Genomic DNA, 576,716 nt, shown 5'->3' with positions numbered 1-576,716 from the left:
GTCAGGTGTTACAGCCAGAACAGATGCTGCCCCTGATCAGGTAAGTAGCCACTGAATAATTAGGGAGCGAGAGGAGCCCTTGAGCTAGGGAAATAGTCATACACTAAGTAATTTGGCCATTCCATAATATTATTGTAGTAGTGAACCTTTAGTGAATAGTGAGAGAAACTTCCCAACATAGAGAGAGAGAGAGCTGAAGGTATTCATAGGAGAGTGATCGTTGTTGGTAAGCGGCGTTAATGAGAACACCAGGTGGGAGACTGGTACTTAGGTTCGCCGGATTGTGGACCGGGCTGTGAGTTAGAGAATACTGGGGGGGACACCAGTGCTTAGGTCCGCCGGATTGTGGACCGGGCTGTGAGGAAGAGAGCACTAGGGCTGCAGACCGGTGTGTAGGCACGCAGGATTGCGGAGGTGCAGAGCGAGCACTGACTGTGGTCAGTGTGTAATGGTAAATAATCAGAACTGCCCCAGGGTAGATTAGTCTGGACCCATGTGGTCGCGAGACTATGAGGTATGAGTGTGGTGTAGGGCATGAACGTCCTTAGTAATCAGTGAGTATTCCTAGTAATCCCTATAGATTTAGTGGTGTTTCTGATGATATGAGCTTGTATATTGCGAGTTCCCCATCCTCAGGTAGGTACCCAGGTGCCTGGATAGATGGGTCCTGAGGAGGGAGGTGGTTACGTTTTGGCCGGGTTGGTGGTGCTCTGATGAGCTGGTCCTATCTGGTCTGAGAATCCGGTCATAACAGTAACTTTATTAGTTCAGTCTACGGTGCCACTTCGCATCATACGTAGTGCATGGTCTTCTACTCTTATGAATCTATGAAAAGCGTTTTTTCAGGTATGTGTGCCAGATCTTTTGCTCTATCCTGCGAAGACAGACTATCTGATTTCGACTTGAAGAAACTTTAACCTATTCACCAGAGGCAGAGTCATGTCAAACCTCTTGTTAAATTTGTACTTAGGTATTTTATAGATCTGTTTTGCCTTTTAAACTGAGCAGTCTCTATGTCAGTTGCTCTTTCTTTCTGTATTTAGAATATTTCATTCTTGGCATTGACTTTATGGAACATCTCTTGCCAATTTTAAGCTATTTGGTACTAGTTAGCCAGCAACTTTTTTGCTTTCTGTACTGATTCCTACATTTTGAATAACCCCTCATGGCTTTGGATTTGCATATTGACCTGGATAGGATTTCTTTATGTGCCTTGGGCCTTTGTTCTTTGGGACTCACACGGCCCCAATCCTGCCTATCATCCTTTCCTAATTTTTTGGTGCAAAGTACCAATAGTTGTACGGTACGGTTGGGTGAGAGAGACTATGGGCTTGTACATGATGAAGCAGGTCTTCAACAAGAGGCATTAGGCGGATGAGCCACCAGAGTTGTGTGATGGTTGGTGTGATTCTTTTGTATTGTCAGTAAACGTTAGTGATGTTGATGTAGAACGCTCTTAACACCTTGGCTGCGCAGGATATTATTCTGCTGTGCTGGGCCATAATGATAATGGGTGTGGTCATGACGAGCTCAGCTCGCCATGAGCACACGAGCACTGTGCCTCATGACGAGCTCAGCTCATCATGAGCACCGAAGGGGTTAAGGAGAGCTAGTGGGATCACGCGGATGGTAGCTGGAAAAGTGTAGAGGTGAGTTAGGACTAGAGCAAATACTGCAGTTCCAAAGAATGGGCCTATAGAAAGGGCTTTGCACAGTAAGGTCAGATGGTGGCTACTAAAAATTTTGGGGAGGGAGGGGGATAATTCTTCCAGCAATAGGCTGAGTGGAGATGAAGGGGTGAGAAAATAACAAAGCCTCGTTAACACATAACTGGTATTTTAAGGACCTGTGAAGTACTCAGGTGCGGCTGCGATAAGCTCAAATACTGTCTGTGTGCAGGGCCGGACTGGGAACCAAAACCGGCCCTGACAAAGTGCTCGGCAGGCCCTCTGGGAGGAGTGGGGAGAGTGGGGTGCGGCTGAGCACGTTGCCAGGGCCGGGTTTCAGCCGATTTTGTTACAGGGCCGATTTTGCTGCAAAAACAGCCCTGTAACAAAAAGGCCCCCAGGGGACCCAAACTGGCCCCCCACCCATGCGGCGCACCAGGGGATTGCCCGTTGCCCGCAACAGTCAGTTCAGGCCTGTCTGTGTGTGTGCCCAGGAAGGTGTCTCAGCCCAGGCTGACACATACGACGTGGGGGCTGAAGCCCTTTAATCAAATGGGCATTGCGCACCTGTCTGATGCTGATGTGATACCAGTGTTCATATGTGCGCGTGCGCATGTGTGTTAAGAATCCATTTGCAATGCTGCCCATGCTCTACCTCTTTTGAGAACCAGTCAATTGCCCACATAGTACCTGCTCCTGTTGCTTTCCCACGTGCAGCTCTCATTGTCCCTATTTGCCCACTTATACACTGTAACATATGATTCTACAGTGAGCTACCCGGTGCACCATGTTCTCTCTAATGTGGACCCTATGCTGCTGTGCACCCAGAGCTTGCTACTGCCCTCCTAGACTACGCCTGTCACTTTCAGAGTGCAGTTCATTTTGTTTTTTGTACAGTGGAAGGGTTTCCACCAACCTTCAGACATATACAGCAAACATACAGCATGGGTAGCAGCAGTGCAAGTCGCACTCAAAGGTTATAATACTGGTCACCAACAAAGGTTTAATGATGGGTGGCAGCAGTGTAAGTCTTCTTATCCAAGTGCTTGATTTGAGCCAGTGGTTTCCGGTGCACGGCATCGGCACTTACTTGCCGGAACCTGCACTTCTACAAGCTGCAACATGGTCAAACTGCTTGTGTAATTTAAAGATGAGCAGAAAAACAGTTGTTTGTTAATTCAATATACATTAAAAGCAACTAATATCTGCCACCCAACCCATCCTTAAAGCTTTGGTGGCCTCGAACAGTCTGAATTGTCACACTGTAGCGGTGTGATGGTTGGTAGTGGTGTAAGTACAATGGCCATGTGCCGTGCAAACTGCGGTGGCCTCCTGACGAGGCCTCTGGCACTTTTTACATTTTTTTTTTTAATTAAGCATTGGAGAAAATGCAAGGCGTGCAGCAGCTATGCGTTGGGAAATAACCATCCTCTACTGCTACCCAGGTAGAGTACCACCTCTTTTCTGAAATACTCAAGCTGGGAACATCTTTTCAATATGCAAAAGTTAAAAAGATTGGCATTGCAATGCTATTATGAATTCACAGGTATACAATGTCTCAGTGGGCTGTCAAGTGATGGTAAGGCAGCATGATTGCCCTGCATAAAAACACCTACACAAGGGAAAAAAGTCAATGAGCCTTTTCAAGCTCAGTTTGTGGCCAATGTTCTCTACCAGAATTACACTTTCTTCAGTAAACAAAGAGGAAACTGTAGCCTTTTAATTCAAAGTAAAATTATGGGTTTGGGGTGGATTTGAACGTGTTGCTAAAAACCACCTTTACAATACCTCTGGAAAACAATCTGCAACTGAATAGTTATAAACCTGCCCAGGGAATCAAGTCCCCCTCTACACCGTGTATGCAAACTAAAAAGACTAGAGACCTTATTGTCCGTTACTGAAAGTGTGAAAGGTGTATAAAGTTTGTTTAGGCAGATAAGGGCTTCGGGCTTGATTGGGATCTACACTTCCAGCTAAAAAAACTTGAATTATTTTCTTTGCATTAAAAAATTGTAGACTGTAGTCTTTAGCTACTAGACTTCTTCCTATGTGGAAGAGAGCCATCTCAAGGCATGCTGGCCCTTGGAAAGACTGTGCTGGATGCTAAGAATCACACCACACACTGGTCATCCAGACACTTATTTCATTGTTGATATAGCCTGTCGGGGTACAACCGATGGATGGGGGGGATTCCTGCTGACGACCTACACACACGCTCAGACAGAAAACACACAATATGTTACTCATTTCAGCAACAACAACAAAAGACAGTACCCAAGACATGAGGTTGAGAGCCTGCCGCATTATGATGTTAAGGTGTGTACTGGAATTAGTCGCATATACGGTGTGGTAATAAACTGTGGTTTAACCAAGGGAATAGCCGGATCACTGGCCTGCGCTGTGGCTGTTATGGAAACATAGAAGACCTACTAGATGTCTATTGGGTCACTGCCCCATAAACTGTGTGCCACAGTGGCCGCCACAACACAACCTTAGGGAACCTTTTTCCCCAATAGAGGCCTACCAGATGCCACCAGGCCCAGTTCTTTGTTACTGGATTTGCTCCCTTCAGTTTCACTTCTAGATTTTTCATTTCCTATTGAATGATAAGGACTTCTCTCCTCTAGCAATGCACCTTGTATTCGTGGCTCCCCTTTCCATCTTCACAAATCAGATGTTTGGCGTGGCCATTAGCCATGATGGCATTCCATCTCAAGCAGACTCCCTACAGGTCACTTTGCTGGCTTGTTCTTATGGTTTCCATCAGGATCTAATGTATCACCCGTCCACAGACTTGGAGTCATCCTCTCCCAACACCTCTGAGTGTTGTGCCACTCTTTATAACCCGCAAAGCTGTATTACTGAGAAGTATAGTACTACGTGCATTCCACTGCTACTGGTACTGAAAGCCCTATTCTAATGACTCCTCTGGCTGTGTGCCATGCGAGGCCTTTAATCCTAACACATCAACCTTGAGGTAGGAATTCTGCTCCCATAGCTTGATGTGGTGGAAACATTAATCTCTGTTGCTTGACCGTACTGCTATTGCACTTTGTATCCTCACACAGTGCTTGTTTGCTGTGACATCTTTCAGGTAGGAGATGGAGCAGTCTGTACTTAGAGTTTTGAGTGCTTTTGAGGGTACCTGACAGGTAGATTTCCACATTCTGCTGAATAATGGGGACACTATGCCAGATGGTATTATGTCACACTGTAATGCATGTTTCTGCCATTAACCTTGTCTATGTGTACTACAACTCATTGCATTCAGCTATTCTATTTAACTTATCCGTGCAACATTTCTGTGTCTACTGTCATGAGCGCATGTGCAGTGGTATTTAAAATTTTCATTGGTCAGGCCAAGCTACACTCAAGGCTTTCCAACTACTGCGCAGAAAAGATGGAATATGTGACAACCACGTTGAATATTGCCCAGAAATTTCCCTTCCCAAGTTGGTATCTTGTCTGGGACCTTTCTTCTTTCACAGTCAACATGCAAAATCCGCCAGTCTCTGACTTGGCCTGGGATTTGGTCTGAGGTTGTGGCGACCTTGACCCCGAGCTGTCATGGGCTCCGGTTCTCTTCCGGCCGGAGATAGTGGGGTGATATCAGGCTCACCATCGGCGTCAGGGTCACCAGCGCATTCCGACGGGTTCACAACTTCGGGAGTTGACCTAACATTAGATCCCAGGGTGTCAGGCCCAGAAGGAATGCGTTTGAACCATGACACATTCCTAGTTACTTCTTCTCCATTTTTCTGGGCTGTCACGGCCGTGCCTTTCGTCGCTTTGATGGTCCACGGTTCTGATTCATATGGGGTCCGGAATTTTCCTCCCGGTCGGCGTGTGTGCATCAGCACAGTATCTCCAGGGCCCAGCTCTCTCTCTCTCTCTTGCTCGCCTCTTTCGGCTCGCCCGGTCGTTGCTCTTCTTCCTCCGCTCTTGAGTGGCTGCTGGCACATATGGTTCAGGCCCCAAACCTTCAGCCATCTGCAGCAGGTCTCGTCGTGGTCCCGCAAACATTAGCGACCATGGGGATCTTTGCGTGGTGCTATGTGGAGGGCTTCTGTACTCCCTCAGGAAATGCTGGAGTGCCTTTTACGGGTCTGTCCCTTCAGCCATGGCTATCCTTAGGGTCTTATTAACTGTCCTCATGAATCTTTCCGCCTCCCAGTTAGCCTGAGGCCACTGAGGCGTGACTCAATGGTGTTTGATCCCAAGGCTGTGCAGGAACTCCTTAAATTCACTACCTTGAAATGGTGGTCCATTGTCTGTTTTGATCAACTGGGGAATCCCGAACATCGCAAAGACTTTGCTGCGTATTGGCTGCACATTTGCAAAGCTGATGGAGGATGCCACTTCAACTACTGGGTATTTGGTATAACTGTCTATCAACACTATGGTCACCCTTCCATCCGGGAAACTGCCAAAGTCCAGGCTGAGCCAGGTCCAGGGTGATGGAGACGGGTCCTCTGAGATAACGGTTGCTGGAGTCTCCGGTAGACTAGTGAGCTGACATGCTCGCCAGTTTCGTACCACATTGTCAACTTTCTCATCCATGTTGGGAAACCACACTTTCTCCCTCATGCGGGCCTTCATCCTTCTCGTTTCCTGATGGCCTTGATGGGCCAGCAAGGTTGCCTGATCCTGTAGAGTGACGGGAATGACTACTCTGGATCCTCGCAGTATCAGTCCATTGCTGGCTCTGCTGAGCTCGTTGTGTACTTTCCAAAATTGTGACAGGCGCGTGCGGTCTGCCTCATTCCAGCCACTGGCATTGCGCAAAAAGTTCTCCCATGATCCGGCTTCTATCGCTCCTTTTACTCGTGTCGCTACTGCATCGTTGTCATGCTGAGCTACAATGACGATTCAAAAAAGGGGGTGGTGATGAACAGAGTGTCTGAATTAAGCAGGCCAATCTTACCCAGTCAAGAGATCAGGGCTTGATCCATCACCGTTTTTTAGCTCACTGCATCACCCCAGTTCAGAACCTGGCTATATGCAAATTAGTCTGACCCAGTGCCTTATGGGAACAGGGCAGACCAAACTACCAAGCCAATTCTTCACCGGAAAGGAGACAAGCTTCCGGGGACCGGTTTCTGGCATTTCAGCCGTCGTCGGCCCGGCTTGCTTGAATCCTGGTGGTGCAGTGAGCAAGGGACTCATGTCTGAGTATACCCTGCCACACTTGTGGTGGCCAAAAACGATTAAAAAAAGGGGGTGGTGATGAACAGGGTGTCTGAATTAGGCAGAGCACTCTTACCCAGTCAAGAGATCAGGGCTTGATCCATCACCGTTATTTAGCTCACTGCATCACCCCAGTTCAGAACCTGGCTATATGCAAATTAGTCTGACCCAGTGCCTCATGGGAACAGGGCAGCCCAAACTACCAAGCCAATTCTTCACCGGAAAGGAGACAAGCTTCCGGGGACCGGTTTCTGTCCATCACCACCCCCTTTTCTGAATCGTTTTGTCCACCATAAGCGTGGAAGGGTATACTCAGATGTGAGTCCCTTGCTCATTGCACCATCAGGATTCAAGCAAGCCGGGCCGAAGACGGCTGTAATGCCAGAAACCGGTCCCCGGAAGCTTGTTTCCTTCCCAGTATAAGAATTGACTTGGCAGTGTGGTTTGCCCTGTTCCAATGATGCACTGGGCCAGGGACAGACTAATTTGCATGTAGCCAGGTTCTGAGCTGGGATGGTGCAGTGAGCTGAAAAACGGTGATGGATCAAGCCCTGATTTGTTGACTGGGTATGAGTGTTCTGTTTAATTCAGATACTCTGTCCATCACCACCCCCTTTTCTGAATCAATTTGTCCACCATAAGCGTGGAAGGGTATACTCAGATGTGAGTCCCTTGCTCATTGCACCATCAGGATTCAAGCAAGCCGGGCCGAAGACGGCTGTAATGCCAGAAACCGGTCCCCGGAAGCTTGTTTCCTTCCCAGTATAAGAATTGGCTTGGTAGTTTGGTTTGCCCTGTTCCCATGATGCACTGGGCAAGGGACAGACTAATTTGCATGTAGCCAGGTTCTGAGCTGGGATGGTGCAGTGAGCTAAAAAAACGGTGATGGATCAAGCCCTGATCTGTTGACTGGGTATGAGTGTTCTGTTTAATTCAGATACTCTGTCCATCACCACCCCCTTTTCTGAATTGTTTTGTCCACCATAAGCGTGGAAGGGTATACTCAGATGTGAGTCCCTTGCTCATTGCACCATCAGGATTCAAGCAAGCCAGGCCGAAGACGGCTGTAATGCCAGAAACCGGTCCCGGAAGCTTGTTTCCTTCCCAGTATAAGAATTGGCCTGGTCGTTTGGTTTGCCCTGTTCCCATGATGCACTGGGCCAGGGACAGACTAATTCGCATGTAGCCAGGTTCTGAGCTGGGATGGTGCAGTGAGCTATAAAACGGTGATGGATCAAGCCCTGATCTCTTGACTGGGTATGAGTGTTCTGTTTAATTCAGATACTTTGTCCATCACCACCCCCTTTTCTGAATCGTTGAGCTACAATGACGTCTGCTGCTAGCGCTTGGGGGCATGACAGTTGAGAGATCATGTCCACAAATTCTTCGGTCCCTGTTTCCTGATCTATCGCCATACTGGCCTCACCCGGGGGATGTCTTGACAGGAAATCCGCCGGGTTTTTCGCCCCTGGTCTATAGACAAGGTCCATTTGATTGTGTTGGACCTGGATGGCCCATCTCTCAATCCGAGGCGGGTGGTGCGGAGCTGTTCCTCTAAATAACGGTATTAGTGGCTGATGATCTGTGACCATCCGGAAAGGATGACCCGTTATATATAGGTGGAAATGATTGCAGGCCCACTTCACCACTAATGCCTCCCTCTCAATTTGTGAATATCTGGCCTCCGTTGCTGTAAGAGTCTTGCTGGCAAACTCTAGAAGAACCCATACACCTGGTTCCGCTTCCTGCCTTAGGAGTGCTCCCAGCCCCACGGGGCTAGCGTCCACCAATATTTCTGTCTGTCTCGCTGTATCAAAATACGCCATCGTTGTACTATCCAGTAGCGCTTCGGCTTCCACCTTAGACCATTGCCATGGATTCTCCTTTTTCGTCAGATTCCTCAGTGGTTCCGCTATGGTGGCTAGCTGAGGGATGAAACGGGCACAGTATTGTGTCATGCCCATGAAACTTCGCACTTCCGACACTGTGGTTGGGGCTGGAGCACACTTTATGGCCGACGATTTTCGGGGGTCCAGCCTGACCCCTTCTGAGTCGAAGACGTACCCGAAGAATTCTATGGATTGCTTGAAGAATTGACATTTCTCTTTATTGAGTGTGACTCCAAACTCTGACAATCTCAGAAGCGTCGCTTTCAATCTTCTATGGTGTTCTTCACTTGACTTTGCGTGGATTAGTATGTCATCACTGACGTTTAGCACTCCCGGCAGTCCTGAAAAGATCTCCTTGATCGCGTTCCGAAAAATTTCCGCAGCTGAGTTTATCCCGAAATTGAGTCTCTCATATCTCCTTAGGCCTAAGTGCGTAGAGAATGTCGTGATGTAGCGACTCTCCTCGGCTCGTTTTAGCTGATGGTAGCCCACATTGAGATCTAGTTTGGAGAACCACTGGGCTCCGTTCAGGTCTGTTAATATATCATCCGCTGTGGGCGTGAGGTGCCTCTCCCGTTTGATCGCCTTGTTGGGCATCCGCATGTCAATGCATATGCGTATTTGACCTGGATTCCTTGCAATCACCATCGGTGAAACCCACGGCGTCGGCCCAGTGACCTTCTCTATTACACCTTGCTCTTCTAGCTTCCTCAGCTCCTGCTCCACTGCGGATCGAAGATGAAACAGGATCCTCCGATGTCTCTGTGCCACGGGCTGTATGGCCTTATCAATGTGCAGTTTGACTGGAGGTCTTTTGATGGTCCCCAACCTTGGAATAATGATGGAAACATTTGGAGTATTTCCTCTGTGTGTAGTGCCTTGACTGCGTTAGCAAAGAAATTTAACTTGAGGTCTTCTGCCATGTGGCTCCCTACCAGCAAATCTGCCTCTTTGTCGATTACATGAAAAGTGGTCGTTAGCTCCTGATCCTCTGCTCTTACTCGTACCATCATTTTCCCCCGCACTGGTAGCGGTGTCTTGCTGCCATATGTTAGGATCCGAGCTTTTGACTGCACCAGCTGTGGCCTTGGCTTCAACGCCTTGTAGTGCTGAATGCCCATCACGTTGATTGTGGCTCCTGTGTCTATGACTACAGTGACTGTCGATCCGTCGATTTGGATCTGACATTTCGGTTGCGGTCTCCGTCTTTTCTTAAGTTCGTTAATGAACGAGACATAGTAGCACTCTTCTTTATCCTCGGTTGATGAGTCATCCAACCGCTGTGGGTAGCGGGACTGGGATTTGGCTCCTTTCAAATGTTGGGCTTCCTCTAGGGCCAGCTGCCTGACTGCTTTTGACAGCGCTTTTCTGCCTGATGCTCCTTGTCCTCGAAAGTTTCCTCTCGCACCGCTCCTGCAGACACTGGCAAAATGGTTTAGTCCCCCGCATTTGGCACACGCTTTGCCACGTGCTGGGCAGCCATCTTGGTTGTGTTCTTCATACCCACAGGAACCGCATGGTGTGCGGCGCGGCGTTCTGGTCGGCCATCTTCCTCGTCCTCCTCGTCCACTGTTCCGCACCGCATCTACCCTTTCCGTTTTTATTGTGACCTCAGTATTCGCGGTTGGATTTATGGCAGCTTCCATCGCTGTGGCTCGTGCATCGGACAGCTCGTGTGACCTGGCTAACAACAATATTTCATCAAGTGTTATTCAAGGTTGTCTCAGTATTAGTGTCCTGAGATGTTTGTTCTTGCAGCCTTGAATCAACTGCGCCGTCACTTCTTTTGTTTGATCATCATCAGGACACGTACTTATCAGCTCCCTCAACCTAGCGTGGAACGCATCCATCGTTTCTCCTTCCCACTGCCTCGACTGCATGAACTTGAAGCGTTCATAATGGGGATTCAATTGAGGGTCAAAGTGTGCATTTAGTGCCTGTACTGCCGCATCATAGTCTGTTGCTACCCCAGTGTTCGTTAATGTGTGAACAATTTGTAGAGCTCATCTCCACCAAAATGCAAAAACAGGGACCTTTTTACTTCATTGTCTTTTTCCCTGGTAGCAGTGAATTAGTTGTTCAGTCGGCTTAACCACACCGTCCACCTTGGTGCCGCTGTCCCTGGGTCAATCAGTGCACTGAACGGTGGTATAGGGTTGATTTGCGAGTGTGGTGACTGCTGACCACTGGACCCACTGCCTGCTGTCCTGCCGGTCCTGCCACCTGTGCTGGGGCTGCTTGCTGCTGCGGTCCCGCTTGCGCTGCATTGTCTGGGGGAATAACCGACATTGTTCCTGTGGCTTGTTGGGATTTTCCTAAACACTTCGATTTTCACAATAACTGCCTGTTGTTTGCACCCTGTGCTCTGGCACACCTCTTCCTCACTGCTTTCACACTGTGGATGCACTGTAACCTCTGCTGTCTCATGTGCCAATGCGTAATCACTTCCGTTTTCTTTCGTTTCACATTTGCGCTTGCCAATGCTTGTTTCTCAGGCCTTCGGCCACCTCGTCTTCCTTTCCCCCGCTGCTCACTGGCTTCATCTGGCTTCGGGGCACCTTTCCCCTTCTTTCCCCCGAGTTACCGCCTCAGCGCCGTGTGGAAAGCGCGTCTCCCACGTCGGGGTCAGCTTCACGTACACTGCGCATGCGCACGCCTCGCGGCTGTTCCGCCGGGCCTTTGGTGCACTCGGTCTGCCGCCTGCCTCTGTCTTGGGGCCTCTTCCGCACACCGGTCCCTCACGCAGCTCTCCTCACGCTGCTTACCGGCATTCGCAGTCTCGGCGGCCTCCTCCGACTCAGGTAACACTTTCCTTCTCTCAGCCCACGTGGGTACCGGCGGCCACGCTGTAAAGCGGCGCCAGTAGAGACCCCTCACTCTTCCTTTCAGTTCTTGGGTTCCACAGAAAGACAATCCCACCCTCGTCGCCAGTGTAAGGGAGTGAGGGGCAAAACAACGAGGGGCCTATACAGAGCAACAAAGGAATGACACTACACACTGAGGATAGTCTGTTGAACCGGAAGCCTCGAGCGACCTCCGTCCCTTTATTTATATCCTTCTGGCCATGCCTGGCCAGAAGGTGCTACAAAGTGTGGGGGTGCTTCCAGGTCTCAGCCGAGACCCGCGAAACACTAGAATGTCACAGTGACAACTGCCCCAGTGTGATACTTGGGAATTCACGTTAATAACAATAAAATCATTTTCCTCGTTAAGCCTGTTCGAGGTTTCACAGGATTTCGGCTCAAATCCCTGTCTAAAATTCTTTGAAGAAAGGGGTTTGCAGCAAAACCAACGGAATGCACCCTTTACGCAAAGTAAGCCAGATAGCGTATTGCACAGCTTTATGTTACTTTGGGTTCGATCCAACGCAAACCATTGTATGAGTTGGATTGCAAATCCCACTGCAAAACTTTATGTTAGGTTTGCATTAAAAAAATGTAACACAGACCAGACACAAAGTATTTGTAAATCTGGTCCATGGATTCATATGATTTGAGAATGTCTAAAATTTTAAGAATTTAGGATGGAGGCTGTGATTTGGCTAGGGGAAGTAGTTAATAGAGATGTTGAAGCTGTTGCCATGATTGTGATATCACCCCTAGACATGCCAAATTGTCTTTTCAGATCCTTTTTGTAACAGGGCACAAGTCCTCAGAAGTTGGGGGACTGTCCAAGTTAGGTAGTGTCATAGGAAGTGAAATCACGGCGCATGGCATTGCAGGAAGTGACATCACAGGAAGTGACAAACAAAACAGGTGATGGACAGAATGTGGATCAATGTCACACATTCACCCCAGTCTACATTCTGTCCATCAAATTGTTTTTTGTAATTTTATCACAGGAAGTGACATCACAAGACGTGACAGGTTCCTTTACCCGAGGATTGACAAATTAATTCTGTTGTCTGCCTACCCCACCAGGAGTAATATTTCATGTGTAGCACATTTCCATGTAGATGTGATTGCTTTAGCTGCCTGGTTATTAACACATTTGATGAAAAGATCTGTTTTTGTCTAGTCCTAGTTTTGACTTAAAGTACATACAGGCTAAATGTGCCTTCTGCAAAGCCGATCATGTAACATGCAGATGGCAGATTTTATTTTATGTAGCTAGGTAAGTATGTTACTGCTTTGAACCCAGAGATCCTTCTGTTTCATGCAGTTGCATTTTAGTCCTTCTAGTATAGCAGGGAGCTATGAAGGATGATATGTGACTCCTACATCCAGTAACACTCACTGTCTTATGTAACACATCCTGTACAATGATTTCAAAACGTGTGATTTATTAACAATATAATATGTATGTTTGCTGTAAAGTGATCTGGCACCCTACATTTGGATGAATAGCGCTGTAAAACAAATAAAAAATACTGGTATTTAAATTGTTATTTTGCACTGGGACAGAGTAACGCATCAGACATTCTTACATTGCATGAATATCTATCATGTATGGGGCTCCGGACAAAGTCGAAATCGTGCCTCTCTTATGCACCTTTGAAGTGTTAACAAGCTGCTGCTTTTGCTTCCCTTCCTCTGCATTTACATCTAGGTGTGATGCTACAGGCAGCCCCCAGCCTGAATACTCGGACAAAGAAGGCCAAATGGGCACTTAAGTTCGGTCTTTGTTATGGCCCAGCTGAAGCCTCAAATAACAAAACCCCTCCCCGTCTGCATGTTGCTGTTTGGAAGGAAAGCAAATAATGAGCAGGCACTGCTGAATGAATCCCGGTGTCTCAAGCTTACACCGAGACGAGTTCAGCATATTTTAGAGTGGGGTTCAACTTCTTGGCAGGGTGGACAGAGTCCACCCTGTGAAAAGAGTGGACTCCGTCCACCCGCGTGTACACCCAACTTGAGCCCTGCTTTGTAACTTGTTCATTTATCGCACACATTGCCAGGAATGATACGTAAAATGAAACAAGCATTTGCAATGCAATAGGTCTCTCATTAGGAAAGTTTGAACTGTTGGTATTGTAAATGACATATATTTTATTTATTTGTTGGTTTTGAAAATGGTGAAATTAATAGCTTTGTCATTTACAATGCCAATAGTTATAACTTTTGCAAATGTGACACCTATAGCATTTGTAATGCAATATGTGTTGTATTTACGTGACTTAGATGTATTGATATTACAAATAACAATGGCTTTTAATTTTTTTTAATAATTAATACTTAAATAAAAGTTATTGTAATTTATAAAGGCAATAGCTTAAACTTTTGTAAATAACTTTTGTGAAGATTATGTTCAGTGTATTTTATTGTGACGAAAATCCAAGAAGAGAAGTGAAATATTAACATCTTTTTGTGACATTTGTTCTAAAGCTTGAAACATTGAGAGAACATATTTGAACCAGTTGTTGTTGAATGGTTGCACAGATTGATGCTGTGGGGCGCTGAGTGATGTTGTGGTGGAGACGAGTGATGCGGTGGAGTTCAGTGATGCTGTGGTAGCGCAGAGTGATGTAGTGCCCCTGAGTGATGCTGTGGTGCCCCTGAGTGATGCTCTGGTGGTGCTGAGTGATGCTGTGGTGATGCGATAGATAGAGTGAGTGCGAAAGATAGATAGAGTGAGGGTGATAGATAGATAGAGGGAGGGCGATAGATAGACAGAGGGAGGGCGATAGATAGATAGAGTGAGGGCGATAGATAGATAGATAGATAGATAGATAGATAGATAGATAGATAGATAGATAGATAGATAGATAGATAGATAGATAGATAGATAGATAGATAGATAGATAGATAGATAGATAGATAGATAGATAGATAGAGTGAGGGCGATAGATAGATAGAGTGAGGACAATAGAGTGAGGGCAATAGATAGCTAGAGTGAGGACGATAGATAGAGTGGGGGCGATAGATAGATAGATAGATAGATAGATAGATAGATAGATAGATAGATAGATAGATAGATAGATAGATAGATAGATAGATAGATAGATAGATAGATAGATAGATAGATAGAGTGAGGGCAATAGATGGATAGATCGATAGAGTGAGGGGTTATAGATAGATAGATAGATAGATAGATAGATAGATAGATAGATAGATAGATAGATAGATAGATAGATGGTTGTGTGTGGGGGGGTTGTGTGTGTGTGTGGGGTGTGTGTGGGTATGTGTGTGTGGGGTTGTGTGCATGGGGGGGTTGTGTGTGTGTGTGTGGGGTTGTATGTGTGGGGGGGTTGTTAGAGGTATGTGTGTGTGGGGGGAGTTGTATGTGTGGTGTGTGTGTGTGGGGTGTGTGTAGGGGTGTGTGTGTGGGTTTGTGTGTGTGGGTGGTTGTGTTTGTGTGGGGTTGTGTGTGTGTAGAGTTGTGTGTGTGGGGTTGTGTGTGTGGGGTTGTGTGTGTGGGGTTGTGTGTGTGGGGTGTGTGTGTGTGTGGGGGTTTGTGTGTGTGGTTGTGTTTGTGTGGGGTTGTGTGTGTGTGGAGTTGTGTGTATGGGGTTGTGTGTGTGGGGTTGTGTGTGGTGGGGTCTGTGTGTGTGGGGGGGTTGTGTATGTGTGGGGGTGTGTAGGGTTGTGTGTGGGGGGTCTGGGTGTGTGTGGGGGGGTTTGTGTGGGGTTGTGTGTGTGGTTGTGTGGGTTTTTTGCGTTGGGTTGTGTGTGTGGTTGTGTGTGAGGTTGTGTGTGTGGGGTGTGTGTGTGGGGGGTTGTGTGTGTGGGGGGTGGGGGTGTGTGGGGGTGTGGGGGTGTGTGGGGGTGGAGTTGTAGGGGTGGGGTTGTGTGTGTGTGGGGTTGTGTGGGGGGGATGTGTGTGTGGGGGTGTGGGGGTGTGGCGGTAGGGGTGTGTAGGGTTGTGTGTGGGGTGGTCTGGGTGTGTGTGGGGGGGTTGTGTTGGGTTGTGTGTGTGGTTGTGTGGGGTTGTGCATGGGGGTTGTGTGTGTGCCTGTGTGTGGTTGTGTGTGGGGTTGTGTGTGGGGGGTTGTGCGTGTGGGGGTGTGGGGGGTTGTGTGTGTGGGGGGTTGTGTGTGCATGTGGAGTTGTGTTTGTGGGGTTGTGTGTGGGGTTGTGTGTGGGCTTGTGTGTGTGGTGGTTGTGTGTGTAGGGGTTGTGTGTGTGTATGTGTGGGGTGTGTGGGTGTGTGTGTGGGGTTGTGTGTGTGGGGGTGTGTGTGTGGGGGGGGGTTGTATGTGTGGGGGGTTGTGTGAGGGTATGTGTGTGTGGGGGGTTGTGTGTGTGGGGTGTGTGTAGGTGTGTGTGTGTGTTTGTGTGTGTTGGTAGTTGAGTTTGTGTGGGGTTGTGTGTGTGTGGAGTTGTGTGTGTGGGGTTGTGTGTGTGGGGTTGTGTGTCTGGGGTTGTGTGTGTGAGGTGTGTGTGTGTGGGGGGGTTTGTGTGTGTGGGTGGTTGTTTTTGTGTGGGGTTGTGTGCGGAGTTGTGTGTGTGGGGTTGTGTGTGTGGGGTTGTGTGTGGTGGGGTCTGTGTGTGTGGGTGGGTTGTGTGTGTGGGGGGTGTAGGGTTGTGTGTGGGGGGTGTGGGTATGTGTGTGGGGGGTTTGTGTGGGGTTGTGTGTGTGGTTGTGTGGGTTTGTGGGTGGGGTTGTGTGGGGGTTGTGTGAGTGGGGTGTGTGTGGGGGGGTTGTGTGTGTGGGGTGTGGGGGGATTGTGTGTGTAGAGGTGTGTGTGTGTGTGGGGGTTTGTGTGTGTGGGTGGTTGTTTTTGTGTGGGGTTGTGTGTGTGGTTGTGTGGGTTTGTGGGTGGGGTTGTGTGGGGGTTGTGTGTGTGGGATGTGTGTGTGGGGTTGTGTGTGTGGGGTTGGGTGTGGGGGGTCTGTGTGTGGGGGGGTTGTGTGTGTGTGGGGGTAGGGGTGTGTAGGGTTGTGTGTGGTGTGGTCTGGGTGTGTGTGGGGGGGGTTGTGTTGGGTTGTGTGTGTGGTTGTGTGGGGTTGTGCGTGGGGGTTGTGTGTGTGGCTGTATGTGGGGGGTTGTACATGTGGGGGTGGTTGTGTGTGCATGTGGAGTTGTCTTTGTGGGGTTGTGTGTGGGGGGTTGTGCGTGAGGTTGTGTGTGGGGTTGTGTGTGTGTGTGGGTGTGTGTGTGTGGGGGGGTTATGTGTGGGAGGTTGTGTGTGGGGGGGTTGTGTGTATGGGGTTGTGTCTGTGGGTGGTTGTGTGTGTGGAGGGTTGTGTGTGGGGGTGGGGGGTGGCGGGGTTGTGTGTGGGGGGTTGTGTGTGGTGTGTGTGTGGGTGTGGGTGGGTGTGTGGGTGTGTTTGTGTGTGTGTGTTTGTGTGTGTGGGGGTTGTGTGTGTGGGGTTGTGTGTGTGTGAATTTGTGTGTGTGGGGTTGTGTATGTGTGGTTGTGTGTGGGGTTGTAGGGGGTGGGGTTGTGTGTGTGGGGAGTTGTGTGTGTGGAGTTGGGGGGTCTGGGTGTGTGTGTGGGCTTGGGCTGGTGGGGGGGTGTAGGGTTTTGTGTGGGGGGGTCTGTGTGTGTGTTGGGTTGTGTAGGGTTGTGCTTGTGGTTGTGTGGGGTTGTGTGTGGGGTTATGTGTGTGGTTGTGTGTGGGGTGTGTGTGTTTGTGTGGGGGTGTGTGGGGGTGTGGATGTGTGTGTGGGGTTGTGTGTGGGGGTTGTGTGGGGGGTTGTGTGTGTGGTTGTGTGTGGGGGTGGTGTGTGGGGGGTTGTGTGTGTGGGGGGTGGGGGTTGTGTGGGGGGGATTGCAAGTATATGGGGAGTGTGTGGGGAGATGTGTGTGTGGGGTTGTGTGTGGGGGGGTGTTCAGTGTGTGTGGGGGGATGGGGTGTGTGTGGGGGGTTGTGTTTGGTGGTGTGTGTGTGGGGTTATGTGTGTGTAGAGTTTTGTGTCTTGGGTTGTGTGTGGGGGGTTTTGTGTGTGGGGGTGTGGGGGTGTGTGGGGTTGTGAGTGTGTAGAGTTGTGTGTCTGGGGTTGTGTGTGGGGGGTTTTGTGTGTGGGGAGTTGTGTGTGGGGGATGTGTGAGTAGGGTTGTGTGTGTGTGTGTGTGGGGGGATGTATGTGTGGGGGGGTTGTGTGGGGGTATGTGTGTGGGGGGTTGTGTGTGTGGATTTTGTGTGGGGTGTCTGTGTGGGATGTGTATGGGTATGGGTGTGTGGGTTTGTGTGTGTGGGTGGTTGTGTGGGGTTGTGTGTGTGGAGTTGTGTGTATGGGGTTGTGTGTGTGGGGTTGTGTGTGTGGGGTGAGTGTGTGTGGGTTTGTGTGTGTGGGTGGTTGTGTTTGTGTGGGGTTGTGTGTGTGTGGAGTTGTATGTATGGGGTTGTGTGGGGGGGTTGTGTGTGGGGGGGTTGGGGGTGTGTAGGGTTGTGTGTGGTGGGGTATGTGTGTGGGGGTGGGGTTGTGTGTGTGGTTGTGTGGGGTTGTGTGTGGGGTTGTGTAATTGGGGTTGTGTGTGGGGGTTGTGTGTGTGGGGGTGTGAGGGGGTTGTGTGTGTGTGTGTGTGTGTGTGTGGAGTTGTGTGTGTGGGGTTGTGTGTGTGGGGTTGTGTGTGGGGCGTCTGTGTGCGTGGGGGGTCATGTGTGTGGGGGTGGTGGGTGTAAGATTGTGTGTGGGGGGTCTGGTTGTTTGTGGGGGGGTTTGTGCGGGGTTGTGTGTGTGGTTGTGTGGGGTTGTGCATGGGGTTGTGTGTGAGTCTGTGTGTGGTTGTGTGTGGGGGGTTGTGTGTGTGGGGGTGCGTGGGGGATTGTGTGTGTGGTTGTGTGTGCATGTGGAGTTGTGTGTGTGGGGAAGTGTGGGGGGTTGTGTTTATGGGGTTGTGTCTGTGGGGGGGGTTGTGTGTGTGGGGTTGTGTATATGGGGGGTTGTGTGTGGGGATGGGGTGTGTGTGGGTGTGTGTGTGGGGGGTTGTGTGTGTGGGGTGTGTGTGTGTGTGTGGGGTTGTGTGTGTGTGAAGTTGTGTGTGTGGGGTTGTGTATGTGGGGTTGTGTGTGGGGTTGTGTGGGGGTGAGGTTGTGTGTTTGGGGAGTTGTGTGTGTGGGGGTGGGAGTGAGGGGTCTGTGTGTGTGGGGGGGGGGCTAGGGGTGGGGGGGTGTAGGGTTGTGGGGATGGGGGTCTGGGTGTGTGTGGGGGGTTGTTTTTGTGGTTGTGTGGGGTTGAGTGTGGGGTTGTGTGTGTGGTTGTGTTGGAGTTGTGGGGGTGTGTGGGGTGTGTGTGTGTGGATGTGTGTGTGGGGGCTTGTGTGTGGGGGGTTGTGTGGGGGTTGTGTGTGTGGTTGTGTGTGGGGGGGTTGTGTGTGGGGGTGGTGTGTGGGGGGCTTGTGTGTGTGGGGGTTGTGTTTGGGGGGTTGCAAGTGTGTGGGGAGTGTGTGTGTGGGGTTGTAGGTGGGGAGTTGTGCGTGTGTGGTGTGTGTGTGTGTGGGGTTGTGTTTGTGTTCGGTGTATGTGTGTGGGTGGGGGGTGTGTGGATATGTGTGTGGGAGGTTGTATGTGGGGGGTTGTTTGTGTGGGGTTGTGTGTGTGTGGGGTTGTGGGGGGTTGTGTGGGGGGTTGTGTGTGTGGGGTTGTGTGTGGGGGTTGTGTGTGTGTGGAGTTGTGTGTGTGGGGTTGTGTGTGGGGTTGTGTGTGGGGGTGTGTGTGTAGGGTGCGTGGGGGATGGGGATGTGTATGTTTGTATGGGGGGGTTGTATGTGTGTGGGGTTGTGTGTGTGGGGTGTGTTTGTGTGGTTGTGTGCAGGGGGTGTGTGTGGGGGGGTGTGTGTGGGATTGTTGTGGGGTTGTGTGTGGGTGGGTGTGTCGGTGTGGAGGGTTGTGTGTATGGGGGTTGTGTGTGTGGGGTGTGTGTGTGTAGAGGGGTGTGTGGGGTTGTGTGTGTGTGGGGGGGTTGTGTGTGTGTGGGGTTGTGTGTGGGGATCAACAGAAGTGAGTGGAAGCAGTATGTTGAGAGGAGGAGAGAAAATAGAGAAATAGGAGGTGATAGTGGGAGAAGAAGGGAGGGGACAGCAAGGTAGAAAGAATGAAAGAGGAATGAAAATGGAGCACGAGAGGGCTGGAGAGAAATCATAAAAGGGAATGAAAAGAAATAAAAATAAAAATGGGGATAGAGCATGAAAGAGGAGAGAGATAGGAGGAGGGGAAGAAAGGAGAGGGAGAAGAAAGGCGGGAGGGAGATGGTGTAAAAGGGGAGAGAAGACAGAAAAAGAAGAGACAGAGGAATAAAGTGTGTGAGAGGGTAAGCCAGACATCAGTAGAAGATAACAAGCTCTCTGTATTGCGTGGCGGGGGGCGGGAAGCGGATTCCTTGTGGTTAAGGGCTTGCAGGTGGAGTGTCTCCTTTAACAAGCGCTCAGCATTTTTACATTTTGAAAACGTAAATGTGTGAACATTTTGGTAATTCAATTTACATAGTTATTAAGCCATGTTCACTCATTTTCAATTGAGCTCTGTGGTTATATTCTTATTGCCCTATTTTTGTATTGACCACTATTTGCCTCCAATAAAAAACACGCATTCGCAAAGCCAATAGGTCTCGACTATGAAACCTAGTGGTTTTGCCAATGCTTTTTTTTTCCTTAGGTGGCTATCTAGTCCCCTCACCTGAGCATCAGATGCAATTCATCCAGTCAAATCATGGTGTGACCAAAATGCTCTACAAGTGGGATAAACACAAGAACAGAGAGGATAGTCGTCAATCAGAAGCAATGAAAGACCAGAAAGGCATTGACTTATTAGCAAATGGCAGACACGAAGCTCACACTAAGGCCTAGATATATCTAGGGCTTGTGGTGCCCTTGCATCATGGAAAGTGATGCAATGCAAATCCTTAACTTTGATTTACTAATACACGCAAGGCCACCCTGCTTGGCACTGTGTCATTTAGTAAATGAAGAGTAACGCAAGGTAGCGCAAGTCACTCCTGTGTGCTAATCTGCATTGGGAAGGCACTCAATGAGTGGAGCTCATGGTTTTTGGCACATGCACTAAAATGCTATGCTTTCTGAAATGAGGTGTAACAAGGAGAAATATGTTTTTTGTTCCATGTTATTTCCTCTTTTTACCTGTGCTGCATTCTGACGCATGGGTGCCTGCATTGGTGTTGGCATCCACAAGTGCACCAGCGCAGAGGGAGAGTAGGAAAACGCTATCTTAGCAAATATGGTGCATTCCTGGGGCTAGAAGTAGGTAATTCACAAATACCGAATCGTTATTACTGATTTTTACAGAATCGGTAATAAGGAATCGGTATTTGCGATGTAGGTAATAATTCGGTAAAATGTATTGATTCGGTAAAATTTGGTAATAGTTACCGATTTTTTAGAAATCAGTAAAAATATTACCGAAAACCCATTACCGAGTCGGTAAAATACCGATTCTGTAATACCAATTCGGTAAATACCGAATCGGTAATTCTAAAAAACAGGAATTGTTGAATCAGCCAATCCACAACAAGCACATGACTCCCAACCAGGAAGTGGCCACACCCATGCAGGTGCACTGAATCAGTAGGTGTTGGAGAGACTGGGAGCAGCAGCAACAGCAAAGGAGCAGAACAGCCAACACCCAGTTCACAGAGACAAACTGCACCATGGCCACATCTGATAAAAGCAAGGATTCTGCAGCTGGGAGAAAAAGAAAACTCAAATTCAATGAGAGGGAGTTAGAGGTCCTCATTGAGGAAGTGGTAAAAGACCATGACCAATTCTTTGGTAAGAGGTCACTAAACGTGCTTGAGTCCCAGAAAAGGGGCATTTGGATGGCAATCCAAGAAAAAATAAATGCAATTGGGATCACACCACGGACAATTGAGGACTTGAAAAAGCGTTGGTAAGACCTGAGAGCACGTGCCAAGGAAAGGACAGCTGAGCGCCAGAAACAATCTGGAAAAAACTGGTGGTAGAAGCTCCACAGCGCCTGCTGCTACTGCCCTGGACCAACAGGTAGAATCCATCCTCCAGCCAGAGAGTGGCCGTGGAATTGAGGATATGGATAGCTCTGCTAGACCTTCCAACACACAAGGTAAGTTGCATAACATCATACTGTTTCCCCTCCTTAACCCCAACCCCCCCTGCAACAATCCCACTCCAGGCCGTGTTTTATGTCAGATGTGCAGTGCATCATGGGAAATGTAGTCCCTATCAATGGGTAGCAAAACAGCCACTCCCCAATAAGCATAGGCAATTATTACACATCTATAGATGAGATATCAGAGGTCAGACAGCTAGGATGTCAGTTGTGAACTTTATTAGCACACATTTGCTGCAAGAAAAGTGAGTAATGATACATTCTGTATCCACAGGCGGAACAGCGCCACAGGCTTCAGACGGGGAGACTGCTGATGCTCCCAGGGAGGATAACAGAAGTGATGAGGAGGTTCTGTCACCTCCACCCATTGCACCAACTACTCCACCACCACCACCTCCAAAATCAAAGTGCTACACAGTTGCTCCACTTCCTGAGATTGATGCCACAGAGGAGGACAGGCAGGAAGTCCAGCATACATCACCAATTGCAGACACGCAGCCATCTGGGGCGCAGTCCCCCATGCGGGAACGCAGCACAGGTGTCCGTTGATGTCGCCCAAGGTCACAAAGTCCAGGATTTCAAGGCTCAAACGTCTTTGCAGGCCTGGAGGGCCAAATGTTGATAGTGCAGCACCTGCAGGGGAAGACAATGTGGACCATTCAGAGTCAAATGGTGGCAAACAACAGGAAGGTGGATGAAATGAAGGAGGCCATATACTGCCTCAACAATACAATGGCAGAGGGACTGAAGGAGTTATCTGAGGCAGTGAACAAATTAAGTGACAGAATGGAGGGGGAGCGCGCTGTAAGGCGGAGAGACAGGCAGGTGATTGTAGGCTTCACGAAGTCTGTGAACAGACTGTGTAATGCGACCCACGTGCTGAGTAGAAGATCTGTGACCATGCAACTGGAGATGGCCAAGTGCAGCCGTGAGGTTACCCAGGGCCTGGTCACAGTCACCAGTGCCGTGGAAATCATGCAGACAAACCAGATTGCTGCCACTGGTTCCGGGGACGTTGAGGAAAGTGAGGAGGCAAGCAGTCTTAGCACTGAAACCCCCCCTTGCTATAGAGAAGAAGGAGCAGTGTGAGGCATGGCTCTGCTGCAGGACATAGTGCTGCTGAGGACAATGTGCAAGCAGGACGTGGCACTGGTGTGCGGGGGCACAGGAGATAGGCAAGGCCCTACAATTCAATTCTGTAGTGGGTGAAGTAACCCTTTTGAACACATAGCTGGTGTCATGGTGTGCTGGTCATTTGCCTGATGAAAGGCCTATTAAACACCCTGACATGAATGCATTACCTGGCTTTGTCTCATCACTTACTCAAAATAATTATTTGTGATCTCTGACCGTCTCTGTCTCCCATCTGCTGCAGCTGCGCTGCCTGCTGCGCTGTGCTGTGGCTACATACCTTCCTCATCCTCATCCTCCTCTTCAGAATCACACATTTCAACGGGTGTACCCTTCTTAGTGGCAAGGTTATGCAGCATGGCACATACAGCTATGATTTTGCAACACACCAGGGGCTGGTACTGCCGTGCACCTCCACTTTTGTGCAGGCAGCGGAACCAGCTTTTGAGGAGTCCAAATGTTCGCTCAACCACACTGCATGTTGATCTATGTGCAACATTGTATCTCCTTTCACTTGGGGGGATGGGTGCAGGTACGGAGTCAGGATGAAAGAGCGCACTGCATAGGCACTGTCACCTGTGTGTGAGATGTAAGTAAGTATTAACCAGCGTGCAATCTCAGCAACAGTTGTGCAATTCAGGGGGTGTCACATGTACTTACCTAGCAGGTAGCCTTCACCAAATTCTCCTGCAAGGAGACGGGTATATATCCCACTGTTCCTGAATATGTATGAATCATGGGTGCTCCCTGGAAACTTTGCTACTATGTCGGTGATTATGTTCTTCGCATCACATATAACCTGTACATTGATGGAATGTGTGGACTTGCGATTGCGGTAGATGTACTCAGTTGCAGGCAAGGGGCAAATTGGTATATGTGTCCCGTCAATGTAACCTATGACGTGTGGGAAGTGGGCCTTCTGATAAAAGTCCAACCTGGTCTTCTGCAGTTCTGCCTGCGTGCTGGGGAATTTGATGTAGTGTGCCATCCTTTGCAACATGGCATCCAGGAATTTGCGGAAAAAACGTGATAGGCAACTTTGTGATACTCCACCTGCCACAGCTATTACCCCTTGGTAACTGCCAGATGCCAGGAGGTGCAGGCAACAGAGTACCTGTACCTGAGTGGGTATGGCGTGCACCCTTGGTGTCTGGTGCTCCAGGAGTGAGTGCAGGTCCCGTATGAGGTCCAAAATAATGTTTGGGTGTAGCCTGTAGTGCTCATGGATTTCAGCCTCAGTCAGTTCGAACAGTGTTATTCGCACTCTGTACTCGCGCTCCTCCCTACTTCAGATCCTCAGTCCTGCTGCACGCAAACGTAGCCGCCTTGCTATCACGTACAGGGCCGCCATTGTGTTCACACTAAAGAATTTTGGGGCTGTTTATATGCGGTGCACCTGATTACCACCTGCATTCACTTAGTGTTAAATACCGATTCGTAATTACAGATTTTTGACAAATTCGGTATTACCGATTTTTGGTACATCGCATTACCGAATTTTTACCGATTCCTTATTTCCGAATCGGTATTTTTATTCTGATTCTGTATTTTCTTTTCAATTCGGAATTTCTTATTAGTGATGCCAATCGGTAATACATACATCGCACATGGCTAAATACTGGTCGGTAACGGTGAAATTTACCGAATTTCACCGTTACCGACCGGTATTTAGCCACCTACATCTAGCCCCTGGTCTCTTAATTTAATGCAGTGCAGCACAGCAAATTGTCTTGTTGAGTTGCGTTGTGTCAAATGTTGCTAAATCCGGCATACAGTCTGTTTCAGAAGCAAACTGCCTCTTTGCCAACAGATTACTACATTTAATTCTGTCCGTGGGTGAGACCTGAAAATGGCAAACTAGAGTGGCCTGGCTGCTCCTACAGAACGATACTAAATAGGATGATGGACGGAGCGTTTGAGCAAATCAAACACTCACCCCCAGTCAACTGATCTGGTTTTAATCCATCACCATTCTTTAGCTCACTCAGCCACCCCAGTTCAGACATGGCCATATGCAAATCAGTCTGACCCTGTGCCTCATGGGAACAGTCCAGCCCGAACTGCCAAGCCATGTCTTCCCTGGACAGGAAACAAGCATCCTGGGACCGGTTTCGGATTCATAATCCTCATCAGCCAGGCTATCTTGAATCCAGTGGCCAAGTGAGCAAGGGACTCACATCTGAGCATACCCTGCCAACTTAGGGCGAACAAAGCGATACTGAAGGGGATGATGGACGGAGCATTTTAGCAAATCACACACTCACCCCCAGTCAACTGATCTGGGTTTAATCTATCACCATTCTTTAGCTCACTCAGCCACCCAAGTTCAGACATGGCCATATGCAAATCAGTCTGACCCTGTGCCTCATGGGAACAGTCCAGCCCGAACTGCCAAGCCATGTCTTCCCTGGACCGGAAACAAGCATCCTGGGACCGGTTTCGGATTCATAATCCTCATCAGCCAGGCTATCTTGAATCCAGTGGCCAAGTGAGCAAGGGACTCACGTCTGAGCATACCCTGCCAACTTAGGGCGAACAAAGCGATACTGAAGGGGATGATGGACGGAGCGTTTGAGCAAATCAAACACTCACCCCCAGTCAACTGATCTGGGTTTAATCCATCACCATTCTTTAGCTTACTCAGCCACTCCAGTTCAGACATGGCCATATGCAAATCAGTCTGACCCAATGCCTCATGGGAACAGTCCAGCCCGAACTGCCAAGCCATGTCTTCCCTGGACGGGAAACAAGCATTCTGGGGCCGGTTGCGGATTCATAATCCTCATCAGCCAGGCTATCTTGAATCCAGTGGCCAAGTGAGCAAGGGACTCACATCTGAGCATACCATGCCAACTTAGGGCGAACAAAGCGATACTAAAGGGGATGATGGACGGAGCGTTTGAGCAAATCAAACACTCACCCCCAGTCAACTGATCTGGGTTTAATCCATCACCATTCTTTAGCTCACTCAGCCACCCCAGTTCAGACATGGCCATATATAAATCAGTCTGACCCTGTGATTCATGGGAACAGTCCAGCCCGAACTGCCGAGCCATGTCTTCCCTGGACCGGAAACAAGCATCCTGGGACCGGTTTCGGATTCATAATCCTCATCAGCCAGGCTATCTTGAATCCAGTGGCCAAGTGAGCAAGGGACTCACGTCTGAGCATACCCTGCCAATTTAGGGCGAACAAAGCGATACTAAAGGGGATGATGGACGAGGGTTTGAGGAAATCAAACACTCACCCCCAGTCAACTGATCTGGGTTTAATCCATCACCATTCTTTAGCTCACTCAGCCACCCCAGTTCAGACATGGCCATATGCAAATCAGTCTGACCCTGTGCCTCATGGGAACAGTCCAGCCCGAACTGCCAAGCCATGTCTTCACTGGACCGGAAACAAGCATCCTGGGACCGGTTTCGGAATCATAATCCTCATCAGCCAGGCTATCTTGAATCCAGTGGCCAAGTGAGCAAGGGACTCACGTCTGAGCATACCCTGCCAACTTAGGGCGAACAAAGCGATACTAAAGGGGATGATGGACGGAGCGTTTGAGCAAATCAAACACTCACGCCCAGTCAACAGATCTGGGTTTAATCCATCACCATTCTTTAGCTCACTCAGCCACCCCAGTTCAGACATGGCCATATGCAAATCAGTCTGACCCTGTGCCTCATGGGATCAGACCAGCCCGAACTGCCAAGCCATTTTTCCCTGGAAAGGAAACAAGCATCCTGGGACCGGTTTCGGATTCATAATCCTCATCAGCCAGGCTATCTTGAATCCAGTGGCCAAGTGAGCAAGGGACTCACGTCTGAGCATACCCTGCCAACTTAGGGCGAACAAAGCGATACTAAAGAGGATGATGGACGGAGCGTTTGAGCAGATCAAACACTCACCTCCTTTTGTTTTGCTTTGCTCCTACAGAAACCCTCATTTAAGAGTTGTGGCAATTTCGAAATTTGACATTGTCACAATAAGAAGGAAAAGCTGCTTATTTTTAACCACTCTTGTAGTTTTATCATATTCAGTTTTGAATAAATTGGGCTATTTACACTGTAAAATTACCACCAGCTAAATTCAGATACAAATCACCTACTTCCCTAAATTAAAGCAGCCACGCATACATAAAACTAACGTGCTATGGACAGCAATTTGCACTGCAACTGAGCCTAAGGTGGAATTTTTAATGTTGGCACACAATAGTGCACAGATTTAATTTCAGTCAGTACTGTGGCCCAACATCCCCTCCTGAAGCATTGACAATATTTCACTTGGTGCTGGTAGGTGATGTGGAGTGGCAATCTTGGCATCCCAAATGTTTTGTAATTTTTTTGTACAGATGATTCTGGCACTGCCGAAATATCTGGTATTACCACAGCAGAACCACTGATGTATTATGGCATATTTCAGTGTACGGATACTACCGTATATTGCGACTGTAGTAACAGCACTACCACATCGGCGCATAGGAATTAAACCTTGTTAAATGAGGGCTAAGGGGTACTCTTCTGTGTCATTGTCACCTTCAAGCTCAGACATGTAAATATGATTGGAGGCTGTTACCATAGCCTTATAGCCAGCGTAACTGCTATGCTGGTCATTAAAGGCCAACTCCAGTGTGGCCTTTAACAAGGAAGCAGGACTTTAATCGCCGGTATAGCCCACTTCAGAGGGCTATAAGGCTATTAGAACATTCTGCCCCTAGAGGGCAGAATGTTGGGCCCGATTCACAGAACTAATTTACGACAAAATCCTAAACTTACTACTTTTGGTATTCACAGAAGGCATTTAGTAGTCTAAAATTAGGATTTTGTCCTAAATTAGGATTTTGTCTTAAATTAGGATTTTGTTCTAAATTAGGAGTTTGTCCTAAATTAAGATTTTGTCTGAAATTAGGATTTTGTCCTAAATGAGTATTTTGTCTTAAATTAGGATTTTGTCCTAAATTAGGATTTTGTCTTAAATTAAATTTTGTCTTAAGTTAAACTTAAGTTTAACTTAAATTTGTCTTAAGTTTAACTTAAGACAAAATCCTAATTTATGACAAAATCCTAATTTATGACAAAATCCTAATTTAAGATGATATCCTATTTTAGGACAAAATCCGAATTTAAGACAAAATCCTAATTTAGGACAAAATCCTAATTTAAGACAAAATCCTAATTTAGGACAAAATCCTAATTTAGGACAAAATCCTAATTTAAGACAAAATCCTAATTTAAGACAAAATCTTAATTTAGGACAAAATCCTAATTTAAGACAAATTCCAATTTAGGACAAAATCAGAATTTAAGACACAATCCTAATTTAAGACAAAATCCTATTTTAAGACTACTAAATGTCTTCTGTGAATATCAAAAGGAGTAAGTTTAGGATTTAGTTGTAAGTTAGTTCTGTGAATCGGCTGCATTGTAATTAGGAAAACAAAGGCCTCATGGAGCCCGAGGGTGTTAAAATTCCCTCTGGTTCCGTGAGGCCTTTATTCACAGCAACAGCTGTGAAAGTCACAAAATGGCATTTGTTTATGTATTGAAAGGGGACCGTCCTGTACATAAAAAATTCATGGCAATTTTCTTTTTTACTGTGTGCTGCACAAGGCAGCACACATGGAAAAAGCAAAAACGAGGAGAAATAATGCATTTCTCCTCGTTTCGCCAAGTTAAGACCAGGTTTTCCCTGGTCTTAATTTTGGCGCTGCCTTCTATGTACGCTGCCCTTGTACATAGGAGGCAGTGTCAAAATCAATGGGTGTTGCCGTGGAACTCACACTGCAACACCTGCTGCCCACCCCTTTCACGCTAACCACAGCGTGAAAGGGGGATTATTTACAAGGCACCGTTAAGCCATGTTAAGTGGCTTAACGTTGCCTTGTAAATAAGGCGAGACCCCTATCGCCACCACAACATCACTGAAAGTGACGTTGTGATGACGAAAGGGACTGGTACATATGCCCCCTGGTCTCTAAATGTGGACTAAAGGGCACTTTTCTATACCATTGTCGCCTTCAAGCTCGGAAACATAAATATGATTGGGGGCTGTTACCATAGCCTTATAGCCAGCATAACTGCTATACTGGTCATTAAAGGCCAACTCCAGTGTGGCCTTTAACCAGGGAGCGGGCCTTTAAGCCCACTTCAGAGGGCTATAAGGCTATTAGAACATTCTGGCCCTAGAGGGCAGAATGTTCTATTTAGAAAAACAAAGGACTTACGAAGCCTGGGTGAGGGGAAGAAAGGGGGGACCGTTAAAATCCCCTCAGGTTCCGTGAGGCCTTTATTTAGAGCAACAGCTGTGAAAGGAAAACATTGGTATGTTGTTGCCCCGGGCTTGGGCCATTAGAAGCCCCGAGCACCCCATTGTTTTCAATGGAGAGCTCAACATTCCAATGTTCTAATAAGCAATGGAGCTCGCTCTTGAATGCGCCTTCTAGTAGAGAGACAAAATGCAGGTCTCCTCAATCAGTCTTGCATCCCTAACATTACCAACCATAGGTATTCCAGAATATTCTTTTGTATGATGATGTCAACTTGGTGTTTGAGGCCTATTGTGGCATCATTCACCAGAAGGCTCCTTTAAGAGCACTTAGTTACTTCACAAAACGTTCACTATTAAACTTTCCAGTAAAGAGACAACTTAATGAATAGCTTGGCAGGCAATAGTTTACAGCAAGCATTATTTAAGTGTATTGCATTTTCTTTTGAAAGAGAGAGATCTTTACCTTCAGCAAACGTTTCATGCTTGTCTTTTCTCTATAATGGAGAAAAAACTAAATCAGCTTAACGATTTAAGACATTATTCCAATTACAACTGAGGCGTACGACTGTAAATGGTGGTTCTTCAAAATAAGCTGGCTTTTTATTGTATTAAAGAGCATGCGCAGCGGAGCTTAGTGCAACAGATTCTATTTCTAGCAGTTTTCCTGAGCCGAGGATTTCCCAGCAGGGCCAAGTGTTTGCCAACCATACTTTATTATTACAGTTTCTCTAGGAACCTGCTATCAGAATCCTCAGATGGCTGCTTCCTTTATACATTTCGCGTTGATGGATTAAGGATTTAAACCAATTATAATCACTGGAAGAAAAAGCACTGCCTCTGAGCAATATCTTTTTTCATTGCTCACTTTTTCCTTCTTAAAAAGTGTTCTGGAACATCCAAGCTGAGCAACCAGGGAGCCAATTTGTACGCAAAAGATCAGAGTTCAGAATTCAATGAGTCAATCCAAACCTAAATGCCGGAGACAAGACAAAATGTGGATTATGGATACAAAAAAGTGGTTTACCACTGGTTTCCAAAATCCAAATTATTAAATCACCTGGACCATCACTACAGGCCTTATTTATGAAAACTGTTGCATCGCCTCGTGAAAACAGCGATGCAACAGTTGTCACCTCGCCCTCCTTGCGACATGATGAATGCTCATATTTACTGTATGACGCATCATGTCGCAAGGAAGGACAGATACATTAGTATTACTGATGTATCTGTTGGTGCAAAAGTGAATCATTGCTGGGGTGTGTCTGAAAACAGACGGCATTCCCGCAATGTGTTGTTTCACATTCGGCAAACCCCATGTGAAAGGACCTGCGTCAGTCTTACGCCTGCTGTGAGGCAGGCATAAGATATTGAAGCAATAGTGTGCTAGAAGTGGCGTAGTGAAATCTAATAGATTTCACTGCACCACTTCTAGGAGGATTTTTGAGGGGGAACGCCCACCCTACATACATTATAAATGACGCAGGTATGATATAGTGCAGGGCTTTACAAAGTGATGCATCTGCTTAGATCCATCCCTTTGTAAATAGGGCACAAAGTAGCACATTTTTTAATACCGCTGGTGCGTCAAAAAAAGTGACGCAAAGGCGACGGAAAAGTGGCGCAAGGCATCATAAATAAGAACAAACGAGGACAGCAGAGGTGTACAGAGAGTGTTCTACTGGACTCCATTTCTGGAAGCAGCAAAGCATGGTGGGCAGGACTCGGATGCACCCAGGGCAATAGCTATCATTAGTGCATCAGGTGCAGTAGCACCAGGACCCACTGAACCCAAATTGTGACTGTCTCCCATTATGCACTGTAGGTATTCATGAGGCCATTTTCCTTCTTCGCATTAGGCAAGTGCCCACTACACCTTTGCTATGCCAGTGGATGCACTGGCAGGGCTGAGACACCCAATACTGAAATATTGGTCAGAACCAAGGCATAGCTGTGTGTGGCTGCTGGTTCTAGGATAGCAGTGGGGAGGGTCAAGGCATAGCTGCGTGTGGCTGCGGGTTCAAGGATAACAGTTGTGAGAGTCAAGGCATAGCTGCGTGTGGCTGAGGGTTCAAGGATAGCATTTCTGAGGTTCAAGGCATAGCCATGTGTGGCTGTGGGTTCAAGGATAGCAGCTGTGAGAGTCAAGGCATAGCTGCGTGTGGCTCCGGGTTCAAGGATTCAAGGATAGCAGTGGTGAAAGTCAAGGCATTGCTGTGTGTGGCTGCGGGTTCAAGGATAGCAATGAGAGCTGTAGGTCAGGTTACAGGGCCACTGAGACAGCAGTTTGCAGACTGGCATGGGATGAGGAACACAGACGGATTTGTTTATGGACTGCGGTACTGGGATAGGTGGTGTTGAAGAACAGAAATAAACTGCATTGGCAGAGCCCATTGTATCAAAAAGAATTCCTTTCTGTGTTACTGACTTTCATATTGTGACCGACAGGCCTACACACTAATCTCACTTTACTAGTGTTCAATCGTGACACAGATAATTATTTCTGCAGAACACTGGAATTACTTATGTCTCTCAAAATGTTATTCTCATAAAGTTAAAATCATTGTATATCATTTATTACATAGCATTACTTGCATACATATGCTCAAAAACAAATCTACTCTAATACATATGATGATTCCTATTCTAATTTTTTACTCGGAATAAAAAATTTCATACAGTTTAAAAATAATACATTAAAATTATAACTTCACAACATCAATATACATTGATTGGAGAAAGTCCCTTGTCGACACGTTTCGGTGCTTTGTGTTGTTTTTACACCTTCTTCAGGACAGACTTATAAGTTAAAAACAAATGATCTTTGTTGGACCTAGGGTCTCCAAGTCACATAGGGTAGCTTGGCACTAAGCAGGAAGGCCTAACTCCAAAGTACATGTGTTAAGTTTGCGTCTCACCCACTCAGTAACTCAGTGCCCATCCATCCAAAAATGACACTACACCTTACTTTTTATAAAAGTAGAAAAGCTTTATAATCTCTCTTGTTGCTAGTTTCTTATTTTGTGCTCAGGTGCTAAATCAGTACCACAGTTACAGTGAATTCAGTGCATTTACGCTTCTTGTTTCTGTAAACTTTCTCACTCCTTCTGTTCAAAATTACTTCTGCATTTCTGGCTTTACAGTAATACAGGCTCTAACAATTAATTCACAATACACCATTACTTAACACCCTGGGAACATCCAGGCAATATAAATCTGGATTGGTACCTTGGTACCCAGAGAGTGACACTTTCCCTTCAATCAGGTGAGTAACCCCAGGGTTTCAGATGGCAGATTCAATGCTACAATCAGCTTATTTATAACTGACTCAGGTGTTTGAGTAAGGCAAGGCCAGAGTTTTCTTCCCCTTCCACCTCTGAAAGAAAATACAAGATTAAACCACAATCCCCATCTTTATCAGCCTCAGGTGGTTAAATTTTCTTCTTCAGCGCAGTTGCTCTCCTTTGTTTCACTTATTCTTCTTAATTCTGACGACTTCTAGTCTCAGTCTTCCCCAAACCTGCCGGAGCTGGCCTTTCAGTTATCAAAGAAAATTAGGGGGAAAGAAAGATCTCTCTTCCGGTATCACGATCTGTTGTTTCTCAGTGATACAACAGCCCCCCTTGTTTCCACCTTACTTGGGGGCCAGTCGAGTACTTTGCCATTGCAGCCAACCAGCCCTTTGACACCAGACCTCCTCTCCTAGCAGTGCCTCCCTCGTGGACCAGGTCAAGTGCTCATCAAACCGGCACCGAGGGGAGGCCTCCCTAAGCTAGAGGCGATGCGCCGCCTCTCGAGTCGTCTCCTCCGTTCTGTGAACGACCGCGTTGCTGGGCAAGTGCGAGGGAGCAGTGTCTCCGGTGGGCGCCACCTCTCGAGTCGTCTCCTCCGTTCTTTGGATGTCCGCGTTGCTGGGCAAGTGCGAGGGAGCAGTGTCTCCGCTGGGCGCCGCCTCTCGAGTCGTCTCCTCCGTCAGTCGGGCCCTTAGCTCCTGGGCCTGCGCACTGGTCAGCGCTTCTCTACCCTCTTCTCTGGAGGGTGGAACACCTCCACGGACCTGCGCAGAGCCGCGGAACCTCCGCAGACGCTACTCTCCTCACTGGAGTCTCACCGAGCTAAGCAGGGCACCTCGCTCACACTCAACCCGCTCTTCCAGAAGCCGGTAAGACGGTCTGGCGGTGTCCTCGGAAGCGGTGGGAAGAAAGGGTGACCAGAGGGGGGCCAGTAGGAAATTAAGGGCCGCTTCCCTCAGGGGTTATGAACCAACGTCAGGGCTCGGTCAGAGGCTAGGGGGGAACGTCCTCAGGAAGAGGCTGTCTACTTCACAGGTGAACTAACCACTGCTTGCGCGCCCACCTCCCCACGCCACTGCCTCACTCCTCAAGCTCTCAGGTCATCACAAAATGGCTACCCTGTCCCTGGCCTTATATAGGCTGACCACAAAGGGTCCAGCAGGGTCCAGAAGGTTCTGGAAGGTCCCTATTCTAACCTATGTGTCTTTCTCCTAAGGTGGCAGTTGTGGCAGTTAATAGCCACCATTTGGTGTATCTTGTAAATCTAGTCAGGAAGGCGCCAAGGCCTCAAGAAAAGACTATGAGGGCAGGAACACCTAACCCCTAGGCCAACACCTCAAAAATCTAGTGGACATAAAAAAAATGAAAGGTTATGAGGGGCAAAAAGGGGACAAAATAAATAATTAATTAAGAGGGACTACTCAAAGGGCAGACAGGTCTAACAATCTTCATTCTAGCAACAAATTCATACAATTAGTATCTTGTATTTAATTGAAAGCAAATTACATTCTATCTAGTGTAGTGCATGCTTTCTACCGTGTCACTGTGTTATGTTTAAAAGGCAATCTTACTTAGTTTACTTTGCCATGAATCTTCTCACTTTAAGATTCCACACTGGTGAGGATTTAGTAAATTCTTGTTCCTCGCCTTGGGTGAGATTGGTGTATGTCAACCTCTGTTACTCTAAATAAAGAGGATACACAAATTAGTGGTACCGTCTCATAATCTCCTTATCCCAAACCACTGGGGAGGCTGTCTTAGTTCACACTTACTTAAAAACAGGAGAATAACCTTTCTTGTGTCTAATGTGTATCTTGCGACTTTCAATCTGTGCCAGATCTCACGTGTTGACTTGGGTATGACCTGTGGGGGAACATTATATTCATTTGTCTCACTATCCTTTAATGTTAAAATCCGTATTTTCTGTGAACTAAAAACAGAAACCCAAACATATATGTAGTCACTATATGAGACTCAAGGACGGAATTTTTGTTCGTCCTGGGAATTTCTTCACTTTGTTCCCTCATATGATTGTCTGAAGAATGTCTTTCTCACAAGGTTACCTAGGCATAAGGAGAATGCTTAGTCTTAATTTTGGATTAGGGTACTCTGTTGTCAGTAGTATTTATTATTGTTTTTAATTCAAATAGGGAATTGATTTAGCCTTTGGTGCTCATCATTAAAAGGTATTCACATGTAGTATTCCTCTGATTAATTAGGTATACTACTGTTGCCCGTGTAATATTTAGGAATGGTGCAAATTAATATTAAACGACCCCCATATTTTTGAGCTGTCGTTATCATTAACGCTCATCATGAGAGGTATTCACCTATAGTATTCCTTTAATTAATCAGGTGTACTGCTATTGCCCATGTAATATTTACAAATGGTGCAAATTGGTGTTCAACGACCCCCGTATTTTTGAGCTGTCAATATACTGGAGGTCGTGTTGGATAAATCAAACCCGTTGTATATATGGGCTGGAGGTTTACCCCTCTAAGTATTGCAGGTCCCTTTCATTGCTTAGCGCTGGTAATAGTTACGGCCGCTCTCTTTTCTATTGCCGAGCCTTCGGGAGGCATTATAAGCTAGCAACGTTTCAGCGAAACAGCGCTCTATTTACGTGCGGCTCGAGTCAATCCGTGTCCCAGTAAATTAATCGTACCGCTTACCTCGTCTTGTTACACACGGAGCAGCCGACACGTCCTCTCTCCCGTGGGTGGAATGAGAGAGGACGGCCGCTCTAGATTTATATAGCTCTCTCCCTTGGCCTTAATAGGATAATTAACTGCAGATGTTCAGTCGCGTGCGTACAGTTCACCGAACTTTACATACATTTAAGTATTGCGGTGCGCAAAAAAACGCGATTGTATTCGTCTGATCTACTGTCTGGCTATTCTATGCCAATCACTATACTATTATGTGTAGTTCTACAAAATTACTAAAATAAGGGGAAAACTCACTGCTGGTTGTGGTTGTGCGTCTATTTAAACATTAAAAGTCCCGAGATTACCTCCATTTTGTTAGTTTATTTGCGTTTGGAGAACTACATCCCTCGTTTTAATGAACTACGTGACTCCATTTTAGTAGTTTATTTACTATGGGCGAACTCCCCCCCCCTCGATTTAGTGGGCTATGTACCTCAGTTCGTTCAAAGTTTTTATTTTTTATGCTCCAAATGGCTTTGGTTTTAGTCTATTGTGTTATTTTGTGCACCGTTATTGACTAATGAATGCATATAAAGGTGAGGGCAAAGTTGTTACACGCGATTGAGTTAATTATAAGATCTCCTGCATTCCTCCTATTCTATGTTTGGTACCACTTTGACAATTTGTGGATACTCAATAAACTCACAAACCAGATTTTTTTGTCTACCATTATTTTACAATCTGGTTATTTGTATAGTGTGCTCGTGAAAAGATCTGTGGAGTGTATGAGTTCACTAGATGTATGCCTAATTCACTCGTGTCGTAGCCAAACCCCGATTTGCAAAAGAGTGGTAAAATGTCTCCATAAATACATTCTTCCACTGGGAATTTTATCAATTATTCCATATAGGGTGGAAGTATGTAACAAATTACCACTAGTCATAGAAAAGCATTACAGCTTCATCAATATTTAGGTTCATAATATCACTTTATGTTTTCATATCCTGTGGATATTCGTTCAACTGTATATAAGGAGAATTACTCACTATTACTTTCATTGTAAATACAATAACAGTTTAATAAAGATTGTACACAGTTTTAGTCTCGATATTCGTAAATGACATACATCACTAAACATTTTCTTTATCCTCACACAATATATATGCTTTAGTTAGCGTTTCTATACCTATTTCTGGGATCCCCTATTATTGTTATCCTCGTTCCCTCTCGGTCATCATGAGCCCTATTTTGTCTAGAATAAATCAGGGTCGCTTATATTTTCATCTGCATATTCTATACATTTTTATAAGATTGTCTGACATTTTGGTCCAGTGCATACTAATTGCCAGCAGATTGTTATTTTGGTGCTTGTGGATTTATTCTCAAGGTGGCCTAACGTTTGTTTTACGTCCAGCATTGAGACTGTGTCTGCCATCAAATTTTTAGAATCCCTCATGGCCAAAGAGGCTTACCCTGAAGTTATTCTCGCTGACAATGGGGTGCAGTTGGTTTCGCGAGAAATAGAGGCTTTTCTTAACAATCATGGCATAAAACACAAGAGGTGTTCCCTTTACCACCCAGAAACCAATGGAATGGTAGAAAGGTTTAATAGGGTGTTGAAGGAGACCATCTTATGGGCAAAAAGCTCTGGTCTCAAATCGAAAGAGGAGGTTCTAAGAAAGGTTGAGAATTATAGGCTTACACCCCACAGCCCGACTGGGAAGTCACCTTTTGTCCTCTTTAGAGGTAGGCCTTCTTGTACTTTAATAGAGCCACCTCCCTCGGGTCAGACATCTAGAAGAGGCTGCTTCTAACTCTTTGTCTGAGAAGGTTTCTCCTGACTGGCGTAAGAGAGAGGAAGCCAAGTGCTTTTCAAGGAAAATACAATTTGACTCTAAGAAATCATCCAAAGACACTGTGGTCAAGCTAGGTGACTTGGTAGGCAGCATGGTACCAAGGTTCGATTTTCCAAACCCATATGGGTTATAAAGGTTTTAAAAAATGCTGTTAAAACTCAGGATCACAGAATTTGGAATGTAAATAGGGTCTCAGTTCGTAAAGGGGCTGAATGTGGTGAAGGTTCTGAGGTTAGTGAGAATGCTAATAATACTGTTGTTGCATCTTCACGCTTGTCCTCTAGGATTGTTAAGAGGCCAAGCTATCTTAAGGATTTTGTGTCTTGAAGGCTTTTTCTCATTTCTTTTTAGTACTAATTATTCTCTTGTGTCTTTCCTTTATCTTTCTTTCTTTCTCATTTCTTTTGTTTCTTTTCTTTTCTTTATTTTCTTTTTGTTAAAGGGGGAAGGTGTGTGGCATCTTAAGCTGCATCTGAAGCCTTTGTACTTCTGATGTCATGCTGCCTTGGTTACGAAAGGATCTAAGCTGAGTACTGGTCTCCCAGGTGATAGGATTGTGTTGGTTAAAAGGAGCTGGTGCTGTTAGATGAACTGGACGCTGGGCCTGGATGGGTTTTTCTACCTTAAAATAAACCTGAATTTATTTCACTGCCTCTACATGATCCTTTCAGCTGCAATTTGGGATATTACACATGGGCTCTTTTGATACATTATATACCTGTCCCATTGACGTTACGGGATCAGGTAATGAATTAGTATGAAATCATACGGTGACATTGATAATATCAAAGTGATACTTGGAGGACCTTCATAAACACTAGGGGAACTGTCATCCATATTGTCATTGGGGGTAGGAGGTAGTGTAGACATTGTTTACTATGTCGACCAAGTGTATGAGGCCTAAGGTTAGAATCCTATTGGCGATTAGGCAGGTTGCAGGTCTTAAGGTGCAGATTAGCAGTGGCTACATTTGATATTAATTGAAACGCTACATCTTATGTTTGAGAGGGCAGTCCTACTATATTCCAGTCATATGCCGAGGACACTGCAAGGTTATGTTGGGTGGAGAACCGTAGTTTTGCTCAGGTGCCTAGTGTGTGGTATGCTCTTTGGGACTCCTCCACAGATCTGGGCCATTTGGCCATGAGGTTCTTGTCTCATTAATCCAAGACAGTTCTCTCTGTAAGTATTAATTTCAGTAAAGCATGTCTGCTTTCCATAGAAGCCATAGTGAGAAAACAGGCTGCTGACCATTCCCATTAACCCAATAGCTATTTTCATTCTATTTTTTGCAAATTATTTCTGTCATATGCTCGACCTCAAACATTGTTGTATACAACAGTTAAGATGTTTTTAGCAGTTTTTCAGCTAATGATAAGAGAAAAGTTGTAGATAACGGACCATAATCCTAAATTCCACAGCCTAACTTCAATACAGACGCCGACATTCCACCTCTGCGTCAGCAGAAACCAGAGTATCACTGATAAACAAAGATATGTGGCAGCTTCTCCGAGCAAACTCTTTTGAACATGACTGAAAGTATTGGGATGCACAATTGCGTTTACTTTTAAGATCAAATGGGCCTTCTGACATATTTTTCAAGACACTGGCATATCCATGAGTTGGTTTGCATCACGTTTGCGCCACACAACATGATAAATGTGCAGCGCAAACGTTGGATACAATTTATGAAGGCACGCAAGGATACTTTGTGTGACCCTAAATGGCTCCATAAATCTTGAGTAAAGCAATGCAGCACAAATTGCTCCAGCTGCTTCACTTGAAAACGACACCAACAACATAATAATTGAAATTTCAACATGCAACAGATACCTTTTCTTGCTTTGGTTAAAACGTGTAAGTAAATTTGGAAACGTAATGCAGAATGTAAGATTCTAGTGTGCAAGGCATTGTATTTATATTTTTCAAAACGTTCGCAAATATCTGACTGCAATGTGCAAATGCTAACGCCGGAGCAGTATAACAGGTTGCAGTGAAAGTGTGTAAACCCTAAATTAATTACAACATTAAAAGAAAAACCCAGAAGAAACTAGTATGTTCTGAAGTCAGCAAAGATGAATATCACACGTTTTAGGACCATCATCCTACACAAAATACCTCACTGGGGCCTGGGGAATTTCAATTTGAACGAAACTACTAAGGACCAGATGGACGACGTAAAATTGCAGTTTTAGTCTGGGCCTTGTACTTACACTATTTTGCGGGTCGCAAATAATTTGTGACTCAGAAAATTGAGTATTGTGACTCGCTATTAGGAAGGGACGTTCCCTTCCTAATAGCAACCGTAGAGCCATGTGTAAATGTTTTGCGACCGCAATTGCAGTCGCAAAATACTTGCAAATGTATGCCGTCTTCAAGAGGGTGGTAATGTAGTTGCAAATGGTAAGGGGTCCCCAGGGGACCCCTTCCCCTTTGTGACTGGCTCCCAAAATATTTTTTATGGGCAGGCTGTGGTCCCAGGGACCACTGCCTGCCCTTAAAAAATGAAACAAAAGCGGGATGCATTTTAAAAAAAAATAGCTGCTTTATTTAAAAACAATCCCAGACATGGTGGTCTGGTGAGCCTAGCAAGCTACCATCCCTGGGAGGGCCTGTCATTCCCAATGGGCTCGCAAATTGCGAGAGACTCATTAAAGTTCATGAAAAAATTTGCGACCCCATTGGGAATCGTAAATAGTGTTAAACACACTGTTGTACAAGCAAAATAATACCTTGCAAATTGTGACTCGCCATTTGCGTGGTGCCATTTTGTGCGTCGTACATCTGACCCTTAGCACCGTTTTCATTCTTCGCAAATAATATACAAAAGGACACAGATAAACATTCCAGCGTCAGAAATGGCAAAGACCTGGTTGTGGCTGTTCATTGTCACATGTGTCCTGATAAACACAACACCTCACTGGGACATATTCACCTAGTACCAAAAACAAAGGGTTTGTTTCTAATGTTTCTGAATGGATGAACAACATATAATTAACACAGAATGCACACACAAGTTAATTTCAAACCAAAATAAAGGGCATAACACAAAAAAACTTAAAAAGAAACATGTTTTTATCTATTTTTCAGTCAAATTGATGGTCCAGAATTAAAAAAAAGTCACACCCATTAAAAAGGTAAAATACCCAGAAGCAGGTACACTCAGCCTGGATTAGTGAACTGCCTCAACTTATCTAATTACTATGCATGAGACTTATTGTTCAAGGAAACTTTTCTCTGTTGGTTATTATCAATCATATTTTGGGTATTCAAATACTAGTGAACAGTAACTGACTTACACCAATGATTATTTAAAAAATGGTTGTAATTTAATTGGCTTGGGTTTTTAACATAAAATAGAAAGGACATACACTTGTTTATGTGACAAATAAAAACAAAATTCACAGCAATAATAAGGTACTGTGTCATCTCCATTACATACTTACAAGAAAGAAACAAATCTCATCAAAAAAGTAAGTAATACCAAAACATGTCTTACGACTAAAATGTGTAAACTTTAGTCAAATCAAACATCAAAGAATAAATTTGAATCGGACATTGACAGGGTTATTGGCACCCATTGGTGGTCGGGTCGGGCCACAGTGGAGTGAAGCGGGCCCTCTGTGGTTGAGGCGAGGGCGAACTGGTGGTCTATTGTGAGCCCTCGTGGCAGCCGCAACCAGCTTGAGGGCCTTGAGGGAGAGACTCTTGACTTGGAGCTGGACATCGGGCTGTTTCCACGCTCGGTCCCCTGAGCGGTCGCCCCTAGGTGTCTGTGGCACCTACTGTACGACGATGACGCGTGACAAGCGTGGTGGAAGCAACACCAAGCAGGGCTCCATAGACAAGTTCACTGGAGCGGATGATGCAGCGGGGACAGCTGGGTCGCAAAGCCAGGTTCCTGACAACGCGGCGCTCATGGCGGCCATTACCCAGTCCAGGGACTTGCTGCACGCCAAGATCGGGCCGTGGGCTCCGATGTCATGCTATTAAGGCAGGACTTGTGTAATGCCGTTGAACGCATCACAGGGACCGAGACCCGCATATCGGAGGTGGAGGATGATGTCATGACCCCAAAGAAGAAAGTGTCAGCTATGAAGAAGATTCAGAAAGGTCTTGCATTGCGGGTTGAGGATGCCGAAGGGCGGGCACGGCGCAACAACCTATGCTTCGTGGGATTCCCAGAGGGATGCGAGGGAGATAGCGTGGAATGTTTCCTGACTGGATGGCAGGCTCCCCCTGGATGCTCCCTCTCGCTGCTTCGTGGTGGTGGACCCACAGGGCTCTCATGCAGAAGCCTCCCCAAGGGGCTCGCCCGAGGCCGATCATTGCCAAATTCTTGAATTGTATGGACTGCGAAAATATTCTGAAGCAGGTCAGAGCCAAGGCATCCCTCACCTGTGACAACGCAAATATCCTTATTTTCCCAGACTACACGCGCCTGGTGCAGCCTCAGCGAAAATCCTTCCTGGCGGCCAAAGCTCGCCTCCGGGACCTTAAGCTCCAGTATGCACGTTTTCTGGGCTGCGAACCTGGTCACGCAGTGGTGGGCGGGAAGGGGTAAGGCCCAAGGGTGTCCAGTTGGGGACCCATTGGAAGGTGTGGTTCCTGTCCCCCGGTTGGAGACTTGGCTCCTATCCGACCGCAACAGATACTTCCATGTTAGTGGGTGGGAGGGGGTTGTTTTGTTTGTTTGATTGCGCATTCATGCTGGTTGCTTGTCACGCTTTGTACACTCTGAGGAGAACATGCACAGGCCAGGAGGGCAAAGGTCTTTCGATATGTCTGGCATGGTGGTGGAAGGGCGGATAACCCCTGACCCCTGCACGTAGTCAGATGGAATGTTCGTGGGGCTTTGGATAAGCTAAAGCGAGAGGCCATTCTTCACTATGCGAAGAGAGCTGGGGCCGACGTGCTCCTGCTCCAGGAAACGCACTTGCTGGGCACTAAAGCTCTATGCCTACAGTGGTATGGGTATCATCATGTGTTGGCTCAGCAACAAAACACAGCAATAATGATGGATGAGGCTCGCCAGGCTTGGCTTGCAACGTGTAGTAGGGTCTATCAATGGGGGGATAACTCAAGCAAGATGCTCCACCGCCTGTGCCAGGGTACCCTGCATGGCCAGCCTTTGCCCCGGGTCCTGGACCCGGCGGGGGCGCCGATTCTTGAACCTCCAGCAATTGCAGAGAGCTTTGCTGCATATTATGAGGACCTGTATGCGCCAAAAGAATGTCTCGAGGCGGATCTTATTACGAAGTTCATTGATGACCTTCCTCCCAAGACCGTCTTGGATGATGTGCGGGAGCAATTGGATAGGCCCCTGTCAGACAATGAGTTGGGTACGGTCCTTGGGGAGTTGAATCCTGGGAGGGCTCCGGGTCCGAATGGCTTCCCCGGCGAGTTTTTGTAAAAGTTTTTCTGTGCCGCTGACCCCACACTTTCGGCCGGTGGTGAAGGGGGCATGGGAGCGCAGCTTGCTTCCCCTAGACTGGAGACACACGGTAGGAGACCTCCGGAGCAGCATACATCATACCGCCCCATTTCCCTTCTCAACGTGGAAGCAAAGGTTTTGGCCAAGGCGAACCTGTTTGCTCCGCTGCTGAAGCTTAATTTTGGCCTGAGCTTTCTGGCTTATCTGCAGCTGTTATATACTAACCTTACGGAGTCGTTGCGGGAAGGTGAGGCGATTTCTCGCTCCTTCTCGATCCAGCGGGGTACGCATCAGGGCTGCCCCCTTTCCCCCTACCTTTTTGCGCTCGCCATGGAGCCACTGGCGGCCTGGGTGCGTCTCGATACCTAACTTCGGGGATTTAGATGGGTGCCGGGTCTCACCGATAAGATAGCACTTTACGCGGACAATTTCCTGTTCTTTCTCACTGATTTGGATAGGTCGGGCCATGGTTGCTGCGTATCCTTCAGATTTTCAGTGAGACCTCTGGGTTTTACATGAATCTTAGCAAGTCTGCGTTGTAGGTTTTGGGGGAAGGACCGAGGGTGGGGGAATGGGCCTCAGCCCTTCCACTGGTGTTGGGAGGATGAAGTATTTTTTTTTTTCTGTCTGATACACCGACAGTATCCAGAGACCGTAATTTGGTCCCGGTGTGGGGTCGAACTCGGAAAGACCTCAAGGTGTGGTCCCGCATGCCCTTGACGATCTACGGTAGGTCGGCCATCTTCAAGATGATAGTGCTTCCCCGTCTCCTTTATCAATTGCAAAATGATCCCTACCAGATTTCACCCCGCTGGTTCCGGCAGGTGAACTCGGCTTTGGGAGGGTTCTTGTGGGAGGGGCGTGCGGTTAGGGTCGCCCTACACACTTGTTTTCTATCCACATACACCGGTGGGCTTGCTACTTCAGATATCCTCTCCTATTACCAGGCAGAATATTTGCTGGTCCTCAATGAGTGGTGGTACGGGGATAGGGGGGACCCGGCCTATGTGGTTGAGGGGTAGCTAATGGGTAACAAACCTCTACACACACTACTATATTCCGCACCGCTTTGGAAGCTTCTACCCTCGGTCACGCAGGTGGTGTTTCATGTCTGAAGGCGGGCCCAGAGCAGGATGGGGTGGTGGAATGTCCAGACCCGGGAGACTCCCCTCAACTGGCAGTTTTGCAGGGCTTTCAGGGTTGGGACTCTATAGGAATCTCGGCCCTAGGGGACGTGATGACAGACCTGACGCTTAAATCATTCCAAAATCTGCGGGACGAATATGGGGTGCCACGATCTCAGTTTTTCAGATACTTGCAGTTTCGACATGCGCTGGCACCTAGTCTGGAAGGCCTGGAGACTCTCCCCGACTTCAGCCCAATTGAAGCAAAGGTTTTTATGGGGGAACTTCCTGACAGTAAGATCTCTCCCATTTACCAAACGTTGGTCATTCATTGTTCCACGGATTTGCAGCGGCTTAAGACGACATGGGAAGGGGATGTGGGCGAACTGGAGGAAGACGACTGGGCGGGGGCACTGGCAAGCCCATGGGGGCAGCAATAGCCACGCACTTGCGACTGATACAATTCAAATACTTACATAGAGTGTATTTCACTAGAGTGCGCTTGTGGAGGGCAGAAATGATTGTCTCCCCTGAGTGTCTCAGCTGTAGGTCAGAGGAGGGCGCCTTTCTGCACACAGTCTGGAGTTGCCTTGCGTTACATCAATTTTGGAGGGGGGTTCTCCTGCCTCTCGGAGGTGTTGGGATGGGAGCTTCCATACACACCGCGCTTGGCCCTATTACATGTAATGGAGGGAGTTGGGGGCAATAGATACAAGCGGCACCTCTTGTCGTTAGGTCTCACGTTGGGGAAGAGGGACATTGCCAGGGCTTGGAAGGCGCCACGGGCTCCGTCACTGGCTGCATGGAGGAATGGGATGGATTTTTGTATCGGTCAACGTCATTTTTGTTGTATAATTGATGTGTGCAGTAGTCTCCGGGTTGTGGAGCTATGCAACATATGTGAACCATGACAAATAAAACTTGTTTAAAAAAATAATAATAATTTGAATAATATTTGTTTAACATGTATTAACAATTTTCAATAGGAGAAAATAATAAAATAATTTAAAACTACAACCAATAACAAGGCATGTTTATTTTTCAAAGAAACATATGCTATGCGCCCATTAAAAAACAGGAAATTTAAATGAAACCTACATCATGTCACTGTTTCAATTAGAGAATTTAAGTGACTGTTTAAAGTGCTTTGCACACCTTTTTAATCTGTGTTACAAACTATTTGGAAGAGACAAATCCAATCTTTTGCAGCATTTTCTTTTCAAAAGATGTAGCACTTACACTCAAAAAATAAGCTTATAGAAATGTTATTATGTAATTATTTAACTCAAGACATTACAGTTTACTCCTGTTGTATAATTGTTGTATCACCGCTGGGCCTCCGCTCCTCCTCACGGCAGCCGAAGGGCTTCCCACAGAGGTGACGATTTTGTTCAAAGAGAAGAACAATTTGTTATCTCCATTTCTCTTTCGACAGTTTAGCATCCGAAGTGTAATGTTATTTATGAACCTATTTTAAAGGTTCCTATTAAGTCCTTGGTAGAGAGTTGGTGTGTTGTCGATATTTTAGAAGGGCTTGCCTAGCAACTATTAGAAATTGTCGGAAATGTGTCGGAGTCAAATTTGTGGGGTCAAAGCAAAGCCTGTCAGGGGTGTTTACATTTTTGTAAGCTGACAAACTGGCCTGTGAAATTTGCTGCCAATAAATCATTATGGTTGGTTGGTTTGGTTGATAGCTTTATTTCGATATTTGTATATCATAAAAGCATTAACATGACAAAATTTAAAACAGCACATCGGTAAAAAAAGACTGGACATTAAAATCATCAAGTAAAAATGACAATTGATCATAATAAATTAGTTAAAAAGGGATTAAATTGAAATAGACAGTCTTTTTAGGCGAATCAACCAAGCCCATTTTAAAAATTTGGATACTGCACAAACAATAGGGGGGGCGGTGTCCAATTGTAAAATCCGTAGAGCCACCAAACACACTCGAATGCCCAATTCTCTACAAATTGGTTTGAGCCAATGAGATCTAGGTCGCACGTAGTCCGGGCATTCGAAAAGGAAATGTGCCACAGTTTCAGGTCTATCAATACATAAGGCGCAATGGCGTGAAGTCTGTTTAGGTGCGTTCCATCTAGAGAGGAGATCAGCAAGGGGTAGGGTCCCTAGTCTAAATTTAATGTAAAGGGCCCGATCCATGGGGATGGTAATTATGTCTAAGTATGGCTCAAAGGCAACAACGTCTTTGATTTCCAGAAAGGCTGCGGTGGAGTTGCAGTGTCACTGGTTGCTGATGAGCCTGGCTGAGACCCATTCCCAATAAAGTTTTTTCAAGGTCTCCTTTGGGGGTGATGAGTGTGTAGACCAACAGGAACCCAAGCCCAGGTCCCCAAGCAAATGTTTGATGTCCTTAAGCCATTTAATCTTTTGCCAACCATCAGAGTGCATCACCTCTGCCAATCCGTCTGCGTAAGATTTTAGTTCAGGGACCCTCCACAAGCGGGCCCAAAGCAGGAGTGGTCGGAGGCGGGCCTGATCCTTGATTGCTTACAACCTGCGTCCAGGAGCACCGGGACTGTCGGTGTGCTTATCGGGATAGCAAGCAAGTCCTTGATAAATTTATTTTCTGCCTTGGTCAGGGGCTCCATGTTGCCCAGGCCCCATAACTCTGCTCCATAGAGTGATGCAGATACTGCGCGGGCTTTGTAAATATCTATTAACGGAGCTACACAATGTTTCGATGAGTTGTTGTACTCCTTTAACAGTGCTCCGCCCACCCTTTTGAGGCCCACAGTCAATTTGTTGATGTGGGGGGTCCAGCTCAATGCATCGCTCAAACGGATTCCTAGATAGTCAAATTCTGACACTCTTTCAAGTGGGATTGAGTTCAGGATGGGCGGGCGACCAAGTTTACGTAGCGGGTGCATGATTAAATACTTCGTTTTGTCCACATTGATAACAAGTCCTCTGTTGACACAAAAATCCTGGAAGCGGTCTAAAAGCTTTTGTAGACCTTGAGGGGTTTTCGAAATGAGAAGGGTGTCGTCGGCAAACAACAGGGTTGGGATCTTTACGCCACCCAGTGTGGGGGCGTCTGCTGGTTCTTCAAGCAAGTGCTCAACCACCCCATTTACATAGAGAGAAAATAGGGTGGGGGCTAAAACGCAGCCCTGCCGAACACCCCTCTCAACAGTGATTTTGTCGGTCTTTTCCACGTTCAAACCCCACCTGACCTGGGCATAGTTGGCGTTGTGGAGTTTGATGAGGAGATTTAGGACGCATGGGGGCATTCCGAGACCATACAACACCCTCCAGAGTTCCTCCCTGGGAACCAGGTCAAAGGCGGTCTTTAAGTCTATAAAGGCCAGGTAGAGACTGCCCTTGCCCAGTTCCACCACCTTCCAGTATAGTAACAAAAGTCTAAAGACTTGTTCAATTGTACCTGTGCCTGAGCAGAATCCAGCTTGCATCTCAGACAGTATGTGGTTATCATCCACCCATTGGAGGATCCTTCCCAGAATAGCTTTCCCCGCCAGCTTCTGAGTGGAGTCTATGAGGCTTATTGGCCTGTAGTTCCCTGGTAGGTCCCGACTACCCTTTTTAAAAATCGGGACTACCTCTGCCCCTTTCCAGGACTCTGGCACTGGTCCTCCCTCGATGATAGCATTCAGAAGTGCAGAGATCAGCAGCCCCCATTCACCTGGATAGGCTCGAAGGAGGTCCCCTGGTAACCCATCCGGGCCAGCTGCTTTTAGTGGTGTGAGGGTTTTTATCAAGTGCGTAACCTCCCGTGCAGAGAAGAGGTCCAGGTCTCTGTCCAAGGGATAGGGGGGAAGAGTAAAGGGGTCATTTAGCGATCCTTCTACGGCAGAATAAAGAGCCATAAAGTGATTGAACCACGACTGGGCAGTAATTGTGCAAGTCCTCAAGGTGTCATCAGGACGATTCCTGCTGCCCACCAGGTCCCAAAACCCTTTCGCATCTCTCCCACGACTAGCAGCCAAGAGGTCCTTCCAAAAATTGTCCTCCCACTCCTTCTTGGCATTTTTTTGACAGTGGGAGTATAACCTTCTGGCTTCTCTGGTCCTGGTTGGGGATTTGGATTTGACAGCTTCAACAAGCAATTTCTTCACTTCCCTACACTTGGAATTAAACCACTCTTGTCTGGCCCGGGAGCAAGGTTTCTTTCTATTAGCGCTTCCTCGAACAATAAAAAGATCGCTAAGAGCCTGTGTCAGGTTGCAAAACCTGGCAGGCACATCTACCAACCCACCCTCAGAAGAGGCAAAGTTTTCCAGGGCTGTAGCTAATAGCTGTGTTATGGAAGATATCTTCTCCACTGAAAGTGATAGCTTAGACCACTTTAGCCGTCGACCACAGTTAGAGACCACTGACATATCCGGGGCGGGGGGACAAGCAGTTCTGCTCCCTAAGTCATCTAGCCATCTATGGGCCAGGGTGAGTGAGAGGAGATTGTGGTCACTCTCGACGGAGGGTATAATCGCCATATCCTTCACCAACCTCCATAGGTGGACGTCAAGGAGGAAATAGTCGATTCTTGACGTGTGCTCGGGCCTATTATAAGTATGGGCTCCCTCTTTATCGGAACTAGTCCTGCCATTAAGAGCCCTCAGATCAAATTCCATTGTTAGGGAATTGACCTGGAGCACCACTTCCGTCCATTTTTTGATTGGTCTGAGTTCTAGGGCTGGGATCCCCCATCTGTTGTCGTCTTCCTCTTGGTCCTGAGAAACTTCAGGGCCAAGAGGCTCGAAGGTGCAATTAAGGTCACCCGCAACCAGGGTACAGTTCTTGTATGGAGAGGATCGGAGCGAGGCCTCCAGACAAGCTATGGTGGGGAATTCTCTACCCCCTTTCATACCATGGGCGTATATGTTGAAGATGTTAACGACAACATGTCCCTTGGCATTTTTAAGTGTGATGTTAAGAAGGTCCTGACAATGAGTATCATGCTCTTCCACCCTGCAATTGAGTGCGGAGGCTACCCAGACAAGGAGGCCGCCCAATGGGCGACCCCTGCCTATCTCAGAATGGACAGCTGGTAGAAAATGGGTAGAGTATCCTGCCTTATGTAGGGGCTCTTTACTCCAGGTTTCCTGGAACAGACAGATGGAGTATTGCTCCACCAGCGCGTTCCAGTCAGGCAGGGCCAGCTTCCTGTCCAGACCGGCCACATTCCAGCTGAGAACCCTAATGAATGGGTCCGCCACAGCCGAAATGCGGCAGGGCTCGACGGGGCCCAATGAACCTGTCTCGCTCGCAATGGGGCAGACAGTGACAGGCTCCGGTGGAATCCTCCCCACCCTAGTTTCCCCTGCGTATGATGCTGCCACCTGGTCATCTAAGGGAGTCAGGGGTTCTTGGGGTTTGGCAGTTAACAAGGGGTGGGCGTCAGAGGGCCAAGTCGTCCCAGCTTCCTCTGGGGGGTCTAAAAGTCAGCAACCCATGGCGCCCCAGTTTGGCAGTGGCGGAGCTGCATGTGAGTGCACAACGTTTGTTGCTGGGTGCCAATGACCGTAAGCATAGTTTGGGGTTGGTATCACAGGGAAGCTGTTTATAGGGTTCAAGACCGGCCTCGGGTAGAAGAATGTTAAGTCTACTGCTTCAACCCCCGGACCGGTCATGGCCTGTCCTTGACTGAATATTGAGTGGGCAGCTCTTATATCTTGGAAGTTGACCACCACACAATCCCCCTCAAATAATTGCTTCCTCTGACCAATCCAACCCACCCTGCGCACACCAAGAATCAGGCCGTCCACACCCACAGGAAGGGGTCTGTTGGCTTGCAACCAGTGGATGACCTTATTCTTTAGGGCCTGATGGGTTTCCTGCTGGTTGTCCTTCAGGGCAGGGACCTTAATAAGAACAACTACATATGGGTGGCACTCGGGGGGGAGATTGACTGGGGGACACTTGCGTACCGCCTTTTGGGGTAAAGCCACTGGATTTAGGTTTATAGGTGGGTTTGTGATTATTTTTACCTTTGGAGCCTGGACTGCTCCTTTGGCAACAGTGGATGGAGCGGGAGGTGATTTAGAGATGGGACCTGCCCCTCTATCTTGCTGCTTCTTGGGAGCGGGGATAGGTTTAGCTGTTCTCGCTGCTGGGGGGTTACTAGCGTGGACCTGAACAACGTGGGTAGTAGTGGACTGTTTGGCCGGTTTTGCAGTTGCAAATCATTATAAATTCAGCTGTGTTGGAAGAGCCCCGTTCAGAAAAATAATAGAAACATTTTTCTGTTCAGAGGATTATACCTTTAATTCATAGAAGTTACATTGTAATTCTCTAATTTATAGGCCCACTGTGCATTTATGGACTCGCCACAATTAATACTTTTTAGAAAAATATGGCATTTGAAAGAAGTGGCCTTTTTCCAGTACACTTTTAAATGTTGTTTATTGTTATATAGCTTCAGAAATTAATTCTTCACATAGAACCTCGCTGTAGTAGTTGAGACTTTTACTACCAGCATGATCTGCACAAGATGGCAATGACGTTGATTTAAACAGTAATGCATGAGGGCTGAAAGCAAGTTCAGAGAAATCAAGCCTCTGTTGTTTCACATATGGAAGAACATGAATTTCTAGGGATATTTTATGGTCACATTGATATGTGAGCCAGTTTAAATTTGCACAAGCTTTACTTTTGATGCACATTTATTAAAAACACTCATTGTTAAATAATACCACTTTCAAATTGTATTTTTCTTGTTATTCATTTCACTGTTGTAAATAACGCCAATGAACTGAAGCAAACCTCTTATCTAGTAATGTCTGTGTTGTCAAACAACAAATGTCGTGTTCGAGCCTTTAAAACGACTGCACTCCTTTCTGGTCTGCAGTTTAAGTGGACGTGGTTAGTTGGAGCCTGGACATGTGGTTTTTATTAATGTATATATCGTGCATTTTGCTAAGTTGCTTTAAGGCATGTATTGCTGAGTCCAAGAACTTTGGGACTAATTAACGTGCTGTATGTAAATGACACTAATCATAGGATTTGTGCTGTTGCAGGGTTCAGTTACACGGTTTCAAAATATTCCGTATTTTTGTCCCTAGCTCTTACTCTGGTGTGATGCACTCTTTTGTCCGTGGCAAAAATCAGCATTTTCTGACCGAATGTGTTCTCCACTCATTCTTCACCCACATTATCTCAAACAGACCAAATTAACCTTATAATTCTTTCAAATCTGTTCATCTGACATTGCAAAAAGATCAACTCTACATTTGTAGATGCGCAGCTTGTACCTTCGTGTAGTTTGTAGTGCATCACGGTATGCTACATCGTGCTGAGGGCCAACAGCAGACTGAACAGGCACTTGTCTCTGCACAAGATATAAAACATTGTTCCACAAAGATGCTCCTATTGCTGCTATTTTGATAAACATGCACAATATGATAAATGCACAAATGACAAAGATATAAGAAGTTTGCTGAGATGAAATGACCCCAATCCTTGTCAGTGAAGTAAAGGGAAGTTGCTTACTCCAGCTTCTCCCTGGAGGAAAATACCTCAACAAATAACAGGTACGTGGGATCAAAATTAGCTGCATAACAACTCATTTGGGGTAAAAACCAACAACAGTGGTAACCAGGGAAGACTCTCCAAACATTTGCAGATTAACTGTTGGTGGAGGAGTAGACAGGAAGTAGGAATCCCCAGTGGTTCCCGTGGTACTACCAAAGAGAAGCAGCCTTCAGGAGTTGTGGTGCTGCTCTAAACGGTCAAGGAGACTGTGTAGTGGACTGCAGTGAAGGTACCATCCAACACCTACCATGGGCCATAACGGTCCCTCCGTCATGCGCGCTGGTCCCTCTATGAGTGCCCTCCTACCCCTCCCTTCATCTGAACAGGTCTCTATCATTTTATCAGGCCCTCTTTGGCAACTAATATATTTATCTTTTTTGGTCAGAGAGACTACACCCCCCAGCATTCTTTGAAAGGCCTAGAGGCCGCGATGCAAAGCGAGGGTGCCGGAGCACCATAAAATCTTGTGAGGACTCATGGTCACTGTTTGCTGCTGCTTCCTCTTAGCTCCACAGCAGTGAGCCCAGAGGCCGAGACGTACAACTAGGGTACCAGACCCACAAACTTCCGTGAGGCACCTTGCAGTGCCTGTCAGCAGCCGGAAGAGGTTTGGCTGGACCACCCTACTCTCTCTTTGAACTTGCTTACATTCTACAGTCTTCATCTAGCTTAAACATCAAAGGGTTAGTCCTGCTTTATTTTAATCCAGTTGACGCTTTGGTAATTGCTGCAATGGGAAAGAGTAAAGGTACAACCATGGCAGTGTCACTGCATAAACCCACCAGCATTTACACCATGCTGGAAAGTGCACAGAAATTACCCTCACCAGGCGCAGGAATTGGCACAATAGCACAACGCATAGTACACCAACCATTGAGATTGAACCTAGGCCCGATTCGGGGGGGGCAATAGAGAGTACCCTAACTGGGCCTCTAAAGACTCATACAATCTCAAATACTCCAAATGAAAACACCACTGATGAGATAGCTAGCCGCCCCGTCTTAGCACATGAGCCAGCAGTAAAGAGGATGAGAATGCCTAATAAAAGGACAGGCTCAAAACCAAATTCGACTGAGAGCACTCAAAGAAGGGGGTGGACCCTTTAACAATAGACTCAATGTTACACTCACTTACTGTATTTTTGGAAAAGCATTTGAATCCTCTAAAAGAGCACTTATTTAACATCGAAAAAAGCTTGCCGAGGCTAGTACAACCCCAAGCAATACCACCTCCATCAGGAGGCTCAGGGAGTCTTGCTCCAAATTATCTGCCTGCTGCCGTCACTAGTAGCATGCTGACTGGAAGAAAGGTCAATGATGAATCCACAGACCCTAGCGATGCATAAAAGCCTTCCCTTCAGGACTTAAATCAAAATACACAGCAGAAACACAATGGTTTAAGGGGAAACCAACATTGCCACATAGCCACCACAAGTATAGGGAGGGCAGACTACACAGGGAATAAAAGCATGATACGAATCTCCCAGCAAACCAGTGCATCTACAAAGAACTCTAAAGTACAAGAAGGAAACTCCTCTACCACTACCTAGCACCTTCTATCAGAGTGTTCGCCCTATGTTGTGGTTATGGCCGGGGTGCCCTTGCTGAAGGACGATCAAACAGAGATATGGGAGCAGACACGGAGCAAAGTGTTACATTGGCTTGGGGCTAACAGGAATTTTAAGCAGATGGATGAAAATACATTTTAATGGTCAGACGAATAAACTGACTTGGAACTTCCTCAAAAAATATCTCTGGCGACTGCATTGCAGTGAACGTTCGTTGACCAACAACAGTAAAACATGTAGAACAAGGCCTGCGGTTTCTTCTGAAATCAGCTATTGTTACACTCCCACTATGGTATTTCTGCAGAACATACAAATGTTATTTCCCATGCGTTTCTCATGAACAGTCATCTTGGAGCTTAGCAAGCAGTAACAGATAAGCACTCCTGGCTTACTCTAATGAGGTCGATTGACAGATCGTCCCAGTGGACATGGACCCACGAGTCCTGAATGCTACTTAAAGACTGCGAATTCAGAAACGCCCATTGCCTTGCCCATTGAGACAGAGCTGGCCCTAGACTTTTTAACATTGTTCTCAAACTCGCTGAGCCCTGAGGAGCCTGAAATCTCAACTGTTCTTAGCAATCCACTCCCATTGTCAATTTTAAGTTGGAATATTGCTGGTATTCTTTCAAAGACCTTACTCCCAGAGTGGCAGTCATTTATAAATACCTATGAAATCTTGTTATTTCAAGAAACATGGGAAACAACCCCTATTGTTTATGATGGTTGCGCTCACTTTTCTTCCCCAGCAGTATCATCTAACTCAGGGAGACCATCCGGGGGGGTAATCGATCTGGGTAAATCTATCACTTAAAGGTAGAACAGAAGCTCTCATGTTAAAGGAGGGATACTTTCAGCCAGTAGTACACAGGGGCTTGGATTTATGCATAGTGAACTTCTATAATAATGATTTTCATAGTATCTCTAATAAAATCTTCCAAGCTTTATTCGATCATATCTCCACTCTAGTAGAGAAAAAGGTAAATTCAGGATGCCAGTTATACATCTGTATGGCAGGGGACTTCAACGCAAATTGAAAGCCTTGGTTCCAACACATTGACTGATGTGGGAGGGGATACACAGGGTAAAGAGCTAGAGGCATCATTAGATCTTTCAAATATGCACAATAATTTAGAGATAGCCGGTAGGGATAGTATAAGGATCCCAGCGTTCAGAGGCAGAAATTGTGCAACGATCAAAGATTATATATTAATCTCCCGAAATCTGACTAATAGTTTAAATTACATCCTATCATATCGACCCAATTCGGCGATCCCAATCCTATTGTAGTAGAAATCGATATCCTTAATCAGAGAATGTACTGTATTTGCAACAGGCTATAGTCAATTATGCCCATCCTCCAATAATATGTCAGTATGCTGGAAATTGGCTGACCCTAAACAATTCCTGTTAAAGGTAATCGTAGAGAACACTGCCCTCGCAATGACCTGTTTAGAAGTGCACAAGGAACATGGCTAGGTAGTTGGTGTCTTCGTAGACCTGTGCAAGAAGTTTAAAACAACTCTGAGCAAGCCTCTTAGGCCAATGGACTAAAGTCCCCGGTGTTTCGATCATGCATGCTCACTTGCCAACCAATCACTATGCAGAGCCCTGTGTAGGAACCCTAGAGATCTGGAAGAGGTGACCTGCATGAGGATAATCTATAAAAACATGGTCTCTCATAGAAGAAACTAGGTGATCCACCAGCAGTGGAGGGTTCTATCTGACAAGGCCCACATTAATGACAGTAATTCATTTTGGAAAGTGTTGACAAGTATGCGCGCTTTTGATCAGGTGATGACCACCATCTGCTATCACAGAGAGAGTGACGTGTTGGTGGATCACTTTACGAAAATATATTCAGATAACCCTGTGAAATCCTTTTTTTTATCAGACCAACCCCCATTTCATTTAAAAATTGTAATTTTACTGTTGACGAAGTAACCACAGCAATCTCACAGAGCACCAGCGGCAAATCACTGGGGCCTGACGGAGTCCCCATTGATTTAATAAAATGTAACCCGTCAGTATGGTCTCCTCTGATGTCAAACGTTTTTAGTGACATAACATCCTTCACTATACGAAGCTCTTGGGTAGACTCCACTATAGTCCCTATTTTTAAAAAAGGCGACCAGGCTAAGCCTGATTACTGTCGCCCAATCTCTTTAATCGATATACTGGCCAAAATATTTGGCTGTGTTATATATAATAGGATTTCACATTGGGTATGTGAAAACAAAATTCTAGATGCATGACAATACGGCTTTTGGGCCGGTATTGGCACGGTGGAGCAATGCTTGAATCTAAATCAGATGATTGGCAAGTACATGGTGGCCAAACGATTCAACCTTTACCTGGGATTCATGGAGTTATCCATTGCTTTCAATTGTGTAAATAGAAACAAGCTTTGGCAGCATCTCCTTGGTATCGGAATGGAAGGGACTCTTGTCCACATATTTGCTGCGCTTCATGCTACTACCTCTGCCAGGTACGTTATGGACTAAAAGGTGAATTGCCAGACATCATCAAGACACATTGTGGAGTGTGGCAAGGCTGTTTGCTCGCACCAGTACTATTTATTCTTTATATAAACAATCTGAGCACTAAGTTGGTAGCTAGTACCGTAGACATTCCAAAGGTAAATGGTATACCACTCCCTGCTTTTCTGTATGCAGATGATGCGGTTTTAATGGCCCATGCCCCACTAGCACTAAGAACTCTAGTCAACACTTTTGTGGTGTTCATATCAAATTCAGACATCCTAACGAACTTTGGTAAATCTTACGTTATTGCTTGTATGACTAAAAGATGCACGGATTTTACAATAGCAGGCGGTCAAATCATTCTGTTGAGCACAAAAATGTTCTCGTACCTGGGGGCAACTTTTAGTAACACTGGATCCTGGGCAGCACACATTAAGCAAAGTAGGGCGAAATTAGCTAGATCTTCGAATTCACTCCTTAGCCTACCACGGCCACCCAGGGGTTGGCCTCTGGCCCAGGTACTACAAATTTACACTGCGCAATGCACTCCCACATCTTTTTATGGGGCTGGTGACTGGGGTTATGCAGATTGTTCACCAATACAGAGGGAGGAAAAAAAACCTTTTTGTAAGACACTGCTGGCCATACCAGAATCCTCTTCAAATCTCATCTGCTACAGTGAACCTGGGCTTTCCTACTTCAGCGACCTTATACGAACCAAAACCACCATTGTTGTGACTTTCTATCTGGTGGAATGAGGACGCTCCACTAACTAGGGCCATAATTAGCGATTGCCTGAAATGCAACAAAGGCAGGTCAATCCCATGGCTGGCTTATGTGAAAGGGACCCTTGATGAGATTGGTTTACCACACCATTTTTCGACCCCACTTCATGCACATCCATTACTAAAAAGAAAGTGTCAATAATGCTATTAGCACAATTACATAACAAGATGGTCGTGGAGTTGCGGAAAGTAATGAATGAGAAATATCTCTCCTGGAACTCAGAGGTTATACCAGTTAGTTACATACCGAAACCCAGGTGGCTCTGGGAGCGTTCCTTATAATTTAGGTTTAGGGTAGACACAGTAAAATACCTACTCTGTTTCCCAACAGGATATCAGTCCAATGTAGACGCAATAGCATGCCCGTGTAGCGACGGTGCCACCCAGTCAATGATGCACTTACTTTTCTTTACAAAATTGTACACGTCACAGGCAAAATGTTTTTGGGCCCCACTAATGAGAGCAGGAAATATAAGACGTAGTTCCCAAGCCATTCTTGTATTACAAGGTCTCTCAGATTATGAATTATGCGCTGCTTTAATTTGCTTTCTTTGTACTGCTGTCCCAACCCGCAGAACCATACATTTTATTTAAAAAATGTGAGATCGCGACTACTGGGGAGGGCATTGAGACACATGATTTTGTCTTTTAAACACCAAATTTTACTAATTTTTAATGCATGATAATAATTGTAAGTTTTAATGTATACTTTTATGGTTTCTATGTAAAACCGAATAAAGATATTTTGATTGATTTATTTAAATTATAAGGAAATTTTTGTATTCATATACTCACAAATGCACCCTTATTCATACAAGCATACTCTGAACCGTAAAATAAATGTGAAAACACTATTAAATGCAAAACTACACAATTTCACTCATACAAATTTACAAACAAAATTATGCATTTTAGAAAAAAATCACTTACAACTGCCCAGGTACAGGGAAACACATACAAGGGCTGCCGGGTTGCAGGTGCATAGAAAAATGCTTCAAGGCAGGTGGGATGATGGGAAGGTACAGAGAGAGACTGCAGGCGGTAAACACAAAGTTACAGCATGGGTGACCAGGTGGAACATAAGGACCTAAGGAGTATAGGAGGCTCACATAGGGGGTGCTGTGGGTTGTGGGCACAAATGGTATGCCAGGGAGAGAAAGGCAACACAAAGGGACAGCAAGGGAGCATGGATACATCCAACATCATTGGTCAACAGATACCTGCATGCATGTATTAACAATCATATTGTACAGTGGTGGCTCTTAATCCCCCACAAACCGCACTCTACAGCCTGAAGAACTGCCTGGAAGCAGTCACCGAATGGATGACATCTTCCTGCCTTAAATTAAATGGGGACAAAACAGAGCTCATGCTCCTTGGCAATTCCATCAACAACACCATTGGCCCACTCTGGCCCCTCTGCATGGGACCTGCCCCTGCGCCTAAAGACTCGATCAAAAGCCTGGGCATCTGGCTAGACAAGTCACTTGATTTCAACCATCAAGCGACCAAACGTTCAGTCACCTGTTTTGGCCTGCTAAGACTTCTGCATAAAATCCTTCCCCTGCTACCTTTCCACGCTAGTCAGATAATGGTCCAGGGTCTGATCTTGTCTAGGGGCACCCCAGACTACTATAAACAAGCTGCAGATTATTCAGAATTGTGCAGATAGAACCCTCCTCCAAATTCCCAGCCAAGTCCCAGTCAAACCCAGACTGGCTCCCAGTGAGGGCAAGGATCAAATTTAAGTTAATGCGCATTGCACATCAATCCTTCTGGAGAATAGGCGCTATCATCAACCAAACCCCTGATAACGGCCTACCATCCAACCAAACAGCTCAGATTTGGGAACTCCTTCTTGGCCGTAATACCCAGATTTAAGAGAGCCAGGTGTGGAGGCTGTTCATTCTCCCAAATCTCGCAAAGCTCTGGAACTCCCTCCGTCTTCAACTCAGATCGGAGCCCAAACTACTCACCTTTCGTAAACTCCTAAACACCCTGCTTTTTAATAAACCAGAATAGCTCTCAACTGTTTTGCAATAAGCGGGATTTCTGCAGCGCTAGGACGCCTAAGTGTAGCTATTGCGCTATATAAATGGTCTTTTCATTTCATTTCATACACTTATACACACCATCATACACCAACAAACTTATTATCAAGTTGATGGAACAAAAATCATACTACAATACAATCGACGTCAAATAGCCACACAAATAACATAATGTGCCCATACACCCAACATCATGTATCAACAGGAATAACATCATAAAACAACACTTGCACCTTCACACTTATATACAACTAAAATATAGAATCATAGTGTTACATTGTTGCCTACAAAGCAAGAAAGATGTACATACATTAATCCATATATGTGTAACTTCACAATAAATGTAAAAGACAATCACTGTTGTATAGTTAAAAATCTAACATTAAACAACTCACTAATAAATAAAACTACAGGCAGTATCATACACTAGCATACCTAAAACATAAACAAAAAATACCCTTGCTAATATTATTTTTATGGTTTTACCTACGATATTCATGTGAAACAGGTTTACTAATATTATGGATATGGTTTTACGATCTACTGCACATACCAGCATCACGAAAGAACAAGAAGCTATCTTGAACTTTGGTCTTCAAAACAACATAGAAATGTTGAAAAGAATAAACACAAAAAAGAAAGATTTGCAATTCAATTAATTCTAAGTAATGAGAAACATAACATACACAGTGGTCCAGCTAATTCTGAAAAACTCAGGAAAAAATATATTTCTAAATTGATTAAAAAACAAAAAATGATAAAGCACTGAATACAGGAAATGCATCACAGAAGAAAATTATAAAGTAAAATATTGAAAAAATCCTTGCAGGAAAAAATAACAAACCAGTTAAAAACAGGTTTCAATATAATAACCACAGTTCAACCCTCCCTGTAACTAACCCATATCGAAAGGGGAAAACAAAATAATAATTTAAGAACTTAGTGAGTGTTGGACCCAGCAGTTTCTGGCTGACTGGGACGCATTGCAGCCAGGCAGAATACACCGTCCTAGATAGCATGAGTATTATACACTTGTCCAATAACCTGTGTTCACCCTTGAGTAGCTTGGCACAGAGCAGTCAGCATTATTCTGAGGGTCGAAGTGTAAAGTACTGGCACCCGCCAACCCGTCAGGGAGGAGATAGGAAATGTAATCCACATATAGTAGCAGAGCCAGCCTCGGCTCTGCCGTTGGGTTTACAGTTACGCTTTTCGCCTACCCTTTAATGGCGGGCGGCCCCCATGTAAAGGCAGGCAAAAAGTGACTTTGGGGGCCCTTAGCAGGGCCCCTTTCCCCCCTGGCTCTCCACTTGGGGGGACCCCTAAACATCCCTGAACCATGTGGCAGGCACCGCAAGGTGCCTGCCACACGGTTCAGGGATCTGCACAGTGTGGCAGGCACCATAAGGTGTCTGCCACACAGTCTGGGGATGTTTAAACTCTGCATTTTTTCCATTGTGGTTTGTGCTGGGAGTGGCAGCATAAGCCGCAATTGAAAAACTACAGGATCTGATCACCAACACGGCAGTCTGATCCTAATCTGGGAAGAAGGACCTCCGACTCCTTGTCGGGAGGTCCAGCTTCAGCTACAAAGCCAGTTGGACGGCATCGTAATCGGACCCAAAATGTAAAAGGATCCAGAGATCCAGAGAATTATGAATTTGTGAATTCTTTCCAAGGAAGGATTCACAAATCTCACAAATCATTCATCACACTTATAAATCAATTCATTATGGTGGATTTCTACACCACATGTAGCAATTGCCATGCTATAGGCGGGATGTGGGCATAATAAGCCATGATTTTCCCTGCAGGTTTGTGAATGGCTACAAATGTGCATTTGTGGGCATTCCCAAATTGAAACTTTACCCTTTTCGACCAGGAAATGGTAATAGCTGAAGTAATTCCTGTGCCAAGATGGGAAGGGGACCGGATCATTCCATATGTGCCGAGGGTGTAGACAAAGGAATTTCTACATGGGGAAAATGTGTTCTTCTTGCAGTAAAATTTAAAAAGAATGAGTTTTTGCACATTGACTGTCTTTTGATTGTACAGAAATGTATGCTTTTTACAATTCTGCTCAGAGGTAATTAGAATACTTGAAAAATTCACGTGACAGGTGCAGTATTATGCCAGGTAACCTGTTCCTGTCGTAGCTTTTCCAGCATATTACCGTACTTGTACAGTGTTAACGTACTTTCAAACAGAGTCATAGGAGCCTGCCAATACTTTTTTTACTTTTCTATATGTATTGGGACTTTATGAACAAGCAGAGATAGAGGACTCATAGCAAAAACACTACCTGTCCAGATAATGTTATTGTTGTAATATCCTTCACATATGTCGTAATGCGAATATGGTATGTCCCACTCACCCCTTCCCGAGCGTGAAGTTAACTTAACCCATGGAATGTTGGTGGGGCGTTCATGGTAGAACGTTGTGTGAGGCTGGCAGCGCAGAGACCAGACGTGAAATAAAGCTGCTCTTCTTCAAGTTCCTGTGTGGCAGATTTATTCCAACAAATTGGCGACGGGGCTGCGCGGGGGGCAGGTCCTGGTCTTCCCCCGTTTCTTCAGCGCTGCCGACTAGCCGAGACACCTGATGACAAAAGCCGTGAGTGATTCTGAATTTGACAGCGTGTAACCTTAAACTCGCACCAGCGCATAAATAAATTGACGAGTTATGATGAACTTTAAAAATTTGAACTGCGCTCATTGAAACGTGACCGCGAAGTGGTTATACCCGTCTCGTTTTGTGCTGTGTATCAGCCTGAGAGGCGGAAAACGTAAGCGGTTTTGAAGGGCGAGGAACTCAGCTGGGGAAGCCGGCGTAAGTTGAGTCCGATGAACTGTTCGGCTTTTGGGTCCGATTGTGATTAGCGGCATCAGTGAATTGTGGAAGCTGTTTAGTCCTAAACTAATAAAGGAAGCTGAGAGAAAAGTCCTTACAAGCCGTGAGTGGCTAGAAGGCTTAACTTTGGAAATTGTTCGAGTAACAGTCCATGGAAAAGTCTGTCAATGTTTGACAGCCAAGCGAGGCTTTCCTTTCCTCGTTGTTTTTTTTTCTGTCAGCTGCTTAGACTGAGGCGCAGGATCGTGCGCCCGTGCATTTCGGTCACAAGAGGGCATAAACCCAGGAAAATCTCGGCGCAGAGATAAGAAATGCTTGTGTAACGGAGGAACGCATCCTGTTGATAAAAGGTCAAATGTCAGATACCGTGGAGGAAGCCTAGTGTGTCGTATATTCTTAGCATCACGCTGAAAGGCACAGCTGAGTGGAGCCGTAAAGCCTGTTGGTGTCAGAAATTATACAAGATCACGCTGACAGGCACAGCTATTAAGACTCAGAGAGCCTGTCGGGGTCTACATCTTTACATTACCACGCTGATAGGCACAGCTTGTTGAAGTCTATATAGGAAAAGGAGTATTGTGACAGTGACATTAGTGTACTGATTGCGCTGACAGGCTCAGCATTTAATTCAAAAGAAAAATATAAAGCCTGCGAAGCGAGTAACCTCTGGAAAGGATTGCGGGAATGTGTTAAAAGAGCAAGGCCGCGTTAGCTTATTTTACTGGTGCACCCATATTTATGCGAATTGAGAATAATAAGAACTTATGTGAAGGATAATATATGTATGTGTTGGATTTGGTTAAAGCTTAGATAAACCATACCTTTACCTGTACTTACCCTAATATATATCCATAGCGCGTACCACGAGCTTAGCTTAATTCATGGCAACTGCGATGTCAATGTCCCAACCACCTCCCTTTCTAAATGAGGATGGGGAACCCCTCCCTCCCTGGAAGAATTGGGTGAGGATATTTGAGTCCAATTTAATAGCTATTGGTGGTAATAGGTTCTCATCTGTGCGAAAGCTACACATTTTGCTACATAATTTAGGGAAGCATGCAAGAGAGATATATGACAATTTACCTGACATTGTGAGTGACAGCGGAAGTGGGTGTGTTGATGGTGATGTTCCACCTGATGTTTATCAAGTTGATTTGATAAAGTTGGATGCTCAGTTTGGTAAGAAAATCAACGTGGTTTTGGAACGACATAAATTCTTCTCTAGGTCTCAAGGGAAGTATGAGAGAGTGGTGAATTATATTGCAGTGCTTAGAGGCCTATCTTCCACTTGTGATTTTGGAACTCTTACTGACTATCTGATCAGAGACCAATTGGTTAGATGTACATCAGATAAGAAGATACAAGAAAAGTTGCTAGCAGATGCCCCAGATTTGAAACAGGCTGTGGATATAGCTAAGAGCATTGAGCACACAGCTTTCTGCATGAGTGAGATGAAGGACGCTGTTGAGGTAAAACAAGTGTGTGAGGAAGAAATACTAAAAGTATCAACAAAGAATGATAGAAGCAAAAGTGTACCAATGGGAAGTTCAGTTCAAAGGGCTGAAACTCAAAAGTTAAAGTGTTTCCGTTGTCGCAATCCTAACCACCTAGCAAATAATGTGAAATGTCCTGCAAGGAATGTTGTATGCAGGAAGTGTAACAAGCAGGGGCATTTTACCAAAGTGTGTCATGATATGAAGAAAGATGTAGCCCATGTTGTTCTTGATGAGGAGGTACCTAGAGGTGACATTGTATTCCAGGTGAATGAACTGCTTGGGAGCTCTGATTGTAGTTACCCGGAGTGCAAGATATGGCTTGACAATGTACCTTATGAAGTGTATGCTGATTCTTGTTCGCCATATACACTCATAAATGAAGCCACATTTAAGGCGAGATCTGTTAACAAAGAGTATGAGTTATTGCCTCCCGACATCAACCCGGGGGGATACAACCGTGACACCATACCCCTAGTAGGAATGGTCATTATGCAGATCAAATTCAAGGATAAAGTCACCGTGGGCAAGGTATGTTTAACCAAGAAGGGATCATGCTTATTGGGGTGGAAACACCAGAAAGACCTTGGCATTAAGTTAGATCCCAATGCTTCTGAGCCGGTGTACTTGGTGGAACAATCTAGCATAGGTACAGAAGTGTGTGAGGAGTTCCCCGGGGTATTTTCAAATGAGTTTGGACTGCTGAAGGGTTTCCTTCATAAGATAAAATTGAAGAAACATTGCAAACCCACAGTGCATAAAGCCAGATCGGTACAGTTAGTGGTGAGAGATTCTCTAAAAAGTGAACTGGAGTAGTTGGAATCCATTGGGGTAATTAAAAAAATCGAGAGCTCGGAGTGGCTCGCCCCCATTGTGGTAGCTTTAAAGAGAGGAGGCAAAGGGATTCGTTTGTGTGTGGATCTCAGGGACCTCAATGCTAACATCTGGGTGGAGAGGCATCCTCTCCCCAGAATAAATGAGATGCTCAGCGTAATAAAAGGAGCACAGTACTTCAGTGTTTTAGACCTCTCTGTAGCATATCACCAGGTTGCCCTTCATCCGGAGTCTAAAAGCCTGACTTCTTTTATAACACCCTTTGGAGCATACCAATATAACCGGATGCCATTCGGGTTGGCATCCGCGGCGGCTGTATTCCAACGTATTATGCAGCACATTTTAGAGGGTCTTGGAAAAGTCTTGTGCTTCCAGGACGATATTCTAATTTATGGAGATTCGGAAAGTGAGCATAACAAGAACCTGAGAGAGGTACTAAGCAAGTTAAGCAAGGCAGGCTTTACTACCCAAAAGGACAAGTGCGAAATCGGGGTCAGGTCTGTGACTTAATTAGGGCACACCATTTCAGGAGAGGGAATTATGCCTAAAACTATCCTGGTGGACGCAGTGATGTTAGCTCCAGCTCCCTCTAATAAAGATGAGCTCAGATCCTTTCTGGGTTTGGTGGACTACATGACCAAATTCGTAGAAATTTTTTCAAGTCACACATGCTCCATGAGAGAACTTTTAAAGAAGGGTAGCTCCTTTGTTTGGAGTTCTGAGTGCCAACAGGAGTTCCAATATGTCAAGTCAGCCATTGCCAAGGCACCCACTTTAGGCATGTTTGATCCTAACAAAAAAACCACTCTGACAACTGATGCAAGCATTAAAGGCCTGGGGGCATCCCTCACCCAAATGGTTGGAGGATGTGAGAGAATAATTGCTTTTTTGCTTCCAGGGCGCTGAAAGAACCTGAGTCAAATTACTCTACCATAGAGAGAGAAGCCTTGGCGTGCTATTGGGCAGTAAATCATTTAAAAAATGTTTTGTGGGGAATCCCCTTTACCATACGGACCGACCAAAAGCCCCTAATCCCATTGTTTTCTACAAAGAACATTGAGAGGGCCACTCCACGCATTTCTAAATGGGATTTGGCATTGCAAGGTTACAATTTCAACATGTGTTATGTGGCCGGTGTAAAAAACACCATAGCAGACTGCATGTCAAGGTTGCCCGTACATTGTGAGGACAACCTGTGCAGTCCACCAGAAGAGGTTATTCTCGCAGTTGAACACCCAGCCATCAATAAGGAGGAGTGGAAGAAAGAATCTCAAGAAGACCAAGTGTTAAGGGAGTTGAGGAGATTAATTGAGAAAGGGTGGCCTGAGAATAACAATGAGCTATCAGAAACTCTCAAACCATATTGGGTAGTAAGAAATGAGTTATCCAACATGAATGGTCAGGTGTGCAGAGGGAATAAGTTATTCCTCCTGGTAGCATGAAGGATCGTATTATTGCATTAGCACACGAAAGTCATCCAGGGAGAAGCATGACCAAGAGTAAGATCAGGCAGCACTATTGGTTCCCTAAGATGGATGGGTTGGTGGAGATCACTGTGAAGGACTGTGAAGCATGTGGAAGGTGTGACAAATCCAAGGTGATACATAAAGCACCACTCATTCCGGTGGGGGTACCGACTAAACCTGGGACAAGCTGGGACTTGATATTATAGGCCCCTTAAACCTACTTAACACCAACCAGAGGTTTATGTTCGTAATTATTGATTATCACTCTAATTGGATCAGTACCAAGTTTGTACCTTCAATAACTACACAGGTTTTAATTGAGTTTTTGCAGGAGGTGTTCGCAAGAGAGGGAATACCGAGCACCCTAGTGACAGATAACGGGGTCCAGTTTACGTCTGATGTAATGAAAGAATTTCTATCTGAGTCGGCCATTTCACATATAAGAACACCTTTTTACTGTCCCAAAGCTAATGGAATGGTAGAAAGAGCAAATAGAATGTTGAAGAACTCAATTCAAATGGCTGTTACCATGCATGAACCAGTAGAGGAAGCCATAAGGAAAACTCTATGGTCATATCATTCTTCCCCTAATGCTGTGACAGGAGTTTCTCCTTTTGTATCCCTTAAAGGGAGAAATCCGGGATCTAAACTCACCCCCAACTAGTTAAATGGAGGTATTCCGGTGTGGGTGGATAGAGATTCTGTGAGAGAAAAGGTGGACCGACATCAAGCTGATTACAAGACCAAATATGACCAGCACTTCCAATAGAAAGTTCCATGTTGGACAGTGGGTAGTAATCAAAAGACCTGTTATAGGACGTGCAAAAGTGTCCTCTTTCTCCAAACCAGCGAGAATACAGCGTGTGAACAATAGCTCTGTGGTTTTGGACGTTGGCAGCACGTGGAGTATAGACAATGTAAGTTGTTGCCCCAATGTATGTGTTCCATTGACTGGCTGTAGAGAGAACCAAGATGTTGTACTACCTGATGTTCAAGCAGCCAGAAAAACCAGAGTGCGTCAGCCGCCACGTTGGCAGGAGGACTACGTGAAATAGCTGTAATGTTAGTGTATTGTTGCCTTCCCGGGAGGATATGTTCTACATCCATTGTTGTTTTCTATACAGAGGGAGATGTGTTGTAATATCCTTCACATATGTCGTAATGCGAATATGGTATGTCCCACTCACCCCTTCCCCAGCGTGAAGTTAACTTAACCCATGGAATGTTGGTGGGGCGTTCATGTTACAACGTTGTGTGAGGCTGGCAGTGCAGAGACCAGACGTGAAATAAAGCTGCTCTTCTTCAAGTTCCTGTGTGGCAGATTTATTCCAACAGTTATATAGAGGAAATTTAGAAATAATAAAACACTCAAACTTCAGCACTACAGAATTAAATGACAAAATGAAAGAAAGAATTATAATTTTGCCAATATTTTGAAAGGCAATAGAAACTTATCAGTCACGTTTTTTGCAGATGAAACATTCAAGAAAAAGATTTTATTTATGTTTTCCATGTAACAGCAGGGCTTATGAAGCGAAACAACTCTAGGATATTGATCATTAAATACATCAATTTCTTCATTGTTTCAGCGTTAAGCCACACAATAACATTCAAATAATGTTTCAAATTGAATTAGGAACACCTATACGACAATTTCATGCAATTCCAATTAAACTCATTAAAAAATTGTGACAATCTACCTTTAGGTACATGGCATAGCATTTCCCAAATATAAGACTAACTGTTTCTAAAATGTCATCATTTTTTTACATATACATTCCCTCCACCAACATAAGCTCTTTTACAATGATTATTGTACATGTATACAATTAATAGAATGTTAAAATACCATAACTTGCAAGTGCAAATCATAGCACATATAAGAGCCTAATAATTATAATGAGAATCTAAAGATTTTGGCAGATTTACGCTCATTAATGACAGTACACAACCTGTTTGCATTAAAACTTTAAAATGCAAATATTGTAAGGTATAGATCACTACCTATCAGTCCTAAGTCCAAATTCTAGTAGCCAGCATCACAAATGAATCTCAAAACTTCAAAGGTTATTTTTGATTATTTTGATTCTGAAGCCTCTCTTACACATGGCCATGCTGCCCAAGGATATGAAATTACAGAATTAAAAATAGGTTCATCATCCATCCTAAAACAGAAGGGTAAGACAGTACTAATGGAGCTAACATCATAGTGCCGAATTAAGGGCAGCAACCATGTTTTGTGGAGTAGTAAGTTTTGTGTAAAAAGCAAAAGGTGCAAAATAATATCCTTTCCCCTATAGATACAATCACAATATTTGCTACCTCTCTAAAGTCTTGCACATTTAGCATTGATATAGAGCGTACATTTCAGGCCTGGATAAATCTGGTCCAAATAGGACTTCCAACCAGGGTTATATAATACTAGCAAAGTAATTGTTCAATATGCCGCCTGATTTTAACTCAGCTAACTTTGTTTCCCATCCAAGTTTGTAAATAACACTACAGTGTCGCACCCAACCTTATTTGGATCTGCCCATAAGTCCTCCACTTTCAGTTCTGTTAGCAAGTTCCGCACATACACCAACCAATTCCGTTCTCTTAGTCCACCACATCTATAGGCATGCTCCAAGGACTGCAGATATATGGTGACCTTATGATTCCTTAACAACTTGATCCCGTATGGCATCAGCTTTATTGCTGCCAGATTGCATATAGGAGTTATGCCTGATTCCAGGTCCCATCCTTAACATAGCCCTCAACAAGTAATTTTCCACCATTTGCAACAAATTGCAGTTGCCATAGCCCCAAAGCTAGGCCCCATAAATTGCAGCTGGTGCCACTTTGTGCTTATATATCTAGAGTATGGTACTGATGCTACGAGCACCTGCTTTTAGCCAAATTGTAATAACTCCCCAGCTGACTGTTACAGTGTTGCCCTGGCCCTCAATATTTGGGCTTTCCAGCTAAGTTTCTCTGCAAATAATATCCCGAGATAATCACAGAACTTTACATGCTCAATGCAAATGTTCTTAATTAATAACTTCCCCCTTAATCCCGAGGATTATCCTTGTACCAAAACTTTAGTCTTACTGCTATTGATGGTAAGGGCCTTCTTATTACAATATTCACTAAAGTTGTTTACCAGCCGGTGCAATTAATTCTCCATTTGGGCCAATAGAACCACATCATCTGCAAAAAGGAGAATCAGAAACTTCTGGCCAGCTATCATAGGAACATCAACAGGGTTTTCCAGTAAGTGGTCAGTGACATAATTTAGAAAAAGGTTCATTAGTAAAGGGGCTTGCACACATCCCTGTCAGGCACCTTTTTTACCAGGAATTCTTTGCTCCATTCGAGTGCTGGCCTATACCTAACTTTAGCCGTGTTACCTGTATGTAATGCCATTATTACTCGCAAAATGGAGCCCTCTACTTCCTGCTTAGCCAATGTTTCCCATAAGTTTGTTCGATTTATATCTACAACATCAAATGCTGACTTCAGATCCATAAATGTCATGTACAATTATGCTTTTTATTTAATTATAGCCTTATAGCCCGCCGCAACGGGCTGTACCGGCTATTAAAGGCCGCTGCAGCACTAAAGGCCCGAGCCGAAGGCGATGGACTTTAACAAAGCAGAGGGACTTTAAAAGCCAGTATAGCCCTGCTACGGAGGACTATAAGGCTATTAGAACATTCTGCCACTAAAGGGCAGAATGTTCTAACACATAAAACAAAGCCTTCAGGGAGCGCGAGGGGATTGAAATCCCTCAGGCTCCCTGAAGCCTTTGTTCACAGCCAGAGCTGTGAACAAAGAAACATTGGAATGTCGGAGCTCCGGGCTTATACCAGCCAATATAAGACCGGAGCGCTCCATTGTTTTCAATGGAGCTACCAACATTCCAATGTTCTAATACAGTATATTTATGGCATATCAAATATAGCCTTATAGCTTGATCAATTGTTCCCACCCTAGACCAGAAGCCAGCCTCCTTATCTACCTAACTTTGGAATTGGTTAAGTACAATTATTCCAAGGATTTTACCTGCACCATCTGAAAGAGAGATTAGGCGGTAGTTGGAAGGAGAACCACGGTCCCCTTTCTTGAAGATAGGTACATTGACTGCTGATCATCGGGATTGCGGAATATTATTGCTAGCTATGGAGGCAATAAATACCTTTGTAAGTACCCTAACCCATAGGTGCAGATATTCCTCAAAGAGATCCAAAGATACCAGATGCTGGCCAAGGGCTTTGCATTTTTTCATACTAGATAGTGCCATTTCCATTTCTGGTATTAAAATAATCATCAAGAGATATACTGCACTCTGTTCTTTACTCAGCTGAGGCCAGTCTTGCTTGATATGGACCTATCACACCTATAAAGCTTATTAAATGATACACCCACTTCCCAGGACCTATATGACACTCTAGCTTGTTTATCATTCGCCTCTCTACCCAAGTAACATCCTCCCAGAACCTTTTCGCTTTCGTTGAGTATGTTGCATCTTTCAGTTCTACCCAGAGAGCACTCTGTGCTATGTGTTTTTTTGTTTGTTCTCAGCAAATATTTGTACTCTCTCCTATGAGCTTCAAAAAGACCTTTTCGGGCTACATTAGGATGGTGACAAATGAGGGCCTGCGAGATCTTATGTTTCCTAATATAGCACTCACTGTTTTATCTGCTGGGGCTATTATTATTACTTGGGGTTACTTCAGCTACTAGTACAGTGTTCCAATACAATATTCTCTGCAGCAAAGACAAACAAGCATTGTCATAGCCAATAGGTCTCGCTTTTGGGACCTTATAAGTATTTAGTTATGCAGCACAATATCTTTGGTCCAATAACATCAACTGCTGCCTGGCTGAACACTTATAAGGTCCCAAAGGCAAGACCTATTGGCTATGCCAATGCTTGTTATATGTGATATGGATTTATAACAATATTAAAAAAAAAATTGGAACTATATCTAAATATGCTGTTTTACATAATTTGCAATGGCTTTAATTAGTTGAGTAAAATAAAATAAACTTGAAACATGAAACAATATCAGCTCATTTAACCCCTTGACTGCGGTCCGAATTCCGCTCCTGTGCGGCACATTCCGATCGTGGGCGTGGTCGTCAAGGCTCCCGGCCGTCATCAGCACACGAGCACTGTGTGCCATGACGGACGGGAGCCGTCACCAGCATGCAAGGGGTTAAAACACTGGCTCTACCCACCTCTCATTGTTCCTTCTCAATACATTCTTACCATCCACACTACTCCTATCACTTAATTGTATGTACATTTTTATCAATCATTTTAGTGAGTGCAATGTGGTGACAGGCTAAAGATAATGAAAAACACACCGAAAGAGACAAGGGACTAAGACTTCTCTGGCTCCCTGGCTCTCAATATAAACTCAGTCAACGGAGAAGTACTAGAAAATGTAGTCCGATCTGTATAATGTCAAAGACAGGCTAAAACTATAGATCATGTAGTTCTACATAGGAACAGTAAATAACATATCTACTTGAACCTAAGACAGAACAAGGGAAGACAACATATGTCTCCCTCACACACTTTGCAGTGTCATGCTTCATCATTGGGCCGCATCATACATCCAGGTGCAGACCAACACTCTGGATGGAGCACAATCTTTTTTTGACAAAGAACAGTGGTGAGTTAGAAAAAGAAAGAAAACGTGATAGTGCACATACAACACATAAAACAACGTGAAATAACAACACAAAAGGGAAGAAGGGAGGTCTAATCCCCTCTACGACCGGACCAAACTGTGCAGTACTTTGACTTAAAACAACCTAGGGGTCAACATGAATTCTTTTATTCTGTCTGTGGACCCCTGATAGGGTTAAAAATATATATATCGGGTTATGCAGGGAAAGTGACGATCCTTATAGCCCTACTGCAATTACCAACATGTTTCTGCCAATGTTATGCCCTCAGATGGGTAGCGCTGGCTTTCATCAGGGTGTTGGTCCCCACTTTCCGATCCTCACCCTAATTGGGTGTTTTTTACCTTTATTTATTTTGTCTGTAGGTAAAATCCCATTCTTTAGGTACTCTCCAGAATTTCTGAGAGGGAACCATTTCCTACAAGATGTAAAAAGAAAAGAAAAAAAGTAGAGACAAATGTTGTCAAATCTCATAGGGCCATTCTGATTCCAAACCCCCTCTCTCTATATATTCTCTTTTTCTAAAGTTTAAAATATACTTCTTCCATCCCTTATTTGACTCCAAACAGTGAGAACAGCCAAACTCTCAATTAAAAACTGCCCACTACGAACAGTGATGGGGCCTATTGTCCAGCATAATTCGGAACGCCACACTCTAACATCCAAGCCGAAATTTTTTTCATCATTATTTTGATTAAATATTGTTCTCTTATAGATATCAAAATTCTCACATCCTCATAATGTGTATAGTATATACTCACACGATTACATAACGTTTTTCTCTGAACCCGGGACTTAGTGGGACTGTGCTCTCGCCTTCACACTGCAGGGAAGAACATATTTACTCACTATGTGATGTTATTTGATTCCTTAGATCCTCCATAACATACTTCCTTACATATGCTTTCTAATGTAGGTGATTTTACTTTTCAAGTAACAGAAATCATATAGTGGTTAGATAATCTGTACAGTTATTTATCTAGATCTAAGGTATTTATGGACAAATGGTAAAAGGGGGCGGCGGTATTCACCGTCTTGACTCTCCACCCCAAGCGCTATAATCCAATTACCCTTTTTCAAGTCCCAAAACACGTATTTATATATGGGACCGAGAACCGCACACAGGGGCGAACATCCTACACTCGTATAGATCATTATCAAGCGGTCGCTAATGTATAGGGGAGAGGTGTGGCGCAGTGGCCAGGGCGACTGCTGCTGGAATCTGGGGATCACAGTTTGATCCCTGGTGCTGGCAGCAGATTAGCCCAGCACCACTCTGGGCAATAGCTTGCTTAAGCTTCCCGATGGCCCCCAGCGCCTGGAGACCCTTACGGGTGATTGTTCGCGCTTTACAAATGTGTTTTATTATTATATTATCGTACTCCCGCTGGTGATTCTGACTACACCATAGTAAAGGCTACACATTATTTCCTGGGGCCGGCACAGTGCATGGAAACAAAACTACCACACCCACCCAAGTCGGGCTCAAGCGTTTACTTGTGTAATATCTCGTGCCACCGCTGGCCCTATCTTTTTGTAAGAAGCCCTTCTAACTTACTGGAAACAAGAGTCATCAGGAATCCTGCCCTCACTTCAGTCGTCCGACGATGTTGATTGTATGTCGGGAACGCCATTATCTAGTTGTAATTCCGGTTACATGACCATCACCCTGGGCTCTCAATGGAAGTTCTAGACATAGTAGTAGGACTAGCAACATCCACTGTGTGTGTCCTCGCAATCCCCCGCCATATTGGAAGGCTCACATCATTCTTACGAGTCAATCGCCCTGGGTATAGAGACAGTATATATATTAACTTCCTACTGTACCAGAAATGTTCGATTTTGTTTTATAATATAAAAATTTAATATAACAGTCAAGAAGTTCAGAATTACAGTAATGTCAGAAGATCTGCCATAATATGGGTTTGTACTACTTTTGCCCCATAGATAAGCAATCTTTCATTTCAAACTCAACGCATTCTACAATTTCCCACACCGGGAGACAATCTTCATTGGTGTGAAATTTTTGAAGTAACAGTTACCGATGGGTGTATTTTAAAGGTGAGAGCGACATAATTCGAGTATGGAGCAATAGTGAAAATTCCAAAGTCAATCAGGAATATGTAACAGCCAGGTACTTTCTTTGTGTCGCAGGGGCTTCATATGGAGGCTCTGGGGGCATTTATTGGTATCAGACCAGACCGCGACCTGTCATTCAATTTTATATGCGTACAGGTTCAAATCAGATACATATATTATCCTGATCCGGATTCCTATACTGCATTATCTTCTTGTAATGCCATATAGTTGGAACCTGGGAATACAGTCATTTAAACCATATAGGCTACTCTTCAACCTCTCAACCCAATGCTGTTTCCTAATTAAAAGGAAGTCAGATACATTGTTAGTATTCAGTGGGATGAAGGGTTTGTCCAATACTGTCCACCTTAGGTCCAGTTCACTGTGCCTGCACTCTTGGGAATGTGTTGTCATCTTGGTATTTGTTTTCCTGCATCGTATTGTGCTCATGTGTTCAAGAATACGGGTCTTAACTTTGCGAGTTGTCATACCAACATATTGCATGTTGCACCGGCAATAATGTATTACATGTGGTATGTCTTCTCGATTCCCAAGGGGGACTTAAACCAATGTCTACATTTTTTGACATTGATGGAAAGGGGACACGCGCTACAGGAGCCACATGAATAGTGGCCCATGACTGGTAGTAAGGTCGAATTGCTGTCCAGAGATATCGGACCGTTACTCAGTGTCCTTGGGTGTGCATTGACAATCATGTCCTTGATGCTCGCACGTTTTTTGAAAGAAAAGAGTGGCATGGGTTGTTCTAGTCCATTGGCATTCAAGATCCTCCAGTTTTTCTGTATGATCTTTATAATCTGGTTCAAGGCTGTATTGAATGTTGTCACACAAATCCTACTGTCAACCAACTCTCTTTCATTGGTCTCCAATAGGGTCTCTCTGTCGCAATTTCTTGCTCTCTTACGAGCTCTGTTGATTACTCGATCAGGGTAGAGTCTCACTCAATTTTTGACTCAAATTGTCTGCTTCCTTTTTATAGTTAGAGACTAAAGAGCAGTTCATGTGCAATCACAGGATCTGCCCATAAGGCAGGTTCTCCCTAAGAGAACGTGGGTGGAAACTCTTGCATGATAGCAGATTATTCCTATCAGTAGGTTTGTGAAAAACATTACTTATCAGTGCTCCACCCTCTGCTTTTATGTTCAGATCCAAGAAAGGCAGTGAATCATTCATTACAGTGTCTGTGACGGATAGAAAAGGATTTCTCTCATTCAGCCAACTTAGAAATGCTTGAGCGGAATCCCTTGTTCTGTCTTAGGTTCAAGTAGATATGTTATTTACTTTTCCTATGTAGATCACTACATGATCTATAGTTTCAGCCTGTCTTTGACATTATACAGACAGACTAAAGATAATCGCTGCTTACCCCCTTGTTAGTTTTGGACGAGCAGTTATTCTCATCCCGGAGTAAATGTGTAAAGCGTTTGCGCAACATGTACATAGCAGCACCATACTAGGCACCCCACCAAAGGAACTTCATACAAGGTTTGATGAAGAATAGCCTTTTTATTATTTTTAAACCTATTAAAATAGTTATTATACAATATACACTGTGCCAAGTGGCACTGGGTAATATTTACAGGGTGCGAGAATTAGTTAATTATGTATTTTTAGAGTTTGTGTGAGTTATTGAAGTAGTAGGAGAGTGAGTGAGTGAGCAAAAGACACAAACTGTAAGTTATATGTTAGAACTACACAGCACTGTAATAAGACCGCTGTAGAGGCTCCTTGTCTGCTGTGTAGATGTTTACAACCTGCAGGCCAAAGATGAGGGAAGTGGAGGAGCCTAAATGAGAGAGAAAGAATGGAAGAAGGAATGGAGGATGGAGTTCAAGTGGGAGAGTGAGTAAGGGAGAAGAGAAAGCGAGAGGAGAGAGATTGAAGGGAAGAGAGAGAGAGAAAGAAGAGGAGAGAGAGTGGATGAAGGGGATAGAAATAGAAAGAGAGAAAAGGGTAAGAGAGAGAGAGGATGAAGGAAAAAAGAGAAAGAGGAGAGAGAATGAAGGAAAGAGAATTAGAGATTGGGGAGAGAGAGAGAAAGAGAGATAGAAAAAAAGAAGGAGCAAAGCTAAAACAATGGCAACATGTTTTTTTTCAGAGACACAAACGCACACATTTGGGAACCCTGAATATTCTTAAATACTGCCACTTAAAATGCAGCTCTGCGTGTCAACGCCTAGTGACAGATCACACGCCTGGAATAGCTCACAGAGGGGATAAATGGGCACAACAGAGAGAAATTAAATGAAAGGGCGTGAACAGATAGCCCAGGCTTTTGATAGAAGGGGAAAAGCGAACACAATGCGCCTATTGCCTGTCTGTGTGAGAAGCGCCCTCTGTTGTTACTGTCTGTGTGCGATGCACCCCCTGCTCCTTTCTGTGTTAGATGTGCCCCCTGTTCCTGTCTGTGTGAGATGTGCCCTCTGTTGTTCCCGTCTGTCTGTGTGAGAAGCGCCCTCTGTTGTACCTGGATGTGAGAAGTGCCCTCTGTTGTTCCTGTCTGTGTGAGAAAAACCCTCTGTTGGTCCTGTCTGTGTGAGAAGCACCCTCTGTTCTACCTGTCTGTGGGAGAAGAGCCCTCTGTTGCTCCTGTCTGCATGAGAAGCGCCCTCTGTTGTTCCTGTCTGTGAGATGCACCCCCTGTTGTTCCTGTCTCTGTGAGAAGCATCCTCTGTTCCTGTCTGTGTGAGATGTGGCCCCTGTTCCTGTCTGTGTGAGATGCGCCCTCTGTTGTTCCTGTCTGTCTGTGTGAGAAGCGCCCTCTGTTCTACCTGTCTGTGTGAGAAGCGCCCTCTGCTGTTCCTGTCTGTCTGTGTGAGAAGCGCCCACTGTTCTTCCTGTCTGCGTGAGAAGCGCACTCTGTTGATCCAGTCTGTGAGGTGCGCCCCCAGTTGTTCCTGTCTGTTTGAGAAGCGACCTCTGTTTCTCTCTGTGCGAGGAGCGCCCTCTGTTGGACCTGTATGTGATAAGTGCCCTTTGTTGTTCCTGTCTATGGGATGCGCCCCCTGTTGTTCCTGTCTGTGTGAGAAGTGTCCTCTGTTCCTTTCTGTGTGAGATGCGCCCCTGTTCCTGTCTGTGTTAGATCTGCCCTCTGTTGTTCCTGTCTGTCTGTGTGAGAAGCGCCCTCTGTTGTACCTATATGTGAGAAGCGCCCTCTGTTGTTCCTGTCTGTGTGAGAAGCGCCCTCTGTTGTTCTAGTCTATGCGAGAAGCGCCCTCTGTTCTATCTGTCTGTGTGAGAAGCACCCTATGTTGTTCCTGTCTGCGTGAGAAGCACCCTCTGTTGTTCCTGTCCGTGAGATGCGCCTGATGGAGCGGACTTTCAGAATAAATTCTGAATTAAAGCACGCAGTAATGAAACTCCCATAATTTTAATTTACTAATGAGTGTTGCATATTTTGCACGTTTTTGTACTGACACAACCTAGAATAATGTGCACCTACACGAACACGCGGGTTTAATCATTTGTGCTCTCGTCATGTTTGTCATTCTGCTTTAAATAATACATTTACTTTGTCTTTCGTTTTGTTGAACATTAACTGCGGCAGTTTCAAATAATAGCATGTGCATTCTTTTAAATGTGCTTTTGTTTATGTTGTGTCATCTCATGTGTTTGTGGTATGTTTATCTTTTGTATGCAAAGCTAGGTAACATAGACTAATGGGTTAATATTAGTAAAGGGGGTGGGTAACAGAATAATTATCATTTCTTGAATTAATTATTGTCTTGTGTTTCCTTGCATACTAGACTCATGCTAAAAGAGGCCTATGGCCTATTTCTAAAATGGATGCCCGAAGTCCTGTCAGAGTTGGGCCTTGTACAGCAGCGTATGAAAGTGGAAATATTTTCTACAATAATTTTTTGAAAGTGGCTCGTAAAACAAGACTGCGTGGAAGTTATGAAAGGACATTTTATTCAGCTTTCATGGTCAAGGACAGGATGTGCAGCGGCAGAAAAGCTTAGACGGAGGAAGCATTAGTTGATTTTGCCTAATGTTGCGATTCACGGAAAAGCCTGTGACACTCTTAGTCTATGAACAATGCCACTCTTGAAGAAACGTGACTTTTGCTATGCGAAAGACAAATGACTTCATCGGATGATGTCTCTAGTCCAATCGTGTTTCGTGTTTCTCGAATATTTGTATTCTTTTAGTTAGTTTTAGATAGGAAAAAGGTATAAAAATTGCCCCCTTGCTAAGAGCACGGCTGGTTCGTTCCTGTGCTCCAGACATGCTGTTGGACTTTCGTTTCACGTAAGATCGATTGAGACTTTTCTTTTTCCCTTTAGGTTTTTCTTTAGCTATATTAGGGAAATAGGGTTTAGGGAATTTTCTTAAATGCTTGAGCATTTTTCTTGCTGATTTGAATTCGAACTGCCAGTCAAATGTGCCTTTCTAATAAATAATTTTGCTTAATAAAAATTGCTAATAAAAAGAATTTACGCGTCAAAATGCATTTTGCTCTATAATAAAATTAATAAAAAGGTTTGAAATGACAAGCTGGTCTTGTTTGTTTCCTTGAGTTACCATTAGTTAATCCATTGCCTCTGATAGTGACTTAATTAAATGTATTATAAAGTGTTTCTGATTAATTAGGTCATAAGATTCAGTTGGTCAATTCATGTCTCTGTCATTTATGGGCCTAGTGATTGATTTATGAATTATGGTGAGTATCCTGGTGTAGAGATGTACATATGAGACTGAATTTCCTTTGGCCCACTGGATCAAATTCTTGGTAGCAGAGGATGGTTACTATGGTAACTGACATGTTACATGGTAATTACATAGGATACATATTTAACACGTGTTAAGTTTTGTCTAGTTGTTATTTGTTGTCAAAAGGTTTTTTCAGCAGTGTGAAAAGCCTATGTGCCAACAGAGTAGTGTGACAGGTGAAGTTACACAGTTCATTTGTTTCGTTTCAAATTAGTGGTACAGAAATATCACTAAGTGTTGTGGACGTACAACACAAGTTTAGGGATTTAGGTATGACAGATTGCATGAATTATGAGGTTTGCCTATGAAATCGTAGCTCTGAGTATAGGGACTAGGGGCCAGATGTAGGTGGCCGTTTCAGGCCATTGTGCCGACCGGTACTAGCCGATTTTGGCCGTTACCGATCGGTAAATGGGTGACAGGTATGTAGAGGGCATTTTTTTACCGAATCAGTAATTTCACCGATTCGGTAAAATAAAAATTCAGTAAATTTACTGAATCTGAGGCACCCAGATGTAGGTTGGACTCTTCTGAGTCCCAGAGGCCTTACCGAATCGGTATTTTACCATCAAATCCAATTTGATGGTAAAATATCGATTCCGGTGTGCATGCACATGTGTGCATGCACACCTATGCCATGTGACAGGCAGACCTGCCTTAGGGCATGTATGCCTGCCACATCGCACCCGAGCCTGTTTTGGGGGTGCCAGAGGGTGTCAAAGTGACACCCCCTGCACCCTTGTGAAGATCGGTATTTACCGATTCGGTAAATACCGAATCGGTAATGCCCATTCATTCCTATGGGCTTCAAAGCCCATAGAAATGAAAGGGCATTACCGACTCGGTATTTACCGAATCGGTAAATACCAATTTTTTCTGATTCGTTATTCCAGCACATCTGGAATACCTACATATCCACCCCTCAGATTTACCGATTATTAATTACCGAATTGGTAAAATTCGGTAATTTTTCGGTAATTAAGAATCGGTAAATCTATTTTACCTACATCTGGCCCTTGGAGCCCGTTTTAAAACTCGTTGTGAAAAGAGTAGTAGGATTTTTTTCCGAGCTTGTGTGAAGGGTGAGGTAACATTGTCTATTCTTACTGGCGTTTCTGGATTTCTATTGGTTGGTTAAAGTCCTGCCGAAGATTTCATGTTTGCATGTATAGGTTTCTCTTGTATGAAAGTTGTAAAATTGTTTTTGTGAAAATAGCGTCGTCTATTTCACGAGAGTGGATTCTTGAATGCTTGGTAAAACTATCACTTTGTTTAGCAAAACGGACAAATGGTTTGTTTTTCCGTAGTTATTAACTAAAATCCATTGAAAAGGATTGTTTTAAAAAGGCGCTGTGAAAATATTTTGTAAAGGAGGGGTGAGTTTACGGAGTGACACTGACACGCGCAGCTTTGCTGCAGCGGCAGTATACGTCACAGGGTTCGCGCTGCGATTGGTCGACATACGTCACAGCAAGCACGCTGATTGGTTCACGTGACCAAAACGAGCTGTTAGCTGATTGGTCATTTCTAAAAACTGGTTTCTCATTGGTTGAGCAAGGTGGTGACGTGGCTTAACCTGATTGGCTTGTTGGTGAGTTTCGCGCACGGATTGGTCAGAGTTGCGAAACAACAGAAAAATATTTACAATCTTTTCTAAATTGTACGGAATAGTTTAAAAACATGAGTTATTGGAATAAGGAAGAGAAAAAGCTTTCGTGGTTTCAGAAAATTAAAAATGTATTCAACCCTGACAAGAAAATTGAAGCGCGTGGTGGAAAATTACATCATTAAAACACCCACAGCATATATGGAAGGAGAATATGGTTATCATACCGTTCTCTGGTTTGAAAATTGGATGCAATATACTAAAAATGATGGTGTTTTAGCCTGGCCAGAAGATGGATCATTTAATGTTAAGGTTTTGAGAAACTTAAGAGATAAAATGATGGCTCTTTCACCAAGACCCAGACCCACTCAATTTGAAGCTTTAGTTGAATGGGAAGTTGAACTGATGGAACTTGAGCGAGAAAATTGGGGAAAACTAAGAGGCATAGATAGGGAAACCCACCACGATAAAGTGCGTCGCTGGAGGAAAGGAGACATGTATGAAGGATTATATCCAGTTTTAGAAATGGTTATAGAAAAAGGTCAAAAGAATTCTCAGAAAAAGGGTCATCTAGATCAAGAATTAGATGATGCAGTTTTAGAGGATATGTTAAATAGTCCTCCACCTTATCAGCCAGGTTGTTCACATTCTACTCCAAGGAGTCTTCCAGATATTTCTCCTAGTGCGCCTAGGGAAATTGAAGATTCACCCAGATTTATGAAATTACCTGATAGAGCGAGATCGAGAAGCAAAACAAATACCTCAAGAGAAAATTCTAACTCGAGAAATAATTTCCCGAGAAATGATAAGAGGACATTGCCTGAAGATATACCTCATATAACAGAATATTTTGAAGCATAGGGAGAATTAATTCAACAGTTAACAAAAGGCATGGAAGCAGTGACAGTCCTAGTTACAATTGGTCCTGTTGTACCAGTTTTTGATCGGAGTGAAAACAGGCATTCTGTTATAGCAAATCCTTTAAATGCAGAAATTCAAAGGGTGGCTGAAAATTTTTATTCAGAGTTAACAGAAATTCATAAAGATAAAACAATGCCAAATTTAACTTTAAATGAAGGTTTGTCAACTGTCACACCATCAGCTGCAGAATCAGATTCTGGTTCCATAAATAAAACAGATTTAACACAAGTTCCTGAGTCTAAACAACTTGATCTTGCAAAATTAAAAGCAGATTTAGAAGAATTAATTATTGGCACAATTGGTACTGACTGTTTGAAGCAATATTAGGATGATGAACTGCTATTCATTTGTAAAAGTATTCAGTGGAAAACTAAAAATAAATATGAACAGTTTGAAGAGGTGGCTGCTGAATTGGAAATAGATTTGACTTGCCAAAAACAATTACAAAAACATTACAGAGTGGATTTTTCTGAGAAAGATATAGAGAATCTAAATACTACAGGCAGAATAACCCATATAAAAGAATTGATTGTGTTTTTAAAAAGATTGGGTGATTTAAGTAAATGGAGAGTTAAATGGATAAAGAAAAGAGAAGAAGAAAAGAGAGACAGAGGGGAAGTTTTTGGTGAATTTCCGATGAGGGAAAAAGCTGGTGGGGGTTATGTTCATGTTCCGTGGACAGGACAGGATATACTACTTTTTACAAATGATTTTCCTCGGCTGAGAGAAAAGCCAGTGGAATGTTGTTGTCAAGTTGACAGATTCAATAAAGTCTCAAAAGTTCTGTGGATTGATCTTGATGGTTTCTTTGACATTGTTGTCCCGTCACATCTTTGGACAGAATGTAAAATTTCTATTAGTTGACCCAAAGAAGAACCGCCTCGACATAAAGTAACAGGCGCTCCTTCAGACATTGTCATGGATTTCTATGACAAAGTAATTGTTTGGCTGAAAGACAAGATTCCTGCAAAAGAAGTAGATTGGGTTAAAATTGACAGAACTAACCAGGAACCAAAAGAATCAGTTCATTCCTATTATGAAAGGTTACTCCTGGTATTTAAACAATACAGTGGCTATGAAAAAGTAAGTGAAAGTGACATGAGCCATTTCATTTACAGGTTTGTTTATGGCCTGAGACCTGAGATAGGGGATATGATTAGAACTGGAATTGTCGGTTGACAATCACTCTCAGTTGATGACATCCTGAGAAAGGCAAAATACTGCAGTGATGAGTTAGATGCAAAGCAGAAGAAACTCAAGGAAAAGGCAATGTGGGCACAAGTGAAGGTAGCTGAACAGCAGATAGCAACATTAGAAAATAAAAAATTTCAGCAGAATCCAGGGAAGTTCAAAGGGAACTTTTCAATTAAGCCTAAATTTAATATAAATATTGAAGAGCTAAAACAAAAGCTACCTTGTTTTAATTGTGGCGAAATTGGACACTGGAAGCGTGAGTGTAAAAATCCGCCCAGAAATTAAAAAAATTCATCATTGAATCCACAGATGCAGAGTGAGGTAAATCAGCAGCAACAGCTTCAGCGACAGTTAAATGAAATAAGTCAGCAGCAACGGCTACAGCGACAGTTAGCGAATCAGCAGAACCAATTGATTCAGCAGAGCCAAATTCCACAGCCACCCTTGCCAAATTGTATGAATTCACAGAGATACAGTCCAGAGACGAGTTTCTGCCGAACTGAACAGGCAAAAAGATCACAAAAAGGAAATGTGTCAAATGTCTCTCAACAATTTTGGCTAAAAGAAAACGAGAGCAGTGACTCAGAGGATTATTCATGACGGTGCCTGAGGGAGGAAGAAGAGTGTGTGCTTGGAGCCACTCTTGAGGTAGATCAGTCAGGTCCATTTGTAAATGGTAAAGTGAATGACAAAGATATCACTTTTCTTGTGGACACTGGTGCTACCCGTTCTACTGTTAGATCAGTGGAAATTGAAAATCTTCCTCTCTCGGGTGATTCTATCCAGGTAGTTGGTGTAGCTAATCAGCAGATTAAAATGAATCTAACAAAACCAGTGGATGTAGAAATTGGAAATTACAAAGACAAACACAGATTTGTTGTCTGTAACTGCAGTCCTGTTAATCTTTTAGGTCGGGATCTGCTATGCAAGATGAATTGTAAAATGTATTGTTCACCAGACGGTATTGAGCTTCAAACTCTAGAAGAAGATGGTTTATACAAATTGACACTATTAATGGTTGACGAAGAAAATAAAATGTTTCCTGCTTTTGATAAAAATAACTTACCTGAGAAACTGAAAGAGACAGTAAATCCAAAAATGTGGGATCTAACTGGTGATGAAATGGGTTTAATGAAACATGTGGACCCAGTAAAAATTACTGTGAGACATGGAATAGATTTTCCAAACATTCCCCAGTACAAAATGAAACCTGAAACAATTCAGGGTGTAATTCCTGTGATTGAAAAATTCATTAAGCAAGGTGTTTTGAGAGAAATTGAGAGCAGCCCATGTAATTCACCGATTATGGGTATTAAAAAGCCAAATGGAACGTACAGAATAGTTCAGGACCTGAGAAAGGTTAATAAGATAGTTGTTCCTTGCTGTCCAGTTATACCAAATCCAGCGGTAATTCTATATCAGATTCCGCATGATGCAGAATGGTACACGGTCATTGACCTGTGTAATGCCTTCTTTACGGTTCCACTTCATCCAGATAGCCAGCAAATTTTTGCGTTTCGGTTCCAGGATCGCATATTAGCATGGTGTCGTATCCCTCAAGGGTATACTGAGAGTCTGTCTATCTTTAATCAGTTATTAAAGAAATCCCTGGAAGATTTAAAATTACCTGGAGAGTCAACATTGGTCCATTATATAGATGACCTCCTGATTGCAGGAAAAACAAGAGAAAATTGTGTGACTGACACCATTACACTTTTGAATCGCTTAGCAGATGAAGGGCATAAAGTGTCACCTGCAAAACTACAGTTTTGCAAACAAGAGGTTAAATACCCTGGTCACAGAATTGCAAAGGGAATTAGACAAGTGACAATTGAGAGAATAAAAATGATTCGAGCAATACAACCACCAACAACTCAAAGACAGATCGGGATGTTTCTAGGAATGGTTGGTTATTGTCGCCAATGGATTTGTGGGTTTTCAGTAATTGCAAAACCTTTGCAAAGATTAACAAAGGCAGATAAAGGACCCGATTGTTTTGACAAAAAAAGAATTGGAGGCTTTTGAAAAGCTAAAGAAAAGTCTCTGTGAAGCACCAGCATTGGGTATGCCTGATTATGATAAGGAATTTGAACTGTACTGCAGTTGAAGGGAGGGTTGTGCATTGTCAGTTCTTATTCAAAAACATGGAAAAATGAGAAAACCTATAGCTTACTTTTAAGCTGTTCTCGATCCTGTTGCTAAAGTATTGCCAGGTTGCTTAAAAGCAGTGGCTGCAACAAGTGTAAGGCTTGAGCAAAGTGAAGGAATCATAATGGGGTTTCCTGTAAAAGTATATGTACCTCATTCAGTTGAAACACTTCTTACTAGAAGTAAAACACAACACCTGTCGAGCAACAGATTGACAAAATATGAAAAAGTTATTCTGGGATCAGATAATGTATCCATTGCGAGATGTCTTAATCTCAATCCAGCTACACTTTTACCAGATAATGTGGCTTCTGTAAATGACAATGAAACTGATGATGTTGATCATGAATGTTTGGATGTTTTGGAATACTGTACCAAACCCAGAAAAGACATTAAAGATGTACCTTTATCAGAGTCAGACATTGTTTACTTCGTTGATGGCTCTTGTTTAAGAACAGATGAAGGCATTCTGAGAGCAGCATATTCAGTCTGCACAGTTTCTGAGAAAGTTGAAGGTTCAACTCTTGAAGGAATTCGTTCAGCACAAGTAGCAGAATTAGTTTCTTTAATTCGTGCCTGTGAAAAAGCTGCAGGGAAAAAACTTACCATAGTGACTGATAGCCAGTATGGATATGGCGTAGTCCATGATTATGGTCAGCTCTGGTCTCAGAGAGGTTATTTAACTTCTGCAGGAACTCCAATCAGGAATGCAAAATTAATCAAAAGACTGATCGATGGCATTCAGTTACCAGAAAAAAATAGCTGTGGTTAAATGCGGAGCGCTCAAAAAGGGACAAGATTACATTACTAAAAGAAATGCCTTTGCAGATGAAACTGCAGGATATTGTGCGAAAAATAATCTTTCACTTAATCGGGAAAAGGATAATGACCATATAATGAACTCTCTCACGCTAATATCTGTGATAGAAACATGGCAGGGAGTAAAAGATTTACAAGATGAAGCAAATGATGAGGAGAAAAACACATGGCTCAAGGAAGGTTGTAGACAGCAAGAGAAAGATGGAATAGGGGTTTACAAAGATGGTAGACCTGGTATGCCCAATTGCATGATTGCTGACATGGCACGGATGTACCATGGACCAGGTCACTTAGGAAGAGACACAATGATGAGACAGTTTACGGAGACTTGGTATAATCCAAAATTTAGGGTTATTGCAGAGTCACTTTGCCAACGTTGTTTAATTTGCCAGCAAATCAATCCAAACAGAAAAACAGTTGTAAGCATGGGAACCATAGGACGGGAGGGTGGTCCTTTTACTAGACTGCAAATGGATTTCATTGACATGCCACCACATAACAAACTTAGGTACGTTCTAGTTATTGTCTGTTTGTTTTCAAGATGGTTGCAAACGTTCCCAACTCGTCACAATGACTCAATTATTGTGGCAAAATTGCTTTTAAGGGAGATCATACCTAGATATGGTTTTCCAGTAACTATTGAAAGTGACCGTGGCACACACTTTGAAAACAGACTGATTGAATTAATTTGTGAAGCATATGGAATTAAACAAAAGCTACACTGTGCTTATAGACCAGAAGCCTCAGGTGTCGTAGAGCAAATCAATGGCACAATCAAAAACAGAATTTCAAAAATGTGTTTAGCTACAGGAATAAAATGGACTGATGCACTTCCACTTGTTTTGATGTCTTTGAGAAGTACTCCAGATAAAAGAACAGGTCTAGCCCTCATGACATACTCATGGGAAGAGTAATGAGGCAGGCTTATGTTCCAGTTGGAAAGTTGTTAGCAATAAATGATAGTGCAATCTTAGACTATTGTAAGCAGCTCTCTGACGTCGTAACTTCTGTATTCCATCAGGTGGGAACAGATGTGATTTCAAAAGAAAAGGAGCAGGCTCATGATCTATTGCCAGGAGATTGGGTCAGAACAAAGGTTCATCGGAGGAGGAACTGTTTGGTACCCAGGTGGCAGAAAGCAAGGCAAGTGATTTTAGTTACAACAAATGCTGTGAAGCGCAGGTGTCTGAAAAGGTGGGTGCATGTAAGCCATACCCTTCGTGTACCTGCACCTGATAACCCAGACGAAGATAGTGACGAGACTACAGCAGATTCAGAAGAAGAAGAAGAAGAACCTGAAAATCCAGATTCTGAAGATTGACAAGGAAGTCGACAGCTGGAGAATTCAGAACTAAATCAAGCATCAAATGAGAAAGATCTAGACATCGTTGTTGTTGATTCAGAGAATGATGAAGATGGTCTAGAAAAGAGGACTGGAAAAGAAACTGTGTCAGAAGAGATTCAAGATCAGGAAAGTATTGAAAAGCAGATTGAAAGCTCTGAAAGCAGGAACGGAAATTTTGGAACTGGGAAGTTAAAAGTAATTCCGGAGGAAGAAGATGAATTGCCAAGTACCAGCTACAGAGATGCTGTTCCTAACGGAGTGAAGCTGCCGAGTAAAGAAGTTTCTAGATACAGTATTGAAATCTCTGAAACTGATTCGGATGACAGTCATGAAGAGTCTGAGATAAGAAGATTCAGAAAAAGAGCTTGGAAAGCTGAATGTAATGAAATTGAGCCTAAGAAAAAGCTTTTGAGAAAAGGTGATATCTGGCCAAAAGAAGACTTGAAATTCAAATTGGTTAATAGATCGAAAGAACAAGTCAACGAGATATCAAGTCAAAAGAGTGATTTGGACAAAAAAGAGCAAGCTGGAAAGAAAATTGAAGTAATTACTAGAAAGAGCAAGAGATCATTAAAGCCAAATCACAAGTATAAATCTCCAGAATGGGCCTATATCTTGATTCCACCAGTAGTTGAGGTTAGCAGTAGCAATCAGGAAGATTTGGAAAAAAATAGTGACAACGATTAGGGTTTAGTTTTCTTTGAGTGGAGGTTTGCTTTTGGCATAAGGCTGAAGAAATTGTGTTAGGTGACACAAGGTCGAAGAAATTGTGTTAGCTGGATACTTTTTATGGACGCAAGGTCGAAGAAAAGCTGTTACAGGGTTACTAAAAAAAAAGAAAATTTAAAAGGGGAGGGTGTGTTAGATACTAATTTTACGTTTTAAATCTTTGTTTTAGTTTGAGCTGAGTAAAAATGCCTAATACAGATCGAGGATGAGAAGCTTGATGGTGAAAATAGATATGCTGCTATTCACATAGATGATCCAGTTAGTGGAAAGCTATGCATTAGAAGAGATAACAAGCTTTATGACAATTATTTTGTTGGTGCTAGTCAATGTGAAGACACTTACCGAATTGTAGGGGGATGGGGATTTAAAGGTGGTAAAGACCAAATTTTCCCAGGAATTTACTTTGTTTGTGGAAACAAAGCATATTTCAGTCTTCCTGACCATTGGTATGGCACATGTTACCTTGGTCTTGTCTTTCCTAAGATTTTCCTTGTTGACAGAAATGGAGAAGGATCATTCGAAATTGCAAACACCTGAATAGATTTAAAAGAGAAAGCTTTTCTGAGATCATGGGAGATATATTTGGCGCAATAATTCCTTTGGTAGGAAATACCTTGAATGCAATTAAAATCAGAAAGGTTTCCCCAATTGTTGATAGGTTGTCCACTGATACTGCAGGTGGTTTCCAGTTGGTCAATACAGAGCTCATTGCTACCAGAAGCATGGTTATGCAAAACCGGCTTGCGTTAGATATCCTTTTAGCAAAAGAGGGAGGAGTCTGTGGGATTTTGCATGTTCAGCATTGCTGCACATATATCCCAGATAGAAGTCAGAACATAGAATTATTAATCAAGAATATTACAGAATTTCACTCAGAAATAGAACCCATGGAAAGTGACAGTTTTTCTGAACGTTTAGCAAAAAGATTTGGGGCAATAAAAGAATGGTTTAGAGATATTTGCAGTTCAATCATTGGCAAAGTGCTTTATCCTGTAATAATCATAGTTATAGTGACACTTTTGTTAAAAATCAGTTGCATGATTCACAAGAGAAAGAAACATGTGAGGGAAAAAAGAAGGATTTATAAACTCAGAAAAGCTCAGGAAAAGGAGATAGAAATGGATGAATTCCGTAGGGCTCAATATGAGAGTTCTAGACAGACTGATGAAACAGGAGTTTAGATTTACTAACACGGAGAGAGATCATTATATGACATTACTAAAAGTAAAATTTAGAATACATTTTTGGGTTTGTTTGGTGATTTTAAAATCACCAGATGAGGGAGTTGATGGAGCGGACTTTCAGAATAAATTCTGAATTAAAGCACGCAGTAATGAAACTCCCATAATTTTAATTTACTAATGAGTGTTGCATGTTTTGCACGTTTTTGTACTGACACAACCTAGAATAATGTGCACCTACACGAACACGCGGGTTTAATCATTTGTGCTCTTGTCATGTTTGTCATTCTGCTTTAAATAATACATTTACTTTGTCTTTCGTTTTGTTGAACATTAACTGCGGCTGTTTCAAATAATAGCATGTGCATTCTTTTAAATGTGCTTTTGTTTATGTTGTGTCATCTCATGTGTTTGTGTTATGTTTATCTTTTGTATGCAAAGCTAGGTAACATAGACTAATGGCTTAATATTAGTAAAGGGGGTGGGTAACAGATCATTTCTTGAATTAATTATTGTTTTGTGTTTCCTTGCATACTAGACTCATGCTAAAAGAGGCCTATGGCCTATTTCTAAAATGGATGCCCGAAGTCCTGTCAGAGTTGGGCCTTGTACAGCAGCGTATGAAAGTGGAAATATTTTCTACAATAATTCTTTGAAAGTGGCTCGTAAAACAAGGCTGCGTGGAAGTTATGAAAGGACATTTAATTCAGCTTTAATGGTCAAGGACAGGATGTGCAGCGGCGGAAAAGCTTGGATGGAGGAAGCATTAGTTGATTTTGCCTAATGTTGCGATTCACGGAAAAGCCTGTGACACTCTTAGTCTATGAACAATGCCGCTCTTGAAGAAACATGACTTTTGCTATGCGAAAGACAAATGACTTCATCAGATGATGTCTCTAGTCCAATCGTGTTTCGTGTTGCTCGAATATTTATATTCTTTTAGTTAGTTTTAGATAGGAAAAAGGTATAAAAATTGCCCCCTTGTTAAGAGCACGGCTGGTTCATTCCTGTGCTCCAGAGATGCTGTTGGACTTTCGTTTCACGTAAGATCCATTGAGTCTTTACTTTTTCCCTTTAGGTTTTTCTTTAGCTAAGTTAGGGAAATAGGGTTTAGGGAATTTTCTTAAATGTTTGAGCATTTTTCATGCTGATTTGAATTCGAACTGCCAGTCAAATGTGCCTTTCTAATAAATACTTTTGCTTAATAAAAATTTCTAATAAAAAGAATTTACGCTTCAAAATGCATTTTGCTTTATAATAAAGTTAATAAAAGTGTTTGAAATGACAAGCTGGTCTTGTTTGTTTCCTTGAGTTACCATTAGTTAATCCATTGCCTCTGATAGTGACTTAATTAAATGTATTATAAAGTGTTTCTGAATAATTAGGTCATAAGATTCAGTTGGTCAATTCATGTCTCTGTCATTTATGGGCCTAGTGATTGATTTATGAATTATGGTGAGTATCCTGGTGTAGAGATGTACATATGAGACTGAATTTCCTTTGGCCCGCTGGATCACGCCCCTTGTTGCTCCTGTCTGTTTGAGAAGCGTCCTCTGTCCCTCTTTGTGTGAGATGCACGCCCTGTTCCTGTCAGTGTGAGATTCACTCTCTGTTGTTCCTGTTTGTTTGTGTACGAAGCGCCCTCTGTTGTACCTGTATGTGAGAAGTGCCCTCTGTTATTTCTATCTGTGTGAGAAGCACCCACTGTTGGTCCTGTCAAGTGGGAGAATGAGTGAGAGAAAAGAGAGAGCAAGAGTAGAAAGAATAAAGGGGAGAGAGAGTGAATAAAGGGGAGTGAAAGAGAGAGAGAAATAAGAGGCGAGAGAGTAAATGAAGAGGAGAGAAAGGGGGAGAGAGAGAATGAAGGAGGGGAAGAGAGAGAGAGAGAGAGAGAGACGGAATTAAGGAGAGAGAGAATTAGAGAGGGGGAGAGAGAGAGAGAGAGAAAGAGAGAGAAAGAGAGTCGGGGAGAGAAAGAGGGAAGAAGTAATGCAGAAAAAACTAAGCCGTGCACGAGTGATTAACTGATGCTGATATTTTTAGGCACACAGCTAATGTTACTTTGCCCAGTGGGAGAATAAACACATTTAAAAAATTGTCAGAGTGCGCAAACCACAGAGTTAATGGCCAATAAAAAAATGCAAGAAAGAGCCGTGCACGAGTGAATAAGTAATGCTGATATTTTTAAGCACACAGCTAATGTTACTTTGCCCAGTGGGAGAATAAAAAATTTTTAAAAATTGACAGAGTGTGCAAAGCACAGTGTGAATGGCCAATAAAAAAAGAAAAATGCAAGAGAGAGCCGTGAACAAGTGAATAAGTAATGCTGATATTTTAAAGCACACAGCTAATGTTACTTTGCCCAGAGGGAGGTGATATTTTAAAGCACACGCAAACCACAGAGTGAATGGCCAATAAAAAGATATGCAAGAGAGAGCCGTGCACAAGTGAATAAGTAATGCTGATATTTGAAAGCACACAGCTCCAGTTACTTTGCCCAGAAGGAGGTGATATTTTAAAGCACATGCAAACCACAGAGTGAATGGCCAATAAAAAGAAATGCAAGAGAGCCATGCACGAGTGAATAAGTAATGCTGATATTTTAAAGCACACGCTTGTCACAGTAAAAGAAAAGAAAAACACATTGCTGGCACTGCAAACGTGTATTTGCTGTACCTGGAGTGGTGCATGTGTGTATGCATGCGCACGCAATCTGCTCTATTTCGAAGTACATACTCGTGCTTATTTCACGCCGCTGCGCACTCCCGCAAGGTGTATGCCGCCAAAAGCAAGAGTATGTGCTTCAAAAAACAGTTGAACGACGGCTAAAGGTCTCCTATGCAGCGAATGCGCGCTACATAGGCGAGACCTAAAAAGTCATGTCTGAGATAGAAACTGCAATGCTGTAATTAATTTCAGCTCAAGAAACCTTCAATACACTTTGACCTCAAATTGACCTCTGTCTACATACTTCTTTGAAGAAATACAAAATGTACTTTTTCATAAACTATACCACACTATGATGGAATACTACTATAACAGTAAACAGTATTACTTTATATTAGTGGCCAAGCAGGAGCTGAATGTTTCTCATTCAAGTCATCATAGCATTTATTCATCGATTTCTCAGCTATGCACTTTAATCTGCAGTAACTAATCCAATAGGATGTTCTGATATGACATTAAAAAAGAAACAATACATAACATGTTAATGCTAAAAAGGTAAGCTTCAAGTTAAAGTTTGCTACAATCCCGTGCAGTATTATATTTACATATTTCTACAAGTGAAAGCAATTGGGTAATCTTGATACCTATGTGCATTTTTGAGAGCACATATGCTTAATTTAAATATGTGCACTTTACTTTAAATGTTTTTCTTCCGAAATGGCAATGCCTTTTTTTGAAGCATTTCCTTGCTGTATTTATAAACATTTCTTTTGAATGTATTTCATTTATTTAAATCTTTGCATATGCAAATATGTACATATTTGCATTTGCAAATATGTACATATTTGCATATGCAAACTTGACTTATTTTTGGGTGTATTTTGCAGCTGTATTTATAAACATTTCTTTTTAATTTATTTACTTTATTTTAATTTGATTATTTGAACTTTTTACATATTCAAATACATATATATATGTATATATATATATATGCTTAGGTGGGGTATATAGATATAGGGCAAGATGTATTAAAGGGTTTTACCCATTCTGTGGGAAAATATGATCATACATATGGCCCCCTAGAGTGTGGCTGGTGTTGAGTCTGCTCTATACAGGAGCTGCTTTCCACCGCAACTTGAGAACTACCCAGAGTTCTCTGCTTCTTTTTGTGCATAATATTTGATTATGCAAAATTTGAAATAAATTAAATGAAGTAAAAAGAATTTTTTATAAATACAGCAGCAAATTACATCAAAAATAAGCTAACTAATCAAAAAATATAGCATTTTCTGAAAACAACAATTTCAAATAAAGTGCACATATTCAAATGAAGCATATGTTCTCTCAAATGTGCGCGTGGTTCCTTGAGTACCCAATTTCTTCCGCTTTGAGAAATGTGTGAACATAATACTGGACGGAATCGTAGCAAACTTTTTGAAGCTTATCTTTTTAGCAAATATGATGTTATAATTACTTTCATATGGAACATGTAACACTTAATTAATAAATACTCCTTAACAAAGATGTACATCTTAAGCATACAATGTTTATTTATAATAAAAGTTCTTTCAAAGGAAAAAAAAGAAAAAAATTCTCAACAGCACTAGAGTTGAGAGTTAAGTCTGACTAATATGTTGATAATTGTTTCTCCATAAAAAAAATACATTCCTATGCAAGGTTTTTTCATTTCTATATGGGACTTGTATTCATGTTTGCTTTAATTTCAATCTAGAACCACAAATATGGAAATGCACAAAAACAGCATTTCATTTTAGGAATTATGAAGCACAGATACCTGGTTCTCTAAAATTTGGAAAGCGCAGCACGAGGCCACTGTTGAGCATGAAAAACTGACTGGAAAGCTACGAGAATGCTCATTGTATATAGACAGCCTTAGGCACTAAGGTGGCTAAAAAATCACCTTAATGTACTTTGTGGTGCCCCAGAAAGGATAGGGGAACAGCCAATGTTTTTAGAGAGTGTTTGGGTAGCAGCCAAAGTTGCAACTGCGCCGTCAGAAATTGTGCCCAGAAAGGTTGCCCTAGTTCTCCCTGGAGTTTACATTGATTCCCTCAAGCTTCAGCTCAAACATTCCCATGCTCTCCTAGAGCTTGTGCATTTGCACATAAGTTCTGTAGTGTAGGAATTCCAGTTGGTTGGCCCTATAGCTGCAATGGTAGCATATTCATAGCAGAACAAGCAATGGGTAAAAACCAATAGGTTCCGCATATACAAGAGCTATTCGGCTGGCCAATGTGTTTTAGCCATGTTGCACACCAGTGTGGCTATTCTTCAGTATGGCTAAAAGTTAATGACGTAAAGGAGAGCGGTGTGGCATACAGTAGCATGGCGTACAGTGGCATGGTGTAGAGTATCGTAGAATGGCGTGGTGTGGCATGTCCTAGAGTGGCATGGCATGGAGTGGCATGGCGTAGAGTGTTATAAAGTGTTATAGATCTGCATGGCGTGGAGTGTCATGGAGGAAGCAGAGTATTGTAGAGTGGCAGGGTTTAGAGTGGAGTAGAGTGTTGCAGAGTGGAATGGCATAGAGTGTTTTAGAGTGGGGAGGAGTAAAGGAGAGTGGATTGGCATCGAGACAGTTGCATAGAGTGGAGTAGAGTGTCGTAGAATAGCATTGAGTGGACTAGATTGTTGTAGAGTTGGGTGGCATAGAGAGGAGAAGTATAGTAGTGTGGAATGGCATAGAATGAAGTAGAGTGAAGTGGAATAGATTGGAGTTGAGTATCATAAAGTGGAGTGGCATAGACTGTCATGGAGTGGCATAGAGTAGAGTGGCATGGAATCAAGTGGAGTAGTGTGTCATAGAATAGAGTGGGGTAAAGTGGCTTGGAGTGATATAGAGGGAGTTGCGTAGAGCGTTGCAGAGTGGAGTATAGTGTTGTAGAATGGCATAGGTTGGAGTAGTGTGCCATACAGTGGAGTAGAGTTCAATGGTGCAGAGTAGAGTGGCGAAGAGTGCAATGTTATCGAGTAGAGGGTCATAGATTGTAGTAGTGTACAGTGGCATAGCAAGCATTGATGCAGAGTAGAATAAAGTGGTGAAAAATGCAGTGGCATAGAGTAGAGTGTTCCAGAATAGAGTATAGTGGTGTAGAGTGTTATGGTGCAGAGGATTGGTGTGAAGAGCAGAAGCATAGAGTGTTGCAGACTAAAGTGCAGTTGTGTAGAGTAGAATAGTGCAGAGTACAGTAGAGTGATGTAGATTGTAGTGAGATAGGGTACATTGGAGTGGTGCAGGGTAGATTGGAGTGGCACAGGGTAGAGTAGAGTGGCAAAGAGTAGAGTGAATATGACTGCAGTGGCGTAGAGTATACTGCTTCAGAGTAGAGTGAAGTGGCTTAGAGTGGAGTGGTGCAGGGTAGAGTGCAGTGGCATGGAGTAGAGTGGTGCAGAGTGCAGTGTTTTAGTACATAATGGTGTAGAGTTTAGTGTCACAGAGTGCAGTGGTACAGAGTAATTTAGAGTGGCATAAAATGTAGTGCCATAGAGTGCAGTGGTGTGGAGCGGTGCAAAATAGAGTGCAGTGTCATAGAGTGCAGTGGTGTATAGTAGAGTGGCATTGATTGCATTGAATACAGTGCATTGGCATAGAGAACGTTGGCACAGAGTAGAGAGGTGTAGAGTAGAGTTGCTTAGAGAGCAGTGGCATAGAGTACAGTGGTGCAGAGTAAAATGGAGTTGTGTAGAGTGCAGTGGTGCAGAGTAGATTGGCATAGAGCGCAATGGCACAGACTGCATTGGTTTTTAGTGAAGTAGTGTAGAGTGCATTGGCATAGAGGGCAGGGGTGTAGAGTGCATTGATTAGAGTAGAGTGGAATAGAGTGCAGTTGTGTAGTGTAGAGTGGTGCAGAGCAGTAGAAAGTGGAGTTGTGCGGCATAGAGTGCAGTGGCATAGAGTAGAGTGACACAGAGGGGCGTAGAGTGAAGTTGCATAGAGTAGATTGTTTCAGAGTACAGTGAAGTGCAGAAGACAGGAATGGTGCAGGCTAGAATGCAGCAGCAAAGAGTGTAGTGTTGCAGAGTGGAGAGGCGTAGGGTAGAGCAGAGCGGTGCAGAGTAGAGTACAGTGGCTAGACTGGAGTGGTGTAGAGTTCAGGAGCGAAGAGTGCAGTGCTGCAGAGTAGAGTTGGGTGGTGTAGAGTGCATTGGCATAAAGTAAAGCAGTGCAAAGTAGAGTAGTGAGGCGTAGAGTAGAGATACCTGGAGTGGCGTAGGCGGAGTGGTGTCAAGTGGAATGATGTAGAGGAGAGTGTAGTGGCATTGAGTGGTACAGATTAAAGAGGAGTTGCGTAAAGTGGAGTATGCATGGTGTAGTAGCACATTGCCGTTCTTCAGTTGAAATGACCATTACATTTGCATAGACATACAACTTTACTCACAAAAGTATACACAAATGATAATGTGTGGAAATGTCATCACCTAGTGAATTGATTTGCTTTGATCGTATTAAAATATTTGTTTTCTCAACCTTCGGAATTACAAAAAATGTGCTTCATTTATACTTTCCTAATTCTGATATATTTTTTAATATCTTCACAGTTCCTTTACAGACATTTACATTTTGTTGTGTGCTAGAAAAAACATTCGACAGCCTTCCTCCAGCACACCCCCAGTAGTCAGCATGATTGTGACATAAATCCTCTCACTTTGAAGTCGGAGAAAGAAAGGTAAACACCACGCTCCCTCCGAAGACAGAGCCTGACATTTGTCCACTGTCTTTGAATGCACAGCAAATGTAACAAGATAAGAACAAGATTTAAAGTCCTTTTTAAAAACATCAAACTTGTGGAAGGATCTAATAAACAATGAAAACTTTACGGGGAGACAATCTCAATCTGGACAGCCTAAAACAAATAAATCAGAAAGTAGAAACCAAGCAAATGTGAGTTACAAAGCACAAAGCCAATGCTAAGCAATGGGTGGAATGCATTCCTAGAGAAGCTTTCCAAATGTCCCCAAGATGTCTTTAGCAAACCAGTCAGCTGCTCTGTCTGGTAGGTTTCAATCAAAAAAAATACTCTCACCAAAGCTACCGTATTATGCTTTATGGACAATGATAGTATTGACTGTGAGAAGTTAGCCTGGCATATGATGTCCACTAGTTCTAGTGGGCACCTTGCACCAGTCTAATCGACCCTTATTGATGGTGGATGTAAAGTCAACCTTATAGAAAGTTATCCTAGTGGTAGCATGAACCAGCAGTCATCAGCCTAAGACTTCAGTAGGCGAGTTAAGCAAAACTTATTGTATATTAACTGCGTGACTTGTATTGTATTTTTACCTCTGACCTCCTAAAGAGTGCAGAGGGGTTGTGTTTAGATTAAATACATATATATTTGATATATACCTTGTGTGGTGTCCTTTTCATTTGGTACTCAGGGGATTATAATTGGTCAAACAACTTGCTTAACTCGCCTACTGAAGTCTTAGCCTGATGACTGCTGGTTCATGCTACCACTAGGATAGCTTTCTATAAGGTTGACTTTACAACCACCATCAATAAGGGTTGATTCGACTGGAGCAAGGTGCCCACTAGAACTAGTGGACATCATATGCCAGGCTAACTTCTCACAGCATTGATGGCCATAATATCTATTCTGTTAATTCCTAAAAACAATGATTAGAATTGTGGTGGGCAGTCTTTTTCAGTCTGTGCAGCCACCCTTTGGACCCCCACCCAAAAAACATTAGGGAGATGTTTAACCGCTAGCTTAAAACATCCCTATTCCATAGATGAATCTTTAGGTCCAACCATCAAAATGCACTCCATGTCTTTGCTTTGCCAAAGATTTTGTGTCCTTGTTTCACTCTCACTCAGTGCCAAAATGTTGCCTCAGCATGTGTACATTACACTTTATAAACCTCCACTGTATACCAATGCATGACTACAGGTACCAGGATGAAAATGAAATACTTGGACTTGATAAACTGCTCAAACATAGAATCTGGAAACTTGACACTGTGGAAGCTAAAAATAGAGGGAATTTGAGCAACTACAAGGAGATGATGAACGGAGTGCTCACAATTTTCAGATACTCACCCCCAGTCACAGATCTGGGTTGAATTCATCAGCGTTCTTAAGCTCACTTTGCCACCCAGTTCAGACCCAGCCATACGCAAATCATTCTTGAACCTGTGCCTCATGGGAACAGTCCAACCCGAACTGCCAAGCCGCTGCTTCCCTGGACCGGAAACCCTAAGTTGGCAGGGTATAACCCAGACGTGGTTCAATTGCTCACTTTGCCACTGGATTCGAGCTAGCCTGGCTGATCAGGGATGTTATCCCAAAACCAGTCCCAGGATGCTTCTTTTCGGTCCAGGGAAGACCTTGCTTGGCAGTTCGGCTGGACTGTTCCCATGAGGCACAGGGTCAAGACTGGTTTGCATATAGCTGGGTCTGATCTGTGACGGGGTGAGTGACTGAAAGGTTTCAGCGCTTCGTCCATCATCTCCTTGTGTTTGCTTTGTTTGCCCTCAGTTGGCAGGGTATGCCCAGACCTGGGTCCCTTGCTCACTTTGCCACTGGATTCAACCTAGCCTGGCTGATGAGGGGTGTTGCCTTGAAACCGGTTCAAGGATGCTTGTTTCCGGTCCAGGGAAGACCTTGCTTGGCTTTTTAGGCTAGACCGCTCCCATGAGGCACAGGGTCAAGACTGATTTGCATATAGATGGCTCTGAACTGGGGTGGCGAAGTGAGCTAAAGAATGATTATGGATTCAACTTAGATCTGTGACTGGGGGAGAGTGACTTATTAGTTTCAGCACTCTGTCCATCATCTCCTTGTGTTTGCTTTGTTCTAATCTGTCCCATTCATGCAGCACATTGCCCCATCTTAACATATCTCCCTGCATTGAGTGACTTCTATATAAATATGGGCCCTGTTGTCCTGAAGACATGCAGCTAAGTGACAACCATGATAAACTGTGCAAAGGAGACAGCAAGAGATGTGTCCTACTAAAGAAGGAGGCGAAAACAAGGGAGGCTCAATGCAATCATGCCAACTCCTTAATCATCAATTTATTTGCCATATTAGCATTCTCTATTAGAATATTTTTTTAAGTCAGCCTGCTCAACAGTGCCACATATACCTGTGCAACCCCATAGACTGTGAAAGTTGTGGCAAAACTTGTGACGGCTTCAGAAATTCTGTTTCTGATAAGGACATTTGTAGACTGAAAGTGACCCTATTTCATGGGTTACACCTTTCACCAGTCCAAAACTCTTCAACCAATGGCACACTGCACACACTTTTTTTATAGTGTGCCATATCATGATGGGCACTGGTGCCTGATTGCCTGAAAGAAACATAAATGTGCCCAACTGGTCAATCTGAAAATGTAAAGGCTACTTAGGAGCCGGTATTGGCTTTAAGTGATGCTGGCACTTGAAACTTCCTGATGAAAGAGATTTATTCTTTTTGAGTGGTATTGCAAGAGAGTTACGAGCTGAGCTGTGAAGAGCGTGCTTTTAATGGATAGTTATAAAAAAACAAATGCACTACATACAATCTCTGTATTACTAAAACCTTGGAAGCACTTTTTTATCACATACCTTTTTGCACATTTTGTGGCAGCCTATCTTATACTGTATGTAATGCAAATTTAAAATAATTACTTATAGGTTCACAGTGCATTATGTAACAGATTTGGACTTCGTAGCACTAAACATACACAAAGCAGTATTCTACGTTCTTTAACCAGGATTCCTTTCTGTGGCTCTCTGGTTACATACACAGACCTCTGTAGTTCATTAACTAATAGAGGTTTCATAATGTACAATAGTGGATTTCCTACTGATTGACTTAACTTGCATCCTCTTGCGACATATTTTTTTGGTTGCAAATTATGCAACAGATGGTGGATTATCTGGAAAATGTACTGACATCGCAGCAGTCAGAGAATCACATAATTTCAGTGGCCCTGCTTATTATGGGAGTAAAAACAAGTGAATTCACTAAAAACACAGGTGTCACACAAGGGGCTGTTTGCCAACTATGTTCATTTAATAAATCACCGGTGTCGAATATGATCTCTTAGAAGCTATCTGAAGCGAAAATGTGCATACGACAAAATATAATGTGTCGATGTTTCATTGAAGGTAGAGATCTCCATTTGGACTTTGGTATGTGTTCAGCCCTGCGGGTTTTATCTGCGCGCTGGTGTCTCCCTTTTGCTTCTCTCTACACAAAGGCAGAACTGCAAGAGGACGTTTTCGTGTCTTGAACATCTTGGGGTATCTACTATGTAACTCTTTTGGACACGTGAAAATCACGTTTTTTTTCAATAGTCCCTTTTTTAATGGATACAATATTGATCGTCAACGAGAACTAGATCTCTAAAGCGGTAATTTAGAAAATGACATCAAGATCATTTCTTTGGGTGCCAGGGGCTCTTACTCGTCGTGCAGGGTTCCCCTTGCTCGGTGACGGGTGGTGCTGTCGGGGAGACACCCCTGCTCGGCTGCGTCTCCCATTCGCCTGTCTGCGCTGCTCTCTGGTTCGATGGAGGGGAGGGTGCGTCGGCAGCAGCAGCGGGAGGTGCCTGCTCCCCGCACGGCTCCACGGCAGAGCCCCTGATCCATCACACCGTTGACCACTTGAGCAGCATTTCCATAAAGACGATGGATGGCAGTCAGCACGCTCATCCGACACGGGCTCCCTTTCTCCCCGAAGCTTTGAAATGGAAATGCGGGACTCCCAGAGCCCTCGCCTGCCTGCATTTCAGGCGCCGAACGCCCACGGAACAGAGCACAGCGAGGAGCGGCGTCGGGGAGGACGGGAGCCGTAACTTGGAGATCCTGAGAGGACCCGCGCGCGCCTGAGGAGGGAACTAGGGGAACACGCTGAACAGCGAGGTTAAGTACGACACCTGAGGCAGAGGATAGCCGGAGCCTGCCTGCTCTGAATGGACCGGCGCGCGCCTGAAGAGGGAGCCGAGTGAACTGGCTGAGTAGCACGGTTAGGTGAGACACCTGAGGGAAGCGGAACCTGGCTGCTCTGAGAGGACCCTGCGCGCCCCTGACGCACTTGGATACCGAAGAACAGGTGCGTGCCGCCCCCGAGGAGGATGGCAGACTGAAGTTCGCTGCACTGCGAAGCACGGACCATGACGAGGAAGGATGAACTTCGCAGCTCGGCGAGGAAGTTTCAGCGCCAAGGGAAGTGAGAAAGCTGCATTCGGCTGCGCAGCGTTAAACAGCACTTGAGGAAAAGGCGAGCCTGCTTTTGGAAGGACTGGGTGGCGCAGCACCTGCGGCAGGGGCTGCCTGGACGTCCGCGCATCACGCAACACTGCCCTTAAAAGGCAACGCCTGAACTTTGCTGCACTGAGATGAAAAGTATCTGTTGAGGGCGGAGGCAGAACTACTCTGTGAAGGGAGGACCATTGCCTGCAGAAAAGAGAGAGCTGATACGGACTGCACAGCACCGAACAGCACTTCGGCTGAGAAGGAGCCAATCTTGAAGTTGGCTGCACTGCTGGGAACACCACCAGGCGCGCAACGCCCATTGCGGAGACCAGGATTTGTGGAAGAAATACACTTCATCTCAGCTTCATTGTGTGATCTTGGACCTAGAAAAGTTGGGAACTTTAATTTGAATGCCACTGAGGGACCAACATAATGCTAAGAAGGCAGTGTGAATCTGCCTTCAATAAAGACGCTCTTGCTTGGATGCGAAGGAACCTCCATCAGACTATGCTTTGGGATCCGACAGATTGGGGCGTGACCTCTGAGGTGTAGGAGTCACTCCAGTGGACGAGTAGAATGATGCATGATAATAACTACAGAGAAAGATCTAGAACATACGGCAAATGAACCTACAGTGCTACTGCCCTGCCACAACCAGGACTTGGTAAGACGATTTTAATGGGGAACAAGTTGAAAGGTGACCTCAGTTTATGTCAAGGTCTGGAGAAGAACAGAGTCTTGCACTGACCACAACATAGAATTGAGCAATGTCAGTAAAGTGTTACATTCACTCCATTGATGTGACAAGAAATAGTTGAAACTCGTAAGATTAATTTAATGCCAGACTTGGAAGGGCACGCGCAGAAGGAAGTGTAGCTTAGTTTGTACGTTGCACTAGTGCTTCTAGAAGAAGGAATCCTAAGCAGAGATCACAATTGAAGCTACCAGGCTAGAAAGAAGGGATCCTTAGCTTGGCTCCAATTTTGATGCCAGTGCCATGAACAACAGAATTTTTTTTTTCCTGTATTGAGGGAGCTGTCTTCAGGGAAGAAATCTGTAGCTTAACTGCAGCGTGAAATTAGCGCTAGAGCAAGGGTTCTCCGACCACCTTCTCAGCTGTCAAGTTGGACCCGCACCTACCGAAGAGACACTGAACATGCAAGAATGAAGCCCATTTGACCAGCCTTGGTGGGGACAGCATCTATTGATGACACTCTTGCTTGAACGGCATATGAGGACAAGCACATGCCAGGCCTTCCACTTGGTAAATTCTACTTTAGCCTAAATGACGTGATAGCAAAAGTCAGAGGCAGGACACTTGAGTTTTATAGAAGTCACTCGACCAAATCTCCAGTAAGGGCATTCAAGCTACTGGGCAAACAACTGAGGAATACACTCTAACTTGACTACTCTTTTGGGGTCACTTACCAGGGAGGATGGTCTAATTTATCTTCAAATGATGTTGGAAGGTTTAATATGCAGAGAGGCCTAAGGAGAAGTACACTCAAGACTGAAGTTTAACTGTCACTCCAGGGCCAGCTCTTAGGGAACAATATTCTAGTTTGTTTTCCGTTGTAAGTAATCCTAGTACTGTGGGTATGCGCACCTGCATGGAAGGACACTCTAATATGTGTGCCATAAATGTGGGGATATGCAAATATCAAAGAACTCTGTACCTCAGATGTTATTATCAGAACGTGTATCTGTGGAAAGACTGTCTTCAGAAGGACTCAAGTGCATGTTGAAATGATGAACACCAAAAACACAGACTGTTCCGATACTTTCGCCTTATGGTGTGTGCTTGTCCTGATTGTAAGGGGTGAATAAGCAATGCTACTGCACAGCTTTGTGTTGTCATGGGGAATAAAAGAAATGTAACCATGACAGCAACCGCCTGGGTGACATCCCCACCAATCAGCTGAACTGGAGAGGACGAATGTGTTCAAAGCTATGGCCACAGCTGTGGACAGTATCAATGTGTCCGTGGTCGGATTTAACCACAGCTCTGAGGGCAACGTCCTGAAGAGGGGCAACTTCTCTATCTTCAGTATTCTCATTCTCACCCTGCTAGTCATCCTCATCATCGCCACCTTCCTGTGGAACCTACTCATCTTGGTCACCATCCTGCGGGTGAAGACCTTCCACCGTGTGCCCCACAATCTGGTGGCATCTACGGCCGTGTCAGATGTGATGGTGGCGGCACTGGTCATGCCACTGAGCCTGGTGAACGAGCTCTCTGGCCGGCGGTGGCGACTCGGCCACCACCTGTGCCACATTTGGATCTCTTTTGACGTACTGTGTTGCACTGCCAGCATATGGAACGTAACAGCCATTGCCCTGGACCGCTATTGGTCCATCACAAGACACCTGGAGTACACCTTGAAAACCCGCAAGCGTATCTCCAACATCATGATTGCGCTCACCTGGGCGCTCTCTGGCATAATCTCTTTCTCACCACTCTTTGGCTGGGGGGAGGTTTACATCCCGGATCAGGAAAACTGCCACGTCAGCCAGGAGCCCTCCTACACAATCTTCTCCACCTTCGGGGCCTTTTACCTTCCGCTGTGTGTGGTGCTCTTTGTGTACTGGAAAATCTACAAGGCTGCCAAGTTCAGGATTGGGGGACGCAGGAGAAATGCAGTCATGCCTCTACCTGAAATAGTGCAGGTAAGGGGAAGTGGGATGTGGGCCCTTGGGCTGATGGATGCTATCCCCAGCACTTTAAATAAAATTGTTGACATCCACTTCCAATTCCACATAAATGCAAACTGCTATTTGTACCCTGATGTAGCAAGGTTGCCATGAGCTCTGATGCCAGGAAGTAAGCAAAAGAAGCCACGAGACAGCTATAAGTCCCGGTGCCACTACACCTGTTGCACCAATGATACCGACCCCTATATTTGTCTTGTTACTGTTGTGGTAGACAACAGCCGTTCTAATATTTGAGTTTTATGTGTTGCTACTGTATTACTCTGTTTGTACAACATTTTTAGCAATGAGGCTGGAATGCTTTACTGTAGCCAATTTGTACAGCGCCAGGTTTGCCCTTTGGCAGCCTAGCACTGCTCACTCTAAAACTCATATAATAATTTTTAATAAAGATACTCATGCAACCTATAAAAAATGCGTTGCAAGTGCAACACACATCACAGGTTGGTGCTCTTTCGGATTGCTATACCTAAGCTAAACATCTGTGTACACTGGGTAACCTTTCAGGTATAAGTGAGCAATTTCCTGATCCTGCCTGGTAGTAGATGCAAATCATAACGATGTATGCAAAGGCGGTGCGCCGTACTTGCGTATAGAAGCAGTACCTCGCAGATATGCGTAATAACAGAACCGACGTTGAATGTTAAGTTTTGAGAGAGCGTGCTCTTGTAACCGCTGTCCAGTGGCTGAACCCCGCTGCTTTCTTCTAAGGCAATTTTTACTGCAGCTTCGATGCACTTGCTTGATAATCCCCAGCGTTCAGCCCGAGGAGCAGCAGAAGTAACTAGGGTTTGTTTTCGCCTTCTCCAGTCGGCAGTCACTGGAACCCCCGAGCAGAACTCTGTTTCAATCCAGTTCTTTAGATCCGACAAAGAACTCTAGCTCCAATGGGAATGATAAAGTACAGAGTTCAGGGGCGTAGCAGAAGCCCCTCCTGCGCAGGGGCCCCTCGACCCTTCAGAGGGCTCTCAACGCTGGAGGGGGCTCGCCTACACTCAGCCCAATGCCAATGAATAGCTGTGCGATATGGGAGACTCGGGGCCCTTCTTCACATATGGAGGGGCCCAGGGGGCATTCTTTTTCATTAAGCCACTGACAAAGCTCTATTTTATTGTAATTGGATTTATATGATGGTCTGTTGAGAATTTGTGGAGTAGTGATCCAAAGAAAACTAAAACTGTGGCACATATTTATTATTATTTTTTTGTAGTTTTATATAGCACGAACTCGACCAGAAGCTATTGAAGTGCTTTGCATAAGCACCAGTTAGGTTACGTAAGGCCACATTCATTTTTGGTAGGCATGGGGAGATTAAGTGATTTACCCAGAATCGCAGGATGTTGACCTGACACCCAGACTCAATCTGGTTTCCCAGGTCCAATGTCACAGTTCAGACCGTTATGCCACATCCGCCCCCCCTTTCACACAGCCTTGCAACCAAATTCGCTGTGGGATGTCGAGCAAGGGGGAAACAGTTCATAGCCACCTTTATTAAGTTCGGACTGCCGCAGGTGTCATCCACGGGGGCTGGAGCGCTAATTAGGCTGTCTTGTGTGCACAGCCTCGTATCCTGTGACTGTCTAATTTAGGATTTTTCTGGAAATATACACTTCCAGTGAAAACTACAATGCCTACGCAATCATTGGATCCCATTCACTGATGTGTACTGTGCACTTCAGCAATACAGCAGTTTTTTGGAGAAATTAATAGATTTTTCTTTGTTAGTCCCTGCTTCAATGAGGTGTTATTTTTCGCTGCAAAACTTGGTCTGGCTGTGTCACATTAAAAAAAGGGAAACTTGCTAAGTTTTGTATCGCGCGAGCTTGACCCGTCGGTATCGGGTATCACAGCGCTTTACATGAGCACCACTTGCATTCCATGAGGACACATTCATTTTTTGTTAGGCACGGGGAGATTACGTGACTTGCCCAGAATGACAAAATGTTGCACATCCTTGCAAGACTGGAATACGGTTCATTAGAATTGACGTCGACCGCCCTAGCCGTCAGGCCAACTAGATTAGGATTTGTGTTAAAACATATAACTGCAGATCAGAAAATGTAACGCACCAGTACCTGCCCCTTGGCAAAAAGCAATCAAAAGCAGCATACATTGTATTTTGTGATGAGGAAAGGGCAACATTCGAGGAAAAAATAACTTTTGCACTGGGAATGAAATACCCTTGAGCGACAGCATGGCAAACCCTTAGTAAATATGGTAATTCATGTAGTATATGCCTAGGACAGTGCTGTGAACGTGTGCTATATCTGTAAACATACAGTGCAACTGGTAGTGTGTGCAGATCTCTGAGGTCAACGTGCACAGTACGTGGGCACATAATTCTGATTCGGACATGTGGATGAAATAGACACACTTCACTAAATGCATAAACTTGATGTGTAGAGAGCTCTGAAAGTGTCCACTTAATGTGTACGGAGCATTGATGAGATTGTGCATGGTCAAGTTCTAAAGGATCCAAAGATTGTATTCAGGAATTGCGCACAGAGATCAGGTTAGCATGTGTACTGTAATCCTATTCAGAGCTCGGATGGTATTTACAGTCAGTTTAGATAGAACCCTGGTGAGGATGTACACAATCCGCCCTAGAGAGCAGTGAGAATTTATGCTCTGATGAGAATGTGTGCAATAAACAATATTGGTCTCAGGATGATGTATACACCAGCTGTGTCTGGTGAATTAGTGAACTAATGCATCCACTGTAGGGTCCTGTATTGGACCTCATGGTCACAGGTTCAAATACCAGCGGGTCCACTCAACATTTGATCCATCTGAGGTCGATAATATACATCTTTTATTCAGCACCAAGATGCCCACGCTTTACAAATTCACATGTTAGAGTGGAGTAAACGTAAAAAGAGCTTTGATGGAATGGCGCACCTCACACGTATGCAGAGCTCTGATCAGAATGTGTGAGATAAATGCAGACAGGGCTCCAACGAGAGTGTACTTGTAAAAAAGCTTTGGAGAATACATGTACAGTAAAGGTTTACAGAGCTCCGATGCCAATGTGTACAGTCTATATTTAGGGAGCTCCGATAGATTTATGCCCAGCGGTATAGTTCGCTAGAACTGTGGCGGTCATGTATGTAGCACAGTTCTGAAGAATGTGGACAGAGATGTGTACACATAATGCTTATAGAATGCAGATGGGGGTGTGAATAATATAAGTTTCCACATCAGGTGACTGAATAGCTTATGCAAATGTGCATAGGACAGGCAGACCGAGAGCTCTGACAAGGCTGGATAAGTCAATATCTAATGAACACTGTTGGGAATGTCTACAATTTGTGTGTCAAGAACCCTGATGGGAATGTACACAGTATACACTGTTGTGAGGCTTGGTGAACAGAGCTGTATGTACCTTCCATTGGGAATGTGAAGTGAGAGTTTTCCATAGAGGTCTGATGAGTGCACTCAATAAGCATCAATGAAGCTCTTTCTCAGTGTGTGCACTATGTATGTACCGAGCTCAGTGAATTTGCACGACTGGTAAGGTCTTAAATTGTAAAATAACAAGTTGCAGCGTCCAAAGATATCCGGAAAACTACCATCTGGTGCTGATCAATGTCAGAGTTGCTGAATACTAAAGCTGCATGGTCTTGATTCAACCACATGCCTCTTTCATCCACCACCAGACACTCTCAGCCTCTTTTTCTTATTTTGCACGTTCTTTTTCATCCCAGCTTTATCCCTTTGTCGCTGTTTTTCTGTCTCTTTTCCTGCTTCGCCCCCCTTTCTGTGTTTTTCACTCTCTTGCTCTGAGTCAAAGTATTTCTAGGAAAAAATAAGTACTGGCCCCCCAAAAATGAGTGCTGATGGGGCCTACCTGCAACCACTGGCTCGAATTAAGCGCTGCAGTAGGTGCCAGTTGACACCCGTCTTGATTAGAAACCCTGATTTCCCACTACCCATGTGGTATTGGGTTCTCCAGGCCTACATACTCCGCAGAATACCCTCTACACCATAAGAACTGTTGGCACGGAAACTAGAAAATGCAAAAGACAAGTTTATTAAGACCCCATGGGGTGGTGGTACATTCCTACTAAGCATGAGCGGATTTTGCGGATTGGCAATCCGCGAATTTTGCGGATTTGCGGATTCGCAATCCGCAAAATCCGCGAATTCCCGCGAATTTGCGGATTTTTTTTTTTTTTGTGTTCGCCCGTGTTTCTGCCAGTTCGCGAGGGTTTTTACAATTTCGCAATTTGCGAACTTACCTGTCGGGTCGCAAGTTTTGCGAACTTGTTGTTTCTACGTGTCCAGCCTGTTTGGGACACTCTTCTTCATCACTGCCACTCTCTGTCACCACTGCCACTCTCTGACTACTCATGCCACCCTCTGGCCCACCCATGCCACCCTCTGTTTCATCACTACACCCTCTGGTTGTCCAGTGTACATTATTTTCGGCAAAGCAAAGCACACCTTCCCTGCCTCAAGTGACCTGAATTAATTTGGGGCTGATTAATGTGTCACAGAATATTTTTTTAGCTGGCACCTGCTTCCTTAGTGCGCCCTGATTAGTGATCTTTTGCACTTGCTAAGTGCTTTCATTGTTGCAAAATTAGTTACAACACCTGCCCTGCCCCAACTGACAATAATGAATTAGGGGCTGATTAATGGATTTTAACTTCCAGCCTGGCTCCTGCTTGTCTCCCTTAGCTGTAATTCAGGACCTTTGTGGCATATGTGTAACTATTCTGAGGTTCAGAGCAGGGTCACATAATAGTTTCAACTGGCAACTGAACTCTGGAGGGGCCCCTCAGGAAGCACTGCAGGAAATGGCTACTAATGATGTGCCTGAACTTTTGAACCTGGTAAGTAGTTACTTTCAGTTTTGCCAAGATCGTATTTCTGCAATTTCGCACTTATTCGCGGGGCGCGAACTCACGCTAACAGTGCGAGCAGTGCGAGCAAAATCCGCTGCTCGCGGATTTGCGGATTTTGCGGGAAATTCGCAAATCTCGCGGATTGCGGATTTCCCGAAAATCCGCAAAATCCGCGAGCGGAACGGATTTTCCGCCCACGCCTAATTCCTACAGCACCCTTCGGTAATGCAAGAAGTATCACACCGAACATCGGTGCAAGTCCTTCTTTTATACAGTTTTACAGTGATAAAAAGGTAGGCGGTACACGGTTACAGAGTTTTAGGTACATATATGGTCATTTTTGGAACACAGCCAACTCATGGGAGGAGCTATAACACCACTGGTCAGTTTGGCAGAACATTCCTAAGTGATGACTGGTCAATCTAAACTGTGCATGTGTGAGCTTGACCATTACTAAAAATAGCCTGTTGCTGGGCAAACTCGGGTGGCCAGTGGTACAGAGGAAGGACAAAGGGCATGCTGACCACGAGGCAACGCATTCAACTAAAATGTCCGCCGATACATACAAAATGGCGTCCGACAACTATAGTCAAGATAAAGGGAAAACACGTGTAACAAAGCTTAACGCTAACCCGATCACCGTCAAATTACGACAGACGACCCTTTTAGCGTTTAGCTGAAGCTACCTCATAGTGGACGTAATCAGGGTACTCATCTTCAATATCAATAGACATGATTTGTGCTACTTCTTTATGAATCATTTGTTCATGTTTAGCAAAGGCTCGTTTGGATGGAATACAAGCAGAAAGACACATGGAGCATAATACAGGGCCACACTGGATACAAAGGCATAAAAAGAATAATATCCCAATTATTACACATAGAATCGTCAGCAACTTCCAAACCCAGGTACTAAGTAGTGACCAAAACCACCCCGAAAATGTCCATGTACCATTATCAGGATGTATCTCAGCAGCAATTTTATGTAATTTAGATATGGCATCATATACAGAAGGTGAGTTATCTGGCACATATACACAACAACTACTTCCGATAATGCGGCATGCTCCTCCACGATCAGCTAATACTACATCTAATACCATCCTGTTCTGAAGCGTTACAATTCTGGTAATTTGAAGTTCCTCCGTTAAGTTTCCTAAGGCAAGAGCGGTGTCATTAGCAACAGCTTCTACAACACGAGTTAACCGTCTTATTTTTCGACTATTCAGAGCAGCCCCAACAAATGAAAAGAGACCCAAATTAAAATTAACATATTGTTGCAATTCAGTGTCAGTTTGGTCTGTGCCTTCAAGAACTAACGCCCTCTTTGCCCTATTCAATATAAAGTCATGATAAAGGATGTAATTGTTATGATACATAGGTGGGGCAATAAACACAGGGGGTAATACAAAAGATATATAACATGTTCCTAACCATCCTATAGGGAGCCGATGATAGCCTTTATTTCCACATATAAAGTACGTGTTTCGGGAGGCCACAAATGAAATGCCATTTGGAGCATCAAAGGTAAGAGTGGTGTTACATTCACTTCTGCCAACTGGGATTGTACCTTTATTACGAACCCAAAGATCAGCTTTGGTATCAATAACAGTAATTACATGTGAACTAGACATATTGACGCTCCGTTGGTTATTATAAACTCGTGGTGCTGACACGTTGTCGGGGCGGTACTCCTCCCATTCAAACTTAGTTCCTTCAGCTTGCGGATAACCATCCCGATCATTGTAACATATTTTGTTGAGTCAAACAAGCAGCTCCCCTTTCGTTGGCCATCGCAAAGTAAATAGGAGTGTGTACCAGGCATTACAAGAGCCATTATGGGAAAACGGGAGTGGGATAAGCGGTGTGCCTCCTTTCTTTTGATGTCCAGGCAACATCCCACATACCCAGCAGTTCGAAGTGTTAGTCATATTGTGGGTGTGATGCAGAATCTGAATAAAACTATTGTTCAAATAAGTTTGTCGGTGTCGCTCTTCATGATAAGGCAGAGTAAAATGGAAATGTTCAGATGGAATCGGGGTAGTTGGCAACAAATGTTCTCATACCGGTACCACAAGTTCTACTACCCAAGCTATCACAACAATTGTCAAAACAAATAGTACTGCACCAAGAATTCTCTTGTCTCGCACTGCAGAAGATGCCATAGTTCAAAGTTCGAAATGTCTCAAAAACACAACTAAAAAATAAAAATATGAGTGCTGAGCTCCAAGGTAGCCGTTGGTTTCTTCTCCGAGATTCAAGACGGGTGTCGCTACACTTGGCAGAACAGATCCCCCCCTTGATATTCCCGGCTTCCGTTTCACAAACCCCAGAGCGGTAACTCAACCAGTCTCGCACAAAAAAAACTGCTTATCGTGGTCGTAGGTTGCATTTCTTTTTCCCAGAAACAGTGTGGTCCGGGAAGGCTCCCTCCGATTCGGCCGACGTTACAGCTGGGCTCTTCTCCTTGTCCAAGACGTCTCGATAATCAGACAGCACAGTTGGACTCACCAGATCCAGAGAGACACGGTGACAGTGAGTAGAGTGCACCCACCGCTTCCTGTTGGTAACTCGCACGGCTGTACGAGTTGCAAGCAATACCTGCACGGGGCCACGCCACCTCGGTTCCAGGCTGCTTGTCCTCTCGAAGGAACGGATCATAACATGATCCCCAGGACGAAGATTATGAGCCTCTCCAATAGAATTGTCGGGGAGCGCTTCTCGAACCTGTTGATGAACAGAAAGTAAATCATTTGTTAATCGTGCCAAATAATCGTTCATCATTATACAAGGCACATCATGTAACCACCGAGGCTTAGGAACTCCCCATATATTCATAGGCCTTCCAAACACCACTTCATAAGGTGTGAGGCCAGTTCGGAAATGGGGCACTGATCTGATAGATAGCAACGCCAGAGGCAGAGCATCCGGCCATTTCAAAGACGTGGATGCCACGATCTTTGCTAGCTTCAATTTCAGAGTAGCATTATACCGTTCAACAAGACCTGCTGACTGAGGATGGAACACAGCATGAAATTTCTGCTGAATTCCCAATCCCTTCATCACATATTCCACAATTTTCCCAACAAAATGAGGACCATTGTTGCTCCACAAAAATGTACAAATGCCGTATCGAGGGAAGTCCTCTTTGAGCAAAACCTTAGCTGTTGTCAACGCTGTATTATCCTTCGTGGGGAAGGCCTCAATCCATTTACTGAAAGCACACACCACCACTAAGACATACTTAAGGTTATTACAACGCTCAAGCTGGATGTAATCCATTTGCAGTTCTTCAAACGGTGCAGTAGGTGGAACAAACCCTCCTTTCGGAGTATGCGTCCCTTTTGCAGGATTGTGCTGTAAACATATCAGACAGGTCTGCACTACTCTCTTGGCCGTATTGGCAATCTCAGGATGCTCCCAGACTCGTGTTAGCAATCGAGTAATTGCGAGAGCTCCAACATGTGCCAATCCATGTGTCATTTGGACCATCGCCTGCAAGTAAGCTGCAGGCAATTTCCATCTTTCCATATCTTTGCTTCGCCAACAACCCTCATCATCCAGCACTCCCTCAGCTGCCCAGTTTGCAAGTTCTGCTTCAGACGCTGATTTCTGAATGTCTAGTATCTCCTCTCTAGCATCATGCCATCGCTCAGCCTGTGATTTCACCACATACATTGGTGAGTCATTTCGTAACATAGCCGTTTGTCTTGCTATACTGTCTGCAAAAGCGTTACCTTGTCCCACTTTGTCAGTGACCTTTTTATGTGCACTGCATTTGATTATCGCCACTTTCTTTGGACAAAGTAACGCATTTAAAAGATCACGCACTAGTTCTCCGTGCATAATGTGTACTCCATGCGAAGTCAAAAATCCACGCTTTCTCCAGAGTAGGCCAAAATCATGCGCTACTCCGAAGGCGTACCGGCTGTCTGTGTAGATGTTCACACATAGGCCAGCACTCAATTCGCAGGCTCTTGTCAAAGCTATTAGCTCCGCTGCTTGGGCCGATTTCTGTGGTATTCCTGCTGTTCCTACCACTGTCTTAAGTGTCGTGATCGCATATGCTGCAGAAGTTGTGCCATCTGGCAGCCTTAAACACGATCCATCAACCCACAGTTCCCCATCCACATCTGGAAGTGGCGTATCCTGTAAGTCGACACGACCCTTTGTTTGTTCTTCAGTCAGGAAAACACAATCATGGTGTTCTTCCTCCTGGCCCTCAGCAACCGGATACGGCAATAAAGTGGCAGGGTTCAGGGTAGCACATCTCTTTAGTGTGATGTGTGGCGCCAAAAGTGTGAGCTCATATCCTGTTAAACGTGCACTCGTAAGATACTGGGGCTTCGTTTGATTTAACAAAGCATCTACCGCATGGGGAACTAACACCAACAATTTGTGTGACAAAACTATTCCCTCACTCTGCCGTATAGCCACTGCCGTTGCTGCAACTGCTCGGAAATACCCAAGTAATCCTCGTGCCACAGGATCAAGTATTGCCGAAAAGTATGCACAGGGCCTCTGCTTATCCCCGTGTGTCTGCACTAACACTGACAATGCACACCCATCTTTCTCGTGCACGTACAACGTGAAAATCTTTGTGTAATCTGGTGTACCTAACACTGGTGCAGAACAAAGGGCTTGTCTCAATTGTTCGAAAGCAGTCTGACATTCATCTGTCCATTCAAGAGGCATTGGTATAGTTTTGGACAATAATGCTAACAAAGGTTTTATGATATGTGAAAACCCCATTATCCACTGTCTACAAATGGACGTCAAACCTATAAAGGCACGCACATCTCTCTGAGTGCGGGGGACTGGTGTATCTAATATTGCTTGAATTCGATCAGATGTTAATGCACGTCCCTCCTTAGACAAAAGATGACCGAGGTAGGTCACCTTTGGTCTACAATATTGTAATTTTTTCCTAGAAACTTTGTGATTGTTCTGAGCAAGAAAGGAGAGCAAAGCAAGAGTACTCTCCTCACACTGCACATATGTGTCTGCAGCCAGTAAAAGATCATCAACGTACTGGATAAGAGCTACTCCAGACTGCAAATCAAAAGAATCAAGCTGCCTTTTTAAAGCCTGGCTATAAATGCTAGGACTTTCTGCATAGCCTTGAGGAACTCGACAAAATCTATACGATTTATTATTTAACGTGAAGCCAAATAAATATCTGCTATCGGGATGGATGGGAATGGAAAAGAAGGCATTTTTAAGATCAATTACAGAAAACGTGGTAGCAGTGGGGGGGACCAAAGTAAGTAAGGTGGTGATATCAGACACCACCGGGTACTGGGGCACTACAATTTTGTTTATTTCTCTCAAATCAATAATAAATCGATAGACTTTGTCATCAGTGTCTTTCTTTAGGATCAGAAGAATCGGGCTGTTACAAACATTGTAGGGAACTTCCTCCACTACTCCTGCAATAATCAAATCCTGAACAATGTTCGTCAGGGCAATTTCACCTTCCCTAGATATCTTATACTGGGGTACACGTGGCAAAGACACTCCCTCCTTAACAGTTATTCGAATAGGCGGAATGAGCAATTGTCCCACATCCGTGTCTGATGTAGCCCATAACGTGTGTGGGAGAGAGGCTAATGCTTCAATTTCTTGCATAGTACAGAGTCTTCCTACATCCGGATAATTGTCGTTCAAAATAACCCGCACTCCTTCAGGAGCGCAGCGTATTGTTGCTCGAAAATATTTAAGCAAATCTATGCCCATAATATTGTCTGGGGTATGTGGCGACAATAGGAATGGGCACAGGCCAAAGAATCTGTCAATGCAAAATGTAAGAGGTTGTGACAGTGGGCTTGGAGAGGGTGTGCCATCGAACCCTATGCATGTAATCGTTTCGCCAGACAGGGGAGCCCTTGGAACCAAGTTTTTAGACAGAGCACTGCGAGTAGCTCTTGTATCAACCAAAAACTGATCAATAGAACCCAAAACGCCTGCTGATACATATGGACCTCTTTGATCTACTGGCACTTCAACCGATTCCACACCCCATCCTACTCAATCCTATGCGTGCACATAATCCTGAGACTCCACATTCTCGCCCTCCGATATCTGGTGCTGATTACGTCGATCAAAAGTATTACGCTCATCCTGACCACGACCCCTCGCCTCAAACCTACCACGATCACTTGCTCCACCTCTCGCCCCCGAATAACTATTCCGTGTCCTTCCACCTCCTCGACCACGCTGACTACGTTGCTCACAAAGCACCGGACAATCTTCAGCCCAATGCCCAAACTCTTTACAGTATGCACATTGATCCTCAGCAATGTCGGTACGACCATAAGACGTACCATACCCTCCTCGCCTGCCTCTATCGTTCCCTCTTGGCTGCGTAGCACGAACCTGAGTCTTTAACTCCTTCGCCTTCTTATCGATACTTTCTTTAGCCTCTAACTCCTGCCGCTCATAATACTGAGCCATAGTTAACAAGGACGCAGGGGTCGCCGTGGTCCAGGAACTTTTACTAGTTTTCAATCGTTTTGCATTCTCCGGTAGGAGATTAGCCACATACTTATCAACGAACAAATGCCTACCCGTATCATCCGTTAATAATTGCCCACTGTAATCATGAAACGCTTCTTCGAAACGTGAAAAGAAGTCAGATACCAACTCATCCTATTTCTGTTTGCAAGAGGCTAACATAGTCAAATCAATCTTTTTAGGGGGAACAAGTGTTTTTAATTTATTCAAAATAGCTGTTGGGACATCTAGAATTAACTGGCAAGGCTTACATGCAGGCTCCCTGTCTAAATCAGCTTGAGCTATAGCTTTCCAATCCGCTCCTAAAATCGCTTGGTCATCAAACTTACGAATTGCTCTCCACATATCAGGGGGCAGTATTAACCCAAAGAAAAGATCGATATCAACTAGTGTCATAACACATGAAGAAATAGCCCCCTCCACTCCTTCATAAAAAGCTGCTGGATTTTTACGGGGATCGGGTAAAGCATTTTTCAATGCCATGACATCTGCCCTGTTCCAAGACGTATACACCCAATTATATATAAAATACCCTTTTGCATCCCCGGACGATTTATCATCACTGGTACCTTGCCCTTTGGGGGGGACATACAAAGGTGCGGCTTCACGCATAGGCATAACATGAACTTTAGAACTCTTATCTGCTCCAAAGATAGAACACTCTTTGGATTGCTCCGTCGACCCCGGCGCAGGCACATCTGATGCTTTTCGTGTTTACCGCAATCTGGACGCCTCATCCTGTAGCAGGACCAACCGCTGGAAAAACTCATCCGCATCTGTAATAACAAATAAACCTTTACGCATATTCTCACGATGAACTGATATATCCTTAGGCTCTAGATCAGTCGAATATTTCCTAAATCGTTCTACAACTTCATCTCCAAGAGCACTTAAAAAATACAACTGTTCTCGCTCTGACCACTTATTCCTTTCAGTTTTAATCTCTGACATAGTTATTTTATTCAAATTAAGTTTGCGAGCAAAACTGCGCAACTCCGCAGCTTCACCAGCAGTTAACCTCATACTCTTACTCCCGTACTCCTGATTGTCCGAGTCCTCATCCGGGGCCGTAGGTGAAACGTACGGAGGTGGGCACCGATCTAGTAATGAAAAGTCATCAACTTCATTAGTAAGGACAGGATAAAGCGGACGCCAAATAGGAAATTGACCACTCGTTTGCAAATTACGTTCCCGTGCCTCCCTTTCTTTCTTTTCCTGCAACTCCTTCTCCTCCAGCTGTAAAGCCTTATCTCGAGCAGCCTTACGCTGCTCTTTTTCCGCCAAGGCTATTTCACGCTTCATTCGTTCACGCACTGCTTTCTCCCACATTCGTACACAATCGAACATATCTTGTCTAGACCTGCGCCGAAACAAACATTGCTCCACAAACTGAACCTTTCGTAAATCAAACGACCCATGTAGTGGCCAATGCAACTCGGGATCAGATCTGGTGTACTTATTCCATAATTTACTGTATAATATAGGGGAAAGGCCGAATTTTATGTACATCTCTCGATTGGGAGTCCCCTCTGGGGGAGCCGGCTGGGATTCATTTAATCGATAAGTGGTACCATTTCCAAGACAGCACATTCCACGAAGTGTGCTTAAAACAGGCATGTTCAGAAAGTATCACGGAAACGTGATACCACAAAAAAAATGGCACTTACTATACTTCACACAAATGTGCCGCTCAAACACAAACAAAGTTAGAGAAATATCTCTACATGCCTGCCTATGTGAAGTGCGCTGCACACATAGTTCAAATCATAGGATCAAATGTTAGCTAACTCAAAACATAGTCATAGAACCACAGTAAGCGTCCGCAGACTACCTTACCAATCACAAGCTTACCAAAATCTCAGATATCCAGGTTCCAACTGCCAAGGTCTGTGATCAAATCAGCCAAATCGGCACTGTACGACAACTCGAACGAGCAGGATCTCAGTTGGAGACCGGCACCACCTGGAAGGTCAGATCAGAAGGAAAGGAAGAAAACACCGTGGGTGCCAAGACTCGGGTCACTCAGAGGCAGCGTACGCGTCCATGGCGAGTTTCCAATCCTTCGTCACGACCTCTCCTTCGGGCATCCGAGTTGCCGATGAGTCCCTTCGTGGTCGCCAATTTGTGGTATTGGGTTCTCCAGGCCTACATACTCCGCAGAATACCCTCTACACCATAAGAACTGTTGGCACGGAAACTAGAAAATGCAAAAGACAAGTTTATTAAGACCCCATGGGGTGGTGGTACATTCCTACAGCACCCTTCGATAATGCAAGAAGTATCACACCGAACATCGGTGCAAGTCCTTCTTTTATACAGTTTTACAGTAATAAAAAGGTAGGCGGTACACAGTTACAGAGTTTTAGGTACATATATGGTCATTTTTGGAACACAGCCAACTCATGGGAGGAGCTATAACACCACTGGTCAGTTTGGCGGAACATTCCTAAGTGATGACTGGTCAATCTAAACTGCGCATGTGTGAGCTTGACCATTACTAAAAATAGCCTGTTGCTGGGCAAACTCGGGTGGCCAGTGGTACAGAGGAAGGACAAAGGGCATGCTGACCACGAGGCAACGCATTCAACTAAAATGGCCGCCGATGCATACAAAATTGCGTCCGACAACTATAGTCAAGATAAAGGGAAAACACGTGTAGCAAAGCTTAACGCTAACCCGATCACCGTCAAATTATGACACCCAGGCGCTTCACCTATGATTTAAGACCCATGTAGTGCCTATCCATTCAGCACGAGTACTTCTGAACATTGTTTCACAGGCACAGGTTGTTTGCAAAATGTGAACATTCTTTCTTTAGTTAGGGCTTTCCCTTCAACGATACGAGAGCAACCGTACTACCTGTATCCCACTGAAGTAGGGTACTCGCCACCGTGTGCAACCCTCCGTTGTCCTACTCTTTACAAGTGAACTACAAAAAGACCTGCCAGGACAAACATACTAACATATGGAGGTATTTTTTTAGTGAACATCTAAATATTATCAGTTTGCACATATAGCAAAGCTTGCAATTTAAACGTATCTAGATTTTTATCGTAGACTATTGCAGACATAATGTCAATGACAGATTAAGCTCCGTACAAAATCAAAATAGCAATCATTTTGTATATAACTGGTGCGATATAAGCTAAATAGAACCAGAGCATTTGTTTCTGGATATTGTAAATATGATTACTGGAGGAATGTGTGTAAGTGCAGGCTAATTCGAGACAATGCTAAATGTGAGAAGAGAATATTCATCTTTATCTGTAAACTAGCAGCCCGCCCCAGCGTTGCCTGGGGCAGAAGGGGGCTGAGGGGCAGCATTTCAGGCTTGCGTTCACTCCCGCCCCGGCCCCCGCCCGCCACGACATTTACACTCCTCCCCGCGCTTCACTCAGCCGCACACGTTCTGCCTCCTCCCAGCACTTCACTGAGCCGCACACGTTCGCCTCCTCCCAGCGCTCCACCTACCACAGCCTGACTTTACCGGTCCTCGTTCCGCCTCCTCACATCAGCCCGACTTCACCGCTCCTCGTTCCGCCTCCCGCCCATCAGCCCGACTTCACCGCTCCTCGTTCTGCCTCCTCCCATCAGCCCGACTTCACCGCTCCTCGTTCCGCCTCCTCACATCGCTTCTCTGAGCCGCACATGTTCCGCTCCTCCCCGCGCTTCATGTATCTCAGCCCGACTTCACTGCTGCTGTCCGCCGCTCCTCCCCGCGCTAGATGATGTCAGCACGCACGTCCACATTGTTAGCGCACACGGCCGGCGCTACTTCTTAGGGACTCCTTTTTTTATTGTTTATTTTTTAAATAACGTTTTTTTTTATAGCCTATGTCCTTCTACAGGGCCCCCCCTTTCCAACGCTGTATTGGGTGTTGCAATTGGTGGTGTACTTTTCGAGTTTACCTGGCTCAAAGGACACAGTTCTCTCTTTATAATAGTAGTATAGACTATTTGTGAACAGTTGCAGAGGCCCAATGTGATGTCAAAAATATATTTTTCTGTCACTTGTTTTGAACTTTTTTAACGAGGGAGTACTTTTTGACTGTGCAGTATCCCCAAACCTGTCTTATTTCTAAGATTCTTCTGCACCCACACCTACACACTCCACCCTAACACACTGTATTCTCTCTGCTTAATTGGTGGGTGGCCACTATTGTGATGGGTATTAAGGTAAAACTCAATTTTGAAACATATTTCACTTGGAAATAATAAAAATGAAGAGAAACTTTAAATGTACTCAATGGAAAATTTCATCTGAACCTAATTTAATATTTTATTTATCTGCTAAGTATCAGAGACAGAAACTCTGAAGAGGTACCATTACATTATATGTGGTTAGGCATTACTTCTGTGAGGGAGAGAGGATTGTGGAGGGAAATATTGCAGACTGGAGTAGCCTCTAAGCAAATAGTTTGACAATGCCTCACAATAGGGGGGAGGCGTAATCTACTGACTAGTTGCTGCACACGGCCGGGCTCGGCTCCGCTGTGTGTTTCTCGGCCGGGCTTGGCTCCGCGGTGGTGTTCCTGGTCGGGCTTGGCTCCGCCATTCTTTGTCCCTCATTGTGGTGTTCCTGGCCGGGCTTGGCTCCGCCGGGGGACGCTTGAGACCACAACCCTCAGCAGCCTCATCGCGGCAAGGACGCCGCCCACGCAAGTAGGAAGCGCCGGGAGGCGCATAAAGGAGACCACGCCACAGAGTCCTGGGGGAGGCGTAATCTACTTACCAGTTGCTGCACACAGTTGGGCTCGGCTCCACTGTGTGTTTCTCGGCCGGGCTTGGCTCCGCTGTGGTGTTCCTGGCCGGGCTTGGCTCTGCCATTCTTTGTCCCTCATCGTGGTGTTCCTGGCCGGGCTTGGCTCCGCCGGGGGATGTTGAGACCACAACCCCCAGCAGCCTCATCGCAGGAAGGACGCCGCCCACGCAAGTAGGAAGCACCGGGAGGCGCATAAAGGAGACCACGCCACAGAGTCCTGGGGGAGGCGTAATCTACTCATCAGTTGCTGCACACGGCCGGGCTCGGCTCCGCTGTGTGTTTCTCGGCCGGGCTTGGCTCCGCTGTGGTGTTACTGGCTGGGCTTGGCTCCGCCATTCTTTGTCCATCATCGTGGTGTTCCTGGCCGGGCTTGGCTCCGCCGGGGGACCCTTGAGACCACAACCCCCAGCCGCCTCATCGCGGCAAGGACACCGCCCACACAAGTAGGAAGCGCCGGGAGGCACATAAAGGAGACCACGCCTCCTCGTCCCGCGGGACGCGCCCGGGAGAAGCCCTGGACAAAGGCGGGACAGTCTATGACAGTCATAGACAGGAAGAGTCAGGGCTGGGCCATACCCTTTGGACTAATCTGTACCGGATTATTAGGAGTTTGAAGACTTCTCCTTTGGTAAAGTGTTTCCCTTGGTATATTGTATACAGTCTAGTTAGTACTGCAACATATACTCCAGTTGCCTTACCTCCAATTTAGCATCGGAAAGTAGACATTTGGTTTAACCATGCCTAGTGGATCGAAGGAATCATTCACTTCAGGGTCAGGTCCTCTTGATAATTATCTGGTGAAGATGGTAAACAAAATAAACTGCGATAGAAGGGCTTCTTTGGGAAGGGATAGTCCCCCAAAAAACACCAAAGCACCCTTGATTCCTGTAGAGAGCCCCCTGGAACATGTTACCCTCGATACGAATTCCATAGCTGTCTCCACGGTCACAGCCCAGGTTCACACGGAACCCCCAGTATCAGATATACACATAGCGAGTGAAAGTAACGATGAAGCCCTCCCTGTTGCAAGACCAGTTAGAACCTGTAGGAAACAACAAAGTAAAAGGGGGGGGATGCATTCCAAAAAAAGGGCTGATATTCATGAACAAGTACAGATCAATTTAGACGAGCCCTCTAAGGTACGGGATGATAGTGATGCTGTCAACAACTTTTTAAGTCCTGACCAATTTTCCCAACTACTTTGCTCCTTGGAAGCCAAGTTTGAAGCCAAACTGGAACAGTTTGTACAACCCTTAGTTCGGAAACTTGACAGCGTGACCGCCGAGGTTAAGAGGTTGGGGGTTTTGCTAGCGAAACATTTACAATCGGCCGATAGTAACAAACAGGCGGAGATGGGCTTAGGTGGGCCAGCGCAGGTAGCCAGAGTAGAAATTCAACAACAAGCAACCCAGCACTTAAATAGTACTAATCCAGCTATAACAGCGCCCACCTCCGCATTAAGTGCAACTACTCAATTAACACCAGGGGTTGACCAATTATTTAACAATCCAGTGGAAAGGAGAAGCAGACCCACACATTTACCCTCAGCCTGTACCCCCTACATTGTGGTTCTAACAAATGTACCACCTCAGGATATTCAAACAGCCCAGACTCGTGAGGAATCGCACGACTCCCTGAAGTATATAACTGTGTCTTGGTTAAACAGGAACTGTGGATTCCTGACAAAATTTGCCCCTGATATTCTAAGCACGAGACGGGCAAATTGGATTGGGTCTTCTAAAAAATCCTGTAAAGGGGATTGTATAATAGTCAATTTTAGACACCCACAACATGTGGCTACAGTCTTGCTAAGGGCAGCCTCTTTGACGCACGATGAAAACAGCATTCAAGTGCGCCCTCTTGGTTTCTTCTATAACCATCCCCCAAGAGTGTCCCCACATAGCGTGAGATTGAGACCCTACACCCCCGCTACGGCGCAGACGCCGCTTTTACATCAGGGATCAGGACGAGAAAATTACTTTAATTTTGGGCCTAATATCCCCACACACAGCAGATTTGAGGTATTTTCTTATTTGGATATGTGTGATTGACGAGAGGCTGGTAAGGGAACTGGGGAAGAGTCTCACCTCTGTTTGGTACCCCAGGATTCAGATCAACCTCCTTTGAATCCTCTTGCTATCCACTGTATTCCTGTAACTCAGAGTAATCCCAAGGGGGCAATGATTAAAATGTTAACTTGGAACGTAGCTGGTCTACGTTCCAAGAGAGAAAACACCACTTGGCTAAGCTTTGTGAAACAATACGACATTGTGGCCTTCCAAGAGACTTGGGATATAGACTGTGACTTTTAGATGGATGGTTTCACTTCATATTTTGTCCCAGCCATAAAATCAGTGGCCGGGAGAGATATAGGGGGACCAGTGGTTTTGGTTTCTGTGAATTTAAGAGGGTCAGTTAGCAGGATAGATTGTGCATCTAGTAATTTTCTAATCCTGGAATTCAAACTTGCTAATAATACTAAACTAATTGTGGTGAACTGTTATAATTCCCAGCAAGGGGACCTCCCGAATGCAAACTTGTTATGGCTGTCGAATTTTTTAAACACATACTTTAAAGCAAACCACTTTCTGCCAATATGTTTTGTTGGGTGATTTTAATGTGCACTTATGTAGTCGTAATTGTTTGTTAACTGATATTGATGTGCCAGATCTTACATCCCCGCAACACTTTGAGCACTCAAGTAAGGGGGAAGCGCGGGAGAAACTCCTATCTAACAATGACTTGTACGAACCAGGGTTCTTTGAAAATAGCTCCTGTGTTCCCACATTCACAGGCAGGGATAATTGACTACATATTTCTCTCTTCTGGCCTTTTAAAATACTTAGTTTCATATAATGCTATCCCGTCAATTTTTAGTGACCACAACCCAGTGGCAATTGAACTGGTAGATGGTTTCTCTTTTTTAATCACATCCACCCCTCTCATGGCGGAGGTTGAAGTGAAAGCAAAAGATCAGGGGAGGAGGCTAAATTGGAGCAAGGTAATCCCAGACGAGTTTTTAATACTATTACTTCAAAGGCTGCTCTGGATCTAGATATCTGTGGAGACCCACTTTCTACGGGAGGGCAAGTAATATCCTCGTATGAAGCTATCTGCTCCCAAGTGGCAAAAGAACTTACCACCAAAAGCCGACCAGCCACTAATAGTTTAGTTATGGGTTGGTTTGATCATAAATGCACTAAATCCCATAATCTCCTCAAAAAAAGCTCTCCAGGAGCGACCAAGGAATAAAGTCCTGGTGGCACAGTTTAGACGAGAGTATAAAAAAATAGTTTTGGATAGGAAAAATGAAATTAAACATAATGCCTGGGTTTAGCTTATGGACAAAGCTACATTAAAGGATAGTGCAAAATTCTGGTCTATTATTAATACGCCCTTATTTTCTAACACCAAAAATAATGTGCTGGAAACTAATATTGCTGAGGAGGATTGGCTGAGCCATTTTGAAAATATATATGGTAGCCATCTTGAATTAGAAACTTTTGTGGCCCAAGCCTCAGAATCCTCCCCCATGCCAGTTAGGTTTCATATATGGGAGGTTGCTAAAGCAATTGATGATCCCTACGGATATGTATAAGGCCAACTCATTGTATTTGGCTAACATCCTGACCAATGTTTTTAACACCTCGGCTTGTGTAGGATTCCCTAAATCTTGGTCCCGGTCGACAATTATTCCGGTGTTTAAGAAAGGCCAAAGGGCAGACCCCAGATGCTATAGGCCCATATCCTTGCTGGATTCCTCTATAAAAATTCTGGGGAAGGTAATCCTAGCAAGGATAACAGGGTGGGCCTCCGACAATAACATACTGTCAGACGCCCAATATGGTTTTAGAGCGGGGAGGAGTACGGAGGACCAATGTTTGAACCTACACCTGATAATAGCTAAATACACCAAAGCGGCCAGGGGCTCTATTTATCTGGGTTTTATGGATCTGTCCACAGCTTTTGATCTAGTTAATAGGTCAAAGCTGTGGACAATGCTCCTGGAAATGGGTCTTGATCGGTCCCTTGTGTATTTTTGGGCCGAGCTTCATAAAGACCTGAACGCCTCCATTAGGATGACGAGCGAGGGAAAATGCACGTCCAGTTTTAAGTCCAGTAGAGGGGTACGACAAGGATGTATATTGGCCCCTATGCTGTTTATATTATACATAAATGCCCTGGAGTTAAATCTGCTGGCAGCGACGCTGGACATTCCGCGTATGGGAGGTACACCTGTCCCGGTGCTCCTATACGCGGATGACGCTGTCCTTTTGGCTAGGACCCCTCTGGGTCTGCAAAGATTGTTGGATTTGTTCGGGGATTTCATGAAAAGCCTGGACCTGGTAGTAAATAACAGCAAATCACATGTTATGTCATTGGGGCCTGCAAAAAATAAAGTTAAGACCTTCTTCTGTGGCGGTGAAGAAATTATTAGAGTGAAGGTATTTACATACCTGGGAGTAGTCTTCGACGACAAAAGTTCATGGACCCCTCAGCTTTCACTAAAGGCAAATTCCGCAAGAAACTCTTCAGCGGCAGTACCAGGCTTTGCCAAAAGGTTGGGGGGGAAGCCCGTCGAGGCAATTTTAACAATCTATAAAGCCAAGACTATTTCCATCGTAAAGTATGGGGCGGCAATATGGGGATACATTAAACCTGATGCGATCCAAGCGGAAGAAAATAAATTCCTACACTCCCTCCTTGGTCTTCCACAATCAAACGCTTCATACTCAGTCCATCTTGAACTCGGGATTGGTTACATAGCAGATATAATTAAATTAGCCCCAATACTGCTATGGATCAAAATCTGGTTAAATCCGAACCTCTCCCTAAATCACAAGATCTTAAAGGACTGTATCAGGTTAGACAAAAGGAACAACATTAAGTGCTTGTCTAACATAGAAATGCTAGCTACATATATGGGCAGACCAGAGATCTTTTCTAACCCAGAATCCCTATGTAAGGCTGACCTTGAGTGGGTAAAGATTAACTTCACCAAGTTAAGGGAGGCAGAGCGGGAAGGAGTAGAACTTTGTAAATCTTCTGTTAGGGGGCATGTTTTGGTAACCCTGTCTCCAGCAATGTCACTGTACTTGACTACAGTGACAAATCCTTTCCATAGATGGCTGTTGACCAAATTGCGGTTTAACCAAATACACATGGTCCTATGGGATGTGGAGGGTTGGAGTAGACTCAAAGATGTTGCCCCATGCAAGTGCGATGATTTTTCACCGCAAGACATTATGCACTTTATGTTTTTCTGCCCACTGTTTCAAGACGCTGGGAAAAGGTTTATCATTCCACTGTTAAAACGTATGAATTTTATTCAGTGCAAGTCAGCTTTAATGTTTTTACAATTGGTAGAATCTCCATTAACCATGTTCTGTGTTGCCAGCTTTCTTGCCACGTCTGTTAGAGAGAAGAAGGCCAGCCAAAATACTGTACAAGTTACTGAACCTCTTAAATAATAGACAATGTACCTGTATTAATTGCTTTAGGTGGTTATGATTGATTATGAATTTTTTTTACTGTTTATGACATGTTTTTATCTTGTATAATAGTTATTTATTAGATTTTTTATATTTCTGTATATGTATAGCATACTTTTATGATTTTAATTAATCGAATAAAGTGGTTTTGACTTGGCCTCACAATAGAGTCCTTATAGGGCTAGTTTATGTCTCCCTAGCTGAGAGTGGTATGCCCAGATATAGATTCTTGTTTAATGTTCTTTCAAATCGTGTATTCCATTTGTCCGAATCCCCCTCTCTTCCCTTCCCTTCCCTTCCCTTCCCTAGGTTTATTCCCTGGAATCTCCAGGTAGAGCTTATTTAAGAATGCTGAAGTCCTGTCAGAGAAGCTGGGAAAATACTGTTGACAAGCCTGGAGACATTTGAGTGATTACTCTGAGTAAAGACTTAAACTTCATCTTCACGTTAGAATCATCTTTTCATTTGGCGATGAGGATGGGATGCTGTGCACGGGGCAGCAAAACAGCTCCACACCTGTGAAATTCATCTTGCTGAATTTGAGGCACAGCCAGCTGTCATTGAGGCATTTCAGATGATCCCATATGTAGCAGGTGGCCCAGGATGATTGTGGTGCTTGTGAGACAATGAGGTTGGATGACCTCATGGGACACCTGCATCTGCTTAGGTTCTGACTTTCATGCTATTTAGGTGCATGTCATTGGAATGGCTTTGTATGCTGCTGCTCACTTTGGGAGCATATTTCAAACACATACAAGTTGGAAGTGTTGACTGCTGGCAAGTACTTCAGCAATGTGGTAAGGTGTAAAACTCAATGTTAGTGTTTCACTTATGCGTATGTTTCAAGCTACAGGATTTGGTGGCCAGCCAAAGGTGTATGATTCAGGAGCCAAGTGTGGACTGTTTCAGTGCAACTCATCTGTGAATGCAGTGGCGGCTGGTGCACTATGAGAGTTGTTGGGCGCAAGACCAACTAAATACCTTTGGCATGTGATTGAGCATAGTTGGTTGAAAGCTTTTATTCGATATGCAAGATATCTTGAAAGCAAACATACATATAAAAACAGCATTTCAAAACAGAAAATAGGCATGTCAACATTTAAATGCTAAGAGAATAAAAATAGGAGGTAACCCTACATAAATTAGCTAAAAAGTCTATTAAATTGAAATTGACAGTCTCTTGCAGCGAATCAACCAGGAGCGTTTTAAAAATGTGGAAACACCACACACAATTGTAGGGGAGGTATCAGTCAATAAAATACGTAGTGCAACTAAATGCCTACGTGTTCCCAGGCGTCTAAAAAGTGGTTTAAGCCAGTATCTCCTAGGATTGGTATAGTCCGGGCACTCAAAAAAGATGTGTGCTACCGTTTCAGGCCTAGATGGGCAAAGGGCACAGAAAGGCGATAGTTGAATGCCGGATTTCCATTTGGACACAAGGGCCCCGATCGGGAGGGTGACCACCCTGAGCTTAATGTATAGAGCCCTGTCGACTGGTAAGCTGATTAAGTCCAGGTAGGGTTCATAGACTGGCGCGTCCTTTATTTCCAGAAATGCTGCAGTCGAGTTACAATGGTTTGGGTTCCCAATAAGTTTGCCAGAGTCCCAGTCCCAATAAAGTTTTTTGAGGTCAGCCTTTGGTGAGCAGATTTTGTAGTCCAGCAGTCCCCCAAGCCCAACTCCCCCAGGAGATTTTTGGTATCCCTCAACCACTTAATCTTGGCCCAGCCTCCCATACTCATCACCTCTGCCAAATCGTCGGCGTAAGATTTTAACTCAGGGACCCTCCATATGCGGGACCAAAGGAGCAGTGGTCGAAGGCGAGCCTGGTCTTTAATGCTCTTGCAACCAATGTCCAGGAGCACCGGGACTGTCAGGGTACTCATGGGGAGGGCTAGGAGGTCCTTCAAAAACTTATTTTCAGCTTTGGATAGGGACTCTAGATTGCCATGTCCCCACAGCTCTGCCCCATACAGATTGAGCATAGTAAGCACGCCAAACATTTCTCAGGGGGATACAGGGAAATTCTCCCTCAATAATTTTTTTAAAAACTGGTGTAAAAGGATGTATTCTCTAGTGCAATTTCTGCACTACATTGACAAGTCACCCCACTCATCCAAGGCATTTGTTCTGTGGGGAATGGATTGAACCAGGCTTAGGCGCTTTAGCTGCTCCTGAAATGTTTGTCTGAAGACATGAGCTGGTGGTATTTGGCCTCTTTAGGGAGCAAATGGAGTGCAAGCGTAGCTGGTGAAATAAAAAACCAACAACACTTCTAAGTTTTGTTGCGGTGGTTCCATGAGGTGACAAACACATTGCGTGATGCGCCCATGTCCAGTGGATTCTCAGACGGCCTCTTGTAGCTCTCCTTCCACAGTATATTCTGCTTTTTGGTGCCTTGGTGAGCAGGAAGAGGGCCGGAAACCATGATGGCTTGACCAGCACTGCGTTTGCATACCAAGGAGCCCATTTACCATCAGCTGTTTAATCCCCCTTCAGACAAACATTTTAGGCTCAACTAAAAGGCCTAAGCCTGGTGCAATCAACTCACCCCAAATTAGAGTCTTCCATGAGAGGGGATGCGGCCAGAAAATGTGCACATGTAGTGTTTAATGAAAAACAAGTGCTTTCAAAATATATACTTTTGGTAAAGTCAATCAGATTGGCCCTGGTGCACACCTTTTATAGGACATATTCCCAAACTCAGCAGCTAGCATCCTTGCATTATCTCTACATCTTTGACTCCATCAAGTCCTAGATTACTTCATCAATTAAAGAAATACACATATTGATTCACAAGCAGCCTTTGGATTGCTAATTAGCCAACTGCACACATAGCTTGTTTCTGCTTTCACTTTTTGTGTTTCCTATGACTTGACATTTCCAAAAAACCCTGATCCCTTCCTTTTCAGCAAGAGGCACCTCAAGGTCATCATTAAATTATACATTGGGTAATACCATTTTAAAATAATGACTTGCGTATTCACAGCACTTTTAGTCACAGACTGGGACTTAAAAACACAAAAAATATGCATGTCACTATTTATTCCCTACGGGCAAAACAAGATTTAGTTCTGAGACTGACTGATTCCAGAGACTGACACATGCACTGATCACATTACCTGACTAAGCTGATATAAAGTAAGACTGCAATTATAGCCAGAAAAACAACCAGAATCGGCTCAATCAACGGCTGTCTTATGGCAAAACTCCAAGACGATTTAGAAAAAACGGAACTTACCTGGGCAGACAAACTCGCAAATCCTGATATTGATATCGATAGAACCCTAGAACTAACGGATTGTCTTCTCTTGTCATCTAGCCTTAAAGCTCAGATGTTTAAAACTATCTTCAATCTCTACTACACTCCGGCAAAGCTATTTGCCTGGGGTCAGAGAGAGAGCGATCATTGTGCTAGATCCCTACTCGGCCCAGCAACACTAATCCACATGTTTAGCGAATGTAGAGAATTAACTCTTGTTAAAAGAATGATGTCCGATTTCTGGGATGAGGTGTTTGGTTACAAAGTTCCCGTTTCTCCTACATTATATGTGCTCGGATATGATAATTCACTTAATTTAAAACCAAACGAGGAAGCACTCTTATTTATCAGTACCACGGGCTTTAGAATTATATTGTCCACAAGGTGGAAAGACAATGAGCCTCCAAGCTTTCAAATGTGGCTCGCACGTCTACTTGCGATCTTTAATCTCGAGAATGCTATTTATGCCACTAGAGGACCCAAAGCCGCTAAGCGTGGAGAGGCGATATGGCTGCCCCTAATAACGTGGAAGAATGGGGTTTAAGCATATATACATCCTAATTGCTTAATGTTATGGTGTTTCTTTCAATGTATACTTTGTGTTTTCTATTTTTTTATCATCTGATTATCTGACAATTTGAAGTTGCACTCTGTATTAAGACTGCTTTTATGTTCTTTTTTCTTTTTTTCTGGCTCTGAAAATAAAAATATATATAAAAAATAATAAAGTAAGACTGCAATTCCAAAAGATTTTTTAAGTTGCATGTATTTTTCATTTTAGATTTTTTTTATGTTGTTACCTAGAAGTGAAAGGCCAACAAAATAGCTGCAGAATATTGTGTCCTTTTTATTATATCTGAGGCCACATCACCATAGTCAAGCAGAGTCTGCACTCAAGCATCCCTTCCTTCCTAGTCCCCAGACTTATTTCAATGTACCTCAATGTGAGCCACTGGCAGAGCTTACCGCTCAATGCTTACCTGAGAAGACAAGAGTGAAGCTGACGCCAAGCAATGGCATTCTTCTGCTCCAAGTCCTGTGACGTCCCTTTCCCATGGCGAGGGGTTGATGGCTCGCTTATACAACCTGACAGGGTGACTCTGATGCTAGGGGTCAGACAGGCACCTCGATAAATTAGCTGCAGTCCAATCTGCTCAATTCGAACTTCTCTAAACAGATACATGTGTTTGCTCACACAAGCATTCACAGTGTATCTGACTGCAAGGTGATGTCATACGTGAGAATGAAGAAAAAAGAGGCGGAGGGAAATAAAGTATTCACTTAGGAACACACAGTTTGTTAAAGCAGCGAAGGTGGAATTGAGCACAGGCTTTCAGATTTCACCTTGTACAATACAGCCCACAGAAGTGTATGCCTTAATCAAAGGTTATTGCTTTATGTTTAATTCATGGTGTATGAGGTGACAGGCAGAATCCCCATTTTTGGCGGTTTTGCTTAGCAGAAACCTGGCAGGGGTGCTTCACAACAGACTACCTTACACTTTTTGTTGGCACATACATAAGGTAAGTACATGATGCAGATGTGAGGCTGAGATTCACTATTGCCACTGGGACTCGTGAACATTTCGATTGATTTGTGATGGTGTTTCTCAGAGGACCTTTAGTTGAGCTAGACATCTGGCTAGAGCTTTCAGTGGCTTGCCATCTTTATTTTTTGTGTATTGATCTGTTAGTATTTTTACTCTAATATTTGCTTTCATGTGAGCAACCACCTTGAAGAACGTTCTTGAAACCAAATAGAAGGAACTGCTGACTGAATTATTTTTCCCCGTGCCATTCATTGTGCGAAAGCAAAAATGTATTAGGTACAATCTATTGTGCTTGTGCACTATGTTTGCCCAAACATTTTTGCTTATTTTCTGAAATTTTGTTCATGTTTATATTTCTGTCAACAATCCAAAGACATCCTGCCTGGGTGCTGATGCTGACTTAGCATCTATTACGTGAACATGTTTTCAGTGAAGATATTTGAGTTAAAACATTTTTTAAAGCATCTATCTTTTTGTAGATTTATTTATTTATCTATTTTCAGAGTTTTATAGAGCGCGGACAAGACCCTTACGGGTATCAGAGCGCTTTACAGTACATGGGAATAGTGTTAACATGAGTCCAAAAGGAGTACATAATGCCAAAGGGCAATCATAGAGCAAGGCAGTAGGAAGAGACCTGAAAAGTGAAGGTAATACAGTCCATGTAAGTAAGTGAAAATAAGAATAACATCATTAAGAACGACAAAAAGGAGCAACAAGGAGATAATAATAACAAACTGAGGACAAATGGTAGCAGCAGCAAGGATACTTCGGAAGGCTAGTTTGATACCATGTACCCTATGTACATGGTATCAAATAGCCCACCTATCTTAGGAAGGTTAGTTTGATACCATGTACATACGTACTTGCGGAAAAACAAAGGTCTGTGTTTAAGAGAATTTTGCCATAATATAGCCCAAAGTCGACCAAAGGTATTGGAGAGCTTTACATGAGCACTAATTACATTACTTAAGGCCACATACATTTTTGTGTTTTAGGTAAGGAGAGATTAAGTGATTTGCCCGGAATCAGAGGATGTCGAGTCGGCACCGGGATTCAAACCTGATTGCCCAGCTCCAAAGTCTGCACCTCTGGCTGTTACACCACATTCTCATCTGCATTCTATCCAACTTGTCACAGGGTGGGGGTCAATGATGTTTGCTCATGAACACCCCATCCACCCTATGATGACTTAGGAAAGGGTGGGAGGCAGCATTGACTGACTAGCAGACAGAGGCATTCCCGAGCTGTTGCTGAAAATGCTCTAGACTGCCTAAGGTTTCGTATGTCTTGTGAGGATGTACTCCAACGACCCATGATCGTGGCAGGTGTGGGCTGGTGTGAGGTAAGCTCTTCGGCCTCTACAATGCTTGGCACATGCACACTAGTGCACATGTTTGATTACAGTGTCTGGTTACTACCTAACCCTCACATAAGCGAGTATCAGAGTGTGACAGCAAGGCACATGAAAGGCAATCGACTTTGCAATACAAAGTGAATTGCAATTATTTAATAATATCACAAATGTGGATCCAGATGGTACATAATTACATAAAGGCTTTACATGCCATCCGGATAGACATTAATTTGAAAGTACGTAATTCCCACGCTCAAAGTCCTCAGCCACCCCTGGGTAAGCACCTCCTATTGGTGGTATATAGTAATGGCCAAGTTCAGTAATCTGTCTGAACCGCCATGTCTGAATTGTTGATTTGGAGTCTGAAGGAACAAAGTGTGTGCAACCACATGAGCGCTGCTGATGGTGAGGGAATGTGATGTGCAAACCTTCGAGTCTTAACTGGCGATCTGGATCTCAGAATGCATCAAGTGAAACCACAGGATTGCTGCTAAAAGGAAATAAACTTGCAGCCTGCCCCATTGAGCACTGCATTGCCACCATGGAACCATTCTTCAGACAAGCCGGTGTCAGAAGATGTAGCTAGTGAATTCCACACCAGCAACGGTTTTTGGTTAGAGACTAGTGAAGTTTAGGAAGATACACAGAAGCCAGCCTGCTGCGTGTGTACCTTACCATTTGTCTCAATGATACCTTCGTTCTCGGAGTACCATTACAAGTAATAATGGAGTCCAACTCTCCTTTATGGTGCGGGAGCTTATAGTATTGATGACTATTGTGGTTGGCAGCTCTGGTTTCCACAGCAAGCACTACGCAGGAGCAGGCATCTTAGACATCAAAACAAGTAAGACTTACCTTGCTTTCTGACCACAGTGTGCAGGTTCTAGCAAGCATAATTTCCACCACACAGCTTAAAACAAATCACAAGTATCCAAGAGAGAAACTCCTCTCTCTCTATTTCATAGAGACATAGGGGCCGATTACGATGGTGGCCGCAAAAAGACAGGCGAAAAATGCCTTGGGGGGCACATTGCGTGCCCCCAGGGGGGTGGGGTGCTGCACCCCCCTACATTTGCATGTACAAGGTGGCAGGCACCGAACGGTGCGTGCCACGTTTTACATGCAATTGTAATACATGTATTTTTACATTGTGGCGGGTGCTACCACCCGCCACAATGTAAACATACAGGATGTGCCCGCTGTGAGAAGTTGGCCTGATATGTAGTGCTCACTATTCTAGTGATCACTGTGTATCATTCCAAACGACCCTCATTGATGATTGGTTGTAAGTCAACCTTATAGACCAGCTATCCTAGTAGCATGGACAAGAGCAGTCTTTAGGCTAAACTCTAGAGGGCGTGTTAAGCCAGCTGTTATACCATCACATATACCCCTTGAACACCAAGTGAAAGGACACCACACAAGTTGTAATGAAAATATAAGGATATTTATTTATAACACAACAGCCCTGGACTCTTTATGAGGACAGGGCGCTAAGCACAATACAAAGCTCTTAAAGAAATACTGAAAGTCACACAATTTACACAAATGCCCGAAGTGTGGTAAATAAAAGAATTACCCTGTCGGAATTTCTATACATTAACAAGGATCATGCATATAATGAGAGGCAGAGTCCGTGGTGTCCGATTCAAAAGGGCTTTATTCAGTAACTCGAGTTAAGGGAGAATCGGGTTCCATCACCACTAGGGATCAGGAAGGATCGTCATCTGAACTTTATTCACAGAGTTCATTATTTATAGTTAAAACATACATTAACTTGCATAGAGAAGGCGGAGCGCTCCAGGCGGAGCAAGTGAAAGAGAGAGATAAGAGCACATGGGCGTGAAAAGGGCATGTAAGAGGGCGTACACGTGGGTGTTCACTTGATGAGTCATAGGTGTGTCATGGATGGGTGGATACATGGAGGGGGTCTGCATGGTCAGCAGGAACCTTTACCCTACTTGTGTGCGCAAACTTGGTCATGACGTAGAATTGACGTGTAACTGGGGGAAGCTGGGGGGAGCTGACTTTCGTTCTAGTAGAGTCTTGAATATCAGGACGACCTGCACTTCTGGTATTATCTGATATCTTGAGTTTGGAGGATCTATTATCTGACTTAAAGGTCGCTCGAGCAAAGGCTGCTCATCACTAAATGCTAGTGTGTGCATATATTTCTTTGTGCATTGCGTGGGGCCATGGGCCTTCTATGGATGCGGGTTCTGTAAATCACTTGAATGGAGACAGAAAGGCTAGGCCCTATCTTCTGCAGGCGGAATATGTTTACCCTTTTCATTAAGCAGGAATGTGTTTCTGTAGAGCAGAGCAGATAACTGTAGGCAAAATACTGTCTTGGCAGGCCGAGCTGGGCACCTCTCGGCTGAGCACGAAGTATGTGAGAGGTCAGGGATACATAGCTGAACTGCAGCTTTCAGAGTTTCAGGAGGCATGGAGCCTGAATTCGGGTCCTGGATCGGCTGAGCCACAAAACGTGCTCATTTCGGCTTTTAAACATGCACCATGTAAATGCATTGGCAACATAGGCCTCAGTGCAGAATTAACGTTTCTTTCATGGAGGGCCTGGTAACTAACATGCTAACATTGAACGGAAATGCAGAGGCATTATTATTACAGGCATGAGAAGGGAATTGCATGGTGACAGGGACATACATGGGGTATATGTACATACATAGGGTGCATGTAGGGGACACCCTGGCCACGTAAAATTTCTATTTCCTCAGAAGGGCACGGAAAACCATATACTACAAAAGTGGAAATTACTAGCAGGTAAGTACTACTCTCAAAGACTTTAGAAACGCTAGGCCTACAATGCTGAACCCTTGGATTAGAAGCAGGAGGCCCAGGGACGTCGTGTGCAGAGTGAGAACTCTCACGCGTGATGCGGGACAAAGTCTATGGATACTAGTAAATGCAAAAGTTAGTGTTCTCGGGCGAACCCGACTAGGTAGGTCAAAAACGAAAGTGGATCTAGACACTTAGAGAGTTGGTCTACGCTGGAGCACCGTGGTACTCGGTTTACCTAGCCCAGGGGCTGCGGCTGCATAGGGTTCAAGTGTCGTCGGGTTTCTTCGTCGACGAACCAGGAGCCTGAAGTGGAAGTTGCTGGCAGGCGACCAGTGAAGATGTTCCGGGCCGATCCAAGGACTGGATTAGCTGAAGAGGGTACCTGTAAGCAGAGGGGACCAAGTTCTGAATCACTAGCCAGTGATTAGATGGTCACCAGGATGGCACCGGATGAAGTCACCTCGACCAGGTGAGTGGGTGGCGCTGGGCTGGGCTCTGCAGTCTCTCGGACCAGGAGGCGTTGTCGGAGACCAGGATGGAGGTGCGAGCTGTCCCACGAAGGTATCTGCTGTCGGCGATGCTGGACCCAGGATTGGGGCAACAACTCCTGGCAAATGCAAGCCCACGCGGTGGACTCAAAATGGCGTCTGGAGTGGACCAGGAGGGTCCGGGGTGCTCCTCTGTTGGAGGGGAGCAAGGGCCAGTTTGGAGCAACCAGACCAGCGATGGAAGTGTCGTAGTTCGTCGTCAAGAGGGCTACAAGCCAGCAGGCAAGTGGCCGGACAACGCGGTGAGCAGCAAAGAGCAGAAGGGCCCCACGCAGATCTCGTGGATGCTGGGGGGCTGCTTAGGGTTAGGGCTTCTCAAACCCCAAAGCACTCACTCGAGGATCCCTCGGCGGTTGTGCTGGATAAGCGTAGTGCAGTTCTGAAGATGGCCGGTCCCTCGAGGTCTCGTCACACCCACGAATCTCAGCTGGGCTGATGATGTAGGTAGAGGTCAGAGGTGCCAGGGAAGCCGGGTCTCGTTGTCGTAAATATTTAATTTACTATCTTAATTTCTATGCAGGTAAGTACTTAATCAATAATAACTCAATCGGAAAGAAAGAAAACAGAGTCCGTGGTGTTAGAGTTCTTAGGGGTTTTATTCCTTAAAAAGGAATTATTCCGGAATAGGATATCATGTTCCTGCAACCACACGGGGTTCAGGAAGGGATAGAGCAATGTTTTATTGACAATACATAGCTTATATACTTAATTTACATCATAGGAAGCAATATAGTAGGCGTAACAGCTGAGAGTAGACAAGATAACAGCATCCACGTGTTACTAGTACGTAATCAGAAGGCGTGGACTAGGCGTAACTGGAGGTGTGCTCTAGAAACGTCATAGGTAGGTGTCACATGTGGTTGGCACTAAAACAGAAATGTTGCAATGTCAGCAGAAATCAGAAGCTTGGATGCGCGCGCAGCTGCATGACGTGTGATTTGGCGTGAAACTGGAGGGTGCAGGGGGCTTGACATTTGCACTGACGGAAAAGAGACAGAAGTCTGGCATGTCAGATCAACTTGTGCTTCTATCGTATCTGATATCTGATGTTTAGGAACTGAGCTATCTGGGCGGAAAGGTCTCTGGGGCAGAAGCTATTCTATACTGACTGTGAGTGCGTGTATAAGCGCCTGAGTGTCTGCATGAGAAGCGTGGGGGCATGGGCCTTCCATGGGAGCATGGTAACAGAAGCTATGAATTACTTGCACGGAGACAGGCCGGCCCTTTGGCTCTGCAGCTGGGGAATGTTTACTGAAACTAGTAGGCAGGAATGTATCTTCGAGGAGCGGAACAGATAACTCGAAGGTTGTAGTCAGTCTTGGCAGGCAGCAGGCTGAGCTGAGCGTGGTGGGCCGCGCTGGAAGTAAGGCAGAGTTCACGGGTACGGGGGCAGCCTGGGCTGAGGCTTTCAGAGTCAGAAGGAAGGAAAAGGCTCGATGGCAGAAATTCTGGGCCTACTTTGCCAGAGCTGAAAAACATGTAGAGTACACTACAAAAAGACGTTGGCATAGCATACTTAGGAACGGACTATCCAACCCATTCGGGGTGGGTCTGAAAGAGGACATGTTAACGTTGGACGCAAATGTATTTGCGTCTTCATAGCTGACACAGGAGGGAAGTTACATGCACTTTAACTCGTACATGGAGACGGTGGGGTACACGATAGGGAACATAACTTGACCAAAAATTTATTTTTCCTCATTCCCTCCTTGTTCCCTACGGACCCTTCATGATATATCGATCATCATAAATTGATCAGTTTGTTCTTGTAACATAATTTGTTCGTCTCTCTTCCGTTGTCTGTTTGAGAGAAAACTGGAATGTTCAATGCACGATGTGGCACACAGTCCACATATCGCCGGCCCACACTGTAGGCACAGGCAGCAGCTGAATACTATGACAAGGCCAAAACCTAGGAAGGATAGGATCTTCCATCCCCAAGCGGACAACGTTGTCCAGAACCAACCGGACCAAGTCCAGGTGCCTGGATTCTGATGTATTAAACTTGCAATTTTGTGAAGACGTGTAATAGCTTTGTATACAGATGGCGCGTTTTCTGGAATGAAAACACAGCAACTTGACCCGATGACCTTACAGGCTCCACCTCTATCTGCCAAGATGACGTCAATAACAAGACGATTCTGAAGGACAACAACCCGCATGGCAGATTGCTCCTCTGTTAGGTTACCTAAGGCGGAGGCAGTTTCATGTACTACAGCTTCAAGGGTTCTAGTTAATCTACGTATTAATTTACTGTTTTGGACGGGGCCTAAAAAGAAAAAAAATCCTTTATTAAAATCGGTGTATTGTTCCCATGCCGTTTCTGTATAGTCGACAAGCGGGAGATCTCTTCGGAGTCTATTCTTTACTAGATTTGTGTTTCTGTGATAATCAGGAGGGGCTAGGAAAACAGGTGGCAGAAGGAATGCAATATAACAGGTACCATCCCAATCTGGAGGCAGACGTATGTATGCGGTATGACCACAAACAAAATAAGAATGACGGGTAGCTTTAAAGGATGATTTACCATGATCACTGAATTCGACCACAGTAGTACATTTACTATGACCTAAGTGTACTGAACCTTTCTTTTTGACACATAATTCACCAGTGACTGGTAATACTGACATAGCGGGCAGAGCTGGTGCAGCTTCGGATTCAACAGTAAGAATCATAAGGTTAATTGTGTAATTACTTAATCCATATACTTCATTTTCTAGATCAGTTCCTATTCTAATGGGGAGTCCCTCCTTATCAGGGTAACAGACGTTGAGCAGGACTAAGTTCAGGTTTCCCCAAACCCAGCTCCCGTCGAGAACAGCAATATCAGGGTCTAAGGAATTAATTATTTTGAACCATGCACCACAGGAGCCGTTATGAGTGAACGGGTACGGAAAAAGGGGCAGAGCTCCCTTGTAATTCTGGTAGGGAGGGAGTCGGCCACATATCCAGCAGTTTGTAGCGTTATTAGTCTGATGGGAGTGATGTAACATACTAATGAATGTGTTGTTGCGCAGCGCAAGTCTGTAAGAAAGTTCATGTGGAGGTAACTCGCTAAAAGAATGTTCAGCAGAAACATTGTAAGCAGATTGTTCACGCTTGAAAATAGGGCAATAGATTGGAAGAAGTACACTTGCAACAATTATCAGAATACTTAGAAAAAACATAATTAATAATGTCACTATACAGTGACTACGCAGTGATTTGCAGTATGTACGTTTCTTGAATTGTCTCTCTCTCTCTCTATCTCGATCTAGGGGATACATGTCAGAAACTATTTAACCGATTCACCTAGGGGAGGACTTAAACAATTAAACTGTCTGACTTGCTAGATCGAAGCTTGATTCGATACTCCTCTTGGGGAGTTTTCTCTCGTTCAGGTAATTTAAAGTCACTAGGTTTAATACAGTCTTTGGTGGGGGTGGGCGAGTCAAGGTCTTGTTTCAGTTCATTGCATAATTTAATATGACTCGTGTGGACCCACCCCTTTCTGCCCTCCAACTTCACTGCGGTCCTCGTAGTAAGAAGGACGGTCTTCGGTGCTTTCCAGCGGGGCTCCAGCGGGCTTTTCCTGTCAAAGTTCCTCACTAGGACTATGTCGCCAGGACGGACATCATGTGGCTTTACATCAGTGTTGTCAGGAAAAGCTGCGGCAACCTGTGAACGACATGATTGGAGTGCAGACATCAAGGAGGCAAGGTAATCTGTCAACATGTTACAATCAACATCGGTAATTTTCTTAGGAATGGGCGTCCCCCACATATTCGGTGGTCTGCCAAAGACCACTTCGTACGGGGATAGTCCTGATCTCGAATGTGCAACCATTCTCATATAGAACAGTGCAACTGGCAGGGCGACTATCCAGTCGACCCCTTTCTCCTGGCATATTTTGGCAAGGCGTATCTTGAGTGTCTGGTTATGCCTCTCTACAAGGCCTGCGGCTTCGGGATGTCGGACACAGTGGAATTTCCACTGATATCCTAGCAAAAGGGAGACATGCTTCATGAGTTCGGATGAGAACGGCTGTCCGTTATCTGAGTACACGACACGAGGCAGGCCGTATCGTGGGAAGAATTCTCGAACCAGCTGCTTGGCAGTGGTCGGGGCAGTGTAATCTGAGACTGGGTATGCTTCGGTCCAACGAGAAAGTGCACAAACAACTACGAGGACATATTTGAATCCTCGACAACGGTCCATCTGGATATAATCCATCTGGAGGACTTCAAAAGGGTGATCGGGAGGATGAAATCCACCTTGCTCTACAGGGACGCTTTTACCTGGATTGAACTGACAACAGATCATGCAAGTACGCACTTTCTGTTTTGCTGTCGCTCGTAAGTGTTTGTTGTACCAGAGATTCTGCAAACTGTCTAACATAGCTTTTTCTCCTAGATGTGCAGGACTATGTGCTGTATTTATCATGATTTGAACCATGGAGTCGGGGAGGAACCATGTAGGTTTTCCCTTTGTGACCCATCCTTGATCTGTCTGGATCCCTCCTAGTTCAGTCCATTTCTTTATTTCTTCTGAAGTGGCATGTGTCTGGATATCGATTAGGTCTAGGGTGGGATCCCTGACTGACATACACTGAGTTGGTACTATTGTCTTTGTCACATCAGTATTCTGGGTGTGAGTCAATGCTGTATGTTTCGCTGTCTGGTCTGCCAGGTCGTTACCCTGGGAAACAGAATCTGTAACCTTAGTATGTGCTTTACACTTCATGACTGATATGCCTGAGGGCAAATGTATTGCTTCTAATAGCGCTTGAATGAGGGGACCGTGTTGGATCTTGGCACCATGAGAGGTCAAAAAACCTCTTTCTTGCCATAACATGCCGAAGTCGTGTACGACTCCGAACGCATAGCGGGAATCAGTGTATATGTTAACATTTCTGTTCTTGGCTAGAATACAAGCTCGGGTCAGAGCGATGAGCTCCGCTGCTTGAGCAGACAATGTGTCAATACGGTGTGTTTCTTTAACTTCAGTTTCAGTGGTCACTGCATATGCGGCCACTAATTCTCCTGTACTTGTTCTCATACATGAACCGTCCACATAAAGTGTCAGGTCTGGATTTGTCAGTGGAACATCTGTTAGGTCTCGTCGAGGTTTTGTTACTGTATTAATGATCTCTATGCAATCATGCGGTGTTGGATCGGTCATATTTGCAGGCAACAATGTTGCGGGGTTCAAGATGCTACAGCGTCTGATTTCTATGTGTGGCTGGAATAGTGTCAATTCATAACCTGTCAATCGTGCTATGGTCAAGTGTTGAGTCTGGGTTCTGTTTAAAAGAACCTCTACAGAATGTGGAACTTGAACTGTTAATGGATGTCCTAAAACAATTGAATCGCTCTGTCTGATTGCTAATGCTGTTGCTGCTACTGACTTTAAGCACGCAGGGAGTGCCTGGGCTACTGAATCCAATGTACTTGAAAAATAAGCGCAAGGCTTATGTGAACCTGCTTGGTCTTGAGTGAGGACAGACAGTGCTGTACCCTCCCGTTCTGTAACAAAAAGTGTAAAAGGTTTGCTGTAACATGGTGTCGCTAGAACTGGTGCTTGGCATAACGCTTTCTTTAATTCCTCAAAGGCTTGTGTATGTTCCTGAGTCCAGGGAAGGACAGTCGAAGTCGCTGCCTCCTGTGTTGTTAACTGAATGAGTGGTTTGGCTAGAAATGCATACTGAGGAATCCATTGTCTACAGTACGAGGTGAGGCCTATGAAGGCCCGCACTTCCTTTTGTGTCTGGGGTTGTGGCATATTTGCAATTAACTGAATGCGATCGGGGGTGAGCTGTCTCCCCACTTTGGACAGCAAGTGACCCAAGTACACAACTTGCTGAACACAGAATTGTAGCTTCGAAGGAGACACCTTGTGCCCCTTGTCGGCCAGAAAATGTAAAACTGTCAGTGATGCTTGTTCACATTCGGGCTCACTTCGTGCGGTGATCAGCAGATCATCGACGTATTGCAGTAAAGCGGTGTTAACTGGCATTGTGATACAATCAAGTTGTCTTTTCAGTGCTTGGCTATAGATGCTGGGGCTTTCTGTGAATCCTTGAGGTGCACGTGAAAATTTGAAACTGCGTCCATTTAAACTGAATCCGAAGAGATATTGGCTCTCTGGATCAATAGGTACGCTGAAGAAGGCGTTCTTGAGGTCAATTACAGTAAAGAACGTCGCTTCTGAATCAATAGCAGTCAATAAGGATGAGATGTCGGGAACCACAGGGTACTGTGGAATAATGCATTTATTCAGTTCTCTTAGATCAATCACCAGCCGATATACTGGCGGTGCATTGGGATCAGTACGTTTAAGAATCGGAATGATGGGTGAATTACAGATATTGGAGTCGGTCTCTACGACCACTCCCTGGGTAATGAGCTCTTCAATGATTTCCAGTAAAGCCACTACAGCATCGGGTGGTAACTTGTATTGTCTGATTCTGGGTAAAACTACACCCTGTTTGAGTGTAACACGGTATGGGGTAATGTGCATACAACCTACATCAGTTGGGCCTTTTGCCCACAGGTGTTCTGGTACATTTTTCAATCTGACATCAAACTCACGTAACATATAATGACCCTTGAAATCCCGCAAAAAGAGTCTGACTCCCTCCGGGGAACAGCAGATCACGGCTCCTAGAGCCTTCAATGTTTTAATTCTAACAGATTTTCTGGACATGATTTTGTAAGTAACAAGTCTGTAACACGTGATAATGGACCCACAGCCAGGGGAACTGGTTCTGATACCTCATTTACAATGGGCTTTCCTGAAAAACCAAGGGAAACATTCTGTGAGCCTGAGAGGGGTGCCCCTGGAACTTCCTCATGACTGATTGTGGTGCGACTTGCCCCTGTATCAATTAAAAACTTTCTGTCTTTTCCCAATACTTGACTGTGTACATAAGGACCCTCTTGATCTACAGGAATCTCAATAAGAGGCAAGCCACCCTCCCTCTCTAGGCTGTTTCATGTATATCGTGGATAATCGGGGTAAGCGGACTGGGCATACTGGTACATCTGTTGTGAAACTTGCTGTGTTGCGGCAATGGGCTGTGGCTGTGATACCGCTACTGTCTGTGCTGTAGGTGATGAAGCATGCGTAGGCTGTGTATTCTGCATGGGCTGCATATTCTGTGAAGACTGATGCTGGTTATGGTCTTGTCTAGGCGGATGCGGTCTTTCTTTAGTTTTACCTGTCGCTATGTTATGTTTCAGAACTGGGCATTCATGTACGTAGTGACCTGGCTGCTTGCAATAGTTGCATGTCCCTTTAACGGGAGCTGCGGTGTGACCGGTCTGGGTCGTACCCTTTCTGTGGCCGTCGGTTGGGACCGACTGGGCTACTAGCATTTTCATTTTCGTGTCTTTCATACGTTTCTGCTCCTGATCCTGCTCTTCTCTAATTCTGTTCTGATGATATTGTAACATTTGTAACATCTGGGATGGCGTATTGGCTTGCCATGTACTCTCGACCTTGTATACACGGTTTTTAACTGCTAACAGGGAATTTTCGACTAGCTTTGATACAAAAAGATGCGGGTACGACTCGCTACTTGGTTTAAGACCACTATTAATAATGAAACATTTCTCGAATCTTGAATAGAAGTCACTAGTATCTTCGTCGGGTTTCTGTTTACAGGCTGATATTGCATCCCAGTCTTCCTTTCTAGTTGTCAATAATCTTGGCAGAACCTGTACTATCAGACCTGGTAATGCTTTAGTTTTCTCCCCCAGGCCTACCCCTGGGACCCGTTTGTTCTCTTCGTCTTCTATTTCTGTCCATACAATCTTTTTCTCTCCCACCTCCCATTCTTTTTCTTTTAGTTTCTCGTAGATGCCCGTGGGCAGCAATACTTTTAACATTTTCGTGATATCTTCGTACGTATAATCCCCCATCAGTAACATGTCTTTAAGCTCTCTATGAAAACCTGCAGGGTCTTTATCATGGCACGGGACTAGTTTCTTCATTTCTAACAGTTCTAACTTAGTCAGAGGCGTGTGTACATACACTCGTTTTAAGGTATGATCGTCACCCATAACTGGGTGCACTTCTCGTAAGGGGTTCTGACTTTCAATGCCATGCCGACGTTCCATATGATACATTTTTCTTTCTGGGGGCGGGGCGGGAACATATTCGGAGCTTATGAAAGTGTCATATCTATGGCGTTGTTCTAGAATTATTTGAATTAATTTGGTACTTAAACCTCTCCATCTGTCCATGAGTAGTTCTTCTAATGTTTCGTGTAAGGGACCTGGATCAGAATGTTGATTTCTGTATTTCGTGAGAAGGTGCTGAATCATGTATACACCTGCTAATTTCTGCTCGTCTGGGGAAAGGTTCAGGAATGTCTGTGCTACGGTGTCATCATTGTATATATCCGGATTGTCAGTCCATAATATGGCCGACCGGGCTAGTTCTTGTTCATCCATAGAATTGAGTACATGGTACCCTACTCGATCTCGAAGCCTTTTATCAGTTTCCTGGAACTGATGTTCAGCCGAATTTGGGTTTGTTAAGGCAGAGAAAAGTACTCTCTTGCTTTCTGGACGGATGCCTTTCCTAAGATAAGTTCCCTTACCTACATATGCTATAGTGTCTGTAGTCTTTTCTGGTTCTTCAGGTTCTTCTTCCCCCTCGGAGGAAGCCTTTTCTTTCTCTTCTTTGTGTACGTCTATCACTGCTTTTCTTATTTTCTTGTACATACTGGCTATGCAAGTCCCCTTGTCGTGTTTTCCTTCAGATATATTTTGACCCCACCTGTTGAGTGCATCTAATTCACCCTGATCTGTCTCAGGCCTGTCTCGCTCTCTTATTAGGCAATTTATGAAAAAACGTAATATCTGTCCTTGAACGTCAACTTTCTGATGCTCCATGGCATCCTTAATACTGTCGGGGTCTTTCCCAGTCTGAATAAACTGATATATTCTATCTAGGTGCTCTTTCATTCCTGGAAACATCAGCAGGATATCAGTAGCAGATCGTAACCGTAGTGATGCCATTATCATTCTATCGTCTTTGCCGGGTACTGGATCATATCTGCAAACTGTAAGTTGTCCCTTGAATATATCGAGACGGGGTGATTTGTACGTGTAGGGACTCTGCAAGTCCCCGAGCTGTAACCTGCGTGTTGATGGCGGGGTCTGGAGACCCCCCATCGCACCTCCTGAGGCGGAAGCTTGGACATTATCTCTCAGTGGAGTCTGTATCTGTACTTGAATTTGTCCTTTAGTAGGGTCAGGTAAACGTGGCTTTGGTAGATTAACTTTAGGTATGGGAAGCGGTGGAGGGGGTGGAACAGGCGGAATCTGATCTTGGGGCGGGTTACCACCCCCGTCCCTGTCGTTAGGCAGGGCGCGGACAGGCAGATTGGTGTAGGCGGGTGCTACATCCTCTAGATAGGAATTCAGGAATATGTCTTTAGTAGTCTTGTGAGTTACTTTAGTTGGAACCAATGGTGACGGTAGATTTTTCGGTATTTCTGAAATGGCCTCAGACAAACCCTCGGCCGCGAGATACATACCGTTTACGAGGTTATTTCGTGCACGGTCTGTCTGCTCTGATTTTACTCGGATCCCCTCAGTAATTAATTCGTTTTCTTGGGCTTTCTCTGATTCTTTAAGTCTGTCCTCTCTACGTAGTTCTTTTTCAGCACGCTTACGTGATTCCTTACGCCAAAACTCTATGGCGTCTTTCTGAGATTGTCTGGCTTTCTTCTTCCATAATGCTTCCTCTACCTTCATGATGCACTCGGCATCCCATGTTCCAGTAACTGGCCATCTGTATCTCTCGTCTAGATGTTTAGTATACTCGGCCCATAAATCTAGATACACTATGGCATCTATGCCATGCTTGTGATACATAAAGTTTCCAGGAGTATCCTTAGGGGGGATAGGAATCTCTTCCTCTAGTATCCCTTTCCTAGTTCCTATCTGCTTTAACTTGTTGAAAAACGGCATCTTGTTTACTCGGTACTGAACGCTCAATCCTTGCTACTTAATACTAGATACAGCTAGTTATACAAGAACACAATAATGCACATAAAAACAGTCACACTCATACCACGACATTAATCACATAAAAAGACATTTGCGACATATACGACTACCCCCTATATCAGATGTACTGCTAAACAGCACAGATACACTGCTGAAAACAGTGCAAGAACTTGAATCATCGGATGTACTGCTAAACAGTACAGATACACTGCCTAAAACAGTGCAGACCGGACTTGTGTACCCAAACCCGTCTAGATACGTCCCAGCAATGGTACTCACCGGGAAGCACGGAAAACAGAAGGCCTCGGAAAACTCGACTGGACTGGACTGGACCGGACTCGACTCGACTCGACACGTGGACACTTCGGAAAACTGGTGGGCCTCTTGACACCTCGGACCTTGCTTCTTTCGGCTAGGCTCTGGTCGGGATCCTCCGCACTCCTCACCGCCTCGTCTGGGTACTGATCGCAATCTTCGTCACCTCCGTGGGCCAGAGGGAGATACAGGAAATCCTGCCGGTACGCGTAGTTTCCTTCTAACTGATGGCAGGGGACAGAGCTTGCAACGCACCAACCGGTGCGTGAGGTGGGGGAGGGGTCCCTATTTGGGCGCCAAAATGTCGTAAATATTTAATTTACTATCTTAATTTCTATGCAGGTAAGTACTTAATCAATAATAACTCAATCGGAAAGAAAGAAAACAGATTCCGTGGTGTTAGAGTTCTTAGGGGTTTTATTCCTTAAAAAGGAATTATTCCGGAATAGGATATCATGTTCCTGCAACCACACGGGGTTCAGGAAGGGATAGAGCAATGTTTTATTGACAATACATAGCTTATATACTTAATTTACATCATAGGAAGCAATATAGTAGGCGTAACAGCTGAGAGTAGACAAGATAACAGCATCCACGTGTTACTAGTACGTAATCAGAAGGCGTGGACTAGGCGTAACTGGAGGTGTGCTCTAGAAACGTCATAGGTAGGTGTCACATGTGGGTGGCACTAAAACAGAAATGTTGCAATGTCAGCAGAAATCAGAAGCTTGGATGCGCGCGCAGCTGCATGACGTGTGATTTGGCGTGAAACTGGAGGGTGCAGGGGGCTTGACATTTGCACTGACGGAAAAGAGACAGAAGTCTGGCATGTCAGATCAACTTGTGCTTCTATCGTATCTGATATCTGATGTTTAGGAACTGAGCTATCTGGGCGGAAAGGTCTCTGGGGCAGAAGCTATTCTATACTGACTGTGAGTGCGTGTATAAGCGCCTGAGTGTCTGCATGAGAAGCGTGGGGGCATGGGCCTTCCATGGGAGCATGGTAACAGAAGCTATGAATTACTTGCACGGAGACAGGCCGGCCCTTTGGCTCTGCAGCTGGGGAATGTTTACTGAAACTAGTAGGCAGGAATGTATCTTCGAGGAGCGGAACAGATAACTCGAAGGTTGTAGTCAGTCTTGGCAGGCAGCAGGCTGAGCTGAGCGTGGTGGGCCGCGCTGGAAGTAAGGCAGAGTTCACGGGTACGGGGGCAGCCTGGGCTGAGGCTTTCAGAGTCAGAAGGAAGGAAAAGGCTCGATGGCAGAAATTCTGGGCCTACTTTGCCAGAGCTGAAAAACATGTAGAGTACACTACAAAAAGACGTTGGCATAGCATACTTAGGAACGGACTATCCAACCCATTCAGGGTGGGTCTGAAAGAGGACATGTTAACGTTGGACGCAAATGTATTTGCGTCTTCATAGCTGACACAGGAGGGAAGTTACATGCACTTTAACTCGTACATGGAGACGGTGGGGTACACGATAGGGAACATAACTTGACCAAAAATTTATTTTTCCTCGTGCTGGTTGGTCTGGTTCCGGAGGAAGGACGTGCAGCAAACCGCAGGTTACTTAGTTGCTGCCCGCAGATGCAGGGTGACTACTCCTTAGTCACAAGGAAGAAATCTTAGGAAGAAGTCTTGAGTTCCTTTCGTAGAAAGTAGTTTCAGGATTCAAAGATGATCTAATTTGGAAGGGTCCCCGCTCCCACCTTTATTCTAAAGAAAGGGGCTGGTACGGGACTAGGTCCTGCCCATGGGTGGGACCAGGAAGGGGGATGGTTAGACCCCTCTCCCATGCCGGACTTTCCCCAGCTCAGGGGATGGTGTGCCCCTGGAACTGGTTCAAACTGGCAGATGCACAGTGAGCACCGGGGTGCCACTTGTAGTCACCTTCCTATTCAGCCCTGCCTACCTAGGATGCACAAAACCCTGTCTGGGATGGTGCTAGCACCACCCCTGACAGGAAACCCTTTGTCCAAGCTCCCCTCGCTGGAAGGACTCCCAGCTGCAGGGGGTCAGACTTGTGTCTGTGGTGGCAGCATCCATTTTGTGATGCTGAGGCTCGAGTTAACTTTAACTGGGGTTCACAGTTACATTCATGTCGTGTCCCTCTAGAAGGGTGGAATGCTAACCCCGTCACCAGAATTGGCGAGGGGTTAGTATTCCAATTCGTATGACACCTTACTCGACATGTTTTGATAAAGCGATACCAAAGATAGCAAATAACCGCGAGGATTATAATGCACTTAAGAGTATATGGTACGCGTTATCATAGAACAGCCATTAGGACTTGGTTCCGCAAGCTGCAGACGGGCTCAGCTCATGCCAGAGCACCATCTCACATAATTCCAAGCACTCTGCCTTCAGGATTGTTAAGGCCTGCCATAGGAGGGACTGATAGGAATACATGTGTCCATTTTAGGGTTAGATATAGGTATACTATATCTACAGCAAAGGGTGATTACACCACTTTGCCCCAGCTGTCGTGCAGCCAGTTGTGTCAGATTTAGATGGCCAGCCAGGGGTGGCACAATACATGCTGCAGCCCCTGGTAGGCCCTGGGTACACCTATGCCCTGAGTTACAGGGTCTGATAAGGGGGCCCAGTACCAATTGGTAAATGCACCTAAGGTACACGTGTCAATTTAGTGAGAGAACAGCAAGGCTGTGGGTCTGATTAGCAGGCCCACAGCCAGAGAAGTCGTAAACCAGTGAAGCAAAAAGAATAAATCTGGGGTGATCATAGGATTGCAGACCCTACTCTCCTACACCCGTCAGTGTGGAGGGCGCATCCTAATTTGTTGTGCGGGACCGCGGCACAAAAGGCTGGCGGTCCTTTTTCCAGCAGCGATGGCGGGCAGACTTTGTCCGCCTGCCATCGTAATCAGCCCCTAAGAGAGGACTAAAACTTACTGCTCTCCGTTAACTTTCTGTTAAACAAAACATTATTGCAGCTTTTCTGAATTTGTGTTCCAATGTTTTCTGCTTGTATATGGCATAGTGGTAATTAAAATGTTTATCTCTGTCTTTCTAATCTCAAATATGGCAGCAGCTGGGGCGCTAGGTGGCGCACAATCAAAATGGCGGCACGCCTGTGAGGTTCCAGCCCTCCCGAACCAAACAACATTCTAAATACCCATCCTGCGTTAACATCCAGCGGTTTCACCAACACCGCATGATTCCTGATTATATGCTGCCTCCCAGGATACTGTTTTTGTAGTCCTAACCTGCAGGGCGGCGGAGCAAACATCCTATGTGGTAAGGAGCAGTGGGCACGGCGCCTATTGTTTACCGCAAGCTGCCTGTGCACTGTGGCGGCTTGCGGCTTGTGGCGGACTGCGTCGGCAGGAGGCGGGGAAGTGTCCCGGGCGCACGGAGGCGCTGGAGCATGTCTGCGGGGGCCGGTGCGGCCATCTAACACCTGAAAGGGCCTGAGGGTCCAGGCTCAACACTGCACTCTCATTTCTAGGACCCGCTGTGCTGCCGCTCCTTGAGTGCACTGTGGATTGCCCTGGGGACCCCTGAATGTCTGGTGCTATCTCTAGCCCCCGCCGGAACGGCCGCCATTTTGTGACTGTGGGTGCAGATCTACTGCGGTATCTGGTGCGGTGAGGCATATCGAACACTGCCTGGGTGAACTAGCGAATGTGTGTTGTGGCTACTGGTGATTCCTCGTGGAACCCTGCTGTCCAGAGCTCATCCCTAAAGTTGCTGGCACTACGTCGTCTTTTCTAGGTGACGCCATTTCAGCTGCACGTCACCTGCCTTTCTGAAGGTTAGCTGCAGCCTTTATTGTGTGTTGGCACAAGGTTGCTGGCAGGCTGCAGGGTGGAAGGTGCTCCCCTTGAGGATTTTACGGCGGTACTGCGCTGGTTACTGGGTCCACTAGCGCTGGAGTCACCAGGCTGAACTTTTTCATTTGTTAATGTGCACACTGGGTCGTGACAGTGTCCACTCCTACTGAACCTGGGCGGCTGGATCCTGCAGACTGTGCTCCTTGAAGGACATAGCTGATATTCGTGGCACTGCTGCTGTTGCACGCCTTGTCCAGGGTGCCAGCGCTGATTGTCCCACGTCCCCAACGACCTACAAGATAGTATTACCTGGTTACCTCCCTGGGGGACAGGTGCTGTGGCCCACTTCACTCCCCTATCCTGCCGACCACTAGGCACCATAGGACGTACTGACGCCAAGCAGGCCAAACTCCCATTAGAAGCGCAAAAAACTCCCAGGTTGTGCTCTGAAGAGCACGTGGAATCCGAAACTGCAGATGTGCCTGAGGAAGACTGGAAGACCATACTACTGGGCATGAAGCAGAGTCTCACCTCCATCGACGCTAAAATTGACACAATGAACATGCGTATGGACCAAACTCGGCCTGCATGAGCAGCGTCTGAAAGAAGTTGAGACTAGAGGGTCCGACCTGGAAGATGGTGCCACAACAAGTAAGAACAATAAAAAATGCCAGTACTGATCCATTAATTAATTAATTTGACAGTAGGTGCATAGATCACAATACAATACACCCAAAAGCTCATTAGTAGCTTTTATTTCAATAGCACAAATGTTTTTTAACAAGGAATACATAGCTACAAGTGATGCACAACCATTAGATATAAATACATTTACATATAAATAGAGTAAAATCTGTGCAGGTACCGACTCAATTTATAGTGGCTTTGGCTTCCTTTGTTCTTAAAAAGAAATATTTCACTTTCGGGAATGACTTTTTCTTCCAAATAAAGGGAGTGGCGATGGGGTGTCCCTTCGCCCCAGAACTAGCCGTGCTGTATATGTCAATGTATGAGAACACATTTGTCCATAATAGCAACCCTTTTTCACAATACATCACTACATGGCTACGTTTCATAGACAACATTTTTGTGGTCTGGACTGGAGGAGTGGATCAACTGTTGCTCTTTTTTGATTGCCTCAACCTAAGAACGGAGGATATAAAATTCAGCATCTCTCATTTAGCTAATTGGATACCATTTCTGGATGTAGAGGTTTATCCGGCGGCAGGGGGGTTGGTGATGGCCCTGTATACTAAAACCACAGACAGGAGCATGGCTCTCTTATTTTCTAGTAATCATCCAATGAGCCTGTGAGAAAATTTGCTGTATGGCCAATTTTTAAGAATCCGTAGAAATTGCTACTGTAAAGATGAATATAATCTGCACGCTAGTAATCTAGTAGATAAACTGCGGGACCGCGGATGGTTAACAGAGCCACGAAAAGTGCACGCTGGACTCCGAGAGAGTCACTCTTGGAAAAAAAGAATAAATCACCATCACAATGCCAAGTTTGCGTCACCACTTTCTGCCCCAATTTGAATAAACTTAAAAAGGTGATTAATCAAAATTGGCATCTAATTAAGAACTTGGATGATGACTTCTCAACTCCTCCTTTGTGCGCATTTAAGAAAGATAGCAGTATATCCAATCATATTGTGAGAGCCTCTTCTAAAAAATACCCTAAAACTTCTTTGAGGCAATTAACGGGCCTAAACCCAATAACTGGACATCATAAATGTGGGACGTGTGTATGCTGTCATTTAACAGTAGAAGGATCCCTTTTTGAACATCGTGGGATTTATTAGAAACACGAGGCCTTTAGTAACTACAAAACAAAAAATTTGGTATATGGAATTACATGCCCTTGCCGAATGCTATACATTGCAAAACAAATCAGGAGATACGGCAGAGAATCACCCAACATAAATCCAGGATTAAGATGAATGTGGAGGGAGACAGCTCCCCTTGTAAATCATTGGAAGAAAACATTTCATACTGAAAGAGATCTGAAATGGACAGTAATTTCCAAAGTGGAGCGGGATGCTCGAGGAGGTGATTTGGATTTAAAATTGTCTAAGAGAGAAGCCTTTCTCATCGTGAAATTTGATACGGCTGTGTCTGGTCTCAATGAGTTATCTGAAATATATAAATTATGATTTGGATCTCCTAGTGCAGTTCCGGAAAGATAACAATGATATTTCCAGTTGTCAGAATATATGTAGTGCACCATGGAGCTTTTTGGCGCGGACTTGTATATCGTGATGATTATGAGCCCCTTGATTTGGTCTCCCATGTTATGTAAGTTATACTACATTCTATGTTTGTTTCCCTGGGTTCATAGATTTGAAGTATTAATGGTTAAAATGTAGCTATGGGTCCATTTGATATATAGGGCCTTTCCAATTTAAGCTCGCTTGGCACTTCGGCAATTTTTATTCCTTTGTTCCACTATGAAGATTTTAGGAATGGAATCCTCTATCCACACCTAAATCATCACTCCCAGAATGTATAAGAATACATCACCATCAAATGCGTTATTGGGGAAAAGTGCTTACTATCCCTATACAAACGATTATTCCCAGAATGCCTTAGGATACATCATTAATAAAGGCGGTAATAAGAAAGAGCATTTCCCTTCTCTATATAAAACTATTATTCCCCGAAATGTCTTAGGATATACCATCATGGATTCTAGCAATAAGGATTTCTACAAAAAAATACGTAAATTATTTTGTGCAAAATATTTGGTGAAATTTTATACAGTTTAATTTAATTTGCTTTGGATTTGGGATAATGAGATATTTTTCATTAATATGGAAGTTTGGAAGCGTTTAGCTTCAATGCGCATGTGCATTAACATCAGAGGAACTACATTTCCCAGGTTTGGGAGACGCGAGCAAACGTAGTAACGCTTTTGACTAAGGCTCGCGTCTGAATTAGATCGAGTCTGTGAATCCGATTTGAAAAGGAATGTTGTAATGCTTTAGCGGGTAAGTTGAACGGAGAATTATAGCTAGCGGGTGGAGATACAGACATGGTTTTGGCTCGGCAACTGAAATCTACATTTTTATTTCAGTAACAGAACGGAACTGCTTTGGACTAGTACTTTCAACTTTGGCCATTGCGCCGTCTGGCGCATGGAGGTACGTGAATGTTTGTAGAGCGATTAGGGAGGTCAATAAGAGTAGAAGTTTCACATTTATTTGTATAAGCCTTAGAAGAGAGTCAAGTATATGGCTTTTTCTATTTTTGTGAACAGGATAACAACATCGCATCATACTAGACCATCAAGTAATAGAACTCTGCAAAGTGGCAACCATTAAGTAAGTGCCTCCAGAACTTGTAACTACCGGTTTTGGGATAGACGAATCGGCTTTATGACTGGTTAAACTCATGCTTTTTGTTATCCTTTTCTTTTCCTTTCCCTCCCCTTTTCTGCTCTCGGTTGTTTTACAGAGACTTCCAACTTCTTGATTCTTTTGAAAGTAGACCTTGTGGCTTCCTTGTAATTAGGTAAGCAGGGACTGAGGCTTCTGGTGGATTTTGAGCGCTCTTTTTGTCTGTAAACAGGCATTTGTAATACATTTCTCGTTTTATTTTACAGTTTTTGGGTCCTGAGGAGAATCCCAAGAATAAAGGGATTCGAAACGCGTAGACCACAGATTCTGCCAAACAGTGTTTTTTTGTAAATTAGATTTACATGTGTTATGCCCAATTTTTGTAAATATTTCATTGATTGTATAGTTGTGTAAATATTGTATAGGGTGTATAGATAAGAAAATCCTTTTTTGAAAAAGGTTAACCACAGTTTTGTTTGGCTTTCAAGGTGCTTTTTAGGTGATGTAATTTTTTCCCTTGTTGGTTTGCACCAAGCAGGATGAGTGTGTTTTTTGTATCTTTGAGAGAGTGGTTGTGGTAGATTGAATGGGCTTTGGAATGTATGTGAATTGTTTGTATTAGTAGTCTTTGTGTTTAAATGTCGCTGGGGGTCCCCGCCACAGCCTGTGATTGCACGCTTTTTAAATTACAGGGATAGGGACGCGGTCCTACACCTAGTTTGTGAAAAGAAGCAGGTTCATTATGAGAACACAACGCTGTCTTTCTTCCCGGATTTTACACAATCGGTGCAGGATGCTCAATGGAAATTCACCGCAGTTAAGAAGAAATTGCAGTTGCAGCAAATTCCCTACGCAATGATGTATCCGGCGAAGCTGAAAATAACTCATCATGGCTCGCAGCATTACTTTTTGAATCCGCAGCAGGCCGAAGACTACCTTCGACGCCACTAACGCTCAACCACCACAGAGTCAGAGATCCACGACCAGTCCAGATCCCCGTCGCCCAGATCGGGCCCCGCCTGAACTTCATGCCTGGATTTGGCATCAGATGGAACTTTCACTATTGAACTACTCCTGCTGAAAGGGAATACGTTGGTGATGTATATGTAGGCTGTGGGGTTTTAGGTTTAAACCTACAATAACTGATAAAACCCCACTGAAAGAGACTTAGCCCTCACCAGTGAAAACATATAAACACTGAAAAAACACTTAAACAACCACAAACTAAATGCCATTCAAAGGAAGGAAAAAGAGAGTGAAGGAGGCATTTTTTGTCTTTCTGACAGGCCCCATACAATGTAACTTTGTTATACAAGATAGCAGTAAGAAAGACTGAGCTAACATTATTCTGCTTGAGTTTTGTTGTTTAGGGATGCCACAAAAATATTGTTTCTTCTTCCTTTTGCTTTTTTCAGTTTTGTGGTCTTTGGACTAAAGACGCAGGGTTTAGAAGCATGTTTAGGTCTTGCCTAATTCTTTTATAAACTGTAGAGAATCAGGATATATCAAAATCATATTTGATATTTGGCTGCATTTGATTCTTTCACTGATAGGTAAAATGGCTGGTCTTTATAAGAATCTTTCCTAATATGGGTCATCACATTTACCCACATAGAATGGGTAAAAAACCCTGAATGCATCAGCCCACAGTTTCTAGTGGGTCAGTATTGATAGTAGGTGAATTGCCAACACCTCAGTCTTTAAACATTCAATGCAAGGTATAGTGACAAGTATATGTATTAACAGTGTTTTCACCAAGCATCTGGGATAGTGGTGAAAACATGACACCAGACTTTTGGAAAACATGGCATGCAGTATAACTTGAAATGCTCTGCAAAAAAGGGTATTTCCAAGTTCAACAGAGATTTGAGTGATATTGTTTGTATTTGCAGTGATTCAGCTACGTATATGAAAAAGTTGTGTGAAGACCTTTCAAAATTGATACCAGAGCTGAAGTGAATCCCTGTAGGAGATCCTTGCCACTTGTTAGATGGTATGCTGAAAGCATCTTTACAATCTTTGGAGTTAATGAGGAATGCTATTGACTTTTTAGTTCATTCTGGTGCACTGTTCTCTTATGCACAGGAACTAAAACGCAAACATTCATCATTTTCTGTTTTGTGTGTCATCAAAGAAAGTGTCATCCCAACTCTGTCCCTTAGCTGATGGTTCTCAGTCCAAGGGGGTATGAATGCTATATTATCCATGTGGCAATCGTTTACCGAATTTTTGCTGAGTGATGATGCCAAAGGCAAGAAATGTGAGGATCTTTGGTTGCATATTGATAGTGACACCTTTAGTGACTTTGGCACTGCAACATGTTCCATGTTAGAGTGCTTGCCACTTGGTAAGCAAAGCAATGTTGAAGAGCAATTCAGGAATGTTTATTTTACAATGTATGAGAAATGGTTTGCAATGATGCATAGAAATGTCCCTTCTCCCACAATGACATTTGAAGTAAATGAAACCTCACTGTGGTACTCTGTACAAGTTCTAGATCCCTTCAGTAAAGGGGAGTTTCCTCCGTAGTTTCAAAAGTGCTACTTCCTTTTTGACTGCTTCAATAACTCTGAGGGCATAACCGCCCAGCTCAATGAAAATGTTGCAGAACCTGCCCTGAGAATCGCAATCTTCAAATGCACCAGTATTGGCATGGAAAGCTATGTCAGTGGCCAGAGTTAACAAATTATGTACTGGCTGTTTTGGCATTGCCCGTCTCAAGTGCCAATGTTGAGAGTGCCTTTTCACAGAAGTTTGTATGGGAAGTAAAGAGCGAGTGCACATGACCAAAGACTCACTGAAGAAGTATTGTATGGTATACTACAATAAGTTTAATTTGCAAAAATCTATTTGGACCTCATATACACTATATGTACACTGTCTATATACCATATTCTATCAGTGCAGAAAGCAAGCAATAATAGGAGAAAATCATTCCATAAACCCGGAAAAACACTTTTTCTGTTGTTTTTAGAGGCGCGAAAATGTGTAACCACTGATAACAACTGTTTTTAAAGGTAGAGAAATCATTTGAAAACACTGAAAAAACCCCACCAGAATTTGCCAAAGATAGAAACTGAAAACAGGAAAGCCTATGTATATGTAAACTCATTATTTGGTACAATGTTTGGCTCGGCTACTTGCCTCCGTCCCACTGTAACTGCCCGCCGGCTGGCGGTGTGGTGGGTGGGTTAGAGTATGGAGGGAAGTGGGCAGTTGGTGAGCCCCTAGCGAATCCCCGAGAGGGCAAACCCCTAGAAGTTCTTTTGTTTTAAGGGGGGTATGGATTATTCTGTCATGTTGGTTCTTCGGGAGGGGGAGGTTTTGTACCCAGCAGGTTGGGGGAAGTCGGTGTGGGTGGTGGGTGGTTTACTATTTTTCATTGCACAGCGGACCGTCCTCTTATTTAAAGTTGTCACACTATAGATTCACGCTAAATGTTACACATGGCTAAATGGCTGATGACGCATGGGACATAAATAGCATTACTGTAGCTTCATGGAATATTCGAGGCCTCAACAACCCTAGGAAAAAACGGCAGATTTTGGGTTATCTTGACAGGCATCACATCACCGTAGCTATGTTACAGGAGACACACTTGGGTCCCGGCACCATCCCCCCAATTCGCATCAAGATGGGCCTTCACATCGCAGCTTTGCATCATACTCTACGTATTTTTGTGGAGTATCCATATTGGTGAAGAAAGGGGTTGCATTCGTACCAAGTGGATCAAAAACCGATGTGGAGGGTAGATATTGCTTGCTTTGGGGTAGATTTTACTCACATGATGTTACCTTTGCTAATTACTATGGGCCGAATACGGTCGATCCGCAGGCCCTCATTCACTTATGAGGCAGGATACAGGAAATAGGCACTACAAACATTATTTGGGGTGGGGATCGGTCCCGCGATTCTCCTGCCCACTGCACAACCACTCAGCGGACACTTCGGGACATCATTGACGTGAACTACTTGCTAGATTCCTGGAGACACATGCATCCCACGCAGCGGGAAGGCAAACACTTTTCAGCATTTCACTCATCTTGGGCCAGACTAGACTACTTGTTTATTTCCACTGGGATGGCTCACTGGCTGGGACGGGTGATCCATTTAGCTTGCACTCATTCAGATCACTTCCCGGTCGTCGTTGAGCTGCATACGCACCGCAATCACGCCCCATATAATATTTGGCGCCTTAATCCACTGCACCTACAGGATGCAGCATTCCGGACTGAGCTGGAACAAGACATAAGGGAATTTTTTGACCGTAACCTTGGCACTGTCCCCTGCATCACTACGGTTGGGAGGCGTTCAAGGTCACGATCCGAGGCTGGTGTATATCTAAGGGAGTAGGGATCCTTAAATTGCTGTGTGCTAGCCTGTCCACGCTGTAGAGGGAACTCAAACAACTGGAGAGTACACTGAGCTCTGACCCCGAGGAGACTGACACTAGAGCCACCATACGAAGTAAGCTTACCGAATATGAAGACCTAGCTAAAAGGGAGTGTAATTTCCGGGGGAAGTATCACGTAGTGAGAGTTTACGGTGAGGGAGACTGCCCTGGGAAGACCCTGGCAGCAGCGGTCCGGTCACCGAGGTTCTCCAACTATGTGACGGAGCTACAGGATGCGCAAGGTGTCATGCACAGAAACCTCCCTGACCAGCTGCGCATGCTTAGAGACTACTATAGCAATCTATACTCTTCCCATAGGGGTGCCTCTCTCGACTTGCCTGCCTATTTCGAGGACACGGCCCTTGCCTGGTTGGGAGACACTCAACGGAAGTTCCTCAATCTTGATCTGAAACTGGACGAGATCACTGAAGCTATTATGCAGATGAGGTCTGGGCGGGCTTCTGGGTCCGATGGGCTACCTATTGAATTTTGTAAAAAGTACGTTTCCGTTCTGGCCCGATCCTGAAGGAGGTATACTCTGCAGCACTGGAGGAGGGTGGTCTACCCCTGACTATGCGCGAGGCACTCATAACCTCCCTCTTAAAACAGGGTAAGCCTTTTCATAGTTGTGACTCATATCGCCCCCTTTCCCTTTTAAATTGTGACACTAAAATACTGGCTAAGGTCTTAGCGTCTTGCCTTATTCTATAAATGCAACACCTGGCGCTCCCTGATCAGGTGGGTTTTGTCCCTGGCAGAGCCATGTCGCATAATCAACGTACCTTGGGTGCGGTGTTACAAGATATTGATCCGAAATGTTCAGCAGTTGCAGTTTTTCTCGACGCTACCAAAGCGTTTGACTCCCTAGAGTGGGAATATCTGTTGGGCACATAGGAATATATGGGAATGCCAGTTACTTTCCTCCACTGGATTCGGTTATTGTACTCCCGCCCAGTGGCCTCGGTGCTCCTGAACGGGACCAAATCTTCTCCCTTCACCATATCCAGGGGCACTCGGCAGGGTTGTCCTCTGTCCCCATCCTATTTGCCCTGGCCATTGAACCCTTAGGTCCTAAACTACGTCAGCATCACAACAACAGAGCGTTAATCTACCTGACTAGACAACTACTCATCTCCTTATATGCAGATTATATGATGCTGTATAGTCATAAACCTCAGGATAACCTCAACCCTGTCCTTTGAGAAATAACTAAATTTGGAGTTATCTCTGGAGTGCAAATGAACTGGTCCAAATCAGCAGTTTTCCCCCTCACTGATAACAACTCACGGCACCAACTTGATTATCCCTTAGTTTGGGAGGAAGATGAGGTGAAATATTAAGGCCTTCACATTACAAGAGACCAAGATGCACTCATGGTGTTAAATTATGGCACAACTGTAGACAAAATCACAGACACCATCACTAAGTGGCTGCGCCTTCCACTCTCCATGGCGGGCAGGATCTCTTTAATTAAAATGGTCTTATTGCCCAAATTACTGTATCTTTTCATAAACATACCGTATCATCCGGGGCCCTTTTTCTTCAAAACGCTTAATTCACATCTTTCAAGACTCTTATGGGGTGCGAAGCAGGCGAGACTCACACTTACTACTTTGATGCTACCATGCCATCAAGGGGGATACGATGTACCTAATTTTGAGCTGTACTTCTACTGTGTGCAGGCGCACTTTGCTCTATATTGGTTTCACCCACCGCCTTTTATGCCTCACCTGGCGGTAGAAGATGGCTATATGGCCCCAATGCCCATAGCGGATTATCTTTTTACGGCGGTGAAAAAGCACGAACGGGACCCATCCACGGTAGATTGTACCATACTGGCATGGCAGCACATAGCCCAAAAACGCCCCTGTTGTACTCTCCTAAGGTGCCACTTTTGCGAAACCCACTACTGCAGGTCTCTTTTGAAGGGATTTGCCGTAGTATGCTAGAGAAGCTTTAATATAGCACTTGGGGAGATATTTATGATGAGGGAGAATTCCGATCCAGGGAACAATTTTTTGCAACTTATGAACCAACGACAATGGACTTGTTTATAGATGCCCGTCTTAGGCAGAGTGTGAAGGCCCTGACTCCTGAATTTCCATTGGAACCTGTTACATTAGCCCCTCTGCATGCATTGTTACGGGCAGATAATCCCCGGCACGTCATATCTCTCCTTTATCGGCATGCACGTGACTCGCCCTCCCCTGGCCCGCTGCGTGCAAGACGAGATTGGGACACGGACTTGAACATCACTTTGACGGATGACCAGTGGGAGACTAGCTGTGCACAAATAGATACAGTGACTGCAATAATAGGCTGTGCCTTATTCATTTTAAGTTTCTCCATCACTTTTAGCATACCCCGGCCAAACTCTATAGATTTCACCTTCGCGATAATTATACCCGTGCACGTTGTGGGCGGGAAGGTGCAGGGTTTTTTCACCTTGCGTGGGATTGCCAGATCATGTCACTTTTGAGGGATGATCTGGGAGCGGGTATTCAGTGGGTAGTTAATCTATCCTTAGGATCAGGAGAAGTCCCCCCTGATTGGAAGCGTGCTTTGGTGAGGCCTCTACGGAAGAACAACTCCATTCCATGGACTGACCTCACTAACCTGAGACCCATCTCTCTCCTCCCTTTTTTAGGGAAGCTTGCCGAGAAGTTTGTTAACCAGCACTTATACAATTACATCGAGAGTGCAGGGGGACTAGACCCCTCCCAATCGGGTTTTAGGCCCAGGCACAGCACTGAGACCGCCTTGCTGTCCGTCGCTGACAATCTTCATATGCTTCAGGATAAGGGGTACTCCGTTATCCTGGTGTTATTAGATTTGTCAGCGGCGTTTGACACTGTGTCACATGATATCATGACCACCAGACTAGTTGACATCGGTCTGGGATGCAAGGCGCTGGCCTGGTTAAGGAGCTTCTTCACCAACCGCACTCAGAGAGTCATACTTGGTTCCTACCAGTCAGAGGAGGTGGAGATCTCAAAGGGGGTGCCACTGGGCTCCTGCTTGAGCCCAACGTTATTTAACATCTATGTGGCACCCCTAGCTAACATCATGAGATCCCACAGGTTTATCCCCGTATCGTATGCAGACGATACACAACTCCTCTTTCCGTTTAAAATTATGACTCCTGAAGTGCGTCACTCCTTTGCCCAAGGGATGAAAGAAGTGGCACATTGGATGGCAGCAAACTTCCTTCAGTGTAACGTCTCCAAGACGGAGGTGATGCTCTTTGGGGAAGCCAAACGTCTGTGGACTCCTGACTGGTGGCCTCGTGATTAGGCCCAGTCCCTGAGCCAAAAATGGTAGTGAAAGATCTAGGAGTCAAACTGGATCAGGAGCTCACCCTAAAACATCACGCTACTCAAGTAGTAAGCTCCTGTTTTCATGTTATTGGGCTTCTCCGAAGGGTGTTCCCCCTGTTACCTGATACCACCAGGAAAACTTTAGTTCAGTCGCTCGTGCTGAGTAGACTGGACTACTGTAATGGTTTGCTGCTAGCCGCCAATGAGGGGGTCATCGCCAGACTTCAAGTTGTGCAGAACACGGCTGCACGCCTTGTTCTCAATGCCCCGGCCCGGACTCCTTCAAAACCCCTTCTCAAAAAACTCCACTGGCTCACGGTAAAACAAAGAGTGATGTTTAAAACTTGTTGCATCATCCACAAGTGCCTTTCCGGTAGAGGCCCGGATTATTTAACTAAGAAATTCATCCCATACATCCCGGCAAGAACCCTGAGATCTGGAGACCGTGAATTATTATGCGTCCCCAGATTCTGGAAGACACGACAAGGTGGAAGAGCTTTGTCAGTGGCGGGCCCGAAACTTTGGAATGAACTTCCATTCGAAATCAGAGCATGTAGGGAACACTTTCCCTTCAGGAAAAAACTAAAAACTTTCCTGTTTAACTATTGATTCTGGTTGAACATTTAATACCACATGACAGGGCTATTTGCTTTCTGATGACGCCAAAGGCGCGGAGATACTCCCCAGGGAGTCGATTCCCAGCGCGGTACAAGTGTGCAAATAAATAAATAAATTGCCCTTAGGTGATGGCATACTGTACACAGACATTTCAAGGTTTGTCAAATATGATAGGTGGGCAGATGGCTCCATATCCACTTGTGGTCCTCTTAGGCCTGATCCCGGAAAAGCAAACAAAATACACAAAATGTTTAGCAAAGGGAGTGTTGTTAGCAAAATGTCAGGTGGCGTGTGGATGGGGGAGAGGCCGTGCTCCCAAATTTAAAGAATGGATTCACGCCATGACCGCATGGCAAGACTACATGCATCATTATGCAGACATGCTTCCCATTAAATCACGACCCAAAGATATCTGTGGACCACTCACCTCATATCTTCTTGCACAGGAAGTGGCTCGTGAGGAGGAAGGAGATGCACCAGAGACTGGAGCACTAGAGTGTGCACAGGGAAGTGACTAGGTGTAACTGAGTGCTATGGCAGCTTGTTTAAACAATGGCCCTGATGATTGATTTTGGTCGGCTTTAGGGGTGGGATATTGTATGATCTCTATGTACGATGTCCTGTATCAAAGTGGGATGTGATTTCATGCAAGCTACAGTATATATATATATGCTTTCAATTATAATTACATGCAGCAATTCTGAGGACTGGTCAGTTCTGCTTTTCTCAGTTTGGACTGTGTCCGCTACAAGTTGGGGTAAAGACGAGTTTGTTTTGTAAATATAACTGTGAGAGATTTTATACTATGTACAGCAATAACATCTATATTTGAAATGTGCCTTATTCTCTCTCTACATTGTAATGCTGTGCAAAATGACAATAAAGGTTTTTGAAACTTAAAAAATATATATATATATATGGCAGCAGCTAATATGAACAAAACCACCTTATTTTCTTTAATTAAGCAAGAGAATCTAAAATACCATAGGATGGGTGGCTAAAAATATATTTTTTTTAATTAAATTTGTACTTTATTACACCCTCAATTTACATACACAGCCGACATCGCCTACAACCCGGAGGCCGGCGGCATCAAAAGGTCACTCTCCAATCCCTGGGTAAAGGTAAATTACACAGCCGTAAAGACCAACAGCCCAAGGGCCTGGCGGCGTAACTGCAGGTGTGGAAGAAGTGTGCAGTGGCTCCAGTTCATAGGAGCAGTCGATGAGTAATCACAACATATAAGAAAAAAGCACACCCCGCATTGCCACCAATATCAGTCCCAGGTGCAGTATGGCGTGCCAGGCTGGCAGGATCGGTGTAGCCACCCGGGAAGAACTGCGTATAAACCCAGAGTCGGAGTTTTCACCATCGGGGAACCAAGGAAAGGTGTAGAAAGGGAATCAAACCCCCCAGACAGAAACAAACCCACCCACCCCGAAAAAAGAACAAGCCTGACTACCTAAACCCGTGTCCACACTCCCGCTCCCACCCTGCACCACTACCACGAACCCCTCAACCGGGCTAAGGGTGACAAGCAAATGCCCACCAGGGCGAGTTAAAGCTCAGGAGAGGGGACCGCGGTTGCCAACAGCTAGGACAGCCGTCCCAAGCAACCCTCCAACACAACACACCTTGAAAATCAGGCACGATTCACCACTCTTTCACGACGCTAAGGTCCTCAACTGCCACACTCCTCATCCACAGCTGACGCAGCCCCTTCCTCCTGTAGTACAACCAGCTCCTCACCCTCCGGATCCGACTCACCATCCTCTTTCGCACTCTGAAATGCCCTAAACAACCCCCAGAAGTTTTTGGGCCGACTCTTCGGAGGCAGGAGTTCACTGTACACCTCCGATTGCGTGCAACAGTAAAGCAAGTCTGTTTCCCATCGTTTTTTAGTGGGAACTGGCCCCCGCATCCAGCACAGTGCTATCAGACGCTTTGCCGTCAATAATGCCATGTCCGCAAGCCGCCGCATTGCCACAGGAAGCGGTTTTGAAAAACCGAGTAAGGCGAGCGCCGGACTGGGCGAGATCACCTCTCCAAGGATAGCGCTGAGGTCCGCAAAGACCTCCACCCAGTACTTATGTATGGCAGGACAAGTCCAGGCCATGTGGAGAAAATCTGCCGTGTGAAAGTGGCAGCGCTCACACTCCGCCGAGTCCCTCAGCCCATACCTATGCAGCCTCTCGGGCGTGCAGTAGACACGCTGTCGAAATTTAAAATGCACCAGACGGTGCCGACCGTTGAGCGAGATTTTCCTAGTATTAGTAGCGCAATATCGGACATAGTAGGACATGTCGTCCGAGATGGGAGATTGGAGGTCAGCTTGCCAGGCCAACCGGGCCTTGGAGGGGGGATATTGCCGTTGTCTATCACCCAGTGTCCTAAGAGCTGTGACTAGTTTGCGAGATGAGGGGGTCTTGATTACATAGGTGAGCTCCGGAACTTCCGGCGGTTCAGCCAGTTCTGGGCCCAACGTGGCAAGGGCCGCTCTACGAACCCTGTGATATTGAAAACTTTGGAGCAGCGTTGCCCCGGTACAGGACTGGAGGACCTGCTGCAACGTCTTCAGGGTGCCCTTTGAGAAGAGATCTCCCATGGTAACGATACCTAGGTCACGTAGCGCCTTCAGGACGCCTTTCTCCGTCAGTGGAGCCAACCAGGCTGCCCATTCCACCCGGAGCAAAGGTGAATACAGCAGCGCGCACTCACGGGAGCCAACCAGTGCATGCCAAGCATGATTCGTGGCAGCAATAGAGTCCAGATTGCCGACCCTCCGATCAGGCGGATAGCACACTGTTGCCGGAAGCGGGATGGGGTCTGCAAAGAGCCGTTCCAGTTTCACATGAGGGATACCTGGATCCCCATGAATCCACGTATGAAGATGTGCACCCTGAGCGATCCTATAGTATCGCTCCAGGTCTGGAGCCCCAAGGCCTCCCTGTTCATACGGAAGGGTGAGCGTTTGCCACTGCACCCGCGGCTGCTTCCCCCCCCACCCCAGGCGGACAAGCGTCTGGGTAAGTTGCCGGAAAAAGGTTTTGGAAAGGACCACTGGTACATTCACAAATAGGAAAAGAAACCTGGGGAGCACTACCATCTTCATGAGTGCTATCCTGCCCATGAGAGAAAGCGGGAGCCTGGACCACACTTCGACATCATCCACCAGGTTGGAGTAGGCGACCCCATAATTCTCGCGTATCAGGACCTCCGGGTCCGTATGAATGCGTATCCCCAAGTAGCGGATAGAGTCCGTGGTCCAATGTAAGGGGTACTCCGAGTCGAAAGGGAGCGTCACCGGCGTCAGGGGCAACGCCACCGACTTATTCCAGTTGACGCGAAGGCCCGAGAGGGCCCCGAACCTCACCACTTCCCGCAGCACCGCAGAGAGGTTAGTCTCCGGGTCCCGGACAAATAGCAGAGTGTCATCCGCGTATGTTGAGATACCGATCTGGTACGTCGGAAAGTTTATCCCTTCAAACCGATGATACTCTCGTATAGCGCAGGCGAGGGGTTCCGCCACCATGGCGTACAGCAATGGAGAGAGGAGGCAACCCTGACGCATGCCCCTCCCAATCTCGATGGGAGCAGTGACTAGGTTACCTATCTTTAGCCTCGCGGTAGGTTTGTAATATAGGGCTCCCAACATTTGTAGGAACGGCTCACCGAGGCCAAACTTACGAAGGACCCTCAGCATGAACGACCACTCAACAGAATCAAAGGCCTTCTCCATGTCCAGGAAGATGGCCACAGCTTTGTTTTCGTGCTTGACATGTTGGATCGTGCCTAGTACCGTGCGGATGTTATAAGTGAGATTGCGCGAGGGAACAAACCCCGCCTGCTCCGGGGCAACAAGGTCCGGGACCAACAACGCCAAACGAGTCGCAAGCACCTTGGCATACAGTTTCGCGTCCACATTGATCAGCGACAGCGGTCGGTAGGAGCCACACTGATTAGGGGGTTTGCCAGGCTTCGGGATGGTAATAAGCAGCGCCTCTCTCATGGATTTCGACATGCTGCCCTGCTGGCAAATGTCATCGAACAAGAGCATCAAGTACGGGACAAGTTTGTCCTGAAAGGCCTTGTAGAAGGCCACCGTGAGACCATCCGCTCCAGGAGCGCTACCAGATTTCATGCCCTCCAGCGCTTCCGTTATCTCCTCCTTCTGGATGGGGGCCATAAGAAACTCCCTCTGCCAGTCGGCCAAGAAGGGCATTTGGATGTAGCTTAAATAGTCGTCAATTTCTTCCTCTAGGTGCGCATCCCTCGAGGAGTAGAGTGCCGTGTAGTAGGAGTGAAATTCCGCCAGGATATCATGCTCCTCCGTCACCACTTCCCCAGCAGCCGTCACTAACTCCTCGATAACCAATGGGGGCCTGCTGTTGCGCATAAGCTTAGCCAGGAGTGCACCAGGCCGCTCCCGTTCTCCATACACACGTGCCGTCGCATATTTGCCCATATGTTTAATTTCCCTATCCGCCTCCTCCTGAAATTCATCTAGCAAGGACTTAAGCGTGACTGCATCAGCGGTGTCCCCCGAGTCCACCGCCTGACGATCAATGTCAGCGAGCTGTGTTTCAAGCAGTTGCAGGCGGCGCCTGATAGCTTTGAGCACCCCAGAATGCTTTGCCATAGTCATCCCTCTGATGTAAACCTTAAATGCATCCCAAAGCACTTGAACGCTGTCCACTGAGCCCACATTGGTTGCGAAATAGGCCTCTATGTCTTCGGCCAATTCCCCTCTGAAAACCTCATCTAAGAGGGAATACGGGGGGAACCTCCACGTGAATGGGGGAATCCTCCTAGGAGGAGCCACCAGCAATAAGAGCAAGGGCGAGTGATCAGACAGCGTGCGCGGCAGGACCGTACAACCCTTAACCGTATCTAGCAAGGAGCGGGAAACAAACCAATAATCTATGCGTGTATGTATGTTATGGTAGGCCGAGTAGTGAGTGAACCCACCCCGCCCCGAGTGTCTATGTCGCCACACATCAAGCAAGTCAAGTTTCACACATTCCGACAACAGGAGCAACGCGGAAGCCGCAGGGGATCTAGGGGGGCCCGCAGATCTGTCAAGGTCCGGGTTCAGCACCAAGTTAAAGTCCCCCCCCCACAGCATTCTAGAGCCCACAAACTGCCTGCAGCTGTCAGCTAGCAATGAATAGAAATCCGGGGAATCGTAGTTGGGGCCATACACATTCACCAGCAAGAGATCATGATCCTTCCCAACACAACGTGCAACCACATATCTCCCCTCTGGGTCTACCGCCACCCGGGTCAGTGACAATTGGGATTTGGGATTAGCCCAGATGAGCACCCCCCTAGCATGCGTAGTAAACCCCGCAGCAACACAAGCGGGGCCAAGGCCCCTCATCTGCAACATAGGGCTGGAAAGCGGCAGGTGTGTTTCCTGCAGTAAAGCAAGGTCAATGCGATGTCGTTGCAAGTACGCTAAGACCTTCCTGAGTTTGCGGAAATCGTTAAGCCCTCTTACGTTCCAGGTTAGCAATCGCAGAGAGCCCAGGGCGCTCTCCGTACTCAGTGATTCAGTGGTCGACATGGCATATTAGAAAGAAAAATTTTGCAGAGCAGATAAAGTAGCAGACACAGTGCAGTAGTCGGCAATAACAAACCCCCCACCCAACAAACCCTGAACCCCAAACAGCGTGGCAGCAACAGCACAAGAACACAGCCAACAATCACCCACCCACAGCCGACCAACCCCAACCCGGTCAGACAGAGCATAGCACTACCCACCCTGGACCCACCCGAAACACCCCACTACAAACCCAAGACCCCCTAGAGGGTCAAGAAGCCGAAAGCGCAGGGGCAGAGGTTCCAGCTAGACTATAACACGCTCTAACAAGGACCAGACACAGTCGTCGCTCCCCGCCCCACCCCCATTGCGTTCGGCACCCCACCTAAGTCCCAGCAGAAGAACAAGCAGAGTGGTGAATAATCAGTCCCAACGTTCTACCGGGAGCACCCCCCCGAAAACAGAAGTACAGCAGTAAAAATTCGAACCCCACTCAGTGGCACCACACCAGGCCAGTCAATTAAGGGTCAAAAAATGGAGGCAAAGAAGAGTCACATCGAGTACTGCAATGCAATACCTACAGTCGCGATGAAGTAGCCAAGCCTGGCTCCATGGCGAGGGACAGATCAGCCCTGACCCTCCAAAGATACAGCCTCCTCCTCCTCCGTACGCTGACCCTTCGGGCTGTTGCGCTGTTCCTTGGCCCATTCCTTAAGCGATTTTTTCAGGTCCGCCGGGTCGGTGAAAAAATGCGAGTGACCTTGTTTATTGATCCGGAGTCTCGCCGGGTACAACATGGCATAGTCCAGCCCCATGTCTCTCATCTGTTTCTTATAGGGGGCGAAGCGTTTCCGTTCCTCTTGTACCCTCGCCGTGAAGTCAGGATAGAGGGAAATGTTCATGCCTTCAAATTGTAATTCCCCCTTCTCCCTCGCCAGCCGTAGAGCCAGGTCGCGGTCCCTGTAGTTCAAAAGTTTTGCAATGATTGGCCTCGGAGGGAGGCCGGGCTGCGGCTTGGGACCAAGAGTGCGATGGGCCCTCTCAACGATAAACATGGGGGAGAAGACATCCTCCCCCAGCAGCTTGTGAAGCAACTTCTCGACGAACAGTTCCATCTTTCCAGTGTTGGTGGATTCCGCAACCCCCGTGATGCGGACGTTGGAGCGCCGGGAACGCGCCTCCAGATCCTCCGTTTTGTCCTGTATGACCTGGAGTAGTCGGCCGAATTGCTTACGGTCCTTATCCCACTCCGTTTGGGCCTCCTCCGCCTCCGTCAGCCTCCGCTCCGCCATGTCCAACCGTTCCGCATGTTTGTCCACCCTCTCGGACATCCGGTCCATACGGAATGATAAGGCGTCGATTTTCGAGCCGATCGCTGACATACTTTCCTGCAGACCTTTCTCCATGGTACAGAGCATTTCGCGAATGTCCGCACAGAGCGAGCCTTCCGCCGTCTGCGACGAGGTTTCCGGAGGAGCACCCTCCGCGCCCCTTGGCCTCCGTTGTTCGAACGTGAGCTTCGGCTGATTTCTGTCGCCCTTACCCATGGCAGAGCTCACAGTATATGGGTTAAGCAAAGAGCAAGAGGCGGCTCGATGTAGGGGGGGTGCCGTGGGAGCGAACTCCGCGAAGCAGTCCGGTGCGCAGCAAAGAATGGAGGTCAAAGATGGCGGCCGCGGGCCGCGTGGCACAGACTAGTCCAGGGGGAGAATCCCAACCTCCAGACTCACGCCACGGTGCGGGTCACACTGCTGGGTGTCGAGAAGCGCCAGTACACTCCAAAGCACACGTCCCAATACCAGTGTCCTTCCAGTCCCCGGGCAGACCAGAGTAGCGGTGGCGCTCGCCAACCGGCAGCCGTAGGGTGCAGTTTCCCGCCGTCTGGTCTTCAGGCCACTCCGGAGTGCCCCAGGCCTCCGCCGAGGAGCAAAGAGCAAGAGGCGGCTCCATGTAGGGGGGTGCCGGGGGAGCGAACTCCGCGAAGCAGTCCGGTGCGCAGCAAAGAATGGAGGTCAAAGATGGCGGCCGCGGGCCGCGTGGCACAGACTAGTCCAGGAGGAGAATCCCAACCTCCAGACTCACGCCACGGTGCAGGTCACACTGCTGGGTGTCAAGAAGCGCCAGTACACTCCAAAGCACACGTCCCAATACCAGTGTCCTTCCAGTCCCCAGGCAGACCAGAGTAGCGGTGGCGCTCGCTAACCGGCAGACGTAGAGTGCAGTTTCCCGCCGTCTGGTCCTCAGGCCACTCCGGAGCGCCCCAGGCCCCCGCCGAGGAGTCGCAGCAGGCACACACGAGGGAGAAGGGCAACAGTGAGCCAGCACTGGTGCGGACCAGTCCAGAAATTAGCACAGGATAGAAAGCAGTCCGGCAGACCGGGGCCACGCAGCAACCTCACGCCGCACGTAGCGTTACGTAGGGCGGGCAGCTTCCAAGGATAGTCCGCGGATTGCGGCCCGGTCCACCACACCAAACTCCGCCGGCCTGTTGATCGATGCCACCACCGATTTCGATCGGGGAAGGTGCCCCCAGCAGCTCTAGAGATCGTAGAAGCAAAATCCGTCCCCGCTGGGGTCAGTGAGGCGCCAAAAAGGATCACTTTGACGAATATTAAAGGGGCTTAGGCGAGGAGCTCAGCTCTCACACGTCTTTCATGGACGCCAGCAAGCTCTGCCCCCCGGGTGGCTAAAAATATTTAACTCATATTTAATTGCAATAGATGGTGAGATATTTTCTTCTATACATTAACAGCATATTTTGCTTTCATAGTATTACAAGGAAGGAAAGTGTATGAGGATATAGCCGAACGTGATTCTAATGAAGCCAGTGGGGAGGAGAATATCGAGGAAGATGTTTTGGAGGCCACACAAAAGAAATTAGAAAATCACTTCAAAGATAGAATTAATGTAGTACTAGAAAGGCATAGGTTCTTTAATAGAGTAAAAACAAGCAAGGAAAAGGACTGCATATGTAGCTGTTTTAATAGGTTTATCTACTACTTGTGATTTTGGTCCTCTCAAAGAATACATAATCAGTGATACACTAAGTTGCTGCACTACTGACCATACGGTTCAGAAAAAAATATTAACTCAAAATCTTGATCTAATAGAGGCCATAAATATTGAAGGGAAATTTTACATACTGCTTTTTGTGTCAGAGAGATTAAATTATCTAATGAGACCCACAAGGACTATGAGGAGGTAAAGGCTTTCCCTAGTGGGGAAAATGTTGCAAAGTTAATGAAAGAACAGCAGTGAAACCTAAAACCAAAAAAGAAAATCTGAAAAGCTATATATTTGGGAACGACAATCATTAGCCAATATTCCTAAATGCCATGCACGTAGAGTTCTATGTAGGAAATGCAACAAAAGAGGTCACTTAACCAAAGTTTGAAAAGTTCCTGAGAAAAATGTACATGCAATAATCGGTGAACATTCTAAATATCGAATCCAAAATATAGACTGTGCAGAATATCGAATTAAAAATATAGACAGCCCAGAATATCGAGTTACCAAAATTTAGTTGGATAGAATATCGAAATTGAGGTAAGAAATATCGATTTCCATAATATCAAATTTAAAATATTGTTTTCCATAATATCGATTTAGTTTTTTTTACTGTTATGTATGCTAGTATATGTGTTAAAAATATATATTATTTTTGTAATTTATGTTTAATTTTTTTACAGTAATGGGGGGCTCTACCTTTTGTCTACTTTTTGTCTTGCTGCCGTTGCGGACCTCTACGTGTTGCTGAGGCGTATCCTTGAGCCTGCTTACTTCGCCCGCCAAGCCCGCACCACCGCATACGGTCTCCTCCTGCCGCCGCAGCTCTACACCATCAGAGCGCGGCTGCAGTGGGGGAGAGACCGAGGGGACCACAACGCCCAGAAGCCTCTGCGGCCGGAAGCCGCCAACACCCGCGCAAGGAGGCGCATAAATTAACTGTCATCCCCGGTGTAGCGGGGGCTCTACCTTTTGTCTACCGTTTGTCTTGCTGCTGTTGCGGACCTCTACGTGTTGCTGGGGCGTATCCTTGAGCCTGCTTACTTCGCCCGCCAAGCCCGCACCGCCGCATACGGTCTCCTTCTGCCGCCGCAGCTCTACACCATCAGAGCGCGGCTGCAGTGGGGGGAGACCGAGGGGACCACAATGCCCAGAAGCCTCTGAGGCCGGAAGCCGCCAACACCCACGCAAGGAGGCGCATAAATTAACTGTCATCCCCCGTGTCGAGGGAGCACGCGGGAGCGTCCCGGGAGAAGCCCGGGACAAGGGCGGGACCGTCTGTGGCCGCCCGGGGCCAGACGAGGCTGGGCTGGACCACCCCCCCACCGTGCAACCTTAAGCAAGGAGACTTCGGACGGTCATCATTGTGTCATATACCTTATTTGTATCTCCCAGGGTGCACCCTGACCTAGACGAGCCAGCCCCTTCCATTGACATCTTGACTGAAATGGCCCAACATCCAGGGAAGGGGAGAAAGATTGTAACTAGCATAACGAGGGGTAGTATCACAGGGACTCTAGATAATTTTATCACCAGAGCAGCTGTTGTGCTAGAGCGAGAAATAGCTCTCACAGAGAAGCGGCTATCTTTGGAACTTATGGGCTCTAAGCGATCCTCCTTGGGTGATATAAGGAATGCTGTTACAGCAGATCACTCCGACAGCCGAAGACTTAGTGCGATCAATTCAAGATCTTATCTTGTAGTAGCTTATCTTCCGAGGACTTCCACCCTATTGTTCTAACTACTAAGAATGTTCAGGCTGTTGATACACCAATAAATACAGCTACATACCCTAAACAAATGGGTAAAAGGGGGAGGGGGCAGACAATTAGGTAGAAAACCAAAAGTACCCAAAATAACAAATACATTGGTAAAGCCCAATTTCTCAAAAGTAATTGCAACATCTAATACACCCGCCACATGTTTGCCTGCACTACCAAAACCTACACCTAGTATTAGTCTTCAGCCTCTCAATCATGCTACAGCTGCACCTAGTGACGCTGTATGCACTATATCCCAAGTGGAACAGTTGCTTAAATCGTTCATGCTTCCACTCATTGAGAGACTAAAGGTAATTAACGAGAAAATGGAAAAACTTTATGAGGCAACTGCAGAGAATACTCACATGTTGGCGAATCTAGCACCCAGCTTGCAAACTGGGGGTACCTCTATAGACCCAAGTAAACAGGCCAAAATTCCCTCATCCACCTCTTGCTTGATTTCAACTAGTGTAGTTAACGAACTGAGGATCACAAAAAATAAGGAGGATGTGATGAAGGGAGGCATAGGCAAAAAAATCGTTGTAGATGAAAATAGCAAACATCGTAGACAGAATACCCCTTTCCCCACTCTTTCATCCGCACAGGCTGAGGGGGTAGGAAACCCGGTCGAAACTACCAATAACGTGACTATTCTTCCCATTATTGACCTACCCCCCCAATCTACCCCTTTGGTGTTAGTGTTAGGAAATGTACAACCCCTCATAGAGGGAGTTAAGGAGAATTATAGCCAGTTAAAAAACAAGGTTGTCCACTGGCTGTCCTGTAACACCTCAGAAGGTAACATGGCAGGGCATAACGTCATAATGGTTCGACGGGTGTCTTGGCTGGGTAGGTCGAGAAAATCTAAAAACTGAGATTGTATTGTGATCAACTTTAATAGCCCAGCCCCAGTAGATAGGATACTGAGGAAAGTAGCATACTGTGGGGGGTATAGGGGCTCGGGTATTGAGATTTTACCCCTAGCTTTCTTCTATGGGGCATCGAACCGAGCACCATTTGACATATGGAATGGGTGGCAACACGTCAGAACACCTTATCACAGAATACAACAGGAACCGGGTCAATCATGGGTGAGGCTACCAAGTCAACCCAATTGGGGTGGCCATGGGTTTCCCCCGTCTTTTGAGGGGCCAAATAGATTTGCAGCACTCTCTGGTCTTAATGACTGTGATTGACTGCGTGATAACAATGCAACCCCCATCCCCTACAATTGAAATATTCCTTCCAAAACTAGTTCTCCCCTGGCCAACAGTTCAGGGCCGGAGCCCGTACTAGTGGGAGACAAAATAGATTATCAAGTCTCCTTCATAGTTGATGAGCACCAAGAAATCAATCCCCCTGAAAAAACCAAGGTGACCACCCTCCACGGGTGGTCACCTTGGGCATTAAGGGGAACAACCAAGCTAATAATGTAATCTCATGGAACATTGCGGGGTTGGCAGGAAAGGATACTGACCCCTGTGGGTGAAGTTCATTAGTAACTTCTCGCTAATATGTCTTCAAGAGACTTGGCTCGTTAACATCAATTTTGCACTGGAGGGCTTTAAAGCTTTCTTTGTCCCAGAGATCAATGCTACCAGTGGTAGGGCCAGGGGTGGTCTGGTAATTTATGTATCGCTGGCACTTAGATGTAGTATTAGGGCTATCCCTTCTGACAACAGAAACATGCAGGTCATCTCTCTAGGCCAAAAAGGTAGTACCCTTCATGTGATACATTTTTATAATGCTATTCATAAAGATGAGAGCTGTGGGATTACTAAGTTGAACAATTTCATCAATCAGGGCTGTGGCCCCCAAATCAAGAACCTGTTTATTGTAGGTGATTTTAATGTTCACCCATGTGGTGACCCCAAGTTGAACACCATGGGGTCTATGGGTTGCCCAATGATAACTGGACTTCACTTCGAGCATACCAGACAAGGTAACGCCCTCAATGATATGCTTGATGAGCTGAATCTGTCCTCCGCGCTGAGTTTTGTTCCACTACTCAGCAAACAAAGGCACTCTACGTTCAAAGGTAGAGGCCGTGGTTCATTTATAGACCATATCCTCTTGTCTAGATCCATTGTACCTCTCCTCCAGGGTTTCTCTATAACCCCCACCACACAGAGCGATCACAATCCTGTCTGTGTAACATTAGGAGGGAGTATAATGAAAAAAAAGGGACAAGCATGAAGAGGTAGCACCTTAATACCAACTGATGGAGGGCGGCGGATTAAATGGACCCAAATAATCCCGTCCTTCTTTCATGACACACTAAAGGTTACCTGTGCGGCAGAATTCTCCTGCTGCCTCAATGTAGATTCCACGACTCCAGGAATATTAAAATCCTTTGAGGATATTGCTATCAAAGTAGGAGGCTTGCTATCAGCTCCAGGAAGATCTAGCCTATCTAAAGATCTGAGATGGTTTTGCCACTCATGCTCAAAAGCAGCAAGAGAATTAAAGGCAGGTTTAAAAACCATGCCTAGGGATAGCTCCCTGATTATAGCACTGCAAAAAAAATATAAAATTACACTGGCTAAACGCAAAATGGAAATAAAGGAAGCAATATGGAGGGAGCTGTTAGAACCCCTGACCCTATGTAGTAGTTGTAGATTTTGGAGTACCATCAATCGATCACCTTTTTATGCGGAAGGGGTTAAAGTGGTGGGCTCCAACATAACAGAGGAAGAATGGGTGTCCCATTTTGCCTCCATATTTAAGAACACGTCTACACTGCCAGTCATACCTGTTAAGAATTCAGGGAACGAAGTAGTGATGATTTCTTTGAACGAAATAGAGAAGGGCATTACCAAACTTTCAAATAAGAAGGCACCAGGCCCAGATGGTATTCCCCCGGACCTTTTTAAATCAAATCCCTCTTTTTGGGCCCTGATCTTGACCGCAGTGGGTAATACAGCGGCCAAGGAAGGATGCCCAACATCCTGGGAAGTCTCCATAATAGTACCAGTCTATAAGAAAGGGGACCGTAATTGTGTGATGAATTATAGGCCTATTTCCCTTATTGACTCAGTCGTAAAGGTTATAGGAGGAGCCATTTTAAAGAGATTGAGTACCCGGGCAGAGGAGAATAAGATCATCTTGGACATCCAGTATGGGTTCCGTCCAGGTCACTCTACAATGTCTCCGTGCCTTATTCTCTATCTGATCTTGGGTAAGTACACCATCGCTCGCCCTGGGACGATCTACATGGCCTTCATGGATCTTTCCTCGGCTGTTGACTGTGTCAACCGAGGAGGGTTGTGGCAGTCCATGGAGGCCATGGGGGTGGAGCAATCCCTGGTGGACTTCCTAAGGGATCTTCATAGAGATACTAAGGCCAACATCAGATACACAATAGACCTGAAGGTATCCAGGAATTTTAAAACTGAAAGGGGGGTATGACAAGGGTGCATCTTAGCACCCTTTCTTTTTAACTTATATATTAATAACCTAGAAGGAGTCTTGTTGGACACAGGGGCCGATTACCCTTATATGGGACGGCGAGGACAGCCTGTCCTGCTATATGCGGACGACGCAGCCCTCCTCGCCCGCACCCCCAAGGGTCTACAAACCCTACTTGACGCCTTTAATGGATTTATGACCAAGCGAGATCTGGCCATAAACAACACCAAATCCTTTGTGATGCAGGTGGGGCTTAGTTCTAAAAGAAAGCACACCTTTGTGGTGAACGAAATCAGAGTGCCCGACTGTTCAACTTTCTCCTATCTGGGTGTTCTTCTGGATTACCGGCTTAACTGGGTAGCACTTTAAAAAAAAAAAGGTGGCAAATTCACTAGGTCAAATGCCGCACTATTCGATTTGCCACTAAAATGGGCAACCGACCAGTGGCAGCTTTGTTAAAAATATAAAAATATACTGAGCCAAAAGCTTATCTATAACCAGTTACGGGAGTGACATTTGGGGATACACTGGCCTTGAAGGGCTCCAGGTGACCGAAAACAACTTTTTAAAACAACTACTGCGCGTCCCAAAGGGGACAGCGAACCTGTCAGTCCACGAAGAACCTGGTTTGCCTTATATAAGTGACACCTTGGCTCTACGCCCGTGGACTTTTTGGCTCCAATGTTGACTCAACTAGCACCTAGGCCTTACACACAACCTTATGAGGGATATTTTAAACCTAGATCACAAGACCAAAATCCCCTGGATAAACTACATAATAACTTCTTTTAGCAAACTGGGACGTCCAGATTTATTCACAAAACCTGAAGGTATAACTAACAAGCATTGGAAATGCAATAGGTCTTGCATTAGGAAAGTTTGAGCTATTGGTATTGTAAATGACACTTTTTTTATTTATGTGTTGGTTTTGAAAGTAGCAAAATTAATAGCTTTGTCAGTTACAATGTCAATAGTTGTAACTTTTGCAAATGTGACACCTATAGCATTTGTAATGCAATGTGTGTTGTATTTACGTAACTTTGACGTATTGATATTACAAATACCAATGGCTTTTAATTTTGTAAATAATTAATACTTAAATAAAAGTTATTGTAATATATAATGGCAATAGCTTACACGTTTGTACATAACTTTTGTGAAGATTATGTTCAGTGTATTTTATTGTGACAAAAATCCAAGAACATTGCATTTGCACCTACACACACACAGAGCCACACACATATAGATGTGGTGGTGGTGGATCTGGGGGATATGGTGGTGGTGGATATGGTGGTGGTGGTGATGGTGGATGTGGATGTGGGGGTGGATGTGGTGGTGGATGTGGTGGTGGATGTGGATGTGGTGGAGGTGGTGAATGTGGTGGTGATGTGGTGGATGTGGTGGTGGTGGATGTGGTGGTTGTGGATGCGGTGGTGGATGTGGTGGTGGAAGTGATGGTGGTGGGTGTGGTGGTGGATGTGGTGGTGGAAGTGATGGTGGTGGGTGTGGTGGATGTGGTGGTGGTGGATGCGGTGGTGGATGAGGTGGCGGATGAGGTGGTGGATGTGCTGGTGGATGTGGTGGTGGTGGATGCGGTGGTGGATGTGGTGATGGTGGTGGATGTGGTGGTGGATGTGGTGGTGGTGGTGGATGTGGTGGTGGTGGTGGATGTGGTGGATGCGGTGGTGGTGGATGTGGTGGTGGTGGTGGATGTGGCGCTGGTGGATGTGGTGGTGGATTTGGCGGTGGATTTCATGGTGGATGTGGAGGTGATGGTGGATGTGGTGGTGGATGTGGTGGTGGATGTGGTGGTGGATGTGGTGGTGGTGGATGTGATGATGGATGTGGTGGTGATGGTGGATGTGGTGGTGGATGTGGTGGTGGATGCGGTGGATGCTGTGGTGGTGGTGGATGCGGTGGTGGTGGTAGTGGTGGATGAGATGGTGGTTGTAGTGGATGTGGTGGTGGATGTAGTGGTGGTGGGTGTGGTGGTGGTGGTGCATGCAGTGGTGGTGGATACGGTGGTGGTGGATGTGGTGGATGTGGTGGTGGATGTGGTGGTGGTGGATGTGGTGGATGTGGTGGTGGATGTGTCGGTGGATGTCATGGTGGATGTGGAGGTGATGGTGGATGTGATGGTGGATGTGGTGGTGGTGGGGGTGGTGGATGTGATGGTGGATGTGGTGGTGATGGTGGATGTAGTGGTGATGTGGTGGATGTGGTGGTGGTGGTAGATGTGGTGGTTGTGGATGTGGTGAAAGTGGTGGTGGATGTGGTGGTGGATGTGGTGGTGGAAGTGATGGTGGTGGGTGTGGTGGATGTGGTGGTGGTGAATGCGGTGGTGGATGAGGTGGTGGATGAGGTGGTGGATGAGGTGGTGGATGTGGTGGTGGATGTGGTGGTGGTGGATGCGGTGGTGGATGTGGTGGTGGTGGTGGATGTGGTGGTGGTGGATGCGGTGGATGTGGTGGTGGGTGTGGTGGTGGATGTGGTGGTGGATGTGGTGGATGTGGTGGTGGTGGGTGCGGTGGAAGTGGTGGTGGATGTGGTGGTGGATGTGGTGGTGGATGTGGTGGTGGTGGTGGATGCGGTAAATGTGGGGGTGGTGGTGGATGTGATGGTGGATGTGATGGTGGATGTGGTGGTGATGGTGGATGTGGCGGTGGATGCGGTGGTGGTGGTGGAAGTGATGGTGGTGGGTGTGGTGGATGTGGTGGTGGTGGATGCGGTGGTGGATAAGGTGGTGGATGAGGTGGTGGTGAATGTGGTGGTGGATGTGGTGGTGGTTGTGGTGGTGGATGTGGTGGTGGTGGATGCGGTGGTGGATGTGGTGGTGGTGGTGGTTGTGGTGGTGGTGGATGCGGTGGAAGTGGTGGATGTGGTGGTGGATGTGATGGTGGATGTGATGGTAGATGTGGTGGTGATGGTGGATGTGGTGGTGGATGTGGTGGTGGATGTGGTGGTGGATGCAGTGGTGGTGGTGGATGCGGTGGTGGTGGTTGTAGTGGATGTGGTGGTGGATGTAGTGGTGGTGGGTGTGGTGGTGGTGGTGGATGCGGTGGTGGTGGATGTGGTGGATGTGGTGGTGCATTTGGTGGTGGTGGATGTGGTGGATGTGGTGGTGGATGTGGCGGTGGATGTCATGGTGGATGTGGAGGTGATGGTGAATGTGATGGTGGATGTGGTGGTGGTGGGGGTGGTGGATGTGATGGTGGATGTGGTGGTGATGGTGGATGTGGTGGTGATGTGGTGGATGTGGTGGTGGTGGATGTGGTGGTTGTGGATGTGGTGAAAGTGGTGGTGGATGTGGTAGTGAATGTGGAGGTGGAAGTGATGGTGGTGGGTGTGGTGGATGTGGTGGTGGTGGATGCGGTGGTGGATGAGGTGGTGGATGAGGTGGTGGATGCGGTGGTGGATGTGGTGGTGGATGTGGTGGTGGTGGATGCGGTGGTGGATGTGGTGGTGGTGGTGGTTGACGTGGTGGTGGTGGATGCGGTGGAAGTGGTGGATGTGGTGGTGGATGTGGTGGTGGATGTGGATGCGGTGGATGTGGTGGTGGATGTGGTGGTGGATGTGGCGGTGGTGGATGTGGTGGTGGTGGATGTGTTGGATGTGGCGGTGGTGGATGTGGTGGTGGTGGATGTGGTGGTGGATGTGGTGGTGGATGTGGCGGTGGATGTCATGGTGGATGTGATGGTGGATGTGGTGGTGGTGGATGCGGTGGTGAAGTCGTGGTGGATGCGGTGGTGGTGGATGTGATGGTGGATGTGATGGTGGATGTGGTGGTGATGGTGGATGTGGTGGTGGATGCGGTGGATGTGGTGGTGGTGGATGTGGTGGATGTGGTAGATGCGGTGGTGGTGGTGGTGGTGGATGCGGTGGTGGTGGATGGGGTAGTTGTTGTAGTGGATGTGGTGGTGGGTGTGGTGGTGGTGGTGGATGTGGTGGTGGTGGATGTGGTGGTGGTGGATGTGGTTGTGGATGTGGCGGTGGATGTCATGGTGGATGTCATGGTGGATGTGGAGGTGATGGTGGATGTGATAGTGGATGTGGTGGTGGATGTGATGGTGGATATGATGGTGGATGTGGTGTTGATATGTGGTGGTGGATGCGGTGGATGTGGTGATGGTGGATGCGGTGGTGGTGGTGGTGGTGGATGGGGTGGTAGTTGTGGTGGATGTGGTGGTGGATGTAGTGGTGGTGGGTGTGGTGGTGGTGGTGGATGCGGTGGTGCCGGATGTGGTGAATGTGGTGGTGGTGGATGTGGTGGTGGATTTCATGGTGGATGCGGAGGTGATGGTGGATGTGGTGGTGGTGGTGGTGGTGGATGTGATGGTGGATGTGTTGTTGATGGTGGATGTGGTGGTGGATGCGGTGGATGCGGTGGTGGTGGATGCGGTGGATGTGGTGATGGTGGATGCGGTGGTGGTGGATGGGGTGGTGGTTGTGGTGGATGTGGTGGTGGATGTAGTGGTGGTGGGTGTGCTGGTCCTGTGGGTTCCATAAGGGTTTGTGACAGAGAAAAGATGATCTTATTTCAATAACATTTAAATTTCTGTCTGTATTTGTGTCTAAGACAGATTCAATTCTTCCGGAATTTAGAACAAAGAGTACATTACACAACCAACGGTCGAAGCCATCCCGAAAAAAAACAAGCATGTGATGGTGGATGTGATGGTAGATGTGGTGGTGATGGTGGATGTGGTGGTGGATGTGGTGGTGGATGTGGTGGTGGATGCAGAGGTGGTAGTGGATGCGGTGGTGGTGGTTGTAGTGGATGTGGTGGTGGATGTAGTGGTGGTGGGTGTGGTGGTGGTGGTGGATACGGTGGTGGTGGATGTGGTGGATGTGGTGGTGGATTTGGTGGTGGTGGATGTGGTGGATGTGGTGGTGGATGTGGCGGTGGATGTCATGGTGGATGTGGAGGTGATGGTGGATGTGATGGTGGATGTGGTGGTGGTGGGGGTGGTGGATGTGATGGTGGATGTGGTGGTGATGGTGGATGTGGTGGTGATGTGGTGGATGTGGTGGTGGTGGATGTGGTGGTTGTGGATGTGGTGAAAGTGGTGGTGGATGTGGTAGTGAATGTGGTGGTGGAAGTGATGGTGGTGGGTGTGTTGGATGTGGTGGTGGTGGATGCGGTGGTGGATGCGGTGGTGGTGGATGGGGTGGTTGTTGTAGTGGATGTGGTGGTGGGTGTGGTGGTGGTGGGGGATGCTGTGGTGGTGGATGTGGTGGTGGTGGTTGTGGTTGTGGATGTGGCGGTGAATGTCATGGTGGATGTCATGGTGGATGTGGAGGTGATGGTGGATGTGATGGTGGATGTGGTGGTGGATGTGATGGTGGATATGATGGTGGATGTGGTGTTGATGGTGGATGTGGTGGTGGATGCGGTGGATGTGGTGATGGTGGATGCGGTGGTGGTGGTGGTGGTGGTGGATGGGGTGGTAGTTGTGATGGATGTGGTGGTGGATGTAGTGGTGGTGGGTGTGGTGGTGGTGGATGCGATGGTGGTGGATGTGGTGAATGTGGTGGTGGTGGATGTGGCGGTGGATGTCATGGTGGATGTGGAGGTGATGGTGGATGTGATGGTGGATGTGGTGGTGGTGGGGGTGGTGGATGTGATGGTGGATGTGGTGGTGATGGTGGATGTGGTGGTGATGTGGTGGATGTGGTGGTGGTGGATGTGGTGGTTGTGGATGTGGTGAAAGTGGTGGTGGATGTGGTAGTGAATGTGGTGGTGGAAGTGATGGTGGTGGGTGTGTTGGATGTGGTGGTGGTGGATGCGGTGGTGGATGCGGTGGTGGTGGATGGGGTGGTTGTTGTAGTGGATGTGGTGGTGGGTTTGGTGGTGGTGGGGGATGCTGTGGTGGTGGATGTGGTGGTGGTGGTTGTGGTTGTGGATGTGGCGGTGGATGTCATGGTGGATGTCATGGTGGATGTGGAGGTGATGGTGGATGTGATGGTGGATGTGGTGGTGGATATGATGGTGGATGTGGTGTTGATGGTGGATGTGGTGGTGGATGCGGTGGATGTGGTGATGGTGGATGCGGTGGTGGTGGTGGTGGTGGTGGATGGGGTTGTAGTTGTGATGGATGTGGTGGTGGATGTAGTGGTGGTGGGTGTGGTGGTGGTGGATGCGATGGTGGTGGATGTGGTGAATGTGGTGGTGGTGGATGTGGCGGTGGATGTCATGGTGGATGTCATGGTGGATGTGGAGGTGATGGTGGATGTGGTGGTGGTGGTGGATGTGATGGTGGATGTGTTGTTGATGGTGGATGTGGTGGTGGATGCGGTGGATGCGGTGGTGGTGGATGCGGTGGATGTGGTGATGGTGGATGCGGTGGTGGTGGATGGGGTGGTGGTTGTGGTGGATGTGGTGGTGGATGTAGTGGAGGTGGGTGTGGTGGTCCTGTGGGTTCCATAAGGGTTTGTGACAGAGAAAAGATGATCTTATTTCAATAACATTTAAATTTGTGTCTGTATTTGTGTCTAAGACAGATTCAATTCTTCCGGGATTTAGAACAAAGAGTACATTACACAACCAACGGTCGAAGCCATCCCGAAAAAAAACAAGCATCCTGCTGTGAGTTAGAGGCCATTGAGGACCTTGCTGCAGGGGTTGCCTGGACGTCGCGCTCCATGGAAGGCTGAGAAGGCAGGCCAAGCGCCCAACGGGGCATTGGTGCTGTAGCCTGCAGACGCCTAGGTTGGCAAACCCCAAGCAGGAACAGCGCAGGAGTAGGTGAGGCTCCTAGTGCTAGCCATTGGTGCAGACTTCACTACAGCAGAAGGGTAATCTCCCTGCACCGAGGGATGATAAGTAAAGCAGACTGGTAGGCCGCTTGTCGCGCCTCCGCCCTTCTCTCTCCTCGCCGCACCAAAGTAGAGATGTTAACAGAGTTGGTCGAGCCGAGTATGGACGCCATTGTTTGCTTAGTTTCCCGGTCAACCGGATTACATGAGGCATTGGTACTGTTAAAAAAATACACATATATATTATCAAATAACCCCCCCCAAAAAAAAAATATATATACAACCAGGCGCCTGCTAAAATATTAAGCGCGGCGCCCATGTAGTTAATACTTAAGGTTACAATGCAGGACAACGAGGAGCAAATAGTGGAAAAGCGAGCGCAGCGGTGCACCCTAAGTGCGGCGCCAGAGTTGCCAAAAATAAAAAGAGATGTTAACAGTGTTGGGCAAGCCGTGCGGAATTACAATGAGAAACAAGACGGAGGGAAGGCAGAGAAGGGGGTGGAGGAGAAATGCGGCACGGCGGGCAGGGGAGGGGGCGGAGCGGGGAGAGGGTGTTAAGCAGCAGGGGCCTTTGAAGTGAAGCTAAGCTTCACTTCAAAGGTGTGGGAGGAGTGCGGCTGAGGGAACAGACGGCGATTTGATGATGTGCACGCGCATTTTGGGTCAATGCGCTTGCGCATTGACCTAAAATTCACGGGCACAGCACCAAATCGCCAGTTAGGTAAAGTCTGTTTAAGATGCTATTGTCTCGCTCTGCTCAATGCGCTTGCGCATTGAGAGGCGAGACCTAAAAAGGATATAACGCTCGTAAAACATTCCTTCATACTTAATAAAACGATGGTAAGGGAGGAGAAAGAACTGCTGAAACCCAGTGTTCGGTTGCACCTGATGCTTAAAACCTCCCCAGATATGGAACCATACTTGTCTCTGCCAATATCTGTCTATGAGCGTTTTCTACTTATCAGGTTTAGACTGAATCTTTTTCATTATTTACTAGCAGTACTAAGGGGAAGTCACAAAGAGAAAGTGTTAGCATCCTGTGGCTGCGACAAAAAGTCTCCTCAGGATTTGCTCCACCTCAAGTTCCTGTGCAAATATTATGAAATGCCCAGAACCTTTTATTTAAAACTTATTTAAAAAAAGTTAAACTTTAGGCAAGTACGTCCAGTTTTTTTTTATTTGCAAAAGCTTAAACCCAATTGTATCCCCTTTGTGGCCGGTTTTCTAAAATGTGCAATGAAAGTGTAGAAAAAGTTTAGATTCTTAATTAGATATCGTGTTTTATGGCCTTTTTAATATCAAAATGTTTTTTAACTATGCCATTCACATCACTACATCGACGAAAGCAATTCCCTATTATTGTCTCGAGGTAGGGCAACGAATCATTCTGTGTTTTTATTATGTCATTGTACTGTATTTTGGATTATTTAACTTTTATGGTTTCTGAAAATGTAAACTGAATAAAGTACTTTTGAACTTTGAATGTTATGTTATTTAATTTTTGCATAATTTAATTCCGTAGTGGGTTGTGGGTTTATATGGGAATAGGGTGGGAAGTAATTTAATTATAGTAAATTAAATATTAGTTTTTATGAATTATTTATTTTTTTAAATTTAATTTTGTGTTTTAGTTCTGTAGCGGGTTGTGTGTTTATAGGGGAATAGGATGGGAAGTAATTTAATTGTAATTAAGTAAATATGTATTTTTATTTATATGTATTGATAATTAATTAATTGTTAATTAATCATTAATTGGTAATTAATTTGTATTAATTGGCAATTAATTTGTATTAATTGTTTAATTGATAATTATGTTAATTGTGTTAATTTATTATTTGGAGTGGGTTGTGGGTTATAGGGGAATAGGTTGGGAAGTAATGTAATTGTAATTCAATAATTATTTATATTATTTTTGTGTATTGATAAATAATTTATTGTTAATGAATTATTAATTGGTTTTTTTTATTACTTATTACATTTTTGGCATTGAAAATGAATTGGTTTTTAACTAATTATAAATAGGTAATTAATTTTTAATGAATAAGATTTATTGGTATTTATAAAACAAATATCAAATATTTTGTAATTGGTAATTAATTTTAATTATTTTAAATTGGAATTGAAAATTAATGTATACTTATTTAAATATTAAATCATTACTTTCCCTACTGTTGCACTCTCTGGAGTGGGAATAGTAATTTTTACCCCTATGCTATCCAACGCTTTCCCTACTGTTGCACTAACTGGATTGGGAATAGTAACTTTTACCCCTACGCTATCCAACGCTTTCCCTACTGTTGCACTCTCTGGAGTGGGAATAGAAATGTTTACCCTCCCGCTATCCAACACTTTCCCTACTGTTGCACTCTCTGGAGTGGGAATAGTAATTTGTACCCTCCTGCTATCCAATGCTTTCCCTACTGTTGCACTCTGTGGAGTGGGAATAGTAATTTGTACCCTCCTGCTATCCAATTCCTTCCCTACTGTTGCACTCTCTGGAGTGGGAATAGTATTTTTTACCCTCCCGCTATCCAACGCTTTCCCTACTGTTGCACTCTCTGGACTGGGAATAGTAATTTTTACCCCTACGAAATCCAACGCTTTCCCTACTGTTGCAATTCTGGAGTGGGAATAGTAAATTTTACCCTCCTGCTATTCAACACTTTCCCTACTGTTGCACTCTCTGGAGTGAGAATAGTCATTTTTACCCCTACGCTATCCAATGCTTTCCCTACTGTTGCACTTTCTGGAGTGGGAGTTGTAATTTTTACCCTCCCGCTATCTAACGCTTTCCCTACTGTTGCACTCACTGGAGTTGGAATAGTAATTTTTATCCACCCGCTAGCCACCAAATTCTCAAATGTTGTACTTGTTCGAGTGTGAATACTAATTTTATTCCCTTAGGTATGTAACAATTTTAGTTTTGTTATATTTAATGTAGTGTAAATTAATATAACAATTATTACTTCAATTAATTTAATTATTATATATTATTTATTTTTATATTTAGATATTATGTTTATTTATTTATGTAAATATATTTTTTAATAATGTTCTAAATATTTTATAATTAAGATTAATAATTATTTTATAATATTATTAATTAAATATGTATGTTAAAACATTTTTTACATTACATTTATTCTTTTTACATTTTAAGCTTTTTTACATGATTTTAATTATGTTTTAATTAATTTTGTTTATTATTTAATTACTTTTATATATTTTTTTATACATTTAAAAAAATCGATATTTTAGTTAACTATATTTTAACTTTCTATTTTTTGGACCTGATATTTTAGTACTTACCTGTTTGTAGATAGGCATTCTATATTCTGTCCCTCGATATTTTGGAGTCTATATATTGGGCATTCTATATTTGGTCCCTAGATATTTTTTCACTGAACTGTAATAATCAATGTAGAAGGAGTTCAGGGGAAAAAACAAACTTGATATTCCAAATTAACACTCCAGAAAAGAAAAACATTTTTACTATTCTACCTGTGACATACTATTAGATGGCATAAGCATTAAATCATATTCTGACTCGTGTACCCATACACTTTAATTGACAGTGAAATATTTCACAACAACATTCCAAAAGAGGAGTACCAATTAGAAGGTTGTGATATTCAATCAGGGGGGTATACGAGATAACCCATTTCCCTAGAGGGAATTGTACAAATACCTATTTCCTTCAAAGATAGATACACAGTAGGTAAGATATATGTTACCAAACAAGGGTCCAACTTGTTGAGATGCAAACACCAGAAAGGTTTAGGGATTACTATCGATCCCAACAATGAAGAACAAGTGATTTTAGTTAGCAGATCTTTAGTGTGTTTAAACATATTTGAAGAATGTCCTGATGTTTTTACAAAAAATCTGGGACTGCTAAACAACTACATACATAAAATAAACTTAAAAGCCAAGGCCATACCTGTGATTCACAAAATAGGGCCCATTTCTTTGCTGTTCAAGGAGCCTTTAAAAAGAAGAATTACAGCCATTTGTAATGCAATTTGTCGTTGAAGAGATAGATTGTTCTGAATGGTTGCCCCCATAGATATCACACCAAAAGATGAAGGAAAAAATATTAATCTTGTTGTGGACTTAATGGATTTGAACGCCAACAAATGGGTGGATTGTCAACCCCTCATACGATACATGAAATATTGAGCATCATAAATTAGGCTAAATATTACAATGTCCTGGACTTATTCTCAGCATACCATCAAGTAGCACTTCATCCTGAATCACAAATGCTAACAGCCTTTACCGCACTGTTTGGAACATATTAATTCCTCAGAATGCCATTTGGATTGGCCTCAGCAGTCTCAGCATTCCAGAGAATAATGCAACATATTTTGAAGTAGTCTAAGAAAGTAATATGCTTTCAAGATGGCATATTGGTTTACAGGTCAAATGAAGACGAACATAATTGCAATTTTAGATCTGTATTGGGCAAGTCAAGAGACAAAGGGCTCACTTTTCAGAAAAGTAAATGCAAAATAGGTGTCAATTCTGTGGAGTAGCTTGGACAAACAGGGCCTTATTTACAAAAAATGATGCAGCTCAGCGACTCAATCCATTTTGCTGCAGCGATCTGCATCATTTTCAAAGCACAGTGATGCATCATATTAATTACAATATGATGCATCCATGTGGTTTCCCCTGTGCTGGCACACAATTGCCTGCCATGTGCCAGCACAGGCACCCTTGCCATGTTGCAAGGATGCCTGCGTTGCGGGGATGATTGCTTTGTGCTTCCTGCACAAAAACAATAATTGATGGCATTTTCCTTTTTCTGCAGCATGCATAGAAAAAGGAAAGAAATAAGAAGAAATAAAAGTATTTTTGCTTGCTATGCCACTTCTATGCCTCCCCTGGGAGGCATACGATTCTGACGCATTCCCAGCTTTACAAAACTTTGTAAATCTGTGAAAGTGTTAGGTTCCATGGATGTTGTAAGGGAACACCCACAGCAACACCCATGGAACGCCCCTTTCACGCAGAGTAATGCGTGAATGGGACCTATATGTAAATGGCCACGAAAAGTCACGCACAGTGACCTTATGTGGCCTTGTAAATATGGGCAGGCACACTGCGCACCTGTGCGTCAAAACAGTGTCCCACTTGAGCCACAATGGCCTTTGTAAATGACGCCCACATTTTCTAATGAATGCATTGAACCCAAAAAAGTTTTTGTAGAATCAGTTTGCAAAGCTGCCACACAAACAAATAAAGATGAAATCAATTTTTGCTTTGGATTGACGGAATATTTGTCAAAATTCATGAAGAATGTTTCTGATTTGGTCCAACCCATTAAGGTCTTACCCAAAAACCATACACCATTTGGATAGAGTGATGAACACATTAATACATTCGTCAAAAAAATGAATGCCACTGCCAGTGCTCCAAATATTGACAGTTGCAATGTAAACCTGAAAGCCATCTTGACTACTGATGTGAGCAACTAAGTAATAGGTGCCACATTATCGCAACTTGTTGAAAGCAAGGAAGGAATAGCTGCACTCACATCAAGAACTCTTCGTGACTCAGAATTAAACAATTCTACTGTAGAGAAAGGAGCCCTAGCTTTTTTGGGGGCAATTAGCCATGTTATGTTTTACCACTAGGGTCTACCTTTTGTGTTGAGAACAGACCACAAACCGTTGCTATCTGTCCTGTGTAATAAGGTCACGCACAAAACCACACAAAGGATATCCAAATGGGTTTTGTGCATCCGTGTTTACAATTATAAGGTAGAATATGTCCTGGTAGAAAAAAAGCTTGCAGTACATTTTTTTGTCCAGATTACCTATTAAGAACAAATCCGACATCAGTGACCCAGAATTTCCCATCTTAGGTATATTTTTCAAAGCCATTTTAAAAGCAAATCCAACAGACTACATTAATAAAGATACAACTTTGAACTCAGTGCCCCTATGGCTTTAAGGGAACTCATCGCTAACATTGCCAATGAGAGCCACTTATAAAGAAACCTCACAAAAACTAAAGTAAGAGCAGAGTGCTGGTTTCCCTACATGAATTCTACCTAGAAGACATAATCAAGGACTGTCAGGCATGCAGCTTAAGTGACAAAACTAAGAATACCAGGAAAACTCCACTCATCCCATTAAGGTACCCTTTATTGCTTGGGACAAATTAGGACTCAACATTGTTGGCCTCATTCTTTCTCTGGGATTCCAAGCCAAGTACATAGTATTACTCAATGATTATTTCTCTCGTTGGATATCCATGAACTTTATAAACACAATCAAAACTATATCCCTCATCAACTTCTTATCCAACATGTTCTCCTCTGAAGGAATTCACAGGACCCTAATTACAGATAATGGTGTCTAATTTGTATCTGAGGAAATGAAAAAAATAATTTCTGATCATTCAATCAAACATTAAAAATAACCCTGTACTGTCCAAAAGCCAATGGAATGGTGGAAAGGGTTAATACAATGATTAAAGAGGTGGTACAGCTAGCTATTGCACCATCCAAGCCCATTATTCAATCAGTAAAGGAAATGCTTGGTCTTATCATACCAAACCCAATAGCGTCAAAGTTTTGTCACCATTTGTAATGCTCAAGACAGAAAACCTGATACTAAATTGACTGTTCGAAAACAAAAGTGTTACAATGAATAAAGACGAGTTGAGGGAAAAGTTCATAAAGCATAAAAACAAATGCAAAGAGTGTTATTATAAAAAATGGGGAGTGAGAAAACTAGAGTGGAACGATGGACAATAGGCTTTGGTTAAGAAACCTCTCCATAGCAATACAAATTTGATTAATATCACAAACCATAAAGAATCAAAGAAGTGAAAAACAATGGGTGGTTGAAGTGTGTTCATGGAAGATAGGATTGTACCATTGTGCAGTATGGTTAGATTGTAACAGTTGTTAAAGAGAATTATTGTTACAAGATGAAGATGTTGTTGATAAGAGGAGCAGGAAGCCATTGTGGCACATAGACTATCAAGTTAATTACCTTTAATCTTTAAGTGTTAAGGATAAAGCGTATTGATTAATTGTGCGAATGCAAAAACATGAATTTAGTCATATAAAAGCAATACATTGAATGGAATAACAAAAAGAAAAAAGAGAGAAAAAGAAAAAGACTCTCTATATCATATTCCCTTTTTCTCTCCATTATCTCTATGTTGTTCATCACATTATATTTTGTTGTAATGCTCTTTGTGAGGCAGTTTTGTTTCTCTATTATCAAAGGAAGATGTATTGTAATGTTCTTCCTAATAGTGTATCCCATTTGTCTAGGCACCCCTCCCACCCCTTCCTTTGATTTATTTCCTAGAATCTTCAGGTAGAGCATATTGAGAATGTTAAAATCCTTTCACAGAAGCTGAGAAAGTACTGTTGGCCAGACTGGGGACATTTGAGTGTTGACTCTGAAAAAATACAAACATTGTTTTCGCTTCAGAGTTATCTTTGTCTCTCTCACTGAGAGAGGTATGCCCAAATATAGATGTTCTTTGATGATGTCAAGTGTAAAAAACATGAAATTGTGATTTGAAATAAAAAGTGTTCAGATCCTTTCTGTTTCTCTGTTGTGTTTAATGTTTTGTTTGTTTATCCATTAGCTTACTTTCCAGGACAGAGAAGTTCACCCCTCGCAAAGACATGTTGCAGCAGCCACAAAAAACAAGTACTGGCAATACCAGTTGGGTTGCAAACACAGGCATGTGCTAATGTTACTTTTGCAAGCATTAGTGCAATAAAGCCAGACCTATAGTTTTTTCCAACACTTATAAAATGCACAGCAGAATCAAGCTGCAACAGTTCTTTAGATGTAGCATTTTGGTTTTTTTTAAATAGTTAAGAGATGTTCTAATTTTCAAAAAAGCCTCAAAGTCTTTTTGCAAGTTTTTTTTCAATGCTTTTATATTCTCCTTTGTTACTGTTTTAGCTGAAGGGTACTGTAAGCAAAATGAGAAACAAGCAGAGTTTCAAAAATGTTTTTTTAGCTGCTGAGTGTTTTAGTGGTGTATTGACTTGCGATCACTGACTGAGTGACAAATTTTCAGGCATTCATGGAATTAATTTTGGGTTGTATGTTAATCACTTTTTTCTACATATATTGTTCTCGTTGTGTTTGTGCATTTACAGCTGTTCTAGTTCTAGCGATAACAATTTTCCCACATGCTAATAAAGATTCAGGGCCTGATTTAGAGTTTGGTGGAGGTTTACTTCATCACAAAAGTGATGGATATCCTGTCTGCCAAAATTAAAAGTCTCATAGGATATAATGGACTTCTACTAGGCAAACAGGATATCTTCCATGCTTGCAATGGAGTAACTCAACCATCAAATCCTAAATCAGGCACTAAGATACTTTTTTTAAGTTGAAAAGAGAATGTATTAAATAAATTTCATCAATTAGTAGACAATCTTATAATGATAATAAAAAAGTCCATTTTAATTATTCTTGGCATAACAAACAATTGTAATATGATGCTAAATAGATAAATACCAGTTTGAGGATAGTCTTTATTGTTTTAAAGTGTACTAGGATTGATATGTACTCAATAGAGTCTATGGTTGTAATATACACCATACAACCAAGCTTGAAAGGTGAAGAGTTTTTCATATTTTTTGTTATCTGTTGAAAAGCAACAGCAATCAATAAATCAACTAAACTAATATTGAGTGGACAACAATTCCAAACATCTGAAAGACTACCTAAAAAATATTTGTCAAAGAAAAAGGTACATCAAGGTAAAAAATATAATCAATTTGATTTCAAACGTTCCACCAAAATGTTTATGTGTAGGGACAGGAAACTATAATATGGTAAAGTGGTGGAGATCATTTGTTTGTTAAAGGCAACTGGGGTAATCATAAACCTGTTATAAATGAAAATAGGCTACTAATACTTTTCTAACTAAAAATGTAACTCCTAATCTACAGTTGTTTACTACCAATTACACCATGTAGTAAGCAGCAAATGTACATCATAGTAATTCAAAGCAACTTCTCCCACACCTAGTGCAAATCAGACAAACTGACACATTCTCATTCACTCATAAAGCCTTTTGCTCACCTGTTAATAAACATAGAAAGCTACTCACAAACCACTTACACATTACCTCATTTAGTTTCAATATTTTCTCCAAAAATTTGATACTCTCTTAGAACATTCACATACATATGTACATTTTCAATAATTTTGTTCTCCAAATAAAATGTCATTCACATAACTGAAAATTAAATTTGTTGATCAAATAATATTTTTTGATCTCACCAGAAAACTACTGTCATGAAATGTAAAAACTAAGCATAAGAATGGCAAACCACTCTCACACAAGGGGGTCGATTCCGATTCGGGAAAAACCGCTCCGAATAGCCGTTCGGAGCATTTTTCCCGTACGATCGTACCCTGCAACGTCCCCCGTACGTACGACGAAGTACGATTCATACCAGGAGCCGTACTCCGTACGAGTCGTACAAGACACCGTACGACTCTAATCTCCGTACGATTCTCCCTCGGAACCTGCTGTACGCGACATCTGTACGGTTCGCGGCTGGTTTTTACGACCCAGCAAGTACGATACATGTTGGGTACGCACCGTTCGACCCTTTTTCTACGGGAGCTGAAAACAGCCGTAAAAGCAGAGTTTGTGCCGAAACAGGAACAGAACGGCCCCCCGGTACGGTGCGTATCCCCCATGATCGCAGGGGTACGCACCGTACCCCTGCGATCATGGGGTGTATGAGCCGTACCCCCATTGTACGATCGGTGTACGAGCCGTACCCCCATTGTACAATCGGTGTACGATCGGTGTACGAGCCGTACCCCATTGTACGATCGGTGTACGATCAGAGTACGAGCCGTACCCCCATTGTACGATCGGTGTATGAGCCATACCCCATGTACGATCGGTGTACGAGCCGTACCCCATGTACGATCGGTGTACGAGCCGTACCCCATGTACGATCGGTGTACGAGCCGGGGTACGGCTCATACACCCCATGATCGCAGGGGTACGGTGCGTACCCCACGCGCTGTACGGGGTGTATGTAATCATGCACTTTTCTGTACGAATCCCCCTTACCTGACGTGGACCGTACGAATCGCGTCCTGATTCCCCGGTCCGGATCGTACTCGTTGGGTCGTACGGCGTGTGTACGAGTCGTACGGTTCACAGTCTCAGCCTTGCAATACGTACGGATCGCGACGATTCGGACGGATTCACGGAATGCGGATCGTACTACGCGACTCGGACGGACGGGTATGATTCGTACGGAAAGGGCTACGAATACGAATCGTACGGTGGATTTTTTTACCGGATCGGAATCGAGCCCAAAGAAACCATAAAGCCCAAAGAAACCATAAAACGTAGGAGTTTCAAATTTGCAACTTCTGATAGTGTGGACGGCAGTAAATAAAAACATAACTTTCATTATGGTATTTTGTTACTCCATTCCTGAATGGTTAGTATGTGTTAACCCTTTCATGCACTCTTATAAAGTCGCCCAATATGTGTGGATGTTTTGCACACTTCTGACATTGGGCTACATGTGGGCGATATCTGTGCTACATTGGGCTCTTTTCTCTCTGGTGGGTATCTTGGGAGATTTACTTGTTATGATGCTCCCTAATCTCCTATTTACTGCAGTATCCTCAGTAGAAAATGCTTTCAGTTTTCTGCTTTGATTCCATCAAGATGGCGGTCAGATGTGCCACACTTTTGGTATAAATTCAGAATGTTAGCACTTGAGGTTCTCATCAGAACACTGTAGTAAACAGCAGATCATCAGGAAGTTAACTGGCAGTTTGCTGCTGGTGTTGAAAGTGCAGGCTTCAATCTACAAGTCAGAATGTTTTAATAAAATAGAAGAGGAATATATTTGAGAACTCACTTAAAACGTGTCCTAATTATAGTCTCTACAGCACTACCCGTAATTTATATGATGTATTGAAACCCCTAATTTTGTTCCTTTCTAAATTAAATGATTTAAGTTTTAGCAGTTTGATGCAATTAAGATGGGTTGAGGTGTGCAATACCTTTGTCATAAGTAATACTGTCACTGCTCTAGTTGCTGTTTAGAACACTCTGGAAGGCTGCAGTAGAACACAAGGGAATCGACTGACAGGTTGCTCCTGTTGGAACTACATGTTTTACTGAGAACGACAGACTTCATTCTCATATGGCTAAGACACATAGTGTAAATTTACAGAAAATATGCTCTTATTTTTGCTTCTGGAGCACCTTTTATAATCTTTATGGGAAAATCATGGGAAAGCAGTTTACTCTCCGCAGATGGCTCTTTCACAAGGTAAAATCACCTTAGAACACAAAACAATTGCTAAAATTAGTATGGTATCATCAACAAATGATTTCTCTTTTTGGTGACCCTCAAAAACTGCCATTCACTACAATTCATTTCAATAGTGTGCTATTATGTATATTGGTCGCAAGATGGCTGCAAGCACTTTCTGGTTGAAGTGCTGACAGCCAATCAGATGTCATCATACGATCCGTGCATAGGCTCTGCCCAGATATCCTATTTCTCAACAACGACTTAATAGATTTACACCAAATAACGGAAAGCGTAATATGCGAACCAAAATCTACCATTCCTGCAAATTCTACCATAATTACGTCCAGCAGTTTGTGCTATAATCATGTTCAAAGCTCCTATGAGAATTAACATGGGAAATCATATTTTTTTTACCCCCTCTTATTCTCAGCCACCGCTTGACCGATCACAGCAAAACTTTCCATGCACAACAAGACTTACTAAGTCACTATTTATGAAAACTTTAGTGAAGATTTGTCAAACGACCCCAAATATATAGGCAAGTAAAAAATGCAATATCTCTATATATGTGTGTGTATATATATATATATATATATATATATATATATATATATATAGCTAGCCGCTCGTTGTTCGAAAGAACACACCACACTCGCGGGGATAGCAGAACGTCAGCTTTATTCTGCAGCAGCACACTGATTCGCTCAGGATCAAGGAGGGAACCCCCGTTACAGAGGTCAGAAAGTTCAACTTGTATTGTCCGACGCGTTTCGAAGGGCTGGCCTTCTTCCTCAGGGAAAGGTGAACTCTGAATGGCTGATGCAAGTAACTTCTTTATGTAGTCTATGACACGCCCGGTATATATATATATATATATATATATATATATATATATATATATATATATATACACATACTTCTTAGCAAAAGGAATTTTCGGCACTCAATGTGGTCAAAGATGTTTATTCCTCAAACCGGGTAAAGGGTGTAGCAAAGGTCTATCTTGGACGCTTTTCGGCCTTTGCCTTTGTCAACATTCAATTGCCATTTTTTCACTATATTTTTAGTCACCTGCTAATGCAGGGCAATGTGCATAGAGAAAATACTCCAAATGTAACTAGGACAAGGTCTATGCCTCATTTCAAATTGTGTATCATTAGGAAAAAGTATTCATACAAATAAATAAATCCAAAAGCTTTCCAGTCACCAGTCCATTTACATTTTTCAATATTTTCAATTTTGAAAACCTTCTTTTCAATTCAGCGCTAGTGGGCTCTTTATTAGAGTTTCATAATCTTTGTTAATTTTTGACTGGAAGTAATGTAAAAATATAGCAATATATAGTTGAATAATTAAGATTAATAAATTGCAAATCCAAAACAAAGCTGCTAGCTGAACAATATAGCCTTAGTGGGCTTTGTTGTTCTTCTAGATCATCTTCTGGGTTTGTTTCCTATTCTCTACACTGCAATAAAGAACACAAAAATGTGATCAGAGAATTATATCTCTTGAGAATTGGGTTTTTCTGCTGCTTGCAGATTAATGTCAAATCACTTCAAAATTCCATAGCATGGTCCCATTCATCCAACCTCATGCAATCCAATTCTGCAAAGCCTGAATGGTTTAGAACATTGTATTATGCGTGGGCCGCCAGGCTGTCAGTCCAAAGTCAGCATTCCCACAGCGGCAGCTTGGCTTGGCCAATGAGAAGGGCTGTAGCAGATGCCAGCACCCTGCAGCGCCTTCTGCACGTCTGTGCACTGTGTGCGATGCACCATGTCATGCATGGCACACAGTGCACACACACCAGTGCATGGAAAGGCTACCCCTCCCTGAGAAACATCACCCATGGACCCTATGTAGGGTCCCTTCCTTCCCATTTCACCATCCTTTTGCGAGGTTCCTGCTATGAAAAGGCTGTGGAAAAGGGAACTCATAATGCCAGTGGTGGTACCTGCCTTGCGACTACCTCCATTCACAGCCACCTTTACAGCACCATCAGGATCATACAGCCTGATTCATGAAAACCGGATTCTGCGATTCTCAATTAGCGATTAACTGCGAATCGCAATTGAGAAATCGCAGAACGGAATTCATGATGTTTAGCGAGAAAAAAAAGCGAATCGCACGCGGCCGCAAAAACCGTTAGCGATTATCGAAAATCGCAGAAAAATCGCAATTTCCGGATACATCCGTGTCGGATTTGCGATATCGCAAATCGCGATATCGCTAATTGCGAGATCGCAAAAAGCGAGATCGCAAAATCGCTAGATCGGGAAAACGGGAAGTCGCATTTTGAGCACAGTAATGACATCACAACCAGGAAGCAGCCAGTTCCCACCCCCATTCACCACAGTGAGGCAGACCTCGAGGCAGCCACAGAGACAGCTCCTGCTGGACACCTTGGATTACCACTGCCAACTACACTGCAGCTATGGCTGAGGAGGCAGTACCTGGCCCCAGCAACACCACCGGGCGCAAGAGAAAACTAAAGTTCTCCGAGCAGGAGTTGGAGCACTTAATTGAAGGGGTGGTGGAGAACCACTCCAAACTGTTCGGGAAGGACTCAAGGAGGGTGCCCGAGCAGGAGAAGCGCAGGATCTGGGTGGGGATAGCGGCCGCTGTGAACTCTGTGGGTGTGGCCGACAGGTCACTCGATGAACTTAAGAAAGGTGGTACGACCTCCGAGGTCGTGCCAAAGAGAAGGTAGCCGAGAGGCTTGGAGAGTCCCTGGGCACTGGAGGGGGAGGACCTACAGTCCCTCCAAACACCCCCATGGAGGATCGAGTAGAAGACACGCTGGAGGCTGAGGCGTGCATCGGAGTCACCCGATTGGACTCATCCCGCCCCACCGAAGAGATTCAAGGTAAGTGGTAAGCGACTGCGACCCTGTCCCCTATGAATGGCCATGACCATATAGCCTCCCATAATGGATAATGGATACATGCAACTAATGAACGTCCATTTCCCTCACAGGTGGCGCAGACAGCAGCGACAGCGAGAGGCTGCACATAGATGAGGAAGCACAGGATGACGAGGAGGTGCCGTTACAAACCCAGCCTCCTGCGCCTGCCGCAGCAACAACCCCTGCAGCCCGGGCCACTACCAGTGTGCCTCCAGCCCCTGCCGCAGCAACAACCCCAGCAGCCCGGGCCACTACCAGTGTGCCTCCAGCCTCTGCCACAGCAACAACCCCTGCAGCCAGGCCCACTACCACTGTGCCTCCAGCCCCTGCCGCACCAGCAATGCCTAGCTTGACTCCACCAGCAGCTGGTGCATCAACATCAGGTCCCGCGACAGCAGCGACACAGCGGCCACCCACTGTGTCAGGCCAGCAGAGCAGGCGTGGCAGGGATCGCCTGCAGACCAATGCTCCCAGCACCAGGAGGGGGAATGGACAGCGGCTACCGAGCATGAGTGTTGAACAACGTATGCTCCGTATTCACCAGCTGCAGGCACGCCGGCAAGGGGCCATACAGCTGCAGCTTTATAACATTGGCCGCAATGTGGCAGGTGTGGGGGACCGGATAGACCGCATGACGGCAGCCATGGCAGGTGTGGGGGAGGGGATGGCCCGCATGACTGCAGCCATGGAGGCCAACACCGCTGCAATGATTTCGCAGCGCAACACAGCCTGCCGCCGCCACCGTCAGCTACTGACCCGGCTGACGGCTTACACCCGGTCAAACTATGTTATTGGCAATGCCACCTCGCAGCTATCGCGCCGGTCCCTGGCGCAGCAGCAGCAGCTCATTCAGTGCTGCGAGGATGTGGCCAGGGTACTTGAGCACCTGACCACTGCCGTGACGGCACTTCACCCTGCTCTACCTGCCACTGTTCGGGGTGATGATGCCAGTGAGGGGACATCAAGTGTGAGCAGCCACTCTGCCTCACACGTAGGGGCGCTGAGACGCAGCACCAGGCCCACTGCAGGGACACGTGCGTTGGCTGAGGAGGAGCCGGAGAGGCGCTTGGGTGCTTCGCGCCGGAGGCGCACCTGACTGAATAGTACTTGTTCAGGCACAAGCTGAACATAAGCCTGCCCTGTCTATTGCACGCAGCAGTATGCTGAAATACTGTTTGCAATTGAAGGATGAAAACTGCAACCATTATTGTGATTCAAACAATAATATTTAATTTAGCATCACACATTGGCATTGTGTCATTAATAAATGTTGCATGTAATTGTGATTTGTGGGGAGAGGGTGCACTAGAAACTGTTCATTGTGATGTGGTTGCGACGTCTGTGGCCTTCAGCTGGGTTCTCCCCGCGTGCATGGCGCGCATGTGCAGGTGGCCGGTCGTCCCCTTCCGATTCACTGCCAGAGATGTCGACAGGTATCCGGCACTTGGTAGCAATGTTGTGTAGTATAGCACACACAGCCACAATGCAGCAGCACACTTCAGGGCTGTAGTACATGGCCCCACCGGTCTTGTGAAGTATGCGGAATCTGCTCTTCAGTAGCCCAAAAGTTCTCTCAATGCAATTCCTTGTGAGTGTGTGTGCTACGTTGTAACGCCGTTGCTGTGGTGTAGCAGGGTTGAGGTATGGGGTGAGGAGGTATTCACGCAGGGCGTAGCCACTGTCACCTGAATGAGAGGAGCAGAGGGTGAGTGCCTGTGCAGCGCAGCTACTTCATCGCACTGTGACATTGTGGACAAAGTGTACTTACCAAGTAGGCGTCCTTCCCCAAAGTCTCCCCTGGCCAGTCGTGTGTGGAGGCCGCTGTGCCGGAATATGAATGAGTCATGTGTACTCCCCGGGTACTGTGCCACTATGTCCGTGATGTATGTCTTTGCATTGCAGACCATCTGGATGTTGAGGGAGTGGTAGGACTTGCGATTGCGGTACATGTACTCCGTTGCAGCTGGTGGGCAGATGTGGATGTGTGTACAGTCAATGCATCCTATCACGTGTGGGAAATGCGCAACATTGTAGAATTGAAGCTTGGTCTCATCCAATTCCTCTTGGCTTGTTGGAAATTTGATGTGGTGGTGTAGCTGGGTCAGCATTGCTTCAAGGAAACTCCCTAGGCAGCGGGACATGGTGGGCTGGGATATCCCCCCAGCAGCCGCAACTATCCCCTGGAAGTTCCCGGAGGCCAGGAGGTGCAGGCTACACAATACCTGGACATGTGTTGGCACGGCATTGGTCGCCTTGTTGGGTGCTGCATCAGGGGGTCAAGGTCCAGAACTAGCTTGATGATCATTGCCCCATTCAGGCGGTACTTTGCGTAAATTTGCTCTCTGGTTTGGCCCAGCAGGGTGACCCGCTGGCGGAAGATCCTGGCCTGGATTCTGCGTCTCCTCCATGCTGCTCGCTGTAGCCTTCGCCGCCTGACCACCATGTACATTCCTGGCATTGTGACGCTCCTTATGCTGATGCTGCTTCTCCTTAAGTGTGTTTGGGCAGGCCAGCACCAGTTGCTGATAGGCTAACGGTTTTTCAAAAAAATATTTCCTATGGGTTTGATGGTTACCACCTGCTTTGGGTTGTCCTGAAATTGCGCCTCGCAAAATGCGATTTTGGGTTTTTTCGCTAATTGCGATTTGTCATGAATCCCGATTGCGAGGAATTTGCGATTTCGCTATTATTTTTGCAGAATCCTGATTTCTCGCAATTTCCGATTCGCAAATGGTCTACTGCCGGGATTCTGCGAATCTTTTAGCGATTTCGCAATTCTGTGTTAGCGAATTCGCGTTTTTTATGGTGAATTCGATTATGGGAATTGCGCCCGCGATAGCATTTTCGCAGCTATTGCGAGCGCAATTTCGCTTCATGAATCAGGCTGTAAGATCCTGGCAGTGTTATGTCGGGCTGGTGGGGGTCTGACCATCAAGCTTGTAATCAGGTGGTCAGACCGCCTAGATTACGACGGTCCAGAGACCGCCATACTCATAATCAGTCCCTTAATATAAAAACTTAGTAATGACACATTAAACTTACAAATTATACTAAAAGTAATACAACAATTATCAGATTATTACTAATACCTAAAAATTATATAATAATTATTATATTACATTCATTAATTAATTATATTTAATAAAAGTATATTAAATTACACAATTTGTCATACAACAATATTTAACCAAAACAATTTTGTAAATATAAAAACAATATTCTTACCTTTTATTTTCTGCCCCTGGATATTTTTCACTTGATGATGTTTTTACCACACTATTGACACACCACAATGTTTTTGAGACAATTGCGGAAATCCTTTGTTCTGGAGAAAAAATACAGAAGCTCATAAACCATACTCCAAATGACAAGGGTAAGACAAAGTCAGGTGGAATGTGGAAAAAGGCAAGTCTTTAGCGCCTTTCTGAACTCCAACAGGTTAGACTCTTGACGTAAAGCAGGTGGCAGTAAGTTTTACTTCTTTATAGTCACCACAGAAATGGCTCAACTACCCAGGGATGACTGGTGAAATCTGGGTAACTCAATAAGAAATTAGCCCCCTGATTTGAATCAATGTCTGGGTTTGCACCACTTAAGATAGTGATAAGGGGAAAAAGGCCTTGTATGTAATACAGCTTTGTGCACAAGGCAAAGAGATTTAAACACAACATATGTCAGTGCCTGGATGCAGACGCAATTATCTTGGCTTGACCTGGTCTATCTGAGGTACGGACAACACACTCCAAAGCCCGCTTAGTGAACACTAAATTATTCATATGTAAGAGCTGGTGCCTGCAGAAAAGAATCTAAAAAATGAAGGAAAAAGTTGATGGGCCTCAAGGGCAAAGCAGGCCCCAATTTCATCCCTCTTGGCTTCATTGGAGAAGTCAGAGAAGACGGCTGTAGGTGAAAACCGTAAAAAAGCAACAATTGGCCTGAAGAAAAGAGGACAGAGAGTACCTCGAATTTAAAGCTTGAAAGGAGCAAAAAATAGCTACAAAATATAAGTGTGGAAGGAGTGGTGAACCCATTGAAAAATAACACTTCAACTGTGTTGCAGTGCAGAGAACTGATCTTCACCTCCTTATATACACTCCGAAACCAGAACAGGAAGCTGGGAACTAGAAATTAGGAGACATGTTGGATTGAGAAAATTAAATAGAACAAATGGAAAAATTGTTAATAAATATCATTTGGAATGTTCTGGAAGTCCCAGCAAATTCCATACTATCTATGAAAGAAAATTACTTGTTAAGGAAAGCTCATTGAGTTCTGTTGCGGAATTGTAGGTCTGGAGGTGGTTAGGGCGCAGAAGATCCATGTCAAGGATCAACTCTCCCAGAGGAGAAACATGACCCACCTGCCGCCTTGCTCTAGGAAGGCCTTCCTGCTCAAGCCATCCCTTGAAATTGCTGGGAAGGATGCAATCCTGTCACCGAACCAGCAACGCTCATCAACCCCACCCGGGTAAGGGTGATGAATTGCCAGTGGAGTGAGTATCAGTGCATCTGACAGTACGTTCCTCAACCAGTAACACTTGCGTAGTGGCCAGAGTAGGAGAAATAAAGGGCCCAATTATGAGATCAGCAGTCTGATCCCTGGACTGCCGGTGCAGTGGTCAAGAGAACGTGGCCAAGCCGGCGGCCTCCTGACCGCCGTATTACAATGTCACTGTCAGGCTGGCAAGTTTGTGTCAGCGGTGCCACAGCAGTGGCATGCTTCAGTTTATAGAGCCTGAAGCATATGCCGCTGCCTTGGCATCGCCACTTGCACATCGAGTGCACTGTGTACCAAGGGCCATGTTGTGCATGGTGCACAGTGTACTCACAACACTGCTATAAAAGGAGGCACAACATGTGGCCCCATGCACTTTACCCAATGGGGAATAATCACCCTGGGGTCCTGTTTGGGACCCTTCCCTGCCCTTCTGCCAACCTTTTTTCATGGCGGGGGTCCCCCCATGAAAAGGTTGGTGGAAAGGGAGGTTGTAATTGGGATGGTGGTGCCAGCATCGGCACCGCCTTCCAGCCTCATCACTTTCCCAACGACTGTGGGATCCAGGCTCTTGGCAGTGGTGGCAGTCTTGTGGTGGTCAGACCCCCATGGTCATAATAGGGCTGTTGGACCTCTGAGGAGGTGGCGGTTGAACCACCACTGTGAGTACATCGGTCTTCCTCCCAAATACTCATAATCAGACCCACAATATCTTACCTTCGAATCCAATGCTAACCTGACAGCATAATCTTGCATCAACTGTTGCTTGGGAACCGCATATTGAAATATATCCAAATACACCAAGTTGCAATATTCCAGATGCGCTGAAATAAAAGCATTCAGAATGTACACTTCATGAGAAAAGAAAAACATTATGGTACTATAGAAAGTGGACTTCTGCTAGCCCTATTATTTTCAATAAAGCCCCCTTTCCTACAGGTGTTCAAGGTGCTTTTCTGGAGTTTTGAAAATGTTAGTGGCTAATAATTATACACCTACACCTTTTAAAGTGGTCTTTTAAAAACATGCATCAAAGAAATGTATTTTATTTTTAATTAAATTTCAGTCATCTGAAGGTTGTCAAGCACGGACTACGTTTATGGTTGTTTGCTAGCAGAACACTACTGGCTTATTCTAATAGTTAAAAGCCACCATGATTATATTTCTTGAGAAATAATTATTTAAAAAAATGTAGAGGCTTAAAGGTGAGCACTATAATTTAAAAACTGACATTGAAAAATCGTGTGAAGGGAATAGGGCCACATGCATCAAACTTAGGCATTGCGATTCCTAAATTTCGATTTTTAAGAAATCGCAATTTAGGAATGACAATTCCTTATGCATGTAGGAATCACAAAAAAATGTGCGATTCCTAAACTTTCCTAATTTGAGACTCGCAAATTGCAAATCGCAAATAAAGAATGACTTCCCATTCATTCCTATGGGCCTAGAGGCCCATAGGAATCAATTGAAATTGCATGCGCAACTTGCGTGTACCAAATAGGTACTCGCAATTTGCGCATGCAATTTCAAGGGTGCAAGGGTGCCAAAAGGACACCCTGATGCACCCCTGAAAGTGCAATAAAAAAACATGTAGCACACACACATGCCCAAAGGGCATGTTTGTGTGCAACATAGAACTTTTAAAAATGCACTTTTGTACATTTTTCAAAGTTTTTGCAAATTACTATCAACTTTAAGTTGATGGTAATTTGCGATTCTTAATATCGAAATCGCAGATGTTCTTTATTTTTGTTGTATTGCATTTAGGGAATCGCAATTTGCGAATCCCTAAATGCAATCACAATTTAAGTAATCACAAATTTTGCAATTACCAAACCCCTTGCGTGCTCAGGACGGCCCCTGGCTGTCCTAAATCATGCTGGGCGTGTGCTCAGGTTGGCCGTGGGCTGTCCGAACGCTGCCGATTGCCCAGCACGGCGCGAATTCTGTGCCTGCGTTGGAGAATTAATTAGTGGGCGGAGTTCAGACGGCCCCCGGCCGTCCTGCGCACACACCCAGCAGAAGTAGCATGGCTAGGGGCCATCCTGAGCACGCAAGGGGTGACGCCCCCTAATTAAATCCCCGCACCGCAGCGCAATTATCGCCGCAGGGAAGGGGTTAAATAGTGATATTTACATTTGGGATGCTGTATCCCAAATGCAAAAACTGCGGTCACAAAAACAATGATGCATGTGCCCCTAAATGAAATAAAAAAGTGTGCAACAGTTTGTATTAGCAAAGAACTCAAATTCAAAAATTGCTTTATTCGATCATATAGCAAGACCATAAAAGCTCTTTACAATAAAACACCCTAGGATACAGAAAGAAGGGTAAAACTCTATTAAAAATACAAAAGTCAGATAGTCATCAGATAAAAAAATGGGTGTGTGCAAAATCACAAATAATTATAAGTTCTAACCTAAACAATTGGCTCGCTAAAATTTGATTATGCTATATCCAAATAGTGGCTATGGATCACCTTATGGGAGCTTCAACAGTGATTCAAGTTATTATATGGATAGGGAAAGAGGGGGGAAAATTGAGAGGGGAGAATGGTCGCCAAGGAAGTTCTAAAAACTAAGTGTTTCGCCATATATCCCCAAGCCATCCTCCCTCCTACTATCTAACTAATACTACCTCCTAGCTGATGTGTAACTTCAAATGCTTGCTTAACGGAACTGCTGTCAGTATTTAGCTCGTAATGCTATAGTACATCTTCTTAGTGGAAAGCATTTAGAGATACATAAGAGCTGGTTTAACCTGGAGGAAATTTTTCCGTCTCAAGAATGGAAGAATAAATTGTTTACGTAAATCAATAAAGTGCTCACAAAATAAAATAACGTAGGTTGTGTCTTTTGGCCAAAAGTTATCACAGGAGCACAGCCATAAAATATCCATTTTGCTCCATTTTTATTGTTGAACAATCACTATATGTAATAGATTAACTTAAAAATGGTTAGGACAAACTCATGTTTTATGTTTGTTATAAATGTCTGATAAGGTTCCATTAAATACTGTGGGGCATATTTATGAGTTCTGGCGCATCTCTGCAAATCAGCAGGGATGCGCCAGAACAAATGCATCACGCAAAAGTACCCTTGATTCACGGCGGATGCGCCGCATTTACAATGCGGCGCGTCGTGGCGCAAGGGTAGGCAGATGTGTGACGCATCTCATAATGTAAGGGCGGCGCATCGCTGGAGTCGCGTTGCAAGCGCGATACGACTCCAGCAATGCTCGATTGTGCCCTATACTTAACGTGCTGCGTCAGTCCTTACGCCTGCTTCAAAGAGGCGTAAGGAATTGACGTAGCAGCGGCGCACAAGTGCCTGCGTGAAATCTTGTAGATTTCACGCAGGCACTTTTGCGAGGCGCACCTGCCCCGGAACGCCCACCCTGCGCCGGAACGACTATATGTGGCGCAGGGCTTTACAACGTGACGCATCTGCCTAGATGTGCCACATTGTAAATGGGTCACTGGGATGCGCCATGTTTACGCCGCCGTTGCGTGATGCAACGGCGGGATAAACGTGGCGCAAGTGCCTTGTAAATCTGCCTCTGTGGTTCTTAGAATTATGTGTGCATGCATTGACTTTTTATGTAATTCATCTGCTTCCCTCCTTAGCACGCACTAAAGTAAAAAATATTTTTGATCCAAACTAGGTCTGCTTTAGGCATTTTGTCCTGTTCGAGGGATCAATCTGGGTGTCCCAATAGTGCAAAACTCCTATGCTTTTTACCATGGTACATCTATACCACCCTCCAATTCAAGGCAATCCCCTACTACTAAATGATTTAAATATGCCGCCATATTAGACAACATTGAAATCCATCTAAGTAAAGGACTCATTGATATTAAATCTGAGAGCTAAACTATCCCTAGTAAAGTATATATGGGGTGAACTGAGGTAAGGACATCAAACTTCTGACAAATGTGTTTTCCTCTACGTGTATGGCAGGCATCCTGGTATAACCCTAGATATTGGCACGGTATAAGACTGTGGATAAGCATTTGGATCGAAATAGTTTTAACAGTGTCGCCAGTGTTCTACTCCCCAGTCACTTAGAGAAATCAAAAGTTGCTGCCTCACATCTAGTCATAACGAGTTTCTTGGCTACCTGAGCAGGTGACTAAGTGTCTTTATTGTCAAAGATGATACACAGATTTCTTGTTTTTTATAACTTCTGATTGTTTCTTCATGTACTGTGTTTTCTTCTTTATGCCTTAATAAACTTCAAACTTAAAAAAAGATGATACACAGATTGGAAAATGCCTCTACTTTGGTTAATCCCACCCCTAATATACCTTCTTGATTTCACGTTCTTTGAGCCTATTACCATAATAATTGATTTTTTGTAATTAGTACTTAGGTCCAAAATATTCATGAATTGAACAAAGTTAGCTAATATGAGTTGAAAGTTCGGAGCGGTGCAGACAAACAAAACCGCGTCATCCGCTTCAAGAAGTGCTGAAATGTTCCACTTCCCACCCTTGTAATATTAGTGGCGGCCCAACGCAGAACCATGCCTAGTTTGTTAATGTACAAAAAGAAAAGAAATGGGGCCAAGATACCACCCAACCAGACTGCACAATGGACTTTAAAAGAGTCTGTGTAGGTACCCTTTGTGTCGTATCTCACTGCAACAGAGAGATCCTGGTGAGAATCTCTCAAGGAAGTAACAAATGGCCCATCGACTCCCATATAGGACAGTATATCTCATAATTTTCCCCTACTGACTCTGTTGAAGGCTGATGTTGAGTCCATGAATGCAAGGTGGAGAGGAACTCCCTTGACTTGAGGTTATTTCTCAACAAGAAGCTGTAAGTTCAGGTACTGATTAAGGTTGCACTAGGCCAGCCTAAACCTATACTACAAAACATAGAGGTTTTTGTTCTCCTTTGCCCACGTTGACAACCTAGAGAGTATCACCCTCCCCATCACAACAGAATCAATTAGGGAGATTTAGCGATAGCAAATGGGATCACTGCGGTCAACTGTATTGAAAACTGGAACGCTTATCAATTGCTTCCAGGACTTTGGAATAGTCCCTCTAGCAACTGCATTCATGATCTTAGTCAAGATTAATACCATCCGGAGAAACTGTGTCTGGCCTGGGGCTTAATTGATAGAAAGTAACTTAATGGCTTTGGATACCTCCTCAACCTCAAATGTAAAGCTCTTCTCAGCTGGGGTGGAGGGGTTATGGAGGTGGTGCAAGGCTGTTAGTATAGTCATTCTCTTATAGGTTTTAAAATGGGCTTGCCATATGGAAGGCATAATACGGCAATCAGCTCCCCCGTTTTCGTCAAGAGAGAAGATTGGCCGATTCACTATTACTCAAAACTGGTCACTATTTTTAAGGATACTAGTTTTAAAAAAGTCATCCCATGCATAATCATTTCCTTTTTTTTTTCAACACCATTTTCTATTCCACATGACAACAAATTACATATACCCTGTTGCATGGCGAAGTTTTCTGCTATAAGTCTACAAGGTGCTCTTAAGCGTTGGCCGTCAAACCAACGACAGACTACTTGTTTCATATATGATTTAGGTAATGACAAACCCCTTTTCATTCATATCACAATATTATCAAAAGACTGCAATATTATCTCTGGTGCTAAGGCTCCATCATACACCCTTTCAAAACTGCTGTACACATTATAAGTAATTGAAATGAATGTTTCTTGGAGGATTTGTTTCCAGTTTAATCACGTCAAGTCAAGAGGGCCTTTGGGCCGAGGGTGGCTTGGAGTCTAGTGACAGTTCTACCAAAGTCTAGTTCAGTTTCATTAGAATGCAACAACATATGATTGCTATAGGATCTCCAAAATGCTCCTGAGAATATCGTGTTTCCCTTTAAGGTAGCAAAGATTAAAAAGTCATCAATAATAGATCTCACTCCCCTTTCTATACATGTTGGAATAACTGGAGGTTTGGAGCCATACCCTGTCAGTAACTTTGGTTGGACAAGAGTTAAGTCCTCTAATAGAGAATTCAACATATCTCCTTTAGGTGTGTGTTCATAAGGAACAGGCCCATACCGCTTCTCTCTTCCCCATTCCTTGAAAGATAGCAACTCCCTGAACAGGGGTGAATGACAACAGGAATAAATGTGTGCGCATACCCATGACAATTGGCCAAGAAGGACCTTAAAAGCGTTAGTTGTACCATAGCTTTTTGAGAATTGACCAAGTTATGAAAATTTAGCATCCATTTGAGAGCTGAAATATGACCGCTAATAGGTGAGGAGAACCCAACTGTGTGTCGATTTACAGCTTAAAGAGAAAGATATTAATGGAATCAGGCCCCTTTTAGCTCTGACTGCAGCAGATGGCAGGGCCGGGGTAAAAAATGACGAAAACCCCTCTACATGAAAAGTGGCAGTTTTTTCTGATGTCTCTTAGAGGACTATTGTATTAAAGTGATTTAGAACACTTATCCACCCCTGATCCTCCCTTTTGTCAATTAAACCTGGGATGACCTAACAAAACATATCCACAGGTGTTGATGACTGGATACTGTTAGGGTTTGGTAGTCTCATACTTTCTGTGGTGACATTCTCTTGCTCCTCACTCTTTCCATATAGTCAGTCAATATTCTCTAAAGAGTTCTATACCTCAAAACTATTATGGGTTTCAACCACATAGTGGGGGGTTACCCTCTCCTCATTCACTCTGTTCCGGTCTTGGTCGAGGGTAACTATGGAAGGTGGGGGGATAACTGAAGCCCACAAGATATACCTTTATTGTGGTAGTGGCCTGGGTGCCCACAGCAGACACCCTCAAAAATTGACCTGGAACGTTCCACTAATTAAACTTTGCGATGATACAATCCTCTTCTCCAGATCTGTACCTACCAACTCTGTTATTTGGGCTATGATAATGTGATTCACAAAATTACCCTCTCCCCTGATGTGAGAGTAGCAACAATGATCCACTTTGTTTATCAGTTGGAGTGCTATTTCATTCGTATCCTGTGTAAGTGGAGGAACGTTACACAAAATCACCACTAATGGGGTAAGGGCTGAAAGGAGATACACCCTTTTAATTGAATGATCTGCTCTCTGAGGTTGCTTTCCACCCATCTGAACAGCAGCTTGTTTCTGGGAGTCAGACAGGCTAGGCTAGTAAGAGATGCTCCTATCCTGAAAGGGTCCATTTGTCAGTCTAATTTGCTGGTCACTTTAACCTTCCCTCTGTCCCTTTCCTATGTCATGCTGGGCCCTACCTGACACCAGTAGTTCACCACCAAGAAATCTCCTCTCCATGTCTATGTTACTTCTTCACATTGTACCATAGATTAGGGACTTGGAATAGTGAGCCTCCCCCAGTGTCTTATGGCCGTACGTTTTATCCTCGGCCCTCTGTGACGGTATACCCATCTTTTGTATTTAGGAGTGTTGATTCCATTGCTGTTAACCTTGATATAATGGGTGAAATAGACAAAGTTATTAGGTGTTCACTATTAGTTTCACAGGGTTCTAGCATGGAATGAATCATGGAGTCGGAGTTCTCATTTAAATTACCTTTTACCAGTGTCCCACTAGGTTTGAATTATGCATGTTATGTTGTGCTCAGACAGTTGCTTTCCAGAGCTCCCCTTGTTTCTTCTTCTTCTTCTTTCGTATCCTGTTGGGAGGAGGGGTATCAATAACATCGTGTTTAGCAACATTATGAATTAGTGTTATAGGGCCAGATGTAGGTAACCAAATACCGGTCAGTAACAGCCGAAAATACAGAATTTCGGCCGTTACCGACCGGTATTTGGATATTGAGATGTAGGGGTCAAAATAAATTCTGAATCGGTAAATTTACCGAATCTGAAAATTTGCTGAATCTAAAAATGTCCCGATTCGGTAAATTTACCGAATCGGTAAATAAAAAATGGAAAAAATTAGTTTTGAGATGTAGGTAACCTCTAAAATACCAAATTTGCATGAAATCGGTATTTAAGAGTCTGTATTTACCATGCCTTCAAAGCAGGTGGTAACCAGGTGCAGGCTATAAAAAAGGCCCCAAAATGCAACACTTTGACCAGAATGGCGGCATTCTACGTCGTAGCGAGGCGGCTACGGCTACAGGCAGAAGGAGAGAGGGTCTGGAGAAGGGAGGAGCAGGTCTACAGGCAGAGAATCACCCTATTCCAACTAACTGAGGCAGAGATCCTACAAAGGTACGGGCTATACCCCCAAACCATCCTGGACTTGATCAGGGACCTGCACCTACTTTTGGAGCACCCAACCTCCAAGGGCGCACGCCATCCCACCCCATGTGCAGGTGCTGTGTAGCATACACCTGCTTGCCTCTGGGAGTTACCAGAGTGTGATTGCAGTGGTAGGTGGGGTGTCCAAGAACTGCCTGTCCTGTTTCTTTATGAAGTTCCTAGAGGCCATGATGCATCATTACATCAGCTTCCCTGAAACGCACGCAGAATTACTCAGGACCAAGACAGACTTATATCAAATAGCACATTTCCCCAACATCATCAGCTGTATTGATGCCACTCATATCCCAATTTTCCCACCTGCTGCAACAGAGTACATTTACAGGAACAGGAAGTCCACCCACGCAATAAATGTACAGGTAATCTGTGATGCAAACTACTTTATCACGGACATAGTGGCACAGTTTCCAGCAAGTAACCACGAGTCCTACATCTTTCAGAACAGTGGGATCTACACACACCTGACAGCGGGGGAATTTGGCGAAGGATACCTGCTGGGTAAAACATTGTGACACACCCTGATAGATATTGCAAATGTATGTGTATGTGTGCATGTGAGTAATGTCTTTTCTATTTTCAAATAGGGGACAGTGCATATGCCTTCTGCTCCTTCATCCTGACACCCTACCTCAACCCTTCAACCCCCAGCCAGAGGCGATACAACAGGGCACACAAATCAACCAGGAACATTGTGGAGCGCACCTTTGGCCTCTTGAAAAGCAAGTTGCGCTGCCTCCATAAAAGTGGAGGGGCACGCCAGTATACACCTATAACCTGCTGTAAGATGATTGCCACTTGTGCAATGTTGCACAACCTTGTGACTAAGAAGGGCACAGAGGTGGAATTGAGCGACCATGAGGACCATGATGATGATCATGCACTGCCTGAACCCAACACAGCAGGAGTTGCTACACCAACAGATGGCAAACACAGACGTCAGAGATCACACGCAACTACTTTTAAGTAAGTAAAGAGACCCAGACAGGTGGAGTATGCACCAAACGTAGTTTAATATTTGGCACTACGCAGGTATTCAAAAGCACAAATGTGCAACACAAATGTCATCCATGTAATAATAGTAGTCCTGGGTCAATTCCCCATTAACTGAAAAAGTAATTTCCGCCCACGCCTACCAGTGCCAGATGTGAGTGGCTGGCTTTCTTCACTGTGCGTTTGTGCTGTTGGCTCACCATGGCGCCTGCTGCTCCTCCGTGTCTCCACAACAAGGGGGCTTGTCATGCTGCTCCTACTGGTGCTTTCCTCACTTTCTGGGACATCCAGGGCAGCAGTTTGTGCTGTCTGTGAATTCATCATCAGCTCTACAGCACCGGTCAAACTAGCAATTTGTATTTGTATTTCCGGTTTATATAGCGCCAACTCACCGGCAGGTCTCAAGGCGCTTTTGACCAAAAGGACACACCATCTTACTCAGCAGGATGATCAGAGGGGGAGCGTGCTTAGGCTAAACTCAAAGCCTCTCTGAACAGAATTGTTTTCAGAGACTTCCTGAAGCGAAGGAGGTTTCCTTCTTTTCGGAGGGACTCAGGTAGTTTGTTCCATATTTTAGAGGTCAAGACCGAAAAGGATCTTCCACCTTTTGTAGCAAGTCTATAACGGGGGCAGACAAGCAGTTGTGCATCGGAGGACCTAAGACACCGTTCTGGCTTATACAGCTCCAATGCCCCTAGAAACCTCATTGCTGTTGTGGGTGAGTCCCTCTTGCATGTTAATGCAACGTCTACATAGCAGGGAAGTGGCTGTGGCCAGGCCGTTTATGGCTTTACTTTGCTGCTGCGCACGCTGCCTCTCCTTGCGCCTTGCTAACATGTCCTGGTTCAGTTTGCTGCACAGGAGCTGCACTGATTGTGTCATGTCCCGCATCCCTGCTGCCATCTCCTTGTTCATATCGACCAGTTCTCTAATGCCCTTCCCTATATCTTTCACATTTGTGTTCAGGTTCCTCATCTGGCGTTGCACAGACTGAATGGCCTTCCCCTGCATCCTTTGGATTTTTACCATGCTACCCTCAAGCCCACGGAAGACACTGGGACCCTCCACATGAGCTGCTACAATGCTTTCTCTGTGCCTGCGGCGTCTGCTACCTGTACGGACAACCTCTGCACTGGACTGCTGTGTGGCAGGGCTACCTTCCCCAGGCAAGGTTGGTGTGGCCTCCCCCTCCATGTCACCCGCTGGTGACTCCATTGGGACAAGTGGGGCAACTACATGCCTCCTGCTCTTTTGTGATGCAGGAGTTGTCAGAGGCAGTGATGCAGGCAGTTCAGGTGAAAACAGTAGCAGAGGGGAACCTGAACATTCTGGGGACGCCTGCAGATGTGGAGACATTTCTGGGTCTTGGGATGGTGGCTGTGAAGTTGGTGCACCCGTGTCCTCTGTGACATTCTCTGCACTTGGCCCTGGCTCCTGGCAGTCATCCCTCTTTGGTGCCGTGCTTTCTGTCTCTCTGGTACACCTGCGTGATGTTTCGCCTGTGGACATATGAGCGTACATTAGCTTGGTGCAACTGCCTCACAGCACTACAATTATATTATTTTCACTTATACAATCTACATGTTGCCTGTGCTTCAATATATCTGAAATGATTAGCCTAACTTGTTGCTTGCTGTGCTGTATGACATGGTCCTTCATTTACTGACTACATGTCCCATAATGCATTGCTCCTGTATGGTGCTACCTCTACTGGACAGTGGTTGACTTTGCCACATAGGGTAAAGGGAAGGCTGATGGGGTGGGGGTGATTGCTGTGCATGCGTCTTACCTTTTCTGGTGGCAGCTCTGGCTGAGCTGTCTGCATCTCTCAGTCCACAGGCGCTCTCTGGTTCAATGGTGGACCCCACCAGCTCCTCCAGGTCAGTCAGCGGGGGTGCACAGTTCTTCCCTCCTCCAGTTTTGTTTGCCTGTTTGTGAAGCTCAGCAATTTTTTTCTTAGTCAGGCTCCTGAGGTCATACCACCTCTTTTTCATGTCGTCTATGTCCCTTGGAGTCACTCCTACAGCATTCACCTTTGCTTGAATGTCCAGCCAAATCTTCCTTTTGGCTGATTCAGCCACAGTCAGGGACAGGTTGCCAAACAATTTCTGGTGTTCCTTCGCCACCTCCTCCACAAGTACCTGCAGCTTCATGTTTCTAAATTTGATTTTCCTCTTCCTCTCTGGCTGTTCCTTTTCAATGCTGCTTGCTATTTTCACAGTTTAAAAGTGCAAAACTTTTTCTGTGGCACAGGGACTCAGCTCAGCTCCAACTGCCTCTCCAGAAGCTTCTAATTACTTGCAGCTGCCTGTGTAGCCACTTCCTGGTAGGGAGGGGGAGGGTGGTAGCACCTAATTCGCTGCCTGATTCAGTTTGACTTTTTTTTGTTTCCAGTTCGGTATTTACCGAATCTGTATTTACTGATTCGGTATTTCCCATTCATTCCTATGGGCCAAAAGGCCCATAGGAATGAATGGGAAATACCGATTCGGTAAACACCGATTTGGTAAATACCGAATGGCAGATTCCGAATTTTACCAAATCGGAAAAAAATCCAGAACTTTTATCTACATTGCATTTACCGATTCTAAAATACCGAATCTGTAAAATTTGGTATTTTAGAGTCACTAATTTAAATTTACCTACATCTAGCCCATAGTTACTAACTCTGAATTTTGGGGTCGCAAATTCCAACTTGAGACATTGCACGGTGTTGCTAATGGGGAGTGGGTGTGGGTTATCGAACACTCAAATGGCAAAATGATGGGAGGAATCTCTAAAACTGGGTCACCTGAACTTAATTCTTCCTCCACTGAACGTATCTCTTCTGTTAAAGCTCCCACAGCTGAGGTTAAATAAGTTAATACTGAATTTCCTTTAACAATTGGTTTCTGTATACTCGCGGTTGGGGGTGTTAGTTTACCTTTTACCATAATGGATGGCTACAATAGATTCCTTTAATTTAGACAATAGGTGTAACCAAAACAGTAACAAAAGAGAACAAACAGAAAGAATCCAACACTAAAACTGATTAAAGAATCAAAAATTCACTTCTCACTCTCACTGCAAAGTTCCTTATATACCCAGCAGTTTTCAGGCACCAATAAAACAGACCCCCCCCCAGGATATAGCGACATTGATTAGCAAATTTAGCGGCACAAAAATGGAAATTTAGCGGCACAAATATGGAAATTTAGCGGCAATTTAGCTGCATTTTGTTTAGCGGTTTTTCCTACAACAAACACAGATATCTTCGTTTTTTTATTTATTTAACAACATGAAACTACGTATATTTGGTTTATTTACAATGTAGACACTTTGTTTGGCTTCAAGGCTGCATATGGGACAAAAAAATGTTATTGAATAATAATGCACACGATTTCAGTTTTTTGTCTTCACTTGTGCCATTGTGGAGGCGCCTTCATTATTGGTTCACATACCGCAGGACACCACTTAATTTCCTCCCCCAAAAATGTAAAACTGTTTAATGTAGCATCATACTCATCTGTCTCCTCATCTCCATTATCATCATCCTCGTGAATGGGTGGAAGTTACTTCAGTGGAATTAACTGTCTAAACCCAAGCCACGGGAAAGCCGCTCTCCTTTAACTTTAGTAACCATTCTTTAGCCCTCCTGACAGGTTCCACACCCACCTGCGTTTTACAGCATATTTCAAACAAGCGTTACAAAACAGCTGAGCAAAACATCCTCACATGCACGCAATAAAAACACAGGCTGAAAAAAGTATTCTAGCGTTTGGGAAATATGTGTTAAAAATTTGTAGACAAAATATGAACAACGTTCCCCATATTGCAAAACAAAAAATCCGACAATTGCTCTTTAACTCGTCACTTTCTTAGTTTTCTCTAGATTTACACTCTTTTAAATTTCATGAACATATTTCATACTTAACACTGTATGCTTTCTTCACATTCCTTTTAGATGAAATAATTTTCTTATAATACCCTTAAAAGGTAACTGAAGGAGGGGGAGGGGCGAGAGACAGTATTGCGCGTTGAGTAAGTCTACTGTAGACTGGGTGGTAAAATCTAAGTGTTGTGTAGTTTTTTTATCAGAAATTAAATCATAATGTCACCTTTCGGATTGAGATTTTTTAGGCTGCAGATGTTCAAGCTGCACTTGTCCTTTCTTCTGAAGTCGCTTTCTTTTTTGAGCGTTTAAAGATAGTTCACAAAATAAAAGACGGGACGAGTGGAATATTTACTAAACAAAATACTTGAACAAATTATGATGAGAACATTTGAGAACCTTAATAACTATCTATTTCATATCTCAAACATGCCTCACCATTCTTTAAATTGTGAGTTATATTTCATTGTTTGTCTCCAGAAGAGCATTTATTTGAATAGCCCATCATGCCTCACAAGGGACTACTATGCAAGTCGTCAATGCAACTTTTTAAGTGCATTGTGTATAATTTATGAGCATAGAAACGGTTTTCAGTCACGAGCTAATGGTAAACATGTGCAAAGGATGGCTCTTCCAACCCCCCCCCACCCCTCCGCAGACCAGCCCCGCCCCCTTGAAAGGGGTCTGGATGTACAGATTTCGTGGGCACTTTTGTAAAAAACCCGCCATTTTTACAAAAGTGCCGATTTCGCGGGCACTTTTGTAAAAATCGCGGCATTTTTACAAAAGTGCCGATTTCGCTGCAAACCGTGAAATCGCGAAAACCTAGAGGGTCTGAATAAAAGCGTGACGATTGAGATCTTTGGTGATTTATCTTCCAGCTGCAGAGAGATAGGAGTTTTTTGTATTGATAGTTTTGACTCATCTAATGTAGTACAATAAAAGTTTAATATATCTGCTGCAAATACCATGTACCATACATACCACAGAATTGTATTTAATGTACCTAGCTCAGTGAGTTGTGGCTTTTGTCACAGAGATCCTTCAGTTACTTTCAATTCATAACTTACAATCGTAATACATCTAGCACAGTGAGCTATGACCTGCCATCAATGAGCTGCATGCAAACTGCATGGTACCAGTTCGAAAGTTATGTTTTTCCTCCAGTCTTTCATTATCCTAATGTTGCTAAAATGTGTTTGTTTGAGTAGAAATACATAATTATTAGTAAATCCAAAGATTGTGTTACATTTTAATTTCAAGTTCAGGGATTTATATAGCGCACTACTCACCCAGAGGGTCTCAAGGCGCTTGGGGAGGGCCTTCAATATTTGTCGAATAGCCAGGTTTTAAGTTTTTTTCTGAAGGAGATGTGGTTTTGAGTAAGGCGGAGGTGAGTGGGGAGTGAGTTCCAGGTTTTGGCCGCCAGGAAGGAGAAGGATCTGCCGCCCATGGTGGATTTTCGGATGCGCGGGCCTGCGGCGAGGGCTTGATTGGATGATCTAAGTTGGCGGGTGGGTGTGTAGAAGGACAGTCGAGTGTTGAGGCATTCGGGTCCTAGTTTGTAGAGGGCCTTGTGTGGGTGGGTGAGAAGACGGAATGTAATTCTCTTGTTGACGGGAAGCCAGTGGAGGTCTTTTAGGTGTCCGGTGATGTGATCTTGCCGAGGGATGTCCAATATGAGTCTTGCTGATGCGTTTTGGATGCGTTGGAGTTTTTTCTGTAATTTTGCTGTGATTCCGGCGTATAGTGTGTTACCATAATCCAGTCGACTCGTGACCAGTGCGTGGGTGACAGTCTTTCTTGTTTCGAGGGGGATCCAGCGGAAGATCTTTTTGAGAATACGAAGAACTTTGAAGCAGGAGGATGAGACTGCGTTGACTTGTCTGGACATCGAGAGAGAGGAGTCTAGGATGAAGCCCAGGTTGCGTGCGTGGTCTGTGGGTGAGGGTGCTGTGCCCAGAGCGGAGGGCCACCAAGAGTCGTCCCAGGCAGAGGGGGAGGATCCTAGGATGAGCACCTCCGTTTTGTCTGAGTTGAGTTTTAGGCGGCTATGTTTCATCCATTTGGCTACTTCTTTCATGCCTTCGTGAAGATTGGTTTTGGCGGTGTTAGGGTCTTTGGTGAGGGAGAGGATTGTTAAGGTTGTGTTGACGTGCGATGGAGGCGAGTGGACTCATGTAGACGTTGAAGAGGGTGGGACTGAGTGATGATCCTTGTGGTACACCACAGATTACTTCAGTGGCCTCTGAGTTGAATGGGGGAAGTCGGACTCTTTGAGTTCTTCCGGCGAGGAATGAGATGATCCAGTCCAAGGCTTTTCCTTGTATGCCGACGCTGCTGAGGCGTTGTATGAGGGTGCTGTGGCAGACTGTGTTGAAAGCGGCGGAGAGGTCGAGTAGAATGAGGGCCACTGTTTCTCTGTTGTCCAGTAGTGTTCGGATGTCATCTGTCGCTGCAATGAGGGCGGTTTCGGTGCTGTGTTTGGCTCGAAATCCGGACTGAGAGGGATCGAGGGAGTTGTTGGATTCCAGGAAGGCGGCGAGCTGGCTGTTGACGGCTTTCTCAATGACTTTGGCGGGGAAGGGGAGGAGGGATATGGGTCGGTAGTTTTTTAGTTCAGAGGGGTCTGCTGTGGGTTTCTTCAAGAGGGCGCTGAGTTCTGCGTGTTTCCAGCTTTCTGGGAAGGTGGGAGAGTTGAACGAGCAGTTGATGACATCACGGAGATGGGGTGCGATGATGGAGTCAGCTTTGTTGAAGATGTGGTGGGGCAGGGGTTGGTTGGCGAGCCAGAGTGGATTGAGTTTATTAGGTGGATGGTGTCTTCGGTGGTGATTGGGTTCCAGGCGCTAAGATTGTTAGTTGGTGGTGTGGGATCTGAGGGGGGTGGGGAGGGTTGTTCGCAGGGAGTGTTCTCGAAGCTGTTGTGAATGTCGGCGATTTTGTTGTAGAAGAAGGAGGATAACGCATCGCAGAGGTCTTGGGAGGGAGTGATGTCATTAGATGCTGCGGCGGGGTTGGTAAATTCCTTGACGATGTTGAAAAGTTCCTTGCTGTTGTGGGCGTTGTTGTCGAGACGATCCTTGAAAGCTGATTTCTTGGTGGATCGAATCAGTTGGTGGTGTTTGCGGGTGGCCTCCTTGAGGGTGGCCATGTTGTCGGTGGTTGGGTTTTTTCTCCATGTTTTCTCTAGGGTGCGGCATAACTTCTTGGATTTTTTAAGGTCATCATTGAACCAGGGAGCCTTGTTGCTGCCTGAATTGTTCTGTTGTTTTTTCAGTGGTGCTAATTCGTCAGCGCTGTGGGTGATCCATTGCTTGAGGTTGGTGGCCGCTTGGTTTGGGTCCAGTGAGAGGGTGGGAGGGTTTTGGTTGAGTGATGTGAGGAGTTGGTCGGAGGGGATTTTTTTCCAGTTTCTCAGAGAAATAGGTTGTGGGCGGTTGTGGGTCAAGGTGGTTTTGTAGCTGAAGTGGACACAGCTGTGGTACGTCCAATGGAGAGCTGTGGTGTGGTCGAAGGAAATGTGCTTGCTGGAGGTGAAGATAGGGTCGAGCGTGTGTCCGGCTGCATGGGTGGAGGTGTCCACAAGTTGTTTGAGTCCGAGATTGGCCAGGTTGTCCAGGAGAGAGTTGGTGTTGCTGTCGAGTTTGTTTTCAAGGAGGAAGTTGAGGTCTCCTAGTAGAATGTAGTTCTCGGAGGCGAGGGCATGTGGGCTGACGAAGTCAGTGATGTCATCGCGGAATTGAGTGCGAGTTCCTGGAGGCCTGTATATGAGGGTACCTATGAGTGTGGTCCTGGGGTCGGTGTGGATCTGGAAGTGGAGATGTTCGGCGGTTGCAAGGTTATCGTCAAAGCTGGTCGTGATTTTGATGGTGTTGCTGTGGACGATGGCGATGCCTCCTCCAGTTTGGTCGGTGCGGTCTTTGCGGATGATCTTGTAAGCGTCCGGTATGGCAATAGCGATGTCGGGTGCAGATGATGTGTTCAGTCATGTTTCTGTAAGGAAGGCGATGTCCGGTGACGTAGTGTCGAGTAGGTCCCAGAGTTCAGTGGCGTGTCTGTGGACCGAGCGGGTGTTCAGTAGGATGCATTTCAGGTGGTTAGAGTCGGAGCTTTGTGTGGAGGAAGTAGGTTTGGTGAGGGTCCTGAAGCAGGTGAACTCGCAGGTGTGACAGGCGAATGGGCTGTGGGTACGTCCTGGGGTGGCTTCGAAGCATTGTGGAGTGCGTCTGGGATTGAGGGCGAGGAGAGTTGCGGCGTCATATGTTAGTCTAGTGGGCTGGGTACGGCGGGGGCCAGGGGGACTGGCGCTGGGCGCGGTCCAGGCGCGGACGGGCGTAGACGGGCTTACCTTTGGCGCACCTTCGGCGCGCATGGGGCGCGACCGCTGCGCGTGAACGCTGCGCGCAAATGCATCTGTCATATGTGGATAGTGGAAGGGGAGGGGCGAGGGAGGGTCAGCAGGGAGGCGGGGTGGAGATCAGGGGAAGGAGGCAGGGCAACAACAAACAAAATGGCAGCAGCAAGCAGGCAATCTTAAAACAACACTGGGGCACAATGGAGGCGAGCGTGATGTCAAAGGCGGAGGCGCAAATTCAAAACACAATTGCAGGCACTAATGTTATTTCAGGCAGCACGGTGCAGGAGCTGCTGTCGCACAAACGCACTATAAAAGTTTGATGCTGTAAATGGTCTCGGCGGATTTCTACAATAATGCTCGGCGGTCGGGGGCGATCTAGCGCTACGCACTGACTAGGCGCTTCTTTTTAACTGTGCAGGCTCCAGCAGGGTGTGAGATCGGGTCTCAGCGTTAACAATACCAGATCCAGGAGGCTGGGAGCAGTGTGTGGAGCGGACGCTTCTGCTGAAAGCAGGACGGTCACAGCGCGATCGTGGTGGAGCAGCGAGGTCAGTATCAGTGGGAGGGAGGGTCAGCAGGGAGGCGGGGTGGAGATCAGGGGAAGGAGGCAGGGCAACAACAAACAAAATGGCAGCAGCAAGCAGGCAATCTTAAAACAACACTGGGGCACAATGGAGGCGAGCGAGATTTCAAAGGCGGAGGCGCAAATTCAAAACACAATTGCAGGCACTAATGTTATTTCAGGCAGCACGGTGCAGGAGCTGCTGTCGCACAAGCGCACTATGGAAGTTTGATGCTGTAAATGGTCTCGGCGGATTTCTACAATAATGCTCGGCGGTCGGGGCGATCTAGCGCTACGCACTGACTAGGCACTTCTTTTTAACTGTGCAGGCTCAAGCAGGGTGTGAGATCGGGTCTCAGCGTTAACGATACCAGATCCAGGAGGCTGGCAGCAGTGTGTGGAGCGGCCACTTCTGCTGAAAGCAGAAGAATCCTAAATTAATTTTTTCTCCAGACCAAGCACTCTTAAAAAATGCCTACCAGTATGAATGAACTGTAAATCCTACGGGGGACGGAGCTAGCCGGCAACCGAGATGGCTGCCTGAGTCCGGAGCTCCTCCGACGAGACCAACTATCCTGCATGAATCCTGTTTAGTTGCAGCTCTAAGGTGACAGATTGCAGCACCGGAGAGTGTACATTCACTGAGGACTAGCCTCCCGAAACTTCGCTCCAGTTTCTTGCCCGCAAAGCCAAGTTCCAGCGCTCCGGACTGAGACGTGCGGCGAGCCTGCTGAGCCGCGATTTCAAGTTTTGCGCTCCCCGCAGCGGAGATCAAGGCCTCTGACACTGAGACCCCGGGAGACACCGCGCTGCGGGTTGAGGCGACGGACTGCTGGCACAGCGGTGAGTGGGGGTGCGCAGACCAAAGGGGGGCATTATCGGACATTGTGAGGACCCAGGACACCGGGTCACTCCTTCCCCCCCCCTTACCCCCCCTCCGGCCCGGAAGCTTGGACCGTCGATGAGTGGCCTGTGGTGCACGTCTCTGAGAGGGGACCTACACGCCAGAGGACACGCTGCTTTAGCGGAGGGCCCTCGCGGACCCTCAATGGCCATCTAGAGAGTGCTACCGGCTGTAGTGCATGCCGGGGGAAGCACAAACCCGCCCGAGGCCGCTCTCACCCCTGCCCACCCAGGCTGCAAACTCCTACTATGCAGGGAACAGAGTAGGGCACTATTCCCCCCCTTATCCATGCAAATTGGGGTGATAGTGGAGCCTTGGCAGAGAGCGAGCGCTGAAAGGTCTGGCTGAGGGTCCCGGGCCATGCACATGCTGATTGCCTCTTGTCTTGCACATGGCCAGCTGGAAGCCTCTGCACTAGATATTGCCTATATTGCCTCAGCACGTGCCCGACCATACCCCCAGGCCCTCGACGGGTGCCTCACAGTAGTGACACCACCTGCTTCCCCTGGACACACCTGCCCTCCACACTGACGCTATCTCTCCTCTCGGACATAGACGACGAGAGTGAACTTGGTGTGGGACCCACATGACGCAATTGGATTTGGGTGATCTTCGATGGAGGTCTTGCTCCTGCAGAGAGGGGGTGCACTCCTGATTGTTATGGGATGCTCAGACAGGACGCAGTCCAAGCTTTCCTTCGGCCCCAAAGGTCCGAAAACAATGGAGGACGGGGGTGGGGGTGGTGCTGCGGACAGGTCCGCGATGGACGAGGTGCAGCGGCAGGATTTACGAGGGATTCTTCTTGCCATGGAAAAAAACCTGCAAGGGGGAATGGCTAACCTGGGCACAAAACAAGACACTCTTACATACCGTATGGATCGTATGGCTGAGCGGCTCGACAAACACGCGGAGCGGATCGACATGTCAGAACACCGGCTCACCGAGGTGGAGGAGGCCCAGACCACACTGTACTCTGATAACAAGCAAATCGGCAGAGCCATGCAATCCCTCCTGGACACAACTGAGGATTTGGAGGCCCGCTCACGTCGATGCAACCTGCGTATCACAGGCTTTCCAGAAAATACCTCGACAGGCAACACGGAGTTGTTCATTAAGGGCCTCCTAAAGAAACTGCTCGGGGACACAGCGTTTTCATCCATGTTCATAGTGGAAAGAGCGCACCGCTCATTGGGCCATCATTGCCAAACTGTTAAATTATTGGGACCGAGACGTGGCTCTGAAACTGGCCAGAGAAAAGCAGACATTGCAATACGAGGGCTCGGTTCTGTCCATATATCCTGATTTTATGGCCAGGGTACAGGAGGCCAGAAAACAGTTTGCTCCTATGAAGCGCCAGTTACGAGAACTTAGTGCTGATTATGCGATGTTATATCCAGCAAAACTACGCATCAACATAAAAGGGAGGTCCATGATCTTCATGGACCCCAAGGCGCTACAAAAAGCCCTGAAAGACTGGCAGAAGGAGAAGCGCTCGTCGAGGAAGGAAGACGACGCTCTGGAGGGGGGGTTCCATGGAGGAGCAGGACTGAGTGCTACCCGATGGGTCCTTCCTGTTGCCCTGACGTTACTCTACAGGTCGTGTTTGATGTACGGGGGAATCTGTGGTGCGTGGCACTTATCTTTCTTCATTGCAGGTATGTTTCTTATATGGGGGCCCTGCCTTTGACTCAGCATCCAATATTGGAGGGAACAACGCCTACTCTTCAGTATACTTTAGTACACCCGTATGGACTAATTTCCTTCTGCATTAAGACTATGTAAGATGGCATTATGTCCCTGTGCCTTATAAGGTTTGCTTCTTTCTTCCTTAGGTCCCAATTTGCTTGAAAGAACTCACTCGACCTTTGCAATCTTGCTTTTTGGCTTGGGAGCCCTCTGATTTTGTGTGCTTTTGCAGTTTATGATTTCTCCTTTGTGGATAGTTTCTTTTGGCAACTAAACACGGTGTGGTATTGACACCCCTCTATTTCCTTGGGTTCTGGGACGGAGGGGCAAAGGGGGGCATTGCACTTGGTACTGTTTTTGAGTGACATTTGCACTGTTATTGCCGACTACATCTGCCCCGTGTGATTACCACTGATTTCAATGTATATTCAGGGGGGAGGGGGGAGACTGAATGGGTTGGGATGTGTGTTAGTGAGTGTTTTGTTGTTGGGGTGTGAATGGGGGGTGGGAGAATGCTTGATGGGACGGAAGGATGAACGCGGCCTAGTTGGGGACAGGCAGGCGTGGGTGGGGGGCCAGGAAAGGAAATTTATGGGAATTGTTATGATGCAATGTTTTCAATTGGTTATTTAGTTGAAGGCAAACAAGTGAGATGTGCGAATAGGCAGAAATGTGCCCATAATACTTCTGCCACTTCCACTTACCATGGTAGGGATGACCCCTCCACGCTCACGATGGCAGGTGACATGATAGTGGGGGATGACTCTCCCGATACGTTACGATTCCTTAACTGGAACGTACGAGGATTGAACAACCATCGTAAGGTACGCAAGGTCCTACAATATTTAGTCAGACATAGAGTAGACATTGCTGTCTTGCAGGAAACACATCTCCCATTAGATAGTCCCATCCTCCGCTATAGAGGACCCAGGGGCAATTTCCACACGGCCGGCTTTACCACTCATGCCAGAGGGGTCCTCACTTGGTTTAACTCAAAGTCCTCCCTCACTTGGACGTCGTTAGAGACAGACAGTGACGCTCGCTTCGCGATCACAGGCTGCTATGGAAAAGGTGCGGACATGTGCATAGTGAACACTTATGGGCCCAACTTCGCCTTCCCTAGCTTTTATACGGATCTGGCGACAAAGATTCTTGCATATGCTGACAGGATTACTTTCTGGTGAGGGGATTTAAATTTGACCCAACACCCTGGGCTGGACAGATCAGATGGTCCAACGCAACCCCTTCAGCCTCTGCACGTACCCTGTCTTCACAACTTACCAATATGGACTTGGTAGATGTCTGGCGCCATAGACACCCGACGCAGGGCGGGTTTACGCACTACTCAGCCCCCCAAAATATATATACGAGAATAGACTACTGGTTTGTGTCCTCATGCTTTCTTCAGAGTGTGCAGGCATGCCAAGTCTTGCCGCGAACCTACTCGGATCATTCGCCAATCGCGATCTCTTGCTCCATGCCCGCCCGGCGGATCCCGCCTTTTGCCTGGCGCTTCCCTCCAGACTCCTTGCTGGATCCTCTCTTTAAAGAGGAACTTCTAACGGCACTGGAGACCTTCTTCGATACTAATGGTTCTGTAGACTCGTTCCAATCGGTATGGGAAGCGTTTAAGCTATACACTAGGGGAGTCACTATCTCCAAGCATGCAGGGGTGCTGAAGTCGATCAGGGACCGTCTCGAGTTACTGGAAAGTAAGCTTAAAGATCTGGAGGCTTTGAGGTCGCAGTCTGGTGACGATTCTGTTGATCAGGAGAAAGCAAGAGTCCTTCGGGAATATAATGACGAGGCGGATTAGGAAATGAAACACTTGGGGAAGTATGCCACTGCCCGGAACTATTGTGAAGGTGAATGCCCGGGCTCTGTTTTGGCCCGATTAGATAAACATGGTAGGGATAGCGCTTCTATACCTTTGCTGCGATCGGAGGATTCAGATGTTCTGCTTTCAAATTAATCAATTGCGGCACGATTCTGCGACTATTACGCGACCTTATACGTGTCGTGGATTACTTGTCACATATCGAGCTCCCGTGGCTCTCCGACCTGCACCGAGAATTCCTTGCTCGCCCATTTGGTAGGGACGAGGTGGTTCTGGCTTTATCGTCCATGAAAAGTGGGAGTGCACTGGGCAGCGATGGCCTTACAGTTGCCTTTTACAAGGCTTTTTCCGAACTCTTGATACCAAATCTACTTACCTTGTTTGATGACATGACCAATTTGGGTGCCATGCCTGCACGTGGAGAAGTGTGGCTCAGGGGTTAGAGTCGGCAGACCCGGAAGCTGAGATCGGTCCTGGACCAGGGTTCAATTCCCCGCCTCAGCGGGTCTTGGGCTCAAAAATTCCACGGACTCGATAATTCTCGCTCCGGTGCCTTCTCAACTCACGGGTTCACACTCTGCGACTCTGGGCAATAGCTTGCTTAATCTCCACAACGGCCCCTCGCGGCGGGATGCCTGGCTTTCACCTTGTGGATACCCTGCCGGGGTTATCTCACAGGGGAATACCAGGACGGGTTCCCTAAGCAAGCGCCGGGAAACCCTTTGTGGGTAGCTGTGCGCTATATAAGCTCAAATACATTTACATTTATGCCTCCCTCCATGAGAGAGGCTATCATTGTGGCAATTCTTAAACCAGACAAGAACCCGAGCGATTGTGCCTCATACCGCCCACTTTCTCTTATGAATGTTGACACAAACATTTTCGCTAAGTTCCACTCTAACCGTTTGCAACCTCTGGTCACGTCCTTGGTAGCCCCAGAGCAGTCTGGCTTCGTCCCAACGCGCAATCTTACATATAATATCAGAACTCTCTTCGCTGCGTTCCTGCACACGCGCCCGGAGGTGTCAGCTGTTGCAATCTTCTAGGACATAGAGAAGGCATTCGATTCGGTGGAGTGGGCGGTCCTGCATCAGGTCCTGAGCAGGATGGGAGTGGGTCTGCTGTTCTTACAACTTCTGTCGGTACTGTACTCTATGCCAATGACGCGCATACGCATAGGCCCGTTGGTCTCGGAACCCATCGCGATAAGTAGAGGGACAAGGCAGGGATGCCCCCTCTCCTCGATACTCTATGCTTTAGTAGCTAAGCCGCTTGCTTGTGCTCTACGGGTGTATCATAGCCACCGAGGTATCCGCTTCCCCACCTATAATCTCATTGTCTCTACCTATGCGGACAATACGTTACTCTATGTTAGGGATCCCACTACTCATCTTTCTCCGGTCTAGCGGGAGGTGGTTCTCTTCGGATCCCTCTCAGGCATACAGGTTAACTGGACTAAATCAATTATGTTTCCGTTGACGCCCTCCACGGAGGAGTTTGAGCCAGAGTATCCACTACAGTAGACTACTGAGGCGTTCAGATACCTTGGAATACGCCTCCATACAGACTCAGAGATCATTCTTAGGGAAAACTATGGTTGCGCTATATTTAAACTAGAAGACGACATAGAGAAATGGATTTCCCTTCCGCTGTCACTATTGGGTCGCATTTTATTAATGAAAATGGTGGTGCTCCCGCGATTCCTCAACTTATTTAGCAACATCCCTATGGTATTATCTTCCCACTTTTTTCGTAGGTTACAATCCTTATTGGTTCATCTTGCTTGGGCGGGAAAGCAGCCTAGGGTTGCTTGGAATATTTTAATACGACCATACCCTGCGGGAGGCCTGAACGCTTCAGAAATGGAACTCTATTATTGCGCGGCACAGAGTGCCCACGCTTATTCCTGGATACACGGAACGCAGGACGCTCCTCATGTCAGTATTGAAAGGATAGTTGTGGATCCGACTCCTTTGCCAGTCTTATTAACGCAGTTTTGAGACCGCCGTACGGGCTTACTAGACTCTTTGAATTCGGTTATTCATGTTTGGCATTACATGATGGAGATTCAGGGGTGTACATTACTGTACTCCCCGAGGGCGGAGATGGAATGGTGTCATTGGTTAGCTCCCTGCAGGGAAAAAGGAGTAATACTGTCTCTCCACCAACTTGGAATGCACACCATGGGCGACCTATTCGTGGGAGGCACAGCGCGAAAATGTAACGACATGTCACCGATGAGATGAACCCCCCCTTGATAGCGCATTTTCAGTTCCATAGGGTACGACACGCTCTATGGGAGCTCCTAGGTGCCGACATGGAGGAGCCTCATTTGACTATGTGGTTGCTGCCATATCCCCTTTGAAATTAATGACTAACCTCTATAGGATAGCCCAATCTGAAAAATACACTGAATACACAAAGCCGAGATTAGCCTGGCAACACGACTTGGGCACTGAAATGAGCGAGGAACTGTGGCAGTACGTCACAGACTCATACACTTTAAGTTCCTGAACAGGACTTACTATATGCCGGAGAGACTCCTTCGCGAATCATCCGAATGTGAGCGATGCAGGGCTCCTCTGGCGGATTTCCTGTATGTAGCTTGGTCATGTCCCGCAGTTTACCCCTTTTGGCCGCAATCTATGGTGAAATTAACAGAGTTATGCCTTTAACCCTAGTACCGGACCCGCTGTTGGCCCTTCTACGATATTCGAAACTCTTACGACCTCCCCAGCGTAGAATTGTTGACATGGCATTTCTAATTGCTAAGCAGTGTATTGCAAGAGCCTGGATGAGAGGCCCCCCCCCCCCACTCTTAACTCATGGAAGAGGGAAGTGATATACTGCTGCACACAAACTGAACTATACAGTGATCTGATGCCCCCGAAGAACAGGCCTAAGAATTTTTGCTCCATAATACTGGACGGTACGTTTAGGTCAGGAGCTCAGAACGGGGATGGTGAAGATGATAGAGACGCTCAGGAAAGGGTGGATGTGATAGCTGATGACGCTCACTGCGACGGCATTGTTACGACAGATATGACAGACCATGTAGGAAGCTAGATACAGCTTATGGCCTTGCGACCCGCTGTGAAGGGGGTATGGTAGGGGGAGGTGGGTTCGACAGATAGATTTATTATTTATTATTATTTAAAATATTTATAGAGCGCGGCTGTCACCTGGCAGGTATCCTGGCGCTGGTAGCTAACTCCTGGGTTTTTAGGCGGGGGGTTGAACTATGACTGGCGGGCTTAGAGGGGTGGAGGAAAGAGCCATGTTTTGATTCGTTTCCTGAAGGGTAGGAGATGAGGGATTCGGCAAATATCGGCAGGCAGACTGTTCCATAGCTTGGCTGCAGCTACTCTGAACGATCTTCCCCCAGTCCTGGCCTTCTTACATCTAGGTATTTTCACAAGGCAGGCGGTTGTGGACCTAAGAGTTCTGGTGGGGATGTACCACGAGAACAGACGTTGAAGAGGTCTGGGTCCTGCGCCGTGTAGTGCCTTAAATACCAAGCAAAGGGCTTTGAAGGCAATGCGTTGCTTCAAAGGCAGCCAGTGCAGCTCGGCCAAGGCAGCGGTGGCCGAGGATCTCCTGGTCCAACCAAGAGCCAGTTTGGCTGCTGCCGACTGAACTCATTGGAGTCTGTCCAGCAGTGTCGCAGGGGATTCAAACAGAAGGGCATTACAGTAGTCAAGGCGACTAAGAATAGTGCACCTGACTATCAATGCTCGGGCAGAAGGTGGTAGTAGAGGCAGGACTTTGCGCAGTGAGCGCATAAGGGCTGAGCAGGTGGCGACTGTTCTTGAGACCTGCGTTTCCATGCTCAGTTGGTGATTTAGCATGACGCCCAAGTTGCGAACACTGGTAACGGGTGGCGGGTTGTTAGAGTTTTCCGGAGGCCAGAACTCAGCCGGCAGAGGGCGGGGTATGCGGCTCGCGGGACAGAACAGAACCTCGGTTTTCGAGGAGTTGAACTGGAGGGAGTTCCGGTGCAGCCAGCCTGCAGTGTCTCTTAAACAGTTATGGAAGGCTTCTAAAGAGATGGAGTCTTCGCCCTCCCAAGAGAAAAGGAGCTGGGTGTCGTCCGCATAGTTTACTGTGGTCATATTGTGCAATTTGATTAAAGTGACCAGTGGTTTCAAGTAAACATTGAAAAGAATCGGGCTGATGGAGGAGCCCTGAGGGACACTGTGAGGGACAGGGGAGAAGACCGATTGGAAGGGGGGAAGGGATACAGCCTGTTTCCTGTCACTGAGATATGAATGAAACCAGAGCAGGGCCGTGCCGTCGATCCCTGCCTCTCTCAGCCTCTCAAGCAAGGTCCCATGATTGACAGTGTCGAATGCGGCAGACAGGTCTAATAAAATCAAGGCCACAGCTTGGCCCCTGTCTGCACGCATTCGAAGCTCCTCCATGGCCGTGAGCACAGCAGTTTCCGTGCCATGGGCTGGGCGAAAACCAAATTGGAATTCGTCCAACACGTGGTGCTGCTCGAGGTGGGCTGAGAGGCATTTGCTGACCCAACGTTCAAACACCTTCACCGGAAAAGGCAGAAGTGATATGGGGCGGAAGTTGGACAAGCATTCTGGATTTAGCGTAGGTTTCTTTAATAGCGGGGTGATGAGCGCCTGCTTCCAGGGGATGGGGACGAGACCACAGCTGAGAGATTGATTGCAAATCATCCGGAGAGTGTGGAATAATTCGTGCCCACATGCTTTCCAGATTTTCGGAGGCAGAGGGTCAAGGGGAGATCCCGAGGTAATGCCCAGTGCCACTTTCTCAAATTCTGCTTGAGAAATCAAGGGAAAAGCCAGGAGCATATTCATAGGAGGGCAGGCTGACCTCGGAGAGTCAAGATTGGTGGAGCCAGCTTCGGGAGGGGTGGGGTGGATATGTGACGGGGGCGTTGCCAGATTTTTGATGATAGTCTCAATTTTGTCGGTAAAGAACTGAGCAAGGTTATCACAAAGGGTCTGAGAAGGGGGAATGGAGTTTTTGACGCAGTCAGGATGTATAATATTATCCAGGATCTGAAATATACTTTTTGGACTGTTGGCCGCGTTGGCTATAGTGGAGCAGTAGTAATTCGATTTACTCTCTGTGATGGCAGATTTGTACTCACGGAGTGAATTTTTCCAGAGGGCTTTGTTGTTGTCGCAGTATCCGTGTCTCCACTTTCTCTCAGCCTGTTTACAGGCAGATTTGAGGGTTTTCAGGGAGTCATTGTACCAGGGAGCAGGTGCTCTACCTTTGGGTTTACAGTGTTTTAAAGGGGCAACTGAGTCCGCGATGGAGGTAATTCTCGAGCTGAGGGATCTGTAATTGTTTTCCACCGAGCTGGTAGGAGAGAAACTATCCTGCACCTCGAAAACTTTGGTGGAGGTGCTGAGTTTTTCTAGAGCTTTCCAGTTTCGATAAGAAAATTGTGGTGGAGAATGATTCTTGGGCTTTCTTATTGTGGCGTTGTTGATGTAAAGTTTAATGAGGGAGTGGTCTGTCCAGCTCATAGGCAGAATGTCGCCTACTTGAGATAGACCAGGACTCGAAAAGATAAGGTCGAGACGGTTGCCTGCGGAGTGAGTGGGGTCCTTTATCAGTTGGTGGAGCCCCACGCTGTCACAAGACAGCAGAAGGTTGTCTAAACCTATGTCTAGGCTGCCGTTTGGCCAGAGATTGAAATCTCCTAGAATAATAAGTTTGTTATGGGAGGTTGCCATGTTTGTGATGATCGTGAGGAGCGCTTGCTGTTGCGAAAGGGAAAACGCCCCAGGCGGTCGGTAGCAGATGATCACCGTAAAGGTGACTCCTGGGTGGCAGTTTATAGTCAGACCAAAGAGCTCGATTCCGGGTACAGGGTCTATGTCAATGGTGTTCAATTGCCACGAGGCTCGGAAGATGACGCCAACTCCGCCACCGCGGCCTTTGGGTCTGGGGAGATGTAGGATGTTAAAGTTTAAAGGGCAAGCGGATGCTAAATCGGTCTCACAGTTGGCATGTGCCAAGTCTCGGTTAGAAAAAGTACGTCGAGGTGGTGTGACTCTATAAGGAGATTGATTTCAGTGGCATGCTTCGGTAGAGATCTGACGTTCAGGAGGCCTCCTGCGATTAGGCCCTTGTGGGTGAAGTCAGTTAAGGGAGAAGCAGTCTCTTCAAAAGTGAGCCTACCTTCGTACGCGTACCCTCGTAGATTGAGCAGTGCGTCCCGGGTGTAGCAGGGGGATTGCGGGCTGAGTTGGGCAGGGTTTGTGGCGCTAGGCGCGGTCTCGTCGCGGACGAGCGCAGACGAGCTTGCCTTAAGCGCGCCTTCGGTGCGCAATCGGCGTGCCCGCTGCGCTCGTCCGCTGCGCTTCCGGTATTGACACATGAGTTATAGTGGTCGCCAGTGACGTAGGAGGGGTCGTGGCCAGCAAGAGATGGGCGTGGCTATCGTTCTCCCTCGGCGGTCAATGGCGCCAAGAAACAAGTGGATTTCGTTTCCCAACAGCTAATATTCAGCTGCTATGGGAATCAAGGAGAGTTTATAATGTATAATATATATTATAATGTCCGTCTTTACTGCAATGATTTATGCCTTACTACTGCCACTATTGTAACGCTGTCATTTTAACGCCCTGCCAAATATAATCACTCTCATGATTGTCCTATTAGTCGCTTGTGATTTGCCTTTATTTCTGTATTGTTTTTGGTTTTTCTTATCTTTGAAATTGCAATGAACAAATTATTTAAAAAAATCCTACACCTTGTAGTCCCCTTTTGCTTATGTAACATTTTCTAAACAATGATTTACACACATATGATTCATTGTCTCTATATGTGTGTGTGATGTAACGTGCTCTGACACCCTGCACTGGTATGAGAGGTGCTATAAAACAAATTAATTACATGTGAGAGGGGCTATGGAGAGATGAGGGGCACTGTTGGAGGGTGATAGTGAGGGATTCACTGAAATGCCACAACAACATTGTGGCATTAGGTTTTAGAGCACAGTAAATGATGACTTTACAGTGGTAAAGTCATCATTTACTGTGCTCTAACAGCTTATGCAATTGGATATATAATGAAAATGTAAAATTTTTGAAAACCACCCTCCCAGCACCCGTTTTAGTGGTCAGGCTTGCGACTGCCCTTGCTCTCTATGAACAGTATGGGGGCTGGTTGATAAAATTTGCCAAGGCTGCTTTATGTTCTCACTTCTCACAGGCAGCTGAACTTCACTTGAATGGAACAAGATGTTTCCTCTGAACTTTGGTACTGGTTTTTATGGGTACAATTTTGTATAAAGGCCCTTTGGATGGATGTGGAGATTTCTGTCAGTAGCTTTAGTATTCTTCGTTAAGGTGGTTGGTACAAGGTTAAGTTCTTCTCCGTTTGCTGATAGCAGCAGGCTGAAGTTGCTGCGCAGAAGCTGGAAAACAGATAAGTATAATTCAATGCACTTGTCTAACACAGGTTTGGGACCCTCTGGAGACAGGGGAGTTATGGACCATGCGGATGGGGAGGCTGCAAGGTGCTTTCCTCACTCTGCCTCCAGTGCTCAAATAAAATCACAAAAAGCTCCATCTGAGGACCAAGATCCAGTTCCTGCCATATTTGTTGTAATATAGTTCAGCTGTTGCAGTAGTGCTTCTTAAAGAAGTCTATGGAAAATGCATTGGGGATTTTGCATTTTGGAAACATCCTCTTTTCTCTGCCTCCAGGTTTTGGATCATCCCGAAACTTTCCATGAACAATCTGGCACAAAATAGCACTTTTTTCGGACAGTCATGGAGGTTCATCAAACGGTGTCAAAGTTATTAGCTACACAAAAAATACACTTCAATTGGAGACCCTGACCACCACTGGTTGGAGATATATACATATGTCATGTGATCAAGTCCGGGCTAACCGGACGAAACGCGTCATGTCTGTTTGGATGAGAGAATAAAGCACTTTTGAAATTTGGAAATCTTGTTGTGTGGTCCGTGTCCTGGTCGGAATCCATTTGGGCGGTGAATACTGGGAAGTGTTTTGCATATATTTATATATATATATCTGTTCCACACTCCTACTGATCGGCAATGGGCTCCGATCCCCAAACGTAGGTACAGACCACAAAAACAGCGCTTCATTCAAATCAAAGGTGGTTTATTGTTCTTCTGTCCCCAGCATGATGCGTTTCGGCTGCAACACGGCAGCCTTGATCACATGACCTTAAGAACCAATAGGTGCAATTTATATACTGTGTGTGTCCCCCTTGAAGAAACGTCAGCAATACATAGACATAAAGAAAATACTTTGTTATAGGAGATATTGTTTAAAACCATATATGCATTGGTCTATTTACAGAGGGAACAGGTAAATTAATATATTTACAAGATAACTAAAAAATATATCATACATTTCATTTACCAATTGATTATGGTGGTACTACCAATCAATCCTCCTATCTCCTGTTTTTTATAAACACTGAGCATGTTATCACTCTCCATATTATGATTGATATACAAGTCAAAATTGCTGCAAAAGTTTCACCTCTCTGGGAACGTGCAAATATTCTATTTGATAAAGTGCTTAATTGTGCAAATGTGCAAATTAGTGCATCTTAAAACCAAGAATTCAGTTCATATGTACAAGTGAGTGCATTGGTGATGGCACGTATAATACACCTCTATTTATGAAGAGTTACATGCCACCCACAAACAGAAGTTGTTGTACTGACAATTTCATCAATGCTGAAAACCAAATTAGACACAACTAATAATAAGACAAGAAATGAACATTCTGGCATAGTGCCCATATTATTACCAGCAAAAAACCTCACGGATAAAGGCATATTCAAAACCCTTACCCTACTGTGACCAATTGAAAGCCAGGAAAGGTACGGGGGAGATCCACTAAGAGCACCCTATATATTCAGAAAAGATACCCAATCAAATGATTTCTGGAATCCCTATGTGTATACCCCACAGAGACTAACCGGGCCCTCTGGATCATGAAATGATCTAATTAATCCTACCACTGCCCAATCAGGTCCCTGAAAGATGGTAACGTAGCAGGTAGGTGTCCAGTATTCCTGTTAATCCACCCGGTTATAGGAAGCAATGTAGGTCTTCCCCTGTGTTTAATCCATTAGGGATCCGTGTATCTAAAAGTAGGATGTATTTACTTTCAAGCTGTCTTAAGGCTTTCTCCCTATTTCCCCCTCTGATGTTTTTGGGCACCGCATCAATAATGAAGTACTTCAAGTCATTGAGATTTTTGTTGTGGATCAATTCAAAATGCCGAGCGACAGGGTAATTCGCATCAGAATTGACCACGGCTCGTAGGTGTTGCAGAATGCGGTTAAAAGCCTGTAATTTGGTGCTGCCAACGTACCTGAGCCTGCAGGTACACTGGAGCACATAAACCGCGAAATCAGTGCGGCAGGTGAAGTGCTCCTTGATTTTAATAGGATTAGGGTCAAATGCAGAGCAGTACTCGCTGGTATTTACGCCAAACTTGCACGCTCTGCAAGACTTGCATATATATATATATATATATTTATATATATATATACACATATGTATATATCCTACTAGCGGTTGCCAGTAGGTAGTTATGGTTAGGATCTTGTTGCTATTCAAATAGCGTTTTTTCTTTTCCCAATATTATATGTCATTTGACGAATCATCGCAAAAAATTGTAAACTTATGGCCTACTCTGGTCAGCTCCTATCTTGGAAGTTTTGGGGTAATTCATCAAGCGGGGGCCGAGAAAAAAGGGGGGTCCTAAAACGCGTTTTCCTCATGTTCATTTCCATAGGAAAATTTGGTACAGACTACAGCCCGAACTACTGAACAGAATTACATCAAATTTGGCAAAAAGTTAGCCCTTGCTTCAGAAGAGCCCTTTTTTTAAATGGTGTATATCCGTTCAGTAGTTCCTGAGGAATTTAAAAATGAAAAATATCGAGGAGAAGTTGTGACTCCTCCAGAGCACAAGATCACGTCTGATTGGCTGCCAACACTCCAAACTAGGAAGTGTTGCAGCCATCTTCTGACTCAGTAGAACTGAGTCACAAGATAACAGTGATAAAAGATGAAAAACAAGAAAGGGCCTAGGGGTTAGAAACACCCTGACCCCCTAGGCCTGCTCTAGGGGTCCCACAAGGACCCCAGGGCCCCCCCAAAAAATTTTTCCAATCATTTTGGCCAAATTCACACTGGGGTCACAAATCCTGCAGAAATTATTTAAAAAAGGAAGCACTTCATTTTAATAAGGCCCCCGGATTGGCCAGGTCCCGGGAGCCTTGTTAATAAATAATGTTGGGGGCCCATGGGCCCCCCCCCCAGCGCTGGGGACTGCCCCCTCCCCGGGGCTATGCTCATTATATGCGGGGGCACGTGGCCACCTCAAAAAAAGTCATGCATGGGGGTCCCCTCGCTGCCCCCCTATGCCCTGGGGACTGTCACCTCCCTGGGGCTGTGAAAATGAATTAGTGTGGAGGGCTCAAGCCCCCACACTGCCCTGCGGACAGCCACCTCCCCAGGGCACTTTGAATTTAAATATGAGGGTCCAGACCCCCTGTGCCCCGGGGACCACCACCCCCCTGGGGCTTTTGAAACATTGCGAGGGGGCCGCACAACCCCCATCCTGTAGCCCTCCATGGTCCTGGGGACAGCCACCCCCCAGGGCTGGTACCTGCAGTGCCCTGGGGTACCCACCCCTGGGACACTGCTGTGTACTATGGCAGGGCATAAAAATGGCTTTGGCAGTGCTCCAGAAGCTGCTTTTGCAGAGTGGTGTAAAAAGGGGAGTGGCCTCAGAACACCTCTCTGCAACGCAGCTTTTTGGCCCCCAGAGACCCTTCGGATTCAAGAGGACTTAATCCCCCAATTTACAATTTGCCAGGGGGCCATTTGAACAGTGGTGCAGGGAAGGGGCAGGGCCTGATATTACAAGTGTGCAAGCACACCCCCTGGTGTGTTGTAAATTGGGGGATTAGGTCCCATTTAATCCTGAGGGTCCCTGGGGGCCAACCAGGAACCTCCAGTAAGCGCCACAGAGCTGCATTGCAGAGAGGTGGCCGAAGGCCGTGCCCCTTTTTCACCACTCTGCAAACGCGGCTTCTGGTGCACTGCTGGTGGGGCAATGAGGACCTCTTGTGTCCTGAGGACCTCAGTACTCAAGTGGACTTCATCCTCTGAGCAGTAGTGCGCCAGAAGGCTCGTTTTGAGTGTGGTGTAAAAAGGGGAGTGGCCTCAGATCAGTGATGTCACAGACCATGTCATGAATGATGTAATATGTGACATCATCAGCAGTGGATTGCGGGCGCGCGAGTTATAGTGAGTCCAACTAACTATAAAGTGGGAATTTCAATGGTTTTGTATGAGTAAAATGTCCAGCTAACTATAACTGGTATTAAACCTGTGGTTTTTTCAGTGAATTTCAAAGGTTTTTTAAATGCTAATTCCTACTTATAACGATTGTGAAACCTCCGTTTTTTTCACAGAATTTCAAAGGTTTTTTAAAAGCAAATTCCTTTCTATATCGAGTTTGTAACCTACGTTTTTTTATTTGCTGTTTTGTGTAAGTATTAATTATTAATAAAAAAAATGTTATAATAATATTTTTTTACTGTTTTTTTTATTATCATATTTCCTGGGGCGCTCTGGGTGCGTGCACCGGTAAGCTCTCCGGAGGGCGCACCCAGAGCGCTATTTCTGCATTCGTGTAAAAAAATATGTATGAAAAGTAAATAATAACGCAAGACATTTAGTACCATACTTATAAAAGCAGTATTTTTGATTAACGAAATGAAAATGATTTTGCATTTCCGTGAAACTATCGAAACGTCACTTAGGCGCGCCGCGTAAGCGCCCCTGGAAGTGCCTACGTTCGCGCCGCGTATGCGCCCCAGGAAGCGCCTACGTTCGCGCCGCGTAAGCCCCCCAGGTAGCGCTCCCTTGCGCGCAGCGTAAGCGCGTCAAGTCATGTGACCTTAAAATAACTCTTTTCATTGGTTCTTTCACTTTTGTGACTGCAAGACCTGCCTTTTTGCTCTTGGTTCTTTGTTGGATATCTTGGAATATCATGGCTGCCAGACCATCCAGCAGTGAAGATGACTCCAATGAATTCCTTGATGAAGAGGTAAAAGTAAAAGAACACTCTATTTGGAAGTTTTTTTCAATTCTTGATGACCAGAAGAAGGTAAATGCTCCAAAAGTGGAGTGCAGGATCTGTCACACAGTCCTGTCACGGGGTGACCCCACTAAGAAATATTCTTTTGGGAACTCCACAATGATTCGCCATGTGGAGAGGAGGCACCCCCAGAATTTTGGCTGGGAAAGTGTCAGGGCTCTGGCACGAGAGGTTCCCAGTCATGGGGCCTCTGCATCAACCGGAGGACCAACAACATCGGTGAGGGGGCGATCGCAAGAGCTGGTTCCGAATATTCATCCTGCTTTTAACAAAGGCATCCTTAAATGCAGAGACTGTGATCAGCTACTTTGCTATGGGGAACAAAGTGTTCTGCTCATGGTTCGAGTATTGAAGAACCATCGCTGCCGTTCCCAGCCCTAAATATGTTTTTTTTATGCTCCTGTTGAGCAGTTTCCATTCCCTGTTTTTGTTTTTGTTCTAAGTTCTAAAAAAAGAAAAAAGAAGAAAAAAAAGTTCTTTTCAGAACTACCTCTAATTCTCATCAAAGAGCTATGTTCTTAAATAAATGAAAAAGAATAAGTGAAGTGGAGTGCATTGATAAAGGAGAGGAAAATGAGGAAGAAAGCACAGAAAGGTATGAGAGGAGAAAGGAAGTGAAGTAGGGGGACTGAAAGAAGGTGAGTGTGGGGAAGGAGAGTGAGGAGAAGGAGAGTGAACATGGGGAATGTGGATATTCAAAGAAAATGTAGAAAAGGAACGGGGGTGTGGAAGGGTAAGAAAAGATGCATTGATGGAGATGCATCACTTTGTGACACACTCCAGCAATGCATCACTTTTGCGCTTACAGATACGTCTGAAATACTGACGTATCTGTAAGTACTTGCGACATAATGCCTCATATATTTAATATGACGCATGAATAGAAGACTGAAGGCCTCATTTATGAGGCCATGCGTCACTTTTACGCCACCGGTACGTCACTTTTCGTGATGCACCAGTGCTGTAAAAAATGCACCTTCTTGAGTCATATTTACAAAGTGACGCATCTAGGTAGATGCGTCACTTTGTAAAGCCCTACGCCACATTATACCTACGTCAGGTGTAATGTATGCAAAAGGGGTGTATTGACGCAAGAAAGGGTCGTAGATGTGACGCAGTGAAATCTATGAGATTTCACTGAGTCACTTTTAGGACGCCGTTGTGTCAAAATCTTGCGCCTGTATCACAACAGGCATAAGACTGATGCAGGCCCTTTCACATGGGCCTGGCCCCATGTGAAAGGATGCATTGCTGGAGTTGTGTCACTTTTGTGACACACTCCAGCAATGCATCACTTTTGCACTTACAGATACGTCAGAAATACTGACGTATCTGTAAGTACTTGCGACATAATGCGTCATAAATTAAATACAATTCTGTTTGGCCCTAATGAGTTCTCCCAACGGTATACTACGTATAAGTGTGGCTGGATGGCAGCTATCAGCATTAAGGAGACTATTTCCCGCAGTTTTTTTGCGAAATAGTGAGCTAGTGAGAGCCCCATCCTTAACTACCAGACTCACATCTAAGAACTCAAGTTGCATTTGGTTCATTTGACTAGTCATTTTGAGATTGAGGCTATTTTTGTTAATAATTGTCTCAAACTCTTGTGCTTGATTGAGTGTGCCATCCAGCCACACTTATACGTAGTATACCGTTGGGAGAACTCATTAGGGCCAAACGGAATTGCAGCACAACTGACAGTTATGAGAAAGAGAAAGAACTAATGAGGAAGAGGTTCTCTGATAGGGGCTACTCTAAGAAAACCATCAAAGAGGCGGAAGTTAAGGTAGCCAAGATGGAAAGGGGGGATCTCCTGATACCTAAACAGCGTAAGAAAGATGAAACCATTCGTTTCATAACTACCTACAATTGTCAATCCTGGGAAGTAAGACGTGGTTTAAAAAAATTCTGGGATGTTCTCAGATTAGACAAAGATCTGCAGGAAATAACACAAAATTCCCCATCAGTTACATCTAAAAAAGCTAAATCACTGAAAGACATGTTAAGTACTACACTTATCAAAGATCGCCTGAAACATAATGCGATACAAGGATTTTTTCCTTGTAAAAGGTGTAAAGCATGTAGATTTAGCAAAAACTGCAAATCCATCAAACTTTCACTAGATCAGGAGGAACACAAAATCACCAAACATCTTAGCTGCTCTACCGAATATGCCATTTATGCACTACAATGTCCCTGTGACAAATTCTACATCGGGTGTACCACCAAACAAGCCAAACTCAGAGTCCTGGAACATCTCAGGGCTATAAAAAATCTTTACCAGCAGTACCCAGTGGCCAGGCATTTTGCCTTAGAACACAATCAAAATCCTAATCTGTTAAACTTTGTGGTACTGCACCGTGTGGAAAACAAGGAGAGAGGAGGCAACAGGTGGCTGGATTTAAGAAAGCTAGAGTCCAGATATATAATTAAATATAATACAATTCAACCTGTTGGTCATAACCTCGGGGAAGAATTGGCAATCCACCTTCGAGATTGAACTCTGTATTGATATGACTGTAACTGTGTATAGTGCCTTCATTGACTGAATAACTGTTTTTAATCTGACACCGCCTCCTTGGTGTTCACTGCTAACTTTTAACTGAGTCTAAATTATTTGCACATGCACATGCACAGTATAATAGATGTTGATGTTGGGGACATAAGTGCTGAAAAATATACTGTTGTCTCTTGTTACAGATGTTGGACTCCTGCCCACTTGGGCTGAATGGTGATACTGTCAAACACGTTTTCTACAGCACATCAGATGGTGTATGCCCACTTGGGCGTTATCTTCTATTAATTGAAACACGCGCAATATGGATCCAATATTGTGTGACTTTTTCTATGTTGTGTGCAATATTGATCATAACCATTTCCTCATAACATATGCAGGTTTAATGCATTTCACTTCTGTAACGTAATGTGATGCTTTTTATTTCTGACCTACAACTGACTGGTCTTAGATGAGTTACACTGCTTTTTCAAGAAATCCACTGTATATAATTTTGTTTATATAATTTCTTGTTACACAGTAATGTTTGATACGATATTTATCATTCATCATTATGTGTTTAATTTAAATGCGGTGCAGTTGTAACATTGTAGCACTACTAGTATGTCTTCATTGTCTATTATCACGTGGTTGGTGCAAACACTGTGTTTTTCCCTTTAAAAGTTTTGCGCATTTACCTGCACTCCACCCGTGAGCAAGAGGTAGGCTTACCTCGAAACGCGTAGGGGTTGTTTTTCCGCCAAATAAACCTAAACACTTATAACTGTATTTGGGCTTCGACTCTGGTGTTTCATGAAATGAAGATTGCGCCGGTAACTTAACATAGCAAAGGTTTGGCGACCCTGTCGAATGCCCGCTGTAAAAGCGGCAGGAGCACGCCATCCGTGTGTTTTTTCGATATATATATATATATATATATGTTCACAGCATCTCCCCTTGCGGAAAGAAAATGAGCCGCACACGTTGCTTCATTTTTGAGCCATTTTTATTTAAAGGGGCCAACAGGATTAGGACTGTTCTGACGCGTTTCGTTTCCCTCATGGAAACTTTTTCAAAGAAATTGTCCTGCACCAAAGAGCATACCGTGGGTTCCACAGCCCGATGTTTTTAACTCCTTTTTAATCCCTCAGATGGCACGGAAATGTGGAATACCTTCTTTTTTGTTTTTGCTGCATTCTGGGGCTTGTGGTCCGCACAGCTGCTCACGTTTCAAAACCCTCCAGTGGGTGGTGATTTTAATCCTGTGGCTCAGTAAACCGCTTTCTTTGGCTGGAAGTCTCCCCATGTCAGCCTACTTTGGAGACTGACTTAGGACCAATGCCGAGGTCCAGTCCTCGGTGGCACCACTCTCCCGATCCGTTTTGTCGGGTCCGCTTGGGTTCAGTTTGGGAGAGCGTCGGCGCTCTTGTGGCGGTGCGTTTGCTCTGCGGCGGAACCACGCCGGTAAAAATGTTCACAGCATCTCCCCTTGCGGAAAGAAAATGAGCCGCACACGTTGCTTCATTTTTGAGCCATTTTTATTTAAAGGGGCCAACAGGATTAGGACTGTTCTGACGCGTTTCGTTTCCCTCATGGAAACTTTTTCAAAGAAATTGTCCTGCACCAAAGAGCATACCGTGGGTTCCACAGCCCGATGTTTTTAACTCCTTTTTAATCCCTCAGATGGCACGGAAATGTGGAATACCTTCTTTTTTGTTTTTGCTGCATTCTGGGGCTTGTGGTCCGCACAGCTGCTCACGTTTCAAAACCCTCCAGTGGGTGGTGATTTTAATCCTGTGGCTCAGTATATATATATATTCGCGCTCAGACCCCTGCAGGTTCCGGGAGCACTCTAAGAAGGGTGCGTGATGAACATTGAGGAAGGCGGAGCGCCGAAACGCGTCTGTTGCAAATATAATAAATAAACATCTGAGAATTACCCCCGGAGTGCGTGGTTTCTAGTGTGAACTAGGTGGAAACCCTGAGCGGAATATATATATATATATATATATGTATATATATATATATATATATATTCAAGCTCTGTCTCCACCTTTCCTTACGGAGCACCGGAGCACTCCCAGGTGGGTGCCGGTCACTGTAGTGAAAAACCGCAATATAGTAGCGCTCATACCCTTCCTATTTTAAAAGAATTACCGCACTCTCGGGGGGGCGTTTGTAAACTTCTTTATTTTGGCTTCAGAACAAACGCATTTCGGCATTGAGCCTTCTTCGGTGTTAATGACACCGTAAAGACGGCATGTTAATAAATGTTTGTTGTTATTCATGGTAATCAAAGAGGGACACACACCCCTTTGCAAGAAATGAGTGCCATCTTGGAGTTCATTCAGTGCATATTTTCAAGGCACATCAACATTTTATAATGCGTTATTAATTGTGCTAAAAACTAAATAATACAGCCGTATATCGGCATAAGTTATTCAAATATACATAAGGGGTCAAAAAAGCTGAAATCACGCCGTGGATCGGCTAGTGTCCCTTACTTTGAAAGTTCTACCATGTATAATCTGTGCGAGTCTAAAAATCAATCAATCAAAAAATCTTACAATTCACAACAGCATTCTTACAGTTCATCATTTTCACCTATTAAAAAATCATAAGCATTAGATTCATATATGCTTTTCGCCAGGACAACGTACATACACGTATCTGAAACAGAAACAAAGGACTACTCAATCTTTTTCCCCAAATGCACCACCAGCTCTTCACCACTGTTCAAACCTTTCAGAAATGTAGTCAATAAATCAATGATATATCTAGATTCTAAGCAACATAATTTACGCTGTCTATCCCCACCCCTGATGTTATTTGGGACATAATCGAAACCAAAATACTGTAATTTACTTCTGTCACTCTGATGAAACTCGGCAAAATGCAGTGCAACCGGATAGGCAGCATCCGTTTTATCTATCGCTCTGAGATGTTCTAGAACTCTGATTTTTAGCTGATGGATAGGACTCCCTATATAGCGCAGCCCGCATGGGCAGACCAGACAGTAAACTAGATATGGTGTACTACAGGTGATACATTTCGTAATTTCCTTTACTGTCCCCGTCTCAGGTAGGGTGTAAGCAAGAACTCTCTTACTGCCTGTGCAGGCCTTGCACCTACTGCAAGGGAAAAAGCCCTACATCTCTTTGAGTGTGCTTGTTCTATGTGCAATTGTCTCTAAATGGCTCGTCACCAGCATATCCTGCAAAGACCAAGCCTTCCTAAAGGTGACAAGTGGATATGCAGGTATATCCTCTCTGATAACACTGTCCGCCTTAAGAATGTGCCAGTTCTTTATAAGCATCTTCTTCAGGTGATTTGCCTCTGAGGAGTAGGGAGTAATCAAACGAAATTTGCCATCCTTACTATTATGCTTCTCCCTAGGCTTATCTACAAGAAGTTTCTCTCTTGGGATCTTTCTAACTCTTCTCAGAGTTCTATCCAGGGAGCCCCAATCATAGCCTTTCACACTGAATCTGGTGATGCACTCCGAGGCAGCGGCCTCGAAGTCTTCTTCTCTGGAACTATTTCTCCGTAATCTAGGAAGCTCACCATACGGTATGCTTTGGATCAATTTAGGCGGATGGTTACTGTTCGCAAACAAAATAGAATTACCAGCAGTGGGTTTGCGGAAGAGAGCTGTGTGTATTTCGCCATTATCAACAAACACCTTCAGGTCCAAATAGTCTACTGCCACTGGACTTATTTTACCCAAAAAGTGCAAGGCATAATTATTCTCATTCAAAACGTCGATATATCAATGAGCCGTATCCTCTGTCCCTTGACAAACAATGAACAGGTCATCGATATATCGATGCCACTTCACTACTCGGCCGCTACCCTGCCCCTCATACACCCTGGCACCTGCTCCTCCCACCAGCCAACGAACAGGTTCGCAGAACAGTGGTGAAGAGCTGGTTGTGCATTTGGGGAAATAGATTGAGTAGTCCTGTGTTTCTGTTTCAGATATATGTTTGTACATTGTCCTGGAGAAAAGCATATATGAATTTAATGGTTATAACTTTAATAGGTGTTGCAAGATGAAAATGAGGAACTGAAGAATGCTGTTGTGAATAGTAAGATTTTTTGATTGATTGATTTTTAGACTCGCACAGATTATACATGGTAGAACTTTCAAAGTAAGGGACACTAGCCGATCCACAGCGTGATTTCAGCTTTTTTGACCCCTTATGTATATTTGAATAACTTATGCCGATATACGGCTGTATTATTTAGTTTTTAGCACAATGAATTATGCATTATAAAATATTGATGTGCCTTGAAAATATGCACTGAATGAACTCCAAGATAGCGCTCATTTCTTGCAAAGGGGTATGGGTCCCTCTTTGATTACTATGAATAATAACAAACCTTTATTAACATGCCATCTTTACGGTGTCATGAACACCGAAGAAGGCTCAACGCTGCGCGTTTGTTCTGAAGCCAAAATAAAGAGGTTTACAAACGCCCCCAGAGAGTGCGGTAATTCTTTTAAAATACAAAGGATTTGAGCGTGAATATATATATACATATATATATATATATATATATATTCACTGAAAAAACCATAGGTTTGACACATGTTATAGTTAGCTGGAAATTTTACTGACATAAAACCAATGAAATTCCACGTTATAGTTAGTTGGACTCACTATAACTTGCGCGTGCAATGCACTGCTGATGACGTCACATATTACATCACTCATGACATGGTCAGTGACATCACTCATGACATCACTGATGACACCATCCTTGTGACAGAGTGACAGACCTCCTTTCACTGTAATGTAACTCTTGAAACACATATTCAAAAATAGAAACTGAAATTTTAAAAAAATGCAGATACCCATATCAGTTACAAGTAATTCAGTAATTCCACCATCTATATACACATCCACTCATACATATACTCACTCATCATATGAAATGATACACCTATACATCCTGTTACACACCGACAATCATCGAAAAGTTACTCACAGACATACTCACACGTGCAAATAAACTATTGAACATCCATTTATTTGAATATAGAGTTATACACACACTTCCACCTTACTTCTATTGAAAATTACACATATTTATTCTCTTAAACAATCACTTATAGAAACACATACTTATTTAAACAGGAACTCTTTCAATCTCTTACTCTCACATATACTCACTTATATACATCAATATTCACATATACTAGATTAAAACATATGTCGTTACTGATAAAGACACTAGTGAGACAGTCATTCACTCACTAACAAACACATATACACACTCATCCACCCATACAGTCCTGCACATATGCTGTCTTCAAAACACATACAAACAGAGAGTCAGTCACTCATGCATCTATGTGCTAAGTAATACCCCCACCAAACCATATAGACACTCATACTGATACTAAGAGAAACATCTAATAACCCATATACATACGCATGTAGCTACTTACCAACACATGTATCCACTTATACACAAAGTGAAACACTAATATATATATTTAAATATTTAAACATTACTCACTAATATTTATTTTTCAGAAAGACACATATTCACTGGATGGTGTCATCAGTGATGTCATGAGTGATGTCACTGACCATGTCATGAGTGATGTAATATGTGACGTCATCAGCAGTGCATTGCACGCGCAAGTTATAGTGAGTCCAACTAACTATAACGTGGAATTTCATTGGTTTTATGTCAGTAAAATTTCCAGCTAACTATAACATGTGTCAAACCTATGGTTTTTTCAGTGAATTTCATAGGTTTTTTAAATGCTACTTCCTAACTATAACGTGTGTAAAACCTATGGTTTTTTCTGTGAATTTCATTGGTTTTTAAAATGCTAATTCAGAAAAATGTCGTGTATGCAACCTATACTTTTGGCAATAAAGTTCTGGCAATATTTTTTTCGAAAACAAGCCGTTTTCTTCACTGTTGAAGTTGCATAGAGATTCCTTGTAAAGCAATACAGAATTCGAAAGTCTGTACCTTGCCTTTTTTTAAACACATTAAAATTTGTCTGTAAATAAAAATAGCCTTACTAAACTTTCGTGCGCGACCTGGTGTGCGCACTCTCGGCAACAGTTGTCAATAAAATGGATATCGCATTTCCAGGCTTTCGTGCGCGACCGAGTGCGCGCACAGGCCTATTTATTTCGTAAAAACCTTGCAATTTGAACTTATTGAATTTCTTCATACACCCCTCAAAGAACTTATAGTACGTCAAAGAGACTGTACCTAGACTTCTTTTTTATTCTTATGAAACTTTTCAGTAAATGGAGCCGAATGTCTTTTTAAACTTTCGTGCGTTACCGGATGTACACACCTTGGTATTTTTTTTTGAAATATAAAACGTTTCATACTTTAACAATTGTGTGCTTAAATCCAGCTCAGAAGATATACAAAATCATGATGGTAGTTGGTTCAACCCGGACCGTTTATTAGAGATAGATCGTCCAACTCCACCGGAAGACACCCCTAATAAAAAGGACATATATATAAAATGCGGACTAGCCGCTGTATCGTGCTAGCAAACTATAACATATAAATCGTTAGAAAAAACAAAAGGAATCGAGCAAAATCAGTAGGCCACTGATGAGATCTTTTTTTGACCTCGCTAAAATAGAAAAATTAGGAACAACCCCTCATGAGAAATATGAAACTAGTGAGAGAAACCGAGCTCGACGCCATGATGGCTGCAAGACAGCTCGGCTCCGCCGCCCACCCCACCCAAAATAACGACAAATATTATAAAGATACACAACACACCAGCAAAGTAACAGGGTAAAACGTTTTATTAAATAACTATTTACATGGCAGCCTACTGCAACATGAAAACAACACTTTCAATTGGTTCTTAATAGTTTCAATTCTGGAATTTACACGCAGCACTCCACCCACTTCCCTCACTATCTTTTCTACTCTCAAGAGACAACAACGTCCTACATCTTTCGGAAGACTTTGGTGAAATGGCTACCGTATCTCATTCATCTTCCGAATCTGACCAAAATGATCGACTACCTTTAATAAGAAAAAATAAATCTTTCATCTGGCAATTTTTCACTTATCCTGAAGATCAAAAGAAAGTGAATGCACCAAAAGTAACCTGCACAATATGTGACTTGGTTCTCTCAAGAAGAAATCCAGCAAAAAAATATTCCTTTTCCATACATACCATGGTGCGGCATGTCAAACAAGTGCACCCTCTGCAATTTGCAGAGGCAACGACAAGAGCCCTGGCCACGCTATTACCATTAGAGGTGGCCAGCACATCTTCTGATCGACGACCTGTATCTCCATGGAGTGCAGAGATGGACTTCAGATATTTAACTATATATGGTCTATAACCTATGGTTTTTTCAGTGATTTTCTTTGGTTTTTTAATAGCAAATATCAAAAGCTTTTTTGTGGAAAATGACTAAAATTAGGTATACATAAGCGGTGTTCATTTATGTTCACCACAGCCATTTTTAAAAGTAAAGTGAAAGTCGCGAAACAGTGGCCACGCCATCTAGTCCCTTTTAGGCCCCATCATGCACGTAAGTAACAGCCATTTTCTGTGTCATGGCCTCTCTGCCCACTGCCAATAGCCTATGATTGTTCGAAATTGGTTCTCTTTGGGTCATTCTCTGTTCACAAATAAGCATAAAGTCGCAATACTCTATTTAGTTTTTGCAGATAGTGAAGGATAGGTAGTGCACACTTTTGTCCCCTTTGTAACCCGTCATGCCTATCTCTGCCCCGTTTGTTGGTAGTTGGTTCAACCCGGACCGTTTATTAGAGGTAGATCGTCCGACTCCACCGGAGGACCCCCCTAATAAAAAGGACATATATATAAAATGCGGACTATCCGCTGTATCGTGCTAGCAAACTATAACATATAAATCGTTAGAAAAAACATGAAACTAGAGAGACGAACCGAGCTCGACGCCATGATGGCTGCAAGACAGCTCGGCTCCGCCACCCACCCCGCCCAAAATAACGACAAACACTATGCAAATATTATAAATATATACAACACACCAGCAAAGTAACAGGATAAAACGTTTTATTAAATAACTATTTACATGGCAGCCTACTGCAACATCAAAAAACAACACTTCTAATTGCTTCTTAGTTGTTTCAATTCTGAAATTGAACACCCAGTACATCCAGAGGTCATGTCCGACAAGTTGTGGGGGGGGATGCCTTGCTAATGCCGCCACCCCCACCACCTTCTGTAGGAAGGACTCTGGATATCCTTGGTCCCTGAGAAGCTTCGATGTCCCTGCCTTGCACAAATGTCATAAGTTCTGGATGTTGAGAGCCATACTTCAGGGTCCGACAAGTTGTGTGGGGGGATGCCTTGCTAATGCCGCCACCCCCACCACCTTCTGTAGGAAGGACTCTGGATATACTTGGTCCCTGAGAGGCTTCGATGTCCCTGCCTTGCACAAATGTCATAAGTTCTGAATGTTGAGTGCCATACTTCAGGGTCCAAGAAATGCGGACTCGGAGGGGGCGCTTGGCTCCTGCCCCCTCCCCAAGTCTTGTTCCCCTGGTATGGCCTGAGATCGCCCCCGACATAGGCGGCCGGCTCCCGGGGTCAGGCGGAACTTCTTGCCTTTTGATGCCTCTTCCATTCTGGACCTTGTCCCACAATCCGTTTGACCTGAAGACACGTCCTGCGGTGCCCTGGTCCGACCATCACATTTACACCGTCTCACCCGCCATCCGGCTGAATTGCACCCACTCTTCCGATACAGCGACAGGTGGCTGCCACGGAGCTCAGGAAATGGCGGTCGGCTCCACAGACTTGGGCCTGGCCTGCAAGGATGGCTCTGGGCAACCCTGGAACTCGGACGCTTGACTGCTAGGGCATGAGCCCCATTCCCAAAAGCGTCCCCTGAGCCTTGAAGATTCTACAAGAGTCACCGAGGCCCCCGACTCCTGCAGACTTCCGGTGGGGAGCGACTGCCATGATTGCTCGCGGAATGGCCACGATGTAGCCACGGGGTGCTCTCATGCTGACGCCAGCTTCAGTCTGAAACATCCAGAAACACTGTAGACTACCAATTCGATCAGTTCCGGTGGAGCCCCAACGACGTATCGCGTTCTTGCGTAATCCGTCATATGACGCGCCGCGTTAGCGCACCCGGAAGTGCTCCGGTGCGCGAGGCGCGAAGTGCAGCTTCCCGGAAGCAATGCGGAGCGCGTAACGTAAGCATTTACATTTCAGTTGGTTCTCCCTCACAATATTTTCAATGTCACATAAAAGTCACCCATCACCCACTGCCATCTCTGGCTGTTTCCATGGTAACACCTCATTCTGCACCTGGCTGAAGGCACAGGTCAAAAGTTCATATCTCAACGTTCTACAGCAAAGTAACAACACTGTTTTCCCTCCAGAAACACCTGCCAATCCACAGCTCTGTTACATATCTTTTTTTTTCACACCCAATAGTACTTTTCGTTTAACATAAACATTAACATGCAACGTACTGTTCAATCTCCACTTCTTACAATCAACCAATCATTTTTATTTTTTAAACCACACCCAGCCTCTTCCTTTTTCTTTATTTAGAATTTCAACTTCTAACTACCATTCCACTTCCAGAACCGATCGGAGGACGACTACAAATCCCTTGAAAATGAAGGTCTGGCTAATAGGACACAGTTATATTCACTGGAGTGAAAAATATGCAGTAAGCAGACGAATTTGCAACCTCAGCTTACCAAATGTACACATAACATGGATTTCCAAAAGAGGATTGAAATGTCACCAATTGATTCCATTGGTGAAAACTTTTATGCATCTCCCAGAACCAGACCTTATAATTGTGCACTGTGGTGGAAACGATCTAGGCACAATCACTGGGGTAGGTCTGGAAATGCTTCTAAAAGACACCTTTCGACAATTGATGACACTTTTTCCTCGATCTGCCTTGGTATATTCCAATATATGCCAAAGACAGAAATGGAATTGGTCCAATCACCATTGTGCACAATTTGAGAAAGCAAGGAGACATGTAAATAAATCTGTTTCTGCGTTCCTCAGAGATTATAGCATGGGTTCTATTTACCACAACAACTTGCGATACCACATGCAAGACGTCTATAGGAGAGACGGTGTTCATTTCACGAATGAGGGAAACAGAATCTTCCTCTGCAACATCAGGCTCTGCATCGGTACTTACTTATAAATGCAGAAAACACTCAATTAACACAATGGCTCTTTTCAGAGCCACCTTATATCTAAGCACTCAAACTTCTGATTTATCTCCATTTTCACACTCTTGTAAAAAGGTGTGCGCGACCGAGTGCGCGCACCACGCAACTTTAAAAAAATATATATATATATTTTTTCGCCTTTTGAGGGCCTTACTGCACACCCTGAGAAAACCTACGCAGCAAAACAATCTCTACCTTCTCCCCTTTCCATGTTCCAACGCTTTGAAATCAACAATATATTTACTCGCAATGACAAAATGGCGGTCAACACTTCCTGATTTCCTTCGAATCGAACGTTAACAGACGTCACGCAGCAAAATTTCGCTCGCGCACGCAGCCGTTTGGGTGCGCGCACGTGTGCGCGCGTATAGATATATAATTGACTTTAACTTTAATTTCCTCAGCAACTACTGAACGGATTTACACCATTCCAAAAAAAGCGTAATCTGCGAGCCGGACTGTACAGTTTTGCCAAATTTCTTATAAATCCATTCACCCGTTCGACCTGTAGCCGAGTCTAAAGGTCCGATGGAAAATAACATGGAGAAAACACGTTTTGGGACCCCCCTTTTATCCCAGCCCCCACTTGACCAATCCCCCCCAACCTTTTAGGGAAGGAGCGCAGCGGACCGAGCCATCTTCTTTGAGAAATTCGCTAAGATTCTTCAACCAGGGCCAAAGTTATTCCAAATAGAATGTTGAGGATTTCCTATGGAAACTAGGTCCTAACTATAACTACCTACTGGCGACCGCCAGTAGGTAATATATATATATATATATTTTTTTTTTTCACTAAAAAAACATGGGTTTCATACATGTTATAGTTAGCTGGACATTTCACTCATACAAAACCATTGAAATTCCCCCATTATAGTTAGTTCAGCTAACTATAACTCGGGCGCCCGCAATGCACTGCTGATGATGTCACATATTACATCACTCATGACATGGTCAGTGACATCACCCATGACAGAACTGATGACATCATCCTTGTGAAAGAGTGGCAGACCTCCTCTCAGCATAATATAACCCTTGATACACACATTCAAAAATAGAAACTAAAATTTTCAAAACAATGGAGATACCAATACCAGTTAGAACAACCTATTCAGTAATTACAAAACATACACATACACATCCACTCATTCACCAACAGTTCTATATCGTCACTCATACATGTACTCACTCATCATATGTACTCATACACCTATACATCCTGTTCCACGCCTGCACTCATACATAGAGTTACTCACACACATACTCACACATGCAAATAAACTATCAAACATCCATTTACTTGCATATACAGCTATACATACACCACTACACTTACTTCTACAGAAACGTACATATACTTACTCTCTTAAACAATCACTTATAGAAACATATACTTTCAATCTCTCACTCTCATATATACTCACTTATATATATATATCAATTTTCACATATACTAGTTTAAAACATATGTAGTTACTCATAAAGACACTATTGAGACAGTCATTCACTCATTAACACACCCATACACACATTCATCCTTCCATACAGTCCTGCACACATGCTGTGTTCAAAACACATACAAACAGTGAGTCACTCATTCATGCATCTATGCGCTAAGTAAAATCCCCCAGCGAACCATACAGACACTCATACTGATACTCAAAAAAACAACTAATTATCCATATACACACTCACGTAGCTACTCACCAAACCATGCAGCCACTTTAACACAAAGTGAGACACTGATACAGATATTTAAATATTTAAGCATTACTCAATAACACATGTATTCATTAAGATACACTTAATAAGTCACTTATAATATACATATTTTACATAAAAACATCCATTTAGATACTTATTCACCCATTTATTCTTCCATCGACCTTTAGATATACATATATAAAAAATGTTTATTTTTCAGAAAGACACACATTCACTGGATGATGTCATCAGTGATGTCACCAGTGATGTCATTTGAGATTTCATCAGTGATGTCATGAGTGATGTCACCGACCATGTCATGAGTGATGTAATATGTGATGTCATCAGCAGTGCATTGCGGGCGCGCGAGTTATAGTTACCTGAACTAACTATAACGGGGAAATTTCAATGGTTGTGTATGAGTGAAATGTCCAGCTAACTATAACATGTATGAAACCTATGGTTTTTCCAGTGAATTACTAAGGTTTTTTAAATGCTAATTCCTAACTATAACTTGGCTGAAACCTATGGTTTTTTCAGTGAAATTCAAAGATTTTGTAAATGATAATTTTAAAATGTATTAATTGTTATATTTTTTTATACTGATTTACTACATTATTTTAAATTATTTATTTTTAGATATTTTACTTTTTAAATTACATTACATTTTTTTAATTGAAATATAAATGTTTTTAAAAATATTGAAATTGTAATATTTTTTTTATATATTCAATTTATATATATTTTATATAGCAGGCAATGATATCCTATGGAAGGAAATTCAAGTTACTGTAACTACGATTAGAATTACTTTTCAGGATCAGTAGTGGGCTGAAAGATGCAGCACTGAGGTCTTTCCTGATAACAGGTGAGTAAATCGGAAATCGGCTGATTTTTGAGGAATTTTTTAAACTTCCAAAACTCCACACTTAGAAGAATTTCCAAGTGAAACAAGTCAATGTTAGCCTATGGAAGAAAATTCAAGTTACTGTAACTACGATTAGAATTACTTTTCAGGATCAGTAGTGGGCTGAAAGATGCAGCACTGAGGTCTCTCCTGATAACAGGTGAGAAAATCGGAATTCGTAGTTCGGCTGATTTTACAGGAATATTTTGCTCAATAGTGAAGTAAGTGGGCGGGGCCTGAGGTAACATGTGTGCAAACGCGCCCTGTGGTGCGTTTTTAGGTTGGGGAATTAATTCCTCTTCATCCTGAGGTCCCCTGTGAGCCAATTAGCCCACCAGGTACCTCCAGTATGCGCCAGGGAGCTGCGTTGCAGACAGGTGTTCAGAGGGCATGCCCCCTTTTTACAACACTCTGCAATGCAGCTCCGTGGTGCTTACTGGAATACCTGTTGGACTAGTTTGCCCCTAGTTGACCTTTGGATTGAAGAAGAATGAATTCCCCAACTTAAAACGCACCACAGGGCATGTTTGCACACATATCACCTCTACCCCTGCCCCCTACCTTCACCACTGTGCAAACACGCCCTGTACCGCGTTCTAAGTTGGGGGATTAAGTCCCCTTGCATCCTGGGGGTACATGGGGGCCAACAAGTCCACCAGGTACCTCCCGTATGCGCCAGGGGGCTGCGTTGCAGAGAGGTGTAATGAGGCCATGCCCCTTTTTACACCTCTCTGCAACGCAGACCCCTGGCCTTTTTTCAGAGGGGGAACTAATTTCACTTGCATACTGGGGGTCCCTGAGGGCCAACTAGCCCACCAGGAACCTCCAGTTTGCGCCAGGGGGCTGCGCTGCAAAGAGGTGTAACAAGGCCACGCCCTTTTTTACACCTCTCTGCAACGCAGCCCCCTGGTGCTTTTTCAGAGGGGAACTAATTCCCCTTACATACTGGGGGTCCCTGGAGGCCAACTAGCCCACCAGAAACCTGCAGTAGGTGCCATGGGGCTGCGTTGCAGAGAGGTGTAATGAGGCCATGCCCCTTTTTACACCTCCCTGCAACGCAGCCCCCTGGCACCTTTGCAGAGGGGAAACGAATTCCCCTTACGTACTAGGGGTCCCTGGGAGCCAATTAGCCCACCAGGAACCTCCAGTATGCGCCAGGTGGCTGCGTTGCAGAGAGGTGTAATGAGGCCACGCCCCTTTTTACACCTCTCTCAACGCAGCCCCCTGGCGCTTTTTCAGAGGGGGAACTCATTCCCCTTGCATACTGGGGGTCCTTGAGGGCCAACTAGCTCACCAGCAACCTCCAGTATGCGCCAGGGGGCTGTGTTGCAGAGAGGTGTAAAAAGGGGCGTGGCCTCATTACACCTCTCTGCAATGGAGCCCCCTGGCGCATACTGGAGGTTGCTGGTGGGCTAGTTGGCCCCCAGGGACACCCAGTATACAAGGGGAATTAGTTCCCCCTCTGAAAAAGTGTTAAGGGGCTGCTTTGCAGAGAGGTGTAAAAAGGGACGTGGCCTCCTCCCGATACTGTTTAAAAAAATAATAAAGGACCAAAACAACAAAATTCCAATCAATAGATCAAGAGATATCATGTTTAAATGAAGCAAGGCAAAGCAATGCTTTGTAGTCTACAAGCGTTTTCACAGTGCACGTGGTATTAGAAGAGCCAGTGTGCTTCTATCAGAATATTTCGGGCCTCACTTGGGGTTCGATTTTAGGTAAACGAAAAGTCTGTGAGGGGGGCTGCGAGGAGCACAGTAATACAGGGACCACACAGGTCTGATCCCAGTTACCCAAATAAAGCACTTGTTTCAGATGGCCAAGGGGCTGGGGAAAGCCACTAGGGGTCTGGGCCCGCCCATGTCAGGTGTGCATACATGGTACCTGGTCCGTTTAGGGCATTGTCTCTGCTCCCAGTGCTGGCCCTGGAGTACGGGTGTTGCCGCAGGGGTGTCGGCGTCCCTTAGATGCAGAGCCTGCATTGCTGTGCGCTGCCCTCCTCTGCAGGCGAGTGGGGGTGGTGCGGTTGTCACAGTCTGGCCCCTCGGACTTGGGCTTATCATTGTTGCAGTGTTGTGATCATATCTAGGACCCTAATTAAATAATCCCGATTTATGCCCTTATGTGGTTATAGCAAATCATACCCTTACAAAGGCATAAGAATCAAATCCATATTTAGTAATAGCCAATGTAAACCAAATGCGGCAAGGCTACTTCCTTAGACTCCTAGAAACAATGAGTTATTTCAACAAACCAAACCTCCATCAACCTGGGAATTCCCCATGCTTTTGTTTTGATTTGTCCTGGAACTCCTGCCAGCACTGAAAGAACGGCCAGTTCTCAATGACATCTTTTATTGACGTCTTATGTCCAACCTTACGTCAAACAAGGCACCTTCCAGGTATAAATATACCAGCGTTTGCCTTAAGCAACACACGGTGGTGTGGAGCAGAGCGGCTATCTACTTATCCGAAGCCCAGCTGATGCGAGTGCCGAAGGAAGCCGTCTCTCCCATTTGACGCACTGAGAAAGACGCTGTCTTTTTTATCCTGCCGAGAAAATCCAGCTCCAGTGTTTCCAGTCACCCTTGCGGGTTACTGGGAGATCGAGTCCTGAGAGCGAGATACAAGACCTCCTTCATTCTAAAACCAAGGTACGGAGCTGATTAGATCCTTAGAGAATTCTTGAGTCAGATTCTTGGCAAAACTAACTTAACTTAAAAACTTCTTTACTCCTTCCCACGTACTAGGCTTAGGTTAGGTACATCGGGGTAGGCGTATTTAGAAGCACCAGTTGAGTACGTTTAGTCAAACCTTTATCATTGTATGTAACTGTATATATTTTATACCTTTTAAGTATCATATGGCTCAGAAACCATATCAATGCTTTTACAGTATTATTTCATAATACTCCTATTACTGTACGCACTTTACTTTATAACAAGTATTGCAATCGTGGCAATTCATTTCTCTTGCATGAGAAAGAAGACTGCTCAATAAATAACACCTTTTATTGAAAACGCCTGTCTCTCTATTTCTCTGCACTCTAGTGAAACTAAGTATGCACGATTGACTGAGTGAAATAGCTATCTCTTGTTTTCACACGACTATGGAGATATACTCCTTATTCTGGGGGAGCAAAGTTGTCATGTTTATGCGATTGTCAGAAGCTGAATCCCTTCTTGTCTAAGCAGAGAAGTTCACTCCTCCCTGTTCATTCGAGAAAGTTTCTAGTGACCTCTGAGCTAGCTGGCAAACCTGAATTAAGTCTAACATATTCAATAGAGACCTAGTGGACCTCAGTCCTACGTCTAAACTATTGTTTATGTTATTCCAATGCGCAGAGCCTATTGGGAAAATAGGAACTACACTACAGCAGGCTCCTCTGGCGTCACTTGGCAACCAGGCGTTGCCGGAAGGAGGCCGCACTAAGGGAAGTCCTTGGTGCGGCGCTGATGTCAGCACACCTGCTCAGCTGAATGTGGTTGTGCTGGGGGGGAGGGGGCCGCAATGCTGCGGCGATCAGAAGAGCCAGAAGGTGGTGCCTTTACTCAGCACACGGGATTAAAGTGCTGCTCTTCATGTATCCCTTTTTGGGGGGGGCCATGCTGGAGAGGGATTCCCCTTGACAAACAACAGCTTTTTACGCAGAGAGACAGAGACTCCGATTGGCACGCAGATCACTTCTTCTCTGGGCACAAGCCAGTCGGGGCTCGCGGCAGTGATTTTATTAACAATGAAGCTCTGGGGGGTGGTGGTCCCTGGGGCTGCGGGGGGGCCCTGAACCCTCTGCAAACTTAATATAAAAAGAGCCGGGGGTGGCGGTCCCCGGTGCTGAGAGTGCCCCCCTGCTATTATAATTACTTTATCCCGGGGGTGTCGGTCCCCGGGGCAGTGTGTGGGGGTTTGGGGCCCCCCCACACTTCTTTTTCACTATGCCCCCGGGATTTGGTTCCCCCGGGGGCAAATTTTATAAAAAGCAGACCAGGTTTTTTTTTTCCACGGGGTACGCGCACGCACGCATACCCCGCGATTTAAAAAAAAAAATTGGGGGGGCCTTGGGGGTCCTTTTGTGACCCCCTGAACAGGCCTAGGGGGTTGGGGTGTTTCTACCCTGCTCCCTTTTTGAGTTCTACACGTTTGTTTTTCTGCTTTCTTGCGCCTCGGTTCTACCGAGACAGACATGCCAGAGATGACATGTGTGCAAACACGCCCTGTGGCGCCTTTTAAGTTGGGGAATTAATTCCTCTTCAATCCTGAGGTCCACTGTGGGCCAACTAGCCCACCAGGTACCTCCAGTATGCGCCAGGGAGCTGCGTTACAGAGAGGTGTTCAGAGGCCACGCCCCCTTTTTTATAACACGCAGCTCTGTGGCGCTTACTGGAGGTACCTGGTGGGCTAGTTGGCCCCTAGGGGACCTCTGGATTGAAGAGGAATTAATTCCCCAACTTAAAACATGCCACAGGCCATGTTTGCACACATATCGCCTCAAGCCCCACCCCCTACCTTCACCACTGTGCAAAAGTGCCCTGTAGCTCGTTCTAAGTTGGGGGATTTTGTCCCCTTGCATACTAGGGGTCCCTGGGGGCCAACTAGACCACCAGGAACCTCCAGTATGTGCCAGGGGGCTGCGTTGCAGAGAGGTGTAAAAAGGGGCGTGGCCTCATTACACCTCTCTGCAATGCAGCCCCTTGGTACGTTTCCAGAGGGGGAACTAATTCCCCTTGAATACTGGGGGTCCCTGGGGGCCTACTATCCCACCAGGAACCTCCATTATGCGCCAGGGGGCTGCGTTGCAGAGAGGTGTAAAAAGGGTTGTGGCCTTATTACAGCTCTCTGCAACGCAGCCCCCTGGCACATACTGGAGGTTCCAGGTGGGCTAATTGGCCCCCAGGGACCCCCAGTATTCAAGAGGAATCAGTTCCCCCTCTGCAAACGCGCCAGGGGGCGCGTTTGCAGAGAGGTGCAATTAGGGGGCGTGGCCTCCTCCCCGATCCCATTTTTTTATAATTTAGGTTTAAGAAGGGGGGCTGTGTAGCCCCTCTTCTTTTTATTTTATTTTTTGGCCCTGGGGACCCCATCCCCCAGGGCTTGCCCCAAATGTTTTAATTTTTTTTTAAGTTTGGGAAGGGGGCCGAGGCCTTTTTCGGCCCCGGGCACCCCATCCCCCGGGGCATGGCCTTTTTTTTCTAAAAAAAAATTCTTTTGGAGAGGGGCTGCCTTGCCCCCCTCCTGTGGCCTCTTATGGCCCCTGTGACCCGGGCTGTTTTTAAATTTTTTTTTTGTGGGCCCCCCTACCGGGCTACTACTAGCCCTGGGGACCCCATCACCCAGGACCGGCCCTCCTCGTTGGGGCCGTGGGGGGTCTCCAATCCCCCCTCGGTCCCAGCCAGCTCCCGGCATCCTGCGGGAGCCTGCATTGCTTTTCTACATGGGTAGCAGCTAACATGCTGCTCCCCATGTAGAAAAGCTTCCGCCCTACCATAGCACACTACAGTGTCCCGGGGGTAGGCTCCCCAGGACACTGCAGGAGCCAGCCCTGGGGGGTGGTGGTCCCCAGGGCCACCACAAGGCTCCAGGAGGCCCCCCTCCCAACATTTAAAAGCCCCGGTGGAGGTGGTCCCCGGGGCTGGGGGGTCCGTCACGGACCCCCAATTAAAAAAATGTAGTGCCCCGAGGAGGTGGTAGTCCCCTGGGCGGGTGGGGGGGCTTGAGCCCCCCCACACAGGTTTTCAAAATGTATTTTAGAAGCCCCTTGGGGTGGCGGTCCCCAGGGCTGGGGGGGGCCGTGAGCCCCCCATACATAATGTTAAAGCCCCGGGGTGGTGGTCCCCGGGGGGCCCCTCCGGGCCCCCCATTATTATAAAAGAAGCCCCTGGGGTGTTATGTTAGTATGAATTTGTAGAGTGCACGTTCACCCAGGGTTTCTTGGCGCTGTGTGCCGCTGGGGAACCCGTCCTGGCTTTCCCTGTGAGATGGTCCCTATTGGGCATCCCCAAGGTGAAGGCAGGCATCCCCGGCAGTGAGGGGGCCATTGGGGAGATTAGGCAGGCTATTGCCCAGAGTTGCAGCGTGGGACCCATGGTTAGAAAGGCACTGAGGCGAGATTTATCGAGCCCGCTGACATTGGTTCCATACCCTGCCGCATCGGGAATTGAACCCTTGTCCCGGGCCGACCTCTGATTCTGGGTCTGCCGCCTCTAACCGGTGAGCCACACTTCTCCGGTCCCCGGGGCTGCGGCGGGCCGTGAGCCCCCCGCATATGTAAGGTTAAAGCCCCACAGGTTGGCGGTCCCCAGGGCTGAGGGGCTCCCCTTTATAAAAAAAGCACTTTGCCCCCAGGACTTGGCCCCCCGGGGGCTAATTAAAAAAAACAGACTTTGTGGTTTTTTTCCACGGGATATGCGTATCCTAAGCGCATCCGGTGATTTAAAAAAAATAAATGTAGTTGGCCTTGGGGGTCCTTGTGGGACCTCCTGAGCAGGTCTAGGGGGTCAGGGTGTTTCTACCCTGCCCCCTTTGCACCTTTTGCACATTTGTTTTTCAGTTTTCTTGTGTCTCAGTTCTACCAAGACACAAGATGGCTGCTAACACTTCCTGGTTTGGAGTGTTGACAGACAGTTGACAGCCAATTAGCATGCAGCTCGTGCTCATAAGGGTTGCGCGTATGATCCTCGGAGGATAGGCGTACCCTACTTCGTCCATAGATATATCTATGATTTTAGTTTTGATTTTCTCAGATTCTACAGCACGTATTTACACCATTTAACAAAAAGCGTGAACTGTGAACCAAACTCTACCTTTTTGCCAAATTTGGTGTAATTCCGTTCAGCAGCTCGGGCTGTAGCCGCAGCTAAATGTCCCTATGGAAAATTGCATGGGGAAAATTCGTTTTGGGACCCCCATTTTTTCTCGGCCCCCGCATTACGAATCACCCCGAAACTTTGAGAATAGGACCGGAGCGGAGTGCCCCATCTTCTTGGAGAATTTCACAAAGATTCGTCGACCGGCCATAGTTATTCCAAATAGAATATAGCGGATTTCCTATGGAAACTAGGTCCTAACTATAACTACCTACTAGAGACCGCCAGTAGGTACTATATATATATATATATATATATATATATATATATATATAGTACTATATATATATATATAAATATATATATATATATATATATATATATATATATAGTACTATATATATATATATATATATATATATATATATATATATATATATATATATATATATATATATATATATATATATATATATATATATATATATATATATATATATATATATATATATATATATATATATATATATATATATATATATATTACCTACTGGCGGTCGCCAGTAGGTAGTTATAGTTAGGATTTTTTTCAATGTTAAATCTCAAAATTCTATTTGGAATAACTTTGGCACCGGTTGACGAATCTGCCTGAAAATTTCCTGAAAATGGCCTCGTCGAGCTCCGGTCCTTCCTTGAAAGTTTGGGGGGGATTCGTCAAGCGGGGGCCGAGATAAAAGGGGGGTCCCAAAACGCGTTTTCCCCATGTTAATTTCCATAGGGCGGTCGATTTCACTTTTAGCCCGAACGGCTGAATGGATTTACACCAAACTTGGCAAAATTGTAGGGACTGGTAGCCCGATGTGCCTTTGCTATGTCTCAAGATATGTGCTCCAGTGGATTTTGAGTAATTTAGGTTCAAAAAAATATATATATCTATAGCAGCGCACCGGTGCGCGCACCGGAGAGCGCTCCAGGCGCGACACGGGAGGTGCGCATGAAAAGCTGATTGGCTCTCGGGTGTCTGTAAACATTCCAAACAGTCCAGAGCGGTCGCCATCTTGTGTCTCGGTAAAATCGAGACATAAGAGGCGGCTAAAACAAAGTGGGAACTGACCATAAGGCGTCAGGGATAGACCCCTTTGACCCCCTAGGTTTGATGTGGGGGCTATAAAAGGGCCCCGCAGGGCATTTAAAATATATTTTTTTTTTTTCGTTTTGCGCGGGGGAAGCGCACGGTGCGCGCACCAGGTAGCGCACCGGGGAGCGTAAAATGAGGGAAAAAGATGACAGAGTTTTCAAAAAAATGAAGTTTTTATTTAGAAATTGGAGGTAGTTCTAAAAAGAACTTTTTTTTTTCTTCTTTTTGTTGTTTTATATTTTTTTTGTGTTTTTTGAACTTTTTGAACTTTTTTTGGCTTTTCAAAACAGTTTTATATTTTTTTTTGTATTTTTTAGGGGGAGAAACAAAAAAAGGGAATTGAAACTGGCTCAACTGGAGCAAAAAAACAAAAAACCCAAATTTTTTTTTCTTTTTGGGGCACTTGTGATTATCACCTGCAAGGACGATGAGCTTAATACTTTGTTCCCCATAGGAGATAAGCTTGCCACAAGCAGTACAAGTAATTTTAAAATCAGCAAATCTCGGCTGAATGCAAGGCATCACCTCAGATGTTTCTGGTTGCGAGGAAGTGGGTTGGTTTCTTTGGGAGGGGGTCCTTGATGACTGGGGGAGGTTACTGGCCAGTTCCCGGAACTCTGCTCGAGAGTAGTTGTTTGGATGCTTTCTTGTCATGTGCCGAATCATGGTATAGTTACCAAAAGAATATTTCTTGTTTGGGTTGCCCCGTGAAAGTTCATCATTGCAGATGAGGCAAGTCACCTTGGGAGCATTCACCTTTTTTTTCCCCTCTGGAATTGAAAAAAACTGCCAAATAATGTGTGGTTTGGGTTTATAAGGTGTATTTTCTTCTGGCAGCCATCTTCTTCTCCCCTCCTCCTCTTCCTCTTCCTCCTCCTCCTGTTCTTGACCACCAATATAATTTGGAGCTGGTCCTCTTGGTGGTGGTGGTGGTGGTGGTGGGGCAGATGCACCAGCTGATGCTACTAATGAAGCCATTATTTAGAGCAAAAAAGTAGAGAGAGCAACAAACAGGTCTTCCTCAGTCAAAGGACAAAGTCAGAATAAGGAAAAAAGGTGGGGTCTTTCATCATTTAGAAAAAAAAACTGTCCTGAACCAATGAGAAGTGTTATTTTCAGGTCACAAGACCAGGGGCTTCATCATTATGAAACTAAAACTGTTATGAACCAATGAAAAGTGTTATTTTCTGCTCACATGACCCGACGCGCTTACGCTACGCGCCCGGGGGCGCGGCCCGGGTCGCGCAGCGTAAGCGCGCCGGAAGTTTACGTTGTGCGATCGTATTCGCTCGAGTACTTCCGGGTGCGCTTACGCCGTGCGTATCACGCGGTCGCGGCTACGCGATACGTCACGATCATGTTTTCGTTTGCGATATTGACGCTTACGAGACGCTCCCCGGAGCGCGCCCGGGGGCGCTTTTCAGAAATACGCTTTTCGGGGCGCACTCCGGGGCGTGCTCCGGGAGCGCTCCCCCCAAAAATTAAAAAAAAAAAAATGGGATAATTGTAGAGACAGATAGCCCTATTCTGAAGTGGTTTGTAAAAAAATTAACTTTATAAAAATATGTATTGTGCTACATTGGGCTTAATATATGTTAGAGCCAAAATGTAGCCCAAATGTAGCCCAAAGTAGCCCAATGTAGCCCAAAGATGGCCACCAGAGATCAAAAATTGTAAATGTAGCCCAAATTTCAACTAGATGTAGCCCAACTGTAGCCCAATGACAGAATGTACCAGAGTGTTAAAAAGAACAACTAGAGTGCTAACAGTCTTATTTATAAAGTGAAACTTATAGTTAGGAATTAGCATTAAAAAAACCTTTGAAATTCACTGAAAAAAACCATAGGTTTCACACCAGTTATAGTTAGGAATTAGCATTTAAAAAACCTATTAAATTTACTGAAAAAAACATAGGTTTCACACCAGTTATAGTTAGCTGGAAATTTTACTGATATAAAACCATTGAAATTCCCACGTTATAGTTAGTCGGACTCACTATAACTTGCGCGTGCAATGCACTGCTGATGACATCACATATTACATCACTCATGACATGGTCAGTGACATCACTCATGACATCACTGATGACACCATCCTTGTGACACAGTGACAGACCTCCTCTCAGTGTAAAGTAACCCTTGAGACACATATTCAAAAATAGAAACTGAAATTTTTAAAAAATGGACATACCTATACCAGTCACAACAAGCACTTCCACTATCTATATACACATCCACTCATTCACCAACAGTTCTATATAGTCACTCATACATATACTCACTCATCATATGAAGAGATACACCTATACATCCTGTTACACACCGACATTCATCCAAAAGTTACTCACACACATAATCACACGTGCAAATAAACTATTGAACAACCATTTATTTGAATATAGAGTTATACACACACTTCCACCTTACTTCTATTGAAAATTACACATATTTATTCTCTTAAACAATCACTTATAGAAACACATACTTATTTAAACAGGAAATCTTACAATCTCTTACTCTCACATATACTCACTTATATACATCAATATTCATATATACTAGATTAAAACATATGTAGTTACTGATAAAGACACTAGTGAGACAGTCATTCACTCACTAACAAACACATATAGACACTCATCCACCCATACAGTCCTGTACATATGCTGTCTTCAAAACACATACAAACAAAGAGTCAGTCACTCATGCATCTATGTGCTAAGTAATACCTCCACCAAACCATATAGACACTCATACTGATACTAATAAAAATATCAAATAACCCATATACATACGCATGTAGCTACTTATCAACACATGTAGCCACTTATACACAAAGTGAAACACTAATATATGTATTTAAATATTTAAACATAACTCACTAATATTTATTTTTCAGAAAGACACATATTCACTGGATGGTGTCATCAGTGATGTCATGAGTGATGTCACTGACCATGTCATGAGTGATGTAATATGTGATGTCATCAGCAGTGCATTGCACGCGCAAGTTATAGTGAGTCCGACTAACTATAACGTGGGAATTTCAATGGTTTTATATCAGTAAAATTTCCAGCTAACTATAACTGGTGTGAAACCTATGGTTTTTTCAGTGAATATATATATATATATATATATATATATATATATATATATATATATATATATATACATATGGATGAAAAAAACAAAGGTTGAAGTAACATTACAGTTAGATGAATTTGTCAGTGACAACATTAACAGTTTGAACCAAAAAAAACAGAAATTCACCAGATATAGTTAGCAAAGTGAAGTATAAATTGCGCCCCGTCAACCACTACTTATGTTCTCCCCAGTCTTATTTTAGCCCCAAAGACCCAAGGGCCCAGCATGATTTTCAGGGGAATGGGAACATGTAGCCTCCCATCTCAGGCCGATTTCGGCTCCAAATGATTTTCAGGGGTTGCGGGGTATGCAGCCACCCATCCCAGGTTGATTTCAGGTCGAGGACCCTATCCTTGGGGTCCTGACACTTAAAGGTGGGTGGCCTAGTGCCCACCCAGGCCAACCACAATATTCTTGTTGGGGGGAACTGGGAGAATCCCCAAGGGCTCAATGTCACCAGCTGGCTCCATCCATGCAGCAGGAGCCAGTATTGCTTCGGCCCGCAGGGAGCAACTACCAATGCTGCGCCCTCGAGGCAAGAGCAAAATTCCGCTACCTGTGGGCAGGTGAATTTTTAAACGTCCTGCCCACTAGGGGCGGACTAAGTGTTTGCTCCCTCTTGGTGATAAATCCAAAATGCTCCAACCAAGTGAGATCAAATAAAGGCTCCTCTGCCCGCGCTGCTATGTCCCGGTGGTGGGCACCCCATGACTCAGCTATTAAGCCGACCTCTGAGAATGGGGTCCCCGGGACAATTAATGGTCCAGGGAGGAGTCAGCACTGCCTCCATCCTTAATGTACTTGGCCCTGGGGGCCAGCTTCCCAGGGCCTTTTGAGTCCTGGGGAAGGGGACTGCATGCCCCCCATATAAAGTATATTTGGCCCCAGGGGTGGGCTTCCCAGGGCATAGGGAATCAGTGTATCCCTACCCTGTCCCCTTATACAATTTTATTTTAATTTCAGTACAGTGGACTAAGTTCCAGAGTCCTTAAGTGGCTACCATCAACATTTTTCACATGTTGTCAGTCAATCAGAACGCTTGCTTCTGCAGGAGTCTGACTCCTGTGGGAGGAAGATGGCCAAGGGAATAAAAGCTCCCTGGGCCAATCAGAATGGTATTTTTTTTAAATTGCTGCTCCCATGAGAGTCACTCGAGACTTTCACAGACCCAACTGCCCAACTATACAATTTTTTTTCAACCTCAATTTCTCAAAAACTACTCCGAAAAAGCCCAATCTGTGGACCAAACTCTGGCTTCCTGCCAAATTTGGTGTAATTTGGTTCAGCAGTTTTTGCTGTAGGTCTTCTTAAGGAAGTCAAAGAAAATGCATGGGGATTTTGCCTTTTTGGACCTCCTTGTTTCTCAGGCCCTGCTCGATGATTTTCTATGAGACTTTCCAGGCAGGTGCTGAGGTGGATGACCTTTGTTTTTGGAAAGTTTTGTGAAGATTTCTAAAACGGGGCCAAAGTTATTAGCAAACTAAAAACGACTCATTCCATGGAAAAGCAGACCTTACTATACCTACCTAGTGTCACCTTTCACTCATGCAAAACCAGTGAAATTCAGCAGTTATAGTTAGCTGAGGTAACTATAAGTCACACCCCGCAATGCATTGCTTATCACCTCACATATTACATCACCAATGACACGGTCAGTGACATTACTTATGGCATCTCAAATTACATCACTGATGGCATCATCCACAGAATCTCCGACTTACCCACTCACCCCAATATATCCGTACATACACCCACACTATTTTTATTTATTTAGTAATTTATAAAGTTTTATATAGCGCGAACAAGATCCCAGAGGATATCAGAGCGCTTCACATTAGGAAGGAAGGGAATGACAATAATGCAAAAACAACATAAGATAAAGATAAAAACAAGAATGATCACAGGTTACACCCAAAAAAACACAAGGTGGTCATATTAAACAGTAGAAAAGGTTTATAGTATGTCATAAAGAAGTGTGGTCGTAAATGAAGGTATCATGAAAGTAGGCAAATGTCATCAGACAGGAGAGCCACAATTCTCAAAACCATTGACATACCCATACTAGTACTTACACACCCACTCACTGATTCATAGGTCTACACACGCAGTTAACCATAGAGCCACTCAGACACCAACTCACTCACTAATACAGCCACTAATATATCCACTAATACAGCCACACAGTCACTCACACACTGTCAGTCACTCACAGAGCTACTCATAAACCTACTCATTTACCTATAGAGTCAATCAGACAGCCATTTACTCACCCATACTGTTATACACACACCCACTCACTTATTCATACAGACACTAACACATACTCACTCACCCATACAGCCCCTCACACACATACTCATTAACTCTTAGAGCCACTATCACAATCCCTCACTCACACATACAGTCACTCATATACTTGAACACGCATCTATACTGCCTTTCACATATTCACTTACTCACTCATATACCACTGCCACCTCCATTCGTTCACAGACACAGCCATACACACACTCATTCACTTATAGTGCCCTTGTCTCACACACTCACTAACCCATACACTAAATGACTTACCTACTCACTTATCCGTGCAGGCCTTCACACACCCTCTCACCCACCCACACAGATACTCGTACACTCATGGAGGTACTCAACCAACAAATCAATCACCCATAAACTCACTCACTAATGAGAGTAAAACATGTGTCAGGGGTTGCTTTTGTTCATTTGAGGTTGGCTTGGATGATATTTCACCAATCCAAAGCTGTAATACTGTGCCTGGAGTGGTCAAATGCTTTGGCCACTTTACAGCTCAGCATGGGTAGCACTGTGCTAATCCTGTGCTCAAAGACTTTGCTGTGGAAATGGCAAAATACTTTGTCCCTTTCTATCTCGGTTTGGATGGCACTGTGCTAATCCTACTCTTAAAGACTTTGATAGAAAAGCAGACATTTGAGGTGAGCACATTAGGGCCCACATGCATCAAGCACTTTTTCATTCGCAAACGGTGCGATTCCTTAAAATCGGCCGTTTGCGAATGCAAAAGTGCTTTTTGGGATGCATGAAGCAATTTTAGAATTCGTAACATGTTTGCGAATTCTAAAATTGCGGGTGCTTTTAAGAAGTCGCAGATGTGCGATTTCTTAAAAGCAATGCATCATTATTTTAAAAAGTGAAAATTCGCAAATAGGGTGCCAAATTTACCGAGTGGTTGAACCACTCGGTAAATTTGGAAAAAGTGTTTAAAATGTTGAAAATGCTTTTTTTTCAACATTCATGTTACGGACACACATGTCCTTAGGACATGTGTGTGTGCAACATGATGCGAAAAATACATTTCAGGGGTGCATGGGGGGTCCTTTGGACCCCCCCCTGCACCCATGAAATTTTCTAAGTGCCACTCGCAATTTGCATTGACTCCTATGGGCCTTTTGGCCCATAGGAATCAATGGGAATTGCGAAAATTAACTTAAGAATTTGGTATTTCTTTGGGATTCGGAAAAAATTGCGATTTTTACCGAATCACAAAGAAATACCGAAAAAAATGATGCATAGCATTTTGCACTTCTTAATTTGCGATTCCTTATTTTTAAATTAAATTAGGAAATGCAAAATGACACAATGATGCATGTGGGCCTTTGAGTGTCGCTGATGTTGAGAGTGCTCTATACTGGAGCTGCTTTCCACTGAAACTTGAGAACTACTCCATTTTTTGCATAATTTATGCATCACTCTATGCCAGAAAGGGTTTTGTTTTTACTTGTACTGGGTGATTCCTTTTGTCTGGACAAAGCTATATCTCTCTGAAGAGATCTAATGGGAGCGAAACACATGTCAGGGGTTGTTTTTATTAATTTCAGGTTGCCTTCTATGGTATTTCACCAATCCAAAGCTGTAATACTGTGTCTGGAGTGGCAAAAGACTTTGTCTCTTTTTATGTTGGCGTGGATGACACTCTGCTAATCCTACACTTAAAGACTTTGATAGAAAAGCAGTCATTTGAGGTGAGCAAATTTAGAGTGTCGCTGGTGTTGAGAGTGATCTATACTGGAGCTACTTTCCACCTAAACTTGAGAACTACCCAGAGTTCTCTGCTTCTTTTTTTGCATAATTTATGTGTTACTCTATGCTTGAAATGGTTTTGTTTTGACATGTACTGGGTGCTCCCTTGTGTCTGGACAAATATATACCTCTCTGACGCGCTCTAATGAGAGCGAAACATGTCAGAGGTTGCCTTTATTCATTTCATTTCAGGATGGCTCGGATGGTATTTTACCAATCCAAAGCTGTAATACTGTACCTCAAGTGTTTAAAGGCTTTAGCCCTTTTACAGCTCAACATGGATAGCACTGTGCTAATCCTCTGCTAAAGACTTTGCTGTTGATATGGCAAAATACTTTGTCCCTTTCTATCTCAGATTTGATGGCACTGTGCTAATCCTACGCTTAAAGACTTTGATAGAAAAGCAAACATTTGAGGTAAGCAAATTTAGAGTGTCGCTTGTGTTGAGAGTGTTCTATACAGGAGCTGCTATCCACCTAAACTTGGTAACTACACAGAGTTCTCTGCCTCTTTTCTTGCATATATATATATCCAAACTAGTTTGCAGCGCCCCTCCTTCCACTCTCACTCACAGTGGTTGGTATGAAAGGGCACAAACTCCTCTTACAGGTAAGCCAACAATATCTTTATTTAATCGTTTTCTGCAGCCATAATGCGTTTCGGTAACAGCCGGTACCTTGATCACATCTATATATATATATGGTTTTTACTTACCATAAATATACTTACAATGCACGGTAAAGGCACCTGCATGTTTACGGCATGCTGCCTCATAAATGGGCATAACACAGGCCCCAACAGGAGGGCCTATTTCAGCCCAAGGCCAGTGAATTTAAGTGAGCTATGGGAGACTCAAGGGCGCCATGTCATACTCTGCAGAGGGGTTCCATCATTTTGCATTATGCCACAGGCAGTTAAAGGGTGTGTGGAAAAGGCATGTGTGGTAGAAGCATGCATTGTTATGACATAAATCCCTCCAGAGTCATTCCTTCCAATCTCTGCCCTCTCCTGACGCTCCCGCAGGCATGGGTCAAACCAGAACTACAATCAACATTGCGAAATAAAGATACTATGGTGAAGTGGATGGGGATGAAAGTGTAAGAGCAGTACTGGTGAGAAGAGAGAGAGGATAAGGGGCCTGATTTAGAGTTCGACGCAGGGTTACTCCATCACAAACATGATGAATTCTCGTTCAAATTATTATAAATGCATTATATCCTATTGCACTTGTAATAAGGAGAACGGGATAGTTGTACGTCATTTCATAGAAAATTGATTTCATAGAATACCATTACTGAGAAACCATTTACCTTAAACTGTTTAATGGAAATTTGCAGAATGAATGGCATTTACTATTTCATGGAATTCAAATCACAGATTGTCTTTTTTTCATAAATTAGCTGTGCATGCTTATTTTTTAAGATGGAAGCACAATAGTTGTAGCTGTTACTTTAAGCAAAATTTTTGTTTGAGGTATTTATTTCAGTCCTTTATCTCAATGGATATTTTTTCATATGTATATCTTTTACATTGTTATTTACTTTAGATGCTTTTATTTTTCTGACCCTTAACCAACAAACAACATCAATACATGACCCTTAAAAGCCTCTCATCATGCCCAAAATGCACCCATCCCAGACTCTAGTACTCCGCCGAATCGGTGAATCCCAAAAGTGCATTCTACACCTAAATTCCACCCACCCCTGCACTCTAAACCCTCTCTACATCTTTACTCCACCCATCCATGAACTATAAATGCCCTTTCTATTCCAAAACTTCGTCCATATGGGAACCATAAAACGCCTCACTGCCAGTATGCTTCACCCATTTCCTGTTCTCAATACCCCTTTCAACGCTTAGCCTCCCACCTATTCCTAAACCCTTAAACCCCTCACCACCCTTAAACACCACCCATCACTAACACCTACAATTTACTCACTTCCCCTAAGCACCACTTATCCCTGAAACCTAAACTCCTTTACAAGATCTAAATTGCAGCCATCTCTGAACCCTTGAAACTCCTCACACCACAAACTCTACCTATTATGAACCCTAAACTCCTTTTCAGCTATACACAGTATCCATCCCTGACCCCTAGAACTCTTCCTCACCCCAAAACGCCACCTTTTTGTGAACCCTAAAAAGATTTCACCATCTTACCACCCATCACAGAACCTTAATAAATGTTCATCAGGTCTAAACTCTTCAGATCTATGAACCTTAAAAAACCCTCATCCCACCTACATACTGCACATCCCTAAACTCAAAAAACTCCTACACCCCTAAACTCCACCCATCTGTGAAACGTAACAAAAAAACTCAATACACCTACATGCCACCAATCCCTAAACCCTACTAACCTATTACAACCGCTAAACTTCACTCATACGTGAACCCCCAGAAAACCTTACCACCCATTCCTGACCCCTAAAACACTCTCATCATCCTTAAACTCCACTTATCTCTGACCCCTAAAAATCCCTCATCACCCCGAAACATCAACCATCCCTGAACCCCTAAAAACCCTCACTAAACTCCACCCAAGTGTATTGCAATTTTAGATTTTACTTTAAAATGATCTTTCCCATTATTAAATGTTTCCTGCTGCCTGAGTCTCTTAGCCAATATCCGCCCTGTCGTTTCCCCCATCTCATAAATTTGTGAACGAGATACTGCAACCTGTTCAGCAAGTTTCCTTGCAAAAACCTCATACAGCCTGGATTTATGAATAGCCAATCTTGATTTAATATGCTCCGTATCTTGAGCTGTACTGATAGCAGATATTAATTTAGCTTCCCACTCTTGTACTGCCCTGTAGTAGGTGGCAAGTTTAGCTCGGGAGGACCTTTGTTTATTAATGGAGTAAGACAAAGTTTCTTCTTAATAATGTGAAGGAGATTCAGGATGATTTGGGTCAGATTTATAGCCAACCTAAAGATATTCTGGAGATCTTTCGCTTATTTTATAGTAAACTTTACACGGAGGAAGATATATCATATTCTTCAGAGACATTGCTAAATTTCTGCGGGTCTGACAATATTTCAAAATTTCTATTTCTATTTTTAATATTTCAAAACTAACTGATACTCAAGCTATAGCTTTAGAGGCTGAAATTTCATGGGAGGAAATAGAAATGGCTATTCTTTCCCTGGCCACCGGGAAAGCTACGGGGCCAGATGGTATACCCTTAGAATTTTATAGAGTTTTTAGAGCTCTCTTAAAACAAGATTTATTGCAAACATGTGTAGAAGCACAAAATGTGGTAGCACCTCCCTCATGGAGTCATTCTATAAGTATGGCATTCTTAAAGAAAGACAAACCCCCTCTTCTTCCCTCGTCGTTTAGACCGATTTCGCTTATAAATGCGGATAGCAAGATCTTCACGAAGATCTTAGCCTCTCGCATAGGGGTAATCTCTACAATAGTCTCGCCGTTTCAGCGTGGCTTCATTCCTGGTCGGGACACTTCAGATCACGTTAGGCGTGTAATTACTTTAATGGACAGAACTGAGGCAACGAGCAGTGACCTTGGTATTACCCTGTTGGATGTCGAGAAGGCATTCGACAGGGTAGCCTGGTCATACCTGTGGGAGATGCTAGCAATTAAAGGTTTTGGTCCACGGATCATTTCGGCCATAAAAGCGCTATATGCATCACCCACATCTTGCATAAAACTTGGTTCAAAAAAATCTGATTCTTTTTCCATTTCTAGAGGCACCCGTCAGGGTTGCCCTGCTTCTCCACTTTTGTTTGCCTTGTATTTAGACATATTTTTAAATAAACTGAACTCAGCACCGGGGATTCCACCTGTCATAGTAGCGAATACCAATTATAGAGCACTCGCATATGCTGATGACATAGTGGTGCTTACAACCAGTCGTCAGGAAGCTTTGCCAGTAATAGAAGATCTCGCTACTCGCTTTGGGGCCTTTTCCGGTTACAAGTTGAATATAGCCAAGACTCAAAATGTATTTGTAGGTCAGACACCTCCTTCATCGATCCCATTGGTATCGGTAGGGACGTATCTGGATATCAAAATTACCTTTCCTATATCATATATCCCAGCTATGAATTTTAACCCAATTTTTCAAAAGGAAATGCTGCACTTGAACGGATTAATCATTTTCATTTATCCTTATTTGGCCGGAATAATGTATTGAAAATGACAATACTTCCTAAGTTTCTTTATATGTATCGCTCTATTCCACTTGAGTTCCCCCTGATGTTCTTTAAGCAATTGGAAAGGATGACATCTAGGTTTATATGGAGCTATAAAAAACCTCGTAGATCCTATAAAAAGATGGTTTTATCCAAATCTAGGGGGGGGGGCTATCCCGTACTTTTTGTATTATTATGTTGCGTCTGTCTTACAGCTCATTTCCCCTTTGATTATTGGTGAAAAAGTAAGGATCCCACAGAGTCAATCTCCCTCCATCTATGAACTTATAATGGGCGAAGAATGTCGCGGATGCTTCCTAAAAAATACAGAGCCAAGTTACTATATAAAAACTATATTTAAGACGTTGAAAGCATCCTTTCGAGTTTGGAAGATAGTCAGGCAACTTCTGGGAATTAGGAAACTCTTGATATATGCACACTTTACTGCCCATAAAATATTTCCATCTGTGTTTCAAGATCTGGCAATGGTTCGGTGGCGAAATAAAGGAATACAAGGGGTGAATGATCTATGGCAGAATAATTGGCTACTTACTTTCCTGGAGCTTACAACCAGATATAATTTTTCAAATCAGGACTATTTTAAATATCTACAGATACATAGTTTTTTTAATTCCCTGTCACCTGTGGAAGTCTCAGGTATTACTAGGATTTCATTGATTGGTGACCTGTTCACCAAAAAAAGGATTGGATATTATTATAGAGCTCTTCTGACCTTATGCTCTGACGACTTAGAGATTCATGCCGTAGGATGGGCTGAGAAGTTAGGGGTGGAAACTATTTGTCTAGAGGAATCAATCACACTAGCTAACACTGTGTTGGTCACTAGCAGAGCCCGTACACAGCACTACATGGCTCTTTATGACCTATATTATACACCGCTAAAAATTTCAAAATGGGGTGCGACAGTGGGCATAACTTGTAATAGGTGTGGGTATCATGCTGCTGATTCGCTGCATATGTTTTTTGCCTGTCCATTGTTAGCCCCCTTTATAGGGGCAATTCAGACCTTTTTGACTACAGTGCTAGGGTATTCCCTCAATTTAACGGGGGAACATGTCTTAATTGGAGTAACCTCTGAAGTCCTACTAGAGGGGCATAAAGGGCTCATATTTATATCTATGGCTATAATGAGAGCTTGTATTACTCAAGAATGGATTAGCTCTTCCCCCCCTCCATTCGAAGCATGGAGAGCACGTCTATTAGCTGCATATAATATAGAGAAAGCTATAAATAGCACAAAAGCCAAAAAGAAAAGATCGCTGGGAATGAAGATCTGGGACCCAATTCGGCAATGGATTCAGGGGGAGCTGATCTGATAATTATAATCTGTCACTGCATTTACTTTCTGATAAACTCGATTGGGATTTATTCTGTGTTTACTGATGGTAGTCTGTTTTTTTTTATATTTAGTTTTTTACCCCTTGTCTGTCAGTGTTTTTTGTAATTGTGTTTGTATAATTCTTTGATTTGATTGGTTATTATTATTGAATTAATCCTGCATAGCTTGCAAAAAATAAATGTAAAAATGATAATAAAAAGATGTAAAAAAAAATGATCTTTCCCTTAAAATGTTCCCTTTAATTTTTGATTTTTTTGTGTTTCCTTAAAATTAACTTTCTACAAAATAGATTTTCCATGATTTGGTTTCCTCCATAGTGGTTTCTCTGTCTTCTGTTTTCCATTAATTCACATACAACAATCAATACGGATATTTCTCACATTTGTGACAAAGAAAACCTCCACCAAACTTGATGTCACGCCTGAAGTCTTGCATCAGAAAGTGGCTAAAAAATAAGCAAATAGTCCTGCCCCAGAATCAGACAGGAGAATAGTCACAGACAGGGCCATAATGGGGCTACGAGGCATTTTTGTTTTATGACAGGCTGGGGGCCTGTTTCACTGCAAGTGGGGGTAGTTTTCGTTGCTGGAACTCATCCATTCATGTTCCTGTTTTCCGCGCTTGTAAAATAACAATGCATATGTTTTTAAATGGTGCTTTTATGATAGTCAGCATGGCATATTTTCTGCTGTTGCAAGTAAAGTGTTAGCAGCAAGAAAGGGGAATTATTGGTGTGTCTCTAACAACTGCACCAGACCCTCAAAGTGTAGGTTTATTAGTATTCAGAAACAGTTTTATGGCCATTCCTACTCCTAATTTCTCATAAAAATGGTATGGCCAATTGTGCCAATGTAAAATACGTTAAATTTAATTGGGGTGCGGGCGAAGATTTTTTTCTACCGGTAAAAATAGTTTTACAATGTAACTGTATTTGAATAATTCAAGTACGTTTTTTACAATGTCTATGGCAGCGTTTCCTAATCTGTGGGTCATAAACTGATTTTTAGTGAGTCAGGAAAATCCTAGCAATAAATCAAGGTGCCTTTAAATTCTGTGTTTAACTTGTCGCATGGTGCTACAGAGGTCAAAAGTCAGGTTATGTCTTCTGACAATCTACTGCAAGATCGGTGTTTACTTTTCTTTCTTTTTTTAAACATTTTTATTGCTTTATTAACAATATACAGAAATCATAGAATTGTGACAGTTGGCTACAATCACGGTATGTCCAGTACAACAGCTATTCTCATATCTCCAATCGCAGTTTTGTCTAGATATCTGTGATTGCTTTCCTGATCCCTACTTATTTCAACCTATAGATTGCAAGTGGCATACTAATTCCGTCTGCCCTCACAGACGGAATCACTATTTACTCTCAAGCGCTCCTCAACCCGTTAAATGTCTTGTCTCTAGCCCTCTCCCCCTGCACTGGATTGTATTTTCCGCTCCTCCTGCTGCCGGAGGTTTTCCCTTAAAGGTTGCCAAAAGTCTTTTGGGTGAGATGTAGGTGGCTGCCGACCTGCGTATAATTTGCTAGTGGTGTCGCAATATGACATGCTCTTGAGACAATGCTTGCCTGTGCGTTTTTGTCTAGTGCCCCAACTGAGAACTATTTCGCGCTTCACCAGAAGCATCACCATTGCTACAAGTCTACGTGTGCCTTTGGGCAGCGATGTCAGTTGCGGTTCAGTTATTTGTTGGATCAAGTCATATATCTCCTGCCTGTAAGCGCTGATTACGTTACAGGTCCAAACTATGTGTATGAATGTAGCCATTTGTGTATTGCATTTGGGGCAATGCGTACAGTTGGTGTTATTTATCCTAACCATCTGGTGTGGCGTAACGTAGGTTCATCTGAGTATCTTGAAGTGAAGTAGTTTATGCATGTGGTTACAGGAATCTAATTTAATTTGTTTACAACACCCCTTACATTCCTTATCAGTAAGTGGTTACCCCATGTCTGCTGCTCAGGCATCGCTGATCTTAGCATCATGTTGTGGTAACAGCTCGAAGCTCGCCCTGTATTGTCTGGATGTGAGGTGTTCTCCATTTTTGTCTGTAATAACTGTTGTGAGTGGGCCAAATTCCTGAGGTTCAAAAGGATAAGTCGTGATTACGTTTCGCAGCGCACTCAATAGTTTGGTTAGTGTAAACTGTTCCTTGAACGTGGCAGCCGAAAAACGAGGGTCTTCCGTGCGAATAAAGGCATGCACATCGGGAAATAGGTTTCCTATAGATTTTACTCCCAATCGTGATAGAGTGCGCCTAGTCCCTGCCTTTAATGTCAGGGGAGCCATGGAATCACTGACACTAGCAGCACTGGCGAGAATAGCGTATCTCCTCCTGTCTTTTTAAGTAGTTTGTGCCACGCCCAGCGTGTAGTTGACAATGGTTGTATGTCATGTGGGTCTCGCGGGATTCCGACAGGAAGCATCACATTCAATGGGGTTGGCTCTGACAGGTCTCTCTCAGGCCTGGCATATGGTATACGTGCTTCGGGGCGGTACCAGTTGTGGGAATAACCATATTTCGCCACTAGAAAATAGAGTTGCATGTCCGGAACTCCAAATCCTCCTCATTCATAAGGAAGAATAATCGTGTCCCAGACAATTTTTGGTTGTAGCCCTCCCCACACCAACTTGATTAGGTGTGTGTGAATCTGTGTGAAAAAAGCATTTGTCAGCGGGATGGGGATTTTGGCAAATAAGTAAAGAAACCGTGGCTGCACCACCATCTTAATAATAGCTATTCGCCCAGCCATAGATAACGGTAGATTAATCCATCTCTCTACTTGAAATTGTAAACGGTCCAGCACCGGGCCGTAGTTGAGATGCAGAACTTGTTCCCTATCCCACTGTAGAAAGATCCCCAAGTATTTAACCTCCTCTTTGCACCAATGTAAAGGGAGGTTACCACAGGTGCGATTGTGTACTTCCGTTAGGTGGAATACTTCGGATTTACTCCATTTTTTATTCAACCCTGACCACTCCCCGAAACATTCTATTTCGGCCAGCAATGGTGGCAGATTTATCTCTGGTTGCTTTACGTACAATGCCACACCATCCTCGTACATTGTCACTAAAACCAGGCCAGGTTTGAACTGAAGTCCCCTATGTAGATGGTTCTTCTAGATATAGCGAATAAGGGGGTTCATCGCTATTATGAAAAGTACCGGAGATAGAGGGCCTCTGGGTATAGCAAAAGTGTCCGTGATCGTGCGTTAAATCAGATGCGCGCTGTGGGAGCGGCGTACAGCAATTTAACTAGATCTGCAGAAACCCTCCGGGATACCCATCTTAGCCAATATCGTATGTAGGAAGGGCCATTCCATAGACTCGAACGCTTTCTCGGCGTCTAAAAAGTCAGCTACCACCGGGATGTTGGGGGCTAATTTCTTAACCACCAAGAAGAAGGTCCTGCTGTTTAGAGCGGTGGATCTATGTTTGATAAACTCAGTTTGTGCGCGTGCTATAATCTTATTAATAGGGACAATCTAGTCGCCATCATTTTAGCTAGGACTTTGTAATCGAAGGTGAGCAGTGAAAGCTGGCGGTATGATCCACACTGTTCAAGGTCCTTACCAGGTTTGAGCAATAATACCTATACTGATTCTCTAAATGATGGAGGAAGAAGTCCCACTTCTAATGCCTCCACATAAACCTCTACTAGGTGAGGAGCGAGAAGTGTTTTGTAAGCTTTATAGAAAGCTCCAGTGAGGCCATCCAAACCTGGGGAGTTGGTGACATCCATGGTCTCGATAGCCTGCTCAATCTCCTCAGTGGAAAATGGTTCACTTAAGAATTGTTGATGTGCGTCAGGGAGCCATACCATTGCTATGTCATTCAAGTATTCCCCGACTGCTTCTGTACTAGCTAGTGTCTTTGTAGTGTAGAGGTCCGTGTAATACTGTAAAAGCACGCGCCCGATGGCGCTCGTCCCTACTATAGGTTGTCCATCCGGCCCTTGGAGCTTGGTGATGTAGTTCTGTGTGTATTGAGAGTGAGGGCAGGTGTGCAAGGGTGACCCTAGGTCGCTCCCCCTCTCCGTACCTACGGGCCCTTGCATATTTTCCTAAAGAAAGCGCGTCACGGTCCGCGTCCTCCATGTACTAATAATTCCAACCTACGGTGTATCTACTGCACACTGTCTCGGGCTCTGTTCATCATGTTTTCTCTGTCAAGTGTAGTCAGGTCTCCCTCTATCTTAGTGAGGCAATGCCAGAGGTCTTTTAGTACTCCGGAATGGGTAGAGATGCATACGCCTCTAATGCATGCTTTAAAAGCCTCCTGCAGGACATTCTGTGTAGTGACCGATCCTGTGTTGCAGGCAAAGTAATTTATGATTGCTGTGCGCAGTCCTTCTCTAAAAAACAACATCTCGCAGCGCAGTGGTAGGGTACCTCCACTGTCTCTCAGACCCACCGTCAGTTGGAAGTTGCAACAAGAGGGACACCGGGGAATGGTCAGATAGTGTGCGGGGTAGGTGACTAGCTGTTGTAACCCATGGGATCGCTGATCGGGATAGCAACCAATAGTCTAATCCCGTCCATGTATTGTATTGCTGTGCATAAAGCGTATAATCAGTACTATTGGGGTTATGGTTTCGCCATGCATCCTTCACATCCCAATTCCGACGGATTTCCTCCAACATCTTGCAAGATTGGGGGTTGTTAACTGCTATTTGTGCGGTACTCTCTAGTTTGGGCTTCAAAAGCATATTTAGGTCACCTCCCAGTAGTATGTGATCAGCTGCTAAGGTGTATATGCGCGCCTGGAGCTGCTCATAAAAGTCTGGTTCGGCCGCGTTGGGGAATAAACATTCCCCAGTAAGACTCTATGTCCTGCAAGAGTCCCCGTCACTAAGAGAAAACGACCTCCCGGGTCTGTAATCGTTTTAGTGTGCATGAATGGCAACAGGCGGTTGATTAATATTGTCACCCCATGGGCGAATGTGATGTAACTCGAGAAGTATCTATGCACTTTTCTTTCTTTGACAGCAAATAAAGAGGAGTTTTTAAAGTGAATTATGTGACAATCTTGCTAGAGTACAGGGAATGTGAAAATAAAGGCTGTCATTTTTTTGCAACATACAACAAAATTATGTATGCATTCAGCAGTTAGGAAAGCAAAAATGAAATACATTTTGTTTTTAATTTTTAAGTGTGCTGGAAACACATTTTATTACGATAAAAACAAATTTAGACACTTGTGTGATGCACAAATGATAAATTCCATTGGAATTCCATTTCCACACATTGTTATTTGTGAGCTCTATAGTTTTATCAGTAACACTATGTCTGAGCAAAGTAAATGGATATTTCAATAGAAAAAGTGCTATCTGTAAATTACAATGTGCAAACACCATGCTTTAGTTACATAAACTCCCCCCTCCACCAATGTTCATTAAAGGTAGGTGGATCGCAAATATTTGTAATTCTAAAACGTGGGTCATAAATTTAGGAACCACTGGCATAAAGGATTTCTAGGAGTACATCTTTAGGATGTTTGAAATCCCATGCCTCCCCAAACAAAATTACCAATCAATCAAATTTGCTTTATTCGAGGTAAAAACTCATAAAAGCATAATACATTTAAAAACCATTTTGGTCCATAATAAAAATGTATTTACAGAAAAAAGAAAAAGTAGTTACACAAAAAAGTTTTAAAAGAATAAAGCGTCATGGCTTCACAAATATTAAAATCAGTAATAAAAACATACAAAATTATAATTATAAAACCAGTAAATACCCAAAATAGGTGGTCAAAGCATTCCTTTTGGCTAGGGGGGAAGATGCCTAGCTTGATCTCAACAGACCTACATTTACAATAAGAATTTCTTTCTGATGGACCATGACCACCCCAGGAATTTGGCAACGGCCACAGAAATAACCGGCAAAGTGCTGGTGCAGATTATTCTTAAAGCCACCTTGCTCTCCCTCGTACCAAGCTGTTTACACATCGCCCTTAGCCAAACACGTCGGGGGATTGAATAGGCCTCACAAACAAAAAGAAGATGGGCAATAGACTCGATTTCACTATTACAAGCTGGGCAAACATTGGAATTAGCTTCTGCCCATCTTCCTGTCAGCAATCTAATTGGGAGCGACCCCACTCTGAGCTGGAAATAAAGTTTCCTGTCCTCAGGCTTAGTTATTATGTCCCAATAGGGCTCCAGGGAAGGGGAAACCTTTACTTCCAGGAAGCGGCCTTCCATGGAGGAGGGCTCTGCATCATTCCAATTCCGGCGGGCTACCATTTCCCAGTGCTTTACTTTTAGAATGTCTTTAGACGGGAACTGGGCTAGCTCTGGGTTCTCCCACAACCCCTTCATGTCCATTTTCTCCAGTGTTCTGCACAATTCCTTTAGCCAGCCTATCATGTGGAATTTATCAATTTTAACTACATCCAAAAAACGCTGCGCATAATGAGCAAGTTCAGGAGTGACCCAAATACAACGCCAATATGAAATGGGTCGTAATCTAGCCAGGTCTGATATGGCTTTCCTGCCTAGTTCATAGCGCAATGGCTTCATGGGTGTGCTTTTTGGGAGGCCAGTAAGATTACGCAGGAATTTATTTTCAGCAAGTGTTAACAAGGCTAAATTGTCATAACCCCAGAGCTCGGCACCGTAAAGTGCTGAGCTGAGTGCTTTAGCCTCATACACTTGAAGTGCTGGCAGGATCGGTTTGGTCAAAGATTTTCTATGCTCAGCACTTATAGCACCTGCATTTTGACGGAGTTTGAGGGCCGCCATTTCTGTGTGCTTCCCCCACTTTACGCCCTTTGCTATGTGGATACCCAGGTAGACGAAGTCTGAGACCATTTCCACCTTTTGGCCGTCCATATAAAAATTCCCTTTAAAGCTGGCATGTGGGTTAAATACCATAAGCTTTGTTTTGGTTACGTTGACTTCTAGCCCACCATCGACATAATAACCCTCAAAAATCCTCAGGGCACGCTGTAGTCCACTAGGGGTTTTGGACATAATGAGCGTGTCATCTGCAAATAATAGAATTGGCGTTTTTGCTCCATCCAAAGTAGGAGCGTCTACCGCTCCAGACAACATACGCTCCACTACACTGTTAATATACAGTGAGAAGAGCGTGGGGGCCATGGCACAGCCTTGGCGTACCCCCCGCTCTACCGGAAACTCGGCGATGACTTGCCCATGCCTCCCCCACTGAATTTTTGCATAGTTTGACTCATGCAGTCTCATCGCTAATGAAAAAATTTCCAGCGGCATACCCATCTCGGCTAACACTTTCCACAGCTGTGACCGAGGAACCAAGTCGAAGGCTGCTCGAAGGTCGATAAAAGCAGCATAGAGGCTACCCTTCCCTAGCTGCACTGTCTTCCAGTGGAGTAGCGTGAACCTGAATATTTGATCTATGGTGCTAGTAAGCTTACAAAAACCTGCTTGGTAGGAAGACAGAACATTGTTTTCTTATACCAAGACCATGATTTTCGCTAGGGTCATTTTACCTATCACCTTTTGTACCGTACCTATTAGGCTAATGGGCCTGTAATTCCCAAGGAGTGTTTTGTCTCCTTTCTTATACACAGGGATTATTACAGCCCCTTGCCAAGACTTTGGTACTGGTGCCCCTAACGCCACCGCATTGGCCAGCTCCAATATGTACCTGCCCCATTGCGTTTTCTCACAGAGAAAAACATCAGCAGGAACCCCATCAGGTCCGGGAGCCTTCCCCCTTGGGACTGAATCCAGAGCTACTGCTACATCTGTGTTATTGAAAGGAGGGACTAAAAATATAGCAGTGTCTACAATTTCCCTTGTCTTATCCTCAGGGCGGCATGAATATTGGGGTCCAACGTATTCTAACCAACTGCTCTGCGAAACATAGTTAGTCAGTGGTTCAGGGAGACCTCCTTTCCCCCATTTAACGATACTCCAGAATAATCTGGAGTCCTTGGCAATGCTGGCAGCTTTGAGGTCTTGCCAGCACTGGTCGTCCCATTGCTTCTTGGCCATATGTATGCTGGCCTTGTACTTCTGTCTTGCTTCCCTAATGACAATTGGGTCTCTATTTTTGATTGCTTTTCCCAGAGAAGTTCTTGCCATTCTACAAGCCTCGTTGTACCACCCCGTTATTTGTGGGCGATTATTCTTGCCTGAGGAATGGGGGACTACCTTATAAAAATGTACCTTTATAGATTCAAAAAAGTCACAGTGCAGATCAATAATTTTTTCCAGATCATTTCCACTCTCGGTTCCCATCCTCAATATGGTTTCCATAGCAGAGGTAGTTTTATCCAGGTCTTCACTAATGCTCTCTAGCACCTTGCTCTTCGTCACAATTTGGGACCACTTAACCCGACTCATGTCATTCGTTGGAACAATCTCTACTAGAGCCTCTTTCACAATTCATTGTCCCTCCAGGTCCCCCCCATAGAAGGTGAGTAATACACAGGGGGTTGTGATCACTCTCCTGTCTATTAACCACCTTCATGTCGCTCATCAGTTGCCAAATTGCCAGGTTGCAGATAGCATAATCAATCCTGCTTTGCGAGCGGCCGTTGTCGAAAGTGTTATTACCCTGGCCGCCACTCGCTGTTCTTCCATTCAGTGCTATGAGCCCCCTTTCGCTACATACAGCGTTCATCTGGATTATGCTTGCTGTCCATCTGCCTACCGGTTTTAAGTCCAGTTTGGGGATCCCCCACTCGGAATCCACATCTTCCCCAGAGTACCACTCACCTACTGAGAGGGGCTCAAAGGTCATATTCAAGTCCCCTGCAATTAGTATGTTACTCTCACTTGGTTGAGCGCCAATCAGATGGTCTAGGGCTGCCAAAACCTGGGATTTCCCGCCACCTGACCCTCTTACATACAAATTTTAGATGTCTAATGTATCCCCCGAAGCCATTTTTAGCCTGATCAACTGGATGTCATTATTGCCAGTAGGGAGCTCTATTACTCTATCAAAGAGTGCCTGTCGGGCCCAGATGGTTAAACCCCCTTTCGGCCGGCCCTTGGGGCCCTTTAGCACTGGCACAAAAAAGTTTAAAAAAACCAAAAGGAGCAAGGGCTCGCAGGCCCACGTCTCTTGAAAAATGGAGACATCGAAACCATTTATAAAGGAAACCCATTCTGGTGAATGCATTCTAGAGCCCAGTCCCGCTATATTGTGGAAACTATTTTGCCCCCAGCCCTACTAGATGCGCACCACAGCGCTGGGGGGGCTAGAGTCTGGACACTTGGGCCATGTACACTTAGAGAATTCTGACCTCCGGCTGCCCCTGGGTTAGAGACACCAGGTCCCATTCCTCCAATATTACTGGGTTCTTCAACCTTTGCTGGGGTAGATCCTGACAAACCCACATAATCAGTCCCTTTTACTATACTGCAATTTACTTGGTGCTCCCTATCTCTGTGCCCCTGATGTTCTTTGGTCATTTTGTCCGTCCCCCTTTTGGGTAGTCAATCAATGGAGGTAAGCCTAGATCTATTAGACCTGTGCCTGTTATCCTTGACTAAGGGAGGCGAGAATGGAAAAGGGAGCATCTTTCTCAGCTGTATACCCGAGTGCATAGGGACACTTGATCTGAATTCTAGCATAAACAGATTCTCAGCTAGAGTATCGGAAGACAAAGTTAATTCAACAACATCATGAGTAGCCCAGGATGGCTGAATCTCCTGGCTTTGACTATGTCGTCCCTGATAACCGATCGACACCCTCTGACATGCCGCAGCCAGTGAATGGCCTTGTTAGTCAGGGAGTCTACCCCTTCCCTTGGGCAATCAGGTCTCTCTTTGCACTTGGGCACATTTGTCATGAATATTGTGTTTGTGGCATAATTACCCTTTACATGTGCTTGGACCCTAGTGGGCTCTGAGCTGTAATTTGACGGCCCTTTGTTTAGATTTGTTGGGAAACCATGATGCTGTGCCCCTGCCATCATTCTTGGCTCCTTTGATTGTATAGGCCCTGTCGATCCTTGCCCCCCATTGGAGCCCCTCTGTGTCCACTGGACGCTGGCACTAGGCTTATTTACTGCCTTGGTTTGAATCGTGGAGCGGTCTGTCCTATTGTTGGTAGGAATAGGGGTCTTGCATATACTTGTCACTCCCCCCTCTGCATAATCAGCACAATATACTTTGCTACTTGTGGAAACGCTTTTCCCTACTAGTGGGAGGGAACCTTGAGAAAGTTTAGTTGGATAGGCGGTAGCTGTCTTATTAGGAACCCCTGGTTGAAACCTAGCGTCACCCAAATTGTTTTTGTAGTTACCGCTAAATTAATTATTATTTTTTTTCATGCCTTCGATCTCGTCCCTAAGTAGTGAAACTAGATTAACTAAATCACTAATAGTTCCTAGGCTGTCTCTTGGGGTTATGTGGCCACAAGCATCATTTAAGACTACTATAGGGGAGGTGTTCTTTCCACTGCTAGGGGTATCTTTTTCTATCTCCTGCTGGATCTCTGCCAGTACCGAGAACCTGTTTGAGCATTGAATTGAAATAATATCGATCACAGGTAAAACCGGGAAATGTTCCTCGCTTTCACCAGTAGGGAGAACCTTTACCCTTTCCCCATTTGTGTAACCTTTTTGCCCTTGTTGTTTCAAAGCAGTCATACTCGATTTAGCATTGGCTCGGAACATATCAGGGATAGTAATATTAGGACCGTTAACCTCTAATGGATTAGGCTTTGGACACCCTAAATCCTTAGCCGGCTCTACGACCTCCAGGGATCCTAGATCGGAAGATAGGATTTCCTGGCAATCATCAATAATATTGTCAATATTGTCCATAATGCAGTTCATCGCAGCATGCTTAGGTGTTCCCTTTACTTTCTTCTTTTTGCTCTGTTTCTGACGTTTGGCTGACTCGATAGCCCCTCCCCCCCCTCCTTCCATGGATTTCCGCTTAGCCATCCTTAGCCACAGTGAAGTTTAAATCCCACACCCCTGGCCGGATATAGGTTACAGTACGCTCTATACCTTTTGCGTAACTATGACTTGCCCAGTTACCTTGGGGAAGAGGGATCGTAGAGGACGTTAGAGGTGTGGCCCGTCCCGTCCTCTGTCGCACCCGGACGGCCACAGACGGCCCGCCCTTTGTCGGGCTTCGTCCTGCTCGTCCCGCGCGCGTCCCACGCTGCGGAAACCGGATACTGATGTAAAATGCTGGTGGGCGGGTGGGCGTGCCTCCGCACAGGTGGGATCACGCACGGGCTCCTGGACAATGGAGTCCCGTGCGGCGTGCAGGATGAGCCCTCCCCAGAAGTTGACAGGCGCTGGATGCAGAGCCCCTCCGGGGGCGGTGGCAGCTCAGGTGCTGGCGATGCTTTCCACACGAAGTGGGACCCGCGCCAGCGGGTCCGGGGAGAAGTTTTGAAGCGCCGGTGGGCGGGTGGTCGTGCCTCCGCACAGGTGGGATCACGCAACGGCTCCTGGACAATGGAGTCCCGTGCGGCGTGCAGGATGAGCCCTCCCCAGCAGTTGACAGGCGCTGGATGCAGAGCCCCTCCAGGGGCAGTGGCAGCTCAGGTGCTGGCGATGCTTTCCACACGAAGCGGGACAAAAGTTACAAATCTACTCCAAATGTGGAGGAAGCCTGTAATTATTAGCGTTTGACTTTTCACAATGAAGATCTGTGAATCAAGCCCTATATTTTTATTTTTCCTGACAATGCTTTGAAGTGATTACATTTGTGTTACTCTTGCTAACTTGTTGATTAAATATTTCACAAACTTCCCGAAACACAATAGGTAAGAAGAAATACAGGTGTTCATGTTGTATATCAGTGTTATATCAGTGTATATGTAAGGAGTTTTCCTTTCAATTCCAACCTGAAGAAGGCACCTGTTAAAATGTGGGAGGGCATATGTACAAGCCACTATCGTAACAGAGAACATCACTTTCTGTGGCGTTTCAGTGGCGATAGGGGCTTTGCCTTTTTTACAAGGCAGCGTTAAGCCACTTAACATGGCTTAACATGACTTAACACTGCCTTGTAAATTAGGCCCCCTTTCCCGTTATGCTTAGCGTGAAAGGGGTGGGCAGTGGGTGTTGCAGTGGGTTTCCACCGCAACACCCATTGATTTTGATCCTGCCCCCTATTTACAAGGGCAGCGTAAATAGGAGGCAGTGTCAAAATTAAGACCAGGGTAAACCTGTCTTAACTTGGCGAAACAAGGAAAATTATTTCTCCTCCGTTTTTAGGTCGAGCTGGTGTAAGCAGTTCGAAGCGCTGCGTCCAGCGAAGCCTCTTCTGTATCCACTTCCTGGGAATGTGAGACAGGGGATAGGCACGCGCAGGCGATTTCCCAATGTTAGCGCGCACATTCACCCACACGCTGTGCACATCTCCTGTCCCAGATTACGAAAAAGTGGATAACACACAGACACAGACACACACACGCGCACAGACACACACGCGCGCACAGGCACACACAGACACACATGCGTGCGCACACACACAGACACACACGCGTGCACACACACACAGGCGTGCGCACGCACACACACAGGCGCACACACACAGACACACATGCACCCCCACTCACCGGGTCTGTCGGACTCCCCTCGTCCCGCGGTGGTGGTGGCTGCACGAGTTAGTAGCCCCATCCCTAGGCCGCATGAGCCTCGCAGCATTCCCTTAACTACGGCGGCAGATCCAGGGACAGCGCATGCGCGAGCAGCCCTTGCACCCCCACCCCTGTCTCCTCCCTGGCCCGGATGTGGGCACGAGCCGCAGATCCAGGGACAGTGCCTATACTTGATGGATAGCAAGATGTGAACATTCAGAGATTTCAGGATGGCATGGTGAGAGTACTCGCAGTATGTGCACATCACATGCCACTCATACACTGTTTTTCATGGTGAATATCTACATGTGACTACTGTATGAAAGGATTTCCTTTTTGTCATTCGTTTGGCCATGGTATTCAAGGTAAATACAAAGACTGCATCCTGTGTGTTCAGGCATAGTGCACAGATGGTTTGTGGTTTCTGTCCTCAGGGATGTGTGCATGTACAAGCTGTGCCCTTCCTTAAAGCTCCCTATCTCCCTTTTCCTGAAGGCACCTGTCGCAAAATAATTAGGTATAGTGTCCTGAGGGCATCGTGCGCACATATGCTATGTATAATGTACATGTGGAAGGGATGAGTGTGTGTGTTCCTGTATGATTTACCTCTTTCAAGAATGTGTGTGTGTATAAATGTATGCACATGTATGCTCCTGTTCCAAAGACTTGGTCTGGGCATTTGCTTTTTAGTTTACACTGTGAGTTGTGTATCTTTGTACACGCTGAATACTGCATTCCTGTACTGCTAATGCTTTATTAGAAAACTCGCACACAGACATACACTGTCTAGTGTAATCCTGTGCCAAAGGCTGCGCATATGCAAGTTTTTGTTTGGTTGGTTTGGTTGCTGCTAGTTGTCTGGGTATGTATACATATGTTTAAAGTGTGTCCACGCATTATACCAATAAGAAAGGGTACTCATTCAGCTGCTAGGTTGCACATGCAGTGCTTTACAAGTTATGGGTCTCCTGGAGTGTGTTCCAAACAATGCTGTGCATCACTGCATGGCTCTTCCTCTGTACAAGCTGTGTGATGACAGCACACGGGTGGGCTCACAGGCTCTCCGTGGATGGATGTCTGTGGGCCAACACTCAGTCTGGGCTCAGAACTGAGCTACGTTGCCTGGGAGTGATTCCGCCCCATCCTTAACTCTAGTCGAATGGATTCCTCGAAGAATATGCACCTGCGCAGGTTTGTGTATAGAGTACTGTGCGGGAATCTTCACGGGGGAGGGGTATGTGGCCAGACTTGCAACCACTGAATAGACAGGCTGTGTTGTGAGACCACCATGACATAGCTCAGGGGCATGTCAGTCTCTTCAGCCCATTCTCCCATGCTTCAGCGCGGCTCTAGATTAGTTATTTTCACAAGCAGGAAAGGCAGAATACCGAATAATAGTGAAGCTACCTAAACTGTTGGTGGTGCAGTGAAGTCAGAAACCCTGACAACTTAGCAGGCACCCACGCGGGAACACGTCATGACAACTGTCCCTCCCCCCACACCCCAGCTGAGAATCCAATATGGTCTGATGAGCAACAGCTCGAGGAGCGTGAGACATTGGTGGTCCCTGAGCAGAGCTCCCGGGGTGTGCATGCTGAAGGGTGACACTTGTTCTGTCGCCAGGGTGGGTAGTAATGCAAACAAATACCAGGCTTCATAGATGGGACACACATTTACGAAGGGAAGACAGAGGAAAATGCACATAAAATACCACACCAAATCCACAAACTCCAAACAGAGCTCCGACACTAACCACCTGAAGTGCATCCTGCTCAACACCCGCTCGGTCCACAGACACGCCATTGAACTTTTGAAACTACTAGACACCACATCGCCGGACGTCGCCTTTCTTACAGAAACCTGGATGAACGCCTCATCAACGCCCGACATCGCCATAGCCATCCTGGACGGCTACAAGATCATCCGAAAGGACCGCATCAACCAAACAGGAGGAGGCATCGCCATCGTCCATAAGAACACCATCCGCATCAAGACCAGCTCCGACGATACCCTCGCAGCCGCCGAACACCTTCACTTCCAGATCCACACCGACCCCAAGACCACACTCAGAGGCACCCTCATCTACAGGCCACCAGGACCCCGCACACAATTCAGCGAAGACATCACTGACTTCATCAGCCCACATGCCCTCCCCTCCGAGGACTACATTCTACTGGGAGACCTCAACTTCCACCTGGAAAAGAACAGCGACAGCAACACCACCACCCTTCTGGACAACCTCGCCAATCTCGGACTCAAACAACTTGTTGACACCCCCACCCACTATGCCGGACACACGCTCGACCCAATCTTCACCTCCAGCAAGCACATCTCCTTCAATCACACCACAGCTCTCCATTGGACTGACCACAGCTGCGTTCACTTCAACTACAAAAAGACTACAACCCACAACCACCCACAACCAATTCCCCGCAGAAACTGGAACAAAATTACCACTGACCAGCTCTTCACATCGCTTCACCAAAACCCTCCTGCCAAATCATCGGACCCAAACCAAGCAGCCACCAACTTCAGACAATGGATCACCCACAGCGCTGAAGAATTAGCACCCTTGAAAAACCATCAAATCAAGCAAGGTAGCAAAAAAGCCCCCTGGTTCAATGATGACCTTAAGAAATCAAAGAAGATCTGTCGCACCCTCGAGAAAGCCTGGCGAAAAAACCCAACCACTGACAACCAGCCCACCTTCAAGCACGCCACCCGCAAACACCACCAACTGATCCGATCCACCAAGAAATCAGCATTGAAGGATCGACTCGACAACAACGCCCACAACAGCAAAGAACTATTCAACATCGTCAAAGAGTTCACCAACCCCACCGCCGGCACCAACGACATCACTCCCTCCCAAGACCTCTGCGACTCTCTAGCCTCGTTCTTCCACAACAAAAATCGCTGACATACACAACAGCTTTGGAGACCAGTCCAGCCCACCCACCTCCGAACTAAAACCCCCCTCCAACAACCTTTGCGCCTGGAACCCAATCACCACTGAAGACACCATCCGCCTGATGAACCCCATCCACTCAGGATCGCCAACCGACCCATGTCCCCACCTCATTTTCAACAAAGCAGACTCCATTATCGCACCCCATCTCCGAGACGTCATCAACTGCTCCCTCAACTCCGCTACCTTGCCGGAAAGCTGGAAACATGCCGAACTCAGCGCCCTCCTGAAGAAACCCACAGCAGACACCACTGAACTTAAGAACTACCGCCCCATTTCGCTCCTCCCATTCCCTGCCAAAGTCATTGAGAAAGCTGTCAAAAGTCAGCTCGCCGCCTTCCTAGAATCCAACAAATCCCTCGACCCTTCACAGTCCGGCTTCCGAGCCAAACACAGCACCGAGACCGCCCTCATCGCAGCAAGAGACGACATTCGAACTCTACTGGACAACGGAGAAACAGCTGCCCTCATCCTACTTGACCTCTCTGCAGCCTTCGACACAGTCTGCCATAGCACCCTTATACAACGCCTCAGCAACGTCGGAATACAAGGAAAAGCATTGGACTGGATCATCTCGTTCCTCGCCGGAAGAACCCAGAGAGTCTGCCTCCCCCGTTTTAGATCAGAGGCCACCGAAGTCATCTGCGGCGTACCGCAAGGATCATCACTCAGTCCCACCCTCTTCAACGTATACATGAGTCCCCTCGCATCCATCGCGCACCAACACAACCTCAACATGATCTCCATCGCAGACGACACCCAGCTGATCCTTTCCCTCACCAAAGACCCAAACACCGCCAAAGCCAACCTACACGAAGGGATGAAAGAAGTAGCCGAGTGGATGAAGAACAGCCGTTTAAAACTGAACTCGGACAAAACGGAAGTCCTCATCTTAGGATCATCCCCCTCCGCCTGGGACGACTCATGGTGGCCACAGGCCCTGGGAAACGCACCCATACCAACGGACCACGCACGCAACCTGGGCTTCATCCTGGACTCCTCCCTCTCGATGACCAGACAAATCAACGCTGTCTCATCATCATGCTTCAACATCCTACGTATGGTCAAAAAAATCTTCCCTTGAATCCCCACCGAAACAAGAAAGACGGTCACCCATGCACTGGTCACAAGCCGACTGGACTACGGAAACACCCTTTACGCCGGAACCACAGCCAAACTACAGAAAAAACTCCAATGCATCCTAAAAGCCTCAGCCAGACTCATCCTAGACATCCCCCGCCAAGCTCACATTTCCGGTCACCTGAAAGACCTCCAATGGCTCCCCGTCAACAAGAGAATAATGTTCCGTCTCCTCACCCACGCACACAAAGCCCTCTACGAACTATGGCCCGAATACCTCAACACGCGCCTGTCCTTTTACACCCCCACCCGCCAACTACGATCGTCCAATCAAGCCCTCGCTGCAATTCCACGCATCCAAAGATCCACCATGGGGGGAAGATCCTTCTCCTACTTAGCGGCCAAGACCTGGAATTCTCTGCCCACCTACCTCCGCCTTACACAGAACCACCTCTCCTTCAGAAAACAACTAAAAACTTGGATATTCGATAAGTAAAGTACCCCCCCTCCCTCAATCACCTTGAGACCCTCTGGGTGAGTAGTGCGCTATACAAATTTTACATTTGACTTGACTTTTTAAGATGGTGATATTTTTGTCCGCACTGTGAGTCATTTCTGAATAGAAAGAATACGTGCGTTCCCGTGTGTGAAAGATAATGTGAAAGAAAAGCGTTGTCAACTGCACAAATTTGCCTTTACCGGTAGGTGCACGTGCGACCCGACCCTACTCCATCCAGGCTGTTGACGCCGTGAGCAGATACTGCTTGGAATACATATCCATCCTCAGCTATTCATGATTAAGGCTCCCTGTTTTCCGTTTTTACGGATTTTTACAGATACATACAGACAGAAAACAATGTGTTTTCTGTCTGCATTTATTTTTAAAAGTGGATAAATACAGAAAATTGTGTTCCTTTTAAGTGACTCTCCATGCGGTCTTTGATGAATTATAGGCCAGCAACTGAGCATATGGACAGCATGGGGAATAAAAAAAAATGCATGAAATGTATTTAACCACATCCGTGCTGCCCCGATTTACCTCCGGTGCTGGGCCCCAATGTTAATGGGTGTAGTCATGACGGAACGGTTCCGTCATGAGCACAGCTCAACCGATGCTCATGATGGAACCGTTCCGTCATGAGCATCGAAAGGGTTAAATAAAGGAATATGTCAACATACATTTATGGTATAATGCTAGTATTTACCAGTGGATGTATTGTTATATAATATTTGACAGCTTAAACAACTAAAACACAATAGATACCAAAGTATGGGGGCCCGCCTGTCAGTTAAATAAATATGGAAATGTACGGTTTTTCAACTTCATTTATACGCACAACACAAAATAAATATGGATAATTACAGATAAAATGGCCAAAAAATAAATATGGATAAATACAGACGGAAATTGTACAAAAATAAATACCATAAAACCGGGAGCCCTATTCATGATCACCTGCGCCAGCATGGACTGGAGGCTTTGTCTAACTCCCTATGTTTGTTTTCATGTGAGGGGAGCGCCTTTTACATGGGACTTTGCTCACTCCTTCCTCTTCTGGAAGGGGAGGGTATTGTGAACTAGCTCCGTGTGTTTCCTGGGAATTTTGCATCCCACTCCTGGTATCTATCGCCCTCACTTACTCTATCTATCTATCTATCTATCTATCTATCTATCTATCTATCTATCTATCTATCTATCTATCTATCTATCTATCTATCTATCTAACACCCTCACTCACTCTATCGCCCTCATTCACTCTATCTATCTATCGCCCTCGCTCTATCTATCGCCCTTGCTCTATCTATCACCCCCACTCTATCTATCTATCACCCTCACTCTATCTATCTATCGCCCTCACTCTATCTCTCTGTCTATCTATCTATTGCCCTCACTCTGTCTATCTATCGCCCTATCTATCGCCCTCACTCACTCTATCTATTGCCCTCACTCACTCTAGATATCTATCGCCCTCACTCTATCTATCTATCTCCCTCACTCTATCTATCTATCGCCCTCACTCTATCTCTCTGACTATCTATCGCCCTCACTAGGTCTATTGCCCTCACTATATCTATCTATTGCCCTCACTCTATCTACCTCTCGCCCTCACTCTTATCTATCTATCGCCCTCACTCTTTCTATCTCTCTATCTATCACCCTCACTCACTCTGTCTATCTATATATCTATCACCCTCATTCACTCACTCTATCTATCTATATATCTATCGCCCTCAGTCACTCACTCTATATATCTAAATATCTATTGCCCTCACTCTATCTATCCCCCTCACTCTAACAATCTATCTATCTATCTATCTAGCTCTCTATCTCTCTATCTATCTATCGCCCTCTATCAATCTATTGCCCTCACTCTATCTGTCTATCTATCGCCCTCACTCTATCTATCTCTCTATCTATCGCTCTCACTCACTCTGTCTATCTATATATCTATCACCCTCACTCACTCACTCTATCTATCTATATATCTATCGCCCTCACTCACTCACTCTATCCATCTATATATCTATTGCCCTTACTCTATCTATCGCCCTCACTTTATCTATCTCTCTATCTCTCTATCTATCTATCGCCCTCTATCAATATATTGCCCTCACTCTTATCTATCTATCTATCTATCTATCTATCTATCTATCTATCTATCTATCTATCTATCTATCTATCTATCTATCTATCTATCTATCTATCTATCTATCTATCTATCTAGCAATCTAGCTATCTATCTATCGCCCTCTATCTATCTGTCGCCCTCCCTCTATCTATCGCCCTCACTCTATCTATCTATCGCCCTCACTCTATCTATCTATCGCCCTCACTCTATCTATCTATCGCCCTCACTCTATCTATCACACCACTAAAGCATCACTCAGCACCACCACAGCATCACTCAGGGGCACTACAACCTCACTATGCGCTACCACAGCATCACTGAATGCCACACCATCACTTGTCGCCACCACAACATCACTCAGCGCCACTACAGCATCAATCTGTGCAACCATTCAACAACAACTGTTTCAAATATGTTCTCTGAATGTTTCAAGCTTTATTACAAATGTCACAAAAAGATGTTAATATTTCACTTCTATTCTTGGATTTTCGTCACAATAAAATACACTGAACATAATCTTCACAAAAGTTATTGACAAAACTTTAAGCTATTGCCATTATAAATTACAATAACTTTTTTTCAAGTATTAATTAATAAAAAGCCATTGTTATTTGTAATATCAATACATCTAAGTCACGTAATTACAACACATATTGCATTACAAATTTGCGAAAGTTAAAACTATTGGCATTGTAAATGACAAAGCTATTAATTTCGCTATTTTTAAAACCAACACATAAATAAAAAAATTGTCATTACAATACAAATAGCTCAAACTTTCCTAATGCAAGACCTATTGCATAGCAAATGCTTGTGCTTTTTCCATGTGTGCTGCCTTGTGCAGGACACATGGAAAAAGCAAAAAACCTTGGATTGTTTATGTGTAGGAAGGTGACCTTTCCTGCACATAAAAAACCCTTTACAAAAATGACATTTTGTAACTTCCATGTGTGCTGCAGTTAGCAGCACACATAGAAGTGCAAAATGGCATTTCAGGATTGATATGTGCAGGAAGATTCACCTTCCTGCACATAAACAATCCTCCCCTGCAATCAGACACCCTAGCACTATGGTGCAAGGGTGCCAGCGTTGGCTCTACACTGCTAAGTATAGCGCCAGCGAAGGAGGAAACGCAAGGCTGCACCATATCCTTGTAAATATTGTGCAGCCTTGCGTTTCTGAAGTGGCGGAATGAGGCGTTAAGCCATGCAGCTAACGCCTCACTCCGCCACTTCTTTGTAAATATCCCCCTCAGTTTGAGTGCAGTGCTTTCCTTTGGACTCGGTTCTCACCTTAGAGCTCCACAAGATTCACTGGCATGAAGTAAACTAACTGGTTTTAACTCTGCCCTTCCAACTGACCAAACACTGTTATATTTGACCTGAAAAAACTATGGGGCATATTTATGTGAAAATGTCGGAGCACAGAGTTGCGCTAAATTTGGCAGCGCCGTGCTCTGACATTTTCAAAATACAGGGATGCGCTGTATTCACAAGAATACAGCCAACCCCTATTTTTTCACAGGCGCTAACTTTAGTTGCAAAGCTCCAACAGGTGCCTGTATTGCAGGGAATTATTGTTTATGTGGAGAAAGGTGTCTCTTCCTGCACATAAATAATCACTAATGGTGATTTGTTACTTCTATGTGTGCTGCAGAATGCAGCACACAAAGAAGATGCAAATCGTCATTATTTAATGATTTTGTATGTGCAGGAAGGGACACCTTCCAGCACATAAACATTAATGAATGGCATTTTGCTCTTTCCATGTGTGCTAGAAAAAAGCAAAAACGAGGAGAAATAAAAGTATTTCTTCCTCATTTTGACATTCTAATGCCTGATCTTGCGAGGCGTTAGTTTTTTGCGCTTCCTCACATTTACACCTCCTTGTAAATCTGGGGCAGCGTCTAAAGCAATGGGTGTTGCGGTGGTATGCCCACAACAATACCCATTGCACGCCCCTTTCATGCAAAGCGATGCGAGTAAAGGGGCCTTATTTACAAGGCAGTGTTAAACTACAAAGAGTGGCTTAACGCCGCTTTGTAAATATGGATAAGGGCATATCACCACCAGAACGTCGCTAAAAGTTAAGTTCTGGTGGCGATTTCCCCTTGTAAATATGGTCCAATGTATTGAGCAGTGATGTACAATACTTGAATCCTGCACTGCACACTAGCCCAGGGGAATTAGCAACTAAAGTCAGGAACTGTTAACAAACTGACCTTCAAAGCACTGTATGATGAGAAAGGCCACACAGAATCTCATCTCAAAATATATTAGTGTATACAATCCGGGACCGATACCAGTGCGGCTACATCATTATTCAGACTGACAGAAAGTACATGAGACAGCAAGGGAAAGCGTAACCTTGAGCTTATGTGCTCAGAAATATGGCTTGTCTGAAACAATGCAAACGGGAACATCACTGGGGCAAATTTCCTCATAACTCAAAGAGACAAGGATGGGATGTAGTACGAACAGTTCCGATGCACTGTATGTAACTGTGAAAAACATTATGAGGACACTTCTGGAATAAAACTCTATATGCTCTCCAGATGTAATTCTACAGTGTCGGAGGAGAGATGCCTATTTTGCACAGTCATGTTTCTTTCAGTAGCAGTATGTGATGGTAGTATTAGTGATTAATTGATAGCTAGTGGTTGCCTGTGGGGCCTTCGAGCTCTCTTTTTTGGGGACCAGCACTTATTTTTCTTCAGCAAACAGGGGAAAGGGAAAGTTGGTAAAACCGTCACAACTGGATAAAGCAGGAACCCGCGACTGGGATAAAGAGACAGGGAGTGTCCTGTAGTAGATTAAAGAGACATAAGGTGGATTCAAGACGATGCAGCCTCTGTATTCGGCGCACCAACATTTGATAGCTGCGGACTTCTGAGCAGAGCTTTCAGCTACGGCATTCGTTCTTTTACAAATTAAGCCCATGGTATAAGGGGTTGCGCCCTTGCATCCTCTCTACACCAGCTGCCACTGGGCAATCCTTTCAGTATTTCCAGGCTGAGACAAGTTTTGAAAAACACAACCAAGAATATGCAGAACATTTAAGTGATAATAATATCATTATTAAGTCTCTTGCAGATTGAAAAGAGCTTTTTTTTTTAAATAACATGTTTTGGGGAATTGCTCTGTCTGAATCATATTTTTACACAGTTTTCTGTAAATGGGACTATTAGGTACATATTGATGTGTGTATTTTCAGAAACAGTCATCTAGAAGAGTGAAGTGATAAAGCTAATGAAAAGTTCTGCGTAGGTCCTATGCACTTCCGCTAAATGATTTGGATGTGAAGTCCAAGACAAATGGCTCAACTCTGTCTTGTATAGATACGATCTTTGAGCCAACTTTTTGTGAGGAGTGTAGGGGAGTAGGGTCTGCTTCCTATGGTTACCCCCACTTTTTGCTGTGATTCTCTGGTTTTTCGACTTTAGTGTGGCTGTGGCCCTGCTAATCAGGCCCACAGCCCAGCTTGTCTCTCTATAAATTGATACCATGTACTTTAGGTACATGCCAGATTGGTTACTGGGTCACCCTTGTGAGCTCCTGTGTAGTGTACCATAGGTACCCAGGGCATAGGTGCACCCTAGGCCTACCAGGGGCTGCAGCATGTTTTTGTGCCACCCCTAGTTTGCCTTCAAAACTGACACCACAGGTCTGTTCACACAGCCTAGGTAAGGTGGTGTAATCACCCCTTACTTAGATATAGTATACCTATAACTATATATACATATAGACACATATATACCTATAAGTCACTCCTATGGCAGGCCTTAACAATCCTGGAGGCAGAGTGCTTGGTTTTATGTGAAAGGGTGCCTTAGCATGAGCTGAGCCCCTCCGCAGCTTTCGGAACCATCTCCTTATAGCTGTTCTAGGATATAGCCATACCATATACTCTTAAGTGCATTATAATCCTGGCGGTTAATGCTAACTTTGGTTTGGCTTTATCAAAACATGTTGTGTAAGGTGTCAGACACTTTATAATACTACCCCCCCTGCCAGTACTGGCGGCGGGGGTAGCATTCCACCCTTCTTGAGGGAGGAGACATGTAGTACTGGTTTACTCGGTTAAAGTTAAACAGAGCCTCAGCATCACAAAATGGATGCTGCTGCCACAGACACGAGTCTGACCTCCTGTTGCTGGACGAAACTCCGGCAGGGGAGGTCTGGACAATAGGTTTCCTGTCCAGGGAGGTGCCAGCACCAAACCCAGACATGCTTTAGTGTATTGGGGCAGGGAGGGCTGCATTCAGTGAATGCTTCCCAGACACTGCCTGTGGCACACTAGGTGCTCCATGCATTTCCCAGGTCCACCCATAGGAGGGACCTTAAGGGTCCCTCCGCTGGGTGGACCTAAACTTAGTATAAGTATAGGAGCCCAGTCACTAGGACTTTAGATTACCCTGGACGAAACTTTGAAACATAAATCCTGGACCTTCGACATTCCATTTGGACTGGAAGATGGAAGACATCTCCCTTGTGGTGAAGGAGTGACCACCCTGTTCAAACAGGCACCAACAGCAATGTGGTGATGATGTCACGGCACTAAAAATGTTAGCATCCAAATGTGAGTTTGACAATTTTACTGGAGAGCTAATGAGCGACCAATTAGTGGCTAGATGCCACTCTAAAAATATTCAACAAAGATTACTAACTTGCAAGAACCCAACTTTAGATAAGGCCATTGATTTAGCCAAAAGCATTGAAGGTTCCTCTATTGATGCAAAAGTTCTTGAAGATTCTCTAACCAAAACATCAATCTCTGGAGCAGTTATCAACAAACCAAATTTGACAAGAAATCGACAACAAACTTTTAAAAATAAACATTTTGTCAACCCTAATTCTAATATTCAACAATTCCAGAAAGTATTTTGTTTTAGATGTGGTTCACCATCACATGTCTCTTCGTTTAAATTTTGTCCAGCCATTGGACAACAATGCAAAAAATGTGGTAAGATTGGTCACTATATGAAAATGTGTAGAACAGGTAAACCTACTAATGTTCGTTGTGTCATAAATGATTTTGGTAATAATTTTGATGAAGAAAATCCTGAGAATAATCAAGAATTGCTTTTGGGTGTAAGGTGTGTCAACTCAAATGACGAAGACCTGGTGATTGATCCTAACCTTAATGTTTCAATTGAAAGTCTTGCCATACAAGTATTGGTTGATACTGGTGAACGTATAACCATTATTTCGAATGAGATCTTCGAAATGAATTGGTATGACAAAAATTTGCTTCCTCCAGATATCCTCACGGTAGCATTTGAAGGAAGCAAACTAGATCTTATTGGTTTTTTTTTTGACTAACATACACATTCTAAATGAATCCATATATGGTAAAGTTTAAGTTGCAAGAAAAGGAATAAATGTCCTAGGTTTAATTCACCAAGCTGAATTTGGCATTACAATTAGACCAGGTTTAGAACAACCTATTTCATTTGAAAAAAAAGAGTGGGTTCAGTAAGCATTGATGACAAGTTTTGGGAGAGAAAATTCACAAAAGTATTCAATGACAAATTAGGCAAAATTTCACATTTCAGATATCGTATTAAAGTCAAAAGTGATGTTGTTCCTGTAAAACACAAACTACGGGATATACCCTTAGGTGTAAGGAATGATCTCTCTGCTGATATGTGATATGCTATGTGATATGTGTTCACAGGTTATTATCAAAAAAACTGATGAATCTTTGTGGTTATCTCCAATTGTTCTAGCGAATAAAAAGAATGGGGAATTACGCATGTGTGTGGATATGAGGAGTATAAATGAGGCCATTTGGGTAGATAATTATCCATTACCCAGAATAGAAGATCTAATAACTAAAGTAGGACAAGCTAAATGGTTTAGCAAGTTGGATTTGAGGGCAGCCTACCACCAGGTTGAATTGGAATAAAGTGCTAGACACTTAACTGCATTTGTAACTCCCGATGGAGTTTTTCAATTTTGCTGTATGCCTTTTGGCATTGCATCTGTCGCAGCAGTATTTCAAAGACTGATGTCAGACATGTTCATTGACAACAAACATGTGGCAATTTTCCAAGATGACATCCTAATATTTTCTGACACTGGAAATGAACATGATCTGGCATTAATCAATGTATTAAAAACATTGGAAAAAAGGGGTGTAACCCTAAGAAAAGATAAATGTATTTTTAAAACAAAAGAAACTGAGTATCTTGGACATGTATTCTCTGAGGAAGGAATGAAACCCAAGCCTAGTCTAGTGAAAAGTATCGTAGATGCTCCTGCACCTCAGAATAGAGACCAATTATTATCTTATCTAGGATTGTGCGAATTCTATGCTAAAGTTATGCGTAATTTTGCTAGTATCACTGTTTTACTCGAAAGGAGAAAAATTTGTGTGGTCTGAAATTTGCCAACAGACCTTTGAAAAAATCAAAAAAGATATTACCTCACACCTGCATTACAACCCTTTGTAGATGGGAGAAAGACTTTTGTGACTGTTGATGCCTCTGAATCTGGTTTGGGTGCAGTTTTAACTCATTTTTTTTTAAAACACATTTTTATTGATAGATCACATAGAAATTCGCAGACCCCTGTACCCCAGAGGTATCTGCAGGACACCAGCATACATAAACAATAGCGTAATACATCATTATGTTTAGAATCAATACATCGGGATCAATGTACATAGCTCAGCTTCACCCTTCCCAACTCCTATCCCCCATCAACTATCCCAAACTCCATCCCACCCGGATCCCTCCCCCCCTGCCCGGTACTCAACATGTCCTGTCCTACACACACACACAGTCCACACCAGAGCGGACTCAAGCCTCAAGATCAGGGTCTGGTTCCACTGGTGGCTCCAACCAAATACCCCTGTAATCGGCCCATCTTTTCCAAATCTTGAAGTGCTTGCTGGGGCAGCCCCGAGCCAGGAATATGGGTTTCTCCATCCCCATGCAGAAATCTAGGCCCCTTTTCCATGCTATGAGCGATGGGGCCTACGGGTCCTTCCAGACCCTCGCAATGTCTCTCTTGACCACAGTGAGACCTAGTAAGAGCAGGTGTCTCTTATATATGTTGCCACCCACCCCCTCTAGGACATGCAAAAACCTCAACCGTGGCATGCGCGGGAGCACCCAACCCAGCGCCTCATCCAAACCATTCCAGACGCCATTCCAGAATCTACTCAACCGTTCACAGCTCCATACCGTATGGAAGAAGGTGCCCTCCTCTTGTCCACACCTAGTACAGTCCGGGGAATCAATCAGGCCCGCCCTCCAAAGCCTCTGTCTGGTATAGTACACCGTGTGAAGGTATTTGAATTGTATCAAAAGTTTTAACTCAATTTAATGTTAAACATAAAACAACTGTTGGTTTTGCATCTAGGACATTACGTTCTCCCGAACGAAAATATTCTGTTATAGAAAAGGAATTGTTGGCATGTGTGTGGAGTGTAGAAAAGTTCAGAGCTTATTTGTGGGGAAGGCCATTTACATTAAGGACAGATCATCGTCCTTTAGTAGAAATTTTATCAGGAAAAAAGCTAAAACATACTACTGCACATATAGCCAGACTTTCAGCTAGACTACTAGAATTCTGTTTCTCTGTAGAATACATCCCGGGAGGGAAAAATTCTAGAGCTGACTGCCTCTCCAGACTTCCAATTGGAGACTGTGACGAGTATGATTGGGAGTCAGAAATAGAAAAATGTTTTATCGCCTTTATCGGTGATTCTAGCATATGTAAAGATGAAAATGAATAGATCCAAGAATTACACAATGACACTATTTTAAAACAAGTTTTGAAAATGATTACTTCAGGTTGGCCAAAACAAAAAATTTTGGTTGAAAAGCTCCAAAGTTTTCAGAAAATATCAGATGAATTATCATTAGAATGTAATAAGCTAATGCGGGGAGATAAGCTTATTCCTCCCACCTGCTTTCATGAGCGAATCATTAATTTAGCGCACTCTGGTCATCTAGGTTCTACTTCAACAAAAAGGAAAATAAGAGAACATTTTTGGTGGCCCAGAATGGACCATGAAATAGATTTGTATGTACGTGATTGTAGAAAATGTAAAATTAGTGATAACGTTTTAAAAACTGAAAAAGAAGTTCAATGTTTCACTGTTTGTCCAGAAAAAAGCTTGGCAACATTTGGAGTAGATTTCTTAGGACCCTACCATGTTTTACCTAACCATATGAGATACTTTGTTGTTCTAATTGACCATCTGTTAGAGGAGTAATGGAACCAACTACAAAAAATGTTATCACATTTTTTAAAGATGTGTTTGCAAGAGAAGGTATTCCAAATGAAATATTAACTGATAATGGTGTTCAATTTATTTCTATAGAGATGCAATCGTTTTTAGAGAAATGCAATATCAAACATATCAAAACACCTTTGTACAATCCACAAAGCAACGGTAAAGTGGAACGATTCAATAGAATTTTAGTCGAATGTATACAATCTACTTTAAAATGTAACATGAATGTATAAATAGCTTTGAAAGAATTAATTTGGAGTTACAGAACAACACCTCACACTGTTACGACGAAAACTCCATTTGAATTAATGCGAGGAAGAAAAGCTACTTCTGACTTATGTCCCTCTTGGATGTCTTCTTGCCTTGACAAAAAAAGTAGACATTCAACAACTAGACCGGTCTGAGGCACAAAAACCGGAAGTGAGGATTTATCGAGTCTAGGGGTTACAACGGAGCAGCAATGCGCCGCATACATGACAGTCACGGACTGTATCAGGACAGAGGTCCAAAAGATGTTGGAATTGGGAGTCATTGAACCCTCAAAGAGCCCTTGGGCCAGTCCAGTGGTCCTTGTGCCTAAACCTCACACACAAGATGGTAAGAGAGAGATGAGGTTTTGCTTGGACTACAGAGGTCTCAATGCTGTCACTAGGACAGATGCCCATCCAATACCCAGGGCAGAGGAGGTCATAGACAGATTGGCATCTGCCAAGTTTTTGAGCACATTTGACCTGACAGCTGGCTATTGGCAGATCAGACTAGCTGATGATGCAAAGCCAAAGACAGCATTTTCAACCCCTGGTGGACATTATCAATTTGTGGTAATGCCCTTTGGTCCAAAAAATGCACCTGCCACATTTCAAAGGTTGGTGAACCAAGTCCTCTCAGGTCTGGATGACTACTGTGCAGCTTATCTAGATGATTTTGCTGTCTTTAGCTCCACTTGGGAAGATTACCTGATCCACCTGAAAAATGTTTTGGAGGCTGTGCAAAAGGCAGGCCTAACTATCAAGGCTACCAAGTGCCAGATAGGGAAGAGACAGGTTGAAAACCTGGGCCACCTTGTAGGTGGTGGCCAGGTTCAGCCATTGCAGGGCAAGATCCAGACCATAATGGACTGGACTGCTCCAACCACCCAAACTCAGGTCAGAGCTTTCTTGGGCCTGACTGGGTGTTACAGGAAATTTGTCAAGGGGTATGGTTTCATTGTGACACCCCTTAATGACTTAACTTCCAAGAAAATGCCTAAGAAAGTTCAGTGGACAGTCAGCTGTCAACAGGCATTTGATGACCTGAAGCAGGCCATGTGCACTGCACCTATTCTGCAAAGTCCACACTACTCTAAAGAATTCATTGTTCAAACAGATGCTTCTGTGTGGGGGGTGGGGACTGTGCTATCACGATTGAATAAAGATGGTGAAGACCAGTCAGTAGCTTTTATTAGAAGAAGGCTAGTCCCTAGAGAGAAATGTTGATCAGCTATTGAGAGGTAGGTCTTTGCTGTGGTTTGGGCACTGAAGAAGCTGAGGCCATACTTGTTTGGTACTCACTTCAAAGTTCAGACAAACCATAAGCACCTCTTGTGGCTAAAACAGATGAAGGGTGAAAATCCCAAATTGCTCAGGAGGTCCATTTCACTACAGGGTATGGACTTAACAGTGGATCATAGACCTGGCAGTAACCATGCCAATGCAGATGGACTCTCCAGATATTTCCACTTAGAACATGAAGACTCAACTGGTCAAGGTTAGTTTAGTGTCCCTGCGTTTGGGGAGGGGGGGGCGCGGTTGTGTAGGAGAGTAGAGTCTGCTTCCCATGGTTACCCCCACTTTTTGCTGTGATTCTCTGGTTTTTCGACTTTAGTGTGGCTGTGGTCCTGCTAATCAGGCCCACAGCTCAACTGTTCTGTCTCTAAACTGATACCATGTACTTTAGGTACATACCAGATTGGTTACTGGGTCACCCTTGTGAGCCCCTGCATAGTGTACCATAGGTACACAGGGCAGAGGTTCACCCTAAGCCAACCAGGGGCTGCAGCATGTACTGTGCCACCCCTGGTTTGCCTTCCAAACTGACAACACAGGTCTGTTCACACAGCCTGGGTAAGGTGGTGTAATCACCCCTTACTTAGATATAGTATACCTATATCTATATATATATATATATATATATATATAAATATATATATACATATAGACACATATACACCTATAAGTCACTCCTAAGGCAGGCCTTAACAATCCTGGAGGCAGAGTGCTTGGTTTTATGTGAGAGGGTGCCCTAGCATGAGATGAGCCCCTCTGCAGCTTTCGGAACCATCTCCTAATAGCTGTTCTATGATATAGCCATACCATATACTCTTAAGTGCATTATAATCCTCACGGTTAATGCTAACTTTGGTTTGGCTTTATCAAAACATGTTGTGTAAGGTGTCAAACACTTTTGAATACTACCCACCCCCCCCTCCCAGTCCTAGCGGCATGGGTAGCTTTCCACCCTTCTAGAGGGAGAAGACATGTAGTTACTGGTTTACCCGGTTAAAGTTAAACAGAGCCTCAGCATCATAAAATGGATGCTGCTGCCACAGACACGAGTCTGACCTCCTATTGCTGGACGAAACTCTGGCAGGGGAGACCTGGACAATAGGTTTCCTGTCCAGGGAGGTGCCAGCACCTCCCCAGACAGGCTTTAGTGTATTGGGGCAGGGAGGGCTGCATTCAGTGAATGCTTTCCAGACACTGCCTGGGGCACACTAGGTGCTTCATGCATTTCCCAGTTCAAACCGGTTGCTGGGAAATTAAGGGTAGTCCAGCCCCTAAACTTAGTTACGTATAGGAGCCCAGTCACTAGGACTTTAGATTACCCTGGACGAAACTTTGAAACAGAAATCAATCAATCAATCAATCAGAGGACTTGTACAGCACGCTACTTACCCATGAGGGTCTCAAGGCACTCGGGGGGGTGGGGGTGTGGGGCTGTGGCACCGTTACTGCTCAAAAAGCCAGGTCTTGAGGCGTTTTGTGAAGGCGAGTAGGTCTTCAGTCTGACGTAGGTGGGTAGGTAGGGTGTTCCAGGTTTTGGCAGCGAGGTGGGAGAAGGATCTGCCGCCGGAGGTAGTTCGCTGGGGACGGTGGCGAGGACGAGGCTGGTGGAGCGAAGCTGGCGGGAGGGTGTGTGGAAGCTGAGTCTGCTGTTCAGGTAGGCTGGTCCGGCGTTGTGGAGTGCTTTATGTGCGTGGGTGAGGAGTTTGAAGGTGATCCTCTTTTCGACGGGGAGCCAGTGGAGGTCTCTCAGGTGAGGCGTGATGTGGTAGCGGCGGGGTACGTTGACGATCAGTCGGGCGGAGGCGTTTTGGATGCGCTGGAGACGACGCAGGTGTTTGGCTGGGATTCCGGCGTAGAGTGCATTGCCGTAGTCCAGCCTGCTGCTTACGAGGGCCTGTGTTACCGTTCTTCTTGTCTCGGTCGGGATCCCTTTGTAGATTCAGCGGAGTGCACGGAGGGTGTTGTAGCAGGAGGAGGATATGGCGATGACCTGTTTGGACATGGAGAGGGTGGAGTCGAGGATGAATCCTAGGTTGCGTGCGTGGTCGGTTGGCGTTGGTGCTGTTCCCAAGGTGGTCGGCCACCAGGAGGCATCCCAGGCTGAGGGGGTCGGTCCGAGGATGAGGACCTCCGTCTTGTCCGAGTTCAGATTCAGACGGCTCATCCAGTCGGCGATGGCCTTCATCCCGTCGTGGATGTTGGATTTGGCGGAGTGCGGGTCCTTGGTGAGGGAGAGGATGAGCTGAGTGTCGTCAGCGTAGGAGATGATGGTGAGGTTGTGGTGTTGGGCCACTTGAGCGAGGGGGGCCATGTAGATGTTGAACAGCGTCGGGCTGATGGAGGAACCCTGGTGTACGCCCCAGATGATGTCAGTGGCTTCGGATCGGAAGGGCGGGAGGCGGATGCTCAGGGATCTGCCGGAGAGGAAGGATTTGGTCCAGTCAAGGGCCTTCTCTTGGATTCCGGCTTCATGGAAGCGGGTTTTTAGTGTGCGATGGCAGACCGTATCGAAGGCGGCCGATAGGTCCAGGAGGATGAGGGCAGATGTTTCCCCATTGTCTAGTTGGCGCCTGATGTCGTCTGTGGCTGCGATGAGGGCTGTCTCTGTGCTGTGGTTTCATCTGAATCCGGATTGGGATGTGTCCAGGATGTTGTTTTCTTCCAGGTGACGGGTCAGCTGCTGGTTGACTATTTTCTCAATGACCTTCACCAGGAACGGGAGCAGGGAGATGGGCCGGAAGTTCTTGAGGTCCTTGGGGTCCGCCTTGAATTTCTTGAGGAGGGCGTTGATTTCGGCATGCTTCCAGCTTTCCAGGAATGTCGCATTTTCGAAGGAGACGTTGATGACCCTCCGTAGTTGGGGTGCGATGGTTGTGCCTGCCTTGTTAAATATGTGGTGTGGGCACTGGTCTGTCGGTGATCCTGAGTGGATGGAGTTCATTACCCTGCATGTCTCGTCGTCAGAGACGTTGGACCAGGAAGTCCAATGGTTGGTGCTGATGGTGCACGCGGGAGGGGTGGGGTCTGGTGCGGTCGGGTCAGTCGCGGTGTTGAAGCTGTCATGGATGTCAGCAATCTTGCGATGGAAGAAGTTGGCAAGGGATTCGCCCAGTTCCTGTGAGGGAGGGATGTCGTTGGCGTTGGCGCTGGGGTTGGAGAGTTCTTTCACGATGCGGAAGAGCACTTTGCTGTCATGTGCATTGATGTCTAGGCGGTCTGTGAAGGAGGATCTCTTGGCTTGTCTGATGAGGTGGTGGTGTTTGCGGGTGGCGTCCTTGTGGGCTGCCTGGGTGTCCGGTGTGCGGGCGTGTAGCCAGATCTTCCCCAGTTTCCGGCATGTGCGCTTGGAGGTCAGAAGTTCGTTGGTGAACCAGGAGGCTCTCTTGCTGGCGTTGTTGTTGGGGGGTTTATTCAGAGGGGCGAGGGTGTTGGCACAGTCGTCGATCCACTGTCTGAGGTTGCGGGCTGTGATGTCAGGGTTGTTGAGCTTGGTGGGAGGGTTCATGGCGAGGGTGGAGGTCAGCTGGTCTTTGGTCATTTTGCTCCAGTATCGGCTAGGTAGCTGTTGGGTGCGGTGGTGCGTGGTGGGTTTTCTGAAGGTGAAGTGGATGCAGCTGTGGACTGTCCAATGGGGTTCAGTCATGTGGTTGAAGGCGACGTGGGTGCTAGTCGAGAAGACGGCGTCCAGGGTGTGGCCGGGTGGCGTGGGTGGGTGTTGTCATGAGTTGTCTGAGGCCGAGGTTGGCGAGGTTGTCGAACAGCGTTGTGGAGTTGACGTCGTTGTTGTTCTCGAGGTGAAAGTTCAGATCCACGAGGAGGATGTAGTCCGTGGAGGCGAGGGCGTGGGTGCTGGTGAGGTTGGCGATGGAGTCGCTGAACTGGGCTCGGGGTCCCCGGGGTCTGTATACAAGCGTTCCTCTGAGGGTGGTGTTGAGGTTGGTGTGGATCTGGAATTGCATGTGTTCGGCGGTGTGGAGGGTGTCGTCTGCGTGGGTGGTGACCTCGATGGTGGACTTGTGGACGATGGCTAGTCCTCCTCCGGTGCCTTTGGCGCGGTCCCAGCGGGTGATCTTGTAGCCGTCTGGGATGGCGACGGCGATGTCTGGGGCCGAGGAGTCGTTCCACCACGTCTCTGTCAGGAAGCCTACGTCCGGGGTGGTGGTGTCGAGTAGGTCCCACAGTTCGATGGCGTGCTTCCGTGCGGAGCGGGCGTTGAGGAGTATGCAGCGGAGGTGGTTGGGTCTAGACCTTGATGGTTTGGTTGTTCCGTTGCAGGTAAGCTGCAGTTCCGACAGGAGAAGGGTCCGTGGGTGCGTTTCGGGGCTGCCTGGACGCAGCGTTGATCACGGTCGGTGTTGTGAGCGTGGAGGGATTCGGCATCGTAGCTGAGTCTAGAACTGGCACGGTGGGGTGCGCGGGGTCCAAGGTTTTCGGCGCTGGGCGCGGTCCAGGTGCGGACGGGCGCAGACGGGCTTGCCTCTGGCGCACCAGCGGCGCGCGCCCGTGCAGCAGCCTGCATTAAGAAGAGTGGAGGGAGGGAGGAGCAGCTGGGAGGCGTGTGGCAAATGGGAGAGGAAGGGGGCAGGCCGCAGGGGACTCAGCGGCGGGAAGGAATGGGGGAGGAATGGGGGGGCGGGCGGGCGATATGGGCACTAGGAGACAAGGAGGCAGAGATTAGAAACAGGCAACAAGGTTAAAGGCAAATAGAAACGATTTTAAAGTGCAGCAAAAAAGAGGAAATAAAGGAGAGAGAGAGAGACAAACAGAGCAAGAGGTCAGACATGATACTTACCGCCCACCACTGGGCCACCAGGGATGAGGCGCAGGCGGGAGCCTGTGGGTGGAGGAGGGCCTCGAACTTCCAGTGATGGCTGCAGCGGCGTGGACAGCAGCAGAGCACCAGCAGGGAACGCTGGAGCGGTGGGGGAGCGGACCTGGCCTGAGGACAGGTCAAGGTTCACCCTGGTCCTGGACCTTTGACATTCCATTTCGACTGGAAGATGGAAGACATCTCCCTTGTGATCAAGAAGTGACCACCCTGTTCAAACAGGCACCAACAGCAACTTTGCCGGTCTGCATTTTCGAGGCTCCCGCCGGATCCCGAATAATCTGCGACACAGAACACAGACTTCCAGACTTCTCAAACATCAACCTTTGCTCACAGCAAAGCTGAGACCCGTGGCGGACACGAGAGACATGGGACTGGAACTCCTAGACATTCTGCATTTTGCAAGCTGCACTCACTTCACGAGGTCACTCGAAGTCATGCATAGGAGTGCTTGAAGCCTTATACCCCCACACCATTTGCACCGAAGCTCAGAGGCCCCCACTCCACAAGTGACCCGTGCGCCCCGCTTTTGAATTTCAGCTTGACGCGTCTTCTTGGTTCTTAGTCTGTTGGCTAGGGAGCCCCTGGAAGACTCCATTTTGAATCTAACTTGCTTTCCTGGTTTCTCCAGGCTTGCTCCAACTTCTCTGCAAAGGAGAAGTTCCTCAGACCTTGCTGGTCTGCTCCGAAGCCAATCTTGACATCCTGCGTGGGATGCGTTTGCCAAGGCTTGTTGGGTCCTGTGTGGATACCGACATCGCCGTCAACTAGATTATTTGTGGGCTGCTCGAATCCAGCTCCCTGTTGTCATCGACACCTCCTGGTCCTCATGGCTGAAGAGACAAACTTCACATCTTCACCTGAAATCACCCGACATCTGGTGGCATCTTTCTATCGCTGCCCTGATCACTGGCAAGTGACCCAGAATCTGTCCTTTCTGCTTTCAGGTTCTACAGATCTTCGATCCACCCTTGGATCCACCCGGACACTTTTCCTCTGGTCGCCTGCAGCACTTCGTTGCAGCTCTCCTTTAAAAACGACGACGAAACCCGAAACGAAAAGACACCTATGCACCCGGCTTCCCTGGGTGAGGTAACACAAGTATTCCGGTGCTCCCATGGGTCTTGACTCTTGAAGTGTCCTAGTTTAAAAGGGTTCCATCGTAGTCCATCCGGAAGTGTCCTTAAATTGTAAATTTGTAACTTGTTTGTTTCCCATAGAAAGTCAACGGTAACCCGCGGCTGTGTTTAGACTCTGCACGCGTCTCCCGTGGGCCTCCTACTTACTAACCTTTGGTTGTTTAGAGTAGCCCCAGCGATTCCACAGGCCCCACGCCTGCTTTCTAATTCTCTCCTGGTTCTTATACCACTATTTTAGTATATGGTTTTGAGGCCCCTAGGGCATAACGTATACAGTGCAACTTATCGTATAGTAATTGTGTAACTTGTATTGTACTTTTACCTCTGACCTCATAAAGAGTGCAGAGGGGTTGTGTTTAGAATAAATACATATATATTTGATATATACCTTGTGTGGTGTCCTTTCATTTGGTACTCAAGGGATTATAATTGGTAAAACAACTTGCTTTATACGCAGCCTGATGACTGCTGGTCCATGCTACCGCTAGGATAGCTTTCTATAAGGTTGACTTTACAACCACCATCAATAAGGGTCGATTAGACTGGTGCAAGGTGCCCACTAGAACTAGTGGACATCATATGCCAGGCTAACTTCTCGCAGGGAGCACAGGAAGAATTTAAAGCATTGACAGTGTACATGTGTTTTTGTCTGGTATTAGAGAATCTTAGTGTTAGCAACACATTTTAGCTGTGCAATCTGGTTATGGACGAAAATTTTAGGAGTAAAGAAATTACTCATGCCTCTCTCCCTGCCTTTATGCACTCTTTGTGAATTTTTCCTCTCAGTTGTGTATAATGCGGCTCATTTATGAGGCCCCTTGCACCGTCGGAACATCACTTTTTGTGACGCTGCGTGGTGCAGGAGCCTGCTCCATATTTACAAGCAGCTTTTATTTTGCTTAATGCTGCCTCATAAATATTGTCCCCTTTAGGGCCATGCACTGGGTGTTGCTGGGGGCGTACCCAGCAACATCCATGTTTTTTTGACACTGCCTCAGATTTACGAGAGATCTTAAATTTGAGGCAGATATAAAAGCATATTAGAATTGATAGCAGCACACAGTGCACTACCACAAGCACTCTCACATTCTCTGCTTATCTTACCTGTTTAAAATCTCAAACCTCGGGCCTAGAACACAAAGTGGAGCCAGTAACTTCTTAAAGTTCTCAAAGTTGTTTTTCTTTGCAATGACTGCTACAGCCTCATGCAGTGTGACAATGTTTCCTTCACTGGTGGTAGGCTTGCATGCATGCATTAGTAGTTAGTAGATGTTGATAAATCATTTGGGCACTAAAGAGTCTAAATTAAGACCGCATTACTAGCTTCATATTCCAGGAAATATGTTTTCCCATTGGAGTTGCAATCATGGTTGAAAAGTAGAACAACCTTATGTTTATGTTGGGGTTGCGTCTATAGCAAAGTCTGGCTGTGCCACATAAAAAGATATATATGCTTTGATAGAGTAGAATGAAAGGCAAATGAGTGTTTGAGCATGGCCATAGTGACAATGTAAAAAATGTCTGGCCTAAAAGATTTTTTAAAACATATTCAACGTTGCAGAAGCTGTGCACTACAGCTCCTGCAGCATTGAAGAGGTTTTACAAAATTTGCTGAAACCACAGATTCACCTTTCGACAAATTGAACAGAGTTTGGATGAAAAAGGGAGAAGTATTAAAACATGTTTGAAATCAGTAGAGGACTAAAGACTCAAATTGTTAAAATGAAGCTGTGGGAATATAGGACTCTTCTGAGTAAAATACGGAGACTGGGTTTGAACCCCAATCAATTCACAACTTCTTCTAATATCTAAAACAACATACATCCATCGCCATGCTCAAAGTACAGCAACCATGTAAATTTCAAACCAAAGCCAGACCTACTAAACTTCGTGGTGCTTGCTGAGAAAGCTCAAATCCAGGGAAGTAGCTAGAGGCCAGGGACTGAGTTAAGCCTGATGCCGATCAATGTAGACCATGTGAGGACCAAATGTCAAAAGGTATATGAGGACCATCTATACTGGTGTCTAAAATAAAATGAGTGTATCTGAAGTCTGAATATAACTCTTTGAAGGGCAGCTGGTTGTGTCTGTGGGTGCCCTCAGAAGTCTGGCTAAGGTCTCTGCGGGTAAAGAAAAGTCTCGTCATGGCCTGCTGGAGGGGGCTAAAGGTACACTTATGATCTTGAAGGGCGGATGTACGTCGTTACAACGCATGCTTTTACAACGCATGCCTTTACGACACAACTTTTACTACGCAAGTCGTTACAACGACTTGCGTTGGGGGGCGCGGGATAGTGAATAGTTTAATTAACTATTCCAACTCCAGTCCCCGTGGATAGTAGGGAAGGTGTTGGATAGTAAATTAAAACTATTCCCTATCCTAGAGCGCCCCCCAGCACAAGTCGTTGTAATGACTTGCATTGGAATGGTTGCGTCTTGAAGGTACTTCGTTGTAAAAGTTGCGTTGTAAACACTGTTCCCCTGAAAGGCTGGCAGGGGGAATTTTAGGACCAGACGATGTGATTGAAGGCAGGCTCAGGGTCTCTAGTGGACATAATAAAGGTATCTAAGGGCGTGTCAATTGTCTCTGAAGGTTGACTGGGAGAGCTTAAGTATCACTTGAGGGTAGGGGTCAGTCTAATACTCAATGAGAGCATACTTGTAAATTCTCAGGGCATGCTGGTGGAATCTGAACACACTAAAGGTCTCGACACCTGGCGGATCAAATTGCCTGGTGAGGGGTATCTCATGATTGGACGAGAGCTGGCTAAGGGAGAAATTACTGAATGAATGTCTGAAAGTTGGCTACACCTAAAGGAACGGTATGCTGAAGTTCCCTGATGAGTGGCTGAAGGAATTAAAGTATTGGCCAGAGGTGTTTGAGAGTGGACTGGGGCGGGGTATCACAAGACAGACATAAGACTTCTATGGCTTGGCTGAGTGTCTTTGAATGCTGAAGGTTGGTCTTCTCTGAGGGCCTGTCAACGGACTCTGTGGGCTATATGAGGGTGCTGAAGGACCAGCTGGGGAAGTCTGATAGAAAGTTGATGGTTGGTAGAGGTGAGATGGCACTCTTGAGGAGCTGAGGGTAATTTGGGTTCCCCGAAACCCTTAAGGAGCTGATTGAGGGTGCCTATGTACCATCTGTCTGTCTAAAAGCTGGCCAAGGGACTGTAAAGGCCAGTTAGTTATGTCTGAAGATCATCTGATGATTGCAGATAGACAGCAGGGGGTGTGTGGAGGATCGGTTGGGGATGGCTGAGGGCAGAATGAGGGTCTGTGAGGGCATTTTTGTGTTCTCACTTGTCATGCTGGAGTTTTCCGGGTACACAGCAAAGGTGTCTGAGGATTGGCCAGTAGTGTTTAGGTAGCTTTAGTTGGTAATTTAAGTTAAGGTAAGGGTATCTGATGTTGTGCAGAGTACCTCTAATGGATAACTTGGGGTGTTTAAGGGCAAGCTGTGAGGAAACAGGCTGAGGTAATCTTATAAGATCTAATGACTGCATGGGGGAAATTTAAAGTTGATAGAAGGCTGCTAAGGCCTATTGATCAAATGGGTTGTCAGTATGCTGGTGTAAGCTCTCTGAGAGCATGCTGGTTTTGTCTGAAGATATTCCGAGAGATTTTGAGGAACATCTAGTAGAATCTAATAACTAGTTTGGGATATTTTAATATTGATTGAGATGGAGGAGGTACTGAATGATCAAATGGGGGTGTTTCCAGTCTGGCTGTCCCTTTAAGTATTTTAAGACATATTTAGAACCTCTAAGGATTGATCAAGAGTGGCTTATGGTAGGGTAGAGCTGTCTGTGCATTGGTTAGAAGTGTCTGAAGACTCTTTAGGACATGACTGAGGGATCTCATCTCTGAAGGCCTTCTGGGAATGTCAGAGTTGATGACAAGTCTCTTTAAACTTAATGGCCATAAAATGTTGAAGGAAAAGTTGAGTGTGTTTGATAGACAGCTAGAAGTCTTGGACAGTGATATGGTTGTGTCTTAGGGCTATCTAGGGAGTATTGAGATCCAGTTGGGAGGTCTTTGAAACTCTATGATGGCAGACTGGTGGGATTTATGGACTAGGTTGAGTACCTGAAACAGGGTATTTTTGGAGGGCAGTCTGATCAGTTTCCTTACCTTTGGTTAATTTTCAGATTAAGAAGAGCAGAAAGAGATAAAGAAAACATAAAACCTCCATTTCTTCAGACCTTGACCTGTGCGGACCAGGAATGTATAAAAAGAGAGCAGGTACTTCTTAAGCTATATTTCTGAGTTATGCTCTGCTTGAGTCTAGGTGCTTTCACTTTCACTTTAGACCAAGAGTAATATGTTGAAGCCCTGCCACCTTGAAGCTCTGCAGCTAATCCTTTGAGATATCCTTGTGATTTTCTGTCAAATATACAATCTCTAAGTTTGTTGGAAAGTATATGGTTTCATTTGTTATTTTAGGAATAGTTCATGAGGTCACAGAGAATGCGTTTGTAAATTGGTAGTCAATTTCAATGTTGAAATATTTGCATTGAAAACATCTTCAGTGAACCAGTGTACTTCTCATTTCTACATTCTGATTACATATCATTTTAATAAACTTTTCTATTGCACAATAGTAGTGAATAACTTTATTTGGTTAAATAACCATCAAGGTACACACAACAAATAAAAACAAGCTCAAACAGACAATCAATTCCTGGGAAAAAATACTGGGTCCTATATACACCAATACAGCCTCACTACAATTATTGAAAACATTTCAATCAGTTTATTAAAATATTCATAATAGCAATAATGTACATAATTTTAACATTTCCCTCCAGGCAGTTTAAATACTTTAAAAAACACTATAAAACATCCCATAAAAAGTACAACAAACTAATATATATATTACTTCGAGTATCGACCACTCTGACCATCAGGTTCACTTTATAATCATTTGTTTGAACCAGCAACAATTTCCCTCCTCTGCATAAGCAAATCTAGCTTCACATACAATATAAGGGCTGTGTAAATATACAAAAAAGTGACCGTGCATCGGGCATAAAATGCCTGTAATTAACTGCAATACATAGTGGAAATGATCAACCAACGAAACTCATTATTCCAATGCATTTAGGATTTTTGCTCTCCTATACCACATTGCTTCTAAAAATTTACTTACAGCAAATACTGTTTTTTGTGATGTATCACTTTTCAGGATCCTAAAGGCTTCTAGATGACTGCCTCTGGCCATGCTATGACAAATAGGAACTAGCCATTTACGGTGTATGTAAAAGTACTCCTTGCAAAAAAAAAGTACATGCTTTTCGTCTTCAGGTGCCAGGTCGCAAATAGAGCAGATTTCAGTTTCTTGGTTTGCCGACCATTTGCTTGAAGAATTCTCAGTGCTAAAATTCCATAACAAAATCTTATATAAAGGTTTCTGGTTGGAGATGGGAAAATTAAATCTAAAAATTCTTCAAATAGAGGAGAGTGCTTATGAGCCAAGAACATAATAGTTGCAGGGCCATTGTGGGTATTCATAACAGATTGGTTATTTATATAAGGCCTATACCTATATTTAAGTAGTTTAATATCAGAGTTTAAAATAGAGTTGGGCTCATCCCACAAGTTCTGCATACCGAGTTTGGAAAACCATCCAGAAACAGATTTAACCCAAGGAATTTCCCTGGCTCCTTGAAGGTTCCTTACCTCTACCAGAGAGTCTTCAAAGACTAAAAGTTCTGATGTAGACCTTAATAATATCCAATATATTAAAGTTTTCAAATTGGCCCATGAGCAATTCGTTTATTCCAACATCAAGATACATGGGGATTAATGGGGTACTAGATGGTAAGTCTAATAGCCTTCTAAAAAGGCTGTGGTTAACAACTGTAAATTACCATAACCTCATATCTCTGCCCCATAATGAGCGGCACCCTGAGCCGATGCTCGATAAATTTCCACAGCAGGGAAAATAGCACTCAAGTTTGTTTGATTATAAAACCTTTAAATGGCATTGGATCTGTGTTCAGTAATTAGTTTTGATTTCTACAATTGGTTTGCCTACCCTAAATTGTCTTTAAGTCTGACCCCCAAATAATGAAAACGATGTACTATGCCCAAGGACTCGCCCCCGGCATGAATACTAAGGGGGTCATTATGATGGAGGGCGAACTTAGTACGCCTGCTATCCTATCGGAGTTTGGGATTGCCCACCATAAGGGCGGGGGACCCGTGGGGCGATTAGGATGCGCCCACCACTGTGGCAGGCTCACACTGCATTTTTTGCATTGTGGCGGGCGGTGCTCTCAGCACCGCCCGCCACAGTGCTAAAAATGCATATATGTATTTGCATTAACAAAGCGGCAGGCACCGCGCGGGGCCTGTCGCTTTCTTAATGCAAATGCAGGGGAGTACCACAGGTACCCCCCCGTGTGCACCCCCACCTGTCCTTCACTCTGGGGGCCCGCAGGGGGCCTCCGGAGTGAAGACCGCATGCCTTTCCATCTGTTTTGGCCATGCTAATATGGCTGGCGGTGTCTAATAGACACCGCCACCATATTAAACCTTTTCCGCCCCGGCAGCAAGGCGACCGGGGCGGAAAAGTGGCGGACGGTCTTTCCGTCTACCGCGGTCCCCCCGCCATCCTAATATGGCGGGGGGAATTTAGGTGCGGATGGCGGGCAGATTGCCCCCGCCAGGCTGGCAGTGGCTACCGCCAGCCTGGCGGGGGCAATCCGCCCGCCATCCTAATGGGCCCCTAAGACTTCCTTTTTTCTTCTTTCCAGAACCCATGAACTTAGTTTTGTTTATATTCAGTTCTAAGCCTCTCAAATTACAAAATTTTAAAAACGTATCAATTTAAATTTGGAGGCCCATTGGAGATTTAGATATTAGGAGGGAATCGTCAGCAAAAAGTAAAATAGGTATCTTTTTGTAATTTAAAATTGGAGAGTCATTTTTACAATGTTCTAGGGTGTCCACAACATTAATAATATATAGAGAAAATAGGGTTGGTGCTAGCACACAGCCCTGGGGAACTCTTCGCTCTATTCTACATTTGGACACCATCGGACCTGTGCAAAATTATTCACATGTAATCTACTTATTAAATGCACTAGGTTGGCTGGAGCACCTATGTTTATCAGGGCTTGCCAAAGGGCCGATCGATATTGCACAATAATATTTGTATCATCACACATGTCAACATTTCCAATTTAGAAGGAAGACTGTTCTTTCTGCTAAAGATGGTGTCCCCTACCCCCCTTTTTCTTATAAACTTCCTTGTAGTTGCTCGCAAATGTGTGGTGAAGATTTGTCTTGCTTTGTTGTGGATGCAGCACCTGGTTATTTCAAAAAAGCAGATACACAAAATAACTGTTTATGGGACACTGCCCTACTTGCAAAGTGGACATATGCCTTTTATAATACCTTTAACCGTCCGTCCTGCTTTTATTTTCAGCCAAAATCACTTTGCTTGACGGGATATTTTTGCTATAATGGAGAATGTTAAAATGAAATGAAAAGTCCTGGAATGCACATGTAATTGACTAAAAAGCCAGCACTGGGTGGTTAACTGACATAATACTTTGTATGATCTTTTCTGAAAACCTCCTTAACACCTGGAGAGATATCAGTTTGCTTTTGTGCGATTTGCCTTTCTCCTGGGATCTTATGCCAGCTACTAAGTATACAATAGGAAAGAATATATCTACCTGTGCAGAAGGTACTTCAGTGTGTGTGTATATAAGGAAAGACCTCTTTTTGCATGATCACCCATAAAGTTCTGGACTGCTACTGCTGGTTTTTCGACTCTGAGGGTGCACAGAGGCCTGCTAACCAGGCCTCAGTGCCAGTGCCTTGACTCTTAAGAGTATATGTTTAATTGGCTTGTACCCAGTTGACTAAGTTAATTTATTTATAAATCCCTGGTATATGATACCAGGGGTACCTAGAGCCTGTAAGTTAAAGTGTCCCCAAAAAGTTGCAGCACTTATTGTGCCAGCATGAGTGTGACAAATGAAAACATTATTCCCAGCCTTCCACTGCAGACTGCTAAAGTTAACTTTGCCATTTAAAGTAATGACAAAATTAAATCCTCCCTTTTTAATGCACAGACGTCACCCCAGCAGCAAGTTTATCGAGTCCAAAGGCCGGGTGCTGTAGATTAAAAAGTAGGACATATATTTGTATATGCCCTAACAGTAAAAAATGTAATTGTTGTTTTTTTACGGTGGAAAAGCCAGTAGCCTCATTTGCGAAAACAGGGTTACACAATGACAACTAAGCTGTGCTATCTTCTAAATGGGACTACCAAATACCTGTTGGTACTTCAAGGTATCAAAATAATCATCACAGTAGGCCTGACTTAATGCCCAAGTCAAATTTAATGTTACTTTTACGCAAAGGTAACTTTTAGAAATTTACCACTCTGTGGCCCAAGTTTTACAGTGGCCATTTGTACATGCTGGCCACAAGACAGGCGTCTTTCCTCTGAGAAAAAGTGTGAATGACTCTCAAGAAATGGAACAATAGAGGCCTGTTGTTGGAAGAGGTGGCACCTCCCACTAACAGGAAGCCATACAGAGTGTGAGCCCAAAAGGCGAGCTTCAGAGAGGGAAGTGGCCTTTGAAGGACAAATGGTGGACACATTCAAGGGGGGCTGCACTTTTGTTCAGGTAGACCAGTTGGCATGGGTGACAGGGAGTAGAGAACTTGTTTGTCTGTGGCGTGCAGTTTCCAAATAGTGACACCTCTAGTGGGCTACCAAAATCTAAACACCAAGAAAAGGGTCTAGCCATTTTGGGAGTGGGTAGAATAGTGCACTCTGGGATAGGTAGATGCCACACATTGCAGGAAGACTTCATCATGCGGAAAGGACCCGGTAACGCATTAGGTAGTAACAACCGCATCCCAGAGGGCACTTTCTGCCATCCAGACCTCGGATCCTATCTAAACTGGAGGGAGGACCACAGAAAGACTGACCTGCTGTTACTTGGTCCTGGCAAGAGAGGTTGCACCAATCGCTTGACTGCACCTGTGTCGTCTTCAACCTTTTCCTATCGAAATTGGGACAAAATTGATCTGGACCTTTTTTAGACTTCTCTCCAAAAGAACGCACCTAATTTGAAGTTAGATATTGATCCAGAGGTCAACAATCTTAGCGACTGGATTTCTCAGGTGGCCAATACAGCTGCGCCTCTCTTTACCTCCTCAACAAGAAGGAAAAAACCATCTGAACCTTGGTTCTCAGAGACTCTAAGACTCCAGAAGCAGCTATGTCGAAGGACAGAAAAACAAAGGAGACTGAATTATAATATAGAGTTAAAAAAAGATACATGCTCAGTCTTTGGCCTCTTACAAAAAGCTAATTAAGGAGGAAAAGCGCAGATACTTCTCGGATAAGATCACAGCATCTAACAACTCGAGTAAAGAACTCTTCAAGACGGGTAAAAAACTGGCCAAAATCCCAGAGAAAGGGATCTCGAGTAATAATGCAGATTTCTGCAATATTTTAGGCCAGGCCTTTGTTGATAAAGTGCAAGTAGTTTATGACACTTTCCGCAACATTCCCACTGAGCCTAGCGTAAATGCTGTCCCCTCAACGGACATTCTGAATTTTTCCTTCACCCCACCCAGCAGGGATCAAATCATCCAAACTATTAAAGTAATTAAATCAGGGGCTCCCTCTGACCCTTGTCCCCCAAAATCTATCAGCTCTGCCCCGAAGAGCTTAGTACTCAGCTAGCAGATTTGTTCAGGGGAATTATACACCTTGGAAAGTTCCCAATGGCATGGAAAGGAGCATCGGTGCTTCCCCTGCTAAAAAAAACCCATTTGAACCCGCTGATGCCAACAATTATTGTCCAATTTCCAGAATTCCGTTCTGCTCAAAGGTCCTGGAGAAACTTCTTAATACCCAACTTTTCACCTTTATCTCCTCAAACAATTTGTTGGACCATTCTCAAAACGGATTTAGAGAAGGACATGGGACTGAATCGGCCCTAGTCACAGCTAGTGAAGAGCTTAGGCAATCTCTCGATGGAGGCCGGAAGGCCGCCTTGATATTGTTAGACTTATCTGCGGCCTTCGATACCGTCAATCATAATATCCTAATCTCGAGACTATCTGAACTGGGTGTTCACAGCCTGTCACTAAGGCTCCTTCTATCCTATCTTGCTAAAGGATCTTTTAGGGTAGAAGTAGGAGGTACCAGCTCACACATTTTTAATCTGCATTGTGGAGTGCCTCAGGGCTCCTCCTTGAGCCCTACGCTCTTCAATGTATATGTGACCCCTTTAGCTGCTCTGATCAGACAGTATGGTTTTTCAGTAATCAGCTATGCCGACGACACACAAATTGTGGTGTCTATTACCAACAATGAAAGCGAGGTGGCAGATCGCTTTAACACCTGCATGGCACAGGTGAATAGCTGGATGCAATCCAACTGTTTGAAATTAAACAGCAGCAAAACAGAGGTTTTACTTTTTGGAACTAATCCTCTGGGCTGGTCAAAATGGTGGCCGACTGAGCTGGGTGAGTATCCCCAACCGGTCTCTAAAGTCAGAAATCTCGGGGTGATTTTTGATGATCGGTTAACCTTTGACGGTCAGATCAATATCCTTACAGCAAGGTTCTGGGCCATACTTAAGCTGATCAGAAAGATCCGAGCTTTTATTCCCCCTGAGACCCTGAAAACAGTGGTAAATGCCCTTGCAATATCCAGGTTGGACTATGGCAATGCCCTGTATCTTGGAATTCAAAATCAATATTTGAGCAAGCTCCAACGTCTGCAGAATGCGGCTGCCAGATTAATCCTGAACATTCCTAGGCATGAATCAGTGGCCCAGCGACTGGTGGCACTCCATTGGCTACCTGTCCGGAAAAGAATAGCTTTCAAGGCACTTTGCATCACATTTAATGCACTTCATAGTAGAGGTCCCCTCTATCTGACCTCCAGAATAAAGTACTATGCTCCTTCTAGAAATCTTAGATCTGTTCATTAGAAGCTGCTGTAATCACCCAGATTTAAACAGGTTTGCTGGGGTGGCAGGGGTTTCTTGGTAAGAGTGACTAAACTCTGGAACAGCCTACCCATCACGATCAAAAATAGTCCGAACCTCATCATGTTCAGGAAATCTCTAAAAACCTGGCTCTTTCAAACAGACATCTAATGCACCTGCTTCTGCTCTGACGTCGATTTTTTAGTGTTAGCGCCAAGACGTCTCCGGGCATTCGTTGCACTTTATAAGTTTTAAAATCAAATCAATCAAACCTGCTGATCTTTGGGCTAACAAAGAGAGGACTATACCAGTGGTGCCTGGCTCATGGAAAAGTCACTCATGGAAGACAGTTGGCTGGCATCCTGTTTCAGGACCAGGACCACAAAAGGCGAATAAGCCCATTCGGCTAGACAGTAGACCTAATAGCTTGACAGCCTCTGACCTCAGGCGTGCTGTTTTGGTGAGTGAGCTCCAATGCTCAAAGTTGCATCCAAGTCTGCTGGAACTGGGAGAGTCATGTAACTTTATTTTGCCGCTTTAGTGACATAAAAAGTACTCAACAGTAATCAATTCAATAACATTAAAAACATATTAACCCCTTCGATGCGTGTGACAAGGTCAACTCATCATGGGCGTTACCTGCGCTGTGCGTGTGACGAGTTGACCTTGTCACGTAACGCGGGATTTTCGAAATCGCAGCGCTCAGCGGGAAAACCGCTAGCGCGCATGCGGTTAAATATCAAATTGCATGCAGATGAATAAAACCGTATTATAAAATACTGATAAAAAATAGAAAAAATAGCTCAAAAAAATTAAAAATTCATATATATATATCATTAATCCTGTTATATGTACATTTAGTCGTATAGAATTGATTATTTCCTCCTTATAGAGGACAAAAAAAAGAAGCTACACAATAAAAGACAAAAGGGTTGGGCAATGGTTAAAGATAATATAAGGCTGGGCGGTATTGTCTAAAAGGAAGTTTACATAAAAGTGGCAACATTCATTTTTTCCTTTTCTCCGCATAAAACGTACAGAAAAATAGAAAGTGCAGGTCCTTCTGTGCACATTGTGCGTCACATAGACAAAGTGGCAGTGCATCAACGGAGTATGTTTTAGCAGGGTAGCCTAACATAAATGGAATGTATTTCAGCCGAGATCGTAACAAGACAAATGCTTCGGGTTAGAGACAGATGTCGGATATGAATATGTAGTACTATCCATACTAGGTATCAAGGAATATTGTTTAACCATGCTTTTATTGCAGTTCCTTACCCATCTGACTCTGCTCAATCTATCCAATAACCGGGCTTTCACCCAAATCTTTTCTTGATATTGTAAAGCATGAGGTAGGATCTTTAAAATCATATTCCAAGGGCAATTATTTCCAAATTTGACTCGTTGTATTTTAGCCATTGTATTTTTGATACACCATCGAGGTTCAAACAGTCTTTCACAATATCTCTATTTAGACTCAGTGTTTCTTTCCTCCAGATTGAGTGCCACATTAAAATAGTGGCTATGCAGATTTGGTCAGTAATATAGGGGAGGCTAAATTCAGAGTGGCAGTTAAGCGATGAGCAAGACTGCAGAAGGCACTCATCAAAAAACCATCGTCAATACTTTGGGGCTTATTTAGAAGCCCCTTGCGCCACTTTTGCGTCACTTTTTTTACATGGGAAAAAAGTGATGCAAAAGTAGGGCAAGGGGCTTGTAAATCTGCCCCTTTGAATTTTTGGGAGCCTCCATTACACCCCATACAGCTGCCCCATAAACTGTGACTGAAACTACCTTTGCATGATAGATAGTTTTTATGGTATCAATTGGTTTTGATCCAAGTTTTTTAATAAACTTAAAAAGCCTTCCAATACTTTTTTCCATTTGAAACCCCCTATTAGTCACCATACTTTGCCAGTCACTCTCCCTATCAAATCTAACCCCTAAATAGTTAAAATATATGTGAAATCTTGGGTATTTCTTGAGCTTTGAACCTGCCACAAGAACAAAGGACTTGGATTCATTGACTTTAAGTGCTAAGTTCCCCATAAAGCTGGTATACTCGACTATGAGTCTTTGCAGTGCATTGCCAGTTTGTGCCAGCGGTACAAAAGGGGGTGGTGATGGACGGAGTATCCGAATCAATCAAACACTCACACCCAGTCAAAAGATCTGGGTTTGATCCATCACCGTTCTTTAGCCCACTCTGCCACCCCAGTTCAGACATGGCTATATGCAAATCAATCTGACCCTGTGCCTCATGGGAACAGTCCAGCCCGAACTGCCAAGCCATGTCTTCCATGGACTGGAAACAAGCTTCCGAGGACCGGTTTCTGGCATTCCAGCCGTCTTCAGCCCGGCTTGCTTGAATCCAGTGGCAAAGTGAGCAAGGGACTCACGTCTGAGCATACCCTGCCACACTTATGGCGGCCAAAAGCGGTACAAAAGGGGGTGGTGATGGACGGAGTATCCGAATCAATCAAACACTCACACCCAGTCAAAAGATCTGGGTTTGATCCATCACCGTTCTTTAGCCCACTCTGCCACCCCAGTTCAGACATGGCTATATGCAAATCAGTCTGACCCTGTGCCTCATGGGAACAGTCCAGCCCGAACTGTCAAGCCATGTCTTCCCTGGACCGGAAACAAGCAGCACCACATTATCTGCATAAAGGAGTATTGGAACAGCAGATGAATTGGCAAAGGGGTCATCACTAGACGATCCCACCAAGGCCGACTCTATGGCGTTGGTGCACAGCGCCATTAGAAATGGGGGTCTATAGTTGGCAGAGGTAGGTACCTTTGTTCAAATAGGGACCCTTGCTTCTTGCCAGGTAAGGTGGATACACTTTTAGAATAACCCCTGCTCATCCCCTAGCTAGCTTGGCATGAGCAGAAAGGCTTATCTCAGAGGCAGTATGTAAAGCATTTGTAAACATATACAGTAATACAGTGAAAACACTACAAATGGACACTACACCAGTTTAGAAAAATAAGTAATCTTTATCTAAACCAAAACAAGACCAAACAACAAAAATCTGCAATACACAATAATAAAAGAAATATGACTTTCAGATGGTAGAAATAGATCAGTTAAAAACAAATTGCAAATGCGACACTTTTCACACAAAGTATCATGGATGCGTCATGCACACAAACAAAACGGGCCACAGGCAAGGTGATGCGTCAGTTCCTTACACTCAAGGAAGGTTGTGTGTCACTCCCTTGCTCCGAGGGAGATGATGCGTCAGTTCCTTATTGCGGAGCAGGGGAGTTGCGGTGTCTATTCCTTACCGGAGAGGAGTTGATGCGTCAATTTCTTACTGCATGGGGAGTTGATGCGTCTGGTTCTTACTGCGTCCCCCAGCAATGCGACAGACTTGGCACCTCCATGGGAAGCGACAATCTGGGACGATGCTTGGATTCTTGCAGCCGCACAGCAGGGCTTGTGTCGCACTCTGTGAAGTGATCTCAGACTTCGGAGGTAGTGGCACTCAATGCGGCCTGTGGCGATTTCTCGAGCCATGGGAGGCGCTGTAATGGTTTCTTCAGGGATGCATCAGAAACAGGTACCGATGCGTCACGCTTCTTTGATGTGGCACCGATTTTCCAGCTCCCAGCGGAAAACAGTCCTCTAGAGGTCCAAAACAACAGTAGGCACCTCTTTCAGATCAGAACCCCCAGCAAAGAGGTTCTTGGAAGCTGGTGGTGAAGCCTTTGTGTCCCTGAGACTTCAGAACAGGAGGCAAGCTCAGTTTCAAGCCCTTGGAGATCTTCCTCTAGATGGCAAAGCAAATAGCAAAGTCCTTTTCTCCTTTTCTTGGCAGCAAGTAGCCAATGTTCTCCAGCTCTTCTCCTTGGCAAATGTTTCGCTTGATTCCCAGAAGTGATCTAAAAGTATTGTGGAATTTTGACTTGCGATCTAAACATCATCTGCGCCAGCTTGTCACCTATGTACTACATGCACGGCAGCTATTCTAGGTCACCTATGTATTACGTGCATGGCAGCCATTTTAGGTATCATGGTCTCCCTGTCCACGATCGATCGCCAGCACGTCCCTCTGACCCAGCAAGCATCCTCTGCGCACCCTGGCTCCCCCTCCCTCCTCCTCCTTACGAGCAGGACCCTTCTGCATGACCCTGTCCTTGGGAGTCACGCTAGCGCCTGACCAACACCTCCTCTCCTCCCATGAATGCCCCTCTGTTGACAAACCTCCCTCCTGCGCTGGATTGTCCACGCGGCATGAATACCACTCCATTGATAGCCCCTCACCCCGTGTCCGACTGTCCACACAGGTCCGAGGCCATTGCCTAAGCCGGGAGATATCATTTACTGCCCTTTATTGTATGAGGTCGCTCTCCTTCAAAGGACCCTCTATTGATCCAGGCCTCCCCACCCCCCTGTGATATGATCAGGCGCACACATCCTAAGACTCGACGGAACACTCAGCTGCGTGATGGCCCCCTCCTCTTATCAGCAGGTTGAGGACCTCTATTGTGAAGGTATATGGGGGTGGGATTAGCACTAGGATTACGGGGATGTCTTTTTCTTGCCTTACAAAGATCTGATTGTATTAAAGGAAGGTCACATGCCATAAACCAGTGTATAAGAGGCCAGGCCTCCGAGAGGCTGTTAGAGCACCTCGACATGATACCTTGTTGTCTGATCTGATGTGTTCTGCTCCGTCGGAATAAACTTCTGTTTCCTGCCTTCTGGTCTCCGGCGCCTGCCTCATTGCTTGGTAAACTTGAATGGTACTACGGCGGTTAGCGCCGGGCAAATCTTGAGAAAGGTCCTAGCCCTACCTTTTTCTACAATTGGCGTCCCAAAGCGTGGGGCCCATCAGTGACACGTGGATCCAGTGGGAGAGGTCCCGATGACAGAGTGAACGACTGCAACGATCGGGAAGAGCTCGTGTCCGATAGACCCTCGTCTGACAGCCGATCATCCGACCTTCACTAGTTCTGAACAGACCTCTCTCGAGTGATCTACGGTCCTGACTGGGAACCATCAGGAGTGCCGCGAACAACACGAAGGAGAGAGGACGATCGGGCGCTGGATCCAGAGGACAGGAAACCGTCCATGCGGTCCGGGTAAGGTCGTGTAAACACGACGAATTGAGGAAATTGTTTTTGGATAATACTAGTATTACGCTTTGTTGAAACCCTCTGGAGATTCACTGTCTGCAAACGGGGAAAAACAAACAGGCTCTCTCTTTGCAAGCAGTGAAGGATAGGTAACGCAGACTTTTGTCCCCATTGTAATCCGTCGTACCTATCTTCCTCCCCCACTGTTTCCCGAACTATCGTTCGTGGATTATTGTCTGGAGATTCTTTGTCTGCAAACAGGGAAGAACAAGGCCTCTCTTTGCAGGTAGAGAAAGAGTGGGTAGCGATAATTTTTCGTGCCCACTTATTCTCCCCACTGGATTGTTTGATTGGCCGATTATTCGGTATTGGTTCTTTTGAGGTATTCACGGCCTCCAAACAACGTAGAATAGAAATATTCTGTCTAGTCTTTGTCCGCCGTGATAAGATAGGTAGTGCAGACTTTTGTCCCCGTTGTAATCCGTCATGCCTGTCTTCTCCCCACTGGTTGGTAGCCTGTTTAGCCCGGACCGCTTATTAGAGATGAACCATCCAGCTCCACTGGAGGGCACCCCTAATAAGGACATGTTCACTAAGTATGGACTAGTCGCTATAGCTTACACTAAACTATGGCATAAATATACGAAAAAGAACCTTGAAAGTCAGTGGCCACTGATAGGTTCCTTTGACGAAAATAAAATAAAAACATTAGAAATAGCGCTCCAGAAGAATAAGACCACGCCCACTATGCTCGACAGTATCGGCATGTGGCGCAAAGAAACGGAACAACGAAAGAAAAGAGAAGAAGCAAAAATAGGGAAAGAATTACGAAAGGCAGCCCACCTAGCCGCAAAGCAACTAGAAGAAGAAATAAAAGAAAGAAAGGAAACTATGCAAAACCAAGAATCAGGGTCGACAGGCCAATGTCCTGTTAGGACCCCCTCTGCGCTCTACCCTGAATTGCCCTCCAAACAACGAGCGAACGACGAGCTACTACTAGGTCCCCCAACCATCTACATGCCCCCTCCATATGCCCCCTGCCGACAAAGCTTCCACGCTCCGAGTGTGAGCGAAAGCGATCTCAGCGCTAGTGCACCAGCCCTCACGGCCTTTGCACCGGCCACATTAACAACCTCATCAGACGACCCCGAGTCTAGCAAACAATCACCGGCCAGACTAAATAGGTTGAGCAAAGATGAGCGGGATGGGATCGACAAAATAGCAAAGACATTAGTAGAACGAAGGGAGAGCGAAGATTATACAATGAGCGTATATAATTCACATGCCGACAGTCACAGACGGCATTTCATCTTGCGATTCAGCTACTACACCCTGAACGCGTATGAAGATAGGTATCAGAGTAAGGGACCCGCTAAATTAACAACGCTGTATAGGAAAATTGATGTTGGAGATGGGACTGAACGTGAGGCGACGGAGCTCTTCATGCAAATGCTTGAGGTCCTCCGCCACCTCACGGAACAGAAACCAGAAGCCAAGGTTACGGTCCCTGAAGCAAGGTTGGCAGAAGTAGCCAATACTATGATGCCTATCAGAGAAGCGGCTCCTTACTGGATCCCGCCACGGGGCCAGGGAACGAGCGATGATATTAATAATGAAAATGCAAAGGGAAGGGTTGTGTACAATTGGGTATACCAACCATGGGACCGACAAGATATCCTAACCTTTAAGCAAACCCTGCCCGACTTAAGAAAGAACCCGACAGCATTTTATACCGAATTGGGTACAGCCTTGGGTTCAACAATAATGACTATAGCAGATATTGACTTGTTCTTTGGGCTATGTCTGCCAGCTGACGTGTGGAAGCAAATCCGGAAGGCTGACCACGCGGATCTGTTTGGACATACCTGGGACCAACTCGGTAAACTAGACAGACAGCGAGAGCCAGGGAGTAAACCAGTGAAGGACATACTGGAACTCCCAGATAAAATAGTTCAGAAATTAAAAACACTGGTCCCGGAAAGAAAAGTAGACTGGTCGATAGTCACGGCCTGTCGGCAGAAACCCCAGGAAGATGTGTCAGAATACTTCTCCCGATTTGAGACAGTGTTCTCCGACTACAGTGGCCAGGACATGACCACCGCAACCGGACAGCACCTGTTTGTGCAAAATTATGTAAAAGGACTAACTCAAGAAGTCTCCCAAAAACTACAGACAAGTGAGAGTAGTTGGGGGGCCTCCAAACCCGCAGCTATCCTTCAGATGGCTCAGTATTACGAGCACCAAAAGAATGAGAATGATAGGGCGTCCGAGAAAAAGAAGAAAGATTTGAAGGAAAGGGTAATGATAGCCCAGATACAGGGTATAGCGCTAGGACGGGAACATCAAAGGGGGAACTACCAATCAAACGCCCCCAGAGATCTACCTCCTAAGGATCACACCCCGACATCTCACACTGGACGGAGAGATATTAGCAATGACCAATGCGCCTTCTGCAAAGGGTTCGGCCATTGGAAAACCCAGTGTCCGGTTTTGCTAGAGATGAATAGAAATAGGGATTCCAGGGATGTGGCAGGTGGTCCGAGGAATAGAGTACAGGGACGAGGGAACTCCAACGACACTAACAATGACAGATCAGGAAGACTGAATACATTTGACCGTCCCCGACAGAATCAATATCAGCTATCCGAAGGTGAAAATGTCCCTGATTTTGCATAGGACTGCCAGGGGCAAGGGAGGGATCCAGTCGAGCTCTGTGTTGACCAGCAAGGTCCTTATGTCACCGCTAAGGTCTTGGGTACAGAGTCTCCATTCTTGGTAGACACTGGGGCGACACGTAGTGTGTTATCAAAACGACTGATTCCAAGGGCACCCTTGTCTGGCTCACACATAACGTCGATAGGTTTCGATGGGACGCCCTCCACTAACCCCCTGTCCGTGCCTATTACCTTTGACCTAGAAAGCAACACTGCTGACGCGACATTTCTACTCTCCTCCAACTCCCCTGACGCCATTATGGGCATTGACTTACTGAAACATTTTCGAGCTACCATTAGGTGTTCCCCCGATGGAATACGAGTCATTCTGTACGACAACCCAGACATGCCCAGATCCCGTCCCCCACGACACATGTGCTGCATAACTAACGCTGACCTGTCCCTGCTTGACACCCTGCCTCCGTACCTGTGGGCCAAAAATGACTCCGATGTGGGGCGAATGATGATTGACCCTATCCACATAACTGTACGACAGGACGCTATGCTCCCGAAACTCCCACAATATCGGATATCCCCAGAGGGTGAGAAGGCACTGGTAGCGATCATTCAGTCTCTGGTAGATGCAGGAGTGGTTGAAGAAGTGGTTAGCAACGTCTGCAACAGCCCAATCCTACCTATTGTTAAGAAACAAGGTGAAGGAGATGAGAAAGCGTACCGCTTCATCATCGACTTACGAGAGATTAACAAAGTGGTTGTACCCCAATATCCTGTGGTCTCTGATATCACCACCATTCTGACCCTCATCCGTCCACTGCCACCACCTTCTCTGTTATCGACCTTAAAAACGCATTTTTCTCTATCCCCATCCACCCAGACAGCCGTTATCTTTTCGGCTTCACTTTAAAATCTCGCTCGTACCGATTTTGTAGAGCTCCCCAGGGGTACACTGAAAGTCCCAGCATTTACAGCCAGGCTCTCAAAAGACAGCTGGATGCCTTCCAGCTACCAGCGGGAGTGGTGTTGATCCAATATGTCGATGATATCCTTTTGGCGGCCGACACCACCCCGCTTGCAACGACAGCCACCGTCCAACTCCTACACTTCCTTGCAGAAAATGGCCATAAAGTCTCCAAAAAGAAACTACAGTTCTGCCAGCCACAAGTAACTTACCTAGGCCATCTTCTGTCCAAGGAAGGGAGGAAACTTACCCCTGACCGAATCCAAACTATCCTAGACACCCCCATCCCAAAAACGCAAAAGCAGGTCCGCTCTTTGGTTGGCCTAACCTCTTTTTGCAGACAGTGGTTGCCTAATTACAGCCTCATTGTGAAACCATTACTTGCCCTTCTGACCAAAGATGTCCCCTCCCCGCTTCCTTGGACCACTGAGTGTCAAGCCTCCTTTAAGGAATTACGGGATGCACTCTGCTCAGCACCCGTCCTCGGAACGCCGGATTACTCCAAACCCTTCTCCCTCTTCACCCACGAAAGGGAGGGATGCGCATTGTCTGTCCTGACTCAATCGATTGGCCCTAAGCAGCGCCCTTGTGCCTACTTCTCCGCCACTCTTGATCCTGTAGCCAGAGCCTTACCTGCCTGCCTTCGAGCAGTAGCTGCCGCTGCTGTCTCCATCCGTCAGAGCGAGGGAATCGTACTTTCCAACTCCCTCACTGTATTAGTGCCCCATGCAGTTGACACCCTTTTGAACCAGACAAAGACCCAACACCTGACTAGCGCACGACTGACAGGGTACGAGTTGACTCAGCTTGCACCCCACATCACACTTAAGAGATGCACGACTTTGAATCCTGCCACATTGTTACCCCTGCCTGAAAACGACCCCGACGTTCCTCCCATACACGACTGTGTGACCCTCACAGACGAACAGACTAGGAGTAGGGTTGACCTCCGAGACACTGCTTTTCCTGACCCCGATGGAGAGCTATGGGTAGACGGCTCATGCATCAAACTCCCAGATGGCACCACTTCAGCTGCCTATGCAGTGACGACAGCCCAAACAGTAGTTGAGACAGCCTGCATCACACAACGATCTGCCCAGGCAGCGGAGCTGATAGCCCTCACCCGAGCATGCGTCATAGCCGCAGGGACCACCGCGAACGTATATACGGACAGCCAGTATGCCTTCGGGGTGGTCCACCATTTTGGGCTCCTGTGGAGGGAGAGGGGATTCCTGACGTCCCACGGCACCCCAATCCTCCACGGAGATTTAGTGTCCGCTCTGATTGAGGCAGTTCTCCTCCCCAAACGATTAGCGGTGATCAAATGTCAGGCACACAAAAGAGTGACAGACTTAGTCGGACAAGGGAATGCATTAGCCGACATCACTGCACGAACCACAGCTGAGAATAGGACAGTGACACGCATATATGTGACTAGGTCACAAGCAGAAAAATGGAGTGACACAAGGGAAATGATCAAAGACATACAGTCGGCCAGCACCCCTCACGAATTGACTAAATGGGCAAGGGTGGGTTTGAAGGACGAAGAGGGTTGCTGGCGAACAAAAGATGCAAACAAATGGTTGCTGCCCGACTCATATCTGATTCCCATACTGACAATGGCTCACTCCCCCGCACACATAGGATCTGCACCCATGATCGAACTCATTTCCAAAGTCTGGCATAACGACAAAATCCCGACTCGGCCAGACGCCTAGTTCAGCAGTGCCTCATCTGTCTGCAACACAACCCCGGGAAAGGGACTGTAGTACCCCGGGGAGGGTTCGGGACCCCCAATCACCCCTTTGAGGTCCTTCAGATGGATTACATCCAACTAGAGAGATGCCAAAACCTGAAGTATGTACTAGTCATTGTGTGTGCCTTCAGCAAATGGGTGGAAGCCTATCCAACCCGTGACAACACTGCCATGACTACTGCCAAAGTACTACTGAAGGAATTCTTCCCTCGCTATGGCCTTTGTCGGATTTTATGGAGCGACAATGGCCCCCATTTCATAGCTGAGGTTATCCAATTAATCCTAAAAGGGTTGGGGGTGAAGCAACGATTTCATGCGGTCTTCCACCCCCAATCCGCTGGTCTAGTGGAACGCCATAATGCCACCCTGAAGCTGAAACTGGCAAAAATAGTGGCCACCACTGGACTTAACTGGCCGGATGCCCTCCCACTGGCCTTGTTATCAATGCGCTCCACTCCCACCAAGCACCATTTAACCCCCTACGAGGTCGTGTTTGGGCGTCCGATGAATCTCTGGACTGCTCCCAAACCGACCTCCATACATGACGTCCCGGACGTCCTACTATCTGATTATTTGTGCAAGTTAACTAAAACGTTGTCTGTCATCCATCAACAGGTGCAGCAGGCTATCCCCGATGCTTCCAGGGGCCCCGGCCATGACATCCAACCGGGGGATTTCGTGCTGATACGAAATTTCCAGCGAACCAAGAGTCTGGAACCTCGGTGGACGGGCCCCTGGCAAGTGCTGATCACCACCCGAACGGCGCTCCGAGTGGAGGGGAAGAGGCATTGGCTGCATGCGCATCATTGCCGAAAAGTCTCTGCAAACCTGGCCACGACAGAAAACGTCAGCACCCAAGAAGAGCTCCTGAGCAAAGACCGACCGATATTGGACTGTTATCCCGATACTGGGGCACTCGAACTTGCAAAATTCTCCGATCCCACTGTGCCGTCCAGAGAAGGGTATTTCCTGCGTCGAAAGGGGGGAGTTTCGGCTAAGTAGGCCACGGACTAAGTTAAATCTCAGAACGGTGACCTAAACACAATCAAAGGTTGCCGGGAGAGAAGCTAAACGAAGTCTGTGGTTCTGCCCGCTACCGAGCTCCCTTGAAGGTGATGGAAGCGCCAGATAAGAAGATGATGGAAGCGCCAGATAAGAAGATGATGGAAGCAACAGGAAATGCCCAGTATAGAAATCCAAAGACTGACAACTTGCACAAATCAAGGACAATCGCACTCTTCATTGTCTTCCTCTTCTGCCTCCTCCTCATGACCTCCTTCTGGATTCTGGAGGAAAGCACACCGGCTCATGAGGCATTGCTACCTACTGTGCAGCCGACCCCCCTGAAAGAGCATCACCTAATCTCTCTGTCGCCTCAGCTCCGAGAAAGGCGCAGGGAATTCTGGAACAATTCCTTTGTGCAACTGTTGCACCAACACAACATTGCTGCCAATGCTACGAACTGTTGGATCTGCGGGTTGCTCCCGCATGCCACCGGACACTCTATTCCCTTCATCCCTTCACCCTTCTCAGTTCACGGCTCTTGCCTCGCCTGGCTGATCCTCATGCAAGAGAGCCACAAGGATAACGCCACCTCTGGCCGGACAGTGTCACACTTCTACTCTGGGTTCTGGCTGAACAGAACCGGAAAGACTCCTGCTGCCCTGTGTCCTGCGCTCACAGGCGCCACCTTCATCAAAAACATTCCAGCCAAAAGAACGAGTCGAAGTACAGGTGCTCCACAATCCAGCCAGGACCACCTTTTCTCATCTACAAAAACAAACTACCGCAACACTGACTGTGGCTCTGTCTGTCATCAATGTCACAGGTCTTGTGTGTCTCGAAGGCCATGGAACGCAGCTGGTGGGTCACAGCGCCTGCCAGACCACCAGAACATTGGACTCAGCTGACCCTCCTTCCTTTGTTGCTTCTCCAAACATGTACTTTGTGTGGCACCAAGGCCTACACCTGGCTCCCGAAGGGTTGGAAAGGTACCTGTTACATTGCCTTCGTTCTCCCACCCACATATGTAGCCCCTGCCAACCATCACAGGCAGAGGCGTGCAGACGACCTTGGGCAAGCCGACTCCACCGGAGCACAGTTCCTAGATGCAGCAAAGGGACTTGTTCCTCTGTGGGGCCCAATGGCAAACAGCCGTGCTATCCGGCACCTGACCCAGGCAGTAGAAACAACGATCAACATCACTGCCGGTATCCTCGCCAACAACACTGCGGAACTTCAGGCGGTCCGCCTCGTGACCCTCCAAAATAGACTTGTCCTAGACGTGGTCCTAGCCGACCGAGGAGGAGCATGCCGCATCATCGGATCCAGCTGCTGCACATACGTGCCTGACAACTCGCCTTCAGTCTACAAAGCCATTGAACACCTCCACAGACTTTCCTCAGAGGTTCACCAAGAACAAGAAGGATGGTCGCTTGGGAACTGGTTTTGGGACACTTTGAAGAATTGGGGTTGGAAGTTGTTTTCCTTTGTGTTGATACCTGTTGTGATCTTATGTGGGTGTTGTTTAGGTATCCAATGTCTGCCACCTTTGTGCGGCCTTGTTTCTAACTGTATGTGCCCAAAGACTTTGGACTTCCGAAACGAGCACATGAGTCCCCTCTATGAAGTAGAAATACGTGGCCTTATGGGAATAAATTCAAACTGACAAGTTGGCGAGATATGTTAAAAGGGAGGACTGTGGAATTTTGACTTGCGATCTAAACATCATCTGCGCCAGCTTGTCACCTATGTACTACATGCACGGCAGCTATTCTAGGTCACCTATGTATTACGTGCATGGCAGCCATTTTAGGTATCATGGTCTCCCTGTCCACGATCGATCGCCAGCACGTCCCTCTGACCCAGCAAGCATCCTCCGCGCACCCTGGCTCCCCCTCCCTCCTCCTCCTTACGAGCAGGACCCTTCTGCATGACCCTGTCCTTGGGAGTCACGCTAGCGCCTGACCAACACCTCCTCTCCTCCCATGAATGCCCCTCTGTTGACAAACCTCCCTCCTGCGCTGGATTGTCCACGCGGCATGAATACCACTCCATTGATAGCCCCTCACCCCGTGTCCGACTGTCCACACAGGTCCGAGGCCATTGCCTAAGCCGGGAGATATCATTTACTGCCCTTTATTGTATGAGGTCGCTCTCCTTCAAAGGACCCTCTATTGATCCAGGCCTCCCCACCCCCCTGTGATATGATCAGGCGCACACATCCTAAGACTCGACGGAACACTCAGCTGCGTGATGGCCCCCTCCTCTTATCAGCAGGTTGAGGACCTCTATTGTGAAGGTATATGGGGGTGGGATTAGCACTAGGATTACGGGGATGTCTTTTTCTTGCCTTACAAAGATCTGATTGTATTAAAGGAAGGTCACATGCCATAAACCAGTGTATAAGAGGCCAGGCCTCCGAGAGGCTGTTAGAGCACCTCGACATGATACCTTGTTGTCTGATCTGATGTGTTCTGCTCCGTCGGAATAAACTTCTGTTTCCTGCCTTCTGGTCTCCGGCGCCTGCCTCATTGCTTGGTAAACTTGAATGGTACAAGGGCGGTTAGCGCCGGGCAAATCTTGAGAAAGGTCCTAGCCCTACCTTTTTCTACAGTATGGGGTCTGAGCCCATCTTTTTATACAGCAAAAACATTTGTTCTCTAAAGGCAGAGAGTGTCTGTACCCGGCCAAAACCAGTTCTGTACTCTGGTGCAGCTTCCAGGCAGGAGGTGGAGCGAGCAATGCAGACCAGGGCCATTCAGGTGAAAGGAAATCTCCCTCCAACTCTAATGCAGTCCAGGTCTATTCAGCCCAGCCCTGACTCATCAGACTTCTGGAGCCACGGCCCCTCTCCAGCCCCGGTCATTCAAAAGCCTGACATGCAATACACAAACCAAGCAGAGGCACACTGGATGGTTAGGCAAGCAAGTACTTACTTTCTAAAAGTGGTATTTTAAACACAGAATGTAAAAATCACCCTCACTAAAAGATGCATTTTAACATTGTGAGTTCAGGCATACTAAACTTTATTTTTCTACCCTGTTCCCAGGGCCAGGTATGTTTAGGAGGGTATGCAGACATAATACTGATTTTTTATTATCAACCTACACTAATATAGAGTTTTAAATATCATAGGGACAGAATATCAAAGTCAAGAATATCGGTGACCAGAATATCGACCCTAAGATAAATATTATTAAAGTAAGTAATATCGTTAGCAAAAATATTGTTGCTAATAATATCAATATTTATATTAGTGTTATGTATTTTAGTATGTATTTTATATGTATGTGTTTAACATTTTTTGTAATGTTTAAAATTCTTTTTAAATATATGTTTTAAATGTTTTGAAATTAGTCATTTTTTTTAAAGTAAATTTTGCGTTTTAGTATTAGAGCGGGTTGTGGGTTTATAGGGGAATAGGGTGGGAAGTAATTTAAATAATTAATTACTATTTTTTATTTATTTTTATTGATTATTAATTGATTGTTAATTAATTATTAATCAATTGTTATTAATTGATTGAGTTATAATTATGTTAATTAAAATGAATGTATTATGTTTTATTCATTGTTATTGTTAATTCATTTAATGTTAATTAGTTAATAATTGGTAATTCATTTTTATTAATTGATTGATTGAGAATTAAATTAAATGTGTTCTTTTGTATGTGTAGCAGGTTGTGGGTTTATAGGGGAAAATGGTGGGAAGTAATTTATTATAATTAAGTACATTTTAATTTGTATTAATTGGTATTGATTATTAATGTATTGTTAATTAATGATTAATTGGTATAAAAATAATAATTGACTAATTGATAATTAAATGAATTGTGTTATTTTTATCTGTAGCGGGTTGTGTTTTTATAGGGGGATAGGGTGGGAAGTAATATATTATAATTAAGTACATTTTCATTTTTATTAATTGATATTGATTAATAATTTATTGTTATTTAATTAATTGGTAATTAATTTTTATTAATTGATTAATTGATAATTTAAATAATTGTGTTATTTTGTATGTGTAGTGGGTTTTGCGTTTATAAGGGAATAGGTTGGGAAGTAATTTAATGTTATTTAAGTAAATATTTATTTAATTTTATGGTATTTATTATGAATATTTGTGTTAATTTATTATTAATATGTGTTATTTTTTTTTAAATTATAAGTATGTTAATTTAACCCCCATGCAACCCTACATTTTCCACACTGTTACACTCACAAGAATGGGAATTGTAATTTTTACCCCTACACTATCCAACACTTTCCCTACAGTTGCACTCACTGGAGTGGAAATAGTAATTTTTACCCCTACGCTATCCAACACTTTCCCTAGTGTTGCACTCACTTGAGTGGGAATAGTAATTTTTACCCCAACGCTATCCATCATTTTCCCTACTGTTGCACTGTTTGGAGTTGGAATAGTAATTTTATTCCCTCCTCTATCTAATTTTTTTGTATTATTTTAGTTAATGTAGTATATAATTAATTTAAAAAATATTAAAAATAATTGTAATATTTTTAATTTGTAATATATATATATTTATTTTTATAATGTTTTACGTGTAGAGATGTATTTGTAATTTATAACATATTTTTTAACAATTTATAAGTTATTTAAATAATTATAAAAAATATTATTATGTAAGTATATATTACATATTATATGTATATGTTTCATTTATTTTTATAAAATATATATTAGTTATAATTTTTAAACATTTTAAAATATTCTTAACTATGTTTATTTCAATTATATTTATTTCCTTACATTATTTTGGTAACTTAAAAAAAAACGATATTTTTAACAACGATATTTTTTACATCAATTTTATTTTTTCGCTTTTTTTTGACTTCCCATAATGTAGATAGGATGTTGATATTCTTGACTTCGATATATATTTGTGTCGAAATTTCTGTATATCGATTTTCTGACTCTCAATATTCTGTCAGTGATTCATTTATAAGTTGTTATGAACAAACTCCCAATTCTGTCCTATGGAAATAGTGAAAAACTAAATTGCCAGTGTTTCACTATCAGGACATGCCACACACATGTCCTACCTTTCACAGACAATGCCCCCTGCCCACAGGGGTTACCTGGGCTTACCTTAGGGGTGACTATTATGCAGAAAAGGGAAGGTTTAGGGACTGGCAAGACTTTGCACTTGCCAAGTCGTCATGGCAGTCCCAGACTGCACACAGGCTCTGTAATGGCAAGTCAGAGTTACATTTTACAGGCTGCTTCTCGGGGTGGCACAATCAGTGTTGCAGGCCACTAGCAGCATTTGATTTACAAGCCCTGGGCGCACACAATGCACTATACTAGAGTCTGACAAGTAAATCAAATATGCCAATCATGGATTTACTAATCCATAACAACAATTCACGGAGGGAGCACTTGCACTTTGGCACTGAACAGCAGTGGCAAAGTGCCCAAAGTATCTAGACCGTTAAAAAGGAGTCCAACACACAGCAAAAACAACGGAGGCAAAGGCAAAAATGCAAGGGAGACCCACGCCAATGGTGCCAGTTCTAACAAGCACGAATAAGAAAGGGGTGAGAAAACAAACCTGCCGCACACCACTGGTAGTACTAAAGTGTATCGTGCACTCGCCCTCTCTGCCATGTCGGATGCATGCAGTAGCATTGGTGAACATCTCACGGATAAAATTAATAATTGTAATGTCAGCTCCAATTTCTTACATGATTCCCCACAGCTTGTAATGAATTACAAGATCAAAAGCGTCCACCAGGTCCATAAAGGTCATATAAAGATGGTCGTCTTAGGCGCTGTATATTTAGCGATAATCAGGTTTAAATTTAAGCACTGGTCAACTGTCCCTTTCCTTTCCTAAAACAATATTACGAGGGAATTACTATATTCCTTTCAGGAGCTCATTCTTCCAATTTGTTAAAAAGTAGCCGACCCAATAGTTTGGCTGTACTATCCAATAGGGGAATGGGTCTTTAATTTATTGGATTGGCCTTATCCCCTATTTTATAAATAGGAATAATGACAGTCTTTTTCCAGGAAGGTAAAATACCTGTTTGTATTACTACATTATGAACATTTGTGAGAAGCAGGGCCCACAATTCCTGATTGTCTAGGAAGATATCTATCAAGATATCTGCTACACTGTTTCAGAGCACCCTTAATTTTTTCCAGGGTAAATGGTATGAGGCTTCCTGTAGTGGGCACTAGTAAACCTATTTGCGGGGTAGATGTCTCTCCAGAATTTCCAAATACAGTGTTGAAGTGGGCCATCTAAGCATCCTCCATAACAAACTTTTCTAACTGAGAGAGTCATAAGAGAGCATTTTTGTCACTCAAGACGGACACTGGCCATCACCTTAGGGAACCAATGGTTTCACTGTCACCGGAGAACAGTGGCGCCTGGCCTTTTGCTGGCACCCACAAGACTACAAGGGATATCAACCCCTGTGGCCAAAATGTTCCCACCAAGACCGCACACCGAGGAATATTCCCGAGACCCACCCATCGACAGCACAGCATCATCAACATCACACAGCATTTTCAGCATCCTGTATCCCTTGCGTCACTCCATTGATGTCTATGGCAGTTAGCCCATAGAGCCTGGAACTAGACTTGAGACTGCTTGGTCACAAGGTAACTGTCCTAGAATTTTTTACTGGCCCCCTTGACCTCCTCCCTGCCAGAGTTGGATACCCAAAGTAGCCTGGAGTAGCTGAAAGCACCTTCATAAAAGTTATACAAAGTTTACTAAGTTTCTGTTAGCCAAGGTTGTTACCAATGCTTGTTGCCTTTTTGAGTGAAAAGCAGTGATTTATGTTTTACTTAAAAATCTATATCTCTGGAACCATTCGTTGGATGTTGTTCATTTTGGTGTCTAAAAATTCACAAAAATAAGATCTATTTCTATCAATAGGTTTTCAATTTGTTATGTGTTGCGTGGTTTTCTCATTTCGTTGTTTTGGTACTTCTATGTTTTACAATTATTCTTTTGTTTAAGCCTGACTACTCGAAACAACAGCTACCCAGGGTTGAGCTAAAGGTTTTACAAATGAGCCCAACTGGACCAAGAAGGTATTTTGAGTGTATCAGATGTTGAGGTCTCACAACCACACCATATAATTCACCAAGTTCCTCACAATTTAGGAATAAGCGAAGCAGACTAATGTTAATGCAATGCATTCGGCCTGCCACTATGGTGTTGTTTTATCTGCTGCTCTTAATTTGAGTATCGCATTATGATTTTATCTCATTGGATAAAGTGTTCATGGTACATGATGTCGCCTCATTTGAATGTGGTGTGTTTAATCTAATAATAAGATTCAACACATTAGTTAAAAGCAGAATATAATACTGTATTTATCATTTACTAGCAGGATAAAACTAAGTAATGCTATTGAATTGTTACTTTATGCCTAGCAGAGACAGAGTGGCCATTCCAGCACTCTGGTGTTTACTTGGGAGACTGCAGGCTAGGGGATGGGCAACTTACAAAGCTGGATGGTTTACCATGACACAAATATGTCACTATGGTCCTATTATAGGTGTGATTTCCTGCAGTGTGAGGCTGGTTTAAAGATTTATTCCATGGCCATTGTTGGTTTCCAGTCAGGCCCTCATGCCAGGTTCAGTCTTACTCACACATAAGTGTTAGCAAGGTTGCCACATTATGGTACCAACTAAGTGGCACAGGCCGAGAAGAAAACATTGTGCATGTGGAGCTCTCCAGCTAGAGGACATTGTTTTATCTAGAACATGGTCATCCTCGCACATTTCCTGGAAAAGTAAACTGATATGTGTAAGATAAACCAAGCTTTCTCATTAAAAGTAGAATCAGTTAGTTGAAGCCATTCAGAATGTCATTTGGAATCGGGTTGACAGTTCAATATAGAAAGCTAGTGGTAGGACAGGTCACTCCTAATGATATTGGTCAGTTTAATGAAAGATTCTGATTTCATTTGTACCATTCCAGATTTAAAATACGCGTTCTCATCTGCTCAGCGTGTCCTTTAGTGATCTGTTGATTGCTTTTCTCATGTGGTGGCAGGATACAACAGAGCTACCCAGTCTTGAGCCAATTTGCGACTACATAGGGCTGGTACATAAATGTCAGTGCATGCATTAATTTAATTTTTAAGATTATATCTTAAGGTAAATTAGTACCTAAAGGTACATATTGAAATATCTTGAAGGCTTTCATTTTTGCTTAGTTAGGCCTCACTTTCGTGTTTTATTAGCATTCTGTTCATTCTGAGGTGTGCTTTATAATGGCTAGAATTAGAAATACGCTGCTGTGGCGTATAGAAAAAAAAGTTTGCACTTACTGTAAGAGAACTGTTAGGAGGGGTATATTCATTTCACACATGCACAGCCAACATTAATGGAACGAAAGTTAAAGAGAAAGGCTAAATATACATTCTTTAGTTCAGCACACGGATGGTTTAATTGCAGTGGCAGTCAGTAAATTAAGCAGGGACTGGGGCAGGACAGCCACACACACAAACATACACCCATGCATTCAGACACGCGCCCCCACCTTTACAGCACTCACTCACAAATACGCATACATTCATGCATAAACACATGCAGGGACCAAACATCAAAACAACATAAAATTACCCTTCTCTGCAGCTCTCCAGGAGGGAAGCCTCTGAAGTCCCAGGAGGAAAGGCAGCAGTCCCTCACTCATCACAGAGTGGAATGGGGTGTGAGACTGCTGACCCCACCCAACTCTGTGATGAGGTGTCACTGATTGACAATCTGCCCTGGGCACTTAAGTGCTTAAAACTGAAGCACCGAGGTCCGAAGTTATCAGTGACACTGCGCCTCGTCATGAGTGGAAGAGCCTTGAAGCACTTTTGCAAGGCTTTGGATGTCACGCCCACAGGGCTGTGAAATCCTCAGTCTGGCAAAGTTCAGCTCAGGCTGCCAGGTGCCTGTACATATAGCGCATCTTCAACTCCTGGCAGCCAGACATGAACAAGAAGAGTGTCTGTCAGGCTGACCTTTATTCAGAATGCCACACACTCTTCTTGTGGGTTGAAAAAGCTAGGTGACGTGGCCCATACTGTTGGGCCACAGCTGCTTTATTGAGAAAAATGTATTAGAAGGCAAAGTTGAGCAACCGTACACCAGTTGTAGTCGGGTTGGAGTACAAATGACCACATCAATGTTACTCAAAACGAGCTGGCTAAGAACATTTGAAAAGATGCACCGAACCAACTGAGACAACAAAAGTTAAATTATTGGATGCAGACAGTCCAAGTATGTATTAAATGATTCCTGCAGAACATATAGCACACTGAGGAACTGCAGAATACGACTGTTGACTGTGCCATGGCAATTGTTTTTTGTATGGATGCAGTTGTTTAAATTATTTCTTTCAAAGGCTCCAAAGGTAACCAATAAGAGCATCCCATTTGGGAGATCTCAATTTTGTTCAAGAGGCACTGAACAGTTTATAAGGTGTGATCCCACACACTTTGCTATGTTTTTATAAAGTGTGTTAGGAAAACTGAAACCCAAACAATAACTTGTAATTTTATCCTGTTAGCCTGATGTCACCAATGTATAGCACTTTCATACAAACTGGTCATCACTACGTTTCAACCACCTCCTGCTGATTATGTCCACAAGTGACCTGGTCTACCCATGTGCCTAACAGCATCAGGACATTTTATATAATTTGTCTAATTTGCCCAACCTCCATCAGTCTGGCAATGATGGCTCATATCATACCACTAAGCTTGTTTTTGTGTCAATTCAAACATAGATCTTTCTCACTTTGTTTTTATTGGTCATGGTTATGAAGGAGAAATTGGCCAACATTTTGATTATGCATGTATACCAATCTATATTCTGTGGTGTATCCCAGATTTGAGCCCTAACTGTTTTTGCTGGCTGTAGAATTCTGTGCTCCTCACCACTGCTAACCAGCGTTAAAGTGCCTGTGTTCTTCCTTTCAAAGTGTTGTAATTGGGATACCCGGAATTGACCTATTTAACTTACCTATAAGTCCCTCATATATGTACAAAATGTACCCAGGGCTGGTAAGTACAATGTCACTAGTAGAATGCAGCACCCACTGCGCAATCTATTACACTGACAGTGTAAAACAAGGCTACAGGCCTTTACACTGCAATTCAATCCATCAAAATAAATCCTTCTGACAGTTCTAAGCCTTCTTTTTAACTAACAATAAATCAACCCTAAGTAGGCCTTATTGACCATAAGGCAGGGTGTTTGGAATTTAAAAGTAGGACATGTAGACATTTTATGTCAAACATGAGCTTAAAGAGAAAAGGACCCATAAGCCATTTCCCTGTAGCAAGCCTGGCTATTCCATGGTAAAATATGAGATGCAACATTACATTTAACAATGCTATCTCTGGTGTTTTAACCACTTCCATGCTAGTGACAAGGTCAACTCGTCATGGGCTTTACCTGCCCTGTGCTTATGACGAGTTGACCTTGTCACAAACAATGGTAAATGTGGGAATCCAGCACCCAGCGGGAAAACCCTTAGCAGCCAAGGTGTTAATAAATATTAAGGAAAAGGTACTTTTAGAAAGTTTCCTTTCACCTGCATAAAAAGCCCCTGAAAGCTAATTTGCATTAGCCTCAAGCTGTAACCCTATGAGCGATCAGCCATGAATGAGGTGTGAAAGCTGCTCCCAAAGCCTGGACAAGGGCTTGGATATGAGGTGTAATTTCTGTTCCTCTGCCAGTCACTAGTTGTGCAGCACACAGCAACTTAATTACTTCGAAAGGAACCTTCCCAGTCACAGGGAGATGTCAGATGACACCTACACCGGTCTCTTATTTGATCCCCCAGCCAGACAGGTTCCAATCCTAGAGGGAAGGAAGGTCTCTCCAGAACTTTTTAGAAGTGACCACAGAGGACGGTTTGCTTATTTCCTTGGATACACCTCAGGGTGGGCACACAGGCTCAGCACAAGGGAAGAAGAGTTTCACCATCTTGGAATTAGACAAAATGGACACTCTGGGATTGTTGGTAGTGAGGCACACAGGAAATGTTGTAAATGTGAGTAGAATAACCCCTTGGAACATTTACTTCATTGGTTAGGAGGGCACCAGGAGTAATCCCCACCCACAAGCTGATGGCAGGTATAAATGTGGCATCATTAGTACCCTCTTCATAGAACGCTCCTAGACCTGAGCACATTCAGAAGAGGATTGAACCTGCTGTCTATGACCTGAGGAGAGCCTGAGGGACTGGACTTGCTCTCTCTTGTGCCCAGAACAAAAAGGTGGTCTCCAAGGGTCATTCGACTGACCTCCTGTTCAGGCTACAGGGACACAGCAAGTTATAAGAGGCCTTTCCTGCAATTGCTCAACTGATCAGTTACAACTGGACCTACACCGGACCCTTCTGCAGTGAGTTTTGACCTGCAAGTGCTGTCCCCAACGTTCTGAGACCATTGGCTGTGTCGAATTGTAATCCTCCTATCAACCCTGAACGCGTAGAGCTTAGAAACATTTTGGCTCCAAACACTTCCAGAGGCCCAAACGAAGGTGTGTTGGCACTGACCTGGAACATCGGGTTTCTCTCACCTAGGTTTTCATGAAGCAGCAAATCCAGTTCAGCAGGATATTGCTGAGGAGATATCTGGGCTCCTTTACTCATCTTCAGCTACAGTCTGCAGCCTTGTCCCATTGGAGGAATCAAAATTCCAAAAAAGTGACTAAGTGTAAACATTGAAATCTTCCAGGGGCAAAGGTTTCAAAAGTATCTAGTACAACAAAGGATTTATCCTTCTTTTCTCATGCCCACAAATCATACTACCGCATTGATCATATTTTTATCAGCTGATCGTTCACCCACGCAGTCACGACCTCCCTCATTCTTCACATTGCCATCTCCGACCACACCCCCTTGATTTGCCTTTTGGACTGGTGGGCCTCACGCTCTAAACTTATGAGATGGTATTTCCCGGAGTTCTTATGTAGAGATCGTCTACACCAGAACGACCTTCGCAAAGCAATCAGAGACTTCTTCATACTCAATGACCCAGCTGACACATCCCTAGCGAACAATTGGGACAAATTTAAGGTGCACATCAGGGGCCACTGCATTGCCCTTGGCCTCTTCCCTCAGGAGACTTCAAACCAAAGAACGCCTAGAACTAGAGCTCAAACTAGTAGCAGCAGAAGGGCAGCACCAAACTACTCCCTAGGCCCCGTCATTGAGAAAAGTCACGGCCCTCAAAGGGAAACTTAATGCGATATATATACGAATAGGGCAGAGAAAACTTTCCTGAGGCTCCAGGCCAGAGGCTTCAAAGGGGAAGGATGGGGTGGGCACTCTCTTGGCCAAACAACTACGGATCAAGCAAGATAAAGAATACGTAAAACAAATCATAGACGACCATGGCATGACCCACGTAGGTAAAGATGAGAAAGCCCAGGTGTTTCATGACTTTTATCAAAACCTATACCGAGCTGACACCCTCAGGGAACCTGAGCAAACACAATATGTAACTGCCCTTCACTAGCCCCCGCTCTCTGCCTCATATTCTTGGTGGGAGTATTACCTTGGAGGAGGTCCAGGCTGCAATTGACTCCTTAAAACACCACAAGCACCAGGGCCTGATGGCTTTACCACTCAATTTTATTGCAAACTTTAACATTCCAAAACCCAGGAAAGGCCCACAGAAATGCTCATCATATCGTCCCATTGCCCTCTTTAACCTGGATGCCAAACTATATTCCAAAATTCTAGCCACCCGGCTCAAGAAATTTCTCCAGGATCTCATTCATCCCGATCAATCAGGGTTCATCAAGGGGCGGCAGAAACATGACAACCTTAGGCACATCTTCCATCTAATAGATAAGTCCCAAAAAAAGAAGATCCTGGCCACACTATTGTCGATCGACACGGAGAAAGCTTTTGATCGAGTTGATTGGACCTTTCTGGAGCTTTCTCTGCGCCGATTCGGCCTCTGCGACGCTTTCATCACGATGATTTGAGCCAACTTTACCGCCCCTAGGTCCCGCGTGGTGGAGAATGGGGTGGCCTCGAACTTTTTTTAACTTAGCGAGAGGGACCATACAAGGCTGCCCTTTATGCCCACTCCTCTTCGCTCTTAGTATCGAACTCTTTACTGCCCGGATCCATGCCAATCCACAGATCACTGGGATCTGGTTTGGAACAGATGATCAAAAGATCGCCTTATTTTCGTACGACATCCTTCTACCAGTCACTAACTCAACCACCTCTCTCCCTGCCATTAGTCAGGAACTTGTCATCCAAATCTTTTGCAAGAAGATTGTTTCCCAAATTAAGATCATATTAGGCCATCCAATTGGGGACTCTATAGAACAGATACTGCTGGGGCTTCGCGATCCGCTACTCAAACGCCAAACACATGCCAACAGATCTATTTTGTGGGTTTGCCTGGGAGCGGAGAAGATGGCTATAGCCGGGGCTTGGAAGAGATCCAAAGCCCCCTCACTCTCCCAGTGGCACGCCCGATTATGGAAGGCATTAGCAATGAAACGACTAACTGATATAGCCGAAGAGTCGAAGAACGGATTTGATTATATCTGGATCCCCCTGATGTTCCCATTGAGGCCCGGCCTCCTTCCCCCCCCTCTATAGCAAGTCATTTTGCCTCACTAATTTCCCTGGGTACCTCAGCAGTTTGAATGTTTCTCTGTTCTTTCTTGTCTCTTTGCCTCTCTTTTTTCTCTTTATCACTTATTCTTCTTCTTGTTTTTGCTCTTTGTTGTAAGCTCTGATTCAATTCAGACGATGTCCACAGAAGGCATTAAATGGGTTCTCATTGGATGCTCATTACTCACTTCTCCAGGGCATTTGCCTACATTGGGGTAATGGGGAAGATTGGGCCGGATAGCTCTCGGGAGTCGTTGAGTTTACCTTTGTTCTTTCTGTTATAGCATGCCAACTTATGGAAATATTGAGGGGCAAGCCTACCCAGGTAATTCAACACTGTGCTCTTTACTTTAGCTGCCTAAAGAATGGTATCTGTGCCGGTCAAAATACTTGAAACGCATTGTAAGATGTATTCCTTATACACTGTTTGTTATGTGTGACAAATATTTCAATAAACAAATTTTGACAAAAAAAAGTATCAAGCCAGTGAGGTATCTTCTTTGGGGGTGAAATTTGAATTCCATTAAAAGTCAGTGGTTACATCTGAGCCTCATTCGACAGCTATCCAACCCCGTGGAGCCTTCCTCTGCAACAGCCATCTGCTCTGCCGCATTGAATATATCAGGTTTCCATTTCACAGACTAAGACTGGCGGTAAAACTCCCGACCTTGTTGAACCTGGTTTTTGAAGGACCCACACTTGTATTGCTTCGCCTTTCGGATAATACAGAGTTCCACAAATTACGGCGAAACAGGAGACATAAAACACAACAACGCCTAGAAAGGGGTTTCACTTTACAAAATGCAAAGACTCTATTTTTAGAGTAAGGCTTGGGGTTTTATTTATGCAATGCTCTCTAACAGAAAGGTTTTCCCAGATGTCAAATGAATATCATTCAAATGTATAAAGAGATATATATTTATGTGCAAGCAATAATAACATACTTGGTAAATGCAACAGTATAATACATGGATAATATCATGAAATACAAGCAGCAAATAATATGAGATAAACCTCAAGCAAATAATATGGGATGTCCTGCAAGAGATCAGAAAGACATATATACATTAAATACATCAAATGATTACTTTGGATGTGCACTCTGCGTCACTCACACATCACAAAAAAACACCTCAAATGACCACAGCAACTGGAACCACGCATCACAATGGCACTAGTCAGAAACAAATCATCTCACCTGATCGTTCACTCAACATCCTTGCCAACTCAAGCTGGAGGAGCCCATAAAAGCCAGGTAATGGACTCACAATTAGGACTCAAATCCTGATTCTTGTGGCAATACCCATAAGTGAGCTCCCAAGCTGGCTGTCAACAACCCTCAGCTATATAGCCTCAAAACACACTAGAAGGTTTGAGAGTCTTCCCCTCTACGCCAAGGAAACTTACTGGAACTGGCCAGCTTCCAGACAAGCATTCCATGGCAAGAAGGAGTTCCCACGTTCTCTCTACATTCTCAAATGTTCCAGCCTTTATCTTGAAGAAGCTTACGAAAGCCTTCCACGGTACATTAAACAATCTCTCACAAAACAAACCTTGAACGTGATTAATCCAAAGCAACTTGCAAACACTCAGAGGGCCTGTCTGTGCGCACAGAAAAGCTCTAGCAAGGCAGAATCAGAATTCAGGATGACATGAGGCCATGTCAAAGCCAATAGTAAGAACTTCATAAAACTTCCAGATGTACAACACAATGCACATTTGTGCACCACTGCCTATAGCATCACATACTTGATCTCCCAATGTACAACACAGTGCACAATTGTGCACCACTGCTTATAGTATCTCATATTTCATCTCTCAATGTACAACACAGTGCACATTTGTGCACCACTGCTCATAACACTGCACTTTGAGACCAAAAAGTACATTCCACACCCCCCCTCTCTCTCTCTCTCTCTCTCTCATGCTTTCAAATGCACATCCCAAATGCTCTGTTCTTGGCAAGCTGTTCTACTGTGACAGCTCCCACTTCAAAACTACAAGAAAAAATCTTTACGAGAAACAAGGCATATGCAGGACATCGTACATTCAGGCTAGGATAAAATAACACACCAAAGTCAATTAAAATGATGGTAGTCAAAGGTCATCACTTGGTATCAGACTACAAGAGTGCCTCTAGCTCTACAACGCTCCATCCAGATCGGCCTTAATTCATGCCTAGTTCCTGGTCTCCCGCGACCAGTTAACGCCAATTGGTGCATAACGCTTTCTGGTACTATTTTTAATTTTAAGTTTGATAAGTTCTTCTCTCCAGTTCTCCTCATTGGATTTTTGTTGTTTCTGTGTAATTTTATTTATTAAAATGTACTCTGTTTTCCTAAATCGGGTTGGGATTTTCCTTGTGTTCTGCTTTGACTTTATTACTGTTTTAGTACTGCATTAATACTTTACACATTGCCTCTAAGTTATCTCTGCTCTGTGCCATTGCTACCAGGGGGATGAGCTCAGGTTTATTTGGTGACTTTAGTGATTCATCCTGACAAGGATGGTGATTATTACTTGAGATTACTAATTACCCCCCCAATAATACTTAATTTTTACAATAGAAAATTTACTGTTTTGCTTGTCTACTTTATTTTGTGGTAGATTGTCACTTCTGATTTGCTTTGGTTCAGTGGAAATTACAGAGCCCTGCCACCAATTTAAACACGAATTGGTAATGTCAGTAGGTCTCACTGGTGACACCAGGGCACAGAGCTATTGGCTTTGCCAATGCCAGTTTGCTTTTTCAATAATTTATGGCAAAAACCTTTCAAAGATGGCCGTGGAGCATGTGTGCAAGCAAGCACATGCAAGCATTGCCATCTTTCTATGCCTTTTGTCCTAAAGTATTGGCTTCCATAGTTAATTCCAGAACTTTAATCGGCATCCACAGAATATAGCGGCAGTAGCTGAGCCGGTACACAATGGGCTGCAGGGCGCCAACGCAGGCACCTTTGCACCATGGTGCAAGGGTGCCTATGTTGCAGGGATGATTGAGTTTGTGTAGGAAGGGACCCTTCCTGCACAAAATCAATCCAGTCAGGCGTTTTCCTTTTTAGGCCGAGCTTTCAAGACCTCTCGTACATACTTTAGTATAATAATCCACATTTAGTAAAGCGCAAACAATCACCTATAAGGGTCTCTAGGCGCTGGGGGTTGTTGGGAAGATTAAGCAAGCTATTGCCCAGAGTCACATGGTGCTGGGCTAATCTGCCGGCGGCACCGGGATCGAACCGTGAACCCCCTGATTCCAGCGTCAGTCCCCCTGCAGCGGCGCCACACCTCTCCCCTATTCTTATGTTTATACTTAAATGTGGGATTAGAGTCCACCGACTGTTTTCATTTGTCTGTTTCAGTGTCATTTAAAAATACTTGCTTACTAGTGGTCAATCCTATCTCTTGTCCCTCCTTTTGTCTTTGGTTTCCTCCCACAGGAGTAGGGATCACCTACTGTATAGTTATGCTCATTTTGGGTACTATTTTATTTCTTGGTTTCTGCTCTCTCTTCCCTCACCCCTTCTGCCTCGTCTCCCACCTCCTCCCATGTGCTACATGACCACCCCCTGCCTGGCTGTGTGTTTATTCCATAAAATTCAAATTGATCTCCCCGTGGTCCTGTGTTCTTTGGGCTCCTGTCTTTTCACCAGTCAGAGAAAGAAATGGCTGTTCTGCTGAATACCGGAACATGTAGTTATTTTTCCATTGAACTGCTCTAGGTGCGTGAATAGTGCGAGTTGCAGGGACTACATATCCCATCATGCCAAGCGCTTTCTCACCACACATACATATTACCACCATAATCCATTCCAGTGCGTGCTGCCGTTTCCAGTGAGCTCTGGTGTTGGTGTTCATGCCATATATTGGTGCCGCAGTGGAGGATCACAAAAGAGGCAGCTGGGGCTCAGGAGACTGCAGTGTAACACAGGCTCGACAGACCCTCATTTTAACAGCCAGTAGAGCGCAATTTACAAATTCCTCCGACTCGGTCCATTTCATAAAGCTTGGAGGGAATGCCTCACTGGTAGGCCCTTCATCACTTTATCAAACAAAGTTTATGTTCAAATTTAATTTCCGCATCTAAACAAAAGCTGTGTCAAACATAGTTAAGGGATAGCCGCTTTGTCCTCTCTGTCAGGCTGGGGCAGAGTGCTTTCCTCCAGTTGTGAACACACGTTTCACCATCTGGGACTGTGTACACAGGCTTTGGGTTCTGTGCGTGAGTGAGAAGGCACTAAGCCCACACCTTTCACTCTCACTCCAGCACCCACACCTGTCCCGCCTTCCTCACATTTAGGCAGCACTGAGTCTTAAATCTACTGGTCTGGTACTGCAGATTAACCACCATCTCTCAATAAAAGCTGTCTCAAATATTACCAGGGGGAAAGCTGTACTCTCCTCTCTGTCGGCAGGGGCAGAGTGTATTTTCTCCGAGTTGTGGACATGTTTCACTAGCTGGGTATGCACAGCATATGTCTCAAAGCTATTGCTGCTGCCTTCAGGGGATGGACTTGGGTGGCTACGCTTCTGTCAAGGCTCGCATTACTTTCCCCTTAATGACAACACTTGAGTCCTCATTCCGAGGAGTCCCGGAATACTACACCGTTAATTAGTCACGGAAGTACTGATGCCACAGACATTGGTAATTCCTGGAGGTTGAAGTACCGTGGCATTCTGAGTTGCAGCTAAGGGAACCCGCATACAATAGGGGAATTACTGAAATCAGTTTTACTACTGCCAATTGCTGTGTTAGTAGTTCTTCATTTCCAGCTGGTTAACCATTGGGAAATGTCATCAGGCTCTAGCTGATTGGCTTTCTGGGGCATACCATGGCTTTGGTATTCCACAGGGAATTACTTGGCACTCAGAGTAGGGGTTTTAGTAGATGTTCATTGACTGCTCATGCCTCTCATTGGTTTCATATAACACACATTTAGCAATGCCCAGGGCAAACGGAACACTGGTGTGCAAGTGGAACTACTGTCAGTCCTTGAATCCATAGTTTGGATGTTAAACCCTTTTTTGTTTGGCTGAGCTCATGTAGTCTTGCCTATTTCCTCTGTGCCTTCCATCCAGAGGTGCATTATTTTCTTTTATTTTGGGACCCATTCATTCTGTCAGTGATTTAAACAGGCTATTTTGCCTTGCCAAACACATGCATCCAGATGTCTCACTTGAGCTACATGACACGGGGTTTGCAACATATGTGAGCACAACAATTCTTTCAGTGTTGTGGGATGTCTGAAAGATGGGCAGCAACCACTGTAGCTGTCATATTTGGCAGAAGCCAAATGCTTTAACTGGCCACCTGGTTGTGCAGCACTATGTTATTATTATTAGGTTTTTGTAAAGCGCATAGTAACCCGTAAGTATCCCAGCGCTGAGATCAGGACAGACCAGAGGAAACAAAGGGGGGAGATAGGAAAAAAGGAGATCAGGGAAACAGGTGAGTTTTCAGCAGTTTCCTGAATCGGAGGTAATCTGATTCCGTCCTTAGAATGTTTCTGTAAGAATTAGCGGACTTGTGAAAGGCAGTTATTTTTTACAACCCTGAGGTATTTACAGGACTTTTCATTGAAAAGCCACTCAATGCTTGACAACTGTAGGAACATTCACAAAGTGTGCAATGCATTGTGACTCACAAGAAGGGGGGGCAGCCCATTCCACTCCTCCTTGAAGATTGCAATAACCCCCAATGTGTTCACTGCAGCTCTGAATAATAAATGCAAATCGCAAGGCACCTTTGCTCATTCTGAATTGTAACTATACATTCTGCAAAGGCATCTGCATTGGACAGTTATGACTTTGAAAATACAAGGCAAGTGCCCTGTTGCTTAAACATGATGTTGAGGAGGTAATAAGTGTGCTTTCAGTCTGAACGTTTTTATGCTTTGGCACCCATTTCCATATACTCTTTTGCGTCTAGAAGGGTGGTCCATGTCAGAAGTTGGATACATGATGTGGTGTCAGACATGGTTGGTGATACGAATAACTTTACTTGTGGCGTGATTATTATTAGTTAACATCAATAATTTGACTCTTCCTTTCCCTTGGGTGCTCTGCTCACCATCTATGGATGTTCTTCAGATTAGCCATTTCAGTTTTCTTTAATTATCTGCCCACTTTATTGAGTGGTTGATGTCCTTGCTTGATTAAACCTGTCATCTGTTCACTTCAAAAAAGAGGGAAAAAAAATCATAGCAAATGTAAATAGGTACTTTCTCCCCTAATTATACGAGACATAATAGACTTCTCGTGACAATGTCTGCAATTTGTTGTCACCTTTATTTGGCAAGTAGGCCTGCTTTTCAGATTAGGGCCCTAAATTTAAGTATTACAGTTTATAATGGCATTATTGAATTGCTTTCACCTAATGGTACTGTCCCTATATTTTGAGTTTTCTATAATTGCCTGCCATTCTATATGTGTCCTGGCTGTCACTCTGATAAAAGCGTATATGGCATATTCCATTGGTAAATTAATTTGCCAGTGGCTTTTCATCTAACCCTTGAAAGCACCATCATAACTTGTGTCATAAAACCAATAAGAAAATAGGTCAAATTGAGGTTTAGATCTAGTCTGTCTAATTGTCGATGTTGTTGCATCAAATCAGCAAGATATACTCATACTTCCTTTCCTTTTGAATTAAAATTAAAATTTAAAAGAAGTTCCCCTTCTGCCCTTCTGTTTCCCACTGTCTCCATATATCTTTCTTATCATAACACTATCCTAGAAGTTGTGCCCTATTTGTATCTCTCTTAGAGACAGTACAAATGTATGTTCCTATCAACATCTCACTTTGTTAACAATACATGTTAAACATTTAAGTTTTTTTTATTCTGTGCATTTGCAAATGCTTGCTTAATTTTAAGTGCCACTTCCAAATAAAAGCCGTATCAAACATAGTAGCTGGGGAAAAGGTGCTGTCTCCTTGCTGGCCGGCAGAGGCAGAGTGCATTTCCTCGGGTTTGTGAACACACGTTTCATCGGCTGTGACTGTGTACACATGCTTCGAGTGCTGTGTGGGAGAAGGCGCCCAGACCACACCTTTCATTCTCACTCCAGCCCCCTCACCTGTCACGCCTTCCTCATCTTCAACCAGCACTGTCTTCCACCCGCTGGTCTGGGGCTGCAGTTTAAGCGCCAGGCTGTCTTCTCTTAGTCTCTCTTATCTGACATCAGTGTGTGTCAACGTGTCTTTCTTTTTTGTGCTTAGCCTCCATCTATTCCTTTTCAAAGTGTCTAAAGATTCTTTTTTGGGCAGAACCCTCTCCCGTGACCTGCCCTCTACCTTTATAAGCTCAGAGAAGCCACCCTGAGTTTGGCTTTTGAAGTCACAGGAGAACAGGGACCACAAGCTACCATTTTATAAGGATCCATGCTGTACCCCGTCATTTCATGAAAAGAAATGTCGCTGTGGTTTGACTCTGCATGTTTTCATTTTAATATTTCGTCAAGTCTTTGCATGATGTAGTAATCCAGAATCACGGTCAGCAGTCTAGTGCTCTGTAAGCCAGCACACTGAACACCCACCCACCACTGATGTCACTGGTCAGGTGACACAGCTTTAATAAAAGGGGCCGAGCGCACGTGCTCTGGGCCAGTTGTACTCAGTACCTGCCTGTGTCTGCGTCAGTCCTTCTAGCAATGAGGGCCCAGGGCCCCCAACATTACATTGGCGACGAGGCGGTAACGCATTGCCACGCGTGCCGCAGCTGAACATTCCCCGGAAAGAAGAAGGGAAGTGCCCATGTGCAGGGCACCCCCTGGGGAAGCGGCGCCGGCCGCCGAGAGGCCTGAGGGGCGTGTGCCGTGCCCCGGGGCCTAGATATCCAGCAGAGGTGACCGGGAGCTCACCCCGCACCTCCAAGCCCAGCGTGAGTCCCCCGGCGTGAGGAGAGAGTGCAGCGGACCGACCAGAGCCCACCTGTGCCGGCCGCGACTGAGCCCCTGCCTGGGGCGAAGAAGGACAACGAAGCCGAGTGCCCACCTCGACCCTGCAGCTAGGGAGCCGACCCGTGGCGGGTCCAGCGAAGGAGGTGAGCCCGCAGCGAAAGGCGAGGTGCCCGCAGCGTGAGAAGAGCTGCCAGGCACTGTCCCTGCAAGCGGAGCCAAACCGCGAAGCGAAGAAGGCCCGGAGGCGAGCCTGGGGGGCCGCGCATGCAAGGAGCGCCCCCCGTGTGACCATCATCATAAGCGGTGCCCACCCGCATGACCAGCGCGCCTCGCCGGGCGTAATTGCAGGCACTTTCATTTTAAAATAAAGCAGCGCCGGCGGAGCCCACCCGCGGCCTGCCTGCAGTGTCCCCGCCGCGCAGCGTGTGATAAATGCGGCGGCGGGGTGAAGGAAAACGCCTGCAGCGTGTGGAGTGCTGCGAGGCGCTGTAGGCCGACAGCGGAGCCTACCCGCATGGCCATGGTGCCCGGAAAGTAAACTGACTACAGCAGGACCAGCGGAGCCCACCCGCGGCCTGCCTGTGATGCCTTCTGTCCCCCGCTGTGCGGCAACACGTCGTGTATTACTGCGGAGCCCACCCGCGTCAAGGAACAGCACCAGCCCCCTCCTCTACGAGGCCGTGAAGAGCAAGGCCGGCTGCGAGGGGAGAATCGCATACTGCTCTCCCGCTTCACCGGAGTGGAAGGTTACCCCTCCCTGCCACGCAGCGTGCGATCTCCAGGCGAGCTGCAGCGGCAGGGTAAAAAGACTTATAAAGCTGCACCCAGACAGTGCCCACGCAGCAGCTCAAACCCCCACCCGTGTAGTGACAATCCGAGCCTGGCCCGACCGCCGAGACCTCTGCCAAGTACCCATATGCCCGCCCTTGAGCTCCAACACTGCCTAAAGCGGAGCCAGCACGTCCCCAGCAAGCTGCACTCACCAGAGGTGACCTGTCCTTCATTTTCTCTCCCACTGCCATCAAGTAGTCTCCTGCCCGGACGGAGCAACCGGGAGCACCACGGAACCACCCGGTGCGAGGGTCCAGATAGAGAAAACTCCAGCAGAAGGTCTACCGGCAAAGAAGGTTGCTGAGGGATCGAAGCTGACTGCCACCCAGTGGCCAATGGTGAAGTTGCACCTGCAAAGCCCTATAACCAGACTGGAGCAAACACGAGGCTGCCAAAGCACTGAACGTGCCCCAGGACGATGTGAGGAACCCAGACATGCCAGAACGGTGCCAGAGCACCACTCAGTGGTGAGGACAAGAGGCACTACGCAGCGACGTCCCAAGAGTGCAGAACTAGCACAGAGGCAACTGGGACCGCAGAAAGCAATGTAGACTCACGGCAGAGGACACCACACAGCAACAAGGAAGCCCGCCCAAAGACGCAGCGCAATCTGCGCAGGACTGCAGTGTCAGCATGGACACAGGGTTCACAAACCCATTGTCACTGCCCAGTGACACAGGACAGCGCAACATTGCGCCGGGAAGTGCCAAGAGCGCCAAGAATCAAGAGCGCCAGAGTGACGCTGACCAGCGACACGCCAACGCCACAGAACAACACTGCGCAGAACGCGCAAGGAGTGAAGGAACTCCACACCTCAGGACCGAACAGCATTGCGCAGACCGCGCAAGGAGTGACGGAACTCCACACATCAGGACAGCGCAGCATTGCGCAGGACCGCGCAAGGAGTGACGGAACTCCACACATCAGGACAGCGCAGCATTGCGCAGGACCGCGCAAGGAGTGAAGGAACTCCACGCCACCACGACTGAGTGACGCAGGGATCGCGTCCTCGGAGACCTGTCAGTAGGTCACAGCGCAGATGACTTGTCAGAAAGTCACCGCCAGATGCGGACCAGTCGTCTGGTCGCCCGAAAGAAAAGGAGAAGATGACCAGTCAGTTGGTCACCCCGAAAGAAAAGGAGAAGATGACCAGTCAGTTGGTCACCCCGAAAGAAAAGGAGAAAGTGATCAGTCAGTTGGCCCCCCCGAAAGGAAAGGAGAAGATGACCAGTCAGTTGGTCGCCCGGAAAGAAAAGGAGATGACCAGTCAGTTGGTCGCCCAGAAAAGAAAGGAAGCAACTGACCAATCAGATGATCACCCAGAAAAGAGAAGGAGGAGTTGGCAGTCAGAAGATCACGACTGCGATGACATGCCAGAAGATCAAAGGCATGATCACTGAATAGATCAAGAAGTGGTCCATGGACGGGACCCAGAAGAGGTCTGATGTCACCGACCCGAAGTAAAGAAGGAGCGACAGGAAGAAAGGTGCGATGCCTGGTTTGGCCATCGGAAGAAGAGAAGGCGTGTCCTAAGGGTAGGACGCAACCAGGGAGATTCGTGTGGAGTGCACGCCACACGGAGATGGCCTGGGTGGTTGGAGAAACGGAAAAGGACCAACCACGTCGTGAAAGGAAAGGAGGAGAAGAAGGGAAACGAGTGCCACGGTGCTACCAGAAGATCACAAGAAGAGAAGAGAGGTGACCAACCAACTCACACAAACATCAGGAGAAGATGGCGACATGCACCAGAACACCGGAGTGCAGCAGAGAACAAACAAGGCCTGGCATGAACACCGGCGATACAAGGCAAAGATATCCACCTACAAGCCATCCATCAATGTGGCAATCGCAGAAGAAGGCAAGTTTGGACTGTTTGACAACAATCTACCTTTGGGGTTGAGCGGAAGATTGGATGGCGAGAGTGCTCACACATCCGGCTGAGGAACTGACCACTCCACACCAACCCGTGGCAGCCCAAGAAGCAAAGGCCTCAAGGGACTCTGGTGGCAGCAAGTCCCGCAAGAGAGACAGATCCATGACGGTGCGTCTGCAAGACCCACTGAGAGGGAAGCTTCGAGTGCAAGAAAAGAGTCAACAGCAAACCTTCAGGTGGAACTAGGACACAACGGTGAAGATCGTGGAGCGCCCCGCTCACGGCCCGAAGGCTATGGTGGAGCAACATGACCGACAACACCAGTCCAGTGGAAGCCTGGCAAAGAGGTCCTCCCGGACATCTTGTGAGAGAAGAACACCGGCGAAGAGGGGCATCCTAGTGAGAGGGATGTATGCACCTACTCCTTTCATCTGCCCAGAAACACTTTGAAGCCTGCCCAGAGACAGCACCAAGGACCAGGACTGAAGAGGAGAACCGAGAAGAAAACAACACTCGGATCACGTCACCCTTCTATCTAACTACCAACTGTCACCAGTGGTGCCAAGCAAAGGCAAGACCAAGAACAACGTCCAGGCGGCACAGACAGAAGATAGGACCCGCCAAACAACGGCAAACCATGCCACAGTGACTCATGAGTCCTGGATGCAGCAACTACACCATCTGCGACCTGCAATCCACCAAAGAGACTCACTTCAAAGTATGGAGTCCAGTGTTATTTTGTATATACATTTTCTTTCCCACAGGTGGAACTTTATCGTGGGGTTTGCGAACTGTACTTTTTCTCCCACAGGTTGGACTCTCATTTGTTTTCATTTTCCCCGAAGTTTGGGAGGGATGTAGTAATCCAGAATCACGGTCAGCAGTCTAGTGCTCTGTAAGCCAGCACACTGAACACCCACCCACCACTGATGTCACTGGTCAGGTGACACAGCTTTAATAAAAGGGGCCGAGCGCACGTGCTCTGGGCCAGTTGTACTCAGTACCTGCCTGTGTCTGCGTCAGTCCTTCTAGCAATGAGGGCCCAGGGCCCCCAACATTACACATATTATAAGGTTTTGGAAATGTGTGCACAATGAAAGGCTGCCTTGTTTTGTACTTATGTTTCATCATTTTTAAACTTGGTAACACTATCCACACAAGAACATTCCGCACCATGCCACATAATTCCACCCAGTATAATTTTTCTCAATGCCACACACTTCCATGCCACACAATTCAACTCTAAACATTTGCATTTCATACCACATAATTCAACAACAAGCCACATATTTGAACTCAACAACACAATTACACAACACACCACATAGTTCCAATTCACACCACAGAATTCCACATCATACCACACAATTCAACAGCCCACCACATAATTTAACTCCACAACATACCATGTCACATAATTACAGTCTGACACACAATCTCAATCCACATTATTCCAGTACATCCAATACCACATAATTAATATCCACATATTTCAACTGCACATCATGCCACATAATTCTGTGACACAAATCCACCCACTCCACACACAATTCCACAAGACCAATGCAACCCACATAATTCCAATCCACACTAGATAGATCTACTCCGCACCACTCCAAAACACATAATTAAATACATTGTCATTTACGATGCCAATATCTCTAACTCTCAAAAATGCGAGACCAATTTGCATTGCAAATGCTTGTTCAATGTGTGCTGCAGAATGCAGCACACATAGAAAAATGAAAGCACGAGGAGAGATTTTTAATTTCTCTTCCTTGCCCCTTCCTAACACCAGCCCTGGGGTGGCGTTAGGTTCTAACGCATTCCCAGCTTTACGATGCCTCGTAAATCTGGGAGTGTGTCAGGTTCCATGGGTGTTGCGTGGGCACACCCACAGCAACACCCATGGAAAGCCCCTTTCACGCAATTTTCTGCATGAAAGGGACACATATTTACAAAGCCATGAAAAGCCAAATAAAGGGGCTTTATGTGGCCTTATAAATATGTGGTGGCACATTGCGCCACTGCAACGTCAAAAAAGTGACGTTCTGGGGTGTAAAAGTGCAAATAGGCCTCATAAATGAGGCCCTAAGACCCCAGGCCAAGTCTTACAAAAGGAAGGAAAAGGAAAGGGGAATGCAGAGGAGGATCTACGTATCCAGAGGTTCCTCCTGGTTCTCTCGCTTCCCCTTTTAGCGAAACTGCATGTCTGCTACGTCGAAGATTTCAATAAATCTGGTTTAATGCATGCGAGAAGGGATAAAGTATCTGGTGGCATAGTAACGGTGCCATGGAATGCAGCTCAAGCAAGGAAGATGTGCTTCCTGATGGCTGGTTGCGTAGTAAAAACAGCACACCTCTGGACTTTAGCGCAACTGCTTTGCTACACGTATGTCACAACCAGCCCAGGTGCGTGAAAGTAGTTTGAACAAATGTGCACCTTTAAATTATCCATACATGTGCTGAAGACCTACTCTTGATTTGTAATAATACCGTCCATGTAGTGAGTATACAGCTGTTGCCTAAAACATAGCACATGAAGGAACTCAAGGGGATACCGCATTATAAACAAATGCCAAAGAAGTAATATTGCTATTGCCTTTAGATACCTTAGCCCTTAATTTACTATTGACGCCCCCCCCCCATTTCAGCTCAGCCTGCACCTCATTGCTATTGCCTTTAGATACCTTAGCCCTTAATTAACTATTGATGGCCCCTCCTCCCCCTCACTTCAGCTCAGACTTTTTAGACTTTCATTGCATTTGGCCCCATCTTCCCCCCTCCCCTCTTTCTCTCTGCTCCTTGCCCTGCTCTCTTCTTTTCTCTGTATTCTGCTTTCTCTTGGCTCTTCCTCTTTTCTCTTACCCCTCTGCCTACCCAGAACCTTACATTCAAGGGGCACTCATCAGGACATCGGAGATCCAACCCACCGTCCCCCCTCAGCCCATATTATATTATTATCAGCCGCAGTTTTTACTTTCACCCTCCCACACCCGCCCGCGGTCCCAAGCTCTTATCACTGGACTCCTCTGAGCCCTTCAGAGTCTCATACAACCATACACTCTTTTGCACCTTCTATTCCGCACCCACTTGTCTACGCCTATCATGGAACTCACAGGCACACATACTTACAACATCATCTATCCACCCAACCTCACAAAAAAATCTGCCAAAAGGTTCAAGCACAATTTTATTAAATCACACCCTGAAACCCTCTTTGCTGATCCTTATTTCTGATCATGCAATGGGAACCACAACCACTGACATCATCGTCCACACGAAACGGAGAGCCCAATGGAAGAAAGTATTCCAGGCTCATTTAGGATATCCTCCACTAGGAAATCTGCACATGGTCTAGTTATTTCTATTGCCCTATTCCAGCTCTTCCAAGCGACAGCTAACATCACCATCTACAATAACGGGACCATCCTCATTCAATCCACAGACCGTAGTTTAAATCTCCAGGATAACATCTTCCCCATCATTAAAGTACAAGTGTCTAATCCCCAAGCTGCTACCCAATTGACTCCCACCTCCTGCACTCAAGATGCTACTTCGACCACCTCCTCTCTCATCCTCCCCCCTCTGCTTCCCCGTCCTCTATGGGGATCGGACCCATGCGCTTCTTCTACCCAGACTACCCCTCCCTTCAACACACCTCACTTCACAGAAACCGCGCACGTTTCCTCCCCCTAGCATGACCGAGAATACATCTGCTCCCCCTATAGAAACAGAAATCACTCCGGATTCAACCATAGCTCCCTCCTCTATCATAACCCCCTCATTAATCACCTCCCCCCTACAACATCCCCCCTCACAATAACACTTCAAACACGGACTCCGCCCACTCCAGCCAATCCCCAACAGCTCAGTTGGTGGCACTTAACAGGACTCCTCTTCTCCTTCTTGAAATCATTCCACCCTTAGTTCACGCTCCCAATCACACCTCCCACTATCGGCCTCCAGCCAGCCACACCAACCACCGTGCCAACCACATCCACAACTCTCTCACATACACACGCAACATTACCTCCATCCCTACTCACTCCTACCCCAGCTCACACACCCTTGCCTCCTACCCTAGTCACTCCTACTCCAGATCACACACCCTAACAGTCCACATCTCACATATCCAGATTGGATGAGATTATGTCCACACTTGACCAAATCAAAGAGGATCTCCACGCTTTTAAAGTGCTGATATCGAGACGACCATGGCTCTCCAGATCCTCAAAAACTTCTTTATCTAGCAAGCCCACAACTCACCCACCTATCACCTCTAAACAGATTCTACCCAGCTGTAAATCAGTACTCTCCCGTAACTGCTCTACCCGTCCAATGCGAAGCAACAACCCATTTTCAGAGAATGATCTCTGCATGTACATGTACAACACAAAGCACAAGAGTTTATCAGGCCCTTCTGTCTCTTATACTGACACAGACTATAGAATGTTTTGATGCTCAGAGCACGAGAGGGCTAAAGGTTCAAGAAGAAGCTGTGGGTGGAGGTGCATGTTTTTAATCAGAGAGGAGTGTGGGGAGCAAGAGGGGAGGCAGGGATAGAGAGAAGGAGATTAAATAGACCCTCATATGACCTGCAATGCAAGGTCTGTGGGACCAAAATGCTCTGTGGAAGGGACAAACACAAGAATACAGGATTGAATCAGGAGAATTGACCTGAGATAGACAAGAAAGACATTCTAACATTAGTAGGGGCTGACCCAAAACCCAGTCAATGTATTGTAATATTCACAATAGGTCTTTGACAGAAGTAGCTAGGCGGCCAGTAGGCAAGACCAAACAACACTAGTAACCAAGTGCTAGGGTGTATGAGTTCTGTTCGGCACTAGAATAGAGTCTAATAGGGAGCTTCTGCACCAAGGGTTTCAAACTGCTGCCATACTGATTATCTAATGGGAAAAAGAGATCCCATTTGTAATTCACATGTAGATTTAGATCCACGATTGGTAGGCACTTTTACTTCCTTACTGCCTTGACATCTATGCTAGATGAATAATGCTTGCCTGCTCCTGTAAGCTTCTCAACCTAAATGGAATTATGCCTTCTTCCATGCCATAGTGTAGGAGAAGATCTAGTACAATTATTGCTAAACGATTATCAGACATCTATGGCTACAGTAGGTAACGACCACATGACATAGTGTTTGTTAGTATGTTGCCTCCATTAGCCATTTATGAAATAATGACCAGTCTGGTAGCACTAGATATAATGTGGCTTCCGGCCATATCAACACTATAAGAAGTTTTAGAAATAGCAATCCAAGTTAGTATTAGCAATAGTGAATAGCCAGCAATTTTTAAACCGTAATGTCTAACTGTTTTTGACCAATTAAGCAGGACAGGCAACAACATCAGATTACATAGTATTAGAAAGCAAGGTCAACCAGGCAGTATTGGCCCCAGATACAGATTAAAGAGCTTTCACAATGAAGAGGGTGTCCTTGTGTACACACTCCTATAAAAGCATGAGTATTTTGTATGTTCAGATGACAATTCAATCAAATGTATGTGTTCTTCAGTAATACTCAACACCTTACATAAACTATCCATAATGATATTGTTGCTTTCCAGAATATGCTTTGCACTCTTTTTCATCAGGCACAATATTGTCCTACAGGAATCAAATATTTCTGGGAAAGTTCTAAAAGCCAAAAACTGAGACCAGGGTTAGTGTTGGAAACCTGAATCAAAGGGAGGAAGGTTCCTGCTCTGAGGGATACAGTAGTGATGCTAAGGAGTCTAAAACTTACTTCAGGAGGTGGTGAGAGATTATATGCACTCAATAACCACCTGATAACAATTAGGGCTTGCAGGAATATGATTAAGAAGCAGTATCTTCAACCTAAAGAGATTCTTCTTGGTTTCGGTGGCACAGGTTGGTAGCCAGTGGGGACAATAGGGAGTACCTGACTACCAATAGTTAAAGCTCATTTTCCCGATTGTTCTCTACTGCAAGGCCTATCTCTCTCACAGGATAGCATTGGGCTAACTTATTATATTTTATAAGTGATAACTTTCAATTGGGAACAGGTAGGACTGCCAAGTTTGGTGTATAAACAATTGTAATTTAAAAGACTCTTCAATGGTCAGATTTTAAGTCACTGTTATGAAAATTACACTTTTAGATAACTAACATTTTCTTGGCCCAACCACTTGGCGCCAGCAGCCTGTATCCTATGTCACATGACAAGGTGTAGCTGGCAGGTGGTCTTCATATGTTGCTCCCAAACAGTGAGACAAATGAGAATAGGTGTTGGTAGGATGTGCCATCACTGGCTTGATGAGGGGTAGGAGCTATGACTACCACACTTGCTCATCACAAAGGATCTTCCTGAGCACACTCAAAAAGGGTTTGACACTAGTCTTTTCTTAGTTGAGCTCATTTACAAAAAAAAGGACAAACCCTGTAATTTAAGCTTTTTGCGACCCCGGATGGGCTTTCCCCTCCTGCCAAAGCAAAACTCCATTAAACTTGACTTTTCGTGCCACCATGACCACCAGCAACACAAGGTGTGCACTTCACTCTGCAGCATCAAAGTCCTGCAGAAACCGCCAATGCAAAGCTCCTGAAACGACAGTCCTCAATGCCTGAAAGGATCTTCACTCTACCACGACGACCTTCCTTCATGCCTGACCTGCTCTTCACACTACATCGACGACCATCTGAATGGTTTCCCTGCCCCTCGATGGCCTTTCCACCACGAATGGAACACTTTGAGCTGGACTTTGGAAGGTAACTTTCAGCAAGACTAATCTGATGCCTGTGTCCGGCCGGCACTACATTGCAGTTGACCTAAACTTGTGACTTTCGTCCGGTCTCTCACAACCAGATAACCATGAGAGGCACTTTGTGCTTTTAGGTGCTTTTATTACAAGAAATCTTTTTAATTGCATAGCTCTGGTTCTACTGATTGGATTTTTGGTCTCAAATAATTTATTAAGCTCTACTCTGTTCTAAACTGGTATTGGATTTTTCTTTTATTGTGTTTACACTATATTTCTGCTTGAAGTGCTGCATAAATACTTCACACATTGCCTCTAAGATAAGCCTGACTGCTTTTGTTAGAGGGTTCATCTCTGGTTAATTTGTGGTTTGCTTGTGTTCCACCCTGACAGAGATTGTGGTTGGTGCTAGAGTATGGTTTGAGCCCCCCATCAACCAGTAACCCAATTTTGTACAGTACCTCTTCCATGTTTTTTTAATATGTGGATGCAATTACAGCAACCACTGTGATGGTGCAGGTTGTTCCGTCTCAGAGGGATCATGAATGGCAAGCTATAAGAAGATGCTGTCTCATCTTCTAAAAACCCATGTGTTTCCAAGTGTCCTCCCTCCCCTCAGAACGTAATGTGCCTCATTACCCCTTTCGAGATGAAGGTGTCAGTATGTCAAAGAGTAGTGTTTGTGATCTGAGTAGACTTGGTAAAGCCTTTACAAAGCTATTATTATAATGACTGGAGAAGCTTGCCATCTGCATTGAAATTAATTTACATATTCACACCCCTAACATTTCCAACATAATATTGATGAAATGAGAGATACTTCAAGAATCTCGCTAAAATGGTCCAAGAATCTGGATTCAGTGGTAATTTAAGAAAACTGGCTGCTAAATCTATTCTTCTTGCCTGATTTCTGGATATTTTTGTCTCTGACTTTGCCAACAACTAAAGAGTACCACAAACGGACTGATGAGCAATGTTGTTATCTGAAAGTAGAGAAAGGGCCTATACCAAACTTAACTCTATAACAAATGGTGTATTAACTCTAGCCATGACCTTTATTGCGGAAATTGTTGAAATCTTGGGGCATATTATCAAGGTGAAGTATCGCCGCTTTTTCGGCGAATTGTACCGAGAAAGCGGCGATACTACTAGAGCCCTATCCACAAGGACATTTTAACGCCTGGCTCAAGCCCACTTTGCATGTCGGCGACGAACATCGCTAATGACATGCAAAGTGGGGGTTCCCACGTCTAACCACATGTAAAATGTGGTTGGAGGTGGGAACACCCTATTACCAAGGCAGGCGTTGGGAGAGGCAGACCTGTGATAAACTCGTTTATCGCAGGTCTCCCAACGCCTGCTCTGACCAGGTGTTAGGGCATTGATAACATGGGGGTGTGGATCATAACGCTGATTCCACCCCCCCCATATTATCAATGCACACATTAGCGCATGAGAACAAGGTTTGTTTTCATGCACTAATGTGCCATATCGCCAACTATCGCCGGATTTCATTTCGCCTACGTGAAGCGCATTGATAATTGCGCGCTATCACGGCGAAAAAATCCAGCGATATGGGAATGTGCATTGTGCGTTTTCTAACGCACTTCTAGGTAATATGCCCCCTTGTTCTTTCTATTTATACCATTCCCTACAGTCGAAACTTCAGAAAGCGTTTGGATTTAGCAATAAAAAATAGAAGACTGCTGTGTTCTTTATCCAAATCACTTTATCACTATTGATGGTCACATTTATCCCATGTGTATTTTGTTGCCAAAATAATGTCCAGTGATCAATATCGAGATTTTCCACCACCTAATTTGTGCAATTTGAAAAAAAAAAGGTGAATGTAGAACACTGTAAATGTATTGGATGTGTACATTGAATGTATCTTTGCTCAATGGGATGATTGGGATGTTGAGGGGGGTGGTATATTAGGGCATATCACAGGAGTAGGGAAAATAAATGATAGAGTAAAGTTGGACTATAATTTAATGCACCCAAGGCAGTGGAATAAAATCAAGAACAGGACTGAGGTGAGCCGTAGGGAGGGCGATTATAATCCCCTACATGTAAAACTCGAAATAATCTCTCCACTGTGGCATAGCCATTAGTTTACTTAGGGGGAGTTATTACTCTAGAAGAAACTAACCCATATGAAAATGTTTCAAGTGCAGCCTTTTCTAAGCTTACACCAAGAGGGATTCTAGAGACCCCCATTGAAGAAATTCAAAGCTGGTTGCCTGAAATCATGCCAACAAATCTGGGTATATTGGTGCTTAAGGTGCAAACAAGTGGCAGCCACATCTGAGCGAGGAGGGAGGGATAGTGAAAGCCATTTTTTTGAAGTTGAGAAAATTACTACAGAGGCAAAGTCCTTTCCTGTACGTACAGTTAGCTCCTTGCTACGTGAGGTCTAAGGAAATCACAAGAGGGATTAAATTGTCAAGTAACACAGGGTTCCAAGGAATGCGGAGAAGAAGAGCAGCTGATAAAAGTGGGACAGGGTGTTTTCAGCTTTGAAAAGGAAGTATGTGCATTTTGGGGGCTTAGTGGCAGGGACAATGGATAAAGACGGTGCTTAAAGGTTTTCTCAGTGATTATAGAGTTGGAAACTGCCTCTCATTCCATCTATAGAGAGAATGGGACCAATATGGAAGCAGGACTTCTAATGGCAGCCAGGCAAACTACTGCAGAATCTACCTTTGAATCTTCTCCAGAGAAATAGCAGGTAGAACTCATAAAACACTCACAGGGATGCCAGGACTGGACAAGGTCCATATAACAGTTTATAAAGCAAACATAACGGAAAGGTCGGTCTAATTAGAAATACTATTTACAATGTAAGGCTTGTTCTTATCTTCTGGCATGAAAGTTTAATTTATCCAAATTACAAGAAAATAGTTCATTCGGCAGAACGGCAACCTGATGCTCAGGCAGATATCAGGTCTAGGTCTCATAGAGGAAGGCTAAGACAAGAAAATGGAATTGAAAACTTGTGCTGCTTAATTACTGATTTCAGGAATCCCCCCTCCCCCCCACACACACACACACCCAACCCCAACATCACCAGAAGTCTCCAGTTTTTAACAATTAAAATTGAATTTCTGCAGATCTGCTCACATCCAATTGTTTCCAGGCCTCAGCTGATTTAGACCAGACCACGCCCACGAAGACCACATCTTCATAGCAAAATGTTTCTAGTGACCTGAGCTTAAAATTGAGTAAGTTAACCAATCTATTAAATGATATGCGATGTAAATGTAAACCTTCTACTTTCATAATGAATCTCACTAAAATGTGTATCCTCCTAATTTATTTTTCTAGAATTTGTCACTCATATTATATCTATACGAAAACAATAGCTAACTCATTGAGGATTGGCAGGTATTTTTTAGTCTACTTTAGCAAATAAATGTTCTCTTTTTATTTCAAGGGCACTACTAAAACAGTCTAGAGCGATGTTTTTATTGGGTCTGTTTATCTCCTTTTTTCACACTAGATTTTTACCAGAGCCACAAGTATCGTTTGGACCATTTTTATCAGTACAGTCCATCTTTCCTAATGTTTTAATCTAATAAATCTCTCCCCTACATTTTCCTTATTTTTAGTTACTGAAATCTCCCTAGCATAAAGTTGAATGTGACTTTCCAGGTACTCTTTCTGTTCGCTATTTACCAAATGACTAGGTCCCGCTTGTGCTGGAGTCAGTTTACTCTGTCTTTATTTTAGACCTCAATCAAGCCATGAAGCAATAATATATATTATCCTAGCTTACACATCTACCAAGACTCTAATACTTGCCACAGAATCTACAGAGGTACCAGCTATTAATACTAAGTACACAAAATATATTGTATGCTATTTGCTAAAAACATGTACCTAATCTAGGTCTATGAACACTCACTATATTCCAGTCGCGGCTCGCACAGTAAAGCATGGTAGGTCGTTGAGGGGTAGGGGTGGCGTAAGTAGAATAAAACCACTTACTTTGCACTTGCCGCATTGTCGAGTTTGCGACAGTGGTGGCTGGTGACATTTGAAAGTGGTGAGGCGTAAAATGATTGTCATACTGCACAGCGGTGAGCGAGCATAGCGATTGAGCCTGAACAACCTACAGGTGGTTCGGGGGGGTTTTCCCCTCCAAAGAACATTTTGAAAAAAGAGTGGAGAAATGGTGCATTTTCATACCAATAACTGAATATAGGAACGGTTAGGGAGTTACTCTTGAGTGATTTACAATGGAGCATAGTCATAAGTCCACCAAATACACACGGCCGTTTCAATGTTAGCCTATGGGCTTTGCATGCCTGCATGCATCTTAATACTGACTAGCTTTGTGCAACATTCTGTAATAGCATTCACCATGGCCTGCGGATTTCAAGATTTAACAGAAGAATATTTTGCACGCCTAGGGTCCGTGCAGGCCAGGGGTCACATTCCTCATGATTCAGCACATGTATTCGTGACTCGCAAGCGATTTAAAGTAACAAATTATGGTCACTCAATGACACTTCAAATTAAAATTAAGTCTAAGCATCATACTGCAGCAGTCGGGCAAACTTAGGATACTAATTGTGTACCATTTGTTAACCTGTCCTTTACCAAACAGAAGGAGACTTTATGCTGAATGTAATGCATTCCGGAAAGCCAGAACCCTGACAACTTCCTGAGGCATTGGAAAATTAAAAATTAATCTTCTTTTAACACAGCTGCTGCACATCTAAAAACCCCAGAGTCGCAATATTGCCTGACACAGGAAATTAAAATGCTGCCTGTGGAGTAAGTCCAACCGGAGTCGTGATGGGAGGAGGAATAATAGGTTTATCCATGTTCAAGCATGCGCTGTGAATTTTTTTTCTCCCATTATGTCCAGTGCAAAAATAGATCTGAATATAAACAATGTTCTCCAGACATCGGTGCAAATAATCAAGCGTAGGTCCTCACATGAAGGCAGCCACACGGCCCAAACTCCACCCCAGTGCCATATCTAATCAAGCTGAGGCATTTATCTGTTCACACCAGCCTGGCACATTTCATGATAGGTTGAGGCTTAGCACTGGCTCGTATTTATGCCATAGCACAATGCTTAGCACCACGCTAAAATTGCCAAACTTTCACAAAACACAGCGTTGCACTTTTTTTAATGTTTGCTCAATGCAGTTATGTAGATTTTCGCACTCCGCGGCATTGAGAAAAAGTTAGTAAATCTTGGCCGTAGTTTCCTGGCATGTATAGACCAAATAAATGCAAACATTTATGTGGTTAAATAGGAAAAGGCTGATAGCAGGAGCAGTCGCAGATCGCGGGGGGGCAAGGGGGGTGTCGAGTGGGGTGGGGGTCGAGGGTGGGGGTAATTTAAAAATAAATAAAAAAATCCTACCTGAGCAGGTCCTCGCCGCGTCCGGTCCGTTGGTGCCTACAGGAACAGAACTGCCACATCACTGCTGGCAAGTGGGTGGCAACCCCTCTCAGCCAATCGTGGTGCTGCCAGCAGTGCCAGGATTGACTTAGGGCATGGTTACTCTCTGCCCGCCTGTCCTTTAGGAGACCCCTGGTCTGGCAATCATGTCAGTCAACATGATGTTGGACCGCCCACCCCCTTCAGACTCTGAAGTGGGTGGGCAGTCCGACCTCATGCTGACTGACACGATTGTGATTTCTCCCTCTGCATCTCTGAACTTAAGTAAACTGAGAGTTTGCTTATGTTCAGAGATGCTGAGGGAGCTGCGGGCGACTTGTGGGGCAATGCCCCAGCTCCCTAATGGGCGCACCGCCTCTGGTCGGTGATGCGGCAAGTGCAAGATAAGTGTTAGTATTTATTTACTTTTCTTTATACCATCATATGTTGACTTCCACCCCTCCCACTGCTCCCCACCCGCTTAAGTGCCTCACGGTGCTTATCTGTGTGAGCTGCCACTGCTATTTTCTCAGGCATTGTTACTCAACCCACTCTTTAGCTTATTTCATACACCCTACCCTTCCTCATCCAATTCACGTGAGCAGCACAGATCTTCTTTCAAGTGAATTTTCTCACATCTGCCGTGTAACATAGTGCGCCCTCACAAAGTATGAATCAAATATGTATTTATTTTGCCATTATGTAATGTCCTTATTCTTATTTTTATGTTTCTCTTATGTTTTCGTTATTTTTATTTTTTGCTTCCTTCCTCCCTTTTATAAAGTAAGAATTTCTACCATGTTAAACATATAAAACAGGTTTGTGCGAATTTGATGAATTCATCACACATTTTAATGTATTCAGTTACTGGGCTTACAATTTGGACACAATTAGAGGCAGATTTACCATTATTTCATGCAGCGCAGCAAGCCACCTTGCTGTACCGCGTGAAAGGGAAAGGGCAGTAATGGTGCGTATTTAACATGACACAGTGCATTCCTGGCCTTTCCTTGCATTGGCGCACAATATGGTGCCTAGCACCAATGCAATCACCCATGTGCTGTGGTTCCAGAGTGCTTGCGTTGGAGACAAGATTGTTGTTGTGTAGAAAAAGACACTTTCCTGCACAAAAAGAATCCTCTGAGGCATTTTCCTCTTTCAGTGAGGGCTGCATTCTGCAGCACACATCGTTACGCCTCGCCCAAGGGGGAATTGCATTTTGATGCATTCTTAGGTCTATCGGTAATAGCAAACCTGGGAGTATGCCAAAAACCATCGATGGATGCGTGGAAAAACCCACGCTCCACCCATGGAATGCCTCCCTGGGGTATAGAAACTCAATGCAGCATTTGTTTTGTTTTGCTCCATATTTATCACACTACGCGAGGCCATGCATGGCCTTGCGTGACTTGACAAATCTGAGTAATTGTGTTGACATGTGCCACTTGCATGGCACATGGGTTACCCAACTTAACGTAAAATATGACACCTAGGGGCATATTACCAACAACTAGCGATAATTATCGCTATGTTGGTTTAGCGGCGATATTTTTATCGCTGAGCTGCACTGATTTTTATCGCTTAGGAACCTTGCTATTATCAAGGTTTATCTCCTAAGCGATAAAAATCGGCCGAATGCATGAATATCGCTGAAAAGTCAGCGATATTCATGCATTACCGAGCTAATGCTCTTAGTCATGTTATCCACCTACCATTGGATAACATGGCTAAGAACTGCTCAGGGGCAGGTGTTAGATTTTGGAGATATTTGCGCTTAGCGCGAATATCTCCAAAAGTTGGTAATCGGAGATAGCGATGTTAGCGACTGTTTCCAGTTGCTAACATCTTGGCACGCCCACTTTGCATGTCATTAGTGATAAATATCACTGACATGCAAAGCGGGGCCCAAGATGGTCGCTATCTCCTACTAGCTGTCGTTAACTGGTGTTAGCGACAGCTAGGTAATAGGGAGATCATTTTATCTCCGCTTTCTTGGCTTTTAAAGCCAAAAAAGCAGAGATAAACCCCCTTGATAATATGCCTCTTGTTCCCTGAAGCAAAATATCACTACTCGGGTAGTTAGCAGCGGGCGCTGGAACAGGTAAACGGTGTGGGGTGGGGGAGGGTGGGAGGGAAGGGAATAGGTATAATTAGATAAATAAATAATACCTATTCTGTCGTCCGTCGACTTCCCCTGCTGAGCCCTGCCCCGCCCCACCACGCTTACCTATGCCAGCTGCTGCTGGTTGTTAGTAATGTATTCATTTAGAGGTTTTTTTTAAATGACTAAGGTCCTAGTTTATATCCTAGCAGATGGCATGTTTCTCAACCAGGGCAACAGAGAAAAGGACTCTTACCGTGGCCATATTTAGAAATGTCCATCAGGACCGACAAACATTTCTAGAATTGTCTGGCACCGCCAACAGGGCAGTTCCTGTCAATGTGTTGTAACTATGATGGAAGGCTACGTCAAATATGATGGAGCCCTGTCAAAGTTACTGTTTCATTTTCAAAAAGAAAATCCTTAAGCAGAATTTCTTTTTTGAAAACATAAGGCCCTCTCCTCACCATAGGGGTCATCTCTCGTGTCGAAAAGATGCCCAAGGCACATGGGGCATTTTTTGTTGTTGTCTTCTCAAACACAAATACATGTTCTTTTGGTGATATGGACAAGTTCCCCCAGTGGCCTAAATCAGATCCCTTATTAAGATGTACAAGTATGTTTGAGAAGCAAACATTATTGAGGCGTAGATGCTCAGATCATGAGATGTGTGTGCTTTCTTGAATAAGATATACAAGCCAAAAGCAGTTGTTGATGCATTGTCTAAGAATCTTGAGGTAAATGTGCTTAGAGTAGGGAGCCCAAGAGGAGAAGGGCTGATCATATACCTCACTCATCATTTAAAACCACATCTATGGTTAATAAAGTCTTATTCAGAGTATAGATTGTGCATCAATCAGATCTAGGTAAAGGTCTTTTAACCTAGTTATGTACAATATTTTTCAAGTGGAGATGCATTTGCAACTGAAATTTCCAGTCACAGTAGCAAGGAAAGGAATTGTGAGATATTAGCTACATTGTTGATCTTGGAATCCAGAAACCTATGGTTAGATTTACTAACTTTTGTAACAGAAAATATGCTGTCATAAATAGGTAGACCAGGAGCGAGAGATGTAGTTAAGTAGATGTATTAGTTCATGTAAGATTGTAAAGGGTGCCCCACCGGGAGCAGCATCCTGCTGCTCAGCCCCACTATATCCAACAGACCACTCATTCAAATCATGCACACACACCCAACATTCTATGACATCACACTCATGCAAGCTGAGCAGCAAGGACTAGGAAGCATAAGATATAACACTAACAATTTAAATAGGCTTTGCGTGACAAAAGCAATGCAAACTGGCATAAAATCTTCATTTGGAAATTACTTTTCTTCATAAAACAAGCTTTGCGCTGCTTTGCATTATGGACGTTCCATGGTTGGTACAAAAGCATTCCTGTGCAGCCACCTACAATGTTTAATGCAAAGCCCTGTCACTAATAAAGGTAGGTAGAGCCTTGCACCTAAAAATAACACTTCTTTGACCCAGGTATTAAAAATTGGAAATTGTTATTTTCTCCAAGTAAGTATGTGTGCCGCACTGTGGATTTTAAAAAAAAGTGTGTCCAAACATAGTATGTCGTACTGTTGATGTTGCTTGCCGGTGCAAACCCTATGCTAGACGTGACACAGAAACGTTTGCACCATGGCTCAAAGGTTTATGTGTGGCGCCAGGCAGCCTGATTGTGCACCAGTCCTATGGAGAGAGGAGGTCAATCCCAATTCCTAAGTAGATATGGTGTTGTTCTACTTTCTCCCTCTACCGCATCACTGCACAGTAACTTTAGTTGCTGTGTTGCATTGTGGTAAATTGCTAGTCAAAGTACCACCTGGTTTCTAATCCTGCTTCTGACACTTGTGCAAATAAGTGTATGATTTCAGGCATTTACCCTTACCTCGTGGTGACTTTAATCGTCCATATGTGTTCAGTACACTTTCACAATTACATTCCTCCTCCCCAGCCCATACTACATTATTGTGACATATACTGCACCTTACATTTAATATTCTGATTATTTAATAAAAAATGCCTTCATTAAATAACTTTCCTGTTATTTAAAATCAAGTCTCTGCCTTGTCAAATACATAAAATTAACTAAAACAACTAGAGATCATTTTTCTTACATCGGGACATAAGGGGATATCTTTCTGTTATTTTGAATACCTTGAATACAGAAAACATTATTTGTCTGTTTTCAAAAGTTCAATTGAATACAATGCAGTGGGTCAGCATACTGCATATTATTGATTTGCTTCCTTGCCAATAACATTTGCTTGGTTATTATTTAATGGTTTTTCCTTTGTCTTCTCATGTTTGTCCTTCCCCTGGAGCATAGCTTGTTTACCAGTTACCACCCTTTTCACTGGTTGACGTGATTCCTTCATTTTTTTAGATTAAGGAACTTGGTTTTCATTTTATTTTGGCACTCTATTCGAGTGTGTTTTCTGCCTATTTCCTTGTGTGCTGCCTCCCCATTCACATTGATTTCCATGTTGCTCTCCCAACCCCCACCTCAACTGTTGCCCATGTTGTACCTCACCCTCCTCCCTCCAGGCTCATTCATTTCTTTTATTTATTTATTTTGCATTTGTAAAGCGCCTGGTTACACCCCCAGTTGTGTCCCCGCGGTATAGTAGACATCCTGCAATCTTCGGGAGGTGGTGTCTTACAGATTAATGTACTATTCATGTACTGCTTTGCTGCCCTTCTCTGCTTACCAGCATTCATATGGGCATTGCCTCTCCCCACACATCACCCCATCCCCGATTGCCCCTCCACCATTCTTCATCCTATTTGTTTTTCAAACGTGTTTTACTTTTGAAAATGGCTTTATCGCTGCAACTTGCTACGCAGCTGTATATTTACTCTAAATGGACCTTTTATTTATTTAGTTTTACTGTAGTGCTCCCAGAAAGGCTTCTACCATCTTGGAACGGTAAATTTAAAAAAATGGCTGCTGGATCATGACATATGTATGCACCAAGCAAACACACATATCACCGGTAAACAGACAAAATATCGACTACAAAATATCGAATGGACATAATATCGAGTACAAAATATAGGCTGGACAGAATATCGAATTGACAGAATATAGACATCAAAAATATTGTTTTGAAGGTAAGTAATGTAATATCGAAATTTAAAATATAGATAGTCAAAATATCGAAGTACATAATATAGGTTAATAAAAATATAAAAAATTTAATAATATCGAATTTTTTATAGTGTATTTTATGTTAAAAGTGTTTATTTATGTTATAATGTAATTTAATTAATGAATTTAATGTTATTTAAAATGTGCGTAATTTAATTCTGTAGCGGGTTGTGGGTTTATAGGGGAATAGAGTGGGAAGTAATTTAATTATAATTAATTAAATATGTACATTTATTTTTTGTTATTTGTTTATAATTAATTGTTAATTAATTTTTATTTTGTAATTAATTACATTTTAATTGCCAATTAATTTTATTTAATTGATTAATTGATAATTATGTTAATTTAATTAATTTTATTTTTGTAGCGGGTTGTGGGTTTATAGGGGAGTAGGGTGGAAAGTAATTTAATTATAATGAATTAAATATGTAAATGTATTTATTGGTATTTGTTTATAAATAATTGTTAATTAATTTTTATTTTGTAATTAATTACATTTTAATTGACAATTAATTTTATTTAATTGATAATTATGTTAATTTAACTAATTTATTTTATGTAGTGGGTTGTGGGTTTATAGGGGAATAGGGTGGGAAGTAATTTAATTATAACTAATTACATATGTTAATTTTTTGGGGTATTTATTAGATTTTAATTGTTAAGTAAGTTTTTAATTACAAATTAATTAATTGTTAATTTGTAATTAATTAGTATTACTAGATAACTAATTGTAATGATTAAATTAAATTAGTATTTGGAAATAATACATTTTTACATTATATTAAATTGGTAATTACTTTTAATTAATTTTTTTATAGATATCAATATATATATATCTATACTACTATTATAAAGAGAGAACAAAAACCTTTGAGCCAGGTAAACTCAAAAAGTACTGCACCAATCACTACACCCAATACACCATTTGAAAGGGGAGATGTAGCAGAAGGACATAGGCTATAGATGTGGACACCATATACATTAAAAAAGCAAAAACGCCAAAAGTGGGAAAGTAGTCCCTTGTGGACGTTAGCGTGGGTGTGTCAAAGAAAAGATGTGGGCGTTTAGAGGGGCGTGTCAAACAAAAGATGTGGGCGTTTACAGGGGCATGGCCCAAAGTACAAACAATAAACATATGCCAAACAATTTCACTGATTTCACTGTGCAAGGCACACACTTCACCAATCACTTCAATGTGCATAGCGCAAATGTGATTTCAATGATTTCACTGTGCAAGGCACACACTTAACTGTGCATCCCGTGCATTTGCAAAGGGCCGCCTATAACTCTCCTCAACATTCGGTAATTCGTCAGCGTTACCGTTCAAACATTAACGCCTTCGTGGGATGACATCCAAAAAGGGGGGCGCCTTCCATAATAATACAGTGCACAGGGGGCAGGCTTAGAAAAAGGGCCGCCTATCATTCGCGTTGCTTCGCACAGCCCACCCATCACGACACACAATGATTAACACACACACGAGTTGCGATACAAAAATATAACAAATGTTTAACCATTTGACAAACGACAACGTTGTCACAGGGGGAGGAACGTAAACAAAAGAGGTTCCCATTTCTTAGACAAGAAAGCCAATCGACGGAACATGAACAAGACTTTACTCACAAGGCTCCGAATAATTACGTATGCTGCGGACAAAATTTTAAACTTACACAAACACTTCAGAATTTCTGCGTTATCAGTGGAACACTGCCAGTACTTGCACCGATAAAAACAAAAAAAAAGACATTAATAAAGGGATCGAAAACGTAAACAAGGAAAGCCCTTTCACAAACAAGCAATTTCAGGCAAAAATATCTGAGCGACCACTGTAACACTTGCTGCACAACATTTGGGAAACAACAACATTCGCACACAGGGGGAACACTTTCAACAAGGACAGCAAAACAAAATTAGGTGTGGCTCAATGAAAACCTGCGGATGAATTAAACACACATTACTAATGCAAACAAAAAGTAAAGGCAACACTGAACATCGGCCATCCCCGGACAACGTCGGGACGGGCTGCTAGTATTTAAATAATATATGAAGTATCTACTTTCCCTACTGTTCCACTCTTTGGAGTGGGAATAGTAATTTTTACCCCTACGCTATCCAATGCTTTCCCTAATGTTGCACTCTTTGGAGTGGGAATAGTAATTTTTAACCCGACGCTATCCAACGCTTTCCCTACTGTTGCACTCTCTGGAGTGGGAATAGTAATTTTTACCCCTACGCTATCCAACGCTTTCCCTACTGTTGCACTCTCTGGAGTGGGAATATCAATTTTTAACCCTACGCTATCCAATCCTTTCCCTACTGTTGCACTCTTTGGAGTGGGAATAGTAATTTTTACCCCTACGCTATCCAACGCTTTCCCTACTGTTGCACTCTCTGGAGTGGGAATAGTAATTTTTACCCCTAAGCTATCCAACGCTTTCCCTACTGTTGCACTCTCTGGAGTGGGAATAGTAATTTTTAACCCGACGCTATCCAACGCTTTCCCTACTGTTGCACTCTCTGGAGTGGGAATAGTAATTTTTACCCCTAAGCTATCCAACGCTTTCCCTACTGTTGCACTCTCTGGAGTGGGAATATTAATTTTTACCCCTACGCTATCCAACCCTTTCCCTACTGTTGCACTGTCTGGAGTGGGAATAGTAATTTTTACCCCTACGCTATCCAACCCTTTCCCTACTGTTGCACTCTCTGGAGTAGGAATAGGAATTTTTACCTCTACGCTATCCAACGCCTTACCTACTGTTGCACTTTATGGAGTGGGAATAGTATTTTTAACCCCTATGCTATCCAACGCTTTCCCTACTGTTGCACTCTTTGGAGTGGGAATAGTAATTTTTACCCCTACGCTATCCAACGCTTTCCCTACTGTTGCACTCTCTGGAGTGGGAATAGTAATTTTTACCCCTACGCTATCCAACGCTTTCCCTACTGTTGCACTCTCTGGAGCGGGAATAGTAATTTTTACCCCTACGCTATCCAACGCTTTCCCTACTGTTGCACTCTCTGGAGTGGGAATAGTAATTTTTACCCCTATGCTATCCAACGCTTTCCCTACTGTTGCACTCTCTGGAGTGGGAATAGTAATTTTTACCCCTACGCTATCCAATGCTTTCCCTACTGTTGCACTCTCTGGAGTGGGAATAGTAATGTTTACTTCTACGCTATCCAACGCCTTATCTACTGTTGCACTCTCTGGAATGCGAATAGTAATTTTACACTTCCGCTATCCTACGGTAATAATATTGGATATTTTTTAATTATATTATGTTACACTATATATATGTTTTTACAAATATGATTGTAAAAATGTTTTTATAACTTTAATTAAATATTTAATTATTATAAGTTAATTTAAGTCTTTTTTAGTATATTTTAGTAAATAATTTTTAATATTCATTTATTTTAACATTGTTTTTACTAAAGTCGATATTTTTACAAACTATATTTTAGTAAACAATATTTTTTACTCGATATTTTTGTACTTACCTGTTTGTAGATACAAAGTCGATATTCTGTCTGTCGATATTTTGTCGCCGATATTTTAGGTAGTCGATATTATGTCCCTCGATATTATGTCACTGATCCATATCACCAGGCTGGGCCATAAATGCTGCTGCTTCGTAATAGAGGTTATGCATGTGCTCACGCATGTCACATCACAAATACGTCATTGCGCTGGGGCTGGATTTTAGTGAGGGGTGGGTTTGCTAATGCAGCAATATATATATTTTTTTGCCACAGCATCAACCCTTGTATGTTTCTTTTTGCAAATGTTGCCCATTGAAAAAGCATTGGCATTGGAAAGCATTGGAAAAGCCAAATGGGCAGAGAATGCCTTTCCAAAGCGACTTTGACAATGTTTGTTATTTCAAACAAGTATACTCTCAAAAGACATTATCTAGATTCAAACACAAATGTTTCTTTTGACATCTCGATGGGCCTCAAAGAGCCAACCATTAAGGGCAGTTTTGCTTTTTTCTTTTAGGAAAAAAGTGTCCTGGTCAGACATGCAAATTTCATGTTTCTGACCTTTCCTTTAATGATGAAACAGACCGCTACGGTTTTCAATTATAGGCTCCTCATGAAAGGTATGAAACCAGAATAAAATATTTGTGCTTAGGTTTTTTCATGAATCCGAGCTGCAGCTTCAGGAGCAGAAAAAGAATGATTCAAGATATTATCAGAGGAGACAGGCTTTAATTGCTTGTTGTGTCGCAATGACTGCCAAGTAAACGCTTCATACTACCACATAAATCTTGTCTCACAGTTATATGATGTTATTTTATTGTTCTTCATCCCCCTTATGCATCTAATGATTCATTTTACGTATTTGGCCTTATGGGAAATCGACTTCCTTGAGGCTATTGAGTAAGCAAGATGGTTCCCTGAAAACGCATCAACACGGATCCTCTTCACAGAAAATGTGTAAAAGCGAGGGGTTTTCTTCCAGGAGGATAAATGGGTTGAAGTCAGTATTTGAGTTAAAAGGAGCCTAGAGTAGAAATCAGGGAGTAATAGGGGTATGAGACCAAAAATAGGACTGAAGATTCTGAACGGTCTTTGTTGTTCGTGGAAGGAGGTAAAAGACCAGACTGGATGGGCCTCGTTATCTGCTACCAGCATTTATGCAATATAATTTTCTAAAATTACCCTTTGTTTATAAATTTAGGTAAAGAAGACCTGTCAGTGATAATCTGGCTTTTTTTTCCTTGATATAGTAGCACTTCTGCAACTCCTTTGAGATCTACTGTAATTAGTGACAGAAACTGCACAATACTTCACATTCCTTCTTTGGACAAAGAGGACGTCCTTTCTGTGTATGCTAGCGTAAGTATGTAATTGCTAAAATGGAGTAGTGATCGTAGTGTAATGTGAGTTTCTAATGATGGAACCTTATGGCTCCTGATGGACTCCATAGAACTGTGATGTAAGCATTAGAGCAAAGTGAAGTGAATGTTAAGTTCACTGCTACACTCAGATGAATAAAGACGTCTTATACTAAGCTCTATGTATGGCGTAGTCATTGGTGAGTACCTGGGCTGGGGAGGAAGTTACAACTACTAATGGGCTAGGGGATAAGTAACACGAAGATTGACAGTGCTCTTCAAGAGAGTTTGCCTTGGTTCAGCAAACTGCTTGTGTGTGCCACATGTGCCTCTGTCGAAGTGCTGAATGAATGTTTGGCGCATGTGGCGTCAAAGCCATCCCCAGGTCCGTTTTAATCATTTGAAGAATATGAAAGTTTCACTAAGATGTTTACACATTGTTGGATGAAAACCTGCAGGAAAGGCTGCAAAGAGAGGTACTGAGCTACTTCTCAACTCAAAGCTGTACATTCATACGGATTGATAACGCTATAGGCGGATGCAACCAGGTTTTGAAAGAGCAGCAAACTGCAAGATAACACTGCGAACAGAAGCGCGGCGAGACAGAGATCAACCAGGTATCAAATATCACCAAGAGACGCCTAAAGGAAAACTGATACAAGAAACGGTCATCTGCTTATCAGTTCTGATTAAAGAGAATCATCATGTCACAGCAGTGGAGAGATTGACTCCAGAGGAAGCACCTAGGGTTGTGCTTGCAGAGTCATCCATACCCGAAGGAGCACTCCATCAAAGCTGCCAAGTGGGACTCTCCAAAGGTCTCCAAAGGTCAGAAAGCCAAACACGGCAATCAGAATTATGAAAGCTTTCTATTCAAATGGCGACCAAGAAAGAGGTCACGTGTTCTGTCATTATCGAATAGGACTCAGAGGCCAACAGAGCACAGGCCCAGGTTCTAGCGGACAGTAGACGGTTTTGGAAAGAACTCCACCCTCCGTGTCAGCCAATCTCATAAATGGTTACAATGTAGTCACCTTCTTAAAACGACCCCGCCATCCGATACTGCCAAACAGCTGAATATTGGTGACAGGTGCTATTTGCCTCAATAATAGTGGGGGTGGGGCCCCTGGGCCCATGAGAAAGGTCCTCAGCTGCAACTTCACTCCTTTTTGAAGACCAGACATATTTTTCCACAGCAGACATTTTACTAACAGCAAGAGAGGGAAAAGCACACAAAGCAGAAAGACGGAGAAAAAACCATCACACAGAAAGAAATCAGGAGCTTGCAGGAATGAATAAGGTGAGGGAGTGGCTGGGATGGATTAAAGAGACATTAGGTGGATTTAAGACCACACAGCCTTGATATTCAGTCACCAACATTTAATTGCACCTGCCATGAGCTGCCGAGCAGAGTTTTGGGCATCGGCATCCATTCTTTTACAAATTAAGCACTGTCCATGCTATTGCAACACATCCAACAAATAGCATTGTCTATAAAAGCGTCCAACTTTAAATGTGTGCTGGTGTCCTGGAGCCATTTTTTACTTTGGCGTCCTTAGGACTCTAGTTTAAAAAAATCAAATGAACACATTTCACTGGCAATGAAGATGAGAGAGTGGAAAGCAGCAGTCTAACAGGAAAAAAATTTCAATATTCCTGACAGGGTTCATAAATAAATCGGAGAGGGAAACTCAAAGGTATCATTCTGCAGCCCTTAAGGCCTTCATAAGTGAAAAACCCGAGAGAATAAAGTTGAGCAGACTTCAGGAGGTGAAAATTAAAAATAGTCCTCAGGGTCCTTTCACTCACATAACGTTCCAGGAAACATTTTGCTGTATTCATATTTTCAAAAATTCTTCCTCAGTTCCCAGTACCAGTTACTCTGTTTCACACTCAAATTAAGATGTGTCTGAGTCCGGATCTGTATATGTCTCTTTATTAAATCTTTTCTGCTTTTGTTTTAGAATTAAGTCAAATAAAAATGGCAGGAAAAGTGCCCGACTCTGCAGCTCTCTAATTCCACGTGTTAAAAAGATACATATTGGACGTGCTAGATAGGAAGAGTTCCCTTTGACCTGTTCAGAATGACCAGGATATTTATTGGCTATCTAGGAACGGACATGCCAGTCATTTGGTGGAGGAAAGGTCAAACTATGCAGGGTGGGGTCGAGAACCTTCCTTTTTGAGGGAATCGCAGCCTAGCAGGCATTTAGATGAGCTGATTCCTTGCCACACAGTCATAAAAAGCCAAATATTTTTTTTTTTATCAGATCCACATGCAAACAAGCTCATGCTAAAGAGGACCTGCATCCTGTAGCATCCTACTGAAGAAGCCCTCACCGAGCTCCATAAAAAAGGGAACCTCGGGACAATCAAAACTTGTCCTACCATCTTCAGTAGTATGCACATTTTGTTTGCAAACTATTGTAGTCCCACATAAAACCCCGTCATCCCCTAAGTCATGATACCCTGAAATTATGCACTGTTGCTAGAAACACTATCGTCTGATAAAAAGATATTATTTAAGCAAATTCGAGCATCTAGACATGTCTTTGGGAGACAAATGAATTCCTTCTACAGCGCTTGTAAACACAAAATGAAACTCCTTCTCCCTTTGGTTGCCTTAGCCGTACTGGAATACAACTAGATCCGGTTACTTTGTCATATGCCCAGCTCATTGCACCTAGCTCATTTGTAGAATTTTCTTTGAAAATATAGACAACATTTAGCATCACCTTCTGTGGTTGTCTGTCTGTCCCTTCATCTCATCTTTCCAATCCCACTAACCCTGCCCATTTAGGGTGTCTGCTGCCAAATGCAATTTTAAAGAAAATGGCCCTCTGCAACTGGATACGAGTTCCTCTAGGCAGGGAAAGGCAATCAGCGTACAGAAACCTAAGGCAACTCTTACATGATCACCAAACTATAATTCTGTGAATACGTATATTGCTGAGACAAGTGCAACAAAAGAGATGTCCAAATGAGTTTATTCACATATCAAAAAAGAACAGATAAAATGATAAGTACTACAAAAAAGAAAGTGCAGCCTAATAGTTCACATCCCCCTTATATTCACATAAACAGTCATACTGCTCTCATCCAATCACTAAAAACAAGGTACACAAAGAACCAGTAATTTTTACAATGCACCAAAGGTATAGTGCTTCCAAGCATTAAATACAATGATATTCCGTGACTTAAGAAATGGTTACCGTCAATGATTGAAGATAACCATTTGTTAAGCTAGAAATTATTTTAGTAGGATGACTGTTTATGCGAATGTAATGTGGATGTGAAACCATTAGACTGATCTAATAGTTTCACATTACACAACCCAATAATGTAGAATTTATCATTATATCCGTTCTTTTTTGATATGTGAATAAACTCATTTGCAAATCTCTTCTGGTGCCCTCTTCTCTCCGTCATAGATGTATGCACTCAATAATATTTTGTTGACTGTTTAAGAGTTGCTTTAGGTTTCTGTATGCTGTCTACTGCCAAATGTTCTATTATACCATCCATGACGGATCCCCCTTGGGAACATTTCCCCCTACTCTCTTCCACTACACTCTTTGTCTTTATTACTCCACCCTGCCAGTAAAGGCCTTTGACCATGGACTTCCAGAAACCTCCAATCCATAGCCATTCCACTGGAAAAGTGAACCTGCCTGAGGTGCTGGGGCCGCTGTAGATTCTCCTGAGGGCTGTCAGCTAGATGAGGTTGCCACAAATGGTAAGAAGTGTGTAGTTCAGAGAATCATAAACTCTGGAGGAGGAGAAAGCAAATCCACAATTCCTGTAGACCCATAAAGAAGAAGGGCTTGAAACATCTGTACGGGGGGAAGAGTGTAGTAGCAGCCAGATATATGATGGCAGGGAAAGAGGGTTACATCTGTGTCACTCCCGGTCCCTAAGGAGACAGAAATCCCAAGTCATCTCAAGTTTTTAGAGAAAAGGTTCTGAAAGGGTTCATGTTATTTTTGGAATGGAAACCTTAGTGAGGAGCATTTGAGGTCGTATTTCGAACACATTGCTAGTAGAATTCAGAATACTCAATGGTGCCAAATTTCACCAGTTTTGGTAAATATTTACCTCACTTCCTCCATAACATTCAGTAAAAGACATGAGTATGTCTTTTCTAGCCATATCCTGCTTAACCACAGGAGTAGAGGAAGAAGATAAGGTGTTCAGATCATAGGTTTCGTCATCTCGTCGCACACTGATCCCTATGACCACTTTGCACGCTTGCAGGAAGCAGTCAAATCCATTGTTTAACAGACAACTATGTGCCCTAAAAGAGGTTGTAAATCTTTAGAAAGGACCTGGTGGAAAAAGGAGGACCCCATCAACAGATTGCAATGTTATAATGTAATTGAAGCATCTCAAAAAGATATCAGGAAAGCTTACTCCAATTACTTTGCGATGAGAATTGACCACTCCTCCAACTCATCCAAAGAAATATTCTCTATTGTGAAATCTATGCACAATCCTATTACAAAACTCTTTCTATTCTTCCTACCATGATCAGATGTAATGAGCTTGAGAGATTTTTCCAGAATAAAATGTTTGAAATTACTGCATTATTCCCACTGAGGCCCAGGACATCCAAGCCCATGAGTGCTTTGAGCCACTCAATATCAGCAGGTCATGAATGCCCACTTTGAACCCTATTGTAACCAAGGACTGTCCTACTCTTTTTAATAATAAGAAATTGTCTTCTTCCCATAATCCCACTCCACCTCATATCATTAACAAAGGCTCCACTATCTTTTATCCCATATTAGGGAATTACTTAACCTATTAATTTCCACTGCAAAACTCCCTCACTTCTGGAAACATTCTGTAGTTATACGACTTTGTAAAACAATGTCTAGATCCTGCATAATCTGCAAATTATTGATCCATTTCTCTTTCCCAATTCCAGCGAAATACTAGAAAAGCACATTAATGACCAATTCCCCAATTATTTAGAAGCAAATAAATAATGTCATCCCTCACAGTTCCGTTTTGGTCTATTTCATAGTATGGAGTTTGCACTCCTGGCTGTGACAGAAAAGTGGAGATGGTTGCTTGACCATGTGGGTTTGGGGCAATTATTCAATAGATTTCAGTACCACTTATGATATGGTCTGTCAATTCTCAGCAACACAGAATTTTAGGTCTTGGGATTAAGAGCAAAGCACTGAAGTTGTTTGCCTCCCTTTTGAAGCACAGCTCATTTTAAGTCTCCATCAAGCCATTCTCTTTCACTACCCTTTCAGTACCTTTTAGGGTCCCTCATGGCTACTGTCTGAGCTCCACACTTTTTAACATATATGTTGGTGCTCTACAGACATTGTTAAAAAGTTTGGTTTCATCATATTATCATATGCTGATGATACTCAAATGGTGATCTCACTCACTCCTTATCCAGGCAACAGCTCAAAGCAAAAGAGAACTTGTCTGTTAGCAGTGGCAGACTGGATGAACCTCAAATATTTGTAACTTAATGGCAGAAAGACTGAAGTGATGGTGGGAGGGAACCAGCCTGTTCTTTTGTCTCAAATGTGGTGGCCTGACTCGTTAGGCTCTTTCTAAACCCACAGATCTATGGTCAACAACATGGAAGTCTGTTTAGATCACAGTCTGACACAGAAAACCACATTAAAATTCTACCGCCTGTTGCTTTGGTTTGCTGAAGTGCTCTAGAAAGGTTGTCTGGGCATCACTCAGGCCCTTCTTAAGTGGCTACAAATAATACATAATTTGGCACCCTAGCTTGTGTTGCTTGTTCCTAAGAACCAGCCTATCTCTTCTCATTTAACTCAGCTTCATTGGTCCGTATCTGGTGGGTTAAAGTCAAAGCCCTTTGCTTTCCTTATTGAGCTTTTGATGATATTAGTCCCCTCTATTTGCAACTTCTGAACAAGTCCTATATTACTTCCAGAGTACTCCGGTCCTCCAACCTTAGGTTGGTCAAGGTCTCCTTCTTTCAAACTGGCACCACTCTCTGCTGAATGCCATGAGCTCAGTATTGGTCTTGATTGTTTAATTGACAGTTCATCTTACTCTATAAGTCAAAGTGGCACAACAGTCAGTTTGACCATGGTTGCAAACAACATACTCCAAGGTAAATTGGTAAAAAAGCCCTACTAATGTACTCAATGTTCATTTGACAAATTCAAATAAGATGTGTTCTGGAAATAATGAGCTCTTGCTCTGCCTGATCAAGGAATCAATTACTAACAGGTTTTTTCTACCATGTTTACTCCTGGGTGGTTGCCTGAGTGACTGGTGAGATTTTGAACATTGCTGCTGGAATGCTTGGCTGGTCCCTATATCCCGCTATCCCGCAAGAACTAACTTTGGTGGGACAGGAGTCCCAGGACCTACCTGCTACTTGCTGAACCGCAAGAGCCGCAACTTACGGAAGAGGACTACGGGTTCCGGAATCCTCAGAGCCCACACAGGTGCTGCCTTGAGGGGGAGACACTAGTCATCGCACTTATAGCGCTGCCTCTCCCAACGTGGCGCGGGACAAAGTCCGGACCAAGGGCGGGCCCGTCTGTGCCCATCAGGGACCAGAAGAGACCGGGCTGGGCCATCTCCCTTGGTTCTGTGTATAGTTAGCGTTATTAAGTAAGAGCAATATTTACTGTGTATAGGGTACTTCGGGTATTTCAGACTGGGATACTGTTATTTTTAGGCCTGTAATTCTACAGAAGCGAACACTTGTGGCGTCATTTTGATATATTGCGGTTGGAGTACCATTTTAACGGGTCTTATTTGAGTTCCAGTAGTCATACGGCAGGGGACTGTTGTGGTAACACCATGTTAATTTTTTATATCTCTCCACATTTAGAGTTCTTGTGTTGTGTTGTGGTGGCAACTTCAAGTAACCTGTTATTGGTTATCTATTAATCATATTCTGGGGGTTTACTCTGTTATTGAACTATGGGGAGGCGGAAGACCCAAGCCAATCAAGAAGGGTTAAAGGCTGTAACGAGGGCTAAAGTTACAACTATGGATGCTTTTCTGCAGACAGCTGCTTCAGTTATTGATAAGGAGATCGAACTAATGAATAGGTGTCTCTCCAGATCTCCATCTAATGGCTTATTTTCTACCCTGGCTGGCCCTACAGACCCCTTAAGGGAAGTTATTACTGAATCTTTAATTTTGCCTTCTACCATTGGGCTGGGTGCTGGCTCTCCGAATAATGATGCCCCATCACCCTTGTGAAAAACCCAGTGCAAGGTGCCTCATAGGCCACTATCCCAAATCAATGTCATTGAGAACAGGGAGAGTGGTGTTCCTTATTCTATATCTGGAAATGGTGGCATTGATAAATACACATCCTCAGAAACGCCTAGTAGAGTTTACCCCCTCCAACAACCTAGGGTGACTCAAAGCCCTGTGGGAGTATAAAAAGAAAATCTCAGCCATTAGGGAAAAAAGCTAAAAAAAAGTAAAACCCAATGTAACAGCTAAGGCAGCCAATAAAAATCTGGCATCTGTATCGACAGATGGAAATACAGTTTATGCGGCTATGATGGAAGCCTTTAAATCAAAGGAAATAATGGACGGAGCGTTGACAATACAAGCACTTACCCCCAGTCAACTGATCTGGGTTTAATCCATCACCGTTCTTTAGCCCACTCTGCCACCCCAGTTCAGACTTGGCCATATACAAATCAGTCTGACCCTGTGCCTCATGGGAACAGTCCGATTCAGAAAAGGGGGTGGTGATGGACAGAGTATCTGAATTAAACAGACCACTCCTACCCAGTCAACAGATCAAGGCTTGATCCATCACCGTTTTTTAGCTCACTGCACCATCCCAGCTCAGAACCTGGCTACATGCAAATTGGTCTGTCCCTGGCCCAGTGCATCATGGGAACAGGGCAGACCAAACTACCAAGCCAATTCTTTTACTGGAAAGGAAACAAGCTTCCGGGAACCGGTTTCTGGCATTACAGCCGTCTTCGACCCGGCTTGCTTGAATTCTGATGGTGCAGTGAGCAAGGGACTCATGTCTGAGCATACCCTTCCACGCTTATGGTGGAAAAAACGATTCAGAAAAGGGGGTGGTGATGGACAGAGTATCTGAATTAAACAGAACACTCCTACCCAGTCAACAGATCAGGGCTTGATCCATCACCGTTTTTTGGCTCACTGCACCATCCCAGCTCAGAACCTGGCTACATGCAAATTAGTCTGATTCTGGCCCAGTGCATCATGGGAACAGGGCAGACCCAACTACCAAGCCAATTCTTTTACTGGAAAGGAAACAAGCTTCCGGGGACCGGTTTCTGGCATTACAGCCGTCTTCGGTCCGGCTTGCTTGAATCCTGATGGTGCAGTAAGCAAGGGACTCATGTCTGAGCATACCCTTCCACGCTTATGGTGGACAAAACGATTCAGAAAAGGGGGTGGTAATGGACAGAGTATCTGAACTAAACAGAACACTCCTACCCAGTCAACAGATCAGGGCTTGATCCATCACCGTTTTTTAGCTCACTGCACCATCCCAGCTCAGAACCTGGCTACATGCAAATTAGTCTGTCCCTGGCCCAGTGCATCATGGGAATAGGGCAGACCAAACTACCAAGCCAATTCTTTTACTGGAAAGGAAACAAGCTTCCAGGGACCGGTTTCTGGCATTGCAGCCGTCTTCGGCCTGGCTTGCTTGAATCCTGATGGTAGAGTGAGCAAGGGACTCATGTCTGAGCATACCCTTCCACGCTTATGGTGGACAAAACGATTCAGAAAAGGGGGTGGTGATGGACAGAGTATCTGAATTAAACAGAACACTCCTACCCAGTCAACAGATCAGGGCTTGATCCATCACCGTTTTTTAGCTCACTGCACCATCCCAGCTCAGAACCTGCCTACATGCAAATTAGTCTGTCCCTGGCCCAGTGCATCATGGGAACAGGGCAGACCAAACTACCAAGCCAATTCTTTCGCTGGAAAGGAAACAAGCTTCTGGGGACCGGTTTCTGGCATTACAGCCATCTTCGGCCCGGCTTGCTTGAATCCTGATGGTGCAGTGAGCAGGGGACTCATGTCTGAGAATACCCTTCCACGCTTATGGTGGACAAAACGATTCAGAAAAGGGAGTGGTGATGGACAGAGTATCTGAATTAAACAGAACACTCCTAACCAGTCAACAGATCAGGGCTTGATCCATCACCGTTTTTTAGCTCACTGCACCATCCCAGCTCAGAACCTGGCTACATGCAAATTAGTCTGTCCCTGGCCCAGTGCATCATGGGAACAGGGCAGACCAAACTACCAAGCCAATTCTTTTACTGGAAAGGAAACAAGCTTTTAGGGACCGGTTTCTGGCATTACAGCCGTCTTCGGACCGGCTTGCTTGAATACGGATGGTGCAGTGAGCAAGGGACTCATGTCTGAGCATACCCTTCCACGCTTATGGTGGACAAAACGATTCAGAAAAGGGGTGGAAATGGACAGAGTATCTGAATTAAACAGAACACTCCTACCCAGTCAACAGATCAGGGCTTGATCCATCACCGTTTTTTAGCTCACTGCACCATCCCAGCTCAGAACCTGGCTACATGCAAATTAGTCTGTCCCTGGCCCAGTGCATCATGGGAACAGGGCAGACCAAACTACCAAGCCAATTCTTTTACTGGAAAGGAAACAAGCTTCCGGGGACCGGTTTCTGGCATTACAGCCGTCTTCGGCCCAGCTTGCTTGAATACTGATGGTGCAGTGAGCAAGGGACTCATGTCTGAGCATACCCTTCCATGCTTATGGTGGACAAAACGATTCAGAAAAGGGGGTGGTGATGGACAAGTATCTGAATTAAACAGAACACTCCTACCCAGTCAACAGATCAGGGCTTGATCGATCACCTTTTTTTAGCTCACTGCACCATCCCAGCTCAGAACCTGGCTACATGCAAATTAGTATGTCCCTGGCCCAGTGCATCATGGGAACAGGGCAGACCAAACTACCAAGCCAATTCTTTTACTGGAAAGGAAACAAGCTTCCGGGGACCGGTTTCTGGCATTACAGCCGTCTTCGGCCCGGCTTGCTTGAATCCTGATGGTGCAGTGAGCAAGGGACTCATGTCTGAGCATACCCTTCCACGCTTATGGTGGACAAAACGATTCAGAAAAGGGGGTGGTGATGGACAGAGTATCTGAATTAAACAGAACACTCCTACCCAGTCAACAGATCAGGGCTTGATCCATCACCGTTTTTTAGCTCACTGCACCATCCCAGCTCAGAACCTGGCTACATGCAAATTAGTCTGTCCCTGGCCCAGTGCATCATGGGAACAGGGCAGACCAAACTACCAAGCCAATTCTTTTACTGGAAAGGAAACAAGCTTCCGGGGACCGGTTTCTGGCATTACAGCCGTCTTCGGCCCGGCTTGCTTGAATCCTGATGGTGCAGTGAGCAAGGGACTCACGTCTGAGCATACCCTGCCAACTTATGGCGAACAAAGAAAAACCAAAGGAAATGATGGACGGAGCGTTGACAATACAAGCACTCACCCCCAGTCAACTGATCTGGGTTTAATCAACCATGAGTAGCTTGTTGGACGCCATTATGGATAGTTTAAACTCAATCGAGAAATGTTTAGTAGAGCCTAACAGGCCGGCTCAATCTGTTCAATCTGTGATTTTGGACGGGACTAGAGATATTATAGCTTCTAGTACTATGCCCGTCCCCGGTCCATCTATAGACCCTTTTGATCCTCTGCTCCCTAGCGGAGCCCAGCCCCAGCCTAAAAGTTTCCCTTTTCATGAAGTAGGGGGGATGGTAGATGATACACGAGAAAGACAGGCCTTTAGGGAGGCTCCAATCATTCACCATCATGGTCTGGCTCCCCAAAGATTAGGCAGATCTTTGTAGGAGAGGCTGGGGCAGTCAACAAGTGTCTTACAGAATTCACTGGTTATCAATCTTCCCCCGCAATCCACATCCTTTGCAGTGATCCTGGGCCACTGCAACACCCACGGTCTCACAAGGATTTTAATCAACTTAAGAATAAGGTTCTTCATTGGTTATTGAATAATACCTCTGTGGGTCTAAGAGTGGAATGCAACATTATTATGGTGCGTCATGTTGGCTGGATAGGGAGTTAGAGGAAACCCGGAGGGGGTGATTGCATTATTGTGAATCTCAACAGATCCTTCCTCGTGGATAGAATCCTACGGGATGCTTATACTGAACACATACACTGGGGTTCGGATATTCAGATTCTTCCTTTGGGTTTTTCCGATAAGGTTGATTCTATTAGTCTCCCTAATACAAGCGTTTCATGCGAAAGGTGGACCCAAAGACCTCTTGAAGCAACAGATGGTAGGTACCCTCGAACTCAAAGGGTTTTGTCTCAAACAACCGGGTACTATCCCATTCCCCCATTAGAGTTGTCTAATACATTTTCAATTTTATCAAGGCTGGACGAGTGTGACTGACTACACAAGAAAATAGAGCTCGGTGTAGAGATATCCCATTGACAGGGGTATCCCTGCCATTCCACTTTAAGTGGGGTGGCTCACGTGACAGAGATGGCAGGGGAGATTAATCCACAGCTGAGGGCCCCATTGATGGCAGAAAATCATGGGGGGATTCCTTATGTAGATTTAAATAATGTCCTGTCATGGAATTTTGCTGGACTGGCAGCCAAGTTTGGGGATCCACTATGGATTAAGTTTATCAGACAATTCTCTGAGATTTGTCTTCAGGAGTCTTGGCTGGTGAACTGTGATCTATCTTTAGAGGGCTACAAAGCCTTATTTGTTCCTGCTTCCCTGTCAGTTTGCAGTAGAGCTAGGGGTGGCTTGGTTATTTTTGTAACTTTGGCTGTGTCCTGTAAGATCCAGCCACTACCAACTGTTAATAAGGATTTCCAAGTTATCGTCCTGAGGCTGGGAAATGACAGTATGCGTATTATTAACTTTTACAATGCGATAAGCACACAGGGAGATTATAAGATTTCCCAGCTGTGTTGTTTTATAAGGCAGTCCTGCGGCTTCGATGCACACAAACTTATGGTGGTAGGTGATTTTAATATTCACCCCTGTGGAGACCCTAAAATATATACGTATGACTGAGCTGGGATGTGCAAGGATGCGGGGATTCCATTTTGAGCATTCCACCCAGGGGGACGCATTGAACAATTTGCTCAACGAATTTGACTTTATGTCATTAATGTCTCTGTCGGCCCCCTATAGTGTATATTCTGTCCCTTATTTTAAAGTGCGAGGTGTGGGATCCTTTATTGATCATATTTTAATTTCATCTGGTTTTCAGTCTGAATTTTGAAAGTTCACAATTGTGGATAGCACTAAGCATGGGCGGAAAATCCGTTCCGCTTGCGGATTTTGCGGATTTTCGGTAAATTCGCAATCCGCGAACGCTCGCAAATTTACCGAAAATCCGCAAATTCGCAAGCAGCGGATTTTTTTTTTTGGTGATACAATTTTGCGGCGTGCGGTGTAAGTTCGCAATTGCGAACATGTAGGTGCGGCAGGCAGCAACAATCTCGCACTCGCGAAATTACAAAAATTGCAATTCTGCACAAGAAATCTACTAGCAAGCAGCATAGACCTTCTGAAAATGATGGCCTTTTGATTTTCTTTGGATAACTTTTGGATTAGAAATCAACTTTCTCATATAAGCTTGTTTGGGGCATTACAGTTGCTGTAATGCTGTTCTGCAGAAAAACGAGTTTTGCAATAGTGAAAGCATTCAGCAGGTTCAAAAGTTCAAACTCATCATTAGTAACCATTCCCTGTAGTGCTTCCTGACAAGGGCCTCTCCAGAGTTCAGTTGCTAGTTGCAACAATTGTATGACCCTGCTCTGACCCTCACAGCAGGCTCATAGAATAGCTACAAGTAGGCCACAAAGGTCCTGGAAAAAAAAATTGCACTGCAACAGAAAGCAAATTACAGATAAGGAAGCAGGTGCCAGACTGGAATTTTAAAACAGTGACACATTAATAAATCGACCCCAAATTAATTCATGTCAGTTGAAGCAGGCAGGTGTGCTTGCTTTTTCCCCCCATAATCTACAGTGATGATGAACCAGAGGGTGGAATTGATGTACCAGAGGGTGGCATGGGTGAAACAGAGGGTGGCAGGGGTGAAACAGAGGGTGCTGGGAACCTGTGATGATGAACCAGACGTAGAAACAACATAATCGTGACCGTTGCGAGCCGACATGTAAGTTCGCAATTGCGAACTGGTACAAAACCCTCGCGAACTGGCAGAAATCCTTGCGAACTGGCAGAAATCCTTGCGAACACAAAAAAATAAATCCGCAAATTCGCGAGAATTCGCGGATTTTGCGGTTGCGAGTTCGCAAATTCTAAAAATTCACGAACGCCAGATTCGCAAAATTCGCCCATGCTTAGATAGCACCTTTAGCGACCACAACCCCCTTTGTGTGCACATGGGAGGTAGGTTGTTGCTAACACAAGATAGTGTGGTAGCACGGGGTCTGTTAAGACTAATGGATGGAAAGCGCCGCCTAAAATGGTTGCAGATATCCCCGGACACTTATTATGGTGAGGTAAAGGTCTCCTATGCAACTGAATTAGCATTTTCTGTTTCACCTGGCTCCTCTCCGGGGGCGTTCTTAGTGCTTTTGATACTATTATCAGCAAAGTTGGGGAACTTTTAAGTGCTTCCTCACATAGGAAAGTGTCAACTGACCCTAGATGGTTTGATCCCTCGTGCTCTAGGGCTGCGAGAAAACTGAAGGAAGCCTTTAAAGCTAACCCAAGAAATCAACCCTTAATTTGTGCCCGTCGAATTGAGTATAAACGATTTTGGCCACCAGCAAGGGGAAATTAAAGGAGGAGACTTGAAGAGCCTTATTGGAGTCAAGTACAGCTCGACATTCTGGGGCATTGTTAATCGTCTGTTGTTCGATAAGGAGAGTGATGGAGAATTAGGAGCCCATATAACCGAGGACGAATGGGTGGCCCATTTTAAATCCATCTTTAGGTGCCATATAGATCAATCACAACACCATGGTAGAGCTAATATTACCGCCTCTGTGACTTTTGAGCAGAAGGAGGTCGAGGCAGGGATTTTAGGGTTGACATGTAATAAAGCTCCTGGCCCGGACGGCATCCCACCAGACATTTTTAAATCAAACCCACTTTTTTGGGCTTCAGTACTGGTGGCTGTGCTTAACGCGGCAGACAGGGATGGCTGCCCGGCTTCTTGGGCCACCTCTACCATTGTGCCGGTCTTCAAGAATGGTGATCGTAATAGCACTTTGTGCTATAGACCAATCTCCCTTCATGATTCCGTGGTATAGGTCGTGGGGGGGGTGTTATTCAGGGGCGTAACACAGGCCCCTGCAGCCCCCGCAGGGCAGGCGGGCCCTGAGCTGTAGGGGCCCCCTCAGCACAATACTCAGGCCCAATAGCTCCAAGTTTAATCTGGAGCAGGGGCCCCTTCATGTGCGTGGCAGGGGGCCTCCCACAACTTTCGTTATGCCACTGGTGTTATTGGAAAGATTATCTTCCTGGGCAGAGGAGTTTAAGATCGTTTTAGACAAACAATATGGGTTTCGGCCAGGACGTTCGACTCTGGCCCAATGCCTCAATTTATATATGATCTTGGGGAAGTACACAATTGCCCACACAGGTACGATCTACATGGCCTTCATGGATCTTTCCTCTGCTTTTGACTGTGTTAACCCGGAGAAGCTGTGGCAATCCATGAGGGCCATGGGGGTGGGGGACAACATTGGTTAATTTCCTTGAGGATTTGCACAGGGCTACCAAGGCCAACATCAGATATGCACAGGATCTCCGTGTATCAAGGAATTTCAGAATTGAGAGGGTGGTTCGGCAGGGATGTATTTTGGCCCCTTTTTTATTCAATCTGTATATTAATGATTTGGATAAAACTTTGGTAAATACCGGGGTCGACTTCCCATATGTAGTGCGACGAGGTCTACCCGTCCTGCTTTATGCGCACTATGCCGTCCTCATTGCCAGAACCGCAAGGCGACTTCAGTCCCTGATTGACACCTTTCTGAGTTTTATGGATGCACGTGATTTGGCAATTAACAACTCCAAATCCTATATTTTGCAAGTCGGGACTTGGTATAAGATACAGTACCCTTTTAAAGTAGTCAAGGAGAAAGTGCAAATGACATCAATTTTCTCTTATCTGGGGGTTTTAGTAGATGATCGCCTCCACTAGGGGCCCCTCATACAGACAAAAAGGGAGGTTACAAGGGTGAATGCTGCTATTTTTAACTTTGCAGCTAAAATGGGTAAGTGCCCGATTGCGGCGATGTTGAAAATGTATCAGGCTAAAAGTGTTGCTACCGCCATCTATGGGAGTGAAATTTGGGGGTATAAAACTACAGATGCCCTGCAAGTGGTGGAGAACACTTTTTCAAAATGTCTCTTAGGGGTGCCTAGTGGCACACCAAACTTGGTGGTTCAGGAAGAAATGGGGATGCCGTATTTATGAGACATACTGGCTTTGCGTCCATTGGTGTTTTGGCACAAATGTTGGTTAAATAAAGATCTAGCTCTTAACCACCAGATTTTAAGGGAGAGTATGTGTCTCGATCACTTGTTGTGTATACCTTAGCTGAAATACATCAAGGGGTGTTTTGAAGAGCTGGGGCGCCCAGATCTCTTTTTAAAGCCTGATTCCATCACTCTGAAAGACGTGGAGTTTGTAAAGAAAACCTTTCTTAGCTTAGAAAAAGTTTGAAAGAGATGAGTTAGAAATTGGAAAATCGAGGGTCTGTAAATTTGTGATGCTTAAAACAACCCCTTCTATAGAGCCATATCTTCTGGGGCCATTGTAGACCATGAGCGTTTTTTATTTTTCCAGGTTTCGACTGGATTTTTTCCATTTATTACTTGCTGTTCCAAAAGGGAGCTGTAGAGGTCAGGTGTTAGCATCCTGTGGCTGTGACGGTATGTCTCCACAGGATTTGCTACACTTTATGTTCTTTTGTAAGTTTTATGAAGTACCTTGCAGACATTTTTTAACACCCCTTTTAAAAAAGTTTAATTTTATTCAGGTCCTCCAGGCTCTTTTTTATTTACAGCTGCTGAAACCAGATTGTATACCTTTTATAGTAGGCGTTAGAAAGGGATTTCTGGTTGGCAAAGGCTTGCGCCAAAGCCACGCAGAAACCACCTTTCTAACATTGGTGGCAGTGGAAGGGATCCGGATTTGTGTTTGCGCTGTACCGCAGTGGCAACTGGCTGCACCACAAAATTCTGCTATTTAGATAATCACATTTTGGGGATTATTGTTTTTTTTTGAAGCTCCATCACTTCTTCTCCTAAGAGTGTCATTTTCAAATAGTGTCCAGTACATTTGTTCCCCACCCCGCTCCAGGAGTTTGGTACCTGTGTCACGTGTGGTCAGGTTGAGAAATCAGTGGCAGTAGAAACTGCCTTACAAGTCCGAGGGGGGGTTGTGTGTGGATGAATGGCGTGTGGCACTAGACAAGTGAGTGTGAGTTCTCTGGGATAGGGAGGTAGCCGAATACTTTGTGAATTGTATACTCTTGCTTCAGCTCAGACAGTTATGTCCCCTGAGTTGCACGTGTCTGTGAGCATCCTGCCAAGATGGAGTCTTCTTTTAATGTCTGGAGTCTGTTTATGCATGAGTTGAGGGAGTTTTGCGAAGAGAGAGACATTGCAGTGAATGAGTCAGACGCCCAGTCCCAACTTAGGGATAACCTAATCCAATGGCAGAAGGATGACTGGGGACGTGAGCACAGTGAGGAGAGGGCCTGGGTCTCACACTATAAGGGTGGTGGGTCTGAGGGGAGCCCTGAAGAGTCTGAAGTGAAGGGAGAAAATTACAGTACATGGGCGCCAGCAGATAGTGAAGACCCCATAGATAGGGAGTCCCTTGCTGTGTCCAGTGTAGGGGGTAGGGCCCCATCCCTTTCCCTGTCCCCAGAAGAGTGGGAAGGTAGGAGGAAAGAAAGGGAGCACCAGCTGGCTTTGGAACAGCTCAGGTTAGAGGTGATGGCACAGCTGGGTGTTAAGCAACAGCTAGAGACTGAGAGGGTCTTAGCGCAGGAGAGGATAGAGGAAGCTGAGAGGGCCTTCACCAGAGAGAAATTAGCTCTGGAGGGTAGACTATCCCCTGCGCGCAGTTTTAATTTTCTGGACTACCCAGGGAGGGTTGAGCCCAGTGGTGGCAGCGATATAGACTTCAGTGCAGGAAGTCCCATTACCAGTTCCCAGAGTATGGTACCTGTTTCCCAAGAAGAAGAGTATAGGTTGAAATTCAGGGGCAGTAGGAAACTGTCTCACCAGTCTTGGGAGGATTTTGTGGATGAATGTCACGGTGCACTGTCTGATTGGTTAGAGGTTTACACGGAACCTGATTTTGCCAAACGGTTTGATCTGGTTCTCAGAGAGCAGGTGCTCAGTAGTTGTTTGCCAGGGTTGCGCCAACACCTGTTGGAATATGGGTTGACTGATCCAGACACCCTTGCAGAAGAAGCAGACCGCTGGGAAAGGTTCTGAGGATTCCAAAAGTAGTGGTTCAGGTATCTTCCAGAACCAGCGTGGTGGAAGAGGTTCAGAGTAGACCAGCTAGGTCCCAGAGTAGTGAGGGGGGTGTAGGGGCTTACTACCTGTCTCAGTGGAGCAGGAGTGATTGGGTTACAGAGAGACTCCAGATGCCCGAAGCCCTGTCTCAGAACCGGGGAGGTTTCTTTAGGGAACACCAAGTTGGGCACCTAGGCTGTCCTGTTAGTCCATTTGAGGAGGATCTCCTAGTGTATAGAGGACCTGGAGCATCTGTAAGGGGCGCTCCAGTGGTTCTAGTGTCCTGCAGTGCTACTCCAGATGGGAGCGCCCAGGAGTCCGAAGTGAGGAGTGATTGGGGAATGAGTTCCCCTGTGGAAGAACCAGTGGGTCAGGGACTACCAAGTTGGGCTAAGTTCCCGTGTAGTGACCATGATGACACCACTTCTGTTCTGGGGGATCTTCCCGCACTGTCAGGTGGACAGGGGACGGTAGATGTGCGCCAGACAGACGGTCACACAACATATGAGTGTTGTGTTAGCCTCAGGGGGATGGTGGGTAAAACCCCAGAAGTCCTGCAGTGCCAGGCAATTATTCCACCAAAGGTTTTAGACCAGAGGTTGGGAGGCCAAGTTCAGGATCTGCCTGACCTGGAGGGAAGGACGTCTGTAATCAATGTCCTGACCGGTTCATCTTCCAGGGGTACCGCTCCAGTTGGGAGGGTGCAGAACTCTGGAAGGGGGTGCAGAGGGTTGGAGAGCCCGCCTATGACCCCGGTGCAACCTGAGGGGTTAAACCCTAGGTTTTGAGAATGGCGTTCTAAGGGTACCCCTCGCAGGAGGAGGAGGAACCCTAGAAGGAGAGGTAGGGGGAGGAGAGCCTCCCCTGTGACTCCTGGTCCGCCTGAGGGTGTAGAGCCTAGGCTGGAGAACCAGTGGCAGTCTAGCCCTGTCCTACAGACGGGAAGAGTGGAGAATGGCTACTATGTACCAGGGGTTACTACCCCCCACTCTGTGAATAGGCAGGGACCAGTGGCAACTGGGTGGCCTAGGGCCTGGTCCTGGCCGCAGGCAGCTTGGGAGTACCAGTGGTGTAGCCCAGTTGTTCCAGACAGTGTTTTTAGAAGGAACCCAATGGGTTCACAGTGGCGTAGAACAGGAGGGTGTCCCTGCAATTGCAGGCCCGCAAACTGTGTTCTATCGCCCAAAGCAAGGAAGCCCATCCCGGTGGTGATTGGTCTACCCTGTTTTTTGGCTGGAAGGGGGTTGTATTGGACTTGGCCCTTCTGGCAGGTTTACCCCTGAACTTTTTGCTTTTGATATGTGACTTGGTGCTAGTTATTTTTTGCTTCTGCGCACTTTACCACTGTGTCCCAGGAACGCATGGGGGAATGTATGTGTCCCTGATAGTTCCTGATGCGTGGGGAGTGCAAGCTTGAGTTTGTTATGTGCGGACTCATGTGATTAAATGCTTCGCGATGATGTGTGCGGCGTGAATGTACCTAGTGTGAAAGTGCCACTTCTAGAAGTTGGCCTGTCTGTGTATAAAAGGTAAATTGGCTGTCTGGCTTGTGATTGGCTGTGACTGGCTGGTGTGCCTTGCTCCATGAGTCAGGATGGGTCTGCCCCAGTGGTGAATGGGAGATCTGCATGTTGATGGCCGGGGAGGAGTGCACCTGGGACCTGAATTGGGCTGGGCTTTCCCCACACAATGCTGGCTCCGCCCCCTGTGGTGCGACTGATGACCCTACCCATCCTGTGAATAGGCAGAGGGGCTGAGCAAAACAAAGTGCTCAGGAACCAGTTGTATCTGGTTCGCCCCTTGCCTGCACCCTTGTAGACAAAGGGATTTAGTGTATTAAAAGGGGCTATGTCCCCATGAATGTGGTTCTGTTCCTGATCCTAATCTGAGGGGGGCCTGCTGCTGCTGCTGGGCGCCAGGAGGACCGCCACTGGGAATGCCTCCCTGCCTGAAGAGCGCTGTGAGCTGGCCCCTGGGCCCAGCCTTTGCCCCACTTCATTCAAGGACTTCCCTGAACTTTGCCTTGAAAGCGCGCCCTTCTGTTCCCTGGATTTGGGGACCTTTGACGCCTGGGAGGTGCTTCACTTTCCTTTTTAAAGAAGCTCTTCTATTGTTTGCTGCAGCGCAGAGCTGCGATCGTCCTTCTGATGGATTCCCCCAGTGTGGGGATCCTCCTGCCCTTGTTTGTCGGCACGGGTGCCCACCCAGTTCATTTGCCGTGCAGAGGAATCCACCCCATGGCAGGTGCCCACCCTGCCAGGGACTTTGTGTGTGCTTTAAGAGGGTGCTGACCCCTCGTTGGCCCCAAAGACTTCACCGCCGCCGGCCCGGGACACCCCCGTGACGTCATTCCCCGGGCCGCGCTGTGATTGTCTGCCGACCCGGGACACCCCTGTGACATCATTCCCCGGGCCGCGCTGTGATTGGCTGCCGGCCCGAGGAGATCCGGAAGCCCCGCCCCCACAGCCGCGGGATGAGGAGAAGGCCCCGGAGAAGAAGCAGGAAGCAGCGGGAGCCTACCCCATGCTCCTGCATATGCCCAGGAAGCTGCCAGCAGAGTCCCGGAGGAAGAGGCAGGAGTCTGCGAGGGAGTCCCAGGTGAGTGGGACGTGCCCCCATCACTGGTCCCTGTCTCCCCGAGCGGTCCCACAGTGCAGCTGACCGCTCCAACTCTGCACAGGGGCATTGCTTGGTTTTAGAGCCCCGAGGCTCCAGGGGGTATTTTGCAGCAGGCGAGTCCCCCATGAGGGACTCCAACGACGGGGCACACATTTCTTAAAGCCCACGAGGGCTCCGGGGGCAGTTGCTCATTCAGAGTTCCCCGAGTGGGACTCCAACGATCCTGGGGGCATTCTCCATATAGAGCCCGAGAGGCTCCTACACCTACATTTTCGGGGGCATTTCTGGAGGTAGAGCGGTCCTGGCTGACAGCGGGCCGCTCCCCCAGTGGGGGCATCTTTCTTCAGAGCCCACGAGGCTCCAACGACGGGGGCATTGTGTTGTTCAGAGCCAGGATGCTCTAGGAGGGACATTGTTTTCCCGAGTCCCCAGTGCGGGACTCCCACGTGATTGGGGGCATTCTATTGCTGAGAGCCCACAAGGCTCCCCACCTCCCATGTTGTTTTGGGCCCCCTGGCTTACGTGAAAAGCCCAGAGGAGTTCTACAGCTACCCAGCACTTAGTGGGCAGCTGCATCGTTTAGGCTTGCCCCCCCCCCCCTTGCGCAATCTTCCTTTGGCTGCCTGCGCAGCCTGCCCTGACTCTGCTGGACACAGGGCGTCCTAGCCCCTGAGAGGCCTGTTGGCCTGGGGAGAGTTTGTGTGTTGTGACCTTGCGTGGGGTACATGTTTTTGGCCCTATGCGATCTTTGCGCAATATGTAATGACCTGCCTAATGTAATTTCTGCATCATGTATAATATCTTTGTGCCTATACCTCTGAATGTGTTTTTATGCTTAGGTGGTTGTTTTACCTAGTATAGGTTATGCTAGTGAGTTCATGGTTCCCTGCGTGATATTTTCCTAAGGTGGTTAGGGTTGCGTAGGTGGTACTTACCTCTTACCAGTGGCTACTGGTTGTGTGCTACATTTGCTATTTGGTGCACAGTTATTATAAGTGCTATTTCTACAAAGTGTTATTCCTACAAAGTGCTAATTCTACCAAGTGCTAGTTCTAAAAGTGTTATTCCTGACAGTGGTCCATGTGGCACTGTGCTGTACATACATCCCCTGTAAATTCTACCCATGCCTCTGGCACATTGTTAAGTGTGTGTTTCTTATCTAATGTGTTTGGTATGATACAAAGGCCATTTTTATATATAACCTTGTGTGGAGTTTCCTTTATGGTGGGCCTTGGGTGTTGTTGCAGGGTGTGTGCGCAAATACTTAACCTACATTGCCTCCGAGATTAGCCTTGCTGCTCGCGTCACGTTACCTAGAGGGTGAGCATGGGTTATCTTTGGTGTGTAACTCCCTTGCCCTGACTAGAGTGGTGGTTTCTGCGTGGATTTGGCGCAAGCCTTAGCCAACCGAAAATACCATTTCTAACAGTAGGTTTCTTGAAATCCACATTGAAACTTAGGGCTTGTATGGATAGTTAGTTCCCCCTTGATGATGGTAGGCAGCCCCCGTCACCACCGTATGTAGATGACTTTTAGCCATTGGGACTTTTGTTCTCTCTTCTTTTTATTATTTCTGTATTGTGTGTATATATCTTTTTAAGGGGTTATTTCCCTTGTACTGTATGTATTATCTGTAATATAGAAATGTTAACTTTTATGGTTTTATCTTAAAGCCGAATAAAGTTGTTTTTGATTTCACTGCAAAATCAAAATATCAGAGTTATTTACTGAGGTTTTGTGTGGGCATTTGCAAGCTACTAAGTGGTGCAAAACATTGCAGCATAATGTACCATTATAAAAAAGGTGATGGCTCAGCATAAAATGGCGCTTCACCAAAGGAGCACCCATGAAACCCTTAGAAAATAACAATCAAGGTGTTCTGTTACATTGGAAACAAGCGCATCAGGACCAAAATGTACAAAGGACTTGTTTTGTCCATGCATCACACAAGGTGACAAAAGGCAATGCAAGCTCTTTAGTGGGATTTCCTAAGCCACGCAAAGCCATCTTGTGTAGCTCTGCGTGGCCAGGTAAATCCGCAGTAACGCAAAGTAGCACAAATTGCTGCCCTGTGTTACTCTGCATTGGGAAGGCGTTCCATGGCTGGAGCACTGGCGTTCACATGCATCCATCCATGGATTGTGACGCAATCACAGATTTACTAAGGTCAGTAAACTTGGGATTGCATCACAATTATTCACCTTCCCAACAGAGCTGGAATAAGGAGAAATATATTTATGTCTCCATGTTATTTCCTCTTTCTATATGCACTGCATATTGCAGCACATGTAGAAAATGTAAAATGTCTGAAAGAATCGTTTGTGTGCAGAAAGGTTTCTGATCTTGCACAAAAAACTCCTGCCTGTAACGCAGGCACCTATGCACCATGGCGCAAGGGTGCCTGTGTTGGCGCTAGGCAGTACTCGGTGCACCAGCCAAGGGAGACAGCAAGAATGTGTCATATCTTAATTGATATTGTGCAAAATCTTGCCCCAGGTATGAGTGGCAGAGTACCCTCAAGACATTCAGGTTTATTCACAAAAAATAAAAAGTGATAAGAATATGTATCATACAACACTAAATCCTATAGGGCATCTTAAGAGCAAATTTCAAGACCTGCCTACGTTTTGAGACATAATCTACAGGGCCTCTCAAAATGCAGGCACAGCATGAAGTCACTAGTCTAAGTTTGAAATTTAAAAAACAGGAACAATTCTGTAGTCCAAAATCAAATTAAAAGGCATCTGCACCTTGCTAAGCCAGACAGTATTCTAAGTCCAAATGGGAAAGCACAATATCAAGGTAAGTGTCTTTGAGTACAAGATGATCCAAACCTATGGAAAATTTTATAATGCTGTAAACATTATCCTGAAAGGAATTCTAAACTGCATGTTCGTAGTGAGCATCTAGAAAGCAACAATTATTTGGACAAGACTTTACCTAAAATGTATTGCACAGGATCATGCTTTACCCATTCCATCACATAGTGGAGCCCATACACTCTTAACCGACAACAAACTCCCTCCAACTTTTACATGCATACTTATCTCGACCAAAAGCCTTGTATGAAACACCACAACCTCAAGTACACTGACAGGAAGTTGCAAGGGTCCTACAGTATTGTGCAATCTGGTTTATGGACTTCATACTGGCACCCTTCAGCAGAATACTACACTTGTGCCATTCATAATCCATAAGGTGAAGGATCAATGTTCATAAGACTAGGTCCAAAATCCTGCATGTAGGCATCTGCAATAATCTCAGGAATCTAGCAGGGTGCAAGGAAATGTCTTCAAATGTATATCTATGCAGAACAAGGAATTTCCATGTTGCAAGGCAACGTCTTGTGGAAAGACTTTTTGTTGAGATGCTCTTTCTAAACTGAATAGTCTCTCACTTTCTAGGAATGCGCAGGAGACAGGCAATAGTATTGACATTCACTGAGAAACACTGGTGCATTCTCAGAACACACTTGTTCACTAGCGAGTAAATATAAGTCACCCTAGGTATGCAAACCTCGGCAACCGCGCCCAGCATTACTGCAACAGTATACGCTGCTGAGACCATCACAGAGTCAGCAGTCAAGACCATACCATGGACTTTTCCACTGCTAAGAGTAGGTACTCTCTTCTTGAATGTATTTGTGAGATATCCAGTATCTTTGCTCCCTGGAGCTTACTTCAGCTACTTTTCCCTCCACATGTATTACCAATATGATCTTAGAACTCTCACAACTCAGTAGTGGTTAGTTCAGAAATTCTAAAAGTGGTATGTTAAAAGGGTCCTGTCAAAAATCACATGCCAACTCTGGCAAACTTCTTCTCACATTAAACTGCTATAATCAACCCATCAAGATGGTCCCACTTTCTAGATCTTTCATCTTTTTAATATATTCAAAGACGTACTGCAACATTTGTATTCTAGTATGTACTAAGTAATTCATTATATAATTAAAAATTGAACTGAAGTTTTTTGAAGTTCTTCATGTAACAAAAATCAAAGCAGATCTATACCTTGCTAATGCGCTCTTGTATTCATTCCACTGCTCAGTTCTCTTTATATTGAAACTTTACCTATAACTAAAGAATACAGAGATGTTGTGAAATTGCTGCAATTGTTCATTGATCTGGAAAGTGGGAAAATGATGAGAAGGAATTGCAGTAAGACATCTACAAATGATTAAGTATCATCAGCTTTTGGCTTATCAAAAAACTCACTAACCATACTAACTTCTTAGGTACGGTTCCACTGTAGGAAGATCACACCCATTCTACCTGCAGCTCCTCCTGCACTTCCATCTCAATAGGTAAAAACCGTGTACTTGTAATTTGGCTTGGAAGGAGATCCACCAGGCAGATCCTGTTTACAGCCACTCTTCAAGGGAACATTTCATTTTTGGACATAAAAGAAGTGTTTGATGGATTGAGAAATTCTGCTCTAAGTGAGTCAATACTCCAAACAAAAAAAGACTTGAGCGAGAGTATTCAAAGCTATTAAGCGAGAGAGGTTCTGTGACCATTCATGGTTACATTTATGCAATTTCAAGGGAAAGCAATTCAGATTTTCTGTTTAGCACCTAACTTTATTTTAAAATTTCAAGGCAGGACCTTGGGTACAGGTGATTGGGTGAGCTCGGAAGCCAGCAAAGGCTCCTCCACTAAGACAGAATAGCGCTGCTCCACTGCATTTTGCACAGTGGAAAAAGGAAAAATAAAATGATAATAGTGTTATTATCCTTTTATGTTTCCGTAGTCGGGCAGGTCTCTGGACTGGGGCTTGCTTATCATCACAGCAAGCAAGATGTTTGGCCAGCCGTCTTGGGCCAGTCAAACAGTCATGCATACTTTGCATGTCACCCAACAGGCTATAATACACAGTTTGGTGAGGAACATCCACAGGCTCCCACTGCCCTTCTGAGCGCCGAACCACCGCACTTGGACCAATCACAACACTGCATTGCAGCATTGAGACTGCCTTAGGGGAGCCTGTGTGTGCTCCCTGCTTCAAGCGTCACAGGAGAGAACATCGTGAGGCGAGGAGGCAGTCCGGCAGCAAGGTAAGCAATTTTTTTATTTATTTTTCTATCCCACCACACGCCTGCACGGTCACCACCCAAGGTACTTGTGACAGCCACTGCTGTAAGAAGCCAAGGAAGAACAAATTCAGCTTTTTCACAATCCCTACTCTAGTGTTCTCTCTCATGCACAACATGGGCAATACACATACCCAGAACGGTGGCATTATCCTGGGCTATACATCAGTTTGTAGCTGGCAATCTGGTCATGATAGGACCAGAAATCATGGAGTCAATCTTTGAGGTAAGAAACATCTATGATTAGTAAAACCATTAAACCTGGTGGACCCACCCTGCATGTTATTCCTTTATTGCCTGTCAAGAGCTATATAAGTACAATGTGAGTGCTATATCAATATCTATACAATGTGAGTGCTATATCTATACATATAGATATAGCACTCACATTGTACTTATATAGCTCTTGACAGGCAAATATGCATACAGCATCATGTTATATGGCCACTAGGGTCATTGTGGACATTGCTAAGTTAGCATGAGCTCTGCTGCCATGAGGCTTGTCACGGAGCTGTGTTGCAGAGTGTTGTAAAAAGGGGCTTGGCCTCTGAACACCTCTCTGCAACGCAGCTCCCTGGCGCATACTGGAGGTTCCTGGTGGGCTAGTTGGCCTCCAGGGGACCGCAGGATTGAAGAAGAATTAATTCCCCGACTTAAAACATGCCACATGTCACCTCAGGCCCTGCCCCCTTCCTTCACCATTGTACAAATATTCCTCTAATATCAGCCGAACTACGAATTCCGATTTACTCACCTGTTATCAGGAGAGAACCCAGTGCTGCATCTTTTAGCCCAGCACTGACCCTGAAAAGTAATTTTAAGTGTACTTACCAGTAACTTGTATTTCCTTCTATAGGAATCCATTGTCTGGTTTTCACCAGAAAAGTTTCCAGGTGTCTATTTTCAAAAACTGAAAATATCCTTTAAAAATTGCCTGTATGACTTAAACACATTCTTTCAACTGTTTACAGGAGATGCAGCAGTGCTGGATCCAGGATCCACCACTGAGTAAGAAAAGATAACGATAACACTACTTACTTACTAAGTGAATTTCCTTCCATAGGGTAACATTAACTGGTTTCACTTGAAAATTCTTCGAAGTGTGGAGTTTTGGACCTCAGTGCTGCATCTTTGAGCCCAATACTAATCATGAAGAGTAATTCTAACCCTACTTACCAGTAACTTGTATTTCCTTCCATAGGAATCCATTGTCTGGTTTTCACCAGATAAGTTTCTAAGTGTCTATTTTCACAAACTAAAAATATTCCTAAAACATTGCCTGTATGACTTAAACGCATTCTTTCAACTGTTTACAGAAGATGCACCAGTGCTGGATCCAGGATCTACCACTGAGTAAGAAAAAGTGACAAAAACACTACTTACTTGCTAAAAGAATTTCCTGCCACAGGATAACATTAGTGACTCTATGTGAAACAAATTCTAAGTGTCAACTTTTAAAATACAATAATATTCCTTAAAAATCACTACTGTATCTAAAACGCTTTTACTCAACCGTTTACAGGAGATGTCCAATGACTAAATCTAGGATCCAGTCCTGTGGTTAGAAAAGTAATTCATAAAGTAACTAATTTCATTTAACTAGAAATTCACATTGAAGTCAATGTTGCATTGTGTTTGAAATTGTGTTGTCCATTGGAACAACTGTAACTACTGTATTTAAAAAAAGTCTATTGCCTATTTGCAAAGTATTTAAACTAAAGTAATTCATTCTGAGAAAGTATATTTTGTAATGTAATTTATAATGTAATTATAATGTAATTTAAAAAAGAAAATATCTAAAAATAAATAGTTAAAAAAATGTAGTAAATCAGTATAAAAAAATATATAACAATACATTTAAAAATTGTCCTTTACCTTCAAAATTCCCTGGAAAAAACATAGGTTTCAGGTCTGATATAGTTAGGAATTAGCATTATAAAACCTTTGAAATTCACTGAAAAACCATAGGTTTCAGGCCTGATATAGTTATATAGTTAGCTGGACATTTCACTTGTACAAAACCATTGAAATTCCTCCGATATAGTTAGTTGTACTCACTATATCTTGTGCGCCCGCAATCCACTGATGATGATGTCACATATTACATCATTCATGACATGGTCAGTGACATCACTGATGACATCTCAAATGACATCACTGATGACATCAATGATGACATCATCCTTGTGACAATCAGATACACCTCATCATACACTAGTATAACCTTTCATGGCTCACTGTAAAATACAGAGTACCATATTTGAATCCATTGACACACCAATACAAGTTTCTAAAAATCCACTCAGTGATTCCTAGATCTATACACACATCTAATCACATACCTATAGATTCACTCATACATGCAATCAATGATCAATCGAAGACTATCAAATATACTTATACACCTATATCGACATTACACACCAGCACACATCCTATTCACTTTACATTACACACCAGCACACATCCTATTCACTTATGAAGTCATCCTTTTCACTTATGCAAACAATGGATCATACTTACATTTACTTTGCTATACACTTATACAAACACCACTTTATCTATTCATATAGATAGTAACTTATACTTAGTGTGTTAAAAAATCACTATTACAAGTATACAGTTATCCATACAGTCAAGCATACAATCAATGAGTCTTACGTATACTTATTTATAAACTAACTATATAAGGTCTGAAACCTATGGTTTTTTCAGTGAATTTCAAAGGTTTTTTAAATGCTAATTCCTAACTATATAAGGCCTGAAACCTATTTTTTTAAGTGAATTTGCAAGTTTTTTAAAATGCTAATTACTAACTATATAAGGCATGAAACCTGTTTTTTTTCAGTGAATATATATATATATATATATATATATATATATATATATATATATATATATATATATATATATATATATATATATATATATATATATATATTATAAAACGCAAAACCCCAGATTGTGGGTTAGGAAATGAGAGCACTCCAAACCAATGTGGCGTAGGTTCGCCAAGTCTTTTATTGATCAAAGACCTCCTCAGCAGTCAGTTTGCAAACGCGTTTCGGCATTGCCGCCTTCGTCAGTGTAAACTGACATTATTTACACATTGCATTTAAATCAAGGACCGTGATCATCATCAATCACGTGGTCTACAATCATGAACGTAAACATAGAAAACGGTACATAAGGTAATTCATTCATTATTATTGCGGCAGCCATCTTTTAACGGATAATTTCCTATTTCACATATATACAATTGTAAGAAAAATAAGAGAAACAATTCATTGTTAAGTAAAATCAAAACATGACATCACATTTTCCCCAATGTTTGTTCTCATTTTAACCATAGGTCTAGATGGTATTTATGCCGCAAATACCTAAACCTGTGATTTCCATACTAAAATTTTAGTGAAAATCACATTTCAGTTCACATCATTTCAAGTCACAAAAATGGTGTCGCAGTTGGATTATTTACAATTTAGCCCTGGATGGGCATTGGCATTATTTACAGTCTAGCCCTGAATGGGTGTTTCTGTTTATGGGAATCTGAGCACGTTTTATCCAATTTTTTACTGCGCTCCATCAAAATTTACCAAATTAATTAAATAATACAAAAAACATTTGTGGTGACGGGTCACACTACTCTGTGTATGGAGGAAACTATATACATGTCTATATTCCGGATTCTTTAGAAAGAAGATAAGGAAAAACAGGAGGAATGTTCAGATGTGAGTCCACATCTTTTCTTCATTATTCATCCCTCCCGGGGTCTTGGTCTGTAACTGGATAATGAATCTTGATTCTAGTGTTCTCAGTTTCCTTATCCAGTTACCCCCTCTTTCTGTTCTGACTAGTTGGTCCAGAATGAAATAGGTCAATAGGTTGCTATTACTGTCATGTTTCTGCTCAAAATGGCGGGCTACTGGGTAGTTTGGATCCTTTGACGAGATAGCCCTCATATGCTCTAGGACCCTGAGTTTAGTTTGTTTCACTGTACTCCCTATATACCTCTTCCCGCAGGGACATGTCAGACAATAGACTGTGTAGTCAGAATTACAGTTCACTAGTTTAGTTATTCTGCCTTTCCTCTTTCTACCCGGAATGTAGTATTCTTTGACTTTCTGAGAATTCTTACAGGCCTTGCACTTCATACAAGGATAGAAGCCTGAAACAGTTGTTTTTCTCTTTTTTCTTTTTTCATAATGGCTATTTACAAGATGGTCTTTGAAAGACTTCCCCTTTCTGTAAGTGATCAGAGGATAATCAGACAATGACTTCCCGATTACAGAATCAGATATAAGAATCTTCCAGTTCTTGAAGATTTCTGGAGATTTCTCAGAGAAGTCAGTAATTAGTCTGATCTTGTTATCTAAGGGCCTGACTTTATCAGTCAACAGGTCTTTTCTTTCTATCAAATTGCTTCTCACTTCTGCTTGTTTGAGAATTCCTCTTCCATAGCCTCTTTGAGAAAATCTAGTTTTGGACTGTTCCCTGGAACTCGCAAACTCCTTTTCGGTCGAGCAGTTGCGTTTGATTCGCAAAACTCTCCCAAAGGGATATTGTTGATGACGCTACGGGGATGGTAACTTCGTGAAAAAAAAAAAAATATATATATATATATATATATATATATATATATATATATATATATATATATATATATATATATATATGTATATATATATATATATACATATATATATTCACTGAAAAAACCATAGGTTATAGACCATATATAGTTAGGAATTAGCATTTACAAAACCTTGAAAATTCACTGAAAAAACCATAGGTTATAGACCATATATAGTTAGGAATTAGCATTTAAAAAATCTTTTTTTACTCACACAAAACCAATGAAATTCCATATATAGTTAGTTGTACTAACTATATATCGCGCACCCGCAATCCACTGCTGATCATGTCACATATTACATCATTCATGACATGGTCAGTGACATCACTGATGACATCTCAAATGGCATCACTGATGACATCACTGATGACAACATCCAGTGACTGTATGTTTCTGTAAAGTTAAAATATGTCTTACATATTGAAGAATGAGTGGATGTATAAGTGTCCTGATGAAGGATTTAGTAGGTGCATGACTGACTGTATGAGTGAGTGATTAAATGTGTGTCACTGAGTGCATGGGTTAGTGACTAAACTGTCTTAATGTGTGCATCATTATGTCTGTTGTTCTGTAAACTGCTGCATGTGTAGATCAGTAGCTATATGAGTAACTATATGGGTTATTGATTGGTTGCCCAAGTATTTGTATGGGAGACTAAGTGTGTGTGTGGGTGGCTGGGAGGTGTATGACTCTGTGCATAGATGTGTGAGCAGTTGATTCACTAGATGTATGGGTTCAAACGTGCATGTGGAAACAGCTGTATGGGCGGTTGACTGAGTGCATTGGTGAGTGAATAGATATCTCAGTGCTACATGTCAAAGTAAGTACATATGTAAAACACAGTACATGTGAGAGTTGACATATATAAATAACTGTGCATAAGAGCCAGTGATTGTGTGAGTGTCTGTATGATCATTGTGAACTTGTATCAGGGATTGTATAAGAGAGTAAATATGTGTTACTATATGTTTGAATAAGTAAGGTGTGTATAACTGTATAGTTGAGGAAATGGAGGTGTGATTAATTTTTTGCATGACTGACTAGGTGTGTGAGTAACTCCATGGATGAGTGACAGTCTGTGAGTGTCTGTTTACACTGAGTGTATCTAAGGTTATATTAGAGTCTGAAGAGGTTCATTGTATTATCACATGAATTATGTCATCAGTGATGTGATCAGTAATGTCAAATGAGATGTCATCAGTGATGTCAGCAGTGATGTCATTTGAGATGTCATCAGTGATGTCATCTGTGATGTCATTTGAGATGTCATCAGTGATGTCATCAGTGATGTCATCAGTGATGTCGTTTGAGATGTCATCAGTGATGTCATCAGTGATGTCATTTGAGATGTCATCAGTGATGTCATCAGTGATGTCACCGACCATGTCATGAATGATGTAATATGTGACATGATCAGCAGTGGATTGCGGGTGCGCGATATATAGTTAGTACAACTAACTATATATGGAATTTCATTGGTTTTGTGTGAGTAAAAAAAGGTTTTTTAAATGCTAATTCCTAACTATATATGGTCTATAACCTAAGGTTTTTTCAGTGAATTTTCAAGGTTTTGTAAATGCTAATTCCTAACTATATATGGTCTATAACCTATGGTTTTTTCAGTGAATTTCATTGGTTTTTTAAAAGCTAATATCTGTAGCTGTAAAATGTATTCTTCTTTAAATCCAAAAATATATTTTATATGTTTATTAATAATTTTTTTTAAATATTTTTTTTGTTCGCTCCCGGTTCGCGAACCGGGAAGCTTTCCGTTAGCTCAATTTGATGCCGCGACCCGGTCCGCTAACCGGTAAACGTTCGGTTTGCGCAACTGCCGCGTTAGAAATCAACATCGTGACGCGTCGCGGAAGCGCGACATATCACGTTGTCGCGTAATGCGTCTTATGACGCGCCGCGTTAGCGCTCCCGGAAGTGCTCCGGTACACGAACTAAGACGCGAAGCGCAGCTCCCCGGAAGCGATCCAGGGCGCGTCGCGAAAGCGCGACGTATCGCGTTGCCGCATAATGCGTCTTATGACGCGCCGCGTTAGCGCACCCGGAAGTGCTCCGGACCGCGAACAGAGGCGCGAAGCGCAGCTTCCTGGAAGCGATCCGGGGCGCGGCGCGCAGCGCGTAACTTAAGCGTAACAGGTCATGTGGCTTGTTAATAAAACTTTTCATTGGTTCATTTCACTTTTGGTTTCCTAATGATGTAAGGCTAGGTCAGGTGACCTAAAAATAACACTTTTCATTGGTTTAGAACTATTTTTTTTCCCAAATGATGAAAGCCCCCACCTTTTTTCTCACTCTGACTTTCAACTTTGTGAAAGGAAGACCTATTTTGCTCAGTGGAAAATGGCTTCACTAGTAGCTTCAGCTGGTGGACCCCCACCACCACCACCACCTCCTCATAGGAAGAGAGGACCACCTCCACAGTTCCTTGCCAACACAGAGGAGGAAGAGGATCAAGAAGAGGAAGAGGAAGAACAGGCACCACAGTTTTTACAAGAGGAGCCCCGGGTATCTCATCATAAAAATAGTTTCATTTGGCAGTTTTTTTCATTTCCTGAAGGACAGAAAAAAGTTAATGCTCGGTATGTGACGTGCCTAATATGCAAAGAGGACTTATCTAGAGGCACAAATAAGAAGTATAGTTACGGCAACTATACTATGCACCGTCACATGCAGAGGTGGCATCCTCTAAATTACAGCCGGGCAGAGATGCGTGACCTGCAGGACAACCCACCAACTCCTGTGGCCAGGACATCAACACAGATATCTCTGTCGGGGCCAGAGGCACGGGAAACAGTGCCAAACATACAGGAAAACTTTGTCCACATGAAGATTGTCTGTATATATTGCGGTACCTTACTTTCATGTGCCAATATGAGCATTAACTTAGTAAACAGAGCATTTGAAAATCACAAGTGCTCTAAACGCCCCAAAAAATAATTTTTTTTTTGCTCCTGTTGAGCCCTTTCCAATGCCTGTTTTTTGTTCTTTCCCCTCCAAAAAAACCAAAAAAAACATAAAATTGTTCAAAAAATACAAAAAAACAAAAAATGTTCAGAAAATTAAAAAAAATATATAAAACAACAAAAACATTAAAAAAAAAGTTCTTTTCAGAACTACCTCCCCTTTATAAAAAAATTGCTAGAATGTTTAGCACTCTGGCAAGCTCTATTTCTTTTGGTTCGCTTCCCGGTTCGCGAACCGTTACGCGAACCGGGAGCGAACCAAAAAAAAAATGTTTTAAAAAAGAAGAGTAAGTATAAGGGAAGTAAACAGAGAGTAATGTTAAAAGAAAGACAGCTATAGGGACTAAACCAGAGATGCTGTTTAATAGATTTATTTACCGAAGAAAAGATGGAAGAGGATATAATTGTGAAAAACAAAATAGATAAGGAAGTGAAAGAATCAAGCATTGGAAATGCAATAGGTCTCGCAATAGAAGAGTTTGACCTTTTGGTTTTGCAAATGGATGAGTGGCATTGCGTGGATGAGTGGTATTACATAGTAAATAAAAAAAAATCAACAAAACAAACAATCAATTAACATACAATATTTGAAAAGTCTATCATTCTTTTTTCCTCATAGTACGCTCCCCGGGCCGCTTCCCGGTTCGCGAACCAAGAGCTTCCCACGCAAAAAAATTTTTTATTTTTTTTTTGCCCCGCGGGGCCCTTTTAAAACCTCCACATCAAACCTAGGGGGTCAGGGAGGATCTACTATGCCCCCTTATGCTCATTTCCCCCTTTGTTTTGGCCTCCTCTTGTCTCTCGATCCTACCGAGAGACAAGATGGCGGCCGCTCCGGACTGTTTAGAATGTTGACAGACACCGGAGAGCCAATCAGCTTTGCTTCGCGAAGTTCCGTTACGCGTCAAGTACGCGAACCGGAGCGCTGCCCGGAGCGCTGTTACAGATATATATCTTTTTTTGAACGTTAATTTCTCAAAATCCACTGGAGCACATATATTGAGACCTAGCAAAGGCACATCGGGCTAACAGTCCCTACAATTTTGCCAAGTTTCGTGCAAATCCATTCAGCCGTTCGGGCTAAAAGTGAGGCCAACCGCCCTATGGAAATTAACATGGGAAAAACGCGTTTTGGGACCCCCCTTTTTTCTCGGCCCCCCCTTGACGAACCCCCCCAAATTTTCAGGGGCTGCTCAAAAACAAAATGTTCCATTTTCCTGAAAATTTCAGCCAATTCCATCCACAAACGCCAAAGTTATTAGACATAGAATTTTCAAAAATCCCATAGAGAAAAAATCCTAACTATATATACCTACTGGCGACCGCCAGTAGGTAATATATATATATATATATTCAACCAAAGTCCTGTGAGTTTGTCTCACAACGCCGTTCTCCTCCTCTAGGTACAGATCTCTCAAACACCAAAAGTTGTGCATTAACAGGTCTTTATTCTCTCCTCACCATCAGCATGACGCGTTTCGGCTGTGTCACAACAGCCTTGATCACATGGCCTCAAATTACCAATGGGAGTTTTTAAATACTGTATTCATTACAGATAACATCAAACATGTGGGTAATAGACATAGAAAAAATACTAGTGCAAATTCATGATATATATATATATATATATATATCAAAATCAAAGTTTGCCTGTTGTAGAGAGTCCGCACAAGTAGGTAGGTATCTGCTTTTTATTAACTGATGACTGCAGCGTTACATCAGTTCAAGGCACCTGCTCAGTATTCTTCACACCACCCGACGCGTTTCGTGCTCACATAACACTTCATCATGGGCTGACGGTGATTTGGATAAACAGCACAGCAGTTTTTGAGCCACCATTTCATAGTCAATATCCCCCCTCTGTGGGCGTGGCTGCACTCATGCGTGAAGCCTCTTGGAACTTGTGGTGCTTCATTGTCTTTCCTGAGTGGGTCCCGTGCCATTTCACAAATTAATTTAAATTGTTTTTACCACACTCGGGAAAGACCGGGGAGACAGCAGCCCAGAGTGCAGGTACAATGCGGGGAATCGCGAGTGCTCAAATAGACACCGCGTGAAGGCATTCCGCGCTGTCTCCACCCACGGGGAGAGTCTTTTGCTCTCATAACGTTTTTTGTGCCCCTGCAAATCGCAGTGAGCTACCACGGCTACTATCCATGAATAACACTATATGCAGTGCACCCGGCGGTGGGTGAGCGGCCAGGGGCAACCATGCCAGGCTGATATCACTACACAGGGTGGTCACCCACTGCCTGCACCCGGCTGTCACCCACCGCCGGCACCCGGCGGTCACCCACCGCCCGCACTCGGCGATGGGTGAGCAGCCAGGCCCGGCGGTCTGCGGGGGGTGCTGTAATGTGACTGAAAGGGGGGGTACCAACTGCCATTCCCACTTGCACATTCAAATGTATATATTAGCCTGCCCCGCCCCCGCGGAATGCGTGTCTGCCATTGCGACGCCAGTGAGTGTTGGATTGCAAATGATGCACCATCGCGGTAGCGCTCATATGCGTTTGCCGATGTGTGACCGTGACGGTCCTTGCACATGTAGCCAATGGAAACAGGTAACGCGGGGTGCGTAAGCAAATTAAAAAATAGCGGAAGCCGAGCAGCGCCACAGCAGGGCCAGTCATTGGCTCTTTTTGAAAGAGGCAGCCCGGGAAAACCAATTGCTGCAGACGTGTGCCACTGATATCAGCTCAGGGCCCTATATATGTGTGAATCTCTGCAGCACACTTCCACTGCTTCCAGCCACTGCTGCCTGCACCCATCACCTCTACCTACTGCTGCTGAGCAATCCACCAACTGCTGCCTGCACCCATCACCTCTACCTGCTGATGCTGAGGAATCCACCAACTGCTGTCTGCACCCATCTCCTCTACCTGCTGCTGCTGAGCAATCCACCAACTGCTGCTGTTGTGCCACAGTCCTGGACCCTGCCATGCCAAGAGTGCGAGAGATTCGGTCTCGTCCCTTCACCGCAGCGGAGCTGGATGTACCTATGGACGGTGTGTTCAGCCACTATGAACGGCTCTACGGTGCCCCCAGACAGGTGGTAAGTGCAGTGGGGGACATGTTGGTGTGCATGAGGTGGTCACTGACTCCTGGCTTCTGCAATCTTGGCGGTGTGCTGTGGGACCTTCACATGTGCTGTACTGTGCATGGCTGCTGAAAGATACGTGTTGCTCCTATCTGTATGAATGCCCAAATGTCCACTGACTTTCCCCTTTTGTCTCCCATCATGGTAGGTCAAGCTGCACCTTTGCAAGGCCGTGTGGAGGACCATAGCACTTGATGTACGGGCAGTGGGGTTGTGCAATAGACGACACAAACACTGCCACAAGCGCTGGGACGACATCTCTAGGCTCAGCAAGAATGTGGCGGAGATGACACTTGGGCAGATTCCACGATCATCCCGGCTTACACAACGCACCATGACCCCTCTGATGCTCCGTATCATTGCAGTGATGCATCCTGACCTGTCCGCCTGGTTGAGAGGGGATCAGCAGCAAACTAGCGGTAAGCACACTGAATGTGTTTGTGACTTGTGAGTGCATGCATGTATTGATGCTCAGACACAGTAGTGACATCCGTGGTGTGTTTGTTGTGCTGCAATAGCATGTTGGTGCCATTATCGGAGTGAGCGTTGGCATCCATGTCAGCCAGTTGGACATACCAGTTGCATTGTAGTGCAGGGTCCCAGGACATGCCCTTGAGGTCTGTGTTCTCATGGCAACACATGTGTGGTGATCTGCATGCACTTGCCCTGTTTGTTAGATGTACATGTTTCACAGGCACCCCCGGTTCTTTGACATGAGGATGTCTGGTAGGGGTGGTTCTTGTGCAGGATGGGTGCTACATGTTGGTCAGCAGTCAAGGATGTTTTGGTTTTGCAATTTGCAGTACGTGAGTGTGGCACTTACGTATACCTCTTTTCTCTCTCTTTCAGCTTTGGCCGAGGGCACTGACCCACAAACAACAGAGCTCAGTGGTGGCAATGCATCCGAATCCGAGATCACACACACGCACACTGAGACTGAAGAGAGCAGCTCCAGAGAGTGGGACAGGACTGTCCCTGAGCACTCACATGTGGAGACACCATCGTCCTCATCTTCAGACGGTGTTGGTGAGTCAGCACTGTTGGTAGACACAGGGAGTCGGCAATCTACACCTTCAGTCGGTACACAGCACACAGGGCCCACACTGCTACCAACTGCAACAAGTACTGCTCGTGCTCGCCAGAGTAGTGGGAGCAGAGTGGCCTTCGGTGCAGGCACCGCTGCCCCTGTGACACAAAGTGCCTTTTGTGCTGAGGTGGTTGATCTGCTGCGACAGCTGTGTGTAGGGTAGACCAACATGATCAATGCATTCCTAGACCACGATAGGAAGTTGGGGCAGGTAGTAGCATTCATGGAGGGGATGTTGCTGGTCTCCACAGAACAGTTCAGTCGTTATCCAACACAGTGTCTACAGCCATTCAAAAGTCGCAGGGACAAGGTTCTACTTCAGTTCCCCCATCCACACCAATTGATGTCTCAGCGGACAGTGACATTTCTGAGCAGGCCTCATTTTCGGGATATTGCACTAAAAGCAACCACAGGCAGCAAGGAAGGGCACGGAGGGCACAGACACCATCCCCTAGGACAGTGAAATCTTTCACAGACCACGACATCAGCTACCCTGGAGTTGACACACAGGATACTCAAGGGGTGTTGGGGACATGGATTCACATGTAACACAGGCATCCCCCCCCCCCAAAGGCACTCCCAAGGCAAGGGCACCTCCCAAGGACAAGGATACGGCAAAGGAAAGGGCACCTCCCAAGGCCAGGGACACTCCCAAGGACAAGGACACTACAAAGGACGGGGCACCTCCCAAGGCCAGGGACACTCCCAAGCACATGGACACAGCAAAGGAAAGGGCACCTCCCAAGGCCAGGGACACTCCCAAGGACAAGGACACTGCAAAGGAAAGGGCACCTCCCAAGGCCAGGGACACTCCCAAGGGCAAGGACACTACAAAGGAAGGGGCACCTCCCAAGGCCAGGGACACTCCCAAGGACAAGTACACTTCAAAGGAAAGGGCACCTCCCAAGGCCAGGGACACTCCCAAGGACAAGGACACTGCAAAGGAAAGGGCACCTCCCAAGGCCAGGGACACTCCCAAGGACAAGGACACTGCAAAGGAAAGGGCACCTCCCAAGGCCAGGGACACTCCCAAGGACAAGGACACTGCAAAGGAAAGGGACATTACAATGGACCGGGACACTACAAAGAACAAACCAACTCCCAGGGACAGGGCACCGCCCATGGATCAGGAACATTCCAGAGACAGGGCACATCCTACGGGAAAGGCACCTCCCAGGGCCAAGGTTTCCCTCATGGACACGAGTTCCATCAAGGACAGGCATACATCACCCCTGCATGCCCTGATGCTGATCTTGGAGAAGGAACATAAAACACATGTGTCAGTGGATGAGTCCCCCCGTACCTCTACTCCCATCCACACCCCGCAGAAGCAGAGGAAGGAGTACACTGTTGTTGCATCACCCATTACACATGATGCAGAGGGCAGAAGGCAGGGCCACAGCAAACGTCAAGCAGGGTCCAGCATGTCCCCAGAGAGCAGACCCACACCAGCACATGATCCACCTTTGATGGGTGATGTTCATGATGAAGCCACACCACTTACCAGTCCAGTCATGTTCAGGGTGCCCTTCCATATCCCAAAGAAACGGAGACACACACCTGTGACACCTGCCCACCCCAATGTCACTCAAGTACAGCTGTCCCCAGCTCCCAGAGCCACCCTGCCTCCTGGCCCATACAGCCCTGTGGCTCATCATTTCAGTGGTCCTAGTGGGTCAGCTGCAGTTCACTCTCATGTGTCAGATAGTGCACTGTGTCTGTTGTTCGCTGTCATGCCTCATGTAGTAGCACTGTGTCAGTTGTGCCCTCTCCTGTTTCAGGTACTACCAATGTGTGTGTCCGCCACTCTCATGTCTCAGATGCTGGCATGGTATTTGTTGGTCACTGTGCACGGTCATGTCCTGGCAGTATGTCTGGGTCTATGGCTCATGTGTCAGTCGCTAGAGCTGTGGCTGTGTCTCACACTCCTGTATCTGGAGCTGGCAGTGTGTCTGGGTCTATGGCTCATGTGTCAGTTACTACCTCTATGGCTGTGTCCCACACTCCTGTTTCTGGTGCTGGCAGTGTGTCTGGGTATGTGGCTCATGTGTCAGTCACTAGAGCTGTGGCTGTGTCTCACACTCCTGTATCAGGTGCTGGCAGTGTGTCTGGGTCTATGGCTCATGTGTCAGTCACTAGAGCTGTGGCTGTGTCTCACACTCCTGTATCTGGTGCTGGCAGTGTATCTGGGTCTATGGCTAATGTGTCAGTCACTAGAGGTGTGGCTGTGTCCCACACTCTTGTTTCTGGTGCTGGCAGTGTGTCTGGGTCTATGGCTCATGTGTCAGTCACTAGAGCTATGGCTGTGTCTCCCAATCCGGTATCAGATCCTGCCACTGTGTCCGAGGCTACTAGGTCAAGCAGTCCACCAGATTATGTGCTGTGAGGTGTAGTTCCCATCACTCACATGTCATTGTACTTTGTGTGTAGATAGTCCATTGTAACCACCCTTGCATTATTAATGTCCATGGGACGGGGCGCTTCACACACGTCCTTGTGCTGCCTCAGATGTACCTGCTCTGTTATGAACACTGCCCTGTTGTTGTTAGGATGCTGCATTGTGCCCTCTCATGTGCTGCCTCTGATGTCTCTGCTGTGTGCCATGGACTGTTGATGCACTTGGCCCCACTCATGTGCTGCCTCTGATGTACCTGCTCTTTTATGAACACTGCCCTGTTGCTGTTAGGATGCTGCATTGTGCCCTCTCATGTGCGGCCTCTGATGTCCCTGCTGTGTACCATGTACTGTTGATGCACTTAACCCCTCTCATGTGCTGCCTCTGATGTACCTGCTCTGTGCCTTGCCATGGACAGTTGATGCACTTAGCCCCTCTCATGTGCTGCCTCTGATGTCCCTGCTGTGTGCCATGGACTGTTGATGCATGTAACCCCTCTCATTTGCTACCTCTGATGTACCTGCTCTGTGCCTTGCCATGGACTGTTGATACTATGTGCCCCTCTCATGTGCTGCCTCTGATGTACAGGCTCTGTTATGAACACTGCCCTGTTGCTGTTAGGATGCTGCATTGTGCCCTCTCATGTGCTACCTCAGATGTACCTTTTCTGTTGTATCCAGTGCCCATGCTCCTGCCTACTCTAGGAGTAATTTACTAATATGTGCAATAAAACAATTTATTCGTGTGTAGTGGTTTCTGCGTGTCATTCCTGGCTGTCTCCTTGCATTGTTGATTTATTGGTGCTATCGTAAATGCTGTTTCCCCAACATGCACCTCCCCCTCCCCACGTCACAGCCCCGGCAGGTACTCCCCTTCCGACAGCTATTTGTGTGTTTGCGTACCTGCGTCGTCGTCGGCGACGGTCCATGACTTGCTGGTGGTGGAGCATGAAGAGGATCGGAAATGTGTTCAGAGCTGGGTCCTTCACGGACTGTGATGGTTATCTCTCTGCAATGTTTTGCCTCTCCGCTGTGGTGAATCCGCCCTGTTCAGACTGGTGGTTTTTCCGCTGCGATTTGCTGTGTCTTATCCTCTATCGTGATTACGTGGACGGTCGGAGACGTCATTCCGTACGGCGGTGTCTCTGGTTAGTTACGTCCGCCGCGGGGTCGGGTGTATTTACGCAGCGGTGCTTGTTCTTCCGTGGCGTATGTAAATTTGACAGTGCTTCCCATCCTAATGTGGCGGACGGACTGGCCGCGGCTGGCCGACTGAAAAAAGGCATTTGCCACCTACTTCATGCAGGCAGATGTCCTTCCGTCCGCCATCCTAATGACCCCCCTAGTGTCTTCTAGGAAGGAGCTGAAATATGTAGCTACATGAGCCTCCATCAACTTAGTCGGCAACAGGCGAAGTGATATAGGTCTGTAATTTTCCAGTTTTTTGGGATCTATACCCTGCTTTTTTTGAAGCAGGATAACCACAGCTTCCTTAACCCCTTCCATGCTCATGACGAGCTCAGCTCGTCATGAGGCACAGTGGAGCTGTGCTGATGACGAGCTGAGCTCGTCATGAACAATGGAGCTCAATAATATTCAGCACAGGAGGGGAAAATGCGCAGCAGCGATGTGGTTAAAGACTGATGGTACATTGTCATGGGATATGGAGAAATTAAGAAAATCAAGGAAGGTATCAGGAAAGGCCTGATAGATTTCTTTCAATATATTGATAGGACATTCCTCCTTAGGAGAACCTGATTGGATCTTCACTACAAGATCCAAAAAGATTTTTTGTCCAGAAAAGGAAGTGTGGTAAGAGTGGAGGAATTGGAGTAGGTCAAACTGTCTTCAGTGCTGCTATTGTTGGAATTGATCGATTCTTGAAAAACTTTTTTCTAGAAAAATAAGGGTGCAGGTCATTACAAAGATCCTGGGTAGCCATAACCTGCGGAGTCACACGGCTGGGATTCTATAGATCCTTCACGATCCCAAAGATTTCTTTAGTACTGTTGTCAGATTCAAGTACCTTGTTCATGAAGAAGGCTCTCTTGGCCTCCAAAATGGCATTCTTGTAAACATGCAAGATTGCAGTATATTTCATTTTGTCCTCCGCTAGATACGACTTTCGCCATTTCCGTTCAGCTTGGCATACATAGAGTGTTAGGGTTTTAAAGTCCTTTGTAAACCATTTGGATGCTTCATGACGGCTAGACAGGAGGTTTTAGTCTGTGGGGTAGCATGAGTATTAAAGGCCTTCATTTGCGAATCAGTAATCTCTCTTTCCCAGGTACCGAAGTTTCCTTCTATGGTAGGCTGCTCACAAGATAAGGTGTCCAGAAGTGCTTGAAAGTTAATGCAATTCAAATTTCTAAAAGTGCTTCTTAAATGGGATGGGTGTTTCAACAGTGACAAATTATTCAGAGTAAAACTAATAATAGAATGATCTGACCAAACACAAGGATGAATAGCCAGATTATGCAGAGTGATATTGGTGGACCACACTTGATCAAGTATATGACCTTTAATATGCGTGGGAGAATGGATGTGTTGAATAATATTTAGGCTGGTAAGGGACTCCGTGATTTCCCTAGACAGCGCGCCCCCTTCTGTCTCATTGGCCCAATAATTCAGGTCTCCTATGACTCAAGACTTTGTCGTAGTCTGTAGTCAGAGACGCAATGTTATTCGCTAAAGCTTTAGGAAAATCGGGCATCATAGTGGGTGGCCTATATAATACAACACATAGCAAAGTACTATTGTGTAGGTCCAGTTTACCTACTAATGTATCAACTGCGGAAATTTCACAATGAGGCAGGGTTGTAAAGGATAGTTGTTTTTTTTTGCGACAGCCACTCCACCCCCTCTTTTTCCTGGGCGTCTATTAGTTTGTGCAAAAGAATAGTTGTCAGGAAGGGCTGCTAGTATCTCAGGGGAAGATTCCTCAGTAAGCCAGGTTTCAGCCAGAAATAGCATATCTGGTGCATCAGTGACCAAGACGTTATAAGTTTCTAGCTGATGTTTGGCCATGGAACGAGTATTCAGGTACATAACGTTAAGATCTTGTACTGGTAAAGTATGCGCAACAGTTCTAGGCAAAGCTAGCAAGTCCATAGGCGGACCCCCCTTTAGGGACATCAGTAAATGGAAGCGTGTTAGATTTTAAAAGCTCCAGCTTTTGCAATTTTTTTGCAGATGATATTCAAGCGGTTGCACATTAATTGGTGCCATGTTAATAAGAGTAGCTGCTGTATAGGTATAGTTTTGACCAAAGTAACATGCCCCATGGCCCGGCTTGCCTTTGGTGCGCCTTCGGCGCGCCCCTGCGTGAGTCCGCTGCGCTCCCGTGCTGCAGGCATAGATTTATAGCCTGTGCCGTCGTGAAGGGCTCCGCCCCACTCCCAGCTGATGGCTAACCCTCCTATTGGTTGAGAGTAAGTACAGGTAGTGACCTAGTTATCAACCCGGTAGCAGCGTACATTCAAATTCAAAACAGCAAATAGTGATTAAAATACGGCGAATAGAAAAAAAGAGACAGAGGTAAAGGAGGTAAGAAATGAAGGAGAGCTGAAGAGAAAAGGAGGAAAGAATGAATGGAGCAGAAGAGAAAAAGGAAGAAGGACAAAGAGCCAAAGGGGAGAATGAAACAAAATAATGTGAGACAGACAAGGGAAGGAAGTAAGCAGAGAATAAACAAGGCAAGAAATGGAGAACAGAAAATGGACTCAAGGACGGGGATGAAGAATTGCAAGAAATGAAAGGAAAAGAGTAATGCAGGAGAGAAAGATAGAAACAAACAAACAATAGGAGAAAGCAAGAAAGGAACAAGCAAGAGGACGAAAAAAGCATAAAAGCAGAGAGAAAGAAATACAGAAAAAGGATGCGCGAAAGAAGAGAGAAAAAGAGAGTGAAGGAAAGAAGGAAGTAAGGATAGAAAGAAAGAGAAGAAACAATATATATAGAAATATAGAAAGAAAGAGAAAGGAAGAACAAAAAAAGAAGAAAGAAAAAAGAAAGACAGAAAAGGGAAAATATAGAATGAAATAGAAAGAGAAGAGGTAAAGAAAAGAGAGAGAAAAACAAAAATTGAAAGAAATGTAAATGCCCTCAAAGGCTCTATGTAGTCTTTGAAGCAAAAACAATTCGGGATGGTTTTCAGAGCGGTTAACAAACAATGAGCGCTGAGGCATTCATTTTCAGACCTTTTAAGAGGAAGCAGTAGCACACAGAACCATGCGCACGCTGTTTTAAGTGGAGCATTATCAGATAGGCATGCTAGTGAATACTTCAGTGAGCCACTCCAACACGTCCTGTGAGCCACTGGTAGCTTTGTTCATTTTATCCATCGCTAAAGGGTGGAGCAGAGCGCTGTCCTTGTCAGGACTGAAATTCTCGGGGCTACAGCTTTTCAGACTCTAATTGAGACCTTTAAGTCTGGACCCTCTGGCTTGCATCTTATCTCACCAGAATGTAAGTGTCAGGCAAAGACAACTGAGCGATTTTATACAAAGGCACTGGCACAGAAGAAAGGAAGAGAGAGGGCCGCTTGATGAGCTGTGATACAGGAAGGGCAGCAGATCATTAAGGGCTCGAGGGCTCCACCCCCTTCCTTTTCCAAAGCATGATGAGTATCTGTCAGGCTAAGCAAAGTTTAGCCTGACTGACACTTACCATGTCAGAGTCGAGCAGCCAGGCGCTTGACATGCATTGCTTTGCTGGCACCTTGACAGCCTCAGCCAAGCTTTACAAGTCAGAAGATTTCACAGCCCTGAGGGCAGTGACCTTATCGGCACCTAAAAGACCTGTGAGGTCCTCCCCCTCATCATGAGGGGAAGTGTCACCAATACAGTCAACACTGGGCAGATTTAAGCTACAAAGAGCCCAATACTGACTGTCTACCAATGATGCCTCGTCATAGAGTGGGGTGGAGCCAGCATGTCTGACTGATACCACCTCACTCTGTACCGGTTTGGAGGGCCCTCTATTCATTGGCAGACTCACGACAAGGACAGCCAATTAGAAGGGGCAGAGAGTTTTTCCTTGAGTCCCGTTCGTCAGGAAGCCTCCAGCAACCTCTGAGGCCTTTGTACTTCTCCTTCCTACCACTAGCTGTCATCGCCATGACCCAGTAAATGCTTGTTAAATCATGTCAGGTGCATGTTCATATTCGTGCATGCGTTGTTTGGGTGGGTGTATTTGCGCGGTTGTGTGTGTGTGTATGTACTTGTGAATGGTGGGTGTAAGTGTGCATGCTTCTGAATGGATGGGTCTGAGTGAGTGTGCATGTAGATGGTAGATATCAATATGTGGGTGCTCTTGTGAGTGGATGGGTGAAAGTGAGTGTGTCCATGTGTGTCCGCCCCTCTTTTCATTCACATTATGGGCTGCCACTGGATACAGGTACTCTGTTTTTAGGTCTCGACTGAGCCAGCGCAAGTGTTGCTCTGCGAGACATTTAGTATTGAGGTTTTAAAAGTGCTACCAGACGCTTTTGCTGGCCTCAAGCTGGCGGTTAAGCATGCGTGCAATCGAGCAGCCGCCATCTGCCTTTCCTCGTCATGGCTCATTAGCGAGCAATCACTTTCACTTTCGCGGCTTGTTTCAGCACTCAACATGAGTGCTTTGTTTTCCCTTCTGCCTCCGTCCGATCACTTTCGCTGCTTGTTAGGACTTTTTTCTCGCAGTCTTGTGCTCCCTGTCTGGTGGGGCCCCATGTGGAGAGTTTGTGAGTGCACGCGCGCAGTCCCTGTAGGGGTGAAATTTCCGTTCAGTTTTTAGACTTCTGCATTTTTTGCCAGTCACATACGGCTCAGGATTCGCCAATAAAGGATTTCATGGGGCTCAGGGCTGGAGCGACAGATACTCTCCCATTCATCGACAACGGGCCAACGAAGCCACCCTGCCACAATGGCGGTAGGCAGTCCTGCTCTTGAATAAATAGACACTGTGTGCTCTACGCCCTGCTACTGCGGTATGTAACAGCAGTCAGATTTGCCGCCCATTTTCAGTACGTGCACTGAGGCTCCAGGCTTCCTCTCCATGCGTACAGCGGTGCGAGTTATTAAAGCCACTCTTAATTATTTCTCTGCGTCACCATACAAATTCAGGGCTGGCTAATTCCACCTATAATGAAATGAAACCGAACTGCATTTTTAACAATAAAATGTTTTTTTCTTTTAATACCTGCTTATAGCTTTCTTATATATATATTTTTAAAATATACATTACTCAGGTGATATATTTCTGTTTCATATGAAGCAGGCCAAAGGTTGCTGGGGCATTATACAGCAATTAGAATATTGACCATGCATTTAGCACACACTACTCACTGAATTTACTTTTGGTGCATAGTAAGATATATTGTTGATATCCATCTCCGTGTTGCTTACTCGATAGACCTTGGCATGATGAATGACAGAGCAGTGCTGCCTAGAACTCGTTATATTTTGGCTCATGATCATGATTCGTCTGTTTTTCTTGGAAAAAGTTTTAAGCACCCAAGTGCCTTCCATAGGTTTTTATTGTTTTATGTGTCAGATATGATGGTGAAGATGATATGCTGCTGCAATGATAAACAGATCAAACATATAGTATTGCAACTTACACTCAACCAACTGAGCTATCTTAGCACATATTTTTAAAGTCTTACTCGAGACCGCTTTAGCTGTATGTTGCAGATGGCCTTTTATTCAAGATCTTAACATATACTTAGAGTGGGATTTGACTCATGTTTGTCCGCACTCTTGGAGCATTACTAATTTTACATGTTTTTTTGACTGGATAAACTGTATCTTTCCCTGACTGACGTCATGGGAATAAGTTTTAAGTCTGCCTTGACAGCATTGTTGGTAGCAGACCTATTGTTACAAAATTCTTTAAAATATACATAGAGTGGTCTGTAGCTCTTCTTATAGGCATATTTTTCTCTCTCCTCATGTTATTGGCTGTTTGGTGCATCATTCCACCTCCTACGGATTGCGTAAATTACAAAGCACAAGGGACTTTTTTACATCTCAAAGATACACTCAATCATGACATAATAGCCAATAATGTTTTTATTCTGTTTTTTAATTGCAGTAGGCTTTCCTTTAAATGTTTTAGTCAAAAATCATAATTCAAGCCAAACCTATGGACTTTGTCAATGCTTCTTTCCTACATTTTCTACAGCATTTTCATTTTAGCATTCAATGTTTGTGCAATGCCTTCTATGTTGCCCCTTGTCCATCTTTTCCCTGTGTGTCAGCTTTAGCTCTTTTTCCTGAGCCAATGAGCACTCCTCTCACACTCGTTTCTCCGCCACATCACTTATAGGGTCCCAAAGGCGAGACCTATTGGCTATGCCAATGCTTGTTAGACCTGGAACCAAAATGGCTCCTGGTCGGATAGCTTTGATTCACAGTTCCTGCACCCCTTACACAACGAACCATGAAAGCACTGAGATTTTTTATGAAAGTCCTTAAGAGTGCCTTTTCAGAGCCTATGACGTTTTAGCAAATGTAAGTGAAAAATCTGCCTTTTTGGGAATTTGTTAATTTGCACATCTATCTTTTACGGTTGGGTGATGGGGCTGAATTAGCCCCTTTGTTACATCACAGGAACCTTTTCATTCTGAGCATTACTTTGCACAATGCTATTCACTTTTCTCTACTGGCCTTTTAATTTGTTTGACTTTGCTGTCATGATAGCATGTTGGTGGATATATACGCCTTAACCCGCAATGCTATTTACCAGGTTACATAAATACATATCTGTGTTATAAAATATGCTATTCAGTCTAAAGCGTGTTTCTGTCATATTCTTTCTGGACAAGCTTAACATGTTTTGAGCAACAGAAGGCGAAAACAGAAATGCTTGTACTGACATTTTTTTGACAATTATATTGAAATACATATATGAAAATAGAGTGGCCCTCCTGGAAAACAGTATTGCTGCAATTTTGAAATTCTCAAAAAAATTGTGATCAAAACCTATTCCTGACATTTGAAATATATGTTCAGCCAAAGCAAAGGCCACCACTACGTGTGGAGCAGCAGTTTGGGGCATGGCAGGCGTAGAACCATTGCAGCATATGGAGGATGCCTTTTGCAAAAGAATGTCATCATTGCCCCTTACCTGCGCTATATTTCCCATAGTGAATTAGGTCTGCCACATCTTGTGGATTTGATTAGATTGGCACCATTATTAATATGGCACTCAAATGGAAAAGAGATAGTGTATAACTGAACCAAGAGGTACTTACGGATTGTTTAAAAATGGACCATGCCCTCAAGATACCATGGCTGTATATATAGAAACCACTCTGTCAGATCTAGGCCTTCGAGCCCTGTTTGATTCCACGTTGATGTGTTGCAGTTTTCTGAAGGCTAAGTTAAAAGAGATTTTCCTGACAAAGTCTGCTGCCAATAGATGCGAGCTAAACAAAAATAAAAGTACTGTGGCCTTGTATCACATGCTGCCACCTGTGAAAAAGCGAAATCAGGCTTATCCCACTTTTTTACAGAATCCCCAGCATTGTTACAATTTGACAAGGATCTGCTCCAATTATATCCCGCTTATAATTGGTTTTCCTGCCAATATCCACCGTATAAATGAGTTATCACCTTGCCCACGTCATGGGAGGGCGGCCCAATCAAATTTCTATATTTTATTCTTCTGTTCTTTTTATGGCCCTCAAAGAAAATGTTTTATAGTGCCGCTTTTACTTAATTATAATTTGAGGTGATGTGGGCTGGCTCTATGTTTTATCCAACAGTTGGAAGAGCCTTATTTGTGTTACTCACTCGTATAATTTTTGTGGACTGTATCAACGCGTAGACAATTGTATCATGAGCTGTGACTGATGTATTGGCTTGATTACATTGGAGTTAAACGTTATGTAGTGGGCTATAGCAGCCCATTATGATTAGCGATTGTAATATTGTGTTGCTGTGTGTTAAGTTACATATAATGTAGGATGGAAGTGAACTCTTAGGGAAAAATGCACTGTTTTGCATATTGTATATAGGAAATCTTCGCTCTATGTGGGTAGATTTGATGCTTGATTAATGAATTCAATAACGGTTTTAAAAATTAGGATTTTAAGATTTTTAAATGTAATACATATATTTGATTTTTTGGAATGCTTGTACTTTCATGCATTGAAAATAATACGAAATAAAGGATTGATTGATTGACAATTATTTTGAAATACATAAGTGTGCGTGTGTGTGTATGTGTGTGTGTGTGTGTATATATATATATATATATATATATATATATATATATATATATATATATATATATATATATATATATATATATATGTGTGTATTTTTTAGAACAAGAGTTTCGCAATAGGATGTTGGAAAAATGCCTCAGAAATTGAAATTTTGTCTACGTTTCACTACTGTTACTGTGGTTTGCGTTTCTTGAAACCATCATATTATTAATATGTGGTTCCTTTTTATTGTAGACAATGAAATATTTCAGTTATTAATTGTAGCATTTCCTAACATGGTTACGTTTTCCTATTTCATTGTACAACTTCTTGCTCTGACCTGTCTCTCTGGCCATACTGCTTACATGTGTCCTCACTCTTACCGCTCTTTACTTCTCCCTACAGCGGCCGCAATCAGCCTGCACCCATCCACACCAATCTTTATCTGTACCTCTCCCTGTCTGCTCTGCTCTGCTTGCTATTCTGCACTAGTTTCACGTCTATCTCTGTTTACAACTGTACCTAGGTGCACCTATTTCAGCTTGTACCTTACTAAGCTCCTTCCTCTCTCAGCCTGCATCCCTCTTTCACCAAAGCTTTACTAGCTATGCGTCTTTTAGCTCATGCCTCACCCTACCCTTACTTCTCCCTGCCCGCCTGCACTGCTCCACACCTGCGCCACTCTTTACCCTCACCTCTCCCTCTTGCTCCCAGCCCATACCTCACCATGCTCATACATCTCCATGCTGTACCTCTGACTGTCTCCACCTCACCCAGCCTACACTTTTTACTGCCCATATCTCGATGTGCCCAAATCTCTCATTGCCAGTACTTCTTTGCATGTACCCGGCCTGGCCAGCATCAGCCCCAGCCTACACCTTTCTCCATCTGCACTATTCCAGTCTGCTAGCCTCCCATCCTGCACCTCTCATCCCTGGTCATTTACCTGGCTGCACATTTCGCTTTACATCTTTATACCTGCATGTCTCTCTCCCTATCCATACCTCTCACTGCCCCTACTCTTACCTGTCTGCACTTTTCCTGCCTTCCAATTCCCCTGATCTGTCCATGCTCTTTCATGAAAAAGTATTTGCCCTTACCTCTCCGTGCCCAGTCATATCCCTGCCTGCATCTCTCCCGACCTGTAGCCAGTACAGGCCTCCCCAAGCCATATCTTTCCCTCTCTGTACCTCTTCCTAACCATGATTCTCCGTGAACATCTTCCAGCCCTTAGCTCTACCTTAGCCTACATCTTCCAGCCCACACTTTTTCCAGCCCTCACCCCTCTCTGCCCATATCTCTCCCTACTGCTAATTTTTCCTGTCCATCTCTCTCTAAGTATGCCCCTCTCACAGTCTTTCTCCGGCCTGCTCGGATTTTAGTCCATATCTTTCCCAGTCGAATCCCTACCTGCCTGCATCTGTGCCTGTTCACACTTCTCCCAGTCCCCATCCTTCTCTGCCCCCACCTCTTGCCGACAGCGCTTCTGTCAAATGCACTTCCTGCATGTACATCTTCCTACTCACTCCTCTACCTCTGCACCCCTCCCTGCCTCTACACCTTCCTGCCTACACCTTTATCTGTGCGTGCCTCTCTATCTCCACATCTCTCCTACCCCACACATCTCCTTGCCTACTGCTCTTTCAGCCTGCACCCAACTCAAACCTCTCCGAGCTCATACTTCTTCCTGGCCACAACTATATTTGTCCCTTTCTCTGCCTGCCCATACTTTTCAATTCTCATATCTGTAGGCATACATTATTTAGGCTTCAGGATTTTAACCAATAATGATGGCTTATAAATGAAAATGCAAGGCAGACATATTGGCTTTGTCAGTGTATGTTGTCTACTGGTGAAGGCAATGGTGCACTTGCATTTGTGCTGAGCAGCCAGTGTCAAATGCAATTTTTAGTCAATGAAAATAGAATTCCTGCACTAATCATCCAGATTAAATGTCAGGTCTTCAGTGCAAATGCTGGTACAAAATTGCCTGATCAACAGTGTGAAATTGCTCAGGCACAGAAGCATTAAATGTAATTTGGTCCGGTTTGACAAACACTCTACACTTGTAGCCTCCCTCTTGGGCCATTGCTTCCACCTCACCTGGCACTCCTTGCTGTGTCAGTGTTCAGCTGCCCTTTATCCAAGTAGTAGGCAAGTGATAGTGGCAGAAGTAGAATGTCATTGGCTGTGGCACCTCACGTCTATCTGTTATTGGACCAAGATGTGCCCAAGGGCTGGGACTGAGGTAAAAATGTTCTGGGGCAACTGGAGGATTCAATGCAGCAGGAAGGTCGGCGTGGGCGGATCCCCGCCACTTGAATATGATGACTAGAAAATATTTTTCATTTTTCATAAATCTCTTTAAAGTTTGAATAAAGCAATGTGCGTATTGCATGAGAAGACTAGCTTTAACTCATTCAAAGTATAATGAAAAGAATGAGCGATGGATTTTTAAACAATTAGCTCTGGGTTAGCGTCACAAAAGTGACACTAACCAGCACACATTTCTTTTTTACCAATTTACTTTCCAGCACAAAATTTGTTTTGTGTTGTAAAGTACCTATAAGTCACGCAAAACGGTGCAAAGTCTTGATTTGTGTTACTTAGCGTCAAGGGGCCTACATCGGTGGTACTTGGGCGTTCCCATGCAACCAGCTATACATTTTGATTCAAAACCCAGTCTACAATCAGTGGGAAAATGAGACCCTAGACAACCATCTGAGAGACCTAAAGCAAACATGCGAAAACCTCAATCTATTCCCACTCGTTCATAAACCTACGCACCTAGGAGGATATATCCTAGACCTCCTATTTGCCAACCAGGATGAGACTAAACTAGTGGGGATAGTACCTCAAAGCTGGTCGGGCCACTCCTTAATCAATTTCCATTGGGTAATAACCCTGCGGGAGGATAATAAAACTCATGGAACGTCCTATAGAAAGGGTAGAGAGTGGACTAAATTAGTCAAAAACAAGATTAGCCTGACCTCTCAAAACCACAATCTTTTTGTCCCGGATAGATCTGTTGGTGAAAACTATCAAGCATATTATGACTACATAGTTAACTCTCTGGACAGTATTATCCCTATCAAGAAGATTACAAACAGGAAAAAAGTCTCCGCCCCATGGTACAGTGAAGAATTGAAAGTATTACGACTGACCTGTAAGAAGGCAGAGAGAAGATGGAAAAGGGGATATCTGGAGAAGGACAGAATGGAGCTGAAAATAGCTCAGACCAAATACAAGAAGGCTATAGTAAGTGCTAAGGCAGATTTTTACGCCAACTCTATTTTGCGTGCGCCTAACAGTACAAAAGCCCTCTTTAAAATCGTCAGGGATCTGTCCCAGCCAGCATGTACCAGCAATCAGGTGGTCAACTCACAGGAACTCTGTGACATGATTGCAGCACCCTTTGAGGAAAAAATCACATAAATTGTGGGAAATCTCCGGCCTGGGAATATTAATAATCAGAGTGATCCAATGGAGAGAGCAGGGGAAGGGCCTGGAGTAGCTACTGCTCTGGAATCTTTCCAGGCTCCTACTGAAGAGCACTTCATTAACGTAGCTCAAAGTATTATATCAGGCTCCTCCCTGGATCCCCTCCCGCCTAGAGTCTGGAAGGTATTTGGACGGGAAACTCTCCCTTGGCTACTATTAATCTGTAATCAGTCCCTGGCAGAGGGAGTGTTGCCGGAGGCCTGGAAACAGGCAGTAGTCAACCCCCTACTTAACAAACCCTCCCTGGACCCTGCTGTCCCGGCTAATTTTAGACCCATATCTCTGCTACCGTACCCAATTAAGATATTGGCGAAAATATTTAGCAGGATTTTGTCGGGCTACTTAGAGGACAACCATCTATTTGATAGGGATCAATTTGGCTTCTGTCCGAGCCATAGCACAGAGACTGCCCTGGTCACCGTTATGGACAATTTAAGGATGCGGGCTGACAATGGAGACCGGTCTGTGCTGGTGTTATTAGATATGTCAGCCGGATTTGAAAGGGTGAACCATACCATACTGGTAGAAAGACTGAATGGCCTGGGGGTCAAAGGACGAGCCCTGCAATGGCTACAATCCTATCTATCAGGGAGACAACAGGAGGTGGCAATGCCGCCGTTTGAGCCTAATAAGTCCCCGGTACATCATGAGGTGCCGCAGGGGTCTTCGATAAGTCCCATCCAGTTCAACATCACCTGCGCCCTCTGCTCTCCCTTTGTTAAGTCCTTTGGAATCGAATTGATCAGCTATGCGGATGACACCCAATTGGTGTTTTCCCTAGAAGGGAAACAGGCGGTGTCCTTGGATAAGTTTCAGGAGTGCATGTGCGAGACAGTAAGCAGGCTCCAACAAAATTCGCTACAATTTAATGGGGGGAAGACAGAGGTTATATTCTGTCCTACTCCCTCTAGTTTACAGTTACACTCGCTACCAGAGTTTAAGCTTACCCCAGAAGACGATCCCCTTGTCCCCGCTAAAACGGTGCATAACTATTAGTGGATCAGAGTCTCAGGCAAATAAAACTGTCAGCGTCTGCTTCTCTCTGTTGCGGATGCTGCAACAGATTCTTCCTCTTCTGCCTATAGAAACCTGTTCGCTTGTGGTGAGGAGCGTAATACTTAGCAGACTGGACTACTGCAATGCTCTGCATCTGGGAGCCCCACAATACATCTTACAGAGCTTGCAGAGAGTCCAGTCTATGGCAGCGACGTTGGCGCTAAATAGGCAACAACGGTCTTCTACAAGTCTAGCCCTAAGAGACCTACATTGGCTGCCTATCAAAGAGAGAATTTGCTTTAAATCTCTCTGCATTGTGTACAAAGCAGAACATGAGGAGGGCCCTATCCCACTGCATGAGAGGTTTATATGGCACAATCCAAATAGACAGCTTCGCTACTCGAACGCCAAACTGATTAAGACCTCTAGGTTCAGGAAAACCAGAATGGGGGGCAGAGCCTTTGGGGTGGCTGCTGCTCGACTATGGAATGATCTGCCCCAGACCATCAGACAGGCCAATTCGTGAACCTGTTTCAGAAAGAATCTGAAAACCTGGTTGTTTCCAAGGATGGAAAACTAGTCCTTTCATTGTCTTTTATGGGCTGGTAACGTGCTGACCATCACCAATTCTAAAGCGCCAGGATACCCGTATGGTGACAGTTTTTGCGCGATATAAGTGTACTTTACAATTACATTACATTACAAACAATTGTAGACAGGGTTTAACGGCAAACATTAATGCCATCTGAAAGGAGGCATTAGGTGGAGAAATGTTTTCACTTCTTTTCAGGTTTTGCCTATGTAGCGCGCATGCGCTGTATAGGAGGAGACCTTGAGGAATCGATTCGCTTTTTCGCCCAAAAACGTGCACACTTTGCATTGCTTTCAATGTCAAAGCGTGCACGTTTGGCGATTCCCTTGCGGGAGCAAGCTTTGGCAACATCTGTTTGTAATCAACTTTCAAACAGATGGTGCCCCTGCTCACTCCGGCAAGGAAAATGGGGTTGCGCTTGTTTGACTTCATAAATGAGGTGATGACGCATTGCCGGTCCTAAACAAACAAAGCCGTTCCCAAGTCAATATGGGCGGTAAGTTTCTTAGATGAGGGACAGTGGTTTGTAACTCCAGTCGAAATGTAAACTGTTTTTCTTTTAAAAAGAGCACATACAAACACACGATATGAGCACTACTGACTTTTTTCTTTTAAAGGAAAACTATATAAATGTGGTGCCCATGTTCGATTGGGTTTGTTGTCACCAAACGAGGCGATGCTAGTCCTTCCTCCCTGGTGGTGACGTTACCCTCGCGACTGCCCCTGGTGGCGCTGTTTTGTTTCTCTCGGCTACTGCAGGATTACCGCTCTCATGGTAAAATCATGGTCAGCCTTTCATTCTCCCTCGTGGCTTTGCTCGTGGTGGTGGGTTATGAGAAGTGGAACGTGTTTTAATCAGGGGAAAAGAAGCCGCAGGCTGCATTCGCTTCTGAATGGTGTTGTTTAGTTAAAGGTTAAGTGTTCTGTGAAAAGCTTGGACTGGCTCAGTCAAGAAGGTCAGGAAAAGAGAAGGGGCAGCCTGCTTCCCTCTTTCACCAAAGCTTTACTAGCTATGCGTCTTTTAGCTCATGCCTCACCCTACCCTTACTTCTCCCTGCCCGCCTGCACGGCTCCACACCTGCGCCACTCTTTACCCTCACCTCTCCCTCTTGCTCCCAGCCCATATCTCACCATGCTCATACATCTCCATGCTGTACCTCTGACTGTCTCCACCTCACCCAGCCTACACTTTTTACTGCCCATATCTCGATGTGCCCAAATCTCTCATTGCCTGTACTTCTTTGCATGTACCTGGCCTGGCCAGCACCACCCCCAGCCTACACCTTTCTCCATCTGCACCTATTCCAGTCTGCTAGCCTCCCATCCTGCACCTCTCATCCCTGGTCATTTACCTGGCTGAACATTTCGCTTTACATCTTTATGCCTGCATGTCTCTCTCCCTATCCATACCTCTCACTGCCCCTACTCTTACCTGTCTGCACTTTTCCTGCCTTCCAATTCCCCTGATCTGTCCATGCTCTTTCATGAAAATGTATTTGCCCATACCTCTCCCTGCCCAGTCATATCCCTGCCAGCATCTCTCCCGACCTGTAGCCAGTACAGGCCTCCCCAAGCCATATATTTCCCTCTCTGTACCTCTTCCTAACCATGATTCTCCGTGAACATCTTCCGGCCCTTAGCTCTACCTTAGCCTACATCTTCCAGCCCACACTTTTTCCAGCCCTCACCCCTCTCTGCCCATATCTCTCCCTACTGCTAATTTTTCCTGTCCATCTCTCTCTAAGTATGCCCCTCTCACAGTCTTTCTCCGGCCTGCTCGGATTTTAGTCCATATCTTTCCCAGTCGAATCCCTACCTGCCTGCATCTGTGCCTGTTCACACTTCTCCCAGTCCCCATCCTTCTCTGCCCCCACCTCTTGCCGACAGCGCTTCTGTCAAATGCACTTCCTGCATGTACATCTTCCTACTCACTCCTCTACCTCTGCACCCCTCCCTGCCTCTACACCTTCCTGCCTACACCTTTATCTGTGCGTGCCTCTCTATCTCCACATCTCTCCTACCCCACACATCTCCTTGCCTACTGCTCTTTCAGCCTGCACCCACCTCAAACCTCTCCGAGCTCATACTTCTTCCTGGCCACAACTATATTTGTCCCTTTCTCTGCCTGCCCATACTTTTCAATTCTCATATCTGTAGGCATACATTATTTAGGCTTCAGGATTTTAACCAATAATGATGGCTTATAAATGAAAATGCAAGGCAGACATATTGGCTTTGTCAGTGTATGTTGTCTACTGGTGAAGGCAATGGTGCACTTGCATTTGTGCTGAGCAGCCAGTGTCAAATGCAATTTTTAGTCAATGAAAATAGAATTCCTGCACTAATCATCCAGATTAAATGTCAGGTCTTCAGTGCAAATGCTGGTACAAAATTGCCTGATCAACAGTGTGAAATTGCTCAGGCACAGAAGCATTAAATGTAATTTGGTCCGGTTTGACAAACACTCTACACTTGTTGCCTCCCTCTTGGGCCATTGCTCCCACCTCACCTGGCACTCCTTGCTGTGTCAGTGTTCAGCTGCCCTTTATCCAAGTAGTAGGCAAGTGATAGTGGCAGAAGTAGAATGTCATTGGCTGTGGCACCTCACGTCTATCTGTTATTGGACCAAGATGTGCCCAAGGGCTGGGACAGAGGTAAAAATGTTCTGGGGCAACTGGAGGATTCAATGCAGCAGGAAGGTCGGCGAGGGCGGATCCCCACCACTTGAATATGATGACTAGAAAATATTGTTTATTTTTTATAAATCTCTTTAAAGTTTGAAGAAGGCAATGTGCGTATTGCATGAGAAGACTAGCTTTAACTCATTCAAAGTATAATGAAAAGAATGAGCGATGGATTTTTAAACAATTAGCGCTGGGTTAGCGTCACAAAAGTGACACTAACCAGCACACATTTCTTTTTTACCAATTTACGTTCCAGCACAAAATTTGTTTTGTGTTGGAAAGTACCTATAAGTAACGCCAAACAGTGCAAAGTCTTGATTTGTGTTACTTAGCGCCAAGGGGCGTACATGGGTGGTACTTGGGCGTTCCCATGCAACCAGCTATACCTTTTGATTCAAAACCCAGTCTACAATCTGTGGGAAAATGGGACCCTAGACAACCATCTGAGAGATCTAAAGCAAACATGCGAAAACCTCAATCTATTCCAACTGGTTCATAAACCTACGCACCTAGGAGGACATATTGTAGACCTCCTATTTGCCAACCAGGATGAGACTAAACTAGTGGGGATAGTGCCTCAAAGCTGGTCGGACCACTCGTTAATCAATTTCCATATAGTAATAACCCTGCGGGAGATTAACAAAACTCATGGAACGTCCTATAGAAAGGGTAGAGAGTGGACTAAGTTAGTCAAAAACAAGATATGTCTGACCTCTCAGAACCACGATCTTTTTGTCCCGGATAGATCTGTTGGTGAAAACTATCAAGCATATTATGACTACATAGTTAGCTCTCTGGACAGTATTATCCCTATCAAGAAGATTACAAACAGGAAAAAAGTCTCCGCCCCATGGTACAGTGAAGAATTGAAAGTATTACGACTGACCTGTAAGAAGGCAGAGAGAAGATGGAGAAGGGCATATCTGGAGAAGGACAGAATAGAGCTGAAAATAGCTCAGACCAAATACAAGGAGGCGATAGTAAGAGCTAAGGCAGATTTTTATGCCAACTCTATTTTGCGTGCGCCTAACAGTACAAAAGCCCTCTTTAAAATCGTCAGGGATCTGTCCCAGCCAGCCTGTACCAGCAAACAGGTGGTCAACTCACAGGAACTCTGTGACATGATTGCAGCACCCTTTGAGGAAAAAAACACAAAAAATGGTGGGCAATCTCCGGCCTGGGAATATTAATAATCAGAGTGATCCAATAGAGAGAGCAGGGGAAGGGCCTGGAGTAGCTACTGCTCTGGAATCTTTCCAGGCTCCTACTGAAGAGCACTTCATTAACGTAGCCCAAAGTATTACATCGGGCTCCCCCCGGGATCCCCTCCCGCCTAGAGTCTGGAAGGTATTTGGACGGGAAACTCTCCCTTGGCTACGATTAATCTGTAATCAGTCCCTGGCAGAGGGAGTGGTGCCGGAGGCCTGGAAACAGGCAGTAGTCACCCCCCTACTTAAGAAACCCTCCCTGGACCCTGCTGTCCCGGCTAATTTTAGACCCATATCTCTGCTACCGTACCCAATTAAGATCTTGGCGAAAATAGTTAGCAGGATTTTGTCGGGCTACTTAGAGGACAACCATCTATTAGATAGGGATCAATTTGGCTTCCGTCCGCGCCATAGCACAGAGACAGCCCTGGTCACCGTTATGGACAATTTAAGGATGCAGGCTGACAATGGAGATCGGTCTGTGCTGGTGTTACTAGATATGTCAGCCGCATTTGACACGGTGAACCATACCATACTGGTAGAAAGACTGAATGGCCTGGGGGTCAAAGGACGAGCCCTGCAATGGCTACAATCCTATCTGTCAGGGAGACAACAGGAGGTGACAATGCCGCCGTTTGAGTCTAATAAGTCCCTGGTACCTCATGGGGTGCTGCAGGGGTCTGCGATAAGTCCCATCCTGTTCAACATCACCTGCGCCCTCCGCTCTCCCTCTGTTAAGTTCTTTGGAATCGAATTGATCAGCTATGCAGATGACCCCCAATTGGTGTTTTCCCTAGAAGGGAAACAGGCAGTGTCCTTGGATAAGTTTCAGGAGTGCATGTGCGAGACAGTAAGCTGGCTCAAACAAAATTCCCTACAATTTAATGGGGGGAAGACAGAGGTTATATGCTGTCCTACTCCCTCTAGTTTACAGTTACACTCGCTACCAGAGTTTAAGCTTACCCCAGAAGACGATCCCCTTGTCCCCGCTAAAACGGTGCGTAACTTCGGGGTATTAGTGGATCGGAGTCTCCAAATGGACTCTCAGGCAAATAAAACTGTCAGCGTCTGCTTCCCTCTGTTGCAGATGCTGCAACAGATTCTTCCTCTTCTGCCTATAGAAACCTGTTTGCTTGTGGTGAGGAGCGTAATACTTAGCAGACTGGACTTCTGCAATGCTCGGTATCTGGGAGCCCCACAATACATCTTACAGAGATTGCAGAGAGTCCAGTCTATGGCAGCTAAGTTGGCGCTAAATAGTCAACAAAGGTCTTCTACAAGTCTAGCCCTAAGAGACCTACATTGGCTGCCTATCAAAGAGAGAATGTGCTTTAAATCTCTCTGCATTGTGTACAAAGCAGAACATGCTGAGGGCCCTATCCCACTGCAGGAGAGGTTTATATGGCACAATCCAAAAAGACAGCTTCGCTACTCGAACGCCAAACTGATTAAGACCTCTAGGTTCAGGAAAACCAGAATGGGGGACAGAGCCTTTGGGGTGGCTGCTGTTCGACTATGGAATGATCTGCCCCAGACCATCAGACAGGCCAATTTGTGAACCTGTTTCAGAAAGAATCTGAAAACCTGGTTGTTTCCAAGGATGGAAAACTAGTCCTTTCATTGCCTTTTATGGGCTGGTAACGTGCTGACCATCACCAATTCTAAAGCGCCAGGATACCCTTATGGTGACAGTTTTTGCGCTATATAAGTGTACTTTACATTACATTACAAACAATTGTAGACAGGGTTTAACGCCAAACATTAATGCCATCTGAAAGGAGGCATTAAGAGGAGAAATGTTTTCACTTCTTTTCAGGTCTTGCCTACGTAGCGCGCATGTGCTGTATAGGAGGAGACCTTGAGGAATCGATTCGCTTTTTCGCCCAAAAACGTGCACACTTTGCATTGCTTTCAATGGCAAAGCGTGCACGTTTGGCGATTCCCTTGCGGGAGCGAGCTTTGGCAACATCTGTTTGTAATTAACTTTCAAACAGATGGTGCCCCTGCTCACTCCGGCAAGGAAAATGGGGTCGCGCTTGTTTGACTTCATAAATGACGTGATGACGCATTTCCGGTCCTAAACAAACAAAACCGTTCCCAAGTCAAGATGGGCGGTAAGTTTCTTAGATGAGGGACAGTGGTTTGTAACTCCAGTCGAAATGTAAACTGTTGTTCTTTAAAAAAGAGCACATACAAACACACGATATGAGCACTACTGACTTTTTCCTTTTAAAGGAAAACTATATAAATGTGGTGCCCATGTTTGATTGGGTTTATTGTCACCAAACGAGGCGATGCTAGTCCTTCCTCCCTAGTGGTGACGTAACCCTTGCGACTGCCCCTGGTGGCGCTGTTTTGTTTCTCTCTGCTATTGCAGGATTCACGCTTTCATGGTAAAATCTTGGTCAGCCTTTCATTCTCCCTCGTGGCTTTGCACGTGGTGGTGGGTTATGAGAAGTGGAACATGTTTTAATCAGGGGAAAAGAAGCCGCAAGCTGCAGTCGCTTCTGAATGGTGTTGTTTAGTTAAAGGTTAAGTGTTCTGTGAGATGCTTGGGCTGGTTCAGTCAAGAAGGTCAGGAAAAGAGAAGGGGCAGCAAGCAGCCTACTGTCATTAGGTGTTGGTTATAAGGCGCAGATTCCTTATTCAGAAACCTAGAGCCCGTCATTTGAATATATTCTTTGTTCATAGTAAAAGAAATCAAACTCGTTTCCCTAATTTGGAAAATGCCCACTGCCATTTTAAACTCTTACAGTTGTTTGGTATTGTCCGGTAAGGCTTGGACATCTGGAGAAACTTCCACATTGTAGTCAGGATATGGTTGGCTCGGACTGTAAGAGCCTGTGCTCGAGCCGAGCCATGACTATTTGGCATGTCAGCCTACATCTAAGACATAGCTACCAAGTAATCAGACTGCTGATCTGTGACATTAATATGTTTCCTGTGTGGTTTATGCGTGACATTCAAATATTTTCTGAGTGACACTGAGTAATAATTTTGCGTGGTAGTGATGTGAATAAAATGAAAAATTTCAGAAAAATATTAAGTGGCATCATTACTTTTTTAAGACAACAACGTTGCATTCTGGGACTCTTACTTTTGTTTTTAAAGCTTGCAGGATGGCTAACAAAGCAGAAAGAGCTGAAAGTGGCAGAAATGGCAGCAGTTTGGCTACATATTTCTGTACTTTATGGCTAGGCAGGTTGAGGGGAACTACAGCATTTTGTCTGCAGGTGTAAAAAGTCAACTAGGTGGCACCTGCTGAGCGCTTGTTAAGTCAATCGATAAACCCCCTTTGCCTTATGGGCAAATTTACAAAGGCCTAAAAAACAACGGTCCCATGTTTTTAATCCTCCTCTCTGCTAAGTTACTACTGTTGCTTACAGTGCTGGCATTTATAAATGAGTTAGTTATTCAATGAAACATGAACTGAATAACATTTCCACTCAGATTGCTGTTTTCTCGGGGCCATATCCATATAGAAAAAATACTTCAAGCAGTGCAAAATTATCTCTAAAACAACTACCAAACTTGGTATTTTAACATAAAAAGTAAAAAAAAATTGCTACAAATAATTTTTGGGTAGATTGGAAAAGAAAAGTACCCATTAAAGCATCGGTGTGCTTTATTTTTTTTCAAGGGACAAGAAAAAAAGTACAGCAAGGAACACACAGCTGTCTCAGGACTTAAATGTAGCAGTGGAAAGCAGAGATCCCAAACAGCTAGATGCTGCAAGCATTGAATCTCTCCTCAACCACAAACAACAGGCCTCGCGCCTGCAAAGCACCTAGAGGAACGGGGAGGCAGAGAAGCACTACTAAATTTGCGGAACATTCCATTTCAGTCCAGTAAGGGGGAATATGAACTGAAATGAGTCAATCTAACCTTCAATGCGTGGCACCTGGCAGGGCTGCAAAGAACATGTTTGGTGAAAATAAGGTGTCTTCTAAATGCAAGGAAATTATTTTCTTAAACACGCTGAAGCGTTTCAATTTAGTAAATCAGAATACTTGCTATCTATTAAAAGTGAAAGTTTTAAAGCATGAACTGAGAAACATTCCTGCTTCCGCTCTGTTGATATTTTGCTTTACTAAACTAAGAGGCATGTCAAAGGTCATGCGTATGCCTTATGTAGCCAGATTCTAATAGATGGAGCAACATTTTAGGCTATTAAATAAAACACAAGAGTTTCACATAATGAACTCATGTAGTGGAAGGCGTGAGATAATGAACAAACAGGTGGCTTTCAGAAACAAGCATTTGCAATGCAACAGGTCTCGCATTTACGAGAGTTTGAGCTAGCAGCATTGTAAATGACAATGCCTTTTATTTATGTTTTGGTTTTTGAAGCATAAATAAAACGCATTGTCATTTAAAATGCCAATAGCTCAAACTTGCGTAAATGCGTGTCCTATTGCATTGCAAATGCTTGTTTAATTTCCTACTGTGTACTCTGCACTGTACAGCACGCATACAAAGCTGCATAGTGGGAAAAGTGCGTGAACTTATCCAGGCATAGTGCTTTGCACAGGAAGGGTACCCTTTCCTTACAAAACCTATGTTAGATTTAGGCACACACCGGCTTAGTGCTATAGTGTTAAAATGGGTGCCTGGAACACGGCAGCTGAAATCAACGCCCTGTCATGCAACGCTCCGTCGCGCGATTTCTTTGAGAATCTGCCCCAGAGTGTGTTAGAACACAAAATTGCATGGAAAGAATATTGAAAACAGAATGCTTTCTTCTAAATCCCATGAAACCAAGTGGATAAGGAAGGGCACCTGTACCTGTACTGCAGCTGGCAGGGTGTTCCAGACTACTCTAATTAAAAGCCCCGCAATTCCAGTATTCTCGAATTGCTTTCGCATATTGAATTCACAAAACAACATTTCCCTTTACAGGGCTGTGTCCATTCGCCTGCTGCTTCAAAAACAAGAACAAGCTAAAGAAACTGTAAACGCACCTTTCCATTATTATCAGTGTGGAAAGCACACCTGTCTGCCACCATTCCATAGGCACAGCAAATTCCAACATGCAAGGCAAACACACACGATAGGGAGCCAAGCACACTGCTGCATCTTTTTTTCCACTGAATATCTGCAGAGGAAATAAGTTGTGTCATATATAGAACAGGCGTGTATGCCGGTGCAAAGAACAGCTCCTCACCCTTAGCCGAAGGGATTTTCTAGGGAAGTTATTTACAAAAAGTGTTTTTACGAACTTCCCTGAAAGATCGGACCATAATGCTAGCAGCATGTCTGTCTTTCATAAAGCGGCAGGAGCCGAATTATAAACAGGTGCGGAGGCTCATCACAGAGCCTAGCGCATGTTTTATCTGTTTGCACTTTCTAAAGTGCTTACGTGTAACTCAGAATGTTTCCTAGTTAATGCATGATCTCCATATGGTACAGCTTAGAAATAGAAAGAGACAGTCACTGCTCACTGTACTGACTTGCGCTGCCTGCAGCTAACCCATTAACTCGGAGACATTCTGAGTTACATTACCTTTAAGTCCTCCGGTCCCTGTCCCAATCTTTACTAAGGAGGTGTTACACCTGTAGAGACAGAAACATAAACTTGAAATGCTGCAGCAGGGCCCTCCCCCATTGACACATAGCCTATAAAGATATGCCCTTCCCAGCATTCCTCCTGTTCTTGCAGAGGCGGGCCCCGTAGGGGCTCAGGAGCCGGCGCCATAACCGGCAGCGAGCCCCCACCAAAGCAGGCGAAATGGGGGCCGGAAGCGGCGATCCGAGCAAGGAGAAGACGGCGGGAATACGGGGTCTCCCCAGAGACGCGAGGGAGCCCCCATTTGGCGCGCAGCCCACCCCCCCCTCACCTGGTTTCCGGCCGCCCCGGGCCGGCCAATAGGGGGGGGCAGGCGTTGTTTGAAACCCCCAATGAGGGGGTGCCTTAGGAGCAAGATAGGCCTTGGGGGGGCATATAAGCGCTGCTCCCCCAGGGATACTCCTATGTCCAGGAGCGGGGGGGCAGCACGGCGAAAACAATCTTGACGAGGAGCGAGGAGGACACCACCGAGTAGCGAGGAGGACACCGCCGTACTGCCACAGGGGATCGACCCGGGACGAGCGGACTCAAAAACACGCGAGGCGGCCCCTGACGAGAGAGAACCACCACCAGAGCCTGCACGGCGCGGTGAACAGGGAGGGCGTCTGCCTCGCATGACCCGGCGAGCGGAGGGAAGACACTGACACGACCGGAGCCTGCCCGGTGTGCCGACCTCCCCAACGGCTAGAGCACCACAACCGGAGCCCACCCGGTGTGCCCTCCGGCTCGTACACCTTAGCCGAAGTGACCCGGCCGACAAGGAGAAAAAGACCGCAACCGGAGCCTACCCGGGACGGCCTGAGGAGGGTGAAGGAGAACCGGAGCCCACCCGGCAGCCACAGGACAGGCGCTTACCCCGGGGGGACCTCGGCGGCGACTGCACGGCAGCGGAGGTAATACCTGTCGCGTTGTCCTAGTACGGGCCAGAGTCCGCCCGACACCGAAGGGACAGGCGCGTGCATCAGGGGGCCTCGGCGGCAGCTGCACGGCATCGGAGCGGTAGACTGCCGGTCCGCCCCCAAGCTTCCCCGGAATCAAGTCCAGGAAGTCAGGCAGCAGCGTTCATACGGGCGCAGAAGAAAGCGGCAGGCGCCCCCTGGTGGCGGAAGGCAACATTGCAGGCACAAAGCGAGGCCTAAGAAATAAGCCTCGGACTGCTTAAAAAACGAAAGCTTTTTGGTGCATATCTCAACGGCGGCTGCACCCCGCTACCACTTACCGGCCAGCAGGTGGGCTCGGCGCGCAACGACTGGTAGCAGCAACCCCCCGCCCAACCCATAAGTGGCACGAAATTGGGGCAGAGGCGACCCGACCAAGGAAATGCCAAAGAAAGGCGGCGCACGCAAAGGCCAAGATGACCTGAGTGACCTGCTCAGGAGGGTGCGCGCGGCATCAGAAAAGCACGGCGAGGGGTGGTTGCAGGAACAGCTGGGCCGTGAGACTGGTGAAGGCACAAGCAAAGACGGAGCCACCGAGCCACCCGCAGCCAAAAGGAGCAAGAGGCCGCCGGCAAAGTTGGCGGACGCAGCGCCCCCATCAAAGACACCAAAGCGGACCCGACCAACTGCAGCCAGCACGGCGATGGCGGGAACGGACAAGGAGACCAGCGACACGCCGACCAATGGTGAGCATATTAGCGCAATCATTCAGGAATGCTGCAAAGCGATGGCGCCGCTGTTATTACAAGCGTTAAGCGGGCGGACTGCCAGGGCACAGGCCGGCGGGGTGGAGGGGCTGGGGCAGCCCGAGGGAGCGCCAATAGTGCAGTGCAGGGAGGCCGTGGGGGCCCCATGGTTCCTACTCCCCCCGGGGTCAGAGCGCCAACAACAGATAGGGGAACAATCCTCAGCCGCCCCGGGGAGGGAGGGGGGATCACCCACAGTAGCATGGGGTAGCCCCTCACCCCCGACCAGGCCACCCCTGACAACTGACACGACAGGAACCTACGCAAGGCCATCGCCAGGCCCCGCAGCGCTGACCACCAGGGCAACAGGATTGGCCAGCTTCATTCCCCTAGCAGTAAAAGAACGAATATGGCGCAAAGAGTTCATAGATATATTCTCACTCCTGGAGATACAGTTAGAGGGGCTAGATCTTACCACATGCGACAAAAAGGAGGAAGACAGGAGGGAGAGGAGAAGGGAGCGGAAGGAGCGCACATTCAACAATTGGCTAGACGCCTTTCGCATTATGGCATGCATAATAGTCGAGAAGTTCCCTCACTGCGCGGCTGACCTATGGCTGTACGAAGCAAACATTCACAATGCACAACGGCAGTTCCAGGGGGACTCTTGGTTGGAATACGACAAGGGTTTCAGACTAAAAATGCAAACACACCCCGAAATGGAGTGGAATGAAGAGGACGTCTCAGGATACATACACAAGATGATGGTAGCAAAGGACGCTAGGTCCAGGGGAGGGAGGGCCGAGCACCCCTATAGGGGGTCCTTTCAAAGAGGGAAAGGGAGGCTGTTTCAAAAACACAAACACTTTAACTCAGGGAAAGGAGCGCAGGGACACGGCCCTCCGGCCATATGTTGGAAATTCGAGACCAACGAGTGCACATTCGGGGCAGCGTGTAGATTCTCACACACGTGTTCAGCATGCGGGGGAGGACACTCGGCAGCAAGCTGCAGGCGCAGAGAGACCACCAAAAGGGACAAAAAAGATAGTAAAAAGCAATGAGGTGCACGGGGGAGACCACAAGGACAGAGCGCGTCAGGGTACCCCCCCCTCGCTTGGTCCCCCGTCAACACACTACGATTGCGCGCCCTAGCCAACAGATATCACAACAAGACCGACGCGGACACACTAATACAAGGTTTTGAGACAGGTTTCATCATACCTTTCGAAGGCCCACCCCCCCCCCAGCTGTGACAGGAATTTAAAGTCAGCACTGCAGCACCCTGAAGTGGTGACAAAAAAGATAGAAAAGGAGAGGCTGCTAGGCAGAATCGAAGGCCCCCTCCCAGCTTCGGCCAGGGTAGGTCTAGTTACATCACCGTTAGGGGTGGTGCCCAAAAAGGAGAAAGGGCAGTTTAGGCTGATCCACCACCTGTCATTTCCGGAGGGGCGGTCGGTAAATGACGGAATCAAGGCGGAGGTGTGCTCAGTGACGTACTCCACAATAGATGACGCTATAGATCTAATAAGGGCCACAGGTAGGGGCACACTTATGGCAAAGGCGGACATTGAGTCAGCGTTCCGCCTCCTCCCGGTACATCCTGATAGCTTTCACCTGTTAGGCTTCCAGTGGGAGGGACAGTACTATCGGGACAAAGCGATGCCAATGGGCTGTTCAGTATCCTGTGCCTACTTCGAGCTATTTAGTACATTCGTGGAGTGGGTGTTACACGACCGCCACCCAGAGGGCGGCAAGCAGCATTACCTAGACGACTTCCTGTTCACTGGGCCGGCAGATTCCCACGTGTGCCGGGACACCCTAGGGGCATTCACCGAGCTGGCAGCAGAATTAGGGATCCCCCTGTCCAAAGAGAAAACCGAGGGGCCCACAACAAAGATCACGTTCCTGGGAATAGAATTAGACTCCGTCTCAGGCACGTCCAGGCTCCCCCCAGACAAGATAGAGGATTTCAGGAGAGATGTACAGGGACTGCTAGGGCGGAACAAAGCCACTCTGAGGGAGTTGCAGCAACTGATCGGGAAACTGAATTTCGCCACCAGGGTGATCCCGGCGGGCAAAGTGTTCGCGAGAAGATTGACAAAACTCACATGCGGGCTCACACACAAGCACCACCGGGTGCGCCTGGGGGCCGAGGTGAAAAGGGACCTTGTAGTATGGGACACCTTCCTAGCTGATTTTAACGGGGTCCTCATATGGAGGGAAGGCGGGTTGACAAGCAGACAGATCGAATTGTACACAGATGCGTCAGGGAGCAGAGGATTTGGCGCGCTCTTGCGGGGCAAGTGGTGTGCAGGTCAGTGGCCCGACAGCTGGCACAGACAAGGCGTGACAGGCAACATAACATTCCTGGAACTGTTCCCAATTGTAGTGGCCCTAGTGATTTGGAGGGAAGACCTAAAGAACATGAAACTGACCCTATGGTCAGACAACAAGGGAGTAGTGCAAGCGATCAACAGGGGGTCGGCCAGGTGCCCAGACACACTGAGACTAATGCGCCGTCTGGTTACATTACAGTTGGAAGGCAACATAGACCTGCGAGCAAGGCACGTGCCAGGGGTGGAGAACGAGATAGCCGACGCCCTATCCCGCGGCAAGATGAACAGATTCAGGGAGCTGGCTCCCAGGGCAGACACAAACATGACCCCCTTCCCACACCAGCTATGGAGTCTGGCAAGGCAGACCTCTCAGAGCTGATCACCCAGGCTCTGGCCCCCGGCGCAGCAAGGCGATACACGAAATACCTAGCAACGGAGTTAAGCATTGGAGGCATCCAATCATTGGCCTGCCCGAGTGAGACACACAGGGCAGCCGAGCTTTTCATAAGCTGGGCATACAAAAACGGCAGGTCAAGGTCATGGCACAAGCCCACTTGGCGGCGGTGATACACTATGCAAAGTTGGAGACGGGTCACAACCCGTTGGCATCACATTACATCAAGACCGCCATGAAGTGCTGGAGGAGGAAGGAGGGGAAGAAGGCAGACACAAGGCCACCAATAGACTTCAACAGACTAGGGGCGCTGCTACGAGCATTAGTTCACATGGCGGCAGGCGAATACGAACAGGTGCTCTTCAAGGCGGCATTCACCACAGCCTTCTTCGGGGCGTTCCGCATCAGCGAACTCGTAGCCCCAGCAAAGGGGGGCCTAGCCGAGCGATGCCTGCAGGCCAGCGACGTATCCCCGGGAGCGGGCTGGGTAGAGCTGGTGCTGCGCAAATCCAAGATGGACCAGGCAGGCAGAGGGGCCACATTTAATCTGCACTGCATCCAGAACCATGACCTCTGCGCAGTCTGCCGCCTCCTAGCCTTCATGGCAATTCGCCCAGCAGGCGACGGCCCCCTGTTCATACACTGGGACGGATCATACTTGAGTAAATTTCAATTTGTAGCAGTTATGCGGATGGCCCTCAGCAAAGCAGGCTTGCCCCCGGAGGGCCTTTGGGTCACACTCATTCCGGATAGGGGCGGCCACGACCGCTGCCCAACACGGGATGCCGGCAGCAGGCATACAAGCACTAGGGAGGTGGCGCTCGCGTGCATACAAGACATATGTGAGGCCACAGCTACTGTGACTTGAAGTAAGACAGCGCAGGATTTACTTGAAGGTGACCGTTCCCCTCCTTTCTAATTCCACCAACCGGGAACAGACCCCACCTGGTATGGGTAGTGGGCCACTCCTTCGTCAAGCGGATGGGGGCATGGTGGAGGAACAGGGGACGCGGACTCAAGGCCAGGCCGAAACACACGTGCATCCGCTGGTTTGGCCAGTCGGGCATGCGCTGGGGGCAGCTGACAGCGGCCCTCAAGGAACTGAGGGAGGAGGTGGGGCGCCTCCCGGACGTTCTGATCATCCATCTAGGGGGGAACGACCTGGCCAGCTTGGGGCGGAGGGCCCTGCTAATCGGAATACAGAATGATCTGGTGGAGGCAGCCAGGACATGCGGGCAGGCGGCGGTAATATGGTCTGAAGTCATCAGCAGACGAGAATGGAGAGGCGCGAAGTCTTACAAGGGGGTAGAGAACTCAAGGAAGAAGCTGAACCTCACAGTAAGCAAGTTCTGCAGGGCGAACGGCCTGGGCTCAATCAGACATGGGCTAATACACACAGGGCGGCCGGAATATTATGCGGCCGATGGGGTACACCTATCCGATGAAGGGATGGAGATCTTTTGGAACAACCTGTGGGGCGCCATGGTGCTAGCCGGTTGCCAATGATAGAATGGGCGTTGGGGGGAGCCGCAGGAAGACGGCAGCCTCCCTGTCGGCGTGGCGAAGGGCTACGCTGAGAACGGTTGGTACAGAGGCACACCGGAGGGCGGTGCGCCAGAATAGGTCCACTCACCTTCTGATGCCGCACGGCTGGGTGAGATGGCCTAAGGACAACGGCTCTGGGATGCGTCACAGCTGGGCAACATGGCGAGGAAGGGAAGGGGGAATATGCAGAGACGGCGCTCGCAGCCCAGCCCCGCCGGATGGCAGGGCACAACAGGTCGGAAAGGTAGCGAGGCAGCCTAACTCTGGGACAATGGATATCCCCTTCCCGCGCAGAGGAAGCGCAAAGAAATCCAACCAACAGAAAAACCGCCCCAGAAGGGGCAAGAGACAATGGCAAGGAATGTATAATGACATAACATGCAAATGCAAGTGATACCTGATGCAAGTGATACGATACCTGTTTTTCCTTGTAACCCTAATAAACTGCGGCCAATAAATGACCACCACAGTGAGAAGGTGTATTGGCTTTCTTGGCGGGACGGGGAGACAAGGAAAAGTTACTTAGGATCACTGCAGGAGTGGGGCAGAGTGGGCAGGTTATTGCAGAGGCGGGCCCGGTAGGGGCTCAGGAGCCGGCGCCATAACCGGCAGTGAGCCCCCACCAAAGCAGGCAAAATGGGGGCCGGAAGCGGCGATCCGAGCAAGGAGAAGACGGCGGGAATACGGGGTCTCCCCAGAGACTCGAGGGAGCCCCCATTTGGCGCGCAGCCCGCCCCCCCCCCTCACCTGGTTTCCGGCCACACCGCGCGGCCAATAGGGGGGGCAGGCGTTGTTTGAAACCCCCAATGAGGGGGTGCCTTAGGAGCAAGATAGGCCTTGGGGGGGCATATAAGCGCTGCTCCCCCAGGGATACTCCTATGTCCAGGAGCGGGGGAGCAGCACGGCGAAAACAATCTTGACCCACCCACCCACACCTTAGGAACAGCATTGTCGCAGGGCTGTGATAGGGAAAGGGCGTGGCGAAGGGCTACGCTGAGAACGGTTGGTACAGAGGCACACCGGAGGGCGGTGCGCCAGAATAGGTCCACTCACCTTCTGATGCCGCACGGCTGGGTGAGATGACCTAAGGACAACGGCTCTGGGATGCCTCACGGCTGGGCAACATGGCGACGAAGGGAAGGGGGAATATGCACAGACGGCGCTTGCAGCCCAGCCCCCGCCGGATGGCAGGGCACAACAGGTCGGAAAGGTAGCGAGGCAGCCTAACTCTGGGACAATGGATATCCCCTTCCCGCGCAGAGGAAGCGCAAAGAAATCCAACCAACAGAAAAACCGCCCCAGAAGGGGCAAGAGACAATGGCAAGGAATGTATAATGACATAACATGCAAATGCAAGTGATACCTGATGCAAGTGATACGATACCTGTTTTTCCTTGTAACCCTAATAAACTGCGGCCAATAAATGACCACCACAGTGAGAAGTTGTATTGGCTTTCTTGGCGGGACGGGGAGACAAGGAAAAGTTACTTAGGATCACTGCGGGAGTGGGGCAGAGTGGGCAGGTTATTCTTTCTGTCTGCGAGATCGGAAATGAGAACGTTGGGCTTCTGCCGGGGGAGCCGCATTGGGAAATGTTTTGGAGTTGATTTCCCCGGTAGTGGCCTCTTCCTGGATTAGGTGCCCCAGGTAGACCTCTGAATGATGGCGTCTTTTTTCTCCTCAGTGCGGACATGTTGCGGCGCACTGCATGACACCCGCTGTGGAGATTTCGGCTCCATTTTGAAAGTGTTCCTCAGGATTGCCACCATCACTTATTTCTGCAAGCCTGGACAATTGCGATCCATGCTCTCAGGTGGAATTTTCTCGTTCAGCACGGTATTCAGAGTATGCAGCAGTGGCTGCGGCTTTGTCTGCATTAGGTGCTTACACTGTGGCTGCTGCTTTACGGCAGCGCGTCGGCGCTATGGGACCGGCATGACCCGGGCTTCTTCTGGGTTTCACTGCCAGTACACTTGAAGAGATGGGTATATAACGTCGTATGTTCAAGGTAGGAACAGATAGCAGTGATAAGATCTATTGAGTAGATCTGTCTTTCGTTGCTAGTGATTTGCTTGATATGGGGAAACATTCTCACAAGAGGAGGCATGCTGTCTCTAATGGCAACGAATGTGGCCAGGCTCCTGCCAGGCTTGGTGTGGAGGACGGTTCTGCAGACGTGTCCTCTGGTTCAGAGGAGGATCTGCCTGCTTCTGTGGAGGAACAAAAGGGGAAGTGTATTGGAAAAGACTTACTCCCTGAGCTCCTAACCCATGTTAGGCGCAATATGGGTTTTCAGGATGACAAACCCCTGAGACCTCTTCTTCAGGTCTCTTGAGACAACTCCAGCAGTCTTCACAATTGAATTTTGCAGTGCATCCTGGCATTACGGAGCCTTGCATAGGGAATGGAATGACCCTGATAGGATTATGATGCCTCGCTTTATGTCTAAACTATATCTGATTACTTGACATGTAGAAGGTTCTGCCTGCATCAATTACTATTAATTCCTTTGTGGTGAGTCTGGTGGGAGGCACTTCTCTAACAGAGGAGTCTATGATAAAAGTCCAGACAGACAAGAAGGTGGATTCTTCTTTGAAGAAGGTTTACTTGGGTGCCGTTCTGGATCTGAGGGCTGGTATCCCCAGTTCGTATGTCTCCCAGTCATTGGTTTCTGACCTTAAACAGCTCTTCAAGGCTATGGAAGATGGTACTGAGTGTTTGTCCTTGCTTGAGTGGATTGAAAAGCAGGTGGAGTTCATGTCGGACAGTTTATTTGATGTGGTCATGGCCTCAGCACTGTCTTCTGGGGCTTCAATTGCAGCTTGCTTCAATCTTATTCTGAAAGATTGGCGCACAGACTCTGGTAAAAAATCCTTACCTCTGGGATTGCCTTTTAGGTGAAGAGCTGCACTCTAAGCTGCTTAAGCCTTTTAAGGAGAAGAAATACTCCTTTTCATTGAAAGAACCTTCTTTTTCCCATCTGACAAAGTCTTTCTGTGTGCTGTAGCCCTCCCAACCCAGGTTTTCAGGCCAGCAGTGTTGGTTTTAACCCAGGAAAGAGCAGGATAAGAAACCTAGGTCTCCAAAAAATCTGCGTTCCTGACTGTCTTGGAGATGGCCTGCCTTATGTGGTTGAAGGCAGGCTCCAGTTTTTCTACTGTTATGGATCAGGTCTACTTCAGACTCTTGGGTGCTTTAGATAAACCGTTCAGGCCACCGGATAGAGTGCATGTCTCTTCCTCAGGACTCAGGAGTCCAACCTAATCCTTTGCCATCTCACAGGAAGAAGGGGCTGGTGCTGCAGGATAGTGGGGCAGCCCTTTTGCAGAAGGAGGCTATTTCATAGGTTTTTCTATTGTCCATAGGTCAGGACTTCTACTTCATCTTTCTAGTCCAGAACATCACATGGGGGGTTCTGTGTGGTGCCTGCACAAGTTCATCCAGTCCATTCCTTTGAGGATGGAAACACTTTACAGAATTATTCTTATGGTCTGCAGGTGTCATTGGTTGGTCACCATAAACCTTCAAGATTCCTACTTCCATGTTCTGATCCACCCACCGCACTGTCAGTATCTTCGGTTCTGTGTAAACAATGTCCATTACCAGTTCAATGTCCTACCCTTCGGCCTGAAGTCTGACCCTTGAGTTCTCACCAAGGTGGAGGCTTCTTTGGTGGCCTCTTTTTATCTCCAGGGGGTCCCCCTTTGTCCATACCTGGACTACTGGCTTCTTCATGCTCCTACGAACAACAAATCCTGCAGATCCTGGAGTCAGTACTGCATCAGGTCCAGGAACATAGGTTTCTGTTGAGTTGGGTGAAATGTCAACTTTAGCCTGCCCAGGAGTGGCTCTTCTCTGGGCATGTTTCAGGACAGACTTGAACAGAGTATTCCTCCAGGAGAAGAGAGCTGAGACACTTAGGTGTCTGGTATACCAGCTTTGTGAGACAGACCCTGTCTTTTCATCATTGGCTATGCCTTCAGGGGCACATGCCAGCTCTGTATTTACTGTCCCGTGGGCCAGGGTCTACCTTTGCCCCCTTTGGAATCCTCTTCATGCTTTCTGGGCCCGACCTTGGAGGACTTCGACATTCTGGTTCCCTTATCACCGGCCCTAGAGAAGGAATTGCCATGGTGGTTGCTGCCAGATTCCTTGACCAGTTTATCGAGCTTCAGCCAGAAACCCCCTTGGTTCTAACATGAGATGCCTGCTCCTTCAGGTGTGGGGCTGCTCTTGGTTCAACTTCAGTTCAGGCTTGTTGTTTGCTGGTGGAGAGCAGGAGGTCTTTCATCTGGAGGGAATTGATGGCAGTCAGTAGGGCTCTGCTTCATTTCCAAGTTATGCTTTTGGGGCAGCATGTGATGGTCAGGTCAGACAATTTGGTGACAGAGGCCTATGTGAACAACCAGAGAGGTACAAGGTGACCAGGCAATTAATGGGTTGGGCAGAGGTCAGGCTTCTACCTATTTTGGCTGTCCACATCAAGGGGTGGAAAATGTGGTTGCAGACTCTATCAGTCTCATTTTCCCTCCCTCTCGAGAGTTGTCTTGGAAGCGTCCATGTTCTGGGAGATCTGTCAGCACTTTGGGGTCCCTTTTCTGCATCTGTTTGCCTCCCGGGACAATGCTCAGCCTTGGAAATTTAACATTAGGGCTAGCAGGAGGGAGCCTAGGGGTGGATGCTTTTCTGATTCCCTGGCCTAACCAGATCCTTCATGCTTTTCTGCTTTCCTCTGATTCTTGGGTTACTGTCCAGGCTGCAGCTGGAGGACAGGGTGATTGATGATCCTTGTTGGTCCCATTTTGGCCCATGAAGCATGGTTCCAGATTCTCAGATCCCTGGCTCTTCAGCATCCCTGGTTTCTTCTTCTTTGCCCCTCTCTTTTCTGGTTCTTGTCCAGAATCCTCTCCCAGAAGCCTCAAGTATCAGTGTGGAGGTTGAGAGTAAGGGGTGGTTGACACAAGGTTTGTCAGACCAGTTGGCAGTGGCTGTTTAGAATTCCTGCCATCCTTCTACTCTGGCTTCTTATGGATGTCATTGGGCTAACTTTCAGTCTTGGTGTGAGATTCATTCGGTTTCTCCAGTAGCCTGTTCCCTTCCAGAGATGTTCTGCTTTCTTTGGGATGAGCATGAAAAGAGTTTGGTTGTCTCTATCTTGCGGGGCCAGTAGGTGGCTATCAGGGCTTTCTGGGCTCCGTTGGGTAATCTGGCAGATTCTGAGGCCCGATGTCCCAGTTGTGGAAGGGTTTTTCTCATGCTTGTCCTTTGGTTAAACCACTTTTTTCTTTGTGGGATTATCCATTGGTGCTCAGGACTTTGACCTTGGATCCTTTTGAGCCTCTGGAGCAGGCTGATATTAGGTTTGTAACCCTGAAGGTTGTTTTATCTCGTGGCCATCACTTCGGCCAGACGGATTGGTGAGTTGGCTATTCTTATGGCTGGGGAGCCTTTTCTCTCTTTGTTCAAGGATGGGTGGTGCTTAGGTTGGCTCTTTCTTTTGTACCTAAGGTCGCTTCTTCTTTCCACCAGAATCAGGAGGTAATGTTGCCGGCTCTGTTGGAGGTTTCGGAAGCTTCTCAGGAGTTGGGGTGGCATCTTTTGGATGTGAAGAGAGCTTTGCAGGTCTATCTGGATAAGACTTCCTCCTTTCAGAAATCTGATTCTCTTTTTGTCTTATTTGGGTCTTCTCATAGGGTTGAGAAGGCTTCTCTTGTTTCCATTAACAGATGGATCAAGCAGGCCATTTTATCGCTTACTCTGTATCTTGGATTCTCCTCCACCTCGGGTGGTGTGCAGGGGCAGTCCACTAGGAGTCTTTCCTCTTCTTGGGCTGATGCAAAGGCAGTGTCCATTGCTGAAATTTGACGAGCGGCTACCTGGTCTGGTCTGAATACTTTTGTACACCTTTATTGCTTGCTGAATGTTATGCATAGGAATTTTGGGCTTGGTGTGCAGGATTCCGCCTGGTCCTGATTTCTTTTATGCTTGTGCTTTTTCTCTTGATCGAACCTTTTTAGGTCTCGCCTATGCAGCGCGCATGCGCTGATTAGGAGAGACCTTTAGTAATCGTTTCGCTTTTTCGCCCTAAAACATGCACGTATTGCATTGCCTTCAATAGCAACGCATGCACATTTGGTGATTCCATTGCGGGAGCGAGCTTTCAAAACCATCTGTTTGTAATTAAATTGCAAACAGATGGTTCCTGCTCGCTCCCGCAAGGGAAACAGGCGCAGCCCCCTCCTCTCTCCCCTCCCCCTGCTGCCTCCTCCTCTCCTCGTCTTTTTTACCTTCAGCGCGAGTCGCGCGCGCTTGTCTATAACTGCTTGCTATCCGGGAACAATTTTTCTTGTTTCCCAGTGTGGCTGTCAGCTTTCCACCCCTCCCCTTTCACAGGCAGTGTATGTGTGTGTGGAGAGGCCAGGGGGTGGGGAAGAGAGCAAGGAGGCAGGCTTTAGTTTTCCTGTTTGAATTTTAACACACAAGGTGGCAGCGGAGCTCAGCAGTGGAGTCGTGTCAGCAACTTGCAACTTAGCCCAGACACTGTTTCCGTGCACAGTGCTCGGAAAACTGTGCTCTTTCCTGTGTGGTGTTGCCCCTGTGGCTTTTAAAATGAGATTTATTAAAATAAAATATTTTATTTTACAAGGATAAAGTATATTGCATACAAAGCATTGGTTTCCAGCCGCAGCACAAAACACATGAGAAGTGACAACAAGCTCTGGTTTCTGCTTCCTGCCTGCAAGGGGAACAAACCAGCAGGAAACCACCAGGCCTCCGAAGAACCACGGGACAACACAAAGGAAACCTGTAGGTAGTGAGATTTTATTTCGGATTTTTTCTGGTTCTCCCACATGGTGATGAGCTGTGATCCCTGAAGGGTTTCTGGGGAGCCTGCCGTCGGGATGCCTTTCCACAAGCGGGCTGTGGGGCCTGGTGGCCCCAGCACGGCGGGTCCCGGGCTGCAGGTGGGCTCACTGCAGGAGATGAGCGTCCGAGCCCTGCTGCTGGGTCTGCGTCAGCTGTCCGAGCTCTCCCGCCAGGCTGGCAGCATCTTCGAGGAACTGGAGGCGGAGGTGGGTGCGGTATGCCAGCAGGGGGCCCATCTGGAGCGCCACCTCGGAGCCCTGCTGCACAGCGCTCGCCGCCTGGAACACCTGAAGGTGCCCATCCGTAAGTGACGCGCTTTTCCGCCTTGTTCAAAGTTGACAAGTTGGCTTCGTGTGTGTAAACCTCCAAATGTAGAGACACATGTTGAGACTCAGAAGAACTAGTAGTATTTAAGGTTCCAGACGGTACTTCTAGTGACACTTTTTTTCTTCACATTTCGCATTGTTCGGATCACAATGCGAAATGTGAAGAAAAAAGACGTTATAGCGCTTTAATTGAGACGTTATAGCGCTTTGTATAGAGACAATAAAATATGCCTGGCAGTTGTAGTATCTCTTATAAGTTTATATTTAAATTTACATCCTCTCTACGTGGGGTGCCAAAGCACGTTTTCAGATGGGTCAAGTTACACCGCGGTGGAGTGCGTAGTTGGCATAGTGTTGTACATGTTATGATGCTGTGTGTAAAGCCCTTTGGTGTAGTGCCGAGCAACCAGATTGATGCTCTTGTCGCTTGGCGCAGTGTTTAGTAGCATGATAGTCAGGGCAATACCACTACAGTTATATGTGCAACATATTCCATCATTTGCTGCATAATTTACAGATTTTAACAAAAAAGTTACTAAAAGCACTGTAACGTTAATGTAGTATTTTAATATTCAATTCATACTAGCAAGGTTAAACTTTTGCCCCAACAGTATTAACATGTAAAAATGACAACATTGTTAAGCAATATTGCCACAAAATGTGCTGAATTACGTAGCATAATTTACCTTTTCTTGCAGCATAGGTTGGTCAACCCTGGTCTATCATTGTGTCTTCCCCTGTCCTATCATTGTCCTTGTCATAGGTGTATCCAAGAAAGGAAAGGGAATGCAGTAGTGGACAAAGTTATGTAAATTGCATACCTGGAATAGGTAGCCGCTTGCTTTGCTAAGGGGACTTTATCAGTAAACTGTATTCTTGTACATGTGTTATAAAGCCTTTGTAGCATGGGTCATTCTTGGTTCCAAAGGAATGTTATGTTATCTTGTCTTATAGCGATTTGTGTAGCGCACTAATCACCTGTGAGGGTATCCAGGCACTTGAGCAGGTGTGCAGGCGTATAGTCCCCGCAGAGGTACCCTAAGATCCAGATCTCCATCCTCTTGCGGAACTCAAAAAGTGGAGAGGCGGCTCTAATCTGTTCAGGGAGGTTGTTCCATGTTTTCGGTCCTATGACGGTGAAGGATTAGCCTTATGAGTAAGCAGCCTTGTGCATCAACATATTTCCCCTTAGACACAGAATGGGTAAAACCCTTTGGTACATCAGGCCCCATGTCCTTATTCTGTCTGCTGCCCCATAGCAGGGTTAATTGGGTGTTAATATACTTTCTTGACTGTGTAGGTACTGCTTAACAGCACTTTGGTGTGTTTAATGGCACAGCCCTGGCAAATCCTTGAAGGGCTGTGTTAGAAATGGGGTAGCCAATTCTACTGGGGGAAGCATGGAGCAGAGCGGGCAAGCCAAACTCCTGAGGACATGTGTGAAGCATCCACGCAGTACCCACAGACGACACACCAGGCACACCACAAAAGAGACATGACACCGCTTATGGTTGGAAAAAGAATAACTTCTGTATTAGGTCCAACCTGCAAAAGTCAAACACAGTAATTGACAGTAATCACAATCGGGCGCCAACTGGCACCAGGGCAATGGATACCAGGGGGATTATTTACAAGGAAAAATGGGAAAAGTAAGAAAAAGGTAAGTAAGTCCATTAGTGTCCAGGGCTGAAAATAAAAAGAATGTTATCAATTGGTATGTAACACAAGGTCAGTATTGCAGGACAAACACAGGCATTAATCCTTGGCATCACCTTAGCAGTAGGCTATAAGCATAACATAGGACACTAGGCATAAACACAGCTGGCCTGGCATTAGCACCTCCTGCAAGATGGAACCTTAAACACCTAGAATCAACATCTGGCATAGGCATGCAACTTTAATATCAGGCCTAGGCAGGCATAATCACACCTACTATGGGGGCATGAGCATTAGCATTACCATAGCGGAATCATCTTAGCAAGGGGCATCAGACATGAGCCTACGTTCCCTTTGGTATAGGCTAAAACAGGGGGGACAGTGTCCTTCTCGCTATAACTGGGGCCAACTACATTAGCATAACTTGTTATTAACATGGGGCACCACAATATAGGCAGTCAGTCATGCGATCGCCCAGTTCAGGGGGCCTCAGTTCCTTTGAAGGCCACACGGTGCTAAGCAGACACAGCGCTATGAAGAGGCACAGCTTCAAGATTATAGTGTTTGGCAGGCACCACAGCGCTTCTTGGCACACAGCGCTTCCAGCAGACCCAGTGCTAGGGAGGTGGACAGTCCCAGCAGCAAGCTCCAGGGGCCCCAGGGTAACATTCCTCACCCCCTGGGGGGGTCCAGTCCACAATGCACCTTCCCTTCTAGGCACTTCTGGGTGTGGCGCTTTCGTGGTGCAGGGTCCTGGCACTTCAGGGACCTAGGGGGGCCCTCCCTCTTCAAGGGCCCGGGGGACTGAGCAGTAGGCACTACTGGGCCAGGCCAACAGTCAGTGGGGGCTTCATCAAAACAGGGCGGTAGGCTGACACCATCCTCCACTGTAGCGTGGCCCTCCTCCTGAACAGCTGCCTGAACTCCTGAAGTGGGGCGTCCACTAGCCCTGGGGACAGTAGGGGGTGATGGTGAAGTACCGAAAATTATTATTACAACCCAATTAGAGCTATACTTACAACTAGCCCAATACCAATTTCCAATAATCAGTCTGTTGGCAGTGTAGAAGGTCCAATCGTTTAATATAACAAACAAGCTCTGCCAGAGGAGCTCCTTGCGACCTAACCCCACGAGGTTCGCCAAGAAGACTGCTGGCACATTGTCAGAACATCACATATATACTGTTACATTTCGAAACCGTTACCCAAGATGGAAAAATACAATTGGTACAGGTTGGTGCAGAGGGAAAGACCATATATGGGAAACAAAGCGCTCTGGGTTTAGCTCATCTCATTAAAGCAAGGTTGTGTGGGTGACTCCCTTATGCTAACTCCGAGAGAGTCCGTGCAGTACCCCTCGGAATGTGCTTATCCAGCCTCCTCCTTCTACCTATAACCGTGACAGGCCTGACGAGCAGAAACAGCAGTTTGCAACAGTTGGGCTATTTCTCAGGGGAACGGCTTTAGTAAAATGCAAGGATAGGGCTTGTTAATGCAGGGATCGAACGAGGCCACAAAATGGCGTCAGTTGACTCAAGCAGTGATGTCTGTTGTCTAGATACAAAAACATGCAGTATGGTGTATGCTAATTCCTAAATTACTTCCTTTCGTGTGTATATTAATGTTTGCACTCCTTTGTTAGTCTTACTAGGTGCATCACGCTAATTATAAAAAGCAACTATATGTTTCGCTAAGCTGGAAATGAATTCCGGTTCCTCAATGGATGGGTGCAGGGTCCAGCACACAGGCCCAAGTGGCAGTATTCCCTGACAGCAGGTCCCCTCACGTTCCTTTCCCAGCTCTGTCTCTGCACATGGTGGCACATCCCCCTTATTTATACCCTCCTCACCCCACCTCCCAGGCAGTGCCTGCAGCTTCTGGAATTCTCTGGTGAACTGGTTTAAACTGGCTCAGGGGGAGGAGGAGAGTACCCTGGGTGCCAGGCTTTCCCTCCAAATGCTGGGGTGGCTGGGTACCTAAAGTCTAGACCTCTAACCCACTCCAGTCAGGTGGAACAACACATAGCCTTGCCAGCCATTTCAAATACAGCATTTCATCAGGGTACATTTTACACAATGAGGGAAAATAAGTGTACACACCATTGCATGACATTACACAATAACATGGCGTCTCACACCACACATGGCCTATACAGTAACCTTTACCATGGGGGAGACATCCTAAATTAGGGGGTGAATGGGGAAAATTTTGGGGGGAAAAGGGCCAAGTCCAACAGGCTGTAATGCTTTTAACGAGAGAGTCGTGACACTTCACATCTGTATTTTAAAGGGGCACTATTGGCACGTCTCAACATTGCTGCTACACAATTTATCGATAATGCTGTGGCTTGTGCGGTCGGCTGTCCTTGTAATGGCCAGCGCAAGCACTTTGCAGAAGAGGACCACACCGGCATGCAGACGCATAATGATGGTCCCTGATTCTTCTAAGAGCTTGAGGTAGATCAGTGCATTGTCATTTCCGTAATACCCATTCTTGCAACCTTTCACTGTGTCCTAGAGTCTTGTGTAGTTGTCAAAGAGATTGAGTGAGTGAGTCGGCACGTCTCCAAACCACAATAGAGGACAAGCACTTCCACAGGACTCTTTAATGGCAGCTTAGGCAACTTACATTTTAAATATGTTATTTGCAGTGTACGTTATGAGTTTGAAAAGTAGTGGAGTCTCAAGGTTTTTTTAGCAGTGTTTTGTGTCTGTTTTGGGTTTGTGTGTCAAAAGAAAGTGTTTTAACATAAAAGACACAATTCTCTGGAGTTAAAGTGTGTTATGGTGCATTGCACCATCAAGGCTTATTAGTAGGATGTTGCTTTTCAAAATTTAAGACCAAACATATGGAAGTGACCCGCAACAAGCGCAAGTCAGGCTGACTATTAAGGATCCTAACATAGGGGGACAGTGACTAACTTGGTGAAGATTTCTACGCTCAGACATGGACTCCAGAGCACTAGACTGATCGAAGAACATGATATCTGGTTCCTTGTAGCTAGACTTTGATACACCAAGCTACCCAGATACGTAGGCTGCTTGTGCTGACCATAATGGCAGTTGGACTTGGGTTTCGCCTCAAGTTTGACACCTTAGTGTTCCCAGCAAAAATAGGCCCAGTCCCTTCCTACAGCAAATATTCTGTATTCCCAGGAGGGCTGTGCACATCCTTGGTAAGGGTGGGAGGTAAAGGGCTTTCCCAGATGCTGCATCAAAGTGGAACATACATTATCTGATGCTCTTCTCTTCTGTAGAAGGGCAGTAGTGAATCCTGGTAAATCTGGGGACCCCTCAAACAGATTTACTTCAAAGCACAGCATGCAGCAATTAATACCAGCATTTTGAATCAGCCACCCCTTACTGGGGCGTTCGTCTCAGAGAGGATCAGTAAGTACCGTCACGAGGCCAGTAATAACTTTACCCTATATTAAGGAACTCAGTTTTTCAGCAACACTGTAGTCCTATGAAAACAGAATCATTTGTGGAGAAGAAAGAGCACAGGGATGTAATCTAATAATAACTTTCTGTGAATTAGCCATGAGGTGTTAGCATTTGTGAGTGACCCCGCTGGAAAAAACACTTATAGACTTTCTGAGACTGTTCTAGCAGCTACAGGGGCGGTCATTGCTTGCTGCATATCCGTGGATGTTTAGGTTTCGCCTCGCCGAACGCTGCGCTCTGCGCAGCTTTTCGGCGCAGGCGAAATCTAATTTTAGAAAGAGTGTGGCTTGGAATCCGCCCCTCTGTTCCATTGGCTAGCTCCATAAATGGAGGCTAGCCATTGGAACAGAGATCTGTCCGTCATGGCCGGACCAGATTCGTGGGCGTTCCCGCGATTTCTTCCCTCTCCGATCGTCATCGCGGTCGTGGGAGGGGTTTATTTTTTTTTGTAGTCCGTTTGTTTTCTTACCATTCCGCGGCCGACCGCCGCCGGAAGAAGTCCAGGTGAGTGCTCTTTTTGGTGCAGTTTGCCGTTCCCGCCCCCCCTCCTGCTGTCCGTGCCTTTTCCGCCCCCTCCTGCTGTCTGTGCTTTGCCGCCCCCCCTCCCGCTGTCCGTGCCTTTCCTGCCCCCCTGTAGCCGTTCCCGCCCCCCCTCCTGTCCGTGTTATCAGGACGATTTAAAACTAGTATCATGCACAGGTTGTGAGAGGAGCGCTGCGGCAGACCTGAGGTGAGAGAGCCTGGGCGCTACAAGAAGCAGAGAGCAAGGTGAGCCCAGCAGCAGGACCCCGGACCCTGCCATGGCGGCGCAGTGCGACCCCTTCTGCGGGGCAGGCAGGTACCTCCTGCATCAGCAGCAGTTGGACCAGGGCTCCAACAGCGAGCACAGCGCCGACTCCCCGCTGCCCGGCTCCGAGGACGACCTGAGCGGCCCGCACAGCCCGCCCGACCCCGAATGGATGGATGAGCGTTTCCGAGTGGACCGCAAGAAACTCGAGGCCATGCTGCAAGGTAAGGTCCGGCCCGGGGGGGATTGGGAACTCATGGAAAGTTATGGAAGTTTCCCCGACGATGCGCCGACTGGAGGGAGGGTGACTCAGAGAGAGGGGACGGCCCGTGCCTCACCCCCTCCCGGCCTGTTTACAACTGGGGGGGGGGCGTTGCGGGGCTTAAGTGTATGTAGTGTGTCATCGGTCTGGACAACTTGAAAATGAGGAGTGTGCAGGACCAGAGAAGGCTCGTCCCGGAGCCTCCCCTCCCATCAGATCCGTTACATTCCCCATCCCAGGCGGCAGATGTTTACTGTTAGCGCTTGGAGCCGGGCGCCGCAGTGACAGCTTCCCGGTGACAGGGCCAGGCGGAAGCGGGTCTGCAAATGGGACCATCCTTGAGCACAAGCACCGCATATTCACTTTGGGCGCCGCTAGACATAAAATGCATACAAAGCGATTATTTACCTTTGACCCCTTCTGTTTAATTGACTGGCTGCACGTGCTATTCTTGGAGACTGCCCAGAAGTGGAGAGTTGTGCTACAGGCACCTGGTTTGACCACTAACTAATGTGTGTGCTAGTTTAGCCAGTTAACCACGTGCTTCTGTGAACCGTGTAGGTATGTTCTCAATTAACTGTTTGAATATTTGCTCATTTGTCTACTTGAACTGTGTTGTCATAAATGGTGCCTGCTATAAAGAAAGGCGTTTTTAAAGGAAGCATTTTGAGAAAAGTGTACTTTTAGTGGGTTTAAACATTTTGTAACCAACTCGTTTGGTCTCCAAATCGCTTTCACATGCCGCACTGTAGTGTGTTATCTCTATAGCCAATAGATAGATAGACGTAGATAGCATCCTTTTACCTAAAACATGCTACGGTCTCTATCCATGTAAACTTAAGTTGAAACTCCAATCTCTGGCAAGTGGCCACCAAAGGCGCTGCGACGGCTAATCAGAAGTTTTACCCGCTGCATTAATGCAGTGGCAAAGCTAGACCAAACTGACTAGCCACCATAATGTTCTCCCCTTGCACCGCTTTTATCTGGGGATTACCATGAACTCGAAAAAGTAAAGTCATTTGTGTTAAATGTCCCTGTCAGAAGGTGACCGGAAATAGAAGGTGACAGGGCAGCTGGGTGCAGTACCGGCTTGTGCTGGAGTGTTGCTGCCAGCATTGGTGTTAAAAGTCTCTTCTACGCAGCAGCGTCACTACAGCTCCCTTCTGTACGCAATGACGCAAAACATTTCCCAATCCGGGCCACTTTTGAAAGGCGCTCTGGCCACCTAGCTCCAGTGGCATTTGGCTTCTCCCGCTGTCCGTGTGCCCGTTCCTGCCCCCCCTCCCGCCCCACTTGTAAATGCTTGTTTTATTTTTGCAGTATATTTCCTTGGGAAAGCACATGTCTGTAGTTGCATTTGGGGAATGAATCTCTGAAACTGAGATCTGTTTTGTATTTGGGAAGTGATTCTCTTAGAGACAGCAGCATAGTGTGGGGTATGAGAGCTGTGTGGGCTGTGAGAGCTGTGTGGGCTGTGAGAGCTGTGAGAGCTGTGTGGGCTGTGAGACCTGTGAGAGCTGTGAGACCTGTGAGAGCTGTGAGACCTGTGAGAGCTGTGTGGGCTGTGAGAGCTGTGTGGGCTGTGAGAGCTGTGTGGGCTGTGAGAGCTGTGTGGGCTGTGAGAGCTGTGTGGGCTGTGAGAGCTGTGAGAGCTGTGTGAGCTGTGAGAGCTGTGTGGGCTGTGTGGGCTGTGAGAGCTGTGTGGGCTGTGAGGGCTGTGAGAGCTGTGTGGGCTGTGAGAGCTGTGTGGGCTGTGAGAGCTGTGAGAGCTGTGTGGGCTATGAGAGCTGTGAGAGCTGTGTGGGCTGTGAGAGCTGTGAGAGCTGTGTGGGTTGTGAGAGCTGTGCGGGCTGTGAGAGCTGTGTGGGCTGTGAGAGCTGTGAGAGCTGTGTGGACTGTGTGGGCTGTGAGAGCTGTGAGAGCTATGTGAGCTGTGAGAGCTGTGTGGGCTGTGTGGGCTGTGAGGTCATGAGAGCTGTGTGGGCTGTGAGGGCTGTGAGGGCTGTGAGAGCTGTGTGGGCTGTGAGGGCTGTGAGAGCTGTGTGGGCTGTGAGAGCTGTGTGGGCTGTGAGAGCTGTGTGGGCTCTGAGGGCTGTGAGAGCTGTGTGGGCTGTGAGAGCTGTGTGGACTGTGAGAGCTGTGTGGGCTGTAAGAGCTGCGTGGGCTGTGAGGGCTGTGTGGGCTGTGTGAGCTGTGTTGGCTTGGTGGGCTGTGAGAGCTGTGTGGGCTGTGAGAGCTGTGTGGGCTGTGAGAGAGCTGTGTGGGCTGAGAGAGCTGTGTGGGCTGTGAGAGCTGTTGGCAATGTAAATAACAATGCCATTTGTTTATCAGTAAAAAAAAAGAAATGTCATGAGCAATGCCAATAGCTCTAACTTTTCCAAAGGCGAAACCATTGTATTGTAAATGCTTGTTGATGTGTCTGTTTGAGTCCCTGTTTTACCCTGATTCTGTCTAGTTATCTGGAGCAATTTAATGGGTGTAGGTGTCCGGATTACCAAGTTATCACGCCAGCTATGCCTCTCCTGGCACCAGCCGCTCAGGCTGTACCAGGCTGGCATTCTTGGCTGCTCACAGTTGTTAATTTTGGGTTCGGAGCTGCTGTAGTTGTTGACATTCGTTGCTAAATTGCAATGGTTGTCAACTAAACGTGTTGGCAGAAGAGAAGGGGGGTGGCTAAGAGGGGTACTCGGGTGTCACTCTTCACTGGGTGTTTGCTTACCCTTAAGTAGTGGTTGACAGACATAATTTGTTTAAGAAAAATAAAACGTACAAAGCATCCATCTGCTTACCCAGTCCTTTTAATGCTCTGTGCCTGTCGCAGACCTGCTTGAATTTGTTTTCTGTTCGTCCCCTACCCCAGTTCGGTTGGAGTTTGTCCAAAAGAGTCCTTACCCTTTCTGGGTAAGACTTCATTTTTGATCCTCTTTGACGCTACACTTCTGCCATCCTTGGCTCAAAATAACAGCATCTTGAATGGTGTTTATTTAAGAATTTGAATATTGTTGCAAAACTGGATTTCCTTTTTGGGACGGATGGGGCTGGGAACTTGTAGAACTGGGTTCTAATCCTTGCTTCCGCACATGTCTAAAAATACGTTGTGATGTTTGGCGAATCATTTCCTGCCCCTGAGACTAGGACTGTTGTACCTGTTTGTAAATATGTGTGATGTAAAAGCAGACTAAATAGTGTGTTTTTTAGCACTGTCCAAATTGGCTGCCCCCCTTGTCCATCCTCATCACTTCCTGGTTTTGCTGATCTAGTGTCAGCGAGGCGCTACGAACCAAATTCTGCTCCATGCTTCTGCTACCGTCCCTTGAATGGGCTGCCTTGCTTTTTGTAGCAATGTTTGCATTCAATATCAAATGCCCAGAATAAAAATGCATGTATGCATGTTCCCAACTATCTCCGTGTTTAGGTTGTTGGACCCATTTCTGAATTATCATTTAAAACACACCTGTTTCCTACCGAACACGTGATTTAGAGAACCAGTAAGCGTGAGTCCATCCAGTGTTGATGCTCAAGTTCATGCTGGCCACACCTAGCCCTCTGCATCCCTGCTGCCCCCATGGCCTGCAGAAGCTGTTCAGCCACTTTCAGGTCACCCTCTATTATTCTATGCCACAATATTCACTAGGCCATCCTCCTCAAATACATTTGCTGACATTATCCCACACCTCCTATGCCCTTCGTTGGCTTGATGCTTTACTTTGACAGGAATAGGTTTAAACTTCTTTTGAGAAAACCACAACATGTACACCTTTATTGCAGAAAGATCACAGTTGAAAATCATATTAGCCAGTGACTATGGAGGCGCGAATTACAGGAAGATGCGCCAATTGGGTGACAGAATGAATTAGGTGTTTTTGTAAAGCACTAAAAAGCAATTGACCAATAGAGCTTTATTCTGTATTAAGCAGTTTGTAAATAGTATCAACTTCGCTAGTTCATTGGCCCCTTAGTCCTTTCGGTTCTTGGGAGAAGAATGATCCCTGTGGGTGTGAATTTATGAGACAGAAGGGTTTACTGAAGGGAGCAGACATTCAGCCTACCGCTGACCGAAGAGTGTGTGGATGCAGTATCTCATATGCTGAGTGTTGAGTATGTGGTGGTGTTTGGGTACAGACAAGGACTGCGGATGGATCGGAAGGATGTTGCAGAACCCCAACTTGACCTATACAAATAAACATTTTCTCTTGTGTTATCCCTCTGTGGTTCTCTTCAGAGGGGCTCGTTTCCTGTATTCAGTTTCACATCCTACACTTTGTAGTGCAGTTTTGGAGAATTGTCTTTCTCTGGTTTGGGTTCCAGTGGAGGCCCAGTTGCCACAGATTATTGATTGCCTGGAGGTGCCACAGGTCTGTCCTCTTCTTGTCCTGTTACTGTGGTTCTCAAGGATATTGCATCTCAATCATTGTGACAAGCACTTCCTGGGATAATGTTACTTGGTGTGAGAGCCTTGCTTGCCACTCCATTCACCCGTGTCTCTTTTACCTGTGTCCTTGTCTTATCTGTCCTCCCATAGCAATGGTTGTGGGGTCCTTTTTTAGGTCGAGCCTAGCACAGCGGAGCGCACATGTGCTGCTCTATGGGAGGCTTCTTGTGAGCACTCCTAACTTCCCAGAGACTTCTCCGTGTGGGTCTGGCAACTCCCAAACATTCCATTGGCCTTTGCGTGTAACTTTCAATAATCAAAGCACGCAAATGGCCAAAGACGGGTGCATGTCCCGCCTTGTCTATAAACGTTCAATCCCATGGCATTTGGGTCTCGGGAGTGAGCAGCGGCGCTCAGCTGCATTCCTCCCTTGTTGTTGTCCTGGATCATGTTACTAATTAACACAGCGCGGTCGCTTTCACTTTTGCGGCCGCACTTGTTAAGTAGTAGCTGTGCTACATGTATAACGTCCCTTCTGTGGCTTTCAAAGATTTGCTTTTGCTAATTAGACCCTTGCTGTGTTTTTTAGATTCAAGCCGGGGTATTTACTCTGCACCAGCTTCCAGTCCCGGCATCGGCTTCACGTCCTGTGATTCTGGGCAATCAATTATTCTCCCTGTGACTTAAAAAGAGGAATCTGACTTATGTAATGTAATCTGGTGCTCGTGTAAAGAGCTCTAATGTGGTCATGTTGACACAATATAACAAGCATTGGCATAGCCAATAGGTCTCTCTTTTGGGACCTTATAAGTATTTAGTTATGCAGCACAATACCCTTGGTGCAACAACATCAACTGTTGCATGTCTAAACACTTAGAAGGTCCCAAAGGCGAGACCTATTGGCTATGCCAATGCATGTTGTGTTTGCAGCATTTTGGTCTATGGGTGTCCTTTTTATTTGGGCTTGTACTGTCTGAAGGTGTGGCTGAGACACTTTGGTATTCCTCATTAGTAAGGAATGTGATGGGGACTGGAGGATGTAGAGGGAATGCCTGGATTCCTTACCGGTAATCTTCATTACTCCTAGTCCGAAGTCCCCATCCCATTTCTTACGGCCCTCCGGAATACTTATAACTTCAGACGCTGAGGCTTTGCTTGGTATTTCAGGAGGAATGCTGTGAAGGGTATACCCTCATAAGCTATGCTCATATGGGGGACGGTCACCCTGCAGCATTTCCTGTTCTTTGTTCTGTTTCTGGAGGTGTAACACCTCATTAGTAAGGAATTGGACAGGGTCTTCCAGACTAGGAGTAATGAAGATTACTGGTAAGTAACCCAGGCATGTATGCATCTTAGGCAATGCAGACACATAAGAATATGTGTTTGAATCTGTGGAGAGCCAGCTTACCTGTTAATGGTATGGCCCGAGGCACATAGAGTACCATGGTAAAATTCAACTGGAGCGCTCTTGAGTTTTAGCCTCATTGAAACTATTGGTGTCCAATACAAGAGCATGCGGTTTTCAGACTGGAAATATTAAGTGCACATAATTATTTCTGATTCATGCCCTGTCCAATGATCTGTGGTTACAAAATAAACATATATTTAAATTACTGCAAGTCTTCTTTATCTCTTCTATGGCAGTTAGAATTAGGTTTCCAGGTCAGATTAGTCCAAGCCTAAAGCTTAATTTGTGCCCGAGGTTACATGTGATTGGCACTGCCACTCTTTTTTGGAGACTGGGACCTATATTGGACGATCAGACCCTGAAAAATGGGGAGAAAAGGGCAGGAAAGAGAGGCAGGAAAAGGAAGAGAACAGTCAGAAAACTGACAAACAGAGGAAGCAGGGACTGATAAGAACCTCCAAGAAACAGGCAGAGAGGCAGGAACTGTGAGGTGGTGCAGCAAAGAAGCCTGAGGAGGGATCAAGACTAGTCACCCTTGGAATTCAGCATCACCCACATTTGGTAGCAACAGAGGCAGACTCTTAAGAAAAGGTTTGGGTCCTACTCTCATTTGCTTTTACAAAATTATGCTTTGAACGTACATGACATTGTGGAAATCAGACAGGGGCTTGGGACCGTAGATCATTGTTTCTGATGTGATAAGTTGAGAGCGATTGCCCTCCTTGTCACGCCACAGAGCTCAGATCAGACCATTAATGGGTTGAAGCAAAAAGAATTGGGAGCTGAGGGGGAAAAACGTAGGGTGGGTCTGGTACAGAAGTTTGGGGCAGTTCAGTGGCACATGCTGGCAGCTGGAACAGAGAGGGGAAATCTTCATCTAAAACACAAGCTCTCGAGGTCCATTGTGGTGGAACAGAGAATGGTGTTTGTCAAGGCGCCTCATCAGCAGCGGGCCTTGCATGGAAGAGCGGTGAGGCCGGGGGGGGGGGAGGATTTCAACAGATGACAACAAGGGGAAAATAAATAAATAATTAAGTTCTTGCCGTCTGTCGAAATCCCCCCCCTCGCATCAGGCCCCACCACCCCACTGCTCTTACCTGCACTGGCCACTGCTGTGCCTCATGTTTGGAGACCTGTGTGAGGATGGGCGCCCTCAAGCAAAAACCTGTAAATATGTGATCTGTGGGCATTGTGCTGTTTGAAACTCTATATGTAACAGAAGAAGCAAGCCAAATGCAGGTGAAAGGGAATGGTCTGGGAATTTGGCCAACAGTACAGTTGAATATTTGAGGGTTGTCTTTACTAATAATGTACAAAGTACATTTATTGTCTGGTAAAGGACGAGTGACCCTGTCAGCTCTTAGTGGAATAGTGGTAAATCTGAAATGTGGTAGAATAAATATAGTTTCTATATTAGGTGGTGAAAGAGCAAATAGGTGTATGCAATGACCCAGCATTTCTAGAACATTGCTTAGACATGTTTGATGTTTCAGTGGAAGCATAGCGATTGCTGGTGCCATTTAAGGTTTCTGACATGTTATACAGACCACTTATGAAGAACTGGGGAGAAGTTAGTGTGTCCATTTATCTTACTGGAACATAGACCTAACACTTCCATAGTGCAGCCTATAATTCCAGTGTGGTAGAGGAAATGAAAAGGCACAGGGCATATGACAACATACAGTTGTGCTGCTGTATGTCTAGGATATATTATTTATACAGATTTATATAGCGCATGTAGAGATTCTCTTTACAGATAACTATAAATGTGATGCAAGGTCTTATATCAAAATACAATGATCTGGAGAGAAGGGTGGGGATGGAATGAAAAAGCGAGAGCACGTTGAAGATGAGAGGTTGGAAAGTGACATGTGGAAAGAGGGGAAGGGTGAAGTACTCTAGGGGCCGGGGCAGGCCAGAAGGAGGGCGGAGACAAGATAAGGGGTTGAGGAGGAGCTGGCTAAAGAAGGGGTTAGAGTGGAAGCAGGTTGCAATGGGGTGAGGGATATAGCAGGAGCAGAGAAGGAGTGAGGCAGGGATAAGGACAGGGGTAGAGCAGGAACAGAAATGAATAAATAGTGAAGGGAAAAAGGGAAGAATGGAGGTGGAAATTTGTAAGTAAAGCGTAAACAGCATGATTTAACGAGAATCGGGTAACTTAGACAGCAATCACTCTGCGCAGGTTGCAAAATCGCTAAACAGTTGTGTCAGTTTAATGTGTTTATTTCACACGCAATTATACTTAACAAATGCATTCACTTGATTTATTTGAAATAAAATCTTAAAGCTTGTAAACCTGTTCTGCTCTGTCCTTTATTAGCAGCACCCCCACCTGCATATCAGCTGCATTACTATTTCACGATATTTCATTCTTATTGCTGCATTAATTCTTGTTTTTCCACCTGAGGTCCACATTACGAATTTCCCAGTGTGGTGGGGGGAGGAGGGGAGTTAATTGTGCACCCCTTGTGTTAAAAATACCAATGGTCATTGACTCTGGTTGTCTTAAATAAACTTAGGTTCTGTGTAGAATCTTGAGAGTTCTCTAAGGAACTTATTAACAGGGTCAAGTCTTAATTCCAGATCTGAACCGTCTGATTCCCCTGGTAATTTTGTCTTCTTTCTGTAACAGCCTTCTCAAAAGTATGTGGGCATTCGTATTGAGGGCTAGAGTGCAGTTCTGAGAACAAAAGACGTGGACTGCAGCAGGTCTCTCTGATAATTGGTGTCTGCTTGTGTTTTCAGGTAAAGGAGGCTTCCCGCGAACCGCAGATGCTGTTTACCGGCCGCCACGCCACTATCACGTTCCAAACAGATGGGGAAACATGGCGGGAACAAAAAGAGAAGAAAGCTGCGCTAATGGTGGGGATTTTAATTGGAGTATTTGTACTTTGCTGGATACCTTTCTTCATCACGGAACTAATAAGCCCCCTCTGCTCCTGCAACATCCCCCCTGTCTGGAAAAGCATCTTCCTCTGGCTAGGCTATTCAAATTCATTTTTCAATCCTCTCATATATACGGCATTTAACAAGAACTACAACAATGCCTTCAAGAGCCTTTTTGTGAGGCAGCGGTAAGGAAACATGGCTGGTTTGGAACTCAATTCCAACTCTCCTCTCAGTCTTTGCCCTAAAGCAACTCTTAATGCAGCAGTGGATATCAGGGCTGCCGCCATTTTGTGAAGCGAAAAGAAAACCATTGCATGTCCAGACAACTCTGTGTACCGCCATTCATGTTATCAGCAAGGCAGACCTCGCTCTTTCAAGAGCGGTGGGGTTAGCAGAAAGTGAAGAACAGACATTTCCTGGCAATGCACTAAAAGTACCTGCTATTAAACGCTGTTATCAATTATCTTGCAGATGCGCGGACAAGAATGTCAATGCTGCAGGACCTGGCCATTAATTATACTTGTTAAAAAAATTAAATAAAGCTTGATACAGAATCCTAGCTTTGTCAGGATTGATTTAGTTTAAAGTATTCCTGGCAGCACAAATAGAACATTCACATTTGTTAAGTCTATTCAACAGGGCCCATTTCTTTGTCTTTATTGCAGTTCATGCTGAATCAATCGACTGTGCACTGCCTGATGTTTTTTATGCCTACATGTTGATGTTTGACATCAGCTTGTAAACAAAGTACTTCAATTGCCGTCCCACTGTGACTGTATCACTCAGAACACCCACAGTGATACACAAAGAGCAAAACATTTCCGGTCATGTCATTGTATCAGAGAGTTATATTTAGCTACTTTGAAATACAATTTTTGGATGGTTGGTTATTCATTTAATTTATGTTCGCTTGTTGTACATCTGTGTGAAGAGCTCTGTGTTGCGGGAAACAGTCTGAAAGGCAAGGAGAAACACACTTTGAAGGCGAGTAACAGAGTTTTTATGACCCAAGGGTGTATCCTTTCTGAACTACTTCGAATCAACTAGGCCAGGTCTGGGGTGGAGAGAGAGTCGACTGGCAAAGCCGTGGAAATCTAAAGATCTTCCCCAAAGCGCATGTACTGGGGCTGGCATACATCCAGAAGTTTGTTGTGGGCAACCTTCGACCTCCAGGCAAATAGATAGACGTCATAGAATATCCAGCCACAGGGATCTATACAGTTCTGTGAGTCTAAAGCACAAATGTACTATTGTTTTGCACTGGAGGCTGCACCTAGCAAAGTTACCCTAAGTAACACAAACCACAGAGTTGACCTACTGTCGCACAGAAAATGATTTTTGTACCGAAAGCTATTGCAAGCACAGAGGTAAACATTATTGTGTCGCATTAGAGAAAAACCGCTGATAGTTCATGTAAAGTGGGCATAACAGGACAGGAACGTGACAAACACTCCTAGGATTCCGCACTGAGCCATACAACCTAAAGTTATGCAATGTATCATCAATTACAAGTGCCAAATAAAAACAGGCACAAGTAATGGCCATATAACAGTAGAGTGATATTGATATGGATAATAAGTGTACTTTTTACATAAATTACACATACTACAAGAGTTGGAATGGGCCCATCCCTTGAATGGTAAACAGAACCCCTGCCCCGAGCGCCGAATGCATTTATAACTAGTATCCTGACTGTCTGTTTTACGCTGGTCAGGACCGTCTAGCATGAACATAGAGGCCAAGGCCTGTCCTTGGTAATACAAGATCCATAAATTATTCTGTAACCTGAAGGGATGCATCAAACACGCCTCCATAGTGAGAATAGGACTGTTTTATATGATCTCAGTAAAACAGATAAAGCGGTGGTGGCAGCATACCATATTTTGTGACTCTTTAGTGTGACAAGACTTTGTCTCTGTGTCAGAGAAAGAGTGATCTGTTTACCCCTCTTGTGTATACATCTGTTGTTATTTAAACCTCCAGAACCTTGTGGTGGAGAGGGAGAGGTAGAGGGAGAGGGAGAAAGAGAGAGAGAGAGAGAGAGAGAGAGAGAGAGAGAGAGAGAGAGAGATATCAGCGAATCTGTTGCATATCTATGGTAATAGGACTCTGCATGTGAATGATTTGAGCACTGGCCTACCTAGGTCCATTTGTGGATGTCCCTGGCTTACCACGGCATCAGATGGAGGACGAGGACAGCTTCACCAGACAGTGGAAGGGTATTGTACTCTGTCCTGTGGCTAAAGGATGTAGACTGAAGTGAGGAGGATGGAGAGAAGGCTGCTCTTAGAAATGAAATGAGATCTTAGTTAGCAAACGTCTGCTGATTCATTATTCCTAAACACAGCCATTTGGTAGATGGTAGGGGTGTGGGTTGGAACTGCATTTTCTGTTGTTAAAGGTGTGGAACTTTCTAGGCAAGGCCTTTTTTCTGTCTCCGATTGCTGCTTCGGAAAAACTGATGACAGCCAAGTGCAGAGGTCTTACACTTTACTGTGCCATTGTTTTGATACTTCTGCTTGGAGCCAGCCCCAGTACTACCTGGTGCTAGAGTTATCCCTTTTCACAAAGTTTGTGTTTCAGGAACAGCCAGAAAATGACATTTGAAAGAGAACCAACCCAGACCAGTTCTCAAGCCATGTACAGAAGATCATTGTGCCCTGTCTGGAAAACGTGTGGAAAAATAGGATCCAAAAAACACTCAGTTTTGTTCCAGTTCTTAGGTCTTCTTGACGAAGGAAGGGAGTGCTCCCCAGAGTATTTAAAGAGCTGTTGTATAGCCAGGGCTGACTGTAGCCAGTCTTCCAGAGTTGAATTCTGCACTTTCTGCTGAAGAAGCCAAGGGTCTCCCTAATGTGTCTAGACGACTGCCTATCTGCTGAGAGAAGGAAGAAGTGTACCTGGCACTGCAACCAACAGGTAAGCGTGGGGCATAGCTTTCAACCAGAATAATAGACTAAAATGGCACTGAAGAGTATGCACATGGTTTTGAGACTTAGTTGCCAGAATAAAAGCAAAGGGTAAAAGACTTTGAGGTGAGTTGCGCTAGTGATCACTTGGGATACATGAAGTGATCTGTGCCTAACTGATGTGTATGCCACCAGAACATTGGGGACTACAGTGACAAGATATCTCCTATTGGAGGGAGAGAGAATATCGGAAAGGAGGAGTAACACCTTACTGAGAATTGCATCTTAGGCTACAACTGTGTATTTGCATTCAGCTTGACCTTTGTAGTGTTTAGTTTTACTGTGAGATTAAAGAACGTTCTTTTAACCGAAAGATAAATAAGCACTGGGCTGCACAATACAGTACTGTAGCTGTTGGTTGACTGTTGAATTCTGAGCTCTAGTTCTCCACACTACCTCCCTGAGAAGCCTTCAACAACTCACCCTCCTACCCAGTCAAGGGAAGAAGTGCTGTACTTATCACATTTTACAGAGCCACAGTAGGATGGAGCCCAAGACAGCAGTGGCAAGTGAACTCAATCACCAAAGTTAGTGCTAAGTAGATCCTTTCTGTCCTTTGCCCCACTGTATTGCAAAAAAAACTAAAGGCTGCCATCTTCAGGAAGAGAATTATACAGAAAGATGTGTCTCTGGTACAAAACCCATGGAAGAGATTCCTCATTTTGCACTTTGAACAATTTGAAATCACGTTGTGTCACAAAAGAAAGTAGCTATCTGAGTCTGAGTGTCTTTTGACCTCAAGAGCACGTGATCTACTGTAAATAAGACGGAACACATATTTTGCCCATTCAAACAATACCACATGACATATTTTCACACATTGTGTTGCACACATCTTGGTAAATCTGTTCCTAAAGCCCAGACTTACTAAAACATAAGGCAATGTAGTGCATCATGTAAAGTTGCTGCGAGATGTTGTGTGAATGGGAGAGAGCAGAACATCACCATATCTACTAAGATGTGACACTGTTCTGCTGTATCCCTGTGCTGGCATACTTTAGGCGTCCATGAGCCAATGCAGACATCCTTGGGGCATAGTGCAAGGGTGTCTATGTTGTCTGAACCATAGTTTTTAGGTCGAGCCTCGCACAGCGCGTATGCGCTGTCTAGGAGATGACCTTTTGGAATCGGTCTGCACTTTCCTAACACTTGTGCTTGTGGCGGCATCCAATTTGCAGGAGAGAGCAGCGGGGCACAGTGGCCATCTGTTTCTAATTAGCGTGTCTGCGATTGTTCTCTTGGTAACAGAAGTAAGTCGCTGCTTAACACATCACGCATTTTCCTTTGTAATCCCTCTCTCCTGTTGTTTTCTGCTGCCACCTGGTGGCGGAAAGCACCAGCGTACACAATAGCCTATGACCTCTCATATCACGTTTGAACCAATCAGCTAAAAACAGACAGAGTGCTTTTAGTGCAGGATTTTTCTTAATAGGTTCACCTTAATATGATTCCCCCTCGAATTGAAATCATCACTAAGGGCTGTACTCTATGGCACTTTGCAATATGGGGGGCTACTGAAAAGTTTAGGTGTCTGTATCTTATTCCTTCCAGTTATTCACATGGATGTAGGCATCCTTTAGCTCCTTCCCTGTCACTAATAATAATTTGGGAAACTGCGCTGACAACTGTGTTGATTCTCCTTATAGACAGCAATGAGTCACCGCAATACATGTACAAAGATTCAGAATCCTGAAGATCAGGCATTTCCTGAGAGGCAACAGCTTCTTGCAAATGCACACCACATTGCGAGGCGAGTCTGTCGCCAGGCCACATATCCCATACATGCAATCAGTGCCTCCAGTTAACTTACCATACTGGTAGGCTTCCAACGGAATTAATCCATATCAAAGCCACATTAGTAGCCTCTTCTGCATCTTGGAAAGCGATTGAAATAGAGCATCAAACAGCTTGGAGGCCCAGCTGCCATGGAACTTGCCGAACAGATCCTTTTTATCAAGATTTGCTGCTATCACTATTGTATGCTTTGCCAGCAGCATAGTGTTCTGTTTTTGCAGGTCGGGCCGGCGCGCCCTCCATAATTCACCAGCCTCCAATTTATTCACTGTGGAATCAAAGTACTGGCTCTACACAGAGTTTACTTGTGTTATCGATTGCCATAGGACATACTTGAGTGAACCCACTGATGCGGTTTTAAGTTTTGCATAGTTTGATAGGAGCCTGGGTTTTAATAGCAGGTGGTGCCTTATCAGATTGACTTCTAACCTGATCTGCAAAAGACTTGTGCACTCTGGAAGCATGAAAAGGTCACAGAAGCATTTATATTGCAACTTGTGCAGCCAGGTATCAAGCTTGTTTTGAAGGGTACTAGAACAATAGGTTAGGTATCAATTTGCAGTTGATGACCGTAAGAAACGCCTTAATGTCCCTGCAGAGGAAGTTTTTGTTCAGTCGCTGGAAGGTCAAAGTCAAAATTAAAGTTAGAAGACTGGGAGGCTGAATTATAGTCATTCTGTTTCTATGACGTTGAAAGTAAGGAAAAACTTTCGTGAATGCACCCTTGCCACTTGATCTTCAATCGACAGATACAAAAGCAGGACTGTATTGAAGGTAACTGAGATTTCAATATAGACAGCCTTTTAATTCTAGAAGAAAACAAATTAAACAGCCCCAGAAGAACTAATGGGAAGGTGGAGGGAGGAACAACACAGTGGCTATGGTAGAGAGGAGCACAAAGGGGAAAGAAGGAAGGGATCGAGAGAGTAACAGGAGGGGGACTTCTAAACCATCAAGTACACAGCAAGACCGAGGTCTGTCAAATGGGTCCATGGTGAAAACAGAGCTGAAAAGCCTAGTACAAGCAGAAGGAGATAAGATAGCTTGACAGAAAAGACAGAGCTTGAGTGTGTTGTGACACAGCAAAAGGGCAGAAAGTAAACCGGGGGATCATCTTATACCCAGGAACTGGGCAGACGGGATATGCAAGATGCCGCAATCTGTGGGATTTGGGTATATAGGATGAGGCAGGTAACATTATCGGAGGCAAACTAGCAGACTTGATACATTGGTGAATGTCTGGCAGCCATTATCTGAACTGAAATGGGAAAATTGTGTGTCTGATGTCACTTTCTGATTAGAAATGGGCCTATTCACGGCCCTGGCAGTTACTATCATAATGGGCATCGCATATGCATGTTAACAGACATCACCTGCAGTAAACTATGCAGATTAGAGTAGTGAAGACGTCTTCACAGAAATACGCACTTTAATGTGGCCTGGAGTGGTTGTCTCCAGAAAAAAGGATGCCTAGAGGGTGCCACCCGTCACTTATACCTATGTATCTAAGGGTCTCCCCTGGCACCTGGGTGTGCAGGCACAACAGGCAGATCTCACAACCTCCACAATCGGCGGCTGCAGGGCTTTAAGTGGGATGAAAAAACTGGGAGTGGGGTCTCTCATAGGGGCGTGACCAATGTAATTAAGGGCGTGGTTTAAAAACATGTAAGCTGAAAATCTGTGCTTAGCACAGTGTGACACCAGACTTGTATTTTGCTATTTCTGTCATTGCATCCAGATATATAATACAACAAGGACTATTGGCTTGGTCAATGGTAGTTAGCTGCATAAGATAAATAAGCAGCAACTATGGCTTGTATATACTATTGGAAAGCTTCCACTTAAAGCCCTGGTGACACCACGACGATGTTGCTGCTCCTGAGTGACAAAAAGAAAAGGGAAATCCAGAGAGAAAATGAATCTCTCTAAAGGATTTCCCTTCCCCTACAACACTCACCTGGTATAATGTTATGTCGTAACTTCTTCACCACTGAGGAGTGAGCAGTGTGAGCAGCGCACATTCATGTGCCTGCCGTCACTGCAGTTTGGGAAAAAACGGACCGTCTGTGCCAGGGCACAAAACAGAGCCCAATAGAGGCCAGTTTCGAGGCTCCCTTTAAACAAGCATTGGCATAGCCAATAGGTGTCGCCATTGGGAGCTTGTAAGTGTTTAGCCATGCAATACTTATAAGGTCCCAAAAGCGAGACCTATTGGCTATGTCAATGCTTGTTGCTCTAGAAGGTGCTCCTTCCAGTACATACATTATGCTTTAAAGGTTTCCCCACTTTGTATGTGTTCTGTACAATACAGCACACATTCAAAGTAGGAAAAACAAGAAGAAATGAAAACATTTCTCCTTGTTACGGATGCCTCCAAGATTCATTGAATCATGGCGCAAATCTCTGTCTACAGTTCTTTGTAACTAGCGATTTGCATCAAAATCCATGGGTGGCTGCATGGAAGCACCCATGCTTCACTCATAAAATGCCTCCTAGACACAAAGTAAGCAAGCCAGCCCATTTCTCAACTTTGTATTACTTTGGGTCACAATTCAATGCAAATCGTGATTTAAATTGGATTGTAAATTCCACATAAACACTTTGCATCAGGTTTTCATCAGAAAAGTAACACAAACCCAACGCAAAGTGTTTGTAAATTTAGGATTGAGTCACTACTTGTACAAACAATGGCGATTGGCGATAATGAAGGGTAGCCACTGCACTTGACTGGGTAGAGGGGGCAATCAGGATGCAGAACATATGCTTAACCAACTGTAGGGCCGACTCATGCAAATATGGGCATATTGTTATCTTTCAATGAGATCTGTCCTCTAGACTATTAATTTGTGTCCATAGTGTGCTTTGTCAACTGTGTACAGCAGATACACACTTTTTTCATAATGCCTCGATTCCTTCACACCTCTTCTTAAGAGCCAGAGTTGGGTTTATTATCAGCAGTCTCAATGTTCAACCAATGGAGTCTCAGGCACATTTATTCTATTTTATTCTATTGTTTCATTGCGTGGCACATTGTCTCCATTAGTGTGGCCTTGAAGCACTGTCGCATACCTGTTTGGTTGTGACAAACCTTCCTCATCTTCGTTGGAGAAGTATATGTTTATAATGTGGCATATGTCAGAAGCATTTAGTGCCTTGAGAAAGGCCCTAAGGAAAGCTCCAGTCATGTTGCTGGACATGAGCATGATGGTGATGCAGTAGATTGGGAGGAGGATGGGTCCTGCAAGAAGAATCACTACTTGGCTAGCTAGTCGGAAGAATATATAATTATTGAGGAAATAGGCGAAACTGAAGGTCTGATGTACTGATTCCAGATATGTAGGTAATTGTAATATTGTGCTTAATAAGTTATCACCCTTCCAATACTGACGTACAATGTTTCCTTTAATGTAGCGTCATGGTGATAGAACTCAGGCAGCTCTGTAAGTAAGTCAGTTGCTCCTTTGGTTACCTGATGGATGGATGGGACCACTCTTTACTAGGAATACATTTATCTTCAACATTATTTTGGATTGAATCTTCGTTATTTACATTAACTAATGTTACACTGGCGACGAGCGGAAACCTACCCCAGTGCTTCTAATGCAATTCCATCTTTTATGATTTTCAACTTTTCTTCATATTTTCTTTTACGAAGATATCAAACACGTGGTCTCAACATCCCGACACTTATGCACATCGATCTCATCTAATGATGATTTGGTCACGTGAGTTTTTATTAAAAAATGTGTACTTATTGAGATTTCCGTGAACTGTGAGATTGTGGGGAGACTTCTTTAAAGCCGTTCCTTTCATTGAGGGGTCATTTTGCGCACTCTCATATAGACTCTTTTGAGCGTGGGTGAACATTATCGTCGTACAACTCGCCCTTTTCCTGCTGGGCTGGGAGACTTCAGTGCGGATTGCTTTTACGCTAATGAAAATGGAGTGCTCTCGTGCCCCATTCTGCATTTGCAGTTTGCAAGAATTTGTATTGACCGTTAGTGAGCATTTTCGCTGCACAACTCGCCCTTTTCCTGCGGGACTGGGAGACTTTGGTGTGGGCCACTTGTGCGCTATTACATATGGAATTCTCTTATAATGTGAGGGACTCCATTTTCAATATTTTCTGCAGTGTGTCACGTTAAAAGAACTGTTGTTAGTGCATCTTGTTTTATACAACTTATACAACAGTAGTCCGCAGTGTGTCACGTTAAAATAACTGTTGCCCCACGTACCTTTGTCGTATTATCTTTCAGCAGCATTTTACAAGCCGCAGGGAGGTTCCAACGATGTTCCAGTTCTTCAGATTTTTCCAGCGTCTTCTGAAAAGCACCTGCACCCGAGTCCTCGAAGCTGCGAGGTCCTCTGCTACCATCTATATGTCACAACGCAAGAGTGCGTAAGAGTATTCTTGGCAGCTTTGTCTGCTATCTAGCAACCACTAGTTGAACTTCGTTGCGGTTTTCTGGATTCCTGGTTACGCGTCGTCGCGTAGGGTCGTGCAGCGTGACCTTGCATGGCGGCCATTTTGGGCAATTCATTTTTCTTAGAACCTCCTTTGGTTTGCTGATACAACACAAGTTCTAGGAGGGAAAAGAAATGGTAATTTTGTTAACTTTGATTTCATGTTAACTCACCTCGGTGATGGGCACACAGCTTGACTCAGTGCATGTGTACCTAACAACCTAACTGTGATTTCATGATAACTCACATCGTTGATATGCACACCACTTGACAGTGCATGTTTACTAAACAACTTAACTGTCTACAACGGTGATATGCACACCTTTACATTTAGTGCATGTTTACCTCAGTTTCATATCACTGCATTGAAGTGCTAACTGTTTGTTCTCCTTGATATTCTGGGCGTGGTGGTAATTTGTCAACTTTCATCACCATGCAAAACGTCACAATACCACCTTTTTTCCTTTCGTCATCTGGTAATCCTCCTATTAGGTGGCAGGAATGGAGGAAGGTGTTTGAAAGGTATGTGAAAGTGTGTGGGACTAATCTCAGTCCTGAAAGAAAGACTGCTCTTCTTTTACATTGCCTTGGCTCTGAAGGGCAAGAGGTATTTGATCATTTACCTGAGGTTAATGATCCCAACTTAAATGAGTATGAAGAGCGCATGGTGAAGTTAGAGAAACACAATCGCCCCAAAATAAGCACTGTGCTTGAACAATACCATTTTGGTCGTAGAATGCAAAATGAGGGTGAATCCTGAGAGAATTACATTACTGCTCTAAGAAAACTAGGGTCTTCATGCAGGTTTGGTACATTAATTGAAGAGAGGATAAGAGATCAGTTTATGCTGGGGTGCAATGTTCAAAAAGTTAAAGAAGAAATTTGGCAAAAGGATGAGCCCTCTTTGGATGAAGTCATTTCCATTGCTAAACAAATCGAGCATTCTCAAAAGTGTGTAAAAGTGATCACCAAGCATGAATCCAAGGGGGAGAGTGTTCATTACATAAAAGTAATTTCCAAAGATAAGATTGTAAACAAAGGGTATTCCAAAGATAAAAAGGTGCATAAAGGGGGTTATATTAAAACTGAGACAAAAGGTTATCATAATTTTCAACCGAAATGCTTCAGGTGTGGTGATCCAGGACATTTTGCCAATGGGAAGAAATGCCCCGCACTTAAAGTCATTTGCTCCATATGTAAGAAGTTGGGCATTTTGCAACAGCCTGTAGAGCTAAAAAGAGGCAAAGGCAAGGTTAATGCTGTTTCCCATGATTGTGACACTGATAGTGAAGAGCTTTCTGATTTTGACTGTGGTCAAATTGTATCTCAAATTACAGATAATAAGAAGAAAGTACCCATAGATGATGTACTAGTAGAAGGTGGAAACACAAGAGTACTTTTGATTCAGGTGCTAAAATAACCATTGTATCTAAAGAATTTTACTTATCTAATCTAAATGGAAGTGTTAAGTTGGTGAAAGCTGACATACAACCTAGCGCTTATGGAGGGGAACCCATTAAACTAATGCAATACTTTCACGGTTTAATTGAATATGAAGGCCGATACGTCGCAGGTAAGGTCTATGTTTCACATAGCATAGATAGTATTCATAGCTGGTTTCACCAGAGGGACCTAGGCGTAATGCTTGACCCAAATAGTGATCCCCCCATCATTCTTAGGGAAGATTTTCAGATGAATGAAGTTAAAGTGCAAGGCTGTAGTTCTGACTATGCGGCTTCCTTGAAGAAGGAATTCCCAGTTTGTTTAGAAATGAGTTGGGCTGTTTAAAGGAGTATGTTCACAAGATTCGCCTGATTCCCGAAGCCATACCGGTTGCAGGCAAAGTGCGTGGTGTGCCCTTTGCCGTGAGGGAAGAGATGAAATCCCAATTAGATAAACTTATGCTTGAGGGGATAATAGAAGAGATGGAAGGAACCCAATGGTTGGCTCCAGTTGTAGCTGCCCGCAAGGCTGATGGCTGTCTCCGTTTGTGCATTGATTTGAGGGAGCATAATAAACAAGTCACAGTTGATAAATATCCCTTACCCAAAATATCTGACATGTTCATGTTGTTGGAGGGAGCTAATGTGTTTTCAACTGCGGACCTAAAATCCGCCTATCATCAGATAAGGTTAGATGAAGAGTCCAAAGATTATACTGCTTTTAGATCCCCCTTCAGCACGTTTAGATTTGCTAGGCTCCCCTTTGGTTTAGTTTCGGCAGCCTCAGTGTTCCAAAGGGCTCTAGAAAAAGTTTGAGTGGACAAACAGGGGTTAAAATGTATCAAGACGATGTTCAAATTTATGGTAAAGATGAGCACGAACATGAATTGACAGTCAGATAAGTCTTGGAAAGGTTTCATCGATACAATCTTACTGTTAGAATAGACATATGTACATTTAGGAGAACCTCAATTGACTACGTTGGACACACCATATCTGGTAAAGGAGTAGAACCCAAGGATGAATTGATAAGTGCCATACAAAACCTAGCTCCTCCCACGTGTAAAGAGGAACTTACGAAGTTTCTCGGCATGGCCGAATATTATAGCAAATTCGTGAGAGGTTTTGCTGGCAGGTGCATTAATATGCAGAAACTTCTGTGAACTTCGTATGGTCTGATGAGTGCGATTCTGAATTTAACAGGATCAAAAGTTTACTTAAGAAAACGCCCAATCCAAAAAGCTTTGATCCCTCCAAAAAGTCAATTTTAGTTACAGATGCCAGTATGAAAGGCTTAGGAGCCGTTTTATAACAGCAGGATGGCAATTCAGAGAATTCCATTCTGTTCCTCTCAAGAAGTCTTCAAGGGGCAGAATTATGTTTTTCTGTTATTGAAAGAAAGGCCTTGCCTGTACACTAGGCAATAAAAAAACTCAAAATATTCTTTGGAGTACAAAGTTCATTGTGCTTTCTGATCATAAACCCTTGTGTGAAGTGTTCAAAAAGAAAGGTATTGATGCAATATGAAGTAGAATATCTAAGTGGGTCCTTGCCCTGCAAAGATATGATTTCAAACTGGAGTACCTTCCTGGAGAGAGGAACAAGTCTGCTGATACGTTTTCTAGACTTGTGACTCATAATGAGGAAAGTGAGGGAGATGAAGAATATGATTTGAAAGAATGGGTGTGCAACATTGAGAACGATGGTATAAAGGAATGCAGGTGCCGCGAAATCTGCACCTCCGACATGGAATTTAGGGAACTTTCTCGGCTTCTCAAAGAAGGTTGTTATAGCTAAGTCAAAGGCATCTGCGAAAAATATTGGAATGTAAGACATGAACTTGCTGAGTCTGAAGGGTTATTATTTAGGGGAACAAGGCTAATTCCACCTCTTTACTTCATCAAGAAATGTTAGATTTAGCACACCAGGGACATCAAGGCATGTCAAAGACAAAAGAAAGACTTAGACTCAATTATTGGTGGCCTGGAATGGACATTCATGTTGAGCGACTAGTGAGGGAATGTATAGCTTGTTCCATGAGCGAAAAGTGCATAAAGCCAAGGATGCAACCCATGATAATCAGAGAGCGGCCCAAAGGACCTTGGCAAGAAATAGCTTTAGATATTCTGGGTCCCATACAAGGTAATTTTGTGACATTTATGTGTTTGTTCTCATTGATTTATATTTCAGGTGGCCAGAGATCAAGCTCACAAAAGATATTGACACCAAGCATGTTTTTTCATTCCTCAAAGGTGTGTTTGCACGTGAGGGGCTTCCTGGAGCTCTTTTAACAGGCAACGGGGTGCAATTTGTATCCAGTGAAATGGAAAATGTTCTTCTAAGCAGGTCCATCAATGCACAAGCTTTGTTCTCTTTATCATCCCGAGACAAATAGCATAGTGGAACGCTTTAACCGGGTGCTTAAAGAGACCACTGGTCGAACCCCGTTTGAGTTACTCAGAGGTTGACTCCCTAACACAATGATCGCTCCTCACTGGGTTAATGATGCTGAGTTAAAGAAATTTAGGATTTCTTCTGACAGTGAGTGGAAAGCAAAGGGGGCTAAAAAGATTGAAGCAAGGAAGATTATTTTTGATAATAGAAAGGGTGTTAAAGTTACTCCTGTTAAGGGTGGTGATACTGATAGTGTCATGATCAGGGCACCTTTAGGAAGAAATGGGTCCAAATTGTTCCAAATTCCACATAAAGTCATCAAAGTGTTTAGGAATGCCATAAAGACAGAAGATTCCCCGATATAGAATCTTAATAAGGTTGTTGTACTTAAGAATGATGCAATCACACCTTCCAATGTGGTTGTACCCTCTACTCTATCCTCTTCCAATAATGAATCTACTGTAGCTAAGGGGGAGTGGTGTGTGACTAATCAGAGAAGTAAGAGAGAGTTTGTTAAACCTGCAAAGTTTAAGGACTATGTTTTGAAATAGTCATCTGACATTTTATTTACGCCTTGAAGTATTGAACCTTGTGTAGCGAAGTTTTTGTATATAGGAGGAAGATGTGTAATATTGTGCTAAATAAGTTATCACCCTTCCAATACTGTCGTACAATGTTTACTTTTATGTAGTGCATAATGATAGAACTCAGGTATCTCTGTGAGTAAGTCAGTTGCTCCTTTGGTTACCTGATGGATGGATGGGATCACTCTTTACTAGGAATACATTTATCTTCACCATTATTTTGGATTGAATCTTCGTTTTATTTACAGCAACTAATGTTACAGTAATATTCTCAGCTCACTTCTTGCTGGAAACTCATAGCAGTTGTGTCACCAAAAATTAGCTGCATCAAATGTCTCAAATATTCAGCTAAGTTTCATTTTTTAAAAAGAGGTACAAGGTGCCTTGGTGTTTCATTTATAAAAAAAGAGGTACAACGCATACCCTTCTTCTTTAAATCTATTACTATCATTTTTTTCAGAAATCTGCTTAATTTCAGAGTGGGGTATGATGCTTATTTCCACTCTTCCACCTGAACAGATTTTTCTATTGGCTTTTCTCACAGTACAAAAGCAAGATAAAAAAACGATTGATCCCAGGAACTTCACAGATGTCTCTTTACTGAACAGCATAACGTCTCTCACCTCTAGAATTAAAGTTGTATTTATGTAAACCGTACCGTCGTTGCTCCTTATGTTTCCTTCAAATAGTAATCACTCCCTGACCCCCCCAAATACTTCTTCACACGGTGTGTCTCTTTTACCCGGTCGTCGCCACTTCTGTAGTGAACACTCCACACAGTGATTGCATGGAAGTTGTAGTTTATTTATTTAACAGCATTGTAATACATCCGTCTTCAAGGAGGCTCAGGAGTAGCTGACACTCTTATGAATCTCTCAGATGACATGCGTGCATTCCACATTCCATGATGTCAGCCCTCTTGTCTACACATCACAACAGGACCCTGACACCAAAAGCTTAACCAACCACAAATAGAAACAACTAAAAGATGAGCACATTCTGATAGCAGTAAGCTCCACTGAGAGACCAGCGGGTTTCATTTATGTTCCTGTCTCCTGTCTGAATACTCGCTCTTCTGCTGTGTTTTTATCTGGCAGCTTGGTTTTATCGCTGTGTGTCAGCTATGTTATTTGTACTAATCACAGTAGTGCTTGCAATCCTGGCTGTGAAACTTTGCTTAGGACTCTCTTGTCCAGTCTGTTCTCTCCAATTCTGCTCCCTTAGTTTTGTGTGCCCAAGTCCCTCAGTGATACATAATGCCTCCGGTAGAGTCTCGTACCAGTGTGGCTGCTTAATAACAGACTGGTTTCCACACAGTTTTATTCCACTTGCATACTCTATCCCTACTGGAACATGTGAAGTACTGTGCTGTTCTTTGATCTCTACAGCATTGTGCTTTTTTGTAGTTCATTGCTCCATCTATCATTCTCAGCATGCCTGCAGCTATTCACGTCATTAGTATGAGTCTTGTCTTCCTCACCACAGTCCTTACTAATAAGGCTTTTTCCTCAGCCTTGTTAAGTCCCATAAAAATAAAATGAATGCTGGTATAGGCTCTAGTACGGTAAGACCCCACCCCCAAAACATAGATACAGAAGTGAGACTAATCCTCCTGCAAATTTTGTAATACCAAAGCAGTTGACTAAAACTATAAGCCATAGTAAAGGACAAAGGAGGGATGGAGAGCAAATAAGACCGTCACAAGGAATATCATGACTCAGAGTAATGAAGATTACCAGTAAGTAATCAAAGCATTATCTCATCTGTCTTTATCATCCCTGTCCTTAGTAATGAGGTTGTACCGTAGCTATCCTCCCTTTTTACGGCTCCAGTGACATAATGAAGTAATATATGCTACACTATATGTATTTATTAACTTACTTAGTCTAAAACTACAAAAATAATACTTGAACCAAAAACTGTGGACTTAGATGTCCCCAACAGAAATCTATAATGTCAAATAAAAGAAGTTGGGGAAGACCATGTGGCAGCATTACATATATAAGGGATACCTACTTGTATGCTGTCCAAGAGGTAGTAGATACTCGTCTTGTTGATCCACCCTGAACTGAATTATGCAGGACTAAACCATTCAATTCATACGCCAGAGACACAGTTTATTTTGTCCATCTACTTAAGGTGGTAGAAGCTGGGCGAAGCATTTTCTTTGGGTTGCCAAAGGTTATGAACAAATATTGCACCTTCCTAAACTCTGAAGTGTGAGAATCGTAGATAGACAATGTTCAGTGGACATCTAATAAATGTAATAACTGCTCTTCTTGAGAAGAAGTAGAAGAAGAAGGGAAAACATTGATACATCAATGTGCGTATTCAAATGAAAAGAAGGTGCTACCTTAGGTAGAAAAGATGCCTCAGTGATTAACACTACCTTATCTGGAAAACAAAGAAGGTATGGTTCATGAACTAAAAAGTCCCCCATTTCTCCTAAACATCTTCCAGATGTGTTGTCAATTAAAAGAAAATTGAAAGTCAAACATTAAAAAAAATATATTCTAATGGTACCAAAGGAGAGTCTATAAAGCTTAAAGAACCAATGATAAATTTCAAGAAGAGATGGGAGAATGGAAAATGGATCACAGGTCTCCTGTTAGAAAAGCTCCTCAACTGCCTATTTACAAGATCTTCAGGCTCCAAGATTTCTTTCCTGCCAAAAGCCTTCATTGCTGCCCATTGGCAGCGTAGCGTGGACACAGCCAAATTAATTTTTTTAAACACCACTAAGGAGGTCTAAAATAAAATGTAAAAGGGCAAAAGGAATCATTGAGACTACTGGAGGTTGACGGTGTGAAAATTCTGTTCAAAGGGTCAGCAAGCCTACTCTCCTTCCGTGGGAGGTGAATTGCTTTCAGAAAGAGGTGAATGGATTCTGCCCAGATCCCCAATTTGTTTGTTATGATACCCAGGGTCTGGATCCTGGTTCCACCATGTTAACTTCCATGTAATTTGAGTAAACAGTTCGTTGATGTATGCACCTTGTTAATAGCAACCTCTCTGCTCAGCATCAGCAGCATCTAACAACTCCAATCTGGACTGCTTACATGGAGGTTCCTGTTTTATAAAGCAGCTACCACTGACTTATTTCTCATATCTTGTAGATCATGTGGGGGAAGGGTATGGCTGTCTGATGGTCTCCTCCTGACCCACAAACTCCACCTCAGGATCCCCCTCAATAAGTTTCTTCCTGGCAGCCACCTTAGGACTCTCTCCCTCCATGGTAGGAATTGGACTTGGCCCTTTTTGCAGGACCATCCCTGAACTTTTTGCCTTCCTCCCAGTTTTCTGACATGGTGTTGGTGGTTTAACTTTTAGTACTCTGGGCACTTTAGCACTGCTGTGCACTGTAAAGTGTGTGTGCTCTCTGTGGTAAACTTGGTAAGATTGGTCTATACCTGTTTGGCGTATTTAATTTACTTGTGAGTCCCTTGTAAAGTGGTATCTCAGATACCCAGGGACAGTAAATTAAATGCTACTGGTGGGCTTGCGGTACAAAAGGGGGTGGTGATGGACGGAGCATCTGAATCAATCAAATACTCACACCCAGTCAACAGATCTGGGTTTAATCCATCACCATTCTTTAGCCCCCAGTTCAGACATGGCCATATATTCAAATCAGTCTGACCCTGTGCCTCATGGGAACAGTCCAGCCCGAACTGCCAAGCCATGCCTTCCCTGGACCGTAAACAAGCTTCCGATGACCGGTTTCTGGCATTACAGCCGTCTTCATCCCGGCTTGTTTGAATCCAGTGGCAAAGTGAGCAAGGGACTCACGTCTGAGCATACCCTGCTAACTTATGGCGAGCAAAGCGGTACAAAAGGGGGTGGTGATGGACGGAGCATCTGAACCAATCAAATACTCACACCCAGTCAACAGATCTGGGTTTAATCCATCACCGTTCTTTAGCCCACTCTGCCACCCCAGTTCAGACATGGCCATATGCAAATCAGTCTGACCCTGTAACTCATGGGAACAGACCAGTCCGAACTGCCAAGCCATGCCTTCCCTGGACCGTAAATAAGCTTCTGAGGACCGGTTTCTGGCATTACAGCCGTCTTCAGCCAGGCTTGCTTGAATCCAGTGGCAAAGTGAGCAAGGGACTCACGTCTGAGCATACCCTGCCAACTTATGGCGAACAAAGCGGTACAAAAGGGGGTGGTGATGGACGGAGCATCTGAACCAATCAAATACTCACACCCAGTCAACAGATCTGGGTTTAATCCATCACCATTCTTTAGCCCACTCTGCCACCCCAGTTCAGACATGGCCATATGCAAATCAGTCTGACCCTGAGCCTCATGGGAACAGTCCAGCCCGAACTGCCAAGCCATGCCTTCCCTGGACCGTAAACAAGCTTCTGAGGACCGGTTTCCGGCATTTCAGCCGTCTTCAGCCCGGCTTGCTTGAATCCAGTGGCAAAGTGAGCAAGGGACTCACGTCTGAGCATACCCTGCCAACTTATGGCGAACAAAGCGGTACAAAAGGGGGTGGTGATGGACGGAGCTTCTGAACCAATCAAATACTCACACCCAGTCAACAGATCTGGGTTTAATTCATCACCATTCGTTAGCCCACTCTGCCACCCCAGTTCAGACATGGCCATATGCAAATCAGTCTGACCCTGGTGGGTTTGCAGCGTTGCTTCTGCTGTGACATGGCACATAAAATGGATGCCACGTCTGTCACCCCCTTTTACTGCATGTCAGTCACCCCTAAGGTAGGCCCTAGCTAGCCCTATGGGCAGGGTGCATTGTGGGTAAAAGGTAGGACATATACCTTAATTGTGTGACATGTCCTAGTAGTGACAAACAGCCATTTCTGGTTTCTCACTACTGTGAGGCTACCCTCTCATAGGAATGCATTGTGGATTCCCTGATATCTGTGTCAGTGGAAATTCCTGATACGAGAGGAGCAGGGTGGTCAAGTTTGGTATGTTTGGAATAGTAATAATAAATGTTGCGTAATGGTGTGCGCAGATTTATTACCACTATCTTAGAAATGCCACTTTTAGAAGTTGGCATTTCTGTGTGCTATGTGTCTTTGCCTGCCTGATGTGTATTGAATGTCTGGCTCTGGAGTGACAGGGGCTGGTGAGTTGTTTGGCTCCAGAGGGGCTAGCTGAATGGGTATATCTGCATTTGGAGTAGTTGGAGGAGTAGCCCCTGACCCTGGATAGGTCTGTTCCTGCCTTGTCCAATGCTGGGCCCCAGGAGGAACCACCATGAGGGATTGCCCCTCTGCTGGAGGTCCCTGTGAGCTGGCCTGCCTGGGCCCAGCTCTGCCCCTCTAGACCTTAGGGGGTAATCTGCATCAAGCGCATGGTGAGCGCTTTGTTTTCCTGGCCCTTTGAGTCCTAGGAGTGGGCTCCTGCTTCTGGGCGCTGGGTGAGTGCTGTGCCTGTGTGCTGGGAGTGTGGTGGGATGCTTTACAAAACGAAAAATAAACAGTTTACCTTTCATTTTTTAAGAGCAGGCAGTGGTCTGTGGGATACATTCACAAAGGGGAAGGGGTTTCTTGGGGACTCCTTCCCGTTTGCGAATGGGTTACCACCAACTTAAAGTTGGTGGTAAATGTAAGAGAGTAGGGTCTGATTCCTATGGTTACCCCCACTGTTTGCTGTGTTTCACTGGTTTTGCGACTTTAGTCTGGCTGTGGCCTGCTAATCAGGACCACAGACTAGCTGTTCTCTCTTTAAATTGATATCATGTATTATAGGTACATACCAGATTGGTTACAGGGTCACCCTTATGAGTCCTTGTATATGGTACCTTAGGTACCCAGGGCATAGGTACCCCAGAGGCCTACCAGGGGCTGAAGCATGTATTATGCCACCCCTGGTTAGCCTTACAAAAATGGCACCACAGGTCTGCACTTGCAGCCTGGGCAAGGTTATGTAAGCACCCCTTACTTAGATAAAGTATACCTATATCTACCTTTACATATAGACACATATTAACCTATAAGCCACTCCTATGGCAGGCCTTGACAAGGCTTTAGTGTATTGGGGCAGGGTGGGTTGCATTCAGTGAATGCTTTTCAAACACTGCCTGGGACACAATAGGTGCTCAATGCATTTCCCAGTTCAAACCGGTTGCTTGGACACCTCTGTCCCAGCTCTGGCGCAAAACTGGACAAAGGGGAAGGGGTGTAACCACCCCCTCCCAAGTTCCTCCCATAGGTGGGACCCTAGAGTTAGTCCAATCCCTAAACTTAGTATAAGTATAGGAACCCAGGCCCTAGGACTTTAGATTACCCTGGAAGAACCTCTTAAGAAGAAATCCTGGACCTTCGATATTTCATTTCGACTGAAAGACTGAAGAATCTTCCTTGTGGTCAAGGAGTGACCTCCATGTTCAAACAGGCACCAAACAAGCATCTTTTCCAGTCTGCATTTTCGAGGCTCCCGCCGGATCCCGAAGAATCTGCGACACAGGACATGGACTTCCAGACATCTCTGAAGCTAACACGGGCTTCCATCAGAGCTGAGTTCTGTAGCTGAAACGAGAGAAATGGAACTAGAACTACTGTACATCCTGCATTTTTGCAACTACACCTACTTCCTGAAGATTCCCAAAATTGTGCATTGGGGTATTTGAAGCCCCTGCCCGAGCACCTTTTGCACTGAAGTACAGAGGCCAGCACTCCCTGAGTGACCAGTGAGTCCCCTTTCTTTACCGCAGCTTGAGGCTCCTTTGCGGTTCCTAGTCTGTTGGCTAGTGAGCCCCAGCGAAGGTCAATCCTTTGTTTCTTGAGCTTTCCTGGTTGCTCTAGATGTGCTCTGACTCCCCTCCAAAGGAGGAGTCCCCCAGACCTTGCTGGTCTGAACCGAAGCCAATCTTGACATCTTGTGTGGGTTGCTGTTGCCAAGGCTTTTTGGGTCCAATCTGGATTCCAACACTGCAGCACTTGACATCCTTTCTGAGTCAGCTCGAATCCAGATCCTGGTCATCGTCAACACCTCCTGGTCATCGAGGCTGAAGAGTCAAGCTTCACCTCTTTCACCTGAAAACACTAGACATCGGCTCTACATTGAAATCGACGACGAAACCTGACACCAAAAGACACCTATGCACCCTGCTTCCGTGGGTCAGGTAACATGAGTACTCCGGTAGTCTCAAGGGTATTGGCCCTCCTAGTGCCTAATTCCAAAAAGGTTCCATCGTAGTTTGTTTAGAAGTGTCCTTAAATTGTAACTTTGTAACTTGTTTGTTTCCCATAGAAAGTCAATGGTAACCCGCGGCTGAGTTTAGTCACTGCACGCGGCTCCCGTGGGTCTCCTACATCCTAACCTTTGGTTGTTTAGAGTAGCCTCAGCAATTCCACAGGCGCCAGGCCTGCTTTCCAATTCTCATGTGGTTCTTATATAACTATTTTAGTATATGGTTTGTGAGGCCCCTAGGGCATAAAATATACTGTGCAACTTTTCGTATGCTAATTAACTTCCTTGTATTGTACTTTTACCTCTGACCTCATAAAGAGACCAGAGGGGTTGTGTTTAGAATAAATACATATATATTTGATATATACCTTGTGTGGTGTACTTTCATCTCATCATTCAAGAGATTATAGACTGGTAAAACAACTTGCTTAACTCGCCTCTAAGTCTTAGCCTGAAGGCTGCTCTCCAGAGCTACCACTAGGATAGCTTTCTATAAGGTTGACTTCAAACCTTCCATCAAAGAGGGTCGTTTGGACTGGTGCAAGGTGCTCACTAGAATAGTGAACATCATCTGCCAGGTCAACTTCTCACATTGGTGTGCAGCGTGTGGGATTACAGCTTGCATTGTTTTACCAGATAATCTTGAGAATAAAATTTGAAAAAGCACTTAAGGTACCAGTAGGTACAAATAAATCAAGCTTAAAATACATAGGTTCTACTGAACTTAGAAGTTGTAGGTGTTAAGGGCTTAGCACACCCTGACTACAACTACTAGGGAGGTTCAGTAGGAAACCATGTAGTGTAGGTAGGTGCACACACCACACCTCACTAGTCATGGCTTTAAAGGCAGGACCTAGTGGGTCCATGCCAGATGTCAGCCAAGGGCAGACATCTAAGTATGACAAATTCACCTTCCAAGAGTTAAGGGGTCTGCGTGCCATAAGAAAATTAAAGCAAGGACAAAGTCCCACCACCCAACACCCAATAGATATCGTAGTGTTAGATGACTTGGAAAAAGCATCAGATCCTGATAGACTAGGTAATGGGGATGGGGTGCAACCATCAGCAGAAGGGGATTCTAGTGGGGTGCCCCACCAGACTTCTGATGATGATGATGATGCAGACCATGATGAAGTCAATAGACTCAACCTGGGGAATCCAAGTCTACCTGGAGATGAAGAAGGCCAGAATGGGCCTCCCTCCATCCTCCCACGTAGACCTGGTGGTGTGCCTAGGAGGGAAAGATCACCTTCAGTGGAATTTGACCATTCTGGTACATCTCGAGGGTCCTCTGCCTCTGCTCATAGAAGGAGACCTTCTCCTGAGAAGAGGGAGCATGAAGCTAGGATGAAAGAAGCCAAGCTTAGGATAAGGAGACAAGACATAGCCTTAGAAAAAGAGACCCTAGCTCTTGAGAGAGAGAGAAAAAAGATGGGACTGGAGTCCCATGGTGGCCTCAATATCCCTAATGGTAGGGATAGGTCGTATGACCATAGAAACCTGAGCAAGATTGTCCCCCTATCAGTCAGGGGATGACATCCACAAATGGATTACTGCACTGGAAAGGGGCTGCAAAGTACAGCAGGTACACCCAGGGCAGTGGGCAGCAATCTTGTGGCTCTCCTTTGCAGACAAAGGTAGAGATACGCTCCTCACTGTCAGAGAAGAGGATTCTGACAAGTACACTGTCCTGAAGAGTGCTCTAATAGGTGGGTTTGGCCTAACCACTCAACAGTACATGTTGCAGTTCAGAGATACCCAGAAGACACAGACTCAGGACTGGACTGATTTTGTAGATTGTGCTACTAAGGCAGCTCTGGAAGGTTGGTTACTGGGCAGTAAAGTAAGTGACTATACAGGATTGTATAACCTTATTATGAGAGAACAGATTCGTAATAACTGTCAGTACCAGTTGTTGCATCAGCACTTGGTTGACTCTGATCTGACCTCTCCCCAAGAATTGGGAAAGAAGGCAGACAAATGGGTCAGAACCAGGGTGAAGCAGAAGGTACAGAACCAAGGTGGTGACCAAAAGAAGCAAGACCAAAAGGGTGGGGAGAAAGTAAAAGACCAGAAGTCTTTTAAAGGTCCCCAAAAAGCTTCTAATGGTGGGGGTCCCCAATCTAAAAAGAAAGAAGGTTCAAGAAAACCATAGTGCAAAGTTTGTAAGAATAATACTCACTGGACTAGTGAGTGCACCAAAAAGGAGACAGCTCCAGCCACCACTGCCCCTAAGGCAACTGTTCCCCCTAGTACATCTACAAGTGGTGGTTCCCAACAGAAAGGTGTGGTAGGGTTAAACCTGGGATCTGAGATGGGCTCTGGCCTAGTCAGAGTGCCAACTCAAGCTGTTTTGATCTGTGATGGAGGCATGGATATGACCTCCTCTGTGAGTCCCAGTATTCTGGGCAAGTACAGACAAACACCTTTGATTAATGAGAAAAAGGCTCAGGCCTACAAGGACACAGTGTGCCAGTGTCACAATGGTGATACCTGACTTTGCGGACCCTGGACAAGTCATACCTGGTGAAACTTACCAGGTGACCAATTGTAGCAATGTCAGTACTACCGATAGTATGGCAGTTGTTCATTTCTCCTGGGGAGGGGTAACTGGCCTTAAGAAGGTTGTGATTAGTGCAGATCTCCCTGTAGAATGTTTGCTTGGCAATGACCTAGAGACTTCAGCCTGGTCTGAAGTGATGTTTAGGACACATGCAGAAATGTTAGGAATCTCAGCACATGTCCTTGCAGTGACTAGGTCACAGGTCAAAAAGTCTAACACTGAAAAGGCACTGGATTCTGAAATTATGGACCAGTTGCCTACCAAGAAAAGGAGCAATAGGGTAAGGCAGTGCCTTTCCCCTGACTCGGAGTGAGGATCAGCCTTTTGAGGAAGCTGATTGTGAGCCTGAAGAGGGAACTGTCCCAGAGGAGCTTGAATGTGATCAGGTTGAGTTCTTAGGGACAGGGGGCCCTTCCAGGGCAGATCTGAGTCAGGTGCAGTTGAACTGCCCTTCTCTTGAACCTCTCAGACAGCAAGCTGCTGCTGAGGCTGCTGGGAATGCTAGTGGCACCCATAGAATCTATTGGGATGAAGGGCTAATGTATTCAGAGAGTAGAGACCCCAAGCCTTGTGCTTCCAGGAGGTTGGTCATACCTTTGGCATTCAGAGGCTTCCTTTTGTCACTAGCCTATGATATTCCCTTAGCAGAACACCTGGGCCAGAACAAGACTTGGAACAGAATTGTCCCCCACTTTCACTGGCCCCACATGTCTGAAGACACAAAGGAGTTTTGTCGCTCCTGTGTCACCTGCCAAGCAAGTGGTAAATCAGGTGGCACTACAAAGGCCCCCCTTATACCACTACCTGTGGTGGGGGTTCCCTTTGAACGTGAAGGGATTGACATTGTTGGACCAATGGATCCCCAAACTGCATCTGGGCACAGGTTTATCCTGGTGATATTGGATCATGCCACCAGGTGCCCAGAGGCAATTCCACTTAGAACCACTACGGCACCTGTGGTGGCAAGAACCCTCTTGGGAGTTTTCTCAAGAGTGGGTTTCCCTAAGGAGGTAGTATCTGACAGAGGTGCACATTGTATGTCTAGTTACTTACCTGCAATGTGGAAGGAGTGTGGAGTGAACTGCAAGTTCACCACACCCTATCATCCACAGTGCAATGGTCTAGTTGAAAGATTTAACAAGACCTTAAAGGGTATGATTAAGGGTCTCCCAGAAAAGCTCAGGCGGAGATGGGATATCCTGCTACCCTGCCTTTTGTTTGCATACAGGGAGGTTCCACAGAAGGGGGTTGGCTACATCCCATTTGAACTTCTGTTTGGGCACCCTGTTAGAGGCCCACTTTGTCTGGTGATGGAGGGATGGGAGTTACCTCTCAAACCCCCTAAACAGGATATTGTGAACTATGTACTTGGTCTCCGCTCCCGGATGGCTGAGTACATGAAAAAGGCATCCAAAAACCTTGAGGCTAGCCAGGAATTACAGAAAGCCTGGCATGACCAAAAGGCTGTACTGCCTGTTTACTAGCCAGGACAGAGCGTGTGGGTGTTGGAGCCTGTGGCCCCAGCAGCTCTCCAAGACAAGTGGAGTGGACCCCACACTGTTGTTGAACAGAAGGGAGAGGTTACCTCTTTGATAGATCTTGGAACTCCCAGGAGCCCCAATAGGGTGCTTCATGTCAACAACCGAAAACCATATGTTGACAGGGCAGACTTGGGCTAGCTCATGGCTACTGGTGAAGGGCATGAGGAAGAGAGTGACCCTCTCCCAGACCTGCTCTCTCAGAACCCTGATGATGGGTCAGTTGATGGAGTAGCCTTGGCAGGCAGCCTCACTGACCAACAGCAAACTGATTGCAGACAAGTTCTACAACAATATATACATATGTTTTTACTGACTCCAAGTCAGACTACCTGGTGCACTCATGAAGTAGACACTGGGGACAGTCTGCCTGTTAAAAATTAGATTTACAGGCAACCTGATCATGTCAGGGACTGTATCAGGACAGAAGTCCAGAAAGGGTTGGCATTGGGAGTAATTTAACCTTCAGATAGCCCTTGGGCTAGTCAAGTAGTCCTAGTACCAAAACCTCACACCCAGGGTGGTAAGAGAGAGATGAGGTTTTGTGTAGACTACAGAGGTCTCAATGCAGTCACTAAGACAGATGCCCATCCAATCCCCAGAGCAGATGAGCTCATGGATAAATTGGCCTCTGCCAAATTTCTGAGCACATTTGATCTAACAGGTGGCTACTGGCAGATCAGACTATCTGAGGCTGCAAAGCCAAAAACCGCATTTTCAACACCTAGTGGACATTATCAATTTGTGGTAATGCCCTTTGGTCTGAAAAATGCACCTGCCACCATTTCAAAGGTTGGTGAATACCGTCCTAACAGGCTTGGAAGACTAATGTGCAGCTTATCTTGATGATATTGCTGTGTTTAGCTCCACCTGTGAGGATCACCTGATCCACCTGAAAAATATTTTGGAGGCTCTGCAAAAATCAGGCCTAACTATCAAGGCTACTAAGTGCCAGATAGGGCAGAGTCAGGTTGTGCACCTGGGCCACCTTGTGGGTGGAGGCCAGGTTCAACTATTGCAGAGCAAAATCCAGACCATAATGGACTGGGTTGCTCCAACCACCCAGACTCAGGTCAGAGCTTTCTTGGGCCTGACTGGGTACTATAGGAGATTTGTCAAGGGGTATGGTTCCATAGTGACACCCCTGAATGACAGAACTTCTAAAAGAATTCCTAAGAAAGTTCAGTGGACAGTCAGCTGTCAAAATGCATTTGATGACCTAAAGCAGGCCATGTGCACTGCTTCAATTCTGCAAAGTCCTAAATACTCCAAAGAATTCATTGTACAAACAGATGCTTCTGAGTTGGGGTGGGGGCTGTGCTATCACAATTGAATGATGAAGGTCAGGTCCAGCCAGTAGCTTTTATTAGCAGAAAGCTGACCCCTAGAGAGAAATGTTGGTCAGCTTTTGAGAGGGAGGCCTTTGCTGTGGTTTGCGCTCTGAAGAAGCTGAGGCCTTACTTGTTTGGCACTCACTTCACAGTTCAGACAGATCATAAGCCCCTCTTATGGATAAAACTCTTGAAGGGTGAAAATCCCAAACTATGCAGGTGGTCCATTTCCCTACAGGGGATGGACTATACAGTGGAACATAGACCTGGTAGTAACCATGTCAATGCAGATGGACTCTTCAGATATTTCCACCTAGAACATGAAGACTCAACTGGTCAAGGTTAGTTTAATGTCCCCGCGTTGGGGGGGGGGGGTGATGTAGGAGAGTAGGGTCTGCTTCCTATGGTTACCCCCACTTTATGCTGTGTATCACTGATTTTTCGACTTTAGTCTGACTGTGGCCCTGCTAATCAGGACCACAGCCTAGCTGTTCTCTCTCTAAATTGTTACCATGTACTTTAGGTACATACCAGATTGGTTACTGGGTCACCCTTATGAGGCCCTGTATATGGTACCTTAGGTACCCTGGGCATAGGTACCCCAGAGGCCTACCAGGGGCTGAAGCATGTATTATGCTACCCCTGGTTAGCCTTCCAAAATGGCACCACAGTTATGCACTTGCAGCCTGGGTAAGGTGGTATAAGCACCCCTTACTTAGATATAGTATACCTATATCTACCTTTACATAAAGACACATATTAACCTATAAGCCACTCCTATAACAGGCCTTGACAATCCTGGAGGCAGAATGCTTTCGGAAATATCTTCTTATAGCTGTTCTATGATATAGCCATACCATATATTCTTAAGTGCATTATAATCCTCGCGTTTAATGCTAACTTTGGTTTGGCTTTATCAAAACATGTCGTGTTTGGTGTCAAACACTTTGGAATACTACCCCCCTCCCCCGCCAGTCCTGGTGGCAGGGGTAACATTCCACCTTTCTAGAGGGTACACTGGTATACCCGGTTAAAGTTAAACAGAGCCCCAGCATCACACAATGGATGCTGCTGCCACAGACACGAGTCTGCCCTCCTGCTGCTGGACGAAACTCCAGCATGGGAGGCCTGGACAATAGGTTTCCTGTCCAGGGAGGTGCTGACACCTCCCCAGACCGGCTTTAGTTCATTGGGGCAGGGTGGGTTGCATTCAGTGAATGCTTTTCAGACACTGCCTGAGGCACACTAGGTGCTCCATGCATTTCCCAGTTCAAACCGGTTGCTGGGGCACTCTGCCCCAGCTCTGGTGTGAAACTGGACAAAGAGGAAGGGGTGTAATCACCCCCTCCCCAGGTCCTCCTATAGGTGGGACCCTAGAGTTAGTCCAACTCCTAAACTTAGTATAAGTATAGGAACCCAGTCCCTAGGGCTTTAGATTACCCTGGACGAACCTCTGAAGAAGAAATCTTGGACCTTCGACATTTCATTTCGGCTGGAAGACGGAAGACATCTCCCTTGTGTTCAAGGAGTGACCTCCATGTTCAAACAGGCACCAAAGAAGCATCTTTGCCGGTCTGCATTTTCGAGGCTCCCACCGGATCCCAAAGAATCTCGGATACAGGACATGGACTTCCAGACATCTATGAAGCTAGCACGAGTTCTGGTAGCAGAATTCGGTTACTATGGTATCATACAGATTACATGGTAATTACATAGGATACATGTTTAACACATGTTAAGTTTTGTCTAGATGTTATTTGTTGTTGTTAGGTTTTTTCCAGCAGTGTGAAAAGCCTATGTGCCGGCAGAGTAGTGTGACAGGTGAAGTTACACAGTTCATTTGTTCTGTTTCAAATTAGTGGTACAGAAATATCACTAAGTGTTGTGGTCGTACAACACAAGTTTAGGGATTAGGTATGACAGTTTGCATGAATAGTAAGGATTAACTATGAAATTGTAACTTCTAGTATAGGGACTAGGAGCCTGTTTTAAAACTCGCTGTGAAAAGAATAGTAGGATTTTTCCGAACTTGTGTGAAGGGTGAGGTAGCTTTTGTCTATTCTTACTGGCGTATCAGGAATTCTATTGGTTGGTTAAAGTCCTACTGAAGAATTCATGTATGTATGGATTGGTTTCTCTCTTGTATGAAAGTTAAAAAAATTGTTTGTGAAAATAGCGTTGTCTATTTCATGCGAGTGAAATTCTTGAATGTTTGATAAAACTATCACTTTGTCTAGCGAAATGGACAAATGGTTTGTTTTTCTGTAGTTATTAACTAAAATTCTTCGAAAAGAATTGTTTAAAATGGCGCTGTGAAAATATTTTGTAAGGGAGGGGTGAGTTTACGGAGTGACACTGACACGCGCAGCTGCAGCGGCAGTGTACGTCACAGGGTTCGCGCTGTGATTGGTTGACATACGTCAAAGCAAGCGCGCTGATTGGTTTATGTGATCAAATCGAGCTGTTAACTGATTGGTCATTTCTGAAAACTAGTTTCTCATTGGTTGAGCAAGGTGGTGACATAGCTTAACCTGATTGGCTTGTTGGTGAGTTTCGCGCACGGATAGGTCAGAGCAGCGGAACAACAGAAAAATATTTTCGATCTTTTCTAAATTTTACGATTTGATTTTAAAACATGAGTTATTGGTATAAAGAAGAGAAAAAGCCTTCATGGTTTCAGAAAATTAAAAATGTATTTAATCCTGACAAGAAAATTAAAGCGCGTGGTGGAAAATTACTTCATAAGTATAAAACACCCGCAGCATATATGGAAGGAGAATACGGCTATCATACTGTTCTCTGGTTTGAAAATTGGATACAATACACTAGGGGAGATGGTGTTTTAGCCTGGCCGGAGGATGGGTCATTTAATGTTAAAGTTCTAAGAAACTTAAGAGATAAAATGATGGCTCTTTCACCAAGACCCAGACCCACTCAATTTGAAGCCTTAGTTGAATGGGAAATTGAAATGATGGAGCTTGAGCGAGAAAATTGGGGAACACCAAGAAGTTTATATAAAGAAACTCATCAGGATAAAGTTCATCATTGGAGGAAAGGTGACATGCAGGAAGGATTATATCCAGTATTAGAAATGGTTGTAGAAACAGGTCAAAAGAATTCACAGGAAAAAGGTGAATTAGATCAAGAATTTGATGCAGTTTTAGAGGATATGTTAAACAGTCCTCCGCCGTACCAACCAGGTTGTTCACATTCTACTCCAAGAAGTTTTTCTGGTGTTTCTCCTTCTGCACCTAGGGAAGTTGAGGATTCACCCAGGTTTATGATATTACCTGATAGAGAAAGATCAATAAGTAAAACAAAGTCCCCAAGAGAAAATTCTAATACAAGAAATTATTTACCAAAAAATGATAAAAAGACATTGCCTGATATTCCAAATATAACAGATTATATTAAAGCAAAGGGAGAATTAATTCAACAATTGACAAAAGGCATGGAAACAGTGACAGTTCCAGTTACAATTGGTCTTGTTGTACCAGTTTTTGATCAAAGTGAGAACAGGCAGTCAGTGATAGCGAATCCTTTGAATGTGGAAATTCAAAAAGTAGCTGAAAATTTTTATTCTGAATTAACAGAGATTTGTAAAGATACAACAATGCCAAATTTAACTTTAAATCAAGGATTGTCAAATGTCACACCATCAGTTGCAGAATCAGATTCTGGCTCTGTAAATAAAACAGATTTAACACAAACTCCTGAATCAAGACAGCTTGATGTTGCTAAATTAAAAGCAGATTTAGAGGAATTGATTATTGGCACAATTGGTACTGATTGTTTGAAACAATATCAGGATGATGAACTGCTTTTTATTTGCAAAAGTATTCAATGGAAAACCAAGAATAAATATGAACAGTTTGAAGAGGTGGCTGCTGAATTGGAAATAGATTTAACTCGACAAAAGCAATTACAAAAGCATTACAGAGTGGATTTTTCTGAAAAGGATATAAAAAATCTTAATACTACAGGCAGAATAACTCATATAAAAGAATTGATTGTGTTCTTGAAAAGATTAGGTGATTTAAGCAAATGGAGAGTTAAATGGACAAAGAAGAGAGAAGAGGAAAAGAGAGACAAGGGAGAAGTTTTTGGTGAATTTCCGATGAGAGAAATAGCTGGTGGGGGTTATGTTCATGTTCCCTGGACAAGACAGGATATATTACTGTTTACGAATGATTTTTCTCTGCTCAGAGAAAAGCCAGTGGAATGGTATCGACAGGTAGACAGATTTATCAAAGTTTCTAAAGTTCTGTGGATTGATCTTGATGGTTTCTTTGACATTGTTGTCCCGTCAGATCTTTGGACAGAATGTAAAATTTCTGTGGGTTGGCCGAAAGTGGAACCACAACGGCATAAAGTAACAGGTGTTCCTTCAGACATTGTCATGGATTTCTATGACAAAGAAATTGTTTGGCTGAAAGACAAAATTCCTCCAAAAGAAGTAGATTGGGTTAAAATTGACAGAACTAACCAGGAACCAAAGAAATCAGTTCATTCTTATTAAGAAAGATTGCTCCTGGTATTCAAACAATACAGTGGCTATGAAAAATTAAGTGAGAGGGACATGAGCCACTTCATTTACAGGTTTGTTTAAGGCCTGAGACCTGAAATTGGGGACATGATTAGGACAGGAATTGTAGGTTGGAAAGCACTTTCAGTTGATGACATCCTGAGAAAGGCAAAATATTACAGTGATGAGCTGGATGCAAAACAAAAGAAACTTAAGGAAAAGGCAATGTGGGCGCAAGTGAAGGTAGCTGAGCAACAGATAGTAGCTTTGGAAAATAACAATTTTCAGCAGAACCAGAATCCTGGCAAGTTTAAAGGGAATTTTACAAATAAGCCAAAATTTAATATAAACATTGAAGAGTTAAAACAAAAGTTACCCTGTTTTAATTGCGGGGAAATTGGACACTGGAAGCGCGAGTGTAAAAACCCGCCCAGAAATTTAAAGAATTCATCATTAAATCCACAGATGCAGAGTGAGATAAATCAGCAGCAACAGCAACAGCTTCAGCGACAGTTAAATGAAATAAGTCAGCAGCAACAGCTACAGCGACAGTTAGTGAATCAGCAGAACCAATTGATTCAGTAAAACCAAATTCCACAGCCACCTTTGCCAAATTGCATGAATACACAGAGATATAATCCAGAGACGGGTTTCTGCGGAGCTGAACAGGTAAAAAGGTCGCAAAGAGTAAATGTATCAAATGTCTCTCAACAATTTTGGTTAAAGGAAAACGAGAGCAGTGATTCAGAAGATTACTCTTGACGGTGCCTGAGGGGGGAAGAAGAGTGTGTGCTTGGAGCCACTCTTGAGGTAGATCAGTCAGGTCCATTTGTAAATGGTAAGGTGAATGACAAAGATATCACTTTTCTTGTGGACACTGGTGCTACCCGTTCTACTGTGAGGTCAGTGGAAGTTGAAAATCTTCCTCTCTCGGGTGATTCAATCCAGGTAGTTGATGTAGCTAATCAGCATATTAAAACCAATCTGACAAAACCTGTAGATGTAGAAATAGGAAATTACAAAGACAAACACAGATTTGTTGTGTGTAACAGCAGTCCTGTTAACCTATTAGGTCGGGATCTGTTACGTAAGATGAACTGTACAATTTACTGTTCACCTGAAGGTATCGAGCTTCAAACCTTAGAAGAAGATGGGTTGTACAAATTAACATTGTTAATGGTTGATGAAGAAAACAAAATGTTTCCTGCTTTTGATAAAAATAATTTACCTGAAGAACTGAAAGAAACAGTGAATCCAAAAATGTGGGATTTGGGTGGTGATGAAATGGGTTTAATGAAACATGTGGACCCAGTAAAAATTACTGTTAGGCAGGGAATAGATTTTCCAAATGTTCCTCAGTTTAAAATGAAACCTGAAACAATTGAAGGTGTAATTCCTGTTATTGAAAAATTCATCAAGCAAGGAGTTTTAAGAGAAATTGAGAGCAGCCCATGTAATTCACCGATTATGGGTATTAAAAAGCCAAATGGAATGTACAGAATAGTTCAGGACCTGAGAAAGGTTAATAAGATAGTCGTTCCTTGTTGTCCAGTTGTACCAAATCCAGCGGTAATTCTATATCAGATCCCACATGATGCAGAATGGTACACAGTCATTGACTTGTGTAACGCCTTCTTTACAGTTCCATTACATCCAGATAGCCAGCACATTTTTGCATTTTGGTTCCAAGACCGCATATTAGCATGGTGTCGTATTCCTCAAGGGTATACTGAGAGTCCATCTATCTTTAATCAGTTATTGAAAAGGTCCCTGGAAGATCTAAAATTGCCTGGAGAATCAACATTAGTTCAGTATATTGATGACCTCCTGATTGCAGGAAAAACAAGAGAAAATTGTGTGACTGACACCATTACACTTTTGAATCGTTTAGCAAAGAGGTCTTCAAACTTTTTGATGCCGAGACCCCCTTGTAAAAGCTTTTTAGGGGTAAGGACCCCCTTCTGACAAAAGTTTCTAGAAACTGGTGCTCCTCATCATCATCTTTTGACAACCATAAATGCGCCTGTTAGACCTCATCACATCCATCCATCATTCATCCACCCACACTTTCACACATCCATCCATCCTTTCATCCTTCCATCCATCCATCCATCCATCCATCCATCCATCCTTCATCCATCCACCCTTTCATCTCTCCATCCATACATCCATCCTTTACCCATTCACCATTCCATCCATCCACCCATCATTCATCCACCCACCTTTTCACACATCCATCCATCATTCATCCATGCAACCTTTTATCCATCCATACATCCATCCACCCTTTCATCCTCCCATTCATACATCTATCCATCATCCATCCACCCTTTCATCCATCCACCCACCCTTTCATCCATCCATCCACCCATCATTCACCCCCCCACCTTTTCACACATTCACACATTCATCCATGCATCATTCATCCATGCAACCTTTTATCCATCCATACATCCATCCTTCATCCATCCACCCTTCCAACCTTCCATCCATCCATCCTTTATCCGTCCACCCTTTCATCCATCCATCCACCCATCATTCATCTCCCCACCTTTTCACACATCCATCATTCATCCATGCAACCTTTTTATTCATCCATACATCCATCCACCTTTCCATCCATCCATCCTTCATCAGTCCACCCTTTCATCCTTCCATCAATCCACCCTTTCATCCATTCATCCACCCTTTCATCCATCCATTCATCCTTCATCTGTCCACCCTTTCATCCTTACATCCATACATCTATCCTTCATCCATCTATCCTTCACCCATCCACCCTTTCATCCTTCCATCTATACATCCACCCATACATCCATCCTTCATCCATCCACCCTTTCATCCATCCATTTACCCATCATTCATCTACCCATCTTTTCACACATCCATCCATCATTCATCCTTGCAACCTTGTATCCATCCATTCATCCTTCATCCATCCTTTCATCCTTCCATCCATCCACCCACCCTTCCATCCATCCATCCTTTCATCCATCCATCCACCCTTTCATCCATCCATACATCATTCATCCACCCACCTTTTCACACATCCATCCATCCATCCTTCATCCTTACATCCATCCATCCACCCATCATTTATCCACCCACCTTTTCTGTGCCTCTCGCATGGGGGGGGGGGGGGTGGGGGGGGGTCAGTATCTCTCTGCGTCTTCTTCCTTCTTTCCCAATCATGGGAGGGCATTTCTGTGCTTCCCTGCTGGGGGCGGGGGACGTGTCACGGGACCCACAGCTCCAGGCGCAATATCCATTGACCTCAAAGGGCTACACTACAGCCTGCTCCCCCAGCCCCCCTCCGCCCCCCCACTTCCCCTCCTTCCCCAGCTCAAAATGGCTTCAGGGACACACACTCAGCCACACCCAAGTACTTGACAGGTCTTTAAAAGACCTTTTACTTGTTAATGAGGCTTTGATGTTTTTCACACCTCGGTGTGAATTAGGCCTCCGCCATGAGCACCCTCGATCAGCCCAAGCCAGGAACTGCACTCTGACAAAATCTGCAACCCCCTTCCAAGGACTCCATGACCCCCCTGGGGGTCGCGCCCCACAGATTGAAGACCTCTGGTTTAGCAGATGAAGGGCATAAAGTGTCACCTGCAAAACTACAGTTTCGTAAACAAGAGGTTCACAGAATTGCAAAAGGAATCAGACAAGTGACAATTGAGAAAATAAAAATGATTCGAGCAATACAACCTCCAACAACTCAGAGACAGATCAGGATGTTCCTAGGATTGGTTGGTTATTGTCGCCAATGGATCTGTGGGTTTTCAGTTATTGCGAAACCTTTACAAAGATTGACAAAGGCAGACATTAAGGACCCAATTGTTTTGACAAAAACAGAATTGGAGGCTTTTGAAAAGCTAAAGAGAAGCCTCTGTGAAGCACCAGCACTGGGTATGCCAGACTTTGATAATGAATTTGAACTGTATTGCTGTGAAAGAGAAGGTTGTGCTTTGTCAGTTCTAATGCAGAAACATGGAAAAATGAGAAAACCTATAGCTTACTTTTCAGCTGTCCTTGATCCTGTTGCAAAAGCATTGCCAGGTTGCTTAAAAGCAGTGGCTGCAACAAGCGTAAGTCTTGAGCAAAGTGAAGGAATCATAATGGGGTTTCCTGTAAAAGTATATGTACCTCATTCAGTTGAAACACTTCTTACCAGAAGTAAAACACAACATCTGTCTAGCAATAGATTGACGAAATATGAAAAAGTTATTCTGGGATCAGATAATGTATCTATTGCGAGATGCCTGAATCTCAATCCAGCTACGCTTTTGCCAGATAATGTGACTCCTGATGATGATGATGATGTGGAACATGAGTGTGTGGATGTTTTAGAATGCTGCACCAAACCCAGGAAAGACATTAAAGATGTACCTTTACCAGAGTCAGACATTGTTTACTTTGTTGATGGCTCTTGTTTAAGAACAGATGAGGGCATCTTGAGAGCAGCATATGCGATCTGCACAGTTTCTGAAATAATTGAAGGTTCAACTCTTGCAGGAATTTGTTCAGCACAGATAGCAGAATTGGTTGCTTTAACTCGTGCCTGTGAGAAAGCTGCAGGGAAAAAGGTTACCATAGTGACTGACAGTCAGTATGGATATGGAGTGGTTCATGATTATGGGCAGCTGTGGTCTCAAAGAGGTTATTTAACCTCTGCAGGGACTCCAATCAGAAATGCAAAATTGATTAAAAGACTAATTGATGGCATTCAATTACCAAAAAAAATAGCGGTAGTTAAATGTGGTGGACATAAAAAAGGTCAAGATTACATTACGAAAGGAAATGCCTTTGCAGATGAAACTGCACGATATTGTGCAAAGAACAATCTTTCACTTAATCGGGAAAAGGACAACGAACATGTAATGAACACTCTCTTGCTAATATCTGTGATAGAAACATGGCAGGGAGTAAAAGATTTACAAGATGAGGCGAATGATGAGGAGAAAAACACATGGCTCAAAGAAGGTTGTAGACAGCAGGAGGAAGATGGAATTTGGGTTTACAAAGATGGAAGACCTGTTATGCATAATTGCATGATTGTTGACATGCCACGAATGCACCATGGACCAGGTCACTTAGGAAGAGACACAATGATTAGACAGTTCAGGGAGACTTGGTATAATCCAAAATTTAGGGTTATTGCAGAGTCTCTTTGCCAGCGTTGTTTGCTCTGTCAGCAAATCAATCCGAACAGAAAAACAGTGGTAAGCATGGGAACCATAGGTCGGGAGGGTGGTCCTTTTACCAGGTTACAGATGGATTTTATTGACATGCCTCAACACAATAAGCTCAGGTATGTGCTTGTGATTGTCTGTTTGTTTTCAAGATGGGTCGAAGCTTTCCCAACTCGTCACAATGATTCAATCACTGTGGCAAAACTGCTTTTAAGGGAGATCATACCTAGATATGGTTTTCCAGTGACTATTGAAAGTGATCGTGGCAGACATTTTGAAAACAGACTGATTGAATTAATTTGTGAAGCATTTGGAATCAAGCAGAAACTGCACTGTGCATACAGACCAGAAGCATCAGGTGTGGTAGAACAGATAAATGGGACAATCAAAAACAGAATTTCAAAAATGTGTCTAGCTACAGGAATAAAATGGACAGATGCTCTTCCCCTTGTTTTGATGTCTTTGAGAAGTACTCCAGATAAGAAAACAGGTCTTAGCCCTCATGATATTCTTATGGGAAGAGTGATGAGACAGGCTCATATTCCAGTTGGAAAGTTGTTAGCAATAAATGACAGTGCAATTTTAGAATACTGTAAGCAACTCTCTGATGTAGTAACCTCTGTATTCCATCAGGTGGGAACAGATGTGATTTCAAAAGAAAAGGAGCAGGCTCATGATCTTTTGCCAGGAGATTGGGTCAGAACAAAGGTTCATCGGAGGAGGAACTGTTTGGCACCCAGATGGCAGAAAGCAAGGCAAGTGATTTTAGTCACAACTAATGCTGTTAAGTGCAGGGGCTTGAAAAGGTGGGTGCATGCAAGTCATACCCTTCGTGTACCTGCACCTGATAACCCTGACGAAGATAGTGACGAAACTACAGTAGATTCAGATTCAGAAGAAGAAGAAGATCCTGAAAATTCAGATTTTGAAGATCGACAGAGAAGTCAACATCTGGAACATTTGGAAGCAAATCAAGCTTCAAATGAAAAAGATCTTGACATTGTTGGTTGTTGATTCAGAAAATGATGAAGATGTTCTAGAAAAGAGAACTGAAAAGGAAACTGTGTCAGAAGAGATTCAAGATCAGGAGGGTATTGAAACGCAGATTGAAAACTCTGAAAGCAGGAACGGGAAATCTGAAACTGGGAAGCTAGAAGTGATTCCAGAAGAGGAAGACAAATTGCCAAGTACCAGTTACAGAGACGTTGTTCCTAACGGAGTGAAGCTGCAGAGTAAAGAAGTTCCTAGATACAGAATTGAAATCTCTGAAACTGATTCGGATGACAGTGATGACGAGTCGGAAATAAGAAAATTCAGAAAAAGAGCATGGAAAGCTGAATGTAATGAAATTGAGCCTGAGAAATAACTTTTAAGAAAAGGTGATGTCTGGCCAAAAGAAGATTTGAAATTCAAATTGGTCAACAAATCAAAAGAACAGATCAATGAAATAACTAGTGAGAAGGGTGAAGCGGATAAAAAAGAATTACTTGGAAAGAAAATTGAAGTTATAAAAAGGAAAAGCAAAAGGCCATTGAAGCCTAATCAAAAGTATAATCTCCAGAGTGGGCCTATATAATAATCCCACCAATAGTTGAGGTGAGCAGCAGTAGCCAAGAAGATTTGGAAGAAAATAGTGACAACGATTGAGGTTTAGTTGCAGTTGGGGTTTACTTTTGGCATAAGGCTGAAGAAATTGTGTTAGGTGACACAAGGTCGAAGAAATTGTGTTAGCTGAATACTTTTATGGACGCAAGGTCGAAGAAAAGCTGTTAGAGGGTTACAAAATGTTTTTTTTAAAGGGGAGGGTGTGTTGCATACATACTAATTTAGTACAAGTTTTAAAATTTTGTTTTGTTTAGTTTAAGCAAACATGCCTAATGCTGATAGTTCTAGGTGTGCAATTCTTAGAAGATGTTGCAAAATGTCTTCTATTTGTGTTATTTTAATTATTTTAGTTTGGTTGGTTTTAGCAGTCATTTTCCCTTTTGAGATAGATAAGGAGCAGTATAAAATAAATATGACAAGCAAAGCTGAATCAAAACAAGCTGATCATGATGTTGCAGGCAAAACTAACAGAATCATTGAGCATAAACCAGATGTTCATCAGGACAGATCAGTTGGAGATTTTTCTACTAATTCATTTTCCAGACTCCTTTCAGAGTATGTTAGAGTCATGGACGTTAAGGATTGCTATGTATGTGTTAAGCTTCCTACTTCAGTTTGTGAAGGGGTCAAGTATAATATGCTTCCCCTTACTTATGGAATAACATGCAGTGTTATATCAAGCTTGTTCTATCAAACTGGTCGGCTGGAATATTATTATTCTGATTTCGATGAGATTTTTGATAACCTGAAAGTTGTGAGTAGTCTTAACAAAGATAGGCCTGCCAAGCAGATGAGGGAATTTTTCCTGGTAATAAATGAACTAACATACGAATATGCATACAAGAATAATTTAACTCGCAAAATGAGGGATGAAGAAAGATCTTTCCTTGATCAGGTCGAGGAGAGGAGAGCAATTTATAAGAGAAATGAAATGCTGAAACAAACTAAATCCAAGTTTTGGCAGATTGAGGATGAGAAACTTAATGGTGAAAACAGTTTTGCTGCTATTCATATAGATGAACCAGTTAGTGGAAAGCTTTGTATTAGAAGAGATAATACGCTTTACGACAACTATTTTGTCGGTGCTAGCCAATGTGAGGACACTTACCGAATTATTGGGGGTTGGGGAGTTAAAGGTGGCAAAGACCCAATTTTCCCAGGAATGTATTTTGTTTGTGGAAATAAAGCATATTTCAGTCTTCCTGACCATTGGTATGGCACATGTTACCTTGGTCTTGTCTTTCCTAAAATTTTCCATGTTGACAGAAATGGAGAGGGATCATTTAAAATTGGCAAACACCTGAATAGGTTCAAGAGAGAAAGTTTTTCAGAAATAATGGGAGATATATTTGGTGCAATAATTCCTATGGTGGGAATTACTTTGTATGCAATTAAAATCAGAAAAGTTTCTACAATTGTTGACAGATTGTCCACTGATACTGCAGGTGGTTTCCAGTTGCTCAATACAGAGCTTATTGCTACCAGAAGCATGGTTATGCAAAACCGGCTTGCTTTAGACATCCTTTTAGCAAAAGAGGGAGGATTCTGTGGGATTTTACATGTTCAGCATGGCTGTACATATATTCCAGATAAAAGTCAGAACATTGAATTGTTAATTAAGAATTTTACAGAATTTCATTCCGAAATAGAACCCATGGAAGATGACAGTTTTTCTGAACGTTTGGCAAAAAGATTTAGGGCAATCAAGGAGTGGTTTGCTGACATCGGCAGTTCAATTATTGGCAAAGTGCTTTACCCTGTTATAGTTATTGTTATAGTGACGCTCTTGTTAAAAATCAGTTGCATGATTCACAAAAGAAAGAAGCATGTGAGGGAAAAGAAAAGGATTTATAAACTCAGAAAAGCCCAAGAGAAAGAGATAGAAATGGATGAGTTCTGTAGGACTCAAAAGGAAAGTTTCAAAAAGAGACAGACTGATGAAACAGGAGTTTAGATCTACTAATACTGAGAGAGATCATTATATGACATTTCTAAAAGTAAAATTTAGTATAAATGTTGTGTTTTGTTCTGTGATTTTTAAATCACCAGATGAGGGAGTTGATGGAGCGGACTTTCAGAATTATTTTTAAATAATAGTTTGTGACAAATGAAACTCTCATGATTTTTATTTTTACTAATGAATGTTGCATGATTTGCACGTTTTTACTGACTCAACCTAGAATAGTATGCACCAACACCAACATGTCATGTTTGTCATTTTGCTTTGAATAATACATTTACTTTGTCTTTTGTTTTGTCATATATTAACTGCAGCTGTTTAAATAATAATAGCATGTGCATTCATTTGAATGTGCTTCTGTTTGTGTTTTATCATCTCATGTGTCTGTGTTTGTTTATTTGTTTGTATGCAAAACTAGGTAACTTAGTTAATGGATACATTTTAGCAAAGGGGGTGGGTAACAGAATAATTATCATTTCTCGAATTAATTATTGTCTTGTGTTTCCTTGCATACTAGACTCACGCTAAAAGGCCTGTGGCCTACTTCTAAAATGGATGTCCGAAAAAGCTTTACCAAAAGTGGGCCTTGCACAGCTACGATGGAATGTGAAAATGTTTTTCTACATTAATTCTTGGAGAAAGGCTTGCAAACAAGGCTGTGTGGAAGCTTAGGACATTTGGTTCAGATTTCTTCATGGTCAAGGCCGCATTTGACGTTCAGCGGCGGAAAAGCTTGAGCGGACTAAGGAAATAGTTTTGACTTTTGTCAAATGTAACCACCTTCAGAAGCTGCTGGTGACATTAAATAATGAACAATGCCGCTCTTGAAAGAACGTGACTCTGGCTATGTGAGAGTCGGATGACCGCATCAGGAGACATCCTTTGACCAATCATGTTTTGTCTTGCTCAAATATTTGTATTCTTTTAGTTAGTTTTAGATAGGAAAATACTATAAGAATTGCCCCTTACTAAGAGCACTGTTCGTTCCTTCCTGTGCTCCAGAGACGCTGCCAGATTTTCCTTTCACGTAAGATCCTTAGAGACTTTACTTTTTCCTTACAGGTTTACTTTAGCTAAGTTAGGGAAATAGGGAAATAGGCTATGAAGAAATAATCTTCTGAGTGTTTAAGCATTTTCTTATGCTGATTTATGGTTCGAACTTGCTGTGACTAATGTGCATTTAATAAATATTTTCTGCTATAAAAATCGCTTAAAAAAAAGTTTACTTAAAATGCATTTTGTTTAAAAATAAAGTTAATAAAAATAGTTTTTGAAATGACAAGCTGGTCTTGTTTGTTTCTTTGAGTTACCATTAGTTAATCCATTGCCTATATATGTGACAGGTTACAGTCAAATATGGGCCTAGTGATAAATTTATAAATAATGGTGAGTATTGTGGTGTAGAGTTGTACATTTGAGACTGAATTTCTCTTGACCCGCTGGATCACCAGCAGTGCTGAGACCGTTAGCTGACACGAGAGACGTGGGACCGAAACTCCTGGACATACTGCATTTTTGGAACTGCACCTACTTCCCAAAGTTTCCTGAAGTTGTGCATTGGGGTATTTGAAGACCCTGCCCGAGCACCTTTTGCACCGAAGTACAGAGGCCAGCACTTCACAAGTGACCCGTGAGTCCCCTTTCTTCACCGCAGCTCAAGGCTCCTTCGCGGTTCTTAGTATGTTGGCTAGTGAACACCAACAAAAACCAAATCCTTTGTTTCTTGAACTTTCCTGGTTGCTCCAGAAGTGCTCTGACTCCCCTCCAAAGGAGGAGTCTTCCAGACCTTGCTGGTCTGAACCGAAGCCAATCTTGTCATCGTACGTGGGTTGCTGTTGCCAAGGCTTGTTGGGTCCAATCCAGATTCCGACGCTGCAGCACTCAACATCCTTTGTGGGTCAGCTCAAATCCAGCTCCTGGTCATCGTTGACACCTCCTGGTTCTCGTGGCTGAAGAGTCAAGCTTCACCTCTTTCACCTGAAAACACCCAACAACGGCTGGCATCTTCCTGTCGCCATCCTGGTCACTGGCTCGTAGAATCAACAACGAAACCCGACACCAAAAGACACCTATGCACTCGGCTTCCATGGGTGAGGTAACACGAGTACTCCCGTGCTCCCGAGGGTATTGACTCTCGAAGTGTCTAAGTCTAAAAAGGTTCCATCGTAGCTCACCTCTAAGTGTCCTTAATCTTTAAAATTGTAACTTGTTCGGTCTCCATAGAAAGTCAATGGTGATTCGCGGCTGTGTTTAGACACTGCACGCATCCCCCGTGGGTCTCCTGCGTCCCTACCTTGGGTGGTTCCTGGTTTCCCCAGAGGTTCTACAGGCCCTAGGCCTGCTTTCTAACTCTCACATGGTTCTTATACCACTATTTTAGTATATGGTTTGTGAAGCCCCTAGGGCATAACTCATCCTGTGCAACTTATCGTATGCTAATTAAGTTCCTTGTATTGTACTTTTACCTCTGACCTCATAAAGAGACCAGAGGGGTTGTGTTTAGAATAAATACATATATATTTGATATATACCTTGTGTGGTATACTTTCATTTGATCATTCAAGAGATTATAGACAGGTAAAACAACTTGCTTAACTCGCCTCTAAGTCTGACCCTGAAGGCTGCTCTCCACAGCTACAACTAGGATAGCTTTCTACAAGGTTGTCTTCAAACCTACCATCAATGAGGGTCATTTGGACTGGTACAAGGTGACTACTAGAATAGTGGACATCATATGCCAGGCCAACTTCTCACAGTAAATTGCAAATGTTTTGAGACTGCATTCACAGTCACAAAACATTCATACATACCGTTACGATTCGGAATTTGGGAGAGACGCTCTAAACACGCCGCTTCTAAATACTGAATTGCAAAACCATTTTGTGATTGGTAACAGGTTACCGAATCGCAAAATAGGGTTTGTTATACGTGAACAGCATTTATTGCATTTGCAAACGGGCCTTTACTGGGAATCGACCTGTTTGGGATCGCAAAAAATGTTTGATACATGTGGCCCTCAGTCCCTTATTTGAATCCATGTGCTGAAGCTAGGGGTTCTACCGAACTAGAAACTAGACCAATATTATTTTTTTACTCTTTTTAATCGTTTACGAGTGGCCCGGACAGACTGATCTAGTTGCGTCTGTATTAGGGCACAGAGTGGGGTGCTTTTACTGAAAATTATGGATTTGCTCACTTCAAAGCAGTCTAAATCATGTGGGATGGAATTATCACCACATGGAAAGTTGCTACTAATGACATTGAAGCCTTGAGAAAGTCGCTGGATGATTTCCCAGTTTGTGCAACGAAACATGTGTTGGCAGATTAGTAAGAGAAGATTAAAAGAAAGAAAAGATTTCTGCAACTGTATTTATAATTTTTGTATACTTGGTATTTAATATTACTCTACAGACGTGGGCTGAGGGTTTTGTGAATCCCCCGCTATTACAGGCAGTCGCGGGTGGACATCTACCCCCCACTTTTCAATCTCCCAACACAGGGCGGCAAACCAAACCAAAGCATTGCTTTGCATTACCTAGCTCCAAGGGTGCATCACATGGGTGGTACATGGGCATTCCCATGCAACTACCCATGCCTTTTGACACAAAACCCTATCTACAAACAATTGTAGACAGGGATTAGCATAAAAAATTAATGCTATCTGAAACGAGGCATTAAGAGAAGAATTGTTTTCATTTCTCCTTTCTTTTCCTACTTTGCAAGTGTGCTGCAATCTGCAGCACACATACAAAGTATGAAAAGTGTTCGTACTTGTCTAGGCATAGTATTTTGTACTGGAAGGGTATGCTAGACTCAGGCACACACCTAAGCACTATGGTGCTAAGGTGTGTGCCTGGCACACGGCAGCTGAAATCAGTGCTGGCGCTAAGGAGAGTGAAGGAGAGAGCCATATCTCTGTAGATATGGTGCTCTCCTGCTCCTTCCCTGTCACGCACGCAGCACAGCATCTTTGGGGGCTGTGCTGCGTGTCTTTTTTAAAATCTGGACTAGTTAAATGTGATAACCCAATATACCCTTGGAGGCTTGGGCAGTTATCGTATTGACAAGTAAGGGGTGCCAACAAGGGATTTCATTCAGAAGTGTATAGTTATTCTAAAAAGTTCTTACTCTAGGGGTTTCGTTGTTGTAAAATTTATCAATCTTAAACCAACAGTCACATAAATTGGACAAAAGATGCAATCAATGCTCAAGGAATCAGCGACAATTCAAGAAAAGCAGAAAAACACAGGAATATCTTATCAAAATGTATAGATATGGGGGCGTGGCTACGCTGCCGAAGGAAATAGCAGCGGCGTAGAAGAGCTCTGGGAAGCGTTAGCCTTCCAAGCCGATCCGTTTATTAATCCGCCTCAATATTGTGCCTCAAAGACTCTCGCTGGTGCAGGGATACGGGCGAAGGCTGCGGGAGAAATACTGACCCGCACGGACATCGCGAATCGCAGACTGTGGAGGCTCGAGCTGCGGCGGCCTGCGGACCTCGAGGGAGCCGGGGACTCGATTGACAAGGAACGCCTGCGGGGATAGACCGCGTTGGAGGGGGCGCGGGGCCTGCTGGTGTGTGGCCCGGAGAGGGACGGCAGCAGTGAGGCTTCTCATAATTGCACCGGTAGCGGTGACGGACACTGCCTCAGCGCCTCCCCCCCCCCCCCTTGCTGGCCTTTCATCCCCCCCCCTCAAAGTGCTGAATATTGACGCATTTAGAAGCAGCGCGCCTGGTTGGTGCCAGGATGACCTGATTTCGACGGTACTGGCGGCAGGTGCTGGGAATGCCTTGGCGACACCCACAAGAGATACACAGCGCATTTGCTCAAGTTTGATGCCCAAACAACAAAGAGTACAAGATAGAGGGGCAACGCTCTGCAAGGGTGCAGCCGGATCCTGATTGTTACTGCAGGCCGGACCGTGAAACGGTGGTAGCGCCGGAGGGCCTTCCACAGACTTAGCCCATCAACTGGAGGGGGAACACGTAAAGCAGGCGATTGCCCAGCAGAGCCCCCTCCCTATATCGCAACTTGCACGCTTGGCAGTGAAACAACGTTGGTTGCTTGGCTGAATGTGACCTGCCGGTACATGGCTTCACTGCCTGCCTCAGTCGCAGTAATACTCTGTGGAGTACCCCGGGTGCGAAGGCACAGGGACAAGGAGACTTGGTGGAACTATCGAGGCAGTGACCCATCCCCCCTCCAATAGACCATCTGGTGGCAGTGCAACGGGTGCAAGGGGAGCCTGAGCGCACCTTTGGGCCACGTGGGGCGTGGGTTTCCATGGCAGGTGGCATACCAGGAGTAACCGCATAGTTTGGGGAAGAGATGGCGGGCAGGGACCCACGGACATCGGCCACTCAGTCGAAGTTGGACAAATATGCCTACAACAAAGATTTCCCACCACTGTCCGAACGCCCGGAGTAGGCAGTGAAGACCCGGGGCGGGAGACGGCGCGCAGAAAGTGACCTTGGAGGACATTATGGTCGCCATCACCAATGATCAATCCACAGTTGGGACAATATCAACGGATGTTTCATTTCTCTGAGCTGACTTCCAGAAAATTACGGCCAGAGTTAGGGAAGTAGAGCAGACAACCAAAACTCTTGTCATGGACACATCAGCTTTGCAAAAAACAGTGTCCCGACTGGAGGCAGAGAACAAAATACGGGCGGCAAAACTGGACGATCAGGAAGGGCGCTCCCGCCGGAATAACGTCCGTATTACTGGTATTCCGGAAAGTGAAGGGAACCCGGCGATGGATCTGTATGTCGAGGATCTCATTAAAACAAGGTTCCAGCCCAGGGGTCTCTCCACCTTTTTTTCAGTTGAAAGGGCGCACAAAGTTCCTGTGGGAAAGCCTGAACCTGGAGCCCCCCCAGACCTGTGTTGGCCCACATCTTTAACTTTCGCGATAGGGACACCATATTGCAAACCGCCAGAGTGGCTCCGCTTCTCCGAATCCAGAACTCTACAGTATCCTTCTTTCCGGACTACACAATGGCGGTCTCTAGACGCCGAAGGAGCTTTATGGAGGTTAAAAAAGAATTGAGAGCCAGGGAATTGCCTTACTCGATGCTCTTCCCGGCAAAGCTACAGGTAGAAGCAGACGGAAAACCATGCTTCTTCGACATGCCGGAGGAGGTGCATGACTGGCTCGAGGGCTAGAGGCAGGTGTACGGGAACAAACGTAGGGAGAGGAATCCGGGGGCACGTGACACAACGGATGAGACAGAAGGCCAGGAACAACAGCGGGATGAGGGTGATCGACCGCAACAGATGCAGTTAAAGAATGAAACTCAACAACGCCTGTGATCCTACGTGCTGAACACTGACTGTGGGCATAGACCGGACTTGGCCTACAGCGGACCTTGACATGAACACTAAGCTGAAGAAGTCTTTGAGGGAAGGAAAGGGCTACGCCTGTCCTTGGACTTCTTATCCCCAACACGCAAGTACTTTTTGGGGTTGGGATTAAACACTCTGCTAAGTTGGGGAGGTGGGTAGTTCTGAGACCGTCGGGCAGGGAGGGCAGGGAGGGGGGGGATGGGTTGGTATCTTCGTTTTTTTGTGTTCTCTGTTTCCTCTTTTATAGTGCAGTGGATGCTGGTCTGGGATGGATGGGAAGTTCTATTTCCTTCACATTGTTTGCTATTTGTACTATTGTTCTGCAAAGTTTTTATGTATAAGGTCTTGTTTTACCTTTTTTCAGCACCTGAGGTACACAATGCACTCCGTACTCTCCCACACATGTTCCGCCCACCATGGCAGCACAGGTTTCAGCCACCCTTGATCCTAGAGGGCACCCCACAACTCAAGTGACTCCTCTATCAATGCTTACGTGGAATGTCCATGGTCTGGGGAAAAAATAAAGAGGGGCCTAGTCCTACAATGCCTGAAACGATATTCACCAATGGTGGCCCTACTGCAAAAAACCCACCTTACTGGCGCAGCGTGCAAAGCCATGGACAGATGGGGATTTAGAATGGTGGTTCACTCTGAGTTTTCAACTGGCTCCAGGGGGGTGGGTATTTTCATCAAAAAGCAATCCCCGTTCATAGTGCTAAACACAAAATCAGACGACAGCGGCCGCTTTGCGGCTGTTATGGGTCAGTGGGAAGGACGGTCCCTTAACATAGTCTCTGTATATGCTCCCCCTGCCCTACACGCAGTCACGTTCCCAGCACTCAGTAGGCTCCTACTTGACCTTCATGAATAAAAATGTCTGTTCTTCAATAAATACAAATTTGAACAAATTTAATTATAGAACAAATTGTCATTACACTGACACAAATTGCTAATGAAACAGACAATCTAGTCGACGTTTCGGTCTTCTTTCGAGTAAATCTGTCAGACCATCTTCAGAACAAAATAGTGCTGCATGTGACAATAAACCTTTCCAAAAAGGCCAAACTGCAAGGTATTTGCAGAGAAGGTGCTGCTATAAAACACTGACTGGTGTTTTTGTTGATTTATTCTGATGACGCCGTGATCAGATTTGCGGGCTCAATTTCATCGAAATATCGCCGTGATCAGATTTGTGGGGACAAATTCATCAAAAGTGTGCAATTAGTCACAATTTATTCTTTTTCAGATAACCAATATTATTTGTGGTGCAAGGATGAATAAAGCAGTGACAACAGTGGTCCTCAGATTAAAAGGTATTAAACATTTGTTCAGATTTGGATTTATTGAAGAACAGACATTTTTATTTATGAACTATAGGTCCGATTTCACTCTACCTTTTTCATGTTTCTGCATTTGATTTCTTACATTTTTTAAATACAAAATCAGATATTTTTATCCCACCTAACTATAATGTCACGTTAACCTTTGGTTTTTTTCCAGTGAATTTCTAGTTTTTTAAAACTTTTTTTACGTAAAGTAATAATTTATTATTATACACAAAGCCAACCCCACCATGCATGGCCTTTGGCCTTGCTTGGCGGAGGATCAATTGCACGGCATCGCCAGCTGACAGACCCTTCAGCCACCGCCTCACAGTCAAGCAGCTCCACAGGCCTTGCATCCAACCCAAAGCAAGCACCCAAACTTCTGCTGGAGGAGAGGGTCACGCAACCCTCTTCCCAAGGGAACCTGGGGGCCTTTGTTATTAAAAACAAGGGGGATTGGTTACTTCCCCCCTACCCAACATACTACTGGTGCCAGGAACTCCATCTCCCAGGGGAAACATTACATTAGTAGGGGAGTGAGATGGGCAGCCCCCTCCTGAGCCTTTGGAGTGAAACAATCCCGCAGAGACAAATATGTTAACATTAAAGGAGGTGGTGTTTGGGCACCCCCTCCCCAAATATTTATAAAACAAATCGTGGGCCATCATTTCTTCTTTTTTTTTGTGGGATCACGGAAGGAAACTCAGATTTTTGGGGGGCTCCAGAGGGCATCACTCTGGGCACCCCCCTCCCCACAGGGCCTAGGTGGGCAGGTTATCCCAACCCTGTCCCCTTATATTCTTTTTATTGTTACACTTTAGGAAGCGGGCCAACTCCTTGAGTTCCGGAATGGCTGCCAGCAATATTTTTTGCATGCTGCTGCCAGCCAATTAGAGCAAGGCTCCCGTGCGAGCAAATTGTCCCAAGGAAAAGAAAGCTCAGAAGGCTTTTCTTTTTTCAATTGGGCTCAAGAGACTCTTGTGAGATTCCCTCAAACCCAACTGTCCAGATATACAAATATTTTGAGCCTAATATCTCCCAAACTACCGAACAAATATGCACCAAATCACAAAAAGCATATTTTCTGGATCTAGATCTAGCTTCTTGACAAGTTTGGTGTACATATGTTTAGCGTTTCCTAAAAAAGTCTATGGAAAATGCATGGGGATTTTGCATTTTGGGACCTTTGTTCTTGGCCCCCTCTTGACAGATCACCCCAAAACGTACCATGCACTAACCAGCAAAGAAAACAAAAAGAGCACTTTTTTGAGACGTTTCATGAAGATTTGTTAAAGGGTGCCAAAAATTATAAGGTAAACAAAAAAGACATTAGGATCGCGGATGGACTTTGCCCGCCCGCCATCCCTGTGAAAAACGGGACCGTCCGCGACGTGAGCGGCGGTCCCACCATGCCAATTATGATGCGCCCGCCACACTGGCGGGCGCATTATGCATTTTTAGCATTGCAACGGGTGGTGCTGAAAGCACCGCCCACCGAAATTTTAAAAGTGCAGGCATGCATTTGCATACACAAAGCGCCTGGCACCGCGCGGTGCCTGCGGCTTTGTGTATGCAAATGCAGGGGGGTACCACAGGTACCCCCCATGTGCACCCCCCCTCTCACCTTCACCATGGGGGCCCGCAGGGGGCCCTCAAAGCAAAGACCGCATGCCTTTCCGTGGCAGCATTGCCGCCACGGAAAGGCATCTGCATGAGGCCATCCTAATATGGCTGGCAGTGTCTGGGAGACACCAGCAGCCATATGAACCCTTTTCCGCCCCGGCCGCAAGGCGACCGTGGCGGAAAAGCGGCGGATGGTGTTTCTATCCGCCGCGGTCCCACCCGCCATTGTAATATGGCGGGGGGAAATAGGTGGCGGCCAGGGTCGGATGTCGGGCGGATGCCCACCACCTGCATGGCGGTGACGATCCGCCCGACATCCTAATGGGCCCATTTGTTTGGAAATGCTGACTCAACTATAACTACTCAGTGGTTTCCACCACTCTATAAAACCCCCAGTAGGAAATTATAGTTAGGACCTAGTTTACATAGGAAAAGCTTTTTTGACGTGCCTATATCTTTGGCACCAGTTGACAAATCTTCACGAAATCTTCCCTAAAAAGTGTTCCACTGGGTCTAATTGTGCATGGAAAGTTTGGGGGTCATCCATCAAGCAGGGGCAGAGAAAAAGGGGGGAGGGGTAAAAAAGTGTGTTTCATATTTAAATTCCTATAGGAAATTTGTACACGACTAAAACCTGAACCGATAGACAGAATCACACCAAATTTGCAGAAAGGTCGCTCTTGGTCCAAAATACATATGTTCACTGCCTCAACCTGCATGACAACTCTAATTATGTCATTCGAATGGATTTGGAAGATTATACAAAGTCCATATCACTAACAAATTTGAAGGACTTAGGGTTCAGTTGGCTTACTTTGTCCACACAATTTTATCAGTTTTATTGGACGATAAAGCTGAATGAAGTAGCAAAAGATAGATTAACTTTTCCACAAAAACAAAGCACTTTAAATAAGGAAAGATAATGTTGTTTTGAAGTGGTTGCCAGAAGGTGTATTAGCTCACAAGGAAGAATAGTGTTTTATCTCTAATATGTCACCAATGTTGATGACAGTTGTGGAACAAACATCATCTGTAAAGTATGTGTTAGGCAAAGAAAGCAAACAGTTTTCCTAGAGGATCAGCTTTTTTCAGGAAATCCACAAAAATAAAAATAATCTTCCTGAAGAACAATTGTTGCCCCATTTGGTTCTTAGTTGAAACAAAAGTCTTAATTTCTGAATTATTTTTCACCCTATGACTAAGAATTTGTGCTTCTTCCTTTGGGATCTAACAGACTTATTATGCCAATATTCATTAGAAAGAAAGGTACCGATGTCAGTCTTAGTATAAATACCTTATTTCTGTCTCAGACCATAAAAGCAATTAACACAATAAAATACAGCATGCAATCGATTAAAACACGTTATAACTCCAATATACCCTCACATCTCATAGCCGTCCCAGTAGGTGCCATGAAACAACCTAATTTGCAAATCGTTTTTATCCCCCATGACTAAGAATTAGTGCTTCTTCCTTAGGGATCCAACAGATGTATTTTGCCAATATTCATTTTAATGAAAGGTACTATTTACGTACAATGGGCGTTGTTGTTGTGGACAGCTTAATTAAACGTAAATTTGGAGGGGAGCATGGCCAGGGTTGCATGGAGTTGGCAGTGTAGTTGGTGAGTGACTGTAGCCCACGATTGCGCAATTACCCTGTCTCTCACCCCGGGTCTCCTGCGGCCTAAGGTAGAAGAAGGAGACTCGGAGTGTGATGGATGGCTGCGAGGTCGTGGTAGCTAATCAGGAAACCCCAGGCCCAGAGCCTCAAGGGTTGGTGAGCGGCTTGGCAAGACATAAATTACAGATAAATTGTAGCTGTGAAAAGCCGACTCATCAGCGGGTCAACTTAGGGCATTTCCTAACTAACCTGAATTAACGCATTGCAAAAATAGCCTGCTCATTAGGACTGCAAGGCAAGGAAGGCATTTACCCGGCGGCGGCTCTGGTATGCATCCAGGCGGCTGCCGGTCGCAGTAACGTTCCTCTTTTAAAGCCATTATGTCACATGCACATACGCGCGGCAATTGAGAAGACGCTAAATGCTACCTATAATGGAAATGTTTACCTCACGTGCTTGTCCCCCACCTTACACAGAATGAGTAGCATGAATCATCAAGCAATGGCTGCGTGGCTGTTACTGGGCCCGAACTGAAAGGAAAATGTAGCTAACGAGGAGGGAGTGGGAGAAGGGAGGGGGTTGTGGAGGGGATTCAAGCGCTGTAAGGCTTAATGAGCCTTTACAGAAAGCCAGATGGTAGCTGTGCACGTCCACACGAGCGTAACCGCACGCTGGAGGCCGGCAAAAGTCTTTGGTAGCACTTTAAAAACCCAGTCACTAAATGTCTCGCCAGAGCAACGCATGCGCTGGCTCAGGCAGGACCTAAAAATTAAATTAAAAGATGCAACAGACTTGTGAATTCATGACCAAAATCTTCTGAAAAACAAGCACGGTATATTACAAAGAAGAGTATGAAAGGGCCAGGCAAAACAAGACTATGGGCAATAGCTGAGAAGTGTAAAAGTGCAGATTAGATGGCACTGTAGCGCCAGCTGTTTATCCTGGTCGAAAGTTTTGGGTGGTGCATATTGTCTCAGTCTGCCCTCTAGGGTCAGAGAATTTCAATGCTCACCATGGGTACGAGGGCCACAGGGTTACAGGGCCATTTCCTGCAAGCTATTTTCTGCAGGTGGAATTGCATGATTGAAGTGTGATATCTGGAGGCAGGAACATTCGCTCCCTAAAGTTTTAGGTCTCAAGGTGTGCTGGTAGTATGAGGGGTCAAACAGACAAGGAGTGTGAGGGCCATGTATGGGGTGTTGGAGTATTATGGTAAACCGTGCGTAGGCAGTGTGAAGCTCTGAGGCATGCAAAGTCTCCCTCACTCCCCATCTTGTTGCTATTCGACAGCCCATCCACCCCGCTCCAGGCCGAACTCCAGGTTTGGCCTTGCGGTGTAGGCCTGTAGCTCCAACATTATCCTTCTCTATTGCAGGTGAGAGCCCAGTTCAGAGCACCATCTTGGAAGTCCAATCACCTGCGCCTACGTAACAGGGACACCATCTCCTCTTTAGGGGAATTATTGCTGCCCTTTGCCATGGACTGGGTTATATGTGTGCATCAGTGAAAGGCAGCCCAGAGCCAGACAGTACCACTTCTGCTCGGGAGAGGGAGCATTTCCTGCTGAAGCAGAAAGATATTTATTATTATTTATTGTTAGTGCAGGGGTGTCCAATTCAGCTTCCCATCCACCATGTAATATCAGTTCTCATGTTCACATGTCTCAACTGTTTCCTACCCTAAACACACCTAAACTGCCCTATACCGTAAATTATCCCAAGGCCCACCCCAACAGACGTGGAAGGTGGATGGTCAAAATTTGTTGTGTCACGTTCAAGGCCGCAGCACTGAGAAAACTTGTGATGTGGAGCTAGGCGCTTTGCCTCACTGGAATTCTGCTTACCAGTGTTCATGTGGACAAGAGATGATTATGATGGTACAGCAACAGAACGTATGAAGACTACCTTAGTAAGTAATCATTTCCTTTTTAGTTTCTGTATGTTAATATGTAGTATGCTGTGTAACGCTGAATTCTGCCGATACTTATTCTATGTGCCTGAAAGACCGCCTGGACAAAACGGATGCAGCTTGTCCTCACATAGGGCTTCCCATGAATGACCTTGTTCAAATGTAGTGGAAAGTGCTTTCATTTGGGGGAAGGAAGGCGCTTTATTTTTTGCTAGATTTGAGATATAATTTTTATTTTCGGGAGAATGCCAGGGGTTCACGGAGGAGTGAGCACTGGGAAGAATGCAATAGTTTTCAGAGCGGAAAGTGAGAACCCCCAGATAAAAAAGGTGTTGGTCAGTTCAAGTAATTGAGAGGCCAGAGAGAGACAGAAAGAGGCTGGAGAGAAACAGAGGGGGGACAGAGAGAGGCTGGAGAGAAATGGAGTAGCCAGGAGGGACAAAGGGGCCAGAGAGAGATAGAGAGGAGCTGGAGAGAGACTGTGGGGCAGGAGAGTAGAGGGGTAGAGAGAGAGGGAGTGTGTGGGCAGAAAAGAGACAAAGGGGGACAAAGAGGGACTGGCAAGAGAGTGAGGCCGTAGTGAGACAGAACTGTGATAGGTCCTGAAAGTGAAATCTGTGATACCCAAGTGCCGGTGATGGACTGCCCTTAGCTGCTGCCTTCAGCTAAATTAGCTAACAGAAAGCAGACTGTGATGCGTTGGGTTTGTGTGGTGAAACAGACAGATGTTTTCTGAGTCCCAAGGCAGCACATCTTAATGGATTAGAATATGCACTAGGCATTTAGCCAACGAGGTAGCATTTACACATTAACTGGTGGAAAGTACTCCATTTGAAACACAGTAGCTGCCCCAGTTGAAGCTCTACTTCTGTAAAGCACAAATGGTTATAATTTCTTGGGTTGGCGCAAGCAAAGCAACTGTGTTTCCTCTCGTATTCTACCTTGAAAATCAATCTGGAATCCATAATGGAGGTGAATGCATTGTTGATCTATTGGAGCACAATCTGATCTGTAATGACTGTGATGAGTGGCTTGTTTCTTGTCTTGAGAGCAGAGTCCATGGTTCTCCCTTTTAATTACCCTGAGAATGCAAATGACCAAAATCATTTGCAAGGTCCGCCCATTTGGACCCGCCCTGTTATCCTTAGTAGTATGCAAAGGTCTTCCTGCCTTTTCCCACGCTGAGGCACAGCTTGTCAAAAGGCCTCTGAGCTTATTTCCCTCCAATTTTTGTGAAGAGTTCTTAATCCAGAGGATTTTTTAGGCCATCTCCATCAAACAAAGACACACTTAGTTCACATAGTTAGGAGGAAGTACCCTTGTTTGGTGGAGATTCCCCTCTCTGTAGTCTAGTCCTGTTCTTTGGACGAGGATTCATGCTATCACAGATTTGTGGATCAAGACGCTCGAGGAACAATCAGATTGCCAAAATTACATGCACACCAGGTCACTGGAGATTTTTCCTTGTGGTCCATTATGCAGCTGTAGTGTAGATTATGCACTAGTTATTACCCAATGAGATAGCGCTTAATAATTAAGCAGTAGAAAGTACTTTGGTTGTGTAGACATTTTGTGCAAAACTGTGGCCTCTTGTTAGATATATGGGCAGGTGAGGTTCACTTCTGGCCCAGTCACTCACACAACTAGTAACACACCCACACAGATACTCAGACACACATTCAGTCACTTTCAGACACACTCACAGACCCACATAGTCACTCAGACACCTACTCACTAACCCATACAGCCGCTGGCATACCCATTTACTAATCCATACATCCAATGACACACCCACTGACTCACCCATACAGACACTCACACAGCCATTCACACACCTATACAGTCACTCATTTACCCACAAAAACACAAAGCTGTGACCCACAATCCACACTCTAGTTTAGAAATAGAATTAAAAACACCTTAGAAATATACTGAAAAAACCAAAGGTTAGAGGGGTGTTATAGTTAGATGATAGAATTTAAAAAACCTTTAAAAGTTAATGAAAAAAACAAAGGTTACAGGGACGTTATAGTTAAGGAAAGGAATTTTAAAAATCTTAGAAATGAACTGAAAAAAACAAAGATTACAGGGACGTTATGGTCAGGCTAAGATTTTACTCATACAAAAACAGTGAAATTCAGCAGTTATAAATACCAGGTATGGGCGGAATTTGCATAGTCGTGCTACGCAAAGCTCTGCAAAATGGTAAAAAATCTCAACGAGCCCACAGAGTTCTGCGAACACGCGGAATTGCTAGTTCCACCCATTTGCATTGCTTTTTTCTTGTTCGCAAATGCTGTTTGTGTGCTCGGGGAGAAATATCTCACAAACACGCATTTTGAAAGCGCGAACAAGCAAAAAATTTTGCGACGCTGCAGAATTTTGGCCAATTCCGCATTCTTCGTGGAATGCAAACTTACCCAAATTCCGCAAATTCCACGAGTGGAACGGAATTTACCGCCCAGGCCTAATAACTACCTGAGGAAAATATAACTTATGCCCCCGCAATGCACTGCTTATGACCTCACATATTACATCACTCATAACATAGTCAGTGATATCACTCATAACATCACTGTTCGCATCTCAAATGGCAACACTGATGTCATCCTCCACAGAACCACTCACACACCCACACAACTACTCATACACTCACTCACACACCCATACAACTACTTACTCACCCACTCATTCACCCATACTGCCAATCATTTTCTATACACCTACTCACACACCTACTCACTCACCCATACAGTCACTCACATAGCCACTCACCCACCCGTACAGTCACTCACACATCCAAATGCTCACCCATACAGATACTCACACACCTACTTATTCACCCACACATCCACTCACACACCCAGGCACTCACCCATACAGTCTCTTAACAGTCACTCATGCACCCACACAATCATACGGTACTCACTCATCCATACAGCTACTCACACAGACACTCACTCTCCAATACCACCACTCACACAACCAATCAGTTAACCAAACATTCACTTAAACAGTAACTCAGTCACCCATACAGCCACTTACATATGCAGTCACTCACCCATACAGCCACTCACACAGCTACTTAGTCATGGATACAACCACTCATATATCCACTCACAGACCCATACAGCCACTTACGCACCCACTCACTCAGCATTACAGCCAGTCACACAGCCACTCCAACAACCATACAATTACTCACATACCCATGTATTCACCCATTCAGCCTCTCACAGACCTATACAGCCACTCAGACATATACTCATGCACTGATACACATAGTCACACAACCACTCACATATATGTTAGAAATCATATCAGTATTAGTAGTACAACAAGTATATCATTTTAACCTTTGTAGTGCATTAATACATATGTTTAACACCCCTAAGCTTTTAGAAAACACTCACAATCACTGGATGATGTCGGTAGAGATGTAATTTGAGATGTCATGAGTAATGTCAGTGACCATGTCATGAGTGATGCAATATGTGAGGTCATAAGCAGTGCACTGTGGGGCATAGGTTTCAGTGTTCAGAAGTCCACTGTCACTATTCATTATGTGTAACAGCCAATTGGAAAGAGATTGGGTCATTTTAAAATCATGAAAATTCAGTGTGCTGGTTGCATTTATTGAGGAACATTGATAAAGGCATCTCTGCCGAAACGCACCTGTTTACATTAAAGCAACCTTTAAAATACCCAGTGAGTGCTCAGAGTCCTTCCTGAGCAGTTTATAGTCTGTGATTTCCACCTCACGTAAGGCAGCACCCGCTATGAGTTCGGCGCCGTTGGTGAAAGTTGGAGCAGTGTATGTTTAAAAGGAAGCCTGAACCGCCATAAGAAAATGATGTCTGCCCGCTGGCTGAGTTATTTAACTCAAGCAAGCTCAGTTATCTAACAGGCCTCTACAGGTACGAATTTGGATTTGTGGCAAGCGAGGGGTTGTAATTAAGCACATAGCAACAGTGACAGAAGAATGGTACAATCACAGCAATGTGGATACAAATTACGGTAAAAGGCCGGCAATATTTTTCTACCTAATTATGAACTGTTCACAAAATATCCTGAGCTGAAATACAAGAAAATAAATACAATCATATAAGGTAATTTTGAAGTTCTTTGTTTCTTCTTTTATTCCCAAATGTGTAGTCTTCCAAAACACAGTCTAGCCGCCAACACCAGTTTCGTCTGTTATGGTTTGTCAATTAAGTGGAGTCACTCTTCTTTCCGAAACAATAGTATTCGAGTTAAGACTCCAGGGGCCCGATGTAGGTGGCCAATACCGGTCGGAAACGGCCGAATTCGGCCGTTTCCGACCGGTATTTGGTCTTTTGAGATGTAGGGGACCTTTTTTTGTACGATTCGGTATTTTACCAATTCGGTAAAATTACCGAATTTGAAAAATACCGAATCGGTAAGTTTACCGAGTTTTAAAATTCGGGATGTAGGTGGGACTACTTTCAGTCCCACAGGCCCTTCAGATTCGGTATTTTAACACCCAATCCAATTGGGTGTTAAAATACCGAATCCAGGTGTGCATGCACATGTGTGCATGCACACCTATGCCATGTGACAGACAGACATGCCCTTAGGGCATGTCTGTGTGCCACATGGCACACAAGCCAGTATTGGGGGTGCTAGAGGGTGTCAAAGTGACACCCCCTGCACCCTTGCAGAAATCGGTAATTACCGAATCGGTAAATACCGATTCGGTAATGCATATTGATTCCTATGGGCTTCAAGGCCCATAGGAATCAATGGGGGATACCAATTCGGTATTTACAGAATCGGTAAATACCGAATCTTACAGATTTGGTATTTACCGATTCTGAAATACCCACATCTCCCCCCCTCCAATTTACCACTTCTTAAATACCGAATCGGTATGATTCGGTATTTAAGAAGTGGTAAATTGGAGTTTACCTACATCGGTCCCCAAAACTTGAACTTCGCAAATTCTGCACTGGATTCCAATATCATGGAATTGCACAGACTAACCTCTACCCGAGTACGGACCAAACAGCGTATGCACAAGAAAACCAGTGCAGACTATCACCTGGCCATCCGATCCTCTTTTTTCTCTGTTCTAATTATGAACTGATGGAGGAAAGTGGCATTTAACCCATAATTTCAAATCATGGAGGATTATATCAAGGCCATTTTTGGAATAGGAATAAACACAGAGCCATCATGGCGGCTATGTATTTGGACATGTACGAGAGATTCAGCAGTCCGCTGTTACTATTCATCATGTGTAACAGCCAATTGGAAAGAGATTTGGGGCCCGATGTAGGAGCCTTAATACCGGTCGAAAACGGCCGATTTCGGCCGTTTCCGACCGGTAAATGGCCATTTGGTATGTAGGTGCCCGTTTCCAAGGGCATATGTAGGTAACTGCACATTTACCGAATCGGTAAAATGACCTAATCGGTAAAATACCGATTCGGTAATTCTACCGATTCGGTAAATTCCTAATGTAGGTGGGACTCTTCTGAGTCCCACAGGTGTTACCGAATCGGTATTTTACCATGAAATACAACTTCATGGTAAAATACCGATTCGGGTGTGCATGCACATGTGTGCATGCACACCTATGCCATGTGGCAGGCAGACCTGCCCCTAGGGCATGTATGCCTGCCACATGGCACCCAAGCCTGTATTGGGGGTGCTAGGGGGTGTCAAAGTGACACCCCCTGCACCCTTGCAGAAATCGGTAATTACCGAATCGGTAAATACCGATTCGGTAATGCCACTTGATTCCTATGGGCTTCAAGGCCCATAGGAATCAATGGGGGATACCGATTTGGTATTTACAGAATCGGTAAATACCGAATCTTACAGATTCGGTATTTACCGATTCTGAAATACCCACATCTCCCCCCCTCCAATTTACCACTTCTCAAATACCGAATCGGTATGATTCGGTATTTAATAAGTGGTAAATTGAAGTTTACCTACATCGGGCCCTTGGTCATTTTAAAATCATGAAAATTCAGTGATTGGATAGTGTTAGGGCTAGGGTTCCCATTGGCTGAAGGGGTCACCTGATTACTAGGGCTACAAAAAAGGCCAGGCTTAGGGTGTCTCAGCCCGGGCGTCGAGGCTAAGGGCGGAGAGGACAAGGGTAGTTGCCTGTTTGAGCCTGTTCGAGACTGGTCGGGACTAGGGCCAGAAATGCTGCCCTTTTTCTCTTTTAACAATACCCAGCCCACACCATCCACATCCCGAAATAGAGCAACACACTCCCACCAAATGTACAACATGTACAACACTATGCACAGATTAATGTACCAGCATGCACTACAAACCCACCCAAACCACATCTACACACCCTACTATCCCAACTACCGCACATATCCACCATCACCCACAAACAGTATACAACTCTATCCTATACCACTAACCAATACACTCATCACTAACACAACGCCAATCAACACCATACATAACTACATCCCATTCAGACACACTCTCCCTGCTGTAATTACACCTAACAGTCCACCTTTCATCACTAACAAACATATAATGATCCTTCCATCAGTTGTCCAACATACACTCTCCTCTCCCTTCTACCAAAATAACACTAACATACAACACACACACTGCACACCACCACACTTTGTAACTCTTGAAACAAACCAGTCTAAGATAAACACTCTCACGTCTTCTTCTTTCCCTCCTACACACAACATACATTCTACTCATAAACACATCACCATCCCCTCTACGTCACAACCTCCTCTCACAAACAATACTACACAACCAAATCAGGTGCATGAAACATATACATCAGCAACGCTTTTCACCACACCTCAAAAGCAAAGCATATCACACACACCAGCACAACAAGATCTTCAGAGCGCAACACCTCATAATACTTACCATCACAAAATACATACATATACCCACCTTTCAAACCACACAAAGGAATAAACTCCAATGCCAAGCGTTCACTCTTCCACCACAGACCTTGTTTTATTAGACCTGAGGGCCGCCTTCGACACCGTCTCGCATGGGATCCTCCTGCAGCGCCTTGAGGAGGCAGGCGTGACCGGCACTGCATTGCAGTGGTTCCGATCGTTTCTGGCGGATCGTTCTTTCTGTGTGGCTGCCCCGCCCCACCAGTCCAAATTCCATCCTCTGACGCTTGGGGTCCCGCAGGGGTCCTCGCTGAGTCCCACGTTGTTCAACCTTTACGTGAGGCCGCTGGCTGAGGTTGTAAAGCACTGCGGTATGACCATGGTGTCATACGCGGATGATACTCAGCTAGCAGTCAGGATCAGCGGGGATTCCGGGGCGGAAGCCCCAAGATTCCGAGATGGACTGTGGGCGGTGGCCAGTTGGATGACGTCCAACTGTCTCCAACTGAATACCAAAAAGACAGAGAATATGGTCTTTGGCAAACAGACGGAACTTTGGGGTGACACCTGGTGGCCCCCTGAGTTGGGCCCCACCCCCACTCCGGTTTCGGAGATTAAAAATCTGGGGGTTTGGTTGGACCCTACTGTTAGTTTTGTTGGCCATACTAAAAGAACTGCGGCCTCCTGCTTTGGCATTCTGCGCAACTTGAGACCTGCACTCAAATTCTTTGACGCTGCGACCCGTCAACTTGTGGTTCAGGCGACGGTGTTGTCTCGGCTGGATTATGCCCGCTCCCTTTTTATAGGGTTAAATCAGGCCGAGCTCACCCGCCTCCAGCGAGTGCAAAATGCAGCCGCCAGAGCAGTAGTAGGCCTCCCTAGGGCTTGTTCTGTCTCTCACACCCTGCGTGCCCTTCATTGGCTGCCTATCAGGCGGCGGATTCATTTTAAAGTGTTGTGTATGTCTTTTAAGATTTTAAAAGGTCCCTCCGCTCAGATACTTCACAATCTCCTGTGTTTCTACATTCCCGGGCGCTCTCTTCGCTCTTCGAATCGAGAATTAGCTGCAGTTTCTCGCTTCAAACGCAGCCGAGCTGGAGGACGCTCTTTTCGGGTGCGGGCGGCTGTGTTATGGAATGCCCTTCCATTTGAAATCCGGACCCTTGCCGACCTGCTTTCTTTCCGTAGAGCGGTCAAGACTTTTTTGTTCCCGTAGTCTGTTCCTTCTCAATCGCTTATTTCTTTCAGTTATGTTGTGTGGCCTCCTTGTCAGGCGCCGGGACGCTCCTTCGCTGGAGCAGCTGCGCGCATAATAAATGCCATAACACCCAACACAGATACAGCAATACAGCACCTCTCTTCTAACCGCCTCTCATCCATTGGACAATTTAGAACATTACGACATGACCCACATGCTGCACCACCTCCCCTGACTCATACACCCTCCGCCTTTAACACACGCAAAAAATACAAGCAACATGCCACACCTCACAACTTTGCTTCCCCAAGTCTACCTCACAACAATGTTACACCACAAAAGCAACACAGCACTCCAACACATTCTCAAACACCATCTCCAACACATACACCTGCAGACCCATCAAAATGTCTTCTTAGCATGCTGGATGAGGAACACGATAAAGAACAGCTACACGATTGCTATCATAATACAGCTAATACCAGCACTAAAAACACACCTGCTACACACACACACAATACTGATCACTCTTCTACAAAACAAAGACCCACTATCCCAAAAGGCCACTCTCTACACTGTCTACTAATAAATGCTCGATCCCTCTCTAAAAACAAGCATCACATCTACGACCTTCTCACCAATGCAAAACCAGACATACTATTCATAACCAAATCATGGTTGGGAGAGGATATGGCTCCAGTCCTGCATGAAGCCATTCCTCTAGGCTATCAAATAATCACCCAAAATCGTATAGCCAAAAAAGGAGGTGGTCTAGCTGTTGTATTTAGGCAAACAATACATATAACTAAAGTTGACAACATCTCCATAAAGAATTGTGAGGCTCTTCTAACAAGATGCAATCCTACACCGTCTTCCACCTGTAACTTCTTGCTCCTTTACAGACCTCCACCTAGCAAGGCAACATTCCCAGATTCACTTCTAGACACAGTTTCAAACCTGATAACAATTCACTCCAACCCATGCGTTCTGGGTGACTTTAAAATTTGGTTTGATAAAACCAATATGACCCATCCAAAAACAATAATCACCAGCCTAGACGCATTGAACCTGTATCAGATTGTCCCCAATCCGACACACACCGCTGGACATACCCTAGATGTCATTTTTGCTTAATACTGAACTAGTTACCTTTCAAACTATAACTCCAGTCACATGGTCAGACCACCACTTGCTTGCTTTCCACCATAAAACAACGCTAAGCAACTCACCTAAAACTACCTTACATCCATCCACCTTTCGGCCGTGGAACAAACTCAATTTGGAACACTTGAAAACACAACTACCCATAAATTCTGTTCAGAATTTATATGAGTGGCTACATGAAGCTTTTGAAATCCTGATACCACTTAAAACCACACAACAGAACAAAAGAAAAAAAGCGCCTTGGAGAAACATAGAAATAAAAGACATAAAACAACAAATTAAAAAGCTGCAACGTACCTGGCTCAAAACAAACGCCAAACAAGACAAACTTCACCTACAGAAAATTAACAGATTATATAAGTCGGCTATCAAAAAAGCTAAGAAAAGGTACTATTCAGACAGAATTCAAAACGCTAAGGGCCAGATGTAGGTAAATTTTATTTTCCGACCTCTGAAATACCGAGTCATACCGACTCGGTATTTCAGAGGTCGGAAAATAAAAGTACCGAGATGTAGGTAAATGCAGATGTGCAATTACCGAATCGGAAACAGTCGGTATTTTCCGAAGCGGGAAATACCGACCAGTTAATGCCCATTCATTCCTATGGGCTTTGAAGCCCATAGGATTGATTGGGCATTTACCGGTCGGTATTTACCACATCGGAAAATACCGACTGTCACAAGGGTGCAGGGGGTGTCACTTTGACACCCTCTGGCACCCCCAAAAGAGGCTCGGGTGCCATGTGGCAGGCATACCTGCCCTAAGGGCAGGTCAGCCTGTCATATGGCATAGGTGTGCATGCACACATGTGCATGCACACCAGAAACGGTATTTTACCATCAAGTAGTATTTGATGGTAAAATACCGATTTTGTACTGCTTGTGGGACTCAGAAGAGTCCCACCTACATACCAATTTACCGGAATCCGTAATGATACCGACTCGGTATTTTACATACTCGGTAAATTTACCTATCGGTAAATTTACCGAGTCTGTAAAATACAGGGACCTACATGTCAAATTGCTCTTACCGGTCGGTAACGGCCGAATTCGGCCGTTACCACCCGGTAAACGCCTACCTACATCTGGCCCTAAATGTGCAAATAAAGAATTCTATAAAATACTCAATGAATTTCAAAAACCAAATTGCCTAGAAGGAACTCATCCTGTTACTCAAGATTTCACAGGCAAACTGGCAAATCATTCAGGCTTCCTGAATAGCATGCGTCAACAAGCGAGTGACAAATAAATGCAAACCTTTGTCCTCCTCTATCCTTCTGCAATCATTCCAAATCTAAATAACTGACTTACCTATCCACCACTTAAAATGTACTTGCATGTTTTACTATACTAATTCAACACTAATCCTCTATGGGTCCCGGAGTAGCGTGCTACCCGCCGAAAAAGCACTTCGACACCTCGTCAGGGGTAGTAAGCGCTATATAAATGCAATTACAATACAATACAATAAAGGTATTTCTGACAAAATCTGATATCTCGGCTGGACTCATATTCTAACGCCATGACACCAGCATCTTGGACAGGGAGTGGCGTAGACCTGATATGAACTTTGGTGCTCCCCGACTGGAGCCATCACTATTGCTATCTGTTTAAGTTCAATGGCACAATGTGAAGCATTCTTGTAATAACGACAGGCAAGAGTTATCATTCAAAGTTTTGTATGGAGAATTCATAGGCAATTACATGAAGCACGCCATCAGTAAATTTTGCAGCAAAGTGTACAGGTAATAAGTACAGAGAGCTCAGTACATTTCTAAGTAGAATTCGGCATAGGTTCCTCTTCTGAAGGTGGGGGAATAGGATCTCCTAAATACAGACGTCTAAATGTCTTTTTATAGGACTTCGAACAAAGACATACATACATTCTACACAAGTACATGACTCTAAGGACATGCACCAATAGGAAGCAAGCAGGAAGAAACATTTTGTACTGCAGAATACATTTGAAGATTCTCTCATTGTAGTTATACATTGGATTTTAGACATTCTCACAGTTTACTCGAGCAGGTCAATTGATACATTGTATAGCAATAGCCTGGGACAGTTGAAATGTCCTTGGTTAGGAGAGAAGGTTTGGTTTTGGTGAGAGAAGGTACCTGGGAACCCACTCTGTTTTTAGTGTGGACCCATTCAATGCTTTACTTGGAGCACAAAGAAGAGCAACATACATTACATGATATATTTTGATGTTGGTGCGAGATGGTGGACAGTGTAAATACAATCAAGGTTAGCTTAAGCTCAATTTATAATGTGTTTAATGTGAATGAAAAAAATTGCACCCACATACGCTTACACTCCTGATTGGTCAGGAACGTTCAGTCATTTCTTGGGAAAGTCCAGTGCAGAAAAATGTTGGCCGAGTTGCAAAAACTCCTTTCTCTCTTCAGAAATCAGAATAAAATGTTTGGGGAATATGCCAATAAGGAGGTGCTCTTACACAACGATCCTCTGCTACCAAAATTGCAGGAGCCTGAACCCTAATATTTCAATGAACATCAATATTTCGATAACCCCAACATTTATTTCTGGCAGTTTGGCTCCAGCACCCTTGATCTAGCGAGAAGAGTTGATAGAGCGCGCAGGTCACCCGGCTCAGAGTTTACCAGATTTTCACGTACTTGGGCCCATGACGTGATTACTTAATACAAATTTGTAAGTCGGGTGATTTTACACGCCACTATCAGTATTCTATGTGTGTTTCCTGTAACACTCATAACATAGCACCTGACTTACCACAGGTACTTACTCCTCCTGATGGATCAGGAGCTTGAGGAAAGGTGATAACCCTTCAATGTAAAAACATTTGGTTTCATTCACTCAACATTAGCTGTACTTTTCTGAATGACCACAGACACCTGAGGCGTTTTAAAGGTTTTTATATAGTAATTAAAAGAGACAAGATTATGAGGCAAATACTGATAAAGACATCAATAAGCAGAATCAAAAGATAATATAGCTGTGTATAAGGGACAACATCATTCAGGGCAATAGAGTTTCCTAAAGGGTATAGGTAACAGGAAACATGCTATTCAGTTAGGCTTACACTAGGGACGGTAAGTTTAAAACAGCGAGTTTCTATTAGCCTATAAGTGATTCAAACCCTAATCTTATTCTATCTGGCTTAGTTCCTACACATTTATAATGTTCACCACACTTTAATCAAGCCAAAAACAGTTTTTCAAATATGCCCTACAGGAAAGGGGGAAAAATGGAACATGCTAATGAACAGTTTACAAATGCATCAGTTAAGAGATCAGAAAGAAAATCATGGGTATAGAGGCTTTATTAAGAGCAGGAAGGAATAGGATAGAAGACGGACACCCACAGGTATATTTACCTAAGACGGGAATGAGGACTAACCCTGGCCACGGGTCAGCTCCGGGAAAGGACGAGGACAAGGACCCTCAAGGATTTCGGATGCCAGTAGGTGAGCAGGTACAGCTCATGGAAAACCAGGACAGGATACCCCTCAGGATTTGGGTCAGGACTGGGCTCACCAAAGGGCACGACCAACTCCTACAGCTCCGGACGCAACGCCTGCGTTACCCCCTCACTGCACGGAATCCGCCAATAACCCCGATTGGGTTCTCGAATCCCAAGCAAAGTGCTTCGCCAGCACTTAAGACTATTTACACCCCTTGGAGTTTGTGGAAATTCGGACAGAGCGCTCCGCAGCTCTCTGTATCAATCACCTATAGAGTCGTGGGGTCGGTGACAGGTCAGCTATTCAGACAAGTCGGACAATTTTCCCTAACTAACTAGGCTAGTTATACCCTCTGAGGTTCCCAGACCACCCACAAATGTTGCAATTGACAGGGTCCCAACTTATGATTGGTCAAGAGAGGTGATTAGGTCACTTTTACCTCCTAAATTCTACGTTCCCACAATGAATATTAATTTTTCATACCCGCCCCCTACATTCCTGTTCCCAGGCATACGTGTAGAGGAAAACAATAGTGCATACAGTGGACAGAAACAAATGTAACAATTTTAGGTGTATTGCAGCATCTTCTCCCAGGACCAAGGTGGGTTCCCAGGCATGTCTTGCTTCAGGAGCCAGCTGGCTGAGATCTGCTTCTGCGCAGTGTGGGTTTTCCCTCATCACGTGACAGGGTCGGAACAAGATTCAAGATGGAGTTGGACTCCCTCACCCAGGCCCATGTATGCGTGGTACATGAAAAGTAAGCAAAAACAAATTAATAACACGGAAAAATAGAATACACTGTATACCGTGATTTTCTACTCTGTACCCCTTACTTTATAATAACTATAGCGATTAATAATTAGTGCGAAAATAGATAGAAATGCGAAGCAGCATAGGCAAGCAAGGTGCATGGTTAGAAACAAGCGGCCATGTCAGCTACAATGCGCATGAGCTAACCTCTCCCTCCAAATCTGCGAGTGCGTCACATCACATGGGTATGACCGACGCATGCGCAGACTGAATTTCTGCGAAGCGGCCATTCTGTAATATGCAAGCGGTGTTACAGTTAGTAAACACATAGGCAAGCATCTCTAGGGCACCCACGTGTACGGAACAAGGGTAATATTAATGACGAACAGGATTGGTTAATACTTATTACAAGTTAACAAGGTTCATGAGAAGAGCAAGTCGCTATATGTGCGAATTCTCACTCCATCAATCCCCTCTTTGATGATATTTACTATCATCACTACAAATGGAAACAGATGCCAACTTCAATTTTCTTACATCTCACTCATTTCTATTTCCACAAATTTATTGTTGTGCCGTTTGTCAGCAGCTTTATTTGGGTGGAATTCTTTAGCCTTTTTATAGATCTGGTTCCTTAATTCTTCTAATTCGAGTTCATCCACATTCTGTTTCACTCCTCGCCTATTTACAGTGTACTTCTTTCTGCATTTTTGGCATTTGCAGCAAATTATTATAATAAACACAATCAGACTTATTCCAGCTATTGGCATCAGTATCTTTCCCACTAAGGTACGGCCTATGTTAGTGAACCAACCACCTACAGAAGAGAGACCGTCAGTCAGTCTTTTCCAGGCACTAGCAACCTCCAATGGTTTAAGTTCTCTTTCCAAATTAGTTATGTTTTGCACATATTTCTTTATTTCTACGCTTTTATCTGGAATGTAAGTGCAACAATGTTGCGCCTTCAACATTCTACAGACCCCGCCCTCTTTTGCCAATAAGGTATCAAGAGCAAGGCGATTTTGTAAAACCATCGATCTGATCGCAACCATTTCAGTATTGACCAGCAGGAATCCAGCAGCAGTGTCAGTTGATAACTGATCCACTACTGGAGACAATTTGCAGATACGGTGAGTATTCAGAACTACCCCCATTCCAGGTATCAGTGCACTAAAAATATCACCTATAATTTCTCCTACACTTTCACGTCTACTACGCACTAAGCCATTAGTGTTTTCATTGCTTCCAGCAGCGTTATTCACATGGTATATTTTCGGGAAGACAATGCCAAAATAGCAGCTTCCATACCAGTGATCCGGCAATTTGAAATAAGCCTTGTTTCCACATATATAATAAATTCCGGGAAACACAGGTTCTGACCCATTTTTGAAACCCCATCCTCCAATTACCTTGTAATTATGTTCGCATTCGCTGGAACCGATGAATACATTGTTATAGTAACTAGTCTTCTCTCTATGAAGACAGAGTTTCCCTTTCCGTTCAAAATCCAACAACAGCGCCGGATTTGCATCGCCATTTGAGGTGCCCTCCATGTTTTCAGCCCATTTAGGAGTTTTCTGTTTCTCATCATTGGCCTTTCTTTGGAAACTCTCCCTTCTCTTTTCTGCCATTTTCAAGAACATTTTCTCTTGCTCATGTAATGAACAAGTCAAGTTATCTCTGCGAGCTTCATTTAAATCTATGTCACCTATAGTCAGGAAGTATTCTCCCATGTAACGAGTTACCTCACTTCTGACATGCACAACATTCAGGTGCCCCCGAACAGGCAGTTCAGAAAAAATCACATCAGTGTTTGAATAATAGTACTGTAATGTGCTTCTATAAAACAAGCTTGCTAATATACTACAGGAAATTCCATAGGTCAGGGGTAAATGGTGATAGGTCACGCCTTCAGCTACAGAAGTAGGTAGCTTCATGCAGACATAACAATCTTCTATTTCCATAGCTTCTACGTAGTGCACTAAAAGATTTGCAAAGACATTTAAATGGGATCGATTTCTCATGTGGTGAAAATGTAGTCCTTCCTCATCTGGTGCTTCTAAGTCAGGTCGTGTTTGTCTCAGGCTAACTGAGTTGTCACGTCTTTCTACACTTCGTGGTGTTTCTTCAGTATGTACAACTTCTGGATCTGGGTTCATCGGTTTAGTAGGGTACAGGTTAGGATCTTTACTTATCATAAAAGGTATAAAGACTGTTAGTCCTATCCATATTACTATAACTATCGCTACACTGCATAAGCATATCTTACAGCATGTTTTGCAACAATTCCCTCTCGGTCTTCCAGTTACACTTGAATCAGACATTTTGTTTCTAGGTGGCCCTTTAACCCCTCTTTGTTTCTTTTTACAAGAGGCTCCCGTAGTTTCACCTTTTCAGGGTGGGTCTTCTACCTCAGAGCTCTGATCCTCACTCGAACTGTGACCGCTTCTGTCACTTTCTTCAGGGTCGTCGATCTCTTCCAACACCAAAAAGGTCCATTCAGGACTCCGATAGTTTTTGTTTAGCTTTTTCGCTCTGGTACTGCGTCTATTTTGCTGAGCTCCGTCTCTTTGTCTTTCACTAGCAGCTCTCTTTCGGTCTTCTAATTTCTCTTCTACAGTTTTCAGTCTTAGTTTCAGTCTCTTTATGTATTTAGGTCTCTCCTTCTTCTTGAGCCTTTTAGTGGTCGAGGACACTTGGCCTTCCTCGTGAACCCTCTTGTTTTCACTCCGTTGTGGCACTACTGCATTGGCACCGTCCTTTTCTTTTCCTATCTGACTAGGTCCAGGTCTCTCATCAGTTTCTTCTGCCTGGTTTCTAAGCTGGCCTTGTTCAGGTAGGTTCTGTATTTGATCTTGATTTTCAACCAGTTTGGACTCTGGTTCCTGAACACGTTCGTCTATTTCTATCTGTTCCTGTTCATGCACTTCGACCCCTTGATTTTCTTCTGCATGAACTTCAACTTTAATTACTATCTGTCCCTTTCCAGTTTCAGGAGTCTCTGGAGGAGTGTCGATGACTTGATCTGTCCCTACTTGGCCTATTTCCTGATCAGGTCTGATGTGATTCTCATTAACCTGACCTTCTTCTTCTAATCCTGTCTCACCCTCACTATCCCACTCTCTATCTAGGTAGGAATATTTTCTGGTTCTTATTGGATCAAGAATCAGGTCGTCCGCTGGAAACCACTCGTCTTGGCTGGTGCTCTGTAGTATTACGTCAGCTAGATCTGGACCCTCGTCTGGAGTCTCCTCAGCTGTACCACCTTCAGCCTCAGCCGCCTCTCCCTCCGTCACCTTCTTGGTATGGCTGGCATGAATCCACTTCGGTACTCCAGCACACTTTACAGCAGTGGTAGTTACAAGGATCACTTGCCTCCTTCTCCCCCACTTTGGTCCAAGGCAACTCTTCCGGGTGTGTTTCTTCAACACCACCCAATCTCCAGGTCTGAATTTATGGGCTGGAGTGGTTGGCCATTCATCAGCAGTCTCTCCAATCTGGTGAGAGATAGAACGCACTTGGTCACCCAGCTGCCTGCAGTATTCTAGCACCAAATCATCAGTAATACTCAGCAGTTTGTGTCCAGGTACCCATGCCTGTCGCATCACTCTTCCCATTAGTACTTCATGGGGGCTCAGGCCTGTCTTTCGGTTCGGGATGCTCCTTAATCCCATCAAAACAAGAGGCAAGGCTTCTATCCAGTTCAATTTTGCAGTATCACACATTTTTGCCAATCTTGACTTTATAGTGCCATTCACTTGTTCCACTATTCCAGAAGCCTCTGGACGATAGGCACAGTGTAGTTTAGGCTCAATCTTGAATGCTGCATAGAGCTCATTTAGGATTGCGCTGGCAAAGTGCCCACCCCTGTCTGTTTCAATAGTCTCTGGGAAACCGAATCTGGGTATTAGCTCTCTGAGTAACAATTTAGCCACTGTAATGGCATCATTTTTCTTTGCTGGGTAAGCCTCCACCCACCTTGAGAATAAGCAAACTATTACCAAGACATATCTGTATCCTCTACACATGGGCAACTGTATAAAATCTGCCTGCAATCTGACAAAGGGGCCTTCTGCCTTTCCAATTGTGCTTTGTTCTACTACAGTCCTCTTTCCTGCATTGAACTGCTGACACACCAGGCACCTCTGGCAGAGCATCTCCGCGATATTCCTGAACTTTGAATTGTAGAACACCTTATCAAACACATAGCACATTGCATCTCTTCCAATATGGGTATCTCCATGAATCATCCGAACCATTGGGTCAGCCATGCAGTCTGGCAATACAGGCACACCGGTCTTATCAACCATGATACCATCCCTTTCTCTGAGCTGACATTCCTCAGTCTCCCATCTGAGCTTTTCATCGTCATCTGCTGCCTGCTGCAACTCTCTCAGTTCCTTCCAGGTAGATACATTCTCAAACACCATAAGTTGGCAGCTGTTTCCTCCCCCCCATAATTGGATTTTCAGGGACATTTTATATCGGGCACAGTATTGGGCAATTTGGTCAGCGTATTTGTTTCCAGCTGTCACTTCATCCTTCCCAGATTTGTGAGCAGCACATTTGACTACTGCCAATTCTTTGGGCAATTGGATTGCTTCCAATAGGGTTTGCACCACCGTTCCATTTCTGATGGGGGTGCCTGAGGAAGTCATGAATTCTCTTTCTAACCATAGCTGGCCGAAGTCATGAACAACCCCGTAACCATATTGACTGTCAGTGTATACGGTCACTCGTTTGCTTTTCCCATGTTTGCAAGCTCTGGCCAATGCAATGAGCTCGGCCACTTGGGCAGATTTGACTTCACTCAAATATGACGCCTCTATGGTGGTTTCTAGAGTGACTACAGCATAGGCAGCACTCAATCCACCGTCCTCATGTCTCAGGCAGGAGCCATCCACAAACATCACTACATCAGCAATGGGTAGGGCCGTTTCTTTTATATCAGGACGAGGTTTTATACTAAATTCAGTTAGGTCAATGCAATTATGTTCAATTTCACCTTTCAATTCTGCATTTTGGGAAAGAGGCAACAGAGTTGCAGGGTTCAAAATATTGCATCTGGAAATTATCACATTTTCTGCACCAATAAGAATTCTCTCATACTTAGTCAGTCGACTAGGAGTGAGATACTGGGTTTTGGTTCGGGTTAGCAAAATCACAACTGAATGGGGAACATAAACCGTTACAGGATGTCCCATGACAATGTTCTCACTTTGCTCTAGACTCATGCATGTGGCAGCTACTGCCTTCAGACACCCAGGAAGCCCAGCAGCCACTGGGTCCAGTGTGGCTGAAAAGTAGGCCACAGGACGTCTAGTCAGACCATGCTCCTGGGTTAGGACTGAGAGTGCACAGTTGTCTCGTGTATCACAGAACAGCTCAAAATTTTTAGAGTAATCTGGCATTCCTAGTGCGGGAGCAGAGCACAGACAGTTTCGCAACTTTATCCAAGCTGTCATGCTTTCATCATCCCAAGTAACTGGATCGTCTGCCCCTTTCTTTGTCATTTTTATCAGAGGCTTGGCTAGAACAGCAAATCCCACAATCCACTGTCTGCAGTACCCCACAACTCCTAGGAACATTCTGACTTCTTTCTGGATTCTGGACAATTCCATATCTCGAATTATTCTAATTCTTTCTGAAGTAACTCTTCTGATTCCTTTCTCTATTTGGTGTCCTAGATACTTTACTGAATTCTTACAAAACTGTAATTTGTCAGGTGATACTTTATGTCCTCCTCTGCCCAAGTGATTCAGCAGGGCAATGGTATCAGTAACACAGTCGCTTTGACATCTAGACGCCACTAGAAGGTCGTCTATGTACTGAACCAGGACAGACTTCTTTGGGAGCACTAAAGATTCAAGACATCTTTTTAGGATCTGATTAAAGATTGAGGGGCTCTCTGTGTACCCCTGGGGGACGCGATTCCAGACATAGACATGACTGTCGAACTCAAATGAGAAAAGAAATTTGCTGTCTGGATGCAATGGGATGGAAAAGAATGCGTGACACAGATCTATGACAGTGAACCACTCTGCATTCCAGGGAATCTGATACAGGATTACAGCAGGGTTTGGCACAATGGGACAACAAGGTACAACAATCTGGTTTACCTTTCGCAAGTCCTGCACTACCCTGTACTTTCCACTAGGCTTTTTAATTCCAATTATGGGTGAGTTACAAGGACTGCTCAACACCTCCTGAATTATGTCTGCCTCCAATAATCTGTTTATTTCAAGTGCGACTCCAGCTTTCACTTCTGCACTCATCTTATATTGTCTAGTTTTTGGGTAGGTTGCATTGGGCTTAATGGCTATTCTGACAGGGTCCACATTTGCCATCAATCCTACATCTCTCCCGGTGAAATCCCAGACCTCTGGTGTCACCCTTTGTTGGAGTTCTTCAGGTAAATCGTGAATGGTTAGAGTTTTTACTGCTGTATCAGGCCTTAACAGCATTAGCTTGTAGAAGCCATCTTCATCTGGGGTCTGAATTTCAACACCCGTTGGTGTGCAAAAGATGGTACAATTCATTTTGCACAACAAATCCCGTCCCAGGAGATTTACTGGGCTGGAATCACAGACCACAAATCTGGGCATTTCTTTGAAATTTCCTATAGAAATTTCCATGGGTTCAGTTACAGGAGTACTAATTATTTGATTCGATACTCCCACTACTTGGATGGCTTCTCCCGAGAGGGGTAGGTTAGGAACGTCCGCTGTTCTCACAGTCGAACGGGTAGCACCAGTGTCCAATAGAAAGGTGACATCATTTCCTTCAACCTTTCCTTCAATGTATGGTCCTGACTGGTCTACCGGTAGGGATGCGCCAAGCACGCACTCCCCTTCCTCCCCCCTCAGGCCCCGTCAGTATGGTTCATCGCAGAGAAATGTATCATTTAACAGAAACTGTGAGGTTGCCTGATTTCTTTCATTCTGTCCTTCCCACACTTCAACCCTTTCATTCTGTTGTACCTGATTCTTATAATTAGGTCTAGGAGCTCTAGGCAATGGAGGTGGATTTACCTGTTGCGGGTTCTTTCGTGGCCCCTCTTTCTGCACCTGTGGATTTAAACCATTTATGGGGGCATTACCAGCTTGTAAATGTGGACACTCATCTCTCCAATGCCCTATCTGCCCGCACCGTGACAGGGAAACTTCTTTTTCGCCTCTTCTTTACTCATTTTAACTCGAGGTTTCCCTCCCCCTCCAGAGTTAATATTTGGAACATTGCTATTTATTTTACTTAACTGTTTCTCTTGTTGCTCAGCCAATTTTACCTGTGCCCACATCACCTTTTCTTTCAGGGCCTTCTCTTTGTTCTCCATTTCATCCTCACAGTACTTAGCGTACTTGAGAACATCATCTATGGGCTTTCCCTGCCAACAGATTTTATTATCTCTAATCCACTGGGATATTTCTGGTTTCAGCCCTAGCACGAATCGATAGATAAAATGAGTCATGTCTTTCATTTCAATATTATCGATGCCACTGTAGGTCTTGAAAACCTGCAATAGCCTCTCATAATATGAATGGACCGTTTCATTATGGTCCTGAGTAGTCCTATCTATCCGGGTCCAATCAGTTTCCTTTGCTGGCACCTTTTTTTTCAGAAATTGTATGACTTGGTCATATTTTCTCATTACCTCGGGGGAAGGAGCTCCGGTTTGGGGGTCCCTTTTTAATTCTTCACTGGGCCAATCAACGTCTATTTTGCAATCAGTCCACAAATCTACTGGTACTACAATATCAAAGAACCCATCCAAGTCTTTTAGGAGACACTTCTGAACCTTCACAAACCGCTCCACCTGTCTGTACCACTCCACTGGCTTCTCCCTTAATTTTGGGAAGTCGTTTGTAAACGACACATTGTCCTGCCGGGACCACGGAACATGCACATATTTTCCACCTGGCACTTCCCTCATGGGATACAGTTTTTCTGCTTGTCCTACTTCCTTTAGCACGAATTCAGAAGTTTTGGTTTTGCCCTACTCTCTTCCTTTTTCTTTGCCCACCGGGTTTTCCACTTGTCCAGATCTCTCCATTTCTGCAGTACGTTTAATAATTCCTTTATCTGAGTTCTCTTTCCTGACACATTCATGTTCTCTAAATCTTTGTCTGAAAATTCTGCCCTATACGGTTTCTGCAGGACTTTGGATCTACTTACATCAATTCCCATGTCTGCGGCAGCGTCCATTCGTTTTTCATGGAACACTCTGGTATTTCGGGTAAGGCTCTTACTGATAAACAGCAACTCTTCTTCGCTAAGGGTGTTTAATCTGTCTAATCCCACATTCCCAGCCATCAACTCCTCTATCTCTATTCTCAATCTGTAAATATCCAACGGTTTAGGCGGGGAAGTTTCTCGATCCATTTCTTTAGTCCATCTATCTAATTCTTCTGGAGTCACCACTGTGGCACTCCGAATTCCTGATGTAGTTTCGATTAGGACTTCCTTGGCCCTGGTTTGACTCCCTGACCGGGATCCACTGGTACCTGGCTCTCTTATGGGCAGATCCATTAGGGAGATTACAGACTCACATTCACTTGCCTGGTCGTCTACAATAAGTGGCTCTTTTCTGGGGGGAGCTGGCATCGGAGTAAGGACAGGAGCTTTAGGACTAGCCTGCCTATCCCCATAGAGGGGTATAGCAGGACCGATAGTTACAGGGATCGTCAGGGCATCAGGACTGGGATGTATCTGAGCTATAGTTTGAATTAGTTCATTTCTTTGCTTAATCAGGACATCTCTTTCTCTTTCTTGTAAAGTTCTCTCTGACGAGTTATCATGCAGTACTTGAGGCACCAAAGGAGGGTATAGATTTGGGGCAGTGGGGATGGCTCACCCTGGTCTATCCTCACCAAAAGGTCGGTAATTTGGGACTGCTGTACTAGGTCTGCAAAATTCATCACTATTTCTGGGTTTACTACAAATACCAGCTATGTCTGTCTCGCTTGCCCTCCTACTCCTGGCATGGTGGAGAAAAGGATTTTTCGAACTTAGGGCTTCTGAAGCTTCAGCGTAAGGAGGTGGATTTTTCATTAATAAATCCTCCAGATATTCATCCTCCGAATCCCCCATGGCCATTAAACGTCGACTTTTCTCTGGCTTTTTCCCACCGGCTTGTTCAGTTACCCCAAACATCGGAAACAGTCCCTCAACCATCATATTCTGTCTCCACTGTTTCATCTTCTGCTCCTTTGTTTCCCGATGTAATTTAGGATACCACTTGCTTACTCCCTTATCTATTCGGGGTCTGTCTCGCTCTAGAGCCTCAATTTCCCATTCCTCTAAAGCTTCATACTGCGTTAGTCTAGGTCTGGGGTGTAATTCATTCATTCGGGTTCTCAAATTAAACAGGATTCGACCATTAAAAGTACCTTCGAGGGGAAATGCTAGGACTCCGTCATCTTCCCTATACTTTACCCAATTTTCCAACCATACACAAGTATGGTACCCTTTATCAAACATCATAAAGGATGCAGGAGTATTAGGAGGGGGAATGATTACTCCCTCTCTAGTTCTCACGGGCTTGTCTTTTTTGAAATAATTCTTTATCTTTTCGGCCAAAGACATTTTTCTTTTAATTCCGTACATGTTGTGAGGTCTACCTCTGCTCATTAATTCCTTGTGACAACCTAGATTCCTAGGATCAGGCAAAAATTCAGGATACCACATACACCTCTCGTAACAGCCTACAAGCTCGGTTCGGAAAATTTTGTTTACTTTTGTGCTTCCAATGCTAGTGCGTCTTCCAACTCCCAACAACCAATCAGTACTGAGATTTCAAATTCTGTTGACCAATGGGTGGGCGCCCCCTTCGTGAAACGCGGTCTCACTCTGCGGCGCTCACCCCTCCCTTACAATTCTAGCTTCGCCACACACACCCGCTGGCTCAACCAATACCAGCGCGGCACGGAGTGACATCAGCGCAGCCTTGCGACCGACTCCCTCCTTCACAAGGTAACGGAAACTTTGAATTTTTCCTAAAGTGCGAGTGCAGATTTTAGCCAACAACGTGAAACGACTGCCACTGTGCCTAAGGGTTTTAGAAAAGAAAAGAGTCTTTCTTTTACTGCAAGTAAACCACTTCTGTCTACTTTTCATTCACTGCGGATAGATCCCTTCCGCCTATCCTTTTCACACAAGCAATAGAGAACCTGCTACTCTTTTGACTAATCCACTTCTTTTCGGGATATATACTAAGTCAATTTTCACCAATGTCCTTCCTTGCTGCCACTCAAGCTCCAAGAACCTATTACTCCTGCCGTCTGTGACCCTTACTAGGTGATATCACAACGAGAGTTTCACCACGGTTCTGGTAGCTAACATTTATACTTCAAATAAAATTTAAAAGAAGGAAAACCTGATTAGCGCTTCCAGTTCTGCTTAACCATGCACTAACCTCTCCCTCGGCCAGTGACCTTACAGCCAAGTGGATTCTACTCACCACTTGCTATTTCTGTTCCCCGGGGATCCCCACAACACACAACAATTACTCACAAGTGGTTAGTAATATACTCAATATTTCATGCAATATAATAAACTTATTTTATGACATTCAAATAGAATAACAATCCATTTTATAGCAGCATATATAGAAAAAAATCAGCAGCACATTTTAATTTTCACGGTTCAACAGTAACTCTCTTATCTACCTATCCTAACTAGTCCTAACCATCTTTCTGCTACCAGAAAATACTGATAGAGCGCGCAGGTCACCCGGCTCAGAGTTTACCAGATTTTCACGTACTTGGGCCCATGACGTGATTACTTAATACAAATTTGTAAGTCGGGTGATTTTACACGCCACTATCAGTATTCTATGTGTGTTTCCTGTAACACTCATAACATAGCACCTGACTTACCACAGGTACTTACTCCTCCTGATGGATCAGGAGCTTGAGGAAAGGTGATAACCCTTCAATGTAAAAACATTTGGTTTTATTCACTCAACATTAGCTGTACTTTTCTGAATGACCATAGACACCTGAGGCGTTTTAAAGGTTTTTATATAGTAATTAAAAGAGACAAGATTATGAGGCAAATACTGATAAAGACATCAATAAGCAGAATCAAAAGATAATATAGCTGTGTATAAGGGATAACATCATTCAGGGCAATAGAGTTTCCTAAAGGGTATAGGTAACAGGGAACATGCTATTCAGTTAGGCTTACACTAGGGACGGTAAGTTTAAAACACATTAGTCAGCGAGTTTCTATTAGCCTATAAGTGATTCAAACCCTAATCTTATTCTATCTAGCTTAGTTCCTACACATTTATAATGTTCACCACACTTTAATCAAGCCAAAAACAGTTTTTCAAATATGCCCTACAGGAAAGGGGGAAAAATGGAACATGCTAATAAACAGTTTACAAATGCATCAGTTAAGAGATCAGAAAGAAAATCATGGGCATAGAGGCTTTATTAAGAGCAGGAAGGAATAGGATAGAAGACGGACACCCACAGGTATATTTACCTAAGACGGGAATGAGGACTAACCCTGGCCACGGGTCAGCTCCGGGAAAGGACGAGGACAAGGACTCTCAAGGATTTAGGATGCCAGTAGGTGAGCAGGTACAGCTCACGGAAAACCAGGACAGGATACCCCTCAGGATTTGGGTCAGGACTGGGCTCACCAAAGGGCACGACCAACCCCTACAGCTCCGGACGCAACGCCTGCGTTACCCCCTCACTGCACGGAATCCGCCAATAACCCCGATTGGGTTCTCGAATCCCCAGCAAAGTGCTTCGCCAGCACTTAAGACTATTTCCACCCCTTGGAGTTTGTGGAAATTCGGACAGAGCGCTCCGCAGCTCTCTGTATCAATCACCTATAGAGTCGTGGGGTCGGTGACAGGTCAGCTATTCAGACAAGTCGGACAATTTTCCCTAGCTAACTAGGCTAGTTATACCCTCTGAGGTTCCCAGACCACCCACAAATGTTGCAATTGACAGGGTCCCAACTTATGATTGGTCAAGAGAGGTGATTAGGTCACTTTTACCTCCTAAATTCTACGTTTCCACAATGAATATTAATTTTTCATACCCGCCCCCTACATTCCTGTTCCCAGGCATACGTGTAGAGGAAAACAATAGTGCATACAGTGGACAGAAACAAATGTAACAATTTTAGGTGTATTGCAGCATCTTCTCCCAGGACCAAGGTGGGTTCAAAGGCATGTCTTGCTTCAGGAGCCAGCTGGCTGAGATCTGCTTCTGCGCAGTGTGGGTTTTCCCTCATCACGTGACAGGGTCGGAACAAGATTCAAGATGGAGTTGGACTCCCTCACCCAGGCCCATGTATGGGTGGTACATGAAAAGTAAGCGAAAACAAATTAATAACATGGAAAAATAGAATACACTGTATACCGTGATTTTCTACTCTGTACCCCTTACTTTATAATAACTATAGCGATTAATAATTAGTGCGAAAATAGATAGAAATGCGAAGCAGCATAGGCAAGCAAGGTGCATAGTTAGAAACAAGCGGCCATGTCAGCTACAATGCGCATGAGCTAACTTCTCCCTCCAAATCTGCGAGTGCGTCACATCACATGGGTATGACCGACGCATGCGCAGACTGAATTTCTGCGAAGCGGCCATTCTGTAATATGCAAGCGGTGTTACAGTTAGTAAACACATAGGCAAGCATCTCTAGGGCACCCGCGTGTACGGAACAAGGGTAATATTAATGACGAACAGGATTGGTTAATACTTATTACAAGTTAACGAGGTTCATGAGAAGAGCAAGTCGCTATATGTGCGAATTCTCACTCCATCAGAGTCACCACCCTCCATGACATCAGTCAATAAAATTAGCAGATTAAATTAATTAGTGACTGGGACCACTCAATAACTGAGTTCTAGATTAAATAAAGGTTTAACGGTTTTTATTATAATTCTCATAATAGGCAATGCAGCGAAATTCAGTAATGACCTAGAAGGCTCAGACACAGAGTACAAAGTCAGAAATCAGAACTATATTCAAGTCCCAAAAAGCATCAAAAATTCTAAATAGAATATTTTGCATCCCTAAAAGAAAAGGCCCTTAAATTCTACTGTCAGAATCATAAAAAAACAACAGTATCTCAAGTAGAAAAGGAAAGCCATCTCTTAAATGAACAGAGTCCAATGTGGAAAACCAAACGTTTCAAAATAACCCGACAGAGTTTTTGGAGGATAATGAAAAAATCTCTCACCACTACCAAAACCAAGGTTTTTTAATACACATTTTATGCATAAACAATGAGTGAAACACATATTGGACAAATCAGAAGTAAGATCATCATTAAAAGTATTAGAACACTAACCCATGTCTAAGGTAGTCAGGAATCTTCCATTAGCTTTTACAGCAATAGCTGTCCGGAGATGCAAAATACAAAATGAAACATTCTCAAACTAAGAATAATAATAAACTAGCATACTAGCGATCCTGCATCGCAACTTCCAGGGGAAGCGTCCTTCAGAATGATAATTTGGGAACACAAAAAAAAGTTGTAATCACAATACATGCTCTCTACGGAAAATAATCAATTGCGTCTGTAACTTGTGCCCTGCAAAACTGTGGGGAGAAAAGACTCACAGGGGGCCACTGATTGTGAGGGGTAACAAGCAGGAGCAAAACTCTAGAATCTGCATCAGTCTCAATAAAATGATGTGATGAGAAAATGTGGCACAACTAAACTACATTTAATATTCACACTTGTAAACATCCCAATTAAATCATTTTTAGGGCAACATCATTAATTCTTTGGTTACAACTATATTCATCATAAAAATCATTTGCATGCACAAATTATTTGTTACCCAAAATTGCACATATGAAAAAACTTTAACATATCCTGCAGAGTGATATAAAACTTCATGATCCAGACTCCTATCCAGGATGAAAAAAATGCAAGGATCAAATAAATTATTTTAAAAACGTTGAAAAGCAATACATTGTTTCTCCAATCAAAAGTTGGAAACAAATAAACCACCCAAGCAAAGAAGCACACTTACACAATATGCAACAAGATGAACAAGTTACTTGCCTTCGGTAACACATCATCTAAACAACATCAGGCTTCAGATTCCTTACATTTGAATTTCTGGCGTGGAAAAGTGAAAAGTTCTGACATCCGCACACCTAGGTAGCACCTATATAGGTAACCACAATGTCATAACCGGCGGCAATGACGCCGCCGACACAACGCGGAGCCGAATGGAGCCACCTGATGGCACACGCAAGGGGTAGTGCTCATGCAAACGTTTCTGGATCCAGCCTGAAGCCTGGGAAATTCAAAGGTAAGGAATCTGCAGCTAGAAGTCTCTATCAGATGCTTTTATTAACTATAGTCTTTGGTTACCTTAGTTACAATGTGTAGCACATTATCCTTTATGTTATATTGACAACTGGAAACGCACAGAAGTCAACCCCCTCCTCAAGAAACCCTCTGCAGACACGACGGACCAGAAGAACTACCAACCCATCTCTCAATTCCCCTTCTCAGACAAAGTCACCAAGAGGATCGGCAATGCCCAGCTGACAAACTTCAATGAAGAGAAAGCCATCCTCAATTCCTCCCAATCCAGATTCTGCAGTAACCACAGCACAGAGAGAGCCCTCCTCGCCACCACAGATGACATCCACACGCTCCTCCACCAAGTCCACACCACAGCCCTCATCCTACTGGACCTTGCCGCAGCTTTCAACACGTCTCCCACTGCACTCTCACAGCCAGACTCCACCACGCCAGCATACAGGGAACCGCCCTTGACTGGCTCCACTCCTTCCTTGCCGGCAGAACCCAACGGATCAGACTCCTGCATTTCCTCTCCAAACCCACAGAGACCAACAGCAGAGTACCTCAAGGATTATCGCTCAGTCCAACACTCTTCAACATCTACATCGCCTCCGTCGCCCCCATCGTCAGACAGCATGGACTCAGCAAAATATCCTACACCGACGACAGGCGACACCCAGCTCATCCTCTCCCTCATGAAGGACCCCGATGCCACCAGGCTAAGCTTCCAAGAAGGAATGAAAGACATCGCAGCTTGGATGAGCAGCAGCTATCTGACACTCAACTCAGAGAAGACTGAAATCCTCGTCCTCTGACCCATCCCCTCAGCTTCGGATAACTCCTGGTGGCCAACCGCCCTCAGGAACCCCACTGCCCCCATGGACCACGCCCAGAACCTCGGCATCATACTTGACTCCTCCCTCACCATGACCCGACAGATCAAAGCCGTTGCCTCCACCTGCTTCAAAAACCTCTTCATCCTCTGCAAGACCTTCAAGTGGATCCCCCCGAAGTCAAAAAGATCATCACCCACACACTCATAACAAGCAGACTGGACTACAGAAACGCCCTCTAGGCTGGAATCAAGAAATCCCTCCTACACAAAATCCAGACCATCCAGAACACCGCAGCCAGACTTGTCCTCGGCATCCCACAACATGAGCACATCACCTAACACCTGCAAGACCTCCACTGGCTCCCCGTCGAGAAGAGAGTAACCTTCAAGCTACTCACCCACACCTACAAATCCCCGCACAGCACGAGACCCAAATACCTCAACGAAAGAGTCTTCTTCCATGTACCCAATAGAAACCTCCGCTCTGCCGACCTCAGCCTAGCAGAAACCCCACACATCCGCAGAACCAGAGTGGGCTGAAGAGCCTTCTCCTACATTGCAGCCAAAGCCTCGAACGAACTCCGGGTCAGCGTCAGACACTCCCCGACTCTGCACACCTTCAGGAAGAGCCTCAAGACCTGGCTTTTGAGATGACTCAGAGCTGCATCTCCTCCTCCCCCCGCGCCTTGAGACCCTCACGGGTGAGAAGCCTGCTTCAAACCTCCTGATTGAGTGATTGATGAGGTGAAAGCCAGCCACACCTCACCTGCTTTTCCAGTTTACTCATCTGAAGAGAGAAGACCACTCCTAACGAACATAGGCGTATTAAAGAATCATTTCATTAATCGAAAAAAGCAATCTGGAACTGGCGAACAAGAGAGTGATGTCCGTCCAAGCAGAACTCAAACAAGTTGCACTTAGAAAGAAATCAAGTGCAGCTTGAGAAATATATTCAAGCTTCAAAAATAAAATTAATTAAGCACATTGTTTTACATAAACAATAATTGAAATCATGTATGATAAGTGGTACACAAGATAAGCACCCCACCATCTCCCACTGCATTGGGTTTGACGAATTGACTGTTGTGGCAATCACTTCAAAACCATTCCCTTCTCCATTTTAAAAAATAATTCATAGTGAATTTTAATGGGTTCAAAAGTGCCGGTCTATTAACACTGCTCTTGTTTATTAAATCATCTAAACAATCCTGTGCATTAGGGCTTCTAGCGAAAAGGCGGACATTTGGGGGCTCTCGCTGGTTTTCCTCTGTAGTCTCCCTGAGCGCCGCTCTGTCCACCATGCGGCAGGAGACTACAGCCCCCAGGAGTTTCGGCGGTGACACGCCCACCAGCAAGCGCACCCGGAGGCGCAGAAAAGAGAGAGAAGCCTCCGGACAAGCAAAGGCTTCTAGCAAAAAGGCGGACATTTGGGGGCTCTCGCTGGTTTCCCGCTGTAGTCTCCCTGAGCGCCGCTTTGTCCACCACGCGGCAGGAGACTACAGCCCCCAGGAGGCTCGGCAATGACACGCCCACTGGCAAGCGCTCCCGAAGGCGCAGAAAAGGGAGAGAAGCCTCCCGACAAGCGGGGGCTACTAGCGAAAAGGCGGAAATTTGGGGGCTCTCGCTGGTTTCCCGCTGTAGTCTCCCTGAGCGCCACTCTGTCCACCACAGGCAGGAGACTACAGCCCCCAGGAGGCTCAGCGGTGACACACCCTCCGGCAAGCGCGCCCGGAGCGCAGAAAAGGGAAAGAAGACTACCGCCCCGCGGGGCGCGCGCAGGCGGCACCGGGCTGAGCCCGGGCAGAGGGCGAGCCGTCTGTGGCCGTCAGGGGCTGAAGGTGGCTGGGCTGGGCCTTCCCCCTTTCATCCATTGAAGTTACAAAGGTACTGTTTCCATTTGGATTAAAGTTCTTAGCTGTATATAGCGCACTAGCAACGTTGTGAGAGACCCTGATGTGGGGCATCTGACTGTTAGATATATTCTACCAGCTATTGACCTCGAAACACCCCTCTTCCAAAATGAACAAACGGGGAAATACAACCATAACCCCTGCAACACGATCTCACACCAAGCTGTTGGCAGCCGAACCACAACCTCTACCAACTTTGACGGCTATCAATAAGATGCTGCAACAGATTATCGGTGTTGTGGTTAATGCTATTGAGAATACAAGACAATAAAAGAGGGAGATAAGGGAATTAACAAAACTAGCCCGCCACCGAAACAAAGCCAAACATCAAGAACCTTTTCTCAACAGCCACCAACAATTAACTTACCCCCCGAAGCCCAATCCTATGTGGTGGCACTCGCAGGAGTTCCTCCGTTAACTGAGGGTAAAAGAGAAAGGGAGACTGAGCTGAAAAACAAGTGCATCCAGTGGCTTAGTGTAAATAGACCCCCCGGGGAATGTCTCAGGGGAAATCCTGTCAGCCAGAAGAGTGGGTTGGATTGGGAGGAGCCCTAAAACAGTGGCTGGTGACGTGCTAATTCTGAATTTTAGGGATGCTTCTGCTGTAGGGTATATTTGTAATGCCCCGCACTATAGTTCAGACACGCAAATATGTCCTCTGCACCTCTCGTATTTTTACCCCACTCCTAGCTTGGAACCATGTCGCCCTAGATTAACACACAATAACAGGGGGGGGTTCCTACATCACATAGAACTTTAAATGTGGGGGTATTTAGGGAGGGCATGTCTTCCAACGGTCCATTACTCCAGATACAGCCACATTGGAATAGGTTCAGTGTTTTGGAAAATGTAGATTGACTTAGTCAAGGAGGAATGTCACCCTCAGAAGCCACAAATGTAGTACATAGAAGTTTTGGGGCACTAGAGGAAAATATCCTGACACCAACGTTGAGGGAGGCTCCAAAAAGTTGTCAATATAGTAAGGGAAAGGACTAGCAATAGGGGGATTAGGGAAGTCGAAGGAACAGAAAGCTCAGAAGAAGGATGCATAAAATTGGTTTCCTGGAATATAGCCGGGCTAAAAAACAAACTGCTTACTCCCGAGTGGGCCACCTTTATGGCAGCATTTGATATCTGCCTGATGCAAGAGACCTGGGCACTAGAAGTGACCTCGAGTGCGACTTTTGCAACGTTTGATATCTTGGCAGTATCCACAGGTAGAGGGCGCCCGTCAGGCGGGCTATCAATTTGGATAGGAACTCACTTGGGAATCCAAGCAACCAAGATTCAAACAAATTCCCCGGACATCCAGTGTGTCTTAATAGAAGCCCCAAGCCAACCGCCAGTAGCAATAATAAACACTTACTCGAGGCCATCTAGGAATGGCCAGGAATAAGCTACAATTAGAGCCCTGAATTCTTTCATTCAAGGGTTAGACCCCTCTATCTCAATAATCCTCGGAGGAGATTTTAACTGCCAATTTGAACCTCTGGGTGGTTTAGAACTGGGTGACCAAGACAAGGTAGATGCACTATGGCATATCCCGGACCCGAATATTGCCCCCGTCAGGGCATGGACACCTCTTGTGCTCCAAATAAAATGTTTCTCCCTTGTGACATCCTTGCGAGCGTGCAATGGGAGACTGGACCCTGACCGCCCAGCAATGGCAACCTTTAATCGGGCAAACAAAACAACCATCATTGACTACCTAATGGTGGAGGCTAAAAACTGGGACAAGCTGAAAGAATTTAGGGTCATTCAAAGACAGGACAGTGATCACAATGCCCTGGTAGTAACTTTCAAACCAGGGTCATTTGGACTAACCACTCCTGACCACATACCTGCCACGATGACACTTCCCCTCAAGCTGACTAATAACAGAAGGAGGGTTAAGTGGCCCCACCTTGTAGATTCAACCTCGAAGCTTGCTAAAATCTACCAACTCGCTATCCCCTTTATAGCGCAGATGGGTAACTCGCCTGGCTGGCAGCAGGCAATAGATACGCACAAACAGCTAGATGAGGTACTAGGGGATGTGTTCTACCCCCTAAGTAGAATTAAGAATCATGTTCCAAAAACTCACCCCTGGTTTAATGATGCATGCAGGAACTCAAAAAAGGAGCTTCTTGCGGCAATCAAGGCAAAAGATAGAGAGAACATTAGGGCAGCTAGACTGATCTATATAAAGGAGCTGACCAGGGGCAAAAGAGAGTGGGAAGAAGTCAGGTGGGAGGAACTTAGAGGTGCCCTTGTTACAAAAGATGCCAAACTATTCTGGGCCTTAGTAAATTCCGGTACAAATGATGGTGGGGGACCCTTCTACCAAATATCCCCCCCTCAGTGTGGGAGGCGCATTTCTCTGCACTCTATACTGGCCCTATTTCCAGCTACAGTGACCATTTAGATGGGTCTGGGATGCCGGAGTTAGAAGGTCCCTCCTGGGTTTCTCCTGCCCGAGGCCCCCCGCACGAGTGTCGACTGCGGGGGGCCTCGGGCATGGAATACCAGATAGACCATGGGGACATCGAGGTGAGGATGGCCCCGAGAAGTGGCGAGAGTATTTCAGCAAAGGAGGTGGAAACTGCAATTACCAGACAACTCCCTAACAAAGCACCAGGCCTGGATAGGGTACCGGGTGACCTTTTTCGTTCTCAGCCAAAGATTTGGGTTCCGTACCTAACCGTATTGTTTAATGCGGTCTTATTGGGGGCAAAGATACTTGACACCTGGGCGGGGGCATAGATCGTCCCCATTTTCAAGAAGGGGTGTCCTTTGGAGCCGTCAAATTATAGACCAATCAGTCTCTTGGACACTACCCAGAAACTGATGGGCCTGATACTCCTGGATAGAATACTGAGATGGGCGGAGTAGCATGAAGTAATGACTACCCTCCAGGCCGACTTTAGATCAGGGATCTCAACCACGGACCAACTCTTTAGGCTGCAGGTCCTTTTCTGGAAGACCGTAAGTGTCGAGGGAGAGTTTATGGAGGGTCTTAAAAGATCTTGGCCTTCCTCCCTATCTATTGGAGGTCTTGAAGCGGTTTCATGCAGGGAATTATGCCCGGGTGAGGTGCGGAAAGAACGGGGAACTATCTGCATGTTTCCCTGTAACTAGAGGCTGCACCCTGGCTCCCACGCTCTTTAGTCTCTATATAAATGGCCTGGTGGGGGAACTTGAGAGAGTCAGGGATAGCGACGCCCCTTGGTTGGCGTCAGGTCGGGTGCCTGCTCTGATGTTCGCAGACAACACCCTATTGTTGTCGCGAACATCAACAGGCATCCAGCGGGTTCTGGACGGTTTTATTTCATTCTGCGCCTCGCGGGGACTCGAGATCAATTTAGAGAAAACGAAATTTATAATCTTTGGTCCCCCGAAACGCACTCGCCCTAACCCCACATTAAACGGCATCCCGCTCGAAAGGGTGAGAACTTTTGATTACCTGGGGGTCACTTTGACTGAGGACTTTGGTTGGGGCCCTCAGGTGTCCAAATCTACCCTAAAGCTCTCACAGATTTTAGGGGGCATAGGTAAGTTCCAGCGGACAACGCAATTTAAGCCAGTCTCCCCAGCGCTTGAAATCTACAGTGTTCAAGTTAGACCTGCCGTAACTTATGGTGCAGAACTTTGGGGACATTCAAGTACAGCAAGCCTTCTCAGGGTTGAACGGGCCTTTATGAGGAATTTGATTGGACTACCTCAAAGCACCCCGCTCATACCCTTGAGATTTGATCTAGGTGTGGAGCCCATCTCTGAACTACTAGCGGCCCAACCCATCCTGTACTGGAGTAGGCTCTGGACAGTACCGGAGCTTGTGGATTATAGAGCTGAGTTCGCTGCTGTCTGGGGGTCGTTGAAGAGCAAGAAAATATCCTGGTTGCTCCATATTAAAACTATTGCCTATCCAATAGGAATGCCCCAACTATGGGAGACCCCGGCGGAGAGTTGTCAAGTGCCGAGGAGAACTGTGCTGCTGGCCTCTCTGAGGCACTACAACCTAAGTCTGCTGCACCGTTCGCCAAGTATGGTCAGGTTGTCTTCTGAGTTTTTGCAGTTAAATCTCGTGCCCAGCAGGGCGGAATTTCTGGATCAAATAGAACCTCACACTGCAAGAAAATTATACACACAATTAAGGCATGGCTGCCTGCCACTTGGGACACTGACCTGCAAATGGGCAGGTCAAGAGGAGGAAATCTGCCCTGTCTGCAACAATGGCAAAGAAGACATTGCCCATGTTTTGTTTTTTTGCCCTGCTTATAGCGTAATCCGGAGAGCCTGGCTGGTACCACTATGTAGAAATCTGGGACTAAAACATTGTGCTCAAGCCGTTAGAATTTTAAAATATGATACATCCCCCCTTATTGTGTTCTCGGTCTCCCGCTGTTTTGTACGGTATGTGGCGCAGAAGGTCCACTTTGATTAATTGTGACTAATTTTTAATGATGGCCATTTTTCGTGGATAACTGATTATTTAATAATGTTTTAACTGCTGGTTCTTAATTATTTATGTATTTTATTGTATGTACATACTTCGCTTGTGCTTTTATGGTCGTCGACCGAAATAAAGTTATCACGAACGATAAAAATAATACATTACACACCATTTCTATCAGGAAAGACGTAATGCTACCAAGATCCAAATCCTGAGGAAGCCCTCTGTTTATTCAACTCGACTCAGAGATGTCAAAACTCAACATGGTGACACTAAATACTGAGTAGTACCAGATCTTTGTGGACAATTTCACAGTATACAACCTCACTGAAAAAGCATTACAGTTTTTGAACATTACATTCGATTCTATATCATTAGTGTGGCTCATTAAATGAAAGAAATCCAAAAAGAAAGAATGGTTTTTATGTATCATCCTTTGTGCTCTGGTGCAAACTTATATAATTCACACAAAGAATTGTGGCCTCACTCGGAGGAGCCAAGCAGGCATTCGAAATGGCCGCATAGTCGCTCGGCTCCGTAAGCCCTTTCGCCCCACGCGTCTATCCTGAAGTCTATCCTGGGCCGTGAAGGCATACTTTGCTAGGAGAAGGAAAACGAACACCTACCGTTTGTTCCCGGAGTTCCGGTGTGCAGCGGATCCTGAGAACTGTCCCCATCTGCTCCACGGCCTATGCGGTGATGGGACCGGGTCGTTGCCTCGGCGGGGCCTCTGGCCGCGCCGCTAGCATCAACGGCCGTTGCTGTCGATAAGGGGCCTGCCGATGGGTACCATTGACGTAAAAGACCGCTTCTGGCGGCGAAGACCCGGTCCGGTTGCGGCGACCTTGAGGAGCAGTGGGGTGGCACTGTGTCGGAGGGGGCGCTTGACTTCTGCCCCCCTCCCCAAACTTTGTTGACCGGGCATAACCAAGGTTTGCCCCCGATATTGGCGGGCAACTCCCGGGGCCCAGCCGGGACTTTAGCCTTTTTGGTGGCTTTCCTTTCTGGGGCCTGCCCCACAGTTTGTTTGCCCTGGAGACGCATCCTGTGGCGCCCCCGTGGTGAGGCCTGGTCCCAGAGTGTGGAAGAGGGACGGGGCCTGCTGGATGAAGATGGCGGCTGGTGCCCTCCATTACGACCTGAGTCCAAGTCGGACGGCTGATGTACGGATGGGACCGGGAGGCTCGCCACACGCAAAGGAGGTCATTTCCCGAGACGTGATGGCTGCCTTAACAGTTTTGCACGCGACTATGCTTTGCCTTGCTCGAGACTTGGGCGGAAGAATGGACGCCATTGTTGTTTCACCGTCCTTGGCGGCCACGCCCCGATTCCACGGGACGGCCGGTGAACTTGCTGCGGAGCCCATGGAGGAAGTTTCGGTTCCGCGGGGGCACCGGGGGCCGCTTGAGGATCGGGCTCCCGTGCCCGAGCGGGCCGACTTGATTGCTCGTCTGGATGTCTCCTTGTGACATTTGTCCAGCTGGCAGCTGGGGGTGGAGTGCTGTTTCTCCTCTTGGACTGGCCTGGTCGTGTCGCAGCGGTGGCTGGACTGTGTGACTTTCCTCTCCTTGATGGCATGGTTGTTTGTGAGCTTCGGGAGGCTCCCGGGACCGGCGTTGATATTGTCGGATCTTTGCTGTTTGTACCTTGATGGGCTTGGATTGTTGTACTCTTCCATGGCTGCACCCCTGCCGGACTCGCTCATACTGTTTGGACCCTCACGATTGTGCTCTAAATTGATTACCGAGAGGATTTCTGGCGGGGCCACTGCCAGACAGGGACAGGGATGATGTGATAAGGGTCAGTTGGTAATATTATTGACAGACGGCGCAGTGGATCGGTTCGATCGATATCTCATCGTGCTTATGCTTGGGGTTTGTTATTCTCCAGTACAGTATTATTTCCATCCTGTAATTTCCGTTGTGTAGGGGTGAAGGGCGGGGCTGGGCGGCATGATGAGGGCCCTCCTCCGCTTACTTTCTTGCTTTCTTTCTCTATCTTTCTATATTTCGGGTCTCTATTAGGGCGACAGGCACGCTGCTGGGGGGGTAGGCCATGGCCTTCTGCGGGTGTGCAGGGTGGGGGTTGTGGGGTGGGGTTTTGATTGATATTTGTTTCTATGGCCCTTTAGTCTTTTTTCCTTTTCAGTGTCGTCGTCACTCATGCTCTTTGCGATCTGTTTGGTGTTGAGGGGCGGGGGTTAGACTTGTTACCCCATGGGGCTGTTTTGTATATATTGCCCCCCGATGACTCCTTCATATCACTACTGTTTGCAGATATCCTGTTTTGCGCATTATTGGGGGACTGAGTACGATTGTGCAACGCTTCTTCAGTTTCCTATTTGAAAAATGAACCTCTCGAATCCTGATTTACAACTGTTGTGTATGATTGCAAGCTCCGTACTGTTATTTTCTTATCCCGGTTTTCGAACTGCTATAATTACGTATAGTGCTGGCTTTACTCCAGCAATGTTTAGCGGCCGGCCGCAATGGTTGTAGGCCCATACCTGTAACTACATGTGCTACAAATAAAGGTTAAAATAAAAATAAAAGAATTGTGGCCTCTTAATGCATTTCGGATGTCCCACGACATACAGGTGTGTTTTGTCATTTAAGACAAGGAATGGAAGCAAATACCAAAGGCACTAGTAAAAAGTCATATGTTGGAAATGATGGTGCATCGAAGGTCGTTATATTTCTAAATGTGCTTAATAATGTTGATCAATGTTTTCTCCCTGGTACTGATGAAGACATTGATCGATGCCTTATCCACCAGTGTGGCCAGAGTGGGCTCCTAACTCTTTTGCGGTTGGCGTGTGTCTGGGCCCAAGGAAGATGCAGCGGAGCAAAATTCCCTTGGTCCATGAGTAGGTCAACTTGAGAATGACTGTTCTACCACTGATACTGGCTCTGCCAATGCTCACCTCATTGACTGTGTGCACTAAACAAGGACTGCGGCAACGTCAATCAAGCTGGTGCAGTTTCCAGTCGATCTTTGCTACGTAGCCACTGCCAGGATGCACATCAACCAGAGCGGTGCTGCCCTCACTAACTGCCACACCTGTAAGCTGGGACTGGAGCTCAGGAGCACCAAGGAGGACATAACCCGCCCACCTCCCCAAGGAGGCTGTGAAAAACCTGGGTATGTGGTTCGATAATGGCTTGACCTTCGATAAACAAACGAAAGTTGTCGCTGGGATCTGCTTTGGGCTGTTGCGAGGCCTACGACCGCTGCTAGGCTTTTCCCCCCCAAAAGTGCGGCAGACCATTGTCCAGGCGTCCATTTTGTCCAGATTGGACTACGGCAACTCTCTTTATTTGGGCGCAAATAAGGCAAGTATCAAGCGACTGCAGATGGTATAGAACGCGGCGGCTCAGCTTCTGGTTGCACTGCCCAGATCCTGCTCGGTGGCGTATGTGCTCCCCCAAACTCCACTGGCTGCCGGTCGACAGGCGCATTGAGTTTAAGGCACTATGTTATTTACATAAGATCTTGACACATCAGGCCCCAGCAGGGTACCTCCACCTTCTGGAGCCCTTTGTGCCTGGATGTTTGCTGCGATCAGCTGACCTTGCGCTGGTTTGCGTCCCCCGAGTTTGGAGAGCGAGGGCCGGAGGCCGCTCCTTCTGTTACATGGCGGCAAAACTTTGGAATTCACTCCCTGCCTCTATGAGAGTTACGCCAAACCATCTGGCCTTTCGAAAAGCCTTAAAGACCTGGCTTGTCCCTTCGCCAGCTGTTTAATCTCTATGCTGATCCCCGTGTTGGCTCCGGCTTTTGGTCTCTGGTTTGCGCTGGGACGCCTCGTTGCTGAGGCAGCTATGCGCACTACAAATCCAAAATAAATTAATAAGGAATTGTCCAATTGCAACTCAATTTTGAAAAAAGGGGGACCCCTACTACTAATACATTCACTACTTGTAGGGAATAATATAAACTATAATTTGTAAAGCAAACAGTAGTGAGCTTAATAAATAAGCCAAGAAACCCAAGAAAACCAACAATAAATTAAGTGAAATGTTGTGTCATGTAAAAATGGTAATACTTTAAAGCCCATAACTATCTTACATGCGTTAATAAGAACATAAGCAGATGTGACAACCACGGTTTAGTATATTTGGTACACCAACCCTGTTTTCTTTTCTTTTCTTGTCTTTTCTTTTGTCATCCTTTTCTTCTTTACCTCTATTAAATCTTTTTTGGTAAGATTAAGCTCTAATGACTACATAGGAAATCAATGACTCCATGAGATCTTTTCATCATTAAAATGATTCACAAATAGTAGCTGATTCCGAATAAGTAATTCAATCATGAATCTGGTTTGGTTTGAGTTGAGCATCAACCTAACAGTCGCTATAGCATCTGAATGCTTAGAGCATAGTAAGTCTAAATGAAATTCTATTATATTTGAGACTGACTTATGAGATCGAAAGTATGATCCTCAAATGTGTTCATAGCTGCTCCTATATAATCAAAAATTGTAAATATTGTAATTAGACTGGTTATGATTATAGTTTGTGTTTTTAGATATAAGTTAGACTTAGACCCAAGGCTGTTACACTGTATTTATAATTATTACAATATTATTAGGTTTGTGACACGGTTTTTATATGTTTTTCAGTGTTGTATGTAATGTCCTATTGCAAATGACGGACTCCTGAAGAAGGCAAATGCCGAAACGCGCGTAGAGTCTCCATCCACCGCTTTGCTTACTCCACTAGCCCTACTTAAGATCATTATCGTTTGTGCTGTTCAATTCCCCCTTTTTCTTTTTTGTGATTTAGTATGTTTTCACACACCTTCTGAATTATAAAATGTATGTGACTGACTTTTTAATGTAATATATGTATTTATATATAAGAAATATTTAACAAAAATGAAGAAAATATCTGAAATAAAATTCAAAAAATCAATTTCAAATATAACATGTTAAGTTTTTAACATGACACAACATTTCACTTAATTTATTGTTGGTTTTCTTGGGTTTTTAGGCTTATTTATTAGGCTCACTACTGTTTGCTTTACAAATTGTCCAATTGCAACACCAGGTATCTAATCAGGGGCGGCTCCGTCATTTAAGCAAAGGAGTGTCGCCCCACAAGCCCCAGAGCTGAAACAAAATGGTAATAAAGTTTATTCATTACCGTTTTATTTTTCAGCAACCTGTCCTTAACTAAGGGGCCTATTAGGATCTTGGGCGGATCACCACCTCGCCCGCGGTGGTGATCCACCCGCCAAATGTTCCGTTTTCACCTCGCCATATTAGTATGGCAAGAGGCACCGCGACGGATATAAAGACCGTCGTTGCTTTTCCGCCGGTCACATTGCCGGCCGGGCAGAAAAGGCACACAATATGGGGGCGGTGCCTGCAAGGCACCACCATCCATATTACGATGGGTGCGGTGGGCATGACTTTCCATGACGGAGAATGACATTTGGGGCTGGTTGGGGCCTCCGGGGAGGTGGGGCGTGGGTGGCTGCACTGGGGGGTACCTATGGTACACCTCTTCCTTGCCATACACGAGGTGGCAGGCACCGTGCAGTGCTTGTCACGTTGTGCATTGCAATGCACAGCATGCCAATTTAACATTGTGGCGGGTGCTGCTTACAGCACCGCCCACCGCAATGTTAAATACCAGAATGCGCCCGCCAGTGTGGCGGGCACATCCTAATTGGCCTTGCAGGACAGCCGCACCTCTGGCGGTCGGTCCCGTTTTCCGTTACGGTGGCGGCATCGTAATGGGGCCTCAAGTGTCACGACGAGGCCGAGTTTCAGCAGCAGGGAGCTGTGTGTTTTGAAATGCTCATTTCTTTTTGGCCGGCCGTCTTGGGATGACCAGCCAGATATGCTCATTTAAAGTTCTCTAACCTAGCAGTCTTAGACAGCTGGGTTAGAGAAAGCGCAGTCCTCCAGTGCTCTTAGGAGAACTGAAAGAGTCTGCTTTATCAAATCCTGGCACTGCTCTCAGGCTGAGAGAGCAGCACCAGGATTGGGTAGTGCAGTTTCCTACCTCCGTAGCTTCCAGAAGACACCTGAGGGAGGAGGGCGTCACACTGCTAGTTAGGAAGGTAAGTCTATTTTATGTATTTAATTACTTATTTATTGTGCCCGCCCACCACCCTCGGTACAAGCCAGCCCCCACTGTCTCTAATGATCATTGGAATGTCGAGATAAGGACAACTTAAGGCTTCTTCGGCTCTATTGATCCCTACATATAGTGCAGGGTTCAACAGAGGCTTAAGTGTATTTACCTTTCTTACTAAAGTGGCAGTAAGTCAAGGAACTTACCTTGATAAGGAACCAAGGAAGTTACCTTGCTTACTGAAGTGACAAGAACGATAGATAAAGCATTATCTTAAAGAACACCACCAAACTGATATTTGGACATAGGAAGCAGAAATCAGTAAATGTTGGAGAGGAGTTATATGATAAAGATAATTCATGTGCATATTAAATTGAAAGCTTTACACACGTAAAGAATATTTGAAAATAAATGTAATGCATGTCACGTTCCATAACAGCACATTTAACAATCAGTTAATAATATGTGCTGTGAAAATGACACGCACTGTTCATCAAAAATAGTAAGCAAGCGGCGGTAAACACCTTCCAATAGATTTGACAGCATAATCCTATAAATTCATAAGAAACTTAGATACATTTCATTTTCTAACTGTAATGTTCATGTCTACTCTTTTCTGTCTTCTAAATACACTTGGGGCACATTTACAAATACTCCACACAATGCGAGGCTGCAGGGGATCTTGCTGAGCTCTATTGCGTGAAAGGGAGAGGCACAAATGCTCCATATTTAGAAAGCTGTGGTACATTTCTGCTCTCCCCTTGCGCTGGTGCACCGTGTGCTGCCATGCACCAGAGCAGGAAACCTTTCATTATAGTGCAAGGGTGCCTGCATTAGGCCAGGATTGTATTTGTGCAGGAAGCAGTGTTTGTTTTGAGCCAGGCGTTAGTTGTGGGGGCCACCAGCTGTCATTTTAGGTGACCGGCACTTATTTTTCCTCATCAGAATTTTACCATGAGTTAGCGAGGGAAAAAACACAAAGGGAAAAGAAGTAGGAAGAGAAAGACAGAAAACCATTCATGAATGGAGAAAGTAGAAACCTGCACTAGTGACATAAAGGGGCAGGGAGTGTCTGAAAGTGGGTGGAAGAGTAATGAGGTCAAGTCAAGTATTTGGTGTGCAAACCTTTAAAAGCACCTGCCGCGGATTTCAGAGAGGAGCTTTGGTTACCAGCACTCATTCTATTACAAATTAAGCACTGGCAGGAAAGGGCACCTTCCTGCAAAAAAACTATCCTTCGAGGCATATTCCTCTTTCTATGTGTGTTTCAGAATGTGGCACATGTAGAATGAGGACGTAACAAGGAGATATCAAGATATTTCTCCTTGATAAACCTCTTTTATGTAAGTGCACAATTTTGGGCGAAACCCAGGTTTACAAATCTTTGTAAATCTGAGTCAGCATCAAAATACATGGGTGGATGCATGGGAACGCCCATGCTCCACCTATGTAGCACACACTCAACACAAAGTAAGGGAAGGGAGCGTGTGTTTACTAAACCATGCAAAGTCAGTCAATGTGGCTTTGCATGCTTTATTAAATGTCAAAAAGAATTTTGCATCGGGCTGCCACACAAAAGTGCTGCAACCCTAGTGCAAATTTGGGCCTTAGCACCTTAGAAATGGCTACAGTACACTCCTGCTAATATGTCAACGTAGTTTTTTTGCTGCACAAATTGTCCAGAAGCTTTATCAAACCCAAAGCTGTTTTGCATTTATGCTTGAAAAAAGGTTCAACACTATTTTTTAAGAAGAAACTATATTCTGGGAAGGTAATGACTAGCTTAGATAATAACCAGAACACCCTAAAAGTAGCCCATTCAATCGGCAGCTCAATTTAGAGCAGGCGGTAAATAGCCAATTTCTACTATACCTTACTGCTGTGAAAACCATGGCAGTAGCGGACAGTAAACAACTTAAATAACCCCCACACCACGGTAGAACTCCCATGGTGTGGGAGTAATTAGTTTTAGTTTTTTCAAAAACAAAATCTGGCTTTGAGATTTTGTTTTTGAAGGATCAAAACCAAGTTAAAAGTTTGGACTGTCATGCTTGACTAAGCCATCCATCAAACCTTTAACTCAATAACAGGAACCGTCCATTGAGCTGGTGGACAAATGATTTGATTTGAGCATTTATAAAGCGCACAACTGCCCATAGGCGTCTAAATTCCGTTAGGGTGAAGGAGCATTTTGCTCAGTCACTGTCACAGAGTAAATATCATCCTCTGAACTATCAACAATCTGACAGTGCAGTTTAGGTCACTTGCATCAATTCGATTTAGGTCCCAGGATGTAGCTATTGTCATTGGTCAATATCTGTGTAAAATCTTAACGACTCCAGTGATATTACCCCATTTTGAACATCTTAATATCCTAGGCTGACATGGGTTTTTTGTACTCAGATTTTTTTTACTCAGTAAGGGAATGTTAAGTGCAATGCTAAACAATATTATAATGCATTGTTTTAGTTTATTAAAAAAACTGTCTATTTTAACGAATTGTGAAATGTGTTTATATTTCTATAAGAATCTATTTTTTGGAAATATTGGGGCGGATTTACAAGAAAGTGAATAATCTTTACAGATGCGTCACTTTCCCTGCGCCACTGAGAAACCCTTTCGCCACTATGGATGCGTCGTATCTACAATACTTTGCACCACGGAGCAAGGATTGACAGATGCATCAGAAATTCTGAGCATCTGTTGACGCAAAAGTCACGCATTGCTGGAGTTGTGTCGCAAGCACGGCGCAACTCCAGCAATGCAGGGGAGGCCTATCCTCATTGTGCTGCGTCCCTCCTTACGCCTGCTTGAAGCAGGCTTAAGAATGTGATGCAGCGGCGTTCTTGAAGTGGCGCAGTGAAATCTTGTAGATGTCACTGCGTCACCTCTACGAGTCTTTTTGTGTTGTATCGCCCACCCTGCATACATTATACCTGATGCAGGTACAATGTGATGCAGGGCTTTACAATGTGATGCATCTTCCTAGATGCGTCAAGTTGTAAATGAGGTGCATTTTCACGCTGCCGCTGCATCACAAAAAGTGTTATACAAAAAACAATGGTTCTGTCGGGAAGAGCATATCACTTTGATATCACAATTAATGTAATAATTTTGTATAGCACATGCTTGATTTAAACAAGCTAATAGAATAATAAAACACTTGACCCAAAATTGAAAGAAAAAATAGTTTTTTGTATTCAGATTACTCTTGGATTATACTTATATCAACGTTATGGGTGCTGTCCATTATAACAGTATAAACAGTATATTATAAATACATAGGGGGTGTGAATAGTGACTTGTGACTAAATGTGACATGTGAGACAACATATATACATAAAATTGAAGCAATATTTTTCAAATAATCCACTGTATAAACATAATAGTCTTTAGAAAGTAAATTAGTTCTTTTGTTCCTTTCGACTTTGTACAGTTGGACATGTGGTGAAGTACGTCGACGTTTCGACCCTATTGGTGATGTGCTGATTTATGCACATCTAGACCGGGTCTTCATCAGGACTGGGATCGGGGTAGGACAGCCTTCTTCTTAGATGTATCAATCATCTACTGCGTCTTAATAGGTGGGGTGGCTTGTCAGCCCACAAGCAGTCGTCGTCGTGTGTATTCACTGCTTCTTTGATTTATAGATTCTTCTACACCAGCCGGTTGGAAGATATCCAGGTCTGGATTCCCTTGGCAGATGCTCAAGCGTATGAGGAGCGTACGACGTTTCGACCAATAGGTATACAAAATTATTACATTAATTGTGATATCAAAGTGATATGCTCTTCCCGACAGAACCATTGTTTTTTGTATAACTACCCGCCCGGGTTCTGAGGGTTACAGGGTTACCCCATTACACTTAATGGCATCAGTGAGCAACGGCGGTGCAAAAACTATGCAAGGGCTTGCAAATCTGCCCCAAATGTTTTGACTTAACTTGACTGGGAACTACACTTAAGTTCACATGCATGCAGGAGTATCAGTTTATTTGCAAATGCCCTTAAATTTCCAAATGGTGATAGCATGCAAGGGATTGCATGTGCTGAGGTTGTCTCGCTAGAGTGTTTAAAAAAAAAGGCCACCATCAATCTTACCTAGTGAACATTTAAAGTTAATTCTTAGTTCCCAGTCATATGCAATAAATGTTAGAGTCAAGGTGGTAGGCAGTGGCATTCCTGCTCTCCTTATTCTAACTGTAGCACATATCAGGATAGAAGGGGAGTACCTGACCAATGTGTCTTTAAGGGACAAAATCATACGATTCCTCCACAAAGCTACACCCTTGTGTCTAAATTGTCCAACTTCAAGACCTTTGGCTTTAAGGTATACCTTAAATTTCGCCTAGTGCTAACCCACCTTCTGTAATCCGGACACCATTAGGAGTTGACTTAAGGCCTTTCAATCTAGGTCATGCCTCTTAGTGGAGATCACAATTTATTTAATAATTAAAACATCTAGAAATTGTTACAGATTCATCCTAATTTAAAGTATCTGTAGATAATTGATTTGGAGGCGGTAGGCCTTAAACCATTAATCCCTGGTTCATCCAAGGATTCAACTACTATTATTTGGGGTTCCACAGGCACTGCTGATTTTTCATTTATATATTTCCAGCGAGACATTTGGTAAATGGAAGATCAATGTTTATAGAATTGCCCCGGAGCCTTTTGAAGCACCTTTAGCGCCCAAATAGCGTTGTGGGTCCACTTCTTCAGATACCACCACAGTCTTGGGAGGGCCTCCATTCTGAAACATCTGGATTTTCCTAGAGTGGAGCCATGTTTCCATTTCTGAGCTGAAAATTTCCTGGGACAAAAGGCACATTCGTCATTGATTCAATGATGTTATACATCATCAATAAAGTAGCTAATTGAGTGATAGAATGCCTAGAACGTTTACTTTATAAAGTTGATGGTTTGCAAAGGTTCCTGAACGAAACTGACACTTAAGTCTATATCACTTCATATGAGGATTTCACAGGGTTTTAATTCCTGCTTCACATGACCATAAATTTGTGTGTGCTATGGAAACATTGTCAGTTACTGTATCTACATACATGAAAGGTAGGATCAAGCACTTCAAAAAGAGAATTGGCAATTTTCTTGCTGTGTGCTCATTAAGTCTCACAACGCTGTCCCTACTGGTAAAAACATATATCAATCCAGGCACAAGTACAAGAAAGTTAAGTACAAGAAAGATAAGTTAGCCCGCTGCGTGGTGAGCACGAGCAGGACCTCTGACCTCCTGGCCAGAGACCTGCCCTCTCCCTCTGCAGCTCCGCTGCTGCACCGATGCCGATCCTTGGGTAGTGCCGGTGCAGGTAAGAGCTCGAGCCTCCGTGCCGTGCCTGCTGTGTTCTGCCAATTTTATTTGCTTTTTCTTTTCCATTTTTCTTTTAGTCCTTATTTATTTTAGTCCTGTATTATCTTGTCTGGAGGCCGTTTTTTGTCTCCTCTGTCCCCTATTGCCCAAATTTTTGTGCCTTGTATTGTTGTCTTCAGCCCCCTATCGCCTGTTCCCACTCCCTTCCTAATGCTGCTGCCCCCGCGGCCCCTCCCCCTCCTCATTCCTGCATCACAGCTGCTCCTTCCCCCCTTGCCTAATAATGGCGGCCGTGGTGCGGCCACGCCACAAAGGCAAGCCCGTCTGTGCCCGTCTGTGCCCGTCCGTGACCCGACCACGACTAGCGCCAGAAACCCTGGAGCTTCATCACACACTGCTACGACCCAGCTGTCCTCCTCACACTCAACACATGGAGGAATGACAGCTGCCAGCGGGCCACTCCGTACACCACCCACGGCCACTTCTCCTGCCACCAGACTTTCATCACCGACCACGCCCACACGGACACAGCCTCCACAACTAGCAACAATCACCCCGGAGCCCTAAGTGCATCCACCTCAAAGTGCGCTCCCTGCACAAACACGCCTTAGAGATCTGGGACCTCCTCGACACCCTCTCACCAGACATCGCCTTCCTTACGGAAACCTGGACTAACGCTTCCTCTGCCCCAGACATCGTCATTGCCATCCCTGACGGCTACAAAATACAGAGGATAGAATGCCCCCACCGCCCAGGAGGTGGACTCGCCATCGCACACAAGAGCTCCCTCTGACTCTCCACCTCCAGCATGAATGACCCCCTCCTCCACGCAGAACACCTCCACTTCCAGATCCAGACCAGCCCCAGAACCATACCCGGGGGCACCCTTGCCCACAGACAGCCCGGGCCCCGCACTCCTCTCACCACAGCCATTACCGACCTCACTGCACCCCACGTCATCGCCTCTATGGACTACTTACTCATTGGAGACCTGAATTTCCACCTCAACGACAGCAGCAACCCAGACTTCACCGCCCTCGTGGACAACCTTGCCAACGGACTGAAGCAGCTCATCACCACCCCCACCCAAAAGGCTGGACACATCCTCAAACCCATCTTTGCAGGAAGAACCAACATCCAATTCAGCCCCACCTCGCAGCCCCTCTGGACTGACCACCACTGCATACACTTCTCCCTCAGCACCACCACCACCACACACAGGCCCACCCCTCACCGACCACAAAGGAACTAGAGCAAAGTCAGAGACGAGGACCTTAACGCCACCCTCACCCACAACCCCCCTCCACCATGACCGACGCCAACTCTACAGCCACGGAACTAAACCACTGGATCTCCAGCTGCGCTGACAAGCTCGCTCCCCTCCGCTGCACCGACAGACAATACACTCAGAAGGCCGCCTGGGTCACCACAGACCTTCAAGAAGCTAGACATGCATGCAGATGGCTTGAGAAATGATGGAGAAACAGCAAAATAGCCGAAGACCAGTCCACCTATAAACACGCCATGACAGAATGCCACCAACTCATAAAAACCACTAAGAGGACCTTCATCAGGAACAAAATCCAGACCAACACCAGCAACTCTAAGGACCAGTTCAACATCATCCAGAAGTTCACCAAACCCCCTAGCAAAGCCACGGACATCACACTGTCCCAGGACCTCTGCAACAAACTCAGCTCCTTTTTCCACCTAAAGATCAAGGCCCTCTACGACAACTTCAGCACAAAGACTCCAGAAACCACCCTCCCCCAGCAACAACAGTAGCCCACCATCACCACCTGGACACCGGTCACCACCGAAGACACTACAGCGATCATGAAGAGCACCCACTCAGGAGTCCCCATGGGCCCCTGCCCGTCTTACATCTTCCCCAGAGCCGCCGCCACCATCGCACCCGAACTATGCCGCACCATCAACACCAATCTCAAATCCAGCTTCTTCCCCGATAACTGGAAGTGGGCTGAGGTCAAGCCCCTCCTCAAGAAACCCTCAGCTGACCCGACAGACCTGAAAAACTACCGGCCCATCTCTCTCCTTCCCTTCGCAGCCAAAGCCATTCAAGGCACTCTCACCACCAGACACCACAACGCCGGAATAAAAGGTCTTGCTCTCAACTGGATCCGCTCCTTCGTCACCGGCAGAACCCAACAGATTGGGCTCCCATCTTTCCTCTCCGAACACACAGAGATCCACTGCAGAGTACTTCAAGGATCATCGCTCAGCCTCACACTCTTCAGCATCTAAATGGCCCCCCTCGCTGCCATTGTCAGACTGCATGGGCTCAACATAGTAACCTACGCCAACGACATCCAGCTCATCCTCTCCCTCACAAAGACCCCTGAAGACACCAGCTTCCAAGAAGGGATGAAGGACGTCGCAGCCTGGATGAATGACAGCTGCCTGGAGCTGAACTCCAAGAAGATAGAGATCCTCGTCCTCAGACCCTCCCCCACCGCATGGGACAGCTCCTGGCAGCCAGCTGCCCTCAGAAGCCCGCCCACCCAGACAGACCACGCCCGGAACCTCAGCATCATTCTGGACTCCACCATCAACATGACTCGCCAGGTCAACGCCGTCCCCTTCACCTGTTTTAACTCCCTTTGTATCCTCCGCAAGACCTTCAAGTGGATACCACCCAAAGCCAGAACAACCGTCACCCACGCACTCATCACCAGCAGATTCGACTACGGAAATGCCCTCTATGTGGGAATCAACAAATCCCTGCTACAGAAACTCCAGACCATCCAGAACACCGCAGCCAGAATCATCCTCGGCACCCCACGACAGGAACACATGACCCAACACATACAAGACCTACACTGGCTCCCCATCAAGAAGAGAGTAACTTTAAAGCTACTTACCCACTCCTACAAATCCCTCCATGAGATCGGACCCAAATGCCTCAACGAAAGAATCTCTTTCCACTCACCCAAAAGACACCTCTGCTCTGCCGACCTCACCCTAGCAACCACCCGTGCATCCGCAGATCCAGAGCCGGGGAAAGAGCCTCCTCCTATATCATGGCCAAAACCTGGAACAAACTCCCAGTCAACATCAGACGCTCCCCCACCCTGCACACCTTCAGAACGAGCCTCAAGACCTGGCTCTTCGGCTGACCCGGAGCTGCTCCCCCCCTCCCCCCCTGCGCCTTGAGACCCTCATGGGTGAGTAGCATGCTCTAAACCCCCTGATTGATTGATTGAATGATTGATTGATTGATGTCGGCCCAATCAATCAACACTTTAAGCAGTATTATTAAAAAAAAATATGAATATATGGGCTTGGTGTTACCAGCGGGTATTAATTCCATCTTGACTCAGGTAATTGCAGGTGATGAATTAGTGTAATGGCAAGGTGGTTTTTGGAATAGTGCAGTTTTTTTATTCCAACTCAAAGGTGTGATTATGGGGGGGATTAAACCTGAGTGAATTAAATAATCAATGCCTCCTAGAGTGCCCTGTTTCTTTCCTTACGTTTCTGCCTATTGCCACCTGTTTCTTTAGTTTTCTGAAATTTTTCAATCAGTGTGAAAGTTTTAAATAGTGACAGATTGGAAGTGATCACCCCCGAATATATTACTTTTTAGCGCCTTATACTGTACAAGATAAAGGATCCCCCGCCATGAATTAAAAGGATCGTTGTTAGAAATAGAGGGGCTGATTATGATGTTGGTGTGACCGCCACAGACAAGCCATCAGTGGTGGTCCCACCAACAGACAGCCCTTCGATCTAACCGCCTCATTAAGATGCAGGCGGTCGGACCATTGTTGGATTGGGGACCGGCCGCCGTCTCTGACTGGATCTACTGATCCCAATGGGGCAGTGGTGCCAAGTCAGGCACTGCCGTCGGGATTATGATGTCCCTTTTCAACAGCCTTTTAATGGAGGTCCGACCACCATACAAATGCTGTTTTGAAATGGACTTAGGGGGGCCCTAAACAAGTCCCCGTCCCCCAGGAGCCACAGCAAAGTGGCCCTGAGTGCATATGTAGTGCCCCCACACATATCCATGCATTGTGTGCGAGGCGCCATATGGTGTAGGGCACCACATGGTGCCTGGCACACAGTGCAAGGATGTGCAGAAAATGCACTTTAACACTGCTGCTTGTGCTGCAGCCCCTTTCCTAGGCCGCAGCCCAAGCCACTGTGCTAAAGGGCACTTTCTGACCACCAGCACAGCGGTCCTACTGTATTTGGGCAGTCAGATTGGCACCTGCTTGATGGGCGGTCCCCTGACCACTTTGATAGTGGGCAGCAGTCCAACCACTGGCTATCATAATTAGGGGCAGAGTCTCTAGTTGGCAGAGTTATGCACCCTATCCAAGTAGGGATCACAATCCTAGTCAGGGTTAGTCAGTTGCACACCATAAATTATCCCATGCTCACCCTCTGGTAGTTTGCCACTGAGCAGGCAGGCCTAACTTAGGAGGCATTGTGTAAAGTATTTGAGTAACTCAACACACAGTAACACAATGAAAACACCACAAAAGGTCCCCACACCAGGTTAGAAAAATAGATATGGTTTTTATAAATGAAACAAGACTAAAACAACATACATCCAATGAGAAGTCGAGATATGAATTTTCAAAGACTAAAAATGTCTGTAACGATTAGAAGCAATTAGAGCCAATGCTGGTTATCTGGGTGCACTGGACCGGGACAACGTCAAAAGTTCTGGCCGACTGCGATGGAGCATGGGCCGGACACAGGAGCCACACTGGCCCGGGGAACACAGTCCCTTGATACTGGTCGCAACAAGGAGATGTGGTGTAAAGCCGAATGATGTATCGTGATGATCGCATAGTCCAGGTGATGCGTTGATTATCTTCATGAGGTGGCGGTGATGAGTTGGTTCCAAAGATGTGGGTTTCTCCAGACAGTCCAGGGTATGCGTCAATCTTCCTACACTTATGTGGTGCCAATGAGCGGTTATGATGAGTCTGTTTCTGGAAGCAATGAGCTGGTTCCAAGTGTGATGCGCTGGGTCCACTCTCACAACAGGGGCGATGCGTCGATTCCGCGCCACGCAAGTGGAGGGTGCGTCAGTTTAATGGAGGAAGCCCCTGGGTCCATTTCCAATAACCCAGGCACAGATGCAGATGATGAGTCTTTGATATCCCTGAGTCTCAGAAAATAGGAGGCAAGCCAACTAACCCTTTCTGATATCATGTTCAAGGCAGAGTCCTGATCTCCCTCAGCAAGGTCAGTAAGCAGCAGTCAGCAGGCAGCAGGCAGCAGGACAGCACAGCAGAAACACAATCCTTCCAGGGCACAAGTCCGGCAGAGTGGCAGTCCTTGTAGTAAGCGTAGTTAGAGGTCCAGAAGTGTCTGATTTGTTAGGGTTAAAGACCCAGTAATTATACCCAGTTGTGCCTTTAAAGTGGGGTGACTTCAAAAGAAGGGTCTTTGAAGTGCACAGAAATTCTTTCTTCCCAGCAGTGGCTCCAGACTCACTACAGGGCGTAATCAACCCTTTGTGTGGGGACAGGACACTGCCTATTCAGGTGTGTCAGCTCATCCCTCCCATCCTGCCCGGGATTAGCAATCAGGATGCAGATGGGCACTCAGAAAACAATTAACCTTCCTTTGTGTGTTGATGTCTAGAGGGAATGCACAAAGTCAAGCTGTTATGCACCCCAGAATGTATTGGAGACAGGCTGCAGGGACACAGAGCTTTAAGAGCAGAGAAATGTCCACTTTCTAAAAGTGGCATTTCTAAAATAGTAATGTTAAATCCAACTTTACCAGTAAAGAGGGTTTATCATTACCATTCCAAAGATATAAAACATTACATAGCTACTCCTTCTCAATCAGTCTCATTCAGGAATTATAGTTTAAAAGTGTACAAAGGAATTCCCAATGTTAACCTATGGGAGGAGTAGGCCTCATAGTAGGGAAAAAAACATTTCTGTGTTTTTCACTACCAGGATTTGCCAACTTAAAAGTACATGCCCTACCTTTTACTTACACAGCATCCTGCATTATGGGCTACCTTAGGGGCAAATAATGTGTAATAAATGGGGAGTTTATGGCTTTGGCAAAGGGTTTTAAATGCCAAGTCAAAATGGCAGTAAAATTGCACACACAAGCTCTTTAGTGGCAGGTGACATGTATAAAGGGCTACTTGTGTGGGAAGCACAATCAGTGCTGGTGGCAAGCCCACTAGTAGCATTTAATTTACAGGCCATGGGCACAGGTAGGCACTCTACTAGAGACTAACAGATACATTAAATATCCCAATTGTGGGTATATCAAATGTAACCATGTTTAGGGGAGAAGTGCATGCACTTTAGCACTGGTCAGCAGTGGTAAAGTACTCATAGTCCTAAGGCCAACAAAAAGAAGGTTAGAAAAATAGAAGGAGGAAGGCAACATGTTTTGGGGGACTGTTAGACTTGGCACCATTGGCGTGGGTCTCCCTTCCATTTATTTGCTGTTGCCTCCTGTGTTTTAGCTGGTCTAGATTCTTTAGGCTCTTTGCCACTGCTGTTCAGTGCCAAAGTGCAAGTGCTCCCTTTTGTCAATTGTTGTTATGGTTTAGTGACATGATTGGTTATTTGCTTTACTTGTCAGACCCTAGTACAGTGCACCATGTGTGCCCTGGGCCTGTAAATCAAATGCTGCTGGTAGGCTTGCAGTACTGATTGTGCCACCCACAGAATCAGCATCTAAAATGTGGCTCAGGCCTGCCATTGCAGAGCCTGTGTGCAGTCTGGGACTGCCATGTCGACTTGGCAAGTGCACATACTTGCCAGTCGCTAAACCTTCCCTTTTCTGTATGTTAGTCACCCCTAAGGAAGGCCCAAAGTACCCCTGAGGGCAGGGTGCATTGTATCTGAAAGGAAGGACATGCCGTGATGTGTGTGGCATGTCCTGATAGTGAAATACTGCCAATTTCGTTTTTCACTAATTCAAGGCTATCTGTTCCCATAGGCCAGAATGGGCATTTTGCTTATAACATCTTATAAACATACCTGACCCAGGGAACAAGATTGGAAAATAAAGTTTAGTATGCCTGAACAAAGAATGTTAAAGAGCATCTTTTAGTGTGGGGGATTTTTACATTCTCTGTTTGAAAATACCACTTTTATTTTCTTGCCTAATTATCCAGTGTGCCTCTGCTAGGTTTGTGTATTGCATGTCTGGCCTGTGAGTGACAGGGGCTGGGAGAGGGCAGCAGCTCCTGCAGTCTGATGAGCCAGGGCTGGGCTGAATGGACCTGGGTTGAATTTAGAGTAGGGAGAGGAGATTTCCTTTCACCAGCCAGGTCTGCTTTCAACAATGCTATCTCCACCTCCTGCCAGGAAGCTGCACCAGAGAGGACAGAACTAGTTTTGGCTGGGTACAGACGCTCTATGCCTTCAGAGAATAAAGGATTTGTGTGTATAAAAAGTGGGTCCCAGACCCCAGACTTTTAGATCACTTCTGGGAAATCAAGAGGAACCTTTGCCAAGGAGAATAACCAGAGACGCTGAGGGAGATTACTGCCCCTGTGCTGTTTGCTGTTGGCCTGCAGTGGTTACTTGTTGCCAAGAAAAGGAGAAAAATGACTTTGCTGTTTGCTTAGTCACCTGATTGAAGAAAAGATCTCCAAGGGCTTGAAACTGAGCTTGCCTCCTGTTCTGAAATCTCAGGGATACAAAGACTTTACCACCAGCTCCCCTGAATATCCTTGCTGGGAATTCCAACCTGCAAAGAGGTGCCTGCTGCTGTGTAGGACTTGTAGAAACTGTTTGTGGCTGGGAGCTGGAAGATCGACGCAACGTATAGGCATTTATATAGCGCACTACTTACCCGTAGGGTCCCAAGGCGCTTCGACCGCTGCGAAACCCTTCCTGGCTTCCCTGAGAGATGGTCCCTTAATGGGTATCTCCAGGGTGATACCAGGCATCCCCGGCGGTCTGGTGGGGCCGTTAGTGAAGATGAGGCAAGCTAATGCCCAGAGTTGCCGAGTGTGATCGTTGATCAGAGTGGGCACCGAGGCGAGAGAATTATCGAGTCCGCTGACCCTGGTCTAGAAACCTGCTGCGCCGGGAATCGAACCCTGGTCCCGGGCCGTCCTCTGCTCTCGGGTCTGCCGCCTCTAACCGGTGAGCCACACTACTTCATCCAACAAGGAAGAAGTGTGTCGCATCCGCATCAGTTTCCGAAGCATCGCTGAGCCACGGAGAAGATGCATGCCCCATCCACACCTGGTCCTGACGCATTGCTGAGCCACAGAGAAGAAGCGCACCACATCCACACTGTGTCCTGACGCATCGCCGAGTAAAATGTCACAGCACCTGCTGTGCGTCTGCAAACATTCACTCATCGTCTGGATTGTCCCATTGCATCGAGCTGCCATTTTGTCGCATCACACCGGATCGTCGCCACGCATGGAGGCACCATCTTGTCGCATCGTAACCGGAACGCAGTAAGAAACAGACGGATCCCCTCCTCTCCGGTAAAGAACAGATGTATTGCCTCCCCTGAGCTGCAGTAAGGAACAGGCGCATCACCTCCCCTGAAGCAAGGAACTGACGCATCACCTTACCTGCGATCCTTTTGATTGTTTTGCGTGACGCATCTAAGGTACTTTGTGGGAAAAGTGTTGCAGTTACAACTTGCATTGGACTGAACTATTTCTACCATTTAAGAGACTTTTTTTGATACTGTATTGTGGATTTTTGTCTTTTGGTCTTGACCTGGTTTAGATAAAGATTACTTATTTTTCTAAACTGGTGTGGTGTCCATTTGTAGTGTTTTCACTGTATTACTGTATGTGTTCACAAATGCTTTACATACTGCCTCTGAGATAAGCCTATCTGCTCGCGCCAAGCTACCAAGGGGGTGAGCAGGGGTTATTTTAGAAGTGTATCCCCCTTATCCTGACTAGAAGCAAGGGTCCCTATTTGGACAAAGGTACAAACCATTGCCAACCAGAGACCTCCATTTCAAACAGTGACCCTTCAGAGAGAGCCATTTTTCATCAGCAGTTCAAGTCACTGAGGAGCTCTATGGACATATAGAGGAACAAGGCCGAAGGCCGAGTTTCATTAAGGGCCAGGTACCCTGAGGTGTTTTGAAATATCCTTGTAATATATGACAGGGGTACCTTACTACTTATGAGACATGGTCATACCATCACCCTTCCCAAAATCCACTTAAATCCTCGGTGTCTTGAACTTTCATGTTCATTGCAGACAAGAAGAACAAAAACAGAATATGTACTGCATTTAAAGAAAAAAATATCTTGGTTACTCTTTGTTTGGGTTCATAGGAGACCATTGTCTATATCTGCACGTCATTATGGCAACTCAACCCGAGGACACTGGTGGTGCCTGACTGCCCTTGTAGGTTCCATACATTTTTATCTAAGGTGGTCGCTTCAATCTGTTATTTGCATTATCTTGTGGACTCAATATTGCAAGGTAATGTATTTGTGTTTAACTGAAACTAATAAAACAAATTTAAACCCCCAAAAATATCTTAATTTTAGTTTTTTGAAACAACAAAATGATCAAACATTATGGAGCGTCCAGAGCTATACTTCCAGAGAATATATACATTAAAGCAGTGAACCGGCAGCGCCAAACATATCAAAAACTCTGAAGCATCGGTAGGAGAAGAAAAATCTCCAGTAACATCCATCCCAACAACAACCACAACACTGAGCGCTCAGCAGCATCGTTCTATCATTCATTTTACTTTTCATTTGCCAGCTCTGAACCAGCTTGTGAAGTAAGGGGTAGGGCTGGGGCATGGAAGGGTGAGGAGGAGTGATATGTGCACTTCTGAGTGGGAAAGTGTGTTTGGCTGGCTCTGCCAGGCAATCCAAACCAGAGTCTGCGGAGTAGGATGACACCGGTGAATCACTTCCAGGGTTTGCAACTGGCATTCAAGTTCTTCTTTCTGTGCCGCCTTGTGCCTTTTTTATGCACAATAATGTTCTGCACTCTGCCCGTAGGAACCTCTTTTCATGCCTCCCAGGGTGTCAGGGTGAACTACAAAGAGCCCTCATGTTCAGAGAAATACAGCTCTGTGTCAATTTGCAATTCTCAGGCCACGTCTGCTTCCCTCAGGTCCCATGCATTCACCTTCCAAACCCCAGATCCCATTCGCTTCTTCTTCCCTACTGAGACAGCAGTGGGGAATATTCCAAAAGGCCCTGTGTTAGATATTCTGCCCTGGCTACTGCCCCTACTTCCCCTGCCAGAGCAAAAACATAATTGAGCGAGAAAAAATCCTATTCGCCCCAGAAAAATGCAAATACTCGCTCACGTTAGGGTGGCAGCGTCACCAAAGATCAGAGAGCTGCAGCGCTACCACGAAGCGCAGCAAGGACATGTTGCAGGTCTGTATCGCTGCCTACCTAGAACAATCCACATCAGGTGCTTTAGCAGTGTAAGAAACCCCTCCTACAATGTGCACAGAGGATGAGGCCTCCATACGGATGTCAGACACCTTATTCAGTGTGGGAGCTTGCAATCTGGGGGCACATAAACACTAACTAGGGTGATATCCATTCTTTTCCAAATCCCTTGAACCCCGACGCACGTGCCATTGGGATAATTTCATGTCCGGGTCCATCAATCAATCAATCAGGAAATTGTAAACGTGCTACTCACCCGTGAGGGTCTCAAGGTGCTGGGGGGGGGGGGGGGGGGGGGGAGCCACTCCACTCAGTCGAAGAGCCAGGTCTTGAGAGCCTCCCTGAAGATTTTCAGTGAGGTGGCACATTTGATGTTGATCGGAGGTCGTTCCAGGTCTTGGCTGCCATGTGGGAGAAAGCTCTTCCACCTGTTCTGGCTCTGTGATTGAGTGGGATTCTGGCAACGACGAGGTCGGCGGATCGGAGGTTTGTCTTGGGTGCGTGGAAGGAAATTCTGTTGTTGAGGTATTGAGGTCTGGTGTTGTGGAAGCATTTGTAGGAGCGGGTGAGTATCCTGAAGGTAACTCTCTTCTCGACGGGGAGCCAAATGGAGGTTCTGCTGGTGTCGGGTGATGAGTTTGTGTTGAGCGAAACCGAGGACCAGTCTGGCTGCGGTGTTCTGTATGGTCTGGAGTTTTTGGAGCAGCGACTTGTTGATCCCGGCGTAGTGACTTTGCTCCAGCTCCTTCGTAGAGGCTGTGATGCAGGTTCGGACGATGGAGGTTGTGTGGTGTGGCTGAAGTGGATGTGGTTGCCTCCTGTGACAATGGAGTGAGGGTGTGTCCTGCCTTGTGGGTGGGTGTGTGGATGAGCTGTTTCAGTCTGATGTTGGCAAGGTTGTACAGGAGGGTGGTGGAGTTGGGGTCGCTGGAGTTGTAGAGGTGGAAGTTCCGGCCTCTGATGAGTATGTAGTCCGTGGAGGTGATGGCGTGGGCACGATGAGGTTGGCAATGGTAGAGGCAAAACAGGGGAGATTTCCCGGGGGTCTGTAGGCGAGGGTGCCGCGAAGCATGGTTCTAGGGCTGTGCTGGATGTGGAAGTGAAGGTGGTAGGTGGTGGAGAAGGAGTAACTCGTGGTGGAGTTGGAGAGTTGGAGGGAGCTTTTGTGTATGATGGAGAGTCCGCCTCCTGGGCGGTTGGGGAGGTCCTTCCTCTCGAGCTTGTATCCATCGAGGATGGTGGTGTGATCTTGGGGGCTGAGGAGGTGTTGGTCCAGGTTTCTGTGAAGAAGGCAACGTCTGGTGAGAGGGTGTCGAGGAGGTCCCAGATCTCTATGGCTTGTCTGTGCAGGGAGCGCGCGTTGAGGAGGATGTACTTCAGGACTTCGGAAGTGCGGGCGGTGGCTGTGGGGGTGCAAATGGTGGTGAAGTTTCAGCGGCAGTGACGGCAGGAAAACTGTCCTTGGGTGGTGCTAGGTGTGGACAGCTGACATCTGTTGCTCCTACCTGGGTTGAGTGCGAGAAGGGTAGTTGAGTCATAGAGGTGGATGGTCGACGATCCAGGGTTCCTGGCGCTGGTTGCGGAAGGGTCATGGATGAGGGCAGACAGGCTTGTCTTTGGTGTGCCTTCGGTGGGCCAGCGGCGCGCCCACTGTGCTCGGCTGCCATTTAATAAGGGAGGGGGGAGGGAGGCACAGTTGGGAGGTGGGAATAAATGGGGGAGGGGTCACGGGGGCAGCAGTGGCAGGTGGGGAAGAGGGAAAACAGGCAGGGAGAGCGAACAAGTAATGGCACAATAACAGCAAGTGGTACAGTAGGGAAAAAGGCAATATAATTAGTACAATAGAGACCAGAGAGAAACAATAAGTAGTAAAATAAAGAAAAAAGGCACAATGAGGAAGAGGCAATCAGAGAGACAATGGAGTGAAGTGAAAATGGGCGCAGCCTAGTCTGGAACCAAGGCTCCAACCCCTACCTGCACAAAGTCCTGCCCTGGGCAGAGGCACATCACAGCAGCAGAGCTGCCGCAGGAGAGCAGGTCCCTGGCCGAGGTCAGGGTAACCTGAAATGGAAGAGATTTTTGTCTCAATACAGCCACCCCCTGGAACCAGAAGTAAATCCCACATGCATCAGTGTGGTGTATAAACCCATACTAAGAAATGGGCAGTGAATCCCTCTCAAATGGGTCTCTTGGAGCAAGACCTCATCAGGTCTAAGTCTTCATAAGTATTGTGTCTTTAATCCCCTCTCTACCTTGCGGCCCAGGCCTTTGACATTCCAGGACAATACAAAAAAATGTGTTTCACTAAAGGGCCTACCCAGCATCATGTAAGTCGTTATGTCCGCAACCCGATGGATGTTGCATTCTCGGACTGCTTACTTCACTGCTATTACTGTTGCTCCCTACATACAACATAATTAACCAATAACAGACCTAAACACATAACCCCCACACCATCTCACCACCTCCCACCAGTCATCATGAGCATCTACCCCTTGCAAACCGAACATAACTGCTTGCACCGAGAGGCCTGTCGCTCACCCACCCTCCCACACTCACAGAATTAATGGAAATATTACAATCACATTCCTACCGAAATACACACTACACATATCAAGCATACCAAACATACCAACCGGGGGTGGGGAGTCCCCTCAGCAAGCAGCAACCACAGACCAAACATTGTGCTTCTGTTAGCCCAGAAATAATCGCCCCCCCCAAGTTATCAGCTGTGAAGGTGGTTTGGATACATTGCCCCGGAAAGTCAATCATATTGATCCCATCACCCCATTGCGGTAATCCCACCAGTCTCAAATTATTGCGCTGTGCCCCATTTTTAGTGTCATCCACCTTTCTAACCAGGTCCTTAGTGATCACCTTGACCTCCGCTAGATTTTTCCTAAGGGAATGCGTTGTAACTCCAAGTTCAGATACCCTATCCTCTGCAGCTGTCACATGGTCCACAACATTGTGCAGATCCTGCCTCAAAAGTGATACCTTAAAACAGACTTCACCAATCCTGGCCTCTAGGACCGTCTACCATTCTTCATAGTGTCCAGCTGGATTCTTCATATATCTGAAAGAGTAAAAAGATAGACGAACACAACATGGATAAACAGACACAACATAGACAAACACATAAGCACACATAATAAAAGCACATGCCATTAATTAATCAGCCGCATTAATATTGACAAAGACAATAAGACAGACAAAACAACATTAGTTATTAATTATTAAACAAACTTGCAAATGCAACATAAAGCACATTAGTCCCATGTAATGATGAGGAATTTTACTCTAAATTGGTTTAATACAACAAACCATGCAATAACTCATTAATATGTTAATTCAAGTTATGAGAGTTTTATATCACGAGCCAGAATAAAATCATTTCTGAAGCTCGCTCCATCAGAATCACCTCTAAGAGAGCTGCATTATCAGGCAAGGAGGGGGCAGTAGAGTCATCTGAGGGATGGTCAACCACAGTCGTATATTTATCAATTTTCCCTTGGTGGAGCGATTTAGGATCCTTAACTTTTGTCATTATGAAAACCAAAATAAGTCACTCACTATTACATCCATTGTCACTGCTGCACACACTGGCCAGGGGATGATGAGGGATGGAGGGGAGGGCACCGTACCATGGATTGAGTCTTCGGAGCGATAGTGCCCAGTATGCCCTTAATCAGTGGAATTCTAATAACTCCCACATAAGGAGGCAGAAAGGGAGTCAGGAGGAAAACAGCTGTCTGCATAGTTTCTACACCCCAAGCACAGGGACCCTGAATCATTGCTCCATGATAAGCATAATCATAATGTATCACGTCAAATACTGTCCACTTCTTACAGTCTCAAGCAGCGAATGCTGCCCACCACTGTATCTCCCATTAATTGCCGGATCAGCCTCTCCATGATCCCTGGGCCGCCATGCTCTGGTCCATTCCATTAGTGAGGTTCAGAGGCAAAAGCAGCGCCGCAGAAAAGGAGTCCCATGAGGCGCCACAAGGTGTAATCTCTTCAGGGGAATATAGCTCATGCAAGGCACAGCCCACCCCTCACTTGCCCCTAGGGCAGCAAACCCCACTCTCCACTGCACCCAGCCCGGGCACAGTTCAATGGCACCAACAGCTAGTAAGGGCGGCTGGGAAGAGGGCTGTAATCCAAGCACTGCAGGATCCCTGCACCCCTGCATATGAAACAGATGATTGGGAGGGGGAAGAGCCTCACCGCATAGCCTGGCTGGGTCTGGCCCCAATATTGTCCATTGCTGGGTCCACAGATGGCCCCCTTCCCACTGTCAGCCAGAATCATGGCTGCAATGTCGCACCATCTGCAGCATGCCGTATAGGACTCCGGGAGCTTCACCTGCCATGGATGCGCTCCACGACCAATCACAAGAGCAGAGACAGCGCTGGGTCATTTGTGTATATCCGTCAAGGTTTTTGTATAAAAACTAGCAGTTGAAAATAAAAAATATTGAAATTGAGTTGAAAAAAAACAGCCATTTGTGCCAACGTTTTCGCC

General features: G+C 45.1%; 1 protein-coding gene across 1 annotated transcript; it reads left to right on the top strand.

Annotated features, from left to right (window-relative positions):
* Positions 1-100,267: 100,267 nt before the first annotated feature.
* LOC147732801 (5-hydroxytryptamine receptor 5A-like) lies at positions 100,268-463,645 on the top strand. Its single transcript, XM_086957358.1, has 2 exons — positions 100,268-101,431; positions 462,999-463,645. Exons 1-2 carry the CDS (start codon positions 100,715-100,717, stop codon positions 463,329-463,331), a joined length of 1,050 nt encoding a protein of 349 aa, XP_086813484.1. The 5' UTR covers positions 100,268-100,714; the 3' UTR covers positions 463,332-463,645.
* The last annotated feature ends 113,071 nt before the right edge of the window (positions 463,646-576,716 follow it).

Source organism: Lissotriton vulgaris, chromosome 2_1 (assembly GCF_964263255.1).
Source record: "Lissotriton vulgaris chromosome 2_1, aLisVul1.2, whole genome shotgun sequence".
Taxonomy (NCBI): domain Eukaryota; kingdom Metazoa; phylum Chordata; class Amphibia; order Caudata; family Salamandridae; genus Lissotriton; species Lissotriton vulgaris.
The sequence above is the reverse complement of the archived record's forward strand: the minus strand, read 5'-3'. Positions and strand labels throughout refer to the sequence as shown.

What these genes read in the sequence shown, in the direction of transcription:
- LOC147732801 (XM_086957358.1), top strand. Translation starts at nt 100,715, where the DNA reads ATGGCCACAGCTGTGGACAGTATCAATGTGTCCGTGGTCGGATTTAAC. An exon ending in CTCTACCTGAAATAGTGCAG is followed by an intron (nt 101,432 to 462,998) that starts GTAAGGGGAAGT and finishes TTGTGTTTTCAG; the next exon opens with GTAAAGGAGGCTTCCCGCGA.